Source organism: Sarcophilus harrisii, chromosome 5 (assembly GCF_902635505.1).
Source record: "Sarcophilus harrisii chromosome 5, mSarHar1.11, whole genome shotgun sequence".
NCBI lineage: Eukaryota > Metazoa > Chordata > Mammalia > Dasyuromorphia > Dasyuridae > Sarcophilus > Sarcophilus harrisii.
The window spans coordinates 227,977,680-228,554,395 of NC_045430.1; the positions used below are offsets into that span (position 1 = coordinate 227,977,680).

The 576,716-nt window shown below is 34.4% G+C and overlaps 2 protein-coding genes across 2 annotated transcripts; both read right to left on the reverse strand.

The window, feature by feature from the left end:
* Nucleotides 1–46,429: 46,429 nt before the first annotated feature.
* Nucleotides 46,430–128,407, reverse strand: GAD2 (glutamate decarboxylase 2). The gene is made up of 16 exons (XM_003771856.2): nucleotides 128,064–128,407; nucleotides 127,157–127,216; nucleotides 126,763–126,918; nucleotides 125,281–125,514; nucleotides 120,473–120,563; nucleotides 119,781–119,893; nucleotides 111,114–111,229; nucleotides 100,142–100,221; nucleotides 90,439–90,493; nucleotides 87,958–88,074; nucleotides 84,223–84,287; nucleotides 77,500–77,578; nucleotides 72,681–72,830; nucleotides 66,518–66,625; nucleotides 64,018–64,107; nucleotides 46,430–50,209 (listed from the first exon to the last, which is right to left on the reverse strand). Exons 1-16 carry the CDS (start codon nucleotides 128,137–128,139, stop codon nucleotides 50,036–50,038), a joined length of 1,764 nt encoding a protein of 587 aa, XP_003771904.1. The 5' UTR covers nucleotides 128,140–128,407; the 3' UTR covers nucleotides 46,430–50,035.
* A 4,311-nt stretch (nucleotides 128,408–132,718) lies between these two features.
* Nucleotides 132,719–354,366, reverse strand: MYO3A (myosin IIIA). The gene is made up of 33 exons (XM_031940242.1): nucleotides 354,194–354,366; nucleotides 350,013–350,183; nucleotides 323,461–323,565; nucleotides 321,201–321,300; nucleotides 296,946–297,022; nucleotides 291,712–291,857; nucleotides 288,552–288,617; nucleotides 284,822–284,977; nucleotides 257,463–257,562; nucleotides 250,832–250,948; nucleotides 249,940–250,044; nucleotides 249,525–249,608; nucleotides 248,082–248,284; nucleotides 241,666–241,764; nucleotides 241,462–241,576; nucleotides 235,808–235,934; nucleotides 231,854–232,064; nucleotides 228,020–228,167; nucleotides 201,929–202,082; nucleotides 196,290–196,378; nucleotides 195,385–195,514; nucleotides 188,433–188,512; nucleotides 185,684–185,761; nucleotides 183,202–183,407; nucleotides 178,294–178,405; nucleotides 174,429–174,591; nucleotides 173,083–173,206; nucleotides 169,400–170,336; nucleotides 167,134–167,281; nucleotides 151,070–151,173; nucleotides 142,917–142,957; nucleotides 138,836–138,979; nucleotides 132,719–134,046 (listed from the first exon to the last, which is right to left on the reverse strand). The coding sequence occupies exons 1-33, from the start codon at nucleotides 354,359–354,361 to the stop codon at nucleotides 133,935–133,937; spliced, it is 4,920 nt and encodes a 1,639-aa protein (XP_031796102.1). The 5' UTR covers nucleotides 354,362–354,366; the 3' UTR covers nucleotides 132,719–133,934.
* Between the last annotated feature and the right edge of the window lie 222,350 nt (nucleotides 354,367–576,716).

The window sequence follows — 576,716 nt, forward strand, 5'->3', positions numbered from 1 at the left end:
CTCCAATGATCCTCTTGAAATGATTTAATCTCTTAAAGCCCCCATGCAACTTTCTAAGCACAGTTTCTGATCTGCACTAGTAGATGAACTTTCCTCACTGGGAATTCTTCATGTTGGAAATTATAGATCTGGACTCCCATCCTTCATTCCTTTCCTCCCTCTTGAAAAAAAATTGAAAAAGCATCATCTTAGAAATTGGGTGACAAATTCTATTTCCAGCTCTGCTGTTAACTATGAGTGATTTTAGAGAAATTTCTTACACTCTCTAGGCTCATGTGTAAATTGGATGAAGATTAACTAGATGGTCACTAAAGCCCCTCTCAGGAAATTCCTAGGAAAATGGAGATAAAATATTTGAGCAACTAAGTTCATCAGCATCAATATATCTACCATGAGGGATTGACTTTCATTTTGGACTGGTTCTTGGTCCAGAGGACTCAAGGGCATGATGGGTTGAGATTTTAGATCTAAAAGGTTTTGGGGGACAAAGCTGGTAGGGTAATCATAGCTTTGACCCAAGGTGTTGAAATCTTAGGATCATTTTTTCATGATGATCCTTATATTTTGGAGTCTTCCAATGGCCCACGATATGTTGTGTGATCTTCCCTGAGTCTTCACTTATCTCCAGCTATTTATCTAAGAATATCTTCTATTTTTCAGGGATCACTTTTTCCCATAGCCAAGCCCTTACCTTTCAAATGAAGTTGTACTTTCTGCTCAGTTTTCTTTCCCACCTCCTCTGAGCTCCATTTTCCCAAATGGAATTTGCTCTGGTTGCTACAATTCCTTGGTATGACTTTGGATAGGATGAGGAGAATTTCCTCCACTGAGTACAGTTTTCAGCCCCAAACATTGTGGGAATATGTTTTCTATTTAGGAACCCTACAGAGACACACAAATATACATATACAGATACATATATATATATATATATATATATATATATACTCTATTATAACATGGCTCTTTATGACATATACTTGGTCAAATCAACTATATATATATATGTATATATATATATATATTAATTATTTCTCAGACCAAAACATCCCTCTCTGGTCAGTATATATGTATATATATATATATATATATATATATATATATATTTGGAGAGAGAGAGAGAGAGAGAGAGAGAGAGAGAAAGAGTGAGAGCCTGATATTGCAAATCTCAAAAGGTTCTATACTAATATCACATTAGAAAGGAGACCTTGATGTTTATCTTTCAGGCTTTAAAATGCAACTTTCATTGTTCATTTCCCTACCATGCTTTGCCAATGTTAGTAGGACTTCATCTTGATTTGTATGGAATGGAAGGGACCCTTTACCTTTGTGTTCCAGCTCTGTGAAACATGAGATGTTTGGCGTTTGACAGAGGTCAGAGTTTGGCCCCTGGCTGCCAGATGAGAGCCTTGTGCATTCCTTATGGCAAAAAGCCGTGTTTAATGCTCTCATCATGTCACAGAGGATCCTCTAGAGACCGATGAGAAGGTACATCTTTCTTCCTGTTTCCCACTGTATAGGAAGTCAGTCATGTAGAAAAGACCCCAAATAAAACAATACCCTAGGAGTTTTAGTTTATTCCACAGTCATTAATTATGTGACAAAGTAATTAAAAAAAGCAATTGAGAGCAGAACCAGGAGATCATTGTATATAGCAACGACAACATTATATGACGATCAATTCTGATGGATGTGGCTCTTTCCAACAATGAGATGATTGATGTCAGTTCCAATGATCTTGTGATGAAGAGAGACATCTACAGAGAGAGGACTGTGAGAACTGAGTGGGGATCCCAACATAACATTCTCACTCTTTTTGTTGTTGTTCACTTGCATTTTGTTTTCTTATTCATTTTCTTTCCTTTTTGATCCAATTTTTCTTGTGCAGCAAGATATTGTATAAATATGTTCACATATATTGGATTTAACATATATTTTAACATGCATAACATATATTGGGTTTCTTGCTATCTAGGGGAGGGAGTAAGGAGAAGGAGGAGAAAATTTGGAACACAAGGCTATGCAAGGGTCAATGTTGAAAAATTATCCTTGTGTATGTTTTGAAAATAAAAAAGCTTCAATTAAAAATATACAGAACTACAAGAAAGATCTTAACAACACAAAAATGGGCTCACTTGTGAGATTCTCTGTTATTGCAAAGATTGGAACAGAGGCTGGATGAATATCTCTTTAGGAAGTGGTAAAAGGAACTTTTGAATATGGAAAGAATTTGGATTCAAGGCTACTTCCAAGTTCAATATCTTATGAGCTTTCATATTAAGACTATGGGACACTTTATCTCCATAGTAAGAGTGGATGGGGAGTGAGGAAGGGAAGGAAGTCTGAGATGTATAGTAGATGGATGCTGTCATCAGAATGCTGGAGGGAGAGGGCAGTCAGTTGACTATTCAGATCTAACTCTCTAAAACAAGAACATGGAAACATTATTCGTGTCTCATACAAAAATGTCTGTTCCTGGTACTAAATCCAACTAAAGGGGTAAGACAAACTCACTAAAGAAGAATGAAGTGGGGGAAAAGTAATAAAAGATAAAATAATCATATTTTTGAGGGGTTTTGGTGAATTTTTACCAATAACTTTTTTCCTTTTCCAAATTTTTCTATAAAAATTCCATATCCTGTCAATATTAAAGAAGCAAAATGATAGAGATCTTGAATGTAATTTCCAGGAAGTTTGAATCTGAGAATACCATTATACAAATTATTCATATTTGCTAGCTTAATTGCCTACTCCAGTTCCTGGATTTTAAGATTAAAAAAATGCATGGGTATGCTTTCCCTAAACCTAGGAAGTAGCATGATCTAGTAGAAAGAGGGTTGACAAGTTGGAAAGCATTCGAGAAAGGGACTTATTAGTTGGAGAAAATGTCAGGTGAGAGTAGAGATTTAAAAGAGGGAAGTCAGAAGACCTGGGTTCGAATTCTGCCTCTGGCACTACCTCTGTTACTTGGACTTAATGTCTCCAGGTCTCGGTTTTCTTACCAGTAAAACAAGGGAAATGGGGTGGGATTTGGACCAGATGGTCTCTGAGGTCTTTTTCAAATGTAAATCCACGATCTTCCTATTATACTTATCCTGGACTAAATGATGAAGTAGTGAGATTTGTGATTCCAGCTTCACTTTCTGAAATTCCTTACATGGGGATAGCCTTCCTCTCCATTCAGACCTTCAGACCGCTTTCTTTCTCCAGATTTGCTCTCAAGAATCTGGGCAGTCATTCATATCTTAGTGTGACCTGAATAGAAGTGTCCTTTTCTAGGAAGATTGTATTTTTGATTTTGTCTTTAAATGAGAAGTAAAAGGTATCTGTATACATTTAAAGAACATTCAGGCATCTGAGACCAGGCATGAGGAAGGTAAGGAGAAATGGAGGGATTAGAGAGGGAATCTCCTTATTCTCATGAAGCCATAATGTGTTGTTGCTCCTGCCCTTCCTCCTGCACATCTTGTTGGGAGGCAATTTTTCCATGTTTAAGAGCCCAGTATTTCTAGCTACCTTGACCTCTTCAGACTTTCTGTCTTAGAGTTCCTTAAACATTCAGGAGGAGTTTCAGACCTAATCAGGGTCAATGAACAGAGATTGGGGTCAATTTTCCAACTATTGAGTTACTGATCTCCTGAACTAGTGCTTTCTAGGCTTGGCTTATCCAAGGCTATAAAACTTGGGTTGTGTCTTTGATCAAGGGCATAGACAGTTTATCAGGATGCTGATCTTTTTTGTCTTCTCATAGAAGAACACCAAAGATTTACTCAGATTTTTTTTTTTTTTAAAAGCAGCATGCATGATATATAGCTGGAAGTGGAAAATGGGCAATTGACAAAAATATGGAAGTTAAAAGGCTTTGTCCATTAACTCAGAGCTGGGTCTTCTGTCCTTGTATCTATATCCCAGTTTAGGACCATTTGCAAACCTGTGCCTTTCTGTTTGTTGCACAGTTGGCTGAGTGCCTTTGCAAAAACTAAAACTAAAACAAAACCCTAGCAAAACCAAAAAGAACTTGCCAATATATTGAGGGTTCACCATTTCTATAACTTATAACCAGTGTCTTTTAGAGCATAGGTTCTAAATCTGGGATCCCTGGACTTGTAGGTAGGAAAAAACTGCACCTTTATTTTCACTTTATTTTCTAAGTACCATTAAGCATCTCCTTCAAGTATGAATCTTTTAAAAAAAAGTAGTATTTGAAGGTGTTTGGAGGTGGAAGTCCATGGGCTTCACCAGGTTGCTGAAGGGATCTACAATATAAAAATATAATTATAATATACATATAATTATATACACATACATAATTATATGTAATGTAAAAATTAAATATCCCTGTAAAATATTAAATATTTTTATTAATACTTTTAAAAATTGCTGTCACTTCTCAATGCTTTTTGTATTATATATCTACTTCAGCTATTCTTGGTCTTTAGGGATTTGACCTTGTCACTTTCTGAGCACTGGATCCATTTTTCTATAGATTTACCATAAGTAGAGAAAGGGGAAAGAACATTTATATATAGTACCTACTGTGTACTAGGCATTGTGTTAAGCACTTTATAAATATCATCTTATTTGCTCCTCAATCCTGGGGGATAGTTGAGTAGCTGCAGTCTGCTATTAACAGTTTGACAAGAGTGGAAGCTCTTTTTTTAAGTAAGGACAATTCAGAAAAAAAGACATAAACAAAGACATTGATTTCCAAGCCATGTTGGCTTGTACCCAGTGACTTTGGGAAAGTACCAGCTGGGTCCCTCTAAGCTTTTTACTGCCATTGTTACTGAATGTGAGATCATCCTCTTGTATGAGAATAATTGCTTCTTTTTATCGTGTGAAATAATAATAATTATGAATAGCAGCAATAATAACAGTGGTATATGAATCACTTGAGACAAGTAATTACTTTGATGCAGGTTTGTTTTGTGATGGCAATGGGTATATATGGGTGTTTCTGCTCACCCTAGGCTGACTCAAAATGATTGATGGTGATTGGTGAAACTGGACAATATCATTGTCAGAAGAAGTCCAACAGAAACTTGACTCTATTGGGTATGTTTATGCAGTATAGATAGATATAGATAGATAGATAGGTAGAAGTTATAGAATAATTTGAGGAAGAGAAAAAAGCACTAATTATTAAAGAAAGAAAAAAGGTTTCTCCTTAGAAGATGATCCCCAAACTTTATGTAATGATATTTTCCTTTTCCAACAAAAATTTTTGCCCCTCTACTTTTCATGAATAATGAACACAAGAAATTTTGACCTATTTTTAATTCATATAAAATTAAAAATTCATTGAATATTTTATAACAAAACAAATCTATTTAAATAAAGAATAAAATAAAATGACCTACATATTTATTTCTTTTTACAAAATCCATTTAAAAATTCTGTATTTATAGCTCATAAAAGTAATCATAATTCTAATGTTACTAATGTGATGTCAGGCTTATTTTTTGGTACAATTTCTCAAAATACAGTATATTGATTATATAGCTATTCATAATTACTTTTTCATTACTAATTGAGATTAATATAATGTGTTTATAATAACTAGTGCAGGAAACCTCATTTTACATAATTACAATATTATATATGATAGTGAAAGCTATTTTTCTTTGATACATTAGAGAACTGTTAAGTTACATGTAGCTAAAATGTGATAAAAATTTTCAGATTCAAATACTTGTTTCAACATGCTCTCACAACACAAGTTCTATTAATCACTTTTGTCTAGGGAGTAAGTACAAATTTATCATTTTCATCCATGGCAAATGAATTTCTTATTCATTCTTATTTAAAAATAACTAGGTCTTTAAAATAGAAAGAAGATTGTATTTGGAGATTGGCCAAATGATCAATAAGTAGGTTTTTATTTTTATTTCTTTTTGTACCTAGCATATTTCAAGTGCTTAATGGTTTGCGTATTGCTTTACAAAATTGATTTTGGACAAGAAAATCCATTTGGTCTTTGTGATCAGCCAAACCATAATGTTTTATAATAAATCTCTTAGTTATGGATACTATAGCACTGAGTACACCATGACATCTGATTATATATCTCATGCCTTCTTCATAGCAAGAGACACCATTACAAATCTCTGACATAGTCCCAAGGTTATTTTAAATTTGTTGGAAACTTAACCAAAAGTTAGCTTTTAACATGGTTTCTATGTCCTAATTGCAGTTAGCCCATATCCTCATATCAATTGTAGAAAAGTAGATGCTATTATTCCTATTTTACAGATGAGAAAACTGAGATAGTTAGCTCTTACGTGATTTCTCTAAAGCTACACAATTTTGATTAAGTTTAAAGACAGTTATTCTTGATTTCAGGACTACCGTCACACACCTAATAGACACCTGAGACTGGATTTCAACTCAGGTCTTCATTTCAGGATGAATACTCTTGTCTATTGTACAGGAATTTTAAAATTTAGGCACTATATTGGCAGGAATGCTCAATTTATCATCAGTAAGACCCAAGTTCAAATTCTACCTCAGACACGTGATAGTTATGTGATTTTGGAAAAGTCACTTAACTTTAACCAATAAGCTGGTTAAATGGAAATAATAATAGTACCTACCTCCCAAGGAGGTTTTCAGGATCAAATTAGATAATACAGAGGAGGAAGTGAATTAGGAGTAGCCATCCACTTGAACTTTCCCAATAATGTTCATCTAACAACTTTGAAATACCACTTCAAATCAAATTTTGTAGTAACAGAGTCAACAAAAAAGTTGGGGTGAGATTTTTTTCTGGTCAAAAAGAAAACAACCTTAAGAGGTAAGCAGGAGAAGTCAGTACCCTCAGGATGCAGGTCTTGTAAGGGTCTGCATGAAGCCCACAACTGCTCAGAAAGAGATTACGGGTGACTTTTTACTGGCTCTAGGGACAACTGATGCTCATTGAACTCTATTGCTCATATGCAGTTCTGGGTCCCAGTTCCAGGTTGGAGAAGAATGCTAGGGTTAGTCAGAAGAGAGCAGGACCCCTGCTTGCAGTTCTGAGACAAAGTAGCTATCACTTGAAATTGAAGAGGACCAGGGGACTTTCCTTGGGGACAAAACCAGAATCAGACCAGGAGAACAGCAATCATAGCTCTCCCAGAATCACACCACCTTGGAAGCACTGAAAACTTGCAAACCTCCAGAAGTAGCTCTGAAAACGGTTCAGAAAGATTAAGTGACTTTCCCCTGTTCACATAGCAGGTAGGCGTAATTATTCTATTCATCATGCTGCCATGCTGTCTCTATCTGCATACATTTTCTAGTTCTTCTCCTATATAAATATGTTCTTGGAGATACATCATTACAAAGCTTGTAATTGGACCAATTCCTAGAAATCCTGAATCTGATTAGAACACACATACCTAAAGGATTCTTTGGCAGGAAGAACAATTGGAATCTCTTCCTAAAGTTTCTATTTGTTTCCCTCTTGTCAATCTTTTGCTACCAAACTTTTAAGATGCCTGTTCTGCACTACCAAGATGTAATCCTTTTGGTTTCTTTCAGTATTTCAGAGCTCATTGGAAAGGCAGATTATATGAGAATTTTGGACAAGAGAATCCATTTGGTCTTTGTGATCAGCCAAACCATAATGTTTTATAGTAAATCTCTTAGTTATGGATACATCTTTATAGCATTGAGTGTACCGTGACATCTGATTAAAAATCTCATGCCTTCTTCACAGCAAGAGACACCATTACAAATCTCTGACATAGTCCCAAGCATATTTTAAATTTGTTGGAAACCTGACCAAAAGTTAGCTCTTAACATAGTTTCTATGTCCTAATTGCAGTTAACCCATGTTAAAGTTTTACTTTAAGATACTTTCAGCATATCTTTTCAGTTATCACCTTCTCTATTTCTAATTTCTTTTACCCATTTAAACTGTTGACAAATGGACCAATTCAAAAATATTCATTAATGGAAATGTGACAGTACCTTAAACTCATAGGGAGGAAAGAAATGGGTTTAATTCTCCTACAGTCTTTGTACATTATTCTACCTTATAACATCTAGATCTGGAGAATGATTTGCTTTTGGCTCAAGAATCTATTATGGTTCTCTAGACTTCATGGAAAGGTGAAATTATGAGTAACACATGAAGTAAAAGACAACTGGGAACTAGTGATTAAAAAAACTTTATTTTGAGTATGAAATCTATTGAAGTTCCAGGAAGACTCAGAAAACAGATCTTGTAAGGGATATGCCATCCATATTTTTGAATGAACTTATAACAGTGTCTATTTAAAAGGAATTTAAAAAAATTTAAAAAATTAGAAACTTCACAATATCCACGTCAGATTTCTGATTGCCTTCAACAACTTAATAAATCAATAAACACAAAAGTATATGTTGTATGCTCAGCTTTGTGATAGCATCAATCATAGGATCACAGATTTTCAGTTGAAGAGAATCCCCAAAGTTAATTCATATTAACCCTCTGTCTTCAGAGGGTTCCTCTTTTTCTTCAGAGGAAAACAGATTAATTGACCTGACCTAGGAGATGTAGAAAGCAGTGAAACTGAGATTCAAACCCAAGGTTTAGGAGATATACTGAGAAGAAAAAGAGTGTTTTGTTTTCAAGGACCTAATAATTTAGTTGGACGACAAGATTCATTCACTAGGCGGAAAAAATAAAATTACAGGTTTAGAACTGAAAGAGATCTTAGAAACTAAGTCTGAAACCCTTCATTTTCTAGATGAAGAAAGGGAAATCTAGAGAGCTTCATTCCCATGTCTAAGATCACATAGGTAGTAATAGACATGGTGTCAAATTGCAGTTCTTGCACTTCGATCTGAAAGCTTTCTCACTACCTGATGCTACCTCTATATAAATACAAGGCATAGATGACTTCATGGGTGGAAGTAGTTTACTTCCAATCGTTTCTTTCTGCAAGATGCCTTAAATTCATATAAGCAGTTTGGTGATTCTCATTTAAATGTAAATTCACTTTAATCCCTTATTCAGCCTGAAGATCATTCTCCTTTATAAAGAAAACATTAACCAAGTAGGGATGCAGTAGTTTTCTTCCCTTTGACCTTCAATCCCTTCTTTAGTCTCTTTTTTTAATCTAATCCAACATGGATTAAACAAAAACCCAGATACGTGTAGCATAGGTGTGCACACACTTCCTTTACTTCAATTCATTCTGGGCGTTAGCTTTCTTATAGGAATTCATGACTCTTTTCTCTTTATCTTCAATGATCTAGCCTTACTTTGTCCTTCAATATGTGCCCTTTAAAATGTAAATTGTTTAATGAATTCCTTTTATATGTATTTAGTCTCTTTGGGCATCATCCCTTTTTGTTACTCATTAGAACTCTATATTTGTATTTTCATGATTTTGTTTTTGAGAGCTTTGTATTTCTTTTCAGGTTACTGTTGTCAGTAGTCAAGACCATGAGTCAAATCACTAGCACCCAATATTAGTTATGATTGATTTAGCTATGTCAAATCTGGACAGCATACTAAAAAGCAGAGACGTCAACTTGCAGACAAAGGTCTGTATAGTCAGAGCTATGGTTTTCCCATAGCAATGTATGTCTGGAAAAGTTGCAGAGTGCTGTAGAATCAATGTTTTCTAATTGTGGTACTGAAGAAAACTTTAATACTTAAAGGAATTAATTCAAGCTATTTACTGGAAGATCAAATACTGAAGCGAAAGCTTAAATACTTTGAATACATAATAAGAAGAGGAGACTCATTGGAAAAGACCCTGATGTTGGAAAAGATAAAAAGAGATAAAGGGAAAAAGGGATGGCAGAGAATGAGATGGATAGATAGTATCATGGAAACAATGAAGATGAACTTGGACAGACTTAGAGAGGTAGTGGAGCACAGAAAAGCTTGATATGCTAGGTCCTTAGGATTACAAAGAGTCAGACATGACTGAACAATAACAATGACATATAAGTGTATCTGTTACAATAAAAATATTTTGCACATTGATGATACAGGATATCCCCAAAAGTCTAAAACTCCACTGAGACTTTTAAGATGCACCATATATCATTCTAAATTTTTCATAAGAATAGTCACCTTATTTTTATGATTTGTAATATGAATTTAAGGATCTTGCTTTGATTTATTTTGAATACTTAGTTTTTCAAAAATATCCACTAAATAGGAGTAATTTCTTATGAAATAAATTTGCTTCATCTTTATTATTGTCACTAATACAAATAACCATTTATTTCATTTTTTGGTTCAAATATTCCTTGGAATATTTTGGCAATAGAAAGTCAGCAAGTTTCCCAGTAATATAGATATGCCCTCTGCTCTTGTCCTCATATTATCACAAAGTTTTGCAAACGGTCTTTCTTTTTTTTAATGACAATGTGGATTTAATGTTTCTTTTTTCCCCCCAATTTGTTTATATAACATTTGAATTCAAAATTCGATCTATTCTTCCTTCCCTTTCTTCGCTCCTCCCTAAGATGGTAAGCAATCAGATATAGGGTATACATGTGCAATTATGCAAAGTATGTCTATATTAGTCATTTTATACCAGAAAACTAAAATAAATGGAAAAAATATGAAAGAAAGAAAGTGAAAAATAGTATGCTTTGGTCTGTATTCAGTCAATTCTTTCTCTGGAGGCAGATAATTTGTTTCATCATTAGTATTTTGGGGATTGTATCAGATCATTGTATTGCTGAAAATAGCTGTCATTCACAATTCTTTGTTGAACAACATTGCTGTTAGTATATACAATGTTCCGCTGTTTCTGTTCACTTCACTATGCATTGGTTCATGTAAGTCTTTCCAGGTTTTTCTGAAATTATCTTGTCATTTCTTATAGCACAATAATATTCTATTACAATCATATGCCACAGCTTGTTCAATCATTCCCCAATTGATGGGCATTCTTTTGATTTTTAATTCTTAGAAACCACAAAAAGAGCTGCTATAAATATTTTTGTACAAATAGGTCCTTTCTCCCCCTTTTAGGATATAGACAGTATTACTAGATCAAAGGATATACAATTTTATAGTCCTTTAGGCATCGTTCCAAATTGAAGAGCCTTCTTTTTAATGGTCTGTTTTCTTATAAAGTTGCTTACTCTAGAAATAACATGGAATTTTATATGTAATTCCTTTGTCATATCTCTCAGCACAAGAGACTGTGAAACACACAATGAGTATGAATGAGTCATGAGTATATGCTAACTGGTAATTATAAAGACCAATCATATTGGCTTTGAGATTCGATATACTTGGTCAAATTTGATATTTTAAAGTATTAAGTATTGCATTAAATAATCAATGCATTGCATTCACTGTGTTTTCTTCCACAGATTTTGAGAATAACTTGTAGTATTAGCATTAATTTTTCTTTAAAATCTTGGTAGGATTTCTTATAACCCCATCAGGATTGGGAGTTTTTCTTTTTTGGCAAATCTTTTTTAGTTAGTTCTATTTCCTTTTCTGATATTGGATTATTTAAGATAACTATTTGGTGTTCTATTAATTTGAGTATTTTGAATTTCCAAGGTAATCTTTTTCTTTTCTTCTCTCAGTTTTTTAGCATATTATTATACATAATAGCTTTTGATAATTCTCATTATTTTTTCTGGTTTATTTATTTATTTTTTTTGTGATTTCACTTGTCCATTTAATTTTTGAAAATTTTATCTGCTCCTTAAAAAATCAGGTTCACTAAAGGTCGATCAACTTTTCTTTATTATAGCTTTTTATATACAAAACATATACATGGGTAATTTTTCAACATTGCAAAAACTTTTTTAACTTTTCCCCTCCTTCCCTCCCTCACTCCCTAGATGGCAGGTAGTTCCATACATGTTAAATATGATCAACTTTGTTTTTTTCTTTTCAAAAATCCTTCTTTTAGTTTTGTTTATCATTTCTATGGACTTCTTGGTTTCCAATTTCTCAATTTCTCCTCTTGTTTTAAACTTTTCTTCTTTTGGGTATATTTTGAGTTTATTTTTTTTAATATTTGAAAATGCACATGTAGTTCATTAACACTCTCCTTTTCATTTTGCTAACATAATTTTGGGACATAAGTTTTCTTCTGATGACATAATCACATGCATGTCAGAAATTTTGGTATTATTAACCACTAGTACTTTTTTCGCTGTTAATTTTGCTTTTATTTGTTTTGATTTGAGATTAGTTCTGATAGAAAAAGTAGATATATTTATGTGAAAATTGTACTTGAAAATAACCAATAATTCTGCTCATTGCTTAGTGCCTATCCCTAGGAGTGGTGCTTTTTTAAAATTTTGTTTTTTATTTAAAGCTTTTTATTTTCAAAGAATATGTCAAGATAATTTTCAACATTCACTCTTGCAAAACCTCGTATTCCAAAATTTTCTCCCTCCCTTCCTTCACTCCCTCCCTTAGACAGCAAGTAATACAATATATGTTAAACATTGCATATTTCCAGATTTCTACACATATTTCTGTAGTTATTGTATTGCAGAAGAAGAGTAAGATAAAAAAGGAAAAATATGAGCGAGGAAATAAAATGCAAACTACAATAAAAGAAGTGAAAATGCTATATTGTGATCCATACTCAGTTCCCAAAGTCCTGTCTCTGGATGTAGATAGCTCTCTTCATCACAAGATCATTGTTGAATCATCTCATTGTTGAAAAGAGCCCTGTCCATCAGAGTTGATCATTGGGTAATCTTGTTGTTGCAGTGTACTATGGTCTCCTGGTTCTGCTCGTTTCACTCAGCATTGGTTCATGTAAGTCTCTCCAGGTGTCTCTGAATCATCCTGCTGATCGTTTCTACAAAACAATTATATTCCATCATATTCATATACCATAATTTATTCAGCCATCCTCCAATTGATGGGCATCCTCTCAATTTCCAGTTTCTGGCCATTACAAAAAGGGCTGCCATGAACATTTTTGCACATATGGATGGGTGCCTTTCCTTTCTTTAAGATCTCTTTGGGATTTAAGCCCAGTAGAAACACTGCTAGATCAAAGGGTATGTACAGTTTGATAGCCCTTTGAGCAAAGTTTCAAATTGTTCTCTAGAATGGGTGGTGCTTCTTTTAGTTTAGAATAATAGTGTTAAATCCAAATAGAAACAGAAGCTACTAAACCATACATAAGGATTGTGTATATTGACTTAGAAAACCACATATTAACATTATAATGTTCTATTTTATTTTTATTTATTTTGTTAACTATTTCCCAATTTATAACTGATGTAGAGGACACTAGGGAACATTGGGCTGCAAGCATCTGGGAACCTCATTTTGATACCTTTGATTTAGAAAGCTTCACTAAGAAAGCTAGCGAATGAGTTCTGAAGAAAAATTAGGATTCCTGGTAGGGAAGTAAGAAGGGATTGTATTCCAGCTATGGAGGTTAGTTGATACAAAGCCATGGCAGCACAGAGGCAGAAGATGGCGTGCTAAATTTGGAGAACAAAAAGTAGGCAAGTTTGGCTAAAATGTAGGTATGTGAAAAAGAAAGGTAGACTGATGCCAGATTGTGATGAACTCTAAATGGTATGATGAGTTTCTATTTCACCCTAAAGATAGGAGAGTACTACTGAAGTTTTTTGAGCAAAGGGTAATAAGGTCAGATTTGCATTTTAAGAAGGTTATTTTGGTGCCTATTTTGCTGAGAGTAGAGTAGAGAAAGAAGAGAGAAATTAGAAATTAGAAATCCAGTTAAGAGGCCATAATGGGTCAGGAATAGAAATGTTGTTAGGTGTGTCATAGACATTCTTAATATTTCATACCCAGGGCTTTCTTTCTCTAGATAAGTATTGGTTGGACCCTCTCTTCCATTCTTTAATCTTAATAGTGCCTTTTCCTCTGCCCAGAGGAAATATTTTGGTATTTTATTATTATTATTTATTTATGTTATTTTTATTTTATTTTCTGGAAACAAACATTGCTTTAATTAGTTTTTAATGATTTTTAAAAAATGGAAACCCTCCTTTTCTGATTTCTCAGAACAAATTCCTTTGTGTCTACATTATTTTCAACTCTGATAATGGAGTCTCTTACAACAAAAAGGGGTCTTTTAGATCTATCCTTGTTCTTGATAATGGACATATGGTTGCGTCCCCCTTCAATAATTTTTGCTTATGCTATGAACACTGCAGTTACTCTACTCCTGGATCCCTTTGCTTTAAAACAGACCAAGTAGCAATGTGGAAAGAATCATTGAGTGGACTTCTGTGTACCTCTCAGTGCCAAAAATGTTAATGAATAGTTGGAAAGTGAGTAAAAAAAGAGAAAAACACATTGGATTTTCATTGTATAAAGGAATGCCGTTCTGAAAATAAATAGCCCTGTGCCATTCCTTGTCTGTTTAACTTATAGACCAAACAAACCTGAGCTTAAGAACCACATTATAGATAACAGAAATCTTGTGTCTGAGAAACCTCATTTCTCTCACAAGAGAAAGACCAACACACTTGTTTCCATTAAAGTCCTCTGATGCTACCAGTTCAGGAACTCTTTTGTAAAGTGGTTCATATTTCAACCACAGAACAATCTCTCCTATGGATTTTTTGGGTAAAGATGTGTCCCTCTTACCCTAGAAAATAGAGCCTCATGTTTTCTCAAATCCTGCCATTCAGAGCATGCTAAAAATGCATTTGATTGCAGGGTCATGTGTTGAGCAGGAAACCCTCAGTCTGTTTTGCTTTTTCAAGTTGATTAAATAGCATACTTTGAAAACTAATAATTTACTGGACTGTGTTAGCAGCATCTGGAATGTTTCCACTAGCCAAGTATCCATCAGTCACCAAGGAGGTAAAATGTGCAGAGATGTAAAGATTTCTTTGTGTTTTTTTTTACTTTCCCTATAGAAAGAGGAATTGATACTGCATGCTGGCAAAATTTCCAATCTCCCAGATAACATTCTGTTCCTTACTTTGATAGTTAATGGATCTGTGATCTCATTCATGGGAGTTCATTCAGTTTTACTCCCTCTACTAAAGCAGGTTGCAACCTCTCTGGTAGATTGTCTTAATGGGTGAGGAATTAACTAACTAACCTGATGGCTACTCCTTTGATAATGACCTCTTGGAATTTAATTAGGCTGGTCCTTGGAGCAGATAGTCAATTCATTGATGACTAAGTAGGTGATTCAAGACATTTCTAGCTTGGTAGAACCTGTGGAAACTTGTTCTTTATTTGTTTTAGCTTTGGAAAACCAGGATTACCACAACACTGAGATAAAGAACTTCATTCCCTTTTAGGGGAGGTCTGTTATATTGTTGTAAAGAGTGGGAGGCTTCCCTTGGAATCCTGAGTTAGAAGTCTGCTTTAGACACTGACATGACCCTGGGTCTGGTCACTCCCTTTACAAAGGGTAAGTGTTGTGGTTAAGTGAGATAAAACTTTGCCAATCCTAAAGCACAATTCACTCAGAGGAACAAAATATCAAGAGGAGGAAGAGAATAAGTATTTATAAAGTGACTACTATGTGCCAGGAATTGTGCTAAATACTTTATGAATATATCATTCCATTTCACAACAATCATAGTAAATAGATGCTGTTATTCCCATTTTGTAGTCAGGAAAACTGAACAGATGTTGTGATTTGCTCAGGGTCACATGTTTAATTCTTGGGATCTGTGAGTGAACTTAAAATTTTTTTGGATAACTATTTCAATATAATTTTTCCCCTTGTAATCCTATATATTTTATTTTATATACTTAAAAATGATTTTTTGAGAAGGGGGTAGATAGGGTTTACCTATGTGTTAAAGGGGTCCTCGATACAAAAAAGATTAAAAACTTCTGCTCTGGAGTCTTAAGGAAAATAATGGGGAAAAAAGCAGTCATTCAGTGGAAACAATGTTTCTGAACTCTGAATTATACTACCAAGCAATAATCATCCAACATCATTGGTATTTTTTGAAGGTAAAGGGTGTGTGTGTGTGCCCATGTAAGTTCTGTATGTCTGTTTAGATCTGTTTAGATGAAGCTCTCAAGGAAATGTGAGTAGCATTCTTTAAGCATCTCCTTAGTGCATTCTTCTCCAAGGCAGACTTCGATTCCTGCTAGGAGTCTAAGGGAGGAGGACACTGGGATAAGCACTCAGCTCTTCTCAGAGACAGAGAGCATCAGGCTAGAATTATATCTAACTTTTTGCTAAATATTGTTAGTCTAGGGGAAATTTTTGATTCACGTTGCACTCCTGATGGGAAAGAAGTGCTCATTCTATTTATCCAAGGCTGATTCCCTTCCCACTAAATGCCAGTTACACAAAGACCACACATAGTGATTAACAACGAAACCCATTTATTCAAGCTGATAAACAGAAATCAGAGAAGTTTAATACAGATGGGAATATACCAAACAATATATAGAATGAATGAACTCTCCCACTGAAACTATCTCAGTTCAACCAAGAGAAAGAGCCATATCTCACCCAAGGGGAAATTGTCCAAAGTCTTTAGTACTGCAAGCTAGGAATAAGGACATAATTGAGCTTCTAGTTTCTCTTCATGTTGGATTCTTCCTAGAATTTTTCTCCCCTTCAATGACTTCTTCCTGAAAAGAATTTGAAATGCTGTGGTTTTCTTCTTTTATTTAGAAGCCAGAAGGACAAGGCTTTCATTTTCCCCAACCTCTCACTAATTTCGTCCCTCACACTGGTATATAGCATCTAAATAATGTATAAATGAGAGGGAATCTATGTAAACAGGCTTGAGCTCTTGTTAAAAAAATTAGTAAAACAGATCTATGGAAACAGACTAAAAAGGAAGAATTTTAAAACAATTGAATTTAATAACTCAGTTTGATTAAACTCACAAACATAAATTATTTTTTGGGGGACTCCTGAATTAATAAGTTCTGGGAAATTAGAAAGCAGTTTGGTTAAATTTAAATTTATCTTCATATTGTAATACTACAATAAGTCAAAAAGGGTATGTTAATATCTATAAAGATCACAGCTTGAAAAAAATTATAAGCAAGCCAGATCAAGTACTTTTCATAACTGTAGCAAGGATGAGAGTTCTTAATCAAGCAAATGAGAGAGATGACAAAAGACGATAAAAGATAAATAATAAATCACAAAATCAATGTAACTAAGACAAGAAAGGCAACAGTCAATTGGGAAAAAATATTTCTTCAAATATTTATAAGAGTCTCATATCTAAGATATATAGGGAACTTACACAAATATGTAAGACCAAGATCCATTTCCCCTCTATGAATTAATGGCCAAAGGATATGAACAAACAGTTGTCTAAAGAAAAAAGACAAATTATTACCAAAACTTTGGAAGTTACTCTAAATCAGAGAAATTCAAAGCAAAACAACTCTGAAATATCACACAACACTCTACAAATTGGCAAAGATAACAAAAAGGGGGAACAGTCAATGCTGAAAGATTTATAGGATAATAGATTCATAGCTGAAAGAGACATAAGAATTACCTAGTCCAACTCCTCCACTTATACTCAAGGAAATGGAGGTTTGGGGACACTAACCAACTTCCTCAGGTTCACATAGCTAGTAAATGTTAGAAATTGTATTTGAAGCCAGGTCTTCCTGATTTCAGACACAGGGCTCTATTCACTGTTTTGTGAATTGAGTCAACTGTTTTAGGAAGGAATTTAGAATTATATCACACTCTTTAACTTACTGCTAGACATATGGACAAGAAAGATTGAAAGATCACATATATATCAAAGTATTCAGAGCAGTACTTCTTTTTTGGCAACAAAAACCTAGAAACAAAAGCGTTATCCATCTTTTGGGAAATGGCTAAACAAATGACAGATGAGGTTTCTTTGAGTTTGAGTATGTTTGCTTTTTATGTGCTGGCACAAATTGTAGGCTGCTATTTTATCAAAACAGAAAAATGGGATTAAGTTAGAAAATGAAATGCTACAAACAAGTTGATGTCAGAACAGCTGAAATATTAGAGAAGTATCCCATAAATAAAGTGTATTCATTAGTGAACCTTATCTGAGCATTTTTTGTTAGGTCCAGATAACTCAGCTCCTAATTAATCAATTAATTAGATGATACTAATGTGGCATATCATTTAAGACAGTGCAAAGTAATTATTAAAATTTAATTTCTCATTTAAAAAAACCTTAACAATTTTCAGATCCTTTCATATTCATCAGATTTCTGTGATAGGGATAAATGAAGAGGGAGTCAGTTACTGATAACCTTGCATGTATACTTCCCATATACACATGAGATTCCCTTCCAGTCTGACATTCACTACAGGAAAAATCCATATGATGAATCTCTTAAGAATCTTTTATGTATCTTTCATATTTAAAGATCAATTAATTCTGATATTAAATCAATTATTTGGAATAATAGGGAAAGAAGGAATTCTATCAAATTCCTTCTATGAAAAAAAATATAATATTGATATTTAGACCAGGAAGAGAAAAAACAAAGGAAGAAAATTAAAGACCAAATTCTTTAATGAATATAGATGCAAAAATCCTAAATAAATTACTAGCTAAAATATTGTGAAAATATATTACAAAGATTTTTCATTATGACCAAGCAGAATTTATATCAGGAATATAGGGATAGTTAAACATAAAGAAAGCTATTAATATAATATAACAATAACAAAATAAACAAAATGTTATTATGTCAATAGATGCAGAAAAAGCTTTTGATAAATAACAACACTCATTTTTATTAAAAACACTTGAAAATATAGTCACAAATAGATTTTTCCTTAAATTGATAAAAAATATTTACCTCAAAGTATCAGTGAGCATTAGTTTTAGTGGGGATAAGCTAGAAACCTTCCTAGTAAGATCAGATGTGAAACAAGTATGCCTACTCTCACCAGTATTGTTTAATATTTTATTAGAAACTATAGCAATAATATTAAGAGAAGAAAAAGAAATAGAAGGTATCAGAATAAGGAATAAGTAATAAAACTATCTCTTTTTTTCAAACAAACAATATCATGATATAGTTAGAAAATTAACAATTTTTAGCAAAGTAGAGGAATATAAAGTAAATCCACATAAATCATCATCATTCCTATATATTATAAATAAATTCCTGCAAAAAAAGCTAGTAAGAGATATCTCGTTTAAAATAATTCTAGTGGCAGCTAGGTGGCGCAGTGATCGAGCACCAGCCCTGAAGTCAGGAGGACCTGAGTTCAAATCTGCCCTCAGACACTTGACATTTTCTAGCTGTGTGATCCTGGGCAGGTCACTTAACCCCAATTGCCTCAGCAAAAATAAATAGATAAAAAATAAAATAAAATAACTCTAGACAGTATAAAATACCTGAAGTACACCTGCCAAAACAAAACCAGGAAGTATATGAACAAAATTATAAAAAAGCTTTTCATACAAATAAAATCAGATTTAAATAATTGGAAAAATATTAAGTATTATACTAGTCAGTGCCAATATATTAAATATGACAATTTCATATAAACTAACATATATACAATGCTATCCCAATTAAATTACTAAAAACTATTTTACTGAATTAGAAAAAAAACAGTAACAAAATTCATTTGGAAGAATAAAAAATCAAGAATATCATAGGAACAAATAAAAAATGTAAAAGAATGAGGTTTATTAGTACCAGATGTTAAATTATATAATAAGGCTGTAATTATAAAAAAAAAAAAAAAAACTATGTAGTACTGGCTAAGAAATAGAAAGACATATCAGTGGAAGAGAATAGACATAAGTTACAGCAGTGAATAAACATAATAAACTTCTATTTGAAAAGCATAAAAATGAGGGGGGGGATGAGATTTTATTATTTGGTAAAAATTGTTGAGAAAACTAAAAAGTAGTTTGGCAGAAATTGGACATAAACCAATATTTTATATCACTTAAAATGATAATATCAAAATGGTTATATAAACTAGACATAAAGAGATATGTTACAAGAAGATTTAAAGGATATGGAATATATTATTGATTAACTTTATGGATAGGCAGACAATTTATGAAGGAACAAGTGACAGAAAGCATCTGGTGTAAAATAGCTCATTTCCATTATATTAATTTAAAAAAATTTTGTACGGATAAAACAAATGCATCCAGAATCAGAAGAGCAGAAAATTGAAGGACAAATTTTATGAACATATTCTAAGATCATTGTCTAATATCTCAAACATATAAGGAACTTTGTCAAATCTATAAAAATATAAACCATTCCCCAACTCAAAAATGGCCAAAGAATATTAACAGACTATTTCAGTGAAGATATCAAAACAATTTGAAGTCATATGAAAAAATGTTCTAAGTCATTATATATTAGAAAAATGCAAATTAAAACAACATTGAGATATCACTTTATACTTATTGGACTAGGTAAAACGATTGAAGGGGAAAGGGACAACATGTGGAAATGTGGAAATGTGGAAAAAATGGTAAACCAATTTACCATTAATAGAACTCTGAACTGATCTAACCATTTTGGAAAGGAAACTGGAATTATATCTAAAGAATTATTACTATTAAATTTTTTTTGTTTTATATCTTTGACTCAGCAATACCATTAATAGGTCTGTTTCTAAAAATGATTAGGGGACAAAAAGAAAAGAACTACATGTTCTACAATATTTATAGCAGCTCTTTTTGTGGTAACAAAAACTGGAAATTGTGGGAGGCCTGTCAATTGGAGAAATGTTGAACAAGTTGTATAGAATTGTGATGAAATAGTACTGTGCTATAAGAAATGATGAGCTTGATGATTTTAGAAAGACATGGATGAACTTGCACAAAATAATGAAGAGCAAAATGATCAGAACTAAGAGAAGATTATATATAATAACAATATTATTTTAAGAACAACTCTGAGTGGCTAAGTCATTTTGACTATTACAAATAACAATGGATACATCTCAGTTGCTCGCTATAATCTATAGAATTATAGCAGTGAATAAACATAATAAATTTCTATTTGAGAAGTATAAAGACTTAAGTTTTGGGGATGAGAATTCATTATTTGGTAAAAAATGTTAGGAAAACTGAAAAGCAGTCTGGCAGAAATTGAGCTTAGACCAATATTTTACATCACTTATTTTACCTCACATATTTACATCACAATTTTTGTGTGTGTATGAGACAATAAAACCCATTAAGAAAAATAAGAAGCAAGGGTCCCATTTTAAATTACTTTATCAAATATTCTGTGTGTGTGTGTATGTTTGTGTAGTGATCTCTATGCCTTTAATTTAGAGAGATTAGAAATAAGAAATCAGGTTTGACAAAATTGGGAATAGTATGAATTATAGAATAATATTAGTTATTAAATGATCCAGTATAATATTAATTTTCCTCAGACTGAAGATTAGAGAGTGGGAATGATAGAAGAGGTAATATGTTACAAAAGATGAGATGGAACTGGATTAAACAGTACATGTAGAAGGGTCTGCCTTGGTGTGAAGTAAGGCTACTTCATGTGAGCCAAGGGGACAGTGGGAGAACATGTTTGAGTCTTGGGAGATGAAGACAATGAGAAAAGAGGGAGCTTTTACTGAATGTTCCCAATTTTTTTCAATGACGTTTGGAATTAGGTCCAAAGTCGTGAAGATTAGAAGAAAGTACTAATGAGAGACTTGAGAAAGGATGAAAGAATTTGGAATAGCTGCTATGATGAGAAATTTAATTGATTGGAGAGGTGAAAAAGGATTATTTTATGACTCTAGTTGAGAATATAAATTTGTATGGTTTTCATGACTTTCTCTAGGTCCATTAAAAAAAAAGCAGTGGATGGCAGGATCAATCCAAGGTTGGGGTTTGGGAAGTTATGTTCAGTGATAGCATAAAGGAGCAAAGATTTCGAGAAAAGAGTTGAGTTGACTGCATGGAGGTCACAGTAAAAGACAAAAATTATGCTTAGTGTGGTAAGGCAATGAGAAAGGCAGAATGATAAAAGTTATGATTGGATAAAGGCATTTCAGAATATTAATTATACTGATATTATCTTTCAACACATTTTAAATATTTGTGTATCCCAAATAAACATACCTGCCACTAAAGTATACAATGAGAGAAAAACAAATTCATCCAAGATGCCTTGGTTTAACTATAAGTATACAGGGCTAGCATATGTTACTCAACGGACATATTTCCCAAGTTAACACATATTACTGTATTATCTGAGCCTGACTTACTATGGAAAGCAAATAGATGTCCAAATACAAATACTGTCCTGTACTAATGTCTTCCCCAAAGGCAGAACCTCTTGATTAAACTATTAGCCTGAGAACAGAGAGAATTGGCAGTATTTTTAAAAGATTACCCTTGAGAGGAATGATTGAGGAATGGGAGTTCCTCAAACATTTCTAGAGTTTTTTTCTCAACAGTATTTTATTTTTCCAATTACATGCAAAAATAGTTTTCAACATTCATTTTTATAAAATTTTAAATTCCAAATTTTTCTTCTTTCCTCCCTTCCCTTCTCCCTCCCCAAGATAACAAGAAATCTAATATAGATCATACATGTACAATTATTTTAAATATATTTCCATATTAGTCATGTTGTGAAAGAAAAATCAGAAAAAAGGAAAACATTTATAAACTTTTTTGTAAAAGAGTGCTGAGGCGATGGAGTCAGAAAAATTTTTTTTTTAAAGTCAAGGAATAAAGTATAGACAAACTTTAAAATTACTACCGTATCTAGTGAATTATTATAGCTGTCTCTTAATTGTGAGGGAGTTCAGAAAGGAGGCTTCCAGAACATTTAATAGGCCTAGACACTGATTTTGGAGCAAAAACTAAAACTATTTCTGCTAAGTCAGAGAGTCTGATCACCTTCACTTATTTTCCACTTTCCTAATTTCTTCTATGTGACTTTTTTTTTTACCAAAATAGCCAATTTCTTCTCTGTCTATAGTTATCCAAATATAGTCCAGACTACTTGTAACTATTAATATACTTTCTTGGAAAAATACTTAAAGTGTTTTATAAACTTAATAACATGATATGTGTCAGTTATCATTTTTACAAATATTATTACTATTTTTTCTTTCTATTTCTTGAGATAAAAATTAAGATAACCATTAGTTTTGACCTAGTAGCCAGAGCAGACAATTCAAGAATGCAAAAATTGAGGTGGGAGAAGGCCTTAGTTTGGTTAAATTTCTACTATAATCCATCTATGAGTTTAGGACATCATATTAATATTTAATTTTTTTTCTGTAAGATACAGATTTGAAATCAATTCAAATAAGCAATGAAATAAAAAAAGAAAAAAAATGAACAACAAATGAAAATTGTGGGAGACAATTTGAATTCCATTGGATGGGGGAGGAGAATAGGTATAGCGTTTATAGATCCAAGGTGACAAAAATCTTGGTGACTGGAAATAAGCACAAACAGTAAATCATAAGATCTTTTTTTTTTTGAGTTTCAAGTGAGCCACAGCTGCCATTTATGTTTTTAAAAATTGGATACTTTCTGGTTTAAAGCACCAGCTATATGCAGGCATTGTACTAAGAGCTAAATGTGCCAAGTGATTTCACTAGATGGCTTGCAGCCCTTCATCCATAATCCTTAGGAGCTATGAGATACTGTCTGTGTGATCATGCCCAACGGGAGACATGCACATATTCTGTGGGATTTTCTGAAGATCATTGAGATTAAGAAAGAATGAAGGAAGAAAGAAAGGAAACAACTTTTTTTTTTTTAAATTTTACAGCCACGTATTATATCATTTAATTCTCACAAAGATCCTGGCAGGTAGGTGCTATTATCCCAATTTTATAGTCAAGAAACTAAGCCAAGCGGAGGGTAATTGTGTTTATCTTTCTGCATGTACATTCTGTCTCTTCCCAAGATGTATAAGCTCTTTAAGGGAAGAACCGTTTGATTTTTGTCTTGTTTGGGTCTTTCTATTATTTAGTACCTCCATCTACCACTTAAACTTCTGTCCCTTAAGGAAGAGAATTTCTGACTCAATCAACTTCTTCCCCTCTCATAACCTTGCCACCCACCCCTTCTGAGCCTACAGGAAAGTCTTAATACACAGAAAATTAAGAAAATGGTGCCCTTAGCACAGCTTAAAAGGGTCTGGCTGGTAAGCACAACTTCTCATTTAATTCAACATTTAAATGAATTGTGACAGCGCTTGGGGAATATGACAACATAAAACCAAATTGTGATTGCCTAGTCTTTCCTTTCCCTCTTTGCTGCTGGTCAAATGCTTAGCTTCCCTCACTAGGATCTAAAAATTTGAAATGTTACAGAAAAACAAAAGAAGCAGTTGAAACATATGAAGTGTTGCAATGCTTAACAGAATAGAGGAGCAGCATTCCTCCTGGCAGGAATTTAGTCTGAGCTAGTTGATTGATTGTTTTAAAAAATGAACCTTTATGCATGAAAGTGTTTTTTTTTTTCACGGTGAAACTGTGAACTTCTATTGTATATGCTTTTAAAAAGTATGTATTAAATAGATCTAATTAAAAGAGATAAGGAAGGAAACCACATCTTGCTAAAGGGTACCATAGATAATGAAGAAATATCAATAGTAAACATATATGCACCAAGTAGTATAGCATCCATATTCCTAGAGGACAAGTTAAGAGAGCTGTAAGAAGAATTAGACAGCAAAACTATAGTAGTGGGGAATCTCATCTTTGCTCTCTCAGAACTAGATAAATTGAAGCACAAAATAAATAAGAAAGAAGTTAAGGAGATAAATAGGATTCTAGAAAAGTTGGGTATAATAAACCTTAGGAGAAAATTGAATGAGGATAGAAAGTAATATATCTTTTTCTCAGTGATACACGGAACCTATATACAAAAATTGACCATATATTAAGTCAAAACAACCTCATAGTCAAATGCAGAAAAGCAGACATAGTAAAGGCATCCTTTTCAGACGATGATACAATAAAATTATGTGTAATGAAGAGCTATGGAAAAATAGGCCAAAAATTAATTGGAATTTAAATAATCTAATCCTAAAGAATGAGTGGATCAAACAACAAATCATAGAAATAACTGCTAATTTCATCCGAGAGAATGACAATAATGAGACAATATATACCCAAACCAAAGCAGTTCTTAGGGGAAATTTTATTTCACTAGATGCCTATATGAATAAGATAGAAAAAAGAAAAGATCACTGAATTGGGTATGCAACTAAAAAAACTAGAAAAAGAATAAATTAACCCCCCCCAATTAAATACAAAATTAGAAATTCTGAAAATCAAAGGACAGATTAATAAAATTGAAAGTAAGAAAACTATTGAACTATAAACAAAACTAAGAATTGGTTTTATGAAAAAACCCAATAAAATAGATTAAACCCTTGCTTAATTTGATTAGAAAAAGGAAAGAAGAAAACCAAATTACCAATATCAAAAATGAAAAGGATGAATTTACTACCAATGAATAGGAAATTAAAGCAATAATTAAAAAGTATGTATTAAATTTAAAATGACTAAAACAAAATTGTTCTATTTGTTTGTGTTTCCTTCTCAGCTTGCTTTTTCTTTCTTTGTATTTAAAAATTTCATTGTTGCTTTTTTCTTTATCATCTTTCCTTCTTGTTTTTTCTTCTTCTTTCTTATCACCCAAATTTCCCCCTTTTTGCTATTAAGAGCTTTTCTTCATAACCAATTAATGTTGTCAAGCTCTATGAGCAAAACAGAACTGAAGTAATTCAAAAGAAATGTGAGATGTACAAATTTAGAAGATCCACTTCAAATGTTTACATGGACATTTTGTGCCTGACTTATGGTAGATCATTCCAGTATCGGTCTGATCAGCCATAGTCAGACACATTGTAATTTGATTCTAACATAATAATGTCATTTTGGTCTTCTTTGAGGACAAAGGACAATAACCACCACCAGTCAGGTAAACATGAATACATTGTTTGTTTGGTTTTTTTTCTTTTACTTTTTAACATTAATTTAAAAAAGTTTTTGAGGTCCAAATTCTCTCTCTTCTTATGAAGTTATGCAAAATTTATTCTGTGTTAGAATAACTTTGGGAAGAAAAGAAAGAAAAAGAAAATAACTGAAAAAAGTATGTGTCAATATATACTTGAAATTCCCCAATTCTCTTTCTAGGGGTGGATAGCATTTTTCACATTGGGTGTTTTGGAATGGTCTTGGATCATTGTCTTGATCAGAGTAGCTAGATCTTTCATAGGTGATCATTTTTATAATATTATTACTGTATACATTGGTCTATTGTTTATGCTTATTTTGCTTTGCATCAATTCATATATGCCTTTCCAGTTGTTTTCTGAAACCATTTCACTTGTCATTTCTTCTTACACAATAGTATTTCATCACAATCATATACCATAATTTGTTCAGCCATACTAAGTTGATTGTGAATTGTTTGTGAATACAAAAGATTTGCTATAAATATTTTTGTACAAATGTGTCCTTTCTCCTTTTTTTTTTTTTTTTTTTTTTTGATTTCTGAGAGATGCAGGACCTACTAGTGTTTTTGGATCAGAGGGTACACACAGTTTTATAATCCTTTGGACATAGTTCTAAATTGTTCTCCAGAATGATTGGACATCACAACTCTACCAATAATACATTACTGTCCCTATTTTCTCATGGCCTCTTGAACATTTATCAATTTTTTTTTCTGCCATGATAGCCATTCTAATAGGCATGAGATGGTACCTCAGAATTGTTTTAATATTCATTTCTCTAATAGAGACAATAGTCAGCTTTGATTTTTTTTTCTGAAAACTGCTAGTTCATATTCTTTGGTCACTTATCAATACATAAATAGTTATTATTTTTATAAATTTGACTCAGTTCCTTATATATTTGATAAATGAAACCTTTTTCAGAAAAATTTCTTGTAAAAACTTTCTTCCTAGTTTCCTCCTGTTCTTCTAATTTTGACTGCATTGGTTTGTTTGTGAATACATTAATGTTTACACTTTTTGCAAACTTTTTGCACTTTTTGTTCAATACCTCTCTGCCAAGATGTGGGAAGTTTGCATCAGCATGTCTTATGAAGTCTTGATTAATTACTACATTGATCAGAATTGAGAAGTTTTTTCAAAGTTGCTTTACTTTACATTATTGTGATCATCATATAAATTGTTTTCTTCCTGGTACTTGGCTGCAACAAAATGTGCTCCTATAAACATTTTAGAACATGTGGATTAGTATTCTCTATCTTTGACCTCATTGGAATTTTGCCATTGTACTCTGGTGACTGGAGGAGAGAGTGAGGCTGATGACTTTGCACAATTCTGTCTCACTTAAATTCAATTCACTTGCAAATAAAGACCTTCCCCTTCTGATATCTTGGTCCTCCTCAAGAATAAAGGATGAACCACAACCACCAAGGGAAAACTTAAATGAAGAATTCTGATTCCCAGGCTGGTTTTCTATCTACCACTCTACACCCCGACTCAGCAAGTGTTTACTTGTTTTGAAGCAATTTCAGCAGATGGTACAAATTTTGTTGATCAAATGACTTTATTGTTCTAGAATCTTATGCACTTTTGAAAAAAGTCTTATGGTTTAGGATTGGGAAGTAAAGTTCTCATTAGTGGAAATGGAATAAAGCTTCCAGTGCACCAGGGAGCTGTTTGGTAAATTGCTTCTTACACGGTGCTAACAATTTAATTTGTTAATTTGCCAAAGGGTCTTCATATGTTTTGTGCATGTGCATAGATACACAAGCACAATATTCATACACCAGAATTCATTCACCTCTCAGGATGACTCCTGATTACTTCTCAAGACCAGACTATCATGGAGATGTCTAGAACCTTTCCCCTTAGTGGCTTGTTATATGGTTCAGATTAGAAGGAACTTTCAGAAAATGAGATTGAAAACAGGGACCCACTGACTGGGACTGTTTTGAGATTTTTTGGGGTACCTTGGGAAATTAGTGTCCTGAACACTCAAAAAAGAGGGTATTTAAGAGGATATGTGCCTAATGCTACAGAGATGAAGAAGATGGAAGACTGAGAAAAAATAATCAAATTTGGTGATAAAGATGTCATCAGTAACTTGGAAGAGGGGAATTTGAGTTGAATGATGAGGAAGGAAACCAGGTAACAGAAAAGTTAAAAAGGGAATAAGAGGAGAGGAAACAAAATTTGGGAAAAAATTGGGTAATTGACCTGAGTCAAAAAACTATTCCATGGCAGAGACAGGCCTCTTCAAATTTTAGACCAGTGCTCTTTCCATTGTGTCACAGAACTCTACTGTAGACTCTCTCTTAGATAGATGGTGGTTCTTTCCCCCTCTTTTATATTGAGATCCTTCTTGTTGACTTTCCATGATCCCATTTGGTGTTTTCTTGGCAAACATACCGGAATGACTGGCCTTTCCTTCTACAACTCATTTTACAGATGAGGAAACTGAGGAAAAAGGGATGAAGTGGCTTGCCCAGGTCACATAGCTAGTAAGAGTTTAAGGCCAGGTTTGAACTTGGGAAGAAGTCCTCCTGGTTCCCAGCCTATCGCTCTTACAAATTTTTTGCTTAAAACAAACTAAGGCAAATAAAGGGTTACATTTATTTGCCAGTATTCTTCCCTGTTTTTCTAAACCTTGTATTTCTCATGGCAAATCTTCAAATGGGGGTACCCATAGGGCAAAGTGGGCAGTAGTTGAAAAGGGACGGACCTGGAGTCCATGTCAATGAGTTTAAATTACAGTTGACTTTGGAAAGAATTATTTATACATTTTTGTTCTTCAGATGTGAAGCCAACAGGTTACTGCCTGACTACATAAATTTTTTAGATTGTATTTTCATCTCTGTTGAAGATACAAATGGGAAATCCAGACTAGATGGATAATTTTTTTTCCTGCAGAATCATCCAGGCTACAAATCGGGTTTTATACAGATTTGGTATGTATATAAGACATGAAAAAGGCCTCTGGGTTCAAAGTATTTGTAGATCTGCGTTCACTCAAAAACCATAATTTACAAGCCCTCACTGATGTGTTTACTTTTCTTTGTCAGTTAGAGGATATACTTAAAGTAAAAGCATTTAATGAAGTATCAAAGTAAGAAAAAATTACCAAAAACCCCCAACAATGTACTCTTCCAAGAATCGGTACAACATCAGTGAGAAAAGAGGGCATGCATATAATTCATAGATGAGGGACACCCAGGCAGGTTCTCCATGTGGCCAGATGTACTCACCGAGGGGCAATTCATACCTCCTGGGTTGTGAGATGAACACTGATGTCTCTTGTCATCACCTGCTGTCACTGGGCCAGCAACTTTTTGGTCCCTGCTAATTTAATGGGAGCTACTGTGTGATATGAGCTTTATGAGCTTTACTGGTTCAGATCATTTTATGGTGGTTTATGTGCATGTAGACATTGCTAGGAATTGCTCCCTACTACCAGTTTTGGAGCCTTATTTATTCAGAGATATCTGCCACTCATCTTAGCCCCTATCTGTTAGCATAACGTTGCTTAAAGCTTTCTTGGATAAGGCAATTTAACAGTTCTTTAAATCACAGTCATAATAAAAGTCAGACCGAATTAAATTAATTAAATTTTTTTTTCATTTCTCTCATATGGATGGAGATTTTAACCCTCTGTGGTAGATAACTATGCGATATTGGATAAGACATTCCCAAGCTCCACTTGTTTAGCACAAAAATATATTTAAACCAGCACAAAGAATAAGCAAAGGATGCAAAGTCATTCTTCCTCACTCATTTAGCCTGCGTATCTATCATCAGCAAACTTTCTTCCTTCCTCTAATGTTGTATTTTGACCAACAAAAAATCTTGTCATATTCTTCTATGTATTTTTATTGAGACTTTGAAAAGAATAAAACAGTGGGCCTCTAAATCTGCAGCATCTTTGAGTAAATGTCATCTATATTAATTCATAAGTCTTTACTTTTGGGAAGATAGGGTTTAGATTTTTTTTTTGGATAGAGAAATTAAGATCCAGAAAGATTAAAGGAATTGTCACAAATCACACATAAGTGAGGGATCTTAGAGGAGTCCTTTAACTAGAATTCAAATTCAGTTTTGAATCCAAAGAAGGCTAGATGACACCTTCCTATCTTTGAATGTTAGGCTATAACCTTTTATTTCATCTTTACTATATATTTAAAATATTATATGCAAGGATACATGATCAAAAAAAGTTGTGAATGAACAAAAAAATCCTAAACCCCAGTTCAAAACAAAACAAGTTCTAGTTTAAAGTTTAAACAGGAATTTTCCAGTATAGGTTTTATGTAAGATGAGGAATCTCATCACTAGAAGGTTTGCAGGACTGGGATGGAGTGGATTAAAAATAGTATGAAAGAGGAAAAAAAAACAGTTTACAAAGCAGATAGCAACTTTTTATCTCTTTAGGACATAGATAATAATTTTGTAGTCTTTTGGGCTAGATTAAGTGCACGGCCAATCAGTGGCATTTTGCAGCAGAAAAAGAAATGGTGAAAAGTGCAGGACTTGAAGTCAACAAGAATTGCTAAAAATGGTCAACCTCATGTTGCAGTTGAGGAAGCAAGTTTGCCCACCGTCAACTAGTAAATGTCTGAGGCCAGATTTAAATGAGTCTAAATCTAGATCCAGCACTCTATGGACTGCCCCAGTAGCTTCCTAGGTGAAAAATTATGAAGTACAAACACCACTCTAGCTCCCTTGTCTTAGAAATTACTCACAAGGCTCAGATTCATTCACTTCCTTCAACATTTAGTGGAAAAAAAATTGGATTTGGAAATAGACCCTGGGTTCCGTTTCCAATTCTGCTCATTATCTCAGTTTCTTCATCTGTAAAAGGTGAGGTTTCTGAGCTTCCTCCCAGCTCTATATTGATTACTCTCTGTTGATAAGTGGAGATATGTGACTTTCTCTCTTTATGAGACACAATGTCTCTTTTTTTTCTAACATTCTGGGATGTGGTGGACAAATCCAAACACACTCTATCCATATCATTCATAATTTTGCTGATTTCCATCATTCTACTTTTGTTTATTTAACTTAGCAAGCACTTACCTTATTTTAGAAAATTTGGAGTTATAAAAATTACATGAAAACATATTCTTGAGAAGGGATATGACATGAGCAGACTTCTTCAGACTGAATATTCCCAATATTTTTAAACCTGTTTCCATGTCAGCTCCTGACATGGCCAGCAGGTATACAGTACTTTAAGATTTGTAAAGTGCTTACCAGGTATTATCTCATTTGATTCTCACAGTATTTCTGTGAAGTAGATATTGTGATTTTTTTTTTTTTTTTTTACATGAGAAAGACAGAGTTTAATGACTTCCCAAGGGCATACAACTAGTATCTTGGATTCCATTTATATTTAAGTTTTTCTGATTTCAGGTTCACCTTTCTCTTCACTGTGCCAGCTGGCTGCTGACAAAGCACTTTTTCTGATACCAACCCCAATTATTATGAAGCTCCTTTTATAGTTAGAGAATCTGTGGCTTGGAGAAGTTAATACTTGCACAGAGATATAACTAGAAAGCATTGGAGCTCATATTCAAGCTCAAGTTTCTTGATTTATAAACCTTCTAGTGACATATGCATATTAGTTAATATTTTTTATTATTCCCACACTACCATATTGTGAATTTTAATCTGACTTCATTTGTATAAATATGTTTGAAGGAGAGGAGTGCATTGAGCATAGTGCCTATCCTATTAGTAGGCACTTAATAAATGCTGATCACTTGTTTATTTGACTGAATGGAAACCATGTAAGTCTCCTGTTCACCTTTCAGTGTAATTCCTAGCCATCCTTGCATTTCATATGACAATTTCTATTAATAATGAGAATGAGTTGAAGTACCTCATGTCCTGAATTTACTTCTTGTTGTTTGTCATTTGTTTTCAAAGAGAGCATTAGGGAGGTAAAGTCATGACATGTAAGTGAATATTGCATCTATTTTTAGATCTGAAAATCATACTGAAAATCAAATTCATATGTTCAAGTAATATCAGAGTCAAGTTTGTGGGAAAGACCAATTACTTCAGCTAATTAGAAAGTATGGAAGGGAACAAGCATTTATTAATATACATATGCAAATATTTTATAGATAATATACACACACCTGAAAATCATATATTCAAGTTATATCAGTGTCAAGTTTGTGAGTAAGACCAGTTACTACTACTAGGTTAGAGAATGGGGAAGGGAACAAGCATTTATTAATATACATATACAAATATTTATATATAATATACATGTATTCATATATTTATACTATACATATGTTCATTATGCGTATATTAAATTGTCAACAATAGGCAGCTAGGTGGGGCAGTGGATAGAAAACCAGACCTTGAGTTGGGAAGACCTGAATTCAAATTCAGCCTTAAATACTGACTATATGATCCTGGACAAATCACTTCACTCTGACTCAGTTTCCTCATCTGTAAAATGAGCTGGAGAAGGAAAGGAAGGGCAAAGAACTTTAATATCTTTGCCAAGAAAACCCCCAAAATAGGGTCATGAAGAGTTGGACATGCCTGAAATGACTGAACAAGAAAAAGTCAATAACTCAGTGTATTCCCATCCAGCCCAATTCTAGCTGACCTTGACTTTTGGGAATTATTATTCTGTTGACAACTTAAGATCTTTTTTTTTTTTTTTTCCATTCAGTACTTAGGCTCCACCAAAGCTATTAGTGGAGTTTTATACATTGATGCAAGGTCAATTTTACCTCATTTCCATTCTGGTTCTAAGATCGTAGAATAAAAAATGCAGCACTAGAAGAGACCTCTGAAGCTATTTAATCCAACCCCTTCATTTTGCAGTTGAGGGCACTGGAATGCAAGGAGTTTAGTAAATTGTCAGGGTCACATGGGTAGGAAATAGCTGATCAGAATTTGAAACTAGTCTTCTAACTCCAGAATCAGTAGTCTTGTCACTGGACCACAAAAATTTGAAAAGGCTATATATTCCTTTTCCCACTAGGTTGTATTTATTTTACTTAGTAGGTCTGTGGGTCTTTGCTGGGTGATGGACATTTGTAAAGCAGCTTTTTAATATTCATACTACTGGGTCCACCATTAAGGTGAAGTATTGCTTCCTTATATGCATGAGATTTATGAAAGTGGGAATATATTTTCCATAATTGCCAACTTAATTTTTTCGGGATAAGGAAAAAGACATTTGGGGGAGAAATCCTGGTTAATTTACTCTGTAGTTTGCTTGTTGCTGTTGCACGAGTGATTTCCTGTAGCTGAGGAGAACTAGTTATAAACTCAGTGTCTACTGTCTCAGGTGGCTGTTATTCCCCAGATAAATGGGCAATTATTTTCCTTCACCTTAATAAGTCTTGTTTCAATAGAATTCAATAAAATCCATGGACGTAGTCCACCAGAATAAAACTTGCTCCTAGTTTGTTTGAATTCTGTTGGAAGGAACACCTGGGCAAGTCTGATTTCTCAAATTATATTTTATAATTTTTATTTAGATCTGACAGCACACCTGCCTTAAATCAGATGCAGTTTCCGTAATGAGTTCTATAAGCACGATAGGCTTTCCATTGGGAGCTTCCATCCCTTCAGAGATACTTTTACAGCCACCCCAGGGACAATAACTTCAATGAAATTCAACAAACCTTTATTTACCATTTGCCACATTAAAGATATAGGGTTTGGCACTGGGATGATACAGAGATGAAAAGTGACACATGATTGCCCTCAAGTAACACAATCCTAAGAGTGTTGAGGAAATATAATGAGCATGGAAATGGAAAATGTCCTTTTTGGGAATAGATGCAAATGGGAGGATTTTTCCAATAGTTGTGAATGGACTGAGAGGCTGGTCAGCCAGCTGGATCCCTGAGGAAGTAGGACATACTGCCCATTTACTCCCATAACTGCCTCTTTTTTTTCTTCCTTATTTTTCTCTCTGTCCTCTGAGCAATCCTGCACATATTATTACTATTTTTGATAATAATGCCAAAGGGCATGTCATGCTCTTACTTTACTTGTAGAATAAATTATGTCTTTTAATATATTTGCATAGTTAACATAGCAGGAACTAAGACTACAACCCAAGGTTATAAATTCATTTTCCATAATTCACTGATTATAGATAGCTGAACAGGTGTAGAAAAGATGAGTTCATTTCCAGTCATCCTTAACCTTTCACTTTCACTCATCTGATATAGCCACACAATTTCTCAATCTTGTCATTTCTAGGTATATAGCAACTTTTATCTGTCCCCTTTTCTCCACTCACACAGCTCTCATCCTGCAGATCATCATCATTCCTTGTCTGAACTATTCTAATTTAAATTGGCTTCCCTTTCTCAAGTCTTTCCCTTCTTGGGTCCATCTTCCATGTATCAGAGATTTTCCCAAAATACAGATCTGACCATGTCACTTTAGTGCCTAATAGATGTTCCTATTTCCTTATTGTCTCTAGGGTTGACATAAACTGCCTTGTTTGCTATTTAAAGCCTTCACAACCTCAACTCATGCTACCTTTTCAGCATGAGTTCTTCTTGTATTCTACACTCCAGCCAAATTGGACTTTTTATTTAATTGAGCACACACACACACACACACACACACACACACTGTGTACATGTACATTTATATATGCATATATATACATAACTATTCTTTGCAACTAGACAAAAACACAATCAAAATATTCCAACATGAATAGGAAATTAAGGTTATCATTCATTGAGTAGAACCACGTAAAGAGAGATTTATACTGAAAACTTTCTATTGAGTTGAAATCAAACACAGTTAACTCTCTTATTTTTCCATCCTTTATGGTGAATACTCACAGACAGAGAAATAGGAATCCTGTTGAAAAGCTGCTATATTCAGTGACTATTATAACCTATTAATTTATTGTTGGGTTGTGATATCTTCTGGGGAAAAATCTAAGAAAAATCATTCACTTGACCAAAAACAATGATTAAATTAACCTGAATTATTGACTACTAATAAATAATTATTATAAGATTTCCTTATCTCTGAGAACATGCACAGATTTAAAAAAAATTATATCTGATTATATTGTAAAAATATTTTCATTATTATTAATAAAAAGAATAAAAATATTTAAAATATATCATATATTTTACATTTCATTCTTTTAATTATTATGTATATTTTGTAATATATTATATATAACATACAGTTATATATTATATACAGATATCATATATGCGTTAGTATAATACCATAAGTATGTAATTTATACACACAAACACACTAGATACTAGACTTCACCCATTTTCCTTGCATGAGGTCCAGGGCTTTTTCTGTAGTGGGTCACAGGATGAGAACAAGATAGTTTGAGAAACTTTGCCTCGGCATTATAGAATGACTATGGGGCTCACTCAAACAATATATAGAGAAATGAATAATGAGGAGCAATCCTATTCCTTTGACGCTCTTAATTCCCCCCAACTTTAAAATTCCACTGGAATTGAGCGGAAGGGAAGGTGTGGCCCCAGAACTCAGAGCCCTGGTTTCATTTTGTTGGAAATCTGAATTTGCTTCGAGGGAATGTATTTGAGTCTTTGCTTTTTTTTAGTTTGTATAATTGAATTTTTGTTGGAATTTGCAAAGTTACCATAGTTTCAATAAATTGAAATTCTTCTTGAAAGTTATTTCCTTGCCAGCTGTAATAAGTTTTTAATTACTTTTCCTCCATGAGAAGTCTACATTCTGACATCTCTAATCTTTAGGGCAAATATACCCCCTTCTACTCTTCCCCCACTGGGAAGCAGGATTCCAAATACAGAAGCAGCCGTCCAACCTGGAGTATAGCTGCTGGGTTTATTTAGACCCATTGCTTATGGGGCTTTCAAAGCACCTGTCTAATTGCTGGAGCACTGGGAAGCCAAGATGCCCTTTGATTCAAGAACTGAGATTTCCCTACATGCCTGACATTTGGTTTTGAGGATTTGGCAGCCACTTCGTTAGTTGGGGAAGAGACTGTATCCCAGCTCCTTCTTAACAGAATTCTTCTCCAGTCCACCCAGGCAGTGGTGATTTATTCTGTTCATGCTGTCATGAAAAGGGCACTGAATTTGTAGTGAGAAGACTGAATTTGTAGTTAGAAGACTGGACTGAATCCCAATTCTGCTATTCATTTTGTGACCTTAAAAAAGGTCATATTTTCTTTCTGGGTCCCAGTTTACTACTGACTTCACAGGGTTTTTGAGTAAAGTGCTTTGTAAACCTTAAAGCATTATATAAATGTCACCTTTTATTTTAAAGGGATGGTGACTATTTCTTCTTAGGTGGAACTGCCATGGCAATTCAATCAGAGAATTCATTCAGGTCAGATCTTACCATGCTTGTTCTTGGATATATCGTTTTATTTGATGGATGTGAGGGTGGGACATGTGTTACTGTCTGGAATATCGAGGAGAGTTTTGATACTTTCAAAGATAAGAACATGAATAGTAAACACTATGATTTTGTGAGTGTGATCACTCCTTCCTTTGGCACACTTCATAGTCCATTTATCATTTCACAGACGGTCTCAGGAATTGCTGTGATGAGAAAAAAGCCAGCAAAGGGAAACAATCATAACTAGATCTCAAAATACTATATAAAAACTGTAAGATCACTTCTTAGGATGTTTTTCTGAGAACAATGATCTTTACGCTGTTTAAGTAGATGGAGATAAGACTTTTGATCCAGAGAATGCTGAGCTTTCTCTGCTCAGCAGAGAAAGAACTTCTTCAGAGATGGGAGAGTTCTAGAGAGTCAAGTCAAGGGAAGCAAGTCATAAACTTGTGGATAGCTATAGTCCAAAGAGCTGGAAAAATGCTGGAAAAGTTTCCTCTTTATCACATCCCTTCGTTTTCAGTGTCTACAATCACAGAGACCGCTAAGAGCTTATATCTTCAACAGATTGTTCTCTGCTGGTTTGAACTGAGATCTTATTTCACTTTTATCAAGAGCTCATTTGCTCTTGTTTATTCTTTATTAGAAAAATATTAATCTGCATAACTTCTCTGACTTGTCCTTAGACAAGACATTTACAAAACAAGAGGCTTCCAACAGGTCTGTATTCAAATCCTTTCCAGTTGGCTAGAGATTACCAGTGCTTGGGCTTATTGATATGATTTTCAAGAATCCCCGGTAACCTCCATGCTATAATGAGGCATCAGAACAAGATTTTAGAGGAAGGTTAAAGCCGTGATCCTAAATAATATCAGCTACTTTTTTTTCCTGTCTTTCCTATTCCTTCCTTCATTGTCTAAGGCTCCAGGGATGGAGAATGTCCCACCAATAAGCTGTGTAGAGGATGGATAAAATTATTTGCTAAGGCAACCGCTGCTACTGCTGGTCTGAAAGCTAGGTACAACAATCTCCCATTCTTGAGTTTTAAAGCTGATAATTTTATATGGCCCATGAATGATGTTATAAATATCCAAATGGCCCTTCACAGAAAAATGGCTCCCCATCCCAGAGCCCTAAGTAATCTGTGTGGTGCTCTATCCAGCTGTCTGGGAAACCAGTAGTAGGACCATGTCATAAGTGTTTACATTTGGCTTTAATAGCTTATGATTACAAATATTACTATGAAAAGGAGATAAATTTAAGATTATCCCAGCCATTCTTTCAATATTCACTCTTTTATGTCTAACATGTGGATGTGTTTGAATTATTGTCAGGGAAACTTTTGGGAATGGAGCTTGGTGTAGAGAAAGAGACTGATCTCTTTGCCTAGTGGAGTATGGGAAATATTTGCTTTGTGAAACAACTTCTTTAGTAAGAGTGGGTTTTGCACAGACCACTTTGTTTTTTCTGTTGCCTTTCTTGGTTAAACTATTTGCTTTGGACATATTGAATCACTATCCAAAGATTGCTGTTCTGATTCATCAATTATTGCCAGGGAAACTTTTGGGAATGGGGCTTGGTGTAGAGAAAGAGAATTATCTCTTTGCCTAGTGGAGTATGGGGAATATTTGCATTGTGAAACAGCTTCTCCTATAAAAGAGAGGCTTTTGTACAGGTCACTTTGCTTTTTCTGTTACGTTTTTTGGTTAAACTATTTGCTTTGGACGTATGGAATCACTCTCCAAAGATCCTGATATTCTGATGCATCAATGGTACCGCCTATGCTCCAGTGCTCACTCCTGTTGCCTTTGTGAATACTTATTAAACATAGCTACTGGTTTTTTGTTTATTTTTCACAATTTTAAAAAATGATGTGTACATGTTGTCTTCAGGAATTCTTTCATTTTTATCTGTGTATCTTTAGTACTTGCTACTAGTACATAGTGAGACACCGATAAATGCTTCCCAATCAATTCATTGCTAACCCAATGAGGACAAGAAAACAGTTTTTGCTCTTTAATATTACTTTGTGGTGAATTTTCAACTTTTGGTAGTTGCTTTTCTAAGTTGGATAAGTCCTTTCAGTAAATTAATTAGAATCAAGAGAAGCACTGAATGAACAAAATCATTTCAATCAAAACTTCCTTGACATAAACAAAGACATCTTTTAAAAAGGTACTTTTCCTAAATTGATATTTTGATATAACTGGTGAGGGTTTTCATTTTTAATGCAGGATCATATTTACTCATTTATGTCAAATGTATGGATTTGTTTGAATTATTGACAGGGAAACTTTGGGTAATTGACAGAGGATGGAGGGAAATGGAGAAAGAATGATCACTTTGCCTAGTGGAGCATGGGAAGTATTCACATTGTGAAACAGCTTCATAATTCTTGAGACTGAAATAAAAGGGCAGAAGGAAACATGGAAATCTATTTCATATTTCATGTTGACTTTATCATCCATCTATCAAACTAATATCAGAGCATTGGTTTCTTTGAAAGGCAGAAGGAAAGATTTTATGGTCTGAATTAAATGATTGATTTAAATTATTAATTTATTTATGATTGATTTAATTATCATTTATTGATATCTAATACAAAAAAATTTGTAGAAAGGCAATACAAACACAGAAAAACTAAATCTTATCAAAAAATTACAAATCTGAAATTCTGATTAAGATAGAACAAACAAGACAAAGGGCAAGAGATTTTTGAAAATTCATGAGAAGTTGTGCCAATTTTATCAGCTAAAACAAGTAATTATATGCTTCCCCCCATTCCCTATTCTTCCTTCTCTCCTACCCTCCTCTCTGAACCAGGATCCTCCTCTCCCTGTCCAACTATTCTAGAGGTCTTGACTGGGCTCCTTCTTCTATTGGTGAATTCTTACTGTAGCTTTCATTTTGTGGATGGGCTTAGAGCAACCAGATTTTATTTCCCTCCCAGCTTTTCTCCAGTATTTCCAGATTTCAAAATCTTGCCTGGATCATGAGATACCTTCATCCTCTTTTCTCTTCCATGTTTCCAGCTTCCTTTTGTATATTATCTTCTCCCATCAGAATGTAAACTCCTTGAAGACAAGTACAGCTCCTTTTGCTGGTATTTGTATCTCCTGCACTTAGCATAGTGCCTGATATGTTTAATAAATCTTTGCTTGTCTCTTCCTCTTGTCCCACTCCTTCTCTCCCTCTCATCTTTTCTCAACAACACATTATCTCCATCCTATACCATAGGCAATATTCCTTGCCTGAAGTTTTATACCTCCTCAATAAAAGGAAGGCGATAGCATTTTCTCTTATCTTTTTTCAGTTGTCTATCATTATAATTATGAATTATTTATTGTCATTTTAATTTACATTGTTGGGATCATTATGTACATTATCATCTTGATACTTCTCACTTCACTCTGCACCAATCCATCTAAGTCTCCTAAGTTACTATGAAATCAGGAAATACTATTTCTGAGAAAATGAAGAGGTAGGACCTGGTCCTTGGATACGGTGAGCAGAAAACTGAGAGAAGTCCTTTTTAAGAAATGATGTTTTTTCTTTCTTTGAGACTCATTTTGGTTAACATTCTTCCATTCAGTTTAATGGAAGTGATGTGACCTCTAACCATTTGAGAATAATCAGACTTATGTTACCAGTAATGTCTTTGGCTAAATGAGGTCATTTCCTCTCCTTACTGGGGGGATGTGTAGTTGGGGCCTGGGACCGATCCCTCAAAGTCATGTTTACTTGTGACAGGACACAACTCAACTGCTCTAGTGCAGATGGAGGCCTTATTACCAAAATCCTTTCCCAAACACAATCAAATTTCACAGCTTGTTACCCATAATGTTCTATAAAGCAGTACTTAGCAAGAAAGAGAGGAAATTAAGTATCTTGAAAGCTAATGTTTTCTGAGTTACAATAATAACTAGTTGGAAAATAAAATGGTGTATATAGAAGTGTCTATAGAAGGATGGACCGCTTTCCACAGCACATTTCCAACTCTTCAACTCTTTTGTGATTTGGGGGAATGATAAGCTTTGAAGAACCAGACCCATGTTACAGGTTCAGTAAAGGATATGAATGAATGAAATTTAGATTGTTTTGATGATGTAAGGCTAAGGTAGCTAGTTTTGGAATATGTTGTTCTTTCCCTTTTTCTGCATGAAGAAATGGGGAGAATACTGATTGGGCTAGTACCTGGGCAAAACTGAAGGAGGCAGAAAAGGATAAAAGTTGCTGGAAGAAAATAACAACTAAAAGAGAAGAGAAGGATTTTGAATATTTTAGTCCATTATCTTGCACCAGGGAGATGACTTTGAAAGACTATAGAGCTCTAGCAGCTCCTGAGGTCTTTGCCATGTAGCCATGAGAATTTACAGGAAATTGGAAAGAGAAAGAAAGATGCTTCTCACCCTATACTGTGTCTACTACATCTTTCACGAGAGAGAGAACAACGGATCAAGATAGAATTTAGCCTTCACCAAAAGGTGTCCTTATGCTTAGAATTTTGGGGACATTTGTCAACATTTTTGAGTAGTTATTTAAGAAATTAGTTTTATTTTTCTGCATTTCATAACAATTTTCTATGTGATATTGTGAACTATGTACTTTCGATTGAGAAGTTTTTCTTAGTAATTAGAAGTGCCATGAATGTGATGTCCATGATTTTCAGGGTATGGGCTATGAGTCTAGAATCCTTGAAGTTTCATGAGAAAGTCCTTTATACAAGGGTTGTTTATCATGCAATTTGACATTCAACAAGTTGTATATGGTTCAGTGATCATATGCTTCTTCATTTGATCAAATGAGACAATATAAATCAAAGATCTTAAAATGTCATAAATGAACTAACTATTGTTATTATTAGCTATAAATGTTAAGTGTTGTATTTGAGTTAAAATTCAATTGTGGAAGAATAAGTTGGGGAAGGCATAGCCTGTGCCTGTGAAAAAAACCTGGGACTTTTGGGAAAGTCCTCCCTGCATTAGGGTATAATTCATTTCTGAAAATCCCCTCATGGGGTAGATTCTCAAAACCTTAATTACCATCAATTTCTCTGGAACAAATTGGTTTGTATTCCTGAGCCCCAAAATTATTATCCAGTGATACTCAGTATTTATGAAATTGAATTTTTGATTAAAAAAAGAGGAACAGCATAGACAAAAGAAATCAATGAAACAAAAAAAAAGTTATCACAATGACAATATGGAGAAAGGGATGAAGTTGGGTAAAGGGGGATGGCCAGGAGAGGAACTTTATTTAATTCACTTTTTCTTCATTTTAGGAGATGGTGATACAGAGATATTCACTGCTACTTTAAATGATCAAACTGCAAGTACTCTGAGAAGATAATTTAATGCAATAATTTTCAACTATATAGTCATAATGATGACTGCATGATAGTTCTCATGACTATGCTAAGTTCAGTTTGAGGGACACAAAGTCCCAATAATCCTTTTAAATTCAAAGTAATTTCTGGTAAGTTGAAAGAAGCATATAAAATGAAACTCCTTTGTAACACTGAATTCTTGAAACCCAAATGAACATATCTCAGGGTATGAGATTAATGCCATTATAGGGTGTATTATTTGATGCAAGGTGTTGAGACTTTGAAGGTACAAGGGTCTATTGTACTCTCTCCTGGTCATCTCTACTTCCCAAGCTGCAGCATTGCATTTATTTCTGGGGTTCACGTTTCAGGAAGAACATTGATAAATAAATCCAATTAAGGGCCTGATCAGGATAGTGAGGGGATTGGAAAGTATTCCATAAAAGGATTAATTGAAAGAATTTGAGATATTTGTTTGCAGCAAATTTAGAGGAGTTTGATCAAAGTTTTCAGATCTTTAAGGACTGTCATCTGGAGGCAGAAATTAGGATTATCCTGTTTCATAAATGTAGGACCAAAGCAGGAAAGCTACCCGGATATGTCAATTTCAACTTAATATAAGGAAAAACTTTCTAAAAATTAAAAGTATCCAAGAGATAACACATAACCCAGATGGGGGCTGGATAATAACTTTTCAACTACGTTGTGATGGGGATTAACACTACAGGTAGGGCTTGAGGAAATCAATGAACTCTAATGTTTATTTCAAGTAGGAGATTCTGAGTCTCTGGTTTGACTAGTGTATGGATCCAAGTGTTCTAGGAGGGTGAAAAAAAGGTGGGGAAGGGCCTGGTTGAAGAGCTGATAAAGAGGGAGAGAAGAAGTGAAGCTTAGTTTGCTATAACACAAATTTTCCTAGTGTAGGGGACTTAAGGAAGGAACCCCAATTTCCTTCTGTCTGTGAGATTCTGCCAAGTCCATAGTTCCAAATAATTTAGAACAGTAGATGGAGGAGCTGGGAAGGTATAAGAGGCACAATCCAGCTTGTTGTGACAGTAATTTTTAATGCTAATATGTTCTGACACATTGATTTCAGAATCTTTCTCTTCCTCCTCCTCCTCCTCCTCTTCCTCCTCTTCCTCCTCCTCCTCCTCCTCCTCCTCCTCCTCCTCCTCCTCCTCCTCCTCCTCCTCCTCCTCTTCCTCCTTCTCCTCCGACTTGTTTTTCCCCCTAAGAGAAATGTGATCTTTCTTCCTTTCTCTGCCTTTACAGTGGAGTTCTTGAGATAACAGATCTTTTCCCTCTGCTCAATTATCCCTCCAATTACAATAAAAACAAGAAGCATATTAGCTAATTATTCAACTATGACTTAAAAGATAATGTTTTTTTCTTCTACTACTTTTTGGAATATCTAGCTTTTGCTTTTAAATGCATCTTTTCATAGTTATGACTTCTTAAATTCTGGATAATTTTTGCAATACAATATGTTCCTAAATTTGAAAAGTTAGTTATTTCCAATTTTTTGCTTAGTTTCACATACATGCTAACTGATTCTAATAGAGAGGACAGAGATAAATGTTAAGTGGAGAGGAAGGAATGTTCTTGCTAAACAGTAAAATGTAATTTCCCTGAAGGCAAGAATGATTCATTTTTGTCTTGCTCTTTATCCCTGGTGCCTAGCAGAACACCTTATGAACAGGTACTTCTTATTCAATAATTTTTTTGAATTGCTCCTAATTTTAAACAGTTGTGTAGACAATATTTGATTCCTTACTAGCCTCAATAGAGTAAAGCTCATAAGATTTAGATGACTAAGAGACCTTAGATCATCTAGTCCAATTCCTTCATATTACAAGTAGAGAAACTGAGGATCCCAAAGAGCCTAAGATGGCTTGCTACCTAGCACAGACTAGAAAGAAAGAATAGACGGTTTAAGAGAATATGTAAAAGTGGAATCAACAGTGTTTGGTCACTGGTTGACCATAAAAAATGAGAGGCAATGTGCTACAGTTTTAAGAACAGTGACTTCATTCAACTTCAAATTCTATCTCTGATGGTTACTATTCATTTGTTCTCAAGCAAATCATTTAACTGCCCCAGGGCTCAATTTCTTTATCTGTAAAATGAGGTTGGACAGGGGACCTAGCAAGCTGTAGAGCTACAATTTATAAAGTATTATTCAAATGTTGACTGGTATTATTATTATAGGTCCTTATGTTAATAGGAACAAATAAGTAATTGGAATATCAAGATAAAAATCTGATTTAATTCTTTTGAAATAAATAGAAATTCTTGAGCTCTTGTTTATCAGACTGTGCAGAAAGTTATCTGTAAAGATCATCCAGTTAACACATTGACAGGAAATAAAGGACCAAATATTCTAGTTCCAAACAAATGAATGTCTGATATAATACAAAGGTCATTATCACCAATGCCTGGGGCCAATCAAAGACTTCGTGGAATAGAGAAGATTTTTATCTTACAAAAAGATAAAGAAAAGAATATCACATTAAAGGAAGAAGAGACAAAAATTTAAACAAAGTGGGTTGATTGCCCTGGAGGAGCAGAAAACTGATAAAGCAAAGCTTGAGCATAAAACAAAAGGAGCATTTTCCTACAAAGAAACATGGGTTAAGATCATCAGTTCTTTCTATATAAGAAGATTCGGTAATATGGGGGTCTTTGAGATTTCCACCATACATTCAATGCAGTTATTTTTTTCTGTATCTGTGTCTGACTGCGTGTGACTATGAAATCAGTTCAGCCTTAGATTTATATTGACTCATGTGACTGAGCAAATATCTTAGCTTCTCTTATACTCAGTTTCCTCATCTGTAAAACGGGAATGATAATAGCATTCATCTCCCAGAATGATGGTGATGATCATATGAGAAAGTATTTGTGAAGTGCTTTTGCAAACTTTTAAGTGCTAAATAAAATTAGCTGCTATTATTACTTTCTAAAAGTTGATATAGCCTAGATAATGTTTGCAGTATAATTTGTTATTATAAACATCTACCTAGCATTAATATAATATTAGACTTACGAACTGATCCAACCATTTTGGAGAAAAATTTGGTATTAAGCCCAAAGGATGATAAAACTGTACATATATGTGACCCTGCAATATCACTACTAGGGGTATTATCTCCCCCTCCCCCCAAGGGGAAAGGACTTATATGTATGAAAATTGAGGGAATGCCCATCAACTGGGGAATGACTGAACAAGTTGTGGCCTATGAATATGATGGAATATTATTGTACTAAAAGAAATGATGAGCAAGATGATTTCTAAAAAAAAAAAAACTTGGAAAAATGTAGATGAACTAATGAAAGAGAAGTGAGTGGAATATTGTATACAGTAACAGCAACACTGTAGCAGCAAAAAGATTGTTTTTTTTTTTTAAATTTTTTATTTATTTATTTTTTTAATTTAATAGCCTTTTATTTACAGGATATATACATGGGTAACTTTACAGCATTGCAGCAAAAAGATTGTAAAAAGACTTAGCTATCTTGATCAAGATAATGATCCAAGACAATTCCAAAGGACCCATAATGAAAAATGTTATATACCTTCAGAGAGAGAATTGATGAACTCTGAGTGCATATTGAAGCATTTTGTTTTTTGCTTTTTTTTTTTTTTTTGCAACATGTCTAAAGGTGGGCAAAATGATTTGCATTATTTCATTTGTTTAACTGATATATTTCTTACCTTCTCAAAATGGTGGGAAGTACATAGAACATTTGGAACTCAAATTTGTTTTTTTAGATGAATGTTAAAAATAAATAAATTCACATTAAAAAAACACATCTTCCTCTCCCTCTCCTAGATGAATGTGCAGCCAGTGTGCTTTTGGTTCCATGCAGCAGTCACGTTTATGTCAGGTTGTTGCTACCATGCTGCTTCTGCCTCCAGTAATTATGAATTATTTGCAAATAGAAGAATCAGGAATGAGGGCCTATATGTATATATGAGTCTGTCAGTTTGGATTGGCAAAATGCCTTAGTTAATAAGTCCCTGCTTAGATGACTTTTGGGGTTCTTTCCAATTCTATAATAAATCTTTTAAAATTCTGATTTGATTGGCAATTTGCCTTCTGTTGGGCTCACAAATTTAGGAACGCTGTTTAATTTGGAGACATTGATATTTTAACCACAGAATGTCTAATGTGCTAATTAATCTAATGGACTAATGTGATTTGGTGGTAATGGTATATTTTCTTTATCCTTTCCACACGAATTTGGGGTTTGAGCTGTTGTTTTTGATTTAGACTCAGAGAAATGAAGCCATCTCTGTACCTCTGCCTTCCATTGATGAATAAGCTGTCAGTACGCCTTTGGATTTGAACCAACAGTTATGTCTGCCACAAATAGACATCTACATCCTTACAAATTTCAACTCAACCCTTTCTCAAGAATGAATAGAATTTTCAGAGACCAGCTTATGCTTACAGCCAGTCAATCAACAAACATTTATTAAATTCCTACTATGTGCCAGGCACTCCAGAAACTGATAGGAAAACCTTCTTAACAACTGGCTTTGTCTTAAAGTGGAATGGGGTGCTGTGAGGGGTAGTAGATTCTATTACATTCGAAGTCTTAAAACAAGGTCTGGAGGAGCACTTTTTTGATATATCATAAAGAAGATTCTTGTTCAGTCCTTGATATCCTCTGAGATCTCTTTCAACTTTGAGGTTCTGTGATTTAATCAGATGCTGAGTGTCTCAATGGGTTCTTCAGGGTTTTGAACTCCGGGACTCAAAATGTAATGATAGTCAAAAAGCAACAGATAAGAAAGAAACATCACTTTTTGCACAAAATGCTGAGATGCTCATGAGAAAATATGGTATGTTATCACAAAATCATCCAGGTCAGAAAGGGGAAAAAAATACTAAACATTTCAGCGATTGATGTGTAACCACATTTTCTGCTTTTATTTGGGTTTCAAGAGACAACACAGATAAAATACTTTGATCAAACACAAGTTTCTATTTGGTCAGAAGAACAGGTTGACATATGTCTTTTTTTCTGGCTGCAGGAAATGAAGTAGTGAGGGAAAATACCCATGACCTCCTGAAAGACCTGATGTGTCCTGTGTTGTGGTACACACAACTTATAAATATACAGTGTTTGTACGTAGCATTGAAAAACAGAAGTGCACGTGCAAGGTGAAACCAAGTTATTTATCCCCCCTCTTCCTTCTCCATGTACTATGTCTTCACCCATGCCCTTTGCTCTTAGTATAAGGAAGAGAATATATTCTATTTGCCCCGCAGATGGAATATCGTTGACTTCAGCAGATTGAGATGCTGCTGTAATCGTTTTATTTTTTTTTTCTATCCTCCTAGACGAAGTGAGACTCTTATCTTTATTTTCATTAAAACACCCTACTCTTGTCATAGTGAATCTCCTAGGAAGGAGGTTAGCAGCAAGGGCATGTTCTGCATTAGAGCTGATATGAAAGTCGGACAACTGAGCAAAGAGATAATACAGGGACAAATGTGTATGTAGTTCTTACAATATCAAGATTCAATACAACTACCACACAGAAAGTGACATATCCATAATATATTGAACAAGCTTATACAGTAACACATGTTGATTTGCAACACTGTACAGTTTAAATCTAAAGTGCACAGCCTCAATCTGAGGCGACGAGACAGGACTATCAATAGAATAAAAGGCAACACAATTACAGACACAATTTGTTTCCCTTTCTTGCTTTCTTCACATCCTTGTGACATTACACAAAGTCAGTACCGTTTCTACATTTCAGATAAAATAAAAACGCACCGCACTTTTTTTCAAGTATTTTAAAGAAAGAAAGAAACATAATATTGCTTCAGAAACAAAAATGGCCATGTTGATTCTAGTTAAAGCTAAAACCAAAACTTCTTTACAAGATTGTAAAGAGCAGTCTCACATATGTTGGACATGGCAAAGGGAATCTGGGATAATTCTAAGACTTTTGTTTTCCTTTTAGCAGGGGAATGTAGATAAACTTTAAATTATTTTAATCGAAAGTCTCTGGTACTACTTGGGCTTTTGATTGTGCCCTTATCCATTGGGTTATAGATAGATGGGGACTTAGCTGCATAGTGTTAGGCAAAAATATTCTTAAACATGGAGAAATGGCCTCCATGAGGTTGAGTGAACAGGGACTTTTTCTGTAAAAACTAGGGTATAATTTCATATTCAGGTGCAAAGATTTCAACTTTTGAATCATATTAGCTTATGGTCACAGAAAATGGCATCCTCTTTAAGTTAACTGATGGCACCAAAAGGGAATGGGCAACCTGGCTTACAAAGGGAAGAGATCAGAAGATTGAACTTCATTGTCTTCTTCAAGAAGGATGGGCTTGTTAGAGCTCTAGTTTAATAAACATCACAAGTAATTGCTGGTACCTTTCACAAAAGCTCATAACACATAATCAAGCACTGAATCCAGAAGGTCAGTTCATAGGAAGGAATAGGAAGCTTGGCTGCAAAACAAATATTCAAATGACATTCTTGTTCCATGGGAGAATAAATACATATGCATATATAAAAAGTTATTTTCTAAAGTCTCCAGTGAATACATTGATAAGGGGAAAGAAGAACTAACTCCAAAGGCCATATATGCTTAAGCATACATTTTAACAATGCATAATTAAAGTAAGTTCTTGATAGAAACAAAGAAGAAAGGATGCAAGAGTTAACTATTTCACTCAAATAGACAGGTAGATAGCTAGCTGCTATTTCCAGGCAGGGCATCTCCTTTTTCTACTTTATTTTGATCAGGAGCAGGATTAGGTATGTAATCATGAGTATTCTTACTTCAGTCTCTGCACCTGTAGTTTTACTGTGTAGAGATTCTATGACACTGAACAATTTCTCAACAGATGTGGAGGTAAGGAGAGCTTAGGGGATGGCTTATAAATAAGTAATCAGGGTCTGCAATATGAGCTCAGAGAATTATCTGTGCCCACTTTCTCCTATGTTGTTGTTTCATAAGGACAAGTACATACGTCCACTTACCTTATTACCTTTAATATGCCTAATGTAAGAGACTGCAGGGAGAGACCTAGAAGAGTCAATTGCTATTCGAACTTGGGGAACCTCTTACTCCAAACATTTTGTTCATTGTTCTGTATTCTTGGAGAGACAGCAAATGAATTAAAGATCTACTCAAGAGAATGTTCCACTATGGGAAATTAGGAAAATTTAAGCTTGTACTGGAGGAAAAGAATCATTTGTGTTATTTTAATTGCCCTTGCCATATTACCAATATTAATGAATGTTTCATTAAAGATAAGTGGGGATAATAAATAAGCTTCCATGAAGTAAAAGACTTCTTCCTGGTCACCTACTGAAGATATATAACATATAGAAAGATTTGATCTTTTTTTTTACATAGATCTCTTTTCTGCCAAGTGGGAGTTTAATTTTCTTGGCTTATTGCATCCTGGGAGCATGCTTCAATCACTTCTGCTCAGTCCCTATTAGACTTTATTTTCCATTTCCCTAATCTGAATGACCTAATAATTCAATGCTATTTGGGAAGGTGCTTTGAGAATAAGCATCAGCTTTTCAAAGGGGAGGAAAGCACTGGAAGGCAGAAGAAAGAAAATCAACCTATTAGAATCTTAGATTGAAGTTTGGCAAATACTGTGTACTAAGTGGGTCAGCTGAGGGAAGACCATGTGGAAAACTTAATTGGAAGAATATCCTATTGTCCTGTAATTAATTTGATCAAGCATTTTTAAGAGCTCAGATGCTCTTGGGAGATTTTGAAATACTAAACCTTAGAGATGTGACAAGCTGTGAGACATGTAGAAATAAATTGTTCCACATTTTAAGAATTTGTGAGTCTATGTTTCAAAATAAGCATTACTAAGAATCTCATGTGCCTCCATTGGAAGAAAAAAAATCTGCTTAGTTTTTTCATTTCTGCCCCAGAAGTTTTAATAACCCATATAAAATAAAAATCTATACTTTATAAAATAGGATCTTCTTTATATATATATATTTCCTTTTGTAAAATTATATGTATTTAAATACATTTGAAATGTTGCTATAGGTAAATTAGAAATTCTTTTCTAATACTATGAAAAAGGCAAGAGTTTTTATTTTCAACAGACATTTTATATTTGCTTTATCTTTTTTCCCTACTGTACCCCAAAGAACATTTTGTGAATCTTGGGGGCAAATTTGGCACCATTCAAGCCTACTACTCTGAAACGAAAATACATACTAACTTTGCTCATTTTGCTGGAATTGGGGGAACCATTTTAAACAGTGTTCAGCTTTTCCTTATTAATTGTACTGCTGATTATGAAAGAGGTATTCATCCTCAAACTTAAAGAAGGACTTTTAAAAGGAGCAATGTTTCCTGGTTTTTTAAACTGTACTCTACATTGACGCCACAATATAGAAATAGAATCACTTTGGAACAAACTACAAATACATTCACACAGTTTGTGACAACTTAATTGTCTAGCTAGAGAGCTGGGATAGCTTGGTTGGCTGGATGATTATAAATCCTGTCCAAGACGTTCTATTTCCTCAATCAGGAAATCGATGTCTTGATGAGTTGCTGCTGGATTTGAGATGACCATGCGAAAGAAATTGACTTTATCTCCCAAGGGTTGGTAGCTGACCATGGTGGTTCCATACTCCATCATCCTGGCTTTAATCACAGGGGCGACCTGTGGAAGAGACCAAATGAGAGTTTTTCTTAGACAAATATGTAAAAAAAAAAAGAATCTTTTTTTATTTTTGAAATTAGATTTCCTTTGAAAAAATTCAGTCATGTTTGTTTTCCCTTTAAGAAATAAATTCTTAATTTTCTTGAGATTAGATGAAGTTATTCATCTCCCAGTGCAAAATGATTAAGACCTCAAGGGTATCATGGTATAGTGAAGGACATTAGAACCAAGAATTTTGCATCTGAGACCTTGCTCTGCCAATTACTAGCCACGTGTCCTTATCAGAGACTTAGTTTCTTCATATATAAAACGAAGGGACTGGAATAGATTATCTCTAATGTCTCTTCCAACTTTAATATATTTGATCCTATCATCTTCAGTGCCATCATAGCAAACAAATGATGGAACTTTTGTGAGATTTCACATTAATGAGTTAGGTATAATAGTGTTTTTTACCTTCCTGTGATTGGTACCTGATGAGAGATAACATGAGAGGCAGAGATGATGAGAGATAAAAAGCTAGTTTTGGTGTCAAGGTTCAAATCTTATCTCTGATACATACTGCTGAGTGGTGGTGAGTGAGTCACTTAACATCTTGGTGCTTCTAGGTAATTTTCTAAAATGTGACCTTATAGAACTGCTATTGATTTGTATTGAAGGAATTCTCTGACCTAGGGCCACTCCACATCAATGTCAAAGCAAAACAGACAATCCATTTGACAAAAACAGGTGGTCCCTTGGAAACCCAGAGATCCTGAGATGAATCCCTTCTAGAGATCCTTATGGAATATTTGGACAATAGATGCATGGATGAAGGGAACAGATAGATTGTGATCTTTATCAGTGGAAGAAGTACTCAAGACAACAGATTGTCAGAACATTGAAGCATTACCTTATTGGTTTTGTTTTTTAAATGATGATTTTTTTTAGTGATGACTTAGGGAAGATTATAGATCATCATTATTATCATGCTAAAGGTTAGAATGTCCAATAGCTATTCTAACCCATTAAATACAAATACTCTAGAAATAAGATTTGGAAAACTGAATAGTAAGGCCAGAAGACAAACAGACCACTGATAACTTCCATTTGTTTCAAGAGCATTTTATGTTTTCTATGCCTCAACTCCATTGTATTCCATTTTAAATCTTTTTTTTTTTGGGGGGGGTGTAATGTTTCAGTTTCATAGTATTTTAGTGAAATAGAGATACTTCAGAATAAGTATTTAAACTGTCTCCTGAGTGTGTGAGTGTGAGAAGGTGGGCAGAGTAGCACAGATATATCCAATATAAATGTGCAAAAGTGTAAAAGAGATTTGCTTTCACAAAATGAATTGTGGTATAATGGCTAAGTCCTATAGCCCATGAAATTATTGTTATTGTTGAGTCATTTTTTAGTTGTGTTTATTTAGGTTTTTCTTGGCAAAGATATTAGAGTAGTTTACTATTTCTTTCTTCAGCTCATTTTACAGATGAGGAGATGAAGGCAAACAGGGTAAAATGACTTGCCATACAGCTACGAAGTATCTGAGGCCAAATCTGAACTCAGGCAATGAGTCTTATTGATTCCAAGCCCAATGCTCTGTCCACTGTGCCATCAAGCTGCGTGACCTGTGGAATCAACTTCCAATTCCTCAATCTACTATTCACGGCTCCATTCAAGTTTTACCTGTTGTATGCAGTTTTATGTCACAAATTAACTAACACTTCCACCCCCAACTTTAAAGAACTGTATTGGTACTCTTCCACTAGAACCCTTTGTTCTATACTTTGTTCTATTCGTTCTTAAGTCATTTTGTACGTGTGAATTTTATCTCCTTAATTAGATTTTTAAGGTCATTAAAGGCAGAGACTGTCTTTTACATTTCTGCATCCCCTTAGGCTAACACAATGAAAAGCACATAATTGGGACTCCCTAGACACATCAAGACTTCAGAATGAACACAATAAAAAGAGCTTTCTCTACAGTGGCATAAGTTTAAATTCTAGATCCCTAAACAAAAGTTTCAAGGAAAGTCCTTGTCTTTGACCCAGAAGAAGCAATGAAGTATCACAGAAAGAATACTAAATTTAATGTCAGAATGCCTGGACTTCGGGTAAGTCATTTGACTTTTGGGGCTTAGTTTCCTCATCTGTAAAATGGCCATCACAATTATTGAACTGTTTATTTCACCTGGTTCTGAGGAAGCTCATAAATTTAGAGCATATAAAAGAGTTTTATAACAAACGCCTAAAGTAATATAAAAAGTCAGCTTTGCTATTGGCCAAATGGAAATGAAAGTACCCTGGGGAAAATAGAACATTTGTCATTTGTATATGTGTGTATGAATGTGTGTGTGTGTGTGTGTGTGTGTGTGTGTGTGTGTGAGAGAGAGAGAGAGAGAGAGAGAGAGAGAGAGAGAGAGAGACACATACACAGAGACAGAGACAGAGACAGACAGAGACAGAGAAAGAGAGAGAGACAGAAAGGGAGGGGAAAAAGGGAGGGAGAGAAAACATCTGATACTGTTATGAACGAAGAATGTTGGTCATCCTAGGGACTTCCGGTTTATTTCAGGGACAAGCCCAATGATTTATTTTGTCTTTCAGGAATGGAGACTACTTGTTTTTTCTTGTTTGTTTTGTTTTGTTTTATTCCTGGATATTTAGCTTCTATTAATGGAAAAAAAACCCAACAAAATGACAATCTCTATGATCCTATGATTTCCGAATCTTCATCTCTTTTCTATAGCTGTGCTGCCGTTTCCATCTTTAAAATGCTTAACGTGTTTGAAATTAGTTTAAGTTATAGGACCAATTCGAAGAAATGCGTTGTGTGTTTTTGGGCAATTCTGGTTTCCCTAACTGTTAAAAGAGAGCATTGGACTAGATTCTTTATAAGACTTCTTCCTATGATTGATGGAATGGTGTAGAGAATTTGGGATTTGACATCAGAAGCCCTAAGTCCAAATCCCTATTCTTCTACTTATTTTACAGCTGATCTTGAACAAAGTCATTCACCTCTCTGAGAATTAGTTTCTTTAGCTAGAAAATTAATGGCTAGACCTCGTGATTTCTAAGGTCCCTTTTTTTCCTGGAGTGTATTAAAATTCTGTATGGATTTGTACATGTGCTCAACCTTGTCCTCTAATGTTAGGCGAGCACAGGATGTGCTATTCCCCCTAGGATGAATGTTGAATCTGAACTGAGGTTTGAAACTGGGATATACCTATTCTGAGAATTAGGTTCAATGCAGGGAGTGAACCTCAAAAGATGCAATCATAGATATGCAAAAATGAAGTCTTGACAAGACAAGATCACCTGGAAAGCAGAAGTGGAATTCACAAGTCTGATACTAAAGACTAGTGATAGATTTTTATGCACGACCAGGATCCGAAATCTCAAACTGGGAAAGGAACTCCAGTTTCCGAGACTAGTTTGGATGTGAAGAAGTTTAAGGCACAAGAAAAAATTCCTAACTGTTTTTGAGTTTTAACTGTTTGTTATGGAGGGATCAATTTATATAGGGTCCTTGTACAACATCTAGACTGTCAGAACATGTAAGATAATTATTTTACTTGAAATTGGGACTTGACATTAAGTCCCAACTTAATATCTAAATGAGTAACCCAAACAAACAGTATCTAAATGGCAGAATTTTGTGAAATGTGATCATTTGTTATTTTAGATGAGTGAAAATCAGAGATCAAAACATTAATCTGTTATCAATTCATATGCCAGACAGATTTCAGAATAAACAGTATCAAAGTCCACCTGCCTTTGAACCTGGCAAATCCACAGCTGTCTTAATAGATGTTATTTCTAGATGTCGAAAAAGACAGTGCCAAATAAACGAAATATCAGTGGCAACTGATTAAACACTAACAAAGGAAGCATAGGCAGGATAAGATCCTGATGGCTTGAATGAACACATTGACTTCTCACTTCCTTCTAGAAATCTTACCCTATTCCTGGACCAGTAGAATAAAGAAATCCACTGGGAAAAGGCTTCTCCTTCAAACTGAAAGTTCACTGGAGATCTAATTATCATTATCACTCTTGGGACTGGGGAAGTGCAGACGAAGGGTGTTAGGGATCATTCTTTACTGCTGGTCCATTAGCTTTTTCATGTTTGTTAAAATAAGGTCCAGTGAACATTTTCCCTGTTTGAGTCAACATTGCTTTTTCCAAAGAGAGCTTATGTTAAAGTAGCAGGAATTAGGGAGGGAGAAAGCATAAAAAATAATTTTCTACTGTGAATTATCAAATCATAAGATATAAACACATTTTTAACTAGCTAACTATGGGAGCCAGCATGGTAAAATTTGAAAACAATTTTACATTCTCTGTCTTTCTCTGTTTGTTTCTTTTCATCTGTCTCTCTCTCTTTCTATCTCTCTTTCTGTCTCTCTTTTTCTGGATGTGTGTGTTCCTCTCCATCTCTGTCTACCTCTCTTTATTCTGTCTCTATGTGTCTTTCTCTCTGTGTCTCATGCCCACCTGAAAACTCTAAAGAGAAACTCCTTTTGTCAATACATATATAAAGATAGATAACGTCTATCTTACTTATAGGCTTAGAGAGTTGCTTAGAAAGGGCATTGAAGTGAAGTGTCTTGCCCTTAGTCACAAAGGCATGACTTGAACATATTTTTTCTCATGTCAAAGTTGGCTCCCCTAATCCACTATAACATTCATTTCTCTTAAAGGGCTATAAATGCTATTTATTCATTTTTAATAATAACTATAATAAAAGAAAATGAAAAACCAATCTTGAATTTAAAGGCCATATTCAGGAATTAAATTTCCCCTTCCTTCTCTACTACCCAATATTTAAACACATACTATAGAACATCCTTCCCAAAAGTACATGTCCAATATTACCTCTACTCTTTATTTCTCAATCCATTCCTACTCATTTGTGAGCATTTCAAGTTATAATGGAGTATAGTAAGGTGATAGAAGAGATGGAGATAATGACTAAGTGTAATGAAGACAAAAGGAACCAGAGACATTGCTATCAATATATTTGTCTTGTGACTCCAGAGGAAGTGCCCTTCAAGATTGAGGAATGGCCCTCTGTTACTGTTCATCTATCCCCACTTCACATGGGTCTATGTGTATTGCACTAATCAGTAATCTATAACTTGCCCCCTTTCTGCTTCAATGTCTATCAGAGCCTCTTAAGAGATCACAATCTTATTTTCTAATATAGACAGATCTTAATTATATTCATGAAGAATGGCTTAGCAGAGGCAGCAATCCAGCTGCACTCTCTGAACATTCTGTTCCAAACCACTCTAAAATAACATGTCAAATAGTTGAATTTTGGGATGACACAGGCAACAAAAAGTCAGGGAGAGACATTTTTCCAACCCAAAACAGCTTAGGAGGTTGGAAGGAGAGATCTGTGTCAGGATGGTGGGGATAGTCTGGGGCACATATGGCACTAACAGCAATGCTGAGCCTTGGAAGTGGTTATACCAGTAGCAGCAGAAGGAGAAGCAGAAGGAAGAGCTCTTACTGCCCAGAATAGTAAGGACAGACAGAAAACTTATCAGAAAGAAATTAAAGGGAATGCTGAGCTGACACTGGGTACAGGACCAGGTGGTTTTTGGCAACTCCTTTACAACTATGAAGTCCTGAGTCAGAGTTACAGGGTGGAGAGGAGCACCTGTGGTTAATCAAAAGGGAGAAGGGGCCCTTGTTGCAGTTTTACGGTACAGAATATTATCTCTTGTGGATGCAGGAGAGTCAGGGTCTTGGAGACAGTCTCAAGATAGAAAAGAGTGCTAGCGTTTGTGGCTTGGGTGAGCAGGAACCCTCCCTGGGTAAAAACCAAAAGGCAGACTTGAAGAGCAATGACCCTACCTCTCCTAGGATAACACTATCTTAAACGCAACAAGAACTTGCAGACTCCCCAGAAACTCTGAAACCGGCAACATGAGAAAGCGTAAAGCTTGGGATAATGGTTTCCCTTGCTCAGATGAGCAAAACCTAATTTTAGCATAAAGATCAAAGTCAAGAAATAGACTTTAAAATGGGCAAACAACAACAAAAAGAACTTGATTATTTTAAAAAAGCAGCTATGGTGATAGGAAAGACCAAAACACAAACTTGGAAGATAGCGATATGAAAACTGATATACACAAAGCCTCAAAGGAAAAATAAAACCTACAAATTGGTCACAAATCTGATAAGAATTCCTAAAGAATTAAAGAAAGAGATGAATGACAGAGGAAAAATTGGGAAATTAGAGGATGCAAGAAAATTATGAAAAGATAATAAATAGCTTGGTAAAAAGGCACCAAAAATACTGAAGAAAATAATATCCTAAAAAAACATAATTGGCCAGATGATAAAAGAGACACATTCACTGAAGAAAAGAGCTCTCTAAGAAGCAAATAGGCCAAGTAGAAAAAAAGGTACAAATGCTTACTAAAGAAAAAATTCCTTAAAAATTAGAATTGAATAAGTGGAAATAATGACTGCATTAAACATTAAGAAACAATAAAAAAAAAGTCAAAAGAATAAAACAATAGAAGAAAATGTGAAATTTCTCATCAGATAAATAATATACCTGGAAAACAGATCAAGGAGAGATCGTTTAAAAATTATTGGACTACCAGAATGCCATGATAGAAAAGATCCTAGATATTATATTTCAAGAAATTATAAAGGAAAACTTCCCTGATAGCTTAGATCCAGAAGATAGAATAGAAATTTTAAAAGGCCACTGATTACAGCCTTACAGAGATTACAGATTACAGAGATTAAAAAAATGAGAATTCTTATGAATATTATAACCAAATTCCAGAGCTCACAAGTCAAGAAGAACAAATTGCATGTAGCCAAAAAAAAAAAAAAAAACCAAAACACTCAAATATTATAGAACCACAATCAGAATTACACAAAAATTAGTGGATTTCACATTAAAGGAATGAAGGACTTGGAATATGATATTCTGGAAGGCAAGAAGGCTAGTATTACAAATAATATAGCCAGAATAACCTACCCAGAAAAATTCAGTATGATCTTTCAGGTAAAAAATAGATATTGAATGAAATAGATGACATCGATATTTCTGATAAAAAGACCAGAGCTAAATAGAAAAACTGACATTCAAATATGATTTAAGAGAAACATAAAAAGTTAACATGAAAGGGAAATCATAGAGGACTCAATAAGGTTAAATTGTTCACATTCCTTTATGGGAATGGTACACGTAATTTCTGACAAGATCAAGCATGTTCAGAGGGGTATGGCCACAGATGATACATGGGACATTTAAGAACATTATCATTGTTAGAGTGATTAAAAAGATTTTACATAGATAAATGACATGGGAATGAATTGATTACATTGGAGTGATCTAAAACATGGATGAAAAAGAATGCATTAGGAGAAGGAGAAAGGGAAAGGAAGAATGGGGAAAATCATCTCACTGAAAAGAGACACTTAAAGAAGAGCTTTTACAGTGGGGCATGAAATAGGGGTAGTGGCGGGCAGTTTTTGAACTTCACTCTCATCTGATTTGGTCCAAAGAGGAAATAATAGATATACACATACAATTGGGTATAGAAATTTTATGTTTTTAAGTTAAGTTTTGGTTCTTGCTTCATGGTCCCATTTGGAGTTTTCTGGTTTGTTTTTGGCAATGATTTTGAAATGAGCTGTCATTTCTTTTTCCACCCCATTTTACAGATGAGGAAACTGAGGCAAATGGGCTTAAGTGACTTGGCTGAGGTTACACAATTAGTAAGTATCCAAGGCCAGATTAAACTCAGGAATGACACTCTATCCATTGTGCCACAGAACTGACAGAAAACTGTCTTATTCAAAAAAAGGAAATAAGAGAGGAAGAGGATAAGGGAAAGATGGGGGTAATAAAAGGGAGAGTAGTTTATGGGAGGCAGTATTCAAAAGCAAAACCGACATTTGAGGAAGGACAGGGTTAAAAAGAGAGAAAAATAAACAGAAGAAAGTAGGATAGAGGGAAATACACAATAATCATAACTGTGAATATTAATGGGATAAACCCACCCATAAAATAGAAGCAGATAGCAGAATGAATTAGAAACCAGAATCCAATAATATATTATTTATAAGAAACACACTTGAAACAGAAAGACATACATTTAGTTAAAAATAAGAGGTTGGAGCAGAATTTATTGTTCTTCAGCTGAAGTAAAAATAAATAAATCAGGATAGCAGTCATGATCTCAGATGAAGCAAAAGCAAAAATAGACTTAATTAAAAGAGATAATCAGGGAAACTACATTTTGCCAAAAGATACTACAGGCAATGAAGTATGATCAAAAGTGTTTTTTTTTTTTAAATCAAGTTTCTCTGATAAAGACCTCATTTCTTTTATCTATATGATCTCTCCCATATATTTGCATATATGTATATGGATCTGAATCAAATTTATAAAAAATAAGAATTATTGATAGTCAAAGGATAGGAACAGTCTATTTTTAGAAAAAGAAATAAAATCTCTCAGTAGTCACAGAAAAATGCCCCAAACTGGTCAATGAAATATAAATTAAAATAACTCTGAGATATTATCTTACATCAATGATAAATGTTGGAGGGGATATAGGAAAATAGGGACACTAATGCACTGTTGGCATTGTAAATGGGTCCAACCATTCTGCAGTAAAATTTAGAACTATGCACAAAGAACTATAAAGCTGAGCATGTTCTTTGACCCAGAAATATCATTACTAGATTTAATCCCAAAGAGAACAAATTAAAAAGGACAAGGATTTAAATCTACACAATATTCATAGCAGCTCTAGTTGTAGTGGCAAAGAATTGAAAATCGAAAGGATGCTCATTAATTGGGTAATGGCTGAACAAATCATGATAAATTGTGCTGTTAGGAATGATGAGCAGGATGATTTCAGAAAAATCTGGGAAGACATGTGAATTAATGCAGAGTGAAGTGAGAAGAACCAGGTGATCATTGTACACAGTAACAGCAATGTTGCAAAGATGATCAATTGTTAATAATTTAGGTTTTATGATCAATACAATGAGAGGAAAATTCTGAAGTACTCATGATTAAAATGATGCCCACTTCCAGAGAAAGAGACTCTGAGTGCAAATTGAAGCATATTTTCCCCTTTTTGTTTAATTGCTTTTTTTTGTTACATGTCTAATATGGAAATAAACTGCATAATTTCACATCTGTAACTGATATCATATTGCTTGCCTTCTCAATGAGTGGTGCAGGAATTGGAGAAATAGAGAATTTGGAATTCAAATTTTTTAAGAAGGTTAAAAATAAATAAATTTGAAAAATGTATTTGTGAGGATAAAACTATTTTTGGAAATCTGCTTCTGCTGCCCAGAAGTCTGTCTTATTTCTATGTATAGGCTGGATATAGTGACTTTTGATCCACTTATCATAGGACACCCTGCCCAGCATTCATAATGCCCCAGCCCCTTTATTCTCAGGAGCCTTTATGCTACCTTTAGTTTAACAGGTCACCTAACTGGCATATCAGCATCTGTTCCCCACAATTCCATATTATCAACCAAGGGTACTCTCCTTGGCCAGTAGCCAACTTTGTTTCTGTGGGACTGATCTGGGAATTCTTATCATGCTCAACCCATGGTATTATATCAGGATTCTCTAAGCTTATAAATCTTTGCCAGGCAGTAGTCTAAACCTCCAAAAAGCTATATTTACCTCCCAAATTTTATCCCAGCAAGGGCTGGGAGCATGAATACCACTCTCAAGGAGGACACCTTGTTTCTCTAACCAATATTCAGACGAGGAACTTGGCCTGAATCTCAGATTCTTTGGTTCTACTCCATCTTGATCTCATAATTAAAGTCATTAAGGTCAAATCACTAAATGCCCAAAGGCTCACAGTACAGTGGGTTGGCCATTGTTCTTCCTCTTCTCTATTCTGGGAATATGCAAAAATGACCAGCAGGCAAATTTCCTCTTGATTCCCCCATTCCCTTTAAACACTATCCCCCATCCATTCTATGGGTCCCTTCTTATTCCTTAGATCTACCTACTTCCCTTCAGCTCTTTTCTGGTTAGATTATTTCTGAAGGACTTTTCATTGAACAAAATTCTTTTCTCAAACAAGTTTTTCTCATTCATTTTAGATGCAAATGGAGAAAGGTTAAACTTAAAATACATATGTGGTTACATTTCCATTTCTTAGTGATCAGGTAGCTAAATCAATTATCGGGCCAGACAGATTCAGTAATAAAAATGGAAGGATAGAAGCGAGAATTCATCATGGTTTTTCTCAGCTCCTTCTTCCAATATTCAGATTTTCAAGAGTATGTTAAAGATTTGATGATATGCTAACTTTGAATTACAGGGAAAGATTTCCATTTCCGTCATGTTATATAATATGCTAAAACCGATATTTATGATTTTAAAGAGGAAGACCTGAATTCAAATTCTACCTAATAATTATTGGCTATATAAATGTAGACAAGTCATTTAAAACTCTATGAGTTTCAGTTTTCTTGTGTGTAAATCTGAATATGCGAATGATTTGTTTGTAATTTGTAATCAATGTTTGTAGTTCCTGATATGGAAACTCCCTACACCAATTACACATGTAATATAACTCATCCCAAGACATAAAATAAGTCCAATCAAATTTCCCAAGGAACACAGAGTCAAACTGCTAGAAGGAAGAAGGGCAGAATTTGAAATATGTATAGTCTAGCACTCTACTTCTTTATATAGTCACTTGTGTTAAGGGCTAATAATATTTATTATTACTGTCTCCCAATTTGAATTGTTCTAAGCCTCAAATCAAATGATGTATGTAAGGTGCTTTGCAAATTTTAAAGGATTATTCAAATGAACCATTGGATAAATTTCATGATCTTCATCTTCATTCAAGGATCAGATGGGTTGCTGATTCTCCCTTCTCTGAAGTCTCATTTTTAGTGTTTTCTACACTGCTTAGTTTAGTCTCTCCTTAGTCTCCTTCATATCCTCCCTTGTATTATATTCATCTATATACAAGCTTTATCCTTCCATGAGAATGTTAGTTTTCAGAGGGCAGGTTTTGTCACTATCTTGTACCTAATAGTACCTAATAATAATTAAGTCCTTAATAAATGTTTGTTCAGTTTAATTGAATCTTCCTCTAGCCAGAGGTTTCATTTAGAAAAAGAAAAAAAAGAATAGACTCATTTGATTCTAGCATTCTAACATTCTTATAAGTAAAGTTAGTTACTAATAAAGGCCATTTTTATAATTTAATTGAAAAAACATCATTCCTGACAGTGAGGAAAAACTACAGATTTTTTTAAATGTAATCAATATTCTCATTTTTTTTTCAATAAACTCCTTCCTAGAATAGGTCTGTCATCTCTCAGATCATCTCTTATGAGTCTTAAGTCATGTGCCTGTAATTTGACTTTTGGTTTTTCCACAGAAACACAGAGAATCCCAAAAGTCTATTCAAGTTTGAGGTGAGGGGCCAGACCACAGGAACTTTTTAATCTTGAACTTGAACAGACTTCTGGACACCTCAAGGTTTTCTTGTCATAGTCCCAGTAGGTGGGACCAAAAATCAGGTTTTTTCATCCAAACTAAAATAAATTTCCAATGGATGATTCAAAACAACCCTCTTTTAGTCACAATCCTATTTCTCTCAAAGTTAAATTTTCCTTCACATCTCCTACTTTGTCCCAACTACAACCTCACAATACTTGCCATTGATATACATCCTATAGAAGAGGAAACATAAGGGGCAACCTCATAGGAGTTTTGTCTTCCAAAGGCATGTTTCACTCACCATAGGACAGTGTTTTCATTTCAGTTTCTAAAAAGACCCACTCCCTCAGAGAAAGGTTCTGCAGACCAGCTTTTGCTCTGTATGCTACACAGAGAAACTGAAGGCAAAGAGATAAGTTTACCAGATACTGTAATGAATCTGGCAATGAACTTGGTAGGGACTGGGCTTGGAGGGGAGGAGCTCCCCAAGGTTGTTTTTATAGGTGAGGACCTGTGATTTCATTGGTGCAAGGAAATTCTGGTAAAAACCACTTTCTATCAATAAAGACCCCCGATTTTCCATGACCAATAGTGTCAGAGAAGAGGGTGCTAACCTGAGGACCATGACTTTTTTTTTTTTGGATAACTGTCAGTATGTAACAGATTTCCTTTGTCATCTTAAGTATTTTTTATGCATTTAAAAATATTGTTCAGAGGCAACTGGATGGCACAGTGAATAGAATGCAGTCTCTGGAGTGCGGAGGATCTGAATTCAAATCTGGCCTCAGACATTTCCTAGCTGTGCAACTCTGAGAAAGATACTTAATTATTGCCTTATTACCTCCAAAAATTGAAAAACAAAAAAAAAAATGACATTATTCCAAAAACAAATCTATGGACTTCTAAGAGGATCTATATATGAAAAGGATAAACAATCCTGTCTTAGAGAGGACATTGAGAGGTTGAATGATTTGTACAAGCAATGTGTACTAGAGTCAGAATTTGAATTTGGCTCTTTTTGATTCTAAGGCTGACTCTCCATCTACTATATTATGTGGTCCCACTCTTGCACAGAAAAATACTAAAAAGATCTCAAGTTTGCATATCATATATATATATATGCATATATGTGTGTCTTTGTCTATGCAAATATATGCATGTGTATGATAATATGAACTGTGTGCATGCATATATACACACTTGTATTTGTATCTATACATACACACCTATATGTCTATACAAACATGTACAAACTGTATATGTATGTATAATACACCTGTGTATGTACACATATGTGTATGTTTTTATATATGTGTGTGTATGTATATATGCCTTTCTTCCCCAGGTTAATGACCTTCCTGGACTCTTTCTCCCTTTTTAATGTTTATTTTACACTGGTATTACTTGTATCAGAATGCTGGGAAGCATGTGGGAAAGGTACACAATGTTTCACCTCCCGGATGATTTCCAATGTAGCAGCTAGGTGGTGCCATAGTGCTCAAAGCCCTGTACCTGGAGTCAGGTAACCTCATGTTCTTGAGTCAAATCTAACCTCAGACACTTCCCAACTGTGTGACTCTGGGCAAGAGCCTTAACCCTGTTTGTCTCAGTTTCCTCATCTGTAAAATGAAATGGAGAAGGAAACAGCAAAATCACTCCAAAATCTTTGCCAAGAAAAGTCCAAATAGGGTTCGAAAGACCCTACTGAATACAACTGAAATAAATGAACAACAATAACAAGTCACTTCTCAAATCAGTTTTCCAGGCTCGATGTTTAGTTCTTTCAAAGTTTCCTTATACGACCAATCTCAAGGGCTTTCACCATCCTGGTCCCCTTCCTCTGGACACTATCCTGTTATCACTTGCCTCCTCAAATGTGCTCCCTTAAATTACGCAATTGAGTTCTCCTGTAGTCTCAGCTGTGAGCACTTCAGGTAGAGACACTAAGGCTTTATTCCATTGCTGCCAATCTAGAGACTGAGTGTCCCAACCTCCCTTCGAGACTCCATCCATATCCCTGCTGCTATTTTGACTGCTCTAGTGGTGGCTGTGGAGGAACGGGGATCCCTTAATTAGTTATTTTTAAAACATCACAAATTCTCCTGTAAGCACAGAGAAATAAATGAAGGTACTGAGAGAATAGGCATTTTCAGGTTTACTCAAATTAATAAGCACTCTATGCTTACAAAACAACATATAACAACTCAATTGGAAAACCAATATACAGATGCTACATTTCTCTTAAATATAGTCTATATATATATATATATGTACACATAGAGATAGATATAATAGATATATAAATAACCAAACATACATATCATAGGAACTTATGGATCATTTACCTTTAAGAGGCGACTCATTCTTTCTTCATTGTCTTCCAAGTGCCGCAAACTTGGGGGGATATACCAGAAGCAGACATTTGTGTGCTGAGGCTAAATGGAAAAACAAACAAATAAGACTTTGTCTCATGATTAATATTTAAAGCAGGTTAGTACCAATGACTGCTAAATCAGTGTTTTTTGATCTATGCTTTATGAGATATTCACTGACCAATGGTATATTAACAATTAAATTATTTAATGAATAGATGACAGGATATATTATAATATAGGCTGTCTGTAATAAAATGGGAGATCCAGGAATTGTGACATATCTACAATCCCCATTACTGGGAAGGTGAAAGCTAGTGGATCTCTTGAACTCAGGAATTCTAACCGCAGTGGGTTGTAGTGATTAGGTGTCTGCACTAAGATACAAGCCTCTCAGAACTGGGGAGGGGATACCAGTTTGCTTAGGAAAAGGACAAACTGATCCAAGCCTGAAATGTTTCTGACAATCAGTAGTAGAAATGGACCCTGCACTTTCACTTAGGTGAGATTGAGAAATACAGTCTTTTAAAAAATATCAGGAGATATCATCAATCCAATAGCATACTTTTATGGCTTCAACCTATAAATATAGTATGGGGAGTTAATGTGAGATACCTATGTTGAGGAATGGACTTGCATGTTTGTTATGGCCCACTTAGCCAGGAAAAACATTATTCTAGAATTAATGGGATGGGAAGGGGGAGGAATTAGAAAACCAGCCCCAAAATAAAATGTCATGTAGTTGAATATGGAGGTCATAAAATTAATACTTGTTATCAGTAAATGTTTGATTTGTATCCCTATTTTATATACTTAAATACCTGAGGCTGTGTAAAATTTCTCAGGCCAAAAGGGAGAGCAAGTAGAAAAAGTTTAAGAAGCTCTGGTTTATAAGACCTATTGATTCATTTCCACATTTCTCTCCATGTGTGTCCCTCTCTCTTTGTCCTTACTGCCATCATTCTAGACCCTATCATAGCTTGCCTGAATTCTTGTAAGAACTGCTCTCTTTCTCCCAATCTCTCCCCTATCCAATCCATCCTCACACAGGTAAAAAAAATGATATTCCAAAGACACAGGGATGGCCATGTCACTGCCTTGATCAAAAACCATTTAATGATATTGTTTTCTAAGAAATGATGAGCAGGCTGATTTCAGAAAAACCCAGAAAGACTTACATGAACTGACGCTGAGTGAAGGGAGCAGAATTAGGAGAACATTGTACACAGTAACAATAAGATTAGGTGATGATCAACTGTAATGGACTTGGCTCTTTTCAACAATGAGGTGATTCAAGGCAATTCCAATAGACTTGGGATGGAAAGTTCCCTCTGCATCCAGAGAGAGAACTGCGCAGACTGAATGTGGATCAAAGCATAATATTTTCACCTTTTTGTTGTTATTGTTTGTTTGCCTGTTTTTTTCTTTTTCTTCTTTTTTTCCCTTTTGATCAGATTTTTCTTGCTCAGCATGACAAATATAGAAATATGTTAGAAGAACTGCACATATTTAACCTATATTGAATGACTTGCTGTCTTGGGGAGAGGAGAGTTGGGGGAGGAAGAGAGAAAAATTTGGAACATAAAGTTTTGCAAAGATGAATGTTGAAAACTATCTTTACATGTATTTAGAAAGATAAATACCACTGGAAAAACAACAACAATAACAATATTTCATGATTCACTGTTGGCTCCAGGATAAAGCAGAAACACAAACCCCTCCATTTACCATCCTTTACAATCCAACTTTTCACTTACTTTTTCAGAATCAATTTTTATTATATACATATATATTTATATAACATATATATAACATATATATTATGTATATATACACACACATACACATTCCATCCAAAATGGACTTTGAATTGTTTCCCAATTCAATATACTATCTAAGAATATATATCTATACGGAGTAAGAGGGGATTAAAGTATAAGAAACCTGGAAAGATGGGAAGGGAGTGGTTTGTGAAAGGCTTTAAAAGCCAGACAGGTGTTATATTTGATAATATAATAGAAATAAAATATTATAAGAGGGCATATATGTGACATGATTGGGCCTGTGTTTTAGGAAAAGTGATTTGATAGCTGGGGGCAGCGTCGTTTAGAGGGGGAAGAGATTTGAGGGAGGGAGACCTCAAAGTCCAGCCATGAGGTGATGAAGGCATGTACCAGTGTGCTAACAGGGTCAGGTGGAGGAGGGGGTGCAGAATAAACAGAATCTAGCAACTGATTGTACATGGGGAAATGGAAAGAGTGAGGATTCCAAGATAAGTGAGATAATGGTTTTTGTAATTCCTGCATCTCATGACTGTCCCATTAAAGTGAGAATTCTGGAACATGGGAACTACCATGCCCTGCACTACTCCCTGGATATGATTACTGAAGACACCTGAAAGGTGCACCACAGACATTAGCAATTTATTATTTGGAAAAAAGTTACAATTATGTCAATCAGACTACAGCCATACCTTTCCATCAAACACCATTTCATATCCTTCTCTGTTTTTTATAAGGTTGTATAAATACTCTGCAAGCTCCAAACACTTGTCAATCTGTGCTTCAAATCCGATGGTCCCCTAAGAGAAGGAATATAAAGTTTATGATGGGAGAAAGGGAGCTCTTAGATATGGAAAAAATCCATGCAGGTTCAGAAGCCCAACTCCTACTTTTCTTTACAGCTTCTATAGCACTTTTCTCTCTGGAACCCCTGGAAACAGCTTAGCAATTGCATAAAATAGACAGTGTGATATGATGCAGAGAGTTCGATTTGGCAGCAAAGGATTGGAGTTTGAACTAGCTTTACAACTGACTAGCTGTGAACCCTTGGGCAAGTGGATTAGCCTTGCTGGACCTCAGTTTATTCATTTGTAGACTGAAGGAGCTGGAGTCTATGCTTTTAACATCTCTACCATATCTACATCTATAATCTTAATTCCAAGCAGCTTTGGTCTCCTACTGATTAACCCTAAGGCAGCACACTCTAGAGAACTGCTTTTAAAATGATTTTGTCTTCATCCCTTAACATTTATTGGGTGTCAGTGGAATGACTTAGAAAATAGTTGCTACCCATAACAGGAGCACTTAACGTTTTCTAACAATAATTAAACTGAGATGGATAACTCAAAGTGATAACTTTCCTGTTTATAGCTTAACTTTATGTGGTCTGTCTGGGAAAAGACACAGATTATATATCATTGTCTCTTAACAACTGAAACACAGTCTAAGCCGAAGGGCTGTGACATCTTATTTCCTGCAGAATGCTTCCTCATTCTCTCAGAGCCAGGGTGATAGTGGGGTCTAGTTTAGTTTTGTGGAGCACAGAATTTTACTCTTGCTCTGGCGTGCTCCGGTCTGCCTGGAGCCATGTTTCACTGACCTTACAGGAACCATCAGTGGTCCTGAATTCTTAGGATTAATTTAGAAGTTTGGGTCCACTTAGCATGGACCTTGGGATGGCCAAATGCTTCTCTTCCAAAATGGAGCTCTAGACCACTATGGAGTGGATGGGAACCTCCAAATCAGCTCTAGGATTGTAAACTGGTTATAACCAGGGCCAGGATGAGTCAGTTATTAAGGTAGAAGATTCAAATTAGTCCTGCTCCTGTTAATGACATTAATTAATTGTGTGACCCTGGGAAAATTAATAGTTTCCATGGGCCTACATTATTTATTTATTTATTTTGCTGAGGCAATTGGGGTTAAGTGACTTGCCCAGGGTCACACAGCTAGGAAGTGTTAAATGTCTGAAGCCAGATTTGAACTCAGGTCCTCCTGACTTCAGGGCTGGTGCTCTATCCACTGAGCCACCTAGCTGCCCCAGGCCTATATTTTCTTATCTATTAAGCAGGTTATACTTTACTTACTACATAGAAATGTTTGCTAAAATTGGGAAGCTTTGGAAGAAATCAATTAACTAACATTTATTAGACACCTACTTATGTCCTAGGCACTAAGATAGAAGGGAAATTGTCTCTATACTCAGAGAGCTAGAGTTAAATATGCAAACACACTAATATGAGAAATTGCTTTTGGTATACTCTTGTTTCTGATAAACTGTGGGAGATGATGTTCACATATGTTACACGACATATGACTTGTGTATTTTTCTACCATCATTTTTCAAAGTTCTAGAATTAGCATAAATTTTGAGCTAGGAGAGACCTCAGGGGTCTTCTAATTGAAATTTCTCATTTTGCAACTTAGAATAGTGAAGTCCCCAAATGAAAATGACTTGTTCAAAGTTTTGTGAGTAGTAAATGGCAAAGTCAGGATTAAAACTCAGATTCTTTGACTTCAAAGCCAGTGTACTTACTAGGACAACAATTCAAATAGAAAGCTAAACAGTATTGGGCCATTACAAAGATGCTGAAGGCACAATAGGAAAAATGATTATATAATTATTATATATGTATATATGCAATAATTATATAATCAGCCTACTTTTTATAAAAAAAAAAACAGTGGCAGATAGGACATAAGCTAATGGGGCATGTCATTGCCCTGGAGTTTTAGATATAGACCACAAAGATTAACTAAAGACCAATTCTTCTCAGTTCCTTCTAATGGAATAAATAGGTTCTTAGTCTTGAAATCTCCTTATGTATCCGGTTTGTCTGTCTTGCAAAAGGAATTCTTGGGACAGCTAGGTGGCACAGTGGATAGAACACTGGCCCTGGAGTCAGGAGGACCTGAGTTCAGATCATTCCTCAGACACCTGACAGCTGGGCAAAGTTGGGCAAGCCACTTAACCCAATTGCCTCCAAAAAAAGAAGGAAAAGAATTCTTATATATATGTACCATGAAGAACTGCAGGCAATGGATCACTCCTCTAATTCCTACTTCCCTGCAATAATTATGCATCTTTCTACTTTTTGTCTCTCCTGTCTCAATCACTTGTTTGGAGAGAAACATTTCCAGAAATTGGTTTCCTGGCCTAGAGAAAAGTACTATCAAGTACTCACTAGCTCCCTAATACTCGATTCAATGGAATCCTTAGTTATGGCACTTATAATTCCCTTTGTAAGTGGGAAGTAAGGGTTTTCTGAACAGAATATACATAATTACACAAGTGAACATACCAATTTGTGCTCAACACCAGACAAACATTGGTCTCTGAAACTTAACTGCAAGAAATCTGATAGTTATTCACAAAACCATAGAGCAGGAGGAAGACGAGAAATGCTGTGACTACCGTGGATCTTGGCCACTCAGCTGGTCCCCCCCAAAATTTGCTGAGTCCTAGAATTCTCTCATTTTTGCAGATAAAATTTCTGGGCTCCTGAAGCTAAGATACCTGTGATAGGAATTCTGCTAATGAAGTATTAAATTAATTGCAGAATACCTGTGACATGCCAGTAAAGTGACACTTCTTAAAGATAGGGTCTCTCTCATTTTCATATTTGACCCTACAGTGTCTAGCACAGTTGCCATGGATGGGGATAGGGATGGACCTGTGATTTTATTCATAAAAGGAACCCTAGATGAAAGGAACCTTGCTACCTCTGTAATTCCTCTGATAAAGCCCTCATTTCTCAAATATGTGGAGAACAGGATTAGGTTTATAAAAATACAGGTCATTCCCCAATTGATAAACGGTCAAAGTATGTGAATAGCTGTTTGTGGTCACATGAAAAATGCTCTAAATGATTTTTGGTTAGAGGAATGCAAATTGAAACATATTCTTAAGAAGTTTGCTTAGAGCAGAGTTGTGAAACGGGCTAGCATTCCCAAGTGAGACAACCAGATTAAAATGGAATTGAGAAATAATTTACAAAATATGTAAAAATACTATAGAACATAGATAATGTTAATCTGTGGTTTCCTAAGTCAATAAGCAGCTTGCAGGAATACTTATATATAGTTTAGTGTCCTCCTAAAACACTAAGACTTAAAGCCTAGGTTCATGTAGTCATGAGGTGGGGACTTGAAACCAGGTCTTTCTGATTTTGAAACCAGCCTTTCATTCCCCATGCTCTGCTGTCTCTTCACTGAGTATATCGGACTTTAAAAAGGCTTATTGATTAAGGGATTACATTATCATACATTGGAAGAATAAATTGCAAGATATAAATGTCATTTGTTGCATTCTAATTTTAAAATGCTAATGAATGAATGAAAAGAACATTTATTAAGTTCTTAATATGTGCAAAGCACTGTGCCAAGTGCTAGTTTCTGTTCTCATAGACTTCACATTCTGGTTTCTGAAGTTAAGCAAAGAACCCTCAATTTTTTTTAGTATCAACTTCTCTTGGGAAAGGAGTTGAATTTTCTGGGTTAACCTGAAGAATTCTAAACAGCATATAAACCTCCAACTTCCCATGTCCTATGGAAGAATTGGTTTAATTACTACTACTATAATAATAATAATAACAAATTAGAAACCTATATCAAGCACTTTGTAAACCATAAAGTGCTTTATGAATTTTAGCTGATATTTATTATTGTTATTTTGGATAAAAAATGGTCCTGTGAGTTTGTTGGTGTTAACAAACTCCCAGGTAAGGAAATTCCCTATGGTACCAATGCAGATTAACACCTTTTCTGCAGCAAAAACCATTGAGAGGTTAAGTGACTTGCTCTGAGTCTCACAGCCAGTATGCATCATCAGAAGAAAGCCTTGAACTCCATTTTTCATGGACAGCTTTCATGTACTATGGTCTGTTGCCAGTCCATTATTTTTACATATGTCAAAAAAAAAAAACTGATTCATTTAAGAGATCCAAGTGGAAATAGTTATAATCTAGATATCAAGATACATCCTTTAATGAACCTCAACTCATCTCCTGGAAAACTCTAAAAACATTTGGCTGGAAGCAATTCTGCAGCTGGGCTGTATCTGCTCCCTCATTTTCTTTTCATGTTTCTTGCTATTTTACAGCTGCCTAAATACAGGGTCTCTTGTTTTTATTTCAGGAGTCATCTGGTCAGGCTGTAGATGCCCACCTGATGTCCTTAGTGACTCCTGAACTAGCTGGGCCAGGCCTTGCTGTGAAGTTCCCTGCTGAAGAAATATCACCAGCTCACACGAAATATAACCAGCAGGGGCGGATACACTACTAGGGACATAAGACTCCATTTTCATGTAAATGTCTTTAGTGATCACCATAATCATAAAAACAACATGGAAAAAAGAGGAAAAAATCATGGTATCCTAAGTAAAACTGAGTAACCTCAGACAATATTTAGAGTTTTTGCTGAAAACTCAAGGACATTGGAATTCTTCAATTGGTTGTTTCTCTCTATTTTTTTTTAAAATAGCCTGATTGTTAGGCTATTTTTTAGAAAATTTATTTTTGCTTTTACAGTTTAGGTAATTTGAGAGATATCAATTTCCTTGACTAAGACTTTGAAACTTGCTCCAGCTTCTTTAGCCACACAGGATTTCTACCTGGGCTGTAGATGAGGGTAAAATATCCTGATTCAAATAGGTCATTTGAATTCCTGGTCTGTGTATATTTGAACTAGTTGTATACAATTCGGTTGTTACTGTGATATAGTGAATAAATGGTTAGACTTGGAATCAAGAAGAACTGGATTCAAATTCTACCTTTGATTCACAAATTCTGTATATGATCATCTCTGGCAAGTCCCTCAGTCTCTCAGTACCTCAAGTAACTAGTAATTTGCATCTAAAATGGGAGTATCCATTTAGGAAGTACTTCACAAAGATGAAATTACAAGTTCAGACCACCTACCTCTACCCCTAGAAAAGAAGTCCCTATGTCTAAGCAATAATAATAGCATGAAATTTAATTGCACAGAGCAGAGGAGTAGGTGGCTGAAGGTTCTCACAGCAATATTTTGCTTTGTTCACTGCTCTAGGCACACCCTGAGAAAATATAATACACTATTTTATAGCTATAAGAATAATTATATACCTCAAAAAATACTGCTTTGTTTAAGGTAATTGCAATCACTGCTTACAAAATGCAAAAATGGGGACCAGGTGGGCTGGTCAATGATTTGTCATGTTTAAGTCAGGAATCTGGCTAAAATAAAAACCATCTTTGGGCTTTTCTGGCCTGATTACATTTAAACATAATATTTATGCTGTTAGACAGCTACAATTAGGCCCAGTAAGTACTGCACAGTTTCAGCTCTAGAGTCAAACTTTCAGAGAGACAAGTGATTCTCTTACAGTTAAAGTCCCAAAAGGTAAAGAGAAAAACAGTACAGAAGACTGGCGATTAAGTACTTAGTGTTGTTTTTCTTTAAAAGCTCAGTTGCCCTTTCAATGCCACAAGTGAGCTTTTGTAGCATTTTCCCCTTGTTCTCCAAAGGTATAATTTATGGCCTTACATTAATCTATCCCAGTGTTCAATCACTAGGTAAAAAGAACAGATGAGAAAACAGAAGTACCTAAGGAACAGGGAGTTCTGTGTTACAAAGCAGAATGAATTCATTTTCTAAAGAGTTAGCAATAGATGCAATTTGTTATTTATTTTAAAAAATATACACACAAAGGTGATTATATTCTGCTACATGGAAGGTATACAAAAAATGCACATATACAATTCTTGAGGGAGGCATTTTCAACCTAGAAACTTAATTTATCACATGCAGTAATGTAGCTGATCAGCTCTGGTTTCTGTCTGTCTGTAGGGAACAACCCCAAATCTCACGCTAGCTTACCTTTGCCCTCCACATTAGCCATAATTTGAAAACATCAACATGGCGCCCACACTGTAAAGCCTTGTCTCCGGTATCATAAGACAAATCGTAGTGTTTATCTTGTTGAAAGAGGTAAGAAGCATGCATCTGGTTGCAGCTCTGCATCAACCCCTTAAAAAGAGAGGAAAAGAACAGAAATCCCATCAAATGTGCTAATACTTTTAACAGGGTATAATAATATCCTTGTTATTATTGGATATTGAATAATGAAATATTCAATGAAATAATGAATGAATAATGAAATAATAATGATTTAAAAATTCTGCTGTTGTGACAAGTGAGATAGCTTGTGACCTGGAAAATAAAGGTAGAAGGATTCAGGCTATGGGATTAAAAAGAAAAAAAACAGAACATTTTTTCTCAGCAGAAAGAACAGTCAATACATGAACACAATCAATTGTTGAATTAGTTTTATGTGTTACAAGTGACTCTATAGTCAAATGTTATTGGACTATAACTATAGATAAGTGTTAATTCTTTTATTCTCTCCTTAAGGATCAGGATAACAAGAAATCATAATCAGGAACTTAAGCCATGTGAAATACAAGTTTTTGTGAAATATGAGTTTATAGCTAGGAAGTAAAGGAGATACAGCACTGGATTTGGAGTCTGGAAGACCTGAGTTCAAATGTTACCTCAGGCAGTTACACTAGCTGTGTAATTTCTCTCCTTATCTATGAAAAAGGAGAACTAATAACACCTATTTAACAGCATTGTTGTCAAGTTCAACTGAGATATAAGCAAAGCATTTTGCAAACTTTAAAGCTGTACATAAATGCTTCTTCTTCTTCTCCTAATTCTTCTTCTTCTTCTTTTTCTCCTCCTCCTCCTCCTCCTCCTCTTCTTCCTCCTCCTCCTCCTCCTCCTCCTCCTCCTAATTCTTCTTCTTCTTTTTTTCTTCTTCTTCTGTTTCTGCTGCTGCTCCTTTTCTTTTTCTCATCTTAAAGGCATCTATCAGAAGTACTGGCTTTGTTGTAGTTCAAATGTTTCCAAATATATATATATATATATATAGTTCTTAGTTATGCTGATTCACTAGTCATATTTAAAATTTTTGATTTAGTAACAAATTAATCTTTATAAATAATCTAAAAACTGTGATTCTTCACATCCTCTTCCCCCTTTTCTACTTCTGCAGATGTGCATGGGAGTCACATAGTACTTAGGGTGCTTTTGTCCTGTGAGTAACTAATTCATCACCTAGTGGACATCTTAGCCAAGTTTTTTCTGGGACTAGATTTGAATTATCTCTTGCTTGGTTGAACCTGCATAAACTCATGTGAAGTGGTCAGAGCTTTCACCATGCCTTGGTGAACCAACACAGTAATATTTGAGTTAAAAATTAACATATGAGATCTACTTCTCTTGGGTTGAGTAAAGGATATAGTCAAAGAAACGTATGAAAGAAAAAGGGAGTTGGGCTAGCCTGTGGTGAGAGTGAGGGATTGATTACTGATGGATAGTCTGTGTGCTCTACTGGCAACTTCATGATGTTAAGAGAATAAAATAGACCCTTAGATCAAGGTGAACCCTTCATCGCAAACCTCTAGGAAGATGTAGCTTAGAGTCACCTAGGCTGGGCTGTGAACTGAGTGTTTCTAGTGAATACCCTCACTAATGAGAGACAGATCCATTGGAAAATGGGAGGATATGGAAATATTTTGACTTTTGTTTCAACCATGGTTCAACAAATGACTGTGGCTTTTTCTATTTTTTTTTTTTAATGTTCCCTTCTACACTTTCTCATAGAATGGTGATTTCAAAGACTAATTGATATACATTATCCAATATATTAAAAGTTAACAAAAGTAGACAATCTTGATAACCTTTTAGTAGAGTGGAAAACATCCTTAATAAATTGAATTACTCATTATAGTTATAATGAGATTTTGCCAGAAGTAAAGATCACACTTTTTCTTAGATTCTCCAACCTTATCATGCAAAATGGGTAGTGATGATAAGCTTTTGAATTGTCCCATAGAATAATGTGAGTCATGCTTTCTGGTTTTTTTTTTTTTTTAAATCACTGCCAATCTCTTCACTAGAAACTCTACCCAATGCTTTATAATTTGTCATGAATCCCAAGAGGTTTTTGTCCAATCTTTTTATACAAAGTCTTTTGGAGTATATTTTTCAAGAATCAAGAATAAGAATAGATAAGAATGGCCTTGAAAAGTGAAACTACTTATTCAAAAGTAGAAATGAAACTAGAACTTGGGCCATTTTTTAAAAACTAAACTCAAATACAATGGAACAAAAATTTGAATATAGACCCTTTAAGTCTCAATATGCAGGCTAAGAATAAGCCAGAATCCATTTTGTTCTTTAGACTCCATTTTGATTTGAAAATGATCATTTTTTTTTAGAATGGACAAAAAGAAATCATATGCAATAGTATAAAAATATGAAAACTGAATAACTGGGACCAAAAAGACAGCATCTTTGAGAAATAATGATAATAATACTTAGCAATGATACAACACTTTAAATTTTGCAAAGGGCTTTATAAATATTTTCATTTTATCCTCATAGCATTTTATAGATGAGGAAACTGAGGCAAATAAGATTAAGTAACTTGCCCATGGTCACATAATTAGTAAGGTTGGATTTAACTTCAGGAATTGTATAAGGTTCTCTTTGCTATGATACCTGGCTACCTATTTGGAGCCTATATAGAGAGGGAAAAATATTAATAACTACTATTTATAAAATGTTTTAAGTTTTTCATTTATTCAAAAAACATTAATTGCTCGTCTTCTCTGACTTCTGTGTGTCAGACATTGTTCTAGATGTTGAGTAAATTGTCCCTGCCCTCATGGAACTTGCCTTCTATTGAGGGAAATCAACATTTCCTTACAAAGTAAATACCAAGTTTTTGTGGGGCAGAATCACTAGTAAATGGAGGAGAATAGGTTTCATGTAGGAAGTGGCACTTAAATTGAGCCTTGAAAGAACCTACATCTATAGGTGTACTCTACAAAAAGCTTACTAAGCTAACTATATTACCTCTGACTCTCTGAATCTCAGAGAGATTCAAAAAATATTTTACAAAATTTCTTTTTGCTTTTTCCTATTAACTAGTTATTACAGAGAGCAATAAATACTGAATCAGAAAATCCTTTATCTGAATCATTCAGTTCAACCAATTCTAAATGCATTCACTGAGGAGTGAATGTGAAGCACAAATTCTTCACACTTGATAAAGTGATTTTCCTTAAGTGCAGTTCTGACCATGTTACTCTTCTGCTCCAGAAACTCCCCAGGCTCCCTATTATCTCTAGGATAAAATACAAAGATCACTGTTTGACATTTAAAAACTTTCCCAACATTTGTTTCCAGCTTTATCCATTTCTCTCGGTCTCTCACTCTCTGACGCAGTCATCCTCCTCTTGTAGTTCTTCACACCTAGCGTCCCATCTTCTGTCTCTTGGCTTTTTCACTACTTGTCCACATGGCCTGGGATGCTTGCCTTCTTTATTTCACTATCTTACATCTCCTAGGTTAGTCTCATTTTATTGTTGTTCAATCATTTCAGTTGTGTTTCTCTTTGTGAACCCATTTGGGGTTTTCTTGGCAGAGACACTGGAATGATTTGCCTCTTCTTTCCCCAGCTAATTTTACAGTTGGGGAAACTAAGGGAACCAGGGTTATGTGACTAGTTGTGATCACACAGCTAATAATTGTTAAGGTTGGATTTGAACTCATGAAGATGAATGCACTTAACTATAGACCCCAGTGCTCTGTGTACTATGATACCTCCTAGTAGTTTCTTTCAAGACTTATCTCAAATCCCTTTCTGAGTCTCCCTAGCAGCTGTTCTCTAAGGTTCCCTTCCATCTATTCTGTAAATATCTTATATGGACCAAGTCATTTACATGTTGTCTCCTCTAAGCAATTATGAGTCTTTTGAGGTGAAGAGCAGGGTTTTTGCCTTGCTTTATATTCATAGCAGCTAACATAGTACTGAATTTATGAAAAAATGTGTTTTGATTAATTTTTATCTGGAAAAATGAAACTGAACATTATAGAATTATAGTGAACAAAACTGACTTCTATAGAAAACATGAGAAAATATACTTCCTTTTCTTCTCCAAGGAGATGGGGAACTATGAAGGTACAACATTGCACAGACTTTCAGATTTATTTGACGTGTTGGTTAGTTTTGCTGAATTGCTTTTTTATTCTTTTTGGTTCAAGGAATGATTCGCTACTTAGGGAAGGGGAAAAAATTCAGAAATGAAAGAGATATAAAAGATATAAAAAGAATATAATAATAAGAGGTAATATTTATAAAACACTTTCTACGTGCCAAACACTACGATAATCACTTTATAAATTTATCTCAGGTGATACTCATAATAACACTGGGGGGTAGATACTATTATTATTCCCATTTTACAGATGAGGAAACTGAGTTAAACACAAATAAAATGTCTTGGGTCTGAGACTGCATTTGGACTCATGTCCTCCTTACTTCAAGCCCAATAGCTGCCTCTAAAATAATTCTCATTTTAGGGCAGCTAGGTGGTGCACTGGATAGAGCACTACCCGTGAAACAAAAAGGACTTGAGTTCAAATGTGCTTTCATACACTTAATACTAGCTGTGTGACTCTGGGCAAATTACTTAACTATTAATTGGTGTCTCCATATGCACTATGGTGCCACTCAGAGACCCCAGTTTTGTCTGCAACTATGACCTAATTTTTATTTGCACTATTGGTGTCACATGTATGAAGGAAATGTTCTGAAGGAATAAACATGAAAGCTGTTACAACCTACCTCTTCTCTCACCAGCAGAGCTGAGCACTGCAAGGGGACGCCCATCATCTTGTGAGGGTTCCATGTCACAGAGTTGGCCCTGAAATGAAATTAAACCATATCAGAGAAAAGCTTCCCTGATGGCGTCTCAGGTGACCAAAACAAACTCCATGGGCAGGACTCAGGATAGCAGGGTTCCCCTTCATATTCCAGTTAGGAACAACAACAAAACAACAAAAACATTTAAATAGTTCTTTAAAATTTGAAGAATGTTTTGTGGGGGTTCCAAAATTGTCCAGTTTGCAAGAAAATCCATCAAGGCAGAGCTCTGAACCTATGACACTTAATTAAAGAGTACATGGCCCCCACTAATGAAGTGGACCTCAGATCTTCCTCACCAGCTGAGATGCCCCCCTCTTCCATGGCCTTAGTTTTTATAGGGCACAATGTCCGGATAATACAGATGAAGCCCGCCAAAAATGCAGAATCTCATTGGTCTTTCCCTTCATACAAACTGAAGAATCCTATTGTTTGACAAATGGACTAAAAAGCAGACCTTAACAGATCCATCTTGACCTTTCAACACATCCACGGCCTGATAGAAAGTCAGATCTCAAGCTGACAAGCAGGGCCACTTGTTGGTCAAGTGGTTAGTCGACTCCCCATGTTAAGCAATAGAGAGAAGACAAGGGACAGAGCAGCAAAAAGAAAAAAAAACCCTGGAGAACTTTTCTTTAATTGAGTCACTTATGCTATGTTGGGCTTAGTCACCATAATAAAAAACAAAACAAAACAAAACAAAAAAAAAACAAGGATGGAGGTCTCCTATTTGCTTCTTATCAGTAAGCAAGTGAACTTAGATGTGCATTTCACTGCTCTGAGTCCTATTCTCAGAACTTATAATCACTTTATTCCCATGGAATCATATCAAACTAATTAATATTGATTGGAATAAAATAAGTATCCAATAAAATGGAAATCCAAATGAATCATTTATCACAATTTTATATACATATTTCATTTGATCCTCACAACAATTTAATTAAATAAGTGCTATTTTATCTCTATTTTACACAGGAGGAAATTAAGTCTGAGAAAGTTTAAATCACTCGTCTGGGGTCATACAACCAGTAAGTATGTAAGGTAGAATTGGACCCAACAAATATGACTTGAACTTGAGTTCTCTATCTTGCCACATAAAGAATAGAAGGACCATAGAGACAGGGAAAGCACTTCTACGTGGCCCTGAACACACATACTTGTAGTTTTTATTCATTGTTCCTCAGTTCACTCAAAGAACCAGTGAATGGAAGAAGAGGGTACTCTGACTATTTCAGGTTTGGGGCTCAGGGAAACCTCACATTCCATGGTAGCACTTTGTTCCTTTCAAAGTCAGAACATGATGATACTCTGGGAGAAATATCCAAAGCAAAGTTGGAAGTCTAATGTAGGATATATCTCCCTCTGGCCTAAGATGGAAGAAAAAGGCAAGGAGGCTGAAAGCCCGGGAGCTCTTTTTCTTTTCTTTCCCAATAATGAATTTGCTTCCCATTTCTTAGTGGCTCTGCCTCTGGAAGAAGTTAGAATGTGAAGGTGGAGAAGAATCAATCCATCTGTTTGATGAATGGGTATCAGTCAACCTGACAACAAATACTGGCTGAACATCCCTTGTACTTCTGACCCCAAATGATATGGTTAATAAGACAGCGTCTCATCCATCTTCCTTGGCTATGACTGATGGCACCAGAGAAGAACTTCAGGATTGGAGTTGGGGAGGGGAAAGCCGGGGCAGAAGCATAACCAGCAAGGCTGCCCTTGGAGGAAAGACTGAACGAATCTCAAGAAGCTGACCTTCCCAACAGACAGAGCCTAAGGGGCACATTTCTTTCCTCGCTACGTTTCTTCCGACTTGTCTCCATCATTTACCCAGGAACCTCATCAACAGTAACCTCACCAATGTGGACCACTGCATCAGCACTGGTACTTCTACCTCCTCCATACCCTCTGCTTTGGGACCCTTCCAGTTGGAGGGCAGAGCAAAGACCTCTTCTCAGAGGCTCTGTGTAAGGAAGGTCTCTGGCCAGTCATCATGGCAGCCATCATGGGAAATGAACAACTTTTCCCCAGCTAGCTGGGCTCCTCTATCATGTTTTCCAGTCCATCCTCCCCATCCTTCCCCCCCACTTTTCATCTTCCTTTGTGCACTGTCTTCTCCCATTAGACTGTAAGCTCTTTGGACATAGATATATGTATGTGTGTGTGTGTGTGTGTGTGTGTGTGTGTGTGTATGTGTATGTAGGTATGTATGTATGTATCCTAAACACAATACCTGACAGGATAATACATTATTTTAACTGCTGTTTACTTTTTTTCCTTTTTCCTTTCTCCTTTCTCCTTTTTCCTTTCCTTTCCTTTTTCCTTTTTCCTTTCCTTTCCTTTTTCCTCTTTCCTTTCCTTTTTCCTTTTTCCTCTTTTCTTTTTCCTCTTTCCTCTTTCCTTTTTTTCCTTTTTCCTTTTTCCTTTTTTTCCTTTTCCCTTTTTCCTTTTCCTTTTTCCTTTTTCCTTTTTCCTTTTCCTTTTTCCTTTTCCTTTTCCTTTTCCTTTTCCTTTTCCTTTTCCTTTTCCTTTTCCTTTTCCTTTTCCTTTTCCTTTTCCTTTTCCTTTTCCTTTTCCTTTCCTTTCCTTTCCTTTCCTTTCCTTTCCTTTCCTTTCCTTTCCTTTCCTTCCTTCTTTTCTTTATTTTTTATCTTTCTTCTTTCTACATGAAAAATATGGAATTCATTTTTGCAGTTAGTAAGTGGTGCTTATACTTTAATATTCAAGTTCAATATTCCTTAAAATGTCCACACTTTCTTTACCTCTATAATATCATTTTATAGAATCTCAGAGTAAAAATGTACCTTGAAGATGACCTAATCTAAGCAGTACTTGAATAGAGATTCTTTCTGCTTCATTTCTGATTCTACAGCTCTGGTGGAAGACCTCTTATTCTGGGGAACTCACTACTTCCTGAGGCAACCAATCCATTCCATATATGCACAACTCAATTATTGGGAAGTTCTTCCCTATTTTGAACCCAAAGCTCTTGTTTCTAGTTTATCTCCGGAGTCAAATATAACAACAGCAACAATAACAATAATAATTGATATTTATAATGTATTGAGGTTTGCAAAACTTTTTGCAAATATTATCTCATTTTATCCTCATAATAATCTTGGGAAGTAGCTGTTATTATTATTATCCTTATTTTATAAATGGAGAAACTGAGATAAAGTGATTTTCCTAGTATCACATAGCTAGTAAGTATCTGGAGAGGCAACTGAATTGAGAGTTCAGATCTAGCCCTATATTCCCAGAACCATCTACCTGTCTTCAGGTTAACTGCCCCTTTAGACAACTATCCTTTAATTACTTGAAAATAGCCATATGTTTCATTCCCTGACCTCACCTTCTTTTCTTAGGATTAATCCTCTTCACTTCTTTCATAGCACGGTTTTGATTCCCTTATCCATGGGGGTTGCCTTTTCTGGGGCATTCTCTAGACTGTTAAATATCATTTCTAGAACTGACTTTGGAACTGAACTTGATATTTGGCTAGTGGCCTGATGATGACAAAATAGAATGTAACACTCATTTTCATCATTTTGGACTCTCATGCATCTCTTAGTGAATCTTATGTGGGTACTGACTGGGTCACATCACATCACTGACTTACACTGACTTTGGGGTCGACTAACCTCTATTTTCCCCTCCAATTATTTTTCACAGGAATGCTTTTCCGTTCAGGCTTCCCCATTTGTTTTGCTCCTTTGTCATTTTAAATGTAATTCATCTCTCTTAATAGTCTTTCTGTTCTTTATGGGGAAAGACAGAGTCAAATCTTTTGCTGAGTAAAGAATGCAGGTAAGACTGTGCAATGATATTTGTGTGAAAGTTCTTTCCTTTTCTGGCAAGTGTATGTTATCTCTAGTATCCAGCATGGTGTATTGCACATGGTAGAGAATATTAATTAATATTTGTTTATTTGAATTATTAAGAACAATAGCTAGCATTTATCTGGTGCCTTAATGTTTGCAAAGTGTTTTACACATTATCTTGCAATGTCTCTATGATGTTGATACTGTTGTCCCCATTTTACAGATGAGGAAACTGAGACTGGGAGAGGTTAAGTGACTTGCCAACAGTCACAAAGGCAGAAATCTAAGGCAGGAAAGGAAGTCCTTACTCCATGCACTTCACTACTAATTGAATATAATCAGTTCTGCTCTTTCCCTTTCTGACTCCCCCCAAAAGCTTATAGTTCTCTTGTTTTGTGTTTCAGGAGGATTTTGAATCCTTATTAGTGCTCAGAATAATAGTGATATCTATATGGGAGCAGCTTTTTTCCAGTCACCAAGTGTTGGGTTACGAAAAGGAGTGGCTATAAAAGTAGCAGCTACTGCTTGGGAGAGGTCATGGAATCATTGATTTTGGGTAGAAACTTAGAAATGATCTAGTCCATATAGAGAAAGGGACCATCCAATTTGAAGACCTCATATGAGGGAGAAAGCCTTTGGAAAAGACTGTTTCATTTTTTGATTGGCTCTTCTTAAGGAAGATTTTGTTTTCTGACATCAAACCTTCCACCCATTCCTCCTGGTTCTGCTTTTTTGGGGCTAAAGAGAACAAATTCTCATCCCTCTGACATTCCAACCTTTCAAATACTTGACCACACAGCTATCATTCCCTCTTTCCCCCAGTTTTTCTTTTCTCCAGGTTAAACATTGCCAATTCCTTCAATTGATCCTACAATTCTTCTGTTTACCACAAGTCAAATCCCATTTTTGTTTTCTGATCACCAAACCAAAACAGTAGTAGAACTTTGCTTTACTGGGGAAAGTAGTAGCTTTTTGCCCTTGCTGCCCTTATTCCCTACTTGAAGAAGGATGGATAAATCCACGTTAGGAGACAGACAGCTTCTAGGTCTAGCGGTAAAAGTTCTTCCCCATTTGTGCTGTTGAGTGTTTCCTCACCCTCTTTACAAGACCCTGATCCATAATTATTAATTTTCCTATCCAGATTTCATTCATTATTTCTTTGGGTAACATTTGAACCTTCTTAGGGTCACATCTTCATTTTCAAAGATTAGAATTCAAGGGAGAAAGAACCTTGGAAGGTTACTGAATCTGACCTCCTCATTTTCTAGCTAAGAAAGCTGAGATGTAGAGAGTTTGTCCATAATCATCCTTAATAAGTATCAGAGCTAAGACCTTTGTAACTATTCCAGTGGAGATTTGAACTCAGGATCTCCATTTATACAACCAGCATCCTTTTCTACAACACCTTTAAAAGTCCTTACTGCTATATAACATATTTTATATATATTCTAGTATATATGATATATATCATTATATGTTATATATATATATATATATATATCATATTAGAATCCACATTTTGTACTCTCTTAAACAGTCTGGATTATTGATGAATGTGCTTGATGTGCCTTTCCCACAGCTGGTGTTTAATGAATACTTATGCCATTTAACTGTATATAGTTAGACTGATTTTCCCTGGACCTTCTTGACCTGCCTGGAGCTCTGGACTGAAGCCCCCAAAATGCTTTGCACATGTCAGGGGGTTAAGAGACATTTGTTGCATTGAACCCATCCTGGCGCATGACTACTCATATTCTCCTTCCATTGGTCCTCCTTGCTTTGCATGGATCAGTTGGATTTATTTTCTACCTAATTCATTTTCTCCAGCTTGACTTGAAACACCGAGGCTGGACCTTGGTTTTCCCTGTGGCTTCCATGGCCCAATCCCCTCTCTTTCTAGACTCACGGATGCTCCTGTCACAACCTTTGCCCTCCATGCTGCATTGTCTGCCTTGCCAAACCGATTGGTCAGCTGCTGCAAACCTCTCTGGCTTCCCGTGTCCTGCTTGCTGGACCTGACAGATGCTCCCACATGTCACTGGGCTCCTCCTTTGTCTCTGGGATGGACATCTTCAGGAGAAGCTTTGGCAAGGGGCCTGTGGGGAGACTATTTTCCTGGGGAACATCTGGCTGTTTGGCAAGATATGGGAGGCATTTGGCAGCCTCCAATGAACTCTATTTCCCTTCTGAATTGGGGAGAGGACAAAGCAAATGACTGGAGGTCAGACTTCCATTTTGTGAGATCTCTTTGTTGGAAGAACTGGGTGAACTTTCCCCAGTATCCAGCAGCATTTCTGAAGCTGCCATAGCAGCCAGTATGCTTTGAGTTTCCTTTTTTAATTTCAAAAATTTATCTTTTTTAACAACATACACATTTTATTTTTGGATTAGAAATATGTGTTCTGTCCTAATCATTTTCACATCTGCTGTATGAAACTTGTTTTCCAAAAGGGCTTAACTTCCAAGCAAAATGAACAGTGTTCAATGTTATAGCACAGAATAGTTAATAGGAGAATAAAACCATGAAATATTATCACAGGTGTGTCCTACTTTAAGTAAACGGATGTACAAAAAATTCAATGTACATTGAAACAAATTAAGAAATGATTATTCAGGTAAGAAAATAATTCACAAAAGCCTTTTCTTTAAGCAGCCATTTCCTTGACTGTGTTTAAGAGGAATTGATTTTGAAGAATTTAATTTACACATAATCTATGGGAACTGTAAAAAGCCAGGCACACCTGCATTCCAGGATTCTCTGGAGTCTCAATGGGCTAGTTGTCTTTGATACCTAACATTAAGTTGCTAGCTAACTAAATGTGCTTACCTTTCCACGCCATTAAGCTTCCATTTATGTTTCCGGGACATCAGGAGTCCGCCACCCCAAGCTGCCTAAAAAAAGACCATAGGATCACGGGTTTTAAAGCTGAAAGGGAAAATTAAGGATCAACTATTCCAGGGATTCTTGACCTGGGATTCATGAATAGATTTTAGGGGGGCTTTAAATTTGGATGGGAAAAATGATATTCTCATTTTCAGCAATGCTTAACTGAAATCTATCATTTTCTTCAATTATGAATTTAGGTAACAAAATACAGTAATATTAGTGGCACAGTTGTGATAGATATTTTAAAATATTCCTTGTAATCATCACTACTTCAAAACTGCTACAGCTAGTAAGCCTACTGCTAGATAGTAGTATACCACAAATTAATGTTTTATATTTTGATAAAGTATTAATTTTTTGCTATTTGCTAGTATTTTGATATTTGCATTTCAATATATTTTGTTTCCTTTTTAAATTGTATATAATATATGAATTTAAAAACATTCTGAGAAATTCATGGACTTTATCACTTGGGTTTCTTTGACAAAGACCAAGGCACACAAAATGTTAACAACCCATAATCTAGTCCAATGCTTTCATGGAAATATAAGAAAAATAAAAACAAGAAAACCAAGAACCAGGAAAAGCAAAAACTTCCTTTTTAAGATTTCTCTGATTAGGTGACATGAATAGCTTTTAGTGCCTTGTATTAGAGGTGGTCTTGTCCCCTGAAGATCACGTCTCTGACTACAGACATACTCTGATTTGGTTAAATTCTGTACTGGCCTTCCAAGGAGCAGAATTGGGGAATCTTTTCAGAAACTCTAACTTTATTCAAACTTTTAGGTTTGTGCAGGAAGAAATACTTAGGGAACATCACCTCTGCCTGAGTTCAGTAAAGAATAATCCATACTGTTTTCATTTCTCCCTTCATTAAGGTTCTAGTGTAGAAAATGCAAAAATAAAGTCTAGGAATCTGAAATATAGTGAAGGGTGTCCATTGAGGCAAGGAGGTCAAGTGGCTCACTAGGACAAAGAGCCCTAGTTTCTCTCTTAAAAAGCATGTAGCTCTTGGCAAAAGGATATAACAAGCCATCTCGCCAGGAAGAGCATATTTTTAAAAAAGGAACTTTCTTTATCTAAGGCTATAGATTATAAAACTTTACTTAGAGTAGTTGTATCTTCTTGGAAGGGTCCTCCATTTACCAAGATTCGTACCAGTAGGAATCACCTTTGAAAAACGATGTGTCTATATATTCATTTGAAAATTCAATTTTTTTATTTGCAGTTTTGGAAAAAAATCCAACACCCTGATAGTTATGTGCTTCACTGGTATCCTTGTGATTTCAAGAGACAAGAAAGCTGCCAACTCATTGTTTAGATCCCCTGTGGTGACCTTATGGAAAGACAGGAACAAGAGTGGCCTAGCATCCCAAGCATGGATGGGCTGTGATCTCCTTTGCCAGAGGGAATTCCCACATGGATAAGGTCACAGATTTTTTTCCAACATTACCAGAATAACTCAGAATTTAACATGTTAAATAGATATTTTCATTTAGATTTATATTTAGTTTAGTTTTATTTATAAATTTTATATTTATTTTATTTTTATAGATTTATGTTTATATATAAATTTATATAAATTATAGATTTATATTTAATTTAGATTTTGTATATTACTTTTTGCAATTTAAGGTTATTTTTTCATTTTGAAGACACACTAACCTCAGAGTTACATACTGATTTTTTAAGGCCTGTTTTATAAATGAAGATTTGTATTGCTTTTCTTTTCCATTTTAATTATGGAAATCATATAAAAATCAAAGAGCTTGATAGAAGTTTGAAAAGTTAATACAACATTTAAAAAGAACTCCTATTTCTATTTTCCATAGGAAATATGGGTCAGAGATCATGGAATTGAAATGAGAACAGAAAGAATGTCTTATTTTTAAAGTCATTAAGGTGACTCCTTTTAGTGGATTGGTTAACTAGGTTAACAGACTAATCTTTGTGGAACATGTCATAATGGAAAGAAAGTGGTTCAGGAGAGCCAAGTTCTAATTTCGGTAAGCTCCATGACCATAAGCAAATCATTTAAAGTCTTTAAGTCTTGATAGCATCAGTTGTTAGTCAGAGGGTTGTACTTCAGGGATTCTAAGGTTTAATTTTCTACTTGGAGCCAGACCATCCCAGAAGGTCAACAAGAATTTCCCTCCTTTGGGCATAATCCACACTGCTGGGTTGGGGAATGGTAAAACAAAACAAAACAAGTTCCTGATATCCAGAAGTGATGTGGCTTCTTGGTTCATGATGGTAAGGAAAAGGAGATTAATTCTCCCAGGTCTTAGACTCAAATCCAGCAACAACAACAAAAGTTAACATTTATAGATCATTTAAAAGTTTTCAAAGTACTTTGCATATATTATCTCACTGGATTCTCATGATCAGCCTATCATAATCCCCATTTTACAGAGAAGGAAACTGAAATTATGTAGGTTAAGTGACTTGCACAAGCTTGTAAACAGTCTAAACTTAAATCCTTTTAAAAATTGACTTAGCATTTGGAAATATTTTGGGTGGATCTCCATGATTCTCTGAAATGCATATAATCAGTTACAAATGCAAAATACTGGAAACATAAGCTATGTTTTCTAAGCTGATTAAAATGAGAAATTGCATGAAATTGGGTATAGTCAATGAAGCAAATTCTCCAGCCTGCTTTTTGCACCAAGCCCATGTCTGATGTGGAGTCCTTTTGGAAAAAATTTCTCAACTTTGCACTACTGACCTAAACCCAATATCGTCTCCTTTAGAGGAGAAATGTTACATAAGGAAAGAAAACATTCTGGGGAAAAATAATTTTATTGTAAGGAAGCCAATTGTTTGAAGTCAATTGGATAACTATAGGTTTGTTCAGTTCAATAATTTGGAAATTCGAGCTTTACTTCCATTTGCTATTTATAGAAGCCAGAAGACTTCTATGGTTAGGAGTTTCCATCATGATGGAAATGTTTTCACCAATACATTTTTAAATGTATTGAATTTAAAGGAATTCAATCTATTCACATAAAGACAGCATGGTACCATGGAAGAATTGGTAGAACTGGCATCGGATGACCTTAGTTTGAATCCTCATCTTGCTTCAGGTGAGAAACTTATGCATTTGCTCAGCTGCAAAATTAAGAAGTTGTTCTAGATGACCTTTAAGTTTCTTTCTAGGTCTAAAGCTCTGATCCTGTGATTATACCCAAGTAATTTAAGGCATAAAAAGATAATAGGTCATAGAAAAACAACTTAATGGGGCACTGGAGGTGAGATAGTCCAATTCCCTCATTTTGTCAATGAAAAAACAAGGGCCCAGACAAGTAAACAACTTACTCGATGTCACACAGAAATTAGCAGTAGAGTCTGTATTCAAAACCAATCTTATGATTTCAAATTCAGATTTTCTGTTACATCACCCTGCCTCTCCCTGACTTCAAACTGATTCCTGGAAACACAAATACTATGCTAATTATAGCCTTCTGTACTCCCTCTAATTATGCTGGAGAATTTAAGACCATCCTGAAATATTTTTTCCTACAAAGTAAAAGTACTAAATTCCAATTTTAATTCCAAAGAGTCAGACAAAGACCAAAAACTAGAAGTTCCTAGAAGAAAAAAAAATGCAATTTCTCAACTCCAGCATTTGTGGGGGGAAATCCTTCATGAGTCATTCCTTCATAGGGTACTTACGTCCACATGCATCCAGATCTTATATTTCTTGCAGATGTCAGCAATAGCTAGCAGAGGATCAAATGCGCCATACACTGTGGTCCCGGCAGTGGCACTCACAAGGAAAGGAACAAATCCCTAGATAAAAGGGGAAAGGCGAAAGAGTATAAAGGAGTTTCTTACCCGATGGCCATTTCTTAGATATATCAGGCAATGCTTTTTGGAAACTGACATTTTTTTTTTCTGGAACAGCTATTGTGGAGAAATAATAAGTGACTCTGCTCCATCATAGTTGCTCTCTCTCTCCCCCTTCCTTCTTTCCTCTCTCTCTGCCTCTCTCTGTCTGTCTCTCTTTCTTTCCTCTCTCTGTCTCTGTCTGTCTCTCTTTCTCTGTACACACACACACACACACACACACACACATACACACTATCTCCAGCTGTCTGGATCTATACCTGGCCACTGGACCCGATGGCTCTGGAGGAAAAAGTGAGGTTGGTGACCTTGCACAGTGTCCCCTTCAAATCCAATTCACTTGCATATCATGGCATTACCTCCCTGATGTCATGCTCTTCTTTGAATGAAAGACAAATAACAATGACATAATTATATCTATCTCTGTATGGGTATGTCTATATGTAATTAATATGATGATATAGATACACATATCTGTATATATGCATATATCTTTATATATGTATATAAGTATAAAGATATATAGGTATGATTACATACTTCCTTATATAATTATATCAATATAAAGTATATGTATAACATAAAATTATATAAATATATATACTTATATACTTCCTTATAGACATATATCCATGGAGATAAAGTCATTAAAATAGATAGATTGATTGGTTGATTGATTTAGGGTTGAAGGCTTAGAAAATCCACTATACATAATATATCCATATCCATTCTTCATCCATCCATCTATCTGTCTGAATATCTACTTAGCCCTGAACCTTGCCCTCCTTTTTTCTGGACAGATATAATCCCTGATCCTCAGCTTCCTCCTCTTTCTTTTTCCTCCTTTTCTTCTTTTCAGCAGCAATTCATGAGCAGCTGGTGATGAAAGTGGACTAAATGCCGGGCTTGAAGTCAGGAATCCCTTTACTTATGTGACTCTTGGGCAAACCCTCAGTTTCCTGAATTGTAAAATGGAGATAATAGTAGCCCCAACATTACTGATTGTTGTGAAGATCTAATAATATCTATAAAGTGTTTAGCCAGGCACAATAGAAATGCTTAATAAATACGTTTCCTTTCTCCTTCCCTCATTGATTATTGGGAACTGATTGAAATAACAGCTTCCATGGACCAGGATGCTTTTATTGAAGACATAAGTACTTTCCAGAAAGACTAGAAATGATTCTATGGCAACATGGTGGGAACTTTAACCATCTTTAGCCATTTCCCTCCCTATTTTTCTATTTTTCTCCCTTTTGGGAGTGAGACTATGTTTTGCCTCTAGGGGGCACGAAAAGCCAAGCTTATAAGCCTGCAGTCTGTTTAACTAGGAGACAAAGGTGTGATGCACTCCATTTTTCTCCTCCTGCCTTCTCTCATTTTGTCTAACCTTGAAAAATGTGTATGGTCTCTTGCTGTCCTAAGAGCTACAGGCTGCATTTGCTGAAAGCCTCGACTAACGGAGCAGAGCCCTGAAAGCAAAACTGACCTTGCTGGTCCACGAACCAAGGTGGAAAGTAAATGACTTTCCAGTGACAGCTAAAAGAAAACCTTATTTGCTCCTTGCAAAAGATAATGGCTGGAGGGGAAAAACAAACCAACCATGTTTGGATGTGCTTGAAGAAAAATTGAGCAGAAACTCAGTTATCCACAGTTTCTCCTCATATAGAGAACATGGAAGCTTTGGATCATTATTAATAATGTTATTATTAATAATTAGTATTTATATAATGTTTTAAGACTTAGAAAGCATTCTGTATATATTATCTCATTCAATTTTTCTAATAACCCAGTGAAACAGGTAATATTATAGTTACTGTTTTAAAGAAAAAGATACTAAGATCAAGAGAAGTGATTTGCCCAGAGTGACATGGCTAATAAGTATCACATCAACTCAGGCCTTCCTGACTCCAAGTCCAGTAACCTATGAAATGGCTCACCTAGACTATTCCTTAGATGTTGGATTTTATATGATCTATTTGTGAAAATAATCTTCCTGAAGTCTGTCCATCTAGAGCCAACATTCAGTCAAGTGATAGCATCACAGATCCCAATCCTGAATCCAGAGAAAGTTATGGCAAGTACAAAATAAAGACAAATCTTATGGAAGGTCACAAGTCTTTTTCATCTTAGTGACTTTTGCCTCCTGAATGTGTAGCTTTTATACCAGAGGCGTAATCAGTTAAATTAGCTGAAACTTCCATATTTTCCTTCAAGGAAATTTGATAGATTGATTTGATGGATAGAAATAGAAACAAGGTGTTCCCACTTGTCATGACATATGTGTTGCTCACCATACAAACTTACTTTTTGTTTAGCTTCAACAATTCTTCTCTCCAGATCAGATGGAATCATTTTTCCTCTGTAAAAAATAACAATTATGAAATAAGTTTGATTTAAGTAATTCTGTTTGAATCCTTTTTAAAAGGTAAGTAATATTATATGGGAAATATAAAAAATCAAATGGACAGCAATGATCATTTTCAAGGCATGCACTAATTCAGAGAAACTGGGGCTCCATCTCAGGATGCTGGCATTGGAGAAGGAAACTTACCTCTTATGGCAAAATCCTGGCTTGCTGGTTCCACATTATGCAGTGTTAACCTTCTATTAGGATGCACCTTCATTGTCACACTTCCCTAAATTTTTTTTAAGTTAGTACTTTTATATTTATCCTTGACTTGCATAAAACCGTAGATCTTATAATTATAAAATTTCCAGATGTCACAGAGATGGAAGGAATAGTTTAACAGATGATGAAAATCCACTCTAAAAGGATCTTGACAGCCTAGATCATCAGGGATCGATACTCAAGGAACAAATTTAATCCAAGACCATTTTTGTACTGTCCTATGCTAATTTTTGAAAATTTTAAAACATGAGATATTTTATTCTTTAAGGTGAATATTATTTATTTCTTTGCTTCTCAAATAAATAATGGTGGAAGCATGTGATTGCTTATATCTTCATGGTGTCATGAGTTGATACTGCAAAGTAGTATTTGCCAGGAGACATTTTAAAATACAAAAACCATTCTTAATTCATAAGCCTTTCAAAATAGTCAGTAGCTAGAGTTGACCTGTGGGCTATCATTTGCCCAACTCTTATACAAGAGCATTGGGCTGATGATGAAATTAGTAGGCATAAATGTAAAGTCTTGTACTTGGGTACAAAAATCAAGACTGAGATAGAAAAGTTTGCTTAGATGATAGCATTCTGAAAAAGATCTGGGGGTTTTAGGGGATTTCAAGATCAATATGAGTCAGTGATATGATAAAGCTAGTAGGATCTTAGACTGCAGTAAGAGGAAACATGATTTCTAGGTATTAGGAGGGGGTAGTACCATTATACTCTGCATCGTCTTCAGGTCTGGGCACCATGATTTAAGAAGGACATTAATAAACCAGAGAGCTTAGAAAAGGGTCACCAGGATGGTAAAAGGCTTTGGGTTCATGTCTTGTGAGGATTGGCTGAAGGTATTGGGAATGTTTAGCCTGGGGAAGAAAAGACCTTGGGGGGACAGAATATCCATGTTCAAGTACTTGAAGAATAATCATATACACTCCTTATTCATTGGAGTAATAATTATCCCATGTTTGGCTCCTATAACATCTATAAGGATTGCATGCATTACTGGAGAAAATGCTGAATGAACCCTCTTGATGATACATACTAGTTATATAGCCACAGACAAATAGCTAAATTGCTTATGTCATGGTTTTAGAGGTGAAAGAAATTTCTGAAGTCTGATGCCCCTCAACAACTCCCATTTGCAGATGAGAAAGCTGAACCTCAGAAAAATTCAATAATTTGGCTAAACTATGATTTCTGGACCTTTGTTTTCCCATCTTTAAAATAGAGATGAGAATAATAGTTGTATATGAATCATCATCATCCTCATTCTCATCATCATTATCAATAGTGTTCACTGGGATACACATTTCATAAGTTACCTTTTCTCGATTTCTTATCTGTTTGTTTATTTATCTTTCTGTCTGTTCTATCTAGTTTGAATTTTTTCATATTGCTACAGAGAATTCCTGGGCAGGAGGTTCTCTTTACCAATGCAAATTAGCACTTGCTTTATAACTTGTACTCAAAGTAATGTGGGGCTCTGAGAGGTTAAGTCACTTTTCTACACTCCTCATGATGATACACATAAGAGATAGAACTGAAAGCCAGGCCTTCCTTACCCTCAGGAAAGCTCTTAGTGTAACCCTGCCTCTCAGTGACTTTCATAATAATTTTTGAAGCAGGATATCTGTAATTAAAGAGGAAGTGGCAAAACACCTGCATTTCAAAAGTGCTATCAAATGAGCCAACAAGAAAGGAAATGCTGAGAGTAGAATGATCTATTCTGAAATCATTTGAGTATGTCCTCTTATTTTTTCCACTAAAATTATGAATAATACAGAATGGCTTATACTTCAAACAGGAGGGGGTCAATATTAGAGGAAAATCAAATAAGTGGGAAAGAGCCATCAGACTTTTTATTCCTCATACTCTATTTCTTTTGTGAGGGTGAGGGGTATTGGTTGACCCTTGATTAATTGATTTTCCCCCAGTTCCAAAATTACAGAAGGTAAAAGGCAGGTAACAATGAGGAGTTAAGAACTTGAACAATGTATAACATAACATAACATAAATAAGTTATTTAATCAAATCTGAATATATTAGAGGGCTAGTAACCATTGGTAGACCAAAGATCAGGCACATTCCAGTTGTTTTCTAAAAACTGAGATAATCTCTCTAGGGAGTGAGTTAAAGCAGGAGTAAACCCTGAGAAGTTTGAGTTTTAGAAAAAAAAAAAAAAGAAGGAATCCCTCTTTGCCAGGGGCTAGGTCTGGGGAGGAGATTTAAGGCTTGTCAACTTGCAGTAGAATTACTTGCCCAGCAATAGACACCAAACATAAGAGGGAGTTGACCTGACTGGTCAGAGCACCAGACCAGAGGAGTTTGAGTGGATCCAGTGAGTTGAACTGTGGAAAAGGAGACTAGTTGAGTGATTTGCCCAATAGAAATGCTGCCTCCAAGGAGAGCACTATTATGTTCTCAAGACTAACAGGGAAAATGGTCACAGTCTAATTTTTTAAAAGAATATTACATATATGAAGTCCAAATGATATTTGATGTTTTTGGATAGAGATCCTCTAAAACAAAGGCACTATTTAATTTTTTTTTTTATCTATAGTCATCAAGGAGTTGATAAGTTGTCTTGGTTTGATTCCTTTGGTTTTCAAAACATGCTTAATTCTATTTAGCAGAGATGATTATGGACAGAATCACAATGAACTTAAATTGCCTCTCGGGAAAATGCAATTTTCACTGTAATTTACTCTTGAAATTCTTGCATGGGTGTCATGTTTTAAGAAGAGAACAATTTTCCATGTGGAAATCAAATACTTTGATGTTCAATCAATGGCATTTCCAGAGTTCAACTGGCCAGTTTATTGGGGTTCTTGTCAGTCCTTGAAAGATATTAACCTCATGATATGAATCATAAGTTGGGATTTAAGGGAATGAGTATTGATATACAAGTACGTATGTAGTTGACTATTTGTTGGTTCCAACTCACAAATTTGGCTCCTATTATAGGGATTTTTTTATTCCAGTTGCTTTTTATGAATGAATCAAGCCTTGCTTTGTTCTTCTACGTATATTCTTCTACTTCATTTTGTGAAAGGTTGGGTGAATTTTTCCTGTTTGGGATTCATTCAATATCTGCCACAGGTCAACCATCCTAGAATGCTTTCCTTCCTCATGACTGTTTCTTAGAATCCTTAACTCTTTCAGATGAAATATACATAAATATATATGCACATATAAGTATAAATTTGTTTAATAAATTGAGTTTGCAATATATATTTGCAACATATATATATATATATGTTGCAAATTCAGTGATGCTTTGAATGACTAGAAAAAATGTTCACATACATATGAAAACAGTACATTCAAGTGGTTTACCCATAGTCCTGCTCGAAAATGATTGATGCTGATTTTCCATGCTTTAGTGTACTGAACAGTTCACTAATGACCTGAAAGAGTTAATGAGCCTACCCAACTACTTTACTTAGTGTTAGAGAGGAAATCATGGCTTTGGGCAGAATCAGTTCATTTAATACACAAATATAATGACCCCAGATAATTTAGAACTTAAATTGTTAGAGTAAACATGAATGACAAAGTAGAGTACTTAGCTAATCCTAGACCTTGTAATGGAGTTGTAATTTACAAAGCAAAAAGGATGTGTTGGAAAAGTTATAAGGAAAAGCACTAGTTTATTTTCACCTGCTTAAAAAAAATGACAAATGAAAACAAAATTATAGAGCTGGAAGAGCACATTTTTCCATAAGGTACCTTCTAGCAGTCACCCTTAAAATGACCAAGTATCATCTTTTTGGGGGGTCAGGCTTAAAGCATTTTGGAAAAAAGACAAAACAAAAAGCTTCTAAGATTTAAAATTTGAAAAAATGGCTCAAGGAAACAGGTAAACGCAAAATCTATCTGTGGCAGCCTAGTGTCCTTTGGGAACTTTTACCACCATTTAGTTTAGTGCTCTCTCTTCAATTCTTTTATATTTTCATCGTATATAATATTTATCTTCTCAAAAGAATGTAAGCTCACTGAAGGCAGGAGATGTTTTTTGTTTCTTTTTTCTTTTACAGTGCCTTATACATAAGAACTAGACCTGTGGTTTCATTGATCTGGAACAAAATATTTGATTAATTAATGCTTAATGATTGATTAAATTGTTACCTTGCCATCCTAACCCTGTCCATCTATCATTCTTTGAATTTATTATTCCTTGCTAACAATAAGATAATGATAATGATGATAACATTTATATAGTAATTTAAAGTTTACTAATCATCTTACTTAGGTTAATTCATTTAACCCTCACAATTCTGTGAAGTAGGTGCTATTGTAATCTCCATTTTATAGATGAAAAAACTGAAAGGCTAAGTGATTTATTAACCCAGGCTCACCTGCTTCCCTGTTTAATGGTTTCAGATAAATGGTGGAAGGTTATTTTCTTTTCTGTATTTCAGTAATAATTCATGAATCCCAAAGAAGAACAACTGATGCCAATTTAGGAACTCAATGATATGATAGATAGAGGGCTAGCTCTGGAGTCAGAAAGAGCTGAGGTCAAATGCTGACTCACCTGGGGTAACTCACCTTTATCAATTTTCTCCTTTGTGAAAAATTGAGATAATAATAGCATCTACTTCAAAGGGTTATTGGGATTATCAAATGAGCTACCCTATATAAAGTATAACTATTATAATTAATACAAGAAAAGCATCAATAATGGCTAGAGAAATAAATAAAAGTTAGATGTATTTCAGGCTTTCTTTATATTAAAATATGGTTTTGGTCTTTATTCTGCCCCCCCTTCCCTTATCACCCTTATTTCTAGCCTAAGATATAGCAAAACCACATTAAGCTGAATATATTTTATCCAGGAGTTATGATTTAGAGATAAACTGACCTAAACTGGGGAATAAAGACTTGAGGGATATGAGTGTGGCTAAAGAAAGCCATCATATGGACTTTTGGAAGACTATCTAGCTCAAAGACCATTCTCCCCTCTTTTCTTTACTCAGTCTCCAAGGGCAGACCTCCTGGAAAGCATCCCTCTTCCCCTTCAGTGGGCTAAATCTGTCCAGAGAAAACATTCAATTTTTCTGTATATATTTCCTCTTTTTTAGATATAATATATGTATATATTATATATAATAGTATATAATTATTATATAATATACATATTATATATAATAATGATTTGCCCCCTTTCTCTCCACCCTTAAACTCTAGATATGACAAAACCATGCTAATTTATATTGTTCTAATGCAGCATTTGCTATAGTTTATTAGTAAAAAGTCAAACTAAGACTTTCCCATCTTTAAAGATAATATCAATAAGCCCAAAATAAATAATCTTTATAAACCTAGAGTTTAAGAAAGAAGAATCCCTCCAAAATATCCATTGTTTAATTCTTGCAGGTTAAAGAATTGTATGTTTATGAAATATTATTATGTAATTTATTCTACTGCCTTACCTTACTTTGCTCACTGGTATTATTTATTTCTTGGATTATCATATGTAACAAATAGGACAAAATGATGCAGTAAATGCAAGTGTTGCATTTTATCATCTCTGAGGTTCCTTCCAGATTTCACCATAACCTATTTCTTTGACAAATGTGACTTTCTCCTATATCCCAGTGCTGTTATTATTCCAAATTAGTGAGGGAAACCTCTATTTCTTTTTCTCCTTTTATATTTAATTTTTTTTTATTTCAAAAGGCTTAGTGTAGTGGGAAGTATAATTTCATTCCAAGTTGTTTGTAATTTGCTTCCCCTGAGAAACATATTCCTAATTTTAAAGGAAATGCCAATAAGAATATTGGATTTAGTATATAGACTGTGGGCCATCAGATGAAGTATATGTATGATCTGGCCAACATCCATTTAAGCCCTTGCCATCCTCCCATTTCCCCTCTTCCCTCTTTTTTAGAAGGATATCATATTCCAACTAAATATAGGGTATCAAAGTAATCCAGTGTAACAACTATGGAAGTATCTAAAAGCTTTTATTACTTGCTACTTCAAGCATCAACCCAAGGAAGGAACAGATTGTTCTTAACTAGGACATGTTCCTTTTATTGTTTGGATTGCAAATCAATTGTCCTCAGTACAACATGGGGTGAAAATGGTTCTGCCATTTGGGGCCCCTGGGAAGATAAAAAATTGTCACCTGGCAACTGGCATGCTAATATGCACAGTCAGAAGGAGTCAGTGAAAGAGATGAAAACTCATAGGGAGACCAATTGCAAGATGGGGTTGAGCTGAACCTTCAGTGGCTTAGATAAGGAGAAAATGCTTGAAGCTCCCTGAAAGCCTTAAGTGTTTTTGTTGTTGTTGGTAGTTTTTGTTTTTTTCCCCTGAGTTACTTTTCTGGGTTTAACATGGATATATCTACCTAAAGCCATAGTTAAAAAAGATAAAGTTAAAAGTTAAAGCCAAGTGTAGATTAGGAGGTCTAAGGGTATATAGTATATATAGTGGTATAATGGAGAGAGTGCTGAACTTGTGGTCAGGAAGAACTGACTTTGAATTTGGCTTTAGATACTAGCTGTGTGACTCCGGTCAAGTCATGTAACTTGCCTGCCTGTTTCATCAGCTGCAAAATGGGGATAATAGTAGCTGTGAAGATTCAATGAGATATTTGTAAAAGTGTATGTGTAACCTGTATCAGATTACTTAAATTCTCAGGGAGGCAGAGAGGAGGAAAGGAAGGAGGAGAGGAATTTGAAACTCAAAATTAAAAACAAACAAACATTAAAAATAGTTTTTACATATAGTTGGTGGGAAAATAAAATATTATTTAAAAAGCAACTGCTTAATAAATGCTGATTTCCTTCCATTCCCAAGACCTTTTGAAGAAGCTTGATAAATTAAAACTATTTTTCTAATAATTCTAAGAGATTTTAATTTCTGATGTGGTAAATATTGATAAATATAATCTACATAAATAAAAGCTTTTGGGGGTTCCTCAATAATTTTTAAGAGTATAAAGAGCTCCAAAAAGTTGGAGAACTTTTGATCTAAAGCAAAGATGGCTGATAAAGTTTTCTCATTAATTTTGATTGTGTTCTAGATCTAACTCCAGTAGTCTAATACTATTGATCAAGTCCTTCCTAGAGCCAACAATTTAGACTTTCCAGCCCATGATCTGGTTCCATCCTATCATCCCAATAAGTCTAGATGGGAGAGAGCATTAATTTATCAACTTCAACTTGGGAAAAGCTCTTGAGGAGGTGGGGAACTCCTTATCCTGATTTCCTCCTGAAACATCATTGGTTGCCATTTCCAAATGGCATGTGTTCAATGACATTCTATCAGAACATTTATTCCTCAGTTCATGGATATCACTTCCATGCTGTAATATTTCAGTGGACGCTTGATACTAATGGCATCATTAGCCTTGCAGATGATAACCCTTTTCATCCTATGAGATTGTCATCTTCAGTCATCCATAATTTCTCCCCAGTGGAGCAATTCAACAGTCTGGAAGATCTATTTTTTGTTGTGTTGAGACTTGGGATATCATCAATATGGGCAACTCTTTCCACCTATGATCATTAGTAACTCATCTCTAATAGAGATTTAAGAGTTGCTTAGGCACTGAGATGCTAAGTGACTTGCCAAGATGTGTCAGAGGCAATCTTTGAACCCAGAACTTCAAAGTCAGACACCAAATTCAGGCTTTTCTGATTCTATTGTCAGGCCTGTATATTGTGGCATTGTACATTATGTTATTATATATTATTATGTTATATATAATATTAAATGTTTTATAGTGCAATATATTGTTCTATTAGATTATAATCATTATGTAACATTATATAATATAATAAAACATACTATGTTGCCTCAGCTTTATGTTATCATTAAATTCATGATGTATCTAAGATATAGTAATACAATAAAATTTATAATGAATATTCATTACCAATGGCCAGAAATATACCTTTGTTTTTTCCTCTTTTTCTTTCCTAAACTGTGCTTACTATTTTAAAAATATTTATTATTATTATATTAAATAATTATTATTATTATTTAGTTAATTTTTTTCTCCCTTTCTTTGTCATTCCTCCTTTGTTTTAACTCAGTCCTTCAAACTTTTCTTCCTTCAAATAACAACTGCTTGTCTATTATTCTCCTCCCTTTTTTGGATCAGGCCCTTGAATGAATGGGAAGGCTTTTCTACTGAAAAGCCAAAAATGTTTTCGAGTAAAATGGTAGCTTCTTGAAGACAGGGACTGTGGTTTTTTTTTTTTTTTTAATCACTATATCCCTTCAGCCTAGAAACGAGATCTTGTTCACAGTAGGTGCTTTAAAAAGTCTGTTGAATCTGAATTGAATGGAATGTTGGGAATGTTTTAATTTTTAGGAGAGTCAAAGAAAATACAAAGAAGTATAATGAACTAACTTTCCCCTTCACATATACTATCTGTTTCATCATGGGTAAGAGGTATCAAGGCATAGTGTATAGAGAACTGGTCTTGGAGCTAGGAAGATCTGAGTTCAAGGTCCATTTCTGGACCCATTACTGGCAGTGTTAAGACACTTAATCTATCTTTACCATAGTCAAATATCTAGTTTATAAATTTCAAAAGAGGTGCCTTCTCACATTGGTAGCTGGGAGTTTCCTCATTCTTAAATTCCTAGCAATCAGTGATATCACAGGTCCAGTCTCCTTCTTTGACTATAAGCAAGTCATTGAACTTCTCTGAATTTTTAGTTTTGTCAACTGTGAAATAGGGGTAATACTAATACTTATCTCACTTACCATACTATTTCTGTGATTTTATTCATGTTTTTAAAATTTTGTTTGGATTTGTTCTTCCCCTCCCTTTATTTATTCAAATCCTATCTTGTAGAAATTTTAAAAACAATTTTCTAAATATAATAACATTCCCTAATGACAGAGTGAACTACTGGGAAAAGCAAATTCTATTTATAACAGGTTTTCCCAGAGTTATTTGGTTTCATTCCTTAATGAACTAAGGAAATCACAGAGTTGATGAGGTTTGAGGGCATCATTTGCTTTTTGCTCAGTGTGTATGTGATCTATAATCCTTTCATCGTATTTACATAATTTCATTAATAGGCTGATGACGACACGATAACTCTAAGTTCACATCACCTGCTATTGCTGGATGGCTTGGATGATGAATAATCTCTGTTTTGTATTAATGTAGAAGGAAGTCTTCCGTTCAGTTGGGACTTTTGAAAGGTTCAGGGACATTGAAGCGCATGGAGGTTGTTCCCTCAGAGAGTGGATATTAAATATCACCCCAACATCAAAGCCACAAAGACTTGATGTCAGCGAAGATCGAGGTATACTGCTCCTGTGCCCCAGTTTCTATCTATTTTCTGGCCAGGCAGATTTCAGTTTATTGATGTCGGTGGACAGGGGTTGGAAATTCATGCTTACCTTTCATCACATTTGATCAGAATCACACTGTCTGTTCCAATCCCCAAGGCTGCAGCTCCCTTCTTTACTGAAAAGTGACTCTGAAAAAAGCATGTTTATGATCAGTCATGATTTAATATTCAATTCGCATCTCCCTGTTTTCTATCTATTCTGAACCCTGCCAGGTCCCTCTGTATCCTTGAATGACTGAAAGTATGTGACAGTTTTCAGTGAGTTTTTTTTTCTAGGAAATTTCCATGACCCTGAGGAAATTCAGATGACTTTTATCTTCCAACACAAGACAACGACTCCAAACAAACCTCACTTTTAAGATTTAATAATATGCTAACTGGATCCAAGAAGTTATATATTTCATGACCAGACATACAAACACACACAAACCAACCCCTGATTTTGCCACTGGGAGAACCAGGTCAATTTTTAGAGACTTCAGTGCAATTGGGTATGCTCAACCAAGGAGAAAATTTGGCCCTAAGCATAGCATACATCATCCCAGTACCATGAGAGGGGCCAGTCACTTCACAAGCAACTTCTCAGATGAAGGGATTTCTAGCAGACTAGAAAATGGTGTTGGAAAAGACATGAATTTATTGGCTACCAAGGAAACTGGACAAAAGTAAAAGCCATTGATGCTAAAGACCAATTTTTGAATGAGTTTTGGCTTGTGACTCAGAATCTGATTTTTTATTCAAATGGTTGTAATAATGCTATAATTTGTAGAGCCCAGAAAGGCTAACTTAAGCCTAGCTGTAATGCATCTGCCCATCAGCCTTTCACTATTAACTACAGATCATTAAGCTGTCCAAAAGAAGAGCTGTTTCCCCAATTTAAACATTCATGCTGTTCCTGAATGGAATTTTAAGTTACAGTTCCAAGAGGTGTTCTTCCCTTCCTTATGCCTACATTTACCTTTAAGAATGCCTGGCTTTGCTGTTCAAGGTAGGCTGTCACAGCTAAGTCTTGAATTTAACAAACCAGAAAAAAATCACATTTCTACTGTAGTTGGCAGTAGTGCAAAAAGTAAACCATAATTAAAAGGCCAAATGCTGTCATTAAAAAGTACTATTTAGTGGGGGAACAGTGATAAACAGGACTGTTATTCCCAGTTTTAAGCTCTTGGAGGCAGAAAAATATTATCAAAATACATAGGAACTCAAGAGAAAAAACAAAACAAAAAGTAAAACTTAATTTTGGAAGGTTTTAAATATCTTTTCTAAAAAGTACCCTTTATATTGAATTACATCTGATATTTTAATTTATTTTTATTTACATCTGATGTATGTTTTGACCCAGAAAGCAAAGCATCAAAGGGGAAAAGATTGCCCATAATATTCTAATAACTGGAAAAGTGCTTAGAAAATGCATGTCAAAGGGAGCCAGCTGCACTCCAGCAAGCATGAACGTCTTGGATAGCTCACCTCAATGCAAAGCTTTGAAAATATTAAGCTGTAAAATGGCCAATTTGTGATAAAGGAGAGATCTAGTGCACCTGGTCAATGGGAAGAAGAATTTTAATCTCTCTAATAAGAACAAATGGGGTCTCTCAAAAGAGGACCAATTACTTAGTATAATTGATCATTGTGTAGAATAATATAAATTGGAGGAAATAAATACACATAGAAAAACAGAAAGCTCAGAGATGGAGAAAAGTATTGGTGTTGGAAATGGACAAAGGAGAAAGCAGAAAAGAAAAGAGAGAAAGAAATATTCGACAATCCTCTGGAGGTCTCAGAGGATTAACCAACAAGGAAAAGCCAAACCATATGGGCAACAAAATAGCCTAACTCTTTCTTCTCTGTTCTTACCATACCTGGAATTTGTATTTTGTTCTAGCTTTTTGGCTTTTTCTTGAGAAAAAGTATGGCTTTTTCTAAGAAATATTGATTAAAAAGTATACCAAAAAGAAAGAAGCCATGTTGGTGAAGAGACACCAAGAAATAGTTGAAGGAACTAAGACTATTTAGCTTAGAGAAGAGACTGCTATGGGAAAGCATGCTTGGTTGATGTCAAAGGATGGCATGTGAAAGAACAAGCATATTTTTCCCTATGGCACCCAAGAGGGCAGAGCAAACCTCCATAGATAGATGTTACAAACAGTGTGACCATAGATTAACAGAAAGAAAAGTTGTTTCCAACAACCACAACTGTGCAACAATGGAACAGAGTGTCTATTGGGTGTGAGCTCCCAGTAAGCCTTCTCTAGAACTGGATTTAGGGTCAAAAGTCTTGAGTGAGAACCCCAATTCTGCTATTTATTTGTGTCTTTGGATAAATCATTTAATTTCTTTGGGTGCTATTTTCCTTCATTGTAAAATGAATAGATTGTACTGGGCATTCCTTCTTTCCTTTTACTTCTTTTTTCCCTCTTCTAACCAAATTTCTGATTTTTTTTTTGTTCTAACTATATTTGATTGATTTTTTTTCAAGCAACAGTATATACTATCTGGAAAATGGAGGCTTAATAATGACTAATTTTTGTGACTTAAAAGATGATTCTTTTGGAAACCTGGATACAGAAAATCTGGATATGATACTTGGTATAAGTTTAAATTCCACAGAATGAAGATGTAATGACTGTGAAGATTGTATTCTAATAGTAAAGCGCGTAATTCCATTTTTAGCTGCTTGAGGAAGATAAGGAAATGAGTGAGCACTTGTCAGCTTTGTGTAGTTGGGGGCACTGTTGCTGAGGAGGGAAGATGGAATAAGATGACCTCCGAGGTTCCATTCAGCCTGATGGCCTGGGAGTGTAGAGCCTATTTCTCATCCATTTAATGGAGATAATAAATCTTCTCTCCCTTCTGAGGCCAGTAGGAGAATAGGTCAGATTTGTAGAGAGCTCAGAGAGAAACCATATTGAGCTAGATTCTCTTGGTATGTCAGCTTCTCCATCCAGGCTATAATTTAGGCACTTTGGAAAACTGCATTAACAGTTTAAAATCATCATTTAGACTAAGGATTTTAACTGTATCTAAGCAAGGTTTTTTGAGTAATAGTATGAATTTTCTTTTATGCATTTAAACGCATTACCTGAGAAATGATGTGTAAGTTTTTCACCAGCCTGTCAAGGGTTCTCTGACACAGAAGAGGTTAAGAAGTTCTGACTTCAATTAAGACTTTTTTTATGAGCAATTGCTCTGTCTTGAAGCCTGAATTGTTTGGTTTGGGGACTGACCTCTCCTTTTCAGGGCTCAATCCTCATATGCTTAGTAAATTCATTGTCAACACTCATGTTCTGACTGACTTGTTAAGATCAATTTGTCCCCTTTCCCCCTGGTGACTTTCAGGTCGAAATTACCTCCATCTTTTCCTTCTCCCATTCCATCCTTTTCCTTCCACCTCTAAGACTTTTTTAGTACTTTTGGGAAAATGAAAAATAGTTTCCCGTGTGGGAAAGGTTAGCAACAACAATCTAGATAAATTATAGTTTCAGTTCACTAAACCCTTCTCCGATGGACTAAATAAGTTATTGCAGCATCCTAAACTACATGATTTGCAAGTGGGGTGAATCTTATCCCCTGGAGAGTCTGGCTCATTAAGTTCTAATTATTGTGATTCAAAAAGAATATAGCTTGTCAAGTTCCCAAAGAAATCAAAATAATTCGGAATAGACAACAGTAAGAAAGAAGGGAAGACACGGCTGTGAAGTTATTATTGGTTTTCAGACCCAGTACTAATTAGCAATTTGTAATCACCTTTTGGAGGTTGTACCCTAAATATATGTTAGAGCAAAAGATAACTTGGACTTGGACTTCTCACTTCCAAATAAGAAGACAGCTGAAGATTTTAAACTAGAATGGATGCTTATAAGGGAACTGGACAACAAGCTGTCCTGAAATGAAGGCTTGATGAAAGTCAATGCAGGCAGGTTCACATCCTATCTCTGATATTTGCTATTTGTGATCTTGGACAAAACACTTCTGCTCCTCCAATCTCAGTTTCCTCATTTATAAAATAAATGGGGTTAGGGTAGATATCCTTCGGTCCAGCTTTAAATCTCTGTTGCATGGTCTATTGGGTTGTGGTAAGCACCTTAATGAAAGAGCAATCTGTCCAGGAGTGTGCTGGCACCTGCTCAAGCTTAGAGAGACAGTTCTTAAATTTGGAGAGTGAGCATTCACACCTTGGAAAATGACAAATGCTACAAAATGGAGTTTAATGTTTTGTTTTATTAAATGTCTAGATATAAGAAGATAATAGGGAAAATGTTAATAATGTAAGTGAAACTTAAATGTATGTCAAAGGTATAGTCCTCTTCCCCCAGAGACTGTTGTTAAACATTTACCAGTGTGCCCTTGTCTAAATCCTGCATTGAAATTATACTCCTTTGAAATTCCTATTAAAATTAACATTTTACCTGAGTAAGGTAACAATCAACCACATAACAGCCATTTTTACCTTAGTGGGAAGCATTTTCAGCTCCTTTCCTGAGAAAAAACTTTAACAGTAGGGAAAGAGTGAAGGAGAGGAAGGGAAGGAAAGGGAACATTCAAGCACTTGAGGCTTGGAAAAGGGGGAGCAAAATACTCCTGAGAGAGAATACCTAAGTTCTAGTCCCAATTCGATCACTAACTATGTACCTTTGAGCAAGTTCTTTCCCTTCTCCATTATTCAGTTTCTCACTTAATATACTAAGAATAAGAGAGTCTCTAGCGTTCTTTCCAGCTCTAAAAGTCTATAGTTTTATAAACTTCAATGAATTTACATCTTTCAGAGCCCAATGGAACTGCCATTCTTTTCTGGCTTAAAAGATTTTGCATTTGGAGATGCTTGGCTATAAAATCAAAACTCTCATAGAGCATCATCTCCCAAGAATAATTTTTCTAAGGCAGAAAGGCAATAGTGATCATTTTCCTTTACCTCTTATCCCTCTGAACCCCCATGAAAGCTCTTAATGTAAATGATAAAAACCAAGCTCTGTAGAGCCTCCCAGAGAGTACCACTGACTCAGTGCCAGTACTCAGTTTCAAAGAGAAGTGGAAGCAAGTTAGAATTGGCTTGTAAAGTTGAAAGTCAGTTAGTTAGCTACGGAAATTTGCCTCAAAAGATTTTGGATGTCCTGATTACAAAGAACATTTTTTGCTTCTAGATATGATTTGCTGCTTCATTGAGGTTATTTTTGGAAGAGCTTGTGTCACATAGGAAAAATAATGATCTCAAGGGAAAGTAGCTTAAAGCTGAGGATGTCACAGGGCTCAGGATTCTGATTCAAGTGAATGAGAAGATTGGTCACTAGAAATTATGGTGTCCAGAGCAAGAAGTACCCACTGTAAATAATACTGAATTTATTTTAAATCAACAGTGGTGGTAGGGAGATTCTGACACTGGCCCTTTTTAATGGGGAGGGATGTAGGGAGAGGAACAGAGAATTAATTTTAGTGTGGGAGGAGATTCCAAAGTTGCTTAGGAAGGGAAGGAACAGGATGGGGCAAGATACTCACATGATGTGCATGTTTGTGCCCTCTAAATTTCAGTGTCTTGCCATCCTTCTTTGGTTATATGACTTTGTGGGTAGAACTATGGATTTAGGCTCTTAATGAAGATCTCTGGAAGTGTATATGGTTTGAAAAGCTTTTTTTGTAAAGTTATTTTAAACTGTACTTTTAAAGAATTTTTCTATCTCAAGCCCATTGAACAAGACTAAAATGTTAAATCCCAATGTTAACAACATCAAATGATATTTATACAACAGTTTTCAGCTCAAAGCACTTTCATGTTCAGTCTCTTTTTGAATTCTCATTTTCATTCTGAGAATTTAGACATTATAAAGATCCCCATCCCCATTTCACAGAAAAGGCTTACTGAGCCTCAGGGAAACTAAATGAGATTTTCCAAGGAAACATAGATATTAATTGGAAGAGCCAAATCTTGAACTAAGGTCCTACCCTCCAAAAGTAAAGCCCTTTTTCCCACTATTCCACCTTGCCTCCTCTCCCCCCAATCTCTGATTCATATAGTTTCTTTTCAACTACATTTGTAACAGTTTTAATTAATTCTATTTGATTTTTACAAAAGAGTCAATTGGGACAGACAGAATCATTAGGCAGCTTGCCCATGTTTTCTGGATGTAAAGAGAAAAAATTCCAGGATTTTCTTGTTACCTCTTAGTACTTTATTATTACTATTTTCTGCTGAGACAATTGGGGTTAAGTGACTTGCCTAGGATCACACAGTTAGGAGGTATTAAGTGTCTGAGACTAGATTTGAACTCAGTTCCTCCTGACTTCAGTGCTGGTGCTCTATCCATTTTGCCATCTAGTTGCCCCCCTTAGTACTTCAGAATCAACAGAGACCTAAGTAGCCATACAACCCAAACTTTTTATTTTACAAATGGAGAAACTGAGTTCCAGAGAGATGATGTTCCAGTTCGCCCTAGAAGAGTCAGGACGAAAATCCATATGCAAATCTAAGGCCAATATATATATATATATATATATATATATATATATATATATATATATACATATATGTGTATATATATATTTACTTCTATAAGAAGAAAAGACAAAGGTAGGATAAAGTATATTCTTTCTTGGGAAAATTCTTTTAGTTACAAATGTTGGAAGTTTCTGCTTATATAGCAAGACAGGCACCAATAGCCAAGGATGGAACAATCATGATATTTGCTAAACCCAGAACAGTGAAGTTTCTTTGGGCAGAAAGTCAAGCAAGTCAGTCTGAGGAAATTTCTCCAATCAGACTGGCAAGGGAATAGATTTTTCTCTGAATATTTTCAGTGAAGTTCCTGAGCCTCATGAAGATCAATCATTAGTGGAATTCTGATCCTGGAATGTGACCACACAAATAGAGAAGAAAATGAACAAACAGTCCTAATAAGAGAATATATGCGGATATCAATTTTTTCAGAAATGTAATTAAATGTCATTCCTGCCTGTGGGCTTCTATAAATGTCACCTACAAACTCAGTTTTCAAAGTAGAAGAGATAAAAGTGCTGCGATCTGGATATATGTCTGTTTTTTTGTCTATTTCTCTATCTCTTGATATCAATTTATACTTTGAATTATTCAATGAAAAGTGGAGAAATGTTCGTTAGAGTTAAGTAATCAGTACAAAGATGGGTACTCATCAATTAGTATGTAAGAAAAACTGAAGAATAGAAAAGTTAGTGAACAAGCATATATTAAACATCTACCATCTTCCAGGATATGTGCACATATGTGTATATTCTTAACATATTATGCCTGGATTATATGTGATATGTATATATAATGCTGCAAAGGTAGAAATGATCAGCACTGGCCACTATTGGATATGTGCAATTAGAACTCAAGGATCACACTGAGGAGCATATTGGTGTTTTTGACAGGAATAAGGTTTGAAATAATGGAGAATTGGACAAAAGACAATGAGTTCTGCTTTAGACATGTTGGGTTTGAGATGCTCATTGGGACATCTATTTGAGAGATCCAATCAAGCTAGTGAGCTGAGACTGGGGCTCAGGAGAGAATTAGCTGCTTAGAAATGATAGATGCTCTTGGAAGTGATGAGATCACAAAGTAAGTATAGAGGGAGAAAATAAGAGTGCTGATGGCAGGTAAGTGAGTATGATGTGGGCAAAAACCAGCAAAGGATCTGAGAAGGAACATTTAGACAGGTAGGAGGAGAACCAAGAGAAAGCAGTAAGAAAATGGGCTAATATTTTAACTTGGTGGTTCTTTGACTCTAGATTACGATCCAGGGATCTTTCTTTTACACCTGCTTCTCTTACCTCTCTCAGTAACTTCATGACCTTGGACACATAACTTCACTTTTATAAGTCCCATTATTCTTATTTATAAAAAAGGTGATATGGGTTAGATGATCTCTGAGTAACTTAGAAATTCAATATGCTATGATTCTATGCTAGTCTCTGGTCATTGCTGCCACCCCTATAGTTTTTTAGAATTTACTATTAAATTGGCAGTTTTCTCCAATGCCCTGGCTTCCTGCCACTCTCCTTTATTCTGAAAGAGCTTCAGAGATACATAAATCTGCTGCCATCACCTGTGGCATATTCCTTGTTCATCACAATATTCTCCATCTGTGTGACAAAATTTTTTGAAATGACTCCAGATTAAAGAAATTGAAGAAGCAGCTCAGTCATTGTCTTCAAACACATGAAGATTTATACATGGATGATAGAAGCAAATTATTCTTAAAGTTTATCCCAGAGTGATCAATAGGAAATGAATCAACCATATAATAAAATGGGCTTAAGCTAGATGACATGGATCTTTCGGCCCTAGAATTTTAAAGAGGGAGGAAGGATTGCAAACTGAACCTATCCTATAGGTTCCTATACTTATGGATCTTTGAGTGGAATAAATTTTTTCTTTTTGAAATGATGTAAAGAAGTCTTTCTAGAGATAGGGGATATTCAAAATGAATTCTGAAAGCCTCTTCAACCTCATTCAGTCTATAGCAAGAATGTGGTTTTGTTCTAGTGGCTGGCCATATGCCCAATGTACCTAATATATCTTTATGCAGAATTGTAACTAAGGCAGGAAAGTTGGAGCTTTGCTCCAATTGCTAAAATGAAAGTTGTGTTTCCTCCCTGTAGTGGTCCAGAAAATGTTCTCTTCATGCCATATGGGCCCCCTCTGGTCATGACCTCATGAGAAAGAAAGCAGGCGGCAAAAGAAATTGAGTGAATGGGTGAAAGGCTAATGGAGGAGAGAGAGGATATGCTACAATTTCCACTCTCAATTGCACTATCCTATTTTTTTCTTGAGGTGGAAAAGTTACTAGTTAAGTCTCTGCCTTTACTTTGGACAAAGGTAAACAGTGACATCTTTTCCAGTATGCTATTTGATATCTAGTTGCTGGATATCAATGGAAATAAACCGTACCAATGGATCTTTGAAATTGGAAGTTCTTTAATGAAATTTAATTCATCTGTCAGATATGATGTAAAGAATTCATCAAAATTATCAGAACCAACTAGCACTTTCACTGAAGTTTATATAGTAATTTCCCCTGCCCAATGGCATTTGTCTAAGTTGATTACATATGGAGGAAGAAGATCAAGAGGAAGTTGCAAGAAAAAAAAACCACAACAAATTGACCAAATAAACAACTCAACAACTAACCCTTAAAAATGATAGAAATAGATTCTGCCTCTTAGATACCAAGAAAAGAAAGTAGGGCATACAATACTCATACTCTGATGGGATTGGAGATTGAGCCAAGAAGACTAGGGTCTTAATTGGGAAGTCTTGGAGATATAAAAGCCAACATGTCAGGACAAAGATAAATGGCTGGGGCCATTAATAAATAGCATGAGAACACACAAGGGACACACCAGTATTCTGGTATACCCTCTCAGAGGCAGGGCTAATAGCAACAAAAAGAGCCAGTTCTAAGCTGGTCTGAGTTTGGTGTTCTTCTGTAATAAAACTCTGTTTAGTGAGACTCAATTCTGAACACTCTTAAAGGGAAGAAAATGAGACCAGAAAGTCATTACTACAACTTTGGGACATCAATTCCAAACTCAGCAAGATCATAGTGATGCAGAAAATTGGAGGCAGGGAGGCTTTTTCAATAATTTCATATATCCTGCTTAACTGAACTCCTTTGAAGAGAGAAAGGGATGTCTTTGAAAAGTTAAAAAAAATAACCAAAACTGAGATGCTCATTTACCATTCATTGATATTCAGTCATTACTTTTACCTTTAACTACAGGGCTTACTAGCTATGGTTATAAATTATAAATATGGATTTTATAATTTGTACTTATTCTTAATTTTATGTATTTGTAATCTTGTTTCCCACCTCTTTTCTTTGTTTCTCCTTTGAAAATAGAATAAAGCATTTAAAGCAGTAGAAAATGAAAGAAAAAAGGAAGTGTTGGATTTAAAATATCCCCTTGTAAGCTGGTCCTTCTTTCTTTCTGAGATCTCCTCTGGCAATTCCTTACTATTCCCCTTCTCTATCATTTCATTTTCACTGTCACCAGTGGAGTGCTTGAGTATCCAAGGAGAAAGTCCCTTGAGATCCTTTGACAATTCATAATAGGCTTTGTGAAGAAATATCACAATGAGAGGCAATCTTATCTGATGCTAATTGCTGATGAGATCTCAAGTATATATGTGCATATATAAATATAAATATATATGTACATATATATGTCCATGATAATCAGAAAGATTTTTAAAACTACTGACTTGTGATTTTGGTCTTATTTGCTCATTCACTGGTATGAGAAAGCTCAACACCACTAGTGCCATAGTAGGAAACTATATCATCAAATGGAAACTTTGCTCAAAGTTCAAATTACACCCTCACCCTCCTACCTTGAAACTTAAGCACTTTAAATCAGAATTTACCCTTTTGAGGCTACCACGGGACCATTTAATAGACTTTTAGTGTAGTAGTTGGCTAGGATTTGGGAATTTGGCAAAAGATCAGCATCCTACTGCCTAACCAGCAGTTAGGAGCAAACCTAACCCTGGTCCAGATTCAATGCTGAATTTGGAGTTTCTTTGACTTCATTGGAACTTGACTTAAATAGGAGGACTAGAAAGGGACCATGGGGCCAGACCTAGCCATAGGCAAAAAGATGCTGACTTGCTATTTGATGTTAGAACATCATCCTGTCAAATCAACAGAAGAGTGAGTTTTCTGGCATTGTGTAAGTATTTGATTATAATTCCAGCTAAATAGATCGAACACTTAGATATATGTGGGCACAGCTAGTGGTCTGAAAGAGTCAATATTTTTTCAATTTATTGAGGAAAAGGAGGAGCGATAGAAGCACAAATGTAAGGAAAATTCAGCTTTGTGATTCACAAAACCTGCATTTCAGAAACAGAAAAGCAAATCCCTCCCTCCCAGTAAGTAAATCCCTCCCCTCCCCACATCTCTCCCACATGGGTGATAGGAATGGAGATAGAGATAGATAACAATTCTGAGTATCTTTTCTTCACAGTGACATTTGCAAAATGTATCATTGATAAAAACAGAAACACGTACATGCTCAGATGTGAAGGCAACCAGTCTGGGAATAGCTGCCATTCCTTTCTCTTTGACTTCGGGAAACATCTTGAAACGTGCAATCAACATAGCATACATGTTAGATATGGCACCACCTGGAGTGCACAGTAATACACTGTTACTTTTTCTATTCATTGGTAACATCATTTATGAACAAGTTACATCCTTTTTTTTCCTATTAATCTAGAGATCCTCTTCTGACATGATGGTTTTCTTATTCACAATTTTTTTTTTTTTACTTTGAAACCTTAAATCTAAGAAAATCTAAGTTAGAAATAGGGACTGACGTGCTATTGTCAATGGATACAGCTTCTTCATCTTTATGAAGTTCATGAGTGGGGATAAAAAAGAAGAAAGAAAAAACCCTAATAGTCCCAGTGGACTCTGATGAAAAGGTGGGTTGGGTTAAATTTCGGTCATGAAATAAATCTTTCCCTCCTTGGCCTCGGTCTACAAAGAAGCTGCTTTGGATATACTGATTTTGCATTGAAGAAAGTCAGGAGACTCTCCAATGTGTGCATGAGTAAGTGAAAGTTGGCAGGGACCAGAGTCATAAAAAACAATATTGTGTCTAAGATAAGAAATATAAAATAAGCCTGGAGCTCAAGCAGTATAGAATGCACGCTCAAGTTTGCTACTAGAGAGAAAGGGAAGAGCCAAGACCAAGGGCCAGAGTGGAGCTTGTCTAGGTGCAGACACTGAGGGAAATGAAACACCAGCTAGTAGTTTCCTAGTCATTCTTTCTTACTAGGTGATCAGTCTTTTCTATGAAGCTTAAAAATCTGCAAGTGCTGTCAGTGTCCTCTAAATTTCTTTGTCCTGGGATATGTTGCTAATCACCCTGCCCTAGTTATACCTCTATTAGGGAAATGCCTAAGAGCAAAATACTCTGCATTTGTCTTTACCAAATTGAAAACAGGGGCACTGTCTCAGACCAGGTTTCCTAATATATGTGTCTCTACCAAATTTAAGCCCATTTTCCCAGTGAACACAGCTAATGCACATCATGCATTAAAAAAAAAAAAGAAGGAACCATTTCTTTACCAGTCCTTAGAAATCATATTTTGGTTGTTTTTTATTACCTAAGTGATATGATCTTAAGAAAATCACTGGACCTAAATTTCCTCACTTTTAAAATTAAAGGATTTTAGACTAGATGATCTCTAAGATTCTTCTAGTTCAATCATTAATGAGTCTATGAAATGGCCACATTTTTAATGAATGCAGATGGATGCAAATGTTGACATAAGAGGTATGAGATTCTAAGTCAGAGAAAATGGTAAATATGTTTGAAGTGGTGCTGTCCTGCCTATTCAAAGATGATACTAAGCGTCTCCCTTTCTGTGGTTGTACAAAGTTGTCTAGTATAGTCAGGGTCCATGACCCTCATTAGCACTGTGCTCTAAACCAAAGGATTTTGTTGACTTAAATGACTTTCTCTGAAACTCAGAGGCCCATGATCAGCCAGATTGAGGAGAGTGACCGCCTCTTCTTAAATCCAATGACATGGGGACCTCAGAATACCCAAGTTCCTCTTTCTTGGATCAGATGGGAGTGTTGATAGTGTTTCAGGCTTGTAGTACAAGGTGAGAGCTCGTTAAATGTTATTTGTCTAAACTTTCTTATTCTCTGTCCTTGGCAGGGGGCATTCTTGTATTTGTGTTATGTGCTAAACTTGTTCTTAGGACTACAATTTCTCATGAGGCTTTCAGCTTCCCAATGGGCACATTTTTGCAGCTCAGGGACACCACTCTGTCAGGAACCTGAGCAACATTGAGGAAAAATGAACATGAGTGGCACTTGGGAAAAGTCATGATTTGTGTAGCAGCACAGTGACAAGGGGATATCACAAGCTACACTGCAAAAAGTAATGGGTCTGGACCTAGGTTGAACCCAGAGGACCTAGACTTAAATCTCACTTTTGCCACTCTTGTGGGACCTGAGACAGGACAATGAACACATTTAGACTTTACTTTCCTATTTATAAATTCAGAAGTTTGGGCCCTTCTAGCTCTAAGCATGAGTCTTATTAGTTGTAAGATACTTGCTATATGTGTAATCATGTCCCAAAGAAACATGCATGTCCTGTGTGGGACTTTCAGAAGATCACTAGAGCCAAAAAGAGGAAGGATGGCAGAAAAGTGCAGAAGGAAGAAAAGTAGGAAGGAAGGAAACATTTTATTTATTTACAGGATTTATTACAGGAACTATGCGAAAAGCTTTACAAATATTATCATATTTGATCCTCTCAATCACTCTGGAAGGTAGGTGCTATTATTATCCTAATTTTAATTGAGGAAATCCCTATTGAATTGAGGAAACTGAGGTAAACCAAGGTTAAATGACTTGTTAGGATCACAAGACTAATAAGGTCCGAGGCCATATTGGAACACAGATATTCCTGGTCCAATACTCTATTCACTGTGCCATCTCCTCCAGGGCCAAGAAAGGATAGATAGACAAAGAAGACCCAATACTTTGAAAAATTTCTGAAGCTTTATGGCATATAGGAAGTCTCATGACTGGACTAAACTCTATCTTTGGAGTTTGGCTTTTTAATTAATCAAGTCACAATATATTAAAGAAAAGGTAGCAGCTTGTGCTAGGAGAAGGAGTCCCCTGTAACAGTTCCAATTCCTACCTGAGTTTTTTATGGATAGGAAAACTCCTACCCCAAATCCAGTCCCATTCCCCACCTTAGTGTTTTATATAGGAAATACTCAAGTCCTATATCTAATAATGATCTTATTTATGTAGTATGTTAACCCAGTTATGTCAGCATTTGTATTCCCATTTAAAAAGGAGACCGTGGTACAGAAAGATTAAGTGGGGTGGAGCCTTATTATAACTTATTAAGTTTTGAGCCTAGGCCCAGAGTTGAGCCATTCTAAAAAGAATGGCTTTTCTACTACACCACAGTGCCTTTCTTATGTTGAAGCACACTCAGCCAGGAGCAGCTATTAATTGGTCTGAAATTATGGAAACCTGTGTCTCACTTCTATATCTACATTACAGGGGTCCTCAAACTTTTTAAATAGGGGTCCAGTTCACTGTCCCTCAGACTGTTGGAGGGCCGGACTATAGTAAGAACTAAAACCTTGTTTTGTGGGCCTTTAAATAAAGAAACTTCATAGCCCTGGGTGACGGGGATAAACAACTGCCGCATCTGGCCCGTGAGCTATAGTTTGAGGACCCCTGCTCTAGAATATTGAAGTTTGCAAATGAGAGAGACCTTAGGAATTGCCTAGTCTGATCACTTTATTTTAAAGGTAAAGAGGCTAAAGAGAAGAAAGGGGAAATGGATGATTCAAAGCTGTACAGTGAGTTTGGTGCAGAACTGGACCCATGACCTCGCTGTCTTAACATCTAAGTTGGATCTCTTTCTTCTTCCCTGAGCATACTGTTACCAGAGAAATCAACAAATTCTTGAGGGCCTGAGATTCATCATTTATAAAATCAGGGGATTATATTAAATTGTGTCTAGCATCTCTTCTAGCTCTAAGATGGTATTGATGTATAATAGTTCCTGTGCTATTCAGTTAGCCAAACTTTTTCCAAGGTCTCACTGGACCTATTTTATACTTAGAATGGGGTTGAATGTAAAAATGGAATATTTAGAATTTCAAATTGCAAAATATCTTTTTTATACTTAGAATGGGGTTGAATGTAAAAATGGAATATTTAGAATTTCAAATTGCAAAATATCTTTTTTTTTTTAAGAATAGTAACAATTATATTTGTCTCTAGGGATAGGGGCTTCCCAAACAGGGAGAATTTTTCTGCTCCCAAAAGTCTAGGGAAATATTTGCATATTAAAAATCCTCACCTTTCTCTAGATATGGGGATTGTTCAGGGAATTTCTACTTGATCCACTTCATTTGTGCTTATCATAAGAAGTGAATTTTAAAATGGAACAAATATTGTCAAGTGGATGATGGGTCAAGGAGGAAAGCAAAAGAGCCCGTGATCCTTTCTTTGTTCTTAAATGAGTCAATATCTATGGTGCCCCATTCTCAATAAGTTAGAATACACTGAAGGTGAGACTCTACTTATGGGTTCAAATCCCATAAAGACCAATGAACTTTGATAAGTCATACAGTCTCAGGCTACACACTGTATCCCAGCTAGTCTTTTGGAAAATTTACACCATTGGGAATAAGGGAATGAGGTGACTGAGGATGAAATCCTCATCCATAACCATTGCTGCTGAAGAATTCAACCTGCCAACCATAATAATAGATTCATCTTTGTAAAAAGAGGTGAATATATACCATTTGGAGCATTACTTTTTAGGGACATAGCAGGTTCACAGGATCAAGAGCTGGAAGAGACTTCAAAGGTCACATGGCTTGACCCTTTCTTTTCACAGATGAGGAAAATGATGATGAGGGATATGAAGTGAATTTGAAATTGGTCTCCAAACTTAGTCTAGCTTCATAGATGAGGGTAGGTGATTCTTAAGGTCACCACCTTGGTAAATAATCATGAACATTACTCTCAAGACAGGGGAGAAGGGAAGATGATGAGAAGTCCTATGCCATACACATATCAGAGATAGAAGCTCATAAGTGGGACTAGTCAGTTTTCATGTCACTTAATCTCCTTGGGGATTTTCCAAGGGAGGTTGGACTAGATGGCTTTAGAAGTCCCTTCCAGTCCTAGGTATTAGGACACTTCTGCCCTGGACACTGAAGCAGATTTCTTGTGAAGTCACTTCAATCTCTGCCTCAATTAATTACCTGGCCTGCCTCAATTAATTTACCTTCCACAAGTCCACAAGTTTGGATTCTCCAGACATACAGAGACCTCAGATTTCCTACCAGCCTGGTCTAGATGTCTACTGCCTTTACTCCCCCTACAAAGGAAGAATTTTCATTTAGGTCCTTTAAAAAATTAGATCCTGGGTGATACTTTGTGTCCTCCTTATGTTTTTCTTCTTGAATATCTCTTCTCTTGAATATCCTAGCCTTTTTCAGTTTCAATGACTGCATTAGATTTGTCATTCTCATGGGCTGAGGAATTGAGGAACATAAACCTGGGTTCCAACTTCTTATTCTTCTACTTAATGTGTATCTTTCTGTATTGATCTTGAGTAAGTTACTCTGCCTCTCAAAGTTTCAGTTTTATTATCTGTAAAATGGAATTATACTAGCTGATGTCTAAAGTTCCTTAAGGCTCTAATAATTTTGGCATTTCTGGTGCTTTCCTCAGGAAGCAAGAGGATTTCTGCCTGGTTCTGTGGCTACTCATAGTAGTCCAGGCAAAAAGGGAAGCAATTTCTTTTACTGATTTGATTGCCTTCTTGCTGCCCTCATGGGTCCAAGCTAGCAGAGACCTGAAAACTCTTTTTGCTAATATATATAACTCTTCTAAGAAATTAAACTCATTTCTTTTCCACCTTGAATGCTCAAAGCCTATTGCCTGTTTTTCTATTAGTGGACAATTCATCTTTCAAGAAGGAGGAAAAAATCTATTTATTTATGTTCATTTATGTTTACAGATCAGGATAAATTGAGAGAAATATTTATGTAACTTACGTTTGGGCACTGGCTTCATTAAACTGGTGAAGGAAGAGAGCTACTAACCTGCTTAATTTCTGGGTCATGGGTTAGACAGGGACCTTATATGTCCCCATTTTATATAGAAAAAAACTGAAGCAGAGAGGAGCTAAATGACTTACTCATGATTCCACAGGTAGTAAATGAGAGGTAGAATTTGAACTCAAGGTCTCTGAGTCCAAATTCAATGTTCTTTCTACCAAATTTTGCTGATCTTGATATATTGTCCCTGCTTTGCCTTGTTAGAGACCCATACCTAACTGCCCCAAACTCCAGGTAATGCCTTTATTTTTATATACATATACACACGTCTACATAGACACCCATATATGTATGGAGAGACAGAAAGAGAAAGAACGAAAGAGAGAGAGAGAGAGAGAGAGAGAGAGAGAGAGAGAGAGAGAGAAGGGGACAGAGACAGAGAAAAAGAGAGAGACAGAAACAGAGACAAGAGACAGAGATAGAGACAGAACAGAGAGAGTGAGAGAGAGAGAGAAAGAGAGAAGAGAAGAGAGAGAGAGAGAGAGAGAGAGAGAGAGAGAGAGAGAGAGAGAGAGAGAGAGAGAGAGAGAGAGAGAGAGAGAGAGAGAAAGAAAGAGAGAGAGAGAGAGAATGAGAGAAAGAGAGAGAGGAAAAGAGAGGAAAAGAGAGGAGAATGAATGTCTGTGTAGCCACATGGTCTTAGAAAGATGTATACCATTGTGGACGGAGTGCTGTGCTTGGAGTTAGGAATACATGGCTTGTTCAAAATTCTACCCCTGTGATTCTGGACAAGATTCTTAACCTCTTTTGTCCTCATTTTCCTCAATGATAAAATGAGAATAATATTACTGACCTCATAGGGTTGTTGTTAAACTTGAATTAAATATCTATCTATCTATCTATCCATATGCTTCAAACTTCAAAGCACAATATAAATGCTGTAATTTATAAAGTGGGCCTCTGAGCTAGGAGGTGAGACCTGACAAGTTTCTGGAGTGGGTAAAAGCCTTATGATGGACCCAGAGAAGTTTCTTCCTTCCAGTTTTTCATTACAATCTTGAGGAGTAGATGGAAGCATCAAGGCTCCCATCCTAAAACAGAAAATGTGATTTTGGTCACTTGAGTGATCTGTCTTAGAATTCTGCTTTTGCTTTTTTTTTTTTTTTCTTAAAGAAAGGACACATCATCCTTAGGGTACATGCTTTCCAAGATTTTACAAAGGTCAATTTCTCATGTAGATTCCATTCCTTTGCCCCTTATACCTCCCCCCTTCCGCTAGATAAAGGGTAGAAAGAATACATTGTACTAGAGGTTACCTGACAAAAATATCTGACTCTTTGGGGGAATGAATGGGTGGGAGGGAGGGAGTGTTTGTACTTACCTGCCAAATTTATAAAAGGAGTCAGAGGAAAGTAGTGTTTAGAACTGATTTCCAAGTCTTTATACAAAACTTTAGCAGATGTTGGCTCTAAGAGATATTACGCCCTCAAATAATAAGAATTATTCTCCTGGAGTATATATATATATATATATATATATATATATATATATATGTATGTATACTAATTTTCTTGGAAAATTCAGGTCAATTTGGTATTTATTAATTTAATAATTTTCTTTTAAGTCCCACTATCCCTTACATGTAGCTAGTCATGCCCCTTTTCAAACCATTCTCACTTTGGTTAACTGAATAATTTTATTTTTTAAAATCTTATTTTTTATTATCTATTTAAATCTTAGTTTTTAAAAAGGTAGATCTGAAATGTCATGTCATTCCGGTAATTTCAATCTTGAACTTTGTTATACAAGTACATTTTCATTCCTTCTTTTCAATCTCCTTCCATTTCTTGTTTTAGTGGATTTTAATCTTTGTAGTCCTATGGAAGAGAAGTCAGTGTTTGTCCTTTGACAGGTTCTATTGTTTGTTTCTGACCAAATGACAGGCTAGACTATGGCTTCTTCACAGGCCACATTTCAATGAGCACAGACCGTGAGCTCTGAGCCTTGAGCATCTCTGCTGATCAGCCTGCCACTGATTAGGTGATAATCAGGACACCATCTTTCTTTTCCCTGGGTCACTGAATCCCTCTTCCTATTTTGATCTGCTTTTATTTTGAAAAATACATTTCCTTTCTTCCAATAAACCGAGTCCATAGACAGTCCTAATAACCAAGGGCACTGCTCTCATTTTAGGATTACTATATTGTCTGGGAGAGGATTTCAGTGATAATAATTTTGAATAATGAAGTTTCAAAGTACAATGGATGATAATTAAAAAAAAGGATGGAAAGACTCAATAGTGAAAGAAGAACCAGAATCTCCTAGAAGAGATCATCATCCCTTGTTGCTTTCAGATTATCTACTGAAGCATCATTTTCCCTTACTAACTTTAACTAGGAACAATCTAGAGGAGAAATGTCTTTGTCTAAGATTTTCAAGGAATATATATGCTTCAGATCTCTCTCTGCCTCTATGTGTCTTTCACTGTCTTTGTCTCTGTGTTTTTGTCTTTCTCTCTGTCTCTCCCTCCCTCCTTCCCATCTCACCTTCTCTTTGTCTCTGACTGTTTCTGTCTCTCTGTGTCCCTGTTTCTCTCTTTCTCTGTCTGTCTGTCTTTCCCCATTCCTCTTCCCTTCATCTCTCTCGTGGAATATTCTTTCATATAAAACATAAAGTGTTATTCATTTATACTAAGTTTTCCTTTTCATGGGATTTTTCATTTTAAGATTTGAAAGCAATGAAGAACCTCTCCTTTATTAAAAACATCCTATTTCTTGGTTTCATATGACCTATAAAAAAGTAGGATCACAGTGGAACTTCAGGGCAAATGTCACTTCTAATCAGGCTTTTCATGTGCATCTATTGCTATTCCCAGACTAGAATGCTTTAAGTTGAAGGAAGAATCAACAGTGGTGGACAGTTAAGTCTCTGCTAAGCACATCTATGTATTTCTTGAGCATTTATCCAATAGCAGACCTAAAGATCCATCAGATATTATTAGTGGGAAGCCTCTCTTTAGCAAGGTTTCATTATCTTAGCTTTTCTAGATTCTATCATAGCAAACCATAAAGTAAGAAACAAAAAGAAAGTATCAAATAACACGTACCAGGTGAAAAGATCCCATCACCACTGCCCCCCGGCCAGCCGACAATTTCTCTCATTTTCCTTAATGTGACATATTCCAAAAGTACAAACACTGGAGCAATTTCATAGGTGAACCTGAAGTACAGTAATGTTCACATTTTATTTATGTAATCCAAAGCAGTAATTTAGCAGTTACAGTATCTAATAGAATTGTTCCCTGCCATAAATGTCACATTCATATCACATTAAAGTTATAACACAGTCAGCACAAAGGATTATACCTATCAATAGGTTTCATTATTTTTGCTTGATCCCTGAAATTAAGAGTAAAAATTAATGACAAAATGCATAATTGTGATTTATCATAGAGAAGATAAAAAAGGAATTTTGTAAAGTAACATGATTAAAAAGATAGCATCTGTTCCTGTTCTTTTTGATATTATACATATTTATTTATGCAAACTACAAAAATATTTTTCCTTTCATATTTTAGCACAGCTGTCTTTAGATTTTTATGATGTATATTACTGGATTGTTTTCTATAATCCTACATAAAGCCATGAACCACTCCTAAATCTCATACAAATATTGTAAATGCTACTGAATTTTTTCTTTTAAAATATTGAAAATTTTTTCCAAAGGAGTTGGAGCAAAGGCTATAACATCCTACCAAAAATTAATCTGAATTAAACAAGGGCAAATTTAGCTACTTACATATTAGTATTTGCTGTTGAAGTTAGCCAGTCTGCTGCTAATCCAACCATATCCAATCCAGTAGAAAGTTGATTGAAATATCTAGGATGACCTATGTATAAATCAGAAAACTTTGATTATGGTCTCATCCAGCGGAAATAAATAATTCTGGAGCATGAAATTTATCTGTTTAAAGAAGATTGGCCAGTCTTTTGGGCAAAAGGAAAATATTTCCTATGTTCTATTAGAGTATTTGCTTTCAGAGTTGATTTTCTTTACTTTCAAATATTCATTTCACAATCTCAAAACATGGTTATCTGAATACTATTGTATTTCATTGCTATTCATCCAATATAGCTGAAAAGTCTAATGTATGGAGCCAATCTAAATTGGACAGCCTTTCGTTTAAATGGCTTATGATGCTATTAAAATCTTTTGGAGGGCAGGGGAGATTGGTGATGTTTTCAAGAGGCAGACACTGAGAGACATGCCGAACACTGATAATAACACCAATGATGAATGGTTAATGATGATAAAGGATCAGACAAAAATGGGAAAATAGGAAATTTTGCAGACTGCTTTGTCCAGGATTCAAAGGCTGATGATTGTCTAAAAATGGGATAATGGGTCTAATATTTGTCATTTCTTTCCTGTCAAAATAGATGATTGTAAATAGAAGAGCTCTCTCATAATTGTGATTTTAAATAAACCTGATTAAATGTAACATCATTGTCATGTCAGAATAATGCTTTGGAATATATTTGATGGGCTGATTAATCCATTTGCAAGGCTGATCTAACTGACTTCTGGATTTTTCTAAAAATCATCTCAGGGGTTTGACTTCAAATACCCCCAGGGATATTATTTTTTAAAATGGGATTTCCAATACCATGTTAAAATTCATTTATAGACTGTGCCTCATAGATGCTTGTCTCAGGGTCAGATTCTTTTTTTTAGAGCCAGGATTTTGAAAGATGAACAACTGAAGAACACATTTAATAAAAAGATTGCATTTCCTTCTTTCTGAACAGATGTCTTAAACTAGGAACAGCGATATCTCACAATTCCCATATGGCAAAGGCAAGATAAAGAATGATTATGGGGAACCAGGGGCAAAAATCAGCATGCTACTTATCTCCTGGAATATGGAGGTCTCTTATCAGACCTAGGCACATTGCTACAAAATTATCCATTAAAGGAAGACATAATACTCTGAATGAGCTTTTGACAATTAAAGGGTCTCAGAATTTGTGTTTCTTCCAGTTACATCTTGGTATTATATTAACTCTATGTGGCCTTGTTCAGAGCCTTTGTCTCATATTACTGCCTTCCAGGCCCTCCAATGCCAACCTTCTCAGCTTTACCCTTTCATATTGGGTGAGAGAACCTCCTTTCCTGTTCCTGGTTACTGCCTGGAACAGCCCTCCTATTCTTCTCTGCTTCATTGACCCTGTATTCCATTTCAGGAATCTTTGCTGAACACATAGCTTGCTTCTTTCTCCTAGTGCCATGTCATTTCCCTTCCACATGGCTTTCTTTAAGGTTCTTAAGCTTAAAAGTCCTTTGTATCACTCTACCGATATGTCTACAGAGTTACCTCTGTCTTTGGGAACCTATGTAGCTCTATTGAAACTTTGCCATATTTGAAACTAATTGGGACCTTGAGACATTTCATAATGGCAGGACAGACCATCCTGATGGTTATCTTAAGTAGGCTGGAAAGATCAGCTTGTTACTTATATAGTTTGGCAATATAAATATCCTTGCTCTTTCATCTTTATGTGCTTTTCTCTCTCCTTGATAAGTCTCTCAGACCTTGTTAATTGATCCTGTAGCTTTGGAGAGACCAAAGGTTCTCTTGGCAGGTCAAGAAAAGATTCCAATGAATTACATTTTCACTCTTTTAATGATTCTTTATAGGCTCAGAGGACAGCTCATAGATGCTAGCAAAGGATTCCACTCTCCTCCTCCATTTCCCTTTTCATATAGGGCTATTGTTGGGACTTTTCTCTGAACTTGCCCAGATGTTTCCACAACCCCTTCGAACCAGCTGCTGCCGCTGCTGGCATACCATGGTCTCCTTCTGCTGAATAGGACAGATGAGCAGCTCCCTGGGAAGCTAATGTTAATACATGCATTTAGCAGCTAGTGGGGAATATATAGTAGAGTGTAGAATAGGAATGTGACCAGCAGCGTCCCTCTCTCTATAGCTTAGTAAATGATCCCTGATACTTTCTTAGCTCTGCTAACCTGAAAGATAAGAAATGAATGCGTCCAACCTGTAAAACTAAACATATAGGTAGGATGCAAAAACCCACTGTAAAACAATTCTTTGTGTAAATGAACCTACTGCTTATCACCTTCATGGACTCTGACTTCCCTGAATTTGCTGGATTAACAGAATCCAGGATGTATTTTTTTTTTAAGTGCCAAAGAAATGAAGAATCTTTGAATCCAACAATCTCCACTGTGATAATTAAAAAACCTGCCTTTCTGTTGTGTAAAGTTGAAGAAATTTCAACACGAAATTCATTTTTTAAAGCTGTTCCTGCCTCCCTTTCAGTCTGAATTGCATTACACAACAAGTAATTATCAGGATAAAGGAATGTTAACATGTAAGTTTCAAAGTAATTCACAAAGGAGCAGGAAGAACCTCAGTAGGGGTAACAGCATGATAAACACTTTGACAACGAATGACAAGTCATAATAAACAAGACAAGTAACAGTACAGAAAATTTATCAGTTAAGAAGTAATTTGACTCTAATAAATCACATATTTTAATAAAGTCAGAAGTTGCAATGTCTCTATAGATCTTATTGAGATCTTTTCTGAACATTGATTAAAGTTGTTCTTCGCTAGCAATTAGTTTCTCAAGCATTATGGGGAAAGATAAGTATTGAATTGGCTGATTTATCTGTGACATTAAGTGAAACATTGATGTCCAGAACTATTAATTTAATTGACTTGCAATTTCCATTCTTCTTGACTCTTCAGATTGGATAAAAATCGGTAGATATTTACAAAACTGAAATGTAAAGATTTCTCATAAATTGTTTTTGATTCTGTAGCAATAAAAATACTAAGCAGTGATTTACCATTTTGGAAGCATTTACCAAGCACCACTTAAAATTTTTTAAGGACAGTGTGCTAACAGGAAATGAAAAAAGAGCTGTATTTATATGTTCGTGTCATATTCAAAAGTGTACTAAATTACATTGTCTTGTTTAGTCTCCTGGCCCCATCTTGGCAACCGTGAGGATTAGTTAATGATGATTCCAGTTCTAAATCTATCCTACAATATAATAACATTTTACATAGATCAGAAAAGGGAGAACTCAGTTTTGCCTCAGACAATGAATGTGACTTGATTTATCTACTAAGTTTACTTTCCTTTTGTGTAAAAACCTTTACAATCCTAAAGCCAAAGATATGTAAATATTGAAAATGCTTTTTTAAGTTACAAGCTTTTAGCAGCCCACATTAACCATTCCTATCCTTCCCTCTCATTCCCCACCCACCACTCCCTCAATCCCCCCAAACAAACCGCATTCCATCAGGTCTTTGATTAGTTCACATAGTAGAGACTTAGTAAATGTTATGGATGATGATAGGGGAAGTGGTGACCGGTAAAACTGTCAATGCCAAATCAAATTTCAATGCAAAGGCTTTTATACATTTTCATTTTCTGGTAAAAATAGTTTTGAAATAGCTTATTTATTGCTTATTTAAAAATGTATAGCATAATGCTTTTGGAAATTAAGTATTTGCTTATTTTTTATTGTGATTCTTTTTTTTTTAATTAGACTCAAGAGGTCTATGTGATTAACAGTTGAATGTATGAGTTCGGAGGATAATTATGACCTGGATAGAAATAAACAGCTGACTTCATGGAAATAAAAATCTTGGAAGCATCTGCATAAATGTAATATTTCTGGCTATAAAATGTATGTAAATCATTTGGGGAGAGGAGAAATAAAAATATATTCCACTGTGTGAAGAAAAAATATTTTTCTATAAAATAGGAAATCAGATTTCCCATTTTTGCTTCATTTACCCAGTAACATTCAAGAATATTCTCTTTCATTCAACATCATTGAATTGCTAAGCTTTTTTGTGGGCATTTTAAAATGATAATTTAGACAATACAGGGAATCTGGAATGCAAATTTTACATCTACATTCACTTGATTAAATGCCAAACAAACAAACAAACAAACAAAAAACAACTCCAAAACATTATTTCACAATATAATGAGCAAGCAGGCTAGTGACAATGTGGGTGACCATTCTTACTAAGGAAATAGCTAGTGGGGAAAAATTAGTATTTGGGACTTACATTTCAAAGATGCTTTTTCATCTTTTATTTATGTTTTTTTTTTCCTATTTCTTTTTCCATTCAAATTCATTATGTTGGTATCTTCCAAAAAATGATTCCATTGGGAGGAAGAGTTAATTTGTGTAGCAAAATGTGCCCAGTGTAAAACGTAGTAGTTTGCTTGAATCAAGAATAACAAAGCATTGTGTAGAACTTGAGAAAAAAACAATTTCTAATGTATATGTTATTAGAGGTAAACTTCCATGAAAACATCACTGTAATGAGGGAAAATTATCCCAAATAAGGAAAACCCCCCACAGCAACTGAGCCTTCTAAAACAGAATCTTTTCAAAAATCATTATCAGTAAAAAGTGCCAGTGATTCTGTAATTTTACAGAAATATCAATAAGAGCAAAAACGGTATAATCTTCTTTAGAGGAATTAATTCTTATGATTTTGCAAGAAAATCCAGAAAAAAACAATAGACATTTATATTTTTCATCCCCGACAATACCTGTTTTGATTGCATATTTTAGAGTTGTTCTGCAGTTGGACAAAATTTCCTCCAGGGTCTGTGGCTGATCTGCCAATTCCCAATTATGTTCTTGAAGAAGCTCGTTTGGGTAATGGAAATCAATCACCTTTGTTGATCTATCAAAACTCTTCACCACATACTGAAGCAAAATGTCCATTACATCTTGGAGAAAAGACAAAGTGGCCACTTCTCCGTTACATGCTGGCAACAGATCTGGGGGGACAAACCCATGCCGACAAGTTTAAAATGTCATACCCATATATATATATATATCATGTATATACTCCCGCTAAGAAAACATTATGGATTCATTTCTTCTGCAATCCAAAATCAATCTAATGTTTGCATAAAGAGCAGATTTCCCTCTGATTTCCTGTATTTATACAATTGCAAGAATACTTGGAAATGCTAAACATTTTTCATTTCCATTTTCAGGAAGAAGCTTATAATAAATTCAATAAGCATATTCTAGAATTCATTATTATAGATTATTGTGATGATTTATTTGGGAAGCCTTTGCCCTAGCGTGGCGTTGGGCACAGGCTCATTTTATTTTATTGCTACATTTTTACGTTAAAGGATTCTCCTCTATGTACGGGGAGTTGTGACACGAAAGTAAGATTTGCACAATTGAATATACAATGGAGAAATGCTTTGGTGTTTGGAAAGTCCGTTAATTCCAGAGGCCAACCAGATTGTGTGTGTGTGTGTGTGTGTGTGTGTGTGTGTGTGTGTGGACGCGCTATGTCGCTGTTGTCGTCATTGAAATAGCATTGTTCTTCCGAGGAAAATTGTTCTCTCGGTCCTTTGACCTAAAAGAAGCTCGGAGGGCGATGGTAATACACTAACACAGACATTGACCGAAGTTTTCCGGGTTAAAAATACCGACTATTCTCTTATGACGTCTGGACGCTAAGTTTGCTGGGGGAAGGGGAGACCATTGAATCTTTTTGAGTCTGAAGGTATCCGAAAGCCAGATCCAGAACTCAAAGGTGCGATGCGCAAGGCAGCATTGATCTTGACCTTCCATCGGGATCTAGAGCAATTTGCCTTTGCCTGCGTTCTCTATTGATTTGGAAGGGAGGGCGGGGGATAGGGAGGATGGGTAAGGCAGAGACGCGTAGCTACGTGACAACTGCTCAATGCTGGGGGTGGGGGGGGGGAGGGAGAGGAGGGAGAGACAGAGCCGATGCAAAAGGTGCGAGTCAGTGGCAGAGGTAGCTCGGGATTTAATTCGTGTGGAGGAGATTTGCTCTGTTGAACCACCTCCACCTGTTCCTGCCTTGCCACTCTTCTTGATCGCCTCACCCATTCCGCCCCAAGGGGCTCAGGGCCCATTCTATGAGTTTGAGGAGGGACAGGAAGTGTGGGTGAGCTGGTGGGAGGGGGCGCCTCTTGTGCGTTTTTGGAGACTGCGACTGTAAAGCGCTCAGCCTCGACTTGGGGAAATCTTGCCTTTACCTGTTGAGTGTAAACACGCGTAATTGAGATCCGTTTTGGGGCAGCTACAGGGCTTTTGATTGCAAGTACAGACAGTCTTTTTATCGGCTGATCCCTGAGTCTCCTTCTCGCTGCCGGAAGTTTCCATTGGCTTTTCAGCGTCTCCATACAGCAAGGCTAAAAAGGCATACAGAAGATGGAGTTTCAGGATTAGGCCTGAGGTCCAGAGGGACCACGCAACGCAACTCCAGTCCTTTGGCTATCATCTGGCAAAGGGTTTTAAAGATCTGGCCAGTTTTAGGTTTAAAATGAAAACAAAAACGAAAACCGATTGCTTAGTTGACAATCCTCCCTTCCAGCCAGCCCCCTTTCCCCGTCACCGGATTCTGTCAGAGTCCCCGGGCTTCACACTTACCACAGAGTTTGTTTCCAATGCCTCCGGTGAACTTCTGGGCAACCTGGCACCAGGCTCTAGCTGGAAGAGGAACGTAAGGGTAGGAAAGAGAAATAGAGGTTTGGAAATGTTGGTTGATCAAAGTAAAGAAAGTGGGACTGGGCTACAGAAAGGTGATTAATCCTTTAAAAAGAATTCTAGCTTCAGGGCCATTCACATTCAACAGACCTCTACTTAAGATGGAGTCAATGAGACCTTTCCCAACTTTGTCTTAAAGATCCATTTCTCGGCCCAAATTATGAGGCAAAGAATTACCTACTTCCCCTTCCATTTTAGCTCTATTCTCCTTGATAACCATCCTTTCTTCCAAAGGATCTCTATTCCTCGTTTCATTCATTCACCCATTCTCTCCCCCCTCCCTATGTCAAATCTCCTAATAAATCACATTTCTATAGCGATTTCAGATTTTCAAAGCGCATTCTGTAAGCACTTGGAAATAGGCAACGATTGATCCCATTTTAGAGTAGAGTTAATCACACAGAGAGGATGTATTTTACTCAGGGTCACAGAATTAGGATCAGGGTGGGGAAATCGAAATTAGATTGGCAGAGTTCAAGGTAAACATTGCTAAATCTTTTCTTTCCCCAAGAGGTGGGGGTGGAAAGCATTCAAAAAAACTGATACTAAGGTCGAAGAGACACTCGGGTCTTGGGGCTTTTGACGTATTCGGATGAAAGGAACCCCAGAGATGTATGACTCCCCTCCCCAGGAGATCGATGAACATATAGGTAAAAGGAGAGCTCTCAATCAAACAAACACTCATATCAACCCTCTTTCCCCTTATCCTTCCCTTCAACCCCCCCCCCCCCTTTTCCTTTGCTCGAGTCTCCAGCTCCACAGGTCGTGTCCTGGTTTTCTGGGTCCTTACCTGTGCTGGGGTTCTCCGGGTCTCCGGAGCCATCTTCGGACCCGAAGGACCAAAAGCCAGAGCCCGTAGATGCCATCCGCGCTGCCAGGCTGGTACAGGGAAATGAGAGTGCCAACCGCAGGCTAGAAGCTATCCGCTCAGTGCCTGCGTGCCTGTGCGTGAGTCTGAGCGCGTGAGTGTGTGAAGGAGGGAGAGAGCACTCTGGGGAGTCCCGGAGTGGCCGTGTGGGTGGGTGAGTGTGTCACACTCAGCAAGTCTGTATGTGTGTGCTAGGTGAACAGCAGCGCCTATAGTAGCAGCTGCGCTCAGCTTGGAACCCACGCCGGGGAGGGGCTGGAGAATGAGGGAGGGGGACGCGGGGGAAGGGTGAGAGAGAGATGTCTCTTTCCAGCCAGGCAAAAGGAACCTAGGAGAATGGGGACTGAAGGAGAGTGTGACTGGAGGAAGGGACTGGGGGGGAGGGAGGGAAGGGGGAGAGAGAGAGAGAGAGAGAGAGAGAGAGGTGAAGAAAGGAAGTATAAGGGAAGAAGGCAAAATCGTGAGCGTGTGAGACGGATAGTGGTGCGCGCAAGCTGGAGCAAGGGGGTGTGAGGCTCGGAGGCCGAAGCCAGCAGAAGCAGAAGTGGGTGTGTATTTGTGTTAGCTCGTCTTCTGGTAATCGGCCTTTGATTTAGAAGGGGGGAGAGAACTGTCCAGGGTCCTGAGCACTCCTGAGAGCAGAACTGTACAACGCTGCTAACTCGGAACTGTTTCAGGTAGAGTAGCAAGTCAAGAGCTTTAGGATTCGTGAAGCTTTATTAAATCGTCTCTTCTCCTCCCCCCCCCCCCCAATCTTTCTCGTTTGAGAACTGACTTTGGGTTACCTAGGGGATAGTCTAAAGAAAAGGGGGGCGGAGTAGCTACCGAGGGCCGTGCTCTCTATTTAATCCCACGTACTGGGAATTGAAGGGATGAGATCCTGGGAGCACAGACAGAGGGGAGAAGGTGCAGGGGAAGGAGATGTGGTCTCAATAGGGTGAGGGCAAGGCGACAGGGAACCCCGGGCAGCTGCTGACAGAATTTTGTCGAGGAACGGGCTACCTTTTGTGACGGGGTGGAGGGGACTGCCAAGGAAAGGGGCGTGGGTGGTGCTGATGGACTCATTTCAGCTCCTTAGTAGAGGCTAATGCCAGATTAGTGAGCCGTTTCAAACCTCGGGGGAGCGCCCTCTCCGCCTCAGCTGAACGCACAGTAAAGAGATGGACTGTATACGAAAGGCAGGAGGCTGGGGTGAGAGATCGAGGGTTTGACCGAGGCAATTAAATTCCACGCGGGAGACTGTTACTGTGGAGCCCAGGTCTGAGGAGAAGCAAATGAGTATTTCTTAGGAGGGGGCGAAAGCTCAGAGCTCCTAGGCTTGGGGAGATTGGCATCTCAGGGTCATGCTTTGACCTTGGCCCACAGAAGCTTCCCTGGGTTTAAAGGCATAGACACTGCTAAAGAACTAAACGTGGCATGTGCGAGTGAAGCATTCCATGAGAGAGAGAAAGAGAATAACTGGAATTCGAGGTGTCTCAAACTCAGATGTGACTTTTTTCAGACCAGAACTGAAAGACACTGGTTGCAGCATTATGGCCTACAGCCTATTGCCTTTTATTTGTGGTAATAAGAAAAAAAGACCACCCCACTCCCTCTTTGTCCCCTCAAATTAAAAAAAAACTCTCCAAGTAGAGTGATACCATCCCTTTACCCAGAGATAGGAGAGCCCTGTTTTTGACAGCTTGCTGAAAATCGTGTCTCCCTCTCATAAAAATGGAAGAACAAAAGTCTGACGCTCTCCCCACTCAATGGCCCCAGTGATTTCTAGTCGTAACAAAGGGAGACAGCTCTGTTGATCAAGCCATCCTTGTGAGCTCCAACTTAGACACAAAACAAAAAGCTAGTTTTCTACAGCACCCATCGTCCTCAACGAGATGAATAATTAGCTACCTTCAGAGGAAATTGTCTTTGTACATCTCTATATGTACATACATTTTTATATGTATGTTCACAGTCTACCCTTCTCTGTGCTCTGGGCATGAAGGTTATTTTTTTTGGATGAAATTGTGCTCATATTCATTTTTTAGACCCCCAACACCTGGGAATTCTATCACCTCCACCATAATTGACACTTGCATAGACACAGACAATGTTTGGAACTGAACACCATCACCCATCACTTAAGTCTTTTTACGACCCTTTCTCCACCTTCCTGTCTTTCCATCCTCCCCTGTAAAGTGCTTATCAGTGCCTATGAGACAAAAAAGTCCTGGACTCGAAGCCGAATAGGTTCCACAGATCGTGGATTTGAGGGACAGAGAGGGGTAGTTTATCATTTGCAGTGTCTTTTTCCGAGATTGACTCGTAGGAGGTGAGGTTTAGAAGGAAAAGCTTCCACTTCAGAGGACCTGGTTTGCTTGTTGTCCCCTTTCATTATAACCCAATCTGGGGGAGGCCAGTGAGAAACATGTGACACATTGGATCGACATTGAAGGGTCACTGGAAGGAGCGAAGAATAGAGTCAGGATGACACAGGCACGACTGGGAAAGAAGAACAGAAAGTCGTGACTGTCGGAGTGGGGGCGATTTGAATAGGCTGGGAAAGAGGAGGCAGTATCCAAGAGCCCTCTATAATCCACCCCCAACTCGTCATCTTCCTAGGCTTGTGGATTACAATAGTAATTTTAGCGGTCAAAGACCTGGCCGATCGGCATTCTGTAAAAGAAAGAAGAATAGGTTTGGGGGAAAGGTGTCTTGGGCAAAATATATCTGGATCGAGGATGAAACTTCTTTATTTAAAGCCCTCGGGAATGCTCAGCTTCAAATCCACAATGCAGGAATCTGAAATGATTTTTCCCTCTTCTAGATGGGCTGAAAAGATGCATTTCATCAAAACAAATGAAAAAACAACAACAAAAGAACGAAGAAATAGGTGGAATAAATGGATCAAATCTATATTGAATTTTCAAATTCCAACACCTACCTCTCACTTTGTGGCAAGGAGATTTTTTTTTTGAATGAAGATTCGAACTCCCCATTTGTGGCTAAATTTAGATACAATTAGATCCCCAAACTCTAGACCAGTTTGGATGTATTAGGGATATTTAAATTTTTATTTAGAAACAAATTAATTCAGAAGCATAAGGGAGTTTAATTTATCTTTCCTTACAGAATTTCCCTCCTCGACGGTAATTTTCTTTTTAAAAAATTCATTTCGGAAAATATCTGTTCTCTGTCCCTCTCCGTCTTTGTTTCAAAAGGAGGTTATAATTACAGCAATTAGTTCACAAAGGATCCCAGCTTCGAATTAGAAATACAAGAGGAGAGAAGCCCAGGGAAAAACCTTTCTAGCCATCGTCCTAGATTAACAGCAAGAAAAATCTCCTTTTTAAGAGGGAGGATGGAGATGTTAATACTGACCAGGCTTCTTGACTACCTTATTTCTCAATGTCGATTAACAAGCAAACCTTTTTCTTATTCCACTTATGTGGGTTGGGGGAAGGGCACAAGGCTATTGAATGAGTACCCGAGTTAGATCTTTCCTGCCTATGCCCACTAATCAATGATCATCTTCTAGGGGGCGTTCGCTGCTCTCTTTTTGCCTTAGAAAGGGACTGTGCCGAATTGTAGTAGACAGTCTGAAGGGAGAGAGCTGACAACCCAGTTCATTAAAAATTGAATGGATCTCCAAAGGAGGGCTGGTCATGGAGCTATTTCTTAAAAATTCAGTTGGTTCTTTCCGAGGGAGAATCAATCCTGAATGAGAAAAGGCAGGAGATAACTTAAAAAAAAACACATAGTGTGATTTAGATGGAAGAGCCACAGTCAAATGTGGTATTGGTTTAATTTGCTAACTTTAGTTAGATGCCCAGGAGAGAAACTTATATGGTGTGTGTTGAGGTATGACTCATTGGGGTAGTCAGGGTTCCAACTCAAGAAGGGACTAAGTCACTTAGTTTTTCTCTCTTGGTCAGTTCCTACTCGCCTTCAAGAGAGGGCCCTTGGCCTTGGGGAAAGTAGATTTACAGAATCTAAAGGGAGCACAGAACAGCTGCCTCTCCCTCCCTCTTCCAGAGTCCTGTAGAGAGAGAAATGCTAGGCTGGTTCTTGACATGTGGCAATCCTGATCAGCCCCAAGGTTTGGTCTTCCCCTTCTCACAGCTAGCGAGACCTGATGGCAAAAATGAAATGCCCCCAACCAAAGAAGATTGTGCTTTGACTGCAAGCAGAATATCAAAACCAATCTCAAAAGGCTCCTGGAAGTCCCTGAGAGATTTGGGTTCCTTCCTACATTATTCAGCCACTGTTATTGAAAGTCCACTAGCACAAAGCTCAGGTCTAGGGCTATGGTGTAAATCAGATCTAGGAACCACCCTTGGGAATCTTTTGTTTTCCCTGACAAGGGAGAAGAAAGGCACCCAAACTCTTCTTGAAGTCCCTTCTCAGGCATCCTTGAGACCTGAAGGAGTGGGAGATGGTCCTAGGCCTAGAAAACTTCTTGGGGACTCTCTACATCTGTGTAGACTCACTGTGTCTATTCCCATTGGATCCTCATTTCTTCCAAACCTCCCTTCTCCTACCATTCTTTCCAATTCTGAATGGAATGTCTAACAACCTAGCTTCAGTTTTGTTCTCTATAGATAGATGTAGAAGGGTGTGCAGTTTGCTGGAGAGGTAGCCAGAAGAACCCAAAGCTACTTATAGATAGCAAAAGAATCCCTCATCTTCTGGAATGTGACTTAATGAGCCAATTAAAATTTGAGCTATTTACCTCATGCCCAAAACTGGGGCTTTCGATTCAACAGATACCTTTAACAGCAAATTAAAAACAAAAAAAAGTCTGGACCTCATTAGTATGTCAAACTTGGAAGTGGGAGTCTAAATAAGCAGAAACAGGCTTCTAGAAACTCAAAAACCTCCTCAATCAAAAGGACTGCTCCAATGATATCCACCAGCTCTCTGTTCCATTTGACCTTCACCTCAAAAAAAAAGAAGAGCTGGACCCACCTTCCTCAGTCATAAAAATTAGAGTAATTCTTAAAGTATACATCAGAGAGAATGATATTCCTCAAAAGGTTCTTCATTTGTTTCGTAATTTTAATAACAAAGGAGGTGGGAAAATAACTTACATTATCGAAAGCACTCAAACACTGCTGGAGACTTAGCCAGTTAAGGGACAATGCCCAGCCTCCCAGTCCAATTGACCCAGAAGGAGGAGATATCACTCTAGACAGTCAATCTTTGAATAGTGGTAGAGAAAAGGTGATGGCAAAAAGTCTTGATCTTGAGTCCAGGTTTGGCCAGGGATTCATCTTCACTGCAGAGATAATGGGGCTACTTTACAAGTTAAATTAGTTATTTAAAAATTATTCAAAAAAATTTGGGGAAATATTAGGGCAGTTTCTTTTGAAAGAGGAGTGAAGGAAGACCATTTATTAACTGCTCTAGTTGAGATAGAGGTTTCCAAAAGGAGTGCTCTCCCTGGTGGTCTCTTGATAGCTTGTGACAATCGAGAAAGCTATGGGCCAATGACATGTAGCTGATGTGAAAGACAATAGCAGATAATGGAAGAGAATGTTGCTGGTTATGACATGTCTCACATTTTCACAAAGTCCAGAGGGACCAGGATCTCCTGATTCTCACTCACAAGAGTATTTGTCCTTTTTGTTTGTCTTTCTATAATCTCCAGTGGATCTTTTCCCTAGGTTAGGAGGCAGGTACCGGAAATCTATCACCTCTGAGAGCACTGGTCCTAAAGCAGGTAGGAAGGCAGCACTAAACAAAGTAAGGAAAACACGCCTGGGTGAGGCTTCCAAAGCCAAAGAGTCACAGCAGCATCAGTCCTGGCAGTGGCTAAAACTGCTGGACCAGTCGACGGCGCTGAGAGGTTTTCCGCAGCAGTTTCCTGTAGTCATAAGGATTATCTCCTGTACCTTCTTCTCCTGAGTTTGCCATAGGCCAACATCTGCTAGGAGTGGGGTGAAAGAGAACACAGAGAGAATGACAATGTTAAATCCCAGAGTTCTGCAAGCCAGATTCTCTTCTAGAGTCACACATGTATACATGCACATACATATCACAATAGTCACATATACATACCACCAGCACACATCCACATAATTATGACACATACATGTATATGAGTCTGTCATGAAAATATACACATGTCATTGTGTCATATACACATGCATATAATTCTGCTTGAGTTGGGTTGCTTTCCATTTCCCCCCTCTAATCATATAGAATGGGATTAATAGATTATATAATGGGTTTGCCTTCTCAAATTTCTCAAGTAGCCAAACTTTAAAGTTTGATGCTGTTTGCGTTTGGGGAAGTGCTCCATTGGGATATCTTTCAGGAGTAAATGTGGAGCTTTAGGGTTACACCTTGTAAATTAAGTTAGCATCATTTTAGATCTTTGAAATCAATTCTCTTTAGAAGACATAATGTTCTTTTAGATACAAATACCTGGAAGGCACAGCTAATAATAACTAGCATTTATATAGCATTTTAAGGTTTGTAAAGCACCTTTTAAATATTATTCCATTTTATCCTTACAACATCCAACCTTGGGAGGTAAAGTTTTTTATTCTCTATTCTACAGATGAAGAAACTGAAAGAGACATATCTAGGATCACACATTTAGTATCTGAGTCGTGTTTGAATTCAGGTATTTCTAACTCTAGTTTTTTTTCCTCTATCCACTAGGTAATTCAGTTGCCTCTATGGCTGAACTGGAAGAATGGAGTAGGAGAGAGAGACTAATAGATGCAATTCTAGACTAAGTGGTTTTTAAAGAGAGAGGAGAAATGAACTGTGTTTCTATTCAGGTGCTGACATGAGGAAAAATGTGGTCATTGTCAATTCCAATCTTTTAAACCCCATTGGACCCCAGATTCTATCTGTGCTGGAACAGAAAAAACACTGTATTTAATCTTAGAGGAGGACCTAGGGTTTGTCATCTGCTGATTACTACCTGTGACAAGATCTTGCACCTCACTTTTTCCTGTCTTGCCAATTGTGGGTTGTCTCAACTGAAAATAAGGCTGTTGTATCAGTTTTAGGGGCAGCTGGATGGCACAGTGAAAAGAGCACCAGACCTGAAATCAGAAAGATCTGAGTTCAAATGTGACCTCAGATATTTACTAGGTGTATGATCCTGGGCAAGTCACTTAATCCTGTTTGATTTATCTGTAAAATAATCTGGAGAAAGAAATGACAAACCATTTCAGTATTTCTGCCAAGGAAACTCCAAGTGGAGACATGAAGAATTGGACATGACTGAAAAATCACTGAGTAACAAAAACCAGATCTATAGATTTAGGTTTAGAAAGGATTTTAGAGGTCATTTAATTCAATGTGACCCAGAGAGATTCGGTGGCTCCCCTAGAGTCTCCTGCTGAGTAAGTGTCAAGGTAGGATTAGAACATTTTCTTAGTGTTTAGGCCAGAGGTCTCTCCTCTACGATGCTTTTTGTATGATAACTAAGTTGATCTTCAGGATCCCTTTCAACTTTGAACCCTATGATTACATATTAAATATTTCTGGCTCCCACTATCAAAGAATTAAGTGCTTTGCTTCTAATCTTGATTCTTTTGTTCTCTTTGTAATACCCTATTTTTATCCAGGCAAGTGTATTGGACAATCTTTCTCTGCTTTAGTTTGCTAGTTTTCTTCTACTGGCAGACATACCCCATGCCTAGATTTTATTAAATATTTAGGATTCTCTTTTTTGCGGAGGCTTATCTGGGTCAGGGGTTAGACCTGGGGGTGTGTGATACTAAAAACACTACTATAATAAATTTGATAAGAAAACAGAGGGCTTGGAGGAATTAAGATTACACTGTCAGAACCAGGCCAGTAACCTTTTCAGTATACTAGGATGTTTCTATTTGTTTGGTGCTTGAGTTACTTAAGTTAACTTGTTTAATTTCAGTTTGTTCATATGTCTTGCCCAAAGAGATTATAAGTTCCTGGAAGTCAGGTCTTGTCTTATGTTCTTTTATATCTAGTCAAATGCCTAAAACGGAATTCTGTACTCTATCTGGCATCAATAAATCTCATAATCTGGCCCCATGCTATCTATTCAATCTTATTTGGAACTGCTCCTTTTATATGAACCTTCCTTTGAAGACAAACCATTCTTACAATTTTTACCTTATATATATGCTCAATAAATGTCCACTGAAATAATGAAATGAATTATGCCTGACCACTCATAATTTGGAGTCACTGAAAGGTATCCCTGTATCAATAGATAGCAAGTCAGAGATATAATGTCTTTGCAATAAGTGAAAAGATATGTGTGCTTTGGTGGGAGATAGCACTCTATTGAGCCAGGCACATTGATTTATGAAAGTGGGAAATAGGTAAAGGTAATGAGAGAGAAGGGTATTTTGGGACAAGGAAAAAGAAATCTCAGTCTGCTTCATTCTGGGTCCAAGAAAGGAAAAGCATATAGACAGAATATAATAGAAGTGGAGTCACTTTCAGCCTGAAAAGATTCTAAAGTTTAGGTTAGGACTCATTGTGCTTAGGTTTTTAATTAGATTATACTAACATTACTATTTTTATTTCTTATATAGCTTTTTCTCTTTCTCATCTTCCTTTAAATCTCAAAAGTTCACAAAGGTGTGTTAGGTGCCTAATATTTCTGAAATAGAATCATTAAAGCTAATCCATCCTGAAGAAGGAACGCAGCCACTGAGTTGGTTTGAAGAATTCACTCAATGTCAAACAGGGTCAATGCCAAAAAAATGAGATCTAAAATGCTTCTCAATAATCACTTGAACTCTCTCTCTTCCTTACTTTTTGGTCTAATGCTCCTGCCTCCAAATAACTGAGTACTAGAAATGAATAACTAATGGTTGATCTAAAATTATATTCTCTTGATTCTAAAAAATAATTGCATATGGCTTTTTGGTCCTGTCATTTATGATTTTATTCATAAATTTCCTTTTGCTTGCAATATATAGATTATGATAAGAATATTTATAAAGAACTAAAACAGTACTGTGTTGCTTAACAATAACAACAGTTCATATTTCTATACTATTTTAATATTTTAATGGATCTATGGTTTTAGTAATGTGTATAATCTTTTCCCTTGGGGTAGCTAACAAACCATCCATGTCTTAATTCTGCAGGACTCTTTTTCATGTTCCCTCATGCATTCTTCATCTCTCCTTCTCCCTCCCTCCCTTCCTCCTTCTTCTCTCTCTCTCTCTCTCTCTCTCTCTCTCTCTCTCTCTCTCTCTCTTCTCTCTCTCTCGTTTTCTCACCTTCCTGCCCTGGTTTTCTCTGTTTCTCTCCACTCTATCTTCTATTTCTCTCAGTTTTTGTCTCTGTTTCCCTCCTTTCTTCTGTCCCTTTTTCTCTTTTTCTCTCATTTTTTACATTATACAGATAGCAGGGCATAATATTGGACATCACTAAGGGCATAACCAGGATAAAGTTATCCAATTGTTATTTCTTTTTCTTGATCTTTGACTAACTAATGTCCTTTTCAGAGGATACATTTCTCAGGTTATATCCCTTAGACTAGAGGATTATGGATCTAGAGCTGAAAGGGACCACAGAAATCACTGAATCCAATCCCTTCATTTTAGAAGCAATGATACTGAAGCCCAGGAAACTAAAGTTACGTGTTCAAGATCATACAGGTAGTAAGTAGCAGAACCAGAATATGAACATATATCCTATGACTCCATGTTCAGTGTTCTTTATGCTGTACCAGTTTTTTTTTTAGTATCATTGAAATTTGTTGCAGTATACTTATGTTCAATATATATTTTCTATTGCCATTTGAGTCTCCTACAATTCAGAGTTTTTGGAGACTGGTATTTCAAGATTCTTAATAATACCGTATGTTATTCAGAAGAACAAAATTCAGCTTTAAGATGCATTTAAGAAGTCTCTTGTGTATTTGTTAAAATCATTCAGAATTCCTTGATATATAAACATAGGCAAGATTATTTTCAATGACTCTTTGATTATTCATGATAAGTAAGGCATGAATCAAAGATATGCAAGCTTGCCAAGATATTTACCATAGTTATGGAAGATGTCTTGGGCAACATTCCAAGAGAAGACTAGGGTTCTCTACATATTCTTTGTATGGATGATGTGTTGATTGTATCAGACACTGGGACATTAAAGGGCTTTCTCAATGAGCTTTATAATTGCTCAAAAATGCTATCAACTGAACAATCCTCATGGTATAAACCAGAGAGATGAAGAAAGTATATTGTCTAGATTGTGACTTGAAGCTGTGCAGTCATTTCACAGTTAGTACATCAATATAACATATTCAGGGCAGTCACTGTTGATGGACCATGAGATGAACCCAGTGTTGAATGGAAGGAGGAAAGCAGGCTAGATTTCATTTGGGAAACCGAATAGAGCTTTTAATGATCCAAACCTCTCCTGACACAAAAATCCATTTCTTCACACCAGCGTTTCTCAATGACATTTCTACAGCTCTTTATAAGTTTTTAAAGCAATTTCATGTGTATTGCCACACATTGACCCTCACACAAATCTTTTGAGGCAGATCCAGATATTATTCCCATTTTACATGTAAGGCAGAGAGAAGTGAAATAACAAGTCCACATTCATATGTCTACATACTGAGGTGAAATTCAAACCCAGGTCTTTTCATTGCTAAGTTGTGTTTTTCACATTCTACCAAAATAATCTCTTTTGCTTAATCAATAAAACTGCAAAGGTGAAAATGGTACCTAAAGGTTTGTTACCTTTCATCAGCTTTAAAACATGAGTTCTGGAGTTCTGTTCGTGGTCTTCTCTCTCTCATGTAAGATTTATGTTCTTTCAATCCAGAGTGACTAGTTGAAAATCCTTTGTAATAGAAATCCTCTAAATCTAGAACTTTTCCCTGACTGTAAATGAACACATATGCCATAGTATCAATTTTATTTTCATTTTACTTAAATTACAGAGTAATTATTTAGTTTCCTTTCAATAACTAGAATTTAGGAGTCATACATGTGGTAACATAAATGGCAGAAATTTAACAATGTACAAACATATTTGTTCTATACCTGGGTTTTTAAAGCAGTTCCCTTCCCTCCTGCCCATCCCCTCCCCACTGTATTTGGTTTTCAAAGAGAGTTTCCATGTCTTGGTTATACTCTGGTATATGATATGAGTACATGGGAGTGTGTTATCCTGCTTCAACGTTTTGAATCTCCATAGGCTTTTTTGCTGGTTCATAAGGAGCAAAGAAGTTGAGGTCAAATTGGGAGTAAGTTTCTTTCATTCCCTCATTCATGTGTATCACTGATATCCACAAATACATGTACAATAGTGATTCAGGGGCTCTGAGAAATTATTTGCTGGATCATCTCAGCAGAAGTAGAGGTAAAACAGATTGCAGGGAAAGTGATTGTTTGATTTTGAAGTGTACAGTAGTTCCAGCCCACAGAAAATGTGGCAGAGGGGTTTGGAGTAGCCAGATGGAATGAAAGCTGCTGATCACTGGATAACATATTTTTCAAGTATTCACATTATGCTTTCCATCTGTAACATTAGTATACACATGCAATTTCTTACTATCTGTGGGACCATGGACAAAGTCACTAAACCTCTTTAATTTCTTCATGTGTAAAATCAGGGAGTGGATTAGATGGTGTCTGAGGTCCCTTTCAGCTCTAAATCTCATATCTAGAATACATAAACAAATCCATTATCTTGGAATGATTTTTTTAATCATTTCCTTCATATATGAATTTTTGTTAATTTATTGGGGACAATTCCAAGTTAGTAGCTGATGGCTGAGCATCAATGTAAGTAAAGACTATAGTATAATGTTGGTATAATAAAACATCAATTGATTAGAATGTTCAGGGAATAGGATACTCTATGATGAATTGGTTAATTGGAGCTTAATCATATCACTCCCTACCAATTTTCAATTTTTCAGTTACTGTTGAATATTATTTAAAAAACACATAATTTCACATTTCTACTTTATTAAACACAGTATATGAAGATAACAGAGTGTTTGGCACATAGTAGGTACTTAAGTGCATTGGGTAATGCTTTCTTATTCATTCATTTAGTCTTTTCATGATGACTGCATCCTGAAGGGATTAACAGCACTTTGTACAGAGTATATTCAATACTTTAGAACATTACTGATTTCATCAATGCAGGTTCTCTCTCCACCAATACAGATGGAAATCGATTTTCATGAATTGTTGAGACTGAAAAATTAACCACCTGGTGGCCAATCTTCTAGTGATGAGTGTCCCTGACCTTAGCTAGATTTATCCACTGGCAAAAATATACAATCCATCATTGAGGTTGTACGTCATGCCTTCCAAACTCAGTAGCACTTGTCAAAACCTTTACTTTGTTTCCATGGTTTGGAGACCTCGAATTCACCATCACACTATGATGATGTGCTGAAATAGGACCTTAAGAGAGATTGTGTGTAAAATAATAACAGCATTTATAAAGCACTTTAAAATCGTCAAAGCACTTTTATATAAGTTATATCATATGATCCTCACAACAACCCTGTGAGGTAGGTGCTACAGTCGAACAAACAGAAGCTTAAGGAGGTTAAGTTACTTGCCCGGTTTCACACAGCTAGGATTGGAGGCAAGATTCAAAATCAAATCTTCCTGACTCCTTGTCTAGCACTCTAGCCCCTGTGGCACCTGAAGGTATGAGGACTTGGAATGAATGCTTGACAATTCTAGAATATGCCCAGATGATAGTTACTTAAATTAACAATTGATATGCATTTTTCTTGTGATTTATATTTTGTTTCTAAAAGTTTAGTGCATATAAACATTCCAAGTAATCAGAGTTTTACTGTATTACCTTCTTTCATGAATGTCTATTTCAATGAAAAGACTGTATAATATCTTCTCATTGTCTTTTTTTTAAAAAGATGATAAATCTACCTTGAGCAAAAATGTAAGCCTGTGAATTAAAGGCTATAAATTATTGGCTTGAAGAAAAGATTTATTTATTATAGCTGATAGCATTTAATTTGGTCTGCTCTTTAATTATTTTTGTTTTATAATCTTTATACTTCAAAAATTTTTATTTTGTTCTTTAGATTTATAATTCTTAGATGCTTAATAAAATTTTTTTCTAAATCAATTTTCCATAAGTATCATATGTAATATTTCAATATCTTTAAAATGACATATTCCTTCCTTTTGGAGGAATCCAATTTGACTAATTGGTAGCCAATGGAGAAGCTAGGGTCCATATAGCTGTACCCAGGAGAACACAAATATAGGTAATATTATATAATCTATATTTTAGTGTTTTAGTGAACCATGATTTCCACAGCAAAGGTTGATTGATCTCTTCCCTTCTTTATAGACATAGGGGACAATGAGTGTGGAATAATGACATATTAAAGTCTTTAATTGGTATGTTTGCTTAGCTTTACTCAGCTGCTTTAATACTTTTCTTTTTAAATTCTTTGTTCCAAGTTGTATGGTTTACTGTGTAAGGACAGCAGAGATTGAAAGAGAGTCAGAGATTGAGGAGATATAAAACAAAAGGTTTCAATCAAAATTTTATAAAAAGAAAGACTTTATGATCAGAACTTTGTACTGTTTCTAGGGAGCTGGCATAAGTGCACTATAATCTGCAGGTCTCATTTTGTATTCTATCAATTTGGCTTGACATTCTTAAACCTCAAGGTATTGAGATTACTACTACTATTATTACTACTACTACTATTATTACTACTACTACTACTATTACTACTACCTACTACTACTACTACTACTACTGCTACTGCTGCTACTACTACTGCTGCTGCTGCTGCTGCTGCTACTACTACTACCTCCTTCTCCTCCTCCTCCTCCTCCTACTGTTACTATGACTCTACTCTGACTACTATTACTGTGGGATATAAACTTGAGAACTGTATGTCAAACTCAAGTGAATGAATTCTCTTACACAATCCCTTTAACACACACATACACACAATTTCAAAGAAAGAAAAAGAGAGGCAAGAAAGGAATTTTATAGGGACAAATGGGCTGTATGTCTATAAGAATTTCCTTTTTATAGATGAAAATATCATATTTTAATAGATCAATAATAACACACACACACAATTTCAAAGAAAGAAAAAGAGAGGCAAGAAAGGAATTTTATAGGGACAAATGGGCTGTATGTCTATAAGAATTTCCTTTTTATAGATGAAAATATCATATTTTAATAGATCAATAATAATAATATATGACATTATAATAGAAAACAGTGGGAAACATTCTCAGTATATAGCTATGAGGTTTGATATCATAGAGAACTATAGGTAGCCATTTTTGAGCTTGGGTCAAGTTTTACAAAATACATCTTGGATAAGCAGCACAAGACATATTTTGAAGAGACATCTTCTATTGTTAGTGGTGAGAATAGGATGGGAAAAGACCCTGTGATATTGCTCCTAGTGGAGGGTAGAACAGGACAGTGTAGACCAGACCGAAGTTTACCTAGGATATGTTGGAGTGGGGATATGAGTGAAGAGGAAGTTTATCATCTGGTAGCTTTTTTTAATTGATTGTTTTTGGTAAGTGACAGTTGAAGGATTGTAAATATTATCAGGACTCTAAATTTCAGTGCTCTGGGTCAATGTCCTAGTTGCTCTGCATTATTATGACTTTGAAGAATATTATACTTTTAGTATACATGAAATGTATTATGCTGGGAGTAAGTTGTATTCTAAATTTAACTAAGTAAAATCAATGATTCTTTTACATAATTTGTATTTAAGAATTTATGAAAGTACATGTATTTTTTTTGGACAGGATTAGACATATATTAAAGAATAATGATTACCTGTTTTTCCGTGGTCTTCTTTTCTCTTCTTGGATTGATTTCTAAAGAAAATAAAAATTTTAATTTTAACAAATTTAAAAGTCTATCTTATTAATATAACATTGATTTCTTTTGAAGTTGCATTAGTTATATTTAAAAATAAGGCATTGAATATATTTTTAGTTTACGATTTTTGTCTGGATCTGTGATACAAGAAAATCTCATCAACTATAGTACATAATACAACTTGATTAATTTAAACTTTCCTATTTCTGAAATTATGATCATTTGGACAGTGAGTATGTTAAAATGAACCTTCCTACTACTTGTGGAAGAACATTACAAGATAAACTAATTATATAAAGAAGCTTGGAAGGAAAATGTTTATCAGTTAAAAAGACAAAATTTTAAAGGCATTTTGAAAAAAATCCATTTTCAAATTAAAAAAAATGGATGTCAGGCTGGTATAGGCCAGTGCTCTGATATAGTATTTATATAATCACTTTTTTCTTTTACTTTAATAGGTTGTGTCTCTGGAAGGTCAATAGCAAACCTACCTCGAGTTATTGTCTTTATCCGGAAGCAATAAAACAGCATTTCTTTAAAAGCATTCTTTAATTCAAATTTTCAGTTATTTTAGATAGTTGCATCCATTTTATTATCATTATTTCCCATTAGTGCAGTTGATTTTGTAATTTTATATTATATGGAAGTATACAACATGCATAATTATGCAGCAAATTAAAAAAACACCTTTTCTCCCCAAACCAAGAAATTATAGCCAAAGATAAGAAATTAAGAAGCTAGTGTGCTTGTCCCAAATATAACAGAATAAAATGTTCTTTTCAAAAAAGACCTTTAGATGTCCTGGTTTTTAGTTTCCTCATTAGCAAAAAGATTGAATTGGTCTATTGGATTTGCTAATAGTTCTTATAGTTCTAAAATCCTAAATTTCCCATAATTTTGTCATTTTAAGTGAGAAGCCTATAGAAACCATGATGCTAGTAGATAATGGACCATAATTATTTTAATTATTGAAATTTTACAGCAAAGAACTTAGTGAATCAAGTCAAATATTGGAAGTCATTGGATAATTCTCAGGTAGAAAACCAAGAAACAAATGTGTTACTAAGCTACCATAGCCTATGTAATAGCTCCATTTCAACCTCATGTCAAATATCATTGTTCTTTACCTTGAACTAAAATCAATCACTGCTTGATGGCTTGAAGCTCTATGGTATGTGTTTCATGTCATGATATTAAACACAGGCACTTAGTTGTATGTCACAAGGACATTGGAGAGCTCTGTCTCTGTCTCACATACAAATAATGCCTTCCTGCTAGAGAAAACAAATACTCTTTTCACCTTGTACTAGTGGAAGATAATCTTTTAATTATACAAAGTACCGGCAGATATCAAGGTGACTGACACAATACAAAGTGCAAGGTAATAAATAAGAACAATTAATAATGATTTGTTCATATCTGGGCAATTTCCCAGTAATTTTAGAGACACTTTAAATCTCAATTTCTCCCTCTCTCTCTCTCTCTTTCTGTCTTTGTCTCTTTCTCTGCTTTTCTGTCTGTCTCTGTCTCTGTCTCTCTTGCCTCTCTTTTCCCCACAAACAAACACATGCACACACATATACAATTTGTTATTTTGGGGATGCTCTAATTTTTTGAGATAAACAATTCTGTATCATTTTCATTCTTATAGGCTTCTGTAAGGGGGTAGATAAGGGATAATATTTATATATAACACTATGATACCATTCAAGGAAACTAAAAAAGTCAAATTATGCAACCAGGACCTTTTCTTCTCTTTCCTTAATTTCCAAGTCCAAATTCTTCTTTTAATGCCCTAGGTCAGTTTGTGCTTATGTACTACACAGGTGGTAGCACAGTGATTTGAAAGAAATCTTTTTCTTTCAAAAGAGAGAGGAGCACTGGATTTGGAGGCAGAAGGCTTGTCTGATATCTCTGAACCATTTCTTCTATTTTAAAATTTACAATATTTACAATTTGTATGACTTTAAGCAAGTTGATTAATTTTTTCAATGAGATTACTCGCATGTAAATTAAAAAAAAAGTGGTTGAGTTTCATGTTAGGCGATGCTTGGGTGTAAATTCCGACTCCAATGAGCCAGTGTTTCCTCATCTGTAAGATAAGGAAGATAATACCTACAATACTGATATCCAAAGTTGATGTGAGGTTCAAATGAACTATTGTATGTAAAGTATATAAGTTTTATAAAGTATAGCATTACTGTACATATGTAAAGCTGCATAAGTACCAATTATTATAATTGTTTCTAGCCTATAGGCCTCCAGCAGTCCAGTTGACACTTCTATGGACCTGTTTTAATGTTGTAACCCTGGTGACGTCCTGCAAGAGGTGTGTTTTCTTAGGTCTATATATTTAATGAATAAATAACCCCTGGATCTTGGTGCTTTTGTTTTCTGAATCCCAGAGTGTGAAGCTGAGTGATGTGAACAAGCTGAATGACAAGAGCCAAGTCTCTGTTACATAATCCAGCACCAAACAGCACACTGCCCTTGAATCCCCAAAGGTGGTTGTATCTCTTTGTTCATGTCCAAGGGCAAAACTTGCCTCTAAGAAATGGCAATTCTAAATTAGTCCTTCCCTTATAGAAATTCACAGCACAGGGAATTCTACTCAATTACTGCATTTTTGCCATTTCAAGACAAGCAATATTGTGGCCCAGCTTTTAGAAAGACCACAAAAAGAGGGAAAAAGAGAAAAGAATGTTTTCTTTTCCTTTTCGTCAGAAAAAGATTTCTTTCAAGCACAAGAGGTGCTTTTTGCCCAGTCCTTTGGAGGAACTCTCTCCTCCCCGCCCCCGGAAAAAAAGTATATTCTATGAGAGTAAGGACTTTGAAGGGATCTTTGAGACCATCCATTTTTTTTTAAATTTTTACTTTTTGGGGGGCCATCCATTTTTGCAGATGGGGCAGCTAGGTGGCACCATAGTGCACAGAGTGCTGGACCTGGAGCAAGGAAGACTCATCTCTCTCAGTTCAAATCTGGCTTCAAGACACTTATTAGCTATCTTATCCAGGCAAGCTGCTTAACCTTGTTTGTTTCAGTTCCTTAACTGTAAAATAAACTGGAAAAGGAAATGGCAGTATTTTTGCCAAGAAAAGCCCAAATGGGCTCATGAAGAATTGGACATGACTGAAATGACTGAACAACAATAGCAGCAAAAACAACATTTTTGCAGATATGGAATCACCTGCCCATTTTTCAGGTGGGGGAACTGATGCTCAGAAAGGTTGAGATGACATTTAGGGTCACACAACTAATAAAAGTCTGAAGCAAGGATTTGAAACCAAGTCCTCTTGACACTAAATCTTACCAACCTATTCATTACATCATGCTACTTCTTTTTATACTAGGCACTATGAATGCAAAGAACACTAATGAAATAGTTCCTGTATTTAAGGAATTAACATTTCATTGGTGGAGGGTGGAGAAGACAACATGTACATATGTACTAGAAGATTAAATATATAGCATACATGCAAAGTAATTTCTGGCAGGGGAGCACTAGCATTAATCTGATTCAAGATCAGGATGGGTTTCTGGTAGTAGATGGTCCCTGAGCTGAGCTCTGAAGGAAGCTGGAGATTTGATGGGATACAGCTAAGAAGTGAATATATACTAAGCATGGTGGGCAGTCTGTACCAAATCACAAAAATGGGACATGGAATGTCCTATTCAGGGAATGGCAAAAAAGATCAATTGAATAAATGAATTTAATAAGGAGGCTCTTCATAAGTACTTGTTGACTTGATTTGAAGGAGCAGAATGAATCAACTCTGAAGTGAGTTAAAACTCTCTGACCAATAAGGATCAATCTTTCTTTTTCTAACAACTTACAAAGTTCAAAGGTAACCTTTTGTTACCTCAAATTATCTTGTCTATTATCCATTTTCATTTTAGTACTGTAGAAAAATTCCACTTATCTGGAAGGATTCCTAGCAAATTCAACCATTTGGAAATGGGCAATGATTCAGACAAGAGTGACAAAAGTTATTAGGCAGCTCAAATAGCTGGTCAAGTGGTTTTGAAAGGGGCACAGAGAATCATAGAATATAAAGAAACTGAGATATCATCTCTTTTAATCCTCTCATTTTAGGGAAGAGAATAAAGAAAAGGAATAAACATTTATATAGCACCTACTATGTGTGCCAGGCACAGTACTAAGTGTTTTGTACAAATAATATCTTATTTAATCTTCCCAACAATTCTGGAAGATAGGTACTATTATTATCCTCATCCACTGCATCACCAGCTGTCTAGAAAAAAGGAAAATGAGGATCTTAGTTATTAAGTCCCAGTAACATACCTAAGACCACACAGCTGATTAGTGGCTAAGGAGGGATAAGAACTCATTTGTACACTAAGGGCTATGCACTAAAATTCCTGCTCTTTCCTCTACAGGATAGTTCCCCCAGGCTTTTTATTATACTCAACTCATTCTTACTTTACAAACAATTCTAACAATCTTGGTTTTTTGTTTCTTAGTCAGTAGTAGATTGGAAACACAATTTAAAGTATTCATGTAAGCATATGCAAAAGTTATAAAAATCAGATAAAAATATTTCAAAGGTCATTTAATGGGTAAAGAAATAATCTCATAGATTTCAATAGTCCCTGGAGGCAATGTTATCCAGTATAATTTTTAATGCTTATACTTGTGACCCGGCAACAAAAACATAAATTAGAATAAGTATTTTGTGTTTAGGGAAACTAGGAAGTATGAAAGATTCTTTATAAAAATTTGCATGAATTTACATCTACTTTTGCATCAAAAGGATATAGAATTATAAAATTTTTTTTTCCTAGAAGGATTATGTAGCTGTAAAATGAGCACAGGCAGAACATTCTTGCCTTCATGATGGCAGCTAAATAGAGTGATGCTATATATTTTTTATTTGTAAGAATAGCTTTTAAAAATGTTTGATATTTTTTATGTATTACTTTTGTTCTGACTGCTTCTTATGCCTGTAATGCTCCTACTCCCACTCCCTTTTGAGTTCTTTTTTCTTTGAAGATCCATCTCTGGTGCTAAGTGCTTCATGACATTTTCCTTGATTCCTTTCTCTCACAGTTGTGAAAGCAATTTTCTTTGGAAACTCTCCTTTGACTCCTTGAGTCCTCACTATATACTCACTTGTATCACACTTATTTGTGCAGACTCTACACTTCTAGAGGGAATGAATTGCATTTCTTTTTCATTTTTGTATTTCTAGTACATAGAATAACTTACAAGGAGGTGCATTTCTTTTTCATCTTTGTATTTCTAGTTCATAGAACAACTTATAAGAAGGAAACATTTTATTTTTGAGTTTAATTGAATTTGGTCCATGAATCAACTCAAGCCTTGGTTTTGAAAGGAGTGTCATAGTCACAAACTGCCTAAGTTATTTCAAAATAATCTAAAATTCTCGTTTTTAACAATGATGCTCATATATAAACTCAAAGGTAAGGTCCTTGAGGATAGGACTTTATATCGTTAGAGCTAGAGCTATGGATAGAAGTAGTCTCATAGCTGGCACATGGGATGAGTGACTACAGTTCCCTTTTAAAATCAAATGTCTAAATTTATACAATGAAAACATTGTAAAAAACAACTTTGAAAGATTTCAGAACTCTGATTAATACAGTGACTAATACAAATTCCAGAGGATTGATCATGAAGCATACTTCTTTCCATCTCTTGTCAGAAAGTTGTTGAAATAGAGAGGTAAAATGAGATATATGTTTTCAAAAATGGCCAATGTATGGATTTCAGAAGATAGTGACTTTATATTACTGACTTTACTCGGAGGATTAGAATTGTGAAGAATAGATATGTACTAATGTGATGCCTTGCTCCCCCTAAAAGGAACCATAAATAAGGATCAGTGAAGTATTTAAAAATACACAGAAGTGATGAGAAGGAAGGTGAAAGGGAAACACGGGTGGGACAGCTCTGGAACATTCAGAATTTATTGTTTATTTTAAAAGTTTCAGCAGTTTGTATTCATGTTTTCATGAAGAACAAATTTTCTTTTCTGTTCTTTGCATGTGGAAATGCTTATATCTCTTGATGTTTATCAAGTTTAGATGACAAAGAAATAAAAAAAGATGTTTTTCTGATGCTGGTGTTTATATTACAGACATTCAATATGTTTGGATCCTGAGTCTGATATTTATCCCCACAGTGGCAAAACTGGGGATGTAGATGATAGTAATTCTTCCATAGTTGGCAAAGAGAAGGGAAAGTCAGAGGAGAAGTTTGATATGATAGAATGCATGTGTTGGAGTCCTAAGTAACATATAATCATTAATATATACTTTCAAACTTGACTTGATGAGTAGTTCAAACAGTCGTAGAGCAGGAAAGGATCTTACAAAGCCTGACTCCATTTTCAAGATGAGGAACCTTACGTCATATGAGTAGCAAATTGCAGAGACAAGACTTGAACATAGGTCCTCTGCTCCCAAATTCAGAGCTTTTTGAAAGCAATTTCATAAACTGATTAGATCTTTAATCTTAGGAAGAGCCTTTGATCTCATCTGCTTAAAATCCATCATAATGATGTTTAATGGGAATGGAAATCAACTTAATCTATCATTTTGTTGCTGTTAAAAATAGTTCAATAAGCACCATTTGCCACTTAATGTCTGCATTAATGGAAACCTTATATATTGCTTCAAAATGTCTTACCCTAAATCTCTGCTTTTCCTTTTATGTCTTTGTACATATAGGTGTCAGCCCCGCTGCATCTTATTCTGGACAGCAGAGAAAAATCAATACACATCTTACTCTGAACCAAGGCTTGCTCATGGTGACAACCAAATACAAATGGGTCACCTGGAATCGCATGCTTTCTTAGATTCTTCTGTGATTGACTTTTGCATGTTTAACAAAAACAAATGCTGATTATACATGAATGCTTCTTAAAGAACAGTATTAATGACTATAGTTCTGTGATTTGTGAATGGAAAATTTCATTTGGATCTGCATATGGATTGTTTTTCTTTGTTTAAATGCTCTAATAATGATAATTCTTCTATTTATATAGCACATAAAAATCATATATACAATGATCTTGTGAGGAAAAGAAGGGCTGATAAATGATTCTATTTTTAGAGATGAGGAATTTTATATTTATATTCTCCAGGCTATATAGTTAGTGCATGTCTATGATTGAACTTTGACTGAAAGGTCTGGCAGCCCATCGGCTTTGGAAGAAAACAAAGAAGAGGAACAGTAAAGGTTCTTTGTGTATTCCAGAATGTGGAGAGATCTGAGCTGAACAATTAGCTAGTTTTATTTGAGTGTATTTTCTATTTGTAAAACATATATTTCTTTGGTGGAATGAAATATAAATTTGTGTGAGTATATATACACGTGTCCATTGTATGCATATAATTCACGTCTCTATTTCTTAATGATTTTCTTTAACAGGGATAAAATATTGGGCTGTGGTTTCTCCCCTCTCCTATCTTGTAGGTAGATGATTAATACTTGCAAAAAGGGTGCAAGGTTATTCATAGGGCAAGATGGGGTACATGGTACCCTATAGATCTTAGGGATGTTTCCAAGTGGGGATAAAGATAAATTCTGAGTGAATAATTTTTGGGACTATTGTAATTTTCAGATGTGGTGTTAAGTATGGGTAGAGATCTCCATATGGTATGAAATGAGAGGCAATAGAAAGATCCACTTTTTCAAAATTATCTCTTTCAACCAGCCCATAGTTTTGACTAAATTTCTCATCACTAATTCCTTTGGGTTAAGGCATTCCCTCCTGGAAAACTCTCCTTGAGAAGGAAAGGTATGGAACATGAGGCACTATTGTTCTAAAGCACAGAGAGGTAAAGACACTGAAAGGGAAATTAGAAGGAGGATTTCAAAGACAATCTTTGTACTATCCATAATTTTGCCGAGGATTGGCCTAAACTGCTAGAATACTGAGGGTAGTACTATTATGATAAGCACAGTATCTCTCAAGGCGTAGAGGGTTAATAGTGTCGATATATGGCCTAATCTTTTTTTATTACAGCTGCAAACTTTACACCTGATTTCAGTGATTCCTATGGGCTGAATTTTGCAATAGAATAGAATTTTAAAACTAAAAGAGCCTCGATAATTACTTACATGTAACAGATAATAATATGTGGAGTCTTCAGGATTATTTAAAGTTTTGGGTTTTGATGGTCGTCTTGGAGGTCTCAATATTTTTGGCTCTTCTTTAAAGACACCTACAACAAAGGTATTGAGAAATAAGCATTTAGGTTTAAGATTTATTATTAAAACTATTTTCATATTTCATATGAAAATGAATTTAAGCATACATTTGAGACTGGAGGTGATAAAGGACGGATTGGGTTGCTTATGTCCACTTGCTGATACTCCCCCCCTCTTGATCCTTACCATCCTATCCATTGTCATATGATGGTCTAAGGTTAGTAGAGGGAAGGAAGAGGTAAAGGTAGTTGAGGAATAAAATGAAATTAATAACATGTAACTGTTATGGAACATTATTGTGACACCAGAATTTATAAATAAAAAATTCACAGAAATCTGGAAAGACTTGAAAGAATTAATTTAAAGTAAGCAGAATTGGGAGAACAATGTACATGATTTTCACAAAAATGTCAAGGAAAACAACATGGATAGATTGTAGAATTCCTTCAGTCTAGAAGTAGTAAAACAATAAGTGCAGAATGTGTTGATATGTTTTGATTAAGTATGTCTTCTTTTTAAAAAATAAGGGCAACAGGTTTTTGGAAATTGGGCAGTGATGTAGAAAATATCAACACTAAAGAAAAACCTACAGCTTTGGAATATTACCAAAAAATAATGTGTCCCTACTTTTTCACTACCTGATTCCCTCTTAGATTCCTGGAATATGACTTCTAACCCCTTGAATCTATTCAAATTGCCTTCTCAAAGTTACTTAAGTTCATAGACTATTAGGGACACCAAAGGCCAACCTGCACCCCCAAAATGAATGCCCCTTTCAAAATACTCACTTTAACAGAGTCTTCCTTGCCATTAATACTGTGCTGTACCATTTCCCCTCTGGTCATCATCCTACCTTATTCCACACTGGAGAAACCTTGAAGACTATTCTGAGTTCTGCTAAGTAAGATTTTACCTTATTTTTCCAGAACAACTCCTTTATCACACTTCTTGGCCACAAATTCCAAACTATGCCTCCAGGTGAATAGCCTCATTCATTTTCCCAACTTCCTCTTATGTGTTGTCTTCCCCTTTAGAATATAAACTTTAATTTTAGCGAGTAGATTGTTTTGCTTGCTTATATTTATATTTTAGCACATAGCACCGTTCTTGGAACATAGCACTTAATAAATGTGCTTTCATTTTAAAATTTCTAATACATTTTATATTCCACATGGCTTTCTGTTTAAAACTTTTAATTTTTCTTTCTTGGGTTTTAATTTTGTCTTCTAACATGTTGGCTATTCTTGATGCTACTAAGTACTGATGGAACTTTCTTCAGGACAATCAGTACCGTTACATTTATTGTAACAAGTCATTTTGTTAACAGGACTAAACTATCAAATCACATCTGAGTATTCCCTCAGTTGGATTCAGCCTCAAATAATTATTTTTACACACTTCGGCAAAAACAGCCAAGTAAAAATGTTAATTTATGTTTGCTCAACCATCACATCATCTAACACTTGTCCAGACGTTGCTACACAATCGGATAAATTCAATCTGTCATAGGCTCTGGCGTTGTTGGGAAGTGATATCTGATGGAGGGTTGGCGATGGGTTGTGAATGCAAACAATGAGTCAGTGTAAGAAAGAGACACAGATGCCAGAAAGTTATCAAACAAAATAGCTTACATGTACATTGTAACTTTTGGAAAAGAATTAGATAGAATCAGTGTCACTGTTTAAAAAAATCACTCATGGCCCTTTTTCATAATGTTTTATCGAGTCTGTCTCTGCCTTTCTGTTCCCATTGCTATCACTTTAAGTCAAGGCATTTATCACTTTTATCATTTAATACCGCAATAGCTTCTTAGCACCAAAATGTTCCAGTGGCTGTCTACTTAGACAGCAGCTGGTTGTCTGTGGAATAAAGTCCAGACTCCTTGACCTAAAATTCAGGGTCCTCCATTAGGTGGTCCCAACCTACTTCTCCAGCATTATCTCTTGTGACTCTTCAAAGCCACTGCTACAGTCACTGTTGTCTGTTTTCCAAGTAAAGAAATCATACTTCTCCTTTATTCGTCTTCTCCTAAATGGTACCGTGCACAGAACACAGGGTCAGGTGTCAGGAAGACCCGAGTTCAAATAGGACCCTAAGACAGTTACTAGCTATATGACTCTGGACAAGTCACTTAATTCTGTTTACCTCAGTTCCATCATCTGTAAAATGAGTTGGAGAAGGAAATGACAAACCATTCAGTGCTTCTGCCAAGAAATCTCCAAATGGGGTCATGAAAAGTTGGATATGACTGAACAAAAGCAACAACAAAGTAGATCCCTCTCCTTTTCTTATTAGCACTGGACATATGTGTGCCAGTGTGTTGTGAGCACAGAATAAGAGCGGGGGCTCTGGAAAGCTAACATAAGGAGAACGAGGGATACAGGCCAGATGTGGGACAAGCCCGGGGCAGTGGAGACAGAGTTGGGAATTCAGAAGCACGTGAACAGGTCAGAGTTTATGTATATCTATAAGGTCATGCTCTTACTGAAAGTACAACAGAACCATCCCAGGCATCAAAGCTCTGAACCATAAAGGGAACGAGCAACAATCATGACCTTAATATTGATCTCAACTTTTGCTTCAGTCTAGTAACTCTTGTATTTGCTTCATATTTAGGAGATAGCTTGGAGACTGTAAAAGTGGAGCCACTTGGAGCATCTGGCATTGTAGAAGAAGAGATAAATAGAAGAACCAATGCTTCCCAAAGCAGCTTGGTAGAGTGAGGAAAGCAACAGATTTGGAATTAGAAGAATTGGAGTGGTATAATGGTCTTAACATTTGAGCAATTCAGTAAACTAGTGTCTCAATTTTTTCATCTGAAAAATGGGGCAATGCCCATAATACTAATTTCATAGGGTTATTATGAGGTCTCAGTGAAATAAAGAATGGAAATCACTTACAAATCTTGAAGTGGGACATGTTATCTATTATATATATATATGTATATATATAGAGAGAGAGAAGGGGAAAGAGAGAAAGAGAGAGAGAGAGAAGGGGAGAAAGAAAGGGGGAGAGAGAGAAAGAGAGAGAGAAAGAGAAAGAGAGAGAGAGAGAGAGAGAGAGAGAGAGAGAGAGAGAGAGAGAGAGAGAGAAGGGGAGAGAGAATCTCCAAAATTTTGGTTCAGTTTTATGCTTTAACAGCTTAAAATTGCACTAAGACTTTTGGGACACCCTGTATAGATATGTATTTATACACATGCTGATGTCTATAATGTCAGCTGATCTACAAGTCCTGACACAGATGGATCCTGATAGTTCTCTTCTATCATTTATCCATTCTTCAGGATATAGTTAAGGATCCCACCTCTATGGCATGAAATTTTTCTCAATCATCATAGCCCAAAGTGCTTCTCCCCACTCAACAACTATACCATTTATTATCTATGACACTCCATTGGAACTTGCTCATCTATTACCTTATATTGATATTTAATTTTCCATATGTGCAGAAATTATTCTTAAGTAAGACTTAAACCTCCTCAAAAATGGAACTATGCCTTATACATCTCACTATTCCCTATAATGAAGGTAGCTATATGGCAAGTATATAGAATGGAGCCAGGAGGATTTATTTTCCCAAGTTCAAATCTAGCCTGAGATACTTGCTTAAGATCAGGCAAATCATTTAACTCTGTTTGCCTCATTTCCTCATCTGTAAAATGAGCTGGGGAAGGAACTGACAAAGTACTCCAATATTTTTTACAAAGAAAACCCCAAAAGGGACTATGAAGAATCAGAAATGACTGAAAAATGACTAAACAACATCCTCTCTAGTCTTTAATATGGTGTACTTCACATAGTGGGCACTCTCCAAATATTCTGTTGACGGATTTCACCTTGTGGGTGACCCAGCTCTGAATATGAACATGGAGCTGAGCAAACTGCAGGTGATCAATAAATACCTACATTTCCATTCAGGAATTTAAGTAAATTATACAAGTTTTATTTTGAAATTTATAATTTATATTAGCTTCATTAAAATGAGCAAAATATGATAAAATATACTTCTGCAGTTATACAAAGACAAACTGGAAGCTACTTGCTTATTAACAGACTTAGATTTACATAGAACACAAGACTTTGGGTTTTTGAAATATATTGCCCTTAAGATGACATGAAAACAATGTGTGTACATCAATGCTAATTTTCAGTAAACGAACAGAATCAGTTGATTATATCCCTTTTTGAGGGTCAGACCACGATTATATATTTGATAACACCCACCTATTTCAGAAGAAGCAGATATTTATTCTGTCCTCTTACCCTTGTCCTTAGAATCTTTGTTCCTTGGGGGGAAAGTACAAAATATGTCTACTTCTATCATCCTAATTCCTTAATTACAAAAATGACATAAACATTTATAATAATAAATTATCAGCAGTATATTAATGTTGGCACTAGAAAAATTAGCTGTGTAATTTTTGTGTGTGATAAATATTAGCCTGTAAAGGTTACTGACATATTGAACCGCTGGAAGGTATGATATTAATTTAAATTGTAGTTGTGCTACTGATTACTTTTATTGTTTTAGCTGATAAGAAATTCATTCTTCTCCCTCCAGGATGAATGGACAATTATCTAGCTCTTTCTTTTTTTTGCTTTTGGAAGGCCTATGGTAATTTTCCAATGTTTGTTTTAGTAAATTAAATTTCATCACATTTTGATCATTTTAATGAAGCTGATATTAATTGCAAAATTTTATTTAAGTATAAGCACTTTGTGCCATTTTGCTAAATGTCAAATATCTAAATCAGAAATTGTATTTCTAGATGGAAATTTACTTGTTACACTTCTACAATTCTTTCTTTAAAGTTCCTAGTTTTTCCTTTCGAAAATATTTCTCTCTACTTTTGATGAACTGCTCATCAGAGAAATAGAATGTAAAAAGAGAGAATTATTGATTTATTGTGATGTTCAGGACTTGATGATATTTCAACTCTCTCTCCTCTACCCTGTAATTTCTATGGATCTTTTCTCCCAGACATCTGATTTTTATTTTAGCCAGGATTTCCAGATCATCTGCTGCTATGTTCAGGATGCAGGCTGATTACACTGAGATGAGTTTTGACCTCAATAGTAACCACAGAGAAATTCAAAGACATTTTGAATGTTTTGGCCTGAATCTTCAAAAAAATGTCTGGGTTCTTATCTTGGATTTATGATCACTCACTTTATTCTGTCTTATGGTATTTATGCTTGTTTTTAACCTTAATATTTAGAGATATCCTTTCTACCTGTGGTTCTGCCTCATGGCTACAAATGCCAGGCTGTGCTCCTTACTTAACACTTTATTTCCCATGCCACAAAAACTTCTTCATCCTGGAGATTCACGCCATCCTTGGACTTCTCATATTGGAAATAATCTCTGCTCTTGTGATGCCTTCTTTTGATTGGCTGGTTCCTTCCAGGACTTCCATTTTTATGGAAAATACTCAGGTCGGTCTTGTATTCATTTCTTTCCAGACTGTATGACTGACTCTTTGGACTTTCTCTGTTTTTCCTCCCTAATTCCCAAAAATAATGCCTTGGATATATTAAGTATTTAATAAATGTTCCATGTTAGATTTTGCTATTCACTTCTCAACTCATCACTTGGTTTCATTGGTTTACCCTGACTACTAGCTTTAGGATCCTGTTTTCACAGCTATTGTTTCTTTTATTCCATGATTCCATCCTTCCTCAAGTTCTGGTTTGAATTCTTTGCCATCTCAATATGCCATTTATAACCTCAAAGTTGTGAACCAGAAATTTGGAGGCCATAAAATCACATTTAGGGCTAAGGAACCTTAAAGGTCACTAGTCCAACCCCTGCATTTTCAGAGCATAATGCAATTAAATTTATATTAAAAATGGATAATAGAGAGATTAAAAACAAATTAGAAATTAAATAATCTAATTCTAAAAGCAAGTGGGTCAAAGAACAAATTAGAGAAACAATTATAAATTTCATTAAAGAAAATGACAGCAATGAAATAACATATCAAAATTTATGGGATGCAGTTAAAGCAGTACTTAGGGGAAAATTTAAATCTTTAAATGTTTACATCAACAAAACAGAAAAAAAGCAGATCAATGAAAAAGTGACTTGCAACTAAAAAAACTAGAAGAACAAATTAAAAATCTTTAAACACTGGATTGGATATCCTGAAAATTTAAAAAAGAGATTATTAAAATTGGAAGAAAACCATTGAACTAATAAACAAAACTATTAGTTTTATGAAAAACTGCAATAAAACAGATAAATCATTGGTTTTAAACCAAACTGCTAGTATGAAAAATGGAAAGGACAAATTCACCACCAAAAAAGGTTAATTAAGACAACTGATTAGAAGCTATTTTTCCAAATATATTCCAATAAATTTGACAATTTAAATGAAATGGAAGAATATCTATAAAAATGCAAATTATTCAGATTAATGGAAGAAATTAAGCACATAAATAATCCAATCTTAGAAAAAGAAATTGAACAAGCCATCAATGAAGATAAACATAAGGAAAAAAATATTCATGAGCAGATGGATTCACAAGCAAGTTCTACCAACATTTAAAGAAAAATTAATCCTACTACTACCTAAAATATTTGGAAAAATAGATGAAGAAGTTCAAATTCCTTTTGTGATACAAATTCCAAATATGATACTGATGCCCAAACCAGGAAAAGCCAAAACAGAGAAAGAAACTTGTAGACCAATTTTCCTATTGTATATTGATGCAAAATTTTTGAATAAAATACTAGCAGAGGTGACAGCAATATATGATAAGGATCATCTATGATGACCAGGAAGACTTTATCCCACAAATGCATGGCTGGTTCAATTTTGGGAAAAGTGTCAATATAATTGACCAGATCAATGACAAAACGAAGAGAAAGATTATCTCAATAGATTCAGAAAAAGCCTTTGACAACACACACTCTTGTTACTATTAAAAAACACTAGAGAGCATAGGAATAAATGGAGCTTAACTTAAAATGATAATTAGCATTTATCAAAAACATCAGCCAGCATTATCTGTATTGGGAATAAATTAGAAGCCTTCCCAATACAATCAGCAGTGAAGCAAAGATGTCAACAGCTGTCACTCCTATTATTTAATATTATACTAGAAATATTAGCTACAACAATAAGAAAGGAAAAAGAAATTAAAGGAATTAGAATAGGCATAGAGGAAACAAAATGATCACTCCTTGCTGATGATATGTTATACTTAGAAAATCCTAGAGAAACAACTAAAAAAATGACTTGAAATAAAGGAATTAGAATAGGCGATGAGGGAACAAAATGATCACTCCTTCCAGGTGATACATTATACTTAGAAAATCCTAGGGAAACAATTAAAAATAATGACTTGAAATGAACAACTTCAGCAAAGTTGCAGGATACAAAATAAACCAACATAAGTATCAGCATTTCTGTTTATTACCTACAAAATCTAACAGCAAGAGATAGAAAGACATATTCATTTAAAATAACTATAGACAATGTAAAATATTTGGGAGTCAATTTGCTAAGATAAACCCAATAACTATATGAACACAACTATAGAATACTTTTGACATAAATAAATTCAGGTCTAAATAATTGGAAAAATATTAATTGCTCATTAGTAGGCTGAATAAATATAATAGAAATGACAATACTACCTAAATTAATCTATTTATTCGGTGCCATAATAATAAAACTATTAAACATTATTTTACAGAACTAGAAAAATAATAACAAAATTCCCCTGGAAGAAGAAAAGCTTAAGGATATAAAGGGAATTAATGAAAAAGAATGCAAAAGAAGGTAGTATAGTGGCATCAAAACTCAAACAATATTTTATAAAGTGGTGATTATCAAAACATCTTGTTCTGCATAAGAAATAGAGTGGTAGATCAATACAATAAATTCAGTATAAATTATATTTATAGTAAGTGACCACGGTAATCTAGTATATGATAAACACAAAGATCCAGACATATAAATATTATGGGGCGTTTTTTGACAATAAATGTTAGAGAAACTGGAAAACAATATGGCAGGAACTAGGCACAGAACAACATCTCACACCATTTACCAAGATAAGGTCAAAATGGGTACCTGATTTACACAAAAACGGTGATAGTATAAACAAATCAAGAAAGCATTGGATAGTTTATCTGTTAGATTTTTGGATAAAGGAAAAATTTAGGACCAAAAAAAAAAAAAAAGATGTAGGGAGCATTACCAACTATAAAATAAGTAGTTTTGATTCTAGAAAATTTAAAAGTTTTTACACAAATAAAACCAATTCAACCAAAATTATAAGGAAAGCAGAAAACAAGGAAATGCTTGAAAAGAATTCTGATAAATGCCTCATTCCTTAAATATACAGAGAACGGAATCAAATTTATAAAAATACAAGTCAGTCAATGGATAAATAGTTAAAGGATATAAAGTTTTCAAAGAAATCAACGCTATCTGTGCTCATAGAAAATCACAATATAAATGCAAATCAAAACAAGTCTGAGGTATCATCTCATACCGATAAGATTGCTTAATATGACATAAAAGGAAAATGTTGGATATTGAAATGATTGTGGGTAAACTTGGATACTAAAACACTGTTGGTGAAGTTAGGAACTGATCTAATCATCTGGAGAGCAATTTTAAACTATACCCAAAGGGCTATAAAACTGCATACCTTGGATCCAGCAATATCACTGTTTGGTTTATATCCCAAGAATAGCCAAAAAAGGAAAAAGTACCTAGATGCACCAAAATTTTTATAGTACCTCTTTTTTTTTATGGTGGCTAAATTAAATTAGAAATTAAAGGGATGCCCATCAATTGGGGAATGGCAATAACAAGTGATAGGTGATTGTAATGGAATATTATTGTGTTATAAGAAAGCAGGATGATTTAGAAAAATCTAAAAAGAATTATATAATTTGATGCATAGTGAAATGAACAGAACCAGGAGAATGTTGTACACGGTAACAACAATATTGTTTGATAAAGAATGTGAATCATCCTGTTATGCTTCTATGCTTCCTCATATTAAAGCATTGTAGATGTGAAAATTTATTTTGGGAAAGTGTTGAAGAGAAGAGCTATGAAACTGATGGGATTCTAATCTTGGTTTCTTCTTTAATATCCTCTCTAGCTGAGAATGAATGAATGAAGAAACAAACAATTAAATGTTGATTGTATGCAGGGCACTAATCTAACTGTTGGCTATACAAATAGAAAATCAAAACATTTTCTGTTCTCAAGGTGTTCATATTTGAAAGGAACAGAGAATCCACCTGGAAAATGGGGGGAAATTGGACAAATAAACAGGATAACTAAAAAAATAGTTTTATGTGAAGATGCTATGTGGGTTATCTTACTATATTACAATGGCATCCAAATAATTTCACTTACTATAGAACTTAATTGTACCTACTTCTCAAGTTAGTAAGAAGCCGCAGGGATAGTAAAACCCACAACAGTAGGCTTTCAAGAAATATTTGTTGAAATTATTTAAAAATCTAATTTTGACTAATAATTTTAATATTTCCTTATATCAAATCCTGTATCAGGACAAGCAACACTGTTTCTGAATTAAATTTCACAATCTCTTTTTTCCCAATCATCTGAAAGGGAAATAACAAAAGAGAAGAGGAGAAAAATGTAAGCATATTGGTAATACATGAATTGGATACTTAATTCAGAATAATTAAAAGGCAATTTACTAGTTAAATTCTGTGACAGGTAAGATAGAACACATTTTTTTTGGTTATAGTTCACCTTGAAAGTTGGTCAACACAATGAAAGATACTCTGTAGCTGACAGGCAATTTCTCTCATTTAATTTCTTAGGGATCAAAGATATCTTCGTAAACAAAAGGTAATAGACTCCTCCCCCCAAAAAACAAGACAGAAATAAAAAGAACAGTGTCTTTGATATCCATCCAAAACATAAACTACAAGATTCCATTGAGCTCTTTATACAAATTCTAAGATTATGTCTCATAATGTTAATATTATGCTTATTTAAAACATAAATTTGTATATCTTTCTTTCTATCCATCTATCTTTCTATCTATTCAAAAGCAAGAGACTGTATCTAGAAGCCATTTGGACTAAACTTAACCATGAATTTAATTAAACTACTGGTCAATCCAGTCAAACATAATTTGCTTTAATTAAGTTAAAATATAAACAATGAGTTATTTGGCAGAAATAACTAATCCATATAGGTATTTTAATTTTATGTGCATACACAGACACAATCAATCAATAAACATTTATTCTGTTCATTTCTGTCCATGTCAGTATTGCCCATTTTAAACTGTAAATTCTTCAAATGCTGATTGTTGCTTATCTCAATTTGAGTAACACCCTGCCCAGAAAGGTACATGATAAATGTTTTTTTAATGGTGATGATGAAGATGAATTGGAAATATAAAGTGAGCTACCTATCCCCTAGCAGGATTTGGTAATTAGAAAAATAATTATTTTTTTTAAACTGCCTATTTTTTTTTTTTCTACTTTTGGAGTTGTAGAGGAATTTCTATGGGGGCCAATGAGGGTGATTATTTATCCAGGAGAATAGGTACAGAATGCTTAATGATTCCTGATGGTAGACAGACTTGGAAGAGTAATATTCCTTCAGATGCACATTTGGTGCAAAACAGCATTATTTCTTCTTCAATTCCTTTGCTTTCTATTGCTAATGAAAAATCTTCCCCTAAAAATATAAAATCCAATATCTTTTAAGTTGTCAGATGAAGAATGTTAAGTCTACTCCTGGATGAATGTAGACAAGATTTCCTGTCCAGAATGCAGAATACATTTTGATATGCTTGCATTACAACTGTAAGATGACACATACATATCCAAAAAATCCAAATTTAAGAACTTTTTACCATTATCATTAAAACAAAGGCTGATATATAAATTTGATATCACCTTAGAAGAGGACCTAATGAGAAATGAAATGTCAATACTTAATGGCTTTTGTAAGGTAACTAGCAGGCTTTGTCACTAGAACCAAATTTGGGAACAGGCAGACCTGATTTTGAATCCTGTCTTAAATGATTTTCAAGTTGTGACATAGCATCTAATCCACAGGATTGTTGTGAAGATAAAATGAGCTAATATATGGGGAAAATACCTAGCAAACTTTAAAAGCACTATTTTTAATATTGTTATATTTATTATTATTGCTGTTGTTATTTGTGTGGCTGTTTTCAAGTCACATGGCTTGTTAGCTTCAGTTTTATTATACATAAAACTAGGATAATCATAACATTTACCTTCCAAGGTTGTTGTGAGAATTGAGCGAGCTACATAAAGAACTCTGTAACGTGTTATATTTGCTAACATTACTATTATTATTATTATCATCTAGAATTTTTCCTTCTTGGAAAAAAAATTAAGGATGTCATGGATTTTAAGAAGTACCAAATGGTCCTTTAATTATTTTAAGTGTTTAAAAAAATGAAGCAAAGGATACTGGCTGTCTTGGTGTAATATTTAAGTCCTTAATGATAGACTAAGGAAGTACATCATAGCAGTACAATAGAATTTTTCTTAGTTGTTATTGTTTAGTTGTGTCTGACTCTTTATGACCCCATTTTAAGGTTTCCTCAAAAGAGATACTGAAGCAGTTTGCCATTTCCTTCCATAGCTCATTTTACAGATTGGAAAATGGAGACAAATAGGGTTAAGCGGACTTGCTCAGCTTCACATAGTAAGTGTCTGAAGCTGGATTTGAACTTATGAAGATGAGTCTTTTTGTTTCCAATCCCAGTGCCCTGTCCACTGTGCCATTTAGTTGTTTATTGGGGGGGGGAAATATTCCTTTGGGCAGTTTTATCTTCAGGAACATTCTCCCTGAACTCTTTACCTAAAGGCTTATTTCCTCTTATAATCAAGCCTCTTCTTTTTATATAGCAGTCATGACATATTGCCAGATGCACCATCATTAAGAAGGGACAATGACAAGTAAAAGGAGCTCTCTTCACCTTAGCCAAGCAAAAATAATGTAATTCAGATGTCTTCTCTTCACTTAGAATCAGAACAGCATTTGTCATTATATTAATCGAAAATGGCTTTGTTCTCAGCTGCGATGCAGAAGCTCTTAACTCTTATCAGCTTGGATTTAATGCCAACATCAAAACAAATACAGAAATAAGTAGTCTATGGATTGCTCTTGCTTTAGTGCCCAGTTTCATAATTGGTAGAAAGCTTTCTCTGTTCATATTTCAGATGATTTGATTTTGTCTTGAACAAACATACATGATTGGGAAAACAAAAGTTATAAGGTCATGGCTCACTCATAGAACCTGAAGCCTATTGAATTGTAAGCCTCAATTATTTTTATTTTCGTTAGATTTATACCAAATTGATGAAATTTTCTGGAGCTATGCCCATCTCTACAAACATATTTTTGTATTTGTAGTCACCATAAATTCTTGATGATTTACATCAGAATGAATTGCTTAAAATTTATAAATGATAGAATCATCTGAAAGCAAATTGGAGTTTGGAGGTCTACCCAGAATCTTGCATGGTTCACCAAAAGTGATTATACATTATAAACTCAAATGGTTTGTGTAATTATGGGCTTCGCTTTCTGATAACTAATGGTCACTAGGGAACCTGTTCTTGTTCCCTTACTAACAAAACCAAAGAATTCTAGAACATCATAGTTGGAGGGCACCTCAGGCCATATCTGGAAAAGAATTCCTTCTATCATATAATCAACAAACAATCCAGCTTTTGTTTGTAGATCTCCAATATATGAGGCAGCCCATTTTACTTTTAGACAGCTCCATTTATTGGGAAGTTTTTTTTTTTTCCTGAAATCAAACCTAAATGTTTCTTTGTGTTACCTTTATCCCCCTCCTACAGGAAGCCTGTCCCAGTCTTCCTTAATCTCTATATAAATCTCCAATTCTGTATGTTTTCTTCCTCCCTTCCTTCCTTCCTTCCTTCCTTCCTTCCTTCCTTCCTTCCTTCCTTCCTTCCTTCCTTCCTTCCTTCCTTCCTTCCTTCCTTCCTTCCTTCCTTCCTTCCTTCCTTCTCTAGAACATCATAGTTGGAGGGCACCTCAGGCCATATCTGGAAAAGAATTCCTTCTATCATATAATCAACAAACAATCCAGCTTTTGTTTGTAGATCTCCAATATATGAGGCAGCCCATTTTACTTTTAGACAGCTCCATTTATTGGGAAGTTTTTTTTTTTCCTGAAATCAAACCTAAATGTTTCTTTGTGTTACCTTTATCCCCCTCCTACAGGAAGCCTGTCCCAGTCTTCCTTAATCTCTATATAAATCTCCAATTCTGTATGTCCTTCCTTCCTTCCTTCCTTCCTTCCTTCCTTCCTTCCTTCCTTCCTTCCTTCCTTTCTTTCTTTCTTTCTTTCTACCTATTTGGTTGGTACAGAGTTCTTTACCTATTGTGTTCCTCATTAGGAGATTGAGCTCCTTGAAGGTAGCTGTGAAGTTCTTGCTAAGTCTTCTTTTTTTCAGTATAATTATTTCTGGTTCCTTCATACAATCCTGTGTTCCTTTACCATCCCTGTCATCTCTCTGAGCTCTTGACTTTTAATTGTCTTCCTATAGTGTGATGCTAAAAACTGAAGATCATACTTCTGCTATGGTCTGACCACAATAAAGAAAATGGATTATTCCTCTTTATTCCTTGGTGCTTTCTCTCTCTCTTAGTACTTAGATTACATTGACTTTCTTGGGGTCATATTATACTCCTGAATTCATAATGAGCTTGTGGTCAATTAAAACCTTCAGATCTTTCCCACATGAACTATTTCTTAACTATGCCTTCCACTAGAACCCAAGAGTAAGAATTTTCATTTGTCTCCTGATGTTTATCAAGCAATTAGCTTGAAAAACCTAATTATATCAGAAATTAAGTTCCTTTTAAGCAGCAACTGCCTTCCTTTCTTTGTCAGCAAGATGGTACAATGGTTAGAGTTCTGTTCAAGAATTTCTAAAGACCTGAGTTCAAAATCTGCTTCAAATATTTACACCTCAGCCTCAGTTTCCTCATGTGCAACTGAAGGGAATAAGAGTATGTGCCTTACAGGGTTGCTATGAGTATCAAATGAGACAAAATATCTAAAGTGTTTTGAAAAATGTGAAATTATTTGTTTACTATGCTTTGTATATAATTAAACACTTAAGAAATAGTTTTCATTCATCTTTCATAAATCCTTATTTTCTCATTAATGTGTTATTTTTTAAAACATGATGTGTGTGGGTCATATAAAGCCCATAAGATTTCCTACTGTGACCTTAACCAGATTAAAATGTAATTGGGAAATATTTAACAAAATAAATATAAATGCAACAAAACACAAGTAATATTGCATTTTAAACCTAAGTCAATATATGATCCAGAGAATCCATATGCATAGTATAGAGGTTTCCCCTTCTCTTTGAGTTTGAAATCACTGCTATAGAGGCTAAATTCTTAAACTGCAACTCCATCAGGAGTCTCATAATGGAATATGGAAGTTATGAAATTATTATTATTTTTATTATCAATAAATGTCTGGTTTGCATAACTATTTTATATACCTATATACACAGGGTTACATAAAAGTTTCTGTGGTGAAAAAGGGTCATGAGTTTAAGGTACAATAGAGTACAAAGAAGAAAGATATGAGTCACTGTTCTCACACTGTCTGTCAAATGTGGAAAAAAGAAAGAATAATTAAGGGCTAAATAGGGTCAAATTGACCTCTCCTAGTCTCTCTCTTTTCTCTACAGAGTTTTTGCTGGACATGGAGACAGAGAATCATTAGAATTTGAAGGAACAGAAGAGAGAGGTAGCAGCAATTGGAGTTCAAATAAAGCATTTGTACATCCCAGACAAGATTTTAAAGTTGTGCCCCTCTGACTTTAAAAATTCATATTTCTATTATTTCCTACTGAGATCAATTTATTCCTGTATCCTAGGATTCTTGATACTAGTTCTCAAGAAGGGGGTTGTCACTCTCCCTCCCTTCCAGAGCCAAGTCAGAGATGGCATTATGAAACTGTCTAGAAATAGGCTAGGCTTTTTGGAAGCTTGGGGAGGCAAGTCTGGAAAGAGAATTGAAAGTAGGTGAGAGGATCTGAGTTTAAATTCTGGTGCTATCAGTTATTGTGTGACCTTGAATAAGTTAATTATATTAACTGGATCTCATTTTCCTCATCTATGAAATGAGGTGGTTAGGTTAAATGTTTTCCAGGGTCCCTTACAACTCATAGTCTGTCATGACGATGATGCTTATGAAAAACATTAACACATACATCATGGAGAAGGGAATTTTTTCAGTACTAAAAATATGTGCCTTTAAAATATTTTTCACTGTGCTTTCAGGGGATTGTGCCTTGGGAAACCCACCACCCCCTTCCCTAAGATCTGCTTTGAGACAATAAAATATACCATTTTGAAGAAATAAAGGGATTATAGATGTTCATTTGGTGAGACATCACTGCATTCAAAACTGAACAAAATGCATTTGTTCAAAATCCAAAATTGAACTGTTGTTCCTCTCTGCCCTGCTCCCTTCAAACATTTTGACTACATATCTCTATCTCTATCTCTATCTATCTATCTATCTATCTAATAGTCAGATAGTAAAATAATTAATCTCTTGTAGAGAGTCACCAAAAATGATTTCAAGTCCCAGTATGGTACTTTGAAAGGAATACTGCTTAGTGTTGGAGGTTTGGAAAAGGAACTGGAATGAATGATCCTTTCCCTTGGTCCTATCCAAACCATACTAAGAGTTTCTAGCTAAAGATGACTTGTGCTAGAATCAAACTAATAAAGGAAAAGAAGAAGAAAAATAACGAAATAGGAGACATGAAGTATAGATAAGTTGTGTAGAGGATTTTGAAGAAGTTTCCTGCTCAAAAGAAGTGACCACAAATGAAGGTCCGTGTCCTAAACAATTGAAATATTGCCTCTCTGATTCTCTTTGACCTCTAGCCCCCAACTACAGAATTTTACCTGACATACAGTGGTGAGAAGGAACTTGTCTATTAATTGGCTTTATTGGTCGATGAATATTGAGGTAAACAGGCTTCAGCTGGTGCAATAAAATAATTTCATTCAGTTTTTTCTGTAGAATGAAATAGTCTTCAGATAACCTTGATATCTAAAAAAAAGTCACATTTCAGGTTACATCAAGGAAAAGAGAACCAGCCTTTCATGTGTCTAGTAGCAATTTGATAAGTTGATTATCACCAAGTTCCCCCGTGACACGACCATCTCTGTCTCTAGGTTTCTCCTCTTTTTTTTGAGTATGTCATGACAAAGTTATCACTATTCCATCTCCTACCTTCCTTTTTATGACCATCTATATTTGATGTTATTTTCTTATCCCTTTTTCTTGGATTTCCCCAAATCTTTCTTCCAGTCTCATCATTCAATTTAAACTTACTGAGGGAGAATTGTAAGTTCCTTGAGGATAGGGACTATTTTTTTTTTTATCTTAAGCACCTAGCCCAGTGCCTGTCAGAGGGTCTCAGTTTAATAAATGCATATTAAATTGTATTGAATTCTTGACTAACTAAAGGTCTTTTCTCTGTTTCCATTTCCATTATCCTGTTGAGCCTATCTTCTGACTGTGATGCTGCTGATCACTTTTTTTCCTTCTTGACCCTCTTAACCTTGGTCTTATTGGCATTGTTTTCTGTTTTTCTTTTTTTCTGAATTGTCTAGTCTATTTTCCTATGCTTGATTTTAGACCTTAAGTTCTTCTCTTCCTTCACCCTGATTTTTTTTGGAGAACTGTTCCACTATTTTCAGTTACCAGTTGTCTAAGGATGTCTCTCTAAATCTACATTTCTGGAAATGAATTCTTGGAGACCAGGGTTCAGAGTTTAGGCTTCACATCCTGACCTCCAGAAGAAGGAAATTCAGAGATACTTCCAATGTGTTTTAGCGCTCTCTCTCTCTCTCTCTCTCTCTCTCTCTCTCTCTCTCTCTCTCTCTCTCTCTCTCTCTTAACATAGTGGCTAATAGATGATACAGCTTTACATTGATAAAGGATGATAGGTAATAGATGACATAGCTTTAATCTCAAAATGGTTTCAAGAAAATACTTCAATAACTTTGTGGAGGATAGATCTATGTGAGCAAAATTGCAGATATTTAGGATTGCCTTTTAAGGCGATCTCGGCATGCTAAACATTATGTTCTTTCATATAACATGAATCCCAGCCAAGGACAAGATACTCAGATATGGGGATCATTCACTGCTCAAAATCACTATGGCATATGCTGTACTCATTGTTTTCACTGATAATGGATCATAAGAACGAATTTAATTTCCTTTTTCACTTAGAATTATGATTCCTTTCTTTGGTCCTACCCTTCCCTCTGTTTCCCCAATGGAACCAAGATTTTCATATCTGGAGATTACCTGTACCAAAATCAAACTGAAAAAAGGGAAAGGGGGAGAAAAAATTAAGGAATGAGGAAACCATAGCTAAAGTAGATAATTCCTTTGCTAACACCATCATTAATTATTAATTAGAAATTCTCCCTCACAAATATTCAGATGGAGTATTCCTCCCAGGTGAATGTCATCACTTCAATGAATGGGTTTTTTCTTGAGTCCCCTCACTGTCTCTTTGACTATCAACACATATTTAACTTTTTGCTTGTTAAAGTATTATCCTAAACACATTAAGGTGACTATGATATGATAATTTCATAATGAGGGATTAAGGTTTCTTAGCTCTAAATCAAAGTTTTAGAGGTTTTCTTAGCTATAATACAAAATTTCTAACAATAATTCCAAAACATGAAAATAATTTATGCTGTTATAACATCATCCTATTTGTCATTGTGAATAAAACAATGTTGTCACTATGTAATGTTCCTTATTGACCCTGAATAATTGTCAGTTAGATGGATTACAAAGTGGATAATTATTTGAACATACTCATTCTCCAGTTTCATTTAATCATTTGGCTTCTTTTTAAAAAAAGGGTAACGAATAAAGGGCAAATCACTTAATTCTCTGAGCCTCAATTTCTTCATTCTTAAAATGGGATTAAGGATATTTATATTATCTCAACTCACACTGGGTTGTTCTGTGAAAATGAAATGAGAAAAATGTAAATTTAGTGTTGTGTAAATCTTAACAATCTCTAGAAATGGAGGTATACCCCAGCATCCCCTTGTTCTCCTTTAATACTATTTTTTAATATAGTTAATTTTATGGGTAATATAGATTTTTTTCTGGGAAATAACTGAATCAACTTACCTGCTTTGAAAAAACAGTGAACTCATAGGCTTCTTTCTCTGAAATTGTCTTTAAATCCTTCTCATCCCTGGCCTTGATATTAAAACTTCCCTTTGGTTTCATTGAATAGGAATATGCCCTGCAAGTGTGTCTTTCTATGTCTGGTTTTCCTGAGACAAGATCTTGGTTTTTAATAGAAGGGGGCTTTCCATCCCTTAACTGTTGTCTTCTTCTGTAGCCCCGATATTTACTCTGAATGAACACTGCAGCTTTATCTTCTTCCAAATCTTGTTTCTTCTGCTCAACTTGTTTCTCTTTCTCTCTGACAGACTCTTGTTTTAATTCTGTCTTCCTCCCTCTGGGCATCATTTCTTCATGCTTCAGATGGCTTTTCTCCTTGCCATGTTTTGAACTATTCTGGATAAAGGAAGATGTTCTCCTTTCTTTCTTTTTACTGTCTTCACTTTGATACCTTAAGCTGAGACTAGGTTCCAATGGTTTTTGAAATGAACTTTGGTGACAGCCATGCTCTCGGAATTGATATCCCATATAGTTGGGTTTTTCTGACAAGCTTTTCCTTTCAGAATATGCCAGTTTTAGTCCCTCAAAATTTTTTTCTTCATTATAGTCTTGGTGGTTTCTCTGGATCACAGCAGTATCTTTCTCAGTGGTCTCTATCTTAGTTATACTTTCCTGCTCCTTTCTACCATTTAATTCTAGACTTACTTCTGACTTAAAGCCTTCCATTGGAGCCAATTCTTGCTGAAGTTCTTTTCCACAGATATGGTTTATTTGATAATCTCTGTAGTTATTTCGAATGCCATTGATGGCTTCCTCTTTAGCTTTAAAACTAGATCTTCTTATAACTGATGCACTTCCTTTATAATTGAAAGACTGATTGAATGCTTCATTAGCAGGGACCACATTTTCAAAGTATTCTTTCTCCACAATGAAGTCCCTGTAGAAATTATATTAATCTGAGTATGCACATAATAAATAATAAAAAAATTTCGTGAAGAAACATCTACTTATTAAATAATAAATATTTTGTTAACTAGAAAAGAAAAGAGGATAGAAGGGAATAAGCACTCCTCAAGTACTTACTATGTGCCAGGCATTGTGCTAAGCACATTAAAATATGATCTTGTTTGATTTTTGTGACAACCATGAAAAGTAGGTGCTATTATTAAACCCATTTTATAGATGAAGAAATTGAGGAAGACACAGATTAAGTGACTTGCTCATGGTCACTTTGTAAAAAATTGAATTTGAACTCAAACCTTCCTGACTCCAGGCTTAGCACACTATCCACTGTATTACCTAACAACTTTTAAGCACAAATATAGGGAATAACATTAACTAAACATTTCTCCAAACACTTGTTTTCCAAATGACTTAAGGAGATAGTAGAAAGAATTCTGGACTTGGAGTTGACAGAAAAAAAAATTGTATTTAAATTCCACCAACACACTTACTAATAGTATGAATGGAGGCAGGCTACTTTACTTTGCGAGAGCTTTTTCCTCTCATGTATAATGGAGACAATAATAAGTATAGTATATATTTCTCAGAACTGTTGTGGATGTTAAAGAATATATTATCTGTAAAGTGTTCTGTAAATCTTAAAGCCCTAAATAAATGTAAGTTTTAAAGAAAACCAAAAGAATAATTAGATAAAGTGCCAAATCAATTGACAAGTACACTGTAAAATAATCCCTTTTTGAAAGGTAGTATATATCTATATTTTATTGCGGTCTACTTGTTATAGTTCATTTCCTCCAATATAGGTTCCCTTAGAAAAGGAAATTCTTATAAAAAGAGAGATGCAAATAGCATTTTCACTCTTTTTGTTGTTTTTGCTTGCACTTTGTTTTATTTCTCATTTTCCCCCCTTTTGATCAGATTTTTCATGTGCAGCAAGATATATATATATATATATATGTGTGTGTGTGTGTATATATATATGTGTATATATATATGTGTGTGTATATATATATGTGTATATATATGTGTGTGTGTATATATATGTGTGTGTATATATATATACGTATATATATATATATGTATATATATTGGATTATTTGCCATCTAAAGGAGAGGGTGAGGGGAAGGAGTGGAAAATTTGGAACACAAGGTTTTGCAAGGATCGATGTTGAAAAATTATGCATACATATACTTTGAAAATAAAAAGCTTTAATTAAAAATATATATGTAGAAAAAATGTAACACAAAATATATATAGACATGATCAAAAAGTAGACTATAAACCCTTCATCTCTTCCAAGCTGTCTAGCTGTCCTGTTAATGCACCTAGAGTGCACTGAGCATCAGAACATTATAGAAAAGGAAAAAAAAACTATAATAAAGTCCCTTCCCATTCCATGAATCAAGCAATTTTCACTCTCTTTATTTTATGTTGATTATCTTCCAGCTTGAAGAACATATACTCACTCCTATCAGAAGTATGTGTAAATGAGATTTTGGAGGAATGACCACAAAAGAGTTCAGTACCTAGAACAGCACTTGAGAAAAAAGATTCAAATCTAGATCCTCGGATTGTGAGCCCAGCATGCTTACTTTATATTGTACTGTCTCATCAAGCCTTAGTCCCAGAGTCAGAGAGGAATCTAAGAACATTTAAAATTCTTAAATGTTTTGTAAACAATGTGGATACTTCCAAAATAATTGGTGGTTATATTGCCAACACCTGAAAATATCATTTTGGCATTAGAAGATCCTAACAACCTAGGACCAGGATCGGCAAGGAAATGTGGTGCAGGGAAAGAGTTCTGATTCTGGAGTCACAAAGAGTTTGTTTCAAATATTCTCTCTGATATACTGTCCATATGATTTTGGGCAAATCCCTTAACCTCTAAGGATTTCCATTTTCTAATTTGTAAAGTGAGAGGGCAGAAGGATTGGATTAGATAAGCTTCTGAGGACCTTTTGTTTTTAAATCTCTCATTTTGTGATTACTTCCAAAAGGCAATATATAAATAAATAGCCCCAAAGATAGAAATGGCTCAGTAAAGCAAACAATTTCAGTAATTTGGCAGGGGATGGGGAAGAGTTATATGGGAGGGTAAAGAGCAGATCTGTAGTTTCACTGGTGTGAAAGTTCTTTCCACCAATGAAGAGGCAAATCACTCGCAAGTTCTAGCTTCAGAGAGCTATTTATAGGGGGCACTGAGAAGATAAATAACTAGTCACACAGTGTGTATAAGAAGCAGGAACTGAAACCAAGTGTATCTAGTACTTGATCTACTATGCCATGCTGCTTCTCCTTCATTAACATTCGATGCAATGACATGAATAATAAATATCTGTAACAAAAAATTACTATTTTGCATATTAATGGATTTTTTCAAATATAAATGGAAAGTTCCCCACTAAAATCTTTCTTTGATGCTTCAGTCTGGCATTGAATTAATCCTAGTTTCTTGACTCCATGCCAACAAACTCTGGTAGATCCCACCAAGATGAAAAGATTTTGAATACTGGCCTCTACAAGATTGTATGTTTGTCCTCAAAGGCTTGTCTTTGCTAAGTTTGGAGAGGCTGATTGCTTAAAGGTTAGTTATGAATTTGAATATGAAGCTGTGTATGAAGGGATAGAAGGATTGGGTTCTTTATCTCCACTGAGGAAATCTTGATTCTTTTTGTATATTTTAGGGAGGCACAATAATGGGAAAGGAGTACTATACCTTTTTCTTTCAAAGCTGAACTTTCTTTCAAATTCCTGGTCATGAATCTGGAGAGTTGCTACTTCTTTTCCCATTTTTTTAGTCATTTCTTTCCTTTGTTTCCTTACCAGATGCCCTCGTGCAACTGATGCAAATTAAAACACATTAAATTTTAGTAATTATTGTTATTTAGAGAAACATAAACATTAACTGTGTTTTATTGGCGACATGGTCACAAAATTGAATATCAGCAAAAAAAATTTAAATTAAAGACCCCAATAAAAGCAGAAGTCTACAGATAATGGTGATAATGGAGAGTAATCATTGAGACTTTCCAGGTGATAAGTTATGACAGTTAGAGAGTTGATATGTACATAGTTATAGAGAGGGTTAATTGAAAAACAAAGAGTATCTTGTATCTCAAACACAAAAACATATCTAAAATAACATTGGTAAGCTATCCTGATATGGGCAGGTTAAACTGATTTTTTTAAAAAAGGAAAATAATACTTACTTGTCAGGTGTTTGGAATAAATATTTGAAATTAATTCTTGACATACTGAAATTATTTGTGGGAAGGATGGCACTTAAAACAGTGACTTCTTAGAACTTTAAGACACTAAACATCTTAAATGCTTAGAAATTATCCATAAAATTATGATAAATACTTTTTACTTATGGTGAATCTTATAACCAATGACCTCAGAGTTTTCTGTTTCTTCCTTGATAGTAATAAGAAATGAAACAGCAATGAGGTATTAGTACTAGGTGGAAATGTGAATTTCTTGACTATTAATTTGCTGTTCTCTTTACATAAGAATATAAATTATTAATGAAAAATTAAAGTCAAGAAAAATAATCATTTGTGATGGAAATTTAAAGGAAATGGGATTATGTCTATATTTTCCCTACAGTTAAAGGAAAAAGGATGCCCTTTAAAAAGTAAGATTTAACTAATCAAAAATAATGGAAGCATAAGCAAAATCTACAAAAATAGACAAAATGCAAGTTGTCTGTTGAGTTTATGATATTGTGAAGCTTGAGGCTATACAGTTAGTGAATTCCATTAATGGCTCTATCTTATATGTTAGATAAATTATATTTTGAGATATTGCCAGGATTAGGAGTGGCAATAAGATAGCAGGTAAAAAACATTTTATTTTAAACAGCCCACCATTAAGTAACCCAGTGTAGAATTAGAATAATTATATCATCAGAATAATTAAAATATGTAATCAGATCAAACTATACAAAAAAAGTATGAATGAGATGTAGTTGATATCAGCATGATCCAATATCAATTATTCATCCATATCCATGTTGATTAATTTATCTATTGAATAGTCAAAGAGCTTTCATATGTTTACCTGACTGTATCTTAGTAGCACTCTCTTTCCTTTTCTCCTGTAATTTTTTATACCTCTTTGAACCCAAGAATCCTCTGACACAGGCCTGTATCAATATGATCTTGTCAACTTTTTCCTTTCTCATTAAATTCAACTCTTCCACATGATAATATTTAAGGAACACCTTAAAAGAGTTAAAAAATACACAAAGCAATTATGATGTCTGTAGCTAGAAGGGCCAAGTTTTTTTTTATCCTATAACATATCTAGATGCAAAGATCTTCCTCAAAAATAAGAAAGGATACGGGAATATTAATTGTATATTTTAACATCAATCAAGTTGCCTATAAAACTGCTGCCCTGCAGAATATAATATTAGTATTTAAAATGTGATTATCTGTAATTTTGGATTTGGAAAATGATCGACTATAGGGCTGTGGGCTGATGCCTGCTATGCTTTTGCAATTGCTATGGCTATAGAAAACTTCTGTTGAGCATAATATAGAATAGGAGTCAGGAAAGTATAGCTTGACAGCCAATTTTGAATCACAGCCTATGCAGTTCAAGAGCTAAAAAAAAAGATTTTTTTTTTAACAAATTTAAATGTAGGTGGCCTGTTATTATAGTTTGTTCATTTTTACATAGATCATTAAGAACTGGAAGGGACTTTTAAGGATCATCTAATCTAGCCTGCTCCTTTTATACATATTGGAACTGAGATCCAGTGAAGTTAATTTCTCCTAGGTTACATAAATCATAAACAGCAAAGGGAGATTTCAACTCAGCAGGTCTGATTTAAAATCTACTACTCTTTTCCCACTATACTTCCCTAAACTAGCCCTTTCATTGATAATTAGTGACTATAAATTTTATGGAATAGATCAATAATATTATTGGAGGACATGGAAATCTCTGAAAATTTCAGTCTAAAATCTTTAAATCTAATAATTAATGAAGCTAATGATTTTTAAATGAGATAAAATGATTTCCCATAGCCTAATTTCTAAATTGGGGGCAATTAGGATATTCATTTTTCAGTTGGGTAAAGATAAGTACAGAGAGATCCACAAATCCATAAAAAAGTCATTTGTAGGAAGTCATAGATGTGTATTATTTTTGGACATAGTCTTGACTTTAAGTATATGTAGGCTGGCATTTCAGAACTGTAATACAAAATGAAGATATTTTCCATTCCATAATTAGGTGCCTGCTGAATCTTCTGAAGAGAAAGAACTTATAACCTTTTGGTAACAAGGTGGCATATTTCTCACCACTGAAAGATCAAACATTTATTAATAGGTTGTTGCAAAGAGATTTTATTTCAGTAGCCAAAAAAGCTATAATTTTATAATTCAAACCTGACAAATGAAACACAAGGCCCATGTAACCCTTATGACAGACTTCTCTCAGAGTTGCTCAAGGTCACACAGGTAGCAAGTATCAGAAGCTACTTTTGCATGAAAATTCTATTGCCTGAAAATCTGTTTTCATGGACAAGCAAATTAATGCTATGCCTTTTGATTAGATCTAGTTTTTAATTTCTATGAATTTCTCTGAAGCTGATATATTTAGTCTGCTCTGCTGCTGACAATTCATTTCAAATTCAATCTGTTTAAAAAGGTCATCATTTTACCCCCAACAGTATTAGAAATGTCCTTATGTTAAATACTGTTATCCATCTTAATGAGTTGGGAAAGGTGAAATGGAAAAATACAAATAGTTTGAAAATGCTACACAAATATCATGAGGGTTCAGCCTTTTTTATGAGTTAAAACTCCATTTGTAGTTAAGAATAACTTTCTGACTGGGGGGGATGAGCCTTTCATGTTTTTGTTTTTCTTTGTATTCCTAGCACTGGCACACAGTATCTTGTCTAATCAATACATGTTGAATTATATTGGCTATTTTGGGAGTTCTAAAGAGACAATTGATATTAAAATATGTCCCTGTGTATGTTACATGATTGCTATCTGTTCCATTATATAGGTTCTTGAACTAGGTTAAAGACTAGGTGGGCTGTTTGTCCTGAGATGGTTTTCTATTCCATAATAATGTCTTGGTACAAGGCAGCTCTCTACTAAAACAGTTTCTTTGACAAATGCTTAATATGAAGCACTGTGAAAATATGGAATACTCTGGCCAATACTGCTTACAGTTAGTCACTATGATTGCATGTAAATCTGCAAAGGGGGAGGATCTGGTTTGAAATGTGATTTTCAGTGTTATATTTTTCCACTTTTGGTTTAGATTTTGATTATGATTTGAAGAACTTCCAGTGTAGAAACCATCTTCTTTGCTGGAAAGCAGCAATTCATCTACCTAGACAGGCAAAGAAAGTTGCCACTGGCCCTGAGAAGACAAGGCACTGATTTGTCCATCATCACAGAGCTACTATGTGTCACAGACAAGATTTGAATCCAGGGCTTCTATGTCAAATAATTCTTAGTGTTTTGAGAGCTTTGCCAAAGGTGAAAGCAACCCTTCTTAGACCTGAGTGCCATGGGGGACCAACACATGCCCCTTGCTCTCCATTGTTGTTCCCACAATGTTGAACTTAACATTCCTCCAGGATTTGAAATTTTATCCTTCCCTCTCACCTTGGAAAGGTATTGCCTATCTGTGAAATACAATTTAAGGCATCATTTCTCTAAGAGTTTTCTAATTCCAAAGATCAAGCACTGCTTATCAAGGTTCACATCTTCCTTTAAGGATCAACATAAACAATTATTTGTTAGGATTTGAGATCCTATGTATAGGAGTATAGTGGAAATTTGTATACCAGTATTAGAGGATTCAGGTTCAGATTAAATTAAGAGAGTACAATAGGGTATTTATTCAAGTGCTTTATCTATAGACATACGAAATATGTGAATATACACATCATTATCATAACTGGCATTTATATAGGCTACAAAGCACTTCACAATTATATTATATTATTTATATTAATATATTAATTATATTATATCCTCAAAAGAAGCGTTGGACATAGGCCCTTTATTATGCTCATTTCTAAATGAGGAAACTGAGGCAGGCAGAGGTTAAGTGCAATATATGTTTGGTAGTCATAGGAAGAATGGCGTTCAATTTGCACAGAATAATTACAATATCATTACTGTGCTAGATTAGAAAATAGGACTAGCCCTGTAACTTCATTAGATAGGTAAGGAAATTCCCTTTAACAAAAATGTCACTTTAGTAACTTTTTTTTTTTTTTTGCAACTTCCAGCATTAGAAATTATCTAGAGCACTGAGAAGTCATGTGACTTGATCAGGGTCACACAGCCAATGTGGGTCACAGGCAGGATGAGAATCCTAGGCAGAGCAGAATATTACAAAAGGACCTGAATATTTCAATTTGACCAGTACAGTCAATTATGGATTCTTTACTATTTATTTTGGAGAATTACAAAACAGAAAGAAAGAAATCAGTCAGCCTTTATGTAGGGTCATCATTGACATAACTGATTATAGTATCTTTCTCTGTGTCAGACTTTGAAAGAGCATTTCCTTCTGATTCTGAGCAAGCAGATCAGAGGAAGTGCCATCATTAAGAGCTACTACTTTCTTGGAGGCACACTGGATACAGTACTGGCTTTGAAGTCAGGAGGAGCAGAATTCAAATCCAATCTCAGACATATATGTCTTCCATAGTCACTTAACCCCAATTGTCTTTAAAAAAGAAAAAGAAAAAAGAACTTCTATTTCCTTGATACTGAATAAAATAAAAATGCAGAGCTGTTATTAAATAGAAAAGGAGCCAATTATTTGTATTATTCACAATTCCATGGCACTAGTCCTACAGTCATCAAAACACAATTTCATAAACCTCAAGTGAAGGGAGTTAATATACATCTCTATGGTTACACACATATCAAAACATTACTTTGGTTTTTCCAAGAGCCCAGTTATCAAGACCAGCTTGTTCTAAGATGGCAGCGCAGGTTTCAGGGCTTACTGGAGGTTCCTCACTTGATTTGTAGCAGAGGATATAGTACCTAAAGCCAGAAACAGGTTTTATTAGTAAAATAAAAAGGGATTAAATGTAGATTTGTCTTCAGTTCTAGGTGGACACTGGTCTGCTGGGTATAAGAGAAAAACAATTGCCATAGAATCCTTGGAAATTCTTTCTTTGTTGCATACCCAAAACTTAGCACAGTACCTGGTATACATTAGGTGCTTAATAAATGTTTATTTGTTGATTGTCGTTTGAGCATCCTTCAGACAAAGGATAACATAGGTTTGAGGAATAACCACTTAGAACAGCTCTGGAATAAATTCAGGGTTTTTCTAGCTCAGGTGATTCAACATCTGATGGCCCAGAATCAAATTGGTTTCAAAGTGAGAATCCAAAGGAAATCATTTGCCCCAGAGCTCACTGTGGGTCAGTTTTTAACACTTGAGACTTTGCTATAAGGGGATCAATGGAAGGAGTTGGGGATGTTTATCAGAGAATTTAGGAATTAGGAATGCCAAAAAAGTTATTTTCAATAAAATGAAAGCTTTTGTGGGGAGAGACTAAATGATTTTTGTTGGACTCCAGGAGCAATGAGTGAAGTCTGATAGAAAGTATATTTTGACTGGACATAAAGAAAAGCCTTCCTAATGGTAGGGATGATCCAAAAGTAAAGTGGGCTTTTATTGCGTGATAGAGTTCTTGAGGTATTGAAAGGAAGTTGGATGGTCACTTGGAGGAATTATATCAAGGAATCCTGGTCAACTGGAGGTTGGATTAGATGACCTTTTTAATCTTTAAATTCTGGGATTTCATGAAATTGTTCTTTGTTGACATGTACTCAGAGTTAGCTTCTTATGCAAAGTGAGTTCAAGAAGCATACTGCCATTTAAAATTTGTTTTTTTGCAACACAAAATTGTCTAACTAGAAAACACTTTCCAAAGGGTCTACCTAATTTATACATATTATTTAGAAACTCAGTCAAAGCCTAACACCATCTACACTACACACCTGGGGAGGTTATTTGGTTCTATTATCACCACCACAGGATTTTCACAAAACATTCCATCTAAGATTCCTTGCCAATTTGGAGGAGAGCTTTAAAATAACAGACAAAGCAAAACATTTAGCAAATAGCTTATAGTAATAAATGGCCTGAGGTTAGGTCACCTCAGCACTTAGTTTCTCCACTTTCAAAGACTTCATTTACCACTCAAGTGTTTCTCCACATCCACAATAATTTAACATTTTCAAATTAATTGAAAATTCATTGGAGTTTCTGACCTGGCAAATGAGCGATCATCAGCTCCAGCTTCCAAAAGTGGACAGGACTAGCTTATTATGTTACTATCTTAACAAAATTACAGCTACTTTGAAAACCTTATATATTACTGTGACTTTCAAGGATATCTATAATAATCTGTAATCCATTTTGAGTCAACCTTCATAGTCTTGCTTCTTTCTCCTCTCCTCCAACTATCCTCCAACTTAGCCACTATACCTCATATATACCTTGTGCTTCTTTACTGTGTGATCTAGCCAAAATGACATTCTCTTCATTATAATTTTATTTTGAAATAAAAAAATCATCTTACTTTCTCCATTTTCTTTTCTTAATGTATAAAGAAATGAACTACATCAAATGACATACCATGATCCTTCCAGGTAGTCTTAAATTCTAGTCCTAGTTTAATTATTTGTGTTTATTGGTATTTATTTTGTATATACATACATATTTATATCAACATATCTATCTATCTATCTATCTATCTATCTATTTTCATTTCATCCAGTGGAATGCAAACTCCTTAAAAGTGGGAATGACTTCATTGTTTGAATTTATATCTGTAGCACCCAACACAGTGTTTGATACACAGTAGGTACATAGTTGCTGTTTGTCCTTCATTTTGGAAGAAGATTATTGACATTACACATCCATGAAATGCGTTTAAGGGAGTCAGAGTTGCACAAAGTCATCAAGTCTCATTCTTCTTCCAGAGTCATTGAAAATCAATGGCAGGACAAAAGTCCAGTTGATGGTGATAGCCTGGGATGCAATGGGTAACCTTAAGTATCTAACCAACTCTGTTTAGCCAATTTATAGTTTCTGGAATTAAATTGTCCTCATATTCTCATTCTTCTGGGGAAAATTTTTATTCACCACTGGGTTTGAGACCTGTCTCCCTCCCAGTTTGTTTTAGCTCATCTGCTGAGATAGTTTTACTGTAATGTGGCCTCTGTGCATGCTATGGCTTTTTGAAGCTACAGGACATAGCTGGTACCTAGTTAATGCTAATCAATCACTAAATATTTATTAAGGACATACTATGTCTCAGGAACTAGGAATATAGCTACAAAAATAAAATGACCACTCCTAATAATAAGCTTACTTAAATGATGGCGACTGTTCAGCTGGTCTCCACGTGACTGTCAACTCCAAGAGAGCTACATGAGCCAACCTGGGGAGGGTGAGCATATTATGGAATCTTCTGAGTGCTTTCCCATAAAGGCTGGCAAATCAGTAGAGTACAGGAACAATTAGTTTTGATTAAAACATTGTAAAAGTACATACTATATGCCAGGTACTGTGCTAAGCCACTTGCAACACAATGCAAGGCAAAAACACTGAACGACCTATTTAGCCTTCCCTCAAATTAAAAGTCTCTAGAAAAATAGGAAGGATCTCTTTTGAAAATGCCTCTTTGAAGAAACTAGAATCTGTAGTCTGCTTAGCCAAATTTTGACTCTTTCTTTTAGGGAAAAAAGAAAAAAATTTCCTAATAAAGTAGATGGAGGGTTTTTCAAGTGTGTATAAGAAACTATGCATTATTTACATATTGTTTAAGATTTCTCTCTCTCCTGAACATTTTTAAATGTCAGTTCATATCTCAATCTCTTTTAAGGAACCAAGGATGTTTGAACCAAGGTTTTGATGTCATATTTGGGGTGGAATTTGCCATTAAAGTAGTTCTTACACACATATTCACCATAATAACCATTTTACTAAATCTTAGTAAAGGAGGACAGTGAATCAGTCAACTAACATTTATTAAGTATCTATTATGTTCCAGGCATTGTGTTAAATGCTGAGGCCACAAAGAAAGGAGAAAAAAAAACTATCCCTGTTTTCAAGGATCTGATTGTTTAATGAGGGAGACAACATTGCAAAGGAAAAATACATGGAAGATAATTTGGGTTTAGTCTAAGAGGGAAGGCCATAAGTTTGGAGAAAATTAGGAGACTTCTAGAGAATGAGTCTTGAATAGTATAGTATATTGGAAAGAACACTGATTACAAAATAGAGACTTGGGTTCTAGTCTCAATTCTGATGTAAATAAAGTGAACTAAATTCTCTGGTCCTTGGTTTATTGGTACATAAAATAGCTAAACACAATTCTCTCTTTCAGCTCTAAAAATTCCTCTAATATTAAAGAATGAACTGATAAGAAATTATTTCATATATATATTAAGAATGTTTTTATCTAGGGTATATTTTATTTATGTTACATCAATTTAAATGTGTGGTTAAGACATATATTCTATTTTACCATACAGACATGGTTAAGACATATATTCTATTTTACCATACAGACATTTCTTTTTAGCTACTGTAAAAAAGTCCTATCCATTCTTTAAACTGGAGCATCTTATGATGAAAGATTCTGGTGATAAAAGTCAATTAAAACTTCTCTTTTCTAAAAACCATAATTTGTGAGAAGAAAAGCCCTATTTATTACTTTGCTTTCTCTTCGACTGGCATTTTTGGTAAAAAGAAAGATCAGTACTTACAGCATAGATAAGTACACCTCTCAGATCTATGGATAAGGCAAGAGTTTATAACTAAATAATAGGTGAAATAAATAATTTTGATTACATGAAGTTAAAAAGACTTTGCACAAACAAAACTAATGAAACAAAATTAGAAGAAAAACAGGAAATTATGGAAACATTTACAGCAATTTTTTCTAATAAAAGCCTTATTTCTCAAATATATAGAGAAGTGGGTCATTCCCTAATGGATGAATTATCAAAGAATAAAACCAGGCTGTTTTTAGAAGAAGAAATCAAAGCTATCAAAAATCATATGAAAAATATTCCAAATCACTATTGATTAGAGAAATGCAAACTAAAGCAATTCTGAAATACTATTTCATACTTATTAGATTGGTTAACATGACAGAAAAAGCAAATGACAAATTCTGGAGGGGATGTGGAAGATTGGGATATTGATGCACTTTTGGTAGAATTGTGGACTAGTTCAATCATTCTGGAAAACAATTTGGAACTATGGCAAAAGATCTATAAAACTGTGTGTACCCTTTGATACTCAACTTTGATATCATTGCTGTCTGCATAGGGAATGTCCTATCAATTGGGAAATGGCTGAACAAGTTGTAGAATATGAATATAGTAGAATACTATTGTTCTATAAGAAATGATGAGCAGGATGGTTTCAGAAAAACCTGAGAAATTTTATATGTACTAATGCAAACTGAAATGAGCAGAACTTGGAGAATATTGTACATGGTAACAGCAATATTGGAAAGATGATCAGCTGTGACTTAGCTACTCTTCTTAAGACTATGATCCAAGACATTTCCAAAGAATCCATGATGAATTTTTTTTTGCATAACTCGATATACATAATCAATATCATATTGGTTGCCTGCTCAAGGAGTGGTGAATGGATAGGAAGGAAGGAGAGAATTTAGAACTAAAATTTTAAAAAGACTGCTAAATTCTTTTATAGTAATTGGGAAATATTTAATGAAGTAAAACTATCTTAAAAGAAAGATCAGTACCCATAGAATATGAATATTTATGAAGAATCCACATACCGCTTTATGAAGTTGGCAAAAAGTATACGATGGGAATAACCCTGTCTGCGAATCCTTGCTGTTTCCAGAATTCCTGTGTAGCGCAACTGTAACATAACTTTCTCTTTATCAAATTTCCTAGCCTGGCGATCATTATTTGGCTTGATGCAACGAACGAAATGAGGCTGACCAACTGCCATCTTTGATAATAAATCCATCAAGGAATACTAGAAAACATGAAGACATATACTTTCCACTGTAGTTTAACCAATTCTTCCTTTTCATTATAAAAATGTTTTACATAAAGGAAGTGTCATAATACTTCACTAATTTAGATAAACACAAATTAATGAGAAGACTGAATCATAGAATACTTTTTAAAAAAAGAAATACAATTTTGTTATTTTCAGGTTCATGCAGTAACTAGAGGGAGTAATGAGAATGTTGCCTCGTAGAGCTCAAGGACAGAACCTCTTTAGTCAATAGTTAAAAGATATCGATAACATATTATTTGCTAAAGCTTGCTTAAAATGCGTATTTATACACAATTTGCCAAAAATAAACTTTAGCTTAGCTCACATAGATTTGGATATTTCCTAAGTTTCCTTAAAATAACTTTTGATATTCCAAGGATTCTCTTTGGGATTAAACTCCTAGAGATTTTTATCAAATTTTTAGATCACTTTCTCTTGCTGCTACTTTTCTTCCCTTCTTTCAAACCTTCTTACCTTTTGTAGCCAGTACCTTTTATTTTCAAAATACCTTCTTTCTATTCTGTCTATATCTTGGACGTGCTAAGGTATTTGCCTTTTGTCTTATCCATTAGAATGTATATTCCCAGAAGACTGGGGCTAGTTCACCCTTCTTTGTATACTTAGTACTTAACACACTGGAATGCATAAATCAGGCAAGGCTTCTTGCACAAGAAGGATTTTAGTTGAGATCTGAAGAAAGCAAGGGGAGAAGGCTTGGGTCCAGTCCCTATCCCATGAGTTTTCACTGGTGGTCCCTATTTCTGGAATTCTCTCTCTCCTCAGTGAAAACTCATGGGATAGGACTGGAGCCATGATTTCTTAGTCATGGAATATAGGAAGATGACAGAAGAGGAAACTCCATTAATGCAGATTGGCACTCTTTTCTGCAACCTAGTCTTTAGGGAACTGCCTAGAGTACTGAAAAATTAAATGAGTTCTCCAAGCCACTGTCAGAGATAGACTTGAAACCAGACCTTTCTGGATTTCATTCAGTGGTGGTATGATATAGTGGATTGAATGCTATACTTGTCATGAATAATATTGGATTCAAATCTTGCTTCTCGTACTTATTGTGTGACCATGGGCAAGTACCTTAAATTTCAGTTACCTCCTTTACAAAATGGGTATAACATTAGTAGCACTCATTTCACATGATTGTTGTGAGGCTTGAATAAAATAATGTATTGCATATTATATACATATACTAAATATTATGTATATAATAGACGTCCATATCAACTTATCTACTTATGTCTATTGCTCTACATCTATCTAAATCTATGTGTATACATATATGTATTTATACATATGTATATGTACATATATAGTTATACAAACATATCTATATATGTGTATATCCTTTACAAGCACACTCACTGCATCTTCATCAAAATTATTTTATGGAATATTGATATTTTATTCAATTCTCACTTTCTTCTCAAAAAATTCTTTAGCCTATTTTAGCCTATTCCCCTTAGCTAGTTAATTATGATCATTTTGATTGAACAAGTAGAAATCTTTGGGTCAGAAGGGACCTAACTGATTTTCTAGTTCATCTTTTTCATTTTGCAGCTGAAGAGACTGATGTCCAAATTGTTTAAATAATTTGCTGACAATCACATGGCATTGCAGGATGCAGAAGCAGGACCAGAATTAATTTTTTTTTTGATTCCTAATCTTTTTTCCCACTATATCACAGCACCTCATTAGCAGATGAATTTTCCTCTTGCCCAACTCTTCTTCCTTTTTCTATTTTCAGACCATTTCTTCACTTAGAGATTTGTTACTTTGGAACATCTGTATACGTGTCCCACTGTGAGCAGTAGATGTGATGCATGATGGGACAGAGAGAGATTCTGACCTTTTCCTTCATCTCCAATATTGGTCATCCAGAAATAAGATGAAGTAACACATGTGATTATTATTTCAACATGTGGTTTGATACAGTATGATTTTTATTCTTTTAATTCTGTGAGCTGCTTCCAAGGGCAAGAGATTTAACAAAAATAATTATGCTGATTAATCATCTTGTAGGTAAATTCTCATAATGTACCAAATTCATATATTTTTGACATTACTCTCTAACCTGGCCTGCATAGATGAATTTAATATATCCCAATGATGAATGAAACCATTTTTCTTTGTTAATGACCCGCTGAGGTTTGTCACTGGCTCCTGGCCTGCAATTCTTTATTGGGTTAAGCTATTAACTCTACACCATCCCCCAATCAAACAAATTTATATCTTACTCTGAAATAGGATGCAACAGTCTGTGTTTTCATGTTGGTCGTCTCTCTTGCAAGATATGTTGACTCTCCATTTTCTCCCTACAGAAATTAGGAAGGAAAATGACAATTGTAATATACTTGCAAACTGCTTCATGACTCAAGACCAGGAGGCCAATAATTTTCCCCAAAGTTTGGCTTTTTGTAATCTGAGATGCTCAGACCTCCTCAAGCATCACAAGTTGTGTGATTTTCTTAGTAAAGAATAGATGCTGGCCTATTATTTTCTCAATATCATGGTGGCTTTAGTTGGTCTTACACAGGTAATCCAGCAATATTGTTAAGGGCTTCAAAAAGTTCTGCGTTCTGTGTCTGAGAAATGGATGTGACAAAATCTTAATGTTGAACAACTTACAGCAAGATAGAAAGCATGAATTAAGTCTTAGGAGGTAAAAATAGACTAGGTTACCCCATCTTCCAACTGGTGGAGATAGAGAAAAGTCAGACTGGGGAAAAGTTTTCAGAGAAGAGTTGGGATGGGCTAGACTAAAGGGAGAAGGTTTGGAAGAAAAACTAATGTCTAGAAAATAAGAAAACTAGAGAGAAGGTAAAAAATACACTCCATTGTCCCGTCCAGCGGGACTCAGTTATTCGGGGGATTGAGGGGGACCCAGCCTGAAAGAGAAACGGGCGAGAAAGAGGAGGGAGACCGAGCAAATTTTGTCACGGCTCAACTTTATTCATGCAAAGGGTCTTGTTTTTATGCTATACTGCTACGTGAGACCATTATCTCTGTGTCAAAGTTCACATGGTCCTTGTAGTTAATGTTCATCCTAGGACCCCTTGGGTCATTGTGCTCTGTGGTTAATGTTCTTCCTGGGACCCCTGGAATCATTGTGCTCTAAAAGCATTCTTCTTCAAACAGGTGTGTTTAACTAAGAGTGCAATTGCCTTTGGGGAGGGGAGAAGACCCCCTGAACAAAGATTGTTAAAGGAGGGGATGTTGGTTCCTGACACTCCATGGCTGGAGCAGAGGAGAGCTTTGGTTAGAATGGAGAGTAGGGACAGTTGATGAAAGCCATCCTGGATTATCCCAATTGAAAGTAATTAGATTGCTCCTCTAACTGTCGTTGGCTGGACTGACCCGTCCTTTGCCTTTATATTAGCTTGGTGGTAGAAGACCAGGTCTTGTAGTCAAAAGACTTTGGTTGACAACCAGGCATATTCTTTTCAGCAAGTACCAAGTCATACCATACCCCCAAGTCTCAATTTCCTTATCTGCACGATAGGAATAATATTACTATTAATGCCTAGCTCACAGAGTTGTGGGGAAAGTGCTTTTAAGCCTTTCAGTACTCTATTGGATAGTTAGTACTGTTTGAACAAAGTAAAACACAACAACAAAAAGACAGCTTATTGAAGTGTTTAAGGAACAATGGATGGACTCAGAATGTATCACCAGTGTAAGGTGGGGTAAGTCATTTAATCTTGCTGGGTCTCAGGTTTCTCAGCTGTAAAATAGTCAGAAAAGATGATTTTCAAGAGCCATTACAAGTCTAAGTCCTGTAATCTTATGACTTGGAGACAAGAGCTCAGTACTAGAAGCATCACATGGGAGGGCTTGATGAGCCTAAAGGAGAGTTGGGGTTCTTAATATAGAATATGGGAACTTTTCTTTAAATTTTTTTTGATACTTACATTTTAATATAATTGGTTTCTTTTGCAATCCTGCATATTTTGCTTTATGCATGTAAAGATGTTATTCTGAGGTAGCGGCTATTATTGCTTCCATTTTGAGGGAATTATTATTACTATTTAAGGTAGCTAGGTGGTACAGTGGATAGAGTGCTAGACTTTAGTCCAGCAAGTCTGGAAGACTGACTTCACATCTTTCCTCAGAAACTTAGTAGCTGTACAATACTGAGCAAGTCACTTAAAGTTTGATTGCCTCAATTTTCTTATCTGTAAAATGGGGATAATAATAACACGTACTTCCCAGGTTCTCTTCTGAGGACCAGTGGAATTCAATTATGTAAGATGCATTGCAAATCTGAAAGGGCTATCTAATGTTATTTTGATTATGATTTTGCAATGGAGGAAATGGCAGCTGAAAGAGGTTAAGTGATTTGTTCAGGATGATACATTTAAGAAAATGTTTAGAGAAAGAATTAAACTCAGGTCTTCTTGAATTTCCAAGTCCAGCCTGTATTCACTGCTATGTTTGGCTATTAATCCCCAGAGTGGTTGGGATACAATGACAAAAATGAAAGAACTGCTCTTCTTAAAGAGGTTACATTCTAACAAGGGAGATATGAAGACATTAATATACACACACATATATAAATATATAAAAATACATATAGAAAAGAAGGTATTGACAATTAGATGGGATCATTCTTTTTTGCACTTTTTCCAATAAAAAATATCGCTTCTGATATCTTTGGCCAGTGTGTTTGTAAGGATAGAAAAGAACTTCTCCCAAAAAATGACCTTTGTGTCATAAGGGATTCACATATGTAAGATGAAAATCTCATATACTATTAACCAACACATTTTTATTTGATCCTGTAGACGTAATTATAAAAATATGGTAAAAATATATGAGATTTGTACTTTTAAAACACTTCCTACAGGGTATTATAGAGTGCAAAGATATTCAGCTAAGCAGAAATGAAATATCAAGTCCAGAAAAGGAACGCTTGCCTTCAGTGGCAATACAAATGTTGCCATCTTAAAGGTTAGATCCACTACCATGAAAAATACATTTTCCTACCTTTGATAGGTTGATTGATCTTTGTGAGGTCCTTATTTGATAGTTTGTTACATTTTTATTTTTAGAAAATGGCAGATAACCTATGGAAAGGAAAATCAAATTAATATAGTTCTTAGAATTACAAGACTATTTTGTTCTTAAAAATTCATGTTTCTCTCCTTCCCTCCTTGCTATAAAAAGACTTGGTGGTTAAACTGTAGAAATATCCAATGCATATGGCCAGCTTAAGCCAATGATATTAAAAGAGCAATGCAACTCCAAATTAATTTATCTAATTAAAATGATAATATGATACTTCATAGAATCAGAGTGACAGCCAAACTTATATGGAAGAACAAATTGACAATAGCAAAAGAGAACAATATCTAAAGGAATATAAAACTATGTATACCCTTTGACCAAGAAATACCACTACTACATCTGTATCACAAAGAGATAAAAAAAGCAAATAAGAAAAGGATCTATTTGTACAAAGCAGCTCTTTTAGTGGTGGCAAAAAATTGCAGAATGGCTGAACAAGTTGTACATGATTGTGATGGAATGCTATTGTGCTACAAGAAATGATGAGCAAGGTGCTCTCAGGGGAAAGATTTACATGACCTAATGCAAAGTAAAATGATTAGAATAAGGAGAACATTGTAAACAATAATAGCAATATTGGATGATACAGCAATATATACTGAGTAACATCTATTCTTAGCAATACAATGATTGAAGACAACTCTGCAGGACTTAAGATGAAAGATGCTGTCCATCTCCAGAAAAAGAATTGTGAGAATCTGAATGAAGACAGAGGATACTTTTTCTTGCCTTTATTTTTCTTGTTTTTTTCCCCCTGTTTTCTTTCACAGCATGACTTACATGGAAAAGATGTTTTGCATGACTTACAAATGGATAATCTATGTCAAATCACTTCCTTTCTCAAAAGGGAGTGAATTTGGAACTCAAAATTTGAAAAAAAGAACGTTAAAGTTGTTTTTACATGTAAATGGGAAAAATTTAATTATTGAAAAAATAGCAAAAGAAATACTTTCTTTAGGTCTGCAACAGTGATTTCATCAGCATTAGAGATTTCCAGTGCAGAGTCTCCCTCCTCTGAATCAGATCAGCAAATATTCTGTAAGTTAACAGTTAATGAAAGTTTCCTGGGGCACTGAATAGCTTAAGGTAAGTACCTAGGGTCAACAAGTGAATATTTATTGGAAGCAACATTTGAACCTGCATCTTCTGGCAAGCAAGATTGGCACTCTCTCCACTACTACTATGTTGAAAATTATGGGAAAAAAGAACAAAAGAACAATGGAACAAATTAGATAATACAAACTTAGACCCAAAGGCATACAACAAAATCATATTTGACATATTCATGGTTAAATGCCATTAGAGAAAAAACTTCATTATTTAATAAACACTAACAAAACAATTGGGTAGCAGTATGGTAGGATCATATCTCATGCGATGTATTATAAAAAATTCCTAGGGGATTACAAGAGCCTGACACATACTAGCTGTGTATATATTCTTATATACAAAAGAGAAAAGAGAGTTTCCAAATGGTGGGGTCTATTTAATTTTTTTTTCTTGGTATACTAAATCTTTTAGCATAGTGTTTGGCACATAGTAGGTAATTAACAGATGCTTGTGGCTTGTTTGATTGAATGACATCTTCACTGAGTAGGCTCTGGTCCTTCCTCTTCACCATCCCTAACGGCTTAATGCCTATAATCTCTGGCAAAAAAAGAGAGAGAATTCTGTATCACTCATTATAGATAAAAGCCATCTTACTCAATCTCAGAACATGTTAGGAGTGTGTGGGTGGAGAGAAGGGAAGAGATACAGGAATTTGTGGCCCTAGAAACTCCTGGAAATAACAGTCTCTGCTCTTTCCATTACAGAGGAATAAAGAAACAAAATTGTGTGGCAGTTCATAAATAACTAAAATGAATCCTTTATGGATTAAGGCATGTCATGAAGCCTCAAAGGTTTCTAGAGAACTTATATTTTGTATTGATATATTCTGATACTTTGGATAATATTTATTTGGAATACATAACATGCAGGATAATCTTGGGACACATAGGATCTTCAGTCTTCAAAGTAGATTATATATACATGTGTATAAATATGTCATTTTATAAACGTTAAATCACTATAAACATCAGTTATCACTTTTGCAGCTGATTAAAAACCAAATTTTTGTATTTTTTGGAACATTTAAAAATGAGATGAAAATTTATGAGGTTTTTCAGTTTTGTAGCTTGTAACTTAGCAAATAAAAAAATCAAAAAATGAAATAGAATGATTACAATTTAAAAAATAATATTGAATACATTCAAAGGGCCCAAGGGAACTCTATCCGAATTAGTACAGAATTTTTCCATAGTAGGTAAAGCTGATAAGAGATGGCTTTAGATTCCAAGGATTTAATTTTAGAATTTATTGGCTAGGCTTCCCTCCCTAAACCTTAGTTTATTCATCTGTTCAATGAAAGGATTGTACTAAATGGACTCCCTTCCCACTCTAGTTCTATGATCCTAGAATCCTACAACCATGTAACTTATATTTAATCCTATCAGAATGGTAAGGAAACCTTTGTGCAACTTGATTAGATACATGGACTACCATTATTTCCATTGTTCACCATTTAGGATTTGCTTCTCTGTCAAACTAACTCTGTCAAAAAAACTCTGTTGCTCCCAATATGTGTTCAGACATGGTAGAGCCTAGTCTCTTTTCCTTTCTCCTTATGTACCTTTATTTGTTAGTCACAAAGATTTTTTTTTTTTAAATTTGAAGAAAATAGGCTGAGTTTCTGGATTTTTATAAAAAAAATTTTAAGGCCTTTATCTCTGAACAGAGTGATATCTAGCACTTCTGCTCCTTGGAACAAGCACAAAAAAAATGAACTTGGGGCAAGAAATTGAAAATGGAAGTGATGAGTAGAGGTGGATGAAGGGAGAGTTCAGATTTTTTTTTCATTATTTTTCTAAATTTAAAACAAATAGAAAAACATAAAAAATAGAAAAAGAAAAAACAGAAAAAATGTAATGTGCAAAGAAGAATGTATGAGAAGATTCAAAATATGTAACAAAAAATTTTCATTTCAAGAAAGTGTATATAATAATAAAACAGATTATATTCAGAACTGTCCATCTTTTCTTTGCTTCTTTATAGGTTTTTTTCCTTCTCTGCTGTGTACTTTTCCCTTAATTTTCCCCCTCTTTCTTTCTTCCCCTTCCTCCAACTTTCTCTAAGTAAGTGAAGCATGGATATATTTGTACTTATACACACCTACTCTCCCTCTCCCCCTGTACACACTTATACATGCATATATATATACATACACACACACACACACACACACATATATATATATATATATATATACATAGTTACATATTATTTTTGGTTTCCTATCCTTCTTAACTCTTTTAACTTTTACCAGCTTCCTCTGTGTTGATTCTTGCTCTAGCACCTCATTTATACTGCATAATTATTGTTCTTACCTTTTCCTACATGGTTTTACTTTTTAGATTCAAATTATACTCAGCTCTACCCTAGTCTTTCTTTTGGACCATGCAATTACTAATGACCATCTTAGATATATGCTTTACAGTTCCAGGTATAAAACATAAACAGTTTGTTCTTATTGAATCCTTTGAAATTAGTATTTGATGTTTGCTGTCATATGTCAAATTTTTCTATTGAGCTCAGGTTTATTTGCAACAAAATCCTGAAAATCTGACAGTTCATCAAATATTTATTTTTAAATTCACTATTGTATTTAATTGTGTTAAATATAATATTTTTAGCTGCAATTCTAGTTCTTTTGATTGTCAATATCTATTATTCCAGGACCTGTGGTCTTTTAATATAGTCACAGATTAATCTTCTCTAATTTTATTTTATTTGTTAATTTAAAAAATTTTATTATAGCTTTTTATTTACAAAACATATGCATGGGTAATTTTTTCAACACTGACTCTTGCAAATCTGTTCCAAATTTTCCCCTCCTTCCCTCCCACCCCCTCCCCTAGATGGCAGGTAGTCCAATACATGTTAAATATATTAAAATATATGTTAAATCCAATCATATTTATACAGTTATCTTGCTGCACAAGAAAAATCGGATCTAAAAAGAAAAAAAAAACCAGAGAAGGAAAACAAAAATGCAAGCAAACAATAGTAGAAAGAGTGGAAATGCTATGTTGTGGTCCACACTCAGTTCCCATAGTCCTCTCTCTGGGTGTAGATGGATCTCTTCATTACTGAACAATTGGAACTAGTTTGAATCATCTGTTGAAGAGAGTCATGTCCATCAGAATTGATCATCATATAGTCTTATTGTTGCCATGTATAAAGATCTTCTGGTTCTGTTCATTTCACTTAGCATCAATTCATGTAAATCTCTCCAGGCCTTTCTGAAATCATCTGAACTCTAATTTTAGCTCCATCATATTTGAATTGTGTTTTGTTGTTGTTTTGATCTGGGTGTTCTGAAATTTAGCAATCAATGGATTTTTTCTATTTCTACTTTACCTTTTTGTTCTAGCATTTCATGACAATATTCTTTGATTATTTCTTCTATTATTGTTTCAAGGTTCTGTTTTTGATCATAACTTTCAGGTAGTCCAAACATTCTTATTTTTTTCTCCTCTTGATCTGTTTTACAGATTTATTGTTTTTCTCATGAGATGTCTCACTTTCTCTTCTTTTTTATTTTTTATATTTTATTTTTATTGTTTCTTGGTCTCTTATAATGTCACTGGCTTCCCTTTGCTCAATTATAATTTTCAAAGAGTCATTTTCTCTTTTTAGATGATGAATTTCCTTTTTTATTTGGTAGACTTTCTTTTAATAACTATGTTTTTTGGATTGTTTTTATTTTTTCTTTTAGTTTCTCCTCAATCTCTTAATTTGGCTTTTAAAGTCTTTTTGAGTTCTTTTATAAATTCCTTTTGGCAGAGAGTCATTTAATTTTACTCTTTGGGGTAGAAGAGCCTTTTTTTGCTTCACAATTCTTCTTTGAAGATGAACCCTTGTCTTCCCCATTTCCATAGTAATTTTCTATAGTTGTTTTCTTGGTCATTTTTTTTGGAAAGAGATTGTTAGTGTAATCATCTCTGATCCTTGAGTGGGGGAATAGTGATTCCAGTTTCAGATCTTCTTTCACTTCTCCTCTGTGCTCTGGAAGCCCAAACCAAGAAGTTCATCCTCCTGTTAAGTGCCAGCAGCCAGTAGCTTCCCTTCCCCAATGCTATTGCACTCACTAAGTATGTTGGTGCCTTCTCACTCAAAACCAAGTCTCAGAAGCACAGCTGGGCATGGAGTTTCTGATCAGATGAGGTTCCCTCAATTTATCTGGACTCAGATACCCAACTCTCCACACTGTCCAGGAGGTGAAAATTCCAATTTGGGCCGAAGCTTCCTCTAAACTCATTTAGCCCCAAGGCTCCCCACTTGCTCTTTCTGTGGAGTTAGCCTGAAGGTATTTACACTTCACATGACCAAATTTCAATCTTAAGGTCTTTTTTTTCTGGTCTCCTCTGATTGTTCCAGGAGGACCCCTGATCTGCCCCAGTCTAATTTCTTTTTCACTGGTCTACATTCATGGTGAGGTGCAATTTCAATTTTGTTTGTGGGGGAAATCTGACTAGCTTGGACTTTTCTGACTTATTCTGTCATTTCCTTATGATTTTCCCTCGACTTCAAATCCTGAGACACAAAAACTTGTTGATAGAGATCTCCTGGAACTATATCTTAGGATGTGAGGTTGTTTCTGTGGAAGAGCACTGTTGGGAAGGCAGAGTTGGGCATCAGAGGACCATACCTGCCTGAGGAGTGATATGACTGTGGGGAGGCAAGGATAGAAAGAAAGTACCACTTGGTAGTTTCTTGATTTGATAAATTATTTTTTACTAATTAGGTGGGTAAAATTAGCTGTTTGTACCTACTGAAAGAGCATATGGTACTTTTGACACTCTTTAAATTTCAGTGCATAGAGACAAAACTATGATCACCCAGTCCTAGATATGGTTTAATGCTTGAATCTTCCTCATACTTCAAGTCCAGAAAAGCACTGGTCTTTTGTTTTTCAGAGTATGATTCATATGCTGAGCTTAATTGGATATTTTATGAAAGAATGTGGATTGTGGTTAAAATCATATATAATCTCTGGAACATATAATCAGACGTGTTTCCTTAGTATACCAAAGAGAATCCTTACTAACAAAAATGATTTTCTTTGGGATGAAAATGAAAGGATATGTGGATTTTGGTTTATCTTCAGTGGTGAGGAAAAAGTTGGAGATAGCTTCAGAGCACTGAAAAATTCCTCTTTAGAGTCTTCTTTGATAGTTAAAATCTCCAAAAATTAAATCTATGTCTTCAATAAATTGCTACATAACTCTTTTTAGTTCTTTGGAAGTCATTAAATTCTAAGTGTGTCATCATATTATCTGGAGAAATGAAATATCCTTAAAAGAAACTGTAAGCCTTATTTTTTTTACACACATGCACACATTTTGATGTGTTTACATAAAAATATGATCAATAAATAGCTATTGATAATATTTATATATACACACATCTTTAAGCTGGGTTTCTTAACATTTTTGGTGTCAGTGACCTATTTGGTAGTCTGGTGAAACCTAAACACCCCTTCTCTAAATACTGTTTTCAAAGACATAAAATAGATTGATTGGATTATCAAGGAAAGTGATTACACAGAAATATATTTATCAAAATATTTTTAAAAAGAAGACAAATCCATAGGCTCCAGGTTAAGAACCAACCATTGGTCTCTAGAGAGACCAAATATGGGGGGAAAGAAAGGGAAGAGGCAGTCAACGCCTATTTAGTAAGCTGAAAAGGTATAACTAGTTAAAATGATAGGCCACATTAGACAGTTAAATCTTACAAAGAGAGTGAAGCTAAAAGCAAGTGATTTTACCTGTTTTAGAAAGAGGATGGTTTACAAGCTGTCGAATGACATGGTTTTCTGATGATCTCAGGAGTAATACGATGTCAGTTGGAAGAGTATCCCTGTTTTTAGCTAAGAACCCACTTGCATTATAAAGAACCTGTTGATAAAGGACATGGTCATAATTGTCCATTACAAGAGACATTTGGAGAACTTTGTGTATTAAGAACACAAAGAAAGATTTGATCTTTGTGTAAACATCCTTATTATGATGTTGTCAATTTCATGATCACAGTTTGTATTTAGGTACTATGAAATTTGGAGGCTTTTAAAAGATCATTTTTAGTTCCAGGCACTCTCCAGTACCATTGCCAAAAAGAAGTAGAAATATATGTGGCTCTTTGACATGAGGAAAAAAATGAATGATTAGTAAGCTTAGTTAGAAAGTAGTACATTAACAAATTGTGAGAGAAATTCAATGTATTTATATGCAACTTTCAATTTCTTTATCTGTCAAATGAAGGGAGTAAAGTAGATGATCTTTAGAATACCTTCTAGGTCAAATTCCACAATCCTATGATATTATAAATGCTTTTTAGGGACAAGCAGCTTGCCTTTCATTAGAGAAAAAGGATATGGTTTGGTGAATGATAGAGGGTCTGGGATTTACTATGATATAATAGGTGGCTCATCAGGAGTGAATACATTATATTTTAATACAATTTTTTCCCTTTATAATCCTATGTTATGGAAGGAAATAAGTTGTATTAAAATATAATTACGAAAACATGTTTCAAAAGCTTAGTTCATAGGTAATAATAGGCTATGAAAACTTTTCATTACAGGGATCAAGTTTAGTGGCTGATATTTCATTTCTGTTCTGTGTAGAGAGAAATAAAAGGGAAACATGGGGTTAATTTTTATCTTTGTCTTACCTTTCCTGCATAATGATGAATTCCAAAAGTAAGCTCCAGTCTTTTAGCCCTCCAGAAGTGCTTTGATTTCAAGTTAACTTCAAATTTTTCTGTAGGAAACACACATCATGGGTCTTCATAGGGCATTTTGTCTTGTACAATAAGGCTCATATGTTTATGTAATGTAGGCATGAACTTATTAATTATCAAAAGAAGGCACATCATCTATGTCAGAGAGGGATTAGATTTGTGCACCTTAGTGCCCTTAGGGCCCACTGCACTTAGCCCACATAAATCTAGAAGAAGAGATAGGTATTGCAGAAATACAGATTTGAGTTCTACATATGGTTAGCATTACTAAGAATGAGAGCTATCCAAAAATGAAAAAGGTTTCTGTAGGAGGTAATGACATCCATCACTAGAAGTCTTTGACAGGGGCTAGCTACCTTTTTTAACCAGGATGTTGAAGAGGGGATTCTCATTCAGATAATAATATGGTAACTGATGGTAAGGCAATAGTCTTCAAGGTAGGACTTCTGGAATTACCCAAAGGGCTACAAAGATAACCAGTGGGAGGATGGGAAGATAGGTTTCATCATATTTCATGACATATCCCAGATATGGGATTGTGGGGATTGTCTCCAACACACCCTCACCTACCCCTTACTCATCATAGTCTGACATTCCCTCTCTACACGCCTTCTTATAATGTTTAAGTTTCCAACCTCTCCATTTCTGCCCTGAGGTGGGCCTTTCATGTAATAGTATAACTGAGTAACTCAGTAAGCTGAGACCTGGACACAAAGCAGCAGCTACTCAGTTGTGATTGGGAGTAATTCTCCCAAACATCCCCAGCTTACGTGTCCCCTGTTCCCCAGATCACATTATGACTGGGGGGAGCATGATCATTTTTTTTTCCTTATAGGGGGGTGTGCGTGATAAAAAAAAAACAACTTTGGAACATAAGGTATGCTAAGAACTTTACATAATCATCATATTTGGTCCTCCCAACAATGCTCTGAGGTTGTTATTATTATGTCAGTATTACAGATGAGGAAACTAAGGTGAAGCAAGATAAAGTGCCTTGCCTTTGGTCACGCAACTGTTATGTCTCAGAAACAAGATGTAAACCCTGGGGCTCTCAGTCAAGTCCAAGAGTCAATATACTGCACTGCCTTTCTAGATTACTGTAGAGTTTTCTTTCAGATTTGAGATTCTATGATTTAAAGACAGTAATAAACAAAGTCAGGGAACCCTCACAATTTCCTTCAGATATTATGAGAAGCCAGAACTTGAGATCTTTGATTTCAGAGTTTTATGGAGATTTTATCCAATGGTTTTTCCTTACAGAAAAGCCTGGAAAATTCTTTTGAATTCTTGGAAGAGAGTATTATTTAGATTTCATTATAAAAATGACTTGCTTTTGTCTAGTACTTTAAAGACTAAAAAGTGCTTTTCTCACAATAAGTCTCTGAGGTAGATGGTGCAAGTATCCTCATTTTACAGAAGGGAAAAACTGATTTGTACATGATCAAACAGTCCTGGAGTTATGATTTGATTACAGGTTTCATGATTTAAATCCAGAGTTCTTTTCACTAAATTATGAAATTAACTCTATGTATTTAATAGTAAGCAAGGGTTTTTAACCATTTTTATGTGTCTTCGATCTTTCTGGCAGTCTGATGAAGTAGATAGGCTTTCTCAGAATGATTTTTTTGAAGCAATTGGGGTTAAATGACTTGCATAAGGTCACACAGATAGTAAGTGTCTGAGGTTGGTTTTGAACCCAGGTCCTCCTGACTCCATAGCTAGTTCTCTATCCATCAAGTTGCCCCCAGAATAATGTTTTCAATGCATTGAATAAAATTCAAAGAAAATCAATTATTTTATAATACAATGATCAAAATATTAAGAATTTAAATCCACAGAGTCCAAATTGAGAGCCCTTGGAGTGAAGATGCTGTTGATGCTGGTTGATTGAGGAATTTTTATTTTTAAAAATCAACTAGTAAAATGTTGCCCATTTTCAGAGAGTTTAAGGTTCATATTACCCTAGAAACTTGACAAATCTAATGTTCATTTTTATGTAGGTTAGGGGGAGGTATAGTTGTATAATTATAAAAAATAACCTCCTGGGGGAAGAGATTATGAGAATTTCTATGGTTCACAGGCATAGAATCATCAATAAAGCATCATTAAGAAAGGAGATATTCATATGAGATACTTTTTGAGAGGATAAACTAAAACTTGTTCCTTTCAACATTGAAAAAAAATCTGCCACACTAAGACAAAGCACCTCCTGCTCTACTTTCCAGAAGAAATCACTCTCCTTAGAGGAAAGTGAATGTTTTGAAACTTCTTTGTTCAATCTCAGTTGACTGGGAAGTTATTCTTCTTTCCTTTTCATATTCAGTTTTATTAGACAACCAACTAAAAGAACAGCATGGGAGATTCCTGTTGAGACTTAAAGGAAAAGGATCAGGCTTGGACTCAGGAAAACTAACTTTAAATTCTGATTCTACTGTCAATATCTATTGGACCTTTCTCTTCTGTGTAATGGGCATAATAATATCTCATTACTTAACTCACAGATTGTTGTGAGGGAAATTGTGAAGTGTTATACAAATTTGAGTTATAATAGGTACATTATACTTTAAAGTGTACTATCAAAAGTGATGAGAGGAATAAACCCCTAGACTTTAACCATGTTAAATGGAAGTGGAATATAAGTCTATCCCAGTAACACTTATCTATCATCATTAAGAAAGGAAAGGAGATTATCCTCGAGTGTTATTTTTTTCTTAAGAAGATAACGAAACCTTTTTCTTTTGAATACTGAAATTAAAAAGAAATCATATTTAGTGAAATGCTTTCAAAATTTACTTCACACTTCACCTGCCTCTTAAGCAGAGTGTGCCAAATGTACTTTAATCTTTTCTTAATGTCCCAGGGTTTTTATTCTGAATAAGTGTGATTATATTGTGGTACATGTGATGTAATAATGCTTTCATGGGCCATGGACTTGCATAGGCTTGTTCGAATCTACATTAAATGACCCCAGGTTACCATAGAATCTGCTATTTTATTTCCTTTTCTCTTCTATATCTGCATTTAGCAGAGTGCCTGGTTCATAGTAGGTATTTAATATTTATCAACTGCTCTGCTGCCAATGTCATCTTTCACTTATCTGTCAATTTTCAGCATTTTGGGGCGTCTACTTTTGCTGTGCTTCTTTCCTTTTTGCTTCTAATTTTGGATTTGGTAAATTCTCAGGACCTAAGAAAAGTCCACTTGAGGGTACCTACCCATAGTTAATATGGGTATGGGGGAGATAGAGAAGTAGAGGCAGCAACCCAGTAGAACTCTCCTAATGTTCCCTTCCAAACAACTTAAAAATAACATATAAAATTGAATGCTGGCCTGGCAGGGTCAACAAAAGATCCCAGTGAGACATTTTTTTCAAGCTCATGACAATTTAAGAAGTCTATTAGGTAGGTAGAAGAGATCTGTAACATTGGAGTGGAGGCCCGCCTGGTATCTAACAGTACTAGGTCTGAGCACTTGGTAGCTACAACATCAACATCTGCTTCAGGAACTCTCAGACCAGGGATTATTAAGAGGGTCTGACAAAAGGGTCAGGAAGACATTATAGGGAACCCTTTGATGACACTACTGGGATCTGTTTTTAGACTGACAACTAAAAGAATAGTCTCTGCTGAGATTTAAAGGAAAAGAACTAGACTTTGAGTCAGACACACTTTTACTTACCTTCTAAACCTCTTAAGTTGTCATGGGCTTGAAAAATGTCCTTTTGTTGACTCTGACACTCCAGAAGTCATTTTTTAATGATATTTTAAAGTTGTTTAAAGGAGAGTGTTATGAGAGTTCTGCTAATTTGCTGCCTCTATTCCTCTAACTTTGAAAGTAGAGTAACTAACAGTATCATTTGTTTGATGACTTTATTGCCCATTTGCAATTCTGGGATGAAGTTCAAAGATGGAGAGGAGATAGTTATTGGTTGGTCACAAAGGAGCAGTTTAGGTAAGAGGAAAGCACTAATGCAGGGGGAAAAGGAGACCTTCTTGGTAAAGACCAGAGCACAGACCAAGAAAGATTAGAACTCTTCATGGATCATACTATCTACTACAAGACTCAAGAAAAGCATACAATATATCAGAAATATAAAAATATAAATTATAAAAAAATTTAATAAGGTTAAAATTGTTTATAATCTTATATGGAAAGATGATTCATGTAATTCATAAAATCTTTGTCATTATTAGGGCAGCTAGAAGGATTCTATATAGACTGAAGGCATGTGACTCTATTATGGTGGTGATTTCAAAAAAACATGAAGGAGTAAGAAACAGGGATATACTGAAAAAAGGGGAAGGTAGAAGAAGAATGGGGAAAGTTATCTCACATAAAAGAGGCCCACAAGGAAGAGCTTTGATAATGAAAAGGAACACACCATAGAGTTGAGTGTAGAAATTTATCTTACCCTATAGAAAAGCAAGAAGGGAAGGGGACAAGAGAAAGAAGGAGTGAAAAAAAGAGAGGACAGATTAAAGAAGCAATGTTCAGAAACAAAACAGAATTTTGAGAAGGGACAGGGAAAAAAAGAGAAGAATTAAAAAAAAAAAACAAAATCATAGAGGGAAATAGACATTTAGGAATCATAAATGAGAATGTGCATGGAATGAATTCAACCACAAAAGGGAAGGATAGCAGATTAGATTAAAAACCAGATTCCAACAGTAGTTTATAAGAAACACATGAAATAGAAACACACGCAGAGAGACACACACATTCACACACACACATAGAGGTTAAAATAAGGTGCAGGAGCAGAATCTATTATGCTTCTATTATGAGGTAAAAAAGGTCAAAGTAGAAATCATGATTTCAGACAAAACAAAAGCAAAAACAAATTTAATTAATAGAAATAATCAGGGAAACTATATTTTGGTAAAAGATACTATAGATAGTGAAGCAAAATTAAAAATATTTATAGCAAGTGTCTCTGACAAAGTTGATTTCTCAAGTTTAAAGGGAACTGAATCAAAGTTATTAAAGTAAAACCCATTTCCCCATGAATAGTCAAAAGATATTAAGTGGTAATTTTGAGAAGAAATCAAAATTATTTCTAGTTATATAAAAAGGTCTAAATCACTATTGTTTAGAGAAATGCAAATTAAAACTCTGTGTTTTTATCTTACACTTGAAATGAAAGTAGGACAGCTAGATGGCACAGTGGATAGAGTGCCTGCCCTGAAGTCAGGAGGACCTGAGTTCAAATTTGACCTAAGACAATACTTCCTAATTGTGTGACCCTGGACAAATCACTTGACCCCAGTTGCATCAGCAAAAAAAAAATTAGAAAACAAATAATTTTAAATAAAAAAAAGTGGTTATGGCCATCTTTGCAGATTATAATACATGAACTTTGTATAAAATATTTCTGTATTTTCAGGTTCACTACTGTCTTGTGAATGAATGAAGTTGTTAGAAATCTGACTTCTGGGAAAACGTGGAATTAATGACCTGATAAAGTGGAACCCTAGAGTATTTTAGATTTAGAATGAGTTTTAGAGAGAAATATTATTGAAAGAAAAGGGGTTTTAGTTTGACTAAAAGTTCACTGTGCAAAATTCACTTACCAACAAGGGTCTGATCAGTGGCGTTAGGGAATCGACTTTCTTCATCAAGCAGAGCAAGCAAACCCATTGGTTTCTCCAGAAACATATCTAAAATAGGCCGATTATCTTCATATTCAATAACTCTAGCATCAACTTCTTCATTTAGATACTCATTCTATAATAGATAACAATACATTAAAATCATTCAGCTATAAGCTTGTTTTCTCTTGGAACATTATTTTTAGCCCTTAGTTGAGATATTAGTGTATAAGAGATCATTCAATAGTAATTTTTTGAAAATTCAATGTATGTATATTATAATAAAATTCCTTTTCTATGACAATATTCGTAATCTAAGAGCATCATTTTATTTCTCCCCACAGTGCTGCAAGCTCTTTTGTAGATAGAATGTTTAGTACAGCAACAAATAGAAGTCTAATTTTTATGCAAAAGAAATACAGATATCTCAAAGTCTTTCAGAATGAAGATGAAGCATGACAATGCTTAAATGCTTAGAAAACTGTAAGAATTTATGGAATTTTGATCTGATCAAGGACAAAGGCAATCTCATCAAAATTAAATCTATTATCCAAGCTTGAAATGCTGTTTGGCATCTACAGAAATAAACGTTTTCATAAATCTTCAATCAAAAAAGTGACAGCTGTAATGTGATGAAGGGAATTTCATTAATAACAATATTAGATTCATCATGTCCAAAACTGAACTTGTATCTTTTACGGCAAACCTGTTCAACTTTCTGATTTCTCTCTTTTTCAGTGGTATAGCATTTATTCAGTAGCCTTTGTAAAAAATTTGGAGTCAGAGGATTTGGTTTTAAACTGTAGTTTTGCAAGTTACTATTTGTATGATCTGCATCTGTCACTTAACCTTCATGGGTTTCAATCTTGCTCATCTGTAAAATGAAGGCAGTTAGATTCCAACACTAAATGATCTCAGAAAACTTCAGTTTTTCTTTGATTCTTCTCTCTCCTTCAACCTCCACATCCAATCAGTTGTCATGTATAATTGTTTTTACCTCTAAAGTATTTCTTACCTTTGTCCCCTCCTCACTGCCCTCATTGCTAATACCCTTAGGTATTCATTATTACTCATCTGAAATATTTTAAATAGCCTCCTTATTGATCTTTCTGACACTGAGATTCACTCTTCTCCATCCTATATTGCATACAATGTTGTTAGATGTACACAGATGTGTTCCTATCAGTTCTCTGTTCAGAATACTTTACTGGTTTCTGTTCTGAATGGCATAAATTTCAAATCCATGGTTTGGCATGTATGGCCCTTCATGAGGTGCTACCATGAGATCTTTTCAGTGTACCTTTAAATAGTTAAATAGTAATCATTCCTTACTTTCCTACTCCTCCATGCCCCACTACTCCTTCTACTTGGAATATCTTTGATGTTTAAATCTTACCCATTTAATGGAAAACTATCATTCTGTAAAACTGATGAACAAGCAGATTTCAGAAAAACATGGAAAGACTTACATGAACTGATGCTGAATTAAATGAGCAGAACCAGGAAAACATTTTATACAATACAACAAGATTGTGTGATGATCAACTATGACAAATTTATGATAATATGGTTTTCTGAGATAGTTCTAAAAGATTTGTGATGAAAATGATATCCACATTGAGAGAAAGAACTATGGAGACCGAATGAAGATCAAAGCATACTATTTTCACCTTTTTCTTTCTCATAGTATTCCCCTTTTGTTCTGATAATTTTTCCACAACATAACTAATATAGAAATGTGAAGGTTTTCCAGAGGCAGCCTTAGTCTCAGTTGAAATAAATAATTACTCCAAAATCGCAGCCAGCTGGTAAAAATGCAAACGTTTATTTCTCCTTCCAAATTAGCCCGGTTAGTTGAGGCTTATCTCTCTGCCTGGCTCCAAGAGATCTTGCAGCTTTGTCCTTGGCTTCTGCCTCTGCTTTCTTCAGCCTCCAGCTCAACTCTGACTTGTGGCTTCTCAATCTCCAAGTGAGGTGAGTAGTCTCCAGTATCTCCCAGAGTGCTCTATTTATGCTACTTCTCCGAGAGTGGGATTGTGGGATACCTCCCAGCATGCTCTCTGGCCCTAAGGAAGGTGTGAATTCAGATATCTCTTTCTAGACCCTGAATTTCCCAAACTGTGAACTCCATTGAGTACTTAGATACTTATGAACTCTCTAGAGGTGTGAACACAAACATTGTTCTATCAGTTCCACTTAATACCTTGTTTCAAGTTCTGGCCCAAATTAACTCTTTCTAAGATTAAATCAACTCCAATGGCTTAACACTTTGTAAAGATTCCAAAATAGAAATATATTTAACATTATTGTACATGTAAAACCTACATAAGATTGCTTACTGTATTAGGAAGTGGGAGAGAAGGGAAGGAGGGAGAAAAATCCAAATCTTACAAAAATAAATGTTGAAAACTATTTTATATGTGTTTGGAAAAAATACTATTAAAAGAAAAAAAATAAAATTGGGCAGTTGGTCTAAAAAATCCTATCCATTCATCAATACTTAGATTATATTCTGCCTCTTCCATGAAGTCTTCCTTCATGTTTTTCTTCCATCCATTTTTACCTCAAAATTGGAAATATCTTCATTTTCTTAGGACTTGAAGAGTACTTTGTAATTTTCTTATGTACTTCCTATGATATATTTCATATCAGAGTAACTTATAATGATAATAACAAGACGCTATTTATATAGCATTTTATGGTACAAAGTATTCTACAAATTATTTTGTGTGATCCTCATAATTATATGTATTGTGTTCTCCCTTCTAGATTATGAGATTTATAATGGCTGACACTAATGTCTTAATTGTTATTTGTGTCCATAGTCTTCCCACTTTCCCAAATCTAATACAGAAGAATCCATCGTTTTTATTGTTTTACAAAAAAAAAAAAAAAAAAAAAAGAATTTGATGCAGCAAAGGACTATCATTCTGCATGAAGTTCTTCATGCATATAGTTGAGATAATACAAGATTCCTTGATAGAACACGAGAGATTACTTATTTTAATGATCATCTAATTACTAATATCAAGTGAAGGACAGTATAGGAGTTGATAGTTATTAAGGATGTTTGTCACTGTCATGGAGGCTTCGAGGATAAAGTTCCATTGAGAAAAGGCTTCTTTATAGGTGGAAGGATACTCCAAATCCTTCAGTTTGCAGATGGTATTATGCTGATATTATATCAAATTCTAGAACTTAAGAGAATCTCTTGAATGAAATTTATGACACTTCAAAAGAATTTGATCTAATGATCTATATGAAAACAAACAAGTAGATGAAAAATACTTTTGGTTCAGAGTATGACATATAGTTGTATGGACAGATTGTAGAGCTAGTATACAATAGATGAGAAAGCTGAGGCTGAGAGAAGGTTGTGACTTGACCAAGACAAAAAGAAGATAAATGAGAATCACAGCACAGACTTGAATTTAGCTCATCTAATTCCAGATTCAATATTCTTCCCACATCTCCTATTATTTTGCAAACCCCTTTAAGGCAGGGGCCATATTTTTTTGTTTGTTTCCTGAATCATGACTTCTAGCTTTATGCCTCTCACACTTTTGAGGATAAATAAGTTCCTGATGAAAGTTTAAAAATAATGGAAATTTCAATGAAAACCTAATTTAACTGTGCCATGTGCTATCATTATGAACAATGCAGACTATTTCAATTTTCCTAAGGTTGTGTTCATGTGTACAACAGATCTGTGATCTTACTCATTCGGGTACTCACTCCAGTGGCATAGATCACAAACATAATTTCAACCTATTTGACTTTTATCCATATTGTCTTTTCCTCCTTTAAGGCTCATGACATCCATCCAGTGTTCTGTGTACTTTTCACTAAGTCTCTTAACATGATGTTAACATGGCACTGTGGATGGTCCATTAGCTATCTACCACCACCAAATTGGCCTAATTCCTTTTCCAGTCATACAGCCCTTTAATTATATTTTTGATGGTTTGTGTGTGTGTGTGTGTGTGTGTGTGCAATTAGTCATCTGAAGCATCCTGTTGCCTATTAGTGCTTAACATGTGTCTCCCCATTGCTCTCTAAGTGACCTACAGTTTTGGTTCTTTGAAGACTATGGCATTGAATTTCATGATTTGTAGTCATATGATATCATCAGAAGACTATGGATGTTAGAAAGATTTTTGCCAGGGAAAAGAAAAATCAATGAAAATGTTAGCCAGCTTATTTATTTCCCCCCAATCCAATTCTAAACTTTGTTTATTATACCTCTGAAGTGCTTGTTCAAAATAAGTGTCATAAAAGTGGAACTTGGAATTTTAGAAGTGGCTAAGAGCATTTTGGGGCACAAAAATCAGAGAATGCTTTATGGAGAAGATAACATTTGAACTGAGCCAGAAAGGATGGCTAGAATTTCACTAAGTCTGAAAGGGGTGTGTGTATGTCTATGGATGTATGTTTGTGTTTGTAGCAAGATTAAAGGAATGAAATTATGTAATCTCAAAATATTCTTATGAAATTCGGCAGTTTTGTTATGAGGGGATTTGAACAGTAAGTGGTGGTGAGAATTGAGTGAACCACAGTGACTTTATATTTAACTCAATTCTCAAAGTCAAAGCTCATGCCCCTTTTCTATTCAATTATGGATACAGTCCAATTTATGTCTTGTGAGGAAACATTATTCAACTATAGGAATTGTAAAAAAAAAAAAAACAAACAAAACCAAACTCTATTGCATTGTTTGAACTTAGTCCTGCATGCTAGGAAACTGGACTACCTCTACCTGCTGCTAGATTATTCTCACCAGAAATCCAGTCAGATTAAAGACTGATGCATGGAGTTTTCTGCCACCCATAGATCTTATTTGAAAAGTGATCCTGTACTAGTCAATCAGTTAACTATTGTTTCCATATTCCACTGACTAAATACAGACATGGAAGAAATGGGACACCTCTTTTTTGTTTTCGGTAATTGTACCTGTTTATTTTCTCCCTCCCAACTTAGAAGGTCCCCATTTTTTTCTCCAATTAGAAATCAGGTTACCTAATTTTGTATCCTGGTTAATTTTTTTTTAATAATTATTTTTATTTGATCAGTTGTTTTTAATGCATAAATGTCTTCCGTTATATTTGGGGTCCAGTGACAAGGCTGAGGAGGCTTGGTCATGGTTTCTTAAGCAATTAGCAAACATTGCTTATTAAATTGATATACTTGGAAGCTTGAATTTTTGTTTTCTCAGACTTTTATCTTTTATCTGACACATTTTGGAGTTACAGGATTAAATATTTTGAAGCAGAAGAGATTTACAATGTTGTATGGTCCAACTTCCTCCTTTTATAGAGGAGAAAACTAAGGTCTAGAAGTGAAATGACTTGTCCAAGGTCTAAGGGGTGAAGCTAGAATGTGATTCCATGTCTTTAGGAACCAAATATAATATTTTTTCACTATAATAGGATACCTCCCCAAAATATTCACAGTGAACAATAATAAGAGATTATCTTGAAAGGCAGAATGAGGCCAGATTAAGAGTCTTGGATGACTGGCTAAGTACTTGGATTTTCCTTTGAAGGTTAATGAATGTGTGCTGACATGTGTGATAAAAGTGATATTGTGGAAGAATTACTTTGGCAGTGATATATGGAGTAGATAGCCCTGGAGAAAAAGATTAGAGTCTGGGAAATGACTTAAGAAACTATTGCAAAGCTCAGGCAGGAAATATGAAAACTCTGAATGAGGATGATGGCAGTGAAAATATAAGGGAGAGGGCATATTTCAGAAACAGTACATAGAACAAAATGAAAAAAAAAACTTAGGCAAAGATTAAATTGATGTTAGGGAGAGAGGAGGAATAAAAAACGACTTTGAGTTTTCTGGTGTAGACAAGTGGGATAATAGTGCTATTACTAATAGAAACCAGGACAGAGAGAAACAGATTTTTTTTAAGGGAAGATAGGAACTCCCATTTTGGACATGTTGAGTCTAAGAAATAAATATGGTACACAGGTGAAAATGTGTAGGTGGCATAAAAGATAAAGGCTACTCAGAGAAACATTAGAAACCCATTTGAACTGTTGCAAAGTAAGCAGAACTAGGAGAATAATATACACAATGCCTAAAATAATGCAAATAAAAACAACAGAAATGGTAACAGAGCTCCAAATAAAAAGATCATATAAAAGAAAAAGAACCAGCCACAAAGTAATTAGAGAGTTAGGATGGTAGCTTTATGGAATTTAAGAAAGTGGGTGATTATATGTCAAATCTTGCAGATAAATCAGAGAAGATGACTAAGAAGAGCCATTGGATCTGACAGGAGGTCACTTATGACATTTAAGAAACCAATTTTAGGGTCAGAAGCTAAACTATAAAATATTGAGTAGTGAGTAGTGGATCAAAAAGTGGAGAAGTCAAGTAGTTAATGTACAATAATTTTTCCAGAAATTTGATGGAGAAAAAAATAAAGTATGCAATAGCAAAATAGTTTGTGAATAAAATATCATGGAAGACATTCTTATTTTATATACATATTTCACATGTATGTTTACAATGAGAAAATCTGAAAAGAATATGGTGAATAAGAATAAACTGAGGGCACAAGAGAAAGAAATAACTGGTTAAAGAAGCTCTCAGAAGAGAAGAGAAGGCATGGTAGCAAAGGCAGGTAGAGGATTTGTCTTGGAAACAGGGGCTACTTTGTTACCTTATTCAGCAGTAGGAGAGATGGATGTAACAACAGTTATTCTGAGGTAAAAGGAGAAAAGTTGCATTGGGATTGTCTCCTACTTTTTTTGTTGTTGATGAAAAAGCTGTTGCTGTGTGGTGCTGTAAATGAGAGTTGGAGTTTGGACGTGAAGTCTAAAGCAATGTGGGGGGAAAAAGTATGGGACCAACAAGATAACACTAGTATGGGCAGAGATTCAATTCAATAACATATTAATAAAGCTGGCATCGATTTTTTTTGTGGAAGCCTGGAGGGACCCAACATAATTTAAATAATAAATATCTAATAATGACAGTTAGCTTCATGTAGCAATTTAAAATTTGCACAATGCTTTATAAATGTTATTTCATTTTATCCTCTTAACAACTCTGAACCAATGGCACTATTATTATTCCCATTTTACAGATGAGGAAACTGAGGCTAGAGAAGGTCGAGTTACTTGTTCAGGGCCACATAGCTAATGTATCTGAATTAGGATTTTAACCCAGATCTTTCTAAATTCTGGACCAGCGTTTTACCTTAACTTCACTTAGATATTTTTATCTTTCTTTTAATACTTCACTGTGCTCTAGAAATGACACTGTTCTCAAAGGATATCTCCCTTTGGATCACAAGCCCTCCCAAATTGTACTAGATCTTAACAAGTTGGAAAGATTTCAAAAATTAGGCTAATGATGAGCTTAAAATCTATATTCTGATGACAAAGTTTTTTTGTAAACAGTCAACAAGCACTTAATAAGTACCTACTATGTGCCAAGCACTGTTCTAAGTACTGGGGATAGAAAAGAAGGCACAAAAACAGTGCATATTCTCAATGAACTGTTAGTTTCATAGTTATGGTCAGCACATGTGCAAAAATGTTTGTGGCAGCCCTTTTTGTAGTGGACAGAAACTGGAAACTGAGTGGATGCTCCTCAATTGGAGAAGGGCTGAGTAAACTGTGGTATATGAATGTTATGGAATATTATTGTCTGATGAGAAATGACCAGCAGGATGATTTCAAAAAGGCCTGGAGCAGAAGGTTTTGCAAGGGTCAATGTTGAAATTACTTATGCATATTTTTCGTAAATAAAAAGCTTTAATAAAAGATTAGTTATGGTCAGAAAGTCTCATTATCAGAGACTGGCCAGCAGGGGATGACTTTTTTTTTGTCCATAGCAACTAACAAAGACTTGACTAAGTTGAAGGGGCTGCCACCCACACTGCCCTGATGGAGCAAGTCCCATACTGAGGAAATGACAAATCCCTAAAGTGCTGAAGTAAGCAATAGCCATTGTAAGAGCCAGAATAAGCAGAACCCTTTGTTACTTCTTAAGGAATACATAATAGACAATTCTGTTTACTAGGTCCAAAAATTGGGCTTTATAAATTATAAAGCTTCTTCCCCTTCAAGGTTACCTTGGCAGATTCATGCAGGCTTATGATTTTTACTATTAGACAGGCCATGATGACAGCATATTACAGTTTAAATGCTAACAGAAAAGTTCAAAAGTGATTTTTGTATATGACTTCCATTGAAACCATTGAAGGTTAAGGTCCAAACTAATGCATTTGTCATTTCTATTTGCTTGTGTCAAATTCTACTAAAGTGCTTATGTGATAGGTCACACAAGACAGAGATGAGTAACTTGAAATATAATAGGCTCCACTTCAAAATACTTATTATTTGGGTTGACTCAATGCTGACAGAGAAACAAAAAGTACTATTATTTAGGTTTTATAAATTATGGCTAGGGAAATAATCAGAGGGAAAACCTCAGTATTTTAATACCAACAAACATAAAACATTAGCAATGGAAGAAACTTAGAGATCCATTAGTCCAAGCTTAAATAATTAAATAGAGAAAGGGGGATACTTGAATAAGATTGCATTTGAATTTGGTATTGAAGAATGCTTGAGATTTCAATAGGTATAGATAGCAAAGATGGTGGCAGTTTCGGGGGGGGGGTATGTGAGAACATATATGGAACCTGTTTCTGGCAGAGGAAACTTTAGCAAAGACAGATATAGGGAAGTTGTAGCTGTGAAGTAGGGAAAACGAGGGGATAGGTTGAAGAAGGGAACACCATTTCCCTTTTGTAGCATAGCCTGTTCTCCCTGATTGAAGAAAAATAGTCTTAAAGAATGGAGTGGGTTAATTATCACATTCTTCTCTTTGAGACTAAATGAAAGGAATACATAGAAAAGTCCCAAAGAGTCTCTTTTCTTTTAGCTATGGAATAAATAAAAACATTTGGTGCATATAGGGCCCAAGTAATACTAATGTAAAGAAAAGAGACAGTGTAAGATAGTGTCAAGAAAAAAAATTAACTGACTTGGAAAATAGATAAATGAGAGATAATTTAAGAATTATTGGGCTGGTGGGAGGATTCTGGGAAGATGGCTGAGTGGTTCAGAAAATTCCAAGATTTCCAGATTTCCCCCACAAACAAAAAAAAAAGTGCTTTGGGATAAAACATTAGTGAAAAACAAATTAGATTGGTGCAGAACTGGAGTTCTCCAGGAACAACTTGAGAAGTACCAAAGAAAGACCCCAGGACAAAGATATAAACGATGTGAAAAGTAAACACTTCTCAGCTCCACAGAAAGAACAAGTTAGGAACCCTGGGATTAGCTGGGCTCAGAGGCAGCCTCAGCTAGAACTGCAGGAACTTTAACCTCCCAGAGGTTGTGGGGAGTTGGGTATCTAAGTAAGGACAGTTTGAGTGAATCTCTGCCCATAAGGAATGCCAGTCCCAACTGTGCTGGGGAGACTCATCTTGGTTAAGAAGAAACCAGCACACACTCAGAGAATGCAATAGGGAATCTGCTGGTTGCTGGCAATAACAGGAAAGTGGAGTTCTTTTGGAGTTTGGAGTTCCAGGCTAGAGGAAAGAATTGTAATAAAGCCAGAGCATTCCCCATCCCCCAGGATTAGAGATGGTTACCTTCTCTAGTAAAGTAATATTAAATGGCTACCTGCCTTAAAAGAATTTACAGAAGAATTCAAAACAGATTTAAAAAACCAAATGAGAGAGATTGAGAAAAAATTTAAAAAGCATAAAAAAAATTAAAAAAGGAAATCAATCAAATAGAAAAGGAGATCTGGAGTCATAAAGAAGATGATTCTTTGAAAATTAGAATTAAGCATAAGATTGGGGTGAAACAAGATTGCCCACTATCACTATTACTATTAATACTGTATTACGAATGTTAGCTCTAGCAATAAACGAAAAATAAATTAAAAGAATTAGAGTAGGTAATGAGGAAACAAAATTATCACTCTTTGCAGATAATATGATGGTATATTAGAGAATCCACTAAAGACTACTAGAAACAATTAACAAGTTGCAAGATACAAAATAAATCCACACAAATCATCAGCATTTTTGTATATTACCAACAAAGTTCAGCAACAAGAGATACAAGGAGAAATTTCATTTAAAATACTGGAGATTATATCACTAACAAAATCCAACAGTCAGAGTTACAAAGAGAAATTTCATTTAAAGTAACTACTGATAATATAAAATATTTAGGAATCTATCTGCCAAGGGAAAATCAGAAACTTTATGAGCAAAATTACAGACCACTTTTCACACAAATTAAGTCTGATCTAACCAATTGGAAAAATATTAAATATTCTTGGATAGGGCGAGCAAATATAATAAAGATGACAATATTACCTAAACTAATCTATTTATTTAGCGCTATACCAATCAGACTCCCAAAAAACTATTTTAATGACCTAGAAAAAATAACAACAAAATTCATATGGAAAAAAAAAGGTCAAGAATTTCAAGGGAATTAATGAAAAAAAATCAAATGAAGGTGGCTTAGCTGTACCAGATCTAAAATTATATTATAGAGCAGCAGTTAACCAAAACCATTTGGTATTGGCTAAGGAATAGATTAGTTGATCAGTGGAATAGGTTAGGTTCAAGGGATAAAACAGTCAACAAATATAGCAACCTAGTCTTTGACAAACCCAAAGACCCCAGCTTTTGGGATAAGAACTTACTGTTTGATAAAAATTGCTGGGAAAATTGGAAACTAATATGGCAGAAACTAGGCATTGATCCACACTTAACACCGTACACCAAGATAAGGTCAAAATAGGTTCATGACCTAGGCATAAAGAATGAAATTATTAATAAATTAAAGGAACACAGGATAGTTTACCTCTCAGACCTGTGGAAGGGGAAGGACTTTATGACCAAAGCAGAACTAGAGATCATTACTGATCACAAAATAGAAAATTTCAATTATACCAAACTGAAAAGTTTTTGTACAAACAAAACTAATGCAGACAAGATTAGAAGGGAAGCAATAAACTGGGAAAATATTTTTACAGTCAAAGGTTCAGATAAAGGCCTCATTTCCAAAATATATAGAGAATTAACTCTAATTTATAAAAAATCAAGCCATTTTCCAATTGAAAAATGGTCAAAGGATATGAATAGACAATTCTCAGATGAAGAAATTGAAACTATTTCTAGTCATATGAAAAGATGCTCCAAGTCATTATTAATCAGAGAAATGCAAATTAAGACAACTCTAAGATACCACTACACACCTGTCAGATTGGCTAAAATGACAGGAAAAAATAATGATGATTGTTGGAGGGGATGTGGGAAAACTGGGACATTGATGCATTGTTGGTGGAGTTGTGAACAAATCCAACCATTTTGGAGAGTAGTTTGGAACTATGCTCAAAAAGTTATCAAACTGTGCATACCCTTTGATCCAGCAGTGTTACTACTGGGCTTATATCCCAAAGAGATTATAAAGAAGGAAAGGGACCTGTATGTGCATCGAATGTTTGTGGCAGCCCTTTTTGTAGTGGCTAGAAACTGGAAATTGAATGGATGTCCATCAGTTGGAGAATGGCTGAATAAATTGTGGTATATGAATATTATGGAATATTACTGTTCTGTAAGAAATGACCAACAGGATGATTTCAGAAAGGCCTGGAGAGACTTACATGAACTGATGCTGAGTGAAATGAGCAGGACCAGGAGATCATTATATACTTCAACAACAATACTATATAATGACCAGTTCTGATGGACCTGGCCATCCTCAGCAAGGAGATCAACCAAATCATTTCCAATGGAGCAGTAATGAACTGAACCAGCTACGCCCAGAGAAAGAACTCTGGGAGATGACTAAAACCATTACATTGAATTCTAATCCCTATATTTATGCTCCACCTGCATTTTTGATTTCCTTCACAAGCTAATTGTACAATATTTCAGAGTCTGATTCTTTTTGTACAGCAAAATAACGTTTTGGTCATGTATACTTATTGTGTATCTAATTTATATTTTAATGTATTTAACATCTACTGGTCATCCTGCCATCTAGGGGAGGGGGTGGGGGGTAAGAGGTGAAAAATTGGAACAAGAGGTTTGGCAATTGTTAATGCTGTAAAGTTACCCATGCATATAACCTGTAAATAAAAGGCTATTAAATAAATAAATAAAATAAAATAAAATAAAATAAAATGCTGGAGATAATATAAAATATTTGGGAGTCTACCTGCCAAGACAAAGTCAGGAACTATATGAACAAAATTATAACGTACTTTCCACACAAATAAAGTAAGATTTAAACAACTGGAAGAATATCAAGTGCTCATGAGTAGTCATTACAATAAAAGTAACAATTCTACCTAAATTAATTTACTTATTTAGTGCCATACTAATCAAATGGCAAGAAATTACTTTACAGAGCTGGAAAAAGATAGTAATAGTTCATCTGGAAGAATAAAAGATCAAGAATTTCAAGGGAATTAATGAAAAAATGCAAAGGAAGGTGGCCTATTTATACCAGACCTAAAATTATATTTTAAAGCAGTGGCCATCAAAACCATTTGGTACTGACTAAGAAATAGATTAGTTGATCAGTGGAATGAGTTAGCTTCACAAGACACAATAGTCAGCACCTAGAGTAATCTAGTATTTGATAAACCTAAAGATCCTGGGTCCTGGGATAAAGACTCATTTTTTGACAACAATTGTTGGGGAAAATTGGAAATTAGTATGGCAGAAATTAGGCATTGACCCACACTTAATACCGTTTACCAAAATAAGGTCAAAATGGGTTCATGATTTAGACATAAAGAATCATACTATAAATAAAGTAGAACAAAGGATAGTCTCAGATCACAACATAGTATTTTCGCCATTTTTGTTATTTGCTTGCTTTTTTCTGTTTCTCATTTCTTTTCCTTTTTTGATCCTATTTGTCTTATGCAGCATGATAAATGTGGAAATATGTATAGTAGAATTTCATATGTTTGATATATATTGAGTGCTTGCTTGAGTGTTTGAGGGGAGGGAGTGGGGAAGAGAGGAAGAAAAATTTGGAGCACAAAGTTTTGCAAGGGTGAATGTTGAAAACTATCTTTGCATATATTTTGAAAATAAAAAGCTATTATTATTAAAAAAGAAAATCAGAATTGGGCAAGGGGGAGCCAGTGAAGTTATAAGAGATTAAGAAATAATAAAACAAAATATAAAGAATGAAAAAAATAGAAGACAATATGAAACATTTTAGAAAAAAACAATAGCTCTGGAGAAAAGTTAAGAAAAAAACATAAGAATAATAGGAATACCTGAAAACTGTGACTACCCAAGAGAATCTTGATAACAATAATATAAGAAATAATCAATGAAATTGTTGTCAAATGATAGATAAAAAATCCACCAATCTTCACCTCAAAGAGACCCCACAAGGAAAATACATAGGAACATTATTGCTAAATTTTCAAACCCTCATAACAAAGACAAAATTTTACAAGAAACAAACAAACAAAAATTCTAATTCAAATGTTCTGGAGCCAATATTAGAATTGTATAGGATCTACTAGGAGCTGTAATAAAAGAGATGCAGTTTCTGGAATGGTATTGTTAACAATCAAAAGAACTAGACCTATAGCCAAAAATATTATATCCAGAGAAATTAAGTATAATATTAAACAAAAATTCCCCAGATTTTAAAATATTTTGTCTCAACCAAACCTGAAATTTAACATATAAGGGCCAACTTATAAGAGCCAATAATTTCAAAGTCCTCAATAACAACAAACTGTTTATGTTTTATATATGGAAATAAAAACCATATGTCTAGGATTGACATTAATAATTGGGTAGTCCAAAAGCAAGATTGAGGGAAAGTTGAGTATGATCTGGCTATACAAGCAAAACTTTCTAGGAAAAGGTAAAAAATAGTAATTAGGCTAGACAAATGAATTGCAGAGAAAGAAGTGATATAGAGGCTATTAGGAATGGGTGAAGTAGGGAATAATACATACATACACATATTCAAAAATATATACATATTATTCTTCAAACTCTATAAAGAAATATGGGAGAGGGAATAGAATAAGGGGTATAGAAGGGTGTGTAGAATTATGGCAATGGGACAAGGTGTTTTGATTAATAGTAAAGGGTAGAAAAGGACAAGGTGGAGTACAGAAAGATATTTGGATTAAGGAGAGTGGAATAAGGTATATAGATTAATGGAAATGAGATAAAGAGGAAGGGAAAGGGTAGGGGGAGAACATAAGGAAGAGATCCACAGTTGGGGGGGTGGTGATTAAATAATAGTAAGGCATGTTAAAGAGTAAAAATAAAGCAGAAAAGCTAACAGGAATAGGAAATAAGAGGTATAAACAAACACAATTAACAAGGAGTAAATTTTATTAGGGAAAATAAAGCAGGGCTAGTAATCAATAATCTCAGACAAAGTCAAACTTAAAGACTCAATCAAGAGAGTAATCTATGTTATATATCAGTAATATATTGTTTTAGATACATTTCTACATATATGTAATGAGTATGTATGTATGTGTGTAGGCATATATGTATGTATATAGATATGTGTATATATGTGGACAAGTATGCAGGTGTGTATCTATGTATGTATGTATGTATATATTTACATAAATACATCCATGCTTGACTGTAGCCTGCTTGGAGGAAGTGGGGGGGGGAATGAAAGGAAGGGGGGAAGGATAAAACAAAAAGTTCACAGTTCACAAAAGAATAAGAGAAGACAGGAGTGATGAATATAATGTCTTCTATTATTATATCTGTTTTCTTGAAATGGAAATTTATTCTTACATATTTTGAATCCTTCCTGACCTTCTTCTGGCACATAACATTGTTTCCTTTTCTTCCTGTCCTTTTTCTATTTGATTTTTTAATTTTGTATTTAGCTCTAAATCAATCAATCAATCAATAATTATTGGACTATCTGAAAGTCATGATAAAAAAAAAGAAAACAGAGGCATCACCTTTCAAAAAATTATCAAAACTTCCTTGATATCCTAATTCCTGAGAATAAAGTAGAAATAAAAGATCCCATTGATCACTTCCTGAAAGAGATAACAAAATGATAGTTGCCAGAAATATTACAGTAAAATTCCATGTTAAGAAGAAAATGTTGCAAGCAGACAGAAACAAACATTTAAAATAGAGAGACATAGTTAACACTTCCATTTAACGGTTGGAGGGTTTGGAATATGATATTCCAGAAGGAAAAGAAGCTAGGATTATAACTAAGAATAACTAGCATAACTGAGTATAATCCTTAAAATAACTTAAACATCATAAGTCTACCAGAAGACATAGTAAATTATCAAAGCATTAGTTTGTTTTCTATAAGCAACAGGTAAAGTTGTGATACCTTTGAAAGTTCAAAGATTTCCACTAATCAGTTTTGTAGAAACTGAAAGCACTAGATCATCTAGCCTAACTACTTTATTTTAGAAATCTAGAAAGTGATGCTAAGTGGCCTTCCCAATGTCACAGAGGCATTAAGTAGCAGTCAGAATTAAGATTGAGATTTTTTTTTTAATCTCAAATTCATTGTTCTTTTCAATAAAATCACACCTAGGAATGCTAGGTGCAATGAAAAGGACACTAAAATTTCATGTGCACCTATCAAATAGTTCAGGATGTAATATTTCAGTAGAAACAATATAATAAAAAAGGCATTAATTCTTCTTCAGATAATAATTTGCTGATTTGTTTTTATCCTTTTAAAAAACCAGTTAATTTAAGCTTTTCAGTCCTATGTTTCAGTATAAAACACTTCATCCTTTCTTCAAGAGAAATGTCTGGTTTTATCATTTGCATTTGAGCATACAAAGCTTTTGTCCATTCAATGGGCAATGGATCAGAGACAAAAGCAACCTTTCTATATTTTTCCTAAGAACTACATACACAGAATGACATTTAGGTGTTTTAGTTTGTCTTGGTGTATCATTCAGTAGTGAGTTGTAGCTTAAGCGAATTCTAACCATGCAAAAAATTTTAGTGGCTGCCCTTTCTGAGTCCTTGGATCATGGAAGGTAGATGAAGCAACGTTCTAACCCATCACTATTTTCCTTAGCTTGACCTTTTCAAGTCATGAACAGATTTCCATTTTTGGTTTTAAGTTGAAACCAGCTTTTTAATGATGTAACCCCTCCTTCTTTCTCTAGAAGACTGAATTTAAGAGTATAAGATTGCTTTTATCCTACAGTGAGCTCTTTTATTTTGTTTGTTATTAGAATAATTTTTTATCATATGATGGTTTGGTTTGCCTCTGTAGAAATAATTGTTGTCTTTGTAAGAGCACTTTATTGAAGTGCAGGAAAGTTAGATGCCCTTCCTCCAGTTGCTTAGTAGGCAAGGCAACACACATTTTTTAAGTACTTAACTATGTCCCACAGTGCTGTGCTAAATATTGGAAGTACAAATACAAGAAAAAAGAAACACAAACCCTGCCCGCAAAGGGATTGCATTCTAATGAAAGAAGATAATATACAAAAGATAACTGGAAAGAAGGTGTGTGTTTGGAGAGGATGAAGGCTCTTGACAAGGTACATGGTGTTGAATTCCAGTTTATCTAGGAGAGGAATGAAGATTCATTGATGTGAGCCCCTCCTCAAAATGGAGGCTCTAAGAACTCACCAATGGCAGAAAGCATTGGAGGGTGTATCTTATGGCTATAAAAGGGCTACAACCCTGAAGAACTGGAATGCTGTTTCTGATCACTTTTACTGCTGCTAATCTGTGCATTTATTTTCTTCTTTTTCTTCTTTCATGTCTTATGAAACTTATCCCACATTTCTTAAGTATAAAAATACTCTTTTTTCTTCCATGAGGTAGACTAACCATCTCAGTAGGTCCTATCTAAGAGTGACTCTTCAAAAGTTGTGCTTGTTTATTCTGAGTTCTAAGAAATAGCTTTTTGGCTAAAGTTATTTATTTTTCCCCTCATTCCTTTCTCTAAACTACTTCTAGTTTCAATACCATTCTGGAATCTAGAAGATTTGAGAAGCATGAGGGTTTTTAGAAAGATGGTCTCTGGATAATGAGATTACAATAATGATCATTGGAGCAAGTCTATTTAAGAATCATAGAATCTCTGAGCTGGGGAGCCTTAGAGGTCATTTATGCAAGGGGATGGACAAGGCCTGTCTTTTTTTATAGCACACTGAACATAGTGGGAATATAGCAAACATTTTAAAAACTGAAACCCCCATTGTAAAATTGAAAAACTCCACAGATTATTAATCACTAAAGAATCTTAGTTTTTAATACAATGATATTTTTAAATGATATTATGATTGTTCTACTAAAATATTTTATTTTCTTAAAGTACATGGGAATATATCATTGATCTTTCTATATTCCTTGATTGCTGGTGTGTGTTGCATAATGAAAAAACTGCCATTTAGTTTTTGTCATATACTGAAGAAGTCTGTAAACATCCTGAAAGTGTGATTTCCTCTCCAGTGCTTTACACTGTACTGACTTCACAGTCAATGAATGCTTTTATAGGCATTCTATACCTGTTCATATGAAAAGGAAGTTGTATTGCTTTCAAAAGTTGCTTCTCTAAAGTTCCAGCTAAGCAGTTTAACTCTAGTGAAAAAATGATTTGTCTTTATAGCACAAATAGAGACAGATGGTGCAAAACCCATTGAGAAATGCACTGAGATCATCTGAACACATTAACTTTTATAATACCCTTCAGGTGTGGTCATCTAGTTTGCTTAAAGAGTTCCAGTAATGGAGAACTCACTACTTCCCGAAGCACCTCATTCTATGCTAATTGGACAACTATAATAGGAAATTTTTATTGACCTTAAACTTACAATCTACCTCTCTAAAACCTCTATCTCCATCCTGACCTCTGAGATCAAGAACCAAGTCTAATCTTTTCACATGACAGCCCTTAAAATATTTGAAAGCAATCATCCTATTCTCCCAGTCTTTTCTTCTCCATGCTAAACATCCAGAATTCCTTCATCTAATCCTTGCGTCTTATGTTTCTTGTCCTCTCTCTATTCTGATCACCTTTCTTTGAATATATTCTGGTTTTTCAAAGCATTTTCTAAATTGTGGCGCTGAGGATTGCCCAAAGTAGGACAGACTATTGGATGACAGTAACCTACTTTATTCTGGAAACCAGTCCTCCATTAATCTACCCTAAGATCATTTAGCTTTATTGACTTCCATTTTGCCCTACTTTCCTAATATCCAGATATTTTTTCCTATTTCATCTTATGATTAATATTTTTTTCCTTTGCCCTTCTCCCCCAATTAAAAAAACACAATAACCTCCTGTAACAAATATAGTCAAGCATCACGTTTGTTCCGTTTTGCACTATTAAACCATCTCCTCTCTATCAGAAGGTGAGTAGTATTCTTTATCAAATAGTCATGGCATTGATTAGAGAACTTCAGCCTTTCAAAATTATTTGACTTTCCAATATTGCTATTTTAGAAATTTCTTTTTTTTTTCAGCTCATTTTGCTATTTATAAAAGTTAGTCATTCAAACAGTTTCAAATCCATTAAACCTTATGTTTGCTTATCTTTCTCCATTCCATCCACAGGGATATGATTTTTTTTCAAATATCACAATAACTTTGCTACTCCCATAGTATGTCAAATGAATATAAAGTACTTTGAAAACTTTCAATTTTGACTCAGATATCTGCTAGGTGGATAGAAAGAGTGCTAGAATTGGAGACAGGAAGAGCTGGATTTCAATTTTGTAACACACACTAGTTATATAACCCTGGGCAAGTCAATTAAACCTTTATTTGGCTGAGTTTCAACTTCTTTAAAAGAAGAAAAGGAACAGCAACCTCCTAATGTTGTTAAGATAAAATGAGATAACATTTAAGTTGGATAGCTCAAAAACCAGGGAGATTTATTGCTGGTCAATATCAGAAAGACAAGAATTTGGAATAAAGGAAATTTAGCAGTTCAGTCTAGCCTTTTTGTTTATGATTCCTCCACTTCATGGAAAGATATAGGAAATCTTGGAAATGATGTTGGCTTCAAATCCTAAACGTAACACAGTTCTTGTGTTTGTGTTTGTGTTTGTGTGTGTGTGTGTGTGTGTGTGTGTGTGTGTATGTGTGTGTATATGTTCTCATTGAGTTGCCTGAAATGGATTTTGGGAGCATGGGATCCCTATAGTAAGTTAAATGGAAAATAGAAGGAGGTTCTAAACCTTAGCTAATTCTCTGGAATAAAGGATTGTGATCCAGGACCAGATATGGGAATTTAGAAGAAAAAACAGTATATTAGTTAAGGAGGACTCTTTGGCTTTTTCTTGCTCAAGTTTTTTAGGAGTATGTGATGGCTATAACATAGCCATAGACTGTAACTGTATGGATATGTATACATATATTGTGTTTAACATATACTTTAACATATTTAACATGCATTGGTCTGCCTGCCATCCAGGGAAGAGGGTGGAGGGAAGGAGGGAAAAAGTTGGAACAGAGGTTTTGCAAGGGTCAATGCTGAAAAATTACCCATGCATATAACTTGTAAATAAAAAGTTATAACAACAACAAAAAAACACATAGCCATAGACTGAAAAGCCTCTGATCAGAGAGAGGCACTTTAGTAGGCAATAGTTGAAATGACTTGTAGGAGACCCTGAAAAGATGCAGACTAGCAGAAATTTAGGGTCAAGAGAAACAATACCACCATATACCCAGAAAAGATACAAAACAATGACTATAAAATCAGTAGAGCAACAGTGTGCATTGTCTACATATCAGTTATGGCTACAATGCCAGTGTAGTTGTGCTTAACAGAGATGATATACAAAACAAAGGTATTATTGAAGGATATCAGTAGCCCTGTGGTATCAGAAATAGGAGATATTGTGGATCTTTTTGTGCTTTATCCATGTGTTCCCTATGTATGTCTTTGCTACATGTATTTTTGGCTCATGTGTCTTCACACATGCTCTCTGGCTTCCATTTTTCCAACATATATACTTCTCATGTATAAACTCTGGGCATATGTTGTATGTGTCATGGCCACATATATATTTCTTACATGTTTATCTACTGGTGCACATGAGTATGTATGAAATATTCTGGCCTTATATTTATGGAGGATATACTCTAAAACAACTTTGCTACTGGATCATTTTATTAAATGCCTTTACTTTGAATTATTACCCATGGCTAACTAATAAGAGTAAGCTCATTTGTGAGACTCATGTACCATAGTTTTTGAATGGGGACAAATTAACACGATGTCTTGAATTTTGAGTAGTTTTTTTTTCTTTTTTGAATTTCCAGGTATAAGAAATATAGGGGAGGGACCCAGTTGCTACACTTAAAAAAGGTGAGATTACACATATTTTTAAAGGTTATGATATCAATCACTATATTCACTTACTTTTTACACTTATAAGCCAATTTTTTGGAGATCTAAAATTGCACATTTGAAGATGCTTGTGTATTGAAAAATGAAGATTGACTAAAGCATGGATTTATTCTGAAATGTATTTGGCTACTTTATCAGTCATAAAGTGATCTTCATGATTTGGGGACCTAGAATTCTTGATTTGATTTTAAATTACCTTATTTATTCATTAATTTTCCTTTTGAGTGGTATAAATGAGATTTTTTGTAAAACAGCTGTGACTAACTCCCTTAGCATTAGTGTCTTTTGTTAAATGTGAGGGAAAATATGAAAGTTTTAGATAAAATATAAAGTCATACTTTATAAGCAAAGCAACACAGATGCCTTTTAAGAATTTAATATGATACACCCACACAGCCTGAGTCAGAAGGCTGATTAAAAAACTTTTAAATTATAAAATAGCTGAAAACTCAGGTATTTTAAAAATGATAGAATGATCTTTATTATTATTAGTTTGGGTAACAACTACAAATTATGGGCTGGAGCCCACACTCAGAATCTCAAAAGCTTAAGCTTGAGAATATGAACAGCTGAAAATAAAAAACCATGCACATCACTTTTCATAAGAGAAGCCAGAGGAATAATAGCTGCTCTTGGTTCCTTTCTATGCTGTAAATAATCCCCTGTGGACAAAATGACTTCTGATGTTCTCCAAATCCAAGTGTACAAATATATAACCAGAATATATAGAAAAAAGTCTTTGTACAAAACCAGAAACAAATAGCTTACTTTTAAAATGTTATAATGAACTCCAGAAAATTTGGCAGCTAGACAATGAGTGTGCTGTAATAGATGGGCATACTGTGTTTTTTCTAGATATTAATAAGGCATTTTACAAAAAAGATTAACTCCTCAGGTCACAAAGGAAGCAACTGTTTTGTATAACCAAAATAATTTAATAGATTTATTACACATTTGTCTAAATAATGAGCTCACACCAAGGAATAACCTACCTGTAGTTGGCATGAGTGATGCTTCTCTGACTTAAAAGTAAATTCTAAGAAGGTAAGGTTCATTTTTTCCATTACAATGCTTGTGGCCTCAAAGAAAAGTAAAATAAAAATCAATATTCCTTCCTCTCCCCAAGAAAAGAGTGATATCCAGGAAAAAATTTTCAAAGATGCATGAGTTACAAGACCCCCATGACTTCCATGAATTCAGATCTTTCATCTCAGTGAAAAAAAGATCAGAAAAATATTTGTGCTAAAAAAACTACTTGGATATGATTCATTATTTGGGTGGGCAATTGTAAAATTTGTCTTCCATGCAAGGAACTGAACTAGTGGCTGCCATCTGAAATATCCACTATTAGCATTTGGAAAACTGAAAAACCAAATATATGTGCCACATTTATGTCACGGGAAATATTTAAATATGAATAAATTCTTTGGGAAAGTTGAGAAATAGGAAGGAAAAAAAGGCAAACTTTTCCCATTGCTACTACTTTAGGTGCATCTGATTTACATTTTCAAGCTTGCGTTTTTAGAAGGATTAAAAGCTAAATGCTACTGATATCTGTATAAGCTTCTATATTTGGAGTGTAGAAGGCTGAACTGATACCTATCTTGTAAATAATTTTGTTATTCCCCATTCTTAATAATATAAAGAATTTGTAACCTAGTATTGTAACATGGGGAACTCATTTGTATATAGCGTTGAACTTTAAGACTGTTCAGACAATGTCATCTATTAGCATGGCATTGATAATAATATAACTCTTCTATTAGATACATTGTTAATAAGGAGAAGACAAGAAGGAAGGGACCAGAGTTTTGTATGCTATAAATATATTCTCAAGAGATTTGCAAACATGACAGAAGTGCCTCTAAACTGGATAGAAACCAATTGGATGCTCAACAAAGACATGGAACATAGAGCTAATGATTAAAGACCCTCTGAGAATTAGGAAAATGTTCCATTGGCAAAATCAATTTCCAGTTAGAGAATAAAATTCCCAGATAATACACCATAGGGTTGATACAACCTTTTCCTTACCAGAAATTTTCAACTCCATAGATACATTTTAAAATAATAGTAAGTATGAAAACAGGATTCCATTTTCAGAAATGGACGGATAACCAACCTGACTAGAATTGCATCAGATTTTTTCTCTATAAGAGAAAATTCTCAACTTCTGCTCTTTCCCCCCATGTATATATAGCCACTAAGGGCTAACTTGGCCAAATGTCTCTGAACAGGAAGTAAGTTTTTAGCATATTCATGATATAGGTTACTATTCAGTGTTCCAGTTTGTCAGATCAGATCTATCTGGTCTATGAAAGTGCTGAAGAAAGTATAGCTCTAGTTCAGAAATTTAAGGCTTTGATAACCCATAAACACTAGTGAAGCTCACTCTTCCTTGCTAATAAGCAATTAGGTTTGTGCTTATAGTTGACAAGTGAAAAATCTGATAACGAATTTACAATTATTCCTTGTTTATAGACAGTGAACCGGTTTCAAATGAACTGTAAACTTTATTCCTTTCCTATTATGTGCAGTTATGAGAAGAACACAGAAGGGAAATATTTATATTCATAGCCATGTGTATACTTTGAAAAAAAAAAGGACACAGAGATTATATTTTTGGGGGGCTACAAGATCATCTTACTGGCAATAACTTGGCTGCTAAACCTGATGCCCATTCACTGAAGTTATGTAGATCTATGTTTTTCATTCTGGAAAAATTGCCCTGAGAATTTGGATATGGACCTACTAAAGTTAGTTTGCTTTTCATAATCCTGACTATGGCTAGATAGTTTTTCCTTGATGTTTATTGAGTTATTTGCATTTGGGATGTTTGCCTTTGAAGGATCCTATAAATCCTCACCTGCACTTTTATTGTTCAACAGGCCCAATAAAAGACTATGAATTACTTTAAAAGTACAACCATGCTAAACCATAAGAATCTAAGGAAAAGAAGTTATTTAAAGAAAACAAAACAGAATAATTGGCTGATGTCTGTCTTTGAAATACAGCATGCTGTCAATCAAGGTATACTCAGGCATGGCTGGAAAAAAAACACACAACAGCAACAACAATTGAAAAGTTTCTTGGGGTTAGCCAAATGGACAACTGTGAAACAGTTCAATTGAAACAAAATTTACTTAGCATAACAATGGCCAAAACTGTGAGGGACTTTAGCAACTACTTAGTCTAATCTCTGAATTTTTTTTTTTATTTATGTTTCATACCATTCAATGTCTGTTCTGTCAAGCAACTTATTGCCCTTCATTCTTTTTTTTTCCCCTAATCTCTGAATTTTACAAATGAGAGTTGAGACTCAAAGAAGTTAAAAATCCTAACTAAGTTGACATGATTGGCAAGTAATAGAAATGGTATTCGAATTTGGAACTAATTGCCAATATTTTCTATACTCCATATTGCCTTCAGTTAACTGATGCTAGTACATGCAGAGGTTGAAGTCACAGATTTAGAGTTGGAAAAAGTGAGAGAACATGTAGTTCTTCAGGGGTTCTTACCTTGAGGTCTATGAACTTGTTTTAAAATTTTAATTTATTGTATTTTAAAATTAAAATAAAAAAAATTCCTTTGTAATCCTATGTATTTTATTCATTTAAAATCGCTTTTGAGAAGGGTCCAAAGGCTTTATCATACTTTCAAAGGAGTTTATGGTGTACCAAAAAGGTTAAGAACCCATGATATAGTCCAGTACTCTTATTTTACAGATAAAATCAAAGTTTCAGAGGTAAAATGATTTGCCTAGGGTCATTTGATAAATAAATGAAATTCAATATCAGATTCTTCTAAATACAATAGATCTTTCATTACTTAATTTTCCTCATACACTTTAATATATATTTTAATAACCCTTTTAAGATCTAGTCTTTATAGTTCTTTATATCCAACTCCAGTGACCTTCACCACTATTTGATTGAGTCATTATCATATGATATTTTAAAATGAGCTGACTCTTTTACTTTCCAAAAATAAAGACCTTTTTGTCATCTTCCTAACTATTCTCAAACAATGATACCAGGTACCACATTTGTGCTACAATTACTGATATATATAATTACAATCCTGGGACACAGGAAAATGCTGAAGTGCCTTCTGGATCATCACAGGAAAATTTAATTATCCTCAGGAGAATTTTATTTTTAAATGTATTTAATTGAATTTCAGTTCTTTAAAAAAGAACAATCCATGTATGACATATGTAGTAATCTATATTAACTAGAATATTTGATAATACAACATGCTATTCCAAGGCCATACTACATATCAGAGAGCTTAATTTATCTTTTCAGCACTACAAAGACATGACTTTAGATTTGGCCATATTTTTTTGAGCCTATAATATATATCACAACCCAAATTTTCTTTTTCCAATTTTTTCTACTCAGTATGAAACATATAATGCTTAAAAGTCAGGATGTTTCTAATCCAAAGACAACTATTCACCTTTAATCTATCATAAAATTACCAAATACAAAACCAATTTAGTAATGCTTGAGGGAAATAAAAGAGCTTAATGAAAGATATAAACAAATATCAGAGTCTAGGCTATGCTTTTCTTGTGGTCATGGCAAAGACAATTTCAAGAGTATTGCTTTGGTCAATGCAAGTTAAGAAAGCTTATATTAAGCTATTATGAGAGTCATCGAGTTCTCTTTAAAGAAAAGTATTTTTTTAAAGATTGAATCATAAATTACACATTGTACCTTGTTCACTGACAAGATCAGTATTGTACTGCATTTGCATCAAACCCATTATCAGCGTTTCTGTTGCCTAGCTACTGCAAATGTGAAGTTTAATGCACTTTTGATGGATATTTAAATTGTAACAGCCATTCAACTATGCAGGCTTATAGAAAATGAAATGGTTGGTCTTATTCAAATCAAAATGAACTCCTATTTTTAGCAAAGGTTCAGCCTTTCTAAGTTTTATGGAAAGACATGCTACTTACTGCACAAGGGGAGAGTTGGCCAACAATTTCTATACCAAGTCCTTTTAGACTCCTATAAGTTATATTACTAATGCCAGATTTTAGGATATATATAAAGGGAAAAAACACTTTCTGCAGTTTCTGCAGATATTTTAGATATCCTGCATAACTTATGGGAAGATAGTGGTAGAAGCTGCACGAGATGGTCAGATATGGAAGGGTTGCTGTAGGGAGTACTCACATTACTGAGAGAATAGATGACATCATGGCATCAAAATTTACCTTCCCTTTGAGATTATCTCCAATTTACTCTGTATTTTTCTTTCTTTCTTTCTTTTTTGTATATATATATATATATATATATATATATATATATATATATTTGCACAATGTATCCATTATTATTGTGACTTCTTTGAGGGCAGGGATTATTTTTGCCTCTATGTGTATCCCTAACACTTGGTCCAGTGCCAAGTATATGGTAGGTGCTTTGATGACTTGACTTATATACATATAAAAATATATGTATATATGTGTTTATGATATAAATTTATATCCTCTCTAAATGTGTGTTTTCAGAATGTTACAAATGTCTTAGTATAGGTTTAACATATTAAAGCTGAACTCGTTGTGTGTGTGTATGATATATAAAACACATACAAACAAAGATGGCTCTTCATCATGGAGAGTATGTGTTATTTTTGTTTTTCTTGACTGTATTCAAAGTAACAAAATCACCTTCTTGATCTTACCTGTTCCCATGCAAATACATGCTGATTGAAATAGAATTGAATCTGTTCATTTGCAATATTAATGCATAGCTGCTCAAAGGAATTTTTTCTGAAGTTTTCAAAGCCAAAAATGTCCAGGATGCCAATATTCAGCTCACCATCCGTCCCACTGAAAGAATTAAGCAAGCATTAAATTGTGTTTTCAGTTATTTTCTTGAAAGATATAAATATTAATCAATAAAGGATATAAAACAACTCGTCTCAGGAAAATTCTCAGTTAAGCTTTTGCAAATGTCGTACTGTGATTAGGCTTAAGAAATGACAACTGAGATTTACATATAAATGGTTGCTTGGGCTTAAGAAATCACAATTGGGACATACATATAAATGGTTGCTTTTCTAAACTGTGTAAATTTCATTCCACAAAACATGGAGAAGAAGGTTTCACCAACACAGCATTTCAAAGACACAGTATTTTTGCTGCACTGTGGAAACCTCTTGTTTCTGCTACATGACCTATTTAAGCGATGACAAGATGGTTCAGTAAGAAGAGTACTGAATTTGGCATCAGAGGATCTGGGCTTAATTACTAGATTTATGATTTAATGTCAGCTTAACTATAGACAAATCATTTGACCCCTTTGGAGCCCAAGTTTTTCATCCATCAAGGTGTAAGGACTGCATGAGATAGTCTTTAAGATCCCTTCCTGCTCTAAATTTCTGATTATATTAAAATCTATAGGTATAAGCATCAACTTCTATGTGAATGATTTTTACCCCTATTACTTTTTTTAAGTTAACAAAAAAAGTATTTCAAAAGTTACTTTGTAAATAGTGCAATTGCTCTCAAAGGATATTCTGTTTCAACAGATGTGTTCTGACATTTTGGATGCTATGATGCTTCAGTGAAAAAACATTTTAAAAAGAACTTTGCTTAAAATGAATTTTACTTACCCAGAAGTATGATGAAGCATAGTATTTACAAGATAAACAAAATATGTCTAACATGGACTAGCATCAAAATATGTAGGACTTCTGTCAAAAAACTAAACAAAAAGGCTGCTCTTGTGGAATAGAAATTTCATGTCCACATCTCCTGACTCTACCACTGAACTGGCAACATAAACAATACCATGTCTCACAATAAAAAATGTTGTGCCATAAGCAAAACCCTCTAAAAAAGCCCCAAATCAAGAACCTCTGTTAGAATATATTCATGGTTTGGTAGACTATATCCTTTGTATTATTTGCTTATAATGTTATTTTTTTCCTAATCAAATGTAGTCATTTGGAAACAGCCTTAAAGTGGGGAATTCATTAGAATGGATATAACAATGTTGAAGGACAAAGGGAATATGAAATAAGAGGACAATGGGTCATTTTAGGTGGCAGTCTTAACCAGTCTGCCTAGTTGGACAATATTGATATTTAGTTTCAAAACAAGGATTATTTTGAGAGGGATTAATTAAGTGCATTGTTTTAAGATTATTTAGCTATTTTGTTGTAGAATGATTTTTTTCTGAACTATTCAGACACCTTATTTTATTGAGTAGGTGAATATTATTCGGTGAAATTGCTGGTAGGTTCTATGGAACTGGAAAAACTTTTAATGCATATTCTATATAATTGTCACCTGAGGAACAGCCCAGTTAGTCAGCTGAAATAGAATACCAGCCATATTGATAGTACTTCAGTCATTCATGGTCAACTTACTGTGACCTTATGGATAATACTATTCATGGGGATTTTTGTGGCCAAAATATTGAAGTGGTTTGCCAATTTATTCTCTAGAAATTAACTTTTCAATGCCCTGTACAGTGCCCAAAGGGCTATAAGTTGTTTGGGTACAATGGGTATGATGGTTAGGTTGATCTGTTTCTGTCTTGGATCATTCTTCTCTTTCTATTTTCTTCACTGCTATTCTGGCTGGTTTCATTTCCATAGAACAAAAGTTCCTCCCCAATTGAGCTCATTACTTCTAATATCACTACCAGGCTGCTGACTCAAGTCTTGGTTGACATTACCTCTCCTACCCTCCTTTGATCTCTAATTGGAGGACTCAAGGGTGGAGTACTAAATTCCTACCAACTCCTTATCTTATAAGGAGCTAGACTTTCAGTTCCTTCCACTTTGCATCTACTTCTATCTACCTGTTTCCCTTCCATAAAATTAGAGGGATACCCCCACATCATCCCCTCTACTTTCTTACCACCTTTTGTGTGTTGTTTCCTCCTATTACTTTGTTAGGTCTCAGAGGCAGGGACCATCTTTCTTTTTATTAATTGTATCTCCAGTGCTTAGCCCAGTGTCCAGCAAATAGTAGGAACTTAATAAAGATTTGTTAGATTGGGTTACTGGAGATCTAATGAGCTGGTATGAGTTTAATAACCATCTCTATATAGAAGACTCCCATGTCTAAATAGTTAGCTTTTAGTCTTTCTCTAGTTTTGTATCTTTAATTGCTCACTGGCCATTTCAAACTACTTATTCCAAAGACATTTCAAATTCAACATGTGCAAAATAGAACTCAATATCTTTGCCCCCAAATGTGACCCTTTTTCAAATGTCATTATTTTTATCAAAAATTCTTCCATGCACCAAGGTTTACCACCTCAGATTTTCCTTTGGTTCCTTATTCCACCATACTCTACGTGTCCAATAAGTTGCTCAAACTTGGTACTTCTACTTCTGCAACATCTCTCCTATCTGCCCCTTCTCTCTACTTCCATCTGTCCTACCTTTGGTCAAGCTCTCATTACTTTCCACCAGGACTAATGTAATGGCTTCCTAATTGGTTGCTCTGGTCTCAAGTCTCTTTCCATTCCTATTTATCCTTCACATGACTGACAAAATAATTTTCCTAAATCACATATTTAATAACATTCTCCTCTTTTTGACTTTTAAAGTCTTTCATACCTGGCTCCAGACTATTCTTCGGGTCTCAGAATTATTACTGTCTGTCCCTATCTTCATCCCAATATAATTTCATCCAAACTGACTATTCCCTGTTCTACACAAATGATGCTGCATTATCCTTCTGTATTTCTTTTCACTGACTTTCTATCATTCCTGAAACATGTTCTCTACTTATATCTACCTGAGACAATTTCTCTCTTCCTGATTCTTCTTCAGATATTAATTTCCTCCCTTCATAACTACATTGTATTTACATTGAATTCAGTCTACACATATATTCTGTATTTATTTATATATACATTTGGGGGGGATAAAAATCTTAGTTTAGTTTTAAAGCAATAAATCATAAAGCTAGTTTAACACTATGCTAGGACTTTTGAGACACTCTGTGATACTTACATACTGACATATAAATAAATGTAATATGTATATGATTTACATGTACATATACATCTAAGTATACATATGTACAGCTCTATCTCTATCTATAGATATCTCAGTGCTTATGCACAGATATAAATACTATTTATCCTAATAAAATTTAAGTTCCTGGCAACAGGGCATGGTATTTTTTTTTGTCTTTTTCTTTCTGTCACTTAGCCTCATAAATACTAGGTGCTTAGCAAATGCTTAATTAATTGATCTGTTTTTGTACAAGAAGATTCCTCACTGGAAGTTCCTTATACTAGTGAAATTGCACGTTGAGTGAAAAAAAATCATAGATTTTTCAAAGCATTGTGGTAATGAAGAGTTTTAAGGGGAAAAAAAGGACTACTGTGCTAAGCAGTGGATTTATTGAACCCTACGTTGGAGAATTAAAAAGGACTATTTAGAGACAGCTGCTGAAATTCATTTTCACAGTGACTAAATAAAAAGCAAAGAGCACGCACAGCTCTATGTAGGTTGTGGATGGGGTGAATTTTTCTATATCCCTTTTACCTTTGTGATGCATCATGCTTCAGTAAACTGTTAATGCGATTGACGATCCAACTGAAGAGTTGACCGTAGAGTGTCTTTGCAGTAGCATCTCTGACGTCATTAGCTTTTTCCATGGTATTAGGACGAATAATTGTTTCTCCTCGAGTCACTACACAGTGGGAGGTGAGAGCTTCTTGTAGCTCATCTGCCTGAATGAAAAGCAAAGTGGCAGCTGAAAAACAAACAGATGAGAAATGCCAGTTATGGGGATAATAATAATAACAGTTGAAACATTTAGTTCTTTTTTGCTGACAAAGTGCTCTCCTCGTGATAGCCCTGTGAAATTGGTAGTCCAGGCACTAATTTCCCCATTTTACATATAAGGAAAATGAGGCTGAGTGAGATTATGGGATTCCCTTAGATTATGGGATTCACATAGCTAGTTAATAAATGGGCTGAGTTTTGAATCTAGGTGTTCTTACTTCAAAGCTAATATTCTTTTTACTTTATCCAAACTGGGGCAGGAGTGAAATAAGGGTAGCATGGGGGGAATGTCTTTTTACTTGTCTTTTACTGTCAAGAATAATTATAACAATCACAAAAACATCACTACCACCACCTCCTACCACTACTATCACTCCTCACAATTATATAGCATTTTCCTCATAATAATCCTTAAAAGGAATCAGAACAAGCCTTTAATAGATGAAAAACAGAAACTCTGGGAAATGACTTCATGATTACATAGTATATCTGAGGCAGAATTTGAATTCAAGATTATTGACTTGTAGTCTTAAAGCAATAGAGCATTTTAATCTATTTTCCTCTAAGTATATGATATGATCTAATACAATATGTGTATGTATGTGCAGAGATCATTTCCATTTTTAAAAAAATGTCTAGTTTTTATTGATTCATTCATCTTTTATATCACATTTTTTAAAAAAAAAAATGTGTTCCCTTTTTCTCCCTCCCCAAAATCTATCCCTTGTTTAAAAAAAAAAGCAGATGACAAAAGTAGGTCAGCAATACTATCCAATGTATAAATCATATCTGATAGTGTATTACGGAATACTTCCCACCCAAACCTCTCCAATAGAGATGATTTTAAGGTAGACACATAACTTTGGTTGGTCATTAGTCTCTCACCATTCATAAACATTTTGGTGAATTTTATACTTACAGTCTGGTCTCTACTGCCCAAATGGGGAGTTTATCTACACAAAATCAAAACAAACCCTGAAGTGAAGCATTTGATCGACCAGATGGCTGCTTTTCTCTGAACAATGCTAGGCAACTGAGTTCTGACTGATTTTTTCACTGAAATGACAAAAATGACCAGCTATTTTGTTGCCATGGAGACACAGCTGTATGTGGCTGGTGTCTTCCACCTTAGTGTTCCTTTTTATAAAAAAAAAAAACTGGGAAAATCTACAGGAATTTTATAATACGTATTTGGGCTTTTAAAAAACCCCAACATATATATATATATATAATACATTAGATTGCTGTGGTTTCTGAACCCTCAGAGATTAACTAGGAAGTTAGGGCATAAAAGAGGATAGGGATATGTGTATGTATATGTACATATATATTTTACATATATAACATACATATATATGTAAATAAATATGTATTTATATTATTTTAAATGCATATACTTTGTGGGTGGTCCTAGCAACTCATGACACACAATTATCTTGCTATTTATATTTCAAATGTCAGAGTATTTTCTAGCTATGTGTTTCAATTATCATCTTTTTCTGAAAAAACTGTTATATCCCAAATAAATATTTAAATGTCACAGGACAATTGAAATTAATAGCAATGAAATGTAACAAATTAAGATAATAGGAATTTTTAAAACTATAAATATAATGAAAACATCTTTCTATGACCAGTATCAAATTAGTAGAGTTAATATTTATATTAATTATTAGAGTATTTTACTATTTTTTAGTTTACTCTAAGCATTTGAGACAAAGGAGTTATAGTTATTTGGTTAAGTTTGTTGAACCCCTTCTGAGTGTTTTTTTTAAATACTAAATTAACACATTTTTCATGGGGGCAAGAGACTAACTTTTGTTGGTTCCTGCTGCTATTTAACTATATCAATATTATTATTGATTATTAGGATATATTTCCTCCCCTTCCTTCCATTATCTAAGTATAGTTTATACATGTGAACATATCTGCTTTTAGTACATGATACCCAAGTATGATCTACCCGGGATGTGTCTCTTAGAATATTATTCCTCTGATTGTTTGCAATTTATCCAAATTCTTAAGGTATGATATGATTGGAAATATCTTTTAATTTGCTTCTCCATGTTGGACAAGATCTGATATCTTGGTGGCTCAGAAAATCCTTTAGGGTTTTTAGAGTCATTTGCAGAGGATTGCTTATGAGACTATTGTATACTAACCATAGAGCCACCTTAGTTCTAGTTTGAGACAGTCCTGGAATTTCTGGGTAACCTAGGAAAAATATTATGGGAAAGATAGCTCTGGACAATTACCTACCTAAAGGTGATACCCTGACAGATGAATTCTTCTGGGAACAGACTTCCTTGACTTTCATAACGTGAGGATATTTGGATTTGAGGTAAATATGCAAACTTGGTTTGGATTGTAGTGGGAGAGAGTTCCTGGGTAAATTTAGACATACATTTTTCTACTCCTTTCTTTTGGGTAGAAAATATGTGCATAATTCAACAATTTAAGTCGTTTTCTTCCCTTCATCCAAGTTTTAGCTTTGTAATTCTTTTCTTCCTTTTTCTTTCCTTCTTTTCTTTCTCTCTCTCTCTCTCTCTCTCTCTCTCTCTCTCTCTCTCTCTTTTTTTCTCTCTCTCTCTCCCCTTCCTTCCTTCCTTCCTTCCTTCCTTCCTTCCTTCCTTCCTTCCTTCCTTCCTTCCTTCCTTCCTTTCTCAAAATTGATTAACAGTGAAGAGTTGTGGAAAGTTAAAAAGATTTGAAGTCAAGGGTTCTACTTAATGCTTCTCAAATCTTGAACAGGCTACAACCTCCCAGAACCTGATTCCTTATCTGTACAATAAAGGGGTAGACTACATCAGCAGTTTTTAAGCTTTTTAGTGTCGGGGATCCCTTTAGAAGTTTTGTGAACCCAATGGCACCCCTTATCACAATGATATTTTCTTGTTGATATTCATAATATAAGGAAATGCTAAAATTTAAAAATTGGTGGGCATAAAAAGTTCACATACCCTCTGAAATCCATCCTCTAATAGTAGCTTAAGAACTTTAGACTCAATGATCATTCCTTTCAAATGAATTTATAATATTTTGATTTATGACCTAGAGACAAAACTATTTTACAAATGCTGACTCTTACATAGTATGACCTTTGGGTTGAAATGTTCAATTTCATGGTAGATGGCTGTTGAGGTCCTTTCCAACACACTTATTCTGGGATGAAATGAAATAGAGGATTTAGAACTAGAAATATTCTTAGAGAAAACTTTGTCCAAATGAATTTTTACTAAAAGAAAGTTGCTGTTGTTGTTGAGTCGTTTCAATCCTGTCTGACACTGAGACCACATTTGGGATTTTCTTAGTAAAGATATTGGAGTGGTTGATCATTTCCTTCTCCAGATAAGAAAGTTGAGGCTCACAGAAATGTAATAATTTGCCAAAGATCACAGAGAGAGAGTCATTAGTTAAGCCAGGATTCCAATTCAGGTACACCCAAATTGCTTCTCTCACAAGTATACTCACAAGACAGAAATAATTCCTTATCAGAATTGTATGTGATAATTAGGTATTAGAGAAAATAAGAATCTGTTTTCTAAAAATAGATTTTTTTTGTTTTTATTTATGTATGGATTGAACCTGACTATTGTTTTAAGGTTTCCATATGTAAATACATTTTTTAAAAATTACCATCAGTCGACACAAATGCTACACTGAGCTGCAGAAAAGAAAAATGTAATCGTGAATGGAAGGTAATAAACTCACAGTTCTCAAGAGCTGCTGGGTTGGCAATATTGCTTTTGTCAATTTGGTGCTCAGTTGCCACAGAAAAAAATTCAATATTACCCATGTTTAAAATTGCAGCTAGGATGCTGTATACACTTCCAAGTTCCTAGGAGAAAAAAGGACAGAGGTATTGGTGTTCATCAATCTCATTCATGTCTCTATTTTAGGAAGGGAATGATGATAGGAAAAGTAATCCATTGGGGAAAAAATGGGAAGCACACTATCAGGGAAGGCATACTATCAAGTTGTCTCCCATGCTTTCTCCTTCTCAAGTTGTTGGAATCACTAACTTTTTTTAACGCTCAGTTCATGTGCTAGCACTTGCTAGCTGCAGTACATTCTTTCTGATTTCCCCTAGTTTATATCTCACACCACAATGTATTTCTTTTTCTCTTCCCCCCCCCTCTCTTTCTCTCTCTCTCTCTCTCTCTCTCTCTCTCTCTCTCTCTCTCTCTTTCTCCCTCCTTCCCTTACTCACTCACTTTCTCTCTCTTTTTCTCTCCTTTTTTTTTTTAAAAACATCTTTGTGTTTATATTCACTCTGTATTCCATGTTCTACCCAACCAAAACCAGAAATTTTTTATTGTTTCCCTAGCACCTAGAACACAGAAGGTGCTATATAGAACTTTACCTTCTCCATACACAGATATCAGCATTAATTGCATGACCCAACAGAAGTAGACTTCAGGGAATCCTCTTTCCCTCACTCTACCCCAATCTAATCCCCATGATCCAGAACCAGTCAAGCACTAGAAACTCCCTTTTGGCTGGAGGATAACCATTTCCCCTTTCCATGAGGAAGATCTACCCCTATTTTGGGTAACTATTTATTGCTAGTGCCTTCTCTCAGATTACCTCTCATTCATACTCTATCTTTCTTATATGAATATTTGCATCTCATCCACTCCATTAGAATGTATCCTTCTTGAGAGTAGACATTATGTTTTTGCTTTTCTTTGTTTCCCCAGGATTTAGCATGGCAACTATTTTATAAAACTTTGTGGACCAACACTCTCATCTACTCAACAGTCTTTCCTTGGAGACCATTTGTCCTGACATTGTTCTTCAAGACCTACCAGAATACTATTTGCCTTGTGACTTTGTGCTCTAGATCCAAAGGACCATCTGGCCTTTCCATTTGTCCTGAAGGTGAATCTTTTTTTGTCTTCTGTAATAAGAATGTGAGTTCCTTTAGAGAAGCAACTCTCTCAAGTTTCCACTTGCATCTCCAGCAGTTATCACATAGTAAATGTTCCTTTTAATTTCATTGCATTAACAAATATACGTTGAATGAATGTTACCCTTGATATATAGCATGGGACTGTGGATACTAGAGGATGCAAGGATTTTTCTTTATAAAAAGTACTTCAGGATTTATTATTCCACAACAAACTATTTACAATAAACTAATTTCTTCTTCCTAATCCCATTCCTACTGATTTTCCCTTAAACTGCTTTTTGCAAGGAAATTACATCATTGAGAAAGGAGCAAGAAAAAAAAATACCACTGTCTGAAGTTACAGGATGTATGATGTTAGATACACAATAAACTATGATACATTTGAATTACTTTTTTTTGGCATGACTTAAATGAATTTGAAGAATCAGCTGTATATAACATAATTTCTAACTAATTTCTAGGGAATTTAGGACAACAACAACTTCTTTGATGAAAATCTGTAAATCAGATATTTCAAAAGGAGATGAACACAAAAATGAATGCATAAATGGGTCATTATTTGTAGAGGCAGCTTATTAAGGAGGCTAGGACCATTCTGTGTGATACTCTTAATATGGCATTCTGGCATAGTCAAGCCAAGAAAATATTGAAACAGATTCTATTAACATTTTCTAATGATTCTCCATTGAAGCCCTACTCCTTTGCAGTTCTGAAACACTTAAGAACTCTGATAAATGCAATGGTTGTTGAAAAAGATGCAATAGTCAGCCATGATTTTAGAGGAAAAATGAACTATGCTATCCACTTTCTGACAGAGAAGCAATGAACCCATGACATAGAAAGAAATCCAAATTTTGGAATATGGCAACTGTGTGGATTTGTTTTGCTTGACTATGATTCTTTTTTTTTTTTTTTACAAAGATTATGGTTTTTCTCTTTTATTGAGAAGATGATTTGATGGGAGAAAGAGGAATTAATGGTAGTATTGAAAAAAGAGAAAAAAAGAAATAAAAGAAGATAATTGAAATACCTTGAGAATTCCCAGAAGGTAACAGAAAGCAATTCAGAATGAAACAAATAGGAGATCTTTGGAAGTAATATCTTAAATTTAGTTGTACACAATAAAGATTTATGGTTTAAGATATAAGGCTTTTTTCTGTTCTACTTCCTATAAAGAAATACAAATTTTGTTTTTATATGTTTTCTTTTTTCTGATTTTTTTGATAATTGTATTGTGTATTTCTATATTTTTATTTGTTAAGTTCAGAACTAAAAAAAGAGAAAAATTAGCTTGTTAACATTAGAAATTATAGTCCCAGCAGTGAGCACAGTGCTTGGCATATGATAGGCAATTAATAAATGTTTATTGATTGATTAAAAAGAGAATATAACCAATGAAAATAATCATGCAATCAAGTCATTCTTGTCTATTCTTATCTTATCCCCACTCCATGTCAAATGTATATAACCTATACCTTCTGTGATGGTAGATGTTTTTTTGGGAAAGATCCAAATGAAAATTTAAGCCAGGGTGGGTGGGAAAACTCTTCACCTTGAATGTGAGCAGAAGAATTAACAAAACAACTTTCCTTCTGTCTTTTCTCAGAGTGGCTGTCCTAGTCAACTGGGAGGTCCCTGTAGTCCATAGTGCTAGACTGATCTTTACACCAATCCTGGGATTCTCTATCCTCCATAGAATTCTCATCATTCACTATCTTGAACACAGTGTGTGGACTCTAGTTTTTGAGCAGTAGAACAAATTTCATGACATCAAAACCTTGGAGTTCAGTTCTCCATGCCTCAGAGAAGCTCAGAAATAATCCAGATTTCATCTTTTCATGAAGACATCCATCTTTTTATTTTCTATTCTCTCTGCTCCTTATATCACCGGTTCTTGTTTCTTGCTATAAAACCCACAGGATTCTAAAGTTCTGGTTGCTTCTTCTGGTGAATAATACCTCTCTTGCCTACAGCCATTATTATAAATTATTTTATGGGCTAAGGGAATTCTCACATACATAGTAGTAAGTTATATGGGGGGCTATGGTCTAATTTGGGGGAGGGGGTTCTCACACAGATGATATATATAGCCAATAATACTGAAATATGACTTTGAGGTATAAAAAGTACTTTGCCTGTATCATCTCCTCTAACTGTCACAATAACCCTCTGAAGTAAATTCGAAAGCTATTATTATCTCCATTTTATAAATGATGAAGCTGAAGTTTAGAGATGTTGAGTTGCTCAGTATTACATCATGCTAATAACTACCTAAGATGGGATTTGAACTTATGAATTCCTGATTCTAAGTCCAAAGTGCTGTCCAGTATATAATATTGTCTCAAGCACTGGCATATACAACATATGGCTCTTTTATTTCCACTGTTTCAGCATTTAATTTAGCACAGATCTCGCAGTTAATAGAAATGACTTATTGAAGCTACACCAAGTCAAGCAGAAATTTTCAATATAAAAGCAACCTGTAGGATGACTAACTCTCAGTAGGCAAGCTTATAAAATGATTTTTGTAAATACGTATTTCTATCAATAAATTCTGATTAATAAAGTAGACAAATCCCAGGAAAAAAAGGATGTGTTTTCTTTTTTATCAGGTAGAATATATATAATAACCTATATACAGATAAACTTTTTCTGCCTGTGTTTAATGTGAATTTGAGCCATCAGAAGAAAAATTCTGGAAAATTAAATAAAATAAAACAAAATTTATGGCCTTATCTAGCCACAATGCAAAATTTTTTTTCATAATCTAATTGAATTATACAAACATTTATTTGAGTGTCTAAAATATGGAACTGGGGGTTAAAGACAAATAGGGAATAGTCCTATCTTTGGGGAGCTTACAGTCTACTCACATTTATTATGTTATTTTGAAAGCAAAAAATAAAAATCTAGAACAATAGTACAAAATAACCCCCCCCCCCCAAATCTTTGGATTATATTAACACAAATTATTTATATTCAGCTTCTAGAAAGAAAAAGGTTTACAAAATATTTTCTTTTAGACAATTACAAAAAGATTTTGCTGTTCTCCAACTTCTGCTTATAGAGTGATTGATATTTTTCCTCCATTCTTTCTGAGTGTGCTCAGCCAGAAACATGAAAGTACAATGACGCTTCATAACATATGTGACAATAATTTTTTGCTTATTCCTTTGAGCAAATTATATTCATTGTGAAACGAGTATTATTATTATTTATTATCAAAACTAGTGAAAAAAAGCAATTTCTCACATTTGGAGGATCTTAAGAAGTCAAATATTTAGTAAACTATGAAGCCAAAATGTAGAAACAGAGAATACAGAAATAAAATAGTAAGGCTCCAGGTATGCGCTAAATTAACTATAGGAAGTTAAAATCATTTTATTTGGCTGATACATAGGGAACCAGGAAAGGGATGGAAATAAGGATAAGGGATCAACTTATGATTTGAACCCTTTAGATTATCCTCTTGAAAATAAAACAAAAAAGTGCAGGTCAAAATTTAAAGATTGCAAAAGAAGCTTTTTAGCATAATTTTAATGTAACAATAACTCTAATTTATGAAATATCTTAACAGTTGACAAAGTTCTTTCCTCATAATTCTCAAATGAAGCAGACAAAATACTCTTAATAGCCATTTTGCAGATATGTAAACTGAAGCCTGGAGAAATTAAATAACTTGCCCAGGGTCACACAGTTTTTTAAAGCTGGAAATTAAAGTGTAGGTCTTCTGACTTTAAATTCAGTTTTCTTTGAGTTAAATTGTGCTGCTTCATCTATGCTGAGGCAGCTTCTGAGAAACTTTGATTAGATAAGTAAGTAAGGCTAACATTACTAGAAAACAATTTTTAAAATCTACCAACTTCTAAATGAATAGGATCAATATCTTTACTACACACATTTTTGAATAACTTTATGGTACAATCCTAATAATGACTGTTCATGGTATGCCCAGCTAATAAAATTTTCTAAATTTATGGAAAGGCATAAATTTTGTAAACCTAAACTATTTTTATATATTCAGACACATAAGGGGACTAAATTAAGTCTCATAAATTAAGTGTTTATGAGGACATATATTAATTAATCCTTTATGGCTTCAGGAAAGGGAAGTTAAAATTCAATTCTTCACCAATGATCTAGAGAAGGCCATGTACCTATCTGTAAGTCCAAACTATAAGGCAGTGAATAATTTTGTTCTCCCACACAACCCTGGGTATTGTATGAAAATAATGAAATTAAGAAGCAATCATTCAGAAATAGAAAATAAATAAAAGAAATCTGAAAATGAACAAAATTATAGATCAAATCTATAACCATGTGATTTAACTGTCATTACTGATCAATAAATATTTATTAAATGCTTATGATAAGTCACCAGCATAACAATGCTCATGCTATAAATGTGTTTACTCCTGTTCAAAAGAGAGGCCTGAACTTCTTTGACACTCACCTCCATTGTGAAACCGATTACTTTGAAGCATTGCTCAATTAATTCAAATTGGGAATTATAGAAACTGTTGTTCAACAAGTCCTGCTGCATTCTGAGATGTTCATTTTGGAGGTACCTGAAAAGATGTATGAGTGAAAGGTTATGACTAAAATGCACTGCAAAACAAAATTATTTCATGCCCCAAAGAGCAGTTTTCTATGTTACCTTGGAGGTTTATTTTCAGGCAATTTGTAATGGGCCAGTTTTTTCTTTTCAGCCAAACCCGCATATATGTAATAAAAAATATGGAAATTTTTCTCTCCACTGAAACAGTAAAAAAGAGATGTTAGCAAAGTGGTAAGATTAGTTACTGCTTGCTAAACTTGTACTCCAAATTTGTTTTAAAATGTCAGTGACAGCTTTTTCTCATGGATCTTGGTACTAGTCGTACACTAGAAAATACTATTTGGAAAAATAACCTTTAAGAATAACCTAAAGAAAAACAAATAAAATTACCAATAAAATCATACTAAAAGCCATGAATTTGGTGCCCAGTTCTGATCTCTTTTAAAAAAAAATCTGTCTTAAAGGCCTGGAGAGACTTACACGAACTGATGCTGAGTGAAATGAGCAGGACCAGGAGATCATTATATACTTCAACAACAATACTAGATGATGACCAGTTCTGATGGACCAGGCCATCCTCAGCAACGAGATCAACCAAATCATTTCTAATGGAGCAGTAATGAACTGAACTAGCTATACCCAGAAAAAGAACTCTGGGAGATGACTAAAAACCATTACATTGAATTCCCAATCCCTATATTTATGCACACCTGCATTTTTGATTTCCTTCACAAGCTAATTGTACAATAATTCAGAGTCTGATTCTTTTTGTACAGCAAAATAATGTTTTGGTCATGTATACTTTATTGTGTATCTAAGTTATATTTTAATATATTTAACATCTACTGGTCATCCTGCCATTTAGGGGAGGGGGTGGGGGGGGTAAGAGGTGAAAAATTGGAACAAGAGGTTTGGCAATTGTTAATGCTGTAAAGTTACCCATGTATATATCCTGTAAATAAAAGGCTATTAAATAAAAATAAAAAAAAAATCTGTCTTAGAAGATTTGTAGTTGCTTCTTGTTATCTCTGGGATAAAATATAAATTCCTCAGCTTAGTTTTAAAATTCCCCTTCCCTCCTTCCCTTCCTCTCTCACTCCTTCTCTTCCTTCCTTCCTTCCTTCCTTCCTTCCTTCCTTCCTTCCTTCCTTCCTTCCTTCTCCCCTTCCTTAATTTTTAATGTGTTCCTTTTTTGTATCACTGGCATTTCTCAGTAATTCTTCCTCTCTACCCCTGTCATCAATGTAATAATCCCCTATAGCAAATAAATCAGCAAGCAAAACAAATAAATTTTGCCATGCCTTCTTGTCTCCTTCTGAACTCACAATCTAGCATGTCTCTGACAAGAAGGAAAGGCATAATTTTCTCATGGTTCTCTGCAGCCACAATTGGATACCTCAACCTTCTTTTTCAGCAATATTTCACATTATTTCCCTTCAGCCAAACTAGCCAATCTCGTTATTCCCCAAACTAAGCATTCCCAGTGTAGCTGTCTATAGAAAGATTGTATTCTCCTCACTGCCACTTCTTAGCTTACCTTAAGACTCACCATCTCTGATGGGAGGGTTTTTTTTTTATTTTAAATTTAGTGGTTAGTACTTTTTCCCCTCTCAAATAAACTTACATTTATTTATTTGCATTGGTCCCACATTGTTCCTCCTATAAAGTAAAATAACTTGGGGTAAGGACCATTTGTCACTTTGTCTTTATATTCTTAGCACATAAGTAATATTTTGCATATAGTAAATGCTTAATAAAATCTTTATTGATTTGAACTAAACTTATGAACTGATTTTGCTTTTTTGGGAGGTCTTCCTACTTAGTTTTCTTATATGTCTTTGTATTAAGTAATTACACTTTGATAGTGAAATGTTACATTTAAATAATATATTACAATTTATTCAATCAGTCCAATAACCTTGAATATATAGATGGTTTTCCAGTTCTTCACTATGATTCATAAGACTATCATGAGTATTTTTGATAGGTAATTAACAAAAGACTTTTTCCTTTTTTATATCCTTAGGATATGGTCCTAGAGGATGTTTTACTGGTAAAAAAAGTAAGATTAATCTTGTAACACTTTGTATATGGCCATATTTCTTTCAAAAAATGCCTACCTCGGTTTTCTTTACTTAGCACTGTAAGAATTTTATTTTCTATTACTTTTAGTTCTAACCTTTAATTCATACATCTTTTCAGGTGTCTCCAAAAAGAATATCTCAGAATTCAATAGGACTTGTTGAACAATAATTTTTATAATATATGTTTCTATAATACCAAAAGAGCATTATTGTGCCTGATTTGCCATAAACTTTCTGACATTTTTTTTTTGGTGAGTGGATAGTGAGACATTTTATTTAAAACAATTAAAGGTGACATGCAGTTTATTCATTTTCTTCACTCTAAAGTTTAACATGTGAATGGGTGATATTGCTGCCAACTTAGCTCCTCTCCAAAATGGCTGCAATTCTTAGAAAAAAAGTTTTTTATATCATTTTTAAAGTGGTGAATTCAAAAGTAATCAACCAAAATGCACATTTCCATATATAAAGGATGGTAAAAGAGGGGTACATATAAAACTATGAACTTACCATACAAAGGTTTTTTAAAAAGTACACTAAATTTAACATGATAGTATTGTTAATGACTTGTTTGTATCCCCTGAATATTATTCTGTTTCATTCTGTTTATTTTGTAAAAAAAAAAAAGTAGCTTTTGATTATATTAAATCAAAATGGTCTTACACAAAATTAACAAAACCAGAATTAGGAAGAAAAAAGAAATCTGGGAAAAATCTCTGAAAAAGCCTCATTTCCTACAAATATACAGATAACTGAACTAAATTTATAAAGATAAAGGCTTTCCCCAATATATAAGTGATCAAAGAATATTAGCAAGTATTTTTAAGAAGAAGAAATCAAGATTATCAATAGCTATTTGAAAAATGCTGTCACTAATAATTAGAGAAATAAAAATTAAAACAAAGAAATACATTATACACATCAGATTGGCTAAGCAGAAAATAAAAATGACAAATGTTGGAGGGGATGTGGGAAAATATGAAAACTAATATATTATTTGTGAAACTGTGGACATGTTCAACCCTCCTGGAGAACAATTTGAAACCATTTACAAAGGCCTATAAAACTTTGCATATGTTTTAACCCAGTAATACCTATACTAGGACTATAGTTCAAAATGATCAAATATATATATATATATATATTTATTACATATATTAAATATATATATTTATTTACTGATACAAAATAATGCATAAACCGGGAGACAGATTAATGTGTTAATTTTGTTGAACCACTTTCTTTTATTATTAAAAAATCTGTTATAAGTGAGTTTCATAAGTAGGGGAGGGAAGATATGCTTAAAAATAATGACAATGTAAAAACAAAGATATCAATAAAAGTAAGCTTTCTTAAAAGTATAGATATCATATAAAATTTTACTTGTAATTAAAATATTTGTGAATATTACTACAATTGTCTTCTATAACTTTGGTGTAATATATTACAGCTAAATAAAACCTAAGATATATGGAGAGTTTTACTTCAAAGATATAGAGGATAAAATTGATTGGATATTAGAAGACAGTTGCATACTTTTTCATTTATTATCCTTATTATTCTGAGCATACTATCTGAACTTCAATTTCTTTCTCTGTAAAATAAGTGTTTAACTAGAAAATTTTTTAGGTCCCTTGCCTTAGGAATGGTCACAATGTAGGTTCCCGAGGCCAGAGATTAACTATATTCTAAAAAAATGCTTTCATAGTTAACAAGACAATTTTATCTTGAATTTGACTATGTTACATGTTACTGTGATAAATCACAAACATGTTAGCCTAAAAAAGAGTTGAAAGAGTATACCTTGTCACATTTTGACATACTACAGCCACATAATAAATACAATGACATGAATCAGTTTTTCTTATAGAACAAACAAAATAGTTTGGGAATTAGTTGCCAGGAGAGAAATTTTGCTTAGAAAAAGAAAATAAAAAACAAACCTACCATATCCAATCCATCCAATTTAACAGAAAACAAGAACAAAAACATTATAGTTAGATTCTGTGTCTTTATTTTAGTTGGTCTCCAGTGCTTAAATATCAAATTTAATTTAATTCAACATTTTTTATGTTCCAACATTAATTATTATGATGTACAAAATGTCCGGATTGGAGGAGATACAAAATTTAGACAAGATAGTCCCAAATCCCAAATCACACAATCAATGTAACAGATTCACAGAGATAGAAGGAACCTCAAAGGTATGTTTTCCAACAAACACTTTAAAAGGAATCTCAACTAAAACATACTTGAAAGTGGTCTTCCAGTCTTTGCTTAAAGACTATCAATGAAAGGGAGCTCACTACTTCCTGAAGTAGCCTATTGTGCTTTTGGATATTTCTAATTGTTAATAAGTTATTCATTTGTTCCTTTCATGAAGGTCAATTTACTTTTGCAACCAATTTATCCCCTAATAATCCCAATAAATTGGAGTGGCTCATGATTTTTCCCCACTGATCACTCTTGAAATTTTGCTCTGCTGATCAGTTTTGGGATTTGTGATGTGATGTGATGTGATGTGATGTGATGTGTGTGTGTGTGTGTGTGTGTATGTGTATGTGTATGAGAGAGAGAAAGAGAGAGAGAGAGAGAGAGAGAGAAACAGAGAGAAAAAATGAGAAGGATATGAGAAGGAGGAGAAAGAGGAGAGAAAAAAGAAGAAAGAAATAAAGAGGGGAAAGGAAAAAAAGGAAAGAAAGAAACAGGATGGATAATGAATTGGGCCCAACTGAATGGAATATTAAACTAGACTGAGTTATGCAGTATGTGTAGCATTTTTAATGATTCAAGTTTTTCTATGACACAGAAGTCCATCTTTTAAACATCGATATTTTTCCTGTGGTCCTTTATGGCTACAAATCAAGAAATACCAGTCTCTGAAAAATTAAAATTAGAGATCACCTAAAGATCAATGAAAAGAAATATGGTGGTAGGAGGAGGCTATAGTAAATGACCAATGATGTATTGAGTAAGAACAGTAGTACAAAGGAGGTCAACAGAGGATTACATGACTAGAAATGATACAGGGGCAGTAGGTTGAAAGACAGACTTTCTATTCCATTGGTATCATGTCAAGAAAACTAGAGTACAGAAACCTTAGAGAATATTTGTAATTCTGTCATTCTATGATTTATAGGAGGATATAGACAGGTTGTATAAGATGATATGTGTGGATGGATTAGAATTCAGACAATTTTGGGGATAATTTGGAATGCTGAGAACATAAATTCATCCAAATATAGGACTGGAAAAGGGTGGAGGCCAATTGTGCATTAACAAGTGTGGTATTCTGGGTATTCTTGAGATCTTAAATCAGAGACTCAATCTTGAAACTTATGGGCTCTTGTTTTGGAATGATTCTTTTAAGTGCACAAAATAAGACACATAGGATTATTAAAAAAAACAAAGATTACTAAAAATAAAATGTAAATTTTTTCCTACCCATATTCATTTCTTCCCTGAAATCCTTTCATGGATCTCAGGTTAAGAACTTCTGTACTAAAAGAACAAGAGAGCATTCATAGCTTCATGGATCCATGGCATCCATGGAGCATCAAATAAGAAAGTATGGAAAGAGGTCATTTATTCATTCAGCAAACAATTATGAAGTGCCTACTATACTTCAGGCACTATGCTTGTATAAAGACATGTATAAAATAGTTCCTGTCCTTAAGACAGCTTATATCTGGTTGGTGGGAATCCTAATAATTAAATAAATAAATACATAAATTAATGCACAAAAATCAGTTATTTAGAGTGGGGGACAGTCATGGGCAACTATGGGCATCAAGATAGGCCCTTTGTCAGAAGTCACTTTTGGGCTGAACCTTGAAGGAGATCAAAAGGATGTGACAAGTTGAAGATGAAGTATAGAGTTCAAAGCCATAAAGATAGAATGTTATGTTCAGGGAATAGCAAATAAAACGACTTAGCTGGAACACAATGTATGAAGGTGAGTAATGTGTGATAAGTCTGAAAAAGTTTGGAGATAGACTGTGAAGGAGTTTTTACATATAAATGGCTTTCTTTGTAATCCTATATAGTTTATTCTACATATGTAAAAACATTATTCTGATAAAGGAAACAGACTTCAGGCCATCATATTGGTCCAAAATACTAAAAAACTTTAATAATTATGTCTCTAGAAGCAGTAGGAAGACATTGAAGCTTCTGGAGCAGAGGGTTAACCTGGTTAGACCCATACCTGTAATAGATGAGATTGGAAGCTGTGGGGTGGATAGATTAGAGTGTGTGTGGGGGAACTAGAAGCAGGGAGACAAATTTGTAAATTATCACTGAAAGTTACATTGGTAGAAGGAATATCTGCACTAATGAAATCATGATTTGACTTAAAGCCATTGTATCATAAAGTCTGTAATAACACCTTTAGTTACAGTTCCTCAAACCCTGGGCTTGTCTTCTACTTACACAGCTTGGTGGATAACTCTGGACTTTTCAAGTAAGTATTCTGAAATTTGAGCTCCTATCACAACTCCGGCAGAAGTGAAATTCATTTCTAAATATTTTCCAAAACGGCTTGAATTATCATTAATAATAGTGCAAGCATTGCCAAAAGCTTCCACCAGATTGTTCACTTGGAGAATCTTTTCCTGTAGAGTTCTGTTATTAGCCTAAATAAAAGAAAGTATAACATAGAAAAGAAATCTTAGTTATATATATGTACACATGCATGTCTATATGTGAGCATATACATACATTAAATAAATTTCCATCTTTTTAATATCATTATTTTTATATTGCATGCTTCATTCAGCTTGGTGATTATTCAACCTCAATGTATAGTCAGTTGTAAAATGTATACATGGTGAAATATGATATATTATGCATATTGAGTTATTGGAATGTAATGGGAAAAAAAACTGCACTTGGAGTCAGAATTTTGTGGTTGGTCATTCATTTCAGTTTAGTCTGGCTCTTTGTGATCCCATTTGGGGTTTTCATGGCAAAGAAACCGGAGTGGTTTGCCATTTCCTTCAACAACTCATTTTACAGGTGAGGAAACTGAGGCAGACTGGGTTAAGTGACTTGTCCAGAGTCATACAGCTAGCAAGTATCCAAGTTGGGGTTTGGACTTAGGCCTTCCTGACTCCAGGCCCAGCCCTTTTTTCACTGTTACATCTTGCTGTCCATTAGAGTATGTGTTCAGATCTTGACCTCAACAGAATTTTGCATTTGGAAGAGGCTATGCAGTCAGCCGACACCCTCAAAATAATTACTACTAGCACATAGCATATCTGACAGGTGGAAACTCAGAAGCCTTTATTCATATTGTCCTCTACCAGATAACTAGCGATGTGATCTCAGCCAAGGTATTTGACTCCTCCAGACTGCTTCTGCCTTATATAATGGTGAAATAATACTTGTTATACCTACCTTTTAGAATCATAGAAACAAAAAGTTGAAAGAGATGTTCAAGAAAAGTCTATTGCCCAAACAATAAGCCCTGTTATACATTATCCTCTTCTTCCCCCAGGTGATCATCTAGCCTTTGCTTAAAGACTTCCAGTGATTGGGGGGAGCTTGACCATCTTCGGGGGCCCCCTCTTCCACTTCTCCATCCAACGCTCTATCTCCTTGTACTGCTTAGGTTGATGGTGCAGTCGATAAATGGCTGACATCAAAATAGGGAAGATACCTGGCTCAAAGTCTGCCTCTGGAATACCTGGCTGTGGGACTCTGGGCAAGTCATATAATCTCCCAAGAAACTAAATCACCCAGTAAGTTTCAGAGACAGAGCGGGTCAGCATTAGTAGAAACATTTCTCTTACCTGGCAGTTTCATATACAAGAGAAATCACATGTTTAATCCTTATTTCTGTCTGTGTTTGTGTGTGTGTGTGTGAGAGCTTACCTTTCCAAGAATAGTTAGCTGCTGCACTAAGAGATGGGCACTTTCAGTCTTTCCAGCCCCACTTTCTCCAGAAATGACAATACACTGCAATGGTTTTTCAAAAAAGAAAAGAGAACAGTTGAAGTTCTTTGTTCTATGTTCAATGACACTCTGAGAAATAAAAAAAAAAAGCTAACATTTAAATATGCTAAGCACTTTACAAAGATCTCATTTGATCCTTATAACAGTCCTGGCAGGTAAATGCAATCATTATCCCCATTTTGCAGTTGAGGAAACTGAGGAGAACAGAAGTTAATTGATTTGCCTGGCATCACATAGCTAGTAAGTTTCTGAGGCTACATTTGAATCCAGACTTCTAATACTCTAGCGCTGAAAAATATGGCATTAATACCAAGTCATATGAGAAGAACCTTACCTGATCTGAATTATATGTTACCATAGACTGATAGCCTAAGTCTGCCACCGCAAAGATGTGGGGAGGGTTGGCAGTTCGCTTTGCTCCAATGTAGAGTTTTGAATACTGGAGAGAAAAGAAGATGTGACAAATAAGAATGCATCTGCAGCTTGTGGGTTGTATTTTCTTAATAGATCTCCTGAATTATTCACAAATATATCCTGAAATTTAAGAACAAAATCCAAATCGGGGTTATCATATGCACAGCAGGGATCAGAGACTGGATTTATGATTTCATTAGTACGTGGTACACCTGGTGTGGAGACTCCTTCTACCAACGTAGCTTGACATTTTTTTTTTTGATAACTTTACTGAATTGTCTAGAATACCGATGTGTTAAGTGATTTGGCCCAGGACACACAATTTATATGTGTTAGAATTGGAATTTGGACTCAGGTCTTCTTGTCTTTCAGGCTGGCTCTACAGAAACCTAATATCTTAAATAAGGAGTTTAATTAGTAATGATTTTTTTTTTTCTCAATGAGCTAAGTGAAATGACCACATGTTTCTAAAGACAGTGTTGCATAGTAGAATAGTGCACAATCCCTTCCTGGAGCAAGAAAGACGTGGCTCTTTCTTGGCAATGCTGCCTCTGATACATATTAATTGCTTGAACTGAAATAAATCCTCTAATCTCTTAGCGTTCCAGGTGATCATTTAAAACTGAAGATACAAATAGTTTATAATCTGTCATGGTGGAGAGAGTTTTTATGTTAGGATTGTACTATATATTATATAGTACAGTACCTATACTGTATTAATAAAATCAAAGATTCAGACCTTTGTGCCCATCAAAAAGGGGATTAAAATGCATTTGATAAAAATGAGAGAATGCAAGTCATTGTTTTCATACCTTTGTAGAATAAAGATCCAAATTCTGAAATGGGTTAATTGCAATGAGTATATCTCCCACATAGATGTAGATCTGATCCCGGGAATAGCACTTTTGGAGCTGCTCTGACACCGTTTTCTGTAAAGACAAAAAAGGGTGTTTTTGTCTTTTTGTTTCTTCTGATTGAGTAAAATTAAAGAATTAGAGAAATGAATTTCCTATCTACTTAATTCTGATTTCTAACAAGCATATTATTTTGAATCAGAGATGAAGATCAGAAAGAGGAAAAATAGTACCTCACACACATAATATACTCAGTTCCAGAGACATAATAGTGATATGACTATAAGTATTCTTCATAGTCACAGACCTAGCTGAAGCTATTTGTCTTGATTTTAAAAGCAAAGATGTGCCATAAAAATGGTGGCTAGATGCTATTTTCCAACTGAAAGTACTGATATTGAACCTATAGTATATTATAGAAAAAAGGAATGGTAAGAACTATAAAACTTCAAGTACTAAAAGGCAGAGGGAGATGGTGTAAGGTTAAGAGGAAGAATAGAAGAGAGAAAGGAAGGTGGCTTTTAGAGGCATTTAGAACTTGGTTTGGTTCCAATCACTTCATGTTATATGAGCCTATAGTTCAGTTTATCATTTAATTTAGAAAACCAGGGGTAAAAACGTATTAAATAAGCTTTTTATCCTTGACAAATCATATAAAATCAATATTAAATAAGGATCAGAGATCAGCATTTATGAAAACTCATTTCTTACATGAAATAAAGTTGAAAAGCAAAAAGAGTTTTTTTTGTTGTTTGTTTATTCATTATAAAAGATTTGAGGAATGGACAGTAGCTAGAAGCAAAATGGTAAGAGAGGAAATACTTACTTTCCTTGTGCTATATTTAAAGCCTATTGTTCTAAATGCTGAGGGTTATTAGGTTAAATTTCAGGCACAGTGGATTTTTCATATCCAATTAACAATAATGAACAGCTATTTACATAGTCAAATTATGTGCATAGAATTCCTCAAGAATACAGAAATGCTCCCAGATTAAATGTAATGCAAATGATCTGTGGCAATGGAAAATAGATAATAATGTTACTAACATAACATGCCAAACAAAACTTATCTTGGCCTATGTCACATTTTTGTTCCTCAAAGGAGGTTCAAGGTAAAGGGATTATCTTCCTGCTTTCACCTCTTCTAGGTTCTATGTCCATCAACAAGATGATTGGGAAACTCTTCTGGTCCTATACAGACTCCCTAATTTACCTGGAATCCTTGAGCCTTCTCATGCATGGCCTGAAGTTTAGGGATCTAACTCTTCCTGTTAAAGGAAATTTACAAGTGGTACCTATATCTACTGGCACCTTTCTTCGATTATTTAAATACTTTCAGAAAACTTACTTATTTCATTGGAGTGAATAATCCCTAAACATTTAGTACCCTTTCTGATGCTGATGAACCTCTCCAAATTTATCTAGGCTGGTCGATAAATGGGCATAGAATTCCTTTCCATGCCTCTATTGCCTCAGCTTGCCAACTTAACAGGCTCTTCCAGAATTTGGTTTAAGAATACAAGGTCATAAGGGGTAATTTACTCATCAGATTTTTGAAGAAGGGAAGAGTTTATGACCAAAGAAGAACTAGAGAACCTCATGAAAAGTCAAATGGACAACTTTGATTACATTAAATTAAAAAGTTTTTACACAAACTAAAGCAACAGAAACATGATTAAGAGGGAAATACAAATCTGGGAAAATAATCTTCCCAGCCAGTGTTTCTGATAAATATCTCATTTCTAAAATATATCAAGAACTGTGTCAAATTTACAAGAATATAAGTTATTCTCCAATTGATAAATGATTGTTAAAGGATTTGAACAGACAATTTTCAGATGATGAAATTAAAGCCATCTATAATCATATGAAAAAATGCTCTAAATCACTATTGATTAGAGAAATGCAAATGAAAACAGCTCTTAAGATACCACCTCATACCTTTTAGGTTAACTAAGGTGACAGAAAAAGATAATGGGTAAATGTTGGAGGAGATGTGGGAAAATGGGGACACTAATGCATTGTTGGTAGATCTAACCATTCTGGAGAGCAATCTGAAACTATGCCTAAAGGGCTATCAAACTGTGCATTTGCAAAGCAAATAGCTTCGACCCAGCAGAGCCATTATTGGTCTGTTTTCCAAGGAAATCATAAAGGGGGAAAATGACTCACATATGCAGAAATGTTTGTAGCATTTCTTTTTGTGGCAACAAAAAATTGGAAAATGAATAGATGCCCATAATTTGGGGGATGGCTGAATAAGTTATGGTATATGAAGATAATGGAATATTGTTATTCTATAAAAACTGATGAACAAGTTTATTTTAGAAAAGCCTGGAAAGATTTACCTGAAATGATACTGAGTAAAGCAAGCAGAACCAGGAATACAATGTACAGAATAACAGCAAGAATGTGCAATGATCAATTATGAAAAACGTGATTCTTCTCAGTTGTTCAGTGATCCAAAGCAATTCCAATAGAATTTGGACAGAAAATGCTATTTGCATGTAGAAAAAGAACTATGCAGACTGAATGTAAATCAACACATGTTATGTTCATATCTTTTTTCTTTTTTTCTCCCATGTTTTCCCCTTTTGCTCTGATTTTTCTCTTCCAACATGATTCATAAAACAATGTTTATTAAAATTAAATCTAAAAAAGGGATCAAAGCTCACCTCCTTGTCATAGCAAGGTAGTTCAGTTATAAAACAAAGAAATAAGGAAAATTGGCATTTAATAGTACTTTACAAAACTCCTAACCTGTTATCTCAATGGATCCTCACAAAAACATTTTTAAGTAATAACTACTAATATTAATTTACAAGATTATTTGGCTCACAAAAACTTGTTATGTATTTCCATTTTACACATGGCAAACTGAGGTTGAGAGGTAAACTGATTTGTTCAGGGTCACATAGTCAATATCAATGTCAGAAAATAAAACTCAGTCCTCAAAATTCAATGCTCTTTCTACCACTTTACACAATTTAGGGATAAATTTCCCACATATCACACTTGAAATTGTATCTGATAATATACATATGATTGTATTATATATTTCTTATAAAATTCAGAATAATTTTTAAATTTCTTTGCTTTACTTAAAAACCTAGTTATGTTATTTAGAAGCAAAACCCAGAAAAACTTGGGTTGGGTTTCAAGCCCAGCCACCAAAAAAAAAAAAAAAGATTCAAATGCTGTAAAACTTACACAAGCAAGAAAAAACCCCTCAACATTTAGTGAGCTCCAATATATGTAATTCTCGTTTCTTACTGCTGTAAAGCTCCTAGAATTTCTTAGCTCAAACTAGAAAAAATTTTAATTTTATGATCAGATCCCTTGTGAATTCAATTGAACAATGACAGCATTTTGAAAAACTGTCGCTCTAAAAGACAAATCATAAGTTTAAAAGCCAGGGCTAATTTTTTGGGTGTTCTCTTGTAAAAAATCATAGAGTGATAGTTTAATTATTTGCCTTTTTCAAAAACAAAGATGAAATCTAGAGTCAATTTGTTATTGACCTGTGAAATAAATTAATAAATACTCGATTTTAATTTTCATTTTGATCAGCCCACTAATAAGAAGCTGGTCAGTCTAAACTTTCCCTTTCATGATTTAAGACCACAAAATGACAAAATATACTTCTCACAGTGCCAACCTTCATAGTTAGGGGCAGCTAGATGGCATAGTAGATAGAACACCAGTCCTGGAGCCAAGTGAATCTGGATTCAAACCTAACCTCAGATACTTTCTAGCTGTGTAACCCTGGACAAGTCAATTAACCCTGTTTGCCTCAGTTTCCTCATCTATAAAATGAGCTAGAGAAGGAAATGGTAAACCACTCCAATTTTCACTTTTCCAAGAAAAACCTCAAATGGGGACACAAAGAATAGGATATTTCTGAAATGACTCAACAAACACTGACAGTGACTAAAGAGTGTCAGTGTAAGGCCAAAATTTAAAATTTGTTTCTACTAGATCCATAATGAAATGAAATAGATCCATAAATATTTGAAATATTCTAAAATACTTAAAATGCTATTCTTTAAGTACCTAAAAGAAGCAGGTTCTAGCATCTGGCATAGATCCATTCATCTCTCTCTCTCTCTCTCTCTCTCTCTCTCTCTCTCTCTCTCTCTCTCTATATATATATATATATATATATATATATATATATATATAGAGAGAGAGAGAGAGAGAGAGAGAGAGAGAGAGAGAGAGAGAAGGAGAGAGAGAGAGAGAGAGAGAGGATATATATATATCCTCTCCCATCAAGCATTCATTTTTTCTCCTTCTCAATTCCCCCTATCTATTGAAAGAACAGACAGAACAAGTTAAACAAATTACAGAATAAATTTTTGTCACACAAAATAAATGACCACATGGGTCATTTCCAAAAATGTGTTTCTTATTGTAGATAAGAATCATATCTAGATAAGATAGATAAAAATGATAGTTTATCATTTTTTTGAACTTAGGTGGGTAGCATCAGTCATCTGGAATCATGATTAATCATTAAATTTAACACATAGAAATTAAGATTTCCAGAATTGTTTGTTTTACTATACTTACGTTAAAGTATAAATTGTTTCTTGAGTTTTGCTCCTTTCAGTTTACATCAGTTCAAATAAGTCTTTCCAGGTTTCTTTGAAATGGCCTTTCCCCACCTTTTCTATTAGCACAGTTGTATTTCACTATATTCATATACTGTATTTCTAAAGGTAAGCACTTAATACAAAATACAACATGGGAATAAAACATAATTTTAAGGAAACACTGTCCTCTTGATCATGTTTGAAAATGATAAAATCTTCATTTTCATATCAAAATCATATTGAATCTTATTTTGTATCCCATAGTTCTTTCATACTATATTTTATCTATGGATTAAAGGCATATGCATTTAATGTACTCTGTTGATAATTTAGTAGTGAGATTGTGGGCCAAAAGGTTTTATCTCTCTGAATAAAAGGGAGATAGGGACTAAATCTGTTATTTCTCTGATTCAGAGAATTGGTGAGAAAAAGTCTACCAATGGAGGTTTGAACTTTCTGTGAAACATACTCTTAAAAAGCTGCATGAGTGACAAGAAATGAAAGGATTTGTTTAGAGTCACACTAAATTTGTTATGTGTCTGGTAAAGCCTGAACCCAATCCTTCCTGGCTTTGAGGCTCCCTCCCTTTTACTTGTGCCAGATTGTCTCTCACATTCACAATGATTGAACTAAATAGGAATCATTCCATCTCTGAACACCTGAGTGTCTAACTGATCAATTTATCACTTGCTTGTCTTCAAACCTGCAATGTTTAGGGTTATTTTGCTGGAGGCATACTTAATGCCAATTTCTCCCCTGCTCTCTTTGGGGAATAATATACATTATTTGGAAAATTTAGTCTACAGGATTTTAAAATGCCGGTAAGTTATGTTGAAAAAGCAAGCCTTCCTTGATTTCAATATGTTTGATATTGCAAATGAAGTTGTTTGTAAAAGAACACTAGCATTTTTAAAATAAAGCTTTTAAAAATGAAAGTTGAATGAATCAAATGCCAATTTCTATTTACAGAACATTAAAGTTAACTTAGTTTATTTCTAAGCAAAAGTAACTTAGTGTCAAAAGCCTTCAGAGGGCTACTGAATTAGGTAGGGCAGAGGGTCTAAATTTTTGCTGAGGAGGGGCGATTTTGGATATTTGAATTCTTGTGAATATTTCTGGACATTTGGGAAGATTGATGCTGAGATTGCAAGATACTAGCTTGCTGATCACTTGCCCCCAGAATTAGACCGTGTGGGAGCAAAATTAATTGTCTCTGCCGAGAATTCTCAGGAAACATGAGTTAGGGATTGAAGGACATAGGAGAAGTTTGGTGGTGACAAAAACACTTTCTTCTTCATCTGGGGAACTCACCAAAGCCTGGACAGTGAGCATGGCTGGAGGAACAAAATGGCTTGCAAATCAACTAAGCTAAGAATTATAGAAAGAGCCTCGGAGGTCATCCAATTCAGCCCACAATGAACAGAAATCTTTGCTTCAGTGTAGCCAACAAGTGACCAGTTAGTTTCCTTTGGAAAACCTCTAGGAAAATGTAACAGTGCTTTTGGAACCCATTACTCTCTGGGACATTTCTAATGAGAAAGAAGCTTTAAAAATTAAATTTTTAAATTTTCCACTGTCCCTCTGGCATCAAGGAAATTCTTCTATGTGACAATCACAAGACAGTTATCACACCTGTTTCTCTCCCCCTTTTCTCCACCTTAAGATTTCAAAGTCAATAGATCATTGTCACTTGGAGAAACCTAATTTTTTTTGGGGGGGGGGGGCGGAAATAAGCACTATTGTAACTGGTGGTGAAGTTTGAGGGATTTCTATGTTGCTAGTACTATAGAGTGAGGGATTAGAAGAAAGTATGCAGTGTGCTTTATGGTGAGACTGGACTTCCGGACTGACCATACTTATATATATAATAGATTATGTCAATGTTACATAGGAAGCTGAGGGATAGATCATCAAATTATAAGGGCCATAGAAAAGGGCTGCTTTTAATAAGATAAAATGCCATTTGGGTAACATGTCTAAATGGTATTTCTTACCTCATCCAAGACTTCTAGAGTAGCTAAATCATCCACATCCTTTGGAGAGGGCACTGAAGCTTTACTATAGTTACTTTTCTTGGTATGAATTCGCTCATGTCTACAAAACAAAACAAAAAACCAAAATTGTCTGATCTAAGAAAGTATTATTGACACATTAGTTAATAGCAATCCATACACATTCAGAATTGACCAACCTCCATAACCTCCATAACTTCCAGCCTACCAAAATCCAGTGATGTCACTTCATTAGGTGGACTTTCCTATGTAGCAGTTCAAAAATAAACCAACCCTTGTTTAGATCTACAGATATCATTTCTAAATATGCCTTATTTAATTATGAATTGGTTTGCTTCAAAGATAAAAATTCATGTAGATTTCCTGTCTTTTTTTCCTTTTGATAGAATCTAGTTGAGGCTGGTATTATTCATAGGTTAATATTTTCCTTTGCTCAGTAAAATTCCACTGGATTCTGAAAAAAATTCCATTTATCTTCAAAAGATTTCAGATCAGGAGAAAATAAAGTCTGGGAACAATAAAAATAGGTTTTCTGGTTCAGAAGGAAAACTGCTTGGTTATGGAAGGTTTGGGGATGGAAAGGCTGGAAAAGAAAGAGATGGAAATGTTATGGCTAAATTCAAGTTTCATGGCTTATTAGTCATCAGCTCACATAGACAGAACTCTTTCAGGTTTATAAAGCACTTTTGGCTTTATAGTTGAGGAAATTAATTTTTAATTTTAATATGTATTTGCATGAATAAATAAAAACTTTCTAAAGTAGGAGACATAAGAAACAACAATGAAGCAAAGATGAATCCCATTTAGTGTGAATAACTGATTTGGATATGAATTCACATATGCACTGTTTGAAGTTAGAATTATGTAAAAATATGGTAACCAGTTATACCCAATGGAAATCAATAATGTGAATTTGAATAATGTGACCACTTTAGAGAATTCATCATTTGCACTAATTGGGATCTAGTTGAATAACATATGGAAACTGCACTGCACACGAGGCTAGAAGACTTGGGTTCAAAATGCTGGCTCTGTCACTTAGTAATTGTGATTTGGTAGAAACCTTTAGGCTTTTAGAAACTCATTTTTCTAATATTTAAAATGAGAGTGTTGGATCAGATAATTTAAGGTTCCATTCAGCCCTCATATTCTCTGAGTCTATAAACTGCAATAGAAGTTCACTACTTCTGCAAATAGGAAGTTAGGGTTCATTTTAGAATCCGAAGGAAACAATTTCATTACACTATAATGCACTCTTTAATATCACAAGAATCTGTCACTTCATTGTTCTATCTCCTGATGTAGACTGTAACCCCTATATAATTTAGTGATGAGTTTTTGATAGGTTGCTTCCATCAAAAGTATCTGTCATCCTTCAGTTGACTGCTTAATGAGGATCTTTAAACTTAACAAAGCTGATTCTTGGACACACACACACACATATATATATATATTACATACATATACATATTTATTACACACACATATACATACATATACACATACTTTGTTTTCATGTTAACATTTGAAGACTTGGAAAAATTTACCCAAACTTATACCCTGCAAAGCATAACCTTCACGAACTTAATGCTACCTCCAAGTCAACTCCAATATGAATCAGAGTAAGATTTCAATGGCAGTTGTGCCATAAAACTGCTTTAAAGGAAGTCAGGGAGGAAAAGTGAAGGAAAGGGAGACTGTTAATCTACCTTGACTTTATCGGTTCATAGAGTCATTGCTCTAGAGTTTGTAAGGAATTTCAGAGCTCATTGAGTCCAACCCTTTATTTCACAGAAATGAAATTGCCTTTTTCAGGGTCACTCAAGTAGTAAGTAATGCTGATAGAATTTGAATCCAGATTCTCTGACTCAATTGCACTTTATTTTTACCTATTCTATATGGCTCAATTCACCCTTGACTCACTTTAATATGGAAAAGAACAAAAGGAGGAAATCTATCACTTAGATTCCCTAAATAACTTAATATCCAATCTACAATCAAGATGAATAGTGATATTATAATATGATGTTATTGCTATTTACTGATATAATATGCTGCCTTGGTGTTAAACTTTTATTCTTAATCTATAGATTATATAAAATCTAGCATCAACCCAGGTGAAACAGGATCAGATGATTCAAAAGCAAAAGAAATTTATTTTTTAATTTTTATAAAATCCTACATAAATTTATTTTTAAATGAAATGTTTCAAATAATAAGCATTTTTTTTCTTTTCCTCATACACACTTGCTGGAAAGAGAAAAAAGAAAAACAAAACCCTTTTAACAAAAGCTGTTTGTAAGTAAGGAAGGAAAAACAAATTTCCAAATTGGTCATCTCCAAAAATGTGTGTCTCATTCTTATTATTTAATCTCCCATCTCTCCCTGTCAGGAAGTGGGTAGCATTCTTCATCACTGGCAAATTAGAAGGAATTTGCCCAGTCAGTTATTTTTCAGTCATGTCCTACTTCAAGATCCCATATGTTGTTTTATTTGTATAAAAATACTGGAGTGATTTGCCATTTCCTTCTCTAGCTTTTTTTTTTTTTTTTTTTAATATATAGATGAGGAATTGAGTCAAAAAGGTTCACACTCTAGCAACTGTCTAAAGTTGTATCTGAACTCAGGAACATGAGCCTTTCTGACTCCAGATGTGATATTCTATCCACTGTACCTTCTAATTACTAGTGCTAGGAATTTAGCTCAATCCATATCCATAATTTTACAAACAAATAAAATGTATTCTGAAGAGCCATACCTGTATAACACTAGCGAGGCAGATCCTGTCAAGGTGGAAAGGCTTTGAGTTTGCTGATTAATTAATGTCATCTCAGAACCAGTCTAGCTAATAGTATGAACGACCCATTGTCAGTTAGTCATCAAGTATTTATTAAGAGCTTACTATGTGACAAGTACTATACTAAAGCTCTGAGCATACAACGAAAGGCAAAAATGCATTCAAGAATCTCTTATTCTTTTTGGGGAGACAACATATAAACAACTGCAAACAAGTTTGAGGTGGTGAGGGTTTGCATCAAGATGGTGACTAGGAGATTGGAGAGGAGTCTTATGTGAGAAATGTCATGAAGGCAGAATTGACAAAGAGAAAAAGCCCTCTAAGTGAATGCTGTCTTTCGGCCATGAAAACTATTTGCTAAGAAAGAGAAGAATTGTAATATTTAACAAAATAGGATGTTGTCCCATTAGGGAGAAGTAGGGAATTATGACTTCCTAGTTCTGGCCCTCATCACTTTTCACCCAGATTATGGTTACAATTTTCTAACTTGTCTCCCTTCCTCTCCTATTATTTCTAAGCCATGCTTCATGTAACTGGATATATCTAAAGCACAAGGTGAGAATGTCAATTCCTGAATTCAAATCTGGTCTCAGACACTTCCTAGTTTGGGCAAGTCACTAAACCAGTTCAATTTAATAGGCTTATATTTTTAGAACTAAACAAACCCTCTATTTTCTTTGATTCAAAATGATTTTTTTAAAATTTTAAAGCATTTTCCAATTACACATAAAATTTTTAATTTTAATTTTTAAAAATTTTGAATATCAAATTCTTTTCCTCCCTTACCTCTTTGTTCATTAAGAAGGCAAGCAATATGAAATAGGTCAAATATGTGTAGTCATGCAAAACACATTTCCATTTTATATTTATTTGCAATTTAGCAGAAAAAAATTAAATGCTCCAGAATCAAGTTTTCCCTTACCTCTCTTAGCTATTTTGTAAATGTGTCTTAGTAATAATGAGAACCTGGATTAAAGTATGTATGGATTAGTGCATATTCATTACCACTAGAGGAAAAACATCATAAAACATGCATTCTACTGATAGTGAATCAATATCAGATTTCATATGTGAAGGAAAGAATTGTATTTATTTTGAATGCATAGTCCTTATGTGTACATGCACACCTATATACAAACGTGAATATACACAGACTCAATCTGCTAACCCATGGTCATGTATCAGTTCGAGCTGAAGTTGAATCTGGCGATAGAGGAGTGAGACAAAGGGAAAACTCCCTTCTTATTCTTACTGTTATTTGGAGATTAGCCAAGGTATTGAAATGTCCAGAGACAAAGTTAATGATTGTCCAGCACATCTCCACTGGAATGGTCACTTTCTCACTTTCCCTTAGCTCAGGGTCCAGTGTCCTGGACTTGCCATCTTTGCTTAAGAAAGAAGCTTCAGGGCACAAAAATTGTGCATCTGTGTCTCCATCTCTGTGGTCATATATCATCACTGTAGATGATTACTAAGAAATGATTCTGCCAGATGAATTGACCTAGAATGCAGTAGTCAGCAATTCTAAGATTCAGTTCAGCCCTAGTCACTCGGAATACTGTCAGGAAAACTATCTAAGAACCAGTTGCATCTACTAACTTCACTTTTTTTTTTTTTACCTTTTCAATTCTGTGATCTATAGTGTCAATAATATTATTCCTCATCTTCTAGAAAATTAATCTAAGTCTGAAAACCTTCAAAGATAACATAATAACAATAATTCATTTGCATAATGTTTCAAGATTTGCAAAGCACTTACATATTTTATCTCATTTGATCCTCATAGTAACTCTGTGAAGTTGCTATCTTCATTTTTTAAGAAACTAAAGCTAATAGAGGTTAAGTAACTTCCTCATGGCCATATACCTAACAGGTATTTGATTCAGAATTTCACTTAAAGTCTACTTGACTCCAAATCCAATGATCTGTCCAATAGTATGTTATATGTACATAGTGCATAGTACAATCATAGAATTTTAGAGAAGAAAGGGACTTCAAAGAAAATCTTAGTTCAAATCCCACCCCAAAAACTCAAGAAAGTGTGGTCCATGAAACATTTCATGACTTGTTCAAAAAGTGATATAATTAGTCAGGAAAAAAATCCAACCTTGATCCCACTCCTGCCTTCAAGGAACCTGCATTTTACTCTCAATTAATAAACATTTTTAAAACACCTATTATGTGTCAAAAACTCTCTTAGGTATTAGGTATACAAAGAAAGGCAAAAGACAGTCCTCGCCCCAAATACCATAATACCATTCCACATGGGTAATATGTAATTCCCCTTCACTTTTAAGTCTATTTTTTAAAAAATATGCTACTTTTTCAAAACTATTCTAATGTATAACACTTTTTTGTGATTCTCATGCAATTATTGCACAGCATTATTAGTTATCTATGTTTCCATTTTTAGCCCCTACTAAATTGCAAACACTATGAGGATAGGGATTAAAGAATAAAATAATAACAGATTTGGAACTGGAGTGAAATTCAGGGACCAACCTCATATTACATGAGAGGAAGCTCACAACAGGGCAACTCAAGGACACATGAGCAATGTGTATCAAAGATGAGATTTGAACTTAGTTTCTCTGATTACAAAGATAGTATTCTTCCAACAACACCAAGAATTCTTGCCTAAATTTCACCTTTTCCCTAAGTACTTAATAAGTGCTCTGCTCACATTGGGCTTATGTAATAAATGCTGAATGACTGAATGAATAAATTGAATCACCTTTGCACTGACACTTAGTCAATGGCCAAGGTCTTCTGATTGTCCTTTGAGTATTTTGTACTACACAGATTTTTTCAACACTTACAATTTATTTCTTAGTGATGTTAATGTTTCAAAGTTGCTGGACATGCTACATTTCATAAGTTACCATCATAAAATTTTAGTGCATTTAAAGGTATTGCACATACCTCTGACCACTGTTTATCAGTGGCTCTTGACAATTCCCATGACCCTTCTCCTCATATTATGTTTTCTGCTCAGAGGCAAACTTATGGAGTATGAAATTTTGACCAGTTATAATAGATGAGTAAAAAACAAGATGAAAGACATGATTCAAGAATTCATTTTAAAGATAGCAATAATAAAAATTTAACTTAAATATTGACTCAAACAATCTGTAACAGTACAGGGAAATTATGTGCAAGATAATACACATTTTATATGCTTGGAAACTGGCTTCAGGGAGATTTTTCATGGAAGACCACCATTTCAAAAGATTAGAAATTATTATGAAATAAGCTAAATTGAGTTTTTATTTAAATCTTCTTTCATGTTGTTGTATCACTATTCAAACTTCACTTTACTCAAACACATCATAGAACTGTTTCCAGTATTGAGAAATTCACATAAAAGGTATCTTAAGAATATCCCATGCAGGAAGGAAATTTTTCATTGAAGAAGAAATAGTTACTTATTAGATTTTAAGGGAGTAACTTTTCTTTATTGAGTTAATTGAACTGAAAAAAAAAAACATAACTGTAGACAATTTCAATTGTCCTCCCTCACTCCACCCCTACATGAGAACCTAAAAGGATCATGAGAAGGAAGCTTGTGCTGTTTGAGTCCAGACTACAGAACCATTAACAATGGATGCTATTTATACTCAATATTAAGAAAAATTTCCTAACAATTAGAACTAACTAGTTTTCTTGAAAATATTAAAAAAAGATGATGAATGTTTAAATGTCCATTAATGTCTCTTCCAACTCTCACAGGGAAAGAGAGGTATTGTTAAAAAAAATAATCTCAAAAGGTCTCAATAACATTTTAAAAAAAAAAGATGACCAGGTCCTGAACTAAAGCAAAGAAAGAAATTGGAAAACCAGGGAAGGACGTTGTTTTTTTTTTCCATACAAGATTGCTGCATTAAATCTATGTTTCTGAATTACTTTGTGTCCTTGATGATGTGGCTCAATATTTATTAGAAATGTATTTCCTTCAGTAAAAGTAAATAAAGCTGTTTCAATTTAGCAATACAACTTCATAGTAAGGATGAAAATTTGATATGGAGACAGCAATTATTTTTCAGTGGTATTTTTTTTAAGTGTCTGAGGTTTGAAATAGAAGTGCTATATGAACTGCACCCCAGGGTATATGTGCCCTTTTGATGGCAAACCAAGAAAACAATTTTTTATTATTCTGCAAATCTGTCTCTTTAGTACACGTAATAAATGGAAAAACATAATTTGTTTAACATCATCTGCCCACTAGAGGAGAGTGAAAGTGAATCTATAAAAATTCAAATTCTCCTCTTCTGTCTTGTGTAAATTGAACATCTCCCAAAATGACAAATATAAAAACCAATTTTCCAAAATATGAGTGAATCAAAAGCAAAAATATTGAAGTGAATCTAAAACTGCTTTATAATTTTTGTCTTTCTTTTTTTTTAAAGCAATGAACCTGTTCATTTTACAACCAGAGAGAGAATGGAAACATCCACTGATGTTTCAATATATATATACATATATATATATATATATATATGTATATAGTTGTTTGGGAAGATATTACATCAGAATATGAAAAAATCACATGCTATCTGAGATATAATTCAAAACTCTGTCCTCAGGAGAAGAAATACATATCATGCAATTGACAACCAACCACATTTAAAAATAAAATCTTGCATACTTAATACTTTTCCACAGAATTATTTTCTGATGCTTATGATAAAAAGACTTCATTTCTTCATAGCAGCAGTATTTTTAATTTATTAAATCTGCTCAATAATTCTGTGATTATTTCAGAAATTATCAAGCATGTCCAGGAGAATCCTATCTCCATGATAAACTTTTTAAAACTCAATTCAATTTAAAATAAAATTTATAAAGTTCAATCCCAGACATTTGGCTAAATATTAATAATAGAAAAAAGATAGAACATTCCTTACTCTCACAGAGTTTACATTTTATTGCGGGGATATAACATGTACACTGATAATTAGTCACAAAGTATGTGAATATAAATGCAAAGTAAATTAGGGATGTAGCATATCAATGATTAAAATTTATAATTTTTTTAGTATAAATATTAAAAAATCATGAGACAGCCTGAATTACAGGAATATTTTGCGTGTGCAAAATTCTGGTCATCCAGGAAGATAACACTGCACAACCAGTTAATCAACAGACATTTATTAAAGGCCTATTAATGCCAGGCACTCTGCTAAACACTGATCTTTAAAAGTATAACACCTGAGGAGCAGCTGTGTGGCAGTAGATAGAACACCAGCCCTGAAGTCAGGAGGACCTGAGTTCAAATTTGGCCTCAGATTGGCCTTAATCCTTCCTAGCTGTGTGACCCTCGGCAAGTTGCTTAACCCCAATTGCCTCAGAGGGGAAAAAACAGTATAGCACCCATGACATTTAATTAAATAGTGTCAAATTATTTCAGTAAAGGAAAAAGAAAGTATATTTATTAGAAATTTCCATGTTTTCATACACTTTACATATGAAATACAAATGAAAACTTAAAAATTACTTCCCAGGATATTATAAAGTATATGAATGATCAAGGTCATCATGGATAGCATGTGCATGTTTTTGGATACATGCATACATACCTTTATATATAAAAATATGTATTATGATATATGGAAAACTAGATAGTACAATGGGTCTGAAGTCAGGGGAGATTCATTTTCCCTAGTACCAAACTGCCCTCAGACACTTACTTATTAGCTGTGGGAGCCTGGGCAAGTAGCTTATCCTAATAGCCTCAGTTTCCTCACCTATAAAATGAGCTGGAGAAGGAAATGGCAAATCACTCCAGTATCTTGGCCAAGAAAATCCCAAATGGGATTACAAAGAAGTCAGACAACACTGAAAAAATGACTGCACATACATATATACACATTTATATATATATATATATTTAGTTTTACATATGTATATATACATATATATATATGTATGTCTCTCTGCTTATGTTTTTGTTTTATAGTCACTGTTTTCATATTATTCTTAGTTTTGTTTATTTTACTTTGCATAAATTTAGCTTCCCTCCCCCAGCAAATCAATAAAAGATGGATAGTACTTGAGTGTGCTATTATAGTGAAAAGGACACTGGTCAAGAGAAACCTGAGTTATAATGTCACTGTTTCTGGTTACTACTTGTATGATAGTAAGCGAGTCATTTAACTTTATTGAGCCTCAGTTTCCTTATCTTCAAAATGGAGATGATAATATACTAATTCCACAAGTTTTTTATTACGCATAATTTTGAATTTGTATAGATTGATTCTCAATGGGCTCCTACTTTTCAATTTTTTGGGGGCTTTAACAGAAAGCATTGCCATTCACATCTTGGTGTCTATGGGACATTCTCCCCCTGCTTTTAACCTCATTAGGATATATTCCTAACAATATGGATTTTTCAGGCATTTTTCTTTAAAAAATGTATCATTCCGAATTTTTTTCTGAAATCCCTTCCATTCATTTTACAGATGAGAAATTTCTTGCCCAGAATGGAAAAGTGATTCACCCTCAGTTAATTTGTATAGATAGTAAAGTCAAGGTTTAAAGTCAGGTCTTCTGATTCTCTTCTGCAGTTATTTTTGCCATATGGTTTTCAGAAATTGTGCATTTTAAAATTTCTCTTGAATCAATCCAATTCTGATGTTAATTTTTGGAGGCTTCTAATAGAGTTTTGCAATTGTTTTGATTCTTCTAGCTTTGATGTCTATGATTCATACACATAACTATTGGACCATGATTTCATTAGTATAGGAAACTCCCCCATGTATAGGAAGCTCTCTACCAATTCAGCTCATATTCTTAGAGTTGCCTAAAGCAGGGCTGTCAAATATGTGGCTTACCAGTCTGATACGGTTCCTCCAGAACATTACTAAACCAGATTAAGATATTAACTGGGAAAAATTTAGAACAATAAATCAAAGTCTAATGAAACATAGATAATGACAATTTTCTAATATAATAATAATAATAAAAAATTATAAGTGTAAGTTTTTAAATATAACGTATGTGGTGCATAATATGGGCCTGCAGGAAACCTTATGTATAGCTAAATGGTCCCCATTTGTATTTGAGTTTGACACCAATGACTCAGAGCACTGAGGAGTTAATTTTTGTTCAGGCTTGCCATTTCAGTATGCATCAGAGGCAAGACTTGAATTCAGAACTCCTGGCTTAAGGCCAACTTTTATCCACACTATCATGTTGTTCCTCTGCCTAGCATGCAAGCACATTAAAGCTATATTTTAAAATCTCATTAAATTTTCTTTTTAGAATGCTATTTTAAAATTGTGTTCTGGTAAAAGTTGGATTTACACTAAGAGGTATCCTGCATCTGAAAGCAGATTTGATTTTGCATATGAATAGTTTGCCTCTTCTAAAAGGAAAGATTATTTGATTTAAATGACTAATAAATTTCAAGCAATCCATAGCAGCTGACAATCCTCACTGGGATACTTCTTTAAGAATAGAATGGAAAATTACAGCTGACTGACTACAGAATTAAAGAATTTTCAAGTAGAAAGAGAAGTGAAAGATCAGCTTCTTCAATACTCTCATTTTAGAGGGAAGGCTATCAAGACACAGAAAAGTGAAACCTACCACACAGGAAGTGGTAGAAGCAAAACTAGAATCCAGGCCTTTTCATTAATCTGGTATTCTTTCCATTCTACAATTAGATAGTCACAAATAGTCTTGTAGAATACATTTATGACTATAATCTTTCCTGCTTCAGTCATGGGAAGAGGAGAATAGAGGAATCAGGGATTAATAGCAAAAAATCTTTTAGTATTTCAGAGCTAGATGATGGCAAAAAAATTCTAATATTTCAGAGTGCAGAGATGCAAAATAGGAGCATCATTTTGATTAGCTTTATCAAAATAGATTGGGGAATCTTTTGGCTGAGACTGAGGAAAGTTGAGCAGAAACTGCTAAGAAGGCTTTGATAACCAAGCTGGTCTTAAATCAAGGCAAAAGAGGACTGACTCTAAACTTATTTCAAGTTTAATCAGAAAAGAAGTTCTCGAATCAAGATAATTAGGGATAAAGCAGCATTAAGTTATGCAGTGATTGATAACAGATAAGAGGAAGTTATTATCTAACTGCCTTTATGTAATTGCTTAGAGCTGAATTGTTTTCTTTAGAAAGTTAGCATTTTTATACTGTCTTAAATTTTGCAGAACACTTATGTTATCTCAGTTGATCCTTGGCAATTGCCTCTATTTTACAGATGAAGAAATGAAGGCTTTTGAGATTATTTTTCCAGATTTAGTTAGCATAGGGCAGTTAGATGGTATAAGGAGCAACTGATTGGATAGAGTTCTGGGCCTGGAGTCATCTTTCAGAGTTCAAATCTGGCCTGAGACATTAGATTTGTGATCAAGTCATTTCACCCGATTTGCCTCAATTTCCGTATCTATAAAATGAAGTGGAGAAATAAATGCAAACAACTCCAGGATCTTTGCTAAGAAATCCCCAAATGAGTTCATGAAGAGTTGAACATGACCAAAATGACTAAAAACAACAAAAATACCACTCAGTTAGTAGGTGTCTGATGCAGAATTGGAATTCAGATCTTCCCATCTCCAATTTGAATATTCTATCCAGTGCCCCATCTAGCAGCTGTAAGTCCCTAAATTGCAGGAGAGGTGCTGCTCTACATTGGCAAATGGTATTTTCTTGTCAAGAGTTCTCTAAATTAATGAAATCACAGATCCAGTCCAAATCTGGGTTACTTATATATCACTTATCAGAGTCTTGAAGATGATGTTAAAACATCATACATACATATATGCATATATTTTATATATGTTACATATACATATATATTTTTATATATTAGGATAGTGGGATTTTGGCAGGGGAAGGAAACTTGGAAGTCACTTGTTATTTGAGGAAACTGAAGTGCAGTGAAATTCAGGGTTATGTCCAAAGTTGCAAAATATTAATAATGGTTATTTTTTACTATAATTAGCATTTATATAACACTGTGTTTGAGGAATTGTGTTATGAGAACGAGGAAACTGAATCAGACAGAGGTTAAAAGACTGGGTCAGGATCACATGATTTTTTAGGGTCTGGGGCTGAATTTGAACCTGAGTCTTTATGACCCCAAGGTGGGCACTCTTATCTATTAGGATTTAAATCCAGCTCCTACACTTAACTGATTTTGATGCTTTTCCCACTCTACCACTCAAGCTTTGTTTTAAGACCATATCTATATGAATCATTTATAAGCAGTGTTTAATTCCAATGATTTTAACACAGTGTTTTAATTCTGATCAAGATAAAGCACAAAATGTCTAGATTCTCAGGGGATTAAATCTGATTGCTCAGAACAAGCAATTTTGGTCCCTCTTTCCACTTGCTGGCAGCATGTGGTAATTGTAGGTTTAGATGTCAAGTGATACCTCAACCTTGAAAACTGAATTCACAAATTTAAGCCTTTATTAGATGATAAGTGTAGAGTTGGGAGAATTCTTAGAAATTATCTGGTCCAACTACCCCATTTTACAGATGAGGAAATTCAGGCCCAGAAAGTGCTTGCCCAAGGTCACACAGACAGAAAATTACAGCTCTGACTCTAAAACTAGTATTTTCCCTCTAATTCCCATGCTGCTTAAAGCTCTATTTAGATATAGGCTGATGTTAAGTCTAACTTGATTGCTTCAGTTTAAATTCATCACTATTAATTGTATTAATACATTTATGTATTCTACATAAATACATGTGAAAGTCTTTTTTTAGGATTAAATAATTCAATGACAAAATTATTTTAGAGGCACTTTTTTCTTCATTAAAATCTGAATTCTTTGGGGTTTAAGTTCTTTCCCCTCTTCTCTTCTCCCCTCCCCTCCTCTGCCCTCCCCTCCCCTCCCCTCTCTTTCTTTCTTTCTTTCTTTCTTTCTTTCTTTCTTTCTTTCTTTCTTTCTTTCTTTCTTTCTTTCATTCATTCATTCTCTAGTTTTTTCCCTCTCCCTCTTAATATGTAGGAGAAAAAATAGGATGTTATATTTTAATAATGTATAGTGCAATAGAAGTATTTCTTCCTGGTTCTTACTTGTCATATTCTTGCTATTACATCCCAGCATCATTTCTTTTCCAGCAGCTGTATGCTGTTTTCTGACATATGTTCTCAACTTCCTCAGTTAATCTAATCAGATTTTCATGTAAGATTAATATGGCTTCCCTGTTCAATTATATGTCACCCAGCTTTAAGAAAAATCTCACAAATAGAAACTTGTAAAAAACTTGTGAAATTGGTCAAGTAATAGTCACATCATACGAAAACTTTTCATCCCATTATACTTATAAAATATTTTCTTTCAATTCATAACACTTTTTGTGCACTTAAATAACAATTATAGAATGTGTGATTTTCCAGAAATATAATTATTAGATAAAATCAATTTTCCAAATGTAAGAGCATTTTGCTATAAGTTTGTATATTTTCTTCCTCAAATGACTGCAAACATATTCTTGAGTTCCAATTATGTTTGAAGGCCCAACTTATAAGTTGGAACTTTGTATACTTAAAAGAGACTCAATCTTTTAAAACACAATTAACTTTACTTTTAAGGAATGTTTAATTTTTAAAACCATCTTATTACTATCTAGCATAAAATTCACATCAATTTAGTGCTTCTAGAAATAGATACAAAAGGAAAAGCATTACCCAATGGGAAACCTTGTCAGTACTAAGTTGGAAATGTGGTTACTCATGTGTCTGTTATTTTAGATGGAGTGACCTGAATTTATGTTTTGGATGGTATTGACATCTGCTTTTTCAAGTTTTTTTGACTATTGTTCTCTATTTCATCTTATCTGACCAGCACTTCTAGCAGCCTTCTTCTATTCACTCTTATCTTGGCAGCCAGTAACTTGATGAGACAGAAACACAACCCCTGTCTATAGGATTTTCTTACAAAATGGGCATGGTATCTTTCTCTCCAGAGCCTAAAGCCACACTGTCCACATAAAGTGGTAGTGTCAGCAAGGCCAAACTATGTTGCAGGAAAAATAGTAGCCAGAGCCTAGACGGAAGCTTCTCCTGGATTTTTAAAAATGTAAACATCATTAGGATGATTAGATGTTGGATCAGCATTACTCTTTCTTTCTGATTAACTTCTGGGATCTCCAGAAGAAGGACTCACCTCTACATAATTTATTACAAAAAAGATTACTAGATATATTTGTCTTCCTTTCCCTCCCTTCCTTCCTTCTCCCCTCCCTCCCTCCTTCTTTTTCTTTCTTTCTTTCTTTTTTCCTTCTTTCCTTCCTTCCTTCCTTCCTTCCTTCCTTCCTTCCTTCCTTCCTTCCTTCCTTCCTTCCTTCCTTCCTTCCTTCCTTCCTTCCTTCCTTCTCCTTCCTTCCTTCCTTCCTTCCTCCTCCTCCTCCTCCTCCTCCTCCTCCCCTCCTCCTCCTCCTCCTCCTCCTCCTCCTCCTCCTCCTCCTCCTCCTCCTCCTCTTCTTCTTCTTCTTCTTCTTCTTCTTCTTCTTCTTCTTCTTCTTCTTCTTCTTCTTCTTCTTCTTCTTCTTCTTCTTCTTCCTCTTCTTCTCTCTCTCTCTCCTTCTTTTGTTCTTTCTCTTTGCAAGGCAACCAGGATTAATGATTTGCCCAAGGTCACACAACTAATAATAATGTCAAGTGTCTCGGGTCGGATTTGAACTCAAGACCTAATTCCAAGGGTGGTATTCCACCCACTGTGCAACCTACTGGACCCAATATATGTATTTCTTACTAGTATTTGTTGAGGGCATTACCCTCTAATCATCCAGGTTTGCAATCACAGGGTCATCCTTGACAGCTCATTTTCCCTCATTTCCAATATGGGATCAGTTGTTAAGTCTCTGATAAATTCCATTTCTGCAACATCTCTCACATCTGTCCCATTTTCTCCATTTATGTAGCCAGCCTTTTAGTTCAGGTCTTCATTAATTTTCACCTAAACTATTATAATAGTGTCTCAATTCATCTCTCTTCTTTGAGTCTTCTCATTCTCTAATCAATCCTTCACACAACTGACAAAACTATTTTTCTAAATCTCAGGTCTGCCTATATCACTTTACTTTCCAGGTGGCTCTAGTGGCTCTCTCTTGTCTCAGGAGATCAACTATAAATTCATTTGTTTGGCATTTAAAACTTCCTAAACTTGCTCTAATCATGGTTTCTCGACTCCAGTCAAAATGGCTTACATAGAACAACTCACAGGTGATGTTTCATCTTCCATTGTCAAGCCTTTGTATAGGTTGCCCCTTCTGGCTTTTAGAATTTTAGTTGCCTTCAAAGCTCAACTTAAGCATCTCTTCCTATTTGTGACCTTTTTTGATCTCCTCCATCCATACTCCCATTTGCTAGAATCAGTCTTACCCCAACTTAATTTGTTTACTCTCTTTGTGTGTATTTGTATTAACATGTACAGATACATTCACATACAGATGTTCTTCGTAACAGAATGTAAGATTTCTAAAGACAGTGACTACTTCAGTTTTGCCTTTGCATTCTCAGTACCTAGAATGGCTGCCTGTACCAAGGAGATTATGTAATGTCCATTGTTTGATATGATCCTCACAACAGTTGTGTGAGATAAACTATATGGGTATTATTATCCTTGTGTTACAGATGGGACATGCTGTAACTTGATTGCAACACAGCGATATCATTTTGTTCCTCTTTGAAAACAAAGGATAACAACCAACCAATTAACAAATGGAGTCAGAAAATCTCAGAGGAAATAAATGATTCGCTCATAATTACATAGCTAGTGAGTATAACAGGTGGAATTCCAACTTAGGTGTGTCTTTGATCTCCAAGCCTGTATTCTCTCTACTGTATTCTACTTGCTACTTTGGGAGTAACCACACTGAGGAAATCTTGGGATGTTTGTAACTGTGTAACTTTGTCATCATTTCACTTTTTTATGGCCATCTTTCTTTATCAATGAAAAGCAGAAAATAGATACATAATTTTAAGTTACTATAGAAAAATCTCATTTGTCTATACTGGGATAACTGAACCTGGGAATTAATGGATATAGGGAACTCTCATTACCAATGAAGGTTGGTACCCTCTCTGCAACTTTAAAGTTTTAGAGAATTGCTTAAGGTACCAAGAAGTTAAATAACCTTAGTCAGGATCACACAGACAGTATATGTCCTGAACCCAAGCTTCGCTGGATCCAAGGCTAGCTACTATTCCAGGTAAGATATCATTACTTCTATTTCCAAACTAAGCTGAATTATCAACTTTTAAATTTTTACATGGTATTCTAAAAGCTCAAATGCCATTTCACAATATAAATGCCATAAGGGGGAGGGAAGTGTCAAAATATGTCAGTACAGAGTAAGCTTTTACATAGACATGGATAGAAATCAGAGGAATATTAGTCACTCAGTTATATAGTTTAGGAAGGCTATTAGGTTTGAGCTATCCCTCCACTCTAGCCTAAACTCCAATTATGAAAACAGGCCATACAAAGATTTTCTTATGCATATTTTCCAGTAAAAGTCACTCAACTAAGCACTCAGCCCCATAGTCCCCTATGTCAAATACACCTTCTAGTGGACCATATATATATAATGTCTGGAATAGGACCAGCTTTGACCTCAGATCAAGAAATGATTGTGAATACCCCACATCACACCAATGATAATACAAAGGGAAGAAAAACCAGCCTTGAGAACCAAGACCTCTATGATAGTTCCCACTCATCTAGTTTTAACTATTTTCTCCTTTGCACTGGCCTATTTATTCTGACCACATTCTCTGCTAGTCTAGTCCAAGATACACTAGACCCCTTCCTGGGAAGGTTATTTGATCTAAGAATGGAGTGGTCATTCATTGGACTCAAATATATAATTCATTTTAGTTTTTCAAATGAGTTAGAAGCTATATGTGTCCTAGCTGTTATTATCTTGATGATATCTACTCTGGTAGCTTCACCTACACCCTTTTTATAGAAAACTTTCAAATCTATCTCCAGTTCTGACTTTTCTTCTATCCTTCAGAGTAATACATTCACCTGTCTTAACTGAAGGACTTCTTTACTTGTGTGTTTCACCATCTCAAATTCAACATGTCCAAAACAGTTTATTTCACTTGTCCTCCACCACCACCATCATCACCACCACCACCACTATCACCACTACCATCCCCACTACCACTACCATCATCATTATCATTATCATCATGTCACTAATAAGTCAACAGGTATTTATTAAGTGCTTGCTACATGTCAGGAACAATGCTAAGTGTGATGAATTTTTTTAAAAAGCAATTGTGTTCTAATGGAGGAGAATGCATAATTAATTAAGTATTGATAAGATATAAAATAATTTGAGAAGGGAAAGCAATCACCTTGAGGAAGAGCTTAAGCATACCAGGAAGGAATAAAAGTAATAACATGAAAAACATCTTTGAGTGCTTGACACTTAAGGGTTGTGTGATATCACAAATTATTCTAAGGAGTCTTAGGAAATATCCAAATCTGCATAATTAAAAGCCTCTCTCTGCTATAGTTCTCAACCTCATTACTGTCAGTGTTGATGGTGAGATATTTTATCTCCTTTTTCCTTTCTGATGGAGTTCTGTGCATCTGACTCTAAGTTCTCATTTTTAAAAGTGGCATTTATATAAGTGTACAAAAATCTATTCTATGACTCATTCCAAAATGAATCACAATCTCAAAAAAAGTCACCATCCACCCTACTAAATATGGTGTATTTCTGCATTGAATACAAAAGTAACTGTGAAAGCCAATAGGATTAGGACAGCTGAACAGCCAGAGATAAAGCCTTCTGGGCCTGGCTGTCGCAGCAAAAGAGGCATGACATTTTGAATTCTGTATCAAAGGCATGGAAACTGCTTTAAAGCATAGGTATGCCATTCTTGAAAAATTTTCCTCTCCCTCTCCCCATCCAAAACAGGTGGCCAAAAGTTCTATTTATTTTATGAGACACATTCTCCATTATGTCAATATTACTAAATTTATCTTGAAGGCACATGAGATGACAGCAAAAATGTATCTTTATGATTTAAAATGTGATGACATCCAGGGCAAACGGAGATCAGTTCCTTAGCACCATGCCCTGCTGAGCTGTTGTAAATCAGTATAATCCAGTGCATAATGTACCACCACCCTATAATGTGTCATAGAATGCAGTTTCAGAAAACAATTCTAAGAAATCTTAGCTCAGCTTTCTAACACTAACCCCAGATTCAGAGTAGCTGACCCATCATTCCAACTTTAAATAAAAAAATGATATGGTGAAATGATTTGGCCTCTTAGTTTCTATTATCTTAATGCACAACAAACAATCTGATGGAGCTTATACAATCATTTTAAACATTTCCAAATTAGGTATGTTATGAAAGAAAAATCAAGACAAAAGGTAAAAACCATGAGAAAGAAAACAAACAAACAAACAAAAAAGGTGAAAATAGTATGTCTTGATCTTCATTCAGTCTCCAAAGTTATTGTTATGGAGGTGGATGACATTTTCCACCCCAAGTCCATTGGAATTGTCTTGGGTCTCTGTATTGCTGAGAAGAACTAAGTCTGTCATAGCTGATCATCATGCAATCTGGCTGTTACCATGTACAATGTTCTGATTCTGCTCACTTCACTCAGCATCAGTTCACATAAGTCTTTCCAGGCTTTTCTGAAATCAGCCTGCTTATCATTTCTTATAGAACAATAGTATTCCATGATATTCAAAACCCACAACTTATACAGCCAAGGGATAATGTTTTTTAAGAAGACAGAAAATAAGCATATCCTGATAACTTTATCAAGGTACCTATCTTCTTTTCATGAGAGAGAGAGACATCCTGCTATGCTTTTTTTGCTCTTTCTGAAAATAATATTTCCATCTCTTCCCTGCATCCACAAATGTTCAGTTCATATTATTTTATTACATGAAATAAATGAGATAATAATAAAGAGACTAAATAACATAATTATGGAACTGAAAGAAAATGTATAGTCACTTCCAGTTGTATTTGACTCTTCATGATCTTATTTAGGGTTTCTTGGCAAAGATACCAGAGTGGTTAATCATTTCCCTGTTCAGCTCATTTTACAGATGAGGAAACTGAGGCAAATATTGTTAAGTGACTTGCCCAGGGTCATAGAACTAGTAAGTGAGTGAGACTAAATTTAGACTTATGATTCCAGGCCTGGTACTCAATCTATGTACCACCTAGCTTCCCTTAAAGAAAGTGTGTAGTTGCATTAAAAAAAACTCTCCACCAGAAAGGAAAAATGACAGCTGAGTTAATGACATCTTGAAGAGGCAATCCTGTTAGTAATAATAATTTCATATTTAATAAAAAAAGTTCCCATGATTCCAAAATGTCAATGGGAACATTCAAAGGATTTTGATCAAGGCTTTTATAGTTTGTAAGGTAATAATAATGGATAGTTTCTAAATGGACTACCAAAAAATATTCTTATCATTATCTGTTAAAAGATATTGAATGCTTCTTGGGGAAAAAACAATGCATGCTAATAGTTGATTCCATAGACACAAAACACCATGTTATTTAAATCTTGATTTCCTATTATTTATGAAATAGAGTACAAATGTCTTTGCCACAAGAGCTCCTCTACAACCTGGTCCCATATTACCCACACAGTCTGTTTTTTTTTTTTATTAAAGCAGAGACCATGCCTTAATTGCTCTTTGTAGCTCTGATTCCTAGAAAAGTGCCTTGTACTCATTGGATACTTAGTAAGCAATGCTTAGTAAACATTAATTAAATAAAATATTCCCTGATCTCAAGAGCTTACATTGTAATGGGTGAGCTAAAGATCACAAATAAGTTTAAATATAATGTAAACAAAATGAACAAAAGGAGGGCGCTGGAAGTTGTAAAGATGTCCACAAAAACTCTTTACCTAAAATGTAGTACTAAGATAAGGGGAGGAGGAGTGTTTTCTAGTCATGGTAGATGACACAGACAAAAGCATGGAGACAGGAGATGAAGATATCCTATAGATAGAATAGTTAATAGGTCTGTTGAGCAAGGTTATATACTGTGATCAGAGGAATAAGAAAACAAATATAAATGGGAAATATTGTTTACTGATGTCAGAGTGGATAGATAATGTGAATTCATCACTACCAAAAAATTCATCTAAAGTTGTATGTTTTATTGATATTATACCAGTTGTATATGAATTTATATAAGAAATACATAGGGCAGGGAAGAGAGACTTGGATTTGGGCTATAGTTCTGCTACTAAAAAGCTATGTGTGATCTGAGAGTATGTTATTAAATTCACTTCCTTAATTCTCAAGGTTTTTTTTTTTGTAAGTGATAGGCTCCTATAGTCTAAACAAAGAACAAACTAAAATTTTATAAATAGGAACTATGCATGTGTTATATCTCTTAAATCTTTCCATGTGTCAAAATAATTTCATTTCCTCAAAATTTACTAATTGGTGAGTATTCTTTGCCCCAACTTTACTATTCTTAGGGCTATATACCAAATAAATCAAAGAAAGAAGAAAAGAAGCCATATGTACAAAAATATTTAGAGCAGCTCTTTTTTGTAGTAGCCCTAACCTGGAACTTAAAAGGTAGCACTCCCATTGAGGGATGCCTAAACAAACTGACATATGAATGTAATGGAACTTTATTGTACCATAAGAAATGACAAAAGGAACAATTTCAGAGGAAACTGGAGAGAACTTTATGAACTGATACAGAGTGAACTGAGCAGAATTAAGAGAATAATTTATAACATGGCAGCAATAGTATAGAGAAAAATAACTTTGAAAGAATGTAGAATTCTGATTAATGTAGTGATAAATTACAAATTCTAAGGACTAAAGATAATATATGTCACTTATCTCCTCCCACAGAAGGGTTGAAATCTGGAATAAAACTTATATTTTTAGACACGATCATTATAAGAATTTGCTTTGCTGAACTTTGCAATTTTGTTGTGAGTTTTTAAGATTGTTCAAAATTGAGAGTAGAAGATTGTAATTTTTAAAAAAATTAAAAACTGTTCTTGAAGGCCAGGCTTTGGTTATTATAATTAACTATATTTTTAAAAATAATTTTGACCACTTAACTCAGCCTTTAGAAAAGAAAATACAGGACAACACAGGCTGTCAATCCCTGACTTCTGAATAAGCTGATCAACAATGCCAACTGCAAATGTTAAAGCTGAAAACAATGAATTTAAATTGAAAGGACTGGTAGGTGATTCATACAGTGCAAGGGAACAGACTTTAAACTCCCAGGTCACAATGTAAAATAATGTCTGCCACTGATGATGAATTCAGAAAATGAGAAAGCAATTTGGAGGATAAGAGAATTAATTAGTTCCTGTAATGGGAGGTCTTTTCTAGAAGGAGATGACATCTCCTATTGTGGGTGTTATTCACTATATTCTTACATTTGTCCAAAGGTCATGAAGATTGGCTTAGTCCTTGATGTTACTCTGCAGATGAAATCTTACTATCACTCTCAGAAAAATCTAACTCTCCTGGGCTTTCTATCATTCAAGTCAAGATTTTAAGATCTTGATGTTTAGATTAATGCCAAATGACCAAAAAGGCTTATATTTTTCTTCCAAAAGCCATTATGGTGGAGGACAGTAAAAATATTGAAATTCTTTGATACTACCTCTTCTGTGGGTATTATTGTTAAGGCTATGTGACAGAATGGTGAGATGATTTATAACACTTAACAGGATCATAGGACTATATATTTGGAACTTAAAGGGATCTTAAAAAGCCATTGAATCCAACCATTTTATTTGACAGATGAGGAAACTGAGGCTTAAATTTTTTAAAGTTATTTTCCTGGTTTCACATGATAAATGTGTGAAACAGGATTTGTAGAGACCTTCTTGATGCCAGGAGCCAGTGCTCTATACAGACTTCTTGATGACTGTCTCAGGTGTGTGATTTTCTGTAGTAAATAGTTTTCTCTAAACTAAAAACACCAAAGGGTTTAGGAATTATTCCTGATCAGTTTTATCCTTTAGTCATTCAACAAGGAGAACCATGAAAAAGTTCTTGGCTTTAAGAAACTGATGCTCTTTTTTACCTTTTTCTCCACTATTTTAAAGGGTCAAAGTGACTTCTATGAAACATAATTAGCTCTTTAGCACATGATGATCTGGCAGCTACCCACATTCCTTATCTTCTCATAGATTGAGGCAGAAAAACTCAATAATGCCATTCATAATTGAGTGGTTATTAAGTCTCTGATTCTAATTCTTTTAAGGGAGGAATTGACATGAAAATGTCTCTAATTCTAGGAAAGGAAGGAATGCTGAAGAATGCAGAATTGTGTGTGAGCCTATTACTCATCTGGGAGGATGATAGTCACCAACTTTGTGTTCTTGGGGCACGGAGAAGAGAGGAATGTTTATTTCTAGACATATCACTACCTATTGCCATCATCTTGGGAGAATAATATGAATACTAATTGGAAGAAAGGAACTGACCTTGGAAAACTGGCAAAATTTCCTGTGCTAGCAGTATTTGCTGCTAAAGATGCTTCCAGTTTGAAAGTGCAGGGTGAGAGTGGTCAGTCAGTAAATAAACATTTATTATGCATATGCCATATGCCAGAGACTGTGTTGAGTGTTGGGTATTCAAAAAAGAGGTGTAAGAAAGTCTCTGCCTTTAAGAAACTTATAATCTAATGGCCAGACACCTACAGGTCTTTATGCTTCTGACACTCTCTGGGGAAACATGGGGAGAAGGAAGACATTGTTATTGTCAGGCCCTAAGAAGATCTATTGAGTGTGTAATTTGCTTTAACTTAGGCTCTCTGAGAGGGTTTTCATAAACCTGGTGAATAAGGACTGGTACATTAGGAATCAAAGAATCCATTTATGCAATTATCTCAAGATGGGTAATCCTAAATCTACTAACAAATATTTACATTAGGTTGTGAGCTCCTTGAGAACAGGGGCTGTCTCTTGCTTTTTTTGTCTCTACAGTCCTTAGCACAGTATCTGACAGTAGGAATATAATAAATGCTTATGAAATGACTGAGGACCTAACAGATGAAAGTGGAAAAGTATGTGAATTAGTCAAAACTAATAGAAATATATTGTCCTGGTATCCCTAGAAAGTAAAACTATCTTAGAGTCAAGATTTTGAACGTTTTCTGCATCATGAATCCCATGATTAAAGTCTATGGATCCTTTTTTTGCAGAATAATGTTTTTAAACGTACAAGATAAAATCTACATGGTTATATTATTTTGAAATATAGTTACCAAAATGTTAAAAAAAAGGTACCATGCCTCGAGAAATTTTCATCTACTGTAACACTAAGTATTGTAACATAAAGAATGCAAGGCATTTTGCTAAGTGCTGTCATGCTTCTCATGATCAGGAGGAAAGATAGTGTTTACTTCTTGTAGGTTTAGTCAAAGTGGACCAGCTAAGAAAATATTCTAGATTCAGAGATAGTAGAGATCATTTCTTTCCCTTAATGGCTGGAAGAAGGCTTTGTAAAAGTGTAGCATTGAAAGTAAGCTTAGATTTCTCCATTTCCCCCAAAGCTTGAGTTAACATGTCCAAGAAGGAAAAGTACTAAAAGTTTGATTAATTATAATGATCAAACTGAGCCCTGGAGAAAAGTTACTCTTTAAATTAAAATTATTCCTCTTTCCCAGTACTTCTCATAGGCCCCAAATTAAGGAGAATTTTATAGGATTATGAATTTTGAATTGAAAGAGATCATCAAGTCCAATTTTTTTATTTTACCAATGGGAAAATTGAGGACCAAGGACACTAAATAATAACTTACTCAAAGTCATATAACTAGTCGTGATATAAGTAGGAGTAAAGTCAAAGTCCTTTGCCTCCAAATTCTTTAAGGAGGTGCTGAAAGAGCACCTAAGTGGCACAGTAGATAGAGAACTGACTCTGAAATCAAGGAGGACCTGGGTTTAAATTCAGCCCCAACATTTAACACTTGCTAGCTGTGTGATTCTACGTAAGTCACTTAATCCCAATTGCCTAGCCAAAAAAAAAAAGAGAGAGAAAAGGAGGAACTGAGTATTTCAAATAGTATTATTTTATTAAAAGAGAAGGATAATTCTAAAGGATAAATTTCCTTCATAGAATCATTCCAACATTCCTAGCTATCATTTATCAAGCACCTATTGTGTACAGGGCACTCTGCAAAGCACTAGTATTGATACAAATGGAACTTAAATCCTTTTAGGGGGATATGACACATATAGTTGTTTATAATTTAAAGTAGTGTTGGAAGTGGATTATAGGAGTGCAAAATATAGTTGCATGTAAGATTTAAGAAAATGGTTGTTGGTCATTGAGGAGATCAGGCAAATTTTCATAGAGAAGTTGGCATTTGAGTTGGCTTAAAGGACTTAGTTGAGGATATTTTACTTTTGTGAGATAGTGTTAGCAAAGGCCCAGAGGTAGGAAATCATGGAGCAGGTTAAGGAGACAGAGGCTAGTTCCATTTGGTTGGAACTAAGCTATTAAAATAAAAGGTGTCCATTTGGCAAATGGGAGGTAAAATGGAGCTATTTGTTTAATGATAGAAAAGCAGAAAAGTCGGCTTTTCCTTCTACCCTGTTATTACTGCCTATTGATCTTTTGCTTTCTTTCACCATTGTAATGCTTTTGCAATTAGACTCAACTACATCAAAGTCCCATAACCAACAACTTGTAATGTATAAAACATCCACATCTAGATAAAACATCTCAAAGCTGGAGCCAAAAATTTATAAGACCTAATGGAAAGAATTGTTCTTTGATTTCTTTATCTTTTGAGATATGTGTGAGTTTCATTGGACTCCATTACTTTTCTTAGCATATATTTCTGAATGATGAAACTGATTCAATTAAGGCCCAAAGATAGTCTTTTTGAAATGAAGAGAACTTACACACTACATACATATATGTACACAAATATAGACATATATGTATAAAAACCATGCAGGTGATATATCTATATATAACATGTAGGTATCACATTATATATATGCTATACATAAAATATCATAACATGTACTTGAAAATATACATAATTTTAAAATATTATAATAACCATTATCTTCAGGACATCAAGCTATTAATAAGATATTTCTTTTCACAAAATTTAAAAGAGAAACCTAAAAATGCAACGGTAATATTATAAAAATGCATGGTAGATCTATGGTCATTTAGAGGGGATTGAGTTTAGAAAACCCTTAATAGTATAAATAAGATTTTTTGTTTGAATATAAAAAATATTTAAGGAAAAATTATTCTTGAGAACTTAGTTTCATTAAAATAGTGATGTGACAATGACTATATCACTATCTAGAACAATCAACTGAATCCAGTAAGATGAAATTCATTAGAGATAACTGTCAATTCTAGTACTTGGCTATTTAAGCCTGTGACAATTCACAATCTCCTCCATGCTATCAGGAGGCATCAGAGGAGGACTTTAGGACTTCTTCATTTCAAAAAAACTATCTGTGGGCCTTAGTTAAACCAATTTCATCATTTTAGGAGAAAAAATATTTGAGTATGCTACAGAATTAGAATGACATATTTCAGTTTTATTATGTAAAAGGATCTTTTTCCATAATGATATCCCCATTCTCCTTCCCAATGTGGGCTCTACAGTAATAGATTTGTAATGTTATATTCGCCTTTGAAGTTGACTGCAGTCGGGCTTTATCCTGCTAAACACACATGTATCCAATTCAGTCTCAAAGCTGAGTTTTTCAAAAGAAGTGTCACATTTAGGTTCCTAATGCCAACTCAGCACAGCTGGACTTTGAATCAATTTCAATCAACTTCTGGGACTGCAATCGGTGAAACAATAAGAGTCCAATGTTTCTGATTAGCTTTTAAAAACCCTCAGAATTTTTCTAAGATACAATCAGGGACACAGGAGACCCTTTTCCTTTTGCCTGGGAAACCTCAGTTCTTAGAAGTAGTAGGGGAATAATAAAGGGCAATGGGGTCTACTTGAGGGAAATGTCTTCTTGATTCTTGGCTCAGGGCCAGGAAGAGAGAAACTGAGCCCAGAGCTTTACATATGGTAGGGGCTCAATACATATTTATTTATTGTGGTTGGATTGTGAATCCCCATAAGACTCAGCAAAGTTATGGACTGGGACAGGCACTTAATGAATCTTCACTGGATTACTCCGATTATTAATTTTTCAGCAACAATACTTAATATGTCTGGAAAGTGAACATTTTCTAGGAGCTCTTTCATGTTCTCAACAACTTTAATGAGGTAGCAGAAAAGGAGTGACAGAGAATGAAGAAGTACGGTAGCAGTGTATTGGGATTCCCATTTTATAGGTAAGGAAACTGCACATTTATAAAGATAAAGGAATTGTCCCAAAGTGACAATATTATTAGGTGGTAGAATTAGAACTTTTACCTAAGAGTCCTTCCTACCATACGATACTATACTTCCTTTTTTGAGTTATATTGAACATACATATCCTGCCTTAAGCATGGTATCCAAAATTATAATTCTCCTTGCCAATCTTCCATGTCTTGTTTGGTTTCTCTTATTCCATTCTCATCTATCACATGCAATAATTAAACAATCTACATTTAATAGAATTCTAGGAATAGGGATTGGAGCTGTAATTTTATTGGTGTAGGGAAGTTCCAAGTAAAGAAATACCCTTTACTAATGCTGGTCAATATCTTCCTTGCAAGCAATACTCTTAGAGAGCTGCCTGTAGCACTAAGGCATTAAGTGACCTGTCCAAGGCCTATGCATTCAGGATTTGAATCCATATCAAGGCTTCAAGGGCAGTTCTCTATTCACAACTTCACCATGCTAAAATAATACCTGTAAGTTTCAAAGGGACTGAATATACAACATCTAATAAGATACCAGAAGCAAACAGAAAGCATGGCAATTGAGTATGCAAAAGATACTTGTATGCACTGAAACCAGAGGACAAAATGATATCAATAAATACTATTAAGGAATCTTTAGCACTGGTTCTCAAAATGGCAAATAGTGGGCACTTAAGGAAACCATTAAGAAGCCTTGAGACTCTTTCAGGGGGTCCATTAGGTCAATAATATTTCCATAATATATGTTTTAATTTCTAATATAGTAAGTATCAATGGACATAACCCACATAAACAAAAGGCTTTGGAAAGTGCGATCTCAAACAATTTTTAAGGACAGAAAGAGATTATGAGACCAAATAGTCTGAGGATTGCTGCTTGGAGGCTTTAAACTCTTTTCCGCTCTCTTTCCCCCAACTCTATTATTTCTTATCTTGAAGTAGAGCAGAAAATGCAATAAAATGTCCATCAATATGAAACATCTATTAGATTTCACATTCAGACTATTATTCTGATGTACTTGTTTGGAAAATGCAGAGTTCAACCAAAGTACTTTCATGACGTTTGCACAATTCATTTGAGTTCTAATTCATCCCAACACCAACGGATGAATCATAGAGAACATAATGATTTTTTAAAAATCCTTAATAATTACTTGTATGTCATATAATTCTGTAAGCTTCCAGAAACATTCCAGAAATTTGATCTGTGTCAGGAACCTTTGTGTTTACCTGGCCCTTTCGGTGACTCCCAGTTGCAGGTGAGCTTCAATTAATTCTGTAAGTTGTTTCTGTAACATCAAATCTTTGCCCTCAATTTGGGTAATAAATTCATGCTGCAAAAGATCAGACACAGTTGGCCGCTTCTCATAATCTTTAGTCAAGCACCTGTGCTGACAGAAAAGAATATGTAATTATCAGATAAGTTACATATAGTCTTAAAACTATCATGTAGGTTCTTTAATTTTTCTTTTTTGGGAGGTAATTGCTTTGACTTGCTATTGAAATGCTTCCCCCCCCAAAAGCTGAACCCAACAAGTTAGCTCAGAAACATCAAGGAATAGCAAGATAAAATGGATGCTTGTAGAAATGAAGGAATCTGTGAAGCCTTATGTTGTAGGGATGCCATTTTTCCATGGAAATAGCAACTCCCTGTTTCTCTTCTGTATCTCCAATGAAAATTCTCTTTCACAAGACTGTAGCTAAAGATAAAATAAACTAACAATAAAAAACCAATTTTTGGTAGTTATTTAAAATTAAAATAAACTTTAGTTTCTTTTCCATGATGTTGTTGTTTGTTTGTTTTTGTTTTTTTGCTGAGGCAACTGGGGTTAAGTGACTTGTCCAGGATCATACAGCAAGGAAGAGTTAAGGGTCTGAGACCAGATTTGAACTCAGATCCTCCTAACTTCAGGGCTGGTACTCTATCCACTGTGCCACCTAGCTGCACCTCCATGATGTTTTATTAGAATCTCACTTAATTCTCCATGTCCTTTTTCTGTCAAGACTCACCATTTATACTGAAGAGACTAAAGAATGAGACATTTGATCCAAGTGTACATTTTAATGCTCATTTTGAAATACAGAAATTTCCATCTTTCATTTTTATTAGGAGTAGAGGATCATAGATCAAGAGCTAGAAGGGATCTCTGAGGCCATTTTATCTGTCCCCCTCATTTTTATAGATTAAGAAACTAAGACTCAGTGGGGTTCAAGTGACTTGACCAAGGTCATATAGGTATCAATAGATGTGAGATTTGAACTCAGGTTCTTTAACCCCAGAGAAGGTCTTTTCTACTATACTAATTATTAGTAGTCATTTTCATCTTTCAAATCCACGTGTCTGGTGACCAACAGCATGAATAGCATCATTTGTCTTATGACTTATGCACTGAGGACAGTTAGGTAGCCATCCCTGGAGTAAGGAAAACCTGAGTTTAAATCTGATTTCAGACAATTGTTAGCTTTACAACCCCCAATAAGTCATTTAATCCCATTTGCCTTAGTTTACTCATCTGTAAAATGAGCCTGAGTAGGAAATGGCAAACTACTTCAGTATATTTGTCAAGAAAACCCCAAACAAGATCACAGTCAGGTACAATTAATCAACCAAACAATAACATCCAGTCCAGATCTGTGAGATGGTGGGCCAGTGTTGAGATGCCATCTGTGCACATGGACTAGAAAAATGCTCTAGACCTCTTAGTACCATGTTCCAACAAGAGCTAACAAATAGTATCTTTTCCAGGGGATTCAGAATGTACTGGGTGATTCACTCTAAAAAGAATAACTGAAGCAATTCTGTTTTTTTTTTTTTTGTAGGAATAGGAAAGGACTTAGTCAAAAAGAAAATCCCAAACTGAAAGAATGTAAGAAGATTGCATGTTTCTGATGATGCAAGAATAATATAGTTCTGTTTCTTCGTGTGGTTTTTAGAAAAAAGAACCCAAGTGTCCAACTTTTCTTTATAGTTAAAACAACCTATTTCAGTTCAAATTTAGGTTAGTAGATTGTTTCAAAGTGTAAAAATGGGCTAGAAACTGTAGAATTTGTCTTTTATACCCAAATCAATCAGTCAAATCTACTGAGAACATTAAGATATGAAGGACATATCAATTAAAATTTTGCATTTTCTACTTAGAAATATTTCTAAATATCCTGAGGTCTGTTTTAATTAATTCCTTCCAATAATTTAATGGAAAAGTCAAAGGCAGATTACTTATTTCAGCTTTCTTTAATAGTCCTAAAATTTTTACACTTTAAATTATTGTTTATACCACAGTAAATTTTAATGTTTTGGAATGAGTGAAATCACATCTGCATATGACCAAGTAGTGCAGATGAATGCTGGATTTGGGACTAGGAGGAACTGAGTTTGAATTTGATCTCAGATACTTAGTAGATGTATATCCCTGGGCAATTCATTTAACTTCTACTTGCCTTAGTAAAATTGTAAAATCTCTTATTTATAAAATAAGGATAATAATAGCAAATAATTTCCAGGATTGCCATGAAGATCAAATGAGATAATATCTGTAAAGCATATGTTTGTAGGCACTAGATAAATGCTTATTAACATAAGTGCATGTAACTTCTACATTTATTTCACCCTATTTTCCACCTTTGTTGTGATGGAAATTTTTGCGTTTCAAAATGAACATTAAAATGTATGTTTGGATCAAATGTCTCATTTTTTTGGTCTTTTCAAGATAAATGTTAAGTTTTGGCAGAAGAGGGACATGGAGGATTGAAGAAGATTCTAATAAAATATCATGGAAAAGAAACTATAAAGTTTATTTCCTTTACTTTATTTCCCCATCTTTCTAGTTCAAATTCTCCTGGACTGCCCATAAAAATGGAATTATATTGCAATCTCTTTAAGGTGAGGAGAGTTAGTAGAGGTTGAGGAGTAGTTCTTATGGCATGGAAAACTGCTAGATTTGGAGTCAAAAGACTTGGATTTAAATTTCAGCTTTGCTACTTATGACCTGTGACTAGATCCCCTTTTGCTTTGGTCCTTGTTTTGTAGTAGAGTAAAGGGCTCCTCCAGTTCTAAATTCTATGAGAAGATGATTTTGAGGGCAGATAGCTTTCTGCTTTTGTCTTTATTTTTTATTTTGTCAACTATCTGCATACTTTCAAATAGGCAAGTATTCTGTGGTAGGGTTAGTTTAGGGGGAGATATTTGAAAACACTTTGTAGCTTCATCAGTTATCTAGATATTTCTAATTATGTCCCGATGATATAGACATCTTAATCACTGATTAAGTATTATTCTCTTAAATGCAGCTGAACAGAAAATTAATAATAAAATAAATAATTGCATCTTACATTTATATAACACTTTATAGTCTAAAAAGCAATTTCAGAAAGATCATTGCCTTTGATCTTCACCATAATTTCATGAGCCAAGCAGACCAGATATCAGTCTCCCCCTTTTATAGAAGAAGAAATGGAGGCTATGTGATTTGTCCAAGGTCACAAATTTAGCATGTGCTAAAGAATCCAGGTCTTCTGACCCGTGTTTCATTGTGAGAGAGAGTTGTACGAGACCTCAGGTAGATTATAGCACAGTTCAGTAAACAAAGCTTTGTTAGAGACACGTGCAACACTGGGCAACAAAGAAACAAGTTCAACTACCAAACTAGCCTCCGAGAATAAGTAAGTAGTCTCCCTTGTCTCTCTTGTTCTTTTTCATCTATATGTTATTAGTATTACTTAATTCAATTATCACAGTAAAATGAATAAGACTAACATTACCCAGAGTTCCTGGTTCCTGCTGCTTTTATGTTCTGTCTATAAATTAGGAGTGTGCCTTTGTTAGAGCTACTGGCAACAGCTTCTCCTTTCCTACCCCCATACCCACTGAGCTACCTTCCTGATGATAGCAGCAGTGAATCACAATATTTTCCACATAAAGAGAACATGCCTTGATTTTTAAAAATGCTCTATTGTTACTTACTTGTTAATGAAGTCATTGAATTCTGCTGTCCACAGTTCTGGTTGTCTTAGAGTTGGAGGTGGACTTCTATAAGAAGAAAATAAAAATTCAGTTATATACATTGAATAGCACATATGATAAAAGAAAATGAACAAGATAAACTGAGTAGTGGGCTTCTGAGGAATCACCATAATCACCTATTCTAATAGGCAGCTCTAACCCAGTACTGACGTCTTTTTTCAAACAGGCCCACAAATATAAAGGAAACTGATGAAGAATCCTAACAAGAAATTCTTACACTCAAGGTCTGTACCACAATTTGTGCTCAGGGTCAAAAGCAGGAAATGACTCCTCAAATCAGCTTCTTAAGGGCAAGTTATATTGAGAGGGAGTTGGGTGAAGAAGACCTTAGACTTCAGAAAACAAGGCCTCATAGAATAAAAAGACTTCTTATGAGAGAGAGAGAGAGAAAGAGAGAGAGAAAGGGAGAGAGAGAGAAAGAGAGAGAGAGATCTGAATGCCTGAAAAAGATGGTGGCAAGTAAACAACAAATAGGGCAAAAACAGGCTTAGGAAGAGCTCTTTTGGGGATGGGGAGGAGGAAACACACCAAATAGTAGCTTAATTATTTTAACTAATTGTTCTTATTACCTAGGTTCTATTGTTCCTACTTATAGAGGAGGGCAAAAGTTGTTAGAACTCCTTAAATTTAGGTGCCCTGAAGAAAGCTCTGATTGCTCCCACACAGGTTAAAATTCTGGCAAATGGAAAATGGCTGAATATTAAGAAAATATCTGACCAAAAGATATGTAGAAGTCTTTCAAGGACAAGCTTTGGAATTCTTATCATAAAAGGTCTTTATAAAGAAGAATGGACCAAAGGCAGATTCAAAGTATGGTGTGTAGGAGTCAGAGCAGCATACATCTCTACAATTTTCAATCAGTTTGACAGAATTAATGCCAGAAATAACTTAAAAAGGAAGTTAATGAACAATACTATTAACACCAGGAGAGGCTCTGAATGCCACTTAAAAGTGCTTTGAATCAATCCCTTTCATTTGAAAGAAAGCTAGGCTTTTTTTTTCTTTCTTGAAATGCTCATGAATACAAAGGGACCCCATGTGAGAATAAGACCGTTCCAATTCTGTAATCAAGCAACATTGATCAACCATGATAGCTGAGTTTCCTGAAATACTGCTTTATGTTAATTTCAACAGCACTTTGTTTTCATTAGTGAAAGGGAAATACTGTCTTTAGTTCCACATTACTCTCTAAATAGCTTATAATGAAATTAACGTACAGTTTGTACAGGCTAATTAAAGAAAATGCAATTCCTCATCTACCATAGAACTCACCCCATAGCTCCTTTTGGAAACCTCAAGATTATTTGGAGACTGCTGAATTGCACATCAAATGAAGAATTTCTTATCTCTTACGTTCTACATTTCTTGCCCTCAAAAATATTTCATCCCTAGAAATTTTTTTTGTGCTAAAGTTGGGAAGAACCAAGGTTCTGCTTTGTTTCAGGGCACTTCCACTTTTCTGGCTCTTTGAGATTTTTCTTTTAAAAATTATTTCTAGAATTAGTACTCTCAGAGTCCCATTTCAGAGATATACTGGTGTTAGAAAATGCTGAGTGATGACTAAAATGATGTAATTTCCAGAATTATTATCCTCTCTAGGCATTGCTTGCAAGGGTGATTTAAACTATAATTAAAATGGCTTACTCCATGTAGTATGGTCCAATGAGTAAGGAATGTCACTGCAAGTTAGGAAAAGTAGGTTTTATCTTTGCCACAAACAAGAGAACGAGGAAGAAGGGGAAGATAAATGATCAGCTTCTGAGAGTAAACTATGCCAAAAACATTCACTGGTAAAACATCTTGGCCTAGGTAGGTCCAAGTTTTGTTTTCTATGTCTAAGTTTAATCAGCTGCAAAACAGAGAGGATTGTTAATTTCGAAATAATGAGCAAAAATCTGCAGTATGCTTTGGAATCTTTACGTAAAAGCTCTATGGCATTCACTGGCCTGAAATCTAACTTCCCATAACTTTAAGATTCTATGATTCTGGGATTTGAAATACTATAATGAGTAAGCACTGGAATTAAGAAACTTCAGTGGTTCCTTAATGCATCTAAGTAAAATAAGATTTCCTCTGTTTGACACTTAAATGTCTTCACAATCTGGCTCTAACTTATCTATTCAGACTGATTTTTCATTTCTTCCCCTATTCCTGATCCCTCCCTCATGATGCCCTACTTTCTATTCTGTATACTTATTCCATACTCTGCTTCTGGTTTCTTACCTAGATCAGTTGCCATGCTTGGAATGGTCTTTCTCCTTATCAACATTTTGTAGGATTCCTCATTTTCTTCAAAGTACAGTTCAGGTACTATCTAAATAAGGTCTTTCCTGGTTTCCCAGATATGAGTGCTCCATCCCTTAAATTATATTGCATTTACTTTTAGGTATTTTGCACATGCTGATGTTGAGATTCTGAACCTCAACACTGATAATGTGTTTACATTATTTTTCCTTCAGCAGAATTTGATTTTTTGGATGGTATGGCCTATGTTTTCTATATCCTTAACTATCTAGCACTGATGCCTAATAAATGTTTGTTGAAATTAAAGGAATAAGAGATAACCAAAATACAGACATATTATGGCAAAATCAAATCCAAATTTGACTGCCTGGGTTACCTACTAGCTTGATTCTATAGAAAATATATTAAAAACATTCAAATAATTATTTTATGCAGAAGTCAGGTACATCACCTTGACTTTTTAGAAGTAAAGTTATTCACTTCTATTCTACTATGAATGAGGCTTTTTATTCAGGCAACTTAGTTAAGAGAAAGATACCCTTCCCTCAACAATAAGAGGGAATAACAAGAGTGATGTGGATTTCCAAGAAAACAAAAAAAATTCTGGCTTCTAGGATTAATTCCATTTTATAAAATTCATTGGACTTCAAGGAGAAAAATACAGTTACTAAGCTAGAATCAAGATGATGTTTCAAAGCATTTTACCTTAATATGTTGCCTTAATATGTAATATAGCTTAGTATTCCCATTCTTGACTATACTTAACTATATCATGTAAAATGTTTAAAGGTAGAAAGAGGTGCTAGGAAAGATTTTGGTCAATGGATGCTCTATACAAAAGGTCTTGTCCTCTCACCTTGGTATTTTGAATAGTGCTCTCATAGGGTGCAGATCAGCAAAAGGTGGGTCTCCATCTGCCAGCTCAATAGCCGTAATACCCAATGACCATGCGTCACATCTGGCATCATAGGTGCTATCTAGCTGCTGTTCACATGCAATGACCTAGTAGAGAAGAACAAGAAGAAAGAGCCATATTTAAGAATGTTATTTGAGGATTGAAGACAAAAGTGGTTTCCACCTAACACTTCAACACAATTACATGTGTTGAGGTGGCATATGGGAAAACAAATCTAATCAGAGCTACTAAATGTCAGACTATTTCATGTTCCATATGCAAAATTATTTATTCTGACTAGATTATGTCAACCAAATTAATTAAACTATTCATATCCTCCATTCTAGTCAGGCTGAGTTCTTACTGCTACTCTTTCCTCTCTGGTTTTTAGCTCAAGACCCGCCTCTTCCATGAAAACTTGCCAACCTTTTCTATGCATCTGTGTACATAACACAGATTTTCCCTGCCTGGTTTTTCTGATAGAATATATGGTTCCTAAAGGCAGAATTTGTGTCACATTGTCATTGTATCCCTATAAGCCTACCTAGTGCCTTTCACGTAGTATCAACATTTTGTAGGCTAGTAATAGTCCAATTGGAGGGAATCATTCCATTGATCTTTACTCAACTTTGAACTGTTACAGGATTAATTAGATTTACTAGTCACTAGATAAATATGAGGTAATAAGAGCCTGAACTAGGTTCAGGATAATGATCTTAGTAGAGAGATAGAGAAACACAGATGAGCTATGGTAATAGCAGAATCATAAAATATAAGATTTTAGAGACAACTTAGAGATTTATCTATTTTATTTACACAACAATCCTCCCTCACAGTTAAGAGTTTTGCTGAAGGTCAGCTCGCCAATAAGACAGTTGTCATCAAACCATCATTGGGTATTGCTTTATAATTTATTATTAAGTGGGGAGGAATGTTCAGAGAGATTGGGCAGGTAACCAAGTTCCATAATCCTTGATTGTCATCAAGCATAATTTTCTGCAACTTAAAGGTGGAATTTTTAATTTTTGTAAATGGCAGCCAGCAGAAAAGATGGAAATGTGCATTATGGGAATGCTGTCTTTATCATGGTAAGATCATTTAAGTAGAGATTGATGATATCAGATTTATAATGAAGAATCATTAAAATCTCTAGAACCCCATTTTCTTATGCTGTCCATTTTTAACCCTGGAGCTGACAACTTTTAAATCTAAAACATTAGCGATAATTGCTGACATGAAAATATTCATCACGAAGGAAAGGTTCATTGGAGACACTAAAGCAAAAAAGCAAATCATTACTAAGATCCTTCACCAAAAAATTCTATGAAGTCAAATCCCTAGGATTTAGCAATCAAACTGGTTGGGACATGTTGCCATTTGTGAACTCAAAGGATATTAAGTCAAACCCTGATTCAAAGAAAGCATGTCATTGGAAAACAAAATTTATTAAACATCTACTATGTAAAAATAAATATAAAGATAATAAAATAAAATAAAGAAATATAAAGATAGATTAGGCACAGTTTTTGCCTTCAAGGAACTTATTATCTAGAGTATGATATGTATGGATATGTGTGTGTCCTCATGCATGTGCACATGTGTAAATATATTCACTTAGGATTCTGATACATTGATGAACATATTAAATAATAACATTTTCCCCCAGATTTTCAAAATGATACAGAGAGTGCATTGAGATAACTAATCTTTTCCATTCAGAAATCAAAAAACCCTATTAATATATTCAGTAATATTCACTGGTGTGTGAGTGTGAGGTGGTCCAGTTACTGCCATTCCCCAGAAAAGTTGGCTAGTATATTGTCCCATAAATCAGGGAAAGTAGTAGTGCGTGCTAAACAAAGTACATTTTTCTATTTGTGATGATGGTAAAAACAAATAGTTTAAGACAATTTTATACTTTGCATGTAGCATGTGCTTAAGAATGCTTGCCTGCAGGATGTGCTTAAGAATGTTTGATAAATTGAAATGAAATACTGACTTAACAGCCTGTTGGGAATTCAAAGGTGACCAAGTCACATGCAACCTTGTATGAAAAAGGAATAGGTTTCCTTTTTTTCTAGAAAACCAACCAGAAATCGCAAAGAATCAACATATTTACTATCCATTGGCAAATGATATTCATAAAGAGGATTCTGAGGTGCTGAAAGAGCCCCCTAAAGTATCCTAAATTATGAGATAAAAATTAAATTATAAGTTAATTATTAAGTAAATGTTATATTAGTTGGACAGTTGAATGGGATAATGGATAGAGCACTGGACGAGGAGCCAGGTAGATGAGAGTTCAAATCTTATTAGTTATGTGATCTAGGACAAGTTACTTAGCTTTTAATGATTCAGTTTCTTCATCTGTAAAATGGAGAGAATAATAATATCTATCTTCCTCATTTTTGTGAGGATCAAATGAGATAAGATGTGAAAAATGCTCTTCAAATCTTAAAACTCCATACAAAAGCTAGCTATTATAATTGTTCCTATTTCTTAGATTTTAGATACATGATAGAGAGCTGGGCTTGGAATAAGCAAGACTGAGGTAAAATTCTGTCTCAACTACTTACTATTTCTGTGAATCTGGGCAAGTATGAATCTCTTTGAGCCTCAGTTTCCTTATTTGTTAAATGGGGAGAATAACAACCACTACCTTATAGCATTTTTGTGAGGAACAAATGTGATAATAATGTAAAGCACTATATAAATGCTAACTATTATTATTATTAATTTCCAATTTATCATATATATTAATGTTGTTTCAGTGGAAACTGACTCTTTGTGACTCCATTTAGAGTTTTCTTGGCAAAGATATTGGAGTGGTTTGCCATTTCTTTCTCCAGCTCATTTTATAGATGAGGAATCTGAGGCAACTAGAATTAAGTGAATTGCTCAGAGTCCCACAGCTAGTAAATGTCTGAGGCTGGATTTGAACTCAGGCCCTCCTGATTGCAGAGTAATTGCTCTGTCCTGTACACTACCTAATCACCATACATATACATACTTGTTTATATATGCATGTATGTGTATAAACATATATGGCAACTCAACCAGATATTCAATTAATTTAAATTCCCCAAACCTTCTCAGTAAATGCAAACTAATGCTTTTATTAATTATTCCCTGATTGACAAAATGGGGACTGTTACATATTAATAAATTGCCTCACATAATTAAGAGCACGTATTATTCTGGTTCAAAAAGTTTCAGTGCATTGTTCATCTCAAATTGCATGAAAGGCATTTTTCTGATACATATGAAGTCACTTTAGGCTAGATTAAGTTTATTAGTCATGGATGATGACTTTTTAATGAGATGGATGTCCATTAGTTGCATATTGTTGGATGCCCATTTTAATTATTAGCTTCTTTTAGTAACATGAATAAAAAGCATAAAGAGGCTCTATGCAATTTGCAATAATTCCTAAGCTCAGGAAACAAAATATTTTTATCAAAAGAACTTGGAACATGAGGAAGTGATTGAAATCATGGAGCTACAATATATGTATATACCACAAACTGGACTAAAAGGTATTGAAGCTCAAACAAGAAGACTGTGGCAGAAGCTTTGATAGCTGTAATGCTAACAATGATGATGATGATGATGATGATTACAGTAATTCATACTTATATAAGGTACTGAAATTTACAAAGTGCACAGAAATCAGTTGCCGAGAATAGTTACTTCTAACCTATTTTTCACATTTGAGCATTCTTTGTCTCTCAGACTCAGACTACAGTCGAACCCTCTTAAGATGTATTTAAGATTTTCCTGTAAAGATATGCCCATTGGGGAGAGGGGATTCTTTTAAGGACATATGCCTGTGATTTTCTGTTTTCTCTCTTCAGATTTACTAGGTGGCACAGTAAAGTATTGGGCTTGAATCAGCAAGATTTCATTGTGAATCCTGACTTACACACTGATTAGCTGTGTAAACTTGGGCAAATCACTATATCTCTCTTAATGTCATTTGTAAAATAGAGGTATAATTGTACTTGTCCTTCAGGGTTGTTGAGGATCAAATGAAATACATATAAGGTACTTTGCAAATCTTAAAGCACTTCATAAAAGGTAACTAATAACAATAATAATTATACATTTCAGTTGGGCTAGTTCTTTGAAAAATATCTGAAGAGGTTCCTAATATCTTAACACAACATCTTTCACGCATATCACACTGCTTTTAAAACTAATGCTCATTGGATTCAAAGTCAAACCTTTTTCTAAGTATTTAGTTCTTAAAGAATTTTCATTTTCTGATTGCATATTATTAATGAATCTCTTGAAGCATTCCCTTCCCTTCAGTAAATGCTGACTAAATATAAGTTTCTTTAAAAGGTCCCAGGATGACAATTTTCAAAAGTACATTGTCTTTACTGATGTATAGAAGGAGAAGGATTAAAGGCATTAGGAGCATTATAGTGACCATGGCGAGATGATTTGACAGAAAACTGCTTTCCCTCAGCTATTTTAGCAGTTGATATATGACTTCCTGAAGGAAATGATATATAGGCAATGCATTAAAAACTGAAGCCAGCCCTGAGGCAGGATAGTGAAGTGCTGGGAAATGCCATATACTCCAAAGGATAGTAGATCTTACCTTAATAAACAAAGTTTAACCAATATTTGTAACATTTTTTATTCTAAAATGGCTTAAAACACTATAAAAATGCCACTAAACAGAAATGGGTCATGCATGAGAAGGAAATACTCAACTTCTCTGTTTTTTAAAATTTCATTTTGTTGAGAAAATGAAAAACAATATGTCTGTTATATGGAAGATTTAACACCTTTAAACTGCACTAAAACTTTTGGGACACTCTGTTTATGTTTTGTGTGCATTATCTATGTATTAAATCTCTCAATAGAGTATAAGATCACTGAGGGAAATGGCTATTTTCTGTCTCCAGGGCTTAACACAGTTCCTGGCACAGAGAAGATGCTGGAAAAAAATGCAAGGTGTTTTATTTTATTCTCAGCTATATCTCTTATACATGTATAACCTCCAAATCTAAAAAATACCCCTAAATATTATAAATATAATAAAATTTTAAATACTTAAAGTTGATTTAATTGCTTATTTATTGTAAACAATAAATTAAGGGAATTTGAAAAACTTTGCAAAGGGATAGGAAAGAAAAGGTTGAGAAGATTTAAACATGAAACATATTTCTTGAAACTTATCTAACCTCAGGAGCCATCCAAAATGGTGTTCCTACAGATGTGTTCCGACGATGCCGAGTATTGGTTAGCTGTGCTGATACACCTGAAAGAAATGAAGGAAAACTTACACATGCTGCTGTTCTGTTATTCTCCTGCAAATCATTTTGTAGCTGTAGCTTTTCCAAGGGACCACTGGGCTTTAACATCCTGTTCAAGAGGTCTCCAGGTATCTGATATATTTATGCTTAAAGTGTGGGTATCTTGTGCAAGGATTCTGTGATACATCAAAAGGTACAGTATATTTGAGTCAGGGGATCTGGGTTCAGATGCCTCTGCTACTTACTACCTAAGTGATCTCAGACAAATAACTATACCTTTAGGGGATCTCAATTTCCTCAACTGTACAATGAGTGTATCTGACTAGAATACTTCAAAGGTCACTCCCAGCTTGAAATCCAAAAAGCATGGATCTGAAAGCTGGCTACAATTTTAACTAGCTATACAATGATGAGGCTAGCTGCTGTAAATCACAGAGGCTCCAGGTTCTGTTCTGTAAAGTAGTTAAAGTGATATATTTATGCCATTTCCTTACAGAACCATTGTGAGGAAAAATGCTTTGCAAATATTAAATATAAGCTATTATCATATATATTATCAGAGATGGTCAAGAAACATATGTATCTTTCAAGGTTCAACTTGAATATTATATCATGAAAACTTTTAAAATCATTCCTTATCCATCTATCCATTCATCCATCCATCCATCATCTATTCAGCCCCTTATCTTCTCCTGAATGTCTCCTTTTCTTCTCCTGAAACACTCATTCTCTGTATCAGATATTTTCCTGCTTCACCTTTCATATGTATTTCCTATAAACTTAATAAATCTTTATTCATTTGAACAAAAAGGCAAAAATCAGAGTCCATTTATTTAGACTTCGTCTGTTACCCTCAATGAATCAAAGAATCATAGATTTACAACTAGAAAGATTCTTATGGTCCAATAAGTCTACTTTCCTCTTTTTACATGTAAGGAAATGGAGGCACAGAAATAGGAAGAGACTTATCTAGGAGTATATAGCTAAGTTGAAAACATAAATGAAGCTCTTTTTCTATCTTTTAAAAATATTTTAATGTGGTTTAACCATTTATTTTTCCAGTCAGATAATTTCCTAAATAATATATTTTATCTTGCTTTTCATGTATGAATCAACATTAAGTTACATGTGACAATCTATTTACATTCCTCATGAGAATTTCCATTGCATTTGAACTATTTATAATGTTTATGTTTCCATGAACTTTGTGATCAATAATTTCTCACCAAATAACATTGCCGAAAGAATAATGGTGTTAAAATGGTGAACCTAAAATGAAGAAATAGCTTCATTAAAAACACAAGTCAATCTCCCAAATGCAAGCTAGACAGATGCACCATTTCTACTTTATTCTGGGCTTAGTTTTCTTTACAACTATAGCATCTGTCTAAGGTACAAGAATATTGATGAACTGATTCTCAGTTTTCCTGACTACATGTCATAAATCTGTAAAATATGTGTTTTTCATCTAGTTATCTAATTTGTTTTTCCAGTATGAACATTCAGATCAATCCCTTTTGCACTGCTATGGATTTGATGTGAGGAATTGTATAGTATTCTAAGATTTAATGTAATAAATACTACTAGTATTATCATTTCATCTCTGAATAAAGATATTTGTTGAAACTTGCTATTTTCGGGGTATCTTATCTTTTTAATATTTTGTTGAACATCTTAGATGAACATATGTCTCTTCAGTGACTCATTTCTTGAAGTTAACATTTATCTGATCACTTAAAATAATTTCAGTAGTTGGTCTGTCAGAGTCTTGCTGTTTTAACATATTCATTTTAATGGTACACTATTTTGAAGAGAGCCTTCAAACATTATATTTCATCTTAGTTAGTCAAGGATTTAAAAAAAAAAAAAAGATCATTCTGCAAACCTTTCTCTCATCTGTCTGGCCATAAAGATGTGGTTTGCTTTGGATGCAAAACTATGCCAATTCTTCCAACTTCTTTATTTGACTCTCTGGGGAAACCCCTTTGAGCCATACTTTTATTTGACTTCATTTAAAAATGTATTTTGAGGTGATTTGTTGTGAGGATATCAAAAAGGATGTGGATCCATCCCTGTAGCAGTCTGTCAATTGACTGATTACCAAGTAAAGTCAGTCAGTCAATAAGCATTTATTAAGCACTGTTCATGTTCCAGACACTATGCTAAGCACTGAGAATGCAAAGAAAGACAAAAGAAAATCCTTATATTCAAGGAGCTCATAATTTAATGAAGGAGATTACAAATGAATATGTGCAAATAAGCAAAATACAGGATAAATTGGAAATGATCAATAAAGAGAAAGAAGCCACTGGAATTCAGAGGGATTAATAATGCTTTCTGTAGAAGACAAGATTTTAACTGGGACTTGAAAGAAGCCAGGAAAATCAGGAAGTAGAAATGAGAAGAGAAACAGACAGTAAAAGTATTCAGATGGGAAATGGAATATCTTTTTTAAGGAACATCAAGGAGCCTAGTGACACTAGATTGCAGGAGAAAACACACACACACACACACATATATACATACATATAATTTGTGTGTGTGTGTTTGTGTGTATGTATGCAGAGGAGGAGAGTATTATAAGGTTCAAGAAGCCTGGAAAAGTGGGGATCCAGGCTACATAGGGCCTTTGAATGCCTTTGAGGAGTACTAATACAAGTGAATCCTATTAGACCATCTAAGAATTGCCTAATTCTTTGCATCAACTATTTCTTTTCCCATTTCTTTGTCACCATCACTGCAAAAATGGAAGGCGGCCACCCAGGACTGTGAACCATTTGGTGTTTTTGCCCATTTTTATAGGGGTGGTTGGCCAAAACAATGAATCACCTTTAATCTGGTAAATCTCACTATGATCAGCTTTGCTGGTCCTCAGCCATCACAAGTATTTTTATTGCCAGATCTACATCTGAACTCTTTCCAGGTTGGCAGGACTTGACATAACTTGTACTTCACTGACAGAACATTTGAGAACCCAGGGTCACCTTCATATTACAATGAGGCAGGCATTATTAGAGTAAGACTTTTTATGGAGGACTGAATTAAGTGTTTCCAAACTATTAACATGTAGAATTTTAAATGCTATGAGATTCTAGATATAGTGTTCTGGTTTCAGTTTTGGTAAAGATAAATTATAAAGTCTCATTGATGTGGTATTTTTTTTTTTTGAGACTCAAAGTAACAACAAATACTTTTTTTCCTGAAGAAATTCTAGTGGCATTTCCGATTATAGAGCTTAATTGCACAGCAAATTAGGTTTCTGTAAATGCTTGCTGGGAATAGGAGGGACATGATATCATATCACAATTGGCAACATTTTGGTCAAGTTTTTCATAATCTAATCAAATGTTTTAGATATAAAAGAGAGTCAAATGCCCAAATTGGCTACACACTTGGGTCATGATTTATGCAAAACTACTCTTAGTCTTTCTGAGCTTCAATTTCCTTATGAATCAAATAGGGACAATGGTCATTGCAACCTCTGCTTCATAGGATTATTATGAGAATTACATGAGATACTGTGTGTATGTTGACATAATATAAACATGTGTTATGAGAGTCAAAGTTGCTACATTTATACAAAGAAGAATATACTTTGGTGGCTAAAATTGATCTTGTAAGGGACTTCTATTCTATCTCTTGGGATGTAATTAGCACTTAGAAAGAGGAAAAACAGAAATGTGTCAATGGAAGAATAATACCACAACAGGCCAAGAACAAAAAGTGATTTAGTTTTTAAAGGTCCACACCTATAACATCATCCCTTAATAAACCAAATGGCTTATTTAATTAAAATGTTAATTATTCTGGGAGAATAAACATTTTCTAAAGCTTTTCTGAAACCTTGAATAACTTGGCTTAGTCTGATGCCTTTAAATATTTGGGATTCTATGAAATAATTACCCCAGAATGGCCACATGCCACAAAAATATTCTCAAGAATGTGCATTTCATAGAAGAGAGTACAAAGTTTAGAAACTGTCTAAATTCATATAGACATCAACTGTAATAGCTTAGAAATCTCAACCATGCAAAATGGACAACTTTGAATGCATTAAATTAAAAGTTTCTTCACAAGCAAAACTATCAGAAATAAGAATAAAAAAGATGTGGCAAATTGGGGAAAAAATCTTTATAATCATTATTTCTGGTAAAGGATTTATTTCTAAAATATATAAAGAATTGTGCCAAATGTATCAGAATACACATCATTTCCCAATTGATAAATGGTCAAAGGATATGAAAATTTTCAGATTATGAAATTAAAGCCATTTACAGGTATATGAAAAAAATGCTCCAAATCATTATTCATTAGAGAAATTAAAATTAAACAACTCTGAAGTACTATCTCATACCTCTCAGGTTGACTAAGAAAGCAGGGAAGAATAATAAATGTTGGAGAGGATGTGGGAAAACTGGGATCACTAATGCATTGTTGGTAGAGTAGTGAACTGATTCAACCATTCTGGAGAGCAATCTGTAACTATGCTCAAAGGACTATAAAACTGTGCACACCTTTTGACCCAGCAGTGCCATTACTGAGTCTGTATTCCAAAGAACTCATGAAGGAGGGAAAAGGACCCACATGTACAAAAATGTTTGTAGCAGCTCTTTTTGTGGTAGCAAAGAATTGGAAAAGGAGTGGATGTCCATCAGTAGGAGGATGGCTGAACGAGTTGTGGTGGAAGAAGGTAATGGAATATTATTGTTATATAAAAATGATGAACAAGCTGATTACAGAAAGGCTTGGAAAGATTTATATGAACTGATGCTGAAAGAAACAAGCAGAACAGCAAGAATGTGTGATGATCAAGTATGAAAGGTTGGGTATTTCTCAGTAGTTCGATGATCCAAAGCAATCCCAATAGATTTTGGACAGAAAAATGCCTTCTGCATCCAAAAAGAGAACTAAGGAGAGTGAATGTAAATCAATACGTGCTATGTTCACTTCTTTTTTTTTTTTTTTTTTTATCTCTCCCATGGTTTTTCCCTTTTGCTCTGATTTTTTTTTCTCTCAACATAATTCATAAAACAATGTATATTAAAAATAAACTAAAAAAAATACCTCAGCCATGGTTTGGTTATCTTTGATTTTTCACAGAGGAGTCTGTCCTACTATCAAACTCCTCATTAGTAAAACAAAAAAGCTGGATTAAGGGGCCTTATAGGCTTTTACTAGTTCTAGTGTATAAGCCTACAATCCTGGGAAATGACTTAAGAAAAGACAATAGGGAATAAGCTCAGGATTTGAAAGCTCTAGGGGCAGACAGTGGAGGCTGGAGGTGGAAGTGACAGAGAGAACCCAGACTAAAGGCTAAGAAAAGGAAGACAACAAAACTATATATTCTTAAATTGGTAGTCGTGTATTTGCAGATGTTAATGTCCTCCTCATTCCCATACACAGTGACCTCCAAGTGGAAAAAAACCCTTTATTCATGATTTTTGTATCTCTTACAAAGTCTAGCACTGTGCTTTGTAAATAATCGGTTGCTGAATAAATGAATGGCAGAGAAAAATGAAATTGAATCCAAGAGTAGAAAGCCTAAATGCATGACAAAGTATTGGAAAAGAAACCAAACAGAAAAGAAAACTTCCAAGTTGACCATGAAATTGGTATAGAATTAAATCATAATATAAATTAATGTCGTCTCAATACTATACTAAGTTATTCTGGCAGTGGTGGGGGGAAGGTTGAGGAGATAAGTAAAAATGCAACCGATTCTGGAAAGGGAGAGTCTAGAGATACAATGTTAACAGGAAGGATTCAGGTCTCATTAAGCCTCAAAAGACTAGGAAAGCAACAATATCTCTTCTCTAAGTTTTCATGATTAGCCTCCCCAACCTCCACCACTGCTGCCCCTGCTTCTCCTACCTGAAGACCTGCTTCAGTCTTCTTGGCTATCCTATCTTCTATATCACATCACCAACAGAGTGAGTTTGTCCCAATGCTCTGCCCTGGGCTTTCTTTTCTTCTCTTTCAATATTATTTGACAATCTTATTATCTGTCTTAAGTTAACACCATTTTAATGCAGATCTTAGGGGTATAGTCTTATATCACCAATTGTCTCTTGGATATTTTGAATTAGATATCTCACAGAAATCACAAACTCAGAATGTCCAAAACAGAACTTACTATCTTTATCCTCCTTTATCATCCCAGCCACTAAGGCCCACACCCTCACGATCATCTTTAACTACTTCTTCACCCTCATTCCACATAGCCAATTTCTGCTGTATGAGCCTTTCTACCTTCACAACTCATCTATATCTTCTTGTCTTCACAAGGCCATTACATTGATGTGAGCCCTCATCTTCTCTCACCTGGACTAGTGTAATAGCCTTTTGGTTGGTCTTTCTGCTTTATTTTTCCTTATTCCAATCTCTTTTCCACTTAACTGCCAAAGTGATCTTCCTGAAGTGGACTATGTGACTCCCCTAACTCAGCAAACTCTAATAGCTCCCCATTAACTTCAGGATCAAAGATAAAATCTTCTGCCATTTAAAGCCTTTCACAGCTTGGTCCCACTCTATTTTTTCAGTCTTCTTACCTTTTGTCCCTTCCACATCCTGTATGATCCAGTGATACTGGCTTTGTTTTTCTGCTATAAGACATTCCATCTACCAAGTTTTTTGACTAGTTGTTCCCTCTATGCCTAGACTGCTTTTACTTTTCACCTCTCTTTTTGGATTTCTTGGCTTCCTTTAAAACAAATCCCAGATCACACTTTCTTCAGGAGGCCATCCAGTCTACTCAGTCTACTCTTCCCTTCCTTTCCTTTACCTCCTAGTGTCTTGCTTCCAAAATTACCTTCCATTTACATGGTGTAAACATACACACATATGCACATGCTTGCACATACACCCACTCCTCCACACACAATCCTTTATTAGCAATTAATTATTTTCATGTTGTCTCTCCAATTAGAATGTTAGCTCCTTGAGGTCAGGGACTATATTTTTGCCTTCATATCCTCAGCTCCTACCTTCTAATGAGAGCTTAATAAATGCTTATTGATCAATTTGTGATAACACCTTTAAACAATAATTATAGCAGTGAAACAGTAAATAAATTTAACTGGCTTTATTGAGAGACTCACCAGCTTTAGAAAGTCATAACAAATGCCCAGAAGGCTAAATACTTCAAGATACTATGCATCTCAATTGCTAGTAGTGGAGGTTGTTCCATTTAAAACATTTCCTATTATAAAATGGTTTCTCCTACTTCTTAAAAATCTGTATATAGAAATAACTTCTCAATGGAATCCATATTTTATTTTAATAACTGCTTCTTTGTCCTTGATTCATACCAGACACAAAATAGCCCTAGCCAGTGAATATTTATCTAACCAATAAAAAATAATGCTTTTGTATTTGCAATTATTAAACCATTACCTTCTCATGCTTTAGTTGGTCTCTGGTGGTATTTATGAGGTTTACATCAAGTTTCATCTAAGTATACTTCGTAGTTTAAATTAAATCCATCTTCATATTTAATGTTCCAAAATATTTTTTGCACCACTAAAGTTATATTTATTCTCTTAAAAAATCAAGAGTTAATTAAACCTCCCCCCAACAACAAAAAACAAATCAATATTTTGCAGCATAGAAAGGCATTTGAAAGAGTCTTAAAAAATACAGAAATTAGATAAAAATTATGAAAAGAAATTAAAACTAATATGCAAAAAAGGCACATTTGAAGGATTACTAGTTCATCTGCAAACTGACAGATTAAAACTAGTTAAACATTAATTTTTTTGGAGATACTTTCATTAAATTGAAATATAGTATCTTTAAAGTAATGTGTTTAAAAATTTCACTGAAATATCTCATCTTTTATGAACTGCCTATTAATTCAACAGAAGTGGTAGGCCTTGGTGATTTGGTTTTCAGTAATTTACTCTTTTTCAATAAAGTCAAACTTTTAAAAGTTTTAAATTAAAAAAAAAAAAAAACCAAGCAACTCTGCAGGGGTTTCCAGTTACTTTGTGGAATGACTGGTTACTTTCCTAATGGAATTATCTCTAGAAATGTTCCTTAACATAGTCATTAGGTATAAGGTGCAGAAATAACAGTTTGCTATCAAACTCATTTTGAAGGCAACATGATCTGAAGTATGATTCAGAGCTAAGAAATTCTAGGGACTAAGGAATATTTAAAAATCATTTTTCATTGGCAATTACTCAAATGGGTCAAGTAACTGAATCCTATTATTACATTAACACTTTAAAGGACAATTATGCTTTTGGATGAAAAATTCCCTCTAGCAAAGACAGGAAAATTGAGATTCAGAGTTAATATGGATAGAAACAGAAGGTCAGGAGAAAAATAATTTGGGAATAGAAGGGAAATATATTAATTAATAGGATAAGAATCCAAAGAGAAATATGGATGGAACTTGAGGGGAAAAAGTCTGAAGGACAGGAAATCAAGGCTTATGAAAAAAATTTATGGAGAATATAGTAGGTAGGAAATATCAAAAGACCATAAGTAAATAACTCATTTGGTCTCTTACTAAGTGATATGATGACGGATAATGACTTCTTTGATGATCACCAACTTACCTCATTCTATGTTATGATGGCCTTTGGGTATGAGATTTCTGTAGAGATTTCTCAAGCCCACATTTTGAAATAACTAATAATTTTTGGAGAAATTCCAGAAGCCCCTAATCTGGTTCAGTAGTCTTAGGATACCTTAATAAATTTTGTGTTGTACCCTCCCAGGGGAGAACCCTGGGACTGCTCAGATTAGTTCAATTAAATTGGGTGATCTTTTCCAATTAACAAGAGTAAAAATTGAAAAACAGACCATTTTGTTGCACTGACATTCTATACAAATGAAAGTAGAATTATAAAGTTCTAGGATTTTAGGTTTAGAAGAAACTTTGGAGGACATATAAGTCAATATGGTATAAGGCAGTGGAAAGGATGTTGAATTTTGAAAGGTTTGATCTGAATTCTAATCTCAGCTTTTTCTATATTACCTGCATATCACTTCATTTTTCTGGGACTCAGTATTTACTTTATGTTTAAAGTGAGCAAGTTGGTTTCGATGACCTCTAAGATTCCTTCTAGCTCAAAGTTGAGGATCCTAAAAATATTTTCCCTTCTACAGAATGAGAAAGATGAGATTAAAAGTTAGGTGAATAAATCAAGTTAGCAATCTTTGAAGACTTTGTAAGAGAGGTAATAGACTAGGGTACCATTCTTTAAGTAACACAAAACATCTTGGGACAAAAACTGGGTATTAGAGGTATCTTTTTATCAAAAAAGAAGAGGCTTTGGTCTTGACTTCTAATATTTCCTTGTTTGTTTCTTTCCATCCTTATCTACCTTGCCTTCTAGGGCTTATTATTTTGTTTATGTCATGGTCTAAGAAGGCGGTATGATTCAAATCTTGCCTAAAGCTTAGTGTCCAGCCCTTCCTGCCTCCTGAACCAAGCTTCCTAAGCATTGACTTTGACTCTGATCGTTCTTCATGACTTATCACAGTGCTGCCTATCTCCCAACTTTCCTCCCAACTACTCTTTGATGTATTATTTTTGCCACAAATTGGGGGTCATTTCCATTATATAAATTCAAATTCAACAGAGACTTATCAAATGTAGTTTGCACTTTATTGAGTTAAACCATGTTCACATTGCTAATATCAAATGTAAAGTTCTTACATGGTTAACTCTGTGAGAGAGATGTATGTTTTGCCACCTATAAATAAAGTAGCAAAAATACTTGGTTGAACTTTAGTTCTTTTGCCCATCACCATAAACCCATACCATTGCATATATCTGACATGACCAATTTTGATATGGATTTTGTCTGAATGCATTCAAATTGTGTTTGGAATACTTGATGTGTTGCTCAAACAGAGTATTAGCAAAAGCTACAGTGAACAAACTACACTCAGCAGAAAGGAAACAAACATGAGACCTACCAAACTTTACCCACTATGATCTATTGCATATACATTTGTGACATTTACTTTGACTCTAATGCTAAAAGCTTTCTGAGATCAGTAGCATGTCTTATTTTAGCACAGTGTCCAGGGGGATTTGCTATTAAAGGCAGAATTATCCTAGAGTATTAACTTTCAATGTAGTGACAAGTGTTTAAACCTGAATAAATGTACTGATTCATCATCTGCCTAGGGGGTGACTGTTAGGGAGAGTAGAAATTAAAACATGGATTCACTCTAGTCCAACTTAACCGAGTTAAGAGCACACATTAATCATACTGGACCTCTCATATCTCGAACACTAAGCCTCAGGGTACCAATCTAAACACTGCACTCGGCTTGCATCCATCTTTTCATATGGGGCTATGATTTTAGCTGTCATATTTTAATACTAGTTGGTTGCCAAAAAGGTGAAAATTCTCCTGAGGTCTTAATACAATTCTTAAAATAACTAACTGCCTGAGGAACCTTGGAAAGACATTTGCTACCAATCCTCTGGGCCACTGAAAATCATCTCACTCAACATTTTAAAGACATGAGATAAGACTTCCATAAAAGAGAATGAGAAGAACATTAGATGTGAAGTCAGAGGATATGGCTTTGAATCTCAGATCTGCCACTTACTGCCCACCTGTGTGACTTAACAACACATGGCCTTACTTTCTTCAGGTAATAATTTCATCATCATCATCATCATCATCATCATCATCGCATTTATATCATATCTACTGTGTATTAAGCACTTTAAAAATATCTCATTCAATTCTCACAAAAGCCCTGGGAGGTAGGTGCTATTATCTCCATTTTACAATCTGGTAAACTGAGGCAAACAGAAGCTAAGTGACTTGCCCATGGTCACACCCTTAAACTTAGTTTTTCTTTGCTCTACATCCAATACTTTGTCCACTGAGATCTTATCTAGATTTCCCTCTAGCTTTAAATCAAACATCTTCTTAGTTACAAGTAATGCTTTTTAGGCTCCAAAGATCACTTTTCTTTCAGTCTTCCTTGATGGAAATATTTCTCAAATATGTTTAACACTTAGCAAATGACCATGGCAAATGTGACTTAATCATTTATTGATTGGTGTGGCAGAAGTTGCATATTTGAGAAGTTCATCTGAATTTGTATCGATCACTTGGCCACATAATGAAACTTGCTTTCCTGAATAAATTCCTGATGAATATTAACTTCCTTCTGGTCAAATGTTTTTCTTTCATATAAATGGAGAAGAGATTGTAAATAACAGTTGTGTCTTTATTTTATGTATATAATAATAGAGGAAATCTATGACTCATAATCCAAAATCCCAAGATAACCTAGGAAGCATTTATGGATGGTTAATTGAAAGATTAGAGGATTTGTCTACGATTAGAGGAATGATTTGAATCCAGATCTTCCTGATTGCAGACTGTCACTCAATCTATTTTGCCAAGTTTTCCCTAGGTCATATAGAAAGTAAATGGGGCAACCATGATTGGAATAAATGATTCTTGAAGCCTATTCCAATTCTCTTTTCAAAATATTACATTTGCTTGCAGTTTATGCCTCCTGATGCTTTACCTTCTATTTTTTTTTTAAAAGTAAGAGAATATCAACATTGTACTTCTAAAATTTGTTATTCCTCTGAAAGTTAGGGCATATAATGAGTCAATGTTGTTACTGGAAGGAGAATCTGAGCTGTCTGATGAGTTCCTAATATTTAAGTCATGCAGCATAGAAGTGGGAGAGAGCAGAAAAAGTAATTTTTCACATTCATAAGAAAATAGTCACACCTTGTGATTTACAAAACTACTTTTCCACGAGATTGCCTCATTTTACCGGTGGCACTATTTGAGATCTAGGTCTGGAGTCAGAAGACCTGAGTTCAAATTGAGCTTCAGACAGTTTCTAGCTATGTGACTTGAAGAAAGAAATTTAACCTCAGTTTGTCTCACATCTTCATCTGTAAAGTAGGGTTAATAAAAGAACCTGTCTTGCAGGATTCTTGTGAGAATCAAATGAGGTAATATCTAGAAAGTTCCTGACACAAAGTAGGCACTATATAAATGCTAGTTGTTTATTATCATCATTATTGTTATTGTTATATTTTAGTTTCTTCCTTAGGTTTACGCTGATTTATAGAATCCTGACATTTCATTACCATTGGGGTTGCCACTTCACATAAAGAGAGGCAGCCTGACATGGTGGGTAGAAGACTGGAACTGTGCTGAGGATACAAAAAGAGACAAAAGACAGTGCCTCCCTCAAGAAGCTTGCAATCTATTGAGACACACTAGCAATGAATGCAGGGCAGCACTTGAGAGTCAGGAACATGGTTCTAATTCTACCTTTTAATGCTTCAGACAACTCTCTACCGTTCAAATTACAGTGAAACTGTTGTGGTTTGTTCTTTGTTCTTGAAGAAGACCATAACGTTAAGGAGATGATGACATCACCTGCAAGTGAACTGAATTCATTTAATTTAAGTGAGGGAGGGGGACGTGCAAAGTCACCTGCCTCACTTTCTCTTCCAGAGCCATCTGGGTCCAGAAGCAATATGACTGGAGTGAAGGGAGCTTTAACACCAAGAGTTCCTAACACTAATGAAACCAAATTTGGACCAAGAAAAAATTGACATAAAGCTCTTTATAATGTGATGTCATAGCCTATGTAGATTAAAACAACAATAATGTGGTAATATATTCAAGCACAAAATAAGATATGCATTAAAACATTTCATTAGAACTATATGGGATTAAATGAAAGTAATCGATTTGCCAAAATTTTACAAAATACATAAATTGATATAACAGAATAGAACTAAAAATAGTTATTTGAAAAAATGAAAGATTACTTTCAAAAATGCAAAGTACTCCAATTAATGGAATAGAAATTTAAAACAAATAAAACTAAACAAGTTATCAAGAAACTACCAAAAAAACCCCGAAGTAGATAGACATACAACCCTAAATGCCACCAAATGTTTAAAGAGCCACTAAAACTGAGATTACAAGAATTGTAAGAATTGAGAAAAAATTCTACCAGTCTTTTTATCAGATAAATCTAACATTAATACCAAATCAAGGAATGACAAAGCAAAGAAAACCAATATCACTAATATAATAACATGCAATAAAATATATGAAAATAATGTAAAAAAGTATCACGAATGAATGCAAAAAATGTAAATGAGATCTTAGCAGAGGCTACAACAATGTTTGCATAAAAATGATCAAGCTGGATTTATGCAAAGAATACAAGTATTTTTTACATTGGCAGGACAAAATTAATCATAGAGACAACAACAGGACCTTAGATTTTATTTAGCCTGATGAGAAATTCTACCAAGTACAGTTGACATCTCTGCAATTTATAATCTTGGAAGGCAGTGTGGAGAAAGCTGAGGGGTTAAACGACATGTGTAAAACAAAAACACCCCAAAATATATAGAATCAGATAGTTATCTCAGTCCTTTCATTGTAAATTAATACTATTTCAATAATGTTTTCTTTGATGTTTTAAGCTACTTAATTTTGATAATTGTTTAAAAATAGGATTAAAGACTAAAATATTTTAAATCTCCAGGGATAGATGCAACATTTGAATAGACAGGCAAACATAGTTTTAAATGTAATGGCATATTCTGGAAACATGGCATCAGAATGATTAGTCTGGAAGAACACGTCATCGGATATAGGGTGACTCTTTTTGAGTACTGCTTTGAGCAAACTATGAGTCAAAGAGAATCACAGGTGCCAGTGTCTATAATTAGCTGCTGAAGCTTTAGGGAAAGAAGGGAAACAGCAACACATGTTAGAAAATCCAAATGATTCACTGATCTTTTCAGTCATGTTCCTGCCTGATCACCCCACAGTTGAATCCTATCTGAGTATCAGAGTCCATGCTGTGGAGGAATTGTCATTTAGCAGTATAGCTCTAAGTTCTGGGGTCCTACTGATCTGTGTGGGGAAACACATTTGCACATATACACACACATACATTACAGGAAAGAACAATTAGCACATAAGTTAGTTATTGTACTTTTATGTTTCTATTGTTAAAACTAACCATTTGTTTTACATGTTATAGGAAAGAGGGAAGACATTAAAAAGATAGCACTCAGAGAAAGGGAGGTAGGAAAGTCAGGTTACGTAATCATTTTTTAAAATATGTAATCATTTTTTAAACTTTTTAGATATTGAAAAAATTACTACATATCTGCAAGCTTTGTTTAAAAAAACATTAGTTTTTTATAAATCAATTTTCTTTAAGAATAAATTTCTGGGGGAAAAGGGATTATCATATTGCAAAAAAAGATTCTTCACTTTTCAAAAAGATTTACATCAGCCATATTCTACCTTTGTGACCTTAGAGCAACCATTTTCTCTTTCTGAGCTTCAGTTTCCTCACCTGTAAAAAGGAGATTGGACTAGATGATCTCTGAGATTTCTTCCAGTAGTATAAAACTGTGATACCACTAACATAGATTGATGTAGGATTCTTTGAAATATCCAGTTTCCTAAACATACCATGTTATTTATGATCAAAACTCTATGTAACTGTAACTTTTCAGGAACACATCTACTTTCATATCAATATGAATAATATCATTTTATGTAGATTTATCAGGGAGACTCACTTTCTTTAGTCCAAATCTAGCCTCACTCACTTATTAGCTGTGTGACCCTAGACAAGTCACTTAGTCTTGTTTGCCTTAGTTCCCTCGTATGCACAATGAGTTGAAGAAGGAAATGGCAACCACTCCAGTATCTTTGCCCAGAAAACCCCAAACAAGGTCACAAAGAGTAGGACATAACCGAAGAATAATCATATCATGTATCATAAAAGATAGGAAAGGACCCACATGTGCAAAAATGTTTGTAGGAGCTCTTTTTATAGTAGCAAGGAATTATCAATTGAATAGATGCCCATCAATTGGGGAATAGCTGAATAAGTTATGGTATATGAATGTAATGGAACATTATTGTTCTCTAAGAAATGATGAGCAGGCTGATTTCAGAAAAAAAAAAAGCTCAGAAAGACTTGAAATAACTGATGCTGAGTGAAGTGAGCAGAACCAAGAGAATATTGTACATAGTAACTGCAAGTTAATGTGATAATCAACTGTGATACACTTGACTCTTCTCAGCAATGTGGTGATTCAAGACAATTCCAATAGATTTGGGATGGAAAATCTGTATCCAGAGAGAGAACTATAGAGACTGAATGTGGATTGAAGCATAGTATTTTCACCTTTTTTGTTTATTTGGTTTTTTTTCCTTGTGATTTCCCCCCACTTTGGTCTGATTTTTCTTGTATAACATATCAAATACAGAAATATGTTTAAAAGGATTGTATATGTTTGGCTTATAGGAGATTACTTGCTAGCTTGGGGAAAGGGAAGGTAAGAAAGGAAGGGATGAAAATTTGGAACACAAAATATTACAAAAGTAAATGTTGGACCCTGTGTATTTGGAAAAATAAAATACTACTGAGGGGGAAAATCATGTCATGGAGAGACTCATTCTGCAGCATATATTGAATTTTAACACTTGCTTTGATGTGTGTCCAGATATTTTGAAAACATTTTATCATGTAAATACACAGGATTTGAGGTTTCTTTAGAGTAAGAACATTTCAGGGTGAGAACTCCCTCTATGTGATTTTGTAGATAAATCCTAGATGTTACTTGAACCAAATAAGAAGTTAAATAACTTTCTTTGGGTCACACAGTGAGCAAGTAACAGAGAAAAGATTTGAGCACAGAACTTTTTGACTCTTATGTGACTCTGTCTCAACTGTACTCAAGTATATCTTACTAAATGAACAAAAAAATCTCATTCAGATGGATTAAAATCTACATTTAATTTTAAAGAAGAATTAATACTAAGATTAGACTTTGCTTAAGTTTAGCAAATAAAAATTAAGTCCTTGAATACCTTGACTCAGGATATAATGCCTAGCACATCAGTTTGGATGGAGTGTACATAGATACTTCGATGAAATTATAACGCTATACAGTAGAATTCAATTTTGGAAAATGCTCATTTGGGGAGAATTGAAAAACAGATCATCAGCTGGAGTTCCAAAGAGAACTTTTAAAAGCAATGAGTCAACTTATTCATTGCTCAGCTTAATGTGATGACTGAGCTATAAATGACTTGGCTTAGAAGAAGATAAATACCACTTTTCATAAGAACTGATTTTGTATTCTTAATGAAACATCAACTTTGGTTATTGGATAGGAAAGTTTAAGGACCTAGAAGTTTTAAAATTTTACTTTCAAAAGAGTGTGTCCCTTGTCCTTAGTCCTCAATATGTGACATTATTACATCAAAGCAATGTTCTGCAATGTCCTTGAGACCTGCTATGTTTCATATCATTATCAATTAAAAACAAAAATAAAATGGAGCTGTTGGACTTTCATGCTATTCAATAGAAGCAGCAAATGATATCATGCCATTTCAGAAGTGAAGTTCACAACAGCTGCTTATATGGGAGTGGGCAAAATTGGACTAAAAAGCAGAGGCAACAGAAGCCTGTTAAAGGGGAAAAGCACTGGTCTTGGTATCAGGAAGATTTGGTTTTGAATTCTGGCTCATACACCAATGAGTGGGGTGACTCTGAAAAAGCGAATAAACCTCTGTTTTTAATTTCTAAAATGAGGGTGTTAGATTAGATGCTCATAACTCTTCCAGATTTAAACCTAACATTCTATTACTCTATGATAATAATAACTGATACTTGTTTTATAGCACTTTAAGGTTTTCAAAGTGCTTTACATTTGTAATCTTTGATATGATAACCCAATAAAGGAGGGTTATTATTGCTTCCATTTTATACATAAACTAAGAAAGAAAGAGCTTAAGGATCTTGTCCAGAGGCACGCAGCTAGTAAATATTCAAGGCAGGATTTGAACTTGCTGACTATAAGTCCAGAGCTATCTTCACCATACTATCTAGCTGTCTATTATAGGAAAATAAAATGGACTTATAATTTGGTAAGAAAAAACTTAAATGATAATTCTAAGTGATAACACAGGGAGAGACAATATATTCATTTTTAAAAATCAATAAAACATTTATATTTTCAAGTTTTCCTTCCCTCCTTCCAGTTTAGCTTTGAGTTAGAGAGCAAGAAAAAGAGAAAGCTGATAAAAACCAGATTTATAAGGGTGTGAGGGTACAGGGCCAATCCAAAATACTAGTACCATGAGTCAGAAGTGCCCAAAATGTGGCAAACCTTAAAATTTTGCTAACTGTGGGTTGCCAAATGAGCAAAAATGGGACAAGGGAAAATGGGGCGTGTAATGATAAGGTGAAGACAAAATTAAGGGAGTGCTCTGGTTTGAAAGAGAACAGTGATGATCACAGATTTAGAGAGGAAAGGGACTTTAACAGCCATCCAGTCCAAGCCCTCTGTTTCACAGTTGAGGAAGTGCAGTTCAGAGAAGCAAGTGACATTCTCCTAAGGCAGAATTTGAGCCCAAATCCTCTGATTATAAATGCAGAAGATTTTCCATTATAATGTACTGTTTTTTGTGATGGCAGAGAAGCAGAGGGTAAGACAAGAGGAAAAAGACAGAGAGGGAATGAGCTGGAGGTTGTACTTTTGAAGATGGAGCTTTTATTGGGGATGACCAATCTCTTCATTAACTGTTTAAAGGCTAATGTGAAGAGGACACCTTAGGAAAGTGAAGAGCAGAACAATAGAGAAGATTAATTTCACTCTCCTTGCAAATAGCATGAAACTACTTAGGCAGTGGTCACTCTTTTCATTCCCATGCACTCCTCTCCCAAGTAATGGGTAAAACCATATAGGTTCTAAATGTAGCACAAAGCAAAAGGATTTTTAATTCATTTAATTTTTTTTCAGGCATCTCATTGTACTTGTGATGACTAAGTATGAAACATGAAGTAGGAAACACATATTTTTTATTAAAATTATTAAATGTTTTATAATATAATATTGACATATTCTCAATCAATTCTACATTCATCTTATAATGATTGCCATAATTTCTAAGCTATATGTATTTGACATAGATCTGACATATATACACATACATATATATGTATATATAAACACATACATATGTCCTATACATATACACATACTTTTAGAATGTAAATAGATGTGAAGAATATCATTTGAGATGCTTTCAAAATTTGTAACTTTGAAATACTTTATTTAGTTCGTTGAAATACATACTTTATTTAGTCTTTATTCATTCATTGATTATTGATTGATTGATTTTTTTAATTTATGTTTCCCTAGCTTATGGTGGCTAACTTATAGGTCTGATCACACTGTTGACTGAGCTTTGACCAGCTCCATTTTTGACCTTGGCTGCTTTGCCCTTCCTTATCCAGCCTTGTGTTATCTAGTTCCTTGAGGATCACCATATTGGTGCTGCACTTAGTCAGACTGGCCTTAGCTGTAGCGTAGCTTATAATTCCTGCACTCAAGGAAACCATCATATCCATCAATAGCAGGGATTAAAAATGTGCACTTCCACCACATGTGACCTAAGTTGGTTTTATTGTAGCTCAGTAGCTCAAATCTTTATTAATTTTGCCCCATAAATTGGTCTGTACAATTAGGCCTCACATTGTGAGTAGCAGTTTCCCTGAAAAGTTTATTATAGGGCGAATCAAATCCTTGTTTACCATTGACTGAAATTATAAAGTCAAGACTGTGTACCTGGAAGTATAGTATATTTGAAAGACCCATCGATGAAAAGTCAGAGAAGACCTATAATTAAACACTGATGTTTTGTGACTCTGGTTAATGGCCAGAATAAAATGTTGATAATATTGGTAGTATACTGTAATTCTAAGAATTCAAGGCTTGCAGTTCGAAATCCTAGGTCCTAGTTCCTAATCTCTGAGGTTTCTTCAGGTATAACATTTCCCCAGCTGTAAAATGGAACAATAACCCTACTGGTTGATTGTGATGACAAACAAGAAAATGTATTTAAAACATTTTTCTAACCTTAATGCTCTTAAAATTTTTTTTATTAGTAATTAGAAAACAAAAAAGAAAGTATACAATTAAGTACTAATAAGTTTAAAGTAGGTGCAGTGGATAGAATGAGAATAGCCTCAGATATTGCTAGCTATGTGACCATATTCAAGTATGCCTCAGTTTCCTTTTATATAAAATGAGCTCGAGAAGGAGATGACAAATCATTCCAATATCTCACCCAAAAAAATCCCAAAGGGGTCACGAAAAGCTAGACATGGCTGAAATGACTGACAAACAATAATCACAACAAGCTTAAAGGAGATAAAAATTAATGGTTGGGAAAAAAAGATTACAGAGGATTTATGATTAACCTTGCTACCCAACTTTAAGAAACGACGGACTCAAGATTCCAAGTAAAACATTCATTTTTAGACATGGATAATATGGGAATTTTTGCTTGGTTATGCATTCTATTAGAAGAGATGTATTTTTGTTTTCCTTTTAAAATGAAGACAATTGGGGAATCTAGATGCTATAGTGCATGGTTCTCAAAGTTTTGTTTTTGGTATCTTTATCCTATTAAAAATTATTGAGGATCTCTTCAAAGGGTTTTGTTTATCTGGATTATATTTATAGACATTTACCATATTGGAAATAAAAACTATTTTTGAATTTGTAGACCCTCTAAAAGGGTTTCAGCGATCCCCAGGATTCTCTAGACCATACTTTGAGAACCACTGCTATAGTGTGTGGAGCACCAGCCCTGGAATCAGGAATACCTGAATTCAAATCCAGCCTCAAACACTTACTAAGTGTGTGTAACACTGAGCAAGTCACTTAATTCTGCCTCCAAAAAACAAATAATAAATTGGAAATAGTTGTGAGGAAGAAAAAAACTATGTTAACTAAAAATAAAATAAACTGAATAAAATAGGATAATTGCAAGAATAATTTGAGAAGTCCTTCTAAAAAAGCTAGAACAAGTATGGAGCCATCAAGGATAGGGAGAATTTTGAGAGAAATTGTGAAGGAGAAAGGGAGTAGTTCAAACAAGGCAAATTGACAAGAAAGAAAAATGATGAATATGTGGGTAAGCTGACTGAAGGCTAATATGAAGAGGCTAGCCTAGGAAGCTGGAGAAGAAAGACCTTATTAAGCCAAGGGCTGAGTACTGGGAGTCAAAGATAAGGTAATGTGTGTGTGGGTGCTTGGTAGAAAGTAGGGGTTCTTAACTGTGACCTCTGATAATTTGATGAAGCCTATGAACCCCTTTTTAGAAGGATAGTTTTAATGCATACATTAAAACACATAGGATTACAAAGTCAATCAATTATATTGAAATAGTTATATTATATTATTATATATTACATATGTAATATGTAACTATTATTATAGTTTGAAAATATTAAAAACAAAAACAAAACCCAATTCAGGGACCTCAGCTTATATTGATTACTGCTTTAAAGGATCAGCAACAAGGGAAAATAAACCATAGTTTTGTTGAAGGTAGTATAAATTTAATGGAACATAATTCGACAAGATCTGCAGAACCTAATGATTCACTGCTATTTCCCACCTCTTCTGTAGGAATAAAGATGACAACATGCTCTAATAACACTTCAAATCAGCTTTATTTCAAAGTTCATGAAGTAATCTTCCTGTCAGAATGCTTGAAGTAGATCTTAAGTGAGACCAAAGATTTTTTAGGCCAATTATATAGTCAGTTGCTTACTAGGCTCGATGCTAAATGCATTTCTTTCCTCCTTGGTAACTGCATCTGGTCAACTGACAAGGATTCTTTAAATACCTACTATGTACGGCTGCCATACTAGGTTCTGGGGTTGTAAATGCAAAGGTGAGGCAGCTTTCAAAATGCTTGCATTCTTCTGGGAGGAATAGTACATGTTCTCATCTAGGTAAATCATATAGTGTGTGTGTGTGTGTATGTGTGTGTGTGTGTGTGTGTGTGTGTGTGTGTGTATGTGTGTAGAAAGCTCAAGTCACTATCTCATCACCTCAAGTGTTCCATCTATAAAAGAGAAGAAATACCTGATTTTTAACATGCTATTCCAAATGCCTTATCATAGATGGTTCTCAAAGGCAATTAATTATTCTATTGTAGCCAAACTTATGGCAAACATTAAATTAAGCTTGATAATGTATAGTACAAGTCCAGGAGAAGAGAGTTTGCCTGTCACCCAAGAACTAGTCTACTTAAATTCAGAGACTAATAACTAAAAGATCTGGCCAGGTGATTATTGTCTTTTTTGGGGAGGAAGGAGGAAGATTTTGCACTCACTAAAGCAGAGAGGAACTAAACATCTGAGAGTCAGTATCCACACTAAGGAATCCATGAATGCTTCTCTCCTTACTTCAAAAATTTGTTCTGATGAAATAAAATAATACTTTGAAGATTCTAAGTAACCAAACAAATAAACATATGCCATTGTAATCCTTGTATTAGAGGTCCTCTGGCTTTCTTTTCCCTCATCAAAAGCCCAAGGCTTCCAACTTTTCTAGCCCAATCCCTCTACCCAGACAATCTGGACCATCAACATATGCTACTTTCCAAGGATGATCACCAGTTCCCCTTATGAGCAGCCATTATTACAAGGCTTGGAATGAGAATAATTTTAATCTATGTGTTAATAGAAATAAATTTGATTCATATATGAATCCATAAGAATAAATATACACCTCAAGGGAAAAAAATCTTGCTCCAGAACTGAACAATCTCTAGGACACTGCCTTGTTGGGCTCCAGTTGAAGGCAGCTAAAGTAGCTGAGCTATACTCTCAGTTGGGCTACACCCACCCAATCTGTAATATGACCTGCCTTCTTTGTTCTCTTTCCTGCCCCAAAAAGGTGCTTCTTGTTGCTCTTTCCATCTTTTAAAGACCCTACCAGCAGGTATTGTCAGACCCTTTATCATTGTCCTGCAATTATGCCTCTGTTCCTTGTATCATATGGCAGTTCTACTTGATATTCTTGGCTGTTCAATTCTTCAATAAATGCTTCCTTATCTGGCTGCCCTGAAAGCAAGACTTACCTTCCTTTTGTATCTGTGTCATCAGGATAAAACTCCTAAGCTTTTGCGTTTGTTGTTTGATGATTCCTCACAATTAGGTCTTCTTTCAGCAGATAGTACTCATTTCCTTTTTTAGGACAAATATCTAAACAGTAGTCAAACTGTATAATTTACTTTTCTATGCATCCTTTGCATCTCTCCCATTCTCTCTACTCTGATATCCAGGTTCTCATTACCTCTTGCTAAAACTATTACAATAGCCTCCTAATTGACTTCTCTGTTCTTATCATTCATCACAGAACTACTAGAGATTTTAAGGGGGAAGTGTGACCATGAGATCTCTCTCTCTCAAAAATTCCAATAGATCTCTTAACTTCACAGTAAAAAATGAGGTCATCTATTTGGCATTTAAAGCACTTGGCTCCTTCCTACTTTTTCAGCCCTTTAGCATATAGCCCTTTAGCAGCCTTTTTACCAACTCTGGACTTCCCCACTGGCTGCTCCCCATGTTTGAAATGTTATTTATTTTTTCATGTTCATCCTTTTTTTCTTGACGAGTATCAATGACATCACAAAGGTGATGTCTGGAATGAAATGGATTTAAGTGAGAAAGAGATGCCTTTCTGCCTTGAAGATCCCTGGCTTCCTTTAAAACTTAGCTCAAACACCACTATATGCAAAAGGCTTTTCCCCCAGTCACTCCCTGCCCCTCAACTGTGAAAACTGTCTCCAACAATGCTATTTTCTATCTATTCTCTATCTTGTAAACAACAATGTATATATACATATAAAAATATGTATATACACACACAAACCTACATACATACATACACACATATATATGTATACACACACACAAACATGCAGTTTTCCATTAGAAAGTAAGCACTTTGAGTGCAGGGATTGTTTTTGCTTTTTCTTTGTATCCTGGTGTTTAGCTCCATGCTTAATAAATGGTTGCTTGCTTGATTGGTCAAGCAGTCAACAAGCATTTATTAAACACTTGACAAATGCCAGGTTCTATTCTAAGCATCAAGGTCACTGAAGAAGGAAAAAATATGATGTGGGCTTTAAAGTGATCACATTAAAATTAGAGAAACAACAAATCACTATGTACAAACAAGATATACAGGATAAAAAGTAATGTTTAGATATATGCAGGATAGTAGAATAATATTTGTAATTATTGTACAGTATTGTAAAAATTGTAATATTTGTAGAGAAGGTACTAGCAATGGAGTTAGAGATTGAGGAAGGTCTGTTGCAGAAACTGGGATTTGATCCATTAAGAAGGCCATTTCACCAAACTGGTCTATATGCAACTAGTCATATAGTTTTTTTTTACCTTTTTACCTTTCAGAAAAATCTTACTTCCCTCACACTTGGGTCTTATCTTGAAGTTATCCCAAATATCACACAGTAGCTTGAAAGCAGGAAATATGAGTATATCTTCACTTTGTACTGCCAATGACAGTAATTCCTATATAGCTTTAGGGTGAGTAGTAACTCATTTTAATTTTTCTCTACCATCCAGGAGCTGAATTTCATGCTTAAATTAGCAACTCCTTCTGAGTTGGGAAGAGTTCAACAGACCCCATGATCTTTCCACGCTTTCTATTTGTTCTTCTTTCTGTCACTCCCTCCCCTACTCAGAGCAGTTGGGCCAAGTTACTCAAATTATCCCAGGGATGGTTACAAAAGAGTTAGCAAACAGAGAGAGAAAGGATGAGCTGGCATCTTTTAGTTTGTATAGGGGAAGGTTTGTATTTCCCTTACTACAATATTATCATTAAAGCTATAGGAACTCATCTTTTCCAGGAATATTTCTTCACTTAAAAAAAAGGAATTTTTTTTCCTTTTCTTCTCTCAAAGTAAGCTTTGAGGAAGGAGTGAACTTTATTCTCCTCTGTTTTCAAAGCATGAAAGTTAAAAGTCCTGGGGAAAAAACAACCCTCAAATCCTTACAACATTCTGGATGGTTTTTTTCTGCCACCCAATCTTACAAATACCTTGCTGTTTACTGAAATATGAGAAAAATGGTTTCAAATGTGTAAAGTCCTTCAAGTATTGAATATTAAAAGTCATATTAGAATTTATTTCAGTTCTCACCATTTTGATTCATATATTTATATTTTAAGTAAATTCAGAAGAATATTTTCTGGATATATTTTAAGAGAAAAGAAATAGAAGAAGTAATCCCACCATCACCCTCTCTGTTTTCCTCCCCCACAAAGAAAGGAGTCTTCCAACATACCAAAATCCACTAGCTTAACTCCGCCTTCAGTGGTCAAGAGGATATTATTTCCTTTCACGTCCCTGTGGATAGTATTGTTGTTGTGCAAATGCTGCAGCCCCTGAGGGAAAATATTTAAGATTTTTGTTGAACTATCATTCAATTTAATATAAGATGTTAATACTATCTGTGAAGACTCAATTTCTTTGTCAAATATACTCTAATATACTTATAACAAGAAATAGTTCACTTAAAATGCATAAATTTCGGTTTCAACTAGAAGAAGATACCCTTATCAGGATCACCAGATCATATAAAGTTATCATTTTAGTGCCTGAAGGGATCTTAAGGACTATGGAGTCTAATTCTCTCATTTTATATATAAGGAAACTGAGTCTGAGAGAGTCATGCAGCTAATTCCAGCAGGATTCAAATTCAGATCATTTCAGACTCTAAAAGTTACACTATCTCTACTCAATATATATCTTTTGTCTTCTCTAAATATTTTATTTCCCCAAAATATAAGTATTAATCTTGTTGGGATGATCTTGTATAAACTCAATTAGTGACAAAACAGAAATTTTAAAAAGCCATGTTCTAGAAAATTAATTATCAAAAAGGTAATAAATTTAAATAGATGTTCATCTTTGAGTAACGTAAACATGACAGCTTGTCTTTTTGTCAAGAAGGAATCATGAAGAGTCAGCCACAACTGAAACAACTGAATAACAATAATTCTAACATCTTCAAATAGTTAAATTATATTTTTAAAAGAAAATTCTAGGAAAAACATGATATTCTGAATGGGAAGAATGATATAATGGAATGAACACTGTATTTAGTGTCAGAAGATCATTTGAATCCTGATTATCATTTATCTAAATCCTTTGTGCCTTAATTTCCTCTTATAAAATGGAGATATTAACAATTACTCACAAAGTTGCCGAGCAAGATGCTTTGTAAACCATAGAATATTATGAAAATGTCAGTTATATAAATGTCGGCTAAATATATAAATTTGGTGCCATTATTAGATTCTTTAAGATAGAGTCTTTGGATTTTGTACAAGCCATTTATATTCTCTTGCTTCATCCCCTCTTTGATTACTATGGATTAGGAAAGCAGGCTGTGGCCATTCAACAGTGATCAGCTAATTCACTGAAGATCTTGTCTTAATTAGCATCATCCTAAATTAATGCAATAACCAGACACTGACATACAGTGTATGACCTTCTAAGTTACTCACAGCATCATGGCAGTGGTGGACTGTTTGACTCTTTGCTTTGACGCTTAAGTAGTCTTAGATACTGCATGACGGATACCATGGTTAGGAGATAGCACCTCTTATATAATATTTTCTGATTGCAAATACCACACAGATGGAGAAAGTGGACATTAAAACTGGGTTCAGAATCTCAGTGTGTTGCCATATCTCCCTATGTATATACACCCAATGGTATAAAGCGTCAAGGGAATTGGAAGAGGCAATAGCACCAGGAACTGTCCTTGGTAAAACCTAGGGTTTATATTTGAGAGGTGTGGAGGGGATTTCTAGTGGAAAAGAACAGCTCACTCATACTATGAATATTTATCATAAGATCATAAGATGAGAAATTTGTAATTAGGAGGTACCTTGTAGGACTTTTACTTCAACTCCCTCTCCATTAGATTTTTAGTTCTTTGTAAGCAGTTGTTTTTTGCCTCTATTTGTTCTTCTAGGGATTATCACAGTGCCTCTGCACAAAATGTTCTTCAATCATTTTTTAGTTGTAACTAATTCTCCATGACCCCATTTTCTTGGCAAAGATACTGGGGTGTTTGCCATTTCCTTTTCCAGCTCATTTTACAGATGAGGAAACTGAGGCAAAAAGGATTCAGTGACTTACCCAGGGTCACACAACTAGTAAGTGAGATTGGATTTGAACCCAGGAAGATGAGTCTTCTTTACTCCAGGCTTGGCACTCTCTCCCTGTGGTGCCACCTAGTTGCCCCAGTACAGAATAGACACTAAATAAATGATTACTGACTTGACCAGAAATAAGTGGTAGAGTCAAGATTTGAACCTAGTTCCTCTGATTCCAAATCCATCATACTTTCCACTGCATCATGCTGCAGCATTATTTACTAAAGTAATAACATGTACTGTTTCTAATAATTGAAGCCTTCACAGTGTTATTTAAACTGATTATACTTAATTTTATTAACCATTAATTTTATTTAAAAAGTAATTCACACTTAAATTAGTGATATATAGGAAGTTCATATGCACCATTATCCTTACCATTAGTGCTTCATGTAAAATGTAAGCAATTAAAAGTTCACTCATTCTTTCTCCTCTCTTCAAAAGTCCTTTCACAAGATCAGTCACTGATCCTCCATTGCATAGCTACCAAAAAAAAGCCCACTAATAGTTAAAAGTTGGAATTAAAAGGAGGAATGTTGTCACTCAGTTTTTCTATAAGATTCTGCTGAACAATAAAAAGTGACTTTTCCATTTGCTAAAATTGCTTTCAAGTTTTATCTCTGATTTTTAAAAAGTTGCTAAAGAAAAGAAATGGGACACAATGAAAGCAGCAACCTATACTTGTCTTCAATTTCACTGTTACAAGAACATAGGCTTCCAAACTGTCACTTAGAGATATGAATTTGTTTTTAAGGAGGCTCTCTAGAAGTACCGGCCAACTTCTTAAAGTCTAGGATAAGTACAATGGCTTTACAAATTATTCCTACACTTTCAGGCTCTAAAATTTAGACTCACCATTATTTTGGATGTTATAATTAAGTTCAACATAGCAAGTGAAATAATTACACAAATGCCAGTATATGTTTATCAGTTTAAAAATCAGCCTCTTTTAACTTTAATGAAAGCTTGAGGACAAGTAAAGATTACAAATAGCATTTTTAAGAAACAAATTTTGTAAAATTTCCATAAATTGTATAAAATTACAAAATTGAAAAAACATTTATGATCACTGTTGTCATCTTGTATGGAAGAAAGAAGATGAATATTAGAATTCTGAGATCTCACTGTATGTTTTAATTTTTATCTACTCAAGATTTCATCTGAATCATACAAGAAATTATGGAGATGCTTATACTATCCAAGTACCTTTCTTTATCCTTGACCTGGCATCCAAGCCTCTCTATGATGTGACTGAAATGTTCTATTCTAATATACAGGATCTTCAGTCTTTCTTGTTTTCCTTCACCTACTCTATTATGCTAATTCAAACACTATCCCTTAAACATATCCCATGCTTACTCATCTCTGTATCTCTATTCATGTTATTCTCCATGCCTAATGTTGTTCAGTCACTTCAGTCATGTCTGAATCTTAGTGACCCAGTTTGGGTTTTTTCTGGACAAAGATGCTGGAATGGTTGGCCATCTCCTTCTCCAGCTCATTTTTCAGGTAAGAAAACTGAGACAAATAGGGTGAAGTGATTTGCAAAGTGTTTTTTTATATAGCTAATAAGTGTCTGAGGCTGGATGTGAACTCAGGAAGATCAGTCTTGCTGATTCCAAGCTCAGTGCTCTAACCATTGAGCAACTTAGCTGCTCAGCTCTAGAATACATTTGGTCATCTATGCCTACTGACAGTCTACTTACCTTTTAATACCTAGCTCAGGAGCCACTTGCCTCTATGAAACCATATTGATAGACCTGGCTAAAAATGATCTCTCCCTTTTCAGATTTCATAGCACTCATCTCATACACTTGCCATGTGATTGAATGAATGAAATAATCATTTATTAAATGCTTACTGTATGTTACGTTATACATTACCACTAGATTTGAAAGGAAAAGGCTCATTTTATTTATTCTTATCTTTCCCCTATCGTCCTACACTGAAAATTGCACATAGGAGGTGTTTACAAGTTTGTTGAATAAATTTCCAAGGCCTATTTTTCATAAGAAAAATGAAGAGGGAAGTCAAACATAGGCCTAATCTTTCTACAAGGTATTAGAGAGGTCAGTTCTGACCTTTAGGGCAATTCAAACCAAAGCTGACAGTTTAATATTCATAAGATACCTTCCTTCAGTTGGCAGTAGGACATGCTGCCCTGAATTTCAAGATAAGCCTTTTACTCTGCAGGAATATTAATAGGGATGAAAAAGGAATCACAAAAGTCTCAGTCTCTCAGAAAGATGCCTAACCTAAATGGTTCAAGGATCCCAAAATATTCAAGAAGGGATCATAAAGACTTTGTGTGAAAAGATGCCTAGTGAAGGGGCTTTCATCATATGTTGAGACAGCTGATTCCATTTTCCAAGGGCTTTAATTGTTAGAAAGATCTTCCTTATATCAAATCCAAATTTTCCTTCTTGGTAACTTCAATTATTTCATGTTTTGCTTTCTGGAGTCAAATAGAACAATCAAGTTCTTCTTCCATGTGGTTTCTTCCATGTAGTTCTGCTTAATAATGCCCTTAAATGTAATAGTACTGTTAGTTAGTGATAACAGTACTCCATATATCATTTGAAAAGTAAGGTATAGCAAGCTACCCAATTAATCCTGAACATAATATGGCTCCCTATGAAGCTCAAGATCACATTAATTTCTTGGCTATCATATCACACTGCTGACACACATAGGATTTTAGCCCATGAAAATTCCCAGATAATTTTCAATATGCAATATCGCTATCATCTTATATTTGTGGGAGTTATTTTTGTATTTTCTTATAACTTTACATTCATCCCATTTATGTATGAGCTTATTCAATTCAACTCAGCATTATAACTGGTCAAAATCTGTTTAGACTCTTATTATCTGATGCATTAACTATCCTTCCTAGATTTTTTATTGGTAAATTTGGCAACTTCATCAACTCTGTTTTTAACCAAGTCATTGGATAAAATTCTTAAATAGCAGAGTCACATACAAATTTACAGTACAGACTGCATTTTTCCAAATTGACAATGAAGCATTAACGACTGTTTTTGGTCTAGCCATTCAACCAGTTCTCAATCTACCTATCATATTATTGTCTCTCAATTTTGTCCAGCATATTAGTTTAAAAATTTTAGTTTTGCTAAAAACGAGACAAATTATATCTATAGATTTTCCTGACCTATCAGTATAGTAACACTATCATGAAAAAGTAATGAAATTTATCTGATTTATCTTTCTTTGAAAGATCACTTTGACAGAAACTCAAAAACCACTTTGGGATATGATTTACCTTGTGACAAACTCATCAAGATCAGATTTTTTTATACTCTCTATTTGGGCATCAACACTTTATTAAATATTTTTGTTCTCTCTCATGTGCAGGGCTTGGAGTTGTTGGGAAGTACTATTGTATAGGGAGTTAGACTGTATAGGGATTTAAATATGAGGATCAAGATAGATTTTGTTTTTATCCTAGAGATAACTGGGAGCCACTGAACATATTCTAAGTAGAGGACAGACATGAACAGATCTGTATTTTTAAAATAATTTGGCAAAAAAAGCATAAAAGCAAGAAGAAAAATTAATAGGCTATTGTGATATTCCAGGTGATATGTCATGATATCCTGAATTTGGAGAATGGTCATGGGAATAAACAGAATGATGTGATGATATATAGTAGGGATGTAAAAACTATAAGACATGATTGATTAGGAGGATAAAGGAAAGGCAAGAGTCAAGAATGGCTCAACAAACCTAGTACAAATACAGTAATCCCCTTGACAGGAATAGGAAAGTTTGGAAGATGGTGGGTTATGTCAAGATTGAAATTCCCATGGGATATCCAGGCAGATGTATTCATAAAATACTTGGCCATGCAGGGCTGGAATTCCAGAAATTAGGCTTGATTGTATAGATAAGAAAGTCAACTGTATAGAGGTGATATTTGAACACAAAGAACTTTATGAAAACACCAAGATAGAAAGAGTAAAAAAAGAGGCGCTGGACAGAGTTCCAGGGACAGCCACAATTAGAGATGAGTACAACATCGGGTTCATGATTCAACAAGAGATAATGAAATAGAGTGAGCAGGGGTAAGTGGAAAAATCAAAGGGAAAAAAGTGTCAGATAGTACCTCAGAGTTAATGTTGGGCAATGCTGTCAGGTACTGCAGAAGGATGAAAAAAAAAGATGAGGATTGAGAAAAGGACACTAGATTTAACTTTTAAGAGGTTTTTAGTAACTTTGGAGAGAGCTATTTCATTCAAGAGGTAGCATTAAAAGTCAGACTATGAGAGATAGAAACATGAACACAAGGTGAGGAAATGGAAGCAAGAAGAGAAAATGAATTCTTTTTTGGCCTTTGGTTGTGAAAGGAATGAAAAAAAGGATAATAATTTGGAAGTATGATAGATCAAGATAAATTGCTTGTTTTTTTTAAGGACTAAGGAGTCAGGCATATTTGTGGGTTGTGGAGAGGAAGCCAATAGGTAAGAAGAAATAGAAGATAAAGAGAGGAAGTGATTGAGGGAGTAAATTCCTAGAGGAGACGGGAAGATATGGAACCAAGGGCAAAGTTTTAGAGTCTTTTTTTGGTGGTTTTTAGTTTAGTTTTATAATTTCTAATATTAGGAGCATAGAAATTCTTTTTTCCTTATATTCTTCAACTCCCGAATTTTTGATTGGTATGACATTAGTTTAAAAGTAAAATGGGCTACTAGAAAAAGAAAATAGGGCTCATAAAAATTGAGAAAGAATAAGATGCCTTATCCCATCTCTATGGTATGACTTTAAGAGAGCCAGTAACACTGCTTAAAAATGAGTTGGAAGATACTGTATAATTTCAAATCCAATTTTATTTTCTTCTGGAAACAACTCGTTTATTTATGACAATTTAGTGTCAGGTAAAAGCCAAATGACATGAGTTTCTATTTATTCCATTTAATGGATTTCAGGTTTTGTTTAATCTTCTGATTTGTCAGTCAATGATATTTAAAATATGTTTAAGATGCCTGTTGTTGCTAAATGTCAGAGGTACAAGTTGTCTCAAAACTATCTAATCCAATTTGAAGCTGATCTGGAATCTTTTCTTCTCTTTTAAACTAATCATATTGTGGAAAGGGTTTAAAAATCATAACAAAGAATATAAGACGAACTCAATATGATACAAGGTGTCCCAAAAGTCTTAGGGCAGGTTTAAGTTTTAGTTGCCTATGAAGCTCATGATAAAAAATTTTAAAGGACTATTCAAATTATGTTGGTCATAGAGATATATGCCACATAAAGTCTTAGCAGCCAATATTTCATATTAACGAAACCCCAAATGTAATGCAATAGAACCATATGAAACATGATTTAGGCAATCAATTAATGACCATTTACAAAGTGCTAGTATGCTAAGCATTGGGGAATTCAAAGGCAAAAATTAAAGTCTTTGCCCTTAATGAACTTGCCTTATGTTGGTCCAAGGGTCCATTTATATTACTGTTCTTAAAAAATTAACTGTACCTGAGAACATTGTTTCATCAAGTACTCTCTTTCCAAAGAACCGATTACAAATATAGGTGGGACTTGTCTTGAACTTTGTACCCAATACTGGTTGAAATTAGTAAACTATTAGTTGTGCCTTGGAAATCTAGTTATGCAGAATTTTTCACTGTAATAGTATTTGTAGCAAATATATATATATATATATATATATATATATCTGCCTGTGATGATTAATAGAAAATATTAAGATGGTCACTTAGGGGCACTTAAGGGGAAAAGTATTTCCAGGAAAGATAAACTTTGAGTCAGACTTTATAGTTTTGCATTCTTTCGCATTCCAATAGAAAGGAAACTCATTGAGATTAAGGGTGATTTGAAAGGGAAGATCATCCCTGCATTCCCCCCTCCCCCAACACACAGACACTCCAGCAAAAAATGTAAAAAGTCATTTAAATAATGCTCTTCAAATATTAAAAGTTTTTAAAAATCATAACTTTGTGAGAGAGAATCCTAGAAATACTGAAGAATGCAGCATTGTGAAATACAATAATCCACAAACAAAGTCACCATATATTCTCAGAATAGGAGTTAATATGGCAGAAATTTATAACAGCTAGGTGGTGCTAGGTGGAACTCTAAGCCTGGAGCCATGAAGACTCATCTTCCTGAGTTTAAATATGACCTCAGACACTTATTAACTATGTAACCCTGTTTTACTCAGTTTCCTCATCTGTAAAAAGAATTGGAGAAGTAAATGACAAGCCATTCTAGTACCTTTCCAAGGAAACCCCAAATAGTATCATAAAGATTTGGATACAATTGAAATGCTACAACAAAACTTAGAACACTCATACATAGCCACTCCACTAATATTAATCACAGTTACCACCAGCAACGATGGCTTCTTAGTAAAAACATAAAACCTAAATGTGTTGGTAAATACAAATATAGAAATACAAACAAACAAAAACAAAGCAAAATATCTGAAGTGCATATTCAATGCTATGGAAGACATTTAAGAACTATTAATTCCCCAATATGGCTTTTAGTTTTCTAAGTCAATTAAGATAGCAATTTCCTGCATATACTCGGCAATTAGTTTTATATTCTTCTAATTATATTAGCTGAGCATTTTGCACAAGAAATGCAGCACAATCATGATAGACATTTTATTGAAGATGGTATGATTGCTGTCCCATTTTCTACATTTTACCTGAAAAATCTATAGCTCTTCAGCAAAAGTCATCAAGTGCCCCAATAGAAAGCAGCCTTTTATACTGCTATATAAAACCATTATTTGGGGCTGGCATGTTGAAAAAAGAAATTATGAGCAAGACATCTTCCTTCTATTTACAGTTGACAGACAATTTGAATCTTTCAGAATAAGCACATTTCTAAGGACATTTGAAATTCTCAGCCATTAATTTAAGGTCAAGATCAAACCACACATTAGAATGTTCAAAAGTAATGAATGCTATTTTATCTGAGAATCAGGAAACTGGCATATTTCAGTGAATGCTGTTTCTTTTGGACTTCATACATGGTCATAAATTCCTAAATTCTAGAAGGATATGAGAACTGCCTATGGCAGAGTTATGCGTAGATTCTACTCTTCCAGGATCAGCATTGCTCAAACCTGCAATAACTGCCATACCCAAACAGTACTAGACTATTTTTTTTTTGCCTAAAGGCAAAGAAAGAGTAGTTGTAAGAAAAATACAAAAAAGGAACCAGAAGAAGTGGGAGTGGGTAGGATATGATTAATTTCAAAATGCATTAATTAAGTGTCTACTGTGTGTTGTCAAAAGTCATATATTCTACTGGATTCAAGATTACCTAAAACCTCAAAGGAACAACACAGATTACAATCTCGGCTTTACTATAGTCTTAAAGATGGTTCTGGTAAGAAAATAGGGCCTTAGGGAGCCTTATTTCCTGAATATTAGTTTAAAAAAATAACCCAGTAGTTTAAGAAAAATGCTCTGTTTAATTTCTAATTATTTTATGAATATTCTGAACATGAACACTGATTTACTAACATTTTACTACTTGACAGTGAGATGGGGAATAGTAAAAAAGGGACAATGGTTTCTTTTTTAATTGTGTGTGTGTGTGTGTGTGTGAAATACTCCTACTGAAGGTTTTCCATAGATCTTTTTTTAAAAATGCTTTTCTATTTTTATTATGTTTTTGTTTTGTTTTTTTAAATTCAACATATCTTATTTTCAGCTCCAAATTTTCTCCCCCTCTCTCTATTCCTTATCTATTGAGAAGGCAAGAAAAAAAAACCATTACAAATATGTAGTCATGGAAAACAAATTTCCATAGTAGCCAGGTTCTGTAACCCCTGCCCCAAATAAACAAAGATAAGAAAAAAAGAAAAAGAAAATGCTTGCTTCCATCTTTACTCTGAGTAATGTTGATTTGGAGAGAGATGTCATGTTTCCTCATGATTCCTTTTCAATTATAGTTGATAATTATGTTTATTGATCATAGTAATTAACTCTTTCAAAGTTAATTCTCTTTGCAATATTATTATTGCTGTTTTTCCTGGTTCTGCTTACTTGGCATTAGTTCATGTAAGTCTTTTCTTCCCAGTTCTTTTTAAAATACCTCCTTCATTATTACTTATAGTCCAATAGTTTTCCATGACATTCATATGCCATAACTTGCTCAGCCCTTCCCTACTTGATAGGCATCCTTCAAATTTTCAATTTGCACCACAAAAAAAGCTGCAATAAATATTTTTGGACCATTACCTCTTTCTCTGATTTCTTTGAAGCATAGTTCTACTAATGATATTGCTGGGTCAAAGAGGATGCACATTTTAATAGCTTTTTGTACATAATTTCAAATTGCTTTCCAGAATGACTAGAGCAGTTAACAGTTCTACCAGCAATGCATTAGTGTATCTATTTTCTTATATTTCTTTTAGCATTTGCCATTTCCCCTTTTTTGTCATCTTAAATCAATCTTACGGACATGAAGTAGTACCTCAGAATTATTTTAATGTGTATTTCTCTAATTTTTAGTGATTTGGAACATTTTTATTTAGCTTTTAATAAATTCAATCTCTTCCTCTGAAAACTACTTAGTCATATCATTTATCAATTGGGGAATGGCTCTTACTCTAATAAATTTGTTTCAGTTCCCTATGTACTTGAGAAATAAGACTTTCACCCGAGAAATTTATTGCACAGATATTTTTTGCTTTTCCTCTATTTTAAAATGGATTGGTTTTGTGTAAAAGCTTTTTAGTTTCACATAATCAAAATAATCCATTTTACCAGTGAACTTTTGTTTGTTTACCAGTGGTAAACTGGTTTGTTTACCAGTGAACTATTTTTTGTTAGATCATGAACTCTTTCCTTGTATATATACATGGTATGCAATTTCTCCCATCCTCCACCAATTTGTAAATGTGTGTATTATGTTACACATAACATTTAAATATACATATATACAAATATAACATTTAAATATACATATATTTGTATATAGATATAAAGGGATACACACACATATTCCTTTATATATACCTATATATACATATATATGTCTATATCTTATTTTGTGAAATGATGTGAGATAGCAGTCTGTGACTAAATTCTGTCATATTACTTTTTAAAATTTTCAAATAGGTTTTGTGAAATGATGACTTCTTGCACCAATATCTGTGATCTTTGAGTTAATCAAATAGTAAATTACTATGCTCATTTGCTTCTATATATTATGTACCTATTTATTTCACTGCTCAAACACTCTGTTTCTTATCTAGAACTACATTGTTTTGAAAATTACAGTTTTGTAATATGGTGTAAGATCTGGTATTGCTAGGCCCCTTTCTTTCCCTTTTTTATACTGATGTATTGGTAGTTATTTTAAATGCTCTTTATCTTTCTATCTATTACTGCTGGGTTTTGTTGGTAATATATGGACATGTTGATGATTTGTGTGGGTTTATTCTATATCCTGAACCTTTGCTGAAGTTGTTAATTGTTTTGATTACCTTTTTTCAGTTGACTACTAGGCTTTTCTAAATAAACCAACAGATCAGTTGCAAAAAGTGATGGTTTTGTTTCCTCATTGCACTTGCTTATTCTTTTGATTTATTTCCCCCATTTTATTGCTATAGTTAACATTTCCAGTACAATATTGAATCGTAATGGTAATAATAGACATTCTTGATTCAATTCCTGATCTTTTCAGAAAGGCTTCTAGCATATCCCTATTCCAGAAAGACAAAGAAGGAATCAGTGACAGAGACAATTTAGAATGAAATACAATCTGAAAATTATTACCCTTTGCCTTTTAAATATCTTTGTATTTTGGGTTGTGAATGATATCCTAAGAGAGAAAACAGGTAAACAAGATTGTGAAGACTTAATTGAAGAAAAAAAATGAAGAACTGAAAACAACCTTTATGAGTAGCTAGTTGTTCAACACAACTTTTTTTCCTCTCCTCTTCTCCCCTTTCTTTTCCTCTTCTCTTTTCTCTTCTCCCCTCCTCTCCTATCTTCTCCTTTCCTTTTCATACTTTATGTAAAGAGAGGGAAGGGAAAGGGAAGAAGTCTCTTTAATTCTAACACTACAAATTCATCATCTGTGATCATCAGGCTGGTGTTGGGTTGATGTTTCCCTTTGTTCCACAGATGCCACAATGCCACAAAAGGTTTTTCTAAGTAAATGTATATAATACAGAAAACAAACCTTAACAAGTAATATGGAACTATTTCTATTTTTAAAAGCAGGTACAAAAGGGCCAAAATTACCTGAAGCCATAAAAAAGGGACTCTTCATTCAGTGGTTTTGTAATAGAAAATCCCTTTATTTCCCCCCTTAATGAAAATTGCATCCAGGTGAATGAACGAACTCTGCAACACTTCAGCCAAATACTATTTAAAATCCATCAAGATAGATTGAAAAGGAGACTTATAATAGGAAGACTGAAAAACCTTTAAGTACTGCTTTGAAACACAATGCTATAATAGCCCTTTTATGTTCTCTAATCGAACAAAATTGAAGTATAATTTTCCAAAACCAAAGCTACCATAATTAAATGACTGAGCAACACTGGAACAAAATTTGGTACTAAGGCTCTATTCATACATTTAAAAACAACCTTAAATAGAAGGTATCCTATAACACATGATGAAAAGTAACTTACTTAAGTTTTCCAAATGTATGTGGCTTTTACCATATTTAGAGATGATTTGTGTATAAAAATCAAAGGCTTGGTTAATATCTATACATTTTAGTCTAATTTCTGAATAGCTTTTAGTTACTTTATAAAAGCAAGTTAATATTTGTTATGTGATCTGCTAACTTTAAAGCACTATTAATGTTAGCTATTTTTATAAATAGGGAATGATTCAAAATATTCTTTCTATCTTTTGTTTTCTATCTTCTCCTTCTACTCCCTTCCCCCCCAACTTGCCTCTTTCTGATAACAAAAGAACATCATTCCTTACTATTGTTCTATAAGAATGATAAGCAGGCTGATTTCAGAAAAATCTGGAAAGACTTGCATGAACTGGCAATAAATACTGATGTATGTACATGATACTGAGTTAAGTGGGCAGAACTATGAGAATACTGTATGCAGTAACAACAAGATTATATCATTAGAATTATGATAAACTTAGCTCTTCTCAGCAATTCATTGATCTGGGATAATTCCAATAGACTTGGGATAGCAAATGCCATCTGCATTCAAAGAAAGAATTATGGAGATTGAATGTGGATCAAAGCATATATTTTCACCTTTTCTTTTTGTTTTTTTTTCTTTCTTGTGGTTTTTTCTTTTGTTTTGATTTTTCTTTCACAACATGGCTAATATGGGAATATGTTTAAGAAATATACATGCATAACCTATATTAGATTGCTTGCTTCTTGTGGAAAGGGGTAGGTAAGGAAGGGAGAGAGAAAATAAATTTGGAATTCAAAACCTTACAAAAGTGAATGTTAAAAACTATCTTTACATGTAATTAGAAAAATTCTAAAGGAGGGAAAAAGTTGGAACAAAAGGATTTGCAACTGTCAATGCTGAAAAATTACCTATGCATATATCTTGTAAATAAAAAGCTATAATAATAATAATAATAATAATAAAAGACAAAAAAAGAAAAATTCTATTAAGTAAAAAAAAAAAAGGAAAACTTCATTCTGTTGGCTTAAAGTTTTCTCACAGTCTTTTATTTAAGCTAGCAAGAGGCCTGCTTGTGAAGAGTTTTAAATCCCAAGGAACTTTATAGATGAATAAAATAATGTGTAGGATAGAGTGCAGGGCCTGGATTTAGGAAGACCTGCATTCAAATGGCATCTAGTTGTGTGATTCTCAGTCTCCTTTGTAAAATGGGGATAAGGAAAGCACCTACCTCCCAGAGCTGTGAGAAAGAAGTAAGAGAATAATTACAGTGTGTTTAGCACAATGTCTGGTACTTAGTAATTGTTATACAAATGTTAACTATTATTGTTATTATTATTCTTACATCTTGGAAGTAATAGCTAGTCATTGGAGTTTATTGAGTAACACGATGATATGGTCAAACTTATCATTGAAGAAAAACACTTTGATAGCTGAGAAGGATGTTTTGAAGTAGGAAAGACTTGAGGCAAGAGAACTACTGCAATAATCCACATGATGGGTGATGAGGTTATGAACAAGACATATAAGGTCACATCATAAACAAAAGAAAGCTAGGAAAAATTGCGTATTATATCTCTGGATAGAAGAAAAGGTCATGATCAAACAAGTACTGGAAAAGATCACAGAAGATAAAATGAATATATTTTCATAAATAAATTTTAATGTTTTTACATAAACAAATCCAAGTAATTTAATATTAAAAGAGAAGCAATTAACTTGGAAAAAGTCTTTATTATAAGTTTCTCTAATAAAGTTTTCATTGCCAAGATATATAATTTGATAATGATTCAAATGAACAAAAATAGAAGTCATCTCCTAATTCGTAAATGATCTAAGGATATGGCAGTTCTGGAACAGGCAGCTCTAAGGGAAGTAATTCAAACTATAGCTTTATGAAAAAAAATGCTTATACCTATCATATTGGCAAAGATGACACAAAAGGAAAATGTCAAATATTGGATGAGCTGTGAAAAAATAGGAACATAAATGTACTGTTGATGGATTTGTAAATGTTACAGTCACGTTGGAAAGCAATTTGGAATTATACACAAAAAATTCTAAAGAACATGTAACATCTTAACCAGATGCATCACTGTCAAGTCTACTCTCAAAAGACATAGAAGAAAGAGAAAAAAATATCTTTTTTTTTTCTTCAGTCTTTCTCAGTCCTGTCTGACTTTTCATGATTCCATTTGGGGAATTTTTGGCAAAGATAATGGACTGGATTGCCATTTCTTTCTCCAGCTCATTTTATAGATAAGGCATGTGACACAAATAGTGTCTTGCCCATGGTAACAAAATTAGTAAGTATCTTATATTTATAGTAGTAATGTCTGTGGTGACAAAACAAAACAAAAAACTATAATAACAGGAAACAAAAGGAATACTAAAAAAAATGAAAAATAGTTGAATGTATTATGGTATATGAATGTATGTTACATAGATACATAGTATCTATGATACTATTGTGAAAAATGAGGAAACAAATGATTTTAAAAAGACATGGAAAGACTTATTTGAACTGATGCAGAGTGAAGTAAGGAGAACCAGAAAACTAAGTTATAATGATATTATAATATTATAAAAATGAAAACTATGAAATAAGCAAAACCAGGAGAACAATTTATAGAATAACAACTTTGCAAAAACAAGCAATTTTGAAAGCTATAGGAAATATAATTAATAAAATTGACCATCATTCTAGAGGACTGATGATGAAGCATATCATCTACCTCAAGATGGAAAAATAATGTATTTTGGGTTCAGAACAGGACATATATATTTTTGCAGGCAGCCAATTGTTTGACTATTCATATTTGTCACAAGAAATTCGTTTATCTTTTCTTTTTTTCCCCCAGTGGGCTTGGAGAGAGAAGGAAAAAAATTGGGTTTTTGTTAATTAGAAAATCAAACTTCATGGGGTCTGTAGAGGTGAAATGTTGCTTGCACTTTCAGATAAAGTCATTGTGTTATGCATTTTGCTTAATTATTTTACTTTTTTTTTTTTTTTTTTTTTTACAAGAGCACATTTAGAGAGTGAAGATAATTTGGAAATGTCTATAATATAAAAACAAAAGATGCCCCCTCCAATCCAAACTAAAAAGAATTTCTGTACTGTTTCCTTTAACTCTGCTCCAATGCTAACAACTTAGATTAGAATGAGTTAAACAATCAAGATGGAAGTAATATATTCAACTTTGTTAAAAAGGTAGGAGGAAAAAAGCAGAATCCTTTTCTAGTTGGCTTGGGCTTTGTTTGCTAAGTAGGAGTTTTAGAATTTAAGCTTGCATGTCATGTCAAATAATTATATGATTAACAAAGAGGCCAGGTTTAGTAAAAAGGAATGAGTCATTGCTGATTAGGACCATGTTTACTATTTATACTCTGGTCGTTTGAGAAGGTGAAAGAGGGTTTAGAACTCTGTAGTACAAAAAAAAAAAAATCCATTAAAAAATAAATCCTGTATGTTAAGAAAAAAAAAAGTACAGACACCTTGACCTTGATTTTCTTCCAAGCCCTAACAAAGTAATAATGGCAATAGGGATGATGAAGAAGACGATAATAAAACTTTAAAATGCCTCAGTACATTCTGCCTTCTTGTATAAACATACCACAATGCAGTCCATTATACTTGGGAATCTGCAATGTCTATTCCTTCTCTAGAAACATAAAAGAAATCACCTTGTCAATCACTTCTCTTCTGCAATTGTGCATCACCATAAGGAACAAAGCAAAAGATTGGGTTCTCAGCACAACCCAAAGGCCTGTATTTACCCTCCCCACAGTATACTATGGGATTATGTGGATTTATTTTTATTCAGCCTCTAGGCAAGCAGAAATATCATCTTTGTTTCATCTGTTACTATCTCTTGTCTCTTTCTCTGTTTCTGTTTTGCTATCTGCCTGTCTCTGTCTCTTTCTGTGTGTGTGTGTGTCTGTCTGTCTCTGTCTCTCTGTCTCTCTCTCTTTCTCTGTGTGTGTGTGTGTGTGTGTGTGTGTCTATCTGTCTGTCTGTTTCTGTCTCTGTCTCTCCTATTAGGTTATAGTGTCTTTCTTCCTAACAGGCAAATATGAGCTTCTGAGATCTCTGAATGCCACTTTAAAGCAGGAAAATAAAAGAGCTGCTAATAATCCATGGCATATGAAAGTAATACTTATTCACTGCGAAAGCCATGGCCAATGATTGGAAATCTATGTTTGAGAGCTTTTATGAGTGTTTACTGAATTTCAGAGCTTCCTAATGCCACCTGTGATTACAAGTCTTTGATCTTGTTGAAAGAGACATGATTCCAAAGAGAAAAATTGCTATAATTGGGAAGCAACTAGAAAAACTGATGTAATTATTAAAGATGAATAAATTAGGGCTAAATCAGATACATAATGGGCCACAGTATGCATGATACCACTGCAACAGGAACAATTACATTCTGTGTGCAATATAGAGGAAACTAGCTTCTTTCCCAGTGTGACCTCTTAGATCCAAAGCCAATATTGATGGGGATCAGATGACCTTTCAACTAATTTCCAAGGGGCAATAAGTCACTTTTCAAATATTCTTTTTGTTCTGGTTGTTGTCAAGTTTTTGCTGCCTTCAATCAATGAATAACATTTATTAAGAGCTTGCTATATGTTCTATACTGGCAACAAAAATATAAAAAAATGAAAGAATTCCTGCTCTCCAAGGGCTTACATTCTAATGGAAAAGACAATACAGAGACTATATATGTATGTATGTTATGCATATATGTGAGTATGTATATTTCAAATTATCTGTAATCTCATTAACTCATGAGTTCGTTCATGCTTTCCTATACTGAGTGATTCTTGTCAATATTCTCTCAGACTTACTTTAATAGATGCATCAAATCTGCTTGATGGCTTTCTCAATTTCTCCTGAGAACACAAACTAAAGCACCCTAAATGTCTACCTGATGTCCCTGGTTCTTGCCACATGATCAGCTCATCTTTTTGTCTCATCATGCAATTTCTCAATATATCCTTTATTTTAGTCCTTCAGTATTCCTAATAGTTATTATGTGCTTGCGTATCCACCATTTGTCCTTCCACTGACCTGTGAATGTGTGCTATACTCATTTTTAGACCTTTTGAGCAGTGGTGTTCAGTGTCCTGTGACATGGAATCAGAAAGATGTTAATGTTCAAAAGCTGGGTCTTTGCTTTCATGGGAAACTTGGTAATCTGTAAAAGAGCTTTTCAAATTCTAAAAGCAACCTAGCCTATTCCAATTCCTCTTTCTACTCAGGGCCCAGCCCCAAATAGACTATTCAAGATATACCTATTGCTAGACAACAGGATATCTATGCAAATGGAAGATTAGACACTCTTCATATGCTTATTTAGTAATACTTGGGGCTCACTCCCCCTGGTGCAAGCCTGCCTATATCTCCCTGTTAGGGTTCTGGGGTCCTTGAGGAGTCAGATATGACTTTTACCGATATATTCCCTCTATTGTTAGAAGCCAGTGACAACTGCCTCATTTATACTTAACAATTAACATTAATTAGCTTCTATAAAATCTTCTAAGTTAGTTTACAAACATTCCTTTTCAACATTTGATGGGTGTAATCTTTCTTATACAACCTCAATCCCAGGGGAGAGGATGCAGATTTGACACAGTTTCTATTTAGTATTCATCCCCGAGGTCACTTTCAAATGTGGCCTGATGGATAGATGAATTTTCACCTCTGATATTGCTGGATTGGGTCAAGAACATTGTTCTAGACTTTGTTCCTCATTATTAAACTTCCAACAAATTCTAGCAAAAACACTAGCTTCAGAATTCTGGCATCTCATTCTAACTTTTCAAATTTCACCATAAAAATTAACCATCTCTAATCTTCTTCAATAAAAATAAGAAACAACAAATGCAAAGAAAGAACCCAAGCCTACTCATGTTTATCATACGCATGGGGCCCTCAGATGGAAAAGGCTGAAGGCCACTTAAAGCACATCTCACCTCAAACTCTTCCAAGGAAGAACAGAACTAGAGCAAGACTTTTATTTTGGCTGGTTAAAGTCCTCTGAATGTCTCCACCTTCCTTGCCCTCATCCCAGTTAAAGCCCAGGTCAATCAGAAAGTTTCCTCTTCATCACATGGCTAGGAACTAGAACTGGTTATGGAATATTTGCACGTACTAATATCTACTTTACAATCCCATTAGCAGAACACACCAAGCAAGCTCATAAGGACCTATTTTCTCCATTATACATAAATATGCATATATACATATATATATAAACGTATATATATACATACACAGACATACAGACACATATATGTGTGTATTTATGTATATATATGCATAATGGAGAGAGATATTCATATATGTATATATATATATAAATACACACATCTATATACATCCATATGTATGTATATAAATATATGCACATATATAGACAATGTATATAGGTATAAATATACAAACATACAGAATACATATAAAGATGACACATAAAAGCAAATGTAGGGAAGTTAAGTAAAGGGTATTTTGGGAAGGCTTGCTTGAATAGCAGTTGCTTTGGGTTCATTTGAGTTTCCTAAGCAGCAGGCATCATAAGAATTAGGCAGATAAGAGATGGTGATAGTACGAAGATAGAAAAAGATTATGTTCACATAGGAAGCTTTCTCCCATATAAAGCATTAGGAAGCAGAAATTAGGGGAAAAGGCATTACTGGAAGTATTTCAGTGGTGACTCAACTCCATCATACAAGCTTTCTTCCTACAGGTGCCAACAAAAGTTACTATCATGAATTCTTAGCAAAATCAAAGGCTATTGTCTACTCCTGATCCCCATTTACAAGTGAAAAACTTGATTCCCTATCTGCCAAGGGAAAATCAGAAACTTTATGAGCAAAATTACAGACCACTTTTCACACAAATTAAGTCGGATCTAACCAATTGGAAAAATATTAAATGCTCTTGGATAGGGCGAGCAAATATAATAAAGATGATAATATTACCTAAACTAATCTATTTATTTAGCGCTATACCAATCAGACTCCCAAAAAACTATTTTAATGACCTAGAAAAAATAACAACAAAGTTCATATGGAAAAACAAAAGGTCAAGAATTTCAAGGGAATTAATGAAAAAAAAATCAAATGAAGGTGGCTTAGCTGTACCAGATCTAAAATTATATTATAGAGCAGCAGTTACCAAAACTATTTGGTATTGGCTAAGGAATAGATTAGTTGATCAGTGGAATAGATTAGGTTCAAGGGATAAAACAGTCAACAAATATAGCAACCTGGTCTTTGACAAACCCAAAGATCCCAGCTTTTGGGATAAGAACTTACTGTTTGATAAAAATTGCTGGGAAAATTGGAAACTAATATGGCAGAAACTAGGCATTGATCCATACTTAACGCCGTACACCAAGATAAGGTCAAAATGGGTTCATGACCTAGGCATAAAGAATGAAATTATTAATAAATTAGAGGAACATAGGATAGTTTACCTCTCAGACCTGTGGAAGGGGAAGGTCTTTATGACCAAAGCAGAACTAGAGATCATTACTGATCACAAAATAGAAAATTTCGATTATACCAAACTGAAAAGTTTTTGTACAAACAAAACTAATGCAGACAAGATTAGAAGGGAAGCAATAAACTGGGAAAATATTTTTACAGTCAAAGGTTCTGATAAAGGCCTCATTTCCAAAATATATAGAGAATTAACTCTAATTTATAAAAAATCAAGCCATTCTCCAATTGAAAAATGGTCAAAGGATATGAACAGACAATTCTCAGATGAAGAAATTGAAACTATTTCTAGTCATATGAAAAGATGCTCCAAGTCATTATTAATCAGAGAAATGCAAATTAAGACAACTCTAAGATACCACTACACACCTGTCAGATTGGCTAAGATGACAGGAAAAAATAATGATGATTGTTGGAGGGGATGCGGGAAAACTGGGACATTGATGCATTGTTGGTGGAGTTGTGAACGAATCCAACCATTTTGGAGAGTAGTTTGGAACTATGCTCAAAAAGTTATCAAACTGTGCATACCCTTTGATCCAGCAGTGTTACTACTGGGATTATATCCCAAAGAGATTATAAAGAAGGGAAAGGGACCTGTATGTGCACGAATGTTTGTGGCAGCCCTTTTTGTAGTGGCTAGAAACTGGAAACTGAATGGATGTCCATCAGTTGGAGAATGGCTGAATAAATTGTGGTATATGAAAATTATGGAATATTACTGTTCTGTAAGAAATGACCAACAGGATGATTTCAGAAAGGCCTGGAGAGACTTACACGAACTGATGCTGAGTGAAATGAGCAGGACCAGGAGATCATTATATACTTCAACAACAATACTAGATGATGACCAGTTCTGATGGATCAGGCCATCCTCAGCAACGAGATCAACCAAATCATTTCTAATGGAGCAGTAATGAACTGAACTAGCTATGCCCAGAAAAATAACTCTGGGAGATGACTAAAAACCATTACATTGAATTCCCAATCCCTATATTTATGCACACCTGCATTTTTGATTTCCTTCACAAGCTAATTGTACAATATTTCAGAGTCTGATTCTTTTTGTACAGCAAAATAACGTTTTGGTCATGTATACTTATTGTGTATCTAATTTATATTTTAATATATTTAACATCTACTGGTCATCCTGCCATCTGGGGGAGGGGGTGGGGGGGGGTAAGAGGTGAAAAATTGGAACAAGAGGTTTGGCAATTGTTAATGCTGTAAAGTTACCCATGTATATATCCTGTAAATAAAAGGCTATTAAATAAAAATAAAAAAAAAAAACAATTAAAAAAAAATAAAATAAAAAAATAAAAAAAAAAGAAAAACTTGATTCCACAGATAATTTGGAAGGTTAAGAATAATCAGAAATGTGTATAAAAGAGAGCTAGGTGATAATGACTAACTAGATCTCAAGATGTCTAACTAAAAAGATCCTTGTGAAGATTAGGCTTCCAATATTAATGGCTTTTTATAATGTTGTTTTACCTTTAAAATCATCTAAACAACTTTTCCCCTTTCTCATTCTTATCCAGGATTACAAAAGAGTGATCCTCTAGCACCCTCTCCCCTTTAGAAGCTCAAATGAAAGAAGCATAAAAGCTTCTATTTCTTACGGAAGAGGCCCAGGACGAGTATATCTTATTCTTCTCCAAGATGCACTCTTGACTTTGTATTAAAGGACTTTGTCTACTATGCCATGGAAACCTTTTTACTCTGTAAGCTCACTCCACCTCTGTACTACTTCTCATAGTAGATGGACTCTTTGTCCCTCCAGCTGCTTTCTCTGTTCAGGTGGTTCATCCCAGAACCTCCTTTTTGTTTCACAATCTCCATTTTTTTAAGGAGAAGATTCATCCCAATCTTATGTTCATTCTTTTTCAAAGTACAATGCTGGCTTTATTAAGCACTTATTATTTGCCAACCTGAGTACCAGATACAAAAAAGCCATGTGTTCAGATATACACAATGTGATGATTTGTTTAGCTTAACTGTATCACAAGGGAAGGCTCTGTGTGGGGGGCAGTAATTAGGCAGTAACAGGGATAGTTTATTAGTCCTTCAATAAAGCTTTTTCTCCCTCCTGAGACAATTAGAGTTAAGTGACTTGCTCAGAATCACACAGCTAAGAAGTGTTAAGTGTCTGAGGTCACATTTGAACTCAGGTCCTCCTGACTTCAGGGCTGGTGCTCTATCCACTGCGCCACTTAGCTGCCCCAATAAAGCATTTTCTAAAAGAAAAAATAAAATGAGGTAGTTGATTAGATTGGTGATGTCAAATTGAAATTGAAATGAGGGTTACTAAACCATACATAAGAATCTCTGGGGGCTGCAATTGACTTAGAAAGCCACATATTAATATTATTGATGTTATATTGTATCTTTATTTACTTTGTAAATTGTTTTCCAATCCCACTTTAATTTGGTTTGAACCACACAGAATATTATGGCTTACATGTGGCCTGTGGGATCAGGACTGATACCTGATACTGTAGACCAAATGACCTTCCAGCTTAGTTTCCTTCTAGGATCTGGATAAGTTACATGACTTGTCCGGATATCGTGCAAGCAGTAACTGGTTGTGTTAAAAAAAAAAAAAAAATAAAGGAAGTACAAAGGGGATAAAGAAAAAATTTCCCATCAATTTCCCAAAGCATAAACCCCAACACTTTTTTGACAATAAGAAATGGGTGAATAAGAAACATAAGAAACCCATTGTTTCCTAACCTCCCTTTCAAATAAAAAAAAAATAGCACAGAAAGGAAATGGTTTGCCTAGGGAGAATAGAAAGGTATTATACTACTCTCCCTACATTTCCAACCCTAGACTGAAATACAAATTAAAGGATTCTTCATAGTTATACAAATTAAAGGATTCTTCATAGTTACAAAGAAATATTTGACAGTATTTTTTTTATCAAAACCAGCTACATTCCTCCCCACATACGACACTCATAATGAGGGATGTCATTCAAAATTCAAAAGTTCTCTTTTCCCTAGAAGTCTTTTTAATTTTGCGTTGTGTTGCAAACAATGATTTTTTTTTTTTTTTTAATGGAAGTAAGCAGAAGAGGCTGGTTAAAAATAACATGGTTTTCATGGAGCCATTCTTCTGGGGCTCTTGGCAGGAATAACTTATTTGAGCCTTAATTGGCTGAGAGACATGATTAGCTGTCATTTTATGGGATAAAGTACTTCTGCCACCAGCCAAATCTTCCAAAGTGTCTCAGTAGCAGCACCTACTATTTGTGTGTTCAGAACAGGTAATTAAGCATCTAATCACTTATGCATGTGAGCAATTTGCCTAATTTCCATAGATAAATACAGGCTCTTGCATACAATTTGAAAGCTTACTTTCTTCTATAATATATATGGAAATATATATATGCATATATATATATATATATATATATATATATATATATATATAATATATCTGTGAAGATCGCGTATTTTAAAATCAGCAGGAGTCCGGAGTTCAGGTTAGAGGAAAATCATCAGTCTTTATTCTCATTGAAGAAGGATCGGAGGTGGAAGAGAATCGGCGATAGCAATGTGTGCAGCTGAGTCAAGAAGCTAGCTAGACCCGCAGCCACACGACCAACAGCCAGGAGAATAGAGCCAGGCCCAATCTCTCCCAGCTTCTCTTCCTGTTCCTGTTTCTGCCTCCACCCACCAAAATCGTCATTTCCTATACAACACATCAGGACTTGCACAGAGAGTGGGCAGGGACCATTCTTTATCCAATCATGTATAGAGTATAGTCCAATTACTATTTAGCCTCATGTACTTGGGACCTCAGTGCATCAACTCAAACCTCAGCCCATTACATATATCTGTATGTATCTCCTTGAATGCCTGTGTAGATGAAATGTTTAACATATTGTGTTAAATATGTTAACTTCAAGTAGCAGATATAGTTATTTTTAGGTAAAGAAGACCTGAGATCAAGTTTTTCATGTGACTCACAAGCTGTGTGACCCTGGCAGGTCACTTAATCACCCATTGTACAGGCTACTTTCTTAAGTTAAGAGAAGAGTTAGATGATCTGTATTGATATCAGCGGAGGAAGTTTCCACACTGGGAATTCCCCATGCAGATGAAATCTTGAGCTTGGCCTTTCCCTCTTCTATTCCCTTAGCCTCTAAACCTTTTTCTTCACAATGTTCTACTCTGACACCTTATTTTGGCAAAGAAGGGACTCTGGGTTCTTAAAGGCAATGCCAGTGAAACATAAGCTCTGATACATTATATCATGATGGAAAAGCTTGAAGTGCCATCCCAGAAGGCTACATTAGCTAAGGCTCATTGTCAGTACACTATTTAATTGACTGATCATTGGTAGTGAATTCTTTGGTTTTGGAAACCCCATTAAACAAAGAAAAATACAAGATGGTGCCCGATATCTTTCACTTTTGCAATGATGGTGACAGAATGGAGAAATAGGAGACAGAGTATGCTAAGAATCACAATTTTTAGACAGACTATAAACATTAACTTAGTTATTGGTATGCTGTATGGCATCTTTGTCCAATGATGAATGGTAGACATATTACTGTAGGAACGAATCCTATTAATCACAATGTCCATATGATAGATGAAATTATAAGATAAAAGGAAGTTACAGAAAATATCAACAAAGAACTACGCAGAAATGGCATAGGGATATCATCAGAGTGCTGTATGAACCAGGAAGAGAAAAAATGGATTGGTAATATAGCAAGAAGGAGGGCCAAGTGATGGACAGCTCATATTTGCCATTGGGAAGAAATCTAGAAGAATATTTCCAGAACACCAGACTAATCCCCTACGGAGAATTTTTGAAAGAGAGTAAGCAAACATTGTATAGGATCATTGATTTTTGAGGTGGAAGTATCCTTGAAAGTCATCAAGTTTAACTCTCTTTTTAAAGACAAGAAAACTAAGAATCAGAGAAATTAACTAATTTGCCTATGGGCACATAGCTAATAAGTTTCTAAGACAAGATTAGAACCCAGATCTTACTCATTTAAAGTCCCTCTTCCTAATCACATTAACAACAAAGTATAACTACACAGAGACAGAAGCTATGTCTCATTAAGTTCAGAATCAATCAATGAGTATTTATTAAAAGCCTACTATATACTAGGTATTGTGCTAATCAGTGAGATGCAAATACAAATAATGAAATAATCTCTACCTGAAATGAGCTTACACAGAACAATGGCAGAAACAAATACATGTAAAAATATATACAATAAAAATATAAAGCAAATAAATACAAATCTATACAAGATGATTAAATAGAATATAGTTTGGCAGGGAAAGTGCTTGAAGTAGGGAGGAATCAGGAAAGAGAGAAAGGAAAAAATACAAGAATTTATTAAGCATCTAGGCACTATACTAAGCACTTTGCAAGCCCAATTTCATTTGATGCTCATAAAAACTATGGGATATAGGTGCTATTATTTCTATTTTCTGGTTGGAGAAACTGAAATAGACAGAGATCAAGTAGCCTACCCAGAATCACAAAGCTAAGAAATGTCTAAGACTCCAGGTTAGCACTCTATCATGCCACCTAACTTCCTCTAAAGGTTTTATGTTGAAGATGGTGCCTGAGTTGTACCTTGAAAGGAGAGGGAAACTTATGAGATGGCAGTAAGGAGAGAATGGATTCTAGGCATGGGGGAAGGCTAGCAGAAGTTGAAGATGAAGTGTTATTTGTAGGAGAGAGGGGACTAATTTGCCTTACTTGGGTTTAGATGTCTCAATCTATATTACTCATTTTAAAAATTATTTCTCAAACAAATGTTGCAATAAAATGAAGAAGCCATCCTGAAATAGAAACTAAATTCAGAAGTCTAAATCGAAGTCTAAATTCAGAGAAAACTATTAAAATTAGGATAGAAACAATAGTAGAGAAAAAGTATTGCTATAATGTTTGTTGAATAACATTTTTACCTAGTGTAATTATTTTCTTAAATACATTATATATTCTATGTTTGAAGCTGGCAGAATTTTTATCTAGGTAGTAAGGAATCACTGCTCTTTTTTCAGAAAAGTGGGCCATTTATTTGAAAATTCATTCAAAGTCATCACTGTATTTTGAAAGAATAATTCAAGGACTTGAACAGTGGCATATTGTAATCAAATATGGCAGCCCAAACATGGAGATGATTCTTTTGGATCATTGGAAAGCTGAGCTAAGATGTGTGATCTGAGCCAGTAGTTTTCAAAGTGTGGACTGGAGTAATAAGAGAAAAAAAAGACATGAAAGGAATTAGAGTAAGTGATGAGGAAACCAAATTATCACTCTTTGCAAGATGATATGATGGTATATTTAGAGAATCTTAGAGAATAAACAAAAACTACTAAAAGTAATTCATAACTTTAGCAAAGTTTCAGGATGCAAAATAAATCCACATACAGCGTTTTGATATATTACCAACAAAGTCCAGCAGCAAGAAATACAAAAAAAGTTCCATTTAAAATTACTGTAGAAAATACAAACTATTTGGGAGTCAACCTGCCAAGACAAAGTCAGGAACTATATGAACACAACTACAAAACACTTTCTACACAAATAAAATCAGATCTAAACAATTGGAAGAATATCAAATGCTCACAGGTAGACTAAGCTAAAATAATAAAAATGACAATTCTGCCCAAATTAGTCTACTTACTCAGTGCCATACCGATCAGACTGGGAAGAAATAAATTTACAGAGCTAGAAAAAATAACAACAAAGTTCATCTGGAAGACAAAAAGTCAAGAATTTCAAGGGAATTAATGAAAAAATGCAAATGAAGATGGCCTAGCTGTATTGATACTTAATAAGAAATACAACAGTTGATCAGTGGAAAATTTTAGGTTTACATGACACAATAGTGAATGACTATAGTAATCTAGTGTTTGATAAAGCCAAAGACTCCAGCCTCCGAGATAAGAACTCACTATTTAACAAAAACTGCTGGGAAAATTGGGAATTAGTATGACAGAAACTAGGCATTGACCTGTAATGTTCTTCTCTAAAATATAATGTTCTCTGGGAGCAGGTTTATTGGGGGGGCTTCTGGGGGCAGCCTTAGTTTCAGTTCAGAGTAATAATCACCTCAAATGCAACTAGGTATTAAAATCCAAATCTTTTATTGTCTCTTTCCAAGTTTTGTCTCCTTCCTTGGGCCCAGTTAGCTTTCTTAGAGGCCTTTCTCCTTGGTTCCGAGAACTTAAGCTGCCTTCTCTGGCTTGTGAATCTCCTCAACTGAATACTGGCTGAGGCTCAGAGCTTCTAGTGGGCTTCTGTGTCTGGCCCTTCTTGCTTATATGCCCCATCCTGAGTGTACACGAATCATTATATCACTAGGAAACCATTATTTGTTGTAGGATTAAATCAATGTTAACCTAGATTTAACCATTGTCTCCTCAATTCCACTTAGTACCTTGTTTCAACTTCTGGCCCATAACATCTACTTGTAGGATTAAATCAATCATACTGAACCATGCTAAATTAGATAATTATTGTCTCTATCAATTCCACTGTCTTAGTACCTTGTAAGAATCCTAACATTGACCAATACTTAATACCCTATGCTGAGATAAGGTCAAAATGGGTTCGTCATTTAAACATGAAGAGTGATACTATAAGCAAATTAGAAAAACAAAGGATAGTTTACCACTCAGATCAGTGGAGAAGGAAGGAATTTGTGATCAAAGAAGAATTAGAGCACTTTTTGGAATGCAAAATGAATAATTTTGATCAAATTAATTAAAAAAACTTTTGTACCAAAAAAAAATGCAGATAAAATTAGAAGGGAAGCAGTAAACTAGGGGAAAAAATTACACCCAACTAATTTACATTATTTCTGGTCATATAAAAAAAAGTTCTAAATCACTACTGATAAGAGAAATGCAAATTAAGGCAACTCTGAGGTATCACTGCACACCTCTCAGATTGGCTAAAATGACAGGAAAAAATAATGATGAATTTTGGAGATAATGGGATACTACATTGTTGGTGGAATTGTGAAGTGATCTAACCAAAGAGATCATAAAAAAAGGAAAAGAAGCCACATGTGCAAAAATGTTTGTAGCAATCCTTTTTGAAGTGCCAGTCAGTTGGGGAGTGGGTGAATAAGTTATGGCATATGAATGCAATAGAATATTATTCAGTGTTAATCTCTGAACCAATAACTTCACCATTTGTGCATATAGATTAATCAATTGTTAAAGAAAAATCTGAGAAATGTTTTTTTTCTAAGACTAGTGGGTATGGTAACAAATCACCTTCTAATCTATTCCCTTGTCTTTAGAAAGTTCTCTCTGAATAGAGAATAACTTATTTTAGAATATTTAATTTTTTTCAGAGCCTCTCTTGATAAATTTCCCAATATTTAACAATTTTTACACCAAAATGGAATATCTCATCTGAATGACTAAACCATTATATCCACCAAGGAGAGAATAAATAAAAGAAGAAAATAGTTTCTCATCTTCTTTTGCCTACTAATTCTTTATACACAAAAGCCAAAATGAAGCTCATCTATAATCTACTCTTCTCCAGGATGAATCATTCCAATTTCATTTTCCTTTCTTTGTAGGTTCTTTAACTCTCATTCTTTAATCATATATATGCAATTCATGTGAATTGCCTCCTTATTCCTGATGGCTCTCAATATGAGGAATCCAGAATGGAATTTTTATTCCAGGAAGGCTCTGAGCATAAAGATATGGATTGGTGGATGGATTGTTTTACAGTGTCTAAGAGCTTCAGTAAATAATCAAAGGCAAGAACTCCCAGTGATTCATTTCCAAATCTTCTCCAAATTAAGAAAAGATTCAAAACTTACCTCAAGAACCAACCAGAGCTGGTCACCGTTCTTTTTACCCTTCTTGAAGTACATTCCATAGAACTTGACTACATTAGGATGATCAGAAAGGGCTTTCAAGATGTGGTATTCTGCTTCTATCTCTTCATCAATATCCTAGATGGAAATGGTCAGAAGAATGAAATGGGAATATAAGTGATTAAGGTTTATCACAGCAAAATAATACTGAAATAGTTTTTTCCCTTCTAAGAGGAGGATCCAGACTGATGAATTCATCAGTGTGAAGGACTTCTCATGTAAAAACAACATTCACGAAAGCAGATTTATAATTTATCAATATCATTGCTCTTGAAAGGTTAGGTCACTTGTCCTGGAGCATACAACTTGCCTTTATAACATATAGGCTTTATGCCTGCCTTCTATCTGCTAAGTCCTGGTGATTCTATAGTGGAAATTAATGACTTGTTTATTATAAGCACTATGAATGATTATTTCTCATATTTAAAGGAAGATATTCGTGCTTTCATTCAGTTCAAGAATACTATTTCAAATCCTGTTGTTATTTCACCAGACTTGAAAGTATTGGGAAAATGAGATGTTACAAAGGCACAGCCAAGGTTGGGAAATTAATGAGAAAATTCATTAACTGAAGAGGCATGATTTAAATAACAAAACATTATATCTTTATGTTTCTTTTAGAAACTTTTCTTTGTTTTATCTTTGTTTAATCTCTATAGATTAAGAGATACATTGACAAGTCAAGAAAAAAAGAATGTTTTAAGTGCTGTGCTAAGTGTTGGGGATATCAAAAAAGGCAACAGACAGACTCTGTTGTCAAGAAACTCAGAATCATGCAAACTATATATATATATATATATATATATATATATATATACACATACACACATATATACACATATATATGTATGCATGTATATACACATACAAGATACATGCAGGATAAAATCAGAGATCATCTCAGTGAGAAGGTACTAGCATTAAAGAGAATCAGAGGAGTTGAGCATGTCATAAAGTTGCTTTTCTAATAAATGATTGACTTGTTTAAAATGATATAGCTCTCCAAAGTCTGTTTTCACTAAGAGGGAAGCAAGTTATTAGTCTAAGCAGTCAAGAATAAAAGAAGGCTATCGACAAACCGGAATGACAGGCCCATTATTCACAGGAGAAAAAGAAAATAAAGGAGAATATTGCCCATGTAATTTATAATGATAGAACAATGTGAGTATGTCAGATATATTCTAGTTCTCTTAGTGACTGAAATTAATTAAAATTACTTTTTTCAAAAAAAGTGAAAACATTTTAGAATTTATGGAAAGTTAAGATCTAAAAACCCTAGAGATCCTCTAGTCCAAATTTCCCCTGATGTGCCTCTCACACCATTTTTTTTTTTTTGCAAAGGAGGAGACTGAGATTTAAAGAGATTTAATTACCAATAATAGATAAGTATAAAAAGGAGGAAGAAAATGATATTGTAGATAAGAAAAGATATTTAACAAGATGCTTAGGGGAGTTTCAAGATATCAACTGATGTAAATAACTTGATGGGTAATGAGAGGTTATGACTTTGTGGGAAATTAAATAAACATACATATATGTATACATATATCTGTATAAATATACTATTTTATACTATATTATATGATACCATATATTATATAATATATGTCAATATTATATAGCATATCATTATATATGTATTAGATGAAATATAATTATACAATACAAATTATATATAATATCATTGATGTATGCCTCAAACTAGAGAAATATTGAGACATGCAGAGAGTACAAATTGATAATACTGATCTTTTAAAATTTAAGGAACAATTCAGCTCTATATGTAGCTGCTTCTCACTGTAAAAAGCATAGTAGAAAATTCTCATAAACACAGAAAAATCTGTATCATTGCTCACAGAATTGTCCAGCTGGAAAGAAACTCAGGAATCTTCCATATCAATATTCACCATTTTATAAAAAGAAATTGAAGGTCACAAAAGTTTATGGGGATACAACTGGCTAATATCAGAATCAGAACAAAAAATCAGGAGTTTTTTGATGCTTGGTCTAACTCCCCACTCTACTATGCCAACTTTTCCCTTGTTACTTTGTGAGAAAATATGGATTCAAGAACAGTCACAGAAAGTGAAAGTCTTTTTTTTAAAAAAAAATCAAAACCAATCATTTTTATGAGATACTTGTAGGCATTTAAAATCATTTTCTTATGATTCTAATCTTTGGGTTATAAATCTTTTTTTATTTGAAAAGTGACATGATGAATGTAGGGAATTAGTCTTAAACACATAAGTATCAGGAAGAGAATAAAGGCAGCAATGGATCACATTTAATAGCACATTCATGAAATTAATACATTTATTTGAAATGGAATGAAACCTGTCTTTGTTTTTTTGCTTTTCTGCTCCAACTTTTATCCTCAAAACTTTTCACTAAGAAGAGACAAAGGCATAATAGGTACAAGTTTTGAGAACACATTCAGATAGACATATGCATTCATTTCATTGGCTATTCCATCCCTCATCCTATGGCATGGGTAAAGAAGATGAGATAACTAAAGGGAGAATGGTGGCTTTGTTCCAATTTCTCTTTGTCACAATTGAATTGGCAGTAAGTTTACACAGTAGAGCAATGGGAGGATAAATGTATACCAAATTCATGTTGCTCTCATTAATATAGGCAAGAGGGGAAGAATTATAGGGATCATTTACCTATTCTGCAAGTTTTCAGAATCAACACTTCCTTGAAAGAATTTTCCTTTTCCATAGCTTCAAGGAAAAACAAACAAACAAACAAACAAAAACTAGAAAAAAAAAGAGAAAGAAAACTCTAGTCTCTGTTGGAAGATGGAAATGTATAACCTATAAGAAAGAGAAGAATAAGCTATTCAATTTTGGGGAAATTTTTTGCTAGGATTGGATAGCATTTTATGTTTGAATGATGATGAAGAACAACAGGTACACTTGATAAAGAAGGTAGAAAATATTATGAGAGATTATGAATTCTAGAATAAGAAACTGAAAACTTTTAAGACCTTAGGTGGATTTTTCATTATAGTTATTAAATGAAGACAACTGCAAAAGGAGAATGGAGACTTGGGAAGTAAACAGCTGATTAAGGAGAAGATAAATGAGAATAAGATTTAAGGCTCAAGATAAAGGAATAAGGGACCCATGGTCAAGGATGGATTTCATTCAATGAGGGGTACTAATAGAAATATTTCAGGGTTTATAAGGCAGAATGGATAAAAGCCTGGTCTTAGAGTCTAGGTTTAAATCCTAGATATGCTATACATACACAAATACACATGAATACATATATATCTATATATTAGCTATCCAACTATAAATAATTTTTAAAAAATTTCAACGGCAATACAATTTTTTAAGACTCTTGAGTTACAGATACTTACATCAGGAGTTTGTCCACCTATAGGTGTATATCATGTATATCATGTAATCTCACAAAGTCAATCTCTTTTTATTCATATATATGTGTAGTATATATATATATGTATAAGCATAAGGGCATATTTTTATACACACACACAATGAAGGAGATTCATGTATGCAATATATACGAATATATTCATATCTACCTATTTACTTGTGGACAAAAGCCATAAAGATTATAGCTCTTTGCTATGATGATAATCTAGTCAGTTCAAATTATTTAGAGCTTATTTTGAAAATACTATTTTTTTCATTTTCTCAAAAGATTAACTCATCTACACTGACCTGAAAATGGACTCACCTTCCCTGAATGCTATTTGTTATAAGGAAGATTTTAAACTTTTCTCACATAGTCCAGGAATGCATCTGCTGAAATCCAGTGCCATGAAAGCTGATCCAAATCTCTCAATGGGCCCTTCTTGACTTGTGAATCTGGCTATCTGTGTGATTTTATAGAACCTGGGCCTAGGGCTTTTTGGTCCTATTGATATGCCCTTCATTGCAATGCAAAATAAACAAAGCAACTCTTTTGAGGGCCTTTTCCATCTTTACTCCTCTTTAAAAATATCATTAGTTCCAAGCTATGACTATGATTGGCAAATCAAAATAAGACAACCAGAGAATGCATTGGGGATTCAAAGTAACAACAAAGAAATTTAATTATAAAAAGATGAGACTCACATGGATTGGGTCCAGGATTTTAACTGCTGCTTTTTGGCCATTTTTCTTATTCAACACTTTAAAAACTTTCCCATAAGTTCCTTTGCCGATTGTCTCAGTGATTTCCCATGTATCTGAAGGATCAGGAAAGCTATCAAATGTGATAGTTTTCCCAGTTAATGGAAGCATCTTAAAGATTTATGTTTCTAAAAGAAAAAAAAATCCAACATTTCAGTTATATATGCAGCTGTAAATAATATATAGCTTGCAATGTTAAATAATACACATAATAGTAAGTTACATTTTTAAAGCACCTAGATTGCACAGTGAATAGAGTGCTTGCCCTGAGACTAGGAAGACCTCAGTTCAATTCAAACCTTAAACACTTACTAGTTATATGACCCTGGACATATATCACATAATTTCTTTCAGTCTCAGTTTACTCATCTGTAAAATAGGGATAATCTTAATACCTATATCTCATAGTTGTGAGGATAAATTGAAATAACATTTGTAAAGTTCTTTGAAAACCTTAAAGTGTTATATTAAAGTTAGCCTTACTATTATTATTAATTATCATCATTACATGAAAAGTCTTGAACTTTTTTGTGCTATGGTTCCCTATGGAAGACTAGTGAAGTTGACATACCTCTTTTCAAAATAATGTTGTTAAATGAATAAAATAAAGAAATCATGGGGGGCTTCTTGTTTTATAAATACTGTGGAATGTAAGGTCTCTTGGGCAAAGAATGAATAAATTGAACAATAAACAGGAAAAAAGCACTTATGTGCAAAGCACTGTGATAAGGGCTAGGGGAGGTAAACAGAAAAACAAGACATTCCCTGCCCTTAAGAACTTATATTCTATGTTTGTAGCAGCTCTTTTTATAATGTCAAGGAACTGGAAATTGAGTGGATGCCCATCAGTTGGCTGAATAAGTTATGGAATATGAATAAAATGGAATATTATTATTCTATAAGAAATGATCAGCAGGATGATTTCAGACAGATCTGGAGAGACTTACGTGAACTGAAACTAAGTGAAGTGAGTAGACCCAAGAGAACATTGTACACGGCAACAAGAAGATTAAGTGATGATCAACTGTGATGGACATGGCTCTTTTCAACAATGAGGTGATTCAGGACAGTTCCAATAGACGTGTGATGGATAAGGCCATCTGCATGCAAAGAGAGGACCCTGGGGACTGAATGTGGATCACAACATAGCATTTTCATCTTTTTGTTGATGCTGTTTGCTTTCTTTTTTTTCCTTTTTGATCTAATTTTTCTTTTGCTGCATGGTAAATGTGGAAATATGTTTAGAAAAAGAGCACCTATATTGGATACTTGTTGTCTAGGGGAGAAGGGAAGTGAGGAGGGAGGGAGAAAAATTTGGAACACAAGATTTTGCAAAGATAAATGCTGAAAACTATCTTTGTATGTATTTTGAAAAACAAAAAGTTATTATTAAAAACTTATATTCTAATGGGGGAGACAGCACATATCGAAGGTTTCAGCTATAAGTAAGAGGGGAAAGTTCCAGAGTCCTAAGGGAAAAGAGGCAAAGTTGATGTTAATGCCTTTTCTTAAATGCAATTTTTACTGACAAAAATGTTATCATTTTCTGATGTTGAACCATTTGACAATGCCAAGGACTTGGGTGATAAGAAATGTCTGGGTTTTTCAATCAAACAATATCTATATAGAGTTTGCTTTCTAGGCAAATGACCACAGGTAGTGGACTTGAAGTGCCACTATTCCTTTGGCTCTTGGGTTCAAGGTCCTGGTCTATTTCCTTCGGTGTCTAAGGGGAAATGATGATCAAAATAGTGGTAATGGTTTCCCTGGTACACATTTCCTTCTTTCTTTCTCAGAGTATCTTGATGCTAGGCTTGACTGCCCTGTTGATTGGCAGTTGGTAGGAATAAATGGTCATCTCCACTGGAGTTGCTTTTCTCATGATGACTAAGAGGACTTGTTGAGTAGCAAGAACAACAGCATGGGGAGGGAGGGTGCTGCTCCATTAAGAACTCATGCTTATGTGCCTGTTGATAACACTTAGTAGTTAAAAAAAAATTAGCAAGGGATGGGAGAGTTTAAGTCTCTGAGCTCCTTCTGGCTTCCCTCAAATCAATACCTTTTAATGGGTTTTGGAGTGACAGAAGCCAGAAATATTTGGAGGGGAACAAATTTCTAGCCAAATACATCTTGGAAGAACTTCAGGAAAGATCTGTCTCAACTGGGCGGAAGTGGCCTAGAGCAGGTGCAGTACAAGGACCCATGGTAGAGAGGCTTCCCTGCACTGGGGGAATCTACTGGGAGGCTCTGAGTCAAAATACAGCAGTGTTGGCTACTTTGTCCTGATTCAGAAGCCAGTGGATCAGCAGACTAGCTATGAAACCTTCAATGCAACTATGAAAAGGAAACAGTGAGCTCTTGAACCCCAGAATAACACAGGGCTTGGGCATATCTATCCAGCACAAGAGGAAAGCCGGCAGCACCAGATTGTGCAGTATGAAGTTGTTGTGGTCTATAGAGGTAGCTTGGGACAACATTCCCTTTGTCTTAAAGAGCAGACCTCAAGCTTTAAAAATAAGCTTTAAAAAAGCAAAAATAACTTGGACTATATATAGCTGTTATGGAGACAGGGAAGAACAGACCTCAAACCCTGAGGACATTAAAGGCAAAATGTCTCCAGATGAAGCCTTAAAGGGTGATGTGAGTTGGTCTCCAACTCAAAAGAATGCCTTAGAATTCAAAAGGGATCTTAAAAGAGAGTTGAAAGAAAAATGGGGAAAGGAAATGAAAGCTTTGCAGGAGAGTTTGGAAAAGAAATACGGAAATTTTCTGAAGAAAACTCCTTAAAACAGATTTGGCAAAATGGAAAAAGAATATAACTTCTTTAAAAATATATTTGGTGAAATGGAAGAAGAAAACTCCTTGAAAAACAGAATTGGTGAAATGGAAAAAGAAAACAACTCCCTAAAAATAGAATTATTGAAATCCAACCAATAAAATAACTCACTTAAAAGTTCAATTGGCTAAATGCAAAAGGGGATAAAAAAAAGAGCTGCCTGAAGAAAATAATTCACCAAAACTTAGAATTGCACAAATGGAAGTGAATGACTCAATGAGACATCAAGTATAAGTAAAACAAAACAAAAGAAAAAAAAATAGGAGAGAATGTAAAATACTTCACTAGAAAAAACAATAGACCTGGAAAATAGATTCAAGAGAGATAATCTAAGAATTACTGGACTACCTGAAAAACATGATGAATGAAAGAACCCAGATAATATCTTTCAAGAAATCATCAAGGAAAACTAGATCCTAGAACCAGAGGGTAAAATAACCATTGAAAAAAATCCACCTATCACCTACTGAAAGACTCCAAAATGAAAACTCCAAGGAATATTAAAGAACTTAATCCAAGGAACTTAATTTCAGAATTATCAGATCAAGGAGAAAAAACTGCAAGCATCCAGAAAGAAACTAATCAAATATTGAGGAACCACAATCAGGATTACTTGGGACCTAGCAGCTTCATTTTAAAAAGATCAAAGGTTCTGCAATACAATATTCCAGTGTACAAAGGAACCTGGACTACACCAAAAATCAATTATCCAGCAAAATTAAGCATTATCTCTCAGAGAAAAAGATGGACATCAATAAAATAGGTGAATTTCACTCATTTTTGATAAAAAGACCAGAGTTGACCCAAAAATCTGATTTTCAAATACAGAACTCAAAAGAGGCATAAAAAGGTAAAAAAGAGAAGAAAAAAAAACTTATGTTTTTAAAGGTTAAAAAGTTTAGATCCCTATATGGGAAGATGATATGTTTAAGTTTTGAGAACTGTATCTTTGTTAGAAGTGTACTTAGAGGGTGTAGGTTATTTTGACATTAATGTGATAATATAAAAAAAGAAACTTGGTATGGAAAAGAGATTGTACTAGAAGAAGAGGAAAGAGGAGGTAAAATGGGTTAAATTATATCATATGAAGAAGCAAAAAAGACATTATAAGTGAGGGAAAGAAAGGAGGGGGGTGTATATTGTGTGAAACTGAATATCATCAGATTGACTTCAAAAAGAGATTATCAAGACATATTTAGTTTGATAGAGAAACACCCTATAGGGAAGTAGGAGGGGAAAGGGGAAAGGAAAGAAGGAGGTTAATAGAAAGAACATAATTAGAAAGGAAAAGGATAAGAAAGTGGGGGAGGGCCTGGAAAAGGGAGGGGATGATTGAGAGTGGTGGTGGTCAGAAGTAAAAAAAAAAACATATTTAGTTTTTAATTTATGGAATAAAACAAGCATTTCTACAACATATATAATAAAAATGATTGTACATGAAACTGCAAATCTGTTACATATAATTTACTATTCCTTTTATACAGATAGCAGATTTATCATATAAATTTCCTTTTTTTTTCTTCCCTCCTCCCACTCTAGAGAGAATTCCCAATAGGCACAAATATGTTTGTATATATACACAGAGAAATATGTAAAACCACTCTTTACATACTTGTATTTATCAGTTCTTTCTTTAGATGAAGATAACAATTCCCTTCTTGTGTCCTTTGTAGTTAATCTGGGGCAATTATAATAGTCAAAATGACTTATTGGCTCAAAATTTTTCCTAAAACTATATTGCTGTTACTGTATAAAATGTTTCCTTGGTTTTACCCATTTCTCTCTTCATTATTTTATGCAAGTCATGGATATCCACATTTTATTTTCTAAGATAATAGGGGGCACTGTTATTCCCAAGGCTCTCAGATTCAGGGACCTGAGATATCTACATGTGGATGTAAGAGAAGATGGAGATCAGTGATCCTCTGACTTCCTACCACAAGCATCCTTCTGTGTCTCCCTCGGGGTGACCTGTTGTTTTAGTTAAGTTGGTTTGCCTGCTCTGTAGGTGGCACGTTATTGGGATTGCTGCCCCCTTTTCACAGAAATTACTTCTCTAGATAAAGACTCCAAGAGTTTGTTTGTAATGTATCTCTTTGTCTTTGCAATCCCATATTCTAGCAGAGTGGCTTTCACATAGTGGCTTTTTTCACATTTGCTTGTGCAAATAACTTGTTAAAGCTACAAAATTAACATTATGCCAGAGGTGGCATTTATACCCAGGAGTAATTGGTGCAGCCAATTTTTTTTTCTTCATAATGTCTTTGGTTTCTCTTTTTAATATTAATCAAGCTAAAATTCACTTTCATTGGAACTAATGATCAAGGTTGACTGTAAAATACCTTTCTGGATCAGCTTATCAAAAATAGCCACCCAGTCTAGCAACAATATTTATTAAGTGCCTGCTTTATGTCAGGCAGATGCTAAGTTTTCAGCATTCAAAGAAAGGCAAAAAAACCAACCAAATAAAAAACCAACCAAAAAAAAAGATCCCTATTGTCAAAAAGATCACAATATAAAGAAAGAGATGATATACAAATAAATAATAAGGTTTTTAAAGCTCTACTAACTTAAAACTGCACTAAAATCTTTGGGACATTTTGTATTTACATATAAAGTATATACAGAATAATCAAAAGGTAATCTCAGAGAGGTTTGAGAATCTAAAATGGAAATGGGGCAGATCCAAACACCAGGAAAAATGGAAAATTGTTTTTTCATGCCTCATTTGAAACTGCAAATCAGAATAAATGAAACAATTTTTCCTTTGATCTTTTGCATGTAGCTATATATCTATTCAGTAAAATGACAAGGAATGATCATATCCTGAACTACAAGAGAATAAAAATACTTCAAAACAGTTCATAGAATACAGAATCTTTTTAAAATTCTTAACTTTGGATATAAAATGGAGAACTATTTAATTATAGGTAAGAGGCAATTTGCAATAATCATGCTCTTTAGCAATTTTATAATCAGGCACAGGAACAATTACTTCTTAAATCTACTTGAAGCGTGCAAATAAGCTTTTGCTTCATCTATTCAATGTAAAGGTTGTGAAAAAATGATGAAATTAAATCTTAGCAAGTAGACAGATTTTAATCATAGGGAAATTTCATTTCAGGTTCAGAAAATATTAATGAACAAACATTCATCTAAGGAACTGCAGAAACTACATTGGGAAGGGAGGGTTGGGGAAGCTCCCCTCCCTGAACCCCAACTTCTGCCAGAAGTCAAGCCAGGCAGAGCTGACCAGATGTGATTCTGAGTTGTGGCTGTGGGTGAGGAAGAGCAAGCACACTCCAAGTGAGTGTACAATATTGCAAAAGGCAAGAACATTTTGGAGGCCGTGTGACTGAAGGCCTAACTGGTTCATTGGAAAAAAGGAGTCCTTGAAGTTGAGCCCCCAGACAGAATAATTGTTAACTTCCATAGAGTTCCAGCTGCCATCAGGAGAAGGACCAGAATCTGAGTTTCTCAGGCCAGTGACATATCTTTCATTATATTGTACTGCCCCTGACTTCTTTTAAAAAGAAATGAAGTATCATATTCAGTAGCAATTCTTTAATGACCTACAATAATGGAAAAAACACATGCAATACGACATTGATGTTATGTCATTCATTTATTTTTATAGGTCTCTAACTTATAAGCTTTATAGTAATGTAGTAATATAAATTATATAGCAATATATTGATTAATAATAGTAATTTTAATTATTTCATTTTTCAAGCTTTACTTTTTCGGTCCTTCTATACACAAAGTAGAAAATTCTTTTACATTAAAAAAATAGCCTACCAGTAGGTATAAATCAGATTTAAGACAAGAATTTAAAATTTATTATAATGGTTGATTTTGCTTTATACATTAGTTCTATTCCTGAAAAGTTTTTGGCAAGATAATTTAAAAGTTGTATTTTCCCATTTTATTTCTATAAAAATGTTATTGAACTTCACTGCCATCTGAGGCTCCCCCTCACACGAAAACTATGGTATGGCTAATAAGAAAAAAAAGCACAGTTCCAAATTCTATATTCACTTGTGGAGTCACTCTATCATTGTCAGTGCATGTCAACATTTTATAAATAAATGTAAGAAATTAGTAAAATTAGAGAAAATAACATAAATGCTCTTAAAAGTACACCTTGAAGTTGTTCAGTCATATTTGACTTTTCATGACCCTGTGGACCATAGCATCCCGGTACTGTTCATGGAGTTTTCTTGGCAGAGATATTGGTATTTTCTTTTTTTACTGGATTAAAGCATAGTGGTTAAGATATTAAGTGACTTGCACAGAGGTGACTAGCTATGTGAATAGCTAGTATCTGAAGTCAGATTTGAATTTGTGTCTTTCTGACTCTAGGACGAGAACTCTATACATTGAGACACCTAGCTATAAGGTGTTTAATTCTCATTTTACTAGGTTTTTCAAACCTAGGTCTTTCAAGGACTCATTGGGGTCTAAATAATACTACTGCATGGTTATTATAGAATTTCTCAGATGGAAGAGTTTAATGCAGTTATTTTATTTTTAGGCAGCTCAAAATAAATAAATACCTGGTTGGATCTTATCTTCATAGTCATTACTGTCCCTTTGAAGAGTCTTCCAGATATAAGTAAATGGTAATGGGCTTGAATAATTAAATGATATAAAAAATTTTAACAGACACCTTACTTCTTAATTACATCTTTAGAACTGCATGTACAAAGATTTGGGAAATGATGTGTTATTTTAATAGACACGTAAAATGGGATATACTAAATTGCTACATATTTAAATAGAAGTTTGTATTAAATCAGTATGCTCAAAACCAGGTTTATTTTTTAAGGGTCTCTATATTTTTAAGGGTCTAACAAAAACTAGATACACAATATATCTCACTAAAAGCCAGTTTACAATTATTTAAAACAGATGATAGATCTTCATCTCTATAGAACCCTGGAATATAGCCAAAGTTCATGAAATAAACCTAAACATCTTCTTAGTAGTTAACATAGATGTTACCAATTCCATGCAATAAAGCTACTTAAAAGAGCTGCACAGGTCCTTATTCTATACCTGTTTGCTCTTACTTGAAAGACAATTCTAGGAAAGTTGGCTATCTGGTTTCCAAGGCCATGGACAATGAAACAGGAGTTTCTCTTCAGTGGTCTGCTATTGTCTCTGATATCAAATATAAACTATTCTCTTTGGCTTTAAAACCTTCCAGTATCTGGTACCAGTCTCCTCATATATTACTCCTCTTTCTGAACTCTGAAATCCAGCTAAACTGGTCTTCTTTCTGTTACAAAAAGCACCCCATTTCCCATGTCCTTGTAACAGTCGTCACAAATACATTCCCTTCTTACCTATTGTTCAAAAAAAATGTCTTTTGTTCCTTCAAGATATATTTTAAGGACCATTTTCTCCATGAACCCTTTTCCAATTCCCCGTAAATACAAATGCTATCCTACCCTTACTACCTTTCTTTGTTTATATTTGTTCTGCATATGCATATAAATTTATACAAGCTGTCTCTCTTCATTGTAATATAAGCTCCTTAAGGGTAGGGATTGTTTTTGTTTGTTTGTTTTTGTATCACCACACAATGGAATAGTGGTAACTATGACCACAGAATTAACAGTCATCAACATCATAATCCAGAACAAGATGGACAAATTTAGTCATGAACGATCAACAATGGATCAATAGCTTCTAATTTGCAAAATTCTAAGATTAAAGTATAAGAACCTTTTGAAATCTAGGATTGAAAACTGTTTCATTCTTAAACTTTGCTTGCCTTTTATGTTCCCTAGTAGTTTACCAGAATCCTGGTAAACCTTAGGTGAGAAAAGAGAAATAACTTGAAATACCTATGAGGGTTGTGATTCCTGCCAATTTCCACTACTTCTATTATGACACAACTGTTTAGCTACCCATGAATCTTAGAGGCAAGAGATAAATTACTAGAACAGCTTGAAGACAACAGGTTATGAATCTTAAGTCCACCTCTGGTAAAACTCAGATAATAGGGGATAGAGGAACTTCCTAGACATTGACCCTAAAGCTCTGAATAAACCAAAGACCAGTAGGTATCTTTCTTAGGTTTAATCAGGAACTCATTTACATAAGGATAGAAAGTAGGCTAGGAATTGTCTGGTATTTACTTAAAATATTTCCACATATTTTGGGGGGCATGGAATAAGAGGGATGTCTTCTGTAAAATGGCCTTTATCACTTGGGAAAAAACATAATACTGTGGAAAGATTGCTAAATTTGGAGGGAAAGGACCTGAGTTCAAATCCTGGCTTTGCTATTTTCTGTACTTCTTTATTTTCAACTTCATGAGCCTCAGTTTCCATATCTCTAAGAAGACATTAGGTGGCCTAGAAGGCCACTTTTACCTCTAAATCTATGTTCCCTTGAATTTCTGAAAAGAGGTCAAAGTTTTATGCTTCAGTAGTTAAATCACTTTGTATTTGTTTGGGTACACATCATGTCAAGATAAGTATGATGTTTGCATCTACATGGGTTATTTCCAAATTATTTTGATTTAGAAAGAACTTTTTAGCAAACTGCCAGGTTCAATCAGACCTGAATAGGAATTGCATATGAGAAAATCCAAAATGTTTTCAGTGATCCTAAGCTCCTCCTTAGCACAAAAACAAACAAATAAACAAACAAAAAGAAGAAGAAAACCAATTAAACAAAAAACAAGAACAAAAACTTGACAAAACATGTAATTCAATTAAAAATATTTCCCTGTTTATTCAATCTCCTTTGTTAGATCTTCCTTCCACACACTATGTGTTGGTGAACTACAACATGCTGTTTTGGGTCCTCATTTCTCCTCTTTCTACTCTCTTTCTCTTGGCACTCTCTCTCATCAGCTTTCATGGGTTTCATTAATTCTATGCTGATTATTTTCTGTAATCTCTCTCTGGAATTCCAGCTCCACTTTAGAAGCCACCTAACTGAATATTTCTACTTGATTGTCATATAAACATTTCAAATTAACATGTTAAAACAGAACTCTTTATATTTCCATCATTGATTAAGTTTTCTTATTTTCATTGCAACATAGCTGTCCATCTTAACTTTCCTCATTTAAATCTCATTTCCCATGCCCCACACTTATCAAGTTTTCTTGATTCTGTCCCTAAAAGAACTCAAATTTACCAATTTCTCTCCTTTCCTTACCCTTTCTCCAGTTTATACCCACTCACCTAGACCTTTGCATAGGTTGCTAATTGATCTTTTTCCTTTCCAAACAGCTACTAAATTGGTATTCTTAAGACAAATCTTTTTTACTTTTGCTGGTATTTAAAACTCTTTGAAAATTGGCCCACATCTATATTTCCACTTTTATTCCACATTATTCTTCTTCACATACTCTCTGTTGGCCTTTTATTGAGTGCTTTATATATAGCATTGCATCTTTTGTTTCTGGCACTCTTCACAGGAGATCTTCTGAGTTTGAAATCTGCTCCCCCCTCTAAGTTTCCTTGAAATTTTAGTTTTTCTGTTCCTTCTAACATAAGACCTTCTTAGTTTTTACAGTTGTCATTATTTTCTTCCTGTAGAAGCTACTTGGTATTATTTTGCATGTACTTTTCACTTACAATAGATCAATATGTTATTTCACATCAGTAGAACATAAACACTTTGAAGGCAGGGTCTGTTGCTGTGTTTGTCTGAGTACATTCAGTACCTTATTTAGTATCTTGTATACAATAGGAACTTTAACATTAGAAGGACTTGAATTTAAGAATACCTCAAAAGATGAAGCAATTTGGTCAACTGATAAGCCTCATCTTTCTAGCAATAAGTTTATTACTTGGGAATCTGGGATACAACCATCTCTGAAAAATCACTATTGTGTGTGACCAGTATGGTTAAAGAGACACTCATGGAAGGGCGCTCTCCAAGGTATTAATTTTTTGGCCACAGCAACTCAGAAAGACAAAAGTGTAGAAAAGCTATGTATGTGCCCATGTGGAGGGAGTTTCCACACTTTCACTCCAATGTAATCATGTTCCCCTGAAGTATCAGAATATCTGCAAAGCTTTATGCCAGACATTTATCTGAAAAGTTGGAATTTCCTCCACTCCTCTAAGAAACTCATCACTCTTTTGCTGCTTTATCAAAGAACATAAGCATTTGGGAAATCAAACAGCATTGATCTGTGGACTTAATTTATTTCCTCTTTTAGGAATGTATCTTAGTTCCTTTCCACCTCTAAATCTAAGTTCTATGAATTGAAATTTAAAAGCAATCAGGCAAAAGAGACAGTTTATAATACAAAATGGAGAGGGATGAAATCATTAGTGATGAAAATCCAGACATCAAAATGGGAATGATTTTAAGGATGGGCAAGAATTTCTCAAATCATACCACATAGATGATCACCTAGTAGCAACATGGTATGAGCAACTTTGAAAGAGCACTAGATCAGAAAGCAGAAGAAAACATGTTGGAATTATAAATTATATTTGTATATGTTATTTCCTACTCATATTCTATGATCTAGTTACACTGAATTATTTGCCATCCTTCCCACAAAGCATTCCATTTTCCATCTCTAAGCCTTTGTATTGGAATACTCTTCCTTCTCATTGCTACCTCTTAGAATCCATAGGTATAATTCATGAAATCTACAGAATTCATGAGTCAGTTCAAATATCACATTCTGTAGTTTTCATAGTCTTCTCAGTTGTTAGCACTTTCCTCTCAGGGGTTACCTTATGTTTATATTTATGTTTATATGTGTGTGTATACACACATACACATATATGTATATATATGTATAAAATATGTCTACATATGATATATGTGTACATATACATACTATATATATACACACATATTATACAGAGAGATACATATCTGCAGGCAGATATATAAATGCTTATTTTTTATTTACTTCCATCTACTTGATTATGTACAATCAAAACTAAGTAAACTAAGGTACAAAATTTCAAACATTATCAACTTATTAATAAAGCATGAGTTTACCAATAAATAAGATATCAGCTTCCCCAACAAAGCTAAAACCCCAAGGTGGGGAATGACTATTCTTATAGTTGTTAGGGAAGTGCAAAACAAAGAACTGGACTTTACAATAGGGAACAAATTATGATTGGTTGGAAATTAGGAATGAAGGACTATCAACAGCCCCCCCCCCCCTTCCCTCCTGTGACTCATAAATGTTTATTGTGTGAGTCCACCTTCAAGTTTGGGGTTGATGGAACAGACTTCTTTGGATAATAAGCCTGCTTCAAGGGTAACAGATTTCCTTGACATAAGAATAGAATAGCGATTAACAAAAGAAATGAATTTCTCAATTTAACTCATTACATTTTGGTTGAAGTTCTGAAATTTAGAGACAAAGAATCATGACTTAGGCAGTAACAGGACAAAATAATTAGCTCTAAGTAGGATCAATTAAAAAAAGACAATAAATCTGATTATTTCATTGTCTTGCAATGATACTCTAGAAAGACTGATTCGGTGTTTGTCTTCTGCTTCTAGCTTGGTGACTGACAAAGATCATTGGGAGGATTTTTCCATGTATTTGATTGTAGGATTGTGTTTCTGTTCTACCTCCCCCTACTGAATAGATTAAGAAAAAGAATGTTTCTATGATTAAAATTAGTGCTGTAGACCTATCATCTTCCTAACCTGGATTAACCTATGAAAAGGATATCTATCAATCAATCTGCTATCCATCTGTCTCTCTGTGTAAATAGACATGCATACACACATATATGCATATATACACACGTTTAAATAGATATAGAATATATATGTGTATGTATATGTGTACACACAATCATATATACATATATAGAGACACACAGAGGTGTGTGTGTGTATGTATTCTAGCTAGGTGTAAGTAACTAGAGTACATTCAAAAGCTTTGTTCTAAGTATCTAGAACATTTTGGTAATACAAAGAATCATTTTTTCCCATTAAAAATAAAGCTATTTACTAGAACTGTCTAATCACCTAACTTCCATGTTGGCAAAATTTTCATAAGCCACCACATTTTCAGTGAGAGGTAAAATTTCATTTCCTATTTCAACACCATACAACAGAATTTTGAGTAATTTATAACTAAAAAAGGTTCTTTATAGTTAACAGACTCATGTGTAATAGTTTAAAATTTCATTCCACTGTGAAAGGTATGTCTGGTCATTACATAGCTTAGTAATTTTTTTTTTCAACTGTAGGAATGCAGCATGAGAGCTAAAAGGAACTTTATTTTAGAGATGATGAGAGAAGTATAGCTTAAGGCCCCATAAATTACAGAGCAATGATTCATATTCAAGTCTTGTGACTTTGAAAACAGAACTCTTTTAGTGATTAACTTCATTGTTAAATTGTATTGTAAAAATTGTATTTTTCTTAAAGGGAAGTCATTTTCACTTTATATTGTTTTTCCATATTCCATTATAATTACATAAAACTTACAAATTTCTTATACTTCTTTGTAAGTACACTAACTTATAAAAAATTATTAAAACTCAAGCTGCTTATTCTTAAAGAGGGCAATTCAAGAAAAACCTTACCTCAAGAAACTGAAAACTGAGTGGATGCCCATCAGCTGGAGAATGGCTGAATAAATTATGGTGTATGAATGTTATGGAATATTATTGTTCTATAAGAAATGATCACCAGGATGATTTCAGGGCCTGGAGAGACTTACATGAACTGATGCTGAGTGAAGTGAGCAGAACCAGGAGATCATTGTACCCGGCAACAATAAGATTATTTGATGATCAATTCTGATGGACGTGGCTCTTTTCAACAATGAGATGATTCAGACCAGTTCCAATGATCTTATAATGAAAAGAGCCATCTACACCCAGAGAGAGGACTGTGGGAACTGAGTGTGAATCACAACAACATTTTCACTCTTTTTGTTGTTGTTTGTGTTTTATTTTCTTTTTCATTTTTTTCTTTTGATTTGATTTCTCTTGTGCAGCATGATAATTGTATAAATACATATGTATATATTGGATTTAGCATATATTTTATCATGTTTAACACATATTAGATTACTTGCCATCTAGGGTAGGGAGTGGGGGCAAGGAGAAGAAAATTGGAAAACAAGGTTTTTTTACCAGGATTAATGTTGAAAATTTATCCATTCATATGTTTTGAGGCTGAAATGCTTTAATAAAAATAAAAATTAAAAAATAAAAACTTGCTTACTGATAAATCAGTATGAATTGTAACTATGAGACAGAAACTTATTTTAGGCAATTTTGTTTCATAGTAAAAATTAAATGACTGAAAATTCAAGTAAGACTTAAAAATCTGAAGTACAGAAAGTGCAAAATAGTTTCTTGAATTTTCCAGAAAATTTCTGAGTGTGAGCTGGAGAGTAATAAAAAACAAAAAACAAAAAACCCTGAAGAAAAAAGTCCATGGGAAAAAATATTCCCCATAACTTCCCTGTTTTCTATGTTTATTTTCCTGGACCTGGACAGATTTAATACCAAATAGCCTATTAGAATTTATGTATTTTCCAAAGAGAATACTTAAGGCAATAACATGCCTTTGTAAAATATCTGGACCACAGTGGGGGATGGAAGATGTTGAAGGAGCCAGAGGTTAAGGGAAGGAGAACAGAAACATTTGTTAGGCATTATTGCTTCATAAATGAGTATGAACATATTTGCTTCCCAAATGACACAAACATCTATCAAGTTAATTGTTAACCTTTTCAAAATATAACCAGAGAACACCATTTTCAGTAAAAATCCAATAGTTGTTTATCCCTAAGCTAGAGATTGCTGCCTAAACTGTGTGGTTACTTTATTGAACACTACAATATCGATGCCATCCTTACAAAGTTCACAGATTTTGCCATATATGACTTTTTTAAACCAAATGTTCTTTAAAAGGATATTCTCTTTTTTTTTTTTACCTCCCTCTCCATCACCTTATTTAATGAATTTATATTCTAAGAAACTTAAGTTAGACAAAGAACTCCCACAATCCAATGGAAATGATAAACCTAGAATACCATTCAAAGTGTTTGTGGGACAAAGATCCTTTCATTTTTTTTAATGAAAAAGAGAAGCCTTTAACAACAAGATGATTCAAACCAGTTCCAATTGTTCAGTGATGAAGAGAGCCATCTACATCCAGAGAGAGAACCATGGGGATGGAGTGTGGTTCACAATGTAGCATTTTCATTCTTTTTGTTGTTGTTCGCTTGCATTTTATTTTGCTTCACTTTTTCTCTTGTACAGCACTATAAATATAAATATGTATGCATATATTGGATTTAACATATATTTCTATTATGTTTAACATATATTGGACTACTTGCCATCTAGGGGAGGGTGTAGGGGCAGGGGAGAAATTTGAAACACAGGGTTTTGCAAGGGCTAATGTTGAAGAATTGTTCATGCACATGTTTTGAAAAATAAAAGCTTTAATTAAAAAAAGAGCAGCAATCAGTATGAGTCTTGCTAACAGGCAGAGGCCAAATTATGTGACATCTAAAACCTTCTATGATTTTTTAATTGGCATCTACTGTACTTAAATCTTCAGTTAAGTGGTAGGAAAACACTAGCCAAGTGTCAACTCCAGACATTCTATGATTACATTTAGTTTATGAGGAAAGAGTACTAGATCACACACACACACACACACACACACACACACCCCCAAACCTAGACTCAAACACCTCAGCCTCCTTTTTACAGCAGTGGCTTTTTCCAGGAGCTACAATTCCTGAAGATTTAAGGCAGAAGAGCAGTAGTGGATTTGTGAATAGCTATAAATGAGCTAATTAGCATTTTAAAAGACTGTGATGATGCTTTAAAGCTTGAAATACAAATGTACAGCAGTGTGTGACATGAGCAGTTTACTAATTTTCTACAGTATCTATTGAGTGTCTTTCTTTACTTGTCTCCCCTGGTTTCTCTGTCCCTTATTCTTTTGTATCTAACATTTTTCTTCTCTATTCAAGTTAATAAGAATTTATTAAGAGCCTACTATGTAAAAGGCACTATTCTATGTCCTAAAAAATTTCCTCTCCTCCAAGAAGCTTACATTCTACTGAGTGATACAATAAAGACAAAAATAATGAAATAACAAATATTTTGAGGAGGAAGAAAGTAGCCGAAAGTGGGGGTTGGGGAAAGGCAGCAAAAAGCTTCATTAAGGAGATAGTCCCTGAGTTAAACCTGGAAGAAGGGATGTGACTGGAGGACATGTAAGCATAAGGAATGTTTTGAGCAAAGGAATGGATACAGAAAGTGGAATGTCAAATTCCTACAACTAGATAAAGAACAGAAATGCATAAAATGAATTACTATAAAATAAATTTAGAAAGCTTTCTAAATGTTGTCAAGAATTTTTTTTTCCTTGAAGGCAACAAGGAAGGAAGATTTTTGAGCAAGGAAGTAGCATTGTTAGACTTGTGTCTAAAAAATATTATTTGGGCATTCATATGGAAAAATGGCTTAAAAAGGGGAGAACTGGAAACAGATCAGGTAAGACCTGGCTATTATCATAGTAACAGGGACAGGTGATAATATTCTAAACTAAGGTGATGGCTTTAAGAGACAATTTAGCATACTGGATAGAGTGCTAAACATAGTCAGAAAGACATGAGTTTGAATCCTATTTCATATACTTTTAAGTTGTATGTCATTGGGCAAGCCTCTTAACTTCTCTCATTGATGAAATGAGGGTATCTTGTGGACAAACCAGGCAGGTGTCTTCCATTTTTACAGGGAATCTACTACTTTCTGTTGCTACCTTCTGGACAGCTTCCTTAGGTTAAGAAGACTTCTGACTTCTATTTCTTTCTTTCTATTTTTTTTAAATCAACATATATATATATATATTTTTTGATTAACTTTTTAAAAAATAATTTTAACTTTTTATTGACAAAACCCATGCCTAGGTAATTTTTTACAACATTATCCCTTGCACTCATGTTCCGTCTTTTCCCCTCCCTCCTCCACCCCCTCCCTCAGATGGCAAGCAGTCCTATACATGTTAAATATGCCACAGTATATCCTAGGTACAATATATGTGTGCAGAACCACTGATTTCTATTTCTTGCTGGGCAGTGTGTTACCTGAAAAAAGGCTGCACGTGGCTAGACCAAGCGTCTTTCATCTGCCCCAAAGTAAATACTTCCATCTATACCAGCACAAGGCATCTTTCACCACCTGCTGCCAACCCACTGGGATATGGAGAGCCTTCAGTTCAAAGACCCTTACTTTTACCTCTGGCCTCTCATCTTCATCTCCATGATTCTTCTTGGATAAGTTTTGTAAAGCACACTATCAATCAGTCCATTGAACCTAGGTTTGAATCCTGACATTGCTATTAATTATTCCTGTAAGGCCATTTCTTTCTACAGCTCATTTTACAGATGAGGAAACTGAGGAAATTTCATCATCCGTATAATGAGGAAAATAATCTGTCAGGTTTCTTAGGACCAGTATAGAGTAGTAGATAGAAAGATAGCCAGGGTCAGGAAGACCTGGATTTGAATCCTCCCTCAGATATTTAGTGTGATCCTGGGATGTCACTTATTTTCTCTGCCTCAGTTTTCTTGTCTGTAAAATGGCTGGGTTGGATTCAATGGCTTCTAAAGTCCCAGATCAAAATCCATGATGCAATGATCTCTCCTCCAGCCATATTACCTAAAGACTCAGCTGTCAACATCAAAATTTTCAGCATCAGCAAAACATTTAATATCAGAAAAGATTGTTTTATTAGTAGAAATGTCATTAAAACTATGTAAAATGTAAATGATCATTTTATTTGGTGTTTATCTTCAGAATGAAAAATAAATGACAATAAAGAAGATGCATTTCCATCTAGTTTCGCTCTTAGGACCATTGGGCCAACTTCTGCTAAAATAGCCAAAATGTGTTGTATTCCTCTCTTGTCCTTCTTCCATGAGAATTAGAATTCCTTGAGAGCAGGGATTATCTATTTTTTCTATTTGAAGCCAGAGTTTAGCAAAATGCTTTGCATATAAGCATTTAATATTTACTTTCATTCATTCATTCTCCATCCATTCTTTCCTACCCTCAGATAGTACCTGGGGATGAATGCTTGTCAAAAAAAAAAGCCCATTCCATGTCTCTAGCTCATATTTTCCTCTAAATGTTCTTCTCTATAACACAAGGGAATCTGTATCGATCAGAAGGGGAGAAAAAGAGAGGGTTTCAAAAGAGTTTTGATGCCAGTTCTTAATTGCCTAGAGGAGAAGTAGGAATGATGTTTAAGTTCAAAACAGAATCTGTCAATGGCAATCAAAACCCAAATCTGTTTTTAAATATGCAGTTCTGAACAAGCTCAGCATCACGGATCTAGAAGACCCTCAGGTCTATTTCTTCGTTTAACAGATGTAAAAACTGAAGAATCTGAGAGATGAGGTATCTTGCCCAAGGTTAAAAAAATAAAAAATAAAAAAATCACTCAATACTTTTCTTTCTTTGAGATTCATGCTATTCATATATACCACTCAATTAAAATATTGGTAGCTATTACCTAGAGACTTCCCAGCTCTCTTCCTTTCCTTTCTCAAAGAGTCTGATACCTGAGTTACATTTTTTCCCTTTTTCTCAACTTCTGTCTTCATACTTGTGGACTTCAACATACATACTGATTCTCTTTGAAATATCTTAACCATTCACTTCTTCAACCTACTATGAGCTATTTTTTAGCTCAAAAGTCACATAAAGATAATCATATCCTTGATTTTGCTATTAATCCCAAATATACCAGTTCCATGTTCAAGATTTCTGATATCCTCTTTTCGGAACATAATCTATTGACTTTTCATCTCTCCCTCTCCCTTCCTTTACATAACCACACTTTTCATTTACACAATGACTTCAATTCTCTCCCAGGTCATCTCCACTATAAAGCTACTCTCTCCTCTTCTCCCAATCTTGACTTCTTAGTGAACCAATTCAAGTCTATATTGTCCTCTTCTCTTGAATCCTTAACTCCCTTATCAAATCCATTATGTTTAATCAAACCTCAGTCTAGGATCACTCCCACCATTCACAACTATATATATGTTGTTGAACAAAGGTGAAGAAAATCACATAACTGTTCTAACTGAGCCCATTGCAAATTTATGCTACATAATATCAGGTAGGCCCTCTTTACTGCTAGGCTATGATAGCTCCCTTATCAATTTCTTATTTCACTCTTTACAGAAGCTTTTTCCAAAACTTCACATTCCCTCCTCAAAATTCTCATGGCTCCTCCTCCCTGAACTCCCTCAGCTGAGAATCTTGCTTCATATTTTATAGAAAAAAAATGAGACTATTTGCTATGAGTTTCCTTCTTTATCCCCCTTTGTCATTTCCTGTCACTCAGGTGCTTTCTGTCATTTCTCCTTCACTGCTGTTTAACCCTTGTTCAAGGGATCATATTCCAACCCATCTCCTACAACAGATTCCCTTCTGTCATATTCATTCTTACATTTATTTTTAACATCTCTCTCTTTACTGGCTCATACCCTGCTTTTATTTATCAGTTTCTTATGAGCAAAATGCTCAAAATTCATAGCACATAAAGAGCAAACAGGAAGTCAAACAGGATAACAGTCTGAATCATTCCTGGGCCTATGTCACTTTAAGAGTAAGGAAGGAGTTCAGAAGATTCTCAATGATTCTTTCAGAGCCAAAGGTGAAGATTTAGAGTCATTTTTTACAGGAATTACTATTACTAATTTGGCAAGGACTGTTGTATGATAAAGGAATATATGATACACACATGCTAGAATTGATTAAGTCTAGAGTTATTTTGTTCATATCTTTCAACTTGGATTAACTTATCTGGATGGTTTTTTGTTTGTTTTTTCGACAGGGCCTGAAATTTCATTTATGTAGGGAATTCTAGTAAAGAAAATTTCCTGTACTACTCTATTGATTCATTCAGTCAATCAATGAATAAGCATTTATTTAGCATGTCCCACACATAATGCACTATGCTAGATGCTGGGGTTACAAAAAAAAAAAGGGAGACAGTCCTTAACCTCAAATAGCCAGCATTCTACTTCAGGCGATATAACCTGATTATGTATTATAAGCACACACACAACAAAGCAATATGGGACAGGAGCTCTAGTAGCTGGTGGGAAGAAGTTATCAGAAAAGTTCTTGCATAGGAGGTTAAGTTACAGTTGGGTTTTGAATAATGTAGGAGATAATCACTCTGCACCTTATAATCTTATTAGAAAATTAATTGAGTCATTGAGAAGTTAAATGACTTGTCAAAAGTTATCCAGACAGTAGATATCTGAGGCCATACTTCCTTTTTCTGTTAGCCCATCCTGCCTAATGCCAAAATTAGTTAGGCTCTTCTAATAAGTCAGAGAAAGGAATTGTAGAATGGGGCTATCACAAGAGGAATCTAGGTGTCATGCTACTCAAGAAAAACCAGCTGGTTATTAGAGTCCAGACACTGGATCCTTTTAATTTTAATTTGTTCCTTCCAATAAAAAGCCTGGAGTCTGGGAGTTTATTTTGAGATGCTTGACAAGATATCAATATATTTGCTAAGAACAAGTTAACTCTGAAAGCTTAAGTATTATTAAATTTTCTTATTTGAAAACAATTACATTTTCTAACGCAATGAGAATCAATATGGCAGAAATTAATATGCTTTCTCCTCTGTCAGAATTTAGCAACAAGCCTTTTCCATGCCTACAGAAAGAGTCAATTTTATCACTTACTTTTAGGAAAGCTTCAAATTAATGCACAATACAGTCCTTGGCTACCACATTTTTGAAAAAAAAAAAAAGTCAAAGCATCCAGCTGCCAGCATATCCATTGGCCTGTAACATACAATAGGAAAATCACAATTGCCTGGGAGATAAATATATAGGTTGTGGGTAGTGTAATTAGAAGTTACAGTTGAACAAACATTCCCAAGTCTAGATTGTAGTTTACTTTTAAACCTTCAGTTTTACAAACCCAAACAACGGTAAGCCTATAAATAAAGGGAGGGAAAATTCCCTTTTCATGCAAAGCAAAAAACCTAATGGTCCTATGGGCTAGATTAACATCAATTGTAGATCTTTTTATGAAACCAAAGAATCCATTATCATTTCCTTTGCTTAAGACTATAAAACGGCAAGAATCAAACAGGTCAGAAAATAGGGAATCCCGTGAGTCATCTTAAACCCTGTTCTTGACAGGCTGGTTGTTGGGACTCTTATCCCAACTATTGGTACTGGTTACTCAGTAGAAAGTTCTAAGAAATTGGAAATTTCTCCCTTGTTTTATTTTGTTTTCGGGCTTTCCAGAAGACTTTTGTGTTTGTAGTTTGTGTTTCAGACTACTATGACGGTCTGAAAACAACTTGACTCCTCAACCACATCCTCTTAAGTGATACTGACTTTTTATAACATAGACAAAACTTGCTTTGGGCCAAATCCGGCAGGAGTTATTACAATAGGTAATGGCATCCCGTGGGGCAAACACCAGAAATGGAACTTTGGGGTATGTTTCTTAAACATCTGTAAAAGGTGTAGGGCCCCGGGGGTTTGGGGACAGAAGTATCTATTTCTCGTGCCACTTGCCATGCAAGACTTTTGGAGGGTTTCCAGGCAGTCCGCCAGTCTCAGATGCCCACCCACTCTGAAGGGAGCTCCTTTCCTTCCAGGGCCAATTCACATTCTCCCAAAACTACCTGGGAATGACTCAGTCTAGGGACCTGTCTTGATTTCCCACCCGGGGAACCTCCCCCTCGCGGGCAGTCACGACGCATCTCCTTACTCACCAGTCGGAGGGGAAATTGGCTTCAGAAGCCTCAAAAAAAGTTGCGGGCAGGACAAGCTGGGGCTCAGGCAGGTGGAGCGTGTGAGGACAGAAAGAGCGGAAGATGTGGCTGTCTCCGGGCTCTCCGCCCGAGCTGAAACGGTGAGGGAGGGAGCGCTGAGGGCCCAGGGAAAATAAAGAGGAAGTCGGGAGGAGAGATAAGTCCCAGGCAAGATAGCCGTAAGGGTCAAACGGGAGAAGCGTTCTACTGGGACCTGCCTCTGCTCCAAACCTAGATCACTCTTAGGGGGAAGGTTATTACTCTCTGGCCCCGGCAGCTCCGCCCCTTGTGACAACTTGGCTTGGAGAAGCGCTGTGCCCCCGCCATCCGCACCACCGGACAGCTCACGGGAGGCCAGCAGGCACCCTAGGCTGGGCTCCTTGGACCGCGAGACACTTTCTCCGGCAGCCCAGGTTTCTTCCCATGCGGGCAGGGAGCCAGAGGTCAAGTGAGCAAGGGGCAGGAAGTGTTGCTCCTTATGCTGCACCAGGCGCGCTCTTGGAGACGTCGTCTCCTTTACGCTCAGCATCCCCAGAGATCCAGAATATACTCCCGTTGGGGATGCGCTTCGCGTTCCTGCACGGATCCCCGCCCAGAGAGCAGAGACACCCCGCTCTGGGAGCTCTCCGAATTTTATGCAGGGCTGTAGCACAAGGCTGGAGAAGAAGGTCCCAGTAAGCAAAAGAGATGTGGCCCGCTAGCTTAAAAGGTTTCATCTGTGCAGGCAGCGGGAAAGCGGTTAGTGAGATCACTGATACAATTTGGCTACACACTCCACAAGTTTGGTATTACAGTGAAGTTTCAAGAGAACCTTGTTTATTCATCCTCCTCTTTATGCTGGCTCAGGGTACCTTCTCCCACACTTTGTCTTAGGGTCACAGTAGCTCTAAATGCATATTTAGGGCAGGCAAGTTTTCTCCCTGTCAAAGGCCTCAAAGGGATGTTGTAGAGAGAAGTAAGTGGATGTAAAATAAGGGGTAAGAGGAATGTCTTTAGTTTCTTTTCGTAAAATAAACTTATCTTCTACCAATTTACCTAAAGAATGGTATCAGTAGGGATCATAAAGGGTAATCTGGCATGGTGGATAAATCCCTGGCACATTGAACTAGTTTCACTGCTTTTTGGAGCTAGGATAACCAGAGTTCTGTCTCTGACATATATTCTATGTGACTGAGCAAGCAGCAAACTCTCAATATTCCCTGGTAACTCTCTAAGACTGTAAATTATCAGTAAGTTACTGATCTACATAACTAAATGCAGTTTTTGCCATAGCAGAACTCATTACACAAACCCATTATTTTCCCTAAAGTTATTTCTCTTCCTAAATCTCTTCTTACAGCTGAAGAAACCACCATCTTTCTACTCACTGAAAATTGCAACCCCAGTGTCCTCAACCACATTCTAATCCATAGTTATCAACTCCGGTTTCTACTTGTACACAGCTCTCTATGTTCTCCCTTCCCTCCATTGTCACAAATACCACTTTAGTTTAGAATCTCATTACCTCTCTTGCCTGACCTAAATAACATAATGGATCTCCCTTCTTTAAGTCTCTCCCCACTCCGGTGAATCTTCCAGAGTCAAATTTGTTTACCCAAACACAAATCTGACCATGTCACTTCTCTACTCAAACTCTTATGTTGTATATTCAAAGCTTTCAACAAACTGATTCCTACACATATTTCCAAGCATTTATTATTTCACATGTTCTATAATCCAGACAAACTGGTCATCTTATTCTTTCTCATCACAATACTCTACCTCTTGTCTTTTTTAACTTGCAGTACTGACTGCCAATACCTGAAACATGTTTCCTCTGAATCTTAGAGTTCTTTTTTGCTTATTTTTCACTCACGTCCAACTCTTTGTGACCCTATTTGAGGTTTTCTTGGAAAAGATACTGAGTGGTTTGCCACTTCCTTCTCCAATAAATTTTACAGACTAGACAAAAATTGAGGCAATAGGGTTAAATAATTTGCCCAGGGTTATACAGCTAGTAAATGTCTGAGGCTAGATTTGAACCCTGAAAGATGAGTTTTTTTTTCTGACTCCAGATCCAGCAATCTAGCCTTTGCATTACCTAGCTGCTCCTTTAATGTCCCTAGTTTTCTCAAGATTCACTTTAAGCATGACCTCTACAGAAGGCCTTCCCTGATCATTTCAGTTGCTATTGCCATTTTCCCTCAAAAGTTGCATTGTATCTTTTGTATATATACTTATATACAGCACCTCTTTTGGACTTTTCATCCAACTCACTCACTGTTGGATTAGATCCCCAGAAGCAGGCTGACTGCTTTTCCAGACTCAAGGCTCACAAGGCTCAATCTTCCTCCCCTGGCCCCCCCCCACCCTTTAATCTTAATCAACCACATGACAGTGATTTACTTTCTCAAAGGTTTACTTACCAATATAAAAACATGTTGCTTTTCCTTGTTAAATTGTAAACTTGTGGGGAAGGACTGTTTCACTTTTGTTTTTGTATCTCCAAACATAAGAACCAAACATAAAACTTGGTATATAGCAGGGGCTTAATAAATATTTATTGATTGATTAATTGATTGGAATTCCAAATTGATGAAATCACAGGTCTGGACTGCTTGCTCCCTTCATTCCCCAAAGTATAATCATTAGAATCATAACTTCTTTGGTTATCAATGCAGTATTCTTTCAATTATATCTAGATGTTTCATGTCTCTCCCATTTAAAGACAATTCAATTTGATTGAACTTTTTCCATTATAATGTACAATGATCTGACTCCCTGTATTTTAAGAAAAAGGCCATAAATTAAACAACAGAAAAGATCTTAGAGCAGACCCCTTCATTTTATGTCATATATAATTATATTTATATTAATATAGATGCAGAAACAGAGATCCACAGAAGTTAAGGGATGTCCAGGGTCACACAATTAAGTACATGTCTGAGGCAGTACTTAGGTTTTCCACATTTCAAGTCCATTGCACAACCCAGAATACAATACTGCCCTATGCAGTGGACTATAAGTCTAATTTAATTTGTCAATGAAGCATTTAAAATATTTGTAGATAGTTATTGTGTATGGACTCCACCTTTTCTCCCCTCCTCCACTTCTGCCCCAGCAAAGACTTTCTTTCTCCAGACTACATATCTCTACATCCATACACACTTCTTTATGTTTTCTATACCTCTCACTCATCATTCCTTCTGGTATCCTCTGGACATCATCCATTTTGACTCTTTCTCTTACTGTTTGTGTCAGGACCTAAAATGATATTTCCAATATTGGTTTATCTATGAATTAATTGTATCCCTTTATATGAACTCCAAATTTCTACTAATGAGCAAAAAATGCATTAGCTTTTTAGCAGCTTACATTGCTGTTGATTTATATTGAAAATGTCAGTTCAAAAACTCAGATCTCTTCTGTATGAAAAGCTGTTTAACTAATTCCCCCCATCCCATGCTGAGCTACTAGATTTTTGAAATTAGAGTTCCATTTGTTATATTAAATTTCATTTCATTTTGTTCTGTTCTTCAAGAGCATTTTAAGTACTTTCTGAGTCTTTATTCTGACATACAAATGTATTTGGGGTGTTATGTCCTTAGATGTCTGTTATCTCAATATTTAAAAAATATGCCTTTTACATCATCTTCCATGTTGCTGAAGATGTTAGATAAAATATAGCTGGGAAAATGTCCCTGGAACATAGAGACCTGGAACATAGAATTTCAAATTCATAGCAACTTCCAAAATTGTCCCGAAAGATACCACAGAAAACTTAACCAAATTCCTTGCTATAATTCAGGTATATAATTTATGTATGTAATATGTGGTTTTGCTAAATTTCAAAATTCTGTATGTGCTATTATTACAGCTTTCAGTTTGGTAACTCTATCAGTAATGGAAAGGTTGGTTATTTTTGCAGGTACTCATGATCTGCCTAATAAAGAATTTTGCCAGGAAATAATACATATGTGTGTTTAAAGCATGTGATACATGTATGCATATATACACATGTCCATATGCATGTATAAGTTCATATAGAAATATACACACAAACTTTTTGAAACCCATATTTTTCTACCTTTCTGAAAATTGGTTCATTTGTCTGTCTTAAATGAATAAGCTCATAGACTTAGAGATGAAAGCGACTTCTATGTTTCCTCCCTTTCTTTTTATATACGCTATTTTAAAAGCTGATCTCATAAAAAAAGCTTTCTGTGAAAGCACACAGTAGATATTTTCCTCTTTTCTTCCTCAATCCCCTCATTTGGGGATTATTTGTAATTATCTTGTCAATTTAATTTTTAGAACCTTTGTTTTCTTTGAATTTTCGAAATTGGATTTCCCAGAATCAAGGGTGCAATATTCATTATTCTCATCCTTTGCTATTAGTAACTAAAATTACATGATCACTTTTTCTACAAATGGCTCTGGAAGAGTATGCATGTTTCATTCAAAAAGAACAGAATAGAATAATGATGTAATAACAAAAAAGTAATGAAGTAACATTTTACATTAATAAGATATAGGTCCATTAAATTTTCAAGAGGGTAGAAACAGCCATTTCATAAAAATCGTGGATATTTCTTATAGAGAGCTCAATGCCCAAAATTTTAAAAAATCCATAGATAAATAGAAGCAAGTTCAAGCAGCTGAGGAATATTACAGAAGACTAATAATATAGTACTATAAGGACAATGTTAGGAGCACTAAAACTGAAGAAAGAGTTGTGTCTGACAACAAATATTGGGGAAAGCAGAAAGTAGTTCATTTAGCTATGTTGAGGGGAAAAATATTAATAAAAGAAGGGATAGGGCCACTGTTCAGAGTGGGGTAGAATAATAAGAGACAAGACGAGGATGGTTAAACTACTCAACTCTCTTTCACTGTCCGTCATTCATTCTGCTTCGGTTTTCTCTGTCACAAATAAAGATCTTTAGATTGGAAAAGATAATACAAAAATTATTATTAGAGCTAGAATCAAAGACATGTAAGGAGATGATGAGATAATTACCCTTAATGAGTACGAGTCAGTGTTGAAGACAAATAAGTTCTGGGAAAACCCCCCAAGGAAATAAGATTTCTTAAAGCCCATGGTGAATGGGAAAGGTGTCAGATGATTGAAGAATGGCAATAGTATTGATTTATGTTTTTAAAAAAAAAAAAAAGGACAGCTGAATCTTCCATTTCTAGGATCATGATCTTGACTCTTGTTTTCACAGTTTCTATAACATTCTGTATTCTATTAACAAAGGAAATTGCTTGGGGAGATTTTTAAAAGTTGTTTGGTCATTGACTCTTTTCCTTTGTTCTTGAAAAGGATAAAAATGACATCACTATGTTAGAGTCAAGTTGCAGTGGGTCTGACTGTGACTTATCAGACCAGAATGAGCTTAAATGCTCTACCACAGATCATACACAAATGGTCCATGGTCCATGTGAACATATGGGGTGGATTCTCTAAATTTGTGCATCTCATATTTCTTTTGAGCAGCTTATATTCTGTTTTACCCCTAAAGCACAGCACCTTCTCTGATAAAGGTGTGCCATATTGGGTATGTCTCTCATGTCATGTGATCAATTTCAAAATTCTTAAGAGAGATCTTGTCCTTAGATACATTGAGTTCACAATTATCTACAAAGAAAAAATCATGGATCAATTTGGTCTTGGCTTGTTGCCTTTTCAAGTTGAAAAATTTACCATCAGTATAGTAGCTGACCTTGAGGCTATGTTCATCCTCATTGAAGGTTTGACAACATGCTAATAAGCATGGAAGTAAACACGCAGTCTTGATTCACTCCATTGGCAGCTAGGAAAGTGCAAGAGCATTGTCTTTATGTAGAACTCATGCAGGAAAGCTGACATGAAATTGATATACAATAGTGATGAACTTCTCTGGACAACCAAATTTTGATCAAATTTTCCATAAATCTTCACAACTGACAGTATCAAAAGCCTTGGTCAGATCTACATACATTGTATATAGTTCTCTGATCTTCTCTTTGCATTTCCTCCCTGTGATTGTCACTGGATAATCTATTTTCTTAATCTTTATAGAGATGGACAATGGAGGTCCTTGCACTTTTACCGATCCTCCCGTTGCTATAAATCTAAGTCAGCTTTGTTATGAGCAATGGACCCCTGCCTTGTAAATTTCAGCTGGAAAAGAATTAGCACCAAGTACTTTGCCATAGAATAGGACTCTAATTACATTCAAAACCTTTTCTTTAGTTGGAAATTTGTCTAGAGAGATATTGATTTCAATCTGAGGTCAGTGGTCAATGACATCAGCATTGATTGACAATGGTTTACTGAGAACATTACAGAAGTGTTCAGCTCTTCTCTCTGGGATCATATTTTTATCACTAATCAATATGGCTCTAAAAGCACCAAGTAATTAAAATGCATCATACTTCTTTGTCCCCAAAATAGCTTTCAGAGCATCATAAAAGTCCATTGGATTGTAACCATCAACAAAAAATAATTTCACTTGCCTTTTTACTGTGCTAAGTAACTCTATACTTTTCTTTTGATGAAGTTCTTGTTTTTCATTTAGCAGCTTTTGAATATCTTCATCATTTTCATCAAACCAATCTATGTGATGCCAGATAAGCAAATGTAATGCTATACACTCAATCTCTGAATGCTGCTAACTTCTTTTCTGCTCCGCTGCTGCTAGCTGTTTGTTGGTTCAACTTACCTTCCAAGTTAGCAACAGAGAAGAGCTCTAATCTATTGACAATAATTCTTCTGGTAGTCTTTTTGCATTGGAGCTTTTTTATTGAATGTGAGAAATTTCAGCTTGGAAAGATAAGTCTATGATCAGTCCAGCACTCTGCACCACACATTGCCTTTGTCACTCTCACATCCTGTCTGTCCCTTCTCCTTACAATTACAAAGTCTCTTAAATGCTAATGTTTGTGCTGAGGTGGCATCCAAGAAGTGTTATTGCATTTAAGTAAACAGTATACAATGTTGGTGGTGAGAAAGTCATATGATACACAAGTGAAGACACACTTCAGTAGTAAGTGACCATTGTTGTTGCTGTTTCCAACTCCATTCCTTTCAAGTACTCTCTGCCATGTCTGGTAGCTTGAGCCTACTCCACTATTAAAGTTACCCAGAATTATATACTTGTCTTCTTTTGACACATTGATGATGAGATCATCATATAATTTTTCTTTGATCTCATCAGGGTTTGTCATGGTAGGAGCACAGGCACTGATGATGGTGACATAGTGTTTGGCTGCAAATGGTAATTGTCTTGTCATGATTCTGTCATTCACTTTTTGGTCGGCATACAAACTTATTGACTAGATTATTTTTGATTACAAAATCTATGCCAGCTTCATTGCATTTCCCCCTTTGCTGTAGCCACTCCAGAAAAATTCATATCCTGCTCTGACTTCAGTAAGTTTGCCTTCATTTGCCAATCTTATTTCATTCAGGGTTGCTATTTAGATGAGGTACTTGCTGAGCTCTCTCACAAGAGCTGTCTGTCTTTCAAGTCTACTGTATTTTGTGTTCTCTATAATTGTGCATACATTCTATGTATCAATGGTGAGAATCATCTTTGCAGAAGTTTTTATATATTTTTTTGTGTGTTTTGACCACAGGATGGTTTACCCACCTGCCATGGAAAACAGGCCAGGGTAGGGTAAGCAGACAATATTTAGGATACCTTTTCCAGCCCTTTCCTCACACAAGGAGATGAGCCATGTAGTTTTTAAAAGGCTACTCAGATACCCAGGGAGCTACTGAATCCCACTACTACTTCCAATGAGAAAACAAATTTATGGCCTGCACTTTTGTGCAGGGATGTGACTATAGCTGTCTGCATGTCTGCACCTGCTGCTTCATTACTTACTTATTGCCACAAGGCTTTGAGATAGGTAGAAATGGTAAAATGGTATGAGAGATGTCTCTTGATTCATGTGTAAATTGGATTTAAGAGAGGTAGAGTTGCATGAAGTTGTCAACCTCAGTCTCTCTTCTAAAGCCATCATTCAAAGCCTTTGGACAGAGTCAAGACAATTAGTGATGGCTCAAGATTCAGTGGACAACCTTGGTGGTTTTGATATCTAATTAAGGTCTAAGCATTCCATAACACCTGCTTCACCTGCCTTTGTGGCCATTGGAACAAATTGTTCTCATTCACCCATTCTACCAGGAGAGGTCTTCTCATGCTTGGGATAAGACACCCTCCTGACTCAATGATGAGTTTGAGAACCCTCAGTTATCCTCGATTTGGATTAAGCCTATCTGCTGAAATGGTTTTATCAGAGTATGGTCATTGTGTATACTAGAGCTTCTTGGAGCCACAGATGAGAGTTGGGCAGATCAGGTAGACATCAAAAATGGAAAACAGTCCTGAAAAGAACTTGGCGGCACTCACACAAGAAGTGCTAATTTTCGCTGAATACGTCCTGCACTCCAAGAAAGGGAAATAGTAATTATCAAAATCCAACATGGTTTCATCAGAAACAGGTCATATAAGACTAACTTCATTTCCATTTATTATTATTATTATTTGCTGAAATAACTAGATGAAAATGATTTAGGCATAGTATGTCAATAGTTCAGAAAATCACTGGGCAGAATCTTTCATGATCTCTCCATAGACAAATTGAACAGATGGAAGCTCAATGAAAAGACATTTATGTAAACCTGGAACTTTTTGAATGATTGAACCCAAAGAACAATCATTGGTGGATAGATATCTACTTGGATGAAGTCTCTAGTGTTGAATTCCTGTATTCCGTCGCTATGTTCTGTTCAGTATATTGAATGGTGACTTAAATGAAGGAATAAGTAGCATATTTGTTATAATTACAAACACAAAGATAAACAGAATATTTTAACAGGTTTGAAGATGATGTCAGGATTTTAAAAGGGCTCAGAAGCTGCAACATTAAATTGACTTGATTTAGATAAATTTGAACAGGGATAAATGGATCTGCATGTTCATCTAGATTTAAAAATTCAACTTCATAAGTACACAATGGGTGAGATTTGGCTAAACAACAATTTATGTGGAAAAGATTTGTTAATAAAAAATTAGATTGCAAGTTCAATATGTCAAAAATGTAAAATGGTAGCCAAAAAACTAGTGATATTTAGATTAAAAAATATGTTGATAATAAGGGAGATAACAGTCCTCTGCTCTAGTTAGACTTCATATAAAGTGGTGTGTTTAATTCATAGAAGCATATTTTCAAAGCACATTGACCAGCTGAAGATTATTAATAGGAGGACAACTAAGATGGTAGAAGAATTAGAGACAGTGTTTTTTGAGGTCTGCTGTCTATCCATGTCCTCTGATGGAACTAGTAAAGTGCTCTTGATGGCCACCTGTTATTCTTGACTCTTTCTTTATGAACATGCTATACTCATTTCCTATCACAAACTTTTACTTCTGTTTTTTAAATTTTGTCATTATTGATACTCATACTCATATAGACATCTAAGTGGTACAGTGGATAGAGTACTTGGCCAGCAGTCAGTAAGACTCATCCTAGTACATGAATTGATTGATCTCTGATGCCCTTTCATTTACATCTTGGAACCAAAACTAATCTTTAAGTCTCCCAAATATTTAATGACTTTTTTTATCTAGAATATCAAGAAGAGCATTTTTTCTTTAATTATGTCATTTATCTTCTGATAAATTGTTTATTTATCTTCTGATGAATTGTTACAGGTACAGGTAGGCAGAGACCAAAAAAATGGAAATATGTGAAATAATTGTACATCATTTTTATCAATATCCTTGAATATTTGACAGGGCTCTCAGTTCATTACTAAGTCTTATGAACAAATATACATAGAAAAAATTAGGAACTTATAAATTTATCCCCATTGTGTTGTTTACTAACAGGAAAAATTGAAATGGTCTAAATGGTTCTTTTCCTACAAATGAATGTTTTTAAACACACAAAAAACATAAAAACAAAAGAAATTAACTTACATAGAAATATATTTATCAATTTTTTTAAAAGACCAGACATCCCAAATTAAGAACTTCTCACTTAGAAATAAATTTTTATTGCTTCCTTTTAAAGTTAGATATGCCTAGGGCAAGGGGATCTATCTCTGACACATAGAAATTGACATTTCCAATTTTTTTTTCAGTACCTACAATTTTATAAAGAACTATACTAAGCACTTGGGACATGAAATGAAAAAAAATTACTCTGTGAGAGATGGAGAAAAGGTATACATAAATAAGTAGGACACATATTAAGATGTTATATAGAGGAAAGAGGGAATGGGGAAGAAAATGTGGAGAAAAAGAATATTTCTAGCTGGAAGACATAGGAAAGACTTGAGTTGGAAAGAAAAGGAAAAATGGAGTTCAACAAAGAGGTGTAATGTCTTGTCTGGGATCAGGCAGTATTTGAGTTAGAGTGAAATCAAATTGAAAACATCATTCAGAAGCAGGTTGTGGAGGCACTTAATAGCTAATGTGTGGCATTTGTACTTTGTCCTACATTGTCCCATATTTGTCCTATAGCAAGAGGGAGATAGAAGGGGATTCGTGCAATAAAATGATATAGTTGGATAGTTGTATTAAGAATATTATTTTGGAGGCTTTGTTAAGTATAAATTAGAAAGCAGAGACCTGTATATATAGAAATTAGTTAGAATACTCTTGTAATAGTCCAGATATGAGGCAATGAAGACAAGAACTAGGGTAGTGTAGATATGAGTAAAAATAAGGGGATAGATACGAAAATAAATGTTAGTTGTAGAGGTAAGAGAATTTTGCCATTAGAAATGGGTGTGGTGGTAGTGAGGAAGAGGAATAATTTAAAGATCACATCAGTAAGATATTTAAGTTATCAAATAAGAAATTGGAAGGAAGAGAAAGTTTGGGGGAATATTGATGATTCCAATATGCTGGACTTCAGTCATCTAGAGAGTATATAGAGCTGGATTTGTGCCCTAGACTTCTGTAAAGGAAATATATGACCAGAGATTCTTGGTTAGTCCCTGTGTGTCCATTCCTATGAATAGAAGATATCTCAAAGATAATTAGCCACTGAACCAGGAAGAAAGGCCCATTCTGTTGATTTAAAAAGGATTCTGCCCTCTCTCTTTCCTTCTCCTTCTCTTTTTCCCTCTCCCTTTCTTTCCCTCTTTCTCTTTTTCTCCCTGTCTGTCTCTCTGTCTGTCTTTCTGTCTGTCTGTCTCTGTCTTTGTCTGTCTCTCCTCTCCCCCCCGTCTCTGTCTGCATGTCTGTCTGTCTTTCTCAAGAGTTTTGTTTGTATTTCACACAATATATAGTTTGGAATTTCCTTAAGGTAGGGTATGGATTTCTTTCCTTTTCTCCAATCTTAGGTACAAAGATCTTTTGCAGGCTTATATTAGCTTGAGAGATAAATGGTCAAAGGATACGAACAGACAATTGAAGAAATTGAAACTATTTCTAGCCATATGAAAAGATGCTCCAAGTCATTATTAATCAGATAAATGAAAATTAAGACAACTCTGAGATACCACTACACACCTGTCAGATTGATTAGATTGACAGGGAAAGATAATGCAGAATGTTAGAGGGGATGTGGGAAAACTGGGACACTGATGCATTGTTGGTGGAGTTGTGAATGGATCCAGACATTCTGGAGAGCAATTTGGAACTATGCTCAAAAAGCTATCAAACTGTGCATACTCTTTGATCCAGCAGTGTTACTACTAGGCTTATATCCCAAAGAGATCTTAAAGAAGGGAAAGAGACTTGTATGTGCACGAATGCTTGTGGCAGCCCTGTTTGTAGTGGCCAGAAACTGGAAACTGAGTGGATGCCCCTCAATTGGAGAATGGCTGAATAAATTGTGGTATATGAATGTTATGGAATATTATTGTTAGATAAGAAATGACGAGCAGGATGATTTCAGAAATGCCTGAAGAGACTTGCATGAATTGATGCTGAGTAAAATGAACAAGACCAGGAGATCATTATATACTTCAACAATACTATATGAGGATCAATTCTGATGGACATGGCCATCTTCAAAAATGAGATGAATTAAATCAGTTCCAATAGAGCAGTAATGAACTGAACCAACTACACCCAGCAAAAGAACTCTGGGAGATGACTATGAACCACTACATAGAATTTCCAATCCCTCTATTTTTGTCCTCTTGCATTTTCGATTTCCTTGACAGGTTAATTATACACTATTTCAAAGTCTGATTCTTTTTGTACAGCAAAATAACTGTTTGGACATGTATACATATATTGTATTTAACTTATACCTTAACATATTTAACATGTACTGGTCAACCTGCCATCTGGGGGAGGAGGTTGGGGAAGGAGGGAAAAAGTTGGAACAAAAGGATTTGCAGTTGTCAATGCTGAAAAATCACCCATGTGTATACCTTATAAATAAAAAGCTATAATAAAAAAATTAGCTTGAGAGTGTCCCCTGAGTCTCTGGCTTCCTCTTCTACTATGTTGTACTATAAGTTATTTTCTAATTATTTGGGGGGAAATTGTTGGCATGAACCACCCCTAAAGAGTGTTAGAATCGTTTGTTCCCAGAGATCTGTTCTGGGCTAGTCATAAGGAGCCAGATAGTATAATTAAAATCTAATTCTTTCTTCTTAGGGGGTAAGCTTCCCAAGGATTGAACCTGGTCCAGGTGAGTATGGAGATGGGTCTTCCTAGAAGAGAAGGTATCCCCATACTTCTGAGCTGCAGATCATACCAATATTGTGCATGGTGAAGTTGAGAATCAATGGAATATGGAGGCAAGGGTGTTCTTTAGGTAGTGGGAAGGCTTAGCTGCAATTTTTGAAATTCTTTCTACTGGGGATAGGAGGAAATATCTCTAAAAAGCAGTTATTCCAGGCAAGATCAGTGTATGCCCTCTACACTGACCTCTCATCAGAACCAAAGTATAATTTAGAAGTTTAGGAGAGCAGCCTTAGATTTCAAACCAACTTCATCTTATCTCAGAGGAAATTATTTAAAGACTATAGATCATGGAATAAACAAATGCAAAAAATTTTTACAGAAACTTCCATATTCCAGCTTCCTTCATGTGCCAGTTTATATTTCAAGCTTCTTTAAAATAAGACTTTATAGAGACTGTCTTTTGCCTCTTTTTGTATCCCAGTGTTTAACACAGTATTTGGAACATACTAGTTACTTAATAATTTTTTTATCGATTGATTGATTATGACTTCCTAGTCAGAGTTTTTCATGGTTTCAAGCTTCTACACTTTGAGGCTGAGGCAAAAGAGAAAGGACCCAAAAAGAGGGATCTAGGACCCAGGAATATTATTTAAGTCTGTTAAATTAAAAAAAAAACAATAACAAAAAAAATCTAAATTCAGTACCATGGGAATTTGAAGGTTTCTCACATATTAATTAATGATCATAAAATATGAACCTCTAGAGAATGCTTTATTTATATTATTTGTGTCTCCAATGTCTGCTATAGCTCTTCATATTTGCTAGTACTTTATAAAAGCTTGTTTTTGATTGAATATTTGACAAAATGCTGTCAGTAGATAAATATGGCTCAAAGTGGGTTTATATTTAAACTTTTCCCATAAAGCTATTATATCTCTGAAATAAACAATGAATAAATACACAGTTAAATAGAACAATGTATAGAGCACCAGGTCTGGAGACAGAAGGACCTGAGTTCAAATCAAAACTTACTAGCTAGGTGACCCTGGACTAGTCACTTAAGTCTATTTACCCCAGTTTCCTTATATGTAAAATGAGCTGGAGAAGGAAATGGAAAACCACTCTGATATCTTTGCCAAGAAATCCTCAAAAAGGGTCATGATGGGTCAGACATGACTGAAACAATTCAACAATGATGACAACAATAACAATAACGAATAGGCTATAAGGTAGAATCTCATTAGAGCAAATGAGGGATCTGGATCAATTGCTATAAGAAATATGAGGAGGAAGAGAACACTTCAACTAGAGAAATCAGGGGGGCTACAGGAAGGAAGTAACGTCGAGGTCTTTGGCCTTGAAGGAAAAAAAAATTTCAATAAGTGAAAGGGGAAAGAATGGATTATTTACAATTTGTTTTTTTTTTTTTCAAATGCACTATTTTTTAATTTTTTATTTTATTTTTTCACTATTTTTTAAAGTGTCTTCTTGGTGGGAATGGCCATATGACAGTCAAATAAAGATTTCTCAAGGGGTTTTCTTTTTCATTTGGAACCTACCTATATACTTATGTTCCTATATATAGGTATATCTATGTCTGTATCTATCTATCTATCTACACACCTACTAAGCCATATGCAGATTTCAATATTTTGAATATACATACCAAGCCATATGGTGATTCTAAAATTTAATTGCTTTATCATGCCATTTTTTTCCTGGTTAAGAGACATCATTTATGTAATACAAGTTTCCCTGGTGGTACTAAATTATACATTGGCCTAAAGCTGAGGTAAACTGATCCCAGAGAGTTTGTTTAAATATTTAGATAGCCAATTAGGGTAATGGGCAGTAGGGCCTGTGTCACCCCATTCTGTGGAGTCAGAGCCAAACATTGACGTGGTAAGAAATATATTTGCCAGGGAAAAGGAAAACCCCAAAGGAACACAGATCAGATAGGAATTTTGTATTCAAATTTACAAGTTCTTTTTAACAAAATCATCAAATGTTTCTAGGATTATGTCAGTTATGCTTCTGCTGCCAATAATTTATGGCTAGGTAGGTTAAATTGGGACATTCACTCCAGACTCCTTGTTTTGGGAACTTCCAAAATGCTGGCAGAGGACAGTGATCAAAAGGGATAGTAGTGGGGTGAGGACGAAAGGTCTATCCCCAACTTTGTGCTAAAATTACCTGAGGCTCATATGTTAACAAAAATTAATATCTTTTATAGCACATTACAACTTACTCTTACCACATACTTACCACAATGGTTCTGTGAGGAAGAAAGGGCTAATAATAATAATAATAATAATAATAAACAAACAAATAAAAAATTATGACTAGCATTTACATAGCGTTTTAAATTTTGAAAAACACTTTATAAATTCTGTCTTATTTTATCCTCAAAATAAACTTTGGAAAATAGTAACTATTTCTTATTTTATATTTGACAAAACTGAGGCAGACAGAGGTAAATTGACTTGCTCAGGGTCGTGTAGCTACTGAGTGTATAAGGACAAATTTGAAGTCAATCAATCTTCCTGATTCCAGGTCCAGTGCTCTAGCTATACACTACTGCCTCTATAACTAACATTATACATATTTCCAAGAGGAGTAAAATAAGACTCAGTCAATCAACATAAATTTATCAGGGGCCTACTATGTGTTGGACAGCTACGTGACCCAATGGATAAAGTGCTAGGCTTGGTCTCAGAAAGACCCAAGTTCAAATCTGACCTTAGATACTTAGTATCTATATGAATTTGGGCAAATTGTTTTACTGAGTTGTTTGCTTCAGTTTCCTCATCTGCAAAATGAGCTGGAGAAGGAAATGGCAAACCTCTTCAGTACCTTTGTCAAGAAAACTCCAAGTGGGGTCACAAAGAATCAAGCATGACTGAAATGAAATTCAATTTCATTGAAATAAATATATAATAAAAATAAAATAAAAAATTATGTTGGGCACCAGGGGTACCAAGAAAGGCAAAACCAATTCCTACCTCAGAAAGCTTATATTCTGGTGGAGGAGACAATATGTAAACAACTAGCAGCTTGGGAGATTGGGAAAAAGACTCCTGAAAAAATGTGATTTTAGTTTCTTCTTGAAAGAAATTGGGGAAATCAAGAGGTTGAAGTGAGTGAACAGAACATTCTCAGTATAGAAGACAGCCAGCACAAAGGTACAGAGATGAATGATTGAATACCAGGTACAAGGAATAGTATACTACATGGAAGAGAATAAAATATTAGAATTCTTTAAAAGATGTGAAGAGATTAGGCTATGAAAACTTTTAAATAGTAAATAAAGGATTTTGTAACTGATCCTGGAGATGGTAGGGAGCCACTGGAGAATATTGAGCAGAACAATGACACGGTCAGAATTATACTTTGGGAAATCACTTTGGAAGATGAGTGGAAGATGGAGTAGAATAGGGAGAGATGAGTCAGCAAGAGGAATTAGAAGACTGTTATAATCCAAGTGAGGAAGACAAGGGCCTGAATTCAAATGATTCCTGTATTAATGGAAAAGGAGGTAGATGAGAGATGGTGTCAAGGTAGAAATGATTTGGTAATAGAGTGGGGAGTTGATAATGATATCTAGTTTGTGAACCTGGGCCACTGTCTGTGATCTTAGGCTTATGTAAATTCTGTTATGGACACGTTCAGCTTGAGATACCTTTGGTACATCTAATTCAAGATGTCCAAAGAGCAATGGCAATGTATGACTACAGTTCCAGAGAGATACCAGGTTTGGGTCAAATCATCTGCATAGAGATTGAATGTAAGGGAGCTGTTGAGATCCCAAGTGAGGTTCTGTAGAAGAAAAAGAAAAGTATTGGGAATGAGTGGACATAGATGGATGAAAAAGCAGCAAAGGAGATTGAAAAAGAACGGTTGGGTGTGTAAGAGAAAACCAGGAGAGAATATTTCCAGATAAAACTTGGAAAGAAAAGAGTATCCACAAAGAGAAGGTGATCTACTCTGTCAAATTCCACAAAGAGATTAAGAAGGATGAGAACTGAAAGAAGACTATTTGATTTGGCAATCAGGAGATTTTGGGCTGTTTTATTTGAATGATGAGATCAGGTTTCGAGATTGCAAAGAATTTAGAATAGACAGAGAAATGGAAGCACTAAAAGTGTATAGACAACTTTCCCAAAGAATTTAGTGAGAAAAGGGAAAGATGATAGCTAGCATGGACAGGAGGATGAAGACAGAGGTTTTTTGTGGATAAAGGAGATAAGGACACATTTTACAGGCAGGAGAAGAGGAGTCAGAAGATATGGATTGAAGGATAGGAACAAACTGATAAATAAGATGGAAGAGGGAAGCTGAGGTAGAAGTATTGGTTTTGACAAGAGCCACTTCTTTATCTGGGAACAGAGTGAAGGAGGAGATATTGGGGGAAGATGATTGAATAAGATGAGCTAATTAGGGGGGGAAGAAAAAGAAGTTCTAGTAAATGTCATGAGGCAAGGTTAAGAGCTGAGAGGGAAGAGGGTTCCTCAGGGGGCTGGAGGAGAGATAAGAAGTCTCAGAAACAAGATTATAGAGAATGCGGTGGATTCAGAATTTTTCTTGCTACAATGAAGTTGTAGCTTAGTTAGCACATATTTGTAGTGGACCCAGTCAGTACTATTTCACAATTACCTCCAGCTCTGTTCAGCAGCTCTCCAAGCCCCTTTAAATGACGGACTTGAGGCCCATAGAAGCTACAAAGGTAGGAAGTAGAAGAGCTAGGTCATCTGATTTTAGCTCCATTGTTTTTTCAATGGTACCATTTCTGTGTATGAAATATATAATAGTAATAAAAATAATAGTTAACATTCATATAGAGCTTATTATGTCCCAGGCACTGTGCTAAGTATCATGTAGTTATTATCTCATTGATTCTCATAACAACTCTGGGATGTGGGTGCTATTATTATCTTTATTTTGCAAATGAGGAAACTAAGATGAACAGTTAAGTGACTATTCAAAGTCACATAGCTAGTAAGGATCTGAGATCAAATTCGAATTCAGGCCTTTCTGACTCCAGGCCTGGTGTTCTATCTATTAAATCATCAAATTCTAGCTATATGATAATAATATATAAATATATCAATAATAACAGTGTAACAAATAATCATAAATATATAAGAATCTTAGATTTGATTCAGGAACACCTCTGTTATTCCTCCTATGGCACATCAAAGTCAAGATGTCTACAAAGTTTTTCAAGCTACTTGAAAAATCATTTGCATAGTATTTATGTCATATGCAATAGTATGCTTTTAGAATTGGGAAGCTGTTCCCACAATCCACTAGGCAAGGGCTTTCTTTCACTGTGGCATCCAGGTATGTAGGCCATGGTAATTGCATTGTAATAGTAATGCACATATTCAATCAATACAAAATAGCTAACTACTATTAAAATCTAGCTTTCGGTAGTTACTATGATCATTATTTACAACCCCCTTAAGTGGTCCTTTAGATTCAAACACCATACCATAAATCCCTCTTTAGAATCAATGATTTGAGTCAATATGCTATAGAAGTAGGAAATAAATAGATCCCAGAGGATGTCTTCCCATTTGTCCATTCAGCATTATAATCAGTCTATGTTCTCAAAGTTCTACTTTTAAATTTGAGGGATCATTTAGTAATTTGCCAATGCTTTTAGTTTAACAATCTGGAATAAAGGAGCTACAATATACGGCATCCAGAAATGACCCTAAATTGAGAGTATAAAGGATATTTGAGTTTAGAAGAATAATGCCAAGGTGGTATGGCCTTTTGAAATACTTTGAAATATTCCAGTATAAAGTCAGTCCTTAGTAAATTAAAAAAAAAAAAACCCTTAATCTTAATAATTCTGTACTGCTAAGTATTTCCTTCTTTGGCAATGAGAGATAGCAAGTTGTGATAGTAGTCAACTAATTAAAAAGAAATTATAAATACAACATGGTAGTCAAATACATTCCTCCTTCTTAAGCATCCTGTATTCCAACAAAATTGGCTTGCATGTGAGTCAATTTTCCACCTCTTGATTTTGACACAGACTGTGTCTCCCATAGTTGAAATGTACTCCCTCTTTCCCCTCCCTTCAAAAATTTGTGGCTCTCTTTAAGGCTCATTTCAGCCACTGCCTTCCACATCTCCTCAGTTCTTAGTGCCTCCTCCCTGAAATTACATGTTGGTGGAAGGGCATTAATATCAGTCTCAAATATTAGAGACATATCCCCAAATAATCTAGCTTCTCTCAGATAAATGAAGACCTGTTAATTTAAATAAGCTAAATGTATTTAGCTAAATGCATTTTCTCTTCTAGATATCTTAATGCCTTAGTCCAGCTAAAATGTATGCTTTCTCAAGAAAGCCTGCAGAGAATGGTGAAATTTAACACACCCTGCCAAAAGGAGGAGTTTTTAAAATTAGATTAGCTTTCTCATTACCCTCACATCATTCTACATTTATGGCTACCTAGATATTGGAATCACAATTATGACACAGAATTATAGAATTTCATGGAATAATAGAATTCTCTTAGAATAATCTAGTCTAGTATAAGTCTCTTATTTTCTAGATAAGGAAATTAAAGCATTATAAAGGAAACAATCTGGCCAAAGTTATATACCTCATTAGTAACATATCCAGGGATGTTGTCATTCTCATTTCATCATTATCATCTTCCTCTTCTTCATTGCTCTTTCCATGAAAACATGAAAACACTAGCATATATGTTTGTTTTACTTAATCCCAGATAATTATAAAGATTATTAGATTAGAGACTGCATCTAACCCATATTCTATAAACTCCACGCTATCTTGCATCAATAGAAATGTGGTGATTTACTCCTTCATTCATTTCTTCTTTCTTTGGACTCCATTCATGACTCTCCAGTCACCACATCTAGTCCATGTCATTTTCAGACAGCTTTAATGACTTTTTTCCTGCTTCTTTGTAACTTTTATCCATTGCCTTGGTACAGCACTTGGAGTGCTGTTGGAGCCAAACAAACAAATCTAATTCCTTCCCCTACAAAAGTCCTTAATATTTCACCATTAAAAAATTCATTCTGATTGGTTGTGCTTTGAATTATATAGGGGCCACAAAGAAAGGATGTTAATGCCAGTGTGTGAAGTGTCAAAAAACATTGTCTCTAAGATCCAATGGATGGTGCACCTCTATAAGTGTATGGTTTAGGTCTAGAAGTTACCCATTAAAATGCATAAAATGCAACAGATAACATCTTTTAAAGATGTCTTTAAACATTTTTCAATGATTAACATTTTACTGGGGAATCGTTGATTTACATTGTTTTCTATTCTTACCAACCACTGAGAGATCATGTAACCTTTTATTTGAGAGTTAAAGAGAAGGCTAATATCCAGGTTGAATCTAAAGTGAGATCTCACTACTGGGGGGGGGGGAGGTTATGGGATGTTTAAGGCACTTTTAAGACACCTGGGAGAGAGATATTTAAGAAAGGGAAGGATATAAACTCAGCTTGTTTCTCAATTTTGCCTGGCTCTGTCCTACAGAGCCCAATTCATCCCACCTCTCCTGATTGGTTCATCCACTTTTTGTGAAAACCATAGAATCAAACCATAGAATTTTAAGTTTCAATGAATCTTAAAGGTCACCCAGTCAAACGTCCTTATTTTACAGATAAAAAAGAAAAGACTGGTAATTCCTAGTCTGTCCTATGTGCTTTTACAGCATCATTCAGGAACCCCTCAAGCATAAGGCTGATTAATTTTCAGATAGTTTTGTATCCTAAGGTTCGAGCTTTGATCGCAGAAACTGACTTTCTTAGCAGAAACCACAGGCCATAAAGAAGCATCCAGAGCAGCATCTCAGAGGGGAGTCTGACTCTCAGTGTGTATGGAGGAACACAGCCTGCCAAGATTTTTGCTGCTGACTAGCTCAGACAATTGATCTCTGATCTCTAGACTTCATTTTGTTTGAATCATAAATAACTTAGCAGGAGAAGTTTTCTAGTCTTCTCTGCAGGGTTAAATACAAAGAAAATGCAAATATACATATACAGAAATCAAGTATCCAGGCAACTGAGGCTGGCCCTCCTACTAATGGTAATATTTTAAATAGCATGCTCCGCTCAAGTCATATATCAAAGAAGTTAGAGTGTTTCTAAACATGAAAGTCTGACAAAAAGCAGCTTTAATTGCCTATCCATATTAGCACGACCAAGCAATATGTACTAGTTTGGGGATGACCAGGTGAGATCATGTTAATCATACCAAATACAGCATGATAAACTAGTTTCCTATTAATACTTGTTGCAAAGTTAATATTAAATGTTCTGAGAGTACAAATCCATATACTTCTAGCAGGTATGGGAAAAGCTAAAATAGTTTTCAAAGTCTATAGACTTTCATTTTCAGGGTTTAGAAAGTTTGCATGATCATTTATTTGCTAGAGACAAAATAAAAATCAATGTCAAAATTAAAGAAAAGGATAAAAATTTGAAGATAGGACATATAATTAAGGTAATATCATTCTAATATATCTTAATGAGCTGTAAGATTAAAAAAAAGGGCATGAATAAAAGAATCAATATCAATAATTTATGAAGTTTAACCAATTTATGAAGAAGCTAAAAATCCCTAGAAACTCTTCCTGACCTCATTTGGAAATATTTCAAGTGAAAGAACTTATTGTTAATGGTGTCCTACAGATGGTCTTCCTCTTTGCACATATCAAGTTCTAGAACATTGTAAAGCCTACTAAGTGAGATAAACTATTAAAAATAATTTTGTCTAACTATCCAAATGAGAAAAATCAAGTAGATGAAGAATGCTTATTGTTAAGACTTATTTGTGCAATTAGATGAATAATTGGTAGAACTGGACCCAATGGTAAATATGTTTTAGACCAATATTATGGATGAGTGAATTCAGATATCTCCATATTCATATAATGCCTAATGTTCCTAGATTTTTGAGCATGGACTCAAGCAATCCCAAGATTTATAATAATAAATTATAAGTGGTTTGTGATATCTCTGAGGGGACAGGATTCTCTGATAAAATCAGAGTTCATTTAGGAATATTTTCTTTTGGTGATGGCAAGCTGCAAGTTGTAGAATACCAGGTTTTCTGGTGAATTAAAATTTTGACATCACCCAAAGTTCTATGGAGAGGTACATGCTGGGTGTGAGTAGGTCAAAGTTGAGAGAATTATATAAATCAAATTGCCCCCATCTTCTAAAACTAAATCCATTTTGTTACTGGAATTTCATTTTCTGTATATTCCACTCATGTTTCAGATCTGAGAAAATCCATTTGCTTACCATCCTCCTTTCCAGCTCTTGAAGCCCTATTCTACTTCCAACTCAGAAAGTTCTCAATCTTTCCCTTCAATTAGAAATCAGATTACCTAATCAGATGTTCTGGTTTTAGCTAATTAATTTTCTTTCAGTGCATTAAAATCCTTCTCCCTCTGTATTTATAGCAGAGTACTAAGCTAAGGAGGACTTGTCTTGATTTGTTATGTAATCGACATGTATTGCTTAATAAATTGATATGTTCAGAAGCTCTGACATTCATTTCCTCAGTTATTTCAGATTTAATTCATCACAAAACATACTCATGATGAAGAATTGTGTTAGAGAAGCAATATAAAAGATATCATTGAAGAGATATATAATAAGAAAAAAAGCAGTGAGCCCATCAATGAGGTTAGCTGATCAATAATGCATGGACTCATTGGTATCTACACAATGTTAAAGAACATCAAAAAACCACTTACTATGTTAGGTGATGTTCCTATAAAAGATCTATAAAGGGGAAATGCGCAATAACCACAAATTGGAATCTATACTATTGGAGGAAGTAGAAATAGTGATATTTGAAAAAACACATTCCTTATTCCAGCAAGATTGGTTTGAAACCAGTTTAAACTAATTCACATAGTCAAAATTTTAAATTTCTGAAAAATTTTTCAGATAATGACAAATACTCTGTCATAGCTTTATTTATTGTTTTGTTGATTCTCTAGACTTAAGAGAAAGCAAGATTGGTTTGAAACCAGTTTAAACTAATTCACATAGTCAAAATTTTAAATTTCTGAAAAATTTTTCAGATAATGACAAATACTCTGTCATAGCTTTATTTATTGTTTTGTTGATTCTCTAGACTTAAGAGAATGATGTTATAGATTAAATCTAAAAGTGTGTCATATATATATGTGTATATATATATATATCTCAGAAAGTCAGTTGCCAAACATTTAATAGTACACTCCTCCCAATATTCATTATGCATCATGATTACAAAAGAAGTAAACGCAGTATGTGTTGATTTATATTTAATATCCCTAGCTCTTTTTTAGATGACATTTTCTGTAAAGTTTATTAGGGTTGCCTTGGATCATTGAACCACTGAAAAGAACCAAGCCTTTCACAGTTGATCATCACACAAATCTTGCGTACATTGTGTACAATGTATTCCTGTTTGTGCTTGTTCAGCATCAGTTCATGTAAATCTTTCTAGTCTTTCTAGAGTCAGCTTATTCATCATTTTAATAAAACAATAATATTATACCACTTTCATATACCACAGCTTGTTCAGCCATTCTCCAAATGATGGACAACTGATGCTACTTTCTATTGGACATCCCTCTGTTCACCACTAATGGACATGTCATCTCTGCTGACCTCTCTTCTCTGCTGTGTGTTTTGTTTTCTCTGTTGGTTGTCTCAGGTTGTTTAATTGGTCTCAAACACCATCTACTGAATCTCACATTTTTCAGAACATTTTCCTGACTCCTTTTTCACTTGTGAAGGTGTGCTTGTCAGAACGCCACTCTGAACATGAACCAGCAATTATGCCATCTTGCCAAGGATAGCAAAAGAAAGCACCACTAGGCTGATGAAATAATATTTTTGATTGCGTGTGTCTGGTATTAATTTAGATTCCATTGATCTAGACAACTATGAGATTGAGGATTAGAAAATCCCTTATAACTCTCACTTAATCCCTAATATATTTGGGGAACCCTGCCCCCCAATAAAAAATAGGATATGTGTATGTATGTATGTATATATACACATATAAAACACCCTCCCCCACACACCCCCTACACAAAAACATGGATGATAAAGTTCATTTTACTCCCTTTTTGGTTTCATGTAAATAAAGTTCAGCAAGAATGAAATTTGAATAGAGAAGTCAAAGTCATTATCTTTCAATCTTCTTGCCTGCATCATGGCTCTCTTTGTGACTATTTACCATCACCACAACCTCTTTTCCTAACTTCCATTATTAAATTTTGTACTATTACTGAAAAACACCACTATCTTCCTATAGCTATATAAATATGCTGTCATTATTATCACTCTATATCCATTGTAGTTTTATTGTGAAAGCCAAATTAGCTCACAGACTCATATAGATAGAGAAATCAGAGTTAGAAGGCGCCTTAGAGATTGTCTAGCCTAACATATATGGTCCAGAATGCCCTGTTAAATCTCCCTGACAAGTAATTTTCCAGATTGTACTTAAAAGTCTATTGAGGAGTGTAGAAGCACATAAAATTGAAAGCATTTTAGAAAGTATCTTAGAGATGTGAAGCATCATCCTCATTCAACAAGAATTGCATTATCCAAAAAGGTAAAAAACAATTCTTTTTTCAGTTCAGAAAAGAGACATATGTACTTTTTTCTTCTTAGACAGCCTGAGCAATTTAGTTTTTATTCAGAGTTAGAAGGAGCTGGTTGTTCCTTCTCCCAAGAATGCAGTGCTTATAATAAGAAGAATACCGTCTCTGTGATATGTCTGGTGCCTGCCCCTGGTGTGAAATGAATTGAATAGCACTTAATTTCCCTGATGTGAGTCAGGAATATACATTTAAAATATCTTAATGATCAAGTTAAGAGCAGAATTTCAAATTCAATTTAAAATATTATTAAACAGTAGACTTTGAACTCATATATTTAATAGTTTGAAAACTGTCTCTTTTTTTTTTTAAAGAGGAAAAGATTTGCCATAAGATTGTTGAATGGATCTCAGAAAGTACCAGAAAAACATTCAATTTTCCATTTTCTTTTCAATTTCTGTGGATTGTTTTTTTGACTTCCCTTGTCATTTATTTTTCTGAGAAATCTAGCTTTTCAAAGGAATATTGGCTTTTATCTAGAGTGTGAATTACTCAAATTGAAAATTGGCACCTAGGACCATCAACCTTGTTCCATATACTCTTATAAATGATGTCCTTTTCTCAGTCAATAGTGTCTCATTTTAAAATAGAAATTACTTTTTAAAAGTTGATGCAAGAATCTCTGGGAGAACCAACATTCTTACCAGTATATTTCACAGAGAAATAAGTCAACAACTTAATAAAAGAGGGTGAGGAATGCAACATCATCAAAGGGAACTACAGACAATGATACAGAAGAAAGTTTTTGTGACTGGATGCAGGAGAAAATCCATAATTTCAGATTCATATACTTGTGTTTCATAAACAAATTCATAGATAAGCAATTTTAACAAAAAGCAATGTACACTGAATTGAAGAATTTTTTTTAATTTACATTACATTTTTCAGTGATGAATTAAATATCATTTTTGTATTTATTCATGGCCCCTTTTGTTTTGTTTTGTTTTGTTTGGCAAAGATATTGGAGTGGTTTGCCATTTACTTCTGCAGCTTATTTTGCAGATAAGAAAACTGAGGCAAACAGGTCTAAGTGACTTGCCCAAGGTCACGCAGCTGGTCAGTGTCTGAGGCTGGATTTGAATTTATATCTTCCTAATTCCAGGCCCAGTGCTTTATCTGTTGTGTAACCTTGCTACCCTGACTTCTACTAGATAACATTGTAAATCAACTTGACAGTTTTGTAATTTTCAACCCATGTACATGAACTCCAGGGTGGTTGGCACATATTCACATATTTTTAAGTACTGTATAATTTAATGACATTGAACTAATGTCACTAATTTAGATTCTCTCCTCAGGCTCAATTATTAGACTTTTTTTTTTGTATTTTGTTTTTGCTGGCTTGAATTGACTATAGTTTAACTGTTGAATCATAAAAGACTCAGATTCTATTTTTTGGGGGAAATAGCAAACAACAGAAAGAAAAGCAGATAAATGCTTCTTGCATATACCTATACCACACATATAGATGAATGCATTAATATTTTATCAAAAGACATTTTTCTTCTTATACTTTGGAATTGGAATTAAAATGACTTACATATGGCATATAATATAGATCATTGTCTTCCTGAATTTCACTAACATTTCCATTATCTCCAGCATTTAAACATATTTATATTGTGCTATAACTATTATCTCTAGCATAAGGGGGGAAATGAGCATTTTGGTTTTTTTATAAAACCATTATTCACTTCATATCTAAACTTATTGTCCCTCTCTGTGCAAGAAAAGAATCAAGAACCCATTGGCAATCTTCCTTACTTCACAATGTGGCAGACTCCTCATTACCTGTTACAAATAGACTCTATGTTGCTGCACAATTTATTTGGGGTAATCCTCCTAGGACCAGACCTTACAGTTGGGAGGGACTATAGCAACGTCATTGTTATTTTTTTCCTTTCTGTTTATTATTACTCTGTATTTCTTTCCTAGTTAGAGGAATAATAGTATTCCTTTTGAAATAATCATAGCATTTCCCCTTCTAATAATTGCAGAATTGCAACCAATAGTGGATGATAAGTCTTTGGATCCTGGGATCATAAGTTAATCATTTCTTCTGCATTGGAAGGAACCTTAAAGTCACATAGTCCACCCTCAACTTTGCTTTATTTTATGAATGAGAAAGTGAAGTGACTCACTGAAGATAGTTATAGAGTTTGCATTTGACTCTAAATCCAGAATTCCTTTAACTGTACTACATTGGCTACAAAGAATTCTTGGAGATTTGCCTAAAATCAGAGAAGAAAATGCTTGGAAGGAATGATAGTGTTAAAATAAAAAATTCAAAATAATCCATAACTAATTCAGAAATAATCAAAATTTCCTTTTCTTTTAAACAGTTGACTTTTGGGTTGGAGAAGAGATGAAAGTGGGGGATTTAAGGCAAGATAGTATTAGAATTATTTATTTCCTGGAAGGGTTAGGAAAGGAAAGGTTGCTGGGTTGGGAATCAAAAAATTTGGACCTGTCACTTATTACTTGTGTGATTCTGAATCCAATGAGCTCCTTAGTTTGGCTGGTGTATATGGAATTAGCAAAACATGGACTAGATAATGTGATAATCAGCAAGACACTTGAAAACCCCAGATAGTTACAAAAGAGATTATCAACAGTTTTGGAATGGTTTATAGTCTTCTCCTATACTACCTGATCTACTATAATCTGTCTTCTGTAGTCAAGGTGACTGAGTTGATTTTGGGAGATATGGAAGTAAGAAGACAGGCTACTTCCCTTGGCCATTTTGTAGTATTTATTAATCTACAAAAGCTTGTGTATGCGTGTTTTTGGAAGCACTGAAAGCTGATTAGGAGGTGAAGGAATCATTGTACAGTGTCCCAATTTTCCACATCTCCTTAGCCTTTGTTATTTTCATTTTCTGTCATATTTGCCAATTTGATAGATATCTGGTTGTACCTCAGATTTGTTTGAATGAGTGTTTCTTTCATCAATAGTGATTTAGAGCATTTTAAAATGTGACTTTTGATAGCTTTGATTTCTTCTGGAAACTGCCTGTTCATATCCTTTGACCATTTGTCCATTGGGGGATGACTCATAATTTTGTACATTTGGCTCAATTACCTATTTTAGAAATGAAACCTTTATCAGAGAAGCTTGCTCTTAAATTTCCCTCAGTTCCCCCACCCCACACTAGAATAGCTTTACTGTTTCCTTTTATAACTCATTTATTTTTTCCTTTAAGAATTTAGATGCCATATAAAGAGAGGATTATGAGACTGAATGTAGAACACAACATAGGTTTTTCACCTTTGTTGTTGTTGTTTGATTGCTTGTTTTTTTCTTTCTTATTTTCCCTTTTGATCTGATTTTTCTTGTGTAGCATGATTAATGTAGAAATATATTTAGAAGAATTGCATGTGTTTAACCTAAATTGGATTACTTGCTTCAAGGCAAAGAGAGAAGAAGGGAAAAAATTTGGAACACAAGATTTTGCAAGGGTCAATGTTGAAAACTATTTTGCAAGTATTTTGAAAAATAAAAAAGCTATTATAAAAATAAATATTAGGAATATTTAGTAGAATAAAATATAATGAAAAAAGAATTTGGATACTATGCTATCTGGTGTATATTTGTTTATTTTAGCATTAATATTACTTCAAGTACTCACACTCTAAGATGAGAGACAACACACAAACAGTTACACACACATGTACAATGTGGTTTGTTGAAGGACTGGTCAGGTTCAAGATGCTAGAACACTCTGTAGAAGCCCGAAATTGTAATAGTTAATAATGTACCAAAGATTAAAGCTACACCAAGACTTTTGGAACGTCCTGCATTATTGACATTTCTGACTTTCCTCACTTGATTGAGAGTATTTTTTCACTCCTTAATTCACTAAAGACAATTTAAGCAGCAATTATATTTCATCTCCAGTTCTTACTGCCTGGAAATTTGATATCTAATACTATATAATCAATTTCTACAGCAAGCTAGTTATTTGGAAATCCCAAATTATAAAGAAATCTTTACTTGTAGCAACTACTTATAATATTTCATTTATATTAAAAATCTTGCCATGAAGTAAGAAAGGAATAAATATCTCCAATTCATTGATAGGAAACCATTGGAGTCAGTAAATCAGTGACAGATTCAGACTGGAATCCAGTAGCCCTAACTGGTTTCTTTCTTTATACTTGTTTTTACAGCATCTGATTCTAAATCTTATAAGGGTAAATATTATATGTATTTATTGAGATAATATTTTCAAAATATTTAATCATTGTATGGCACATATGGATACTTGATGTTTTATCTTTTGCTATTCTTTCCTTCCCTTCCCTTGCTTCTTTCTTTCCATCCCTCCTTCTACCCTTCCATCTGTTCCAGCTCCAAATACAAACATGACTGAGTAGCATCATTTCAGATCATTAGGGTGAATATGATGGCATATACATCAGGACACGAAGCTACTGAAGCTGCTCCTCCAATTTAGTAATTTTGAAAACAGATGTTATAAGCTAAAAAATTGTTTTCTCCTATTTCTAAAGAACACACTGGCCTCAGATGAATAAGTTTTGGATGAGGCTAGAGGAGATTATATTTTCCCTCTGTAATCCTCTATGGGTTTAGTTACAAACTGTCTACTTATCAAGGACTAACCTAGCTAAATGTGGAGAGACTCTTCTTCAGAAGGTTGGCTACTGTGTAATGTTTTTCTAAATAATTATGCAAATCTATGCAATGGACAAAGATATAAAAATACAAAATGGTTGGAAGGCAGGCAAAATTAATTGCTATTTTAAATATGTAATCTCTGATTAATAACTAATGAACCATAGCCATAGATATTGTTGCTATAATTAAAATGTGAAGATATAAGGAAATTGCATTTAAATAGAAAGAAAACACATAGGGCTCTTTTCAGGGAGCAAGTAAAAGAATTGGTGGAGTTGGCTATGCCATACACCCAATTTAACAAGAATTACTTCATACTAGTTTTGGTCATCTTGTTTTGTAAATGTAAATGATGAACTTATGCGAAAAGAGTGATGATAATTATCATGGTTTATTATTGCTTCTTTTATTTCAGAAATAGGAGTAGGTATACAGTTTGACCAAATCTTCCAAAGTCATTGTTGGCCTTTATGCATGTTGATGTCAGCATGAAAATGGGCAAAGTGGAGAATTGTGAAAATTACCTGGGGAAATGGGGCTTAGAATTAATAAATGAAAAAGGTGAAGTTTCGTAGAATATCCAGAAATTTCATGTCATTACATGAATGAATACATCACTTAATAAGCTCTTATGTGTAAAGCACTGTGCTAAACATTGGGGGATATAAATAGAGAAGATTGTATCATCTCTCCAGCAACTCACATCTTACTGGTGAAGACAGCATATATAAAACATTTCTTTTGGAAATTAGATGTAAAATCCTATGGTCCTTAGAATGCATCATTAATCATTTCTTTAAGAAAAAATAGGTAGACAGAGAACAATGATATAACAAATGATAAAATCATGTCAACAGAAGGAAAAGGAGCAGTAATTTAAGATTTCCCTGTGTGGTCATATTGTCAAATCATTGGGGAAAAGGTCAAAGATATTACTAAAGATAGAATGCATAATAATAATAAGACACAGTGAAGTTAAAAGAGCTCCAGATCAAGCTGTTTCAACAAGTTGTCGTCTTTGAAAACTGGGAAAGGTACAAAAATAATGATATTAAGTTTGATGACGTCCATTTCTCAGAAAAGTTTAATTACTATAAAACGGTCTCCACACAAAAAAGATCAAAAGAATAAAGAGTCCTCACTCATTTTGAAGATCCTCAACCTTCTTTACAAAAGATGGGACATAACAACTAAGAATAAGATTCACTTAATGCTATGTGGATTTTGCAAACTTATGAAACAGAAAAGCCTTAAAAGATATTAAGATCATTTGAAGAGAAAATTGAACTTGGAAAGAGATGGCAAAAGATCCAGCTAAACCAAGTCATTTTCAGAATTTCATAGATAAAACTGGAAGAACAACAAATGGAGAGAATTTGCCATTACATCCATAGCCTCAGTTTTCATTAGTGATGATAATGGAGACAAAATATGTGATATCTGCCATTTCAGTAATTAATGGAATATCAAACCACTCCAGTTTCTTTGGTAAGAAAATTTTGAATGGATTCATACAGAGTTGGACACAACTGAAATGACCTGGCAATAACAAAATGTGTTGGGCACTGTGTAAATTGCTTGGAATACAAAACAAACAAACAAACAAACAAACAAAAAAAAAAAGCAAAACATAGGGCCTCAGAGAGCTTAAAAATTGCATAGGAAGACAAAATAAAAATAACTGTGTACAAACAAGCTAGGAGTGAGGAAATGATGATGATGCTTTAAAAATGAAATAAAAAATTAGACAGTAGACCTGTCTAAATTCAACTAGAGAAAATCTATGCTGAAGACAAAACAATTTTAAAATGACTCCAGAATTTAGTTACAAAATCAAATCATTTATATCTCAAATTAATTACAAAATCAGATCTTGAAAGATTCTGAGACTAATTATTCTAATTCCTTCATTTACAGATGAAAAAAAATGAGACCCAGAGAGGTTAACTGATTATCTAGGATTATATAAGTAGTAAGCAGCCAAGATGGATGTTAACTTATTTCCTTTGGCTTTAGAGCTAGACTCTTTCCCTTATATCCCCATTGCTGGCTCGAAGAGGAGGAAGATTCCAAAATTTTATAAAATATTGGGCTTTTATGTTAAAAATAATTGAAAAGAAATCAGAAAATTTTGCCACCTATGCCTACTTTCTCATATCTGTAAATGATCTATTCATAGTCTATTAGAATGGTCTATTAATTCATTAATGAAAACACAAATAAACAAAAAGCAGATATTTGTTGACTTCTACAGCAGATCATATTTTAATAGTCAAATATCTGTCTTAAAAACTGAAAGAACATAGCATAGATTTGGGTCTGGCAGTAACTTTGGAGGTTATTCAATCAAACTTCTTCATTTTATAGAAACTGAAGTAAGGAGCAGATAGGTAACTTGTTTAAATCAAAACAGATAGTAAAGAGGGTCAGAATTTAAATTTAGCCCATCTGATTCTAACCTTCAAACTATTGTACCTCAATGCCTCTATTGTTAAAGGTAAAGGGCATAAGATATCAGCAACTATAATCACATTTTATTTTATCTTTCATGAATGTCCACATTATACTTTCTATTGTATTTGTCTCTCTCTCTCTCTCTCTCTCTCTCTCTCTCTCTCTCTCTCTCTCTCTGTGTGTGTGTGTGTGTGTGTGTGTGTGAGACCTTCCTTACTCTACTGTAAACTCCATGAGTACAGGGACGATGTTTCCTACCTCTGTATCCTACACAGCACATAAAGTATGTATTCAATTTGTGACTGATTGGGACTGATTGAAAGCTACAAAACTTCTGATACTCCATTTGTTTCCCAATAATGGTGTTTTTCTTGGAAATGTGGGTTTCCTAAACAATGTGTCCACAATCTGTAAGAGCATTTCTAATTCTTTTGCCCCTTACAGTACTCTGAATGACTATGTTCAAAAAAGTGTCATCTTGACATTTTTTTCCTAAGTACTTTAAGAAAATAGTGAAAATTCATTTGTTACACATCTTAGGTGGATTAGAAGGTACTTATTTGCAAGGTGGCTCTCTATGTCATTTCTCTAGCTGGACTTCCATTTGTCTCTCTGTGTATTTGTGTCTGTCTCTGTGTTTCTATCTCTGTCCCTGTCTGTCTCTGTTTCTGGTCTCTGTCTTTGGGTTTCTTTGTCTCTCTTCTCTCTCTCTCTCTCTCTCTCTCTCTCTCTCTCTCTCTCTCCTCCTATTTTAGTAGTAAATAAAATCTAAAGTTTTACTTCTTAAAGAAGTTAAACCAAGAACTGACAAGTTAAGCTTTGGGGGACATTAAATTTATTGCTTTATATTACATTCTTTTATGTAACATTCAAATCTTTCCCTGGAGAAAAAAGTAATTTCTGTCATATGGTCATGGAACAGTTGTGTTCAATACTTTATCACCATCTGTCTTTCATCAAATTTAGCATCAGTAGATCAAAGTCTGAAAATATTTAATATCAACAAAACACACTGATTTCACAGCAAGCTGATACCAATCTTAGTCTTCAGACTTTGGTGATGAATTATTAAAATTATAATGTGTGATATTTTAGGAGATTTCTACATTTATTTCTTTTAATGCAGATGTCAGAGATATGCACATCTTCTGATAGATGAATAGATTCTTTAAGTTTGAACATAAGAATAATTTTAAGCATTTCAAGAAGTAAAGATTATGTTTTTTAAATTTCAATATATATGAATATATATGTATGCATACATCTACATATGTTCATATAAATTGTATATGTGTACATAAATAATTATGTATATCTATATATGTGTGTGCAACAGCATCTTCTAATGTCTGGGCCTTGATAAAAAGCCCAAGTTGCCCCATTCTTGTTGTGATTCTTCAATGAACACCTTCACAAAGGCCGTAAGGAGCCCTCCTTATAAATCCTCAGCATATAAATATGTAGACCCCACCTCAGCTGAGGAAGATGCTGTTGCACCTGAAATCTTTAGTAACACAGAATCAATCTTTTTTTAAAATAGCTTTTTATTTACAAGTTATATGCATGGGTAATTTTACAGCATTGACAATTGCCAACCTTTTGTTCCAATTTTTCCCCCTCCTTCCCCCAACCCCTCCCCTAGATGGCAGGATGACCAATATATGTTAAATATATTAAAGTATAAATTAAATACAATATAAGCATATATGTCCTAACAGTTATTTTGCTGTACAAAAAGAATCGGACTTTGAAATAGTGTACTAATAGCCTGTGAAGGAAATCAAAAATGCAGGCGGACAAAAATATAGGGATTGGGAATTCTATGTAATGGTTCATAGTCATCTCCCAGAGTTCTTTCGCTGGGTGTAGCTGGTTCAATTCATTACTGCTCTATTGGAGCTGCTTTGGTTCATCTCATTGTTGAAGAGGGCCACATCCTCTTCATATAGTATTGTTGAAGTATATAATGATCTCCTGGTCCTGTTCATTTCACTCAGCATCAGTTCATGCAAGTCTCTCCAGGTCTTCACAGAATCAATCTTAATTGTGTGTGTGTGTGTTTTTTGTTTGTTTTGTTTTTGTTTTTTGGCAAGACTAATTAATTAGAATTAGAATATGTCAAAGTGGTATGCTATTATTGTGAACTCCATCTTGCCTCATTCTATATTATAAGAAGCCTGTTGTCATTGTTTGAGGAATCTTTGACTTCCTCTCCTCCAAAAAGACAATACTTAACTCTATTCCCATTTCCTACTCAACTTAGGGTGCATTTCATATTGTTTGTCCCAGGTGGAACACAGGTAGAAAAATTCCTCATTACCTCTCTGACTAGGTTTATTGCTTCCTTTGCCTTTGAGGTTTGGGGCTGGAAAGTAGTTTAGGATAACTTAGGTCAGATCATATCCAGGAAACTATAAATTAGGAAATGTTTGTTGATGGCCACTATTTTTCCCCTATGATGTCTCCCTTTTTAGCATCCTTCCTACAGTGATCCTATTCAGTTTCCTGATTCTCCATAGAATCCCATTTTGCTCAGACTCTTTTTCTAGGTCCTGTAGTTTTCTTGAAGTCTTTCTTCTTTTTCTGCACTTCTCTAGAGGCCTTTTCTGTTAAAAATGTTATTTTTGCTATATCAATTCCTGTTTATAGGCTAATGCTTTCCAAGAAAACCTACTTTTATTTATTTTATTTTATTTTTCTGAGGCAATTGGAGTTGTGACTTGCCCAGGGTCATACAGCTAAGAAATGTTATGTGTCTGAGACCAGATTTGAACTCAGGGCCTCTGCCCCCAAAAACCTACTTTTATTTTACCAAGAGTCTTTTGAAGGATGTGGTGAGGAAAGTACAAACAACTCTTCAGAGCACTGGTTCCCTTTTTATTTTCTTGATGAACCCCTCTTTACAATGAGGAATTCCAGATTCACAGAACTCTCTGAGAGATTCACACATACACATGTGATTACAAGTGTAAGTCCGGCTCTATTTGAGGCATATCTAGTGGAAACTCAAGGCAGAGTATATACTTGTTGAGAACCACTGCTGTTTTCTTGCAATGCATTTGTGAGAATAGGTAGTGCTAGTAGTATTCCATAACATTATGTTAGTATTATTACAGGTGAGGAAATTAAGGATTAGAGAGAGGGATTTGCTTATAGACAGTAAGTGTGTGAGACATGATTAAAACCTGGTGAGGTCTTCTGACCACAGGTCCAGTGTTTGTTCCACTAAACAACACAGTCTCTTAGCAGTCCAAAGGAGAAATCTTTTGAGAACAGAAGAGTCATATCAAATCATATCACCTTAGGAAGAAGTATATAAAGGGATCATTACTTGTGTGGAGAAGATGAAAGTGAGACTGGATTCTTAGGGGATTGCTTAGGAGTGGCCATTGAAGTTGACTACAACTCAACCTTTGCAAATTCCATGTGAATTTTACAAAGAAATTTGCAAATTACTTTTTATGGTAGCAAAAAAAAAAAAAAAAAATAAAGTAGATGTCCACCAGTTAACATTACGAACTATTGCTGTGCTATGAGAAATAATATTCTAAGGAATACAGAAAAATGTGAAAAGACTTACTAAACTGATACAAAATGAAGTTAATAGATCCTAGAAAATAACATACTCACTGGCTACAATAGTATCAATGGGAAAAACAAGAGAACAATAAAAATGGATATTATAAGATTACAATACAGCTTGTACTTCAAAGAAAAGATGTGGGAAAGAATATTTTCCTAATCCTTTGAGGATATGAGGAGTCCATGGACAGAATTGTAGATTGCATATGTAGATTGCAATTTTTTTTTGATGTACTGATCAATTTTGTTGTTTTTTTTACCTTTCTTTTCTTTTTTTTTTAAAAAAAAAGTATTTGATTTGAAAAAACAGTTAAAAAAAAAGAAAAACAGAAAAGCATTACAAAACAAAATAAAGCACAACAAAAGAGAACATTGTCATGTGTCCAGCAGAACATTAGGGAGGATTAAAAATATATAATAACAAATTACCAGATCAAGAAATATATATATATATATATAATATGTATCTATATATGTATATATATATGTTAGTAGAAGAAATTGTATTCATGAATGTCCATTTTTTCTTTACTTCCTTGTAAATTTTTCTTTGGCTCTCTTGCTGTGCATCTTATTTATCTAATTCTTTTTTCCCCTTTAATCTCCTCACCACATATATACATATATATATATATATATGCAAATATATATCTACATATATAAGTAGATATATGTATGTACACACATACACTCCTACACACACACACACACACACACACACACACGCCTTTCCTATCCCTGCTGACTCTTTTATTAAATTCTCCACTGTAACTTGCCTTGCTATTACTTAACTTCCCGCCCCCCCTCCCCCCCCAAGGATCCATCCTTTGTCTTATTCCCTCACACCCTGCTTCCCCCATCCCTCCCTCTTATTTCTTTATAGATTTTGGAGGATGCTATATCCTTCATGGCATATATATAGTGTTACTATTGAACCTATTCCCAATGTGAAGAGATTTTCAGAACTACAAGCCTTCTTCCTGTCTCTAATGTCTATGTTTATTCTTCCTCTGCTCCTGATTTGTATAACATGTTCACTATTTTGACCTTCTCTTTCTTTTTTGAGCTGCCCTATTTTTGATGTTACTCTTAAACACATAATACACATTTTCCATGTAAAAAAATGTCCATGTTTAAACAGTTTGTCCATGTTGAGCTCCTTAAAACTGATCTTTGATATAGGCTTTGATATGTTAAATTTTCTGTTAAGTTCAGGTTTGGTTGATAGAAAGTCCTAACAATCTGCAAGTTCATTAAAGGTCGAATTTTTCTCATTCAAAATTATAAATAATTTTGCTGGATATGTTATTTTTGGCCACAGGCCTAATTCTTTTGATTGTCAGTAGATATGATTCCAGGACCTGTGGTCTTTTATTGTAGTTACTGATAAATCTTGTATAATTCTAATTGTAGCTTCAGTATATTTGATTTTTTTTTTCTTGTTTCTTATAAAATTTTCTCTTTGGTCTGGGGGTTTCAAAATTTGGCAACAATATTCCTGTGTATTTTCCATAAAAGAACTATTTGAGGGGGTGATTTTTTTTCAATTTCTACTATCTCCTCATATTCTATCACTCCAGGACAATTTTCTTGGATTATTTTGTTAATATTCTTTTGCCAGGATTCTTGCATTATTGTATCAGGGTTCTCTTTTTGGTCACAACTTTCTGGCAGCCCAATTATTCTTATATTTTCTCTTCTTGATCTGTTCTCCAGATCTGTCATTTTTCTTATAAGATATTTCACTTTCTATTCTATTTTCTCCTTTATAATCTGTTATGTGATTTCTTGGTCTCTCATAGCTTCACTGGCACCTTCTTGCCCAATTCTAATGTTCAAAGAATTATTTTCATAAGAGTTTATACATCCTTTTCTAGTTAACTCTTTTTTTTTTCATAATCTTCTTGTTTTTCTTGGATGTTTTACATTTATTTATTTTTATTTTTCCTCATGTCTCTCATTTGATGTTTAAATTCTTTTTTGAATTCTTCTATAAATTCTCTGGGTATAAATTCTCACCCCTCTGGGTGGAGAACCATTTCACATTACTCTTTGGGGTAAATTTTTTTTTAAACTAAAGTGTTGTCCTCTGAAGATGAATCCCAATCTTCCCTGTTCTCATATGTGTCCATGATGGGGTTCTTTCTTCATCATTTTTTTTTTTTTTTTTGCTGAGGTAATTTGCTGAGGGTTAAGTGACTTGCCCAGGGTCACACAGCTAGGAAGTGTTACATGTCAGAGGCCACATTTGAACTCAGGTCCTTCTGACTTCAGAACTGGTGCTCTATCCACTACATCATCTAGTTGTCCCGCAGCTAATTTTTTTTAAATGAAAGGTATTAATGTAAGCACCTTGAATTATAGGGTGGGGAGTTGGTGCTTCAAACTTTCCTTCTGCTCTCCACTCTGACCAGGAACCCCAAACCAAGAGCTCCCCACTCTGCTGCCAGCAGCAGCCCTGCCCTACGGTCTCTGCACTCACAGGTGCTGGTTCCTTCTCTCCCAGAGTCATGTCTTAGCAGCTCTGCTGAGCCTGGGCATTCCATATCAGCAGAGGTTAACTTGTTTTCCTGAACTCATACTCCTATTGGACAAACAGTCCACTAGATGAAAGTCTCTGGTTCCTGCTAAGGCTCCAGCCACACTCAGCTAGCCCCAGAGGTCCCCACTAGGTATTTCTGTGGAGTTAGCCCAGAGGAGTTTGAAATGGGTGTATGGAAAATCTACTAATTATAAAAGCAAAATATATATCAATAAAACTTTATTTAAAAAAAAAAAAAAAAAGAATTCCCTAGAATTTAAAAAATACTCTCCAGATGACAACATCCACTGGGAAAAGAGCTCTAGTTGAATAACTATCAGGACACATAGCCTCAGTTCATTTACTGCAAAGAGAAAGACTGAACTTGATTATTATAATATTCAAAAACAAGTCTCTACCCCCCTCTTTTGTTCACTAATTACCAGCTGTCAGTTTGTGCTGGACAATTTACACTTTCCAGTAAAACCACGAGGAAAAAAAAAAGGCAAGGCATAACTAGGGTTAGATGGAAATCTAAGATCTTGCTCAACCTCAAGAATTCATATCTCAAAAGCTTGGCAACATTGGAGGTGTGGATTTTTAAAAATGAACTTTATTTTGGGGTGATGAAATTTGATCAGTTTTTGCCATGTCACAAATAAACTTTGTGCTATCTGATGTGCGGCATTTCTTGTCTCTGATTTCTGACAAAACCTTTAGGGTGATAGTGGGGAAGAATACCATTGAGTGAAATCTAAAGTAGACATGGTATACCTTTATCCTTATTCGTATTCCACAGGCAGCACTGTTTGTGTGTCTTTAATTTCTTGCTCCACTGATTTACAAATGGTAACAGTAGAGCAGGGAATCAACACAGTGGTAGACTGAGAAAAAAGCCCCTAATCTCTTAATGGCTAGCAGGCAACTCTCCAGCCAGAATGGTTATCTGAAACAGCTGAATGACAATGGAAACATAGATGGTGGGAGATATAGTTAGATGAGAATATTAGGTCATTGGTATTTAAATGTTTTATATTGTTTTTTCAAAGGCACCAGCTTTATTATTAAGTTTTAGAGGAATACGTTTATAAGGGAATTACTATAAGAATTTATCTTTTAGATAGTATCACATACTGTGTGGAAAAAATAGGAAAACTAAGTATTCAAATAATCAGTTAAAGGGAAAGTTACATCCCTTGGGGGTTATGCACATTCTCCAAAGATTAAAAAACAACAATAGACAAGAGGAAGTGCCTCTGAGAATATTATTAGCACTATTTCATGTTTTGTGTTCTGCACCCTAATCAAATGAGATAATGTATGCAAAACATTGCAAATCTTTAAGCTTTAGAGAGAAGTCAACTACTCTTCTTTTTCACTTTTTTATTTTATATTCAATTAAACTCTGATGGAAAGAATCCTGGAAGGAATTGCTGTCTTTCTATTCTTTTGGTAAACTGTTGTATAGGTGAATAAAAGGAGCAGATTTTTTTTTTTTTTTTTTTTTTTTTTTTTTTTTTTTTTTTTTTGCTGTGGCAATTGGGGTTAAGTGATTTGCTCAGGGTCACACAGCCAGGAGGTGTTAGATTTCTGAGGTCAAATTTGAACTCAGGTCCTCCTAACTTCAGGGCTGGTACTCTATGCACTGTGCCATTTAGCTGCCCCCAAAAGGAGCGATTTAAAAAGAAACTTATTGAAAAATATTGAGATTTATACTCAACTTCTGAAGGCTTAGTAAAAGCAGTCCATATTTAGTAGCATTACAGGACTACAGGAATGACATATATTCAATCATGTTTGTGCATGAATTTTTGTATCTGCCATATCACTGTATTTTGAGAGCCCTTTATTGCATGTATTTGCATATTAGAGGAATTTGAAATGGCAGAGCATTGTTCTTAAATTTTCATCAATGGGCATTTTGATTACAGGCAACAGTTTTGTCTGTGATATTCCTCTAATCTTCTTACATTTTATTTATTAAATTCCTAAGAATGTTTGGGAGTTTTCCTCTTTTTCTTATGCAGCTTTTTTATTAAAGCTATTCATTTACAAAACATATCCTAGATAATTTTCAACATTCACCCTTACAAAACCTTGTGTTCCAATTTTTTTTCCCTTTTCCCTCCCTCCCATCCTTAGAGGCAAGTAATCCAATATATATTGACCATGTGCAATTCTTCTATACATATTTCCACAATTATCATGCTGCATAAGAAAGAGTAGATCAAACAGAAATAAAAATGAGAAAGAAAATAAAATGCAAGCTAATAAAAAAGGTGAAAATGCTATGTTATGATCCACACTCAGTCCCCACACTCCTCTCTTTGAGTGCAGATGGCTCTCTTCATCAGAAAACCATTGGAACTAGACTGACTTACATCACTATTAAAAATAGCCACATCTGGATGACCAGTTCTGATGGATCAGGCCATCCTCAGCAACGAGATCAACCAAATCATTTCTAATGGAGCAGTAATGAACTGAGCTCTATGAAAAATAATGTTTTGGTCATGTATACTTATTGTGTATCTAAGTTATATTTTAATATATTTAACATCTACTGGTCATCCTGCCATCTAGGGGAGGGGGTGGGGGGGGTAAGAGGTGAAAAATTGGAACAAGAGGTTTGGCAATTGTTAATGCTGTAAAGTTACCCATGTATAAATCCTGTAAATAAAAGGCTATTAAATAAAAAAATAAATAAATAAATAAAAATAAATAAAAATAGCCACATCTGTCAGAATTGATCATCATATAATGTTATTGTTGTTTGGTACAATGTTTTCTTGGTTCTACTCACTTCACTTTAGCTATAACTTCTTTAAAAAATTGCTACAAACAGTCTTTGCGCATATGGGTCCTTTCCCCCTTTTTTTATGATCTTTTTGGGATACAGACCCAGCAGAGATACTGCTGGATCAAAGAATAGAGTTCCAAATTGTCTCCAGAATAGTTGGATCAGTTCACAACTCTACCAACAATGTATAAGTGTAGGGGTTGTCTTTATAATGCAGGGATTTATTGTTTGTTAGCTTATAAAGGATAAAGTGCTTCTGGTGTAAAATTCTTGCCACCTGATTGTCTTCCTAGGTAATTGTTGTGCTAAATCTGCCTCATAGTTATATGTCACAATTTCTATCACTTGCTTGTAAAATGCATATATTTAAAAATCCAGATTCATTAGGAATCACCTTTCTATTATTTTGGTCTTATGTTAAAATCAGAAACTGTTTAATTTCTATAAACAAATCAGCACAATTCAGTTATTTACATGGTCCTTTTCTCTCAATATATTGTTGCTTAGGTGATCATTCATATACTAGAAAGTAAGTTTCTAAATTTTCAGTGAAAACATTTATATCTAGGAAAGTTAGAAAACACAAATCAGGGCTTGATTTATTGTGCTGTTGAAATAATTCAATAAAAATGTACTAACATTAATTTTTGAGGCAATTTGGCAAATGTTCCTTAATAAGTTGATAACTTGCAGATTGTACATGGCAGAGAATATAGGAGGAGGATTCAACAGCAGTGTTGGCTACTCTGTCCTGGTTGCAAGCCAATAGAACAGCAGAGAAGTCATAAAACATCCAACACAAACACTTTGAAAGGTAAATAGTGAACCCTGAAATACCAGAATCTCACAGGACCTAGCTATGCTCACCTAGCACCGGGAGTGAGTTAGCATTGACCCAGTGCAGCTGCTGCTTGGAAGCCACAACTTGTAAAGGAAGCTTGGAAAACCTCCCTTGCCCTAAAATCAGACCTTAACTTTAAAAAAAAAATGAGTAAAAAAGTAAAGAGAACTCTGACCATAGATAGCTTTTATGGTGAAAGAGAACAGATTTCAAACCTCAAGGAGACTAAAGGGAGATCATCTCCAGATGAAGCCCCAAAAGGTGATATAACTTGGTCCCCATCACATAAGGCTCTCGTAGAAGAAATTAAAAAGTATCTTAAAAGAGAGCTAAAAAAAATGGGGAAAGGAAATGAAAACTTTGAAGAGGGTTTGGAAAAGGCAACACAAAATAGACTTAGTGAAATGGAAAAAGCATATAATTCATAAAAAGATAGATTTGATAAAATGGAAAAAGAAAACAACTCCCAGAGAAGCAGACTTTGTGAAACAGAAAAAGAAAATAACTCCTTAAAAAACAGAATTTGTGAAATGGAAAAACTTCCATAGAACAATACAACTCATTTAAAAATTCAATCGGATAAATACAAAAAGAAGTAAAAAAAAGTAAGTGAAGAAAATAATTCACTAAAATATTGAACAAATGGAATTAATGAGTCAATGAGACAACAAGAATCAGTCAAGCAAAACCCAAAAAATGAAAAAAAAATGTAAAATACCTAATTGGGAAAACAACTGATCTGGAAAACAGATCTAGGAGAGACAACCTAAGGATTATTGAACTCCTTGAAACCATGATGAAGAAAAGAGCCTAAACACTATTTTTCAGGAAATCATCAAAGAGAACTGCCTGGATGTCATATAATCAAATAACCATTGAAAGAATTCACTGAACACCTCCTGTAAGAGACCCCAAAATCAAAACTCCAAGGAATATCATGACTAAATTGCAGAACTATTGGACCAAGAAAAAAATAAATGGATATCTCCAGTAATTAGCTTTCATTAGGTGTTTCCTTTCCAGTCTTTATTACTTCCCATCTTTAAAAGATGGGAGTATTCATTGTAATCTGTGAGGATCTGTCCATAGACCATTAATTACTATTTATTTTTTATCATTCAGTAGAATTGGAGATCTGCTGAAAGATTAAAATCCTATTTCTCTGAATGTCAATAGTTGTATAGTAAAAATACTCTCAAATCTGCCGCCCCCAAGATCCAATGGAAAAAAAACACACAGTTCAACTTTTACCCCAATAATGCATTATGAATAAATACATGCAGCCTTGTGTTTTATGATTTTCTCATTTTTACCAGGTGTGGAAGGAAAGTAAGCCTCTTATAGCCCCTTCTATATTTTCCCAATTACTTAAAAAAAAGAAAAAAGAATGTATTGGAACCATGAGAAGGGATAAAGGAATGAATATTGATATAATGTCTACTATTGTGGCAGGCACTGTGCTGTGTACTTTACAAATATTATCTCATTTGATCCTAAAAACAGATGATATTGTTATTCTCATTTTAGAGTTGATGAAATGGAGGCAAAGAAATCTTAAATGACTTGGTCAGGATTACACAGGTAGTAAGAATCTGAGGTTGAATTTGAATTTGGGTCCTCCTGACTCAACACTCACTTTGGCACCTAGTTGCTTTAAATAACTGCCATGGGGACAATTACCTGAAACTTCCAACTTAAAACACCTCCTAACCTTTTCAACTACTATTTCTAAATTACCAGTGGTATATACATAAATACGTTGGAAGAGAAACTTTGGCGAATCCATTCCTATTTTCCTCATAGACAGCAAATGATGTACAGGAATGAGAAGAATCCATCACCCTTAAGCAGATTCTTTCTCTGACAGTAGAGTATCCTGTTGCAGGAGACTAGGAGTGGGGTAGATAAGAGATGTATAGGGAAAATTAAGCTTTTTTTCCCCAATATTTTCTATTTAGGATATGTTGCTAGGGCAAATATTATGTTAGGTAAAGCATGTTTATGGTACTTCCCATTTCAGAAACCTCAAATTATCTCTCCCTTTCTTCTATTTCCATGCAACCTATAATCTTGATTCTAGCTTCTTTCTCTCTTCCTTCAATTGCCTATTACCCCACAATTCAAACCACGCATTAAGGAAAAAGAATATGCAGATTTAGAAATACTATACACCAAATCCCATGATCTTAATACAGATTTAACCTTTGATAATTGCAGGAGTATAAATGCTATAAACTTGTTAAAAACATTTGAAAAGTTGATTATCAAAATTCAATACAACTATAATCTTGTAGTTTTATAACTTTAGCTGATTTTTGAACTTTATAAGAATTTTCATCAGCTGCTGATCAGTGACTGAAAGGAGTGTCTTTCTAATCTTTGCCTTTATATAGCACTTACCATGTACCAGGATCTGTGATAAATGCTTTACAATTACTATTTCATTTACTTCTTCAAGCAATCTGGGAGGTATTTTATTAGTTGTCCCAAGATTATTCAAAGGATGAGATTTTAATGCACAGACAAGAGTTTTGATTAATACCACAAGAAAAAGTCCAATGGAGATAAATCAATTGCCAAGTGATCCAAGCAAGAGGGCGTCCTTTACTAATATACAGGTCAGAGAAAGTGTCATCCAGAAAGTGTCATACTCACAATGCAATAACTTGCCTTATTAAAATGAAAATGAAAATTTTACTATTCAAAATTCACAAAACTCAATAAAGGTGTAACAAACATAAATATATACAAATAAGAAATATACAACAATATACATATAGATACAATATTATATAATATAGTTATATCATATATAGATATCTATATCTATATTATAGTATAATACAGATATAATATTTTGTATAATACAATAATAAAATATGCAACTTGTATAACAAATTAAACTTTCAAATAACACTTTTTTGTGTTTATTAGCATTTGTGCTTTTGAAGTTATTACAGCTTAAAACTGTTTTAAGAATTTTGGGACACTCTGTATTATACATCTCTATAGTATTTACAATCTCCCCCTACCAATAACTCTGTGAGGTAGGTACTATAAGAAATGTCTTTGAAAGAAAATTGATTTCCAGCCTGAGAGAATATAAACTTTCAACCTGTGATTCAGTTTGCCTGGTTTCCAAGCTTAGATCTGCTCAAGATTTCTTCTAGACCTGGAGCATTTGACTCTCTTATGGTTTCATAGGAGAATGCCATCTTCCTACTCAGAACACATTCATGTCAATTTAGAATGTGCTTCCTGGAGTTCTCTTGACAGAGCTCAGTGGTTTATTCTTTAATCCCAGTCTCACTCTCAGCTAATCATGAAGCTTTCTCATCATACAATGAATTATTCTGGCCAGATCCTGAAACCAAAAGACAGCAATGGATGCCTGGAAGGCACTAAGATAGGTGCAGAAGATAGAAATGAGAGCAAAGAAAAAAAATGTATTAATTCATGATTAACTTTGAATTCTGATTTCTATGTTTCAGTTCATCTGATAAATGAGCTGTGCTAGTAAGGAAGAATACTATTCAAATTACAGTCAATTTCATTTTACTAGGTCTTCTGGAGACCCTAAAAAAAATTAACCTTAATTATGGGTTGTTCAGGCACTGTGACAAACTGATGGGAATGGCAGTTACATGATAGGTGGTGAAAAATAAGACAAAGAAACTTTTCCCTCAGGTGAGGGAGATGACATTAGAGACAAGATAAAAACCCCTCCTTTCCCATTCCCACCCTTTTGTTTTGTAGAGTTGCTCTCAAAAAATGGGACTCCCTGATGAGTAACTCAGGGACCTGCTAGATTCAAAATCTCCACCTTCTACAGTGATTTCTTTAACTTGAAGGGAACTGCAGGAATGCCATGCACTCTGGCTTTTCTCTTTCATTGCTCAAAGCTCAAGTAGTTTTCCCCCCTCATATATATAATGACATCATCTTTATTCCCCTTGTTCTTTTTTTTCTCTCTCTCTTTTTTTTTTTCCAATTCAGGGAAATAGAAGAAGGGAAAACAAAACAACAAAATCAATACATGTATCTCTCTGGCTGTATTTTTCCCCTTCTCTTCCATTTTTGAACTTAAAATTACCTTGATTATGGCTATTAGGCATAATAGTGCTTGTTAGAATTACTGTTAAGGAAATGGAGAGCAACAGTGTTTGAAGTGAAATTAGATATGAAAACCAGAGTCTAGAAGTTCTGAGAAAAGTCTCCACAAAGCTCTTGGGTGACCACATCTTTATGTTCTAACTAAGCCTGCCTTTTTAAAGCATCATATTCAAGATAATAACAAGAAAAACTATTTTTTGGCCTATTTTCCTAAATGACTATCATTTTTTTCTATGAAGGTTTGATACCTTGTGGATTGCACAGACTTTTATGTGCTTGCTTGGGAACTTGAACTTCTACTTCTAGCATTGTTTCTATGAGATATTTTACAAATGAATGAATGAAAAAATGAATGAATGAAAAAGCATAGTATTTGATAGTATTTACTATGTGACACATATTGCTGAGTTCTGGGAAGACAGATACAAGCTAGTTGATAATGCACATTTGTTTGGGTATTTTATTTTTTTCAGGGCTGAGAAGTAGAAAGGAAAGAAAATAGTTTTGTTAATTGAAAGTAAAATGAAATAAATATATAAAAGCAAGCAAGAGTATCCTTACCTTCAAGGAAGTTATATTCTAATAATAGAAGACAGAACACTGGGGAATAGTAATTGGAGAAAAATTTTTTGAATGGTGAAATTAGAAAGAATGATGATTGAAATAATAGGTCAAATGACTGACATGTCCTTTCAAGAAATGGTAGTGTTGATTTGATTATAGCATAAAGGCTAAAGTTGGAGAAGGGAAAGGAAGGCATGATGGCATGTCATGGAAGGTTTGAGATCAGGCAAAATCCCTATCCATCGATGCAGAATCTAATGTCACAGGGTTGGGCTCTTCAGTTCAGGAAAAAGGTAGAGGCTAAAGAGCAAGTAGCATGGAGAGGGAAAGGAATTGATACAAAGGACCTGAGACTCAACAAGATAAGACAAGTGATCAAGGAATTAATGTTTATTTTTTGCAATTTCAAGCATTAGTAATAGGCCAGGGAAATTTGAGGTAGCAATAGGCATCTCCTCTGGACTTCCTTAAATCTCACCAGGCAACTGGCATGATTTCCCCATAGTTAAGCAAATAACATAAACTTTTAAAGAATATAACTCTTTTACAAGTGGAGAAAAATGAATTTATATTTTATCATGACTTACAAAAACATAATTCAAGAATTTGGCTGATCCAGAAAGAGACTAAGTGAATAAAGAATCATAATCTTTTCCCCATACAATCTATGCTCCATGAAATAACTAAAGTAACATTCCTAAAGATAGGACAAAGACAATTAATTGCCATCAAAATAAAAAACCAAAACCAAAAACAGTTCAAACGTATTTGTTTGACATTTAAAGCCCTTTATACACAGTTTTCAGTCTATCTTCTAGACTTATTAAACATCACTCCCCTTTCACTCATTTTTCAGTTAATCCAAACTTGCTCATCTCATACAAGACATTCCTTTGCCTGCCTTTGCAAAGGCTTGCCCCCAAGCCCAGAATGCACTGCATCCTCAGCTTGGCCTCTTAGAGTTGTTAGCTTTCTTCAAAACTCAACTATAACCACCACCTACAACGGTCTTAGCTGCTAATGTCTCCCTTTTGGTAGCCTTCTACTTACATTATATATATCTACATATGTCAATGTCCTTTCCCCCAATATAAAATAAACCTTTTAAATGTTAATAAATTTTCATTTTTGTCTTTGTATAACCAGGGCCAATCACAGGCCCTGGGCTCATAATAGGGCTTAAAAATGCATTTAATGTTTGATAAGTCGTTGAATGGACAACTGATAGAGTTGATTCATAAATAAAAGATATCTTAGATACCCTAGATACAAATATCACTGGACAGTGAGCTGGGCAAACAATTGACCAGAAGAAGGAGAGAAAGCTAAGTTGCCTTCAGAAAATTATTCAGGGCCTTGAAACAGAGGGCCAATAAAAATATTCTCCCAGCGGTACTGCATAACTGTGAGTTATAGAATACTATCACATGTAAAATTCTGAAAGTTGCCAAAAGAGCAATTGAGATGTTCACATGAAAAGAGCATACATATTACCATTCTGAAGTGGCACAAGAAATGTGATATAAAGGATACAATCATAAAAATATGTGACTGGAAAACAAAGTAGATTGGTTAGAGGGTAAAAAAAGAGATGAGTACCTGGATGCTTCAATAGTATTCTAGCATTGTAAAGAACTCTAAAGAAAGGCCCTTAAGACACTGGGTAGAAAATTTAAAGGAGACCATGAGAAAGACTTACACAGAATGGGTAGTCCTATATGGATTGTAACTGTCATATCTGGAGAAGTGTCCACATTGATGAGATGACAGTCCCATTGGATTACTGGCATGTACAAATATGTATGTATACACACACATACACACACATATGAAATATACCCTTGTAAATGTATACATACAACACATTTATTAAGGGTCCATTGTTGTTGTTAGCTTTAATTAGAGTAGTAAAATGTACTTTTCGGTAACTGGGATGAAGAAATATAGAGAGCATTACTTGATGGTTAAGAATACTTGAGGCAGATTCAAGATGGTGGAGAGTAAACACGTCTCTATCTGAGCCCTTCCAACTGTCCCAACACCATATTAAGCCTCTGAACTGGTTTTGGAGTGATAGAACACGCAAATATTGGAGTACAACAAATTTCCAGAATAAGGAACTTTGGAAAGAACTTCAGAAAAGGTCTGTTTCAATCAGACAGGGCTAGAGCCTGTCAAGCCCAGACCACAGTTCTGGGAGCCCAGGGCAGGGAGCCAGAAGTAGCAGAATTCTTGCACTAGAGAATCTACCTTGAGGTTCTTAAGGTACTCTTAAGCAATTTCTCTTGATAATACTCAGATGTCCTAGAACCAGAGGGTAAAATAGCCATTGAAAGAATTCACTGATCACCTCCTGAAAGAGATCCCAAAATGAAAACTTCAACAACATCTTAGATAAATTTCAGGATTATCAAATCAAAGAGAAAATATTGCAAGCAGCCAGAAGGAAACAATTCAAATATTGAGGGGCCACAATCAGGACTACTCAGGACCTAGCTACTTCTATTTTAAAGGATTGAATGGTATGAAATCTAATATTCCAAAAGGCAAAGGAACTTGGATTGCAGCCAAGAATCAACTATCCAGCAAAACTGAGCATCATCTTTCAGGGAAAAAGATGGACATTCAATGAAACAGGTGAATTTCACTTATTTCTGATAAAATGACCAGAGTTAAATAGAAAATTTGATCTTCAAATATATAACTCAAGAGAAGCATAAAAAGGGTAAAACAGAAAGAAAAAATAACTTTCTTTTAAAAGTTAAAAAACTTATATCCCTATCATTGTAATGATATAAAAAAGAAACTAGAGGAGAAAAGGTGATTCTATTGGAAGAAGAAGAAAATGGAGTTAAAATGGGGTAAATTATATCTCATGAGGAGGCAAAAAAAACTCTATTGCAATTGAGGGAAAGAGAGGAAGGGGATGAGCATTTTACTTTCATTAGCTTTGGCTCAAAGAGAGAATATTAGACAGATTTAGCTTCACAGAGAAGCTTATTTCACACTATAGGGAAATAGGAGGGGAAGGGGGAAAAGAAGAGGGGAGACTATTAGAAGGGAGACTAGAAGTAGAAGGGGAAAGGTATAAGAAAGAGGGAAGGGCTGCAAAAGGGGAGTGCTGATTGAGGGAGGGGATGGTCAATAGTAAAATACTGGGGAGGAGGGAAAGGGGAAAAGGGAAGAGAAAAATATAACTGGGGGAAAACAAGATGGCAGGAAATACTGAGTTAGTAATTTTATCTGTGAATGTGAATGGCATGAATTATCCCATAAAATGGAAGCAGATAGCATACTAGATTAAAAGTCAGAGTCCTACAGTTTGTTGTTTACAAGAAACACATTTAAAACAGAGTGATACATTTAGAGTATAGGTAAAAGGCTGAAGTAGAATCTATTTTGCTTCAGCTGAAGTAAAAAAAGAAAAAAAAGGTAGGGGGAGCAATCCTGATCTCAGATCAAAGCAAAAGAAAAAATAGATCTAATTAAAAGAGATAAGGAAGAAAACTACATATATTATCCATAGATAATGAAGTAATATCAATGCTAAACATATATGCACCAAGTGGTATAGCATCCAAATTCCTAAAGGAGAAGTTAAGAGAGCTTCAAGAAGAATTAGACAGCAAAATTATATTAGTGGGAGATCTCAACTTTGCTCTCTCAGAACTAGATAAATCAAACCACAATACAAATAACAAAGAAGTTAAGGAGATAAATAGAACTTTGGAGAAAATTAAATGGAGACAGAAAGGAATATACTTTTTTCTTGGTAGTAGATGGAACTTATGCAAAAATTCACCATGTATTAGGCCATAGAAACTTCAAAATCAAATGTAGAAATGCAGAAATAGTAAATTAATTTTTTTTCAGATCTTGATGCAATAAAAATTACATGCAATAAAAGGCCAGGATAAAATAGACCAAAAAGTAATTGGAAACTAAATCTAATCCTAAAGAATGAGTGGGTAAAACAATAAATCATAGACACAATCAATAATTTCATCCAAGAGAATGACAATAATGAGACAACATACCAAAATTTGTGGGATGCAGTCAAAGTGATTATTAAAGGAAATTTTATATCTCTAGATGCTTACTTGCATAAAATAGAGAAAGAGAAGATCAATGAATTGGGTTTGCAACTGAAAAAGCTAGAAAAAGAACAAATTAAAAAACTTCCAATTAAATACCAAATATGAAATTCTGAAAATAAGAGAAGATTAATAAAATTGAAAGTAAGAAAAATATTGAATTAATAATAAAACTAAGAGTTGGTTTTATGAAAAAAAAACAAAATAAATAAACTTTTAGTTAATTTGATTAGAAAAAGGAAAGAAGAAAGTCAAATTGTTAGTCTCAAAAATGAAAAAGGAGAAATTTCCACCAATAAAGAGGAAATTAGAGCAATAATTAAGAGCTATTTTGCCCAGTTATATGTCACTAACTTTTATAATCTAAGTGAAGGGGAGGAATACCTACAAATAATATAGATTGTCCAGATTAACAGAAGGAAATAAATTACTTAAATAGTTCCATTTTAGAAAAAAGAAATAGAAAAAGCTATTAATCAACTCCCTGAGAAAAAATACCAGAGTCAGATGTGAATTCTACCAAACATTTAAAGAACAATTAATTCCAATACTGTGGAAACTATTTGAAAAAATAGGGAAAAAAAGATTCCTACCAAATTCCTTTAAGATACAGATATAGTGCTGATACCTAAACCAGGGTGAAAACAGGGAAAGAAAATTATAGACCAATTTCCCTAATGAATAATGATGCAAATAATCTTAAATAAAATATTAGCAAAGAGATTACAGAAAGTCATCCCCAGGATAATATACCATGACTAAATTGGATATATATCAGGAATGCTGGGCTGGTTCAATATTAGGAAAACTATTAGCATAATTGACTATATCAGTAACCAAATAACAAAAATCATATGATTATATCAATAGATGCAGAAAAAGCATTTGATAAAATCTAGTATCAATTCCTATTTAAAATATTACAGAGTATAGGAATAAATGGAGTTTTCCTTAAAATGATCAATACCTATTTAAAACTATCAGCAAGCATCATATGTAATGGAGACAAACTAGAATCAGTCCCAGTAAGAACAGGGGCAAAATAAGGCTGCCCATTTTCAACATTAATATTCAAAAAAGTTATCAGTCTTTGCAGATGATATGATGTTATATTTAGAAAACCTTAGAGAATCAAACTAAAAACTCCTAGAAACAATTCACAATTTTAGCAAAGTTGCAGGATACAAAATAAATCAACAGAAATAATCAGCATTTTTATATATTACAACAAACTCCAGCAACAAGAGATACAAAGAGAAATTCCATTTAAAATAACTTCAATAACACAAAATATTTGGGAGTCTATCTGCCAAGACAAAGTCAGGAACTATATGACACAACTACAAAACACTTTCCACACAAATAAAGTCAGATCTAATCAACTGGAAAACTATCAAGTGCTCAGGGGTAGGCTGAGCCAATATAATAAAAATGACAATACTACCTAAATTAATCTATTTATTCAGTGCCATATCAATCAAACTCCCAAGAAAGTATTTTACAGATCTAGAAAAAATAACAACAAAATTCATCTGGAAAAACAAAAGATCAAGAATTTCAAGGGAATTAATGAAAAAAAAAAACACAAATGAAGATGGCCTAGTTTTGTCAGACCTAAAAAACTATATTATAAAATAGTAGTCATCAAAACCATTTGGTGATGACTAGGAAACGGAGTAGTAGGTCAGTTGAATAGGTTAGGTTTGGAAGACAAAATAATCAATGACTATAGTAATCTAATGTTTAATAAATCCAAAAAAATGCTTGGAGAATTGGAAATTAGTATGGCAAAAACAAGGCACCAATTCACACCTAACACCTTATACCAAGACAAGGTTGAAATGGGTTCATGATTTAGACATAAAGAGTGATATTATAAACAAATTAGAAGAACAAAGGATAGTTTATCTCTCAGATCTGTGGAGAAAGAAGGAATTTGTGGTCAAAGAAGAAATGGAGTTCATTATTGAACATAAAACAGATAATTTTGATTATATTAAAAACATTTGGTGCAAACAAAACCATTTCAGACAAGATTAGAAGGGAAGCAATAAACTGGGAAAACATTTTTACATATAAGGGTTCATTTACATATAAGGCCTCATTTCTAAAATATATAGAGAATTGACTCAAATTTATAAGAATTCAAGCTATTCTTTGATTGATAAATGGTCAAAGGACATGAACACTTTTCAGATGAAGAAATTGAAACCATTTCTAATCATGTAAAAAGGTGCCTTAAATCACTACTGATAAGAGAAATGCAAATTAAGACAATTCTCAGGTATCACTACACACCTCTCAGATTGAATAAGATGACAGGAAAAGATAATGATGAATCTTGGTGGGGATATGGAAAAATTGGGACACTAATACATTCTTAGTGGATGTGTGAACTGATCCAACCATTCTGGAGAGCAATTTGGAACTATTCAAAAGGGTTATCAAATTGTGCATACCCTTTGTTCCAGCTTCTATTGGGCTTATGTCCCAAAGAGATAATAAAGGATCTCTTTTTTACACATGTGCAAAAATGTTTGCAGAAGCCTTTTTTGTATGAAACTGAATGGATATCCATCAGTTGAAGAATGGTTGAATATGTTATGATATATGAATGTTATGGAATATTATTATTTTGTAAGAAATCATCAGCAGGATGATTTCAGAGAGGCCTGGAAAGACTTACATGAACTGATGCTAAGTGAAATGAGTAGAACCAGGAGATCATTATACATAGCAACAGCAAGATTATATGCTGATCTCTTCTGATAGGCATGGCTCTTTTCAACAAGGAGATGATTCAGGCCAATTTCAATGATTGTGATGAAGAGAACCATCTCCACTCAGAGAGTGGACTGTGTAAACTGAGAGAGTGGATCACAACATAGCATTTTCACTCTTTTTGTTGTTGTTTGCTTGTGTTTTATTTTCTTTCTCATGTTTTTTCCTTTTTGATCTAATTTTTCTTGTATAGTAAGATAATTGTATGCATAAATATATATATATATATAAATATGTATGCATATATTGGATTTAACATATTTTAATACATATTTAACATGTATTGGATTACTTTCTATCTAGGGGAGGTGTTGGGGGAAGGAGGAAATTTTGGAATACAAGATTTTGCAAGAGTCAGTGTTGAAAAATTATACATGCATATGTTTGGAAAGAAGAAGCTTTAAAAAAAAAAAGAATACTTAAGGGATAGAGAGCAGGCACTGAGAGACCTTAAAGCAAATCACTTTAACCTTCAGAGTTTTCCATTTCTTTCCTTTTTTTTTTTTTTTTTTTGTTTAGTTGAGGGGATAGAGAGAAAATGTTATTTGTTAAGTGAAAAACAAATTTATTAAAAAAAAAACAGTTTTATAACCCTTTGGACATAGTTCCACATTGTCCTCTATAATGGTTAGACCAGTTTATTACTTCACCACACTTCATGAGTACATGTATTTTTTTTCCTCATCCTGTCCTGCATTTGTCATTTCTGCTAAGTATGAGATGGTACTTCATAATTTTTTAAATTTACATTTCTTTAATCAATTGTTATTTAAAATATTTTTTTTCCAGATAGCTTTTTTTTTTCTACTGAAAGCTGCCTGTTTATGTCCTTTGACTACTAATGAGGGTAAAATTATCTTATTTTCATATATTTTATTCAATTCCATATTTGTTATATTGTTTGAGAAAAAATTTTGAGAAATTTTTGAGAAATTTTTTGAGAAATAAGAAATAATATTGAGAAATATTTCTCAATATTAAGAAATATTGAGAAATATCTTATAAGAAATAAGAAAAAAATTTTGAGAAATTTTGAGAAATATATTTTTGAGAAATAAGAAATTAAAATTTCTCTTTTAAAGAGAAATTTGTTATAAATTTTTTGGATAATATTTCATCATCTATGGTATCTTTTAGTATAATGAATTTTACCTATCATTTCTTTTAATTAGATCTACTTTTGCTTTTGATTTGTCTGAGATCAGGATTGCCATACCTACCTTTTTTTACTTTAGCTGAAGCCTATTAGATTCTGCTCTAGCCTTTTATTTTAACTCTGTTTGTCTTTCTGTTTCAAATGTATACTTTGTAAATAATACATTATTGGATTCTGATTTCTCTTCAATTTATTATCTGATTCCATTTTATGGAGTGCTCATCCCACTCACAATTATGATTACTGTATTTCTTCCATCCAATTTCTTCTGTTTCTCCCCTCCTCTCTATTTTTATCATGTCCTTCCTCAAAAGTTCATTTTTGCTTCTAGCCATTCCCTCCCTTAATCCCTCTCTTTTTTTTATCACTCTTTTATTCCCTTTTCTTCCTATTTTCCTGTTGGATAAGTTATATTTCTATATGCAAAAGTGTGTGTGTGTGTATGTGTGCGTGTAGTACACATACATACATGAATATATATTTTCTTCCCTTTTTGAAACAATTCTAATGAGAATGGAGACTCAAGCATTGACCATCACCCCTCCCCATTTTTTTCCCATTGTAAAAGCTCTTTCCTTGCATATCACTTTATGTGTGAAAAATTTCTGCATTCTACCTTTTTCTTCCCTTTTTCCCCAGTGTATTTCTCTTCCATCTATTTTTCAGGTTCAAATTTTTCTGCTATTTAACATTTTTTTCTTCTCCTCATTGTTTTGACTATTTTTGTTGTTTCTTGATGTCTCATAAATTTATTAGCTTCTACTTGCCCAATTCTATTTTTTAAGATTTTGTTTTTTTGGGGGGAGATTTTCTTTTCTTTCTTTTTTTTCTCTTTTTCTTTCTTTCTTTCTCTCTTTCTTTCTTTTTTCTCTTTTTTCTTTGTTTGTTTGTTTGTTTGTTTCTTTTGTTATTTGCATATTTTCATCCTCCTCTTTCTTGACCTTGAATTTTAAGTTGTATTTTGCTTACCTGGGGGTGGAAAGACACTCTAATAAGATTCAGGCTTTTTAGTAGTGCTATTTTCAGAGCTCATTCTAAGGATCTGCAAATTTTTGAAGCTTCTAGGGTGTTATGATTCTGTGAAAGGTATGGTTCCTGCTCTCCTTGTCTTCACTCTAGTCTTTACCCAGGAAAAATCTGCATAGCCACAAGTGCTAGCACTCTTACTTGCTTTGGCACTGTGACCAGAACTCTTGCTCCTTTGTTTCTGACTGCTAGCACTCCTTTCTGCTTTAAAACTGTGATGAGGAACTGTGTTTGAGCAATAATTTTCCCATCAGTACCAGCTGTATCCAGTGCCAGCAGAGTCCTATGCAAACTCTTCTTGATGCTGTTACTGCTGCTCCCATTGTTGCTGCTAGTACATGTATGAGTTTGTTATAACAGGTTCTTCCTGCTATCCATTTAAATTATTTTAGGCCAGAAGAAGTCTTATTCTGACTTTTGGTTGGCTCTGTCATTCTGAAATTTGATTTGAACTATTATTTTAAAATCATTTGGAGGGAATCTTGGGTGAGTTAAACTGGGTAGCTGCTTCTAATCTACAATTTTGACTTGGCTTCTCCTATTAATCTCTTGATGGGTCACGTCCTTTTCTACCAGGCTCATAATCTTCCACTGGAAACTGTTTTGTTAGTCTTGTAGCCTCCACTGAATATCTGCTCTTTCAGATATTCCATTTCCACTAGTTATTGATTATATGGTTGCTGTTCCACTGGGCACTATCAAACAGCAAAGTTAGGAAGACTTGAGCTCCAATTCTGCCTGTGACTGTAAGCAAGTCACTTAACTATTCTTAGCCAAAATTTTATTATTATTTTATTTATTATTTATTATTTTAATTTTTAGTGTTTCCTCAGAGTCTTGGCTTCTGTGTGTTCACATTTTCTGAGCAGAAAATTTACAATCATTGGTGTCAAACTTTTAGAGAAAAGTTTTCTTATCTCAATACTTAGCTCATTTGGACTACTCTTTCTGTCTAGGGGCTAAAGTTTTTTGTTTTGTTTTTTTGTCCAGGGTTTTCATCCTAACTTATAGTAATTAGTCAATATCCTTTTTGATTTTCAAACTCTGAAGGTGGGTTGTAAATTAAGTAGTGGTTATTTGCTTGATAGAAGTTTATATTTTTTGATTTAATTTTCTTTTCCTCCAAAAACTTAGAGGATAGAGATATATAAAAGACCTTATATTTTTAGGAAACTCAATGTTCATAGTACAGGGGTTATTCACTCTTCTCCAATCACTATTCCTGCCCTTATTTCTAGAGACCTTAGAAAGCTCTAAATTCTCAGGTAGGTCAAAGAGAGCAGTAATTGCATAAAACTCTCTCTAAAACACTTTCTCACATAACTTTCTCAAACATAGCATATCCTTAGAAGGCTCTAGTTTTTGTTGTTGTTGTTGTTGTTTTAACCTGCTATATTTTTGGGAGGAGTAGTATTCTTAGAGTTCACAGATATCACCCAAATCAGCAGTCTTTTGTGAGGATCTAACTTTCATCACAAGATCACAAGATTAATAGACCTCAAATGAATGAATGAATAAAAAATAAAGTGTTTATTATGTGAGAAATTGTGGTAATTACCAGGCATGCATGTATCTATCTATCTATCTATTTATCTATCAACCTAAAATGAAGCAAGGCACTCTTTGTCCTCAAGGACCTTACTATCAAGTAAGGGAAAACAATACATGTAGAGAAATTTCAGAGGTAAATCTGAGATGAGAAAGACTGGAATTAAACAAAATAAAAGCTAATAAATCAGAGCATGTCCAAGTTCTACAGGACATGGAGGGAAGGAACCTAGAATACAGGCTTTGAGAATTAAAGTTCACAAACACATACAGTTTTTCCCTTTCTGGAATTGGAAGAATAATTAGTGAAACTAAACCCAAGATGCTAATTCAAAGGACCCATTATATCTTCAAGGAGGATGTTGACAAAACACAGTTCAGAGGGTAGCAATGAGATTTTGTTTGAAGGAGGCTTCAGTATTTATTTCTTTTTTAGTTTATGTTAAATTGAAGTGAAAAATTCTGAGGCATTCTAATTCTTCCACAAGTTTAGCAGGAACAATTCCAGGGAGTCTGAAGACACTAGGATCTTCTGTCATAATCATGGAAATAGTTGGCAGATCAGAAGAAGAACTTCTGTCAATTGGCTAGAATCTCTCTGATTTTAAGACTGAATATTTATATGAGAAATAGGATGCTTGTGTAGAAAAATTCAAATTGACACACATGCTGGATCATCTATTGCCTTGTATATCATTATTAAAATTCATCGGGAATTAAGTTGCTCTCACAGGAAGACCATTAGAATTAGCTAAGTCATCACAAGGCCAAAAGTCTACAAGTCAGAAAAACAGATTTAGAAATTCATTTCCCTGGTTTAAAAGTCCAATTTCAGAATGAAACCATATACCTCGCTTTGTGTGACCTTGGAAAAATTAATTTCTCTGAACCTCAGTTTCCCTAGGTACAAAATAAAAAGTTTTGACTACATGATCTCTGAGGTATCTTCTCAATCTATTTAAATATCCATAAGTGTAATTTCATAAGTATCCTCTATGATTCATGTGAGAGATTTTGTCTAATTAACCTAATTCTGGTTGTAGAAGAGAAAAGTGAGGGAAAGATTAATTTTTCATCTATGTCTATGAGAACACATAGTTAACACCTTCTCTTTGGCAAGAAAGGAAAAAATGAAAGTATTGAAGAAAATAGCACCATACAAAATAGACTAAGTTCAAGTGATAAAACAATTACAAAAATCCAATGAAGAGAAGACTACTTTGAAAAGCAGAACTGGCCAAATGGAAAAGGAAGTACAAAACCTCATTGAAGTAAATACTTCCTTAAAAGTTAGAATTTTGGCAAATAAAAGCGAAGGACTTTATGAGATATCAAGAAACAATCAAACGAAATCAAAAGAATGAAAAAAATAGAAGAAAATGTGAAAGATCTCATTAGAAAAACAACCTGAAAAGTAGATCCAGAAAAGCTAGAAAATTAAGAATTATTGGACTACTTGCACGTCATAATTTTTTAAGACGAGCTTAGGCATCATCTTATAAGAAATTATCAAGGAAAACTATTCTAACATTCTAGAACCAGACAGTAAAATAAAAATTTAAATAATCCATTGTTAACCTCCTGAAAAAGATCCCAAAATTCCAGGAATATAATAGCCAAATTCCAGACCTCCCAGGTCATAGAGAAAATACTGCAAGCAGTCAAAAAGAAGCAATTCAAATATTGTGAAACTACAGACAACATAACCCATGATTTAGTAGTATCTACACAAAAGATTGGAGGACTTAGAATAACATATTATGGAGGGCAAAAGAATTATGGTTACAACCAGGAAGCATCTACCCAGCAAAACTGAATATAATCTTTAAGGAGGAAAATTGGCATTCGAAGAAATAAGGAACTTTCAAGCATTCCTAATGAAAATACCAGAGATGAATAGGAAATTTGACTTTCAAATACAGGAAGTTAAAAAAAGCATATATAGGTAAACTGGAAAAAGAAAACATAAGAGATTTGATAAGGTTAAATTGTTTATATCCTATTTGAAAATTTGTATTTGTAACTTCTAAAACTTTCTCATTATTATGGAAGTTAGAAAGAGTATGCATAGACAGAAAACAGAGGTTTGAGTTTAATGTGATGGTATTATTAAGAAATAAAGAGATAAGAAAAAAGAATGCACTGGGAGAAGGGAGAAAGACAGAGGTAGAATAGGATAAATTATCTGACATAAAAGAGTACTGAAAGAAATTTTACAGAAAATGAAGGATGTGTGAAAGAGAGCATGTGAACTTTACTCTTATCAGATTTAGCTCAAAGAGGGAATAATATACACACTCACTTGAATGTAGAAATCTATGTTAACATACAGGAAAGTAGGAGAAGGGAATAAGAAGGGGAGCTGAGAGAAGGGAGGTCAGTTTTAGAGAGATAGAAGGTGGTGGTTAAAAGCAATAAAATTTAGAACTTTTAGAATTTAGAAAATTTAGAATTTAGTAGGTTTAGAATATAAACCTACTATTTTAATATCAAGATGTAAATGGTTTGTGTTTATAGATGATTATTCCTCATTTTATTTTTTTTTTGATTGAGACATATTTCCATTTCATTCTAGATGAAAATGCAGTGACAACTTGTGACCTGATTTTATTAATGATGAGCATGGACAAGATGACCCTCTTAATTCCTGACCTGGGTTAGTCTGTCCCTGTTTAGGCAACCTGATAGTTCTATCTGCTTTCAGGTTCCCCTTTAGGTACCAAAATTATTGTGGACAAAGGCTGGTTTGGTTCTACTGAAGTTTGGATTGTCAAAGCTCAAGAAATCCAGAAGTCTTAACTTCCCTGATAGCAGGGTTACAGGCGTATATCACCATGCTCAGCTATATAATTATTCACATTTTTCAAGTTTGTTAAGGATTTTAACAATAAGTACAGATGTGGTTGTACTTATACTAACCTCCCCCCCCCCCAAAAAAAAAAAAAAAACCTGACCTGATATAATTCCTAGGTTATAAAGAGCAAGGAAGAAGAGCTCACACTGGGTGAAAAAAGCCAGGATTCAAAAAGATCTTGACAAGTTGGAACATTCGGATGAATATACTAAGATGAAATACTAGCAATAAATGTTAATCCTTATATTTGTTTTCTAACAATCAACTACACAAGCATAAGATTGGAGAGGCAGGGTTAGATAGATTTTTTTTCTGAAGCATTAGAAGTAATTTGAGATTTTTGCAGATTGCAAACATAACAAGAGTCAATAGTGCAATACAATATGCAAGAAAGAGAATGTGTGTTGGGCTATGGCAATAGACCCAATACCAAATGGGAATAATGAAGTAACAATGAGGTTTCTATGATTTTTCTTACTCTTCCTCACACCCTACAGCTCTCTAACTGGGAACTCTGATGTTCACAAACCTCATTCATCACTGAGCAGATGCATAACAGATATTTCCCACAAGAGGGTGAATTCATAGTAACAAGTTCAGTCTGGCCATTTGGTGAGTGGTTGGAACACAAAGGTCACTTGAATGCTTATGATATTTGCATTCTTGCACATAAGTCCAAATATAACAACTTCTATGGTTTTGACATTTGGACTCATAGGCAATATTACTAGCTTTTTGCTCTGCATATATTGTTCATGTATGTTCTCATTTGTGATTGTGTGTACTGAATGAAAGTGAAAGTTGATTGATCCTAGAGTTAATGTTTTGCCTAATTGCATTTTTTTCCTAGAAATAACATTTCATCTGTTCTAAAAAGGCACCATAAACTGGAAATCATTTCTAAGTGCTATTTCTCAGATTCTGAACATTTCATATAAGAATTGAAAAATGGATTATCTATTGTTTTTATATTGAATTTTCTCTTCACTGTGTAATGCTTCTGGTTTGCTTTTTGCATTTTAATTCACGTGGATAATGGAACTAGATATTAATTATATTATCATGAGAAGAAGCATTTATTTGTGGAAAGTACAGAAAGTTACCATAAGTAACTTAGGTGACATGTCTTGATGATCTTTTCTTAGTCCAAGTATGGGCAAGTATATAAATATCATTCAAGTGGCTATTTAGCAATTCTATACCAATATGGGAAGGAGCCATAAACTAAATGAACAAATGAAAAGGTTAGTACAAAGCATTGTGCTAAATTCTGGGCATACAAATAGAAATGTCCTGCCTCAAAAAGTTTTTAATGGAGAAAACAACATGGAGAAGGTTTTAATTAATCTACTGGTCCTTAGAATGCTATGGCAAACATGACAATAAGCATTTTTCTTTTGACCTACTATGTTTCAGGGACTGTGTTAATCACTGAGGCTACAAAGAAGAGCAAAAAAATCCCTGATCTCATGGAATTCACAATCAAAGAGAACAACAATATGCCCCTATAAAACTATGCACAAACTAAATACACAGAAGATAAATTGGTGATCATTTCAGAAAGAAGGCACTAATCTTAAAAAAGGATGACAAAAAATCCTATTTAGAAATAGGGTTTCAGCTTGAAACTTGAGGAAACCAAAGAAACAAAAATGTGGAAGGAAAACAGGAAAACCAAGAGGTGGAGGTGAACAGAAAGGGAATTCCAGGCATAAAGGGATGGACAGTGAAAAAACATGGATTAAGATTGGGGTTTCTTGTGTGAGGAGTTTCAAGGAGGCTACTGTCACTATGTTAGAGAGTAGGTGGAGGAGAATTAAATGTAAAAAGCCTGGAAAGATAAAATTATGAAATTATGAAAAACTTTAAAAGCCAAACAGAGAGTTTTATATTTGACCCTAGAAGAGATACTGAAGTTTACTAAATAGATGGTGAGTGACATGGTCAAATCTGAATTTTATAAAGATCACTCTCATAGCTGAATGGAAGATGGACTGGAGAAGGAGATACTTAAAACAGGGATATCCAAAAGATTATTTCTCTCAAGCCACAGTGAAGTAGATTGCTATATTTTATTAGGAATAGCAGTATTCATTAGTTATGATTTCAGATCTGAAAAAAGATGACCTTTCCTCATACCACCAATGCCATTCCCTTGTGATATTCTTCCTTTTACTGTCTATATATTTTATAATTATCTAATTATTCATAAATTGTCTTTCCTGTTAGGACATGAGCTCCTTGAGAGATGTAAAGCTATATATATATATATATATATATATATATATATATATATTTTAACATTTACTGTTGGGTTTTGTTGCATAATCAGTTATTAACTTCTCCCATTTTATTGGTGAATTCATTCCACTAACATTTACAGTTATGATAGTTAATTGTATATTTTCATCCATTTTATTCCCTTATAACCTTTCTTCTCTTTTCTTCTCCTTTATTTCTCCACTATCCTCTCACCAAATTTAAGGTTTGTTTTGCTTATGACTAGTCTCTCCTTGTATTTACCTTCCCTTTTATATTTTCCTTTCTGTTCTTTCTGTTTCTCTCTGTAACTCTATTGAATTGAATGTATTTCTAAATTCAAATTATGCCTGCTTTCCTCATTTCTTACATGGTTACCCAGGGGTCTACTTTCATACCCCAATTATACATCTTAAATTTTCCCCATTTTTCTTTCTTCTTCTCTCACTTTTTAATTTAAAAAAAAAATACTTTGTTCAAAACACAACAAAGCATTTTATATTTCTAAATTAATTCCATTTGTTACACCTTGTGACATTAGAAATCTAAATCCTTTCAATATCTTATTCATTACATTGAAGGTTAATACAATCATTAATTTTAAGTCCTTTCTGATAATTCACTTTTTATTTAACTTTTAATTTTTTTGACATTTATATGCATATTTCAAAGTTCTGTTTTAGGTCCATTTTTTATCAGATATATTTGAAAACCCTCTTTTTTCATTGAAGCCTAAATTTTTTTCTCCTGAAGGGTTATACCCATTTTGGAAAAATCAGTTATTTTTGGTGTAAACTTTTGTCTTTTGGAATATCTCATTCCATGAACTTTGTGTCTTAAAAATTATAGCTGCTAAATCTTGTGCAAGTGTAGATTGCAGTGTTTTTTTCTTTTATGAGGAATCACTGGATTTTTCAAATGATATTACTGAATTTTTGTGATTTTTAAAATCTTAACATTTTTCTCTTATTCTAATATTTCTGGGCAATTTTATATAATGATTTCTTGAAATATAATAGCCAGGTTCTTAATATGGACATAGATTTTAAATAATGTCATCTTTTTCTAGGTCAATTGTTTCTGATAGGCGATATTTTACATTTTTCTTATTTTTTCATTCTTTTGACCTTATTGTAGGTCTCCCTGTTGTCTTCTACAACTATTAATTTCCATTTAATCCAACAATTTCTCGCACCTAAAAGAAAGAAGCTCCAAATGGATTTGTAACCCATATATAAAATTTCATATCATTAACAAATTAGAGAAATATGGAAAAGCAACTATTCTATCTATAGATAAGAGAAAAAGTTCATGATAAAACAAGAAATAGCAATCACAGGAGATAAAGGGGATAATTTTAATTACATAAAACATGAAAAGTTTTTGCACAATTCTAATAAAGTTAAGATGAAAAGAGGAAAAATTAACTGGGAAAAAATCTTTGCAACAAATTTCTTTGATATATGTCTCATTTCAAGAGATGACAGAAACTGATTCAAATTTATATGAAGAGTAACTATTCTCTAATTGCTAATTGGTATAAGAATAGTTCTCAAGGGAAAAAAAAAACCAAATTTTTAGAATCATGAAGAAAAATACTCCCAAATTCTGATAATTAGAGAAAAACAAACTAAAGAAATTCTGATGTTTTATCTTAAATCTATAAGAACAAGGAAAGATGGCAAAAGTGGGAAAATTATAAATACTGGATGGGCTATGGGAAACCAATCAATACAATTTTGGTGGACCTCTGAATGGGTACAACAATTTAGGAAAGGAATTTCAAATTGAATACAAAATAAAGCAAAAAAAAAAAAACCTATTAAGTAGAATAGGCTCTTTGACTCAGTTACAGCTGTGCTGGGCTTGGATTTAAATAATGTCAAGGAATGAGAAAAAGATCATTTACATACCAAAAATATTTATAATAGCTCTTTTTATGGTAGCAAAAAAGGAAACTAAAGAGATGAGGAATGGCTATATAAAAGATGATAATTTTCTTACTTGTATGCAAAGCTTTGGGATTGCTCTGATTTATCTATTGTATCCTAGGAAGCTCATTATTGATTGATAAAATATTTAATTATGCTGCAAGATCCTATCAACTTTGGTCTTCCATTTCATCTTCTGCCTTCCTAAGTGAAAAATAGTCATGAACCCCAAAACCTCCATTTAAGGAGGGAACTCAACTTAAACATTTTAGTATTTAATTGGCAGCACTACTCTGAGACTTCTCAGATTTATCCACCACCTCTCAGATACCTTCACTCACTCCCATTTTCCAACTTCCTTTTTTGTGTTTTCATCCCACATTGAGATAACAAGATTCTTGAGAGAAGGATTTGTGTGTGTGTGTGTGTGTGTGTGTGTGTGTGTGATTGTGTGTATTCTTAATTCTCTGTTTTTGGGACAGTGCGTGCATCTGACACATAGTAGTCATTTAATAAATACTTATTGGCTACTGCTTATTCACCGACTGAAGTATTTTTCTGTTAGAATTGAGGAGATCGATTATTTCAAAATAACATGGACTTATATGAACTGATGCAGAGAGAAGTGATCAGAATCAGAAAAACAATTTATATTGTAACATCGCTGTAAATGAACAATTTGGAAGACTAATAAACTGAGATGGAAACGAGCAGAACCAGGAGACATTTTAATATAGTAACAACCACAAAAACAATTTTGAAAACTGGAAGTGTTATGATAAATACAATGATCATTCATGATCCCCAAGGACCAATGATAAAACAAGGCATCTATTACAGAAACATGATAGAAAGTTGCAGAATTTTATATACACACACATATATAAGTACCACTATATACATACATTAATATATGTATATAATATACTTTATCAATATGTATATGTTCTGTTTTGTTCTACTATACAAATTTATTACAAGAATTACTTTCTCCCACTAGAGTATGGGGGGGGGAAGAAAGAGAGTAAATAGATTTCTTCTAATTTAAAAAAAGAGATGTGTGTATGGGAGTGAGATCTGCAGTTGTGAATTATTGCATGCTCTTTCAGATGAGATCACTGTATTTTTTATAGTTTTGCTTAGTTGTTTGTTTTGTTACAAGGGACCTTTCACAAAGTGAGAATAATCTATCAATATTTGAAGTGTGAAAACAAAATACATCAATAAAAGCTAAAATAAATCAAACAACAACAGCTAGAATAGCCACTAAACCCACAGTGTTCAATAACATTAAGGAAGTCACATCAGTTTTCTTCCTCTGGCATAACGTTCACTGCTTCCTACCTGAGAGGTTAGTGACCAGAACTGATTGATAGATATGGCAACACCCATAGAAACAATATATTGTAAAAATAAATCAATGGCTAAGTAAATTAAAAAATTAACCTTATATAACCATACACATTCAATCATTAATCTTAAAAACCTCCAAGCTGCTCCTGCTGACTCCCAACTGTTTCTCTGGGCCCTTGGGTTCAATGAAGAGAGTTTCCATAGAAATCCCATCCATCCATACTTTTACATCTTTAAGGGGCTTTTTTTTTTTTTGGTTTAGTTCCATCCTCTGTTACATGGAAAAGTTCTATTTGATTCTTTCATTTATGACCATTTTATCTCATTTCTCTCAAATAAACCAAACCCCTCCCCACAATCTTTTCCCCTTTGGTCTTTTTGGACTGGCCATTGAACCTGAAATTCCTCCATTATTCATTATTCCCACAGTGTTGTGATGATACCCAATCTGTTAAATTTGAACTATTTCCATGAAAAAACAATGATCACAACAACCAAACATGTCAGAATTTTAGCTCAGAGTAATTTATTGAGCAAGGTCACTGAGCAGGACCTTGAAGGACGGAAGGACTTTGTATAGTAAGTTTAGAAAGAGGCTAAGGTCCAGATATAACTCTAGCTGAATCATTCTTTAAGTGTGGTCTGGAAATGTCTGGGGGTCTTTGAGAATCTTTCAGTGATCCACAAGACAAATTTTTACAAATTTTTTTTTACAAAAAATTTTACAAAATTTTAATTTTGAATATAATAAATATTGATAGATAAAGCTGACATAACCAAAAGCTCTTTGAGAGATCCTCAATAATTTTTTTTGAGTGTAAACTTTTGAGAACCTTTGCTTTACACAATGAGGCACAGTTATGTGAATCTCATCAATGGGGAGTTTAGGGGAAGAAGGGATTAAATCACCCACCGAAAACCTAAATGGATGCTAAAAGGAAAGAGAACCCAAGGAAGAGACTGGAGAGGTCTGAGTAAAGCTTTCATTTCATAATTGTTTTTGGAGGTGAGGGGGCCTATGTGAAGAATAATTCAGAGGAAAAGCCAGTCAACACAAGTTTCTGCAACATCAGAAAAGATAATAACTGGAGGAAATCCACTCTCTGACTTCTTCACTTGACAAGATAATTGACAAGGTCCTCTATGCTAAATGCTCCCTCTAGTGTACCCTCCTGGTAATGAAAATGTATCAAATAATGCTGGAGATTACTCTGGGAGAAAGGATGATTTGTTGTTCCATTCAGCCTATATCAGGAAAGCCAGAGCATGAGGAAGTGACTTTGCAGTACTTTTGCTTATCTAGAACTTCTGATTTAGATCCAGAGCCTAGGGCTTAAATAAACTTACATGGATTATCAGTATCTAGCTCAAACTGTAATAGTGCTTATTGCCCTAAATATAATTCATAGAATCATAGGATTGAGAAAGTAGCTTGGAAATAATATATTCCAAGTCAATGAACAATTTAAAGCTAAGAAAAAGGAACTAATTTGTGCAAAGCTATACAGCCAGTAATTGCAGGCAGTGACTGTAGGTATTTTATTTTATTGTTGCCTATTGCATTTACAATCCAGTTTTTCTTCTATCTTCCACCCTTTTGACAAAGTAAAACAATTAAGCAAAAAACATCTAATGTAGAGATTATGCATAACAAGATGGAGGTGCCTTCCTAAAGGACAGAAAATGTGTATGGCAATATTCTGTCCTAATAGTCCTTCACCTTTTTGATATGAGGGAGGACACATATGTCATTATCTCTTCTAGTGATATATTTATTTGCATTGTGTACATGGGTAGGTAAACTGGCCATTTATTAAGCACCTATTTTGTACCAGTCTCTATGCTAAGTGCTTTACAATTATTTTATCATTTGATCATTGCAACAACCTTAAAAGGTAGATGCTATTATTATACCCATTTTACTATTAAGGAAATTGGAATTGCCAGAGGTAAAATAATTTGCTCAGGGTTACCCGACTGGGAAATATCTAAGGCTGAATTTTAACCAACATTTTCTTAACCCCAGCTTCAGTACTCTTACACTGATCTACTAGGCTTCCTATTGTCTTAGTTCTGCTTTTTTGCTTTGCATTATTTCATATAAATATTTCCATTTCCTCATAATTCCTTATAAAATTTTTCTCACTGCATAAATATATCCCATTACAATCAAATGCCAGAGATTATTTTTGCTATTTAGTATCGCAAAACTCTTGGACAGTTTGTTTTCAGTTAAGATGGCTACCATAATTATTCCAGTATATATTGAGTTTTTGAGGCATATGATCAATAAATTGCTTAATCAAAGGATATTGGCAGTATAATCATAGTTCTTACATAATCTTAAGTGGAAATCCTGAATATCTGAAAGAACTTCATAGCTTTACCAATAGATGACATAACTATGCTTTACCAAAAGCATAACATAGACTTAGCTTTTTTTTTATTTCCATATTTGTCATAATATAATGTAAAGTCTCAGATACCTTAATTTGAATCTCTCTTTTTAGTAGTTTGAAATATGTTTTCATGTGGTTATTTATAGTTTCTCATTTTTCTTTCAAAAATCATATTTTTTGACAATTACCTAATTAGAGAATTGCTGTTGATGGAAATAAAACTTTGTTAGTATCTGAAACAAATATTTTCCTTATGCAACTGTTGCTCTATTTTAATCCTTTATCCATTTCTTTTCTTTCGCAAGGCCTTTAAAAATTAATACATAGTTAAACTGCCTATGTTATCTTTTATGATCACCTCCATGCCCTATTTGGTTAATAATTTTTCATCCAGTCATTGCTGTAAAAGGTACCTGTTCTTATTCTCTTTGAATTGTTTTATGATATGACCTTTTATATTCAGGTTATTTATCTAATGTAACATCTGTCCCAGTTTTTCCACACCCCTTACAACATTTGTCATTTTCTTTTTCTCATAGGTGTGAAGAGTACCTCAGAATTGTTTTAATTTGCATTTCTCCAATCAATAGTGATTTATAACATTTTATATGATTATAGTTAGCTTTAATTCTTCTAAAAACTGTCTTTTCATATCCTTTACATTTATTTTTAAGATCTTAATACTTTTTATATTTAAAAAAATTAATTTATTTAATATTTCCCCCAAGTTACAATATTTCTTATCTTGCTTACTAGGCATCCAGTCTTATTTTTGATCATGGTAAACACAGGACTTCTTGGCTTTTTGTTGACCTTTTCTTGAATCAGCACCAATACTTATTAACTTTCTCCTTAATTTAGTGTCTTTCCTGACTCACTATGTCCTATTCCTGGCTACCCTACTATTAGGAGAATTGAGATATTGTAGGTAGTGGAGAAATAATGATATTCAGAGGTTTTGATTTGTAATGCATTGTTGGAGAAATAGTTGATAAGAACACTTAATTGTGCATATGTAACTCTAGGGGTATTGAAGGTTCCAAAGAATTGGAAGAAATCTGAAGCACATAATTTGGTGAAGACAGAAATGGATCATTATTTAGGGGTTGTGGCTAAGTTGTTGTTTCCATAGAATGTAAGCACTCTAAAGGCTAGAACTGCTTCACTTGTATCCCCAGTGCCTAGCATGGTTTAGGACAATAATAGACATTTAATAAAAGGTATTTATTGATTGATATTGATTAAAGATGGTTTTGTTCTGAGAAGAGGGAGACATAAATATAGAAAAAGCAATGGAGTGGCCAACTTTGTGACATTCTAGGAATGTCTAGGAATTTTTCAGCATCACATCTCATATTATTATTGAGCAAATATATACCATGTGGATAATAAGTATGGGGAACAAGGGAGGATGAAAACATGGTGTCAGATCCAAGCTGGTTTTATCTATGAGAATTGTAATAGCTGAGCTGATTTCTAGGTCCTCTCTACTAGAACTGCCACAAGTTATCCCTGAATGTCAATACATTCATCATCTAGGACACCTTAAAGCTCTACCAGCAGGACTGTGGAAAGGATATTTTTGGGAGAGAGTTTCATTTTTTGATCAGTTTAGGACCTAGTTACTAGGTTCCAGAAGCTGTGCTAAGCATTGGGGACACAAAGAAAGGTACAAAGTCCCTGCCTTCAGGAAATTATATTGGGAGATATAATGTGCAAATAATTACATATGTATACACACATACACACATGTGTATATATATATATATATGCATGATTCAGTTTAAGAAAAAGATAATCTCAGAAGGCAGCCACTAGCTGTGAGTTATAATCAAATATTTTGTTGAAAGGTATGCTGGTGATGGGGTAGAACCTGAGGAAACCATTACAGCAGCTTTTGCTACTGAGTGAAGTAGATGGTTCCTAGGAACCAGGGTTTTTATTTCCTCCCGTTTTCCAGGAACAATGAGAAGACATAATGGTCTTTCTTGAGCAAGGCCTCTAAGACTCAGACCTCTTCTGAGTAGAAAGAATGGAAGGAAAAGAGGGAGGGACAGAGGGGAGAAAGAAGGAAGGAAGGCCTTCGGAAGGAAGGAAGGAAAGAGAGAAGGAAGGAAGGAAGGAAGGAAGAAAGGAAGGAAGGAAGGAAGAAAGGAAAAAAGGAAGGAAAGAAAAGACCAAATAAATGTATTCTTGCATTATATAAGTATAGCTTCTCTTGTCTAATCTAAATATCCCCATTTCTCTCAACCAATTTCCATGACATGAACTCAAACCCTTTTACCATCCTACTTGCTCTATGTTGGACATTCTCGCTCATCAATGTTATTCTTGGATGGTGGTGCTCAGAATTTAACACAATTCTCCAGATAAAGACTGCTGAGAGCCATTACTTTTTTGTTTCTGGAAATTTTGCCTTTTTTAATGACAGCAAGACTGCATTGGCAATTTTGCTGCCATATCGTACTGTCACCTTATAATGAATGTGTAGTTGACTAAAATGTGCAGATCTTTTCCATATAAACTGCTCTAACCATGCTTACTCCCTCCTGAACTTAGAAGAATAATTTTTAATATAAGTATAAGAACTTATATTTATCCCTGTTGAATGTCATCTATTATGTTTAATCCAGTATGAAGAGATTGTTGGATCTGATTGTCAGCCGATGCACCAGCTATCCCTCTCAATTTGGTGTTCTCTTCACATTTGTTGAGAATGCCATGGTTGCCTTTATCTAATTCTGATAAAAATGTTAAAGAGCATTGGGTCAAGCAAAACCTCTGGGGAGGAAAGATTGTCACTAGAGATCTTCTAGGTTGACATTGATTCATTAATAATTTCTCTTTGTGTTTGGTCTTTCAACTAATGTGAACTCATTAAATTGTATTATTTTCTTCTCTTCTTATTTACATTCCTCCAAGACATATGAAAAACTTTATCAAAAGCTTTGCTAAAATCTGTGTAATCTATGTCTACAACATTCCCTTTACCTACCAGTTTAGTAATTATCAAAAGGTATTTGTTTATATATAGAAAAAAGGTTTAATTTCATTTTGAAGTAAGAGCATAGGCAAGATGGCAAGTGGAATGGCAACGTTCAGGTGTGATGAAGGGCCATGATCTAGCAGAGACTAAATCAAAGAGTGACAGATGAGTAATGGATAATAAGTCAGAAAAGGAAAATTCAGGCCAGGTTATTACTATTGTTCAGTCATATCCATATGACTTTGTGACTCCATTATGAAGTTTTCTTGGCAGAGACACTGGATCGGCTTGCCCTTTCCTTCTCTGGCTGATTAAGGAAACAAAAGTTACACGACTTATTAAAAATCATATAGCTTAAAAAAAACACCCAGGTTTCCTGATTGCAAACCCAGTACTCTATGCACTGAGCCACCTAACTGCTATTTATATAAATAACCGAACAGGTAAGTAGTTTTAACTAAAGACCCCCAAATGAAAATCCCATTTCCCTAGTTGACTAGAATTATAGTATATTTGGAGTTCAGCTGGAATATGTTCTGTTCTTAGGACTGCCTAAGACCTGAGGTGAGAAGCAAACTATAAAATGTCTGCCTGCTTCCACCCACACACATTTCTTAACTGACATGCCTGTTATCTTAATTATTACTATTTAAGACCAATTCATGCCTATGTCTTGAGTCTCTTATATCTTGGAGGAGGGAGACCTAATTTCAAAGCTTTCAATTAGAGATCAGCCAAAATGAGTCACCAAAAAGAGAAAGGAAAGTAGGAAATAGATTTAGTACATCTTTTGAAAAAAAATATATTTATATAATGTCAAATCTTTATAGTCACCATCGATATTTACTCACCCTCATAGTAAATAATGAACAAGAATAGAAAGAATAGAAAAATCAGTATTATGTTAAATACAATTCTCCCTTTTGGGGGAGCAGAAAAAAATCACAGTAGTGCTTAAATAGATAGAAATGGGACTAAGTAGGGAATTTGATTAGAAGACATTCTGAATATGTATGAAAATGAGCTATGACCATACTATGGCACATGCCCTAGCCATTTGTGAGTGAGAAATATATTTTGGGGGGCAGCTAGGTGATGCAGTGAATAGAGTACCAGCCCTGAAGTCAGGACCACCTGAGTGCAAATCTAACCTCAAACACTTAACACTTCCTAGCTGTGTGACTCTGGGCAAGTCACTTAACCCCAATTGTCTCAGGAAAGAAAGAAAGAAAGAAAGAAAGAAAGAAAGAAAGAAAGAAAGAAAGAAAGAAAGAAAGAAAGAAAGAAAGAAAGAAAGAAAGAAAGAAAGAAAGAAAAGAAAGAAAAGAAAGAAAGGAAAGAAAGAAAGAGAAAGAAAAGAAAGAAAGAGAAAGAAAGAAAGAAAGGGAAAGAAAGGGAAAGAAAGAAAGAAAGAAAAAAAAAGAAAGAAAAAAGAAAAGAAAGAAATATATATTGGGTTCTCAAGGAAAGAAAGAAAGAAAGAAAGAGAAAGAAAAGAAAGAAAGGGAAAGAAAGAAAGAAAGAAAGGGAAAGAAAGGGAAAGAAAGAAAGAAAGAAAAAAAAAGAAAGAAAAAAGAAAAGAAAGAAATATATATTGGGTTCTCAATAATGGGGATGTAACTACAGGCTTCTGGTTGGACCTCATACTCTACCCCATCTGACATAACAGGGAGGGCTGCACCAAAAAGTCCTGATCACTGAGCAGAAAGATTCAGTTGATTTTAAAGGTGATTAACTTTTATTTTTACTCTCTTCTGAACACTTTGACAGTTCTCTCTCTTGGGATTCTTCTCCTTTCCCCAGACAGCAGTTATGGCAACAAAAACACAAAATTGTAAAAAATGATCCTGAGACGGGACCCTGGGGGCATTGAGGGATTTGCTTTAATTTCTTTTTCTGAGAACAGGTAACAGCAACAATCTTGGAAAATGGAATTTTTTTTAGCTTTATCAGAGGAGAAGATGATAGTTGACAGGAGAATGACTCATGCAAGCTAGGCTAGCTGGAGGATATGGTGAATTATTTGTTGTTTGTGAACAATTTTCGGTATTTGTCAGTGTGCACTTAGGAGTCTTTTGTGTTTTAAACATTTTATTCGTGGTGAAAAAAATGAATAGCTGCTTTAGTTTGTACATTGAATACTTTTCCATAAAGGTCTTTGATTATCCTTCTTGGGGACATTTTAAACATGAGTTAAGTCCAAGTTTTTATTACAAGATTTCCACTGGGGCAGCTAGCTGGTGCAGTGGATAGAGCACCAATCCTGAAATCAGGAGGACCTGAGTTCAAAAGTGGTCTCAGACACTTAACATTTCCTGGCTGTGTGACCCTTGGCAAATCACTTAACCCCAATTGCCTCAACGAGAGAGAGAGGCAGAGAGAGAGAGAGAGAGAGAGAGAGAGAGAGAGAGAGAGAGAGATTTCTACTCAGTAGAAACTCAGAGTAGGGGCACAATGAACTTTTGAGAAATTTTGAGAAGAAACATCCTCAATGGGGCCAGGTTTCCCAAAACATGAATCTGATTAAGGTAAGTCCACAAGTCCTTAGTGGAAGATGGGTCAGTGATTGATTCTTCAGCTCATTACTGGGATATTTATAATTAAAACCAAAAGGAATTGGGATATTTTTACTAGGGAAGAGGGTAGGTTTATAATCTCCTCATTATGGGTACTTTACCTATGTAGATCATATCGTATCCATGTTTTTGAAGAATTAAAACAGTTTTTTTTCATTTTCTCAAATTAGCCAAGAAATTTATATTTTATGTTCTAGGGGGGAGTCAGATGATAGACATGTGAGCATGTCTCACAGTTATATCCTCCCCCAAAGAGTTGTACAGCTGGCTAATCTAGAATCTCACAATTGGGTTGAGAAAATAAGGAAGAGATTAGAAATGGCAAAGAGTTGTAAGTTGAATATTAAGAAGCATATTACAATACTGGGAAAAGGAAGCACAAACTTAAGATGTTGATGAAGCTATAGCTAATGGAGTTGTGATTGGAATACTCTAGAAAAAATGTTGCAAATTCAACTGAGCTTTCTATTTTCCTGCTGAGGGATAGCATTTTTTTCCCATGGGAAAATATTTCTTGCTGTTTTTTTTTTTTCATATTAGCAACTTATTCTACTCTAAACCCTTTATAAGTGATTCTTATATGAAAGATGATTATACAAAGAAACAAGAATACTTTATATTCATGAGGGCACGAAAAAAGACAATTCGTTCGCCTCTCACCTTCATATTTATAATATGAAAATTACTCACTTTAATTCTGTGCTGTCTCCCAAGTTTGATTTCAGTATTTTTGAATTCTTACTAAATAATTGTCCTTGGATTTACAAAGCTGAACGTATTATTTCTTCCATTACCTCTTTGGCCCCGCTTATAGTCTCTGTCATTGTTAACCATGGAATTCCAGCTTGAAAATTTTGAGTCACTTTTGATTTTCCTTTTCTTTGTATCTCAAAGCCATATCAACTCAGTCACCAAGTCATATCATTTTCTCCTCCAATGTGCCTTTCTTTCCACTCATACTTCCACTATTCTTGATTAAATCATCTCACTTTTTTTTATTATAACAGTTATACTTCCTGGGTCTAAATTTTCCCCTCAAATCTATCTAGCTTATGACTACCAAACATTTCCTCTATTAAGTTTCCCAAAACAATGACTGGCTATGTCACCTTTGAAAGGGATTTATACATCCTTTGTTTGGAGAGTCACTTCTAGCAATGATTCCAAAAAATAGGTTAGAATAAATTTACTGTTTTCTTTTTAATTAGTCTTTCAAGTTGTTTGACCTACAGATTTGTGAACCCGTTGGTGAGTGCCCGACAAAAGCAAATTCAGATCTTTCAGACTCTTAAAACTAGTCTAGCATTCTGTCCATCATCCCCATTCAAGAACCATAAGTAATCATTTTCATAAGGAAATGATCAGTGTGTAGGAGACTATAGGACTTTGGACTGCTATGTCTATGAAATATTAGTTTTATAGCAGGACAGATTATTTTGAATCTATGTCAAATTGAAAGACTTGTTTTTCACATGGCATATGTCATGAAACATTTATGCTTCAAAACTTCAATGACGTGATTTCATTGATGTGGATATCTCTTCCACTTATAATATGACTATAACTAAATAACAATTAGCATTTCTATAGTATTTTAAAGTTTGCAAAACACTTTATAAACATTTTCTATTCTAATATAACAATCCTGAGTGAACTAGGTACTATTCTTGTCTCCATTTCATAGATGAGCAAATTAAGGCTCATATAGTAGTATCTGAGGCAAAATTTGCATTCAGGTCTTTTTAACTTCAAGTCCAATCCCTTAATTAGTATGTTGTCTAGATCTAAGCTCTCTTAGAAGTTAATAGAAAATCTGGAAGAGTTGCTATGGCAAACAACCCCTCCTTTGAATAGAAGCCTTTCTGGACTTAGCAAGGCTGGTCCTTGTATGGCAGATGTACAGTCACTAGAGCGTGCATCAAAAGCTTCTCCAGTTTGGTAGGTTCACAATACCAGAATCCCACTCTTATACTAAAGTTTTAGGAAACCCAGTCATTCCATGCAATAATGAAACTTTAAAGGAAGGTTCAAAATATTTTTTGAATTGTTTATTAAAATTAGTATATTATCAATTGAAGTTTTGCTGGCCTACCTTGAGGCCAAAATTATATTTCACTTAAAATTAATGAAATAATTATCAAGTTTAAATTTATTGCATCCATTAGAAATTAATTATCACCACGAAAAGTTATGAAGTTAGGGTAATGAGGATCATCATGTCTTATTTCATTCTATTAAATGAAAAATTATACTCATAAACATTTATAGCTTACAAATTGCTTGGCAAATTAGCAATACAGTAATATATAAACCTCATTTCATCTACTACTAAGACAGATAGATATGTTTCACTCCCTATCCTCCCAAATCTTCTGCACCCTTTAAGCCCATGACCTACACCTTCATGTCACCTAAGCCACACATAAATCTTGACATTACCCATAGTATTCCATTTCTCTCATTAGAAACCTTGATGTTCTTCTATCTGCCCAAAGCCTTTTAACATCACATCCTTATGTCTTCCTCTTCCTAAACCTCACAAAGACTTCTCATCCCTCCACCTTTTAATTATTATGACCATTACTCCTGCTCTGACTTCATTTTCTTTCCTTTGCAATCTCAACCTCAAAGTTAGCCATTTTATCTTTTCACTCAAATTCTCTGCTCTTGAACCTTTTGCCTCAGATCTCATTTTTGCTCATCTCTTGCCAGATCTCAACTGTGGTTCACTTTCACTGTCTCATCTACTCCTGTTCACGTGCTACTGAATAAAATTGGAGGAAGTCTCACAATCTGGCTTTTTGGCGACGTTACAAATTAATTTTATCCATCATCAGCTGGTTCCTCTCTATATCAAGGAAGCCCTTTAATTCTTTCTTGATTGATTTTCTATCTCACTCCTGTTTTAGGTAATCAAAACTTTCTCTTATTTCTTCAAGTCTTCCATAAATCCATGAGATTCATCTTCTCACATTTTCTTAATCTTAAAATACCTTGACTTCATCTTTCACTCTTAACTCCTTTTTGCTAATCTCTTGACAAAGAAGTGGCCCTTCTCCTTGCCAAAGCCCTCCCTTCTATATGTGCACTTGATCTCACCCTCGTCTCCATTAGCAGATTACATCTTCAATCATTACATCTTTATCATTCAATTCATTCTTTTAGCCTTTATCTACTTGTTCTTTCCCTACCTCCTCCATCCATGTCCACATCTTCCCTATGTTTAAAACAATTTGTTAAGTCCTATCATCTTCTCAAACCTCTTTTCAGCCAAAACCCTAGAAAAATCTGTCTACATTTACTTATTATGTTTCTCTTCCTTTGATTCTTATGAATCTGATTTCTGACCTTGTTGCTCAATAAAAAGTATTCTCTACAAAGTGAGAATTTATTTATTTTATTTTTTATTTTATTTTTTTGTTAAGGCAATTGGGATTAAGTGACTTGCCCAGGGTCACAGAGTAGGAAGTGTTAAGTGTCTGAGACCAGATTTGAATTTAGGTCCTTCTGCTTTCAGGGCTGGTGCTCTAACCATTTCATCAACTGGCTGCCTTCTCCCTCTCCACGCCCTCCCCCAGCCAATTTCTTAATTATCAAATCTGATGTTTGTTTTTTTCCCTCAGGTTTTATGCATCTCAATTAATCCAATGCATTTGACACTATTGAGCATTTCTTCATCCTGGATACTTTCTCCTCTCCAAGTTTCTCAGATAATTGACCATACTTTCTCCTGGATCTTCTTCCATCTGATAGACCCTTGTCAGTCTTCTTATGAGCTCATCATCCATACCATGCCTTCTAAATATGGGGAGTCTCCAAGGTTCTATCCTAGATCCTCTTGGTTACCTCAGGGGTCCTGATGGACTTAAATATTACATATGCAAATTGAATATCCCCCCCCCCATCTCTACCTCTTAGAGTCCATCACTTTCTTTTAAACCTCAACTTAACTCAAGCTTCTGAATGAATGGTCTTTCCTTATTCCTTCACTGCCTGTGTCTACCTCCATAATAACTTTGTATTTAGCAGTTTGCATTTGTTTATAATTGTTCTATGTATACTTATACATATTAATGTATACTGTGCACAATTATTTTTGGCCTGTACATTCCATATGAGTATGGTTCATTTCATTGTTTGTACTTGTATCCCCAAAATATAGTGCAAGGTCTGGCATGGAATAGGTACTGAATAAATGTTTGCTGATGACTGATTCTCTTACAATTTCAAGAATTCTCTCCCTTTTCTTTTCCTGTGATTTTATCACTCCCACTTTTGTATCATTTTTCCTTCATATTTTATCACCCGTCTTCTCATACTTCTCATTTCTTATTTTGCATTGATATTACATTCCTTTCTCTATTTTCTTATTCCCAAAGTTTCATATATCTTAGGAGGTAGGACAATTTATCCATATTAAGATCGGGACCATCCAGTGCTTGACAAGATTACCAAATAGGCTGAGTTTTTGTTAACATTTCCACCTGCTTTTTCTACAGAAACTCCCATTTTCTAATGCTTTGTGGTTTGTTAAAACAGTCAGTTCTGGCCTTGACTTCTTGAGATTCTATATCATGCTGAAGGCAGAAATATAGCCAAGATATTTGTCTATTTTGAATTAGATGCCATTTGGTGAGGTGCAAGAGGTCACATGAGTCAGAGTAGCAAGGAATGTTAGCCTCATAAGGGCTTTTTGAGGTTAGAAATCAGCTTTCTATAAGGAAAAGAACATATTTAAGTGAAATGGGGCTATTTTTATTTGGAGGGAATTTGCTTCTTAGTTTGTTCATTTAAAGCAGTATTAGCTGGGAAAGAAATTTAGTATTAGTGAAACTGCCAATTCCAAAACAACTATCAGATTTTACCAGGCTACTGATACTTTGGATCACCTTGGTCCATAGAGGTTTAGAAGTGGAAAATGCTATTTCTGTTCGATACTTTATATTTAGAATTATATTTTTAATAGGATGAGGGGAGGAGGAGAAATGAATCAGATTCACACACATAAATATATATTATGTTTATATACAAATAGGTAAATATATCTCATATATGTATGCTTATGTATACACACACACACACACATATATATATATATATAGAGAGAGAGAGAAAGAGTGTACAAAGAGAGAGAGGGAGGGAAGGAGGAAGAGGGGGGTGAAATAGGAGGGAGGGAGAAGGGAGGGAGAGAGAGAGAGGAAAGGAAGGAGAGAGGGAAAAAGAGGGGGAAGGAGGGAGAGAGAGGGGGAGGGAAGAGAGAGAGAGAAAGGGAGGGAGAAGGAGGAAAAGAAAGAGGGAAGAAGAGAGAGAGGAAGGGAGAGGAAGGAATAGAGAGAGGGAAGAAGAGAGAGAGGAAGGGAGAAAGGGAGGAAGGGAGGGAGGGAGAGAAAAAGGAGAAGAGAGAGAGAGAGGGAGAGAGAGAGAGAAAGAGAGAGAGAGAGAGAGATATTATGGCAACAATAATAATAATCTGTAAGTATATATTATGGAAAGTAACTGTCTAAGGTTGGGTATAGCTATGTTGACTTTCCTGAATACAAATTCAGTGCTCTATCTATTATGCCATATGGCCAAGGTAAAATTGGGAGGAAATTTTGGTAGAAAATTTGTTGGGCTCTAAAGAACTGAAGTACCGTTTTAAGCTCTGAAAGCTTAAATACAATCCTAAGGTTCTGGAACTCCCCGTGATTAATTAAGAATTAACTCTAATACTCAAAATACTAAGTGACAACTAGCATTTCAGATTATTGTAAGCATGACTCTTCAGGCACACTATATTCTTTTGTTGACCAGAGGTATTCCTGGACTTCCCCCCCCCTCGCCTTAGCTAAGATGACAGGAAAAGATAATGACGAATGTTGGAAGGGATGCGAGAAAACCGGGACACTGATGCATTGTTGGTGGAACTGTGAACAGATCCAACCATTCTGGAGAACAACATGGAACTATGCCCAAAGGGCTCTTAAATTGTTCATACCCTTTGATCCAACAGTTTCTCTACTAGTCCTGTATCTCAAATAGATAATAAAGAATTGAAAAGGAACCACATATGCAAAAAATGTTTGTGGCAGCTCTTTTTGTAATGGTAAGGAACTGGATACTCAGTGGATACCCATCAGTTGGAGAATGGCTAAATAAATTATAGCATATGAATATTATGGAATATTATTGTTCTATAGGAAATAACCAGCAGGATGACTATAGACAGGCCTGCAGAGACTTACATAAACTGATACTGAGTGAAATGAGCAGAACCAGGAGATCATTATACATGGTAACAGCAAGATTATATGATAATCATCTCTGATGGACGTGACTCTTTTCAACAGAGAAGTGATTCAGGCCAGTTTCAATGATCTTGTGATGAAGAAAGTCATCTGCACCCAAAGAGAGGACTGTGGGGACTGAGTGTGGATCACAACATAGGACTTTCATTTTGTTGTTGTTGTTTGCTTGTATTTTGTTTTCTTTCTCATTTTGTTTCCCTTTTTGATCTAATTTTTCTTGTGCAGCAAGATAATTGTGGAAATATCTATAGAAGAATTATATTTTTAATATATATTGGATAACTTGCCATCTAGGAGAGGGAGTGGGTGAAAGGAGGGAGAAAAAATTGGAACACAAGGTTTTACAGGTTTCTGTAACTATCTATGGATATATTTTGAAAATAAAAAAACTTTGTAAAAAGTGATATTTAAAATTTTTTTTAAAGTGTTGAATTGAAGCAAATTGAATGTGTTGAACTTGCTTCTCCCCCACCATACTATTCTCTATCTTGGCAATTCATTATTATTTCTCTCAAAACATTGATCAAATCCAATTTTGTATTTTCATTATTTGGATGGAATGCCAATAGTAAGGACATGAACATGATGTTGAGAATAGGAAACTCCTTGAACCAGTGAGGATTGGCCCATTTTCTGCAATTCAGAGACTTAGAGAGTTGCTCAGAGAAATAAGAGGTTAAATTATTTGTCCCAGGTCACACAGAATAGGTATTAGAAATTCGACTTGAACTCAATTTTTTTCTGGATTCCAGGTCAGTTCTCCATCTATAACACCATGCAGACTCTAATTATTTGCATGCCTTCTTAATTTCCCTTGTTAAATTTTAAGTCCATAGAAGGAAAGTTCTTTTATTAGTTTCATTTCTCTAACAGAATCTTGCATATGGTATGTGCACAAAAATAAATATATTCCTAATTGAATAAACCATCAGTTTTTATCGCTTTGTGGCAGGCTACAAAAGGAGACATCTTTGGGTATGTAGGTAATCCTTATATAACACCATAAAAATGAACACTTATCCATAGCACTGAAGCTGATGAGGTGCTTTTTTTTTTTTTTTTAGGAATATTTATGTTTGTGTGTGTATGGTTAATATATAGATTAAGCAATTTGATGACTCACAATTTATGAATGAGTATAGGAAATCTTTCCAGTACTGTATTTGGGTAAATAGGAAAGTCTATCTACTCAAAGGGTAGATCTAGAGCAAGCTAATATGAGCTAGGGAAAACCAATTGCCAAATTCATCGCATTAGTGCATTGTATCTTAGAATTGGCCAACTGCATAAATCAAGGCTTGATTTATAATTTTGTCGATTGTCTTCAGACTTTAAAAAAGTGATGGAGAAAATGTTAATAATGCAAATTAAAATGAGAACTATGCTAGGCCATTTGTTTACCAGCAAAGCCCTGTTCTACCCCCCCCCCCTTTTTAAGAAAAGTGCTTCTCCATTTTTTCTAACATATGAAGACTCTAAAAATCACAAACACAGATAGAAAAATCTTTTGAAAACCCAATATTCCTAGAGGATGTGTCGGTTAATTAGGCAGGAGATGGTCAGCTATCAGTAAGTCATTTCTTGGCTTAATTATGATTTGTCTTTTCCCAGCAAGTCCCAAGCACTGTTTGGAACTTTATTAGTAACATATTTGCTATCAAGTTTGCAATAGAAAATGAACCAGGATTGCACCACAAAGAGGAGATGAAACATGTCCAAATAGATAAAAGAACTCGGCTCATCGCTGCACTTTAAAAGCAATTTTTTTTTGAAGATTCCATCCAAGAGAGCCACTAAAGAGTATTATTTACATGTGAGCCCCCTTATTAGCTGCAAGTGGCCCTATGTCATTTGGACATCCATAGTACACCCATGTAGTGGTATTAACATGGCAAGGAAGACAAAGCAGAGGAATCGTAGAGACAGGAAAGGAGTAGTTTCAGTCACTTGTATGGGGAAAATACACCCAAGCTTCTGCCCGTGCTGGAGCAACATGCAATAATGGTTTGCATGGTAGCATTTGAAATCAGACTTTATTATGATCATTTTTACCTCAGCATTATGTATCTGATACTATAGGCTTCTGAAATAATTTCCTCTTCAACTCAGGGTATTCTTTCTATTTCCTTCTTTTTAAGGAGTGTTCGTACCCATGCATATATCCTGTAAATAAAAGGCTATTAAATAAAATTTAAAAAAAAAAAAAAAAGAGTGTTCAGCAGTCTATGACCCTAAAAGATTTCCCACTAAGTATGGGAAGGATTGGATGTGTCTATATCCATCATAGAGTGTATTTATGTAGTGAACAGAATCTATACAAGGGGGACAGGAGATTCAGAATGCAAATAAGTGAGTGCCTTTATAATTTTTCCAACTGTCTTATTTTGGCCTTATATATATAACCAGAATGTTATTGGTTTAAGCAGTTCTGGCAGTGGAGGTTGCATACTTTGGAAGCTCTAACTATGTTTCTATTTAGCAATCTGCATTCTTATAGAGTCAGAGAGATATTTTAATATCCTATTTTGAATTCACTTCACTTACCTTATTGGCAAGTGTCCAAGATCCTCTAAAAATATCTTGAATACTTAAATATCGTCCTGATTTTTGCGGGGAGGAGGTGGAATCAAGGGAGATGGAAAAGTATTGGAAAGAATGGTGATTTTGCCAGCAAATTATGTGGCAGTTCCTTCATAATGATTTTAGTTGAATTTGTAATATAATTTATTTAAAAGTTAAATGAACTGAGAAAAGTTTGGCACTAGTGATGTTTGTGCTTATTCTGATTTTGGGAAATTAATGCCCTTTCCTCAGGGAGTACTTATACTACCTATTGCAGGTAGCAGAAAAGCTCCACCATTAGAATCATAGAATATCAACTCTAGAAGGGGCCACATCAAAATTGCAAAGATACTCGCTTGGCCAGTAATATGCCTATATTTTTCTACACTTTTTGCTAATAGAGAGAACACCTTTTTATTGGAAAAAAGGGAAAAAAAAAAGGTGATTTGTAAATACTTTCTGTCCATTTTACATCCAGAAGACTGTAATCTAGTATTATTCTTATTATTTTATGGAAAGTGAAGAAGTCCTCCTAACCTCCATGAAGTTCATCCTTGCTACAAGACAGACCAATTTCTCAAACACAATAGAAGGTTTTCTGACTTCTGTGATTTATTTCAGAATCAAATGTATTTTTTTCTTTCAAATCTTAAATGATTATTTTCATTTCTGTTTCACTCTGACCACATCTCCCACTTTTTCATAAGGTCTTTCTTCTAGATCTTGAAGACTGATATTTAAGCTTTTGGATCAAACGTTAGTTGTTTGTTCTTCATTCTTACAGAGAATCATGACATCAGGGAGGCGATGCAAACGACATGCAATTGAATTGGATTTAAATGAGGGAGGGCTATACAAAGTCATTAACTTTACTTTCTTTTCCAGACCCATCTGGGTCCAGTAGCAAAATATAGAACAGCTCGATTGGAGATGGTCTCCCTTCAAAGAAATATTTTGTAATTAAATAGTACTTTTCAAGATACTACTTGCAAAGTCCCAAGGATTTCATCTAAATTTTTTTTTTTGTTATTATTATATCCTTCATCTAGAGAGCAAGAATCATTTTCTATGTTCATGTTTAATGTTTTCCACATATTATATTAAATATGTGTCATTCCAAATATCTCATATAACAATTTTCCTTTTTCCTAATTCATGTTTGCTAGTTATCTGGACTAACCAAATTTAGGCTAGACTTTGTGTCATTTTTGGGTTTCTAGCTGATAGATTCCGTCTTACAACACAATTGTACCTCAGCCTTTCTAGAATTTAGTTCTAGTGGAGGCGTCCAAAGCTGGGGCAGGCACCCTCTTCTTATCCTTCCTCAAAAAATAAACTTTGAAAGCTCGAAATCAGCTATCACTTGCCTTAGAATTTCTGTCCATATGGAATATGGAGACTCTGATCCTATCATTGTATGTATCTGAAGGTGAAAATCCTTTTCTTCTCTAGCCTCCCAAAGACTTCTCCCTTGTATCTTAGAGCCTGAGGCTGGGGATTAAGTAGAAAGAGTGCAATAAGTTTCTAGTACTATCTCAAATACTCCCCTGGACATCTCAGTATTTCAGAACTAGGACACTCCTCTCTTAGAGTTCCACAATTTTCCTGATCTCAAATGATGGCATTATAGATTCTATTCCCCTTTCCAGGAAAGTGATTGATATAAATTTGCATTCACCACTAGAAAAACAGTTAACACAACACACATAATGATATATAATTCTTTCTCTGGCCTCTCCTCCCTCCAACTTCCAGAAGGAAAAGACATGGAATGGTTGCCCCCAAAACCCAATCTCAGTGAAATGAACTCTAGAGAAAATAAGAGCTAATTTTTATGTAGAACTTTAGCGCTGCAAACCACTTTATGTGCATTGTCTCATATGGTTTTCATCACAACATCATTAAGGTAGATGTTACTATTTTACTATAAACTGAGGTTAAGAGAGTTTTAAGTGACTTGCCCAGAGGCACACAGCTAATAAGTTTTTGATATAGGATTTGAACTCATTTCTTCATGACCCTAAAGTTCAACACATTCCTCACTCTACCACTTAACTGTCTAATGAAAATGAAAATATCTCTTCCTTACAACAAGTTTCAGGACCCTTGATAAAGAACATTTATACAAATATACAAATAATATTTATACAAACATTTTTCTTTCCATTAATCTTCAAAACAAATCTGTCAAGAGGGTATGGCAAAGGATGAGAAATTTTGTTCTACCTGTTACAACATGCAGATTGAGTAGCACACGTGTGTGTCTGTGAACATGCATGGAAGTAGGACATTTTTTCCAGGATAGGAAACAACAGTCATTTTCAAACTGGCATTCTGGCATGCTCTAGAATAGATGCTTGGCACAAGGGGAGGCAGAATGATTACACTTCATCAGAAGGAAAAGAGAATGAGCTCCTGCAAAGACAAATTCAATTTTCTGTTCCAGGGACAAATGTTCTAAAATAAGTGGGTACATTTTGAAATGCCCTAAAACATATTTCAATAGATCTCATTTTCCTTTCTCTGGCAACAGTGTATGCCTTATAAATGAAGCTTTGTAATAAGGCTTGTTTGAAAGGAGAGGGATGGCTCCCACTTGGTAAATCCCCTGGGGCTTAAGGGACTCTTAAGTTCATTCTTCAGGCACATTATAAGAACCAATGATGCTAAACTGAGTTACTTCAAGGAGGGCACAAGATGTACGTTGCCATGGGTTCTTATATTTTAGATCACCAGTAGCTTCTTTTGGGTCCCTCAGAATAATATTTCTCATGGGCCCTTAGCTGGGAGAGTAGCCTGGGTACTCATATCATTCACATTATTTCCTGTAATTGTAGGATTAAAAGAAAGTGCTATTTCCCTTCCCTCTATTCCTCACCCTTGGCTATCATCTTTCTGCACCAATATCCAGGGCAAATAGCATTAAGGTATAGGCAAGTTTCTGTGTTTTCTATTCTATAGAGCAATGTTGAATTGGCCCATAGGAGGCATTCTGAAAAATTGTGTCTTTCCTGCTTTGATTTAACTATTCTAATCATGTGGTTCCAAGAAGATTTTGCTTTTTGGTAGGATGTGTCAAACCCTGACAGTTTCCCTTGTCCTTTCCAAAATCCTGTCACAATGAAAATAGTGCAGTGTGTTGTCTCAGTTGGAAGAAAAACCAGTTTATACTTTGGTTTTTCTACCTGGTTTCCAATGAAGTGGAGAACTTAGTATCATGGTGATAGTGTCCATGTGAGAGACAGTGCAGTGAAACTCAATTAGAAAAGTTGAGAAAAGACCTAAAGCTGCTTTTTCTGCTTGTGAGATGACTATTTTCTGATGTTAAATAAATGAGTATCTGTCCTGAGATAGACGTATTCAGTCTTGGAAGAGATACTATACTATTACTCTAGGAGTCTTTAAAAATATTTCTTTTGGGTGTGGGAATAAATTACCTTTCCTATCTATTCCTGATTCAGATTAAACAAAGAATGTTTTACTCTATGTTTTCAGGGAAATTTTAAGTGTGAATCATAACCTAAACTACAACCAAACTTGCTAGAGAGGCAATAAATAAGTCAAAGACTTGGAGAACAAAGATCTCATACCCTTCTCCCTCTTTAGACGATAAGCTTCCTTGGGACTGAATCTGGTTCCACCTGTACTCAGCTGGGAATATGGAGAATACCCTATTGCCTTAGAATCTACAAACTTTTCTCAAATTTATTCCTAAATGATTTGTTCAATGCCAGCCAGAGAGAAATTTAAATTGCATCAACACACATCATTTTGCTCTTATCGTTTTTTAAAAGATTCAGTTTAGTAAAATATTCACTCTGTGTGTTTCTGTCTCTGTCTTTTAAAATATTTCTTCCCTCTCTAATTTTCAGGTATATTTATTAAAATAATTGATAAAACTTATTTTGATAACCTCATTTAATTCTCATACAAAAACATTGTATCAACTATACTTTATTTTTTAGTAGTTCAAAGATATATGATTTCATCTGTGTGAGTATTCTCCACATCCTGAAAATCATATTCCCTTCCCAACTTCATAGATAGTCTTCTGCTATTGGTGTGATTGGAAAAATCCATCATTTTGTGACCACTTTGATGATGACACTCTCTAAAACTGTTTATGCTCTTCTCATTTCATATCTGGGCCAGTTATTGAAGGCTTTCCAGACTAGCTAACACTGGTGCTGCTTTAGCAACCAACCAGTCAACCAGCATTTCTTAAGCACCTGCTCTGTGTCCATGAATGTGCTAAACAATGGAAAGACATATACAAAAGTAATATGTTCTTGCCCTCAAGAAACTTACATTCCAAAAGGAAAGACCATATGTACATATATACAAATACATAGAACATATATAAAATGATTACAAGATATTTTTTGTAGAGCGTGAATTAATACTGAGGGGAATCAGGAAAGTCTAAATATACAAGGCTATTGATCTGAATCTTGAAGGGAATTAGTTGTGTCAGGAGGTGGAGGTGAAGTGGAAACCCCCTCAACAATCTGGAAGTATCTTCATATATCTTGGATTTTAGTGGAGGAGTCACTAAATGCACTTATTAAAATATTAGCAACATGAATACAGGCAGAGCCTTGCATACCTATTTGAATATTGCTAGTATGGGCTCATGTCAGAGTCATAGAATATTGAGCTTAAAGGAGAATTGGAGCGCTAATTTGATTATTTTAAGAACAGGAAATCAATGCTGATGGACTTGCCCAAAGGAAAAAAAGAGCAAATAATCAAAGACCCAGAACAAGAGCTTCTAATTGAGTGTTCTTCCCATTTTACCTCTATTAGTGCTAGGTAACCCTCATATTAGCATTGCTTAGATTTGCTTGCAAGTATTCAGAAAAGTAGATTTTAAATAATAATCTGACTTTCATATGAACAGTATGCGTCTTCAATGTGCCAAGGGGTTATGTTTTCTAAATTTTCTAGGTCAAATTTTCAAGAATCAGAATGTATTTTCCCATAGCTATGTCACACATTGTGATTATATTCCACAGCCAATCAACAGAAACCTATTTAACCCATAACATAATTTTCAGTACAGATAGTAGGTAGGGAATCTAAGCACTCTTGTCCTGGGGATGTAAGGGAATCATTGTCATAAGGGTGACAAAAAGACCTAAAGACCTCTTGTCCTGAGTGAACCTTTCCCTAGCCAAAGGTACTTGAAGCACAAATGTAAGGTATGTCCTGGGGGAGAAACACCACTGACCTGGAAACCTGTAATTTTTGCACGTGCTGATAAGAAGATTTTTACTTTTTTTTCTCCCCAAATTTTCCCAGAATATTTCGTCTAAATCTTTCCTTTTTTTCTCTATCATTGTTTATCTTGTATTATATTGAATAATAACATGTAAGTTTTATGCACCTTAGGAGAGTCCATAGGGGGTACATTTATTGTTCTTTGTATCATCAGTGCCTGGTGTAATATGGGGGAAGCTAGGTGGTACAGTGGATAGAGTTTTAGGCCTGGAATCACTTCAGATCTGGCCAGATACTTACTGGCTGTGTGACCCTAGGTAAGTCATGAAAGCCCATTTATCTCAGTTTTCTCGTATATAAAATGAGCTGAAGAAAGCAATGGCAAATCACTCCATTATCTTTGCCAAGAAAAACTCCAAATGGAGTCATGAAGAATTAATTGGACGTGGCTGAAAACAACTAAATGACAATAATAAAAAAATGTAGTACATTGTACATGGTGGGAACTTAATAAATATTTATTAAATTAAATACAATTGGACCACTGACCATATCAGGAAAAGATACAATCCCTTTTTCTTTCATCTCATTTATACATCAGAAAATAAAGGAAACAAGAAAAGGTATCATATCAGGACACAGGTGGTTCCACTGGTGAAGAACAGCATGATAAGTGCAAGAGTGATCACAATAACAATCACTAGTAGGTATGATTCTTTCTAAGGGGCCAGCAAAGACTGGTAGAGAAGACAGGAGGTTCTAGTATGAAAAAAAGCCACTGCTCTTGGGCCTTGGGTTTAGAATTGGAAGGGAATCTTAGAGGCTAATTAGTTGCACATCTTCATTTTAGAGATGAGAAAACTGAGGCTTGGAGATTTTAAATCCCATAATAGCTATGTCTTTAAAGCAAGCTTTGGACAAGGATATTCCAGACTTTTGGATTCTATATCCTTCATCCAAAAACTTTAAGCAATATTAGAGAATAATCAATTCCTGATATTAAAGGACTTTGGGGTATTATGCTTATGAAATGTTTGTTCATTTTTCTTTTCAGAGCATTGTAGCTGACAAATATAATAATAGTTCATATATATATATATATATAACTCTAAAGTTTATAAATCATTTAAAATAGTTGTTCAATGAGATAATTAGTGATGATAATATAGTGGAATTATTACCCTAATTTTATTGACCTGTAAATTGAGGATAAGAAGCTTAATAATATTTGATCAAAGCCCCATAGTTAGCAAATGTTGAACTGACTTGAACTTAGATTTCCAGACAGGAAGTGAAGTGGTAAGAATTTGGAATCTCAGGGCTTGAGTTCAAATTCTTTCTCAACAATTTACTATCCATGTGATTTTGGACAAGCCATTTGATCTTTCTGAGATTCATTTATCTCATCTGTAAAATGGAGTTGAACTGCACACTTTTTTCCAAATTCTAGAAACTAGCCCTGTGATCCCATGACCATTCTGTTGCTAGTTGCAAGTGAAGGAATAGCTTAGCTCTCAAGTATGATGATTTTCCTGATTTCTGAATGCAGCTCCAATGAATAGGAGATATCACTAAATGGCAACCTAGATCTGTGTGGAATAAGGATGTACAAAGCTGGTTCTCCAAATGACTTTTTTTTTCATCTTTTCCTAAACTCAATGAATGCTGTGCAGCATTGGATACCGAACACATTGTAGAAAGGCAACAGTTGTTTGGTGTTCAGCCACTAAAACCTAAAGGCAAAGAACAAAACTGGCACTCAGAAGAAGCAGCCCATCAGACACAGTGAGAGGTAAACAAAAAGCTGCCAGAAAGATGGAGCAGATTTATAGACATCCAAGAGATGAATGGAGAATAATGCTGACTTTGATAAGTCTTTAATACACAAGGCTATGTGCTTCATAAAATATGACAAACAGGGAAATAAAAGGAGTCAAAGGCAATCCCACATGAATCATTAATCACTGATAAAAAACAAAGACAAGGCATATCTGAAAGCTTAGAGTAATGACTCCAAAGCTTCTTTTTCATAGATGTCTTGGATGATTGTAAAATATGAGGAGAATAAGAGCATGATTATCATGATGGCAAAAGAAGGGTTTATATAAAAAAAAAATCAGTCCCTTGGGCAGACTTCTCTCAGTAAAAATGAAGCAAGAATAAATCAGCCTCAAATCACCAACTGCCTCAACTGAAATGAATACAAGGCCAATAGCATTTTGTTTCCATGCCAACTGCTGGATCCATCACTGTAAGATGATGCACAGGATGGCTTTTGGAATTTATGTCTAGGAAAAAGCAATGAGCTGGGAATTAACTAAGGGGTTTGGGTTTGAACTCAGGGTTTGATCTTCATTTATAGATGGTGTCTTTTGGGGGAAAGTAAAGGAAATTCTTTGTGACTCAGTTTCTTTTTTTGGTAATAGAAGCCCATAATATCTGTCCTGCAAATGTCATGATGATAAAATGAGAGAATAGTAGCTTATATAAGTTATGGGTAGTACTTTGAGAAATAATAAACACTAGGAGATTATAAAGTGTTACATTTTTATAGCTTAGATAAATCTGAGATTGATTTATGACAACAATATGGGCCTAATGGGCCAAGTCTATTTCAATGCTATATTTTTAGGATAGAAATGTTTTTGATTATGAAGCACTATAGCAGTCATTATGATCTGTAGGAAAGCCTGGACCAGAAGTGGTAGCATTCAAGTTGCGAAGTCAGAAGTAGAGTCCATAGTTACTGACATCTGTGAAGAATTTGCTCCATATTTTTGAGACAAATGTTTATTTCCATTATTAGTCTTGGAAGTATTTAATATTTTAAAGTAAAAACATTTAAAATTTTACCTTACAATTTACATTTTAAAGTAGGACTTCCCTTTTTTTTAATTTATAAAAAATTTGCCCCTTATAAAATGAAATTATTGTGCCTTTCTTTAGAAATTGTTTATCCTCTGACTTTCAGTTCCAAGTCTAAATTTAACATGGCCAACACTTAATCATCTGCTATAACTGAAGAAAAATGGCACCAGAATGATGTTACACTGTGGATAATCAAAAATCCATTTATAAATAGTGGAAAAAGCCATAGATTGGATATTAGAGGAGTCAATTTCTTTCTTTCTTTCTTTCTTTCTTTCTTTCTTTCTTTCTTTCTTTCTTTCTTTCTTTCTTTCTTTTTTGTTGATTGGGGTTAAGTGACTTGCCCAGGGTCACACAGCTAAGACGTGTTAAGTGTCAGTCTGAGACCAGATTTGAACTCAGGTTCTTCTGATTTTAGGGCTGGTGCTCTATCCACTGTACCACCTAGTTGCCCCAGAGGAGCTGATTTCAAAACTGGCTCTACGACTTACTGCTTATGTGGCCATGAGCAAATCATTTAATTCTCTGGACTTTAGTTCATTCATTTACAAAATGAGGACGTTGGACTATGTTATTTACAAAGTTCTTTTTAGCTCTAAACCTACAATCCAGTTTTGAAACTCAATAACAATTATACAAAGACTCACTATCATTCTATAGATATACCCAGCTCTGACTCACTTCTGAACTAGGTCTACATCTAATTATGACCTAGGGCCCAAGTGGAGAAAAGATGACAAGAGTACAAGCTTGCTATAGAAAATCCACAAAATAAATAATCTATAGTGTCTATATGCAATTTAATTTACATATATATGTATAATGTTGATATTTATCATTAAAAATTAGCTTTGCTCTGCATATTTCTGAGCTGTACATCCTTGATCACTATCTTTGATTTTTTTTTCATTCTTCATATATCTTCCTTCCTTCTGCCAATGTTTAAAAGCCAAAGAGTTTCCATATATATCAGAGGAAGAATGTAAACAATGAATGATATTCTAGGATTTAAGTTTTCCCAGATTGGGTATTATTAGGGTCTTTAGAAGGCTTCAGTGATGCATTAAATCAAAGAATCAAAGAATATTAAAACTGTAAGGGATCTTAAAGGTCATTTAGTTCAGTCTGTATCTTAATTAGAATACTTTCTACAGTCTCACCAACAAGTGGTCACCTGCTGTTTGAGGCTAAAATGACATCTAATGAAAAGGAATCCACTATCTTCGGAGACAATACATTTCGTTTTTGTGCAGTTCTAATTCTTAAGATGTTTTTCCATATATTAAATCAAAATCTTCTTTCAGTTTCCATCTATTGCTCCCAGCTGTGCCTTCCCTTGTCAAGCAAAACAATGTCAACCTTTCTTTCATATGAGGGTGTTATGTCTACAATAAGTCTCCTTTCTCTAAGCCAATCAGCCTTAGTTCTTTTAGTTCATCCTTTTAAATTCCACAACCATCTCAGTCACTCTCCTTTTTCTAACATTGTAAAATGTGGCAACTACAAGTCAACATCAAGAACTTCAAAATGGAACCAAATTAGATGATACATTAAGCATTTCCTCTGTTCCCCACAAACTTTCAATAAATCCTAACAAAAAACAAAAGAGGAATTTTGCACCAGAGATAGAATGATTATGTTTGAATTCACAAGACGAGAAATTGATAAATCTGACAAGATTATGAATTAATGATGAATGAATATATTGATATTTGTAAATTAATATTGGAGAATTCTAATCTTCAAGGCACTCAATTAGCACATTTCTCCTATCCATGCTCCATCAGACTATACAAACTGACTCATGGGCTTATTTTGTCCAAGACCCTCTCGGAGATTTCAGTTCTGCTACAGAGACTTTGCTGATACTCTCTGTCCTTTGTATATCATCCACTCCATTACAACAAACAGAAGATACTGACTTTGTCCAAGAATAAGAGAAACAAAGAGTGAGAATTAAGGAAGGAATTGGAACAAAGGATCAATTTGAGTAGCTACATTGGTTTTCAAGGGTAAGAGATGGGCTTAACTGGTGAAAAGTATGTTCTTTAACATGGAAACAAAGTGAGAGTTTTATAATCCAGATCGTGGATATAACAATTAAAAGGAGAGGCATAAGAAAGCGAATAAAAAAAAAATAATGAAATTATCAAATATTCAAGGGTAAGAAAATTCATTTAAAAACTTAGAGCACAAATAGATAAATCAATAGAAAGGATTCTAATATTAGAAAGAAGCATGATCATTAAAGAATCAAAGGAGCTTCATTTTTAAAATAGATAAAAAACGGTGTCAAATTGATAAGAAAACAAGTGATTCCCCAATTGATAGTCAAAAAATATGAACAGACAATTTTCAGATGAAGAAATTAAAGTCTATAATAATGTGAAAAAAATTCTCTAAATTACAAATGATTAGAGAAATGCAAATTACAGCTCTGAGACACCACCTCACACTTCTTAGATTGACTAAGATGACAGGAAAAGATAATGATAAATGTTGGAGGGGATGTAGGAAAACTGGATACATTGTTGGTGAAGTTGTGAAATATCCAACCATTTTGGAGAGTAATTTGGCTAACAAACTGTGCATACCCTTTGATTCAGGAGTGCTACTACTAAGTATAAGATAATTTTAGAGGAAAAGCTATGGGAAAGAGTGAGGAAGAGATTGTGAATAAATTGTCTTGATGGTAGTCAGGGAAGATAGAAGTTAGCAATAAGGAGGGAAAGCATTCCAGCCATGGGAGACAGTCTTTGAAAGGGCATGGATTTAGAACATGGAATGCTGCATGTGAAGAATAGTAATTAGGGCAGTATGTTCCTAGCAATAATAGGAAGCCTTTGGAGTTTGAGTGGAGAGAGGGGGTATCACATGGCTAGATCTGCTTTAGAAAAATTACTTTAGGAGCAGAGTGAATGATAGATTGCAGTTGGGAGAGACCTGAGAAAAAGAATTCAACCAAAGGAATATTGCAATAGTGTAGGAAGGAGGTGGGTATCTGAATAATGAAGGGACTTAAATAGGAGAGATACTGTGAAGACTGAAAAGATAGGCTACAACAGGATGGATGTGTGGTGTGAGTCTGAGTGAAGAGTTAAAAATAACATCAAGGTCATGAACATGGATGAATGGGAAGATATTGGTGCCCTTGATAGTACTAGAAAAACTGGAAAGAGGGAAGAGTTGGGGGGGAAGCTAATGAGTTCTGTTTTGTAGATTTGAGATGTGTCAGGGATACCCATTTTATTATGTTCAACAAGTATTTGGAGATGTGGGACTGGAGCTCAGGGAGAATAAACCTGGATATATAAATCTGGGTATTATCTACATGGAAATGATAGTTGAAACCATGACAACTGAGGAGATCACCAAGTTAGCTAATATAAAACTCCCAAACAATCTGAGAACCTCATAGAATACTTTTGTTTAGTATTTAACATATACCAACGTGTATATAAATATGTATGTATGTATACAGAGAGAACAAAAGTGAGAGTCAAGAGACACAGAGAGAATATCATATCCTTATAGCACACTATGTTTATTATATAACATGCATATATATGATATACACTAAACACATGCAATATATATTATATAGAGAGACTTATGGGACACCTATGCTTAACATATAACACATATATTTATATTATATACTAACTATATACTATATACTAAGTATAAATGTCCTATTAGGCTCTGTATATATATATATAGTATTATTATAATAATATAGTATTATTAATATTATATAATTGTATTATGCATTATATAATAAAGTTAACATTATATTTTGGATCTGGGTTGAAAGGCTTTAAATGACAAAACAATTTCCGAAGCCTTAGAAGCTTTGGTGCTTCTAGGAGGTTTGTAGAGTAATAAAGATTCAGATAAATATATGATTGGAGAATTAGAAACTTCTGGGCTTTTCCCCAGCATAATATCAGAGGCTTTGTCCTTAGTCTAGCTTTAGGAAAAGGTGCAGTCATTTAGGCTCCCCTTAGGATGGGACCCATTGGCTAAAAGCCAATTTTCCATTTTTTTTCAAGAGCTACATATATGTAAATGTCCTAGGATAGCTATTTATGAGCAGCTGCTAACCCCAAGTGTTTTAATTGTTGGGGTCTTATTTCAATTACTGTTCCTTTCTTTGTCCTCACCTCACCATTAATGGCATGCAAATTAGTGTAATTTGTTACACAGAAAGTGGAATAATGGTGTCTACTGCCCCACAATCCATAAAGGTCTTTGTGTATTGCTATTAGCCACATTTAGTAAAAGAAGGACATCCATATCCACTAGAGAGCTTTCACTTAGCAAACATTTGGTGTGTTTTAGGTGAGGCAGATTTTGGGGGTTTAAAATTTTTTTTTTTGCCATGCACAATCATATTTTCTGAAATCTGGCCTCCCAAATGTTTACTCCAAGTCCTACACAGCTTTTGGGTGTCTGCTTTTAATATACATGGCAGACAGAGAGACTTAAATTGGGCTTGATTCCTGGAATTGTTGGGAAACAAAACAAATGGTGAAAAATGAGGGTAGAACAAATAGGGAAACATTGCTCAGCTTCCTTTTTGGAATACATAACAGTTCTCTTTGTTGAAGCTAGAGCTGTCCAATTCTGAAGATTCTTAAGAAGTCTGAAGGAAAGAGAAATTAGATAAAGATGTTGCACCTATCCTATTTCTTTTTTGATAAAGCCCTAGCTTGCCAGTTGAATCCCTTCATCTGAAAATGTGAAGTTTCTTAACAATCATTTTAGGGTTTTCAAAATATGGTTGGTTTCCTTTGGCTCCCCATAACTTCCTGAATAAATATTAAAATGGTTATATTTTAATGGCTTTCATTGATAGGAGCAAGGCTCCATTTGAATAATTAGACTTGCTTACTTGGGAAAGTATATAATTACAAATAACTACAATAACTACAAATAACTAACTATTGCCCTACATGTTTGCAAACTTTATGCTATTAATTTAAAGATCTTAAAGAAGGATACTGAAAGCCATCAAGTTAACACTCAGACTTCTTAAAAAGGAGGTTGCCATACACTGGCATTTTGTCAGTGTTTCAAATATTTACAACTTCTTCAAAATGGGAAGTCCTCCTACTAATTGAAAATTCAAGTCTGTCCTTTTATTATAAAATAGCTTCTAGAGGCAGCTAGGAGGTGCAATGGATAGAGCACCAGCCCTGAAGTCAGGAGGACCTGAGTTCGAAAATTTGTGTAATAACCTCACTTTTGAAATTGTAAGATGTGTGAAGGAAGTAATGTAATATCAGTCCAGAAACATAACCTGAAGCTAAATTTAAAGGGGTTTAAACAGAAGAATTCATATTTCTATTTGGTCTTATAGGTAATAGGAAACCAATGAAGTGGGGAAATATTATTTTGGTAGCTGGATGAATTAAAGAAGGAAGAAACTAGAAAGTGAAAGATCATAAAAACCTGATCAAAAGCAATAATCATATAAGTGGAAAGAACGGAAAAGATACTAGATACATTAGAGGTAGTAGAAATAAGTATTGAGTCAAAGCAAAGGTTTGGGGGCCACTAAGTGATTCAGTGGATAAAGCACCAATTCTGAAATTAAGAGGACCTAAGTTCAAATGTGACCACAAACACTTATTAATTGGGCAAGTTTAACCTTGTTTGCCTCAGTTTCCTCATCTGTAAAATGATCTGGAGAAGGAAATAGCAAACCACTTTAGTGCATTTGCCAAGAAAACCCAAAATGATGTCATGAAAAGTTAGACATGACTTCGGTATAGTTGCCAAGAAAACTCCAGATGGTGTCATAAAAAGTTAGTCTAACTGAAATGACTTAACAAGAATCAAAGGGTCAACAAGAACCAGGCTTTGCTAATTGTGTTCTACTGGCTTAGACTTCCACATGAAGATGTATTTCTATAGTGCTTTGAAATCTATAAAGCATTTTCATTCATTCTCTCCTTTGGTTTCCTCATCAGTCCTGTGAGATTGTCAGGGAAAATTATATCATCTTCCTGTTTCCTTCTCTTCCTTTATTTCTTCTCTCTCTTCTTCATCCTTATTCTCTTCTTCCTTTTCCTCTTCTTTTTTCCTCCTCCTCCTCCTCTATTCTTTTCCTCTTTCTCCCCTTCATTCCCCCTGCAAATCCTCCTTCTTCACTTTTTTTTGCATTTGAATCAAATTGAGGCAAATAGGGTTAATTTATTATTTTTAATCACCTTCCACATTCAATGATTTCCTTTTTTAAAAAGGAAAAAATCATAGCAACTTCATTTTGATTGTGTGCTACTTGTCACCTATCCTGAATGTTGGCGGCTTTCAACATGAATGACATTCAGAGTGCCCTAATTTTTCAAAGAGTTTCCTCCAGCTCTTTTGGCTCAGTAATAGCTCCTGTTTTCAAGGTTGCCTTGGCCTCTATAGTGTTTTGCTACCAGGAGAGACAATGGGCATCTGTGTACAGTAAGCAATACTGCTACCACATCTGGACTGTGGGAATGGGAATGAGTCAGAGAGAAAAGTTTCATCAGCAAGAAACAGGCAATACCAAGGGGACAAAGTTGGCAGTAGAGTGAAAATTTAGGGGGGCAAGATACCAATTTAGGAATATGAGTTTGTAGAGGTAGAGAAAGAAGTCAGGTGGAATAGATCATAGAAATCAAAGGCGTGAACCAAGAAGAATGCAAGATTAGTCCCAATGCTATAATATAGCAAAGACCTTAGGCTATGGGTCAGAAGACTTGACAGAATATCCTTCTTCTGGCATCTAATCAATGTGTGGACTTTCAGACAAATCACTTTATTTCTCTGAAGTGTAATACTCCCAATTATCAAGTGGAAAAGATGATGGTTTGTACTAGAATGGGCTGCTCAGGAATGGTAAGTTCTCCATGATTGGAAGTCTTCAGATAAGATTCTGACTCAACAGTTATTGGAGATAAGAGAGAATTTTTGTTTAGATATGGATTGCATTAGATGACTGCTGAGGTCGTTTCCAATTCTGAGATTCTCTAATTCTCTGATTCTTAAAATTTCTTTCCATTAGAAAATTCTGTTTCTATAATTGCCTTAATAATCTCTCTTTTTATCCACAATTTCAAGAATTACATTTCGCTATTTTCCCCCTTATCCCTTATTCAAACATAAATTAGGAAGCAGAACTAGAGGCAGCTAGATGGTTCAGTGGATAGTGCACCGACCCTGAAGTTAGAAGGACAGGAGTTCAAATATGACTTCAAATATTAAGCACTTCCTAGTTCTGTCATCCTGGTCAAATCATTTAACCCCAATTGCTTTAACAAAGGAAAAACATAGTTTAAAAAAAGAAAAGGAAAAAGAAAGAGGGGCTAAGAATCTAGAAACATGAGGCCAGGAATCCAGTGCAACAAGTGGCCATAATTTGAGTTTTATTTACCTGTATGTTTGAAGGGTTATTGAACATTTATCTTTAACAATTGCAATTACTTAAGGATAATGCAAAGACAAAGTGATTTGTAGAAAATATTAAAAAGGTAATTTTAATAGATTTACTATCTTGAGTCTTCCTAAAGAAATGGTAAGTCTATTAGCAAATTTACAGACTAATTAGTGTATTTTTTTCTAGTTTTTCAGTCATTTGAAATAATTTTAAAATTTTAAATGTATAATCATGGAAAACTGTAATTGGAAGAATTTACCATTTTTTCCAAGCCAAAATTTGCATGGATTAAGCTAAGGTGCTCATTGTTTCCTTGATTTAAGAATAGTTCAGGTACATGGTACTAAAATAAATCATCACTAGACTAATTTAATAGAAAGAACACTAGAATTAAAGTAAAAAAAAAAAACCAGATTCAAATTTCATATCTTCCACTTACCAGCCAGGACAAATCTGACAAGCTTCACCTTTCTTCTTCCCAGTTATCATATATATACATACATACATGTATATATATACATATACATACATATATATATATATATATATATATAAAGAGAGAGAGAACAGAACAAATAAATAAGCATATATATATATATATGAGAGAAAATTTTATTATGTTGTATGTGAAGGAATATGATTTTTTTTAAACCAATATGGCAATACGTATTTGTTCCTGGAGGCTTTAGGAAAGCACTGGAGTTTTTTTAAAAGGTGGTAGTGGAGTGGAGGTGGGGGAAGTAATCATTTCAATTAAAATCTCTTTGAATTTCTATACCCACTAGTGAAATATAGAAACAATATATGAAAAAATATCTTCACTACTGAGAGTTAAAAGATTATATTAAAGAGTTGATGTAAGTGTTTTTATACCTTTTACACTGTAAACATTCTACATTTTAGAATATTTTTCATGTGATATCAGCTAAATTATCTTCATTCACATAAACCTTTCCCACACAAACTTAATAATTTGAGTCATAAGGCCTGCTTATTAGCCATTAAAATTCACTATGTTTTCAAAGTGTGAGAACAGATGTATAACAGCTGTATTTGGGAAAGCAATATTTGCTGGTTGGGTCAAAATTTCTTATGAAAAATCAGATATACTCAAATAACTTAATGGCAGAATGTTCAGGGGAGAAAAAACATCCAGTAAACTATACTTTAAGCTAGTGACATAGACTGGCACATTTTCATCATGGTTAATAATATCCCAGAATTTGATCCTCAACTGTTTGTGTGACAAGCATGTCACACGTACCTTTAGATTTCAAAAAAAAGTCAGAAGTGACCCTTTTAAGTCCATTAATAAATCGATACTGTATATCTGTAGGGGTGTCAAGTAGCATTGAGTAGTTGTAGAAACAAGCTACTTGGATGTGTGTGGGCCCATTATTTGGGGAAGATTTAGCTTGATCAGCTAGTCCACTGAAATGTACTCTGTTGGAGGCAGCTACTGCTAGTAGTGTTATTCCTTTTTTCATTTCTTCTTGGAAAGTTTCATCCTGCTTATTGACATAGTGAAATTTAATCTTTGAGTCATTTGCACTTTTCATATAATCCAAATAGCAGTCCTCATTAGGTTTGGTGGTGGATTTGGATGAGATGGACAAAATTTTAAACAAATAAAGGAAAGAAAATTAAGCAGGAAGGAATTCCCACAATGGAAACAGTTTAATAAAATATGAGGGGAAAGATAAATGATTGTAATCTATTTTCTAAAGCAAATAATTCACCCATAATTATTATTTTGATAGAAGTAATGAATATATCTATATAATTTTCTTATGTATATGAATTTTGTTTTTATTTTTTATTATTATTATTATAACTTTTTATTGACAAAACATATGCATGGGTAATTTTTTACAACATTATCCCTTGCACTCACTTCTGTTCCAACTATTCCCTTCCCTCCCTCCACCCCCTCCCCTAGATGGCAGGCAGTCTTATACATGTTAAATATGTTATAGTATATCCTAGATATAATGTATGTATGCAGAACCGTTTAGGTACATGAAATTTAAAAAAAGATTATTTGGATATAGATGTGTATCTACATATATGTGTGTATACATATGTATGTATATAATGCATTACATACCCACACAGGCCACATATGTTGTTGCCTTCTTTTACTAGTTTCACTGCCCTTAGAGCTCATCTTAAGGGATTGAATTGTAAAATTATTTTGATATTTAAATAACCAAGCTCTCTTTGATGAGTACAAAGGTAAAAAAAAACTCTAACAATGGAAATGCTTTATATACAGTTTTAAATGGATGACTTACTCTTTGAATTGATTTATTTTCCTTCTCCTTAAATCTAGACTTACAGATTCTTTGACTGGGACAAACGTTACTTTTGTCTTAACACCTTTATCCTCACCCCATTTAATTTCTATAATCTTCCCTTGACTACCTCCTTCTTTACCCATTCTCAAATTTTCCCATTTGGATTTTCAATTGCCTGGGACAAGTAATAAATTATTACTTCTCCCTTTCCTAGAAATATTATTAATCTATGAAAAGCTTCTTTTTTACCCATATAAGTTGCCTTTGCTCTGCTTGGAATGAAGGATTATCTCTAGCTGCTTACATGACTGTTCATACTCATACTTTATTAGATATTCTATCTTTGGCTGTACGCTAATTTGGGGCTTCCTTCCTGAAGGCTAGAATGCTCAGAGGAGTCAAAGACTTTGTTATATACAAAATACAAAAAGTATATTGAGTTATAACTAAGAATATACAAAGCATTAAACAAAATATATAAAAAGTCTACCTTTCATGGGATCTGACATAAATTTTCTAGGAGAATATAAAGATTTTTAATTTGCTAAGTGATCACTAGGATGTGCTCCTGTCGATGATATATTATTAACAAAAGAATGGCAATTAATTGGATGTAAGCAAATATGACAACTATATCACAGAGAGATCAATAAGTAAAATAGCTGAGTAAATAATAAAGGTAAAATGAAGGAAAAGGGTAGTTTAACTAGATTAGTGGAGACATTGCATAGGCAATGGTGATTTGCAGGGTTTAAAATGCTAAATAATAAACTATTTTGTAGGTCAACTTTGGTAATATAACACTACTAATTTGCAAGAAAATTGGTGTATTCTTCCAGCCCCATTTTCATTGCAAACTGAGAACCCTGATCTGCCCAGATTGCTTTCTTATTTACTTAAGCTTCTTATTTTGCCTTTAAAACCACTTTCCTGGAAATCTACAGATGTATGTTCATTATTTTCTCATTCCTTTTCTATCTTAACCCTTTACCTCAAGGCTAAAAATGTCATACCTGAAGATTTCTAACTTGAACTTTTAACCAAGGCAATTCTAAGTGCTTAATGCCTATATTGTATTTTATTTTGCTATTAAAGCATTTATTTTCAAGACATATACTTAGATAAATTTCAACATTCACCCTTGCAAAACCTTGTTTTCCCAAAATTTTCCCTTCCTTCCCCCTACCTCTCTCCTAGATGTGAATAATCCAATAGATGTTAAACGTGTGCAATATATATATATATATATATATATATATATATATATATATATATATATATATGTATATGTATATGTATATGTATATATATTCCCATATTGATCATGCTACACAAGCAAAATCTGATTAAAAAGGAAAAGAAAGAAAAAGAAATCAAAATGCAAACAAACAATAAGAAAAAAAGAATGAGAATATTATGTTGTGATCCACATTCAGTCTCTGTAGCTCTCTCTTTGGGTTCAGATGGCCCTCTCCATCACAAAACAATTAGAATTGGCCTGAATCACCTCGTTATTACAAAGAGCCACGTCCATCACAATTGATCATCATGTAATCTTGTTGCTATGTATAATGATCTCCTGGTTCTGCTCACTTCACATAGCATCAGTTCATGTAAGTCTCTTCAGGCTTCTCTAAAATCATCCTGCTGGTTGTTTCTTATAGAACAATAATATTCCATAACATTCATATACCATAAATTATTCACAGTCATTCTCCAACTGATGGGCATCCACTCAGTTTCCAGTTTCTTGCCACTACAAAGAGGGCTGCCACAAACATTTTTGCTCATGTGGATCCCTTTCCCTCCTTTAAGATCTCTTTGGGATATGAGCCCAGTAGTAACACTGCTGGATCAAAGAATATTCACAGTCTGATAACTTTTTGAGCATAGTTCCAAATTGCTCTCCAGAATTTTTGAATCAATTCACAATCCCACCAATAATGTATTAGTGTCCTAGTTTTCCCACATCCTCTCCAACATTCAGCACTATCTTTTCCTGTCATTTTAGCCAATCTGAGAGGTGTGTAGTGGTATCTCAGAGTTGTCTTAATTTGCATTTCTTTGATCAATAGTGATTTAGAGCACCTTTTCATATAACTAGAAATGGTTTCAATTTCTTCATCTGAAATTCCTTGCTCATGTTCTTTGACCATTTATCAATTGGTGAATGGCTTGACTTCTTATAAATTTGCATCAATTCTCTATATATTTTAGAAATGAGGTCTTTATCAGAACCCTTGAATGTAAAAAAAAAAATTCCCCAGTTTATTGCTTCCCTTCTAATCTTGTCTTCATTGGTTTTGTTTGTACAAAAACTTTTTAACTTAATATAATCAAAATTATCTATTTTGTGTTACAATCATGTATTCTAGTTTTTTTTTTTAACCACAAATTCCTTCCTTCTCCAACTATCCTCTGTTCTAATTTGCTTATATCATTCTTTATGCCTAAATCATGAACACATATTGATCTTATCTTGGTATAGGGTGTTAAGTGTGGGTCAATGCTAGTTTCTGCCATACTAGTTACCAATTTTACCAGCAGTTTTTGTCAAATAATGAGTTCTTATCCCAAAAGCTGGGGTGTTTGGGTTTTTCACAGTAGATTGCTATAGTTATTGACTATTTTGTTCTGTGATCTTAACCTATTCCACTAATCAACTACTCTTTTTCTTAGCCAGTACCAAATGATTTTGATACCTGCATTTTATAAAATAATTTTAGATCTGGCACAGGTAGGCCACTGTCATTGGCTTTTTTCCCCCATTAATTCCCTTGAAATTCTTGATCTTTTGTTCTTCCACATGAACTTTTTCTAGCTCTGGACAATAATTTCTTGGTAGTTTGATTGGTATGGCACTAAATAAGTGGATTAATTTAGGTAGCATTGTCATTTTTATTACATTAGCTCAGCCTACTCATGAGCACTTGATATTTTCCCAAGAGATTAGATCTGATTTTATTTGTGTGTAATGTGTTTTGTAATTGTGTTCATACAATTCCTGACTTTGTCTTGGCAGGTAGATTCTCAAATATTTTATATTATCTACATTTATTTTAAATGGAATTTCTCTTTGTTTCTCTTGCTGCTGGACTTTGTTGGAAATATATAAAAATGCTAATGGTTTATGTGGCTTTATTTTGTATCCTGTAACTTTGCTAATGCACTGAATTGTTTCTAGTAGTTTTTTAGTTGATTCACTAAGTATACCATCATATCATCTACAAAGAATGATAATTTGGTTTCCTCATTACCTACTCTAATTCCTTTCATCTCTTTTTCTTCTTTTATTGCCAAAATTAACATTACTATGAATTGTTGAATTACAATTCAATATTGAATAGTAATAGTGATAGTGGGCAACCTTGTTTCACCCCTGATATTATTGGGAATGATTCTAGTTTATCCCCATTACATATGATGCTTGCTGATAGTTTTAAAAAGATACTACTGATCAGATTAAGGAAAAGCCCATTTATTCCTATACTCTAGTGTTTTCAATGGAAATGGGTTTTAGATTTTATCAAATGCTTTTTCTGCTTCTATTGAGATAATCATATGATTTTTTTAGCTTGGTTATTGATAGTCAATTATGCTAATAGTTTTTCTAATATTGAACCAGCTTTGCATTCCTGGTATAAATCCTATTTGGTCATGATATATTATCCTGGGGATAACTTGCTATAATCTTTTTGTTAATATTTTATTTAAGATTTTTGTTAATGTTTGTATTTTTTTAAAAAATGATATGTCATTATAGAACTGGAAAAGAACATAGTGATCATCTATATTAAGGGTTTTTAAATTCTTTTTGTGTTATTGATCCTTTTGTCAGTATGGTAAAACTTATGAATTCTTTTTCAGAATATTATTTTTAAATACATAAAATAAAATACATAGGATTATAAAGGAAACTATACTGAAATACAGTTATGAAAAGATTAAAAAATAATACATCTGTAGTCCTCAGGTTAAGAATTCAGATAAAAAACAAGTCATTCAAAAAGATCTTATCAAAGATTAAGAGGAAATAACATTCTTAAAACAAACAAAAAGGGAGCAGTAAAAACATAGTTCATTGACTATTCCATAGAGATCACAAAAAAGGTGAAAAGAACCCATATGTCCAAAAATCCTTGTAGCAGCCCTTTTTATGGTGGCAAGGAAGTAGAAACTGAGTGGTTGCCCATCAGTTGGAGAATGACTGAATATGTTATGATATATGAATGTTATAGAATTGGAGTATTATTTACTCATCCTTACTATCGTTTTCTAGATGTTTCTGCATACCATCACCACGTTAATTCTCCCCACCTCCTCTTCTCCCTCTCTCTCTCTCCTACATTTGAACTCAGGTCCTCCTGACTCGATGACTGGTATTCTACCTGATGGGTTCCATGTAGCTGTCCCAATCAGCTATAAGAACCAATCAGCAGGATGATTTCAGAAAGGCCTGGAGAGACTTACATGAACTGATACTATGTGAAGCAAGTAGAACCAAGAGAACATTGTGTACAGCAACAAGAAAATTATGTGATGATTAATCCTGATGGATATGGCTCTTTTCAATAATGAGGTGATTCAGGCTAATTCCAATATCCTTGTGATGGAGAGGGCCATCTGCATCCAGAAAGAGGGCAGTAGGGACTGAATGTGGATCACAACATAGTATTTTCATCTTTTTTGTTATTGTTTGATTGCTTTTTGTTTTCTTTCTCAGTTTTGATCTGATTTTTCTGGTGCAGCTTGATATTTATAGAAATATGTATGTATAGAAATAGAAATAGAATAATATTGGATTACTTGCTGTCCAAGGGAGGGGGTGGGTGGATGGAAAGGAGAAAAATTTGGAACAGAAGGTTTTGCAACAGTGAATGTTGAAAACTATAACTATATGATGATCAATTCTGATGGATATGGCTCTCTTCAACAATGAGATGATTCAAATCAGTTCTATTTGTTCAGTGATGAAGAAAGCATATACACCCAGAGAAATTACTGTGGACCACAACATAGCATTTTCACTCTTTCAGTTGATGTTTGCTTGCATTTTGTTTTCTTTCTCAGTATTTTTTTTCCTTTTTGATTCTATTTTTCTGGTGCAGCAAGATAACTGTATAACCATATATATATATATACATATATATATGCATATACATATACATATATTGCATTTAACATATATTGTAACATATTTAACATGTACTGGATTACCTGATATCTAGGGGAGGGGGTGGGAGGATGGAGGGGGAAATTTGGAACAGAAGGTTTTGCAAGGGTCAATGTTGAAAAATTACCCATGCATATGTTTTGTAAATAATAAGCTTTAATTAAAAAAAAGAAAACTATCCATACATATATTTTGAAAATATAAAGCTAAAAAATCCCCATAGTCCATTAATTATATATAACTATAACTACAACTATATTTTAGATCCATCTTCCCTAATGACTTGGTTAACAGTGGAAATTTTGGATACTACATATTTTGGTAGCCACAGCTTATTAGTTTCAATATTTTGCCAATTCCAGGCAGATTTTTAGTGTCTCTGAGTTGTTGTTTATGGTTAAAATATAAGGTCTAATTGAAAGAGTCTCTTTTTCAAGTCCAGAATTTACAACATAAGAACCACTGGGGAATCAGTTGTTGGGTCCTACTCAGTATCATTCTCAGGAGTGACAACTGAAATTCTGTGACTCTTGTGAAAGCCCCCCCCCTTTTTTTAAACAAAGGTAATCTATTTGCAGGTGTACATTAATTTATTTTACTTTTCAGCATAAGTTCTACCTTTCCAAGATATGAAAAATGAGCTATACTTTGTAATTTTAATTAGCATCTTTTGATTAATTATTGCATCTTGCTGGATATTTAAAAGATTCTCTTTTTGATACTGAAATATTGCAACATACCTACTTTATTTCTGGAGAGTTTAAATTTAGAAGTTCTCTTTGCTAGCATCTAACAGATTCTACCAACCTACATTGTACCTTATTTTCACTATTTATTGTTATTTTTTTTTTTTTTTACTGTGGTTTACTGGATGGCAAAATAATATGTTGGTTCCAACTTTCCTGATGTTTCTTGGATGTCAATAACTTTTCAATTGTTATGCCCATTTCTGTCAATTGCACATGTTCTTTTGAATTATGCTATTTTTATTGCAGTGTTGCTTTTTTTTTCATTCTTGTGCTCTAGCCTAAGAATAACAGCAATCAAAGCTTTGTCTTAAGAATTCTTCTTTTGTCCCTTCATTGGTAATTTTATTAGCTCCTATGTATTCAATTATAATCTCTATTCAGATAAATCCCAAATCTTTTAGGAAGTCCTTAAATCTGTTTTGAACTACTGTTCTAATATTACTGTCTGGTGGCTTTATCTTTATCTTGGTGTCACATGGGTGCCACACAGCATATTCAAAATATTCATCATATGTCATTCTTCCTTACATTTACATCCAAAATCTTGGAGTCTCTCTTGACTCTTTCATTTCCTTTTCTTCTCATATTCAATTAATTTCTTCTCATAATGTTGCAAAACCTTCTTATAATATTTAAGTCTTGCCAATTCTACCTCCATAATATTTTTTTTTTGCATGTATTCTCTTGTCTTTAGTCATATGATCGTTCTCCTGGTCCTTATCATACCACCCATGCATTAATATAATCATCTATTAATCAGTTTCTTTTAATTCTAATTTCTCCATTTTCCAATCTGTTTTTCACATAGCTGCCAAAATAATCTTAAAGAACATGTCTGACCAGGTCAGTTTTGTATTCAAAAGTTTTTAATGCTTCCCTATTGTCTCTAAGATAAAATGCAAAGACCTTAGCACTAATTTTAAACTCTGTATAATCCAGCTCCAGTCTACTTTTCCATTCTTATTTCATTTGCATCAAATTATATATTCAAGCAAAATTCAAGCACTATCATCTCTTCACTAAATTCAGTATTTCACTTAATACTTCCCTGGCTTTATAAAATATATCCCTCAAAGCCCAGAATTTACTCATTTTTTAAACTGATATTTCTCATAATTCTTATTTTCCTTAAAGGCTCAATTCAGAAATCAGTTTGTCCACAAAATCTCTCTTGATCCTCATGATTATTAATACTCTTTCCTTTGTTAAATTTACTGTGTTATTTACATATCTGTGTATATCTCTCCTCCTTTTACTTCATTCTCTGATATGACCAATGCAAGGTAAACTTTTTGGGGCAGGGCATTTTGTACAGTGCTTTGGACATAGTAGGTGCTTAATAAATACATGCTAATGAGCACTGACGTCTTCAAGAGAAAAGCAAAGTGTGGTTATAGAAAGAGTACTAGATTTGGAGTTAGATGATATTAGCTTGAATACCAGCTTTAATGAATAATAGCTATATGCCTCGGAACAAAATAATTTAACCTCTCTTGGCTTCATATTCCTCATCTGAAAAATAGCATATCTATGCTATTTCCTTGATGTGAGGAAAGCACTATGTAAACCTCAAACTGCTATATAAATGTGAATTGTGTCACCCATGAACTTGATAGCAGTAAATTACAAAAGCCAGATGTCTTCTGTTAAAGAGTTGTGATTTTTTTCCCCTCTAGAAATTGGAATACAGCCTATAGTTTTAACAGATTAGTTTTCTGTCCTGAAAGAAGCCTTTAACACATGAAATATAGGTATGAGAATTCCTACTTAATAGAAAAATGATGGAGACTTACATTGTTTTTTTTAAAAAAACAAATTTAGAGTCAAAAAAGGAAAACAGAGCATTTACTGAGAATCTTTGACATAGGAAATCCTTTATAAAACTGACATTTGAGTAAACATGTATTTTCCATAAAATCCAGTGTCTGACAGGATAGAGAATTAAGGTTCTGCATTAATGTTTTCATGGAACCCATCAGGTAGAATACCAGTCATGGAGTCAGGAGGACCTGAGTTCAAATGCAGGAAGAGAGAGAGAGGGAGAAGAGGAGGTGGGGAGAATTAACGTGGTGATGGTATGCAGAAACATCTAGAAAACAACAGTAAGGATGAGTAAAGTTTTGCATCACTGGAGGGAGCATTTGTCACTGAAACATGAAAATACTCCAACAAATCTTGGAAATTTTACTGGAAAAAACTGAAATTATAAAGAAATTATAGTAGGTTAGGTTTTTAGTTTATAAGGCACTTCTACACCCATTTTCCTTGTTTGTGGAACATTTAATCATTTAAAAATTATATTATTGTTAAGTTTAATGCCGATGATAGTGTCATTTGAAGTAAAACATTATCAGAGAATTGTTACCTGTCAAACAAGAAGGGAAAGTGAATTGAAGCTTTCCTAGTAATGGTAAAAAAAAAAAAAAAAAAAAAAAAAAGTAATTCCTAAAGAATTGCTATGCTAATTAAAAAGCAGCCTCTTGTTAAATTGTAAAATCCTCAATTCACTTATTGGCTACTTTAAGTAACATTGAAGATCACTGGTAGCATAGCACAATGGACAAAGTAGTTAATTGGAGTAAAAAAAGTCTGAGTTCAAATCCTACTTCTGACATTAGACGTATGACCAGGAGTGAGTTGTTTTATCTCTCCTAGACACAGCTTCTCTTTGTAAAATGTTGGGAGTGGGTGGTCAGCAATATTTGTATTTTCTTTTCTTTTTCACAAGATTGTTGTGAGGTTCAAGAAAAATAATACATACAAAGTATTGTACAAACCTTGAAGTCTGATAAAATGGCCACCATCATTATCATGATCAAGTAGAACAGTTGAATGTGGTCAAAGATTTAATTCCTAACTCATGATATATACCTTAAAGAACCTTGATTCTTATAGTCAATTACTGTTTTTCCCTTGGTTTTACAAAATCTGCTTGACCTGTGTTCACTATTTAAAAATGTCCATTTTAATGACTGCTCCATGAACTTTGGGGTGGAGGATATGGACAAATCATAAGCTGTTCTCTTCATTTATTACTTTGTATTGTTTAGTAATCCCATAGAAAATACTTAGCAGTAAGGTTAAGCCATTTTCCTATAGTATAATTAGAAACAAAATGCACTGGATATCAACTGTTTTGAAAAGCAAAATGCTAAAGGCTCCACACCTAGCTGCAAAATCCAACTATACTTATTCTCTCAGATGGTCAATGACGGAGCTGAAAATGATTGTTAATCAGTACAAACTAATAGTTCATCTTGAATTTTCCTCTATTACTTAAAAGGTAATATTCTGATATATTTAATATATTCTGACAATTTAGGAATTTCTTAAATATTAACAGGATTATAGAATTAGAACTAAGGTAGCCTCCATTAAATGTAACTCTTTTTTACATATGAAGAAAATAGGGAAAAGAAAAGTTAATTGATTTTCCCAGGGTCACAAAACTATTAAACGCCTGACGTGGGATTTTAATCTAGATCTCCAAGTCCAACACTCTATTTATTACTTCATTCTATTGATTCTTTAAACTCACCATGTGTTCTTGTGAGAATTTATAAAATTTGCTACTAAGAATTATATATTTTTTTCTGTATATCTATCTATCTATCTATCTATCTATCTATATATATATATATATATATATATGCTTGTCCTTTATTGTTTCTCCACATTTGAATAGGACAAACCAAACTCTTTTCACATATGATGCTCATTTGCAAATAAACCATTTAAAAATGTGGAGAATCTCTCTCTCTCTGTCTCTCTCTGTCACATACACACACGTACACACACAACACACACACACATTGAATTAAACCAAGATTTAAAAATTCAATCTAGTTCAGTCTGTGGGATTTGTTTTCATCATTCAATTATACAGTAGAAAGATCACATGCCCCTTCAGGGTATGGCTTGAGCTGTGACTAAAATTCAGAGATTTATTGTAACTTGAAATTATAAAGTTATGCATTTGATATTTTGTTCAGAGGACATTCTTAGTGGCCATTTTAGCAGTCTAGAACTGCAATCTCTAGTGAAAGGAAATAATCTGGGTTAACTAATTCTGAAAGAAATTTTCCAATGTTATTCAGGACTAGAAATGGCCCCATTTCTGCTGGCTCTTGTGAATAAGAAACTTCACATTAAAGTCTAGGTTTATGCCAAAAAGCCTAGGGCATTTCCTCCCCCACAGACAACTCTGGAGAAGCTCAATTACAGCCACCACATGAAGTCTGCAAAATAGATAGGATTTGAACTTGATGGACCTCCATGGAATGGGTAAAATGACTGGAAAATAATGTACCATAACTGTATTTAGGCAAGGCACCACATTTGAGAGAACTGCTCCAAAATCCATAAAATTGGAAGAAGATAAGATGAGAAATGCAAAGATTTCATTGAATTGGAAAATCCTTGAGAGGTGTATACCTTTTCTAATATCCTTACTTGGCTAGCTGTTTCTGCTAATCAAGTTATAACTTTTCTTACTATTGGGTCTTCTTGGTTCAATCCCTTAGGTATTCTGAGACTGAATGAAGTTCATGAAGTTGCTTAAAGGGAGCCAGTCCAGGGTTTGTCAAAGTCATTGAGAGACGCCACTTCATAGCAATCCAATAATTCATGACATAATTCTGTTTGGCAGTCCAAAACTGACAATTGCAGAAATCTTTAACATAGATTCTATGTACTCCCCTGTTCCTTTTTTGTGTGTGTGTGCTACAAAGGGTGTGATTGCTCGTACCTCACAGCCTTGTTTTTCATAGAAAGGGACACTATTTAGAGCAACTTTGACTGTCAATATTGTAACAGCTAACAGCCATGCTCAATTTCTGATGGACTTGCTCTCCCATTACAGTATTTCACTAATGAGTGTTCAGCACCAGAAAATCAGAGGCCTTATTCTCATTCTGTGTCTATGATTGGGCCATGAAATTGGTAGCAGAAGCTCTTATCTTGGGATAATGGGTTTATTTCTTTTCCCAACCTAAATCCAAGAGCCCTCAGGGATCTTTAAGAGATCAATTTCTGCTCTGATTTCATGCTAATTTTCTCAGAAGAACTTTGGTACTTTTTGTTAAAAAAAAAATAAGGAAATGCTATAATTACTTGGCCAGATATATAATCTCTACCTGCTGTAATAGAAACCATGATTAAAATTTAGCCTGTGTGCCAGAATCTTTGAAAAAGAGAACAGGATCCCTGTATATTCCATCTGTGGTATCTCTGTATTTCTCTGAACAAGAGTGACCAACTTGGTATGCCGGGATTTTTTTATTTCAAGAAAGAAGCCAAGTATAACACAAATACACATCCAACCACACACATATACACACACAGAGGAACCGTCCTCATTCCATTTAGGATAGAATGGCTAGCCTGTGACCCAGATTTTCAAGTAGTCTTAGGACTAAGAGATAGTGATGAGTTTGACTAAACTCATGATGCAACTTTGCTGTTTTTCTTAGTGATTGTGAAGACAAAACAGCAGATAAAATTTGTAGTAGTCCATGATACTATTAACACATAATGCTTGAAAGGTTTTGCATTAGTGTTTGCATTAGTTTCAGAATTACTGATGGAGGCTCACCTAAGTGAGTGGTGAGAAGGCAGGGACTCTACTCTTCCCCAAATTCCTCCAAAGCCAGTAAAGGGAAGATGAGGAAGGTAGTAGGAAACGTTTGAACTTTATTCTCATCAGAATTGGCTGAAAGAGGGAATACCATCAATACTTAATTGGGTCTTATAGAAAAGTAGGAGAAGTGAATAAGAAAACTAGGGAGGCTCATAAAAGGGAAAGGGAGGCAAAGTCAGAAGCCAAATACTTTTGAAGAGGAACAGGGTTAAAGGAGAAAGAGAGCAGAATAAACAAGGGAGACATAGGATGGGGGCATTACAGTTAACAATTATAATTGTGAAAAAAATTTTGAAAAAAAAATTCTTTGATAAAAATCTCATCTTCCAAATACATAGAGAAATGAATCAAATTTATAAAAATAAGAGGCATTCTCCAATTTACAAATGATTAAAAAATGAAGTTTTCAGATGAAGTAATCAAAGATATCTATAGCCATATAAAAAAAAAGTTTTAAATTACTATTAATTGAAGAAACGCAAATTAAAACTGAACTACTGCTTCACATCTATCAGATTGGCTGATAGAATAAAAAAAGAATATTGAATGTTGGATTATGATTTCAAGAAAATTGAAATCATAATGTAACCATTTATAGAATTATGAACTGACTCAAACATTATATAGAGCAATTTGGAACTATGCTGATATATGTATAACAGCTCTTTTCTGCTGGCAAAGAATTGGAAATTAAGGGGATACACATAAATTGAGTGATGGCTGAACAATTTGTGCTATATGATTGTGATGGAATACTATTGTGATATGAAAATGATGAGCTAGATGAATTTAGAAAGACCTAGAGAGATTTACATGAACTGATGCAAAATGAAATGAGTAAAAGCAGGAGAATATTGTACCCAGTAACAGCAATATTTCAAGATGCTCAATTGTGAATGGCTTAAAATATTCTAAGCAATACAATGATCTAAGACAACTCTGAAGACTTATCATGAAAAATGCTATCTATCCCCAGAGAAAGAATTGATGGAGCCTGAATATAGATCAAAACATGCCTTTTCACTTTATTTTTCTTGTTTTTTTTTATTCTGGTCTATGTTTTCTTTTACAACATGAATAATAAGAAAACATGTTTTGCAGGATTACAAATGTGTAACCTATGTCTGGAATTCAGTTATTAAAATTAATGTTGAAAATTGTTTTTACATGTAATTGGTAAAATAAAATATTAAAAAATAAAATTATTGGTGAGATTTTTAAGACACTTTATTCAATGTATCTTATATATATATATATATCATATGTATCTTACACAAAAATATAATCTCCCCATTATAACAGAAGCTCCTTGTGGGCAAGAGCTATTTTTGCTTTTCATTGTTTTACAAGCACTTATCACAATGACTGACATAGAGAAGCTATTTCTTTGAAAAATAGGATAGAATCTCATCTGTCATATATACTCACCAACTCAAATATGTGGGTGGTTTATTAGTCTTTCTAAAGATAACCTTCAGATTCTATAAATTGATCTCCATCAGTCTTCTCAATTACCAAGACCATTCATCCATTCGATCATACCTTAAATACAACTATAATGTAAAACTTTTCAAATCCAAGATCTTAAATTATGAATTCCACTTTCTGATCATAATCTCCCATCCTTCAACACCTTCCACTATTTCTACTAAATCTGTACTTCATCTTCACATTGTATGTCTCAATCCTTTTCTGCTGTCTTATTCTCTCTCTCTCTCCTTTTCTGGCCTCATTTCCTCCTTTTAAATCTTGATTTATAGGCAACCGGCTAATTAATGATACAGAACTAGCTGTTCTGTATCATTGAACCTCTTTACCTTTGTCCTTATGCCATTCACACTCTGATAATCCTTAAGCTTAGGTCAGTTCAAACATCTACTCTACTCTTGTGCATTTGAACACCGCTAGAACAAGTTTGGAAATCATGTGGATTGGAATAATAACAAATAATAAATATGTTATTCAATCTCAAATGGGCCTCTATCATTCAAGATGATCCCTTTATTCATTGCTGACTAACTTTTTATTGCATTGCATAGAATGACTGCCTATAAACTTTTCTCAAGTCCCATAACTTTCCCCCCATCAATTGCCTTACCTCTGGTGGACCTCTGAGGGATTGAAGTGAACTTTTTCTTATTGCAGCCAAGTTTCTACTTGTACACTGGACACTTATCATGTATATTTTAATTCTCTGTGTTTTACTCACTCTTTGTCTCTCATCATCAATCTCTTTTTATTGACTAATCATCCTGCTTATCTTTCCTATCTCAAAAAAGTCTTCCCTTCATTTTAATATACCATCCAAATATAATATATATGTGTGTGTATACATATATTTTTTTTCACACATGTATGCACACATATCTGTTTCTCCATCAATTTTCTTCTCTATACATGTATATACATAGAAAAGATATATGTGTATATATGTGTTATCAGCATCCATACATGTAATCTATGCATGTGTACATAAATGTTATCTTTTTGTTGTGAAATTCTTGGAAAGAATAGGTATTTCTGTACTTATTCATCTCTTATTCACTTCTCAGCCCCTTGTAATTTGGTTTCTAGTCTGGCCACTCTATTGAGACACAGTAGCTATGTGATCCTGGGCAAGTCATTTAACCTTTTGTGATCAATTCCTCATATACGAAATGAGTTGAAGAAGGAAATGACAAAACAATTTAGTATCTTTGCCAAGGAAATTCCAAATGGTATCTGAAGAGTTGACATGACTGAAAAATAACTAACAAGAATTGTACAATTTTTATCCATATTGCTTCTTTCACTGGTACAGCTACCACCTTACTTTAGTTCCTTGTAATCTTTTGCTGAGATTATTGTAATGTCCTATAACTTGACTTATAGCTTCCAATGTATCCACTCTCCATTTCATCCTTCATAATAATAATCTTCCTCATGCTCAAGTCTGGATTTACCTCTTCCCTTCTCAAATATCTTCAGTGGCTGTCTATTGCCTCTAGGATATATAATACATACTCTTTGCTTTCCACAGTCTTTCTCTTCCTTCCATTACAACTTTCTTTCAATATTCTTCTTAAGACATTACCTGTCAACCTCAAAAGACCACTGATTATTTAATTAATTTGACATACCAGGTCACACTTTTGTATATTTGTACATTTTGGAACCCGTTTTAAGAGCTAGAAGAGGCAGGGCTGTCTTGGATTTTTCAAATGAAATTTCAGAGCAGAGAAACACACTTTCAGATTCCAGTGTCTCTGAAGACCTCCCTTATAAGTATCCCTGGCCCTTCATTCTCATGGACTTCATTATTGTTCTTGATTTCCTAACATAGATTTCCCTTATTGGATTTTGCCTTTCAAAACCTTCTCTCTGGATTCCCAAAGATAATGACTCAGGGATTTGAAATTATTGACTTATATCCTTATTTGACAATCAGTTTATTGCTTAGGGAATTCAACCAAGTTGAAAAGATTTAAATATCAGCACTTGACTGAATCATACCCTGCCTTTTAAGACCCCTTATAAACTCCTGAGCACAGGGGATTTTTAATGATTTAATGATTTTGTATGACCATGATCAGTGCTTTGGATGAGTGATTTTTAAAGAATAAACCTTTATTGAATTGTTTGTTTAAAAATATTTTAAAAGAGATGCTAAAAATGGAAAAGTCCATTTTTTTTTCAAAAAGGATAATGCACACTATTGAATTGTAGATTTTGACACTTCCCTCTACCCCCTACTGCCATTATATAGAATAAGAATAAAGAGACAGCATAGTGCTTGGAACATATGTGCTTAATAAAAGTTTATTGATTGTTTAATTTATTAAACATGTCATAATAACCACCAAAATATTTCTTTTTTTTATTTTTGATGAGGCAATTAGGGTTAAGTGACTTGCGCAGGGTCACACAGCTAGGAAGTGTTAAGTATCTGAAATCAGATTTGAACTCAGATCCTCCTGACTAGGGCTGGTGCTCTATCCACTGAGCCACCTGGCTGCCCCACACCAAAATATTTCTAAAGCATTTTAAGATTTGTAAAGCATTCTATTTATTTGACCCTTACAACAACTCTATGAATAAGGTGCTGTTATTATTATTATTATTATTTCTATTATATAGAGGATGAAACTGGAAATCAGTTATTGTGATACAGTAAATATTCTAGGGAAGATTTGAACTCAGATCTTTCTCAACTTCAGGTTCAGTCCTTAACTGTTAAAGTATATGTAAACAAGTAGTGAGAATATGACCTATAGGGATATGGATGTCTTTGAGTGGGCTGACCTCAAAACTTATAAGCATTCATTTCTGTTCTTTGATCAGTTCTTTTTTAAATTGTATTCTACTATTCATCATCCTATGTATTGTTTTTTTTGGGGGGGTGCAGAGATACTAGAATAGTTTGAAATTTTCCTTCTCTAGCTTGTTTATTTCTAGATGAGAAAATTGAGGCAAAATTAAGTGACTTGCCTAGGATCACACAACTAGTAAATATCTGAGATCAGGAAACTCAGTCTTCCTAATTGTAGACCTGTGCCACCTAACTTCATTCATCAAGATGCTCTAAATGGTCTATGCCAGGGCCCATAAAAGGTTGGTTGTAGAGGAGAAGTGTAACATGTCTTTAGTTCATATTATTCTGGAGGCAGATTTTGGTATAGTGGATAGAGTTTGGGACCTGTACTTGGGAAGCTGAGTTCTAATCTAACCTTATGTATTAGCTATGTAACCCTGGGCAATCCATTTAAACCCTCACCTCAGTTTGTCTCAGTTTCCTAAACTATAAAAAGGGGATAATTATAGCACCTACTCCACAGGTTTTTTGTAAGAATTACATGAGGTAATGTTATCAAAAGTGCTTTACACAGTTCCTAGCATATAGCAGGTACTACATAAATGCTGATTCCTCCATCATTCCCCTATGTGATGCAGGTTTACAAGGAATACAGGCAAGTTTCCTAAGAATGATTTCATCATTCTTTGTGAAATAAATAAAACAAACAAATCCAAGAAGGAAGACAAGAAAATTTAGAATAGCCAAATAGTATGCAAATCAGAAATTACTGTCTTTTAAAAAAAGAACCCTGAATATATTTAAGCCTGAGAATGAAGAATGGCCTCATCAAACCTTTCTGATTCTTTTGAAGAATTAGAAGAACATGAATGAAGACGATGGGATAGTAGTCACCTCAAAAATTCAGAAGGGATCTTAATTTAGGTATCTAAACTCCCCCAGGAAATTTTTATAGCATAGCAATGAAGACGTTTATAAGCATACCTTTTAAAATGAGGAGCTATTGCTAAAAGGAGAAGGGATATTCTATTATTGACATATGGAAATTTACTAGTAAGAAAAGAATTGACTATAATAATGGTAGAATTAACTAGTATGGAAAGCTAAAGCTTGAAGGCAATCTCTGCAAATACAGAAATCTCTGCAGTCGAATTTACATAATCATTCAATCCTAGCAGGATATCATCTTCTGAAGAACTAGAAGGGACATAGAATATAATGTTAAATTTTTATTTGATGTGTTGCTCAGTTATGCTGAACTTTTTTCTCCTTTTTCTGTCTTTTTTTAAAAGTCACTTTTTATATGGGTTAACTCTCTGGCAAAGAGGAGGATAGAGTGGAAAATTTAGGGTGTGTATCAATAAAATTTATTCTTAATAAAGAACCAGAAGGAACAGTGAGTTTTCAAATGTACTATACCTCCAAAATACACTTAAAGAATCAAGTGCTTTTGTAGGCCTCTTTCACTTCTGTGCTATGTCTTATAGTCCCACCAACTTCATGATTGTTTCTGATTTCTAAACTGAATTTTCCTTATTGAATTTTTGCTTTATGTAATCTTCTTCCTGAATGCTAAAAGATGATTTAGTTCTTGGATTTGACCTTGCTTACTTATATCTGAATTTGGGAAACTACTTGGTCTTCTTGTTTGGGGGAATAAAACTGCAGCTGAGGGATGTAAATCATCAGTCAAATCTTTTGCTAACTGATGTCTGCAGACCTCACTCCCCATTTTCTTTTTTTTCCCTCCACCTTTTTTCTACCCTGTCTCTCCTTAGTAGTGTTTTATTTTTAATCCACCCCTGTACTCTACATTCCCTCACTTCTATCACCCTTCCTCCCTTTTTTATCCCTTTCTCCCTCCCTTCTATCCAGCCCCTCCCTTTTCTTTCCCCTTTCTCTTCATACTTCCTCATAAGGTAAGATAAATTTCTATATCCAACCAAGTGACTATGTTATTCCCTCTTAGAGCCAAAACTGATGAGATTAAGCTCCAGGCATTGTTCATTCTTGTCCTTTCTTTTTCTCTATTTAACAAATGTTTGTGCCTCTTCAAGTGATCTAATTTGTCTCATTTTACCTCCCCTTTCATCTTCTCCCAGTAAAATTCTTTTTCTACCCCTTAATCTCTTTTTCTCTGATATCACATCAGAGTTCATTCATTTCCATATCCCCCCATCCATGTATGCACTCTCTAACTGCCCCAATAATAGAAACAGTTCTCCAGAGTTACAGATTTTCCCATCTAGGGATGTAAACAGTTTAACCTTTAAATAATATATATATATATATATATATATTTATTTATATATATATGTATATATATATATTATTTAAAGGTTAAACTGTTATATATATATTATTTAAAGTTTAAACTATTATATATATATATATATATATATATATATATTTTACCTTTCTATGCTTCTCTTGAATCCTGTGTTTGAAGATAAAATTTTCTGTTCAATTCTGGTTTTTTCAATAGAAATGATTGAGTCTCTTACTTCATTGAAGATTCATCTCCTCCTCTGAAAGATGATGCTCAGTCTTGCTGGGTAGTTAATTCTTGGTTATAAGGACAGGTCCTTTGCCTTTTGGAATCTGGTATTCCAGGCCCTCCAATCCTTTATTGTAGTAACTGCCAGATCCTGACTATTTCTCCTTAATACTTGAGTTATTTTTGTCTGGCAGCTCACAATATTTTTTTCCCCTTGAGATTATAGTTCTTGAGTTTTGTCACAGTGTTCCTTGGGGTTTTCCTTGTGGGATCTCCTTTTAGAGGTGATGATTTATGGATTCTTTCACAACAATTTCCCCCTGTAGTTCTACTATATTAGGGCAGATTTCCTTGATGATCTCTTGAAGAATACTATCCAGGCTCTTTTTTTTTTGGTCATAGCCTTCAGGTAGATTGATAATTTTAAAATTGTTTCTCCTGGATTTGTTTTTCCAATATCAGTTTTTCCAAGTCAGTTATTTTTCCAATGAGGTATTTTACATTTCCTTCCTTTTTTTCATTCTTTTTAGTTTGTTTGACTGATTCTTTTTGTCTCATAGGGTCATTAGCTTCCATTTTCCTCATTCTTATTTTTAATGTGTGATTTTCTTCAGTTAGTTTTTGTATTTCTTTTACTATTTGATTCATTCTACTTTTTAAGGTGGCATTTTTTTCAGTGGATTTCTTTTCTTTTCTTTCTTTTTTTTTTTTTTTGCCTATGACCTATTGTATTTTTTAAGGGATGGATATCTTCAATGGGGTTTTTGTTTTTTTTTAACATTTGGTCAATTGTATTTTTTAAGGAATTGTTTCTTTTTAGTCAGTTTTTTTCTTCCTTTTCCAAGCTGTTGACTCTTCCTTGCATACTTCTCCTTTCTTTTCTCATTTTTTTCTATCTCTCTTATTTGCCTTTTGAAATCTTTCATGAAAGCTTCCAAGAAGGTTCTTTGGGCTTGAGACCAATTCATATCAATCTGTGAAAATCCCCATATGGTCATTTTATCCTCATTTGAGCTGGTGTTTTGGTCTCTCCTGTCACCATAGAAGCTTTCTATATGGTTAACGTTCTTTGCTGTTTCTTGCTCATTTTCTTTCCTTTTCTTCCCCATCTCTTTTCTGCCTTTTATGGTTGAGCTCTGCTCTTGGGTCAGCAAGAGGTTCTGTTCTAAGCTTCCCATACAGCTCTGAGCTTTGGTTTTGAGTATAGGGGTGCCTTGTTTTTGGTGTCTTGCTCATAGAAGTGGGTAGCACTACCTACTCTCTCCAGAAAACAGCCTGGTTTTCCAGCCTGGCAATTTACCTTCTGTATTAAGATTGGAGGTTGCCCCAATGCTCTGCTCTGCTCTGCTACTGACCCAAGACCAAGGTTCTTAGTTGATGATCTGCTGTGATTAAGATCCTCTTACTGCCTTTCCCAGATACCATATGAGCTGGACTGAATATTTCTTTCACCCTAGTTAGAGTGATCATTTTTGAAGTTCTTCCAATTTGTCTTGAGCTAGAGAATGGTTTCATTTCATCAGACTCTGTTCGGAGGCTGGTTTCATGTGGTTTTTGAGAGAAACTGGGAAAACTCAAGCACCTTCTTGACTTCACTCTGCCATCTTGGCTCTACCTTCATAATAATTCCATTTAAGGAAATTTTTTCTATAACTTTTGGTTAACATCTATATTGTTCCACCTGAAGTATCATCAATGCCAAAATTGCAAAATACTCTCTATTTTCTAATCCCTGGACTCCAGGTTTCTTATATATTTAACATATATAAGTCATCTTAGACTTGCTTTGGTCTTTCACATATGAACAGATGCTGTTTCTGTTACCCATACTGGCACACAAATAGGAATTTCTTTAATTGGAGCTGACATTGGCTTCAGGCTATAGATATTGGGTTAAATAATATAAATATAAGCTTCCTGAGGAATGGGAAGTCACCATTTGTAAGCATGAACACAATCAAAATTCCTTTGACGTGAAGTCTTGCATAACCCAAACATCAATATATAGTTGGAATACATTTCCAAGTCTTTTTTATGGTATAAAGTATATTCAAAACTACACATTGAACATTTTAATTACAGTGATATTTCTCTACTTTGGATTGCAGTGTCTTACATTTTTGCTTTCTAGGAGCTCTCCAAGGTCATGATTTTTTTCTTTGTATAAAAGAGCAAGAATCCCTCAGTGTACCAATGCCTGAGGTAGAATTTGAGGTCCCTAAGTGGTTTTGAGAATTTTATGTGCTCTGGTAGGTTGTTTAAATTTGAGGATATTCTTGAAGAGGGAGTACTAATCTCCTTACTGGGGAGAATTTGGATAACTTTGAAGTCTCTTGAGGGCAAAAGCTTGGGTGTCTTTTTCCACATTCTACCTCTCAAGCATATAAAAAAGGATTGATGATTTTGGTTTATTTTAAGAATTAGCCCTTCTGAGTTTTTGGAAAAGGCCTGCCTTCTTGTCACTCTTTTATTCTGGGGATAGAAGTGATTGTAATCTCCCCCTCCTTTCTTTCCACTTTCTGTTGGGAACAGGAACAAATCTTTCCACCCCTCACCACAAAACAACTGGTTGTCTTGACAGTCTGTAATGGACTCCCAGCCTTGTTCTCTTCCCCCTTTTCCCCTTCCAACTCTGCTCTCTGAAGAGAAAATGATTACACTGTGGTTTGCCATTGATTAACTGAACCCATCCAGCAGTGCTGAAGAGGAAACACAGCTTGGAAACCATAGTAACCTTAAAGAAAATGAAATCCAGAAGAAACTCTCTGCTTACAATGTCCCAGACTTCCAGGCTGACAGTTCTTACAATTTTTATCTAAAGTCTTGCACCAATTACATTTTAAAGCAGTTATGGCTTGATTGGGGCAAGAGGAGGGAAGTGAAGATGGGGAATGAGAAAGGGCATTCTGACCTAGTAATAGAAACTCGCTCTAAAATGAGATACAACTTAAAGAAAAAAAATGTAAATATTGTGCTTGTCTAGCTATATATAGAGGGACCCTTACTTTCTTCTTCATGTACCCAGTTTCTTGTACTCCTGCACATTAAGGATCAAGATGAAGTTAAGATAATTTGGTGGGTTTAAATCATATTTCCTTTCTAGATGTTAGAATCCTTACAAAGTGTTAAGTCACTTATCTAATTTAGCATGGTACTTATCAAGTTCTCTAGCTCACTAATGTATTTAAGGACTCACTGGAGTTCACACTTTTGGGAGATTCACAAATCAGGATTCAGTATGAGATTCATAAGTTACACCTCCCACAATCCCACTCTGAGAGGAGGAGTCAACCTTTGAGTTTACACCTCTAAAAGAGCATACAAAAGGACAAGCACTAGAGACTTTTGGCAGATTGAGAACTGAAGATTCAGAGAGAGCTGGAGGCTGAAACTGGCAGAGGCAAAGGATAAGCAACAAGAGCTCTCAGAACCAAGGAAAGCTTACTAGGTTATTTTGGAAGAGACAATAAAGGACTGAACTTTTAACAGCTGGTTGTATTTGAGGTGATTATTGATTAGAACGGAAACTAAGGCTGCTTCCAGAAGTCCCCCAAGAAACTTGACCCCAGAGAATGATCATATTTGAGAAAAGAACACTACACCTAGGAACAACTAGATGAAACATTGGATGGCCTGAATTTAAATCTTACTCTACACACACACTAGCTAGGTGATCTTAACATTGGATGGCCTGAATTTGAATCTTACTCTAGACACATATTAGCTAGGTGATCCTAAGCAATTCACTTAGCCTCTCTTGCCCTCACTGTAAAATTGGGATAATAATTAACACCTTTCTCACAGGGTTGTTTTAAGGATCAAATAAGATCATATATGTAAAGTGTATTGTAAATCTTAAAACACCATGCCAACTCTTATCATTTTGACAATCTTGTATCTCAGAGGGCAAAGAAACACTTCAACTTCTTGGGGACCATACAGCTGTCCTCTCCTAAATAATCATCACTACCACATCAAGAGAAATAATCTTACAGTTTGCCAATGGTGTTTTAATCAATAGAGTAAGTTTTATGAGGACAAATGCCTAATTACTCATCATAAAAATGTAGACAGCATGGTTACCATTCTAAAAACTTTTTCAATGCTTGTGACCATCATTAATTTGAAAGTCACTAGAAAGGACCTATTAATGTCCTCTCTCTTATTTCAGAATATGTTTTTTCCCCTATTTATAGCTGCCTATTTAGCCAGTTATTCATTCAATAAATGGCAAGGATTAACTTCCTCTTTCCACCTGTGCAATTTTATCAAGTTCTTTTTCTATATAGACTGAAAATGGAACGCAGCAACATTCTAAAATCTTGGTAGTGGTACTTACTATCTCTTGATGTCATTGTCCAGTTGATATGAATGTGATCAAATTGTCACAGGCAAAGGCCACCTGCAACTAATTGTTAGGATCTTTCCTTCTGAGCTGTCATCTATTTGATAGGGATCAGGCTCTTTCTTCTCTTACCCTTGTGTTGCACTGATAAATTTCGAGTTTCATTACAGGAGGATTGTACTTTAGAATTGATAGAGGTATTAGAAGTCATCTAATTCAATCTTCTCATTTTAGAATAGTTAACTGAAATTTGGAAAGTTGAATTATTTTGTCTGAGGTAATACAGTGAGACAGTATTAGAGCTTATATCTATCTTGTTTTTATTTTGATGACATCATACCTTGCATCCTACAAAAATGAATATATCATACCTATTTGTGGGGATGAGTTACAGAACCTAAAGAATGGAGGAATCCACTAATACATACAGTATATCTAATAAAGATTTATGTACAAAGTAGGATTTATTACTTCCACAAAATGCTTTAAACAGCTACTTCTTTCTGCTTAGCAGAATTTAAAAGGCCTTTTAAATTCTCCTAATAGAGTAGGGTTGTTCAGTGGATATCCAAAGCCATGTTCTTCCCACATCTAGTTAATAATTTTTCCCCTGAAGTCTATTGTCTGATTACACCTTTTTAAAACGATTAAATGCTGTGTAGTAAAACTGAGATATTTTTGTTCATGTTTCCTTAATAGCACTAGAATTTTTACCATCTTAAAATATTATACAAATAACATTAAATAATTTTGGAATGATCTTGTAAAAAATCATACTGGAATAGTTTGCTATTTCCTTCTCCAGTGGATAGAAGTGGATAGAATACCTGATTTGCAGTCAGAAAGATTTATCTTTATGAGTTCAAATATGGCCTTGGACATTTACTACCATTGTGCCTCAAAAGTCACTTAACCTTGTTTACCTCAGTTTCCTCATCTATAAAATGAGCTGGAGAAGAAAATGGCAAATCCTCCTAGTGTCTTTGCCAAGAAAACTCCAAATATGGTCATGGAGAGTCAGATGCCACTGAAAAATAACTAAACAATAAAGGAGAGAGCTTCTAATAGGAAAATCCTCTTTAAATACTTTATAACTTTCTGGTTGTTCATTTGTATCCCTAATCTCTAGGATCAAATAGCAAGTCCTTTGATTAGAATTCCAGGCTTTTCAAAACCTAGCCACTTCCTCCCTTTACAATCTTCTTGTACTTTCTTCATTCACTTTCTGATTCAGCCACAGTGGCTTCCTCTCTGTTCCTCCCATTCGACATGTAGTCTACTGCCTTGATGACTTCCTCTGGCTGATTCACCATGCCAGCAATGTTCTCCCTCTTTATTTCTCCCTCTGGAGAGTCACTGGATTCCTTCAGGATTTAGTACAAGTGCCACCTTTTGCCAGATCCTTTGTCCAATCCCATCAAGTGTTAGAACCTCTTCTCTGAAATTTTTTTCTATTCTATTTTCTTTTCTATTCTCCTTTAACAAGGAGGCCTTAACTGACCTTAGCTGAGAGTACTGTAGAGATCTGTAGCAGCTATACAAGAAGGGGCTAGGTAAATAACTCAGGACAAATACGTGACTTGAAACTGTGAACCTTGAAACCTCAAATCTGGATCATTCTTTCCTATTTTTGTGCCGTTTCTGAATTGCTTATGTGCATATGAATCTAATAGCTTTTAGAAAGATCATAGTAGGGGTAGCTGGCTAACACAGTGGAGAGAGCACCAGGAGTCAGGTGGACCTGAATTCAAATCCAGCCTCAGACACTTACCAGCATGTGACTCTGGGCAAGTCACCTAACCCAATTCACTGAAACAAATAAAACAAAAGCCAACAACAAGATTGAAGGGATCTACGTCTAACTTCCTCATTGTACAAATAAGAAATCTGAACTCTATGAGTGGAAGTTACTTGTCCAAGTTTACTTAGGTATGAAGGGTGCTCAATCCAATCAGAGACAGGTTTTGAACTCAGATCTTCTGGCTCTCGAGCTACTATCTTCTGCCTATACCACAATATTCTATTTTATATCTGGAACAACAACTCACATCCCTTACCTCTCCAACACATAGAATATACCCCTGTCCTATTTCATAATTAAATAGTGGATGCTTAATGAATGTTAATTTGACTTAATCACTTTCTTTAATATCTGCCAAATTCAGAAAATACTATAAAACAGACTCAAGCATTTGGAATGCATCACTCATCTATGCAGATTACTGTCACCATGTGCCCCAAGAGAATTTAAATCAGTGTGAAACTTAAATTCAGCTTGGAATCTACTTTTTGGATTATATATGAACATTTCTTGAAGCTAAATATAATCATGATTACATAGCTTTGCATTTCACATTCTCTATTTTAAAAAATGAATTTAGCTTATCTCTAAGAAGCAGATTTGATTAATTTTAAAACATGCCTTTTGAGTCACTTTTCAAAGTGGAAACCCCTACCAATTGGCACACAACTTTCCAAACAAGCTTGAGAAAGATCTTTAACCCCAAATCCATCATATCTACTCCTGTTCTTTGTGCATCTGATCTGTAGATAGAGGTAGTTAATGACATGGGGAATATCAAGCAGCAAGTTGGCATCATGAATAAAATACTAGATTTGGAGTTAGCGACATTTGTGTCCTAACTCAGATAATTTCACCAGAGATAAATCACTTCACCTCTCAGCCTTAGGTTCCTTATCAGTACAATGGGGATAAAAATAGCACTTACCTCCCAGAATTATTGGAAGGATCAAATAAGATGATATTTATAAAGAACTTTACAAACAATAAAGCACTCTATAAATGCCAGGTATTATTATTGTGATCATTATTCTTGTGATTTTTCAAACCTTAACATGCTATACACTTCTTAGGTAATTATTGTGTTTGATTTTATAGGCTCCAATGACTGCCAATAGAATCACTGGCTATTGTTTTTTGAGAATACTCTTTTTCTCCAGTTCAGCAGGCCTGTGTGATGAGAAATTAAGTTTTGGGAAAGTAGTTTTAATGAAATGATTTTCCATTTTAATAATTTGATTTAGCTAAATGTGAACCAAGGTCTCCTCAAGTATAAGTTCAATGGTTAGGAATTTCCTCTGAGGTATTCTGGGCTGACAAGCAGAGAGGAAAAAAAGGGAATTTAATTATTCACTGCCCAGCAGGTTATTAAAAATGAAGGCAGCATGTGTGACACTTTAAAGCCTTAATTTTATATACAGTGAGTACTGTATTATCTATAAGGAAAAGGGGGCAAAAAGCATGGATAATTTACAACACAGAATATCAGCTATGCATAATATAAAAATCATTTGTCATTGATTATGAAATACAATGAAATCATTTTGCTAAAACTTATTTTTGTACCCATCTTATCAAAAGGAAATATATATTCTTTATAATTTATGTGAATGTATGTACATACATATACATGCATGTATATCTATACATGTATGTGTACATATGTGGGGGGGGGTGTCTATGTCTCTATCTCTCTCTATTTGCCTATTTTAAATAGATCTATCCTTTCCCCAGGTGGCAAAATATCTATTCATCAGTCCCACTGTCCATCACTGTTGACATTTACTTAGAGATTTACAAACAGATTTAAAGAAATCATCTCATTTTTCCTCTTAATAACCCTATTTAAAAAAGTTATTTCATGATACATATATAATTAGTATATATATGTATATAATTAGTAAGTAGCTGAGGCAGGATTAGAACTTGGGTCTTTTCTAGATTCTATTTCATTTCCCTTAAGAGGAGTAACCTGATTAAAGGAATAGGGTGCCTGAAACTTCACTTCCCACCGTGACAGACCCTTGACAGTCATAACAATCCACAGATGGCTCAGCAGCTTCTGCAATGGATGACAAAGTGTGGATATAATAATACTAACAGTAACAACAGTAATAATAGCATTACATCTTTATATGTAGTGCTACAGTGTTTACAAAGTATTTTTTGCACAAAAACCCCATTGAAGGGTATATTGAAAATATTATCTCCCTTTTGCAGATGAGGGGACTCAGAATCTAAAAGACCAAACTACTTACCCAGAGTGACAGCACTTTCAGGAAATGTCAGGGCCCACATTTGAACCCGCACCTCTTGACTTCAAGTGTAGCTGTCTTGCCACCATACTACATAACTTCTTTATGATATTTCAATCATTTTCATTTACAGAAAACTGTTTCAAGTAGAAATCATATTTTTATTTTTTGTATTTATTGAGTGCTTATTATGAGCTGAGGCAATGTGCTAAGTATTAGGAATACAGACAAAAGTGAAACAGCCCTGGACACAAGGAAATTCCTTTCTAATATGTGGCAATAGCACGACTACATTCAGTAGTAAACCCAAGTAACAAGCATAAGTCATAATGAAATTATTTCCAAAAACATAATCAAAAGCACACAGTCACACATACACAAACACATACAGATGCATATACATATATTTGATGGGGAAAGGAGTGAAGGAGATAGAGAAGAAAGAATATCTGAATTAGTGGATCGGTTTTTAGGGGGTCAGAGAAGAGAGGAGGGGAGAGAAAAGAGAGAGAGAGAGAGAGAGAAAGAGAGAGAGAGAGAGAGAGAGAGAGAGAGAGAGAGAGATTGAGATCAGGGAGTGGGAGAATGGAGTAGAGATTCTAACTAAATCCTAAAGCAGATTCTTTTATTTATAGATTATTGCTAGTTGAATGGAAGTTGCAGGAGGCAAATTTACTTTGGAAGGGAATCTCTTCCTTATGAAAAAGGAAGTATAATAATTAAGTATAGTGATTTGAATGTGTGTTAAAATGACAAATTGTTTTAATGTTCTTTCAGTAAGAAAATTTCAGTCAGGAAGACCTGACAAATACTACAAACTCCAGAGGAGGCACCAGATATTCGTTATTTCATTGTCAGCATTTTTTAAACTTTCAGACAAGAAGAAACTGGAAGCACATATCACTTAGGGACAGGTAGCATTGCAAATCTGTTCACTGACTATACATCACTGATGTATATCTATTCTGCTTATTGAATGAAGAAAACAATTATTATTCCAATGTGATGGAGAGTTAAACATGATTCAGGAAAATGTACAATGTAAATCAAGAGCTTAGTGATTTGATACTTTGTCTCCCATTTTTCCTTCATTCAAAATTTTTTTTTAATGTACTATAACTAGTACTGTGCTAAGAGTCACTGAGAAACAGGAGATGTACTTTATAATGTTATATATTCTTTCTTTTCTCCATTAGTGAGGCTGAAGTCATAGGTTTATCATGAATTGGACAATTAGCTTCTGCCTGCTCCATTGTTAAAGCCAGACTATCAGTCTCGATAACATGTGATTCAGGAGCCATCTTTGAATCATTCTTTTACTAATTGTTTAAATCATATTCAATAAATCATATGCTTTGCAATGTCTGCATTCTTATCACTTTGTGATTGGATTAGTGCTATTGACCCACTCTTTGGGTTTCTCTTTACCAGACATGGTGATAACATTTTCTATTACCTTTCCAGCATTATTCTGTGAATTATCTTCCATAAGCTACTTGATGTTAAGGACTATATAGCAAGAACTTGATAAATGCTGACTAGTTGAAATGCAGGACAGCTGGGGCCACTTTAAGGGGAAAGTGACCATACTCTGCCCAGCTTAATTCATAGCAGCCCTACTGTGAGTCCTTTGCCTTTGGACTGAAGAGTCCAAAACTGGACCCTGGAAAGAGAGAGTGCCTATGACTCAGTCAGGTATATTTAAAAATACATCAAATTCTAGCAAAGTAGCCAATGGAGAAAGTTTGCCCTCAATCATGTGTTAGGCCACACATGTACCAGTCCTGCTAGGAGCAAATCCTATGGAAATGCCTTCCTAACATGCAGCCTTCATACCAGTTAAACAACTATTACATACATAAGTTATGTACAGAGTGGATGGAAGTTAATCTCAGAGGGAAGGCACTGTCAGATGGGAGTGAGGGTAGACTGGGAAAAGTGTCTGATAGAAGAAAGTGGAATTACAGCAGAGTCCTGAAGAAAGCTAGAATTCTAAAGACCATTCTCCTTCCATGTTATCCCCTTGTGTGAGGGGTGCTTCTCTAGTGCATAGCTTATGCAAAATTGTGACATGATACTGGCAAGCACTTATAGTGTATTTTAATGTTTGCAAAATGCTTTACAGATATCTACCTCCTTTTATCTTCATAATAATCCTAGTCAGTAGAAATTATTTTAATCCTCATTTTACAGGTGGGGAACTGAGGCAGGCAGCAGTTAAGAGATTAAGGATCACACAGCTTAAAGCCAAGATGGGAACATAGGTCTTCCTTACTCCAGACTCACTGCTCTATTTCCTCTGTCACCTAGTGTGCCATTCCCTAAAATTATGTTACAGAATGCAAAGCACTTTCCCAGCACAGCTTTCCAGCTGACATCCCTTGTTTAGAAGTCAATGGAGGTTCTACTTGTCAAGAGTCTGCATGAGCAGGCCCATATTTAGAGGGCATAGCTGACTCAACCAATCTCTTCTTGTTGCTCAAGGTACTAATCAAAGATCTATTGTAAGAGGCCATGATTGAGTCTGCCCGAGGGCAAATCTGACTTGGACTCACAGCTGTCTGTGTCCTGAGCAATTCTTCCTGAAGAAAGATTCTGCAAAGAGGAGCAAAATGGCATCAGTGAATGAAAGGAGTCATGCTTTATCCTCTGACATGAAAGGAAACACAGACCAGATCATGAAAGGGAAGCTTTCTAAGAGAGGTGACCATTGATGACTCTCTAAAAGGGAAGGGTGTGTGTGTGTGTGTGTGTGTGTGTGTGTGTGTGATGTTATGGTTATTCTGCAACATCAATGTGGGGAAACCTCTTTCACCTTTCCCAACTCTCACATTGTTGTTTTATTCAAGAAAGAAACTCCTCTTTATTAAAGTACATTAGTATTTTCTTTGTAATATATAATCTCATAGATCAATTTCTTTGAGTATTTAACCTTTTTACATATTATTACTCTTTTTGGTAGTTTGGTAAAGCCTATGAACTCAGAATAATGATTGCAAATGAAGAAATTAAAATAGGATTATAAAGGAAATCAATTATATTGAAGTAATATGTTTGAATATTACAAATATAGTATATATATATATATATATATATATATATATATAAAGCAAAGTGCTTTACAATCATTATTTAATTTTAGATTCACAATAACCCCTGAAGTTTGTATTATTATTAATTCATTTTTACAGATGCAGAAACTGAGATTCAGAGAATTTAAAGTACTTGCTCAGGGTCACATTTTAAGTGTCTTTAGCAGGATTAAAATCCAGATCTTTCTGGAATTCCATCCACAGACTTTCAGGCTGCCCCTCTAAGAAAAATGATATTTGTTATTAGGGTTGGCTTTAGGAATAAATAGATTAGTTAGCTGTCAGTATGTTGCAATTTGAGGAGAACTTGGAAGAGCTATTTCCTGCATGCTTGTCTCATCCCTAAGTTTTCCTTTTTTTGCCTTTCTTTGTATCTCCAACATTTAACAATCTAAAGGCTTATTGACTGAAGGACTTACTTGGAATTACAGCATTTCATATTAGTATTTTGAATAATTAAATCTTTCTCTTTTCAAAGTCTCCTATATTAAAATGCAAATAACTTAGAGAGTAGTAAATATCTTAATTCATTACCAGCAAACACTTTAGTAATTATCAGAGCCCTGTAGAAAAATGGGCTTGGGCGGCCAGGATATATGTATGATTCCTGTAGGAGTATGTATGAATGTATGTATATGTGGGGAACGTGGAGTAATTGGAAAGGGCAAAGTAAATACTGAAAAAAAAAGTGGAACGCCATCAAAAATATACTTTATATTTCAGGATTTTCCTCAAGTCTTTGGAAGGGACACTTGGATGTTACTCACAGCTGAAGAGCTAGCTAAACCCAAATTACATCGTGACTGAAAATGCTCCCTTGTCCCTTACATATATTAATTTTGAGATTTTAGGTTCATATGACAATCTAAATTGATAACCTCCAGCTGATTTGCTTCCTGCCTTGGACCCCCTACACACTGAAGCCCAACAGCTGAAGGCACTCATGACTTTGCACACATGCCAAAGCCAAAAGAAAACATAATGCAAGTTCACTATGTTTAGATCATTAAGGCCAGCTTGGCTTTTCTGAGCTAATCAAAACCAAAACCTTGGGGAGGGAGTGGGGAGATTGTACAACTAATGCCAGCTCATCATCAATTTTCTATTTCCTATTTTCACTTTCCTCTCCTCGATGATGAATGTGTTCCTTCTACTCCCCCCTTTTTTACAGTGTTTAGGATGTGCACATCCAGAAAATCAGAGGATGAAAGAGTCAGGAAAATGCATCCGGATGGGGAAAAAAAGGTCCCAGCAAATTATCTACTACTAGATAGCATTTTTTTTCTTTTCAAGCAGCTGTCCCCAGATGTGCAGGGAGGGTAACATTAAAGTTCAGTGTTGTTTCATTAAAAAGTAACTTTGAAGATGTGTGAACTGGGGGGTTGGGATGGGTTGGGGTAAGTGGGAGGAAGAAAAAGCATATGTGCACTCAGAGTCATTTCCTCCGATGGCAATTTTCTCCTCGATTACCCATGTTACAAAAGATGCATTTAAATAAGAGCCTCTTCTTCCCAAAGTCAGACATCAGAGCTGGAAAACTCCAGGAAGGCCCAGTTCAATCAGGGTTTCTGATATCACTGGTGAAGAGGGCCAGTTATTTCAAGATGGAAGAGATTTTGCTTATCTCAGCTCAAAATACAAAGTGAAGCAAATGTTCTTAATTCAAGTGTTAAGGAAACTTGGAATAAACAAAGAAGAAATGGTTGATCCAGATGTAGGACCATTGTTTTACTGATATGAAAATCCCTGCAATGATTTAAATGGCTCATTCAGAAGTTCATGCTACCCAACAGTATTTCTTCACCACCTTCCTGGAAGTCCTCTCTCTTAATGTCTCTCCACTTAAGTATCTCTGTATCACTTTATGTCAGGCACAAAGCTTCTTGTTCAACTTTCTTTCAACCAGTCAGTGGTCAGTTTCCTCTATATATGAAGCATGAAAGAAAGGACTGTCTTTCAGATCATCAGCTACCTAGTGAGTAGATATACTCACTACTAGTATGACCTTGGACAAATTAATCACCCTTGGTCTCAGTGCCTTCAATTGCAAAATACAGGAGTTGGTTGCAAAGGCTTCTGATGTTTCCTAATTCAACCACTCACAAGAATATTTGGACTTTACATACAAATCATTCTCATCTTGGATTTCTCATGTTGATATGTTCTTGAGTAGCCATTTTGGATTTCTGACAAATAAGAAATGCTGTTCTGTTAGTTTATTCGACATTTGCTTTGCCATCAGGATTTATTTCACTGTTTTAAGACCTTTTCTGAGTATTTTAAAGCTTTGTGGTCATCCCTTCATGCTGATCTCTGATTTTCTTTTGTGTTTCTTTGAATCCTCAGTGTTTAGCTAAGTTCCTGGCACATAGAAGTACTTAATAAATGTCTATTGACTATCTGACTGATTGGAAGTAAAGATGAATATGTAATAAGGAATATTTTCTATTATTTTTTAAAAGGTGAAGATCTTCCCCACTTCAATAAGCATTTTGTGAGCCAGATATTAGATTAAATGATGGCGTTACAGAGGAAAAGTGAAATATTCTCTGCCCTCATGAAGTTCAAATTTTAATAGGGGAGGTTACTAGGTCATATAACATATATATAAGAGGAATTAAAATGTGGTTTGGTGAAGGAAGACATTACCAATACGGGGGATCAGGAAAGGCTTCATATAGAAGATGATACTTAAGCTGAGTTTTGAAAGAAACTAAGGATTCCAAGAAGCACAAGTAAGCAGGAAAAAACATTGCAGGTATGGGGGATAATAAATTGTAAGGTCATAGACATGGAAGACTAAACATCATTTGTGAGAACAGCGAGTAGGCCAGTTTTGTTGAATGGTAGCATTTATGATAGGTATCAAATATTAGATTAGAATGGTAGACAGGTACCAAGTTGTAAAAAGTTTATATTGGATCTTAGAAGTAATAGGGAACCATTAGGGTTTATTGAATAGGACAGTAACGTGATGAGGTATATACTTAGGGGAAATAACTTTGGTAGTTTTGTGGAAGATGGACTGGAATAGTAGAGACAAATCAGGGAGGCCAATTAGGAAGCTATTATAACAGTCCAGCCTTGAGATCATTAGGGACTAACATAAAATGATTAAATATGTAAGTAGAAAGAAGAGGTTATTTGTGAGAGATGTTGATAGATATGACAAGACTGGGCAACTCATTGACTATGGGATGAACAAGAGTATGTAATCAATGAAGACATTGAGGTTGTGAACCTAGATGACTATATAGAATGTGGAGCCTTTATCAGTCAGTAATAGGGAACATTAGATTGTGGATGGATTTTGGAGAAAAGATTTCATTTTTAGACATGTTGAGGTTGAGATACCTATGAAACATCCAGTTTGAAATATCCAATAAGCAATTCATGAAATAAAACTGTTGCTAAGGAGAGAAACAGATCTTAATAAGCAGATCTTGTAATTACATGGAGAAGATAATTGAATCCATGGGAACTAATGAGTTTACTGAGAAAGTGTTGAAAGAAATGAGAAGAGAAACCAAGATTGAACCTTGAAATATATCCATAGAGGTCATGCCCTGGGCAATGATTAAAAACAATGGAGATTTAGTAAAATCAAATAAATAGATAGATAGATAGATAGATAGATAGATAGATAGAAAAAAGAAGAATCAAGAGAGAATTCTATTACAAAAATCCATAAAGAAAAAATATTTGGGAGGAAAGGGTGTTTAATGGCATCAAATATTATAGAAAGGTCAATAATGATAAAGTGTGAAAAGTCTCCAGTAGATCTACACTGAAAAGACTGTTCCCAATTTTAGAGAGAGCAGTTTCAGATGAGTTTGGAATCCAGACTGGCAAAGAGTTTAGAAGAGTGAGGGCAAAGGGAGTAGTGATATAGGAAAATAGTGAGAATAGTAGTATTTAGTGGGTGGGGAGAAGTGGATATGTCTGTTGGCAGTTTGCTATAGAACTCTCTGTTTAATTTCACTATTTACTGAGTTGCTAACAGTGGTCCCTGCTCCTTTCATATTTCCTTAAGGCCAACATTGCCCTGGGAATCAAACTTCTAATACCCTCAGAATAATGAACAAATAGAAAGCCAAAGTTAGCAAAAGATGAGAATATGGTCATTAAAATAGGGCAATAAAGATAGTTTGGAGAAATAAAGTAAAATCTGCCTGGTTTGGCAGAAAACTGAATGACAGGAACAGACTGTGCAAGTACATAATTGGGGTCAGGAACATTTTCTGGGGGTCAGCAGACAATACATTGCATTGAATTTCTCATTACTTTTCTCAGATGTTGATTAGTTGAGCCACCATTAATCTTTTGATCATTTCACTACCAGAAGGTGAGCATAGAAAGAGGAGATAACCCTTTAATCAGTCAATTTAGCTACTTATCATTAGTTGCAATGGAAGAAAAGGTTGAAACTAATGAATTAAGCCTGATTTTTCTCTTATTGGTGAATTTAATTAGAACATAACATTGGAATCTCAGAGCTGGAAGCCACCTCAGAGGTCATCTATATCAACTCATCCTCAAGCAGAAATCTCTATAATATCTGCAACAAATAGTCATGGATTTTCTGCTTGGAGACTTCAAGTGATGAGAATTCACTGTTATTAGGTAATTCATTCCATTTCTCAATAGTTGTATAAGAAAAGTTTTCTATATATTAAGCTGAAATTTCTCATTCTCTAATTTCTACCCCTTGCTTCTACCTTTACCCTTTGGATTCAAGCAAATTGATCTTAATTTTTCTTTGATATGATCATTTTTCATATATCTGAAATAGCTAATATGTCCTTTATACAAGTCTTCTTGAGTTCTTACAACTGATCCTTCTCTAGTACAATTTCAAGCTAATCTGTCTCCCTGCCCTATCTTGATCATCTTTATCTAGATATAGTGGGTAGATTCTAATTTTGCTTCTATTTTCTCTGCCAAGGAAAAGAATCTCTCAACTGGAAGGGTGGAATCAAAATAGTCAATAGGGAATTGGTACCCAATGTAAGTAAGGAAATAGACAACACTTAGCTGCTCTTTATGAATTCAGGTGGTGAAGAACAGATGAATTGTATCCTAGAGAATACAAAAAAATACCTATGAATAGAATTGTCAAGCAGTCCATATCAATGGTCTTTGAATGACTGTGGAAAATAGTAGAGGTGCTCCAAGCTCAAAGAAGGGTAAAAGTTATCTTGATTTTCAAAAAAGAGAAGCAAGTAGAAACCATGAATCATAGACAAATAGACTTGAATTCAATCCCAGTAAAATTCTAGACCATATTATTTAAGTGACAATTAACAAGTATCTAGAAAAGATAGTAGTATCACAATGGTTACTAGATTTATAAACTAGAGAAATGATATAGACATAGCCACATATATATATATATATATATATATATATATATATTTATCTATATGCTATATTATAATAAGACATTCAAACATGGTCACTGCTCCCACTACATCTTCTGATTTTTCTTTCTTGTATTAACATGCCCCATCTAGTTAATTTAAGACATCTACTCCAAGGTAAATAGTGTTTGATATATATTTAATTGATTTTAAATATGAAGCACTATAATTCTGTAGCCTGAATGATAACTTTAGACCTTGATGGGCATAATTATAATTTAATTGCAAAAGAATGCTCTTACTGGAGAGATTTCATAAACAAATTTTATAATGTTTTCTTATGTTTAGTACATTCCATAGTCACTCTATATTTTACTTTTACTATGAATTTCAAACTGCTGACAGGTTCAGGATTGTAGTTTTTGCCAAGCCATGCTATTATATAAAACATTTCACTAGTCCCTTTTGCTATCTGCACATTAGGCTCATGAGATATATCAAGGCCAGACAATGGCATCAAATGCAAGGCTGAGCTATGATAGCGAATATCCTGTCTATGAATCACACAATGGAACCACTTAAGAGAAGGCCATTAACTCCCAGAAAACAATCACATGCCATAACATACTTTTCTATGCTCAAGGATCTGGGATAAGATCAGCTCTTGTGTGAAGTACACATATTCCCATTAAGTATCCTCAGAAAAAATAATCATAATAAGCTGTGAAGTGGCTCAAAGCTGAATCTTGAATAAAAATTCTACTTGACCACCATAGTGGATGGACACAGTACTTTGCCAGCTTCATCAAACCACTACAATGGTGTGCCTAGACTTTTAGGAAAAGTCTCATACCATTCTTGGGGAAAAGATGTGAATGTGGGGAAGATGATAGTACACTTAGGCAGATCTATTAGTGTTTGAATTTTTTAGACCTAAACAATGGTCATTAATAGTTTAATTTCAAATTAGAAGAAAACAACAACAACAACAATAATAATATAACTAACACTAATATAGCATCTACTCTGCCAGCACATTGCTATACATTTACTGTCTCATTTTATTTTCACAGCAACTCTGGGAAGTAGTCGCTATTATTACTCTTATTTAAGGAAATTGAGGTAGACAGAGGTAAAGAAACTTGCCCAGGATAGCAGTATCTGAGGCTGGTTTAGAATTCAGATCTTCCTTATTCCAGAGCTGATTCTCTATCTCTTGTACCACACCTCATTGCCCAGGAAAGCATCTAGTAGAGTGTTCCAAGGGATATATTATTGGCCCTGCAGTATTTAATATCTTTACTTATTTGTTTGTTTGTTTTGCTGAGGCAATTGGGGTTAGGTGACTTGCCCAGGGTCACACAACCAAGACGTGTTAAGTGTCTGAGTTTATATTTGAACTCAGGTCCTCCTGACTTCAGGGCTGGTGTTCTATCTACTGCACTACCTAGCTGCCCTGGTATTTAATATTTTAAAAAATGATTCAGATGAAGACATGGTTGGAAAAATCTGATGGTTCTATTGACTAAAATAAATACAATCAGAATCTATTGATCAAAATTTAATCTTAGTAAATGAATCATTTTTTCTTTCTAATGATTTTGACTTTGAATTAAAATAAAAAACAATGATAGTCATAATTAAACTATATTTCATAACTTCAGATCACATTCACATTTATCGTTATTTTTAAAGACCTAGCATGTATCTAGCCCTGAACTAGGTGTTAGAAGTATCAAAAAGGATATCTACAATACTTTTTTCTCAAGGAATTTAGATTCTAATGGAAAGGCACCTCTTTGAATGCTTTTGAGAGAGGAAATGCAGAAATGTCCTGTTGGCCTAAACAAACACCACCACTAGTACTTCAGATCAACACCAAGGAAACTGTCAGAATCTTGTAAAGACCTCCAGCAGCACAAGCCACCTTCTAGCATATCACTCAGTACAGCATGAAGATCCCCTATGTGCCTCAAGACAACATCAGTGTTTCCTTGAGTAAACAGCCAGAACCTGTAACCCCAGGACAGGAAGCCTAAGACAGTGCCCCTTATACCCCAGGATCAGAGATAAAATTTAAAAGAAAGGGAAAAGGCCAAAAAAGGTGAGCAAAAACAAAACAAAACAAAAAGAATGAGACCATAAAAAATTATTATGGTGACACAGAAAATCAAGACACAAACTCAAAAGAAGACAACAATGTCAAAACACTTATAAACAAAACTGACAAAGAAAAATGGGAAGTGGTCTCAAGATCAGAAAGAACTTGTGAACAAGCTCAAAAAAGAGCTTAAAAAGTATATAAGAGAGATAGAAGAAAAATTGGGGAAAGAAATGAGAGTGATGCAAGCAAATTATGAAGAAAGAGTCAATAGCTTGGAAAAGAAAACAGTTTCTCCAAAGATAGGATTAACCAATGGAAAAAAAAGATACAAAAATACACTAGATAAAACTAGATAAATTGTCCAAATGAAAAAGAATGTATAAAAGCTAATTGAGGAAAGCAATAATTTAAAAGTTAAAACTGGGCAAATGGAAGCTATTGACTCTATGAGGCATCAAGAATCATTCAAATTCAAAAGAATGAAAAAATAGAAGGAAATGTAAAATATCTCATGTTTCTTTTCCCATCAAACTGTACATATCTTTTAAGGAGGAAAAGAGATTCGCATATATAAGCATCTTTTAAAAACACTTGTATGTGCATACCCTTTGATCTAGCAGTGTTTCTACTAGACTCATATCCCAAAGAGATCTTAAAGAAAGGAAAGGGACCCATGTGTGCAAAAATATTTGTGGCAGCATTTTTTGTACTAGCAAGAAACTGGAAACTGAGTGAATATCCATCAGTTGGAGAATAGCTAAATAAATTATGGTATATGAATGTTATGGAATATTATCGTTCTATAAGAAATGATCAGAAGGATGATTTTAGAGAGATCTGGAGAGACTTACATTTAGCATCAGTGTATGCTAAGTGAAGTTTAGTGCTAAGTGAAGTGAGTACTACCAGAAGATCATTGTACACAACAAGAGAATTAAATGATGATCAATTCTGATGGACATGGCTCTTAACAGTGAGATGTTTCAGGTTGGTTCTAATGATCTTGTGATGAAGAAAGCCATCTATATCCAGAGAGAGGATTTTGGACACTAAGTGTGGATCATAACATAGTATTTTCACTCTTTTTGTTTTTGTTTGCTTGCATTTTGTTTTCTTTCTCATTTTTTCCCTTTATGATCTGATTTTTCTTGTAGCATGATAATTGTGGAAATGTGTATAGAAGAATTGTACATGTTTAACATGGATTACTTGCCACCTACGGGAAGGGGTGGAGGGAAGGGAAGAAAAACATTTGGAACAGAAGGCTGAATATTGAAAATTATCCATGCATATTTTGAAAATAAAAAAGCTTTAATAATAAAAATAAACCTCTTTAAAAAGAGATAAGGAAAGAAATTACATTTTGCTTAAAAAATAGCATAGACAATGAAGCAATATCAATATTAAATATGTACCACATGGTATAGTATCCAAATTCTTAAAGAAGTTAAATGAGTTACATGAAGAAATAACAAAATTATATAAATGGGGAAACCTCAACTGTCCTCTCTTAGAACTTGATAAATCAAATGAAAAATAATGAAAAAAATTAAGGAGTTAAAAATTAGAAAAGTTAGATGATAGACTTTTGAGGAAAACTGAATGGGAACAGAAAGGAATATATATTTTTCTCAGCAGCACAGCGCGCCACAAAAATTCACAAAAAATTAGGACATAAAAACCTCAAAATAAAATGTAGAAAGGCAGAAATATTAAATGTATTCTTTTTGGATAATAATGTGATAAAAATAACAAAAAAAGGGTAGTGGAAAGATAGATTAAAATTAATTGGAAACTAAACAATCTATTTTCTAATGATTAATTCATCAAAGAAAAAATAATAGAAAGATCAACAATTCCATTAAAGAATATGATAAAAAATAAGATAACATACCAAAATTTATAGGATGTAGTCAAACCAATACTTTGAGGAAAATTTATCTCTCTAAATTTTTACATCAACGAAATAGAGAAAGAATAGATCAATAAATTGGGCAAGAAATCAAAAACTAGAAGAACAAATTAGAAGTCCTGAAAAGTCAAAGTGAGATTAATAAGAATGAAAGTAAAACAACATGAAGAATCCACCAAAACAAAACTATTTAGCTAATAAATAAATCTATGAGCTGTTTTTTATTAAGAAACAATAAAATTGATAAACTCTTGGTTAATTTGATTTAAAAAAAAGAAAACTAAATATCCGGAATCTAAAATGAAATGCATAAAATCACCCTTCATGAAGAATAAATTAAAGCAATCATTCAGAAATATTTTCCCCAATTATGTGCTAACAGATCTGATAATCTGAGTGAAATTGATAAGTATTTCCAAAAATATAAATTATCCAGATGAACAAATCAGAAAAGAGAATGCCTAAATAACTTCATCTTAGATAGAGACATTTAACAAAACATTATTGAACTCCCTAAGAAAAAATCTTTAGGGCCATCTGAGTTCACAAGTGAACTCTATTAAAACATTTAAAGAACAATTAATTCTAATACTATATAAATTATTTGGGGAAAAAAATAGATGAAGAAGATCCACCGAACTTCTTTTATGACAAAAACGTGGTGCTGTTATCTAAATCAGAAAAAGCCCAAAGAAAGAAAATTTCACCCCCTAATGAATATTGCAAAAATTTTAAATAAAGCATTAGCAAATAGATTGCGGCAGTTTATCCAAAAGATAATATACTATTACCAGATGGGATTATACCAGGAATACAAATCTGCTTCAATATTAGAACTATCAGCATCATTGACCATAACAATAAGAAAACTAATGTAAATCATATGATTACCTCAGTAGATGCAGAAAAACTTTTGAAAAAAAACAACACACACATTCCTTTTAAAAACACTAGAGAAAGACAAAGCCAAAATGGAGGAGAGGATACACGCTTCCTTCTGAGCTCTCCTACTACCCTCACACTAATTACAAAATTCAGTCTCTGAAATAGCGATTGACTAGTAGAATCCACAAATATTGGGAGTACAGCAAGTTACCAGCAGAAGATAATGTTGAAGATCACCAGAAAAGGTCTGTTTTGATTGGGTGCAGGCAATGGAAGAGGCTAGGTGCAGGCAGGGAGGCAGAGCTTGGAGGCCAGTGCTTGCTGAGCTGACCAGGGGCAAGGGGCAGTCTCCAAGGAGAGGAGAATCTGCAGGGAGGACTTTACCACAGTATTGGCTACTCTGTCCTGATTACAAGTCAATAGATCAGCAAAGAAGTTATAAAATATCCAACAAAAACACAGAAGGTAAAAAGTGTACCCTAAAGTGATGCCTCATAGGAACTGGCCACACACATCCAGCACTGGGAGTGACTCAGCTCATTTCCAGCATAGCCCTTGCACCTTCTGGGTATCTGTGGAGGAAGTTTAGTACTCTTATTCCCTAAAAGCAGATACCAACTGTTTTTGTTTTTTGTTTTTGAGTAAAAGGGCAAAGCGAGTTCTAACTATAGAAAGCTTCTATAGTGGAAGAGAAGACCAGTTTTCAAACCTTGAGGAGACTAAAAGCAGATGAAGCCCCCAAAGGGTGATATAACATGATCCCCACCATACAAGACTCTCCTAGAAGAAATTAAAAATGATCTTAAAAGAGAGCTAAAAGAAAAATGGGGAAATGAAAGGAAAACTTTCCAAGAGTTTGGAAAAGTTTGGAAAAGGCATATAACTCATTAAAACATAGATTGGAAAAAGAAAACAACTTCCTGAAAAACAGAATATGTGAACTGGAAAAGGTAAAGAACTCCCAGGAAAACAGAATTTGTGAATTGGAAAAAGATAATAACTCCTTAAAAAAGTTTTGTGAAATGGAAAAAAGTTCCATAGAACAAAACAACTCATTTAAAAACTTAATTGGAGAAATACAAAAAGAAGTAAAAAAATAGTAAATGAAGAAAATAATTCATTAAAAATGAAATTGAACAAATGGAAATGATGACTCAATGAGAAATCAAGAATCAGTCAAGCAAAACCAAAAAAATGAAAAAAAAAATAGAAACAAATATTAGATACCTACTTGGGGAAAAAACAGACCTGGAAAATAGATCTAGGAAAGATAGTCTAAGGATTATTGGAATTCCTGAAAATCAAGATTAAAAAAAAGTGAAAAGGGAAGAGATAGGATAAATAGAATCAAATACAGAAATAGCAGGGGAAAGGTATAAGAAAGGGGGAGGAGCTCTAGGGGGGAGGACTGCTTGAGGTAAGTGGTGCCCATAAGTTAAATACTGAGGAAGAAGGTAAGGGGAAAAGGAAAGAGAAAAGTATAATCTGGGGATAATAAGATGGCAGGAAATACAGAATTAGTAGTTTTAGCCATAAATGTGTAAATGTGAATAGGGTGAATGCTCCCATAAAACATAAGCACCTAGCAGACTGGATTAAAAGCCAGAATCCTACACAGGAAACATATTTAGGCAGGGTGATACATACCGAGTAAAGGTAAAAGGCTGGAGCAGAATCTATAATGCTTCAGGTAAAAAAAAAAAAAAAAAAAAAAAAGGCAGGGGTAGCCATCCTAATCTCAGATCAAGCAAATGCAAAAATTGATTTAATTAAAAGAGATAAGGAGGGAAACTATATCTTGCTAAAGAATACCAGAGATAAGGAAGCAATATCAATGCTAAACATACATGCACCAAGTGGTTTCGCATCTAAATTCCTAAAGAAGTTAAGAGAGTTGCAAGAAGAAATAGATAGCAAAAGTATAATATTGGGAGATCTCAACCTTGCACTCTCAAAACTAGGTAAATCAAACCACAAAATAAATAAGAAAGAAGTTAAAGAAGTAAATAGATTATAGAAAAGTTAGGTATGATAGATCTTTGGAAAAAACTGAATGGAGACAGAAAGGAATACACTTTCTTCTTGGCAGCTCATGGAACTTATACAAAGATTGACCATATATTAGGACATAAAGACCTTAAAATCAATTGCAGGAAGGCAGAAATAGTAAATGCATTCTTTTCAGATCATGATGCAATAAAACTATATTCCATAAAAAGCCAGGGGCAAATAGAACAAAAAGCAATTGGAAACTAAACAATCTCATTCTAAAGAATGAATGGATGAAACAGCAAATCATAGACACAATCAATAATATCATCCAAGAGAATGACAAGCATGAGACAACATACCAAAATTTGTGGGATGCAGGCAAAGTGATAATAAGGAGAAATTTTATATCTCTAGATGTTTACTTGCATAAAATAGAGAAAGAAAAGATCAATAAATTGGGCTTGCAACTAAAAAAACTAGAAAAAGAGCAAATTAAAAAACCCCAAACAAACACTAAACTTGAAATTCTAAAAATAAAAGGAGAGATCAATAAAATTGAAAGTAAAAAAAAAACTATTGAATTAATAAATAAAACTAAGAGTTGGTTTTTATGAAAAAAAGACAAAGTAGATAAACCTTTGGTAAATTTGATTAGAAAAAGGAAAGAAGAAAATAAAATTGCTGGTCTTAAAAATGAAAAGGGAGAACTTTCCACTAATGAAGAAGAAATTGGAGCAATAATTAAGAGTTACTTTGTCCAACTTTATGCCAATAAATTTGATAACCTAAGTGAAATGGATGAATACCTACAAAAATATAGGTTGCCCAGATTAACAGAGGAGGAAGTGAATTGCTTAAATAGTCCCATTTCAGAAAAAGAAATAGAACAAGCTATTAATCATATCGCTAAGAAAAAATCCCCAGGACCAGGTGGATTTACATGTGAATTTTATCAATCATTTAAAGAACAATTAGCCCCAATACTATATAAACTATTTAAAAAATAGAGAATGAAAGAGTCCTACGAAATTCCTTTTATGACACAGATATGGTACTGATACCTAAACCACTTAGAACAAAAACAGGGAAAGAAAATTATAGACCTATCTCCCTAATGAATATTGATGCAAAAATCTTAAATAAAATATTAGCAAAGAGATTACAGAAAATCATCCCCAGGATAATACACCATGATCAAGTAGGATTTATACCAGGAATGTAGGGCTGGTTCAATATTAGGAAAACTATTAGCATAATTGACTATATCAATAACCAAATTAACAAAAAACATATGTGTCTCAATAGATGCAGAAAAAGCATTTGGTAAAATCCAACACTCATTCCTATGAAAAATAATAGAGAATATAGGAATAATGGACTTTTCCTTAAAATAGTCAATAGCATGTATTTAAAATCATCAGTAAGCATCATATGTAATGAGGATAAACTGGAACCATTCCCAATAAGATCAAGAATGAAACACGGTTGCCTACTATCACCATCACTATTCAATATTGCATTAAAAATGCTAGCTTTGGCAATAAGAGATGAAAAAGAGATTAAAGGAATTAGAGTAGGTAATGGGGAAACAAAATTATCACTCTTTGCAATATGATGATATACTTAGAGAACCCCAGAGAATCTCTTAAAAAGCTATTAGAAATAATCCACAACTTTAGCAAAGTTGCAAGATACAAAATAAGTCCACATAAATCATCAGCATTTTTATACATCACTAACAAAATCCAACAGCAAGAGATACAAAGAGAAATTCCATTTAAAATAACTGCTGATAGTATAAAATATTTGGGAATCTATCTGACAGGGGGAAAGTTAGGAACTATAAGAGCAAAACTAAAAAACACTTTTCACACAAATAAAGTCAGATCTCAGCAATTAGAAAAATATTAAGTGCTCTTGGATAGGTTGAGCGAATATAATAAAGATGACAATACTACCTAAACTAATCTATTTAGTGCTATACTAATCAAACTCCCAAGAAACTATTTTACTGACCTAGAAAAAATAACAACAAAATTCATCTGGAAGAACAAAAGGTCAAGAATTTCAAGAGAACTAATGAAAAAAAATCAAATGAAGGTGACCTAGCTGTACCAAATCTAAAACTATATTATATAGTAGCAGTCATCAAAACCATTTGGTACTGGCTAAGAAATAGACTAGTTGATCAGTGGAATAGGTTAGGTTCACAGGACAAAATAATCAATAACTATAGCAATCCAGTATTTGAGAAACCCAAAGATTCCAGCATTTGGGATAAGAACTTACTATTTGACAAAAACTGCTGTGAAAACTGGAAACTAGTATGGTAGAAACTAGGCATTGACCCACACTTAACACCATATACCAAGATAAGGTCAAAATGGATTAATGATATAGACATAAATTAGAAGAACATAGAATAGTTTACCTCTCAAACCTGTGGAGGAGGAAGGAATTTGTGACCAAAGAAGAACTAGAGATCATTAATGATCATAAAATAGAAAATTTTGATTATATTAAGTTGAAAAGTTTTTGTACAAACAAAAGTAACGCAGACAAGATTAGAAGGGAAGCAATAAACTGGAAAAACATTTTACATTCAAAGATTCTGATAAAGGCCTCATTTCCAATATATAGAGAGAATTGACTCAAATTTATAAGAAATCAAGCCATTCTCCAATTGATAAATGGTCAAAGGATAAACAAACAATTTTCAGATGAAGAAATTGAAACTATTTCTGGTCATATGGAAAGGTACTCCAAATCATTATTTATCAGAGAAATGTAAATTAAGACAACTCTGAGATACCACTACCCACCTCTCAGACTAGCTAAGATGACAAGAAAAGATGATACTGAATGTTGGAGAGGATGTTGGAAAACTGGGACACTGATAGATTGTTGGTGGAATTATGAATGCATCCAATCATTCTGGAGAGCAATTTGGAACTATGCTCAAAAAGGTATCAAATTGTGCATACCTTTTGATTCAGCAGTATTACTAGTGGGCTTATATACCAAAGAGGTCTTAAAGAAAGGAAAGGGACCCACATGTGCAAAAATGTTTGTGGCAGCCCTTTTTGTGGTGACTAGAAACTGGAAAATGAATGGATGCCCATCAATTGGAAAATGGTTGGGTAAATTGTGGTATATGAATGTTATGGAATATTATTGTTCTGTAAGAACTGATGAACAGGATGATTTCAGAGAGGCCTGAAGAGACTTACATGAATTGATGCTAAGTGAAATGAGGAGAACCAGATCACTGTACACGGCAACAACAAGATTATATGATGATCAACTTTGATGGATGTGGCTCTCTTCAACAATGAGATGATTCACACCAGTTCCAATTGTTCAGTAATAAAGAGAATCAGCTACATCCAGAGAGAGAGAACTATGGGAAATGAGTGTGGACCACAACATAGCATTTCCACTCTTTCTGTTATTGTTTGCTTGGATTTTTGTTTTCCTTCTCAGGTTTTTTTCTTTCTTTTTAGATCCAATTTTTCTTGTGCAGCAAGATAACTATATAAATATATATACATATATTGGATTTAACATATACTTTAACATATTTAACATGTATCGGAGTACCTGCCATCTAGGGGTGGGAGTGCGGGAGATGAAGGAAAAAGTTGGAACCCAAAATTTGACAAGGGTCAATGTTGAAAAATTACCCACGCATAAATAAAAAGCTATAATAAAAAATAAAAAAAATAAAAACACTTGAGAACATAGGAATTAATAAAGCTTTCCTTAAAAGGACTAGTATCTTCTAAAACCACCAGCAAACATTATATATAATGTGGATAAGCTAGAAGCTTTCACAGTAACATCAGGGGTCAAGTAAGAAGACCTATCATCATCTCTATTATTTAATATAGTACTAGAAGTGTTAGTTATATCAATAAAAGAAGAAAAATAAATCGAAGAAATTAAAATAGGTAATGAGGAAACAAAACTGTTTTTCAGGTAATATGACAGAATACTTATAAAACCCCAGAAAATCAACTAAAACTTGAAATAATTAACAACTTTAGCAAAGTTTTGGGAATATCAAAACCCTACAAAAATCATTAGCATTTCTTTATATGAGCAACAGAATCCAATAGGAAGAGATAGGAGAAATTCACTTTAAGAGAACTATGAACAATATAAAATACTTGGGAGTTTAGCTGCCAAGAGAAACCCAGGAACTATATGAACACAATTACAAAACACTTTTCATACAAATAGTCAGATCTAAACAATTGGAAAAATATTGATTATTCATGGATAGGCCAAGCTAATATAGTAAAAATGACAATTCTTCCTAAGCTATTTTACTTATTCAGTGTCACATCAATCTAACTATCAAAAGTTATTTTATAGAGCTAGAAAAAAAAAACTAATTCATCTAGAGGATCAAAAGGTCAAAAAAATGTAAAGGGATTACTGAAAAGTAAATAAAAAGGAAGGTGGCCTAGCAATACAGATCTCAAACTATTCTATAAAAACATAAATCATCTTTGGTACTAGCTAAAAAATGGAGTGGCAAATAATTGGAATAGAATAGGTAGAGAAGACCAGATAGTCAATGACCATGGTAATCTAGTGTTGGATAAATCCTTAGTTTTCAAGATAAGAACTCACCGTTTGTAAGAACTCACTATTTGACAAAACGCATGGAAAAATTGGAAAACAATAGGATACAAATTAAATATAGGCCAACATCTCCCAGTGTATACCAAGATAAAGTCAAAATGGATGTATGATTTAGACATAAAGAGTGATGCCATAGGCAAATTAGAAAAGCAAGGAATAGTGTACTTGTCAAATCTATGGGGAGGAAAAAATTTCATGACCAAGCAAGAGATAGAGAACCTTATGAAATGTGAAATAAAAAGCTTGAATATATTAAAATAAAAAGCTTTTATTCAAACAAAACTAACACAACAAAGATTCGAAGGAAAGCTTAAAGATTGGAAACAATTTTACCAAGTGTTTCTCTTAAAGACCTCATTTCTTAAATATATGAGAAATGAGTCAAATTTATAATAATGCAAATCATTCTCCAATTGATAAATTGTCCAAGCATTATACAGTCATTTTTTAGCTGAAGAAATTAAAGCTTTCTATAGTCATATGAAAAAATGCTCTGAATCACTATTGATTAGAGAAATGCAAATTAAAACAACGTTGAGGTATCACTTCACATTAATATAGCTAATAAAAGCTAATATAACAAAAAAGTAAAATGATAAATGTTGGAGAAAATGTTGAACATTGGAATACCAATGTACTGTTGGTAAGTTATGACCTGATCAAACAATTCCAGAGAACAACTTGGAACTACACCCAAAGGGCAGCTAAACTGTGTATATAGTCCAGCAAGACCACTACTAGGGCTGTATCCCAAAGAGATCATAACAAAGGGAAAAGGAGCTATCTATGTAGCTCTTTCCATGATGGCAAAATAGAGGAAATTGAGGTAAACCTATTAATTGGGGAATGGCTGAACAAGCTGTGGTATATGAATTAATAGAACACTATTGTACAATAAGAAATGATTAACTGGCAGATTTCAGAAAAACCTGGAAAGACTTGTATAAACTGATGCAAAGTGAAATGAGCAGAACTAGGAAAACATCATATAAAGTATCAGCAACACTATGAATGACTCAGCTCTTCTTAGCAACACAACAATCCATAACAAATACAGAGGACTCATAAAGGAAAATGCTCTCCACATCCCTAAATAAAGAACTGATGGACATGAATATAGATCAAAATATATTTTCCCCTTACTTTATTATTTTTGCAATAGTTTTCCTTTTGACCCATTTCTTCTTTCACAATTGTAGTTAATCTGAAAATATCTTTTAATGATAGCACATGTAAAATCTATATCGAAGTGACCAATATTTTTGGAAGACAGGAAGAAAGGAAAAGAGAGAGAAAAATTGGAATTTAGGATCTTGTAAAAATTGAATCCTAAAAATTGTCAAAATATAATTGGGAAAAATGCTATTAAAATTAAATTAACAAAAAGAACTCAGTAGGCACCATATGGTATTATGGGTACTTAGTTTACAAATATAAAAGAAAGAAAATTAAGAGAGCAAGTAATAATTTACTTAACAGATCTTTGGAGAAGGAAGAATTTATGACCAAAGAAGAATTAGAAAACAGTATGAAATGCAAAATGGACAACTTTGATTCATTAAATTAAATTTAAAAGTTTTTGCACAAACAAAACAAACAGAAATAAGATTAAAAGGGAATTACAAAACTGGGGAAAATTGTTTACAGCCAGTGTTACTGATAAAGAAAATGTCTAAATTACATGATTAATTTCTAAATATTTAAAAACTGTATCAAATTTATAAGAATGCAAGTCATTCCCCAATTCATAAATGATCAAATGATATGAACAATTTTCAGATGATGAAATTAAAGCCATCTATAATGCCCTATTTATTGGAGAAATGAAAATTAAATTAATTTTGAGGTACTACCTCACATCTCTCAGATTAACTAAAATGACAAGAAAAGATAAAGATAAATGTTGGAGTGGAAGTGGGAAAACTGGGACACAAATGTATTGTTGGTGGAGTTGTGCACTGATCCAACCATTCTGGGGAGCAATTTGGGATTGTAATCAAAGGGCTATTAAATTCTGCATACCCTTTGACATAGCAATACCACTACTGGGTCTGTATCCTGATGACATCATAAAGGATGGGAAAAGGACCCACATGAGCAAAAATATTTGTAGCAGCTCTTTTTGTGGTAGCAAAGCAAAACATTGAGATGCCCATCAATTGGGGAATGACTGAATAAGTTGTGCTTTGTGAAGGTACTGGATTATTATTAGTTCTATAAAAATTCATGAACAAGCTGATTTTAGAAAGGCCTGGAAAGGTCTGCACGAACTCATGCTGAGCAAAACAAGCAGAACCAGGAACATACTGTACACAGTCACAGCAAAATTGTGTGATGATCAATTATGAAAGACCTGATTCTTCTCAGTGGTTCAGTGATCCAATGCAATCCCAATAAATTTTGAATAGAAAATACCATCTGCATCCAGAAAAAGAATTATGAAGATTAAACATAAATCAACACATGCAATGTTCATTTCTTTTTTATGTTTTTTTTTCCTCTCTTGTGATTTTCCCTTTTGTTCTGGTTTTTCTCTCCCAGCTTGATTGATACAGAAATGTGTATTCTAAAAGTTAGTATACATGCATAACCAGAAAAAATTAAACAATAAAAAATTTTAAAAAACAAATATGAAAGCAAGATGATCCCTGCCCTTGAGGAGGTTAGTTTCCAATGGAGCAGGGGGATGGAGATATCACATATAAGAGAGATGTAGCCAGACAAGGGTATTTTGTTTTGAGAAGTCACCCACATGATGAACAAAGCCAAAAAAAAGTGTGTTGAAAAGACTTTTTCAGAAACAATAGAAATATTGTTTTATTGACTTCCCAGAGAAATAATAATAGCCAGCATTTATGTAGCTATTTAAAGTCTGCAAAGAGCTTTTCACAAATAAATTATTTTTCAGAAGAGAAAAGTCGAATTGAAGGAAGATGGGGAATAAATGACAATGATATAGGCAGTAAAATGAAATGTAAAATATGATCTTGAAACAGATAAATATAATGGACCATTTATTTTTGTTCTATAAGACTCATAGAATACCAATATACTGATCAATATCCCCAAGGTATTGATTCCAAAGATCATACTTTGAGCATGATCTAGGAGATCCATTGATATTTAGAAAGTTAATAATCTAGTAAGGAAAATAAAATTCAAACACAACTCAGAAGATTGTGGAATGTGATTAATACTATAAGAGATGGTTATGGAATAACAATGAGGTAGATTACATGTCCAGCAAAATATCTACTATACGTGGACACATCTAGCTGTCGTATACATACACTGAATCTGTCTAGAGAGTGACAATCCATGCCAATTCAACCAACTTTTATAAAATATTTCAAGTATATAAGAAATTGTGCTAGATTCTGAGAATGAAAAGACAAAAAGAAAACAGTTCCTGTCTTCAGACTTTAGATTCTATTCTGTCTATGTCTCTCTCTGTGTCTATCTATCTGTCTGTCTGTTTGTCTCTCTCTTTCTCTCTCTCTGTCTCTGTCTTTCTGTCTCTGTCTCTCTCTGTGTTTCTCTGTCTCTCTGTCTGTCTGTCTGTCTATCTCTATGGCTTTCTCTCTCTGTGTGTGTCTCTCTCTCTGTCTCTCTCTGTATCTGTGTCTGTCTGTCTCTCTTTCTCTCTCTCTGTCTGTCTCTGTCTCTATCTGTGTCGCTTTCTCTCTATGAATACAGGAAGAAGGGTAAAGCACTGACCACAAAGGGGATTAGGAAAGATATCCCATATCAAGGTAGCACTTACCTTGAGCTATAGTAGAGCAAATGTATTAGAAACAGAAGAGAGGAGGAGCTGTTTTTCAGACATTAGAGGTAGCCTGTGCAAAATTATAGAGAACAGCCGTTTGAGTTCAGGTTACAACAAATAAACCTGGCTGCCTAGAATTGCAGTCTACAAGGTAGGTTGGAGTTGATCATTTAAACACTCAAAATACAGATCTGAGATCTTTATGTCTTGTCAGGGAAAAATCAAATACATTGAGTAGAATTGCTGGGAGGCTGGCTGATTTTCTCTCTGCCAGGGAAGTTATAGAAGACAGCATTTAGATTTTAGAATGCATTAGTATAATTTCAATCTTTTGTAATATAAATTGAACTAAAACTTTTGGGAAATCCTATGTATCACCATTATGAGTTACTATCAATTAATGTCCTCAGATATTCTCTCTTAAAGAACAATCATTATCTATAGCTTCCATCAGCATAAAAGTATCTGTAAAGTATCTGATAGCTTTCAATGGCATTTGAGACTGCCACAGGAACAAAAAAGAATCATCCAAGAACACAAAAGGAATATGCATGAAATCTCTTCATGATGTTTCCCATTTTATTCAGGCTCTATCTGATCACTGCCCAGATAACCAGAGGCCAGAACCCTACCAAAGTGGAGCCTGGGAGAAGGACAGCCTCGAAAGGCCTGATTACCCAGATGGAACAGAGAAATCTGTTACTATTCCTCCAAATATCAACACTGCATAATTAGCAGCTGCTAAAATAATAGAAGTCAATTGAAGAAAAACATGGTCTGCCTGACATTCATTTATTAAATATCTTATGTTTCCCAACACTGCTTTCCACACTTGCTGAAAATCCTTCAGTGGGGCATTTCGACATGCCCTCTCTGGGCACTGACCAGAAGGATATTGATAGATTTTTTTCCTAAAAGATTTAAAGAGAGCTATTATTCTGTCCATCAAGGAAAATGGATGTGTGTGTTTACAAAAAAACTTGTACTTTCTACATACACACATGTATATACAATATACATATATGCACAATTGTGAATATATATATATTTTTCATATATATATATTCGTCAAAAGCAAGCTTTAAATAGTCTGCCACCATCTAAGATATCTGCAGCTCGTCTCCCCAGGAGACAGCAAAACCTCCCATTTATCTAAATTATCTCAGTAATATGACAGAGTGATTGCTCACTAATGGTCAGTAACAGTTTTCTTTGTCATTTTCCTAGTCATTACCTCCCCAAAATGAACTCCAGAATAAACTGCTCTCGATCCGTGACTGGAATACGAAATGCCTTCCTCCAATATGTGTGTACTGCATTTCTGACGTTTTCATTTTGTAGAGAATAATGCTCTGCCATTAGGAAGCCTGATGAACGCCAAGATATTTTACATGAAAATGGGTCCAATGCTGTGACTTGTTTTCCATGATTGTGTCTCCTGTTTTTCACCTGCTGTATCATGTGTGCTACTGGGGGCGGGAGGTGGGGGTATTCTGACAGCGTCCATTGGAGGGTCACGGGATCTGGAGAGAAACTAGAAAGCACATCCCATGTTTTCAGGTGCTGGGTCTCTTTTGCAGGCTTTCTGAAGGCTCTGCTTTTCAATTTAGATATTTCCGTCTGTCTGCCTTTGAGACTAATAAATGATTGTGTAGTAAACCCAAAGCATGGATTCTCCCACTCTCCTATGGGTCTGAGACAGACCTCTAGGGAGGTTTTGCTGCATTGTCAGACTTTCCTCCCATCAGTGCTCAGTGGCACGACCCTGCTTTTGTATTTACTAGCCACTGCAAAAAGGTCCACGACAGAAAAAGGCAGGGGCCACAAAGAATCCTGGGAGTCATTTTCTATCAAAGCATCTTGACATCAAATGAAGTAGTCGTACATTAAAAACATGGAAATGTGGGCCATCCTGCCCATGTGAAATAAGCCAGCTGTAGCTGAATAGAGTGGGTCTGTGTGGGCTGCCCTGGCAAGTTACTCTGAATTGATCTGGATACATAGCAGCCCAAACAATATAAGGAGATTCAGGCCAGTCATTAATATGGCCAGCAGCAGGCCACACATGAAGACTGGGCTTTTGCCCATTTATTAAGCTATATTCAGGCACAGTCTTCTTGGAAACAGAAACCCACGTTTATCTGATAGTAAAAATCACTATTGGTAGCTTAATTCAACCTAATTCAGCCTGCCAAGCTCTATTCATTCGGCAAATGATTTTTCCTATTGTGCAAATTTACCTTGACCCCACCCTCCAATCAATACATTCCAGTGATTCCCTATTACTTTCAAAATCAAATATGAAAGTCGTTTGCTTAAGCTTTTCACAACCTGAGTCTTCTCTGCCTTTCCACTTTTCTTATACTTTATTTCCTTCTGTACACTCTAAAATAAAGTTTTATTGACCTTCTTGCTACTCTTCCCACAGGATAGTCCATCTCCTGATTCCATAGCTTTTTTTCCTCCTAGAGGATTCTCCCTTCTTTCTCCCCATGAGAGACGGCTTCTGTCAAGGCAGTTCAAAAGCCACACACATCTTTTTCAGGACTATCCCATTGCTAGAACCCTTCCTCTGAGATTGCTTTCCATTTACACTGTATATATTTTGTATGTACATAATCATTTGCATGCTGTCTCCCTGAATAGAATGTGACCTTTTCTCTAGGACAGGGACTTTGGGTTTTTTTGCTTTTTTTAATTTATATTTTTAATCTTCTGTATTTAGCACAGTGCCTAGTAATTGATAAATGCTCTTCCCTGAATAAAATATAGTACTTCCAATGCTCTTGGAGTTATCTGCAAATTTTATTCTTAAGAGATCCACAGCCATATACCATCATTGGTAGGGAAAAAGTAAGTTTTTATGGCATTGGCCATTTGAGATCATTGAAAGAGCCCCTGACATAGGAGGTACATTGAGTATTCTCACTATTTTCCTTTTTGTCCATTTGGCACATGTGCAGAGCTTAAAGCTGATAAGAATCAATATCAGGTACAACAATGATGGCTTCATTCCATGCTTCATGAGTAATATGATCTATCTCTTATCATTCTAGAACCCTTTGCCATGATGGCAGTTTGGAAACTAAATGAGATCAACAGTTCCTTCTGATTCAATAAAAATGAATTCAATTATCTTTTTAAGAAAAGTTACTTATAGAAAGCCAGATTTTTTTTCATCTTGTCATCTGTGATATCGGACAAGCCATAACCTTGCTAGGGTTCAGTTTCATAATCTATATAGTGAGGGGTTGGGTTTCATCATCTCCATGGGGCGTTCCAGCTTTAATGGTGTATGATTGATTCCTCTATTGGACTTTGATGCAATAATGGCATCATGTTATTGAAACCTATAGAATTGGTCAATTTTTTAAAATATTGCAACATCCCATAATAATTCCAACCATCCAGAACATAGTCTTTTATCACTTCAAATATCCAGAACATAATTCTGAACTAAAGAGGATTCTAGGAACTCTACTGTTCTTTGATTGTGGAGTCCGCATTGTTCTCCGATTGGAGTATTTTGAAATAGTGAACAGGACACTGGGCTTGGAATTAGGAAGGCTTGGGTTTGAACCCCCTTTTAGACATTTACTGACTATGTGAGTTTTGGCAGGGTATTCAACCTCTCCATGCTTCAGTTTCTTCATCTATAAAATGATCAACTTTAAGATTCCCTTCAGTTCTAAATCAACAATCCTATAATTGTGGTAGACTGAGGAGGTCTTTCACTTAGTGCTAAAAAGGACAATAAAGCTCATAGAAAACTGGACCTTGATATAGGTCCAGTCTTGATATAGAGCTTTCGGGTTGCATGCCCCTTTATCACCTATCATTTTCTTCAAGACTGCTTTTGATCTTTATTTTAGTGGGAATTCACCTTTTATCAGAAGAGTCTACCTCCAGGCCAGGTCATACTCCACACCACCTCAGGGACAGATAAGTACCTTTAAACTCTGTAAGGACAGCCAAAATTCACAAACTCCACTCTGCAGGGAAGTCCTGGAGATGACTTTAGGCCCAAGAATATATAGAATTATGCATAAAATGAATCTTAAGACAGAAGAGTAGGGAATAGTCTACATTAGACTAAAGCAACAACCAATGACCCAGATTAAATTAACTAGCTATATAGACACCCCCCCAATATCCTAGGCAGTAATCACTCATATGAGTGTATGTAGCATGAAAGCTGGAAGGAACCATAGAGAAAATAACCTAAAATTTAGAGAGATTGACTTCTCCATCTCTCTCTTCTCTCTCTCTCTCTCTCTCTCTCTCTCTCTCTCTCTCTCTCTTACACACACACACACACACAATGATCTTGAATCATCAGAAAACATTAAGTAATGTTCAGTGTGCTCCAATGAAAAGCTAGTAGAAGAGCTGTACTTTTTAGGACTTTCATTAGCAGTTAATTTTTTAAAAAATGCTTTGGTGATGAAGGCATAAATTTCTGTTACCTGGAAAATGCATTTATATAGAAAATCTCTTTCATTCTCCAATGATTTTGGATGAGGGAGGTGTTAGCATATTCTAATAGATTAATTCTAATTGATTATGTGCAATTGGATCAATTTGTGCCTTAAAGAGACAAAGTGAATAGTAATCCTTGATCTGGACATCATAGCCTTTCACAAACTAAATGGGAATAATGAGACAGATGTATTTAAAAAAAAATTAGTTGGGGCAGCTTGGTGGTGCAGTGGATAGAGTTTCAGCCCTGAAGTCAGGAGGACCTGAGTTCAAATCTGATCTCAGACACTTAACACTTCCTAGCTGTGTGACCCTGGGCAAAGTCACTTAACTCCAAGTGCCTCAGCAAAAAATAAAAATAAAAAACTTGTTTTATTATTTTCAAAACACATGCAAAGATAATTTTCAGCATTCACCCTTGCAAAATCCTGTGTTCCAAATTTCTTTCCCTTTCTCCCCTATAAAATCTCCACATTTATCATATTGCACAAGAAAAATCGGAGCAAAAAGGAAAAAAAATTAAGAAAGAAAATAAAAAAGCGAGCAAACAACAACAAAAAAGGTGAAAATATATGTTGTGATCCACATTCAGTCCCTACAATCCTATCACTGGATGCAGATGGCTCTTTCCATCACATCTATTGGGATTGGATGAAAAACCTTGTTGTTGAAAAGAGCCATGTCCATCAGAATTGATCATCACATAGTCTTGTTGCTATGAACAATGTTATTTTGGTACAACTCACTTCTCTTAGCATCAGTTCAAGTAAGTCTTTCCAGGTCTTTCTGAAATCATCCTGCTGATCATTTCTTATGGAACAATACTATTCCATAACATTCATATACCATACTTATTCAGTCATTCCCCAACTGATGGGCATCCACTCAGTTTCTAATACTTTGCTACTATAAAAAGGACTGCTACAAACATTTTTGCACATGTGGGTTCTTTTCCCTTTTTTATGATTTCTTTGGGTTACACACCCAGTAAAGACACTGCTGGATCAAAAGGTATGATGGGTGCATTTTTTAAGGTACACAAGAGGCATGATGGTATAGTGAAATAGGACATTGTTCTTAAGAGGCAGGAAGATGTAGGCTCCTTCAATAAAATTCTAATGTCTTCCCTCTATTGATTATCTGTATTATTGGTATCTTGTATTATTTATAAAAAATACCCTTCATATAAAGGATTAATCTGTAAAGTATCCTTTATCTGTATTTTTATATAGACAGATTTCCTTCTCCATAAGTGTGAGTGCCATTTCAAACTTGAAACAGCTTTCCATTTGTATATGTTATAATTTTTTTTTGTTTACATAGAATAGAATATTGGCTCAAGGACACAGGCTTATCAGATTATCTTTATTTAGCTTGTCAGTACATGTTATCTCCCAATCATTTTCATTGGGCAGGGACTGTCATTTGTATCCCATTGCTTGGTGCAGTGCCCAGCATGTAGTAAGCAATTAATAAGTGTTTATTAATCAGATAATTAATGTAGTAAGAATTTTAAAATAAATGAGAACTCTAAGGAAGCTGCTAAAGATTGTCTTCTCATGAAGATTGATTTTACTCCTTTACACACTGTTCCAGTCAAACTGGTTGATGCATCTCTGATAAGACCATGAAATCTAGAGCAAGAAGAGATTTTGGAGACTATCTAGTCCAACTCCCTCATTTTATAGATGAGGAAACTGAGAATCAGTGAGGTTAAATGATTTGCCTCAAGTCACACAGGAGGTAATATACATTGATGGAATATAAACTAGGTCCTTTAATTGGCTCTCTCAACTATCACATCAACTTTTTCTAGGCATTTTCTCTAGATCTTCTGCAGTTACTTCCAACTTAAGATGTCTGAACACTAAGTCACTATCAAAATTGACTCGAGTTTTCTATTCATATAATAACAGCATTTATTGAGACCTTCTAGTCATATTTAGACTCCTTTATTTTTCTGGTAGGGCATATTAATTCAGTTTCTAAATACCATTAATTCTTTCTTTGCATTTTCTCTTGAAACAATCCTGTCGTTTTCCAATGCTACTTCAGCATCTAATACCTTAAGCATAACCAGCTCCAATGACGTCCAAATCTGCCTCTAGTGTATTCAAATGCCACATTCTTCTATCTCTTAAAATTCTTCTAGATCTTTTTCTGTTGTGTTTGCCTCTTTGTAACCCATTTATTTTTTTTATTATTTTTTTTTTTTTGGCAAGCATACAAAAGTGGTTCCCTTTTCTAGCTCATTTTCCATTTCTTTTTTTAGCTCATCTTACAAATGAGGACACAGAGGCAAAGAGGTGTAAGTGATTTACCCAGCTTGACCCAGCTAATAAGTTTCTAAGGCTTCATTTGGAGTTTTCTTTTTTTAAAAAAAATTTATACTCAAAAATTTATTTTAAACTTAAATGCAAAATAGGAAAAGAAAAAATTGCTACCTTCACAACAGAACATGAGAGGATTTAAAATATAAAGCAATACATTTTTACTTCTAGAAAGACTATATAATAATTAATATACAATGTGTTTAGAGCTGTCCATCTTCTCTTTGCTTCCTTGTAGATTTTCTTTTGTTCTACGCTGTGCACTTTTGTCAATTCTATTTTTATTTATTTAATATTTTTACCAAGTTACATTCAAAACATTTCTAAATTCTCTTCCTTATCCCCACACACAATTAAGAAAGCATATGTGAAATTATGTAAAAGATTTCCATAAAATTCAAATTGTAAAAGAAAACATAGATCTTTGCCCCCTAAATGAAAATAAAAACTCAAGAAAAATTAAGTTAAAAATAAAGAGATGAAGAGAGAAATAGAGAATGATTTGATCTGTATTCAGACTCTATCAGCTCCTTCTTGGGGTATAGATAGGATTTTTCATCATAAGTTCTTCAAAGTAGTTGTAGATGATTGTATTGCTGAGAATTACAATGTAATATACAACTGATCATCCCAGAACATTGCTAGTACTTTGTATACCATATATTTCACTTTGTTCATGGCGGATTTTCCAGGTTTTTTTTTTTTTCCCTGAGAGCCTCCTGCTCATCAGTTCCCAAAGAACAAAAATATTCCATCAGAGAAACTTGTTTCAAAACATTTTTTTACTATTCTATTGCTAATTGTATTTCCCCCAATTTATTCTTTCTCCTTTCACCCTGACTCTCCTCAAAAGTGTTTTGCTACTGACCACTCCATCCCCTCATATGCCCTCTCTTTTATTACCCACTCTCTCTTTCCATATCCCATTCCTCTCTTATTTTCCTGCAGTGTAAGATTAATTCCTATACCATAGTGAGTATGTATGTTATTTACTATTTGAGCCAATTCTGATGAGAGTAAGGTTCACTTATTCACCTTTTCCTTTCTCTCTTCCCTGCCACTGTAAAAGGTTTTTCTTGCCTCCTTTTTTCATGGCAGATAATTTGCGCCATTCCACTTCACTCTTTCCCTTTCTCTTACTACATTCCTCTTTCATACCTTAATTTCATCATTTAAAAAAATATCATTCCTTCATATTCAAATCATACCCTTGCCCTCTGTCTATATATGTTCCTTCTGCCGTAATAATGAGAATGTTTAAATGAGTTGCAAGTATCATCCTCCCATGTAGGAATTTAAACAGATAAACTTTATTAAGTCCTTTATGATATCATTTTCCTTATGCTTCTTGAGTCCTTTATTTGAAAATCAAAATTTCCATTTAGTTTTGGTCTTTTCATCACAAATGCTTAAAAATCCTGTTTTATTAAATGACTACCTTTTATTCTGAAGAATTATACTCAGTTTTGCTGGGCAGATGATTTTTGGTTGCAATCCTAGATCCATTGCTCTCCAGAATATCATATTCCAAGCCCCCCAGTCCTTTAATATAAAAGCTGCTAGATCTTGTGTTAAACTGACTGTGGCTTCTTCTACATGAACTGTTTCTTTCTGAATGCTCTTTCTTTTTGACCTGGGAGTTCTGGAATTTGACTATAATATTCCTGGGAGTTTTTATTTTGGGGTCTTGTTCAGGAGGTGATCAGTGGATTCTTTCAATTTCTATTTTACCTTCTGATTCTATAATGTCAGTTTTCCTTGATAATTTCTTAAAAGATGATGTGCAGGCTCTTTTTTTGATCATAACATTATGGTAGACCAATAATTATTAAATTATCTCTCCTGGATCTATTTTCCAGATCAGTTATTTTTTCAATGACATATTTCACATTTTTTCTACTTTTTCTTTTTTTTTGGTATTGCTTTATTGTATCTTAGTTTCTCATAAAGTCATTAGCTTCCATTTGCTCAATTCTATTTTTTTTGTTTAAAATATTTTTTATTAAAGCTTTTTATTTTCTTTTTTTATTATAGATTTTTGTATACAAAACATATGTATGGGTAATTTTTTAACATTGACCCTTGCAAAAACTTCAACTTTTCCCTTTCTTCCCTCCACCTCTCCCCTAGATGGCAGGTAGTCCCATACATGTTAAATATGTTAAAGTATATGTTAAATATAATATGTGTATACATATTTATACAGATATTTTGCTGAGCAAGAAAGATCAGATTTAGAAAGAAGGTAAAAATAACCTGAGAAGAAAAAACAAAAATGCAAGCAAACAATAACAGAAAGAATGGAAATGTTATGTTATGGTCTGTACTCATTTCCCAGTGTTCTTTCCCGGGGTGTAGCTGGTTTTGTTCATTACAGATCAATTGGAACTGATCTGGATCCTCTCATTGTTGAAGAGAGCCATGTCCATCAGAATTGATAATCATATAGTATTGTTGTGGAAGTGTATAATGATCTCTTGGGTGTGCTCATTCCACTTAGCATCAGTTCATGTAAGTCTCTCCAAGGCTCTCTGTGTTCATCCTGCTGGTCATTTCTTACAGAAAAATAATATTCCATAATATTCATATACCACAATTTATTCAGCCATTCTCAGTTGGTGGACATCCATTCAATTTCCAGTTTCTAGCCATTATGAAAAGGGCTGCCACAAACATTTTTGCACATATGGGTTCCTTTCCCTTCTTTAAGATCTCTTTGGAATATAAGCCCAGTAGTAACACTGCTGGATCAAACTTGGTTTGGTAACTTTTTGAGTATAGTTCCAAATTGCTTTCAAGAATGGTTGGATCCATTCACAATGCTACCAACAATGCACCAGTGTCCCTGTTTTCCCTCATCCCCTCCAACATTCATCATTATTTTTTCCTGTCATCTTAGCCAATCTGACAGGTGTATAATGATATCTCAGAGTTGTCTTAATTTGCATTTCTCTGATCAATAATGATTTAGAACATATTTTCATATGACTAGAAATAGTTTCAATTTCTTCATCTGAGAATTGTCTGTTTGTATCCTTTGACCATTTATCAATTGAATAATGGCTTGATTTCTTATAAATTAGAGTCAATTCTCTATATATTTTGGAAATGAGGCCTTTATCAGAACCTTTAAAGCTTTTTATTTTCAAAACATATGCATGGATAATTTTTCAACACTGACTTTTGCATAATCTTGTGTTCCAAATTTTCCCCATCCTTCTCCCTACTCCCTCCCCTAGATGGCAAACAATCCAATATATGTTATACATATTAAAATATATGTTAAATCCAATATATGTAAACATATTTATATAATTATTTTGTTGCACAAGAAAAATCAGATCAAAAAGGAAAGAAAATGAATAAGAAAACTAAATACAAGTGAACAATAAAGAATGAGAATGTTGTCGTGAGATCAATTCTATTTTTAAAGGAATCATTTTCCTCAGTGAGCTTTTGTACCTCCTTTCACAATTGGCCAATTTTGATTTTTAAGGGATTCTTTTCCTCATTTGCTTTTTGTACTTCCTTTTGCACCTCTCTTAATTCTTTCCATAATTTTTCCTCTATCTCTTACTTGATTTCAAAGTCTCTTTTTGAGCTCTTCCATGACTGAGCCCAATTCTCATTTTTCTTGAAGCTTTGGATGGAGGAACTTTGACTTTGTCAAAATCATCTGAGTGTATGTTTTGAACCTCTTTGTTACCCTAGTAACTTTCAATGGTCAGAAGCATTTTTTTCATTTTTTTGCTCATTTTCACAGCTTATTACTCTTCTTTTAACTCTTTGTTAAAGTAGGGCTCTGTTTCCAGGATAGAGATTGCATTGTCCCAAGCTTCAGGGGTTCTATGCAGCTGTTTTCAGAAATCCTTCTAGGATTCTGACCACAAATACTCTCTTCTGCCCTGGAGATGTGGGAAGCTGTAAGATCTAGTGTGCTAAAGCCACAGAATTCTTCCTCAGTGCTAATAAAGAGACCTCCTCTGAGCTGAGGCTTCTGGAAGCTGCCCCTGCCACTATTACTCGTGCTCATTCTTGATATGCTTATTTCCCAAGGCCCTCTCACCCTACTGACAAACCTTTTCTGCTGACCTTTCAAGTCCCCTTTGGTGTCTCTAGACTGAGAGATCTGAAAGAACTGCTGATTCAGAAGTCCAGAGGCCAGGTCCTGCTTTGCTGGTGCTGGGACAGGGGCTGCAGCTGGGGCCAGGGCTGGGCTGGTGCTTCCTGCTAGTGCAGAACTGTGTGCTGGACTCTTACTCTAGTACCACAGACCTTTCCTGCTGACCTTCTAAGTTGTCTTGGACTGGAAATTTGATCTACTCCATCTTTTTTGTGCATTCTGATTCTCTAAATTTGTTTAGAGACATTATTTAAATAATTTGGAACAGTTTGGGAGACAGCCAAGTGAGTTCCTGCCTTTATTTTTTACATCTTGACTCCTCACCTAAAGTTTCTTAATTTTTTTCTCCTTTATAGATCCTTTTTGCAATCTGGTGAATCCTACAGACCCCTTTTCAGAATAATATTTTAAATGCATAAATTGACATATATAGTACTAGCACTATGAAGGAAACCAATGATTCTGAAATATGGTTTACCAAATCAAAAGATCATTTGGTAAATGTGGGGACAGAAGGCACTTCAAGGACCACTTAGTCCAAGCCTTTCACTTAATCAATTAAGTTTAACTTCTTTAGCCTATCTTTCATAGCTGCTATTAATAGCGAGCTCCCATCTCTCTTTTCAGCTTTTTATCACCTATCTTACTTATATAGAATGTCAGCTACACAGGTCTAGTCACTGTTTTCTAAACATTATCTAAACATAATCTCCACATTCTTTCCTTCACAGCTTTACATATACCACCTAACTATCTGGAGGGCCCTTTTATTTCCTCTATCAATTTATAGTCAAGTCTTCCTCCTCTGAATATTTGTACTAGCAGTAAATGCTAGCTATTGTCGATACCAATGATGCCAAATATAAAGCAGTACTGCAACACTTCTGACCAGAACCAGATTAAAAAGTAATTAGGAAATATTTTTTAAAATAGAAAAAATATGATAGAACATAATATTAATATGTGATTTTTAAAGTCAACATGCACCATTTGGGGATCCTTATGAACAGTTTTGTTCATTTGTATTTAAATTTAACATCACTGTTCTATGCCACTGATTTGAAACATCTTTTCTTATTTTCCATTTTTGTTATTTTATGCATACATATGATCTCTATATCTAAACTGAAAGATCCTCATAGGAAGAAGCTATGACTTAGAAATCTTTGTTTATCCATTAGTGGCCTTACACAGTGCATGCATGCAAAAATATTGTCATTGATTGATGAAGTCCCCAACTGTCTAGATTTAGGAAAAGAAACAACAATCTACACTATCCAAAAGGGGAAAGGATTGTCTTTCTTTTGTTTTTTAATTTTAATTTTTACTTTTTATTATTTTCTTTTTTCTGGTTATATATGCACATTAATTTTTAAATACACATTTCTTTATGAATCATGTTGGGAGAGAAATATCAGAACAAAAGAAAAAAAACCATAAGACAAAAATAAGCAGAAGAAAAAGAAAAAAAAAAGTGAAGATGACACATGTTGATTTACATTCATTCTCCATAGTTCTCTCTCTGGATGCAGATGGTATTTTCTATCAAAAGTTTATTGGGATTGTCTTGGATCACTGAACTGCTGAGCAGAACTAAGTCTTTCATACTTGATCATCCCACAATCTTGTTATTACTATATACAATGTATTCCTGGTTCTACTTGTTTTGTTCAGCATCAGTTGGTGTAAATCTTTCTAAGCCTTTCCAAAGTCAGCTTTGAGAACAATAATATTCCATTATGTTTATATACCATAACTTATTCAGCCATTCCACAATTGATGGGCATCTACTCATTTTCTAATTCTTTGCCAACACAAAAAAGAGCTGCTACAAACATATTTACACATGTGGGTCCTTTTCCCTCCTTTATGAATTCCTTGGGATACAGACTCAGTTATGGCACCGGTGAGCCAAAGGGCATGCACAATTTTATAACCCTCTGGACATAGTTCCAGATTGCTCTTCACAATGGTTGAATCATTTCACAACTCTACCAGTTTTAGTGTCCCAGTTTTCCCACATTCCCTCCAACATTTTTTCCCGTAATCTCAGTCAATCTGAGAGATGTGAGGTGGTGCCTCAGAATTATTTCAGTTTGCATTTCTCTAATCAATAGTGATTTAGAGCATTTTTTATATGACTGTAGTTGGCTTTCATTTCATCACCTGAAAATTATTCATATATTTATCAATTGCAGAATGACTAGTATTCTTATAAATTTGACACAGTTCTTCATATATTTTAGAAATGAAGTCTTGATCAGAAACACTGGCTGGAAAAAAATTTTTCCCCAGCTTTGTACTTTCTTTTTAATCTTGTTTATATTAATTTTGTTTGTGCAAAAACTTTTAAATGTAATATAATCTAAATGGTCTGCTTTGCATTTCATAATGTTTTCTAGTTCTTCTTTGGTCATAAATTTCTCCCTTCTCTAAAGATTTGATAGGTAAACTGTCCCTTGTTTTCCTAATTTGTTTGTGTTATCACCAGGAAAAGATAGTCTTAATGAAACAATTCCTTCCTGTTAAAAATAATGATCCAGTTTACAATATTCAACTAAAAAGAAATTATCAACTGCTAAAATGATTGTTGATTGTGAGATTCACAATTAAAAAAGAAATTATATAAAAGTAAAATAATAAATCCAGTCAATCAAAGTACTTTAATTTTTTCCCTCTAACTGCTCAGCAGGATCACATATTTAAATCGAGATAAGATCTTAGAACAGGTGATGAGTAAAGTTAAGCTCAGAGTACCCAATACACTATCTAAAGTCACACAATAAGTAAATGACAGAAGAAGGATTCCAAATTGGGAGTCTCTATAAATATAACACTTTCTTTCCACTGTACTACACTGCTTACAAAATTAAAGCAAAACAAAAGTTACTTAATTCCGAATATATGTGAACCTACATTGGTAGAAAGACTTCCCTCATTGGCAACTCCCACACCAATGAAATCATAGGTCTGATTAAAAAATTTATAAGAAATTATGCTAATGGAATGCAAGCAAAACAAAAACCGCTCTACTTGGGAAGACAAATGTTTTAAAAACAATTTAGGGTAATTATTCTTTCTAATACTGATGTTCAATATGACCAAATTATCTTTTTGATGAAAATCTCAAAGACAAGTATTTTTCTTTGCATAAATAATTGTAAAAAGTCAGATCTATCATTTGGTGAGATGCATAAAATCATGGAGACCAACACCTACTGGCATGTGCTCATATTTTTGTAGGACCTCCAGATGTTGGTTCACAGAAAATCTTGTTCTAGAAGTGGAGGGGTTTGAGTCTTTCATCAGAGATGTTCATTTTCTCTCAACTGATGAGGAAGAGGCTGAGTTACTCATGCAGGCATATTGGGGTCAGTGGGGCCTGTCCCTGCCTGGGGCTCGATGACGCATTTGTGCACAGCTCACTGGTTTCTCCCCAAAATCATTTATAGTACTAAGTGGAATTTCAATGAGGTGGAACCCACTTCTCCTTCAGCAGCTGTTTTACCAAGTTGTTTTTCTCCTGCAGATCTGCGTCAAATTGTCTAAAGGGGTGAGTGACTGCCTGTCACATAAAGAAGCTCCCTTGAAGAAGGAAACAAATTCAACATGATTAGAGGGATTTAAGGAAGGGAACAATTTGGTTTCTAGGATGATCACTGGAATATTTATTGCCACAGACAGACCTCTTTTGATCATAGACTGCATATCATATACAGCTCTAAACAAATGGTCTGGTAACCTAATGATATATACTCTATGTATTGTCATGACAAATATAACAGTAGGGAAACCTCCTTGTTTCTTTCACATATCCTCTTTTTTCTGTGACACAAATACAAAGATGAAGCTTTGTCTCTTGCCTTAACCTTTTAACATAAAAGATGGCTTGGCTTTTGACAAGGGAGATTTAAAGTAAGTTTTGTTATTAAGTCATTAATAATAAATCTAGGCAGATAATCAACATAGCATAATTAAAACGAGAAGGAGTCATAAATCTTGACTCCCATACACTTACAATGACAATTGGAACTTAGTCCACAAGTCCTTAAAAGGAAAACAAATTATTGTATACATATTGGTTGATTTCAGACTACAAGATTTACATTGTAGACTCATGCATCATGGTCTCATGTGTAAAACACAGTCTTAAGAGCATGAAATAGAGACTTGGAATCAAACCCAAAGGTGTCTTTTACAGAGATCAGGGAAAATCCCTAACATTTATAAAATGTAGGATCCATATTTCCTAGACTATTTAATCTTCAACTGGGATATACATTTTTCTTTTTCTTTGACCTGTACTGAAATACTCTGGTGTCATTAAGCAGGAATGTATTATTTTCCTATATCTTAATCTCCCTTTGTCCAAAAATGTCCCACCATATTTTTTGAATCATTGCAGGCTTGAATAAAGAAATTCTTAATAGCCATCCCTGTATTTCCCATTCTTAAGAATATAACAGCAAAGGCTAGTCACCAGAAGAATGAGTCACTGTATACCCTTCCTTTTTTTCCCCTTGAGCACAGGGTATAGTCAATGTACCTGTCATTAAAATAGCAATATGGATCAAGTAGCCAATAACAGACTCAGCAGACAATAACTTTCATTCCTTCCCATTCCTCTACAACAAGTGGAGTTGTCACCATTGAGTTTCTCTAAGAGATCAGCATTATGACTAAGAAATCTTAAATCATTACAAAAGTTCTCTTCTTCAATATTTTAAATGATCCATAATTTCACAGATATAAACACTCCCTTAAAGAATGATAGAATAAAAGAATTCCATTTTTAAGTAAACTCACAAGTTATTTAGTGCAACTTATATGTAATATTAATGTATGTTTTGACAAATTGATCCAAGCAAAATATAACAGGAATTGTTGTGTCTATTCATTTAAAAAAATTAGACCTCATTGATACTGTGTTATATTTTGTTTTTAATGTGACAGAATAGATAGATTCATTTTAATCAGTGCCAATCAATCAAAAGTAATTTGTTATGGGTTTATTATGTGCCAGGCATTGTGCTAAGCCCTAGGAATATAAGACAGTCCCTGTCCTCAAGGAACTTGTATTCTAATGAGGACAAAGCTATTTATATAAACAAATATGTCATGTATATGTTCACAAACATAATACACATATATGCATGTGTACGTGTATGTATACACACATACATGTATGTGTGTATATGTACACACGTATGTGTGTGTGTGTACACATACTAAGAGAAATGAGAGTTCAAAGAGAATGAGACACAGAGTTATTTAGATAGTAAACTAAGGAGAAGGAGGGTTTTTGAATATTTTCTTCATCTTAAGTAAATCTCAGGTAATTAGTAGTTTCTTCATGTCAATGGTACACAGGCTTAATAGGGTAAATTGTAAGGAAAACTATAACTGTACCTTCTTTAAAATGTCTTATTGAAGCAGCCTCTTAAAAGTCTTTCAATTCTAAAATGGTTGACTCACTCATCTTCCTAAGTTTCTATCCAAACTCAGACATTTATTGTGTGACCATGGGCAAGTCACTTAATTCTGTTTGTCTCAGTTTCCTCATCTGTAAAATGATCTGGAAAAGGAAATGGCAGACCTCTCTAATATCTCTGCCAAGAAAACCCCAAATGGAATCATGAGGACATGATTGAACAAGTCACTTTATTCTCAACAACAAATCAGTGGAGAGATTTTCTAGAATATTAATTCCTATTAGTTGGATTAATACATTTTAAATTTATTATTTTCTTCTGAAGTCTCAAGAAAGAATTGAGACCTCACCCTTTAGGCCATATACAAAGCCTTGAAGTTAGTTACTTCCTACTTGCCTGACTGGTAAATTATTCAAAGTGGTAGTATTTATGGTGTTGATTTTAATAGCTGTCAGTTGCACTGATTTTTTATACTTGTTTTCAGGGCTATTTTATCACTAATAAAGAAAGACAGACTTCTCTAGTCAACAAGAGCAAAAGTGAGCTCTATTTAAAGTCATGGTAAAAACAAACAAACAAAAACAACCATCATGGGAGCACCACCAACAAAATTCGAAGTTATTATCTAAAGTAGCCTTACAGTTCTTAGACCTTAAGTCCTTTTCATTTAGATCTTTTCCAGAATTACTAATATAGTTAATGATAAAAATGTAATTAAAATTATAAAGGTGGACAATAGTTTCTGAAGATGGCTATTAAATGTGATAATTACAAACTATTTCAAAGAGCATTCTGATATTTCAAATTACTGTTTTTATAACAAAAACAAACTACATTTCAAAGACTGTCCTTAAAGCCTGAGGAATGCTTATGAAATTTGTTCCAACAAGGTATTCATTTATCATTCCCAAGGAAGCCTAATACATTCTCATTTTTCTCTCCACCAGAAACTGGTGACGAGAGCAATAACATTCTTGCTATATTTTGTTTGGAGCTGTAAAAATATACATTAGTACTAAGTATCAGAATTCCCTGGAAACCTATTAGAATAGCCTGACGGCAAGGTGAGGGATGCAATTCATCGTGCCAGTTGCTAGAAATGCCCTAGATCCGAACGTCAGCTAGCACTGGCATTGTTAGAACTTCTGGCATAGAATTCCCAATTAAAAGAGTTTACCTGAGGGGAAATTGGTGTTTCCCCTATTATTCATCTTTATGCAAAGGTTTCCTAGTTGACTTTTTAATGTGCCAATGATTAGGCTGGTCAGAAGCAAGGTTTGCTCCTTCCAAATTTAACTGCCTGCTTTTCTAGGCCCTAGAGTCAGGAAGTATACAGGATTGAAGTATCCTCCTGAGATCATTTGAGAACTGTTCACTGATGTATGTCATTTTCTTCCAGTTGCCCAATTCCTTAGAGAAAATATTTCATATTTTTCATTAAAGTGGTGAACCATGATTCCATCCAACTCATCAGTCAAGAAGAAGCAGCCAAAGAAAATTATCATTCATTGCCATTCCCTGTATGGTTCTATATGAGACCTTCCTAAAGGAAGGAAAACTTGATCCAAGTGAAATAAACTGGGATCAGTTTCAGGATACCCAGTTGCATCAGTGGATGACCTTGGGTAAAAATTTAAGCTCTCAGTTTCTCAGTGAGGTTAAATTGAAGTTGTATATATGAAAAATTAGAAATGTGAGGAGATATGGTAATTTCTAGGATTCTCTTCCCTCTGAAAAATCATGTCAGACAAGGGGAGCTATCTGTTAAAGACAGAAAAAAAGGATCTTTTCGTACAAAGAACTCATATTTTGGTGATTTTCTACTCCTTTTATAACACAAGTAACTTATCCTCTCTACCATAACATTTTGAATAAAATAGCTGGGGAGAGAGGTTAAAAATATCAAGAATCAGCATTTAATATGTTCACACTTTTAAAACAAGAGGTTTAAAATAGTGGATAGATGTTGGACTTGAAAGCAGGAAGTACTGGGGTCAAATTCTGCTTCTGATGCATATTATCTGACAGCCACTTAATATTTCAATGACCCAGTCAACTCCCTGAGACCATATTTCATAATGGAGGGAATTTTATACTGAGACCCTCTTATACCAATGAAATCGCATGCCCTAGACCAAAAAGCTAAAAATAGTTTTATTATGCATATTCCGATTCCAATATGCTATGCAATCTAGAGAATAGAAAGTTCAGGAATGATTTAAAGTTAGAATTGAGTTAAAATATATCTTATTGTGAACAGCATGTAAATAAAAATGGTGATTTTGTGCATCTTTATAATGCCTTTGCTTGTCCAGTGTTATAGGTCTTAATTTGTACTATCTTCAAAATATACTGTGAAATAATTGGCTCTAAAAGGTGATGCATGTGAAAAAGAGACCACTTCTTTTTAACCTTCGGCTTCAGATGAGAGATAGTGTAACCAACAAGAAGAAAAGCCCTATATTGGATTGGAAGAGATTGAGATTACACCTGCATCAAAAAAGATAGATTATCTTTCCCCCTGTTTGATTATAAATTCCTTAGGGATAGGATCTGTTTTGTTTTTGTCTTTGACACTGCCTTGCATAGCATAGTACTAAGCACATAATAGATAAGTTAAATAAATGCTTGCTGATATGATGATACTATTTATCAGTAAGATTTGAGAATTGTTTCAACTTCAACTTGCAGGGACTCTAAATAGCATAGTCCATTTACCCCTTGCTATGATGTATATTCATTCAGTAAATGTTTTTGTTTTATTTATTTATTTAAAGGATCTAGTATGGGCAAGGCACTGCTCGGCAATGTTGGAGACAAAAGATATCTAAAATGTCTACTTTGGCCACCAGGAGCTCAGAATATTAAAATCAGGATAAGATACAGATAGTTCTTATGTAAAGCAAAAAAACCAAAACAAACCAAAACAAAACTACTTAAGATTGTTACAGTTTAAAAGTTGGAGATATGACTCTGTATAGATTTTAAAGCTTATACATTTTATATATATACTCACACACATACATATATTTGCGATCTCATTTGATCTTCACAATAGCCTTGTATAGTAGATTTAACAGATATTACTGTTCCCATTTTACAAATGAAAAATCTAAGACTCAAAATGTTTAAGAGGTTTGCCCATGGCCACATAGCAATAAATAGAGGGGTAGGCAAAGGATATAAACATGGGAATTTTTTTCTTCTCTCAAAGCCTAATAATCTTTTCATTATACCATGATCCTTCTCATGGAAGGTTTCAAGGAAGACAAGTCACTTAAAAGATTGTTAGATAGTACACTAGATAAAGCACTAGGTGGGGAATCAAGAAGACTTGTCTTTTTTAATTCAAATTTGGCCTCAGACACTTACTAGCTTTGTGACTCTGGTTAAATCACTTAATCCTGTTTACTTCAATTTTCCTTAATTGTAAATTGAGACAGAGAAGGAAATGGAAAACCATGACAATATCTTGTCAAGAAAACCCTAAATGGAGCCATGAAGAGTTGGATGTGACTGAAGCAAGTGAACAACAACATATGCCACTTATTTTGGGCCTTGCAGGATGAGTAGACTATTGTAGTAGATTAAAATAAGATAGGAGAATGCAGAAGATATCCTGCAAAGATGAGGAATTATTAGTAAAGACATGAAGATGTAGTGGAAAGAGTCCAGGATGGAGAAGATCGAAGTTTCATTCTTGACTCTTCCACTAACTAGACATATGATCTTGGGCAAGGCATGTAATCTCTCCAGTTTTCAGTTTCCTTACCTATACGAGACAAGAAATGGGGTTACATGATATCCAAGGCCTTTGAAGTTTGGGCATGTGGTATCTGAACTGTAAATTGAGCTTTGAACAATCATCAAGAGTGGGAGAATTGCCACAGGAAAGGACTGAACTTAGACAAATGTGTTGATTTTTTTAAAATGGGGAGAAAAAAGATTCTCTAGACTACAGGTCAGTGAGCTTGATGCTGATTCCTGGAAAAATTCTAAAATAAATTATTAAACAGATGGTTTGTGAACACTTAGGAAGAAAAATAGAGCGCACTACAAGCCACGAGTTCTTAATGGGTTCATTAAGAAGAAGTCACTTCAGACAAACCTCATTTCTTTTTGTCCTAGGGTTACCAAATTGGTAGGCAATAGAAATGCTTTTGACACATTATACTTGGATTTTTGTGGTGGTGGTAGTGGTAGTAGTGGTTATTGTTGTTAGTCACTATAAATATTTAAAGATCTGCTTTGTGTTAGGCCCTGTTCTAAGTACTGGGGATACAAAAGAAGGCAACAGACAGTCCCTACTCTCAAGGAAATCATAATCTCCTTGGAGACATAACATGCAAACAACTATATACAAAAAAACTATTGACAGGATAAATTAGGTATAATCAACTGAAGAAAAGAACTAGAATTAAAGGGGGGAACGTTGCTTGACAATGGGGTTCTCGCAGACAAGGTAGAAGGGGTTGATTGAATATTATAAGTAGGTGGATCTGAAACTGATTGAACAACTGAGAGAAGAGGTTCCCAATGGAAACCTATATATGCTATTTTCTACCTGCCTGACTTTAAACCAGACTCTTCACCCTTCTGGGATTTCATTTCCTCATTTGCAAAATGAAGGAGTTAGACTAAATGAGCTTTAGCATTTTTTCCAATTCTAAACACTATAAATTCTTCCAAGTTCAGTCCTCCCTGAGGATTCAGAATTGACTTCCTAATTTTTCCCAAAACACACCCCCCAACTTCTTTTTAAAAAATAATTACACATATTCTCACTAGCCATGTTATTAAAAAAAAAACACAAAAAACAAAACAATAATAAAAATAAAGGAAGTTTTTAAAAAGTATGCTTCAATCTGCATTCAGAATTCATCATTTCTCTGGAGGATAACTTTGTTCATCATAGATCTTTTGGACCACTCATTTTTTAAATTCAGAGTAGTAAAACTTTCACAATTGATCATCTTTACAATATTGCTGTTACTATATACTATGTACTAGTTCTGCTCATTTCACTTTGCATGAGTTCATATAAGTCTTCCTTATGTTTTTTTTTTTTCTGAAACCATCTTGTTTGTCATTTCTTATTGTATAGTAGTATTCCATCACAACAATATTCTGCAACTTGTTTAGCCATTCATTCCCTAGTTGATGGACATCTTCTCAATATCCAATTCTTTGCTGCAACAAAATAAGAGCTGCTCTTAATATTTTTGTACAAATAGCCTTTTATTTGAACTCTTTGGGATACAGACCTAGTGGTGGTATATCTGAGTGAAAGGATATGTACAGTTTTAGAGCCTTTGGGCATAGTTCCAAATTGTACTCCAGAATGATTTCCACCTTCTCTATAGCATTTGTCCTTTTTTTTCCTGTCACATTAGCCAAGCTAATAGATAGGAGGTGGTATCTCAGAGTTGTTTTAATTTGCATTTCTCTTGTCAGTAGTGATCTAGAGCATTTTTTCATATGACTATTGTTAGGTTTAATTTTTTTTCTTCTGAAAATCACCTGTCATATCATTTGTCTATTTATAACCTGGAAAATGACTATTTTGTAAATTTGGTTCAATTCCCTATATGTTTGAGAAATGAGGCTTTAATCAGAAAAACTTGTTATAACATTTTTCCTCCTCTTTCCTCTTTTTCTTCTAATTTTGGATGCACTGGTTTTGTTTGTACAAAATAGTTTTAATTGGATGTAATCAAAATGATCTGTTTTATTTCCCATAATCTCCTTTATTTCCTGTCTGGTCAAAAATTCTTCCCTTATCCATAGGTCTGATAGGTACATTTTCCCATGCTCCTCTGATTTATTTATGATATCAACCTTTATGTCTAAATCATGTATCCATTTTGACTTTATTAAGTATACCTTATGAGGTATTGGTCTATGCCTAATTTCTGTCAAAATGCTTCTAAGTTTTCACAGCAGTTTTTGTCAGATCATGAGTACTTGTTCCAAAAACTTGGATCTTTGGGTTTGTCAAACACTAGATTATTTTGATTATTTACTGTCTATTATGCATCAAATCTATTCTGCTGATGCATCACTCCATTTCTTAGTTAATATCAGATTGTATTGATGATTACTACTTTGTAATATTGTTTGAAAACTGGAACTATTAGGGTGCCTTCCCTAACATTTCTTTTCAAGGGTTCCCTTGATATTCTTGACCTTTTGTTCTTCCAGATGTATTTCATTACCATTTTCTCTAGCTTTATGAAAGAGTTTTTTGGTTGATATGTCTGGCACTGAATAAGTAACTTAGATCAAGTTGTCCTTTTTATTACATTGATTAGGCCTATCTATGAGCAATTAATGTTTTTCTATTGTTTAAATGTCTTTATTTGTATGCACATCAACTTCTAATATCCTTCCTCCCATTGTATCTTATGATAATATATATTTATTTATTTATTAACTTTATATTTACATTTATTTTATATGTATTTTATTTCTCATTAGAATATGTTCATTATGAATAGGAATCCCTTCATTTTTTGTATTTGTATCCCTGGCATCAATACAGTATCTGGCATAAAGTAAAGCATCTTATAAATCCTTGTTGATTGACTGCATTGGTTGGGGGAGCACCTTGTTGTACCATAACCATAATCATAAATATTAAATACTTACTTTGTGCCAGGAATATATAATCATTAGAAATGATAAATATATGGAGAAAGATAGGCACACACACACACACACACACACACACACACAAAAGTAATTTGAAAAGTGGGAACAAAGGTAGGAGCTATTAGGTAGGACCTGTCCCTTTCAAGGAAGGGAAGACAACAGAGTCTTCAAAAAAGTTCTGCATGTACCCTTAAAAGTCTGTGTCTTCCAACTCTGAGATACCACTACATACCTGTCAGATTAGTTAAGATAACAGGAGAAGATAAGGACAAATGTTGGAGGGGATGTGGGAAAACTGGGACACTGATCCATTGTTGATGGAGCTATGAAAGAATCCAACCATTTTGGAGAACAATTTGGAACTATACTCAAAAAGTTATCAAACTCTGCATACCCTTTGATCCAGCAGTGTTACTACTGGGCTTATATCCCAAAGAGATCTTAAAGAAGGGAAAGGGACCTGTATGTATAAGAATGTTTGTGGCAGCCCTCATTGTAGTGACTAGAAACTGGAAACTGAATGGATGCCCATCAATTGGAGAATGGCTGAGTAAATTGTGGTATATGAATGTTATGGAATATTATTTTTCTGTAAGAAATGAGCAGCAGGATGAATACAGAGAGGCTTGGAGAGACTTACATGAACTGATGTTAAGTGAAATGAGCAGAAGCAGGAGATCATTATACACTTCAACAATACTACATGATGTGTATATTTATATTGTATTTAATTTATCCTTTAACATATTTAACATGTATTGGTCAACCTGCCATCTGGGGGAGAGGAAGGGGGGAAGGAGGGGAAAATTGGAACAAAAGGTTTGGCAATTGTCAATGTGTAAAATTACCCATGCATACAACTTGTAAATAAAAATCTATAATAAAAAAAATACTACATGATGATCAATGGCATTACTTATGCTTGGATCACAGTCTACTTTGTATTATACATATCTGTGTATATATTCCTATGTACTATCCTTCACCTTAATAGAATATAAGCACTTTGAGGACAGACATGCCTTTGTTTTTATATCTACCAGTGGAGACCTCTGGCTTAGCACAATGTCAAATATTTATTAAGCATTAATTAAATAGCCCTGACAATTTCTAAGCCTAGCCCCATTTCTCACAGTTCATCTTTGGATCAAGCTGCCCTAACTACAGTGAGAACCATATAACTCTAAAAACCTTCTCTTTCTCTCTTAAAATACATATGATGAAGGCACATATGAACCTACCTGTCACATTTGGTAAATAACACCTTGTAATTCTTAAGTAAGGGATGGCTCAATGCAAACAGCAGTCTAGACAGCAGACTCATGCAGATCAATACTTGAAATGAGGTTCTGCATGCTCTGATAACTTGTAATTTTAATAGTCAACAGCCTGCTGTTCCAAAGTGTGTAAATGTGTACCTTGGAGGAGACAGAATATGCTCAGTGAGAATATGCTGCTGCTTATGTAGAAATAACACTAATACCAGGGAAAAAATTATATATGATCTGGAAGGGTCCATAGCATTTCTGAAGGGGTTCCTAGAAACAATAAAGGTACTAGGTGGCTGTTGAGGATATCATTTAAATAGGACTGACTTAGTGCTTATGTTTGGTTTCTAAAGGTACCTGAGAAGTGACCTAAAAATGAGATGTTACTTGAAATTACACAGAGAGCTTCATTTGTTTAAGTTAGGGCTTTGGTTCTTGTTCAAATGTTCATTTCTATAATCCTGTCATTCAAATATAAATTAAAGGGAAGGAGACATGTTGAGTAATTCTCTTAATTGTAATTTATCAATACCAAAAACCAAAATAAAGTCAAGATGCCTGTGATATAACCACACTAGTTCTTCAGGCTTTTGTGTGTGATAAGAATCTATGGATGATAACCCACAATCTTTCAATCAATAAGATTTATTAAACATTTACCGTGTGCCTTGTGTTGGGCTAAACACTGGGGAAATAGAGAAAAGCAAAAGACAGTCCTTGCCCTTGAAGAGTTCATGATCTCCAGGAGATAAAATATAAACAGCTCTGTACCAACACACTATATACAGGATTGATGGGATATAATCAATATCTAGAATTAAAGAGGATTGGATACGCTTCCCAAAAGGTGAGATTCTAGATGAGATTTAAAGGAAGCCAGGGAAACCAGTTGGTAGAGAGAGGACATTCCAGACATGGGAAATAACACTGAGGAATAAAAAAGAGGCCAATAGCAAAGGATCCAAGAGAAAATATAGAACAGTTGTAGAAGATGTAAGAAGACTGCAAAGATGGAAGTGAGTTGGTCATGAACTTCTTTAAGTGATCAGGAGAAGATTTCACATTTGATCTTGTATAGATGAGATTCAACCAAAAATGGACTAGCTTTGCACAAGAATGCAGACTGAACGCAAATGTTTCATTTCTTCCTTCCCACAAATTATTCAAGCATGCTTGGTCAATACAATAATTATAAGACAATCCATTACAAATGCACGCTTAGAATGTTAATAATTTCCTATGATTAAAACTGTCGATTCACTAATATTTCTGATTATGTCTACTGTATATCTCTTTATCAAATACATGTAGTAGTGGTGAATATGAATAATTTTTAAGACCTAGAATATCTAGAATCCTATTAGTTTTAAAACCCATTAGTTTTTTACAACTTAACATTAATAAAAATTAATGAACTATAGAAGGAAAATTTTCATGGGTATATTATCACAATAAAGTTATTCTTTCAGTATTGTGCATCACATATGAGAAGAAGAGAAAAATAAAGGATCAGTTAATAAACATGTATTGGACATCTGGTAAGTACAAGGTATGGTTGAGGATAGAAAGGAAATTAGAAGATGGGCTTGTTCTCAAGAAGCTCATAGTCTAATGTAGTAATATAACAATAGTAACTTAATTACTATCAATTTAAATTAATTTTAAAAATTACTGTTAAAAGTTAATAGCAATGAAATAGTAACATAGTAACATGGAACTATGTACAAATAACATAACAGGAGGCAAATACTTCTATTAAGGGGGATGAATAAAATCAATAGAAAGACTAGAATTAAGGGGGACTCAAGAAAGGTTATACATGGTGGGATTTTAGCTAGGAATTGAAAGAAGCTAGGAGATAGGAGAAAAGAGAGCATTCAAGATACAGAAAATAACAAATGTTCAATTAGAAGATGGAGTATATTGAGTTCAAGGAACACAAGGAAAACAGTGTGTAGTCACTGTATTGCAGAGTACATGAGTGGTGGTATAAAGTATAAAAAAACCAGAAAGATGGGGTAGAGGAAGCTAGGTATAAATATGGTTTAATGCTAAGCAGAATATTTTATATTGTATTCTGTAGTTGATAGGAAACCACAAGATTTTACTGAGTGGGAGTGACATGTTCAGACCTGAGCTTTAAAAGAACCACTTTGGTAGCTGAGCTGAGAATGGATTGGAGTGGGCAGAGATTTGTGCTTATAAGACCAATCGGTATTCTATTGCAACAGTCAAGGTATGAGGAGATAAATGATCAGAGAAGAGAATAAGCCATATATGAGAAATGTTATGAATATAATATTGACAAGTCTGAGAAACAGATTTGATATTGAAAATGGGAGAAAGTGAGAGGTCAAGTATGATAAGTAACTGGGATAATGGTGGTATCCTTGCCAGTACAAAGGAATTTAGGAAGAAAGATAATGAGTTCATTTTGGGATATGTTAAGTTTAAAATGGCTATGACTAGTGCAATTTGGGATGTCCAATAGGCAATTGGAGAAGAAAGAGGGAAAGAGAAAAAGTCAAGGGCCTAGATGCACACAATTTGTATTTTTCTTATTTTATGCTTTTTGCTCTGGGACATGGTTCTTCAATGGATTTGCCTCAGGACAGATTGCTAAGGGGTTGAATGATTACTTCATGCCAGTATGAATACAACAAGCTATGGTCACCTGGAACTTCAACCTCAGACTTACAAGGCAGATGTAGCTCACTGGGTCCAAGGACTGCTATATCTGACCTGATGCTCATCAAGATTTTCAGGACCTTGATTCTCAAGATCTGTTAGTTGCAGACTTTTTATTTCGTCCTCATTTATTCAATTCTAATCATTAGGTTCTAGTAGATGTTCCATCTACTAATCAATCTGGACTTCAACCTTTTCCATTAAATCCTTCTGAGAGAGAAGGGAATTTTCCAAAAACATCTTAATCACAGTTTAGCACTTACATAGAGACAGTGTGGTGTAATCGAAAGAATGCTGGACTCAGAGTCAGGATTCAAAAACTGCCTTAGAAGCTGTGGAGCATCAATTTCCTCATCTACAAATGGCTATCACAATAACACACATCCCATAGAGTTGTTATAAAGATCAAATGAGGTACTCTGTGAAGAACCATACAACGTTCTTGCAACAATATTATTATAGTAAAACTAACTAATAATAGCTAGCATTTATATAATGCTTTGAGGTTTGCAAAACACTTTTCAATTTCAATCTCATTTTCTCTTCATAATAATTTTGGGAGCCAGATACTGTTATTATCACCCATATTTTACAAAGTAGGAAAATGAGGCATTAAATGACTTGCCCAGGATCATAGCTAGTTAATGTCTGAGACTATATCTGAACTCTGGTCATCCTGAGTCTAGGTCAAGCACTCTGTCCACTGCTCCATGTAGCTGTTCAGTTATATTTCAGGTTTTTCAGAGTTAAAACCAGTCATCTTCACTCCTGAGATAGTTATCAACAAAATATGCCTGAGTGAAATGTCATGAAATCAATTGAAAAAAAAGGACAGTAATGAGCGGAGAATAAGGGAGGAACTCATCTAAGCCTGTGCTCATTCTTTTTTGTTCCAGTAGATCCTAAGCTCTCATTTTTCTTCCTACTATTGAACTACAAGAACTGTTAGTACATTCTAAATTCACCAGAGACGAAATCTACATCACCTAGCCCTAGTTGGAACTCTTTTTAGCACTTTATGTATCTCTATTTAATCATTTTTGATCATCTTTAAACTGACCAATTTATCTTGCAGTATGCAAGCTATACCCTCCAAATTCTCTTTGGGCACTTGTACTATTAAAAGATGCAAAATTACCTCTCCCCTTGAAAATTCTTAGGATATTCTACAGTTCAGTTCATAATGTTCTGGACTATAAACCACTCTTTGGAAACTCAAGGTTATAAATGTATATATTCCTTTCAAGACAGATGATTTTTTAAAAAGTTATGTCATAGGTGGTGGGGCTTGGTTAATTGTTATCCTTCCTGTTCAAAACGAACAAAAATAATATCACTGTTGGAATCAAGATATGGTGAGATAAATATGAGCTCAGAAGGCTGTCCCACAGGTTGGGCATAGGGAGAACATATGAACAATTGGAAGGGAGATATCTCTAAATTTGTACATCTCATGTTTCTTTTGAAGTACTTTAATCCTACTTTGCTCACAGAACATAGGGCCTTTTTTGATATTGGCATTTATGCTAAGCAGTCCTGTGTCAATGTCTTTTAAGTCTTACAATCAATCAAAATTCTTCAGAGAGACTTTGAGAGGGTCTTTATATTACTTCTTCTAATATTTGTATGAGTGCTTTCCTTATGTGAGTTTTCATAAAAAAGTCTTTTAGGCCAATATATTTGGCATTTGATCAACTTGACCAGTCCATCAGAGTTGGACTCTCTCCAACAGATTTTGAATGCTTGGAAGTTCAGTTCAAGAGAGGTACCTTTTTAGTACCTTTTCTTGCCAGGTGATCTTCCTCATCTTCCTAAGACAATTCAAATGAAAGTGATTCAGCTTCCTGGAATAGGACTAGGATACAATCAAGATTTCACAGGCACACAGCAATGAGGTCAACACAGTACTCTGTAAATCTTCAGTTAGGTAGGCAGTCTAATACTTGTCTCTTTCTAACACTTTTCTTTGGAGACTCTCAAACACTGAGCTAACTTTGGAAATGCATGTGTCAACCTTAACGTCTATGTATATGTCCCTGAAAGTATACTGCTAAGGTAAATAAAGTTATCCACAGCATTCAACATTTCTTCATTTGCTTGTAACTGATAGTTCCACAAATGGACAGTTCAGTGATGACTGGTGGAGAACCTCTGTTTTCTTAGTACTAATTGTCAGGCTGAAATTAGCATAATCAGCAGAGAATTGATTCATATTCTGGTACATCTCAGCCTCAGAAGCTACACTAAATGCAGAATCATCTGCAAACAAACAAACAAACAAACAAACAAAAAAAAAAAAAAAAAAAAAAAAAAAAGCATGAACCAACTCTGCTCCACCTTAGTCTGGGTTTTTAGCCTTTTCAAGTTAAATAATTTGCTTTCAGTGTGGTAGCTGACCTTGACACGACGTTCATCCTCATTGAAGGCTAAAAAGCACACTGGAGATAGAACAGAAAATAGCTTGTCAGGGCTCCACAAATGAGTGGCTGAATTATTCTATAGATTGGAGATAAGAACTAATGAAAATGGCATGAGTTCTAGTGTAGAGGACAGGAACTCTGGAAAAGTATACTTCAAACAAAGATACTTACAACAGGATGTTTACTCAGTGTGATTGATGAGATAATGGTTTTCTAGTTCATATAGACTTAGTACTTAGTATGGTGATGTAATGGTTCTACAGTTGGCACATGCTCAGTGTGCTCTAATAATGTAATTGTACTAGAGTATTTAAGGGCTGAGAGGACTGGAGAGAGGGCGTGTGGGGAGAGTGTGAGTGGGTGTCTGCTCCAGCTCCATCTCAGGCTCACAGACTCCAGACTCTATCCCTGACCATCCTGGTGGTGACTCTCCTGCTAAGACCAAGGCCCATCCAGAAATCCTCCAGAAAGCTAGCCCAGACATTACATTCTAGTACAATTAGATCATAGGTGTCTACTGTTCAAGAGATACGTGACGTACATATATATGCAAGTGTATATGTATATATACATATAAATGTAAATATAAATGTAGATAGATAAAAAGGATAGATATTGCTGACTTTAAGACCCCAAACTATAAATATATCTAGGTCTAAAAATGCTTCTTGACCACTTGTAAATACAATCTGACAAGCATTTAAGTAAATTCCACTTGTAGGGAATTGTGCTAGGTGCTGGTAATAAGAAAGGATAATTAAAATAAACACACAATCCCTGCCCTCAAGGAGATTAAATTCTACTGAGGAGATATATCATGGAAACATGAAATCCACCATAGAATACTGGAAACAAGACTGACTCTGGTTTCAGGAGATCGGGATTCAAATCTGACTTCCGATGCTTGCTGACTCTGTGACCTTGGAAAAAAGTCCATAATCTTCCTAGGCCTAAATTCTTTCACAGTTGATCATTGCACATTCTTATTGTTATTGTGTACAATATATTTTTAGTTCTGCTGTTTTCACTCAGCATCAGTTTGTGTAATTCTTCTCAGACCTTTCTAAAATCAGCTTGTTCATCATTTTTTACAGAACAATGATATTCAATTACCTTCATATACCACAACTTGTTCAGTCACCCCAATTGATTGGGCATCTATTCATTTTCCAATGTTTTGCTACCACAAAAAAAGCTGCTACACACATTTTTGTTCATTTGGGTTTTTATGATTTCCTTAGGATACAGACTCAGTACTGGCACTGCTAAGTCAAAGGGTATGTACAGTATTAAAGCCCTGTGGGCAAAGTTCCAGATTGCTCTCCAGAATGGTTGAATCATTTCCAATTCCATCAACAACGCATTAGTGTTCCAGTTTTCCCACATCTCCTCCACCATTTGTCATTATCTTTTCCTGTCATCTTAGCCAATTTGAGATGTGTGAGTTGGTACTTCAGAGTTATTTTAATTTGCATTTCTCAAATCAATAATGATTTAGAGCATTTTTTCATATAATTACAGATGGCTTTAATTTTTTCATCTGAAAATTGTCTGTTCATATCCTTTGAGCATTTATCAATTGGAGAATGAGTTTTATTTTTATAAATTTGATATAACTCTTTCTATATATTAGAAATGAGACCTTTATCAGAAATACTGACTGTAAAGATTTTTTCCCAGCTTTGTATTTCCCTTTTAATATTGTTTCTGTTGGTTTTGTTTATGCAAAAACTTTTTAAATTAATGTAATCAAAGTTGTCCATTTTGCCTTTCATAATGTTCTCTAGTTCTTCATTGATCATAAATTCCTCCCTTGTCCAAAGATCTGATAGGTAAATAAATTATCTCTTGTTCTCCTAATTTGTTTATGGTATCATCCTTTATGCTCAAATCACGTATCCATTTTGATCTTATTTTGGTATAGGTGTGAAATGTAGGTCTATGCCAAGTTTCTGACATACTATTTTCCAGTTTTCCCAGCAATTTTTTTTGTCAAATAGTGAGTTCTTATTCTAGAAAGTGGAATTTAGGGATTTATCAGATACTAGATTACTATAGGCATTGATTATTGTGGCATGTGCATTTAATCTATTCTACTGATCAACTACTCTAATTTTTAGTAGCAAATAATTTTGATGACTGCTGCTTTATAATATAGTTTTAGGTTTGGTACTGCTAAGCCACCATTCTCTGTATTTTTTCATTAATTCCTTTGATATCTTGAACTTTCTGTTTTTCCAGATGAATTTTGTTATTTTTTCTAGTTATATAAAATAATTTTTGGTTGTTTGATTAGTATGGCACTGAACAAATAATCCAATTTAGACAGAAATGTTATTTTTATTATATTAGCTAGGCTTACCCATAAGCAATTAATGTTTTTCCAATTGTTTAGTTCTGACTTTATTTGTGTGAGAATTGTTTTGTAATTATGTTCATATAGTTGTGGATTTGTCTTGGCATGTAGACCTTCAAGTCTATGATAATTTTAAATGAAATTTATTGTTTTATCTCTTGCTGATGGGCTTTTAAATATATATATATATATATATATATATATATATACATACATACACACATACACTATCTACCTATCTAAATAAATACTGATGATTTGTGTGGGCTTGTTTTGTATCTTGCATCTTTGCTAAAGCTGTGAATTGCTTCCAGTTAGGTTTTTGGATGATTTTCTAGGATTCTGTAAGTATACCATCATATCATCTGCAAAGAATGATACTTTTATTTCCTCTTTGCCTATTCTAATTCCTTTAATTTCTTTTTATTTTCTTATTGCTAAAGTCAACCTTTCTAGTACAATGTTGAATAACTGGTAATAATGGCATTCTTCTTTCACTCCTGATCTTAATGGGTATAAGTCCAGTTTCTCTCCATTACAAATAATGCTTGCTGTTTATTATTTTAAGGAAAGCTCCTTTTAACCCTATGCTCTCTAGTGTTTTTAATAAGGGTGTGCTATGTTTTGTCAAAAGCTTTTTCTGAATCTATTGAGATGATCATATGATTTCTGTCTTTTTTTTTTTTTTTATTGATATGGTCAATTATAGTGGTAGTTTTCCTGACATTGAACCAGCCCTGCATTCCTTCTATAAATCCCACTTGGACATAGTGTATTATCCTGCTGATAGCTTGCTGTAATCTCTTTGCTAATATTTTATTTAAAAATTTTACATCAATATTCATTAGGAAGATTGGTCTGTTTTGAGTCTTCCTGGTTTAGGTATCAGTACCACATTTGTGTCATAGAAGGAATTTGGCAGGATTCCTACCCATTTTTCCAAATACTTTACATATTATTGGAATTAACTGTTGTTTAAATGTTTGGTAGAATTCATTTATGAATCCATCTGGCCTGGGGAATTTATTCTTAGGGTTAGCAGCTTGTTCAATTTCTTTTTCTAAAAAGTAATTTATTTCCTCTTCTGTTAACCTGGGCATTTATAATTTTGTAAATATTCACCCATTTTGGTTAGATTGTCAGACTTGTTGCTATACAGTTAAGCAAAATCGTTCCTAATTATTGTTTTAATTTTTTTTGTCATTGGTGGTAAGTTCACCCTTTTCATTTTTGATTCTGGTGATTTGGTTCTTTTCTTTCCTTTTTCTAATAAAATTACCAAAGGTTTTTCTATTTTGATGTTTTTTTCCCCATAAAATCAACTCTTAGATTTATTTATTAATTCAATAATTTTCTTAGTTTCTATTTTATTAATTCCTCCTTTGAGTTTCAGAATTTCTAATTTAGTATTTAATTGGGGTTTTAAAAATTTGTTCTTTTTCTAGCTTTTTTATCTGCATGCACAATTCATTGATCTTTTCTTTCTCTATTTTATTCATGTAGCTATCTAGAGATATAAAATTTCCTCTAAGAACTACTTTGGCTGCATCCCATAGGTTTTGGCATATTGTCTTATTATTGGTCTTCTCTTAGATGAAATTATGGATTGTTTCTGTGGTTTGTTGTTTGACCCACTCATTTTTAGAATTTGATTATTTAATATTTAACATCTACTGGTCATCCTGCCATCTGGGGGAGGGGGTGGGGGGTAAGAGGTGAAAAATTGGAACAAGAGGTTTGGCAATTGTTAATGCTGTAAAGTTACCCACGCATATAACGTGTAAATAAAAGGCTACTAAATTAAAAAAAAAAAAGAATTTGATTATTTAATTTCCAATTGGTTTTTAGTTTATCTTTCTCTGCCCTTTTTTTGAATATAATTTTTATTGCATTATGTCCTGTAAAGGAAGCATTTAGAATAGAGCTCTTTTCCTTTATCATAGAAGCTGCCAGGTTCTGGGTTATTCTGACTATTACTCCTTGATATTTCAATTGTTTTTGTCTGGCAGCTTGCAGGATTTTTTCCCAAGATTATAGTTCTGGAATTTTAGAACAATGTTCCTTGGGGTTTTTCTTGTGGGATCTCTTTCCAAAGGTGAATGATGGATTCTTTTATGAGTATCTTCCCTTCTGTTTCTAGACTATTGGGGGAGTTTTCCTTAATAATCTCTTGGAGAATACTATTTATGTTCTTTTTTGGTCATAGCCTTCAGGTAGGCTAATAATTTTAAAATTGTCTCTTCTGGATCTATTTTCCAGGTCAGCTGTTTTACCAATGAGAAATTTCATATTTTCTTCCATTTTTTCATTCTTTTTTGTTTGTTTGACTGATTCTTGTTGTCTCACAAAGTCATTAGCTTCCTTTAGCCCTGTTCTAGTTTTAAATGTGTGATTTTCTTCAGTTAGCTTTTCTATCTCTTTTTCTATTTGGTTAATTCTACTTTTTAAGGAGTTGTTTTCTTCAGACATTTTTTCCCCTTTTCTAAGCTGTTGACTTTCTCTTGTGTATCTCTCATTTCTTTGCTCATTTTTTTCTTTTACCTCTCTTATTTGTCTTTTAAATTCCTTTATGAGCATTTCCAAGAAGTCTCTTTGGGCTTAATACCAATTCATATCACTCTTTTAAATTTCTTCTGAGGACATATTGTCCTCATCTGAGTTAGTGTTTTGGTCTGCCTTGTCACCAGAGCAGCTTTCTATGATCAAAATTCTTTTCTGTTTCTTGATCATTTTCTTTACTTTTCTTTTGGTATTTCTTCTTCTTCTTCTTCTTTTTACTTTTATGATTGAACTCTGCTCCTGGAGTAAAGGGGTACTGTCTCAAGCTTCCTGTGCAGCTCTGAGTCTTGACTTTGAGTACAGGGATTCTGTGTGTTTGCAGGAGATACCTTTGCCTGCTCTTTTCAGGAAACAGCCTGATTTCCCAGAATTTGCCTTCTGAGATGGGACTGAAAGCTGTTCCACTGATTTGCTGCTCTACTGAGCTAGGACTGTGGGTCTTAGTTGCTGATTTGCTTTGGTTAAGACCTCTCATTGGCTTTCCCAGAGTCTGATCTTGACTGAACACCTTTTTCACCCCAGTGAACTGATCTTTCTTGAAATTTTTCCAGTCTATCTTGAGCTGGAGAGTAGGTTCATTCTATCAGACTCTGTTCAGAGGGTTGGTTTCATATGATTTTCGAGGGAAACTGGGAGAGCCTAAGTAGCTTCCTGACTTTACTCTACCATCTTGGCTCCACCCCCAGAAGTCAACTTAGGTTTTTTTTATTTGTAAAATGAGGCCATTGGATGAGATGCCCTGAGAGATGGCTTCTAACTCCAGATCCATGATACGATCTTATGAGAAGAGAGAAAATACTAACAACCAGGAAGATGAATAAGTGCTTCCTCATGGCACATGAATGGAACTTTGAAGAAATTTAAGCATTCCTAGAAGATAGAGAAAGGGAAGGATTGCAATTCAGAAATGTGGGTCTGCCTTTGCAAAAGAATAGAAAGATTGAAACAGTTGTCGAGTAGAATTTCCTTTTTCATGGCCCAGTTGTTTGTCAACCAGGGCCTGATGGCTTCAGAATAATCTCAGTCAAAGCCCAATCTGAGACCAAGTGAAAAAGATTGAGTCAGTGATTGATAACCAGATATTCCTGGAGATACTTTGATATCATTTTTTCTATCACTTGAGAAAGGGAAATGTAAGATTATCCAGAAAGTTGTTGCTACAAATATCAAACTCTTGAACAAAAAATATGGACAGCTATATGCAATAGCAATTTGAAGTTTTCCAGCTTGAGTAAGTTAAATTCATTTTCAAAATTATAAAGTTCATATGGGTTTAGATAATCATTAGCAGAACTTTTACTTGTAATAAAAGTTTATTAGTATTAATAACATAAATTGAGATATCATATGTCCTTATGGAGAAAGAACTGACTTTAGGAAGACATGATTTTAAAATCTGCCTGTGATAAAAACTAGTGGTGTACCATTGGTCAATTCATTTGTCCATTCATTTCAGTAATATATGATTCTTCATGAGTTCATCTGGAGTTTTCTTGGCAAAGATATTGCAGTAGTTTTACAGATGAGGATACATAGACAGATATGGTTAATTTGTGTTAATTGTGTGACTGGCCCAGAGTCACACAACTAATACCTTTCTAAGGTTGGATTTGAACTTGGATCTTCCTGACTGTGTCACCTATCTTCCTAAGTCATTTAACTTCACCATCTGCTCAGTAGCCCCAGGGAACTCCCTAAAAGAAAGAGTTACAAAGCAGGCACTCATTTGCACTGACCAAAAATGGTTTATCATCATCAGTAGTTCCCTATTTCATTGAAATCACAGTTCCACTCAGCCCCCTTCTTCCAACGCCCAAATAAACATTGCATTTTGAGAAGGCACGGTCTTTAGTGCATCAGTTATGTAGTCAGAAAGATCTGTGTTCAAATGCTCTCTTACTCCTCAGCACATCCCTTTTCACCTCTCTTTTGTTTAGTCTATTCTCCACAGTTATAAATTACAGATGAGTGGCCAATGTGCATCAGTGCAGAGAGTGTCACAAGGGGTGTGCCTTCCATTGTTGAAATCACAGATCTGGGACCAAAAATTTTTTTAAAAATTACCATTTTAATGAGCATAAATTTCCTTTTCAAATGAAATGCCTCAAAGAATAGGCAGATGGTTGTACAAAAAGTAGTAGATACAGTCAATAAATTGACGTCCTTAATGCTAGCCATCAGAGCAGAATGTCAACTTCACTTAACTAATTCTATTGTTGTGTGTAAGCCATCATGTCACAAAGGAGCATGATAACTGATTCAAGAGCTGTTAGTTGCAGCACTTCATAATAAGCTGAGGCTGAATTGTTAAAGCAATGGCAGCTATTGTTATCCATTCTATTTTTCCAGGCTAATGTAATTGCCTTTCATTATGTCTATCGTGTGTCCAGACACATCTAATTAGCAAAAGAAGCTTTCTTAATTCATTTCATTAAAAAATATTAAAAATTATAACTCAGAATTTAAAAATATGTAGGAATTATATACATATAAATGAATTCTTTATGTGATGTTATGTTAAGAGTTAGAGAATTACAATGTAACTGATAGGAAATGGCATAAACACAGAGGCAACTATTTCTTCCTTCCTCCTGCTCTCTTCTCTCTGGTTACAGTCACCTGATCGAAGGACCAGTTGATTTTTTCCTTTGACAACATTCAGAAGAGCAGAGAGCTGGAGTAAACGTGAAGAGAACATGAGCAAATTGGAAGCAAAAAGCAGATCTAAAAGTGAGTATGTGATCTGAGAAGAGCAAAGGGGAATGTCAGAAATGAGGAAGGAAGTGGGTGAGGAAAATATATTTGAAATCAAATCAGATAACATAATGTATATAACAGAACTAGGAGCAAAAGGCTAAAACTCAGAAAAGCTGAACAAGCTGAAAAACAAAACAAAACTTTATTTCGGAATCCTTTACTCTTCAATTCTAGATAAACTTAGAATTATTTATGGAGAAAGTTTTCATATAGATTATAATCCCACTGAATCTTACAGTATATTTTTGTCTGATAGTTATATGGACTAGGGAATGATTATTTTTTTACAGTTATAGTCTCTGTGTTATACCATAGTTAAAGTATAAAGTTATAAAATGACAAGTAAGAAAAGTATCTAAAATGAAAGCTTCAAGAAAATCTACCAAAAACTTAGGAGAGATGATTATGTTTGATAAAGAAAAATTAAAAACAATGAAAATGTCATTATAATGAAGTGAGAGAAGTCAGAAAGATACTAGAACAAAGAGGGAAGAACCAGAGGTTTGAATTTAAAAATTAAAGCAAGTGCACCGATAATGGAAAGAAAAAAGAATGTTGTATCTATAGAAATGGAAATCTAGTTGATTCTCTTTATTCATGAATATTTATATCCTGTAAGTAAAAAAATAGAAAAAAAATGATGTGATTGTTTTTTCTTATAAATACTATGTTGATAATACAGAGGAGATGGACATTACAAATCCAGCCTTTCAAACTTCCCATTTGGTTATGTAAAGTGCATTCAGCAGGCAAAATAATATATTCATTTTTGGTTTTGACATGAAGATTATTGTGTTGATGCACATATAAGCATTTTCCTTTCTCAGGAAATATTGGTGAGAGCTGCTATGTTGAGAAGTATTTCAGCTGTTTACAGAGAAGGGCAGAAATCAGCACATAGTTCATGCCAACTTGAAGCTCCCAAACTCCTCATCCCATGAATCTAACCCTTCTTGCCTTACTTTGGGACCAACTTGCCAGTAATATGTAATTTTTCATGGCATCCAATTAGAAAATCAGGAATTCAGACAATCATGACAGATATGCAGAACATTTCTGATGCTTCTCTGGGTTATGCAAACTCCATTCATTTGTCTATTGCCTTTGTCATCATAATTAAAAATGCTGTTTACGTTCTCTCAACTTGAATTGAAATGATTAAGAAATGAATACTAATAAACCAATGCTCAAGCAAAACTACATATGGATTATGGAATGGCTATTAGCTATCCCCTGTAGTTTACAATTTAAACGTTGAAACATGGGTATGTTGTAGTCAGTTCTGCTCTCTTGTTCAAGGTCATAGTTGATCATTTTGTCACCAAAATAAAAGAGAACTTTCACATTTTGGAGGAAATGTCTGTAAGTATTTTATAAATTTAAACTGAGATACAAACTGTGTGAGTAGCTAAGTGGTACAGTGGATGGCCAGGCCTAGACTCAGGAAGAGTTCTTTTCCTAAATTCAAATCTGACCTCTGACACCTCATATATGTATAATCTTAGGAAAATAACAACTCAATTTTCGTCAGTTGCCTCATCCATAAAATGAGCTAGAAAAGGAAATGGCAAAACACTCCATGTCTATGCCAAGAAAACCCCAAATGAAGTCATGAAAAGTTGGACACAACTTAAAAAAAAAAGCCTCAATGACAAACAAAATTGCTATGTGTTTGGGCAAGGATGAATTTTCATAGATTTATGAAAATTATGTTGAGTTTAAACATTATAACAGTATATATTATGGAAATGTTTTGAACAGAAAGTGATTGAAATTTTATCCAGATGAAATTGGACAATTCATTCCTCCATCATCTATTTATTACTATTTTATTTAATTATATTTATTATTATATTATATATTAAATATATATTTATATTTATTGTATATATAATATATATTTATTGTATATTTATATAATAAATATATATTATATATAACATAATATATAATCAATATAATACATAATATAGTGTGTTATTGTGGTTTTATTATTATACATTATACATTATATTACATTTGTTAAACAACAAAAATCAAAACAAAATTATATCATATTATTATTAGTAGTGTATTTTGCTAAACACAAAAGATATAAAAACAAAATTGAAACCTCTTTTTGTCCTCATGAAATTTATAGGGAAATGATATGATCTAAAACTTAACTTGTCCACAACATAACTCATTGTTGCTTCATGTCTACCTCTCTTGAAACTAACTTCTTCCTTTTTGTTGTGGACATCACTATCCTTGGAGTCACTTACATTGTCAGTCTTAGAGACATCTTTGATTTCTCAGCATCTTTCCCCTCATCCATACAATTAAATTTTATTGATTCTACTTACTCAAGAACTATCCCCTTCTGCCCATTCAAAAAGCCATCACCCTAGTGCAATTCTTCATCTCTTGCCTGAAGTATGGTAACACTCTTAATTTGTCCCCCTGCTTCAATTCAAGTCTTTCCCATCCCAGATTTATTTTCCCCACACAGCAGCCCAAGCAATTTTCTAAAAGACAGCTCTGATCACAGCACTCTCCCATGGCTTGATAAACCCAACTTCTAGGATTATATGCAAATTTCCCTGTTTGGCATTTAAAATCCTTCACAACCCCCATGCAAACTATCCTTCTTTTTTAAAGTCAAATTAATTGTTTAAATGAAAAAAACTGACCAATTTTATAGAAATCATTCATCCAGTCAATAACCATATGGTAGGGTCACATAGACATATTCTAATATTCCACAATATCATAATTATCTTTCCTGCTAAATGGATTTTTTTTTTTCCTGCATATTGGCTACATATTGGTTCAAAACCAGGAACATTCCCTATCAAGATTACAATGTCAATTCTACAGCATTAATGCTAATCTTGAAAGGTTATAACCAACCCAAAACAAGCTTTATGTTTTTAAACAATACCTTTTTATTTTCAAAATATATGCAACGACAGTTTCCAACTTTCACCTTTGCAAATCTATGTGTTCCATTTTTTCCCCTTCCTTAGATAACAAGTAATCCAGTATATATTGAACATGTACACTTCTTCTAGATATATTTTTACAACTACCATGCTGAACAAGAAAAATATGATCAAAAAGGGGAAAAATTGAAAAATAAAACAAAAAGCAAGCAAACAACAAAAATGTCCACTTTCTGGATGCAGATCGTTCTCTCCATCACAAGTCCATTGGAATTAGCCTGAATCACCTCAGTGAAAAGACATATCCATCAGAATTAATCATCATATAATTTTTTTATTGCTATGCACAACGTTCTTGAGGTTCTACTCATTTCATTTAGCATCAGTTCATGTAAGCTTCCCCAGGCCTTTCTGAAATCATACTGATGGTTATTTCTTACAGAATAGTAGTATTCCAAAGCATTCATATATCATAATTTATTTAGCCATTCTCCCAATTGATGGGCATCCACTCAGTTTCCAGTTGCCACTATAAAAAGGGCTGCCACAAACATTTTTGCACATGTATGTCCCTTTTCTTTTTTTATGATCTCTTTGGATACAACCCCAATAAAAACACTGCTGGATCAAAGGGTATGAACAGTTTGATAGCCTTTTGGGCATAGTTCCAAATTGCTCTTCAAAATGGTTGAATCAATTAACAACTTCCAGTTTTCCCCCATTCCCTCCAACATTCATCATTATCTTTTCTTGCCATCTTAGCCAATCTGAGAGGTGTGTAGTGGTATATCAGAGTTGTCTTAATTTACAAAACTTATTTTTGACAAGAATCAAAGCAACTGGAATATGCAGTAGATAGAGTGCCAGCCTGGAGTCAGGAAGATCTGAGTTCAAATCTAGTTTCAAACATTTACTAGCTGGGTGACCACAAGCAAGTCGCTTAACCTCTGCCTACCTTAGTTTCTTTATCTGTAAAAAAAAAAAAAGGGTTATAGTTGTAAGGGTATGATAATAGTTATAAAATTCTTGACACTGTACGTAGCTCACAGTAAGCATTATATAAATGTAGAAGCTGTGGTGATGAAATGAATGGTTAACTTATTAAAGACTTAATAGTTTCATTCTTCCTTTGGTTTCATTATAAAATTTAGACTTAGAATTTAGACATGCTATCTAGTCCAATAGAAACACACAGTATTATTTTCTGAATTAAGTACTATGTACTTAATATCATACTTACTTAAATATCATACTTAAATATGGTACTTGAATAGTATAATTTTGTTACACACCAAGTTAAGTAAATCTTATATTAAAAAAAAGTTAATATTGAGTGTTCGTATTGTTGTGCCACAGTTCCCTTTTAATGTCCTGACCCATTTTCCCAATTGTCCTATTTAGTTACTTTGCCTCAGGTTATAACTATTCCCTCTTAATGTTTGATGAGATCAAGTTTTTATATCTTTAGGCTATAATCATTCCTTCTTAATGTTTGACAGGATAAAGGTCTATCCATTTTAGATATCATTAGAATATCAGTAACTTCTCCAGCACCTCCCTCCATTGTGTCATGCTAGGTGCCTCCCTTCATTAGGTTATCCCCATCCAGGTACTTCCCTCATTATGTTATTGTTCTTGTTATCCTATAAAAAAATCTTGCTGTCCTTATACTCAGTGCTGGATTCTTTGAGACCATAGTCTCGTTCAGCCTAGGACCAAATATGGATCATTTGGTCCCAGAAAATCTCTCCATTTAATAAACTATTAAATTGTTCTCTAATCTCTGTCTTGCTCATTTTCTCCGGCATTACAATATGACTTGAAGAACTTCATTATTTTCCCTTCATAGAGTTAGAGGGAGAAAAAGAGCTCCCCACCATTTGTCTGGGTCTGATGGACTTTTGTGTCTACTACTCACACAGTAGCAACTACTCACACCACCCCAAAACCAAAGAGTTTTAGTTCTTTCCATGCTAGTATGGAGGAGCTGGTATTTTTGATAGACTTGACTGACCTTGAATGAAGGGGATAACATGGGAGCAATCTATAGATGAAAACTCTTGTAATAGATTTTAACATTTGGACACAAAGAGGGAAAACAAGAGCAATCACCCAATATTTTTTTAAATTGGTCTAGGAATCAGGAAGACTTGAGTTCAAATCTTTTCTCAGATACTTATGAGCTATGTGACTCCCTCTCAGCCTCTTTCCTAATCTGTAAAGATTAGGATCTCACGATGATGTTGAAAGATTCTAACAGAGAAATCCTCCACTGAAAAATCTATGGCAAGTATCAATTATTCACTTAGGAAAACCTGGGTTCAAATCATATCTCTGGTACATCCTAGTTGAATGATCATGGGTGAGTAGCTAATCTTTCAGATATGGCCATATACTTTTACCATTAAATTAAGCATGAAGATGGCTGACATTGCTCAATGTATGCAAATGATTGGATCTTTGAGGAGCATAGAGATCAACCAATAACTCTATAATTATATCTTATCTATAAAATGAGTATAAAAATACTTATAGTATCTATCTTGTGAGCTTGTTGCAAGGCTCAGAAGAAAAAAAAAACATGTGAAGTACTTGTACTTTTTAAAATATAATGTTAACTAATATAGGAAGTTCCCAGATGGACATCCTTGTATAACTTATAATTCTGAGGTACTTAGAATTTAGGGAACTTTGCCAAGGTCAGATAAACAGTTAGTGTCAGGAGCTGTCCTTTAACCCATTTCTCAATCTACCATGCCTACTTTTCTACACTACTTTTCATCATCATCACTTATTATATCATATAATACAAGATAGAGTCAGGTCTGAAATAATCAATTAGGCTTCAGTAATGAGAAACCACCAACTTATTCATTATCCTTTCTGCTCCCACCTACACATTTTTTTCATGGATTTATGCAACTGTCCATGAAGGACATTCTTAGAAACCTTGATCTATCTTAGAAATGTCAATAAACAAAACAACTGCAAAAGCTAATGAGAGAAATGGTCAAGTTGAATCTTTGTTTTGAAATTCTAGTTTTATTAAATTGAGTATTTGGACTGAGGTTCTCAAATTGAATTCCTGTCATTGAATCTTAGAGGATCTTAGATGGACTGCCATTTATTAAGCACCTATTACGTACATATACACCTATTATGTGCATAGTGCTGTTACAAATCACAAAAAAAGAAGGGGGTGGCCTCTTTTCTCAAGGAGCCCATATTTCAAAGGAGGAAACAACATACAAACAATTATGTACAAATAAATTATATACAAGATATTTTAGGGTAATCTCAGGGGGAGAAAAGCATGAAGATTGAGGACTGATAAAGATTTTTTGCAGAAGGTAGGACTTCAGCTGATACTTGAAGGAAACCAAAGAAGACAAGATGGGGAAATGAAGAAAGAGTATTCCAAGTGTGGGGGATGGCCAATGAGAATGCTTAGAGTCAGAAGATGGAGTGTCACAGTCCAATGCCTCTATTTAGTGGATGAGAAAGCTGACTCTAAGAAGAATAAAGTGACTTGTCTACATGCACACAGATAGTTATTGACTGTGCCAAGAATAGACCCAGATCTCCGGGATTCTGGCTGGGTACTTTTTTTCCCATTATAGCAGGCTTAATACCTTTCAGTGGGAAATGTCTCATCTGATCTGCTTCATTTATGTATCCAGTGATGGAACTTCCCCATTGACCACAGCAGAGGAGTCTAGGTGCCAGTGATATTCTACAGTAAATAACATTCACTAAAACTGCCATCTTCCTGTGCAATAGATTTTTCCCTGCTGGAATAGGTCATTTCACTTCAAGTGTATAAAAAAAAAATACCATTGAGGAGTAATTCTAAGGAACTTAAAAATCATTCTTTTCCAGTCCAGGCAATGCCACAGAAAGCTGGAAAGCATTTTGGAGATGTGCAGTGACTATTTCTATCAAAATAACATATTTTTCAGCACCATAGGCTTCCCTCCTTTAGATAATGGTTCTTGCCAATTGGCTAAATGGGATTATACATAGAAAAATGAGAGAAGTCATACATACACATGGAAAAACCCCCAACAACTAAGAAATATCCTGATCTTCAGTCAGGTAGAATACACACATACACACACACACACACACACACACACACACACACACCTATATCTATCTATAAACATCTATTTCTATCTGTAGGGTGAAAAAGAAATGAGAGAGCAAATATGACCAGTGTATTTGAGGAGGAAAGGACTCTGTGTTTAACCATTAAAGTCTTAGCTATGACTTTTGGGAGTCCATTTTACTTACTATTAGGGAACCATGAATGTGCTTATGTCAGTACTAAATGTATCAAGTAGCTTTGTACTATGAAAATATTTAACTTTTTAATGATATTTCTTATTGCTAGAGCACTTTCATTTACACAGGTAGCCCTTCTTTTCCCTCCCCTCCACAAAGACTTATTCCTCATAACAAATAATGGAAGAGGAAATAAAATGTCAACTAATCAACGCGTTGAATCTGACATTATATGCAACATTCCACAGCTACAGTTCATCTGTAATGAATGGAAATGTCTGACATATATAGTTTCTGGATAATTAGTAATCAATTTATTAATTATGCCTAGTAAATAATTAATAGATTGAAGTCTGTGGCTTTCTCTTGTAAGCCAAAGACATTTTCTGGAGAATATTCAATTTTTAGAAAGCCTCTGGAAAAGGGTGTGTACATGAGGGTGGAAATCAACTCATAATGATTAACAATTAATGAGGTGATAGACATGTTAATGAGGAGGTAAACCAAAAGTCTTCAGCTCCTCCAATTGAGAATATGACCCAATCATGAGACTCAGCTGCCTAGCAATTTGGGCAAAAGAATACATCTTTATCCAGACTACTCTGGCTGATTTTCTCCTTTATAAACAAGATTACCCTAAATTATAATAGAAGATTCCAAGATTGGGATTTATCTCCTAGGGGCAAGAACTTTCCTAAAGTGATTCTTTTTGTAAGTTCTTGTTGAATGGGGTACCACACAAGATCAAGAAGCATGTACCAAAAAGATTTAGGTGATCACAAGTATCATCAGCATTTTTCTTCAGTGACTGACTACAAAGACTTGTTCCTGAATGAGAAAAAGAAAGAAAAAACTTTGATCCTAAACTAATAATTGGTTATTAATATAGATGAAAAATAATCATTTTTCTCACTCCCAATTCTGCAAAGGAACAGAAAGTGTTCTCATTTCTTCTTCAGAGCCAAGCTTGGTAATTATAATTATACTATGTGACTGAAGAATAGTTGAGAGATTAATTTCTTTTGTTAGTTTTATATTCCCTAGGTTGATAGTTTAGACAAAGATTTATTATGTGATGTAATCTGTTAATACATGAAAAAGTACAGGCTGAAACTGGGTCCTTGGAGTAATGCAAGATTTGTGAAATTCAAGCACATTTGTTATTATTATAGAATCAAGTCTCAACATATGTATTATTTAAAGAAAACATGGAATCAAGTATTTATAGTGTGCTTATTAAATGACTACCTTGTCTAAAGGTGGAAAGTACAATGAGCCCAAATGTAAAAACTAAATCTTTCAAACATGAGGAACTCTCACTAAAATCAGCCTTTAGTACCGTGCTTGGAACTGACTCAAGGTTATCCCAGCAGAGAACAAATAAGTTACAAAAGTTCCAACCAGACTGGAAAGATTTTTAAAGGTGTATCCAGAGAAGGCCTATATATTGTTTTTCACAGGGCCACTTAGCTTAGAATGGAGTCCCTCACCATGATGGGGGCCACACTATGGGGGTAGGAACATAATACTATAGTAACTCACACTGTCCATTTATAAAAATTGGATTTCTTAAACTGAGGTCTGTTAATTTATTTTAGCATTTTGTTAATTGTATTTAAATATAATTGATTTCTTTTGTCATCTTGAGTATTTTATTGTGTACATTATTCTGAAGGAGTATACCAGTTTTACCAGATTGATAAAGGGGCAGAGAAGTTGAGAAGTGCTCTGGTGGAGGAGATACCTACACTCATGAAATCATCTACCATCTATGGTTGTGCTGGTTCTGTCATTTCAGTGATATCCAACTCTTCATGACCCAATTTGAGATTTTCTTGGCAAAGATAATGGAGTGCGTTACCGTTTCCTTCTCTGGCTCATTTTACAAATGGGAAAACTGAGTCAAATAGGGTTAAATGACTTGCCTAGGATCACACAGCTAGTAAATATCTAAGACCACATTTGACCTCAGAAAGAGAAGCCTTCCTGATTCCAAGACTGGCATTCAATTTACTGTGCCAACTAGCTGCCTCTTTATCTGTGGTACTAAAAAAAAAAGTAAAACCTTACTCAAATTTCTTAATAATGGGTGATTTATTGGTATTTATTGTTGTCATGATGAGGGTGAGATGTCTGGAAAGGTTCAGAATCTACTGAAATTCCTTTTTCTTTCTCTTCTAAAGAAAACAGAGAAAGCTCTCTTCCCAAGATATTAATTCTAAAGTAAAACAGAGATAGCAGATCATTTATTTGAAGGACCCAGAAACACAATATAATGGAATTATGTAACAGAATTATAATATTGTAAATTCATCACAAAAGCAGTTTGGTAAAATGAAAAGAATAAGGCATTTGGAAATATAGGACCTAAATTCTATTTCAAGCTCTGCTATTACTTGTGTAATTTTGAGCAAATCACTTAACTTCTGTTGGACTCAGTTTTCTCATAAATAAAATGAAGGGGTTATACTAAATGACTTCTATGGAGCCTCTTTATGATCTCCTCTTGGTCGAGCTCTATTATCCCATGAATATTCTGATCTTAGTAGGAAAGGATTTTCATTCATTATGTAATATCTATATCAATCTTCTTTACTCATAATGAAGGAGTACTTTTTACAATTGTTGGTGTTATTCAATTGTTTCAGTCATTTCCAACTCTTTATGACCCCATTTGGGATTTTCTTAGCAACATTAATAGAATGGTTTGCCATTTCCTTCCCCAACTGAATTTATATATGAGGAAACTGAGGCAAGCAGGATTAAGTGATTTGCCCAGGTACAGACAGTAAATATCCAAGTCCACATTTAAATTCATGAGTCTTTCTGATTCCAAGTCCAGTCTCTAATTCATGCTCCTATACTTCTCCAATTATATATATACTTTTTTTTTTTATAGCTCATATCTACAAATGACAATAATAGTTTTTTGAACTTGAGGGACTTTTTTTTTTTTGGTTTATGATCCAGTTTAGTCCTCGATGTATAGTAGGTCCTTAATCAATAGCTAGGCATTTAGGTGACAGCTATATGGCAACATGGATTATGCTCATCTTAGAATCAGGAAAACTTGAGTTGGAAACCTTCCTTAGAAACTTACTATCTATATAACTCTGAGTTAGTCACTTGTTCTTTTTCAGCCTCACTTTTCTTATCTGTAAAATGGAACAAAATGAAAATAGCGCCTATCTCACAAAGTTGTTATGAGGATCAAATGAAATAATAAATATAAGGAACTTTGCAAATCAGTGGTGTATAAATTCTGATTGCTGTTATTTTTATAATTATTACTGTATTTTATTCTTGAGTGAATTACCCAGGGTCACACAGCTAATAAATGTCAGAGGCTGGATTTGAACACAGCTTTTCCTGATTCCAATTCCAGCCTCTAACCACTATACCATCTAGGTGCCAAGGGAATATCACAAGGTTGCCATACTACCAAGAGATTTTCTAATTGAGTTGAGAACAATAAGTTGGATTTGCTTTTAGTTTGGAACCCAAGTACCAGGCACTTTAAAAAATATTTTACTTTGAACTTAAGAAATTAAACAAGCATTTCCAGGACATAAAAAAAAATTTAAAAAGATTGCATATGAAATGGTAAATCTTTTGTGTACAACTTGGTATTCCTTTTAAATATATAATAAAATTATATATCTTTTTTATTTTCCTATCCTTGCCCTAGATATAGCTATCATAACACAAATATTCGTATTATATACACACATACATTAAAAATCATTCTATACATACTTAATAACTGGAATTTGAGTTCAGTCCAGTGATCCCAAGTTAAGAGTTGCAGAGATAGTATCTGAAGTAATATTCCCTGATTGCTAATCTAAGGGTCTTTTAATTATACCCTCCTTGTCTTTTTTTCATTCCATAATGGAAAAAAATGGGAGGGATTTATTACTGAATATATTTCATGACCTTATACCTCTTAAGAAATCCTTCTCCTCCTGATTTCCAAAATCACCCTCCACAGACTGGAATTCCAATTCTAAATTAGATCATCCTCCATAAATTGGATATCAGTTCTAAAAGATGTGTATGTAAAATAAATAGCATACCTATATGTGATACATGATAAATCAAAGATTGTGAATATTAATATAATAATCAGAAGAATCAGTGAATATTAAGGATTCTGAAAAACATAAAAAGATTTATAGCAATCATGTAGGATGAAATATAAAATATATAAAACAATGTAAATGAAAAGTTCATCATGATGAATCTGAACTCTAAGTAATTTCAAAATGAATGAAAGTTCTAGAGAACCAACAATGAAATAAAATTTCCTCTTTATGGCAGGGGAATCCAACATCTACATCTTCAGTGCATACCTCAATCCTAAATCCTAGCCCTGAACCCACAACTGCTTTCTTGGCATCTGTATTGAGATGTCCTTTAGGTATTTCAAACTCAGTGTATATAAAAAAGAGTTCATTATAATTCTCATTAAACTCACCCCCATCTCCTGATCTTCCTCTATCTGTCAAAGGCAACACTATTCTTATAGTCACATCCAATTCTCAAACTAGGAGTTTTATTTGATTTACTTCCACATCTGAACCCTCTTTGACTATCCAACCAGTAGTCAAACCTTCCACTCTACCTCATCAGCATCCCTCACATTCATTTGCTTTTGCTCTAGTTCAGGCCTTCTTCAACCTCTTGCTGAGATTATTGTAATCACCTCTTAATTGTCTCCCTATCTCAAATCTTCCTTTCCCTCTTCCTCTCTCTCTGTCTCTGTCTCTGTCTCTCTCTCTCTCTCTCTGTCTCTCTTTCTCTCTCTCTCTCTCTCCTTTTCCTGTCTTTTTCATCCATTTTCACACAGATTTTAAATGATATTCCTAACTGATATCCCTAAAGCATAGAAGTGATCATGTCATTTCTGTTTCAGAAGTCTCAGTGGTTCTTCATCATCTTTAGAATCAAATACAGACTTCTTTCTTTGGTATTTAAAACCATTCAGAATTTGGTTCTAGCCCATTTTTCATTTTGATTAAAAATATATATTAATGTCTTTGTTTTTTGCATCTCCCTCATATTTTCCCCTACCCAATAAACCACCTTTGAGACAAAGAATTTTTTTTTTAAAGACACAAGGCAAAAAAAAGCAGTTTTGCAAAAACAATATTCCATTCTGACATAAGCAATACTATACACCCATATCCCTAATCTTTGTAAAGGAGGAGGGAAAGACATTTTCTTAACTCTTCCCCAGGGTCAAGCTTCCTGGTCCTCATAATTACTTATTAGTGTATCTTTCTAGTCTGATTATATATTACTTTCTGCTCACACACTCTGTGTTCCAGCCAGACTACCCCACTTGCTGCTGCCTGACCACAACAATCTATCTTTTGATTCCAGCCTTTGCTCAACACTCTTCCTCTTTGTCTCCCCCTCTTGGAAACCTTAGCTGCTTTCAAGGCTTAGTTCAAGTATAAATTCTTTCAAGACCCTTTTCTGATTCTCCAAGTCATTAATTTCCTCTTCATCAATAGGTACTTTGCATGTGTCCTGTACTTACCTGTTTTGAGAATGTTGTCTCTTCGAATAGAGTGCAAATTTCCTCCAAGGCAGGAACTGTCATTTTTTCAATTGTTTCTGAAGCATTTGAACAGTGCCTTATATATGGTAGATGCTTATGGATTGATTGTTCATTGAACCACAAAGGCAAAATGTGATATATATATATAATATATGTATGTACATGATACATATATACATAATGTTACATATTTATGTATCTGTGCATATAGACATACATCCTACATAAACATAAATTTTATCTAAGGAAGTCTCTATATTGATTGTTTTTGCCTACTCTTTTAGGATTTCATGTGTGTTTATGTGTGTCTATGAGGGGGTGTTCAGAGGTGAATGTGATGAAGGTAAAGACAAACGTCACTAATAAAACCCATCTATCCTTATGTCAGATCCATAGAATTTTAGAGCTAGAATTGATCTCATTTTCTTCAACTAGTCTCACTTAACAAATAAAGAAGGCCAAAAGAAGCATATGGAATAAGAGACTGAGGCAGCCATAAATCCCAATGCTGCTATCAGACAATTGACTTAAAGAAAACTTAAGATTCTATAAAGGTAGTAGAAATTGTTTGGAGAAAGGGAACCAAAATCTAAGCTCCACGTTTTGAGATTTTTGTCAGTACAGGGTGGGAACTTAATGTTTCCCTGCATTCTCTCTTCAGTCAACATTTATGATTTAAAGCAATGTAGAAAGAAAAAATGCTGTTAATATCAGAAGTCCTTTCAGGGGGAAAAAGAGAAAATCAGGACTCCTCCCAGTGGCTTTGAAGTCTCTCAACCTAAAGCAATTCTATTATGCCCTTCCCTCATAATTCCCCTTTTATCTCCCCATAGATTTCTGTTCTAATAGTACTGTCTTGCTTAGGATCCCCCAAGACATTAAATGCTTAATAAGTTACATCCTCAGATATGCTGACGTGATAAGAGTTCCCTAGCATAGCTATCCCTTTTTTCTTTTCCTCTTCCCGACTTTCCCCTTTCTTTCTTTCTTTTTTTTTTTTTTTTTAATCCTACCCGATCCGACTCTGCTGATTTCAAATTTCTAGGCAATTAATTTTTTGGCTC

Bases quoted from the DNA above. Each gene is read 5' to 3' on its own strand.
- GAD2 (XM_003771856.2), bottom strand. From the start codon at position 128,139: ATGGCATCTACGGGCTCTGGCTTTTGGTCCTTCGGGTCCGAAGATGGC. The intron at 126,919-127,156 runs GTAAGTGTGAAG...ATGCCTTTTTAG, and splicing joins CATTGGAAACAAACTCTGTG to CCTTGCTGTATGGAGACGCT. The intron at 64,108-66,517 runs GTATGGCTGTAG...TTTTCCATTTAG, and splicing joins AAATGGTGTTTGATGGAAAG to CCTCAGCACACAAATGTCTG.
- MYO3A (XM_031940242.1), bottom strand. From the start codon at position 354,361: ATGCTTCCATTAACTGGGAAAACTATCACATTTGATAGCTTTCCTGAT. The intron at 250,045-250,831 runs GTATGAAAACAA...TTTTCTCTCCAG, and splicing joins TGGATCTTTATTCTACAAAG to TATTCAAAACTCTACATTGG. The intron at 241,577-241,665 runs GTAACATAGAAA...ACATCTTTTCAG, and splicing joins CCTGAAAATAAACCTCCAAG to GTACCTCCAAAATGAACATC.